The sequence below is a fragment of the Sphaerodactylus townsendi genome, linkage group LG01 (genome assembly GCF_021028975.2).
Source record: "Sphaerodactylus townsendi isolate TG3544 linkage group LG01, MPM_Stown_v2.3, whole genome shotgun sequence".
Taxonomy (NCBI): Eukaryota; Metazoa; Chordata; class Lepidosauria; order Squamata; family Sphaerodactylidae; genus Sphaerodactylus; species Sphaerodactylus townsendi.
In genome coordinates this window covers 67,746,736-68,323,451 of record NC_059425.1, presented here as the reverse complement: position 1 = coordinate 68,323,451, position 576,716 = coordinate 67,746,736, and the positions used below count along the sequence as shown (strand labels likewise).

Genomic DNA, 576,716 nt, shown 5'->3' with positions numbered 1-576,716 from the left:
CGCTTATTCCAACAATATTGTTTATAATTTAAATCTGAAAGAGATGCAGGATTATTAATATGGCATGTCATGTTTTCCAAGACAATTCAATGGACTTTACCAGTGATTTTAGATGGACAAGTATGGAAGTGAAGCAGTTGAACAGTTTCAGACTAACATAACAGAAATGCAGATGCTGAACGATAAGGTGAAGTTGTCCCCAAAAGAGGAAATATAAGGTAGTTATACCACCTCTCCCAAAATGGTAAGAAATATTGGAGGTCTGCACTCTGTATAGCTCTTATCACATTGCTCCCAGTATACAGCACATTGTAGAAATGTCATGTCTGAGGCTCTTGTTTTTTAGAGAAGCTAATAGCATTTGTGGGTATGACCTCATCCACATACAAAGATAAAATATGCAGATGGCATGGTTTTTGGAAGCAGGAAACTTAAGAACAGTATCTTGTCACAAGCAAGATGAGATATGGGGTGGCTGAAGTCAGCAGAACTGAACACACACACACACTATTAATGTATCTTCCCTTAGTTGCAGATATGTATAGAAGAAACTTTGGTCACTCATTGGTAAGCATGTTTATGATGTTTTTATTGTTTTTAACTTGTGTAAGCTGCCTAGAGACGCTGGTATAAGATGGGATATAAATATTTATAAATAAATAAGATAAAAATAAATATCCTCCTAATATAAAATCCTGGGGAAATGAAAGCCTGTGTCCTCCACCCCACCCCTCACCCCAAAAAAACAGATTGTGCTCTCAAACTAGATAAGGAAATTAGTAGAATGTACTTACTTTAGTCTGTTTTGCAGGCTATATGTAAAAATGTTGTTATTGTACTTAGATGTTTGGGGAAGGCATAGACAGAGCTAGTGTGATATAGTGGCAGACTGGCGAGACCTGGGCAGGCACTCACTCACTCTGTCTAATCAACCTTACAAGATTGTTGGTTACAAAAAAAAGAGAAAGAAGCACTAAGTCAGTGGTGGCAAACCTATGGCACTCCAGATGTTCATGGACTACAATTCCCATCAGCCCCTGCCAGCATGGCCAATTGGTAAGATTGGCCATGCTGGCAAGGGCTGATGGGAATTGTAGTCCATGAACATCTGGAGTGCCATAGGTTCACCACCACGGCACTAAGTACATTACTCTTTGGAGGAAGGAAGGGATAAAAATGTATTGTAGATTTGTAGAGGAACATGGCAAACACATCTGCGACACAGGAGCTTAATTTTGCAGTCCACTCCAAAGATGGATACTTGCCACAAATACTACCTGCCCACTTTCAAGTATACATCCATGACTACAAGGTCCAAAAGCTGGACTTAAACAAAGATGGATACTTCCAGACATTTGAATCACCACAGGTATCAAATGTATGTGGAAATCTACACATATAAAACTGCATATATTTAACGTGATTTTTGTGTTAACCCTTTACTGTGCTGAGGTTGCTTACTTCAATACACATATCATACTTAATGGCAAAAACATGATAAGCTGAAGTCATTTCTCAGGCTTTCCCAAACTGACATCATTTCGCTGGCCAATTCTGCCTTATCTGACTATGGAACTGTTTCACTCTTGTTCACCAGGGACACAAGTGCCTCAAAGCAAAATGACAAAATCTACTGGAAAAGCAAAGGTCACAGGTGAGGCCATTGTGGCTTTCTGTGACTACTGACATAGTTTCACGGGGACTTTATGAGAAGTGTCAAATTCTGTTGCATTTGCCAGAATTTGAGATTGTTGAATTGTCATGCTCAAGACCTGCCTACATTTTATATTTAGGCCACACATGAGTATTTGGTGACTTGTATAAATTAGGACGCTGAAGGCAAATATTAAGCCTTCAATGAGCTCTCAGCCAAACCATGGTCCTTGTCATGATTTTGCTATTAATTCCTGCTCACTCAATCCAGTCATATTACATGATGGACCTTGCTTCACTGATACCAAGCCAGAACGTACAATAACGAGCAATACTGCTTTCCTTTCAAGTCAGTTTTTCCAGAAGTAGCATCTATAAATATATAAAGACAGTTTGTGCAGTTTGTTTCCAAAAACGATGATCTCATGTTTTCCATCCAACAGGGGAATTTTAAAGCAGGAAAGAAAAGAAGCTACAGGGACAGAAATGAAACTACATGTAAGTGGTAACAGAACCCTGTACATTTGAGAAACCCATGCATTCAGCTGTGCACTTCCCCATCCCTTCTTCTATGACGTAAGATGCATAACTCAAATGATTGTGCCACTTAATCAGATGGCAAGTGAAAATAGCCTCCCACAATAAGGGGGCTTTAAGACAGGCCCCCTGGATGACTCGAGCAGAAGCTGCGTGCCACACATTCATTGCCCCGGTTCCGAAGAAGAAGAGAAGAAGAAGAGTTTGGATTTATATCCCCCCTTTCTCTCCTGGAGGAGACTCAAAGGGGCTTACAATCTCCTTGCCCTTCCCCCCCTCACAACAAACACCCTGTGAGGTAGGTGGGACTGAGAGAGCTCCGAGAAGCTGTGACTAGCCCAAGGTCACCCAGCTGGCGTGTGTGGGAGCGTACAGGCTGATATGAATTCCCCAGATAATCCTCCACAGCTCAGGCGGCAGAGCTGGGAATCAAACCTGGTTCCTCCAGATTAGATACACGAGCTCTTAACCTCCTACGCCACTGCTGCTCCCTACGCCACTAACTGCCTTTCAACTACTGTATGTTCATTCCCTTCTATGCATATTCCCCACCTTTTTTCCCAGGCAGAATCATGTTGAGATTTTTAAAAAAGTCCTTTGTTCTCTGCGGTATATGGTAGTAGCTGATGTTCACATGAAGAACATGTCACGTCTTTAAAAATGATTTGTTGCTATAATTCTTCAAAGGTGCCTCACTCCTGGGCTTAAATTTTGTTTCTCATTAACTTTGTCAGGAAGTCAGTTAACACTTTCCACATATTAAACTGAGAGAAACCTCTCTGCAATACAGCACAATCAAGGCCAAAAAAGAGGAGACAGGCAGACTGAGAATGAACTGTAGCATTACTTTGGTTAACTAAAGCCAGCACTTGGACAATTTCAGCTTCTTTACATTTGAGAGTGCGGTGCACCCAATTTAAGAAACCTCACTTGGTTAAGTGTATGATCAATCAACTCAATGTTCATAAAAGTGTGCATGAGTGAAAGAAGATACTACTGAAGCAAAATAGTTTCATTCATGTTTAGACAATGCATCCCTATGGCAGCATTTTTTAGGGAGACATTACCTCCTGTGTGAAATAGGCAGAGGATAATCTACAACAGAGGAACCATCAAGACACCTGCTGTATTTATAAATGCTCATAAAAATATTTTTGAAAAAATCAGCTTCCTGAGTGAAGCTCCTTTACTGGAAGGTATTTAATTGATTAATGTGCATGATTAATTGACAGCATATAAACACACAATTTGCAGTCTTGTCTTCCCATTTTATCACTGTTAAATTACTCCAAATTGCTCCAGAGTTTTGCTGAGACAATAAAATTGGAGTCCTTTGAAGAAGCTGTGCTGTGATACAGCAGACAATATATTTTCCAAACAAATAGATCAAATGTTTCTTCTTCTTTGGTCTATGACATGCACCCTCATTCCTAGGACTCCTCTCCTCCATTATACACTCGAATTAACACATTGCATTCTACTGACACATGGATGAGTTAAAACAACAGAATTCTGGATATGACACAGGTAAATATATAATTGTGGATCCAACAGAGCTGGTAAACATTACTTTCCTCCGAAAGTCAAACACTTGGGAGTTGCCCAGATTTATGTCAGCCTGTACAACTCTTGATTTCTTGCTGCATCAACTTCTTTGTCCATTGACTAAACAAAGAAGAGCTTTCGTCCAAATTAAACAATATAGTAATTAAATTCCAACAGAGTAACTATGTCCAGGCAGCTTTTCAAAGGCCTGTAAAATAAAAATAGATGTGGGGTTATTCCTCCTGTGCTTGTGCGATTTGGTCATGCGTTGAGGAAGAGCAAATATTTTTTAAAATTATATGTTCCCTTTCTACCCAAATAGGATTCTCAATGTGGACAGCATCAATACATTAAAAATTTAAAACACTAAAACATAATTTAAATATATAACTAAATATTTAGTACAATAAAAACATATAGCCATACAAACTGAGAGTAACCAAACCAAACAAAAAAAGTCTTCACCTGCTGGCAGAAGACACACCCACCCACCCACCCACCCACACACACACACACACACACACAGAGAGAGAGAGAGAGAGAGAGAGAGAGAGAGAGAGCAATGAATCTCCCTAGGGCTCCCGCTCTTCCCAGGTACCATGTTAGCCCCTGTCTAGTCACGCTTTCTCAGCTTAACCATAGGGTTGTTGTGAGGAGAAAAATGGGAGAGGATAGCAAAGTACAGTTCTTTGTGTGCCAAGTACAACAGGTTGGGAAAAACCCTGAAGAAATTAGCAGAAGCAAAATAAGATCCATCAGTAATGGAATTCTAGGTCAAAGCACATCAATGTCTGAAGAAAGTTTGACATCATTTCATATCTTTTACCCACATCTCCCCTGAACTCTGTCTGGCTCTGAGGACAGCACTTTGTTCTAGGACTTTACTCTAGAACTCTATGAAGGGACACTTTTTCTGCTTATCCTGAACTCTTACTCTAGGCAACAACCTCATCACCTGGATGAACAACTTTTCTTCTTAGTTCCTTAATGATGTTCTCATGCTATAATCAGCATGATCTTTCAAGGTCTCAGTCCATAAACTAGCCTGAAGTGACCCTGACTGGAAACAGGAAGAGTGGTATAAAATCCAATCTAATCAATGAATTAATAAGGCTGCCAGTTTATTTGAGCTGTAAAAGTGATACACTGATTCTGATCTGTCTGTGATGAAAAAGGGGGAGCTTGAACTTAAATTCAAGGGCAAGGAAGATTTATTTCCCAGAGATTGTGAAGGAAAGGCTAGTACTCTGCCTTCCCTCTTCACGCAGGGCTCTGCCCGCCCACTCGCCCGCCAGCCTCTGCCACGCTTCTGCTGTGCCTGGCCTGCCACCACAAGGCGCCACTGCGCCAACCACCTCCCGCTGCTGGGCCCCACTGGCAGAGGACGGGAGGCAGGTGGCGGAGGGGCATCGCTCTTCCTGCCGGACAATTAGGCCTGCGATGAGGAGGAGGATGGTGGCCTGGAGGATGACGGCAGCGAGGCAGGCAGCAGCAAGCAAGCCCCATCTTCCCCTCCCAGTGACCCTGCTTGCCACCCCTCGCCAATAGCAGAAAATATTACGGGGGGAGGGGCAGAAAACGGAGGTTTTCCCCAGGCTCCATTTTACCTAGATACGCCTCTGGCTGCAATGAGTAATGGAGGTTTGGTTCTTCTAAATGGCTTCTACTTTCTAGTTTCTCTCTCTCCTCTTACAGTAAAACTGAATAAATTTTCTTGTAAAGCTCATGGAGGAAGTTTAAAAACAAACCATCACAGTTCAAGACTTAGGGAGACAGTTTGACAAGTTTTTATTTATTTATTTTTATTTTTAAATTCATGCAAGTGAGATCCAGAGTACTTTGCAGGCCACGCTGTGAGCTGGAATCTCTCATTGCTGGTCTGTTGATTCATCTCATGCAAGTAAAAGAAGGGAGTAGGTGTCTGGACACATGTAGAGTTTATATCACAAGCAGAGGAACTAAACAGTATGTTACGTCTCCAGCTGTGTATTATGGGTTCTCTCTTTTTCCGCCCTCCCTCACAATAGTTTTTCAAACTCTTTTTAACCACCTCAAAAGGCCTTTCATTCCAGTTGCTACTCAGCCAAACATTTTGACACACTGAATGCTGAATTGATTGAGACATGTGGATACGATAATCATGGTAGGCAGAAATTGATGAGCGGATTCCACAACACTTCCGTTCAGACTCACATTGAAAGAGATGCTTGAATGCATCTTTGCCAAGGCTCACTTATTAGTTCACACAAATAATTGAGGGCATAAAGGCTCAAGAACAATGCAGTGATTCAGACAGAACATTGAGCCATGATTTGGTACTGTATGAATGAGCCTTGTGCTTGCATACTTCGACATCCCTTCATATTCTGGCTGTTCAGCTACACAGAACTTCCAGCATGTCATGTAACTGAGCCCAGCATCACTTACTAATTTACAGAGATTGTGATTTCATGGTACAGTATTTGCTTTGAATAAGAAAATCCCAGGTTCAGCCCCTGGCATCTCCAGATACATGCTTTTAGGTGCTGGGAAAATATATCTGCCAGTGCCAGTCAAAGGCAACAATATTGAGCTACAGAGACCAGTGACCTGATGATGTACAAGGTTGTTTCACATCTTATACCTTCATAGCTCCATAAGGTACATCTGAACCAGCAAACTGTGGTTTGAGCTTCCCATAAAAGAACTGCAAGCCAGAGTTTGCTAGTTTGGACCAAATTAAGGTTTACTCTAAATCAGAAATCACTCGTTGACCACGTTCCTATAAACTCATTCACAGTTTGGCCCACTTTTGAACTATGAACTTTGAACTCTATGGCTTTCAGAACTTCCTAAGGATGGAATCCTGGAGAAAGATTAGATAATGATTTTCCACCCTACTCAGGATTTAAAGCTACTTGTCACATCATTCTTTCTTCCTCTATATTTAAAGGGTTCCTGCTATCCTGTACTTTTTCTGATGATGTTATAGGTATAAAATTTGTGATGTTTCAGTCATAAAATGGAATATAAGGTTCTGTCTATATGACCACTGTACAAGTGGCCAACCTGTGACATGTGGAAAATTTAATTTAACAATTAAATAAGCGTGACACAACCAACAGAAGCGTGACACAACCAACTGGAACATACCTGGACAGAAGACTAGGATTTCTGGCTATGGCCAGGGATGTAGGCATAGAATTTTTATGGGGAGGGTTTGGGGGCCACACCCCCACCCGCCCCTGGGGCGTGGCCATGCCTCCCCAAGCCCTGCCCCTGGCCTCGGTGCTCTCCAAAGCAGCTCTCCAAGGCCGGGGATGGCAGACTCTCCTACCCTGCCCTCCCCTGCCCCCCCCCACTGACTGGGCTCCCAGCCAGACACCCCTTCTGCCCTCCCCTCCAGAAAGAGGCGTAGCTAGGAAAAATGAAGCCCGGTGCAAAATCTGAGTTTTGCAGGGTTCCCCCCATGGGAGGCCGCTGTGATGCTGGAATCCACCCCCAAACAGCATCACTTTCAATGGTGTTTAAACTAGACAGCCCAAAATCTCCTTTTAAATCCACCTTAAAGGGAGAATCTGGGGTCCCCAGTGAAAACAACATTGAAAGTGATGCTGTTTTAGGGTGGCTTCTTCGCCATCCTGAAACAGCATCACTTTCAATGTTTAAACTGGAGACCTCAGATTCTCCCTTTAAATCCATGCCAAAGGGAGTGGATTTAAAAGGAGAATCTGGGGAAATTTGAAGGGTGGCTGCTGTCAGGGGTGCAATTGTTAAGCTAGTAGCACCAAAATTTCAGGGTACCTTCAGGAGACTCTTTGGTGAAGTTTGGTTCAGGGGGTCCAAAGTTATGGGCCCTCAAAAGTGTAGCCCCATCTTCTATTAGCTCCCATTGGAAACAATGGGGGATGGGGCAACCCCTTTATGTCCCATAGCTTTGGACTCCCTGTACTAAACTTTACATAACCTGGGTGGTATCAGTAAGAGACTCTCCTGATGATTCCACCCAGGTTTGGTGAAGTTTTGTTCAGGGGGTCCAAAGTTATGGACCCTCAAAGGTGTAGCCCTATCTTCTATTAGCTCCCATTGGAAACAATGGGGGACGGGGCACCCCCTTTGGGAATTCATAGCTTTGGACCCCCTGGACCAAACTTCACAAAACATGGGTGATATCAGTAAGAGACTCTCCTGATGATACCATGCAGGTTTGGTGAAGTTTTGTTCAGGGGGTCCAAAGTTATGGACCCTCAAAAGTGTAGCCCCCATCTTCTGTTAGCTCCCATTGGAAACAATGGGGGATGGGGCACCCCCTTTGGGAGTTTATAACTTTGGACCCCCTGAACCAAATCTCATAAAACCTGGGTAGCATCATCAGGAAAGTCTCCCAAACAATCCCTGAAATTTTGGTGCTGCTATCCTACAAACTGCGCCCCCTGCAGGCCAAAAACCAAAAAAACACCAAAAAGTACAAAAAACCCACAAACGGGGGGCGGGGCTTCGGACATGTAATGGTGGGGTCGAACCCAAGAACCCCACCCCTTACCTATGTCCTTGGCTGTGGCACAGAGGTAAGCCCACGTGTCCCTCCTGGTGCCTTCCCAATTTGGTAGAACTGAGCTACCTATGTGCATATTACATCACATTTTAGACCTCACTTATGGTATACTTACAAAAGATGTCCAGTATTATTGCTGTAACACCTAGAATGCAGGTTATGTCCCAATTTCCTCTCCAATATGAACCAAAGCAGTTTACAAAACAAAGAAGAGACTGGAGGAAAACTGAGGACCTTGAAGATCACGGAAGCTTGTCTTAGCTGCAGCATCTTTCAGCACCATCAACATAGTGATGGGTTAGATCTACATTTCAGCATTTTTTTCCCACACAGCTTTATAGGATGCTGATCAAGTACAGCACTGTATTCATAACTGGGAAGGGAACAGACAGTGCTTTTCTAACCTTGAAGGGGGATGAGATAAGAGCTCCAGATTAGCACAGGTTAATCCAATTTCAAGCTAGTTTATGGCCAGCACTGTCTCTGGTACAGCAACAGAGTTTGCTAGTTTGGAGCCACCTGGTCTTCTGCCCACAACAAGATAACAGTTGTAACTCTTTTCTTACAGGACAGGAGATACAGCAGATACCTAGTTTACTACAAAGCATGCAAAGCCATAAAGCACAGGTCAAGGAAAGAATGCACAGATGGCAGTGGTAATATATAGCAGGCTGGTGACATGTATCAAAGAGGCATTGATTGGTGATTATATAGTTTCCAGAATGCATTTTGGACACTCAGACATGCATCCCACTGACACATACCTCTAAGGCAGACAGTTTCTCCAGGGAAACTGATCTCTGTTGCCTGGAAATAAATTGTGATTCCGAAATATCTCCAGTGTTTACCTGGAGGTTGTCAACCCTAGTGGAAAATTTGAAGGACCAAAGAGTGACAGGGACATGGGAAAGGGAGGAGTTTCAAGAATTAAACCACACAATGATTTTCACTACCCAGAAAGACTTCTGATTTCCAGCCTCTGGTGATGATTTGTTTCTATTACAAGGTGTGAAAGAGAATCATGGCTGCATCATAAATGCTTGATTTCCTATTTGTGTTGGCTCAACTCTGACTTGCTAATGCAATCCAGAACCAAGCAACTATCCTGACATTCTTGATTCATTATACAGGAAGGATTCTTCAGTTAAAATATCACTCTGAACTTCATAGATTTACTACATGAAGCTGGTGTAGACACTCACAGAAGGTTCATAGGTTTTTATTTGGTTGCATAAGGATTAGAAAAAATGAAGACAATACGTCTTGGCTTTTAAAAAAAGAAAGAAGGAAAGGAGTGCTGAGATGAAAAAGAATGTGCAGAGCTCCTTCCTGCTTGCTTCCTCCTCCCCATGACCTGCTGTAAATATTTATTTGGCAGGCCCTTATGAGAAACAGGGACCAAAACAATGATAGTTTCAACATGGCTGCCCTCCAGGGCTCTGAACTCAGGGGAATGTTTTGTTTTTAACAGCAGCTGATAGTGCTGTGGGTTCCTAGGCAGCCAAATGAATTCTTTGATGAGAAGAGGGAAAATATAAAATCACAAACACTGGAAACCAATCTAAACCCCACCAACCTGCCATTTAATGAGCCTATGCTGTTTTGAAGTAAAAACCAAATGTATAGATAGGGTGAAGAATATTTTGTTTTTGGTGGCAGGGCTTTAGCATTTTTTTCCCTGAAGGCAGGGATTTAATTAAAGGAATGAATTATAAATAATTTGCATTCTATTCCTTTCAAAGTGCATGATGAACTATATAGCAAAGGAAAATGCATTCATCTCATCTTGCAATGCAACCTAAACACCACACTCCTGAGCTGAACTGGGCCTCAGAGTCCATGTGAACATTAGTTTCCCAACATGCAATGGTCCCAGATTCAGCTGAGACCATGTTTGAGGGCCTGGGTCAGGAGTGGTCAGCGTGAAGCTGATCCTGCTGGCTCTGCACTGGCATCATGTGCATGGAAAAAGGCAGAGGCCCCACTGTTACCCTATGTAGGATGTCTCTACTTCAAGTTGGGGAAATCAGCTGCAGAGACAGAGTAAGAGGATTAATTCTATAATTTGTGCATATGAGAATTGTTTGGACAGAAATCACTTAAACTAACAGTTGCAAATGGTAAGAGTTTTATTAATAAAAATAAATGAAAAAACAAAATTGTATGTCTTTAATCAAGCATACATATACATACAAAGCATACAAGAGCTAACAGAGAGAAAACAGTAGAAGGAGGATAGGGCGTAGAAATAGGCAATATTTACTGGTCTTAAAGAGAGGAGTGTTGAACAAAAGCAGTGCTGAAGAGGAAACAGCCAGAATTTCCAGGAGCACGAGGAAAGAACCCACTCTGCAAGTGACTGTGTGCGCACGGATCCAAGACAGCAGACAATGAATGATCAAAACACTAAAATTTATACCCCCAAATGAGTCCTTCAGCACACCTGCCTCCAGTTTCACAAAGGATACGTTAACTAAACACAGTCAAGGTTCCTTCTAGCTATTCTTCGACACACTAATCCTATCTTCCTTTTCCTGACTAACCTCTGGGAGAGACCACTTCACTTTGAATTAGAAAAGTTCTGAGTTGTGATTCAATCAACCCACCCTAAAATCTAATCATTTCTGGCAACTCCCTGGGCTTAAGCCATCGAGTCAAGTGTCTTCCTTCAGAAAACAAGAGCTACCTTTGTCTGGGCAAGATTAGCTTTCTGAACATATTTAGAGGGCCCTATTTCCCCTACAATTAAACTGCCCACCTTGCAGACAGCGCTCAGTGTTTCTGGACTGGCCTCTGGTCTAGTACACTGTGCCCAGCGTTTTCTGGACCACCTTTGGTTCAGTCACACTGCATGCCAACTGTCTCTTTGAAGCTCACTTCAGACATTGAAGTCTGCTTATCAGATCATTTCTCTTCTAGATAAGGTAATTATACCATTCTGCCAAAAACCTGACCTATTCCAGACTGATCCTCTCAACTTTATCTATATCTTAGGACTGCGTGAATTCTCTGTGTGTTTGCATTTACCGTTTGTGTGTCTGTACGTTTATTATTTTTACTTTTCCAAATAAAATTGTTAAATGTTTACTTCTGACTACTGTGGAATTCTCAGGAGAAAAGGCTAAAGTAAACAAAGGTGATAAAGATCTTGTGGTTGCCCCCTCTCTTAAAAAAAGATCTGTCTTGCTAATTCCACACTCTAAAAGGGACAGACCCTACCATTTGGGGTAATACCATGCTTGACAGTCAAGATGTAAGGCAAAAGTCTCTGAGAGGCACCCATTTTGTGTGGAGCAGTGTCTTGCTCTCATGTCAGTTCTTGTTCCTTGTGCTACCCATAGCATCCTCTAGCATGGGAGGGGTGCAGTTGTCTAGCTAGCAGCAGCTGGCCTGAGAAGTGGTCTTCCTTTATAGGCTGTGGTCTTCCTTTATAGGCTGTCCCACACCTCACTTACTTAGCCAAGCTACAGCTGGGCTCTTCCTCTCATCCAGCTCTCCAACCCACCGACTCTTGAATCTTGGTTGTTATTTTCTCATGTTCTCTGCCCTGGATAATGCCAATTGCCACTTTGGGGTCATGAAAGAATTTTCCTCTAGGCCAGCCAGGGATCCTGGAAGATTTCCACCTTCCTCTGAGCATAGAGCAGGGGACACAATGTAGTATGTGGTACTTGCAAATGTTCTGTCTTATGCAGGGTGTTAGACTAGATGACCTTTGAGGTAGCTTCAGTTCTATGTTTTTAGTCATGTTTCTATGTCTCTGTCCCAGCCAGGATGATGATTTGGGCATTATGATGGATCCATTGGTGGAGGGAGGTTGTGCCTGTGAGCTTGCCTTCCCTGTTTTGGAGATTCCCTTACAGAGTCTTGGGGTGGGCCGGTGGGAGGTTCAGTCATTCAGCAGCATGCCCAGGCATTTTGCTGCCAGAGTTAGCAGTGCAGAGATAAATGTGGTTCAATTTGAACTACATAAAAGTCTTATTATTATGGGACAATTTTGATGCATATGGAAAATACCTGATCCCATGAGCCATTGAAGATTCTTCAAAGCCAGACTTATGCTGGAATCTGGCTGCTCGTTTGTGGGTTTTTACATTAGCTTAGAGAATTTTGTGTATGTGACACTAATGATGATGTATTATTGATGTTTTCACATGAATGATGGAGGGGCATGATATGTAGCATAGCCCCACTGTAGACACTGCTTACATTGTTGAATCAGTAAATTAAGTTATTCAGTTCTTTGACTGCTAGTCATTTTTGTTCAAATTGTTTCGGTTCTGTACTTTAGTTGCACACCCACCTCTCTTCTGTGCACAGTCCAGGCAGTGGCTGTTGCCTGATTCACATTTACTAGGTGACAAGAGAACCACATGGCGGCTTGAGTTCATGTGGGATCCCAGGAGCTTGCCACCCCTCAGTTCCTTTCCCCCACAGCAGGCTGGCTTGGGGGGGGGGGGGATGGGTTTACTTGGTGGCATGCAAGTCATCTGATGCTGGATCTACCACCATGCTACACCAGTGCTCCTGCAGCTGCTTTTTCCCAGTTGGTCATGTATGATATGTTATTTGCTCACCCATCATGCTCCTTTCCTTGCCCCTAGGTCTGCAACTCATCTGTATGTAAAACAGTGTGGGGAGTCCCAAGCTGATTTATGGCCGACCTAACATCAAATTTGACCCTTACTAAGGACAAGAGAAGCCTGGAAAAGGAACCGTTAGAGTATATGATTGTGTTGATGCTCCTGTCTTCCTCTCTTCCTAAAAAACCCACCCTGCAGTTTGGAACCAAGGCAGAGAAAAACTTCCTGTGTATTCAGCCCTATACTATATGCAATTGCTCTTAACATACAGGCATTGCTCTCAGGAGCTTCAGTTCTCTTTCAGATCTTCTCCAAGGAGGTGTGTTAGCTTGGTCTGCCCACTGCAGCTGAACTTTTATTCATTTATTTTTAAATCTTTGTATCCTTATACTTTAAGCACCAGACATATTGCTGGCACTATGTAATACTGAATCTAGAATCCTACAGGAATTCTACTACAGAATTGAACTGATATTCATCAGCAAACAGTGATGGTTGTAGTTTCAAGGAGGGAGAAGCCATTTTGTGCTTCTCTCTGTCCCTCTGGTACCTCTTGAACTCTGGTGCAATTTGAAGCCTGCAACAATACTTGGTGTCCATTTCAAGGTGGATATAGTGATGTAGCTGGGGGGAATGGCAGGCTCAAGCCCCGGGCATCCCTTCCTAGGATCTACATGGAGATGAGGGAGTGGGGCAAACCAGCTCCTCATCTCCAAATGGAGGTTGGGGCAGGGCAAGACACACTCTTGGGACTGGATGGCCCATGGTCCCCCTGCAAGCCACAGATGCATTTTATAAAGCTATACCCCTAGGTGGATATAAACTGCAGATTTTCTAAATAAATGGATATTCTTTTCCTATCTCTCCCCAATTTGGACATCCAGCCAAATGAAAAATTTTAAGGTGTATGAAAGCTTGCACACTGGTAAGAATTTTGTTGATTCTAATTTTTTTATAGTATGCTACTGCTGCTGTTTTTCGAATTTCCCCAGTTTTCCACTAATTGATGTTTCCCCACAAAATTCTCCTCATCCATAAAGAATAGTCTCATGTCAGCTGTTATCTCCTAAGAATTCCACAGAGAAACTGTGGCCTACATATTCACAAATTATGTTCAGCAGGCTTTTCAGGAAGAAAGTCTAAACATTTCCAACAAGTGCACTTAGTGTAGTTCTGGCTGCCAAATGCTGTTCCCCCTGTCTTTGGTTGTGGTTAGGAGAAAGCCTTTCTAATTCAAATCAGGAAATCAACTAACACCTTTCCTCATCCATCACAACTGCTTGCTTTGAGTGGGGAGGGAGGCAAGCAGATGACTGCTCGTTCTTGAAAGTTAAACACAAATTCCCAAAACTTTCAGGGGCTTTTGAAATGAATAATTTGGTAACTCTGACAGCTGTGACAGAAATTGGAGATCTCTGACAGAATTATGAACATCCTTCAAGGTAAAGATAGTCCCCTGTGCAAGCACCGAGTCATTACTAACTAGCATTGCCAAACTCCAGGCAGTGGGTGGAGCTCTCCCACTATTAGAACAGATCTCCTGGCAGCAGAGGGCAGTTCACCTGGAGACCTGGTGCAAAATCTGAGCCCCCCACCCTTCGCCCATATGGGCAGCCACCCTCCCCCACCACAACCAAACAACTTTTTCTGCAGCAGGTCATCTCAAAGTCACCTTCCCAGGGGGAAGGGGTGGGGGGGGTGACCAAATGACCGCAACCTGGGGGCATTTGACCCCATATATCTTCCTGGGTGTACACCCCTGCCTGGAGAAAAAGGCTACTTTAGAAGAAGGTGGTCTCTATGGTATTATATTCCACTGAAGTCCCTCCCCAAGCTTCACCCCTAAAATCTCCAGGGCCGTTTATGCACGGCCTCCGGTCGCCCCCACGCCGGCGAGAGTTTCGCCGGCGTGGGGGCGGGAGCCTGCTCGCACGGAAGCGTGCGAGCAGGCGAGGGGGAGGCCGGCAGAAGGCAGGCGGCTCCGCACGGAGCCGCCTGTTCCCCCTCCCCTTACAGTGTCCTTCTGGTCGCCTGCGAGGCGTCGCAGTCCAGCCCACGCTGCCCTCCGGACCCCTGGAGGTGCGGAGGACAGTGTGGGCGGGGGTGCGACGCACTCGCAGACGGCGAGAAGGACACGGTAAGTGGGAGGGAGGAGGGGGAATAGCGTCTTCCCTGCGGCGCGGTTCGCGACCGCGCCGCAGGGAAGACGCTCCCTCTAACAACAACCCTTTAAAGGGTTGTTGTTTAGGGCGGCCTGAGGCCGCCCTGCGGGGAGGGAAGCGCATTCAGGTCGCCGCTGCTGCGTTGCAGCAGCGGCGCCTGTGCGAACGGCGGCCTGGGGGCGGCGTTTTTACCGCCCCCAGGCCGTCGTATTTGGGCCGTGCAGAAACGGCCCAGGTATTTCCCAACCCGTAACTGGCAACCCTATTACCGGTAAGTGATCCATGTGGTGATGTCACATCACCAAAGCACAATTCTAACCCTACCTTGAAAAAACCCTAAGAATTATAGTATCACATGTACATTTATCTTGTAAATATATCCAAAGAATAGGAATAAAAGATGTCATTGCACATACTGCATATTGTCATGAGCCAGTCCCTGGGAGACAAGGAATCCAACATGAAGTTTGAAGGCACTGTGGACCAGGAGATGCGGGCAACAGACCCAGCTCCAAGCCCTTCTTTGCAGAGCCAGCAACAGAGCCTGATCCCATGCTGCTAGGAGAGCCATCAGTTACCTCAGACAAGCTGCCCCAATCTCCATGTGGAGATGAGGGAGTGGGGCAAGCCAGCTCCTGATCTCCAAATGGAGGTTGGGGCAGTCAGCTGCATGTAGAAGGCAAAGGCCAACACAGCAGCTAAGTGCTAAAAAGAGAAGTGCTTGCATTGCTGCTTGCTATGGCAGAAGGCTCTGTGAGCTGGAGGCATCTGCTTCAGAGGACTGGGTCAACACAGGATCCTGGCCCCATTAGCAGAGGCATTTTACTTAAGCCCTGTCTTGGGCGTACCTTGGTCTGGGAGCAATGAGTGTACTTCCTGGTAAACTCCATGTACCTGGTCTTTCTCTGAACTCTGGCTCTCAGCTTGTCTGCCTGACCTCTTGCCTGTGCCTTGACTCTGGACTGTCTGACTGTGCCTTTGCTTGCTGCCCACCTTGACTCTAGACTGCCTGACCACACCCTAACTCTGGTCAGCAGCACATGTATTTGCTTTTTGAAGACAGTGTATTTCTTTTTTCCGATCCTGAAATGTCATGCCCAGAATCTACCAAACCTAAGCTAATACTGTACAGCAGCTTGACTAACAGTAGACTTGGATCTGGGAGATGTATGTTCAAATCCCCACTCAACCAACAGATGTTGGGGGGAAGTTCTACTTCTAAAATAGCTCAACGCCAAAAAAAGCAGTTCCATTTTTTAAACAGACATCCTCACAGGAGAAAAACACTCTAACCCTAACCTATTCTCAGAAACACTCTTTCCAGAGCCCCTTTGGACTAAAGTGGGTTCCTTTCCTAGGGGAAGAGCGCACAGCTTGTTTTTAGAAGCACTTTGAAATTTGGGCCAGATTATTTTCAGAAGAAAAAGCAGCAATAGCATTTCATAACAAAACAGGAGAAGCTGCATATGTTCTGGGCGTGTCAGGTAATGGCAAGAAGTGTCAAAGGTTTTACCATGCCCCAGCATAAGAAATTGCAACAGAAAGTCATCTTGGGATTAGGCATGGGACAGTGACCAAAGAAGCTGGGTGGTTATTTTTTTCCCTGCCTGCCAGGAATGCAACCTACCCATACCCTGTGGAGTTCAGGCTTCCTCAGCTGCAACTCTAACCGTCCGTTTTATAACCAGCCCCCACATTCAGTGGTCAAAGCAAGAGGTAGCTGGCTCATCTATCATTCTAATGTCCTTCAGGGCTAATTGTTGCCACAGCGATCTTAAAGACAAGGAGGATGCAGTTGGTCTGGCTCTTGTTTCACTACAATGTTGGGAACTGCTGCCGATCTACCAGCAGCCAGCCTATGGTTGCATTTTCTCACGACCCTTTCACCTCTCCCCCAGCTAAGTGGGTGAAATGCCAGCTTGGACCATCACTTGCTGCTCTTCAAGGGCTGGGTGGGAGGGCAAACTCCTCTGTAGTTTTTCCAAGCCAGACACTGAATGATGCCAGCCACATTACACGCTTTTATCCTTGGGTCTCCCAGAGCCAACTGCATTTTTTAAAACATGAAAGTTGTGTTTTATTTCTCAGAAGCATCAAGGCAGGTGGGTTTGAAAAAGGTAGAAAGGAGATACCTATTTTTAATACAATAAACAAGATAAATGCAAGAGACCCACGAGGACTCAAGGGCAAGGGCAGTGGAAATTCTTCCCTGTTCTTTGTGGGCTATTCCTGCCCTTGCCCCTTCCCCTCGCTTTCATGTCTAAGCTTGCTCTAGCTTTTTCTCTTCCCACTCTTGTGGCTCCTCCCCCCGCCCCCAACACACACTGCACTCATTTTTACTTCAATGCTATGTTGTTCTTCCCTTAAACCTGTTCTTCTCCCCCTCCCCTTCCCTCCCCACTTGTTGGTTGCTTCTCCCTCTCCTCCCAGTTCTGGCGTCTGCCTCCCCCAACTGACACCTTTATCTTTGACCTGAACTTGTTTACTGCCCCCCTCCCGAGTTTAAGCATTTATTTCTCTAAAAAACAGAGAGTTCCCCTTAGCCATCCTCACAAGATATGGGAATCAAAGAGGGAAATTTAAACTGGAGGTGGGAAATCTTTTTTTGGCCCCCAAAAAAGCCAACTGTTGCAATGCTGTTATCTTCCTAAACCTGATTCATTGCATATCTTTCATCACACAAGGTTTACATTTTAATTTCCTGTTGACTGCTCTCTTATTGCAAAATGAAAAAGAATCACCACCCCCTTAGTTGTTGAAAGAACAACCCAAAAGCTTAGACAGTGCAAGAGTATATTAAAGTGCAGCAACAGATAAAAGCGCAGTGCAATAAAACTAAATATACAAATGGATAGAAAATTCCTGTCACAATGTCATCATAGTCTTAGCAGCATACAAATAAATGTACACAGTGAATCAAGTCTTTTGAGTATGTTTTGGGACTCCATCGGTTGTATTACAGTTTAGCAGCCTTATATGAATGGTATATAATTCACCTACCTTGTAAATGCTTCTCTGCACATTTATTTGAATGCTGCTAAGACTATGATGGTATTGTGACACAGGATTTTCTGCCAATTTGTATATAGTTTTGTTGCACTGCAGTTTTATCTATTGCTGCCCTTTAATATACTCTTGTACTGTCTAAGCTTTTGGGGTGATCTTTCAACAGCCAAGGGGGCAGTGGTTCTTTTTTCATTTTGCGCTGATCACATCGTATCCCAGTTTCTCTTCTCTTTTTGTCATCTTCCCTTATTACTACATCTAAGTGCAGACTTAATTCCCATTGCTGAACAAATCAAACACTTGCCTTAAAATGCTGACCTTGTAGGGGAGTGGAGAAGCATGCCATAGACAAACAGTGTCTGATAATCACCTGGCAACTTAAAAGTGTTCATTCCAACTAACTTATAATGTCAGACCAACAGAAAGGAGCCTTCAACAATAACTCTGCATCACAGGATAGCGCTACTGGTGTCTGTTATGAAATGGAGCTCAGAGCATTGCTAATATATCAAGGAAGGAAGGCCTTAGTAAGCTTTCCCCAAGATTCAGGAAATCAAGAGTGACCTGCTTATTTTGAATGACATAGAAGAAATAAGCCATGAATACAGAAAAAGAACCTGCTTCTGTTTTTCTAGTACTACTACTAGCCCTGTACACAATCTGCTCAAAAGGATCTTTGCATACCCTGTTTCTCCAAAAATAAGACATCCCCTGAGAATAAGACGTAGTAGAGGTTTTGCTGAAGTGCTAAATATAAAACATCCCCGAAAGGAAGACATAGCAAAGTTTTTGTTTGGAAGCATGCCCATCAAACAGAACACCAAAGCATGCAGCTGTGGAGCGGAAAAATAAGACATCCCCTGAAAATAAGACATAGCGCATCTTTGGGAGCAAAACTTAATATAAGACACTGTCTTATTTTCGGAGAAACACAGCAGGAGACAAACTGCTACCCAGTCAATTCAGGTATAAGAATTAGGTAAAGCCAGAGCCAGATCAACATCCAAGCAACCCAAGCAGCCACTTGAGGTACCAAATTGGAAGGGTCTGGGAAAAGGCAATTGATATGGCTTTTGCAGGGTGTCACCTCCCACCTCCCAGATGAGAGGTCTGCAACCTGTGGTTCTCCAGACGTTCATGGACTACAATTCCATGCTGGTCAATTGGCCATACTGACAGAGGCTGATGGGAATTGTAGTCCATGAACATCTGGAGAGCCACAGGTTGCTGACCCCTGCACTAGACCAGTGCCCCTGCCACCTAAATCCACAATGAATTGAAGGAGTGCTGCAGGCTGCCTTTGAAGCTGAACGCCCCCCCCCCCCCTGCCAGTGGCTGCCAATGGTTTAAGCTGGGGATGGGCTGACATATTTGAGCTGGCTCTGGGTAAATCTGAAGCTAAACAGCAGCTCTCCAACTAACAGGAGCAGATTGGAGGCTCTGATTGAAAATTAATAGTATCTCTGAGGAGGGAGAGGTCATTGCAGCAGGGAGGCTGGCGCAGCTGGGAAGCACATAGTGCCGGGTAGTGCATTTGGACTGGGCTATTATTTCACGTCAAAGCATAAGAACAAAATGTCTGGGACTATGCTAATGGCACCAGAAGAAACAGCAGCATTTTTATTGTTGTTGGGTAGTAATTGCTGAAATGATTTGCTATCAACCCAGGAACATAATTGGCTTGATTAGCAGCAGCGGATGCAGGAAAGAAAACAATAGCTGTAAGGAGCTGTCGAGTTATTCAAAGGGCACAAAAAGGAACTCATTAAGAGGGAAAACAACAATGGTAACAAAAGAAAGAGCTTGCACTCAGCCTAGAACCATCACAAAAGAATCTTGGAGTGTAAGAAACTCAATGCAAAGTGTAATTTAAGAAAGGGGTTGGGCCACCTTTCCTAGCTGTAGTTTGGAAAAAAAATGACAACTAAAGGGATAGAGGACAAGGTTTATAAAATTATTTGCAATCTGCACTTGGCACAAAATTGCTCACTTTTGTTGCAAACCTGTAATCCACTTGAAAAGACATTTGCAAGTGTTCAATGGAATGCTCACAAAATCCAAACATGTGAACACACTGAAACCACAGGCTTATTTTTCAAAGGGGAATGGAGTACTCTGCCTTGGAGGAAGGGGTAGTTCATTAAACTGAGAATAGGTGTGGACAAGAGCTTATCTTCCTCAGAGAGACTTCCTACTGGGGTTGTTCCCTGACAAGCTGCAGCAGACAGAGGAGCCATTTCTGAGTACTCTGTCAGTCATAATCTTGATATCATAGACAGCCCAGACTCATGGAACAGACCAAGGATAAGATGGATGCAAGTCTTAATTCAAGAGTTTTGATATCAAGATTTGCCTTACATATAACAATCTTTTCCCTTCTGAATTAACTATGCATAGCTTCAGACAATGCCCATCCTGAGGGCACAACCACTTGAATCTGGTTCACAACAGTCCAGCCTTGAGATGGTGCACCTGGTTCCAACCTTACAAAGAACTTGCAAATGACGACACCCTGATTTCATCAGCAAATTAGCTAGATCACCCTGCACCTCTTTATCCCAAACATTAATTCAATCTTAAACCTCCTGTCCAGCTATTAAGGGTGATCAACCATTCAGAGTTTCTTTTTTTTAACAATCTCACATGATAACTGTTAGTTGTCATATTCCCAGTCTGCGGGAAATAGTAAAGCATGCTGGGAAGTAGGCAACGTTTCCACAGATCATAGGGCTTATCTGTTCAAAATATCAAAGTTACATACACACACAAACACAGAGTTTTGAGAAGCCTGGGATATATAGAAAGATAATCAATAGTCGAAATAGGAGAGTTCACTGAGGGAAGGGCAATATTTACCGATCCAGAAGAGGACCAAGGGGGTGAGAGACTGCGACCAACACTATTCACAGGAAACGACGACGGGCACAGGGAGAGAAGTCCAATGACAATTGACCATGGATCTTGGGGGTCTAGTTATAGGAAAAACTGACCTTCTGACAAATCAAACTTCCATTCCCAGACATGGACCATGCTATAGAAAAAGGCTTGATGAGATTAAGACTTGGGAGTCTTAATCTCCCATTATTTTCACCAGTAGATCTCTCCATGATTGTGTGCCAAATTGAAGAACCAGTAATGAATCTCTTGGTATTCCAGCAGTTCCCTTGCTCTTTGATAATATAATACAGGATTCTATTTTAGAATACATTACATGGAATTAGAAGGATAAGAAAAAAATCTAAGAATATGGCTATATGATCAACATTGAATTAATGTATCTTAAGATGTATAAATATTTGCATGAAATAGCTGAGTTACTGTAAATATCTGTTCCATACAGTTGTTAAGCAGTTCTTAAGGTTACTGAAGAAAGGGTAGCCAGTAAAAAAAAAAAATTCAATTAATCCTGCCCAGGTCTCATAGAGCAGTGATGCTCTCCCATCACCTGTGCTATCAGGGAGGTTTGCCAAAACTCCCTATCAGCAAAGGCTTTGTCCATGTAATAGGGACTGTCCAGACTCTACAGTACATATTTTATTATACTGTCCCCTCCTTATGGCACCTAGAACAAAATGGCTATTTCCGCTATTAGCAAAAAAAGAGCACGCATCCGATTTGCAGAAGATCATCTTTTTTTATTAGATAACACCAGCAGCGAGGTAACAGATCCAGTAGCCACATTTCTTGACCTATATATAATCCAGAGATCCAAGGGTTAACTTGTCTAATTCCTTTCTCCCCCTTCCCCCCTTGTTTTAGCTTTCAATTTATGTACTGATATTTATTCATAATTTTATTTTTTATTACCTGTGTGGTGACTGAATTCTCTGTTGATAGAATTGTATCATTATGCCAATAAAGGTTGTTGAAGTTGAGGGTAGCCAGTAATGTTTTCCAGAGTTTTTCATCCAATAATATTGTAATGTTCCTACAGCCATAATGTCCAAATAACAATGGAAACCAACTTGATCCAGAAAGAGACTTAGTGGAGACAGTAAGATGCATTGATCATAGGACTGGCAAGTTTCCTCCCATGTTACAGCCAATTTTTTCATTGTGCCCAATCATCAGTTTCATCTGTTGAAAAGTATCACTCCATGTCCAGTTACTATATTAGGCCAACTCTGAAATTAAAGAATACTTTGTGAAATCTAACATTTATTCAAGTGAAAATTTAAAATAAATTATCTGTTTTTTTATTTTATTGCTTTCCTCTTCACCATCATTGTTAAAGGCTAAGTTCTGTAGTAAGTCAGTTTCTTACTAGTGAACTTGATAAGCATTTTGCAAGCAGGGCTTCTACCTTCCACTTGACTTTCTGACCCTAGATAAGTTTCTCTATGATTCATACTATGCCTCTTCCTCCCACTATTTGGATTCAAAAATTCAAATTTGTGCCATCTTTAGGTGACCAGCCCAGCTCCAGAAAGGACCATTCTTATAGTACGTGATTAGAGTGTGTGGTCTTCATACAGAACAGTTTTTATTTGCAGTACTTCTTCCTCTGCCAGTTTCACAATTGCTGGCCAAGTGGGGGAGAAAGAAGTCACGGGTCTGTAATAATACACGAGACTTTTGGATAAAAGACTGGCCACAGCTTGTTTATTAGTTTAGCTGGCTTGAAGGAAGCAAAGGCGCAGCATAAAGGACTTATCTGAGCACTGTGCAGCACCCTTGCTGACACCCAGTGACACCCTTCCCCCAGGCCCAACACTGGGAGAATGTGGAGCAGCAGGCCAGTGGGAGCCATTTGTGCACCAGCATCTCAATGAATCTCCCCTTGCTTCCAGATTATACAAGCCAGCTGGCAGCCCCTGCCTGGGCATGCAGCATCACGACTTGCCCCTTATAAGAGCCTCCACTGGTGGGGAGGGCTGCCACACAGGCTCCTCCTCCCTAAAGTGGATCAGTTTCCTTGCGCAACCCACAAGCCATCACAAATACAAGCAGTTAACATGACAAAAACCCGTAACACCCGAATGTGAAAACATGCAATAAAGGGAAGGGTGGGTGGCTGGGGGAGTGCCGAGGCAAAAGGAGGTGGAGGTGTGCCTTGCCCGCCCCTATACGGCAAGGACTCCCATTATTCCACTATAATACAGGGACCAGGCCATATAGACTTTGAGCAGGATTTAAGTTCAGCCTGGGCTAAATAGCATGCTATGTTTTACACTTGTTCTCCATGGGGACTTTTACTCAGACATCAGTTGTGAGTTCCTTGCTGGGAGCTCAGTTCTCAAGTGCACAAGGTCCTAATGCCAACCTCAGCAAGCAAAGAGAAAGCATGGTCTGCCACCCCTACGGCACTTGCTCAACCAGAAATGACAGGGTGGGGGAGCATTATTTTCCCAGTTGTCAGATCCAAGTGTGACTCATCAGTACAGATACTGCTCTCAGATAGATTTGACTATTCCAGGTTGGGCAATTCCTGGAGATTCAGGGGTGAAGAGGGTCTTAGGCACAGTATAATGCCATAGAGTCTACCCTCCAATGCTGCCATTTTCTCCAGGGAAACTGGAGAAACATCAGCTCATGTGAAAGAGAAAGCTCATGTGAAAGAGAAAGGGGATGAAAAGCATTAATAATGGTAGTGAGCACTGTGGATATTGGCAGCCTGCTGTAACATGGAGCTAGTCAAACTCAAGCCCATTATCTTCAGTGGGTTTAGGCAAGCCTGACACAGCGTAAAAATCAGGTTGTGGAGTTTTACATTCATATTAAAAACCCAACTGAAGCTTCTTGTGAAAAATCCATCCAGTGGCTCTGGTTTAAACACAACCCTTTGCTTTGCCTCTTCAGCAATTAAAAGAAAATTAAATATTGTCAATACAAAAGCAGTTAGAATTTAATCAATACTCTACAAGTTATCTTGATTCTCCTTGTGAATGGATCACTGATCTCCGCAAGATTTCTTCTTGCCAAAAGTGTTTAGCTAAGATGCACACATCTGGCAGGAACCCCAGGGCTGGCACTGAAGCTGAGAAAAACCTTGAATAAACATAACTCTCTTCTAACCCATACTCTTGTGAACTGTGGGTGTGGCTGATGTGTGGATCATGACCAGTCAAAGAGTGCCATAAACACCTTTGTGCAATTGCCCCCAAAGGGTCAAAAGTTCTACACATGGGCCTCAAATGTAAAAACCATCTTGCAGGGAACATCTACTTGCAGGGAACAACATGAGGAACTTGTATTCTCCCCCAAAGGTCAAGAGATGCAGTTGTGTCAGAGTTAAAGAACAGAATCATACCCTAATGCAATGTTATGTTAACAGCACTGAATTCCAATGGGTTTCGGTATGCTTGTGTTACGTATTGGCTACTAAAGGAAGGGATGACGTGGGAAAGATTCTGCTAATATATATTACATGCTACACAGTATATGATTTCAAATTACTCTGAAGAGATAAACAGACACAGTTAATACAACTCCTCCCCCCTGTGCTACATTTCTGCTCATGAAATATGCCAACACTGTAAGCTTTGAGGGCTTTAAAATGAGATTGGATGTATTCATGGGCATGTCTAATAATGGTTGCACCAGAAGACTGAAGGTAAACAACTTCCACACTTTTCTCTTCCAAATAATATTGTGGACATCTGGATGTGTCCCCATGGCTCAAAATACTGCCATTTAGAACACACCTTTATTTAGTACCCCTCCCGTTTCAGAACCTAAATAATCTGTTTTCATCTTTGAAGGGAAACACCTGCATGAATTTAGTCAAGAGGCAACAGGATGAGAAGAGGCAGACAAGTTATGGGAACTTCTCCAGCTACTCAACCACAAGCTCGCCACCAAACAGATGTGATAAAATTTCATTTATGAATAATCTTCTGAATAAAAGAAAAGGTATTTCAGCTGGGTTTTTTAAAAAAGAATTTCAGCTTTGTGGAGACACAGTAGAACTAAGCCACAGGAACAGCTGTACAGACTAGCTGTACAGACACTTCTTGTGCCTCACTGCTTGCTGCACTTCATGCTGAATAACTCACAGGGCAGAGGAAGTATAGAACAGACAGAAACCAGAACATGACTAGGCTACCAGCATGCATTTAATCCTAGGATGAGAGTCAAAGTTGGTCAGAGCTCTTTTCCCAACAGCAGCCATTTCGATACCCCCACAGAATACTCATAAGTAGGACATGATGAAGACAGCTGTGCTGTTCTTGGTATTTGGCAATTAGGAATCTACTACGTTAGAACAAGAAGGTTCCAATTCTAGCGATTCTGGATTTAATTTGCATAGATGAAGTGATCTCCTATACATCCGAAAGGGTCACAGAAATGTGATAGTTCAGAGCACATATGTGCATAATGCCAGGCACTGATTCACCCTTCCCTCCTGCATCTGGATAGCCCCAAGCTAGCCTGATTGTGTCAGATCTCAGAAGGTAAGTAGAGTCAACCTGAGTTAGTATTTGGCAACCGCCAAGGAACACCAGAATTGTAACGTGAAGGCAGATAATAGCAACCACCTTTTCACTTGCCTTGAAAACCCTAGAGGGGCCTCATAAGTCAGCTGTTACTTGATAGGAGGAGGAGGTGGGAAGAAGATCCACCCCAGCTCAAGCTTTTTAAACATCAAGAGATGGATTACTTTATTTCCAAAAGCACCTTTCTTCCTTCTCAGCAGAATAATTGCTAACGACTTGTGGCCCTGCTCTAAAATGTAGGGTGTATTGTAAGCTGAGCATGTGGTAGATGATGTGGATTCGAATTCCCAATAGGGTAAATCAGTCCAAGCTCTTCCAAGATCCTTTACCACAAGCTCCATGCTTCAGGAAAAACAATAATGCATATATTCACATAAATTTTGGACCCAGATACTCATAATTGTGTGTGAAAGTTAGGCTATCACTGTTCAGACGGGCTAAGCAGGACTACAGGTATCAACGCAAGCAGGCAGGCAGGGGGGAAAACACCCAATAGAGCAAACATCACACATCTGCCCCTTTCCCTTGATTCTAGTCAACTGGTTTGTGTTTCCTTGTTTCAAGATGAGATTTTTTTGTGCACATCCCAAATCCCATCCATTGTCAGAATAACAGTTATTTTCCCTTTCCTTAGAGTGAAAAGAGGACCAACAACACTGAGTATAGCAGCAGTTAAAATGTAACTTTATTGTTTTGATTAAAAAATATGAAAATATTACAAAAGTACTAAAGAAAGGCAACATTGACAGAGGTTGTCTCCCTTCCATTCCTTCATCTTGGAGCATCATATGGGACGGCATCCCCCTAGGCCAATCAGAAATTGTCAGCCTGCTCTGTAAACCAGTAAATCATTCAGGGGTATATGCGGAACAAGTGGATATCATTGGGCATGAGAAGTACCATTCCAAACCTTTCCTGACCACATCACACACTGACTGTTTATGGGCCAAGCCTAGCCTGTAGAAACAGCAAAACAGGTAATATTTACCCTTGTAATTGTGGGAAGGTCAAGTCTCCAGGGACTGCAATTACCACCATGCATAGCTGTCCATGGGGCCTGGAAAGTCATCTCTAGAATTAAAACTAGACAGAAATATAACCCCCCTCTCTCCATCTATTAGAAGAACACGAGAGAGAGAGAGAGAGAGAGAGAGAGAGAGAGAGAGAGAGAGAGAGAGAGAGAGAAGCATGTTTTGAAAGAGCTCAATTACCGATTTTGTTTTCAGTTGAACAACCTAGTTCGCAAAAAGCGGCCTATTTTTTACTTCATAAATGCTGATGAAAAGAACATTGCTCACATCCCTGTATTGCCCTCATACAGAATGGGGCAGTTAAACCTAGAATTACAGAACTACTTTATTATTCCCCTGCTATCACTGCCTATGTGCACATTGTCAGGGTCGACTTGTTTCCACAGCTTAGAAGGCACCTGGCTTTACGAATCCAATAGCTTGCATATTATATCTTATTTCTCTTTCTCTTTGTCTGTCATAGAGGCAGTCATCTGCTGTACAAAATACTCCTCTGGAAGTAGAATTTGCAGGCACCTTGGAAAACATTAGTTGTCCCCAAGCAGAAATACCTACTGTCAAAGGAACATCTACTCCACAGAGGAGAACAAGCTGAAATAAGCCATGGGACCTCAGCTGATGAGAACAAGCAAGAATGGCTTTTGCCAGATAGCCAGGTTCTGGGCTCACCGACTACATGTTCCTAATTACAGCAAATAACAGAGAGGTCTCCCATACCATGAAAGGTTCACGCTTGTACCAATCTTGATGTATTTAAAAAAATTAAAAATAGAGATTGCACAGCAGTCAGGTTCACAGGATTGTACACCATGCTATTAGTATGCAGATTTAATGTCTTTGGAATTAATGTCCTCAACTACACCTGGACAAAGAATAATGCAGCACATGTGTTAAAACAGAGGGTTCAAAACCTGGATTCCTCTAAGACCCCAATATATGCTGTTATGGGACAGTAATGAAGAACATTCACCATTTAAGAGCATGTTTCATTAGCCTGCCTTATGTCAACAGGTCAAGACAAATGGCATAGAAAAAGAGACTGCAACCATATTAGAGTCATACATCTGCCTCCCAAAAGATGTGACTGTTAGAACATGACCATCTTCCTTTCACCATTTCACCCATACCAGCAAAAATGCAAGGACAGGAATATTTGCCACCTTTTACCCCCAAGTTCTAGTATTCCAGGACTTTCCTTCACTTAAAATTATGACAAAACCTTTTCACTCGCCCACTTCCCTGTAGTGCTATCCCACGCAACTGCAATGTGCATGTGCACAGTGTGACCACCTCAGACAAGCCAATTTTTAATTCTATTCTAAAGCCACATGGGCTACCATTGCAGAAAAGTGATTTTAACATAGCTGTGCTCTTTTTCCTTCTCTCACCTCCCATCTAACATCTGCCACATGCAACATACCATGAATTTCCATGCTGCTTTCCAGACAGCATAGGCAGCACATTACATAGACACACCACACCCCCTTCCCCTGAATGGAAAAGTCATCTGGAGCATAGCATGCCAGTATAATTGTACCATGTCTGAAGCTGTACAATCACAATGGGCTTTCCACACTAGCCTTGTAATGGGGCTACACAAAACTTCCATGGATCACGAAAGCCAGATCCATCTTGACCTCAGTCATCAGGAAAAGGCCAATAATTCTTCCTACTTCTCAGACAGGAGCTGGTCAACTGGGAAAATCATTGTGCAAAGGGAACAACTCTACCAGGTTCAGGAAGGGAGATGATAAAGGGAGATGATATTCTTCACATTCTATTACATGGATGGCTGCTCACTCATTAGTGCAACATGCCACTTTCCTTTTAGAAGAAACTGGCTTTCTGTGTACAAGGTAACATCTCCATAGTGGAACTATGGCTTATGAGCCCAGCTTGCTCAACACGCGTACATATTCCATTTCTGCCAATCCTCAGCATTGACGATGGCACGAGAAACAGACATGAGAGAAAAGTCATCCATCTCACAGTTCCAGGAATCTTGGTGGTTATTGCAAAAACAAAACAAAACAAAACACGCTTTCCCACATATAGTCCCTGCTGGGAAGTTGGTTGGTATGATGATTCCTGAGAGCTTCAAGTGTCTCCTTCAGTAGGCACAAGATGGTTCTTCAACTGGAGCTATAGGACTCAAAGGCTTCAAAGTGCTCAGAGATCGGAAGGCAAAGATTGACGGGTCATACATGAAGTGAGGTGGTGCTCGGCTCCCATTGATATGCTGCTCGGAAGGAAGAAAAAGGAAACTGTCAGTACTCATGAGATTACCCACATAACATGTACAGAGGGACCAGACACACAGGATATGGCAGTCTTGGGATCTTTTCCCTTTCCAACTTGCTACATCCCCCCCCCCTCCAACCTCTGAAGGACACTGGAACTCCTACATGCCCCTCTTGGCTCTATTCTGGCAGCTGAGAGCTGTTAGAGAGGTCCCTCTTAGCAGTGACCCTGCCTTACACTAAGCTGAAACATTCCTCATTTTCTTTGTGAAGGGAGCGCAGGAGGGTTTGCTGCATTTTTAGCCACAAGGGGGGAAAACTGGGTGACAATATTATGTTCAGTATGCATACACTTTTGCACTCACCCCTGACTTCAACGATAAAAGCTACAATCAATCAGAGCTGGAATGAGAGGTTCAGCCCAACCCTTCCCCCTCAGCTGGACCACTATCAGAAACCCATTTCATCTTGAGAATGTCACATTGAAGCTCATGCTGTTGCCTAACTATAGACAGAAACATTAAAATGCTAGGGGGGAAAACACTTCAACAACTGTTTCACATAATGCTTCTTTTATAATAGAGGCACTTCTACAGGGCTTTGATTAGCTACCCTGCATCAGAATCCCAAAGAAAAAGATCCTACACCATTAGGGTGTTTCAGCACTGCCTCTCTGCTCCAGACATGTCCAGTCATTCTCTCATAGCTTAGCATGCATCTGCTCCCTTTCTTCACTAGCTTCAACAGAACCATTTCCTAATATTTAAGGGCCATGAGATGTTTGCAGTCATTGAGAGAGCCCGTCATTTGTTTTGTGATGTGTTCTAGCTTCCCCCAAGCATGCCAATTCAAGCCAAGTTCATAGGATAGGACTATTCAGTCATTTGAAGCTCACAAAACCAAACGAGAAGTTAAGGCCAGCTCTCCCACACCGCTGTGCACAATTGGGCCCCAATCCTTCCGCAAAAGCAAAGCCCAACCAGAAGTATATTGTGCTAGGAGTGAAGGGAACTGAAGATGATTACTACATGGTACCAGGCAGACTCAAGATACCCCATTTATTTTCCAGCTTTCTCCAGCTTTTCTGAATGCCAGAGTTTATTCAGCCAGTTTGGATGGATGGCCTTTTTGCATATTGGGAATTTTCACCACAGTTAGCATGCCTTTATCCTGAAGTGACCTCTGATGCTTCATGGTCATGTCTGTTACAAGGCATTTGCCATATCCTGATGTTTAGTCTTGGGTCCTGATGGATTTTGATTTAGAGCCAACAGTGAAGGTCAGAATGAAAAAAGTCTTCCGTGTAGTAGCCAGATCAATAATGTCAACTCTTTGTCCTAGAAAAGGGTCTATTAGATTATCCAGTTCATCTTCTAATGCAACCTGTTGTCTAGTGTAGGAAATGAGAGATTTCACTTCAGTGGAAGCTGAGAAACAGCCTTTGAGAAAACAACCCACCAACTTTTTTTTCTTTATGTTTGAGAACAAACTCTGCATGAAGGATGACCTAGATTAACTCTTTTTCAGCTCTACTTAAATGTTTCTGAGGAGAAAGTGAGAGGGCCCTCCAAGGTAGCTTGGCATGGGCAGAACTTTTATTACTGATGCTTAACCCACCTGTGGAATAGTGATTTCTTTTCCCTTGCTTCTAAGTACTGAAATGTGTTTAATAGCACCTGTGACTTTTTTCTTCCTCAAATCCCACAGTCTCTTCAGTGGAAACTATGCTTGGTCTGCCTGTTGTAACTGAAAACAACATTAGTCTCTGGGGTTCCTAGAAGAAGCAAACTGTCTCTGTGGGCTTTGCCCTCTAGTTAATATGCTGAGGTTGCTTGAGACGACTCCTTTTGGAGCATGGCCTTAATATTCTGCTGTGTCTTCCATACCTATCAAAGAAATGGAAAGCAATGTCCAGGATTTCCTTCCCTTTCTCTTTCTCTTAGTTTATTTTTGCCCTAAAGACTTAGTGTTTTAAATACAGAAAAGTGCTCTTGGCACTCTCTTCTTAAACTACACTGGCTTAAATCTAGATCATATCAAATCTGGAGGGAATGGGAGGCAAAAGGATTTTAGGTCCCGTTGGGTACAACGGGGGCATCGAAGGCAGCATGCTTGCAAATTAGTTTCCTTCAATTATCACCTCTGATGCAATGGTAATTGCTTAGCCTATGTGATACCCTTCTGCAAATCTCTGTGCCGGTTTTCACCTCTTTCTACTATAAAGTCCTTGTCCTTATCTTTTTATTCACACCATTATCATCTGCTTTTGGTTGAGGCAGCAACAGCTTTTCCAATTTGGTGGCCTCCCAAAATTCACCCTCTCCCCTCCTGTTCAATATAAATTTGAAACAAAATGGAACAGGAGGGTATTAGTTGGCTGCAGACTGGACTATCTATTAGCATTTTAAAATTTGCTTGAAGTATTGACTAAATGCATCTCCACTAAGAATTTTAATGTTTTGACTGTTGTTTTAAAATGTATTATTTATTTAATATTGGTGTATCTTCTTAGCCAGTCTGAGCCAGGCTGTTAAGCTGGGAAAGAGGGGGATATCATATCCAATAAAACAAATAAATGTCAGCCTCCCTTGTCCTTCTGCCCTTACATCTTTGGTTCGTCAAATTCAAACATTCTCACACAAACTATTCCCCCTTTTTCCCCCCTTGCTGGTGCCTGTGCCTGGACAATTGTATGGTAGTGCCCTCTTATGTATTTATTAGTCATAACACTGAAAATGAAGAATCTTTGGAAAATGTGTTACTAGAAATGAGATCTTTCCAGTTTGTACCCAGGAATGCATAGATGAAAATATGGTGGACCATTTATGCTAGGTTGACAACTCTGGCTTGGAGATTTCCTGGGCACTGGAGATGATGCCTGAAGAGTGATTTCAATTTCTCCTAGACTGCATTGTATACCACAACAGCCTACCCTCTAAAGCTGTCATTTCCCCCAGGGGAATGCATCTCTAGTCTGTAATTCCAGGAGAACTCCAGATCTAACCTGGAGGTTGGTAACTCTAGCTTCAGACCTTCCCCTCACAATAACAGGAATACAACTAGCATTCCAAAGCGCTTTGTTTCTCTTAGCTTCCCTTAGGGAAGATTTTCTCAGTGCTATCCTCCTCAGTTTTGGAGCCTCAAAGCAACACTATCCCTTTTGAAGAGAAGAAACAATTTTCCCCTGGCCTCATGTCTTGCATTAGCAGTCTTTTCTTGTAGACCCTGTTGTAACCTGCCCTGTGCAGAATGCTCTTTTAAACCCAAAATTCTATAATACTGTGATGTCCTGAAACGTCTCTACTTATTTTTGACCATGATATACCCTAACAGCTCACATAATGAGGGTTTTTGGCAAAATGGTATCAGGGCAGTCCAAAGAATCATGTGGAAACCAGAGACTGATAATAAACAGCTATCACCACAAGCCAGCTGCTTGTGAATTCTGCAATGTTTAAGCCTTCCCACTCCTTTCTCTCTTCAACGTGAGCAGCATTCTGTCACCTTAGATTTCCTACTGTGAAGCCTTGATTATTCCATTCATTGGGCTTCATGAACACCCCCACCTTATTCTGCCTTTAAATGAAAGACGCTGCATAGTTACATTGAGTTCTTCTCTCTATCCTTCCTATATCTCATCGCTGTATCATGCAGCTGCTTGTTTTGCCTCTCTTGTTTGGTTGGCATTTCAAAATGGACGCCAGTGCCAGACCCCTTGTGCACTTTTTCTCTCATACACTGGCAGGCAGCCTTTTTCACTGAACAGGGACAAATGTGTCTGATTAATTCTGCCCCTTTAGCTCTGAATAGAGGTTGCTGTGCTACCCTCCTGTTCTGGGGCCTGCCAGAGCACACAACATCCACAATGCCACAGCAGGCAGCTGGTGAGTGGATGCTCTTAAAACATGGCATTCTTGCTATTAGGCAGTGTGTGAGGCTTATCAGAGCACTTTTTTAAGGGTACAGTGGAGGCTGGAGTGGTGGCTAGAAATAGTGGAGGCTGGAGTGGTGGCTAGAAACAGTTGGGCCTCTTTGACTGAAATCCCACAGGAAGCAGGCATAAAACAAACATGGGTTAACTGGTCAAACATACTGGTCACAAAGGTTCTGAAAACCTGCCATACTAAAGGATACCAGCTCATCCAAATCCAGAAGACCTGGTGATGGAAGAAGATTTAGCGGATTTTTATTGACTGACTGATTTTCACCCTGTGTTTCTCCTATAAAACAGGACCCAAGACTGCTTACAGTAAAAATCAGTTTAAACAACTTTCCCACACAACAGACAGTACCACAAGTGTCATGGGAATCAAGCAAGTCAATCATTTCCCACAGATAAAAGTTCTTTCCAGAACCTCAGACACAGAGGAAATGTTATATGTGAAGTGTTAAAGGTTAAAAAAAGGGTGGGAGTTCTTGAGAATTACTTCATGGTGGTTTCCCTGACCTCAAGTAGTTCACATCTAATGTGTTCCTTTACGACAATGCATAGTTTGTGAGTCTGCAAAAGCAAGTGTGTTGGGGCTGAGGTTCTTGAGATCATTTTGTTTTCCTCAACATACTGTACTTAATGATCACATAATTTAGATCTGTGGTGCAGACTAATATGACAGTCAGCAAAGGGGTAGTCATGCAACAAAATAAATTAAAATTCCAGTGGCACATTGCAAGACTAACAATGTTTATTTCAGAATGAGTTTTGTAAGTCACAGCTCACTTCTTCAGATATGTGAAGGAGAAAATCATACTGGGAATTCTTCTTGGAGAAGGGGAAAACGACAGTTGAGGTAGGATAGGTATTAATCCCATCATAAATCAACCGAACTGGCTTTTATACATTATGGATGGCAAGAGAGGTCACAGGTTTGAATAGATAAGCAAAAGTGATGAAATAGGATAAATAGTTACAGTTTAATAAAATAAGTTATGAATGGCCTTACAATCAATGAAATGTGGATTCCTGTAGAGGTATTAGAGATGACATTAAGTGAGGAAATTCAAAGTCTCTGTTAAAGTCAGGATGACATGCAGTGTTTAATTTCCTGATGAGTTATAATTCAACACTTTTAAATTGAATATTTATTTATTTTTATTTCCCTGTGAACGTGGTTTATTGTTGTCTGTAGTAGTATGCCTGACAGCCAGTATGGTGTGATAGTTAAGCAGTCGAACTAGGACCTAGGAAACCCAGGTTCAAATCCCCACTCATGCCATAGAAGCTTGCTGGGTGACCTTGGTCAATTGCACACACTCAGCCCTGACCATAGCTAGTGTTTGGATGGGATACCTCCAAGGAATACCAGGATCATGAGGCAGAGACAGGACTTGGCAAACCACCTACAACATCTCTTGCCTTGTAAGCCCTACAAAATTGTCACAGGTCAGTTGTGACTAAGGACAGATAGACAGACAGAATGTCCATGGAGATTAAAATATTCTCCCACTGGCTTAACAATGTCCTGATTTCTTACATCTGATTCACACCCCTTGATTCTCTCAGAGTCTCACATGGTTGTCTAATATAGAGAGTAGAAGTACTTTGATGGCATATATTAATTGGATGATGAACAGGTGATTTGTGGTACACTGTTCCCTTTGCTAGAAAGATCACGTGATGGAGCATACCATCATTAACTTTCAACTCAGATCACAACCAGAAGCTTCTACAAAGTTCCCCATGGACATGGTTTGACAGCCACTGCGCCAAAGAGTTGACTGTGCCCATGCAAAAATGGAAGACATGCAGAAAAGCCACTGCATAAAAATACCTACTTTCTATACAAAGAGGGTACACATGTTACATGTTCTGGATATATAATTTGGAAGCTGTTTTAACTGTAACTTCATTTAATTTTAACTATTTTGTTTTTTTTAATGCCTATTAAAGGTTTCTGAAATCTGAAATTGGAACCTGATCTTCAGGAAAAGCTCCCCACCTGACCACTAGCGAGATTCTTACCCCTTTAGCTCACTTTCAAGTTTAGCACTCTAATGCCTTCCAATCTAATGGAAGGCCACAGCTTTTTAAGATAGAAGAAAAGCCCTGATGTGCTACTTAAGTTGAGTTCAAGACCCAGCTCAGTTTTCACTGGGTATTGCAGTCATCCCCGCAGGGTCGTCGCTAAGGAATAGGCGAGACGCGGAGGAGGTTTCATCTGGTGGAGAGCGTCAGCAACAGGAAGCGCGGGATTTCGTGATCCTGACAACTCTGCCCTGTGCTGGTCTCTGGCACCTTTTATTAGGGTTTCATTGTGGGCGTGTAAAGGAGGTGGGTAGGGAGATGGCGGGGAGACCCGGGGCAAAGACCTGGGGAGATCATCATGTGATGCATAGAGAGTCTCACCTGACAAGCACCGCTCACACGTCGCGACCCGGAGAGGGCGTATTAGCGTCTGGACCTAATCCTCACCTAGGGGGGCAAGACCATTGTCGCCTTTGTCCGGAGGACACCAGGTGACTGTAGGAAACCCCAGATAGTTAAGTGACCCGTGACTCATAGGGGGATGAGGGTAGAGTGGGAGATGCGACCCAAGAAAGGCCCGTAGAGAGGCGTGGAGGTGTTCCAGCCTTTCGACCACGCGATTGCTGCTGAGTCCAGCGGTGCATTACTACATCTCACTTTTACATTTTAGAAGGGAGGCTGAAATGCTGAAGGCGATTTAGGGGGCGGCTTGTCCCCTCCGCTGTTTAGTGAGTTGACCGGCTGCTTGTGCAACATTAGGAGCAGTTTGGGGCAGGGGAAAGTCGAGGAGCTTCTTACACGTGCAGGCAATATTAGATACACATTGAACAAGAAAACAAGACCCGGCGATGAGGAGCATACAATCAAACCAATGTACAGAGCTGTCACGATAGCACTCAACTTATCCTCCCGACAGCCAGCTCAGAGGGCTGACCGCAATGGGGCAATATGCGTATTTCAGGTGGATACAACTTCTTGCAACTCCGCATTTTCATATGAATCAACTGGGAATTATCAGAGATTAAAAGCAACACATATTATGTACATTCTCACCTTCCTGGGTGATGCAATAACAACAAATAATTAATGTGACACGATTATCTAAAATTAAACGTGAAGTTCCTGCTTTCGGGCTTAAGGGCATCAAGCAATGGAGTGGGATTGATGGACCATAGGGCACGAGCCAGCCGGTAATAGTCTTGGTGTTACAGGAAACAAGTCAGGGGACTCCCCACAAAGGGAAGTTCTTGAGGAAACACACTCCATGTAGCACAGAGGCAGCAGCGTCAGCTCGGCAAGGGTCGAGGAAAGCGAGGCGGCGGCTGTTAGCGGGCTTCGGGGTGAAGCCTGAGGCCTTATGACGATGGTGAAGCGGTAGCGAAGTTCAAAACGGAACAGACGGAAATGCAGCAACAACAAATAACATAACTTCTAAAATTAAGGCGTATTACAATAGCAGCAATAGTTGGTTCACAGTAAACAATAAAACATGGCTAAGCGACATGAAACACGGATGATTAATGCGGAAGGAAGGCAACCCGTGGTTGCATAATTGTCCAATACATGGCTCTTGCTGTTTGACTACAAAGCTACAGAAGCGTTAGGAATCCATAAAGGATTTCTCAAGAGCGTGGAGAGCTACTGATAGTCTTTATTGCAAGGTTCAGTGATTCTCCCACAGTGAGTCATTGAGAAAATGTTCCAACAATATTCAAAGCTGAAAACGAGGTGTTTAGGGTTAACCTATCAGGAATGTTCTGGCTGCAATTCCAAGTTTCAGCCAGAGGCAGAAGGAGAATGGCGACTGTGGATGAGGGGCAGCGACACACAGTATCAAACTCTGGTATAGCTGGCCCAGGCTGCCGTTCCCCGGGGTGGCTGATGAGGGGCCTGCGATCTCCGTGGAAGAATGGGTGTGCTGGCTCCCAGAGAGAGGTCCCTCCCATCTCGGCCCAGGCGCTGGGGGGGCAGCTCGGGCCCTCAGCTTAGGCGGCTGGTTGGATCTCCGGGAGGCCAGCTCCATCTCCAGGATGAGGCTGGCCTGGCATGGCGGCTAAGACTCCTGTATGGAAAGAAAAAACAACAACGTTTTCCCCAGGGGTTCTTGTGGCTGGGTTAGTAGATGACAATAGAGGACCTGAGCCTGAGTGGAAGCGAGCAATTTTGAATGATTGATGAGAAACGATACTTTGGATATGGTCTGCTGGGATGAGACCTTGATTGGGTCGATAGGGGGGGGGGACTACTACATGCCTTTCTTTTCGTTTGTTTTGGCCAAGCTTTCCTTAGAGCAGTTGGCCCATTCCGACAACGATCACTTGCAACATTCAAGGCGTTAGAGACACAAGGCTTGAGGAATTGCCGAGAAGCTTAGGAGAAAGGAGGGAGGTCACATCCAGGTGAGTGTTTGTTTGTAAAACAATCCCATTCCACCGTCTAAGGTGTGGGTTTTGTAACAACAAGCAATTCACAATTATAGTCATATAAAGTAATATAGCAATCCATAGAGGATTTAGAAAGTGCAAAGAAAAGCAGGTTTCTGAGCTTGAGTTTTGATCCTGCAGGCAACTTGAAACCCTTTCCAAATCCCTAGGTGTTGAGGTGGTGAGTCCAGCCCATTTGAGAGAATGCAAAGTGCATTAGAGAAAGAAAGGAGGGGGGGGGTTTGGAAGTTAGCTCTACCTTCCTCCTGTAAGGAGACTCTGGCGGTTTGAAACACCTTCCTACCTTCTGGCGGAGGCTGTAAGGTAGATGTGGCTGAAACCCCCCAGGCACTGTGACTAGCCAGGGAGGACACTCAGCAGAAATGTGGGAACATGGAAATGGTTCTGAAACCCACATACAAACCTTGCAATGCTTCGCCAATGTGGCAGTGTAGGCTCCAGGTAGACAAAGGGAAAAAGGTTCTCAAGAGAGGCTTGAAGAATTTTGAGGGTTAAAACTAAAGTGGAAGTGGCTTGAGGAGCAGGAGGAATGGGTGACACCTTTCAAGGAAGCGTTGGCACATATAATCAAAGGAAGAGAAACTTTTAAGTGAAGCATAAGAGCATGTAGCAGAGGCAATGAGGAAAAGAATTCTCTCATGAGGGAAGAACCTTGGGGGTCCCTTTTAAAGGGCAAGACACACAGAACACATACATAAGCATACATGAGGCATATATAATGTAATGAGGGAGGATTGCTCACTTTGACTCAAAAGATCTTGCTCTCTCTCTCTTGCTGAGAAAGTGGTTTTTTTCTTGTGAGAGCATTTTAAACAAAGTGACTCAATCATAGTTGGGATTTCTGTGAGAGCATTTTATCCAATACAAAGCGGGGGTGTGAAAGTCATATCTAACCTCCACATAGGAAGTGTTTCAAGCGGATCATTTTATTGAACAGACAATTGAAGACAAACCTAAGAGGAAATAACATGAGTTTAAGCATCCAGACCCCCGTAGAGTCGACAGTTCCTCGTGTTGCTGTGGAAAGAAAAGATTAGGTGAAATTAGATGGAAATTCTTAGAAGCCTTTGTCCTCTATGGCGTGGTTCCAAACTGAAGCAAACGGGGTCCTAGAGGCGACGTGTTGAATCTCTATGAGAATGGCTGCACCCAGAGCTTTCGGCCCACCATCTGGGTCGTGGGGTTCCTCCATGAGCTGGGATCCTGCTCCTTCTGAGGTACTGACGATTTTGCTGTTGCACTGGGTGCTTTTGAGCCCAGGGCCCTGCACGTGCTCAGAGGCTATGAAATCTGGCCCCAGACGCTAGGCTGGAGGGGCCAAGGGGCTTCCTCTTTATGAGGACTCTAGGCTTAAAGGCCATCGTGCAGTGTCTTCCCTCTCCATGCCTCCATTGTCCTGTAGTAAGCTGACATTCCTGAGGGAGGGTTCAAAGCGGCAGTCCTCTTGGTTGAGTAAAGGCGGACTGGGCATGTGCCCAAAATATTTGGTGTTTTTCTCCCATCAGCATTTCTCCGGCTGCAAATCAATTGGTTTTACTGCGGGGATTTTGAAATCTTGGCATGCATTCTATGTACTAATGAGGCATGGTGACTTCAGAATAGGAGGAACGAAGCAGAGCTGGGAATGGAAAGCATGGGGGAGGAGCGAACCTTACTTGAGATTTAGATCAGCTGAACTTAGATCAGATTCAAGTGAAGGCATAGAAGGCAGGAGGATCAGAGGAAAGGCAGGCATTGGACACCGCAAGGAGGTAAGCATCATCTTCCGTCAGGGTTTCCTTCCTCCGCCAGATAAATTGGTTATCGCTCTGAAGTTTTGAAACCCATGCCATTGCGTGAAGCTGGCGAAGTCGCGTTATTTGAAAATGAAGGCGGGCAAGAGGCGTGACTGAGCGGAATTTGAAATGGAGGAGGAGCAGGGGGGGGCAGAAGGAGGACGAGCGTCCAATTTGGCGGATAGAAAATTCGAGGTTGAAATTGAAGGTGTGAAGATCGAGAGGAGGTACCACAGCAAGATTACCGCCAGGTCTGCGGAAAACGATGGCGACATAACATTGTCTCCGTCAGTAGCGAGCCGGTAGCGAGGCTCTGTCGAAGAGTCGCGTGATGTTTTCTGCAGTCCTGGGTCAATGTCCCCTTCTGGGTACCATGGACGTGACTTCAATCTCCTCAACCAATTTAGCATAGCTCCACTCTCTTCACAGGAGACCCTGCATTTAAGCTGCGCTTTCAGTTAGTTAACGTGCTTGTCGCAAAGCCCTGCTTTTGCAAGCTCCATACTCTCACGGTGTTCGTCGGGCGAGAGTGTCCTAGGGCCTTGAGAGTCTCTGGATGCGCCCGATCAGAAGGACAGGCAATACCCGAAGCGGTGGTCCCTGGATCGCCCGATCCAGCGGACCGGTACCTTGACCCAGCCCTTTCGAAGTGACGGTGAGCAGGGTGGAGGGATTCGAGATTCCGGGTTTCGGCACCAGCTTGCAGTCATCCCATAGGGTATTACGCTAAGGAATAGAAGGCGGAGGAGGTTTCATCTGGTGAAGCGTCCAGCAACAGGAAGCCAGCGGAGATTCGTGATCTGACAACTCTGCCCTGTGCTGGTCTCATGGCACCTTTTATTAGGGTTTCATTGTGGGCGTGTAAAGGAGGTGGGTAGGGAGATGAGCGGGAGACCTGGAGATCATCATGTGATGCATGATCTCACCTGGCTGCTACGTGCGGAGAGGAGCGTAAGCGTCTGGACCTAATCCTCACCTGGGAGCGAACCATTGTCCCTTTGTCCGGAACACCAGGTGACTGTGAGCAGAATCAGTTAGTGACCATTGACTCATAGCGGGATGAGAATTAAGAGTGCGGTCGACCAGAAGGCGTAGGGCTGGTAGGTGTTCCAGCGCTCGACCACGGTGCTGCTGGGTCAGCGGTGCATTACTACAGGTATTATGTGTTTATTTTTAATTTGATTTACAACCCCACCCTTTCCTGGCAAACCTGGGCTGAGGGTGGCTTCCAACATAATAAATCACAATACATTAATATAATATGATTTTACCTAAGTCTCCCTCATCATGCAGTGCCCCATATTATGGTGAATTTTGCTTGCCAGAGTCCCCAAGCCCTCAAAAAAGAATTTTGTGGAAAGGCAGGGAAGATCCTCTCCACCTTCTCCTTCAATTTTTTCCCCCTTGTTCCTTCAGTTACATTCATTCTACAAGCTACTGCTGAAAACTTATTATTCCTGATGGTGGTGGAATATCATCTGTGATGCAGGAGAACAACACTCTCCCTTTTTTTTCTTTTTGCGTAGGCACTCAAATGTTACTGTGCACTTACATTCTGAAGTGGCAGTCAACAATGTCTCAGCCTCTATTTCTGATACTGAGAACTACCAACCCATAAATGGAAACAAAAACAACACCTGGAGCAGGTGCCATTACCTGAAGGAACAGAAACACATAGCTCACCCCCACCCCACACAAAGAACCCTATTTTTCAGCCAAATTTGATCTGCAATAAAGCACAATTGTTACTGTAGCAGTTCCTGATTAAATGCAGCAATTACTTTTAATACTCTTTGCAATCACTCCTGGCTTCAAAATCCGGTAATCAGTAATTTGATATGAAATTGATAAAGCTGATCCAATTGACCATGCTAGTTTGTATCTCTGCCTGAACTTTAAGATAGCAAGTTCTATGTGAAAGTGAAAAGCTAATCAACCATGCTAGTTTAACTCTCTGCTGCAGTGTTAACATTGCTAGTTCACTATGACAAAGATAAATTTCTTTTTAGTAAAAACAAATTGTTTTCAAAAACAGAGGATCAGGGGAAAGAGAAAATGGCTGAAGAAAAAATTGGGTGAATACAGGGTGGGCATGGATAAGGGCCCGGTGTTCGGTGGGGTGGAGAAATAAAAACAATTTCAACATGATTGCATACTCAAAGAGAAACTGGCTCAAAAACAGATTTTAAAAAATCAAGTAAAAGTGCTCAGAAAAACAGTAAAAATAAAGGAAAAATGTTTCTAGAACCAAATGGAGAAAAAAAGTGTGAAATAAAAAAAATGGTATTTGGCAGCAAGATACACTGTAAACAACACATGAGGAAAATGCCAAAGAGAGCCAAGAACACAAGAGCACCTGTTATGATCCCAAACATCTCAAGGGGACATTCACACATCTAGGTCAGTGGGCAGGCCTCAGTACTGGGCTGGCCAGATAAGTAATAAGGCAATTCAAATGAAGAGTACCAAATCCTGGCTTCCTAATATTTAAGTTTGAATGCTCTCAAACTAGTAAATTAAGGCAGGGTAATTTAACCTATCAACAACTCTAGCTAAGATTGAGCATAGTCAACTAACCTCATTCTAGTGTAGATAAAACTAAATAAAGGGTTTTCTTAACTTTTTCCCCCCATGGCCTACATGTACCAGTTTGAGATTCTCATGCAATTCCACTGAAATAAAAAAGCATTCAACCAATACAAGTGTACATAGGCACAAAGGCCAACCTGAAGGGATACATATGCTTTTAAGGCTTATAATCTTTATGTATGATGCAAATCAGCCCCTCTAACCTTGGGATCCATAAAGCATGGAATGAATAAGTCAATGTGCAGTGTGTGTGGACATGCATGCATAGAACACCCTGTAATTTGCATTAGCTCCAGGCAGTGCAATTCTACACAACTAAGCAATCCAGACAGACAATGCAACCCATTTAGAAAGATTTTTAAAAAATTAAGAGGGGAAAAAAGTGGATCTTTAACATCTTTCTGAGTCTGATTCAGCTTTAACAGGAGCACTAGACTTGTGTCTTTCACACTCTACCTCAGAAGAACTTTCACTTTCAGTTCTTTGTCTCCTTCTCTCAATATGTTTATCAGCATATGGCAGAATGACAGATGGACTTTCTTGCTTAGAAAGCAGGGAGTCTAAAAGTATATGCAGGCCAGGACCAACCAAGAGATAGCTACTCAAACTCAGCACTTCTGGAAAATAGTACCTGACCATTTGGTAATAGGAACCTGAAAGCCTTCATACCCACTTGGACACCCACAAACTGAAGCCTTTGTGAGTGCACCTTTAAACTTCCTTTTTCTGTGGAGGCACCAGAACATTAGCATAGAATAACCAAAAAAAGTATGAAGGTGGTCTAACTTAGGTGCCTTACCATACAGCTTCCTATACGGAATGTCACTGAGTGCTTCGCTGAACAATCTGTTCATGACATATGTAGAGTAAAAGCCCATGCACTCCGTAGAAACTATCCTTTGCATTTGCGTCTAGCATGGCACAAGCGCACCATTTGTTTCAGTACACCAATCTTTCTCTCTGCTAAACCATTTTCCAGAATGCACATAGGCGTAGGAGCACTCGTCTATCTATTCCCTCGTTTGTTTAGCCACTCAGTAAATTGGTTACTTAGGAAATTCCATCGACGCCATCAATCTGGATTGTTTTCACATCACATCCAAATTGTTTACAGATCCTTGTATGCCATAATTTAAATACATGGAAGGCTTCACTCTTCTTTTTTAAGAAATGGGAGAAAGTGAAGTGTGTGGCATCAGATCACAATTACAAACACATATTTAACCCCGGATGGAAACACCAGCCACAATTGTGCTATGTCGCAGTGCACCAAAGCGAAAGGGTCATTAGTTGCCCTTGGGCTTTGTCTTACCCACTGGATGCGTTTTCACTTTCCCCACTCAAGCACACTTTGCACTCCTAGAAAACAATCACATTTGGCAGGTTGCACACCACACATTTGTGCTTTCATTTTGTTTGAGTACTTTGAAGCTCACATGCCCACATTTTCCTGTTGAAGTTATTGCACCTGAATTAGCTGGGTGCAGTGGGTCGGTTACCCTGCACACAGTGGTTAAGACATCACATGTCTGGGGGGGTGTTACTGTCCGCAGTCAATTTATAAAGTCTGTTGCTTAAGCACCCTGTGCCACAATGTCCCCCATCCCTGGCTATGGAGCACCCCTGTCCCAGTAAAAGTACATACATGCCCATCCAGGTGCCAACCTGGACACGCTTAATGGATCCTGCGCCATGCTTGGTATGTATATGCGTTCTGCAGGGTAATCCCCATGGCTTATCAAAACACTTCTCCTTGGGACTGTACAGCAGCTGCAGGAGCTGTCAGCAAGAGTCACCTCTCCAATATCCGGTGTCCTCTTCTTCTGCAGCGAACTTGCCCTTATACTATATGTTCTGTAGACCTGGTGTCCAAAAGCCACATAGATTTTGGTGCCCAGGTACGTTGCGCCAGAAAGGCGCTTCCTTTCCCGGTCCTCTGCACAGCCTGTTGCTGGCGTCTAGGTAAGCTGTCGCCGCAAGCTGGCAATTCCTCGCTAGTTGGTTGGTTTGCTCCTGGGTGTAACATCTGCGAACAGCATTTGCCTCTGCCATCTTGTCACCTGGGTCCTTTACTTTGATGCTGTTGTTCACTGGAGGCTGAGGGTAGACGCGTAAATCCCTTTGCCCCTTCCATTCCAAAAGCCTCCCGGACACGTGGTCCAAAGTTAGAAATCATCCTCTGGCACACTTTGTAGGCCATCCACTAATGGGTCCCATTGTGTGCCGAGAGAGGAGAGCAAAATCAAAGCTTGCAGATTATTATCAAAAGCCAAACCTCTATCGGACAAATCAATCAGCAAGAGTGCTCTCATTTTGTTGCAGATGGGAAATCACATTTAGCAGCCTTCATGGCTTGAGATTAAAGAGTCTATACACCAGAATCGGCTTAAGGAATACGCTGTTGTCCTCTGGTACCAACTCTTTCAGGGCAGTCCAACACCCCAAAGCTGTTGTTTTATCTCTTAGGAACACCAAGTGGCTGTTTTCCACTGCGAGCTAATGGCTGCTATGGCTTTCTCATCAGCCTCCACCTCATCATCATCGTCCATATCTGGAGCTTTCTGAGCAGCTTTTCCAGAGTCCTTCCCGGATGAGGTAACATTTCGTTTTCTCCGCCCATGAGATGTGGTTGGACTCGTGGGCAGCGCAAACCCAGCAGCCCATGAGTGGGACCCGTCGCGGCTTCCACCACACTCTTAGCTCAGCCCACTAGGCAATGTTGCTCACCAGTGGTGGAGTTTGTCTGACGCTAACTTCGCGGCAACTGGGCCCGCCAACTGACACGAGTTGACGAAGCGATAGAAACAGCTTCGAGCATACACAGAGTGCGGCTTAATAACCACTCCCAGACCAGGGAGTTCACTCAAAGAAAGGATGTGGTAGCATTGATACAATATATGCAGTTTAAGCGGATACAGCCTTCGGCTTAGGTCCTGTCCCCAGCAAGGAACATGCTTAACTGAGTTAGCTTACTTATATACACTATAATACATTAATTAGCCTATGGCTAGTACAGTCAAAGGTCACATGACTCATATATATAGCTGATGCAATCATGCTTAGTCATTCCCTTTGGCTGACTGCTAACAGGTGACTGTAGTTAGTCCTTCAGCAGTCCATTAAGGCAATCAAGGGTTTTGCCATGCAGCTGTTATACTTTCAACTCCTGACATTCTACACGTGCCAAGGCAAAGAACTTGCCTGAAGATAAACCACTTTATTGGCTGAAACCATAACTCAGTCTCATAGCATATAATACTGTAAAAATATTCATAAAAGTAGGAACCAGATTCCCACATAATTCACAAAAGCAGGGGAACTGCTGATGTGCTGGCTGTGGAAAGAAAAGCAATGACATCCATTCCCATTACTAGATATATTGCAGACCAGCTCTTTCAAAGACCATTTGAAGAACTCTTGATATTACTAGAAGCATGGCCCTTCTTCTTCACTTGGTTCTTGTGCTACATGGATCTTAAAAACATGTTAATGAATAAAATGGTAACACATTTTTTAAAACCCTGAAGCATATGTAGATAAAACAGAAAGAATGAAAAGTATATTCAATCCAGGGAAGGGAGTATGGTATGTGATGGACTGCAGAGAAAAGTTTGTTTTAATAAGTGCAGGTCTGTCAGGAGCCATTATGGTATACTCTCAGAGTGAGGTATAGAGGCTTGGGAACAGGAAAGCCGTCTGACTGGTGGATGGCAACTCTGTACTCTGATTGGTCCCAGAAGATTTGATGTCACAGAGAAGGAGTAGGCCATCTCACCGTGTAAAACTATCCGAGGGGCTTGTGGTGTTTGAAGTTCCTGATGTGAACAGCTATCAATCAGCCTTTGCTGTGTTTAGAACATTACCTCTCTGAGGAAAGTAATTCAGTCAGAGAAGTAAATCTGTCTGCTGTGTGCCATGGTTTAAGCAAATATAAACAGACTGGAGAGAACTGATGGTTAGGTTATTGAGGAGCCTGGGCTGAGGGGCATATATATAATCAGGGAGAGAGATATCTTCCAGGAAGAGGGAAGAAGAATCCGGAATACCAGTTAGTCTGGGATACTGGGTTTTGCTTAGAGTTTATATTTATTGGGGGGGGGGGGGTGTTTCTATCTGTGAGGGCTGAGTGAGGGTATTGAAGTTAATGTACCAAGCCTGATAAACCACAGTGTGTTTAATTCTTAACCCAGAACATATCAAGTAACAGAACCATCTAAGTAACTGTACTATCTGAAGAATTTTTAAACTTTCTGGAACTGACCAAATTTGTTTGAGCCTGGAAAAAAAACCCTGCTTATTTACCAAAGCTCTCTGTTTGTAAATATATCTTTGCCCTGCCTTATCCATACCTTTCTCCAAGTTATTCATCTCCTATTCCCATCTTCTCTTTGTTAAATAAATATTTTTTATTCTGTTTATGTTTTAAATCTGCCTCAGCATTATTTGTGCCTTATAAAGGGGTTAGCCAAGAAAGGGTTTAAAATATAGGGCTTTTTTCACCTTCTGGGAGTATAACAGGGCCGAGAGAAAGTGTTTCTTGTCACCAAACACTACCATTTCTAAAGCAGCTCAGTCCCTGAGGTGAAAAAGACGGGAAAATCTGACAAGTTTAATGAATAGTTTCCCTGCCTGGAGGATATTGGAAGTGTGTGTGTGTGGGTGGGGGAAGGGTCAGGTGTCAAACCACAGAAATGTAGTTGTAACTTCATCACAGAAATAGGCCATGAAAATCATTTATCAGACTGAGACAGAGCAATCTAGGGCCATCAAATATCTGGAGATTCTATCAAGCAGCATCTGGCAAAGATATTTTAAGAAGAAATCCCAGAACACTGAAGAACAGGAAACTGAATTTTCAAGCAGTTTCTCAAACTGGAGTCCACAGTTTGCCAAGCCATCTTGTCAGAATAAAGACTAATCATCTTCCTGCAACAGGTGAGCAGCGGTAGAAGTAGGGCTGCCAGACCCCTGCCGGGGAAGTGGAATCCCCTGCTTTGGGGGCCCTCCCTTGGTACTGTTCAGTTGGCTGTCAGAGGGACTTACTAGCAGCAAACTGAGGCTTTGGCCTCTGTTGCCAGCAACACATTGACATCATTTCTGGCACTCAAGGGAAATGATGTCATCATGTTGCTGGTGATGTGAGATGCTGTGGTATTTGGGCAAAAACTCTATGGTATAAAATGACTTCTACCATGGAGTTTTTGCTTAAATATCAGTCTTTCCTCATGCTGCCGGTGATGTGATGATGTCACTTTTGGTCCTTGCAGGAAGTGACATCAACATGTTGCTGGCAACAGAGGCTAGGCCTTAGTTGGATGCCAGTAGGTCCCCCCCCCCATCTCCCACTGGCTGCCAGGGGGTACCTGGCAACCCAAGGAAAAAGGAAAATCCACTTGTCTTTAGGGCGCTGCCTACTGCAGCAGATAATATCTGCATAGAAATGCAGTGGGATGGCGACCAAGGCAGCTGTAGTGGTTCTGACCTTCAAGAGGGTTCTGGGTCTAATTGAGAGATGGAGGCCTCCATATTTTTGATTTACTGTATGACCTTTGAAAAAGGGCCTCTCTTCATTCTGCCTAGGCAACTAGACAGCAAGGATGGAGAGGAGAAGGAACAAAGATGTGGTCGTTCATTCCCTTCTTCTCCATTGTTAAGCTAAAGTGGCTGCCACTATGTTCTTGGTGCCAGGAAGAGTCAAATCTAATTTTAATAGTGTGTAGCCAACAGCCATTACATAATAAGTACAGTAAGAACAATAAAACATTAAAATCTAAAGTGTAATAATGAAACTAACGTTCAACTAAGCGTTACACGAAATGTTTAAAAATGAATTCCCGTATATACTCGAGTATAAGCCGACTTTTTCAGCACATTTTTTATGCTGAAAAACTCCCCTCGGCTTATACTCGAGTATATACGGTAATTCCAAGCTGGCGGACGGAGCTGGGGCTGCTGTGGGGATCCGGTAAGCATGTTGCTACTTTTTTTCAAACTCACCAGAGAGCCGTTAAAACAAGCTGTAAGGACAGCCTGCATAGCATTAGGTTGTGTGTGTGTGTGTGTGTGTGTGTGTGTGTGTGTGTGTGTGTGTGTGTGTGTGTGTGTGTGTGTGTGTTAAAAGAAACCGAGGCATTTCTCTCCTAAGGGTTATGGGCGGGCCAAGATCTCTCCGACACCAGGACTGGTTCTATCACTCTGATCCGTAGCAGATGGTGGGTTGCAGATGTCATTCTTGGAATGCACTGGGGATCAACATGGTCATCTACTCAATGGCTCTGGATCTGCAGGATCATGGATCATGGTCATCTACTCAATGGCTCACCCCTACTTTCAGGTCATTTATGATCCAGCTGGCTTGTTCTTATGTTCTTATGTTCTCATGTTCTTATGAACAAAAGCAGGCGACAGCCGACTGGAATCGCATGATAGGAGATTTGTTCAGGTCTAACAAACTTCAGCATGGACTTGTCCCTAGATGCCACCAAGACCTGTTCAAGTTCATTGCCGAATAACATGTCTCCATGAAAGGTATAACCCGCAACCACTACCTTGGAATGTAGGTCAGCCTGCCAAGCTCAGAGTCAGGCATTGTGATGTGCCACCACAAGAGGCCAAGGAACGTGAAGCCAACATGAGGGTATCAAAGGTCAAATCCGTTAGGAAGGAAATGCCTATCAGTACCCATTCAATGCCTTCCCTGAGACCCTGCTCCTCAAGTGGAATGATCTCCATGATCCTGCGGATCCAAACTATGATAGCCCTGGCTACAGTAGAGGATGGAGAGAAGGCTCCATTGGCCACAGCCAACCATTTATGGAATCTTTTAAGAGCCACATCAGTGCGCTTATCTATGAGATCCTTAATACTTCCATCACCATCTTTTGTCACCAGTCCCCTCGATTGTAGGGCTGCCACAGGGGCATCTACCAGAGGCACCCGTAACATTCTATTTACGTATTCAGGGACAACAAACAGCTTCTTAAGCATGGCAGGGAGTCCCTTATTAGTAGCAGGGTTGGCCCACTCTCTCCTAATGCGACATTCAAAAAATTCAGGGATTGGGAAAAAAATTTTTTGTGGCATCTGTATGGGGGAAGAATTCCTTTTTCCCCTTAAGGCAACCCTTGATAGGTCTAGTGGAGGGCGCAGCAATACCTGAGGGATCCACTGCACCATCTGGATACTGCAAATCAAATGCTGTAATAGTCTTAGAGATAAGGAGTTGGAGGTCCTCCAGCTTGAAGAAATGCATGAACTGCTCAGGTGTTTTAGCGGGAGACTCCTCTGGATTAGAAAAATGGTCTAAGTCTTCTCTCTCCTCTCCCTCACTGAGAGCATCTTACTCAGGAAAGCATAATGGGTCATGGTGAATCACTGTAAATCGGTTCCTAAAGGAGGTGGGAGGGATCTAGAGAATGCTCTAGGGCAGGGGTAGGGAACCTGCGGATCTCCAGATGTTCAGGAACTACAATTCCCATCAGCCCCTGCCAGCATGGCCAATTGGCCATGCTGACAGAGGCTGATGGGAATTGTAGTTCCTGAACATCTGGAGAGCCGCAGGTTCCCTACCCCTGCTCTAGGGTGTTAGGGAGCGCGTGGGATCATCCCTGCCTACATGGCAGTTGTGGATCTCCTCCCTTACAGTATTCCTGAGAAAATTAGCAAAATCCATAGGAGAGAGGCTCTGCCAACTTGCGAGTAAAAGCGGCTGAGGAGGCAGTTCCACACTCTCCCCACATACCCCTTCCCTGGTACAGTCTTGCCTGCAGGAATATGAGGCCTCTGAGGTCCCCGCTCCTGTCGTCACAACTGGGGATGAGGCAGCAATCTCCATTTCCCTGCCCGACTCGGTGGTGCACTCCAGGGATGGCAGGCACCACCGCTCAGTAATGCTTTCTTCTGGCGGGGGGGGGGGGTGTGCATTTCCAGCCCTAGGGTCAGCCAAGCTGCTTCTGGGCGACTTCTTCTGGCCAGGGGGAGCGTTTCCAGTCAGCTTTTTTTTGTTTTTGCTTTTTGTTTTTGCCCGGGCAGACCTTGTTGCCCTGCTCCTGGTCAGCCATCTGGCTTCCCAAGAGGGATCATTCTTCTCTCGCTGTGGCAGCTCTGGTCCCCTTTGCAAGAATTTTAGAGAACTTCATTCTGAGGACGCAATCTTGCGTCTTGGGAAAAAAGGTGGGAATCGCCTAAGGCACTGGATGCTGAGAAGCTCTCCCCTACCCAGTACAAAGACACACATGGGGGTAGGGACGACAGTAGATGGGGAAACAGTCACAAGCACAACTAAACATTGACAAAAACACAGAAAAACAATTGCTAAGGCTAAGAGTCATTTGAAGTCCATGCTCTCCCTTCAGAGGCAGGAAAGATACTGAAGGAAAATGGCCTCCGGCCCTCAAGACAGGAAGTGACAAAAATCTAGTTCCTGCCTCCCTAACAGTGAGAAACCACCCAGCAAGATGTCCTCCACCTCCAGGAGATGATAGGGACAGAAGCATCCTAATTAGATACATAGCATTCATCATCACCAATGATATTTTTCCATATCCTTTATTTCTAACTCCTTCTCTAACCATGTCATTTTAGGCTTTAGTTATCTTCTTCAAAGAACTCCTAAGTGGAGCTTTGTTGGTTAGCCTGGACTGTGAGAGCTCAGATCTTGAAATATACATGGTATAAAAGGTAAGATTCCCAGCAATTATTTTATGAGACAGAGCTGCAGAAAAATAATCACTGGAGCCTATATATTGGGCTTGCCGCACTGTTGTGAGAGGATTTTAATACTAAAATCACTGAAAGCATATTCCCTGATGCCTAGAAAGGCAATTGTAGTTTCTCACTCCTCCCCAAGAGCTAGCAACCTGTAAGTTTCTGGGAAAGGAAAAAAAATCACAATGTGGAAGGATAACTAAGAAGCTTTGAGCCTGAGGAAGGACTGTTTCCATCAAAGGTATTAGCACCTGCTCTGCCCTTCTCCACATCCTGAAGATTAGCCGGTTGACAACAGATGGTTTTGGCAGTATTTCATGGTTTTTTGTTGTTGGTTTTGACATTGTAAGTGAGTCCCAACTGAGTAGTGCAAAGCAGAAATAAATGCCAAAATAAATAGAGGGCCAATGTCCTTTATCCTATCTTGTGGGTTGCCAGCAGGACACAGAATACCCTATCAACATGTCATGTGTTTAATTAGAATTTGCAACTCAAACTATAAATGCTTAATGGCTGAATACATTAATGGCTATAACATAAATAGATTTACTGTTGTTTCAGAAGAACAGCTAAGAAAAAGTAAAACAAATGAAGAGGACTTTAAAAAACAAAATTGCAAGAATCTATTCTAGCTTGCAATTTTCTTGTTCTTTTCTCAATTTATTTTCACGTCCCATCTGAGAGAACTGCCCTCTCTTAAAGTAACAAAGTGTTTAAAGAACACCTCTTATATTATAGGAGTCACTCTAACATGGCAGATATTGTTTTCTGTGTATTTTAAGTTTGTTCACTGGCTGCGTGGACAACAAAGAACACTTTATTTCAAAAATGCTGTGGTCTCTACAGTGGTTTATTAATTTAACAGGACAAAACGCTCTATACAATTAATCAAATGGGAGTCACTGGCAAGAGAGATGTGTTACAAAACACAGAGCTTTTTAAAAAACAAAAACAAAATTTTCTTCTACTCAAGATCCGTATTTTTTCTCCCATCCTTGAATCACCAGTCTACATGAGCTCTTCTTACTAAAGATCAAAATTCCAAACCAGGTTATACCTACATATGCTGGAAGAATGCTTAGATTAAAGAACCCACTACCCAGGAAATCAGCCAAGAGAGAAGACTTTATTTACAATATCAAGGAAGATTCCACAGCCCAACCCAAGAAGGCAACCCATCAGCAAAGGCCGGGCAAACTTACACGAATTTTGATCACTCGTGACTTTGCTCCACAACTCTTCTTAAATAGCATCTTCTGAAAGAGAAAGAAAATCCTAGGGTAATAACAGCAGTACAGAAAGGGGACTTTTGCAAGATATAAGCAGTTTGGTTCCACCATTCTTTTTCAAGCAAAAGTAAGCCTTAGTAGCTTGCATCTTTGTTACAGATGGTGGGAAGATAACATCTACAGAACATTTTCCTGCCATTATATTTTAAGCAGAAATGAGAATTGGCAACTCTACTTGGTAGTTTCTGGAAAGCTTACTATAGATGACTAAGGAATAAGAGTTAACAGAGACACTCTCCTTATTGCAAGTTGATAGTGGTGGATGCAGCACTTTGCAAAAAATTAAACTATTGGATCCTTTTCATAAGGGGGAGATTCTTGCACCATTTCATTTTCTCTAGTTCTTTTAGGCCCAGTTCTCTTTCTTTACAGGTTGAGCCTCCAATATTGAATATGTTATCTAATACACATTTGGTCACATGTCTAAATTATTTATATTTCAAAGAATGGGTAGAATACAAATCCTGAAAAAAAAATCTAGAGAAGCAAGAGAAAGGGTAGCTACATGAAGCTGCAATCAATCATGAGATGCCCAATTGTACAGTGTCCTGACAGCATATGCAGGATAATATTCCAAAAGCTAAATATTCCAGCAAGAAACAAAGAAGTTCACCCTTTGGCAAAATCCTCTAATACAGGCAGTGCCGGGGGGGGGGGGGACACTGGCGCCCGGGGCAAAATGGTGCCCCCGCCCCTGCCCCCCAACACACCTCACTTACCTTTAAACAAGAAAAAAGCAGCCTTCTCTGGGCCACAGGGGCTGCTCCGGGCTGCAGAGGCTGCTCCGGGCCTTAGGGGCTGCTGGAAGGGTGGGGGAGCGATTCTCTGTGCCACCCCCACGTCTGCACCTGGGGCATTTGTCCCCCCCCTGCCCTGTGGTAGCACCGCCTATGAGTACAGACAATGTTCCTCAGAAGAGGAATGCCCCACCACCACTATCCGGTTACGGTTAAGTTCAATTAACTGGCTTAAAGGAACAAGGACGCAGCCAGCAACTGCCAAGTTGTCAAAAGACTCTACTTCAAGCCACAATCAATTCCCTCTTCTTTAAATTACAAACTAGATCAAGCAAGACAGTTTCATCCCAAAGAAACCACCAAAAGTGATATAATCAGAAACATTAAAATAGCCTTGTGTTAATCACAGATAGTATCCCAAAACTGATATAAGTTTAGACCAGACTGAATTATCACTTTTGTCTGTTGATTTCCACAGCCATACAACTTTACTACTTGAACACATGCTTTCAAAGCAGAGAGGGAAGAAGGCAGACTGAGTACTAATAGCAGACCATTAGTCTGTTTCTTTTTACCCACATACCTATCTGCTTGGACTAAGTGGTCCTTGGTCTCATTCTGCAAGACACAGGTTCTTGAGAAGGAAGACGCCAGGATCACTTAAACACAATAGTTAATACACTGCTGTACGATGAAGAGGTGCAAAGTATGCTCTTCAGCTTTGCCAATTTCAAATCAAGCCCAGGGCACATGATAATTCTAACATTTCATTTTGAAAAAAGAAGCAAGGTGGAACGCAACACACCCCCTTCTACAAAGGTAAGAATGATAGAATAAATCTGATTCCTATTCCTGAGATACAGGGATGGGGGAAATAAGCATGCTAAAAATAATTTTGAACTGATCTGTTAAGCCTCCTTTTTGGTGTAGACACTTTTTGATGGCAGTTTTCATATTCTCAATGTGCTAACTTACTTTTTAACTGCCTCTATTCCAGCGGTTCTCAACCTCTGGGGCATGACCCCTTTGGGGGTCGAATGACCCTTTCACAGGGGTCGCCTTAGACCATCCGAAAATGGTCTTTTTATATTTTATATATACCAATTTTATGGTTGGGGTCACCACAACATGAGGAACTGTATTAAAGGGTCGTGGCATTAGGAAAGTTGAGAACCACTGCTCTATTCCTTTACTTTAAAAGCAACCTGACATGCAGAAATTTAACAGGTAAAGTCCCCAACGCCAGCAAACACTTGTCTCCAAGCCAAGAAAATGTTAGGTTACTAAATTTCTGCACACTAAGGTTGCTGTATATGACAGCTACCATCACTGTATGTATCCAGGATACTGTTGTTTAGCTGAAATTTAGTTTCAAAATTCTGTGCAGGATTTAAATGCCATAACTCACTGGCCCTGTAACAAAAGCCAAAAGCAATTTTAATTCTTTTTACCCATCACAGAGCAGCATTTTTTTTAAAAAAAGAACATGTCACAAAACTTCCCAAAATCCTTGCTTTGAATTGCATCCTGCTAAAAATAAGGTCATCAGTGTTTTAATGTGCTCTAGTAGACGCCAAATCGGGAGCGAGTGGGGGGGGGGTGGCGTTGCTTCAGTTGGTTCATGGGCCTGAAAAGCACTCTCAAAGCAGCCACCCCACCCCACTGTGGGCTTGCCAGTCCAGGTGTCCCCCTAGTGCCATTCTGGAGTCAGCTGAGGCAGCCATTCCCACCCCCCACCCAGGACCCAGCCCAATCAAGTCACATTTGTTATATCTGACCCCCATAACAAATGAGTTGAACACCTCTGCTCTGGTACCTGACAGAAGTTTGATCTGCACACAGGCGGATTCCACATGGGCCAAAAACAGCGGTGTGAAAATGTTGTAAAGCCTTTTACACCATTTTAAACCATTTCACATCGTTTTCACACCGCTGTTTTTGGCCCATGCGGAATCCGCCGCAGAAAGGCACATCATAATGGACATTCGATAACTCCAAAAACTTCTTCTACTGCTTCTTAACAGCAGCCTGCTCTTCAAAAGGAACAAGAAGCAGAGCAGCACTAGACATGGGTTTACAATTTGAAATCAAAAGCATTCATCCCCAAATGGGTTTTAAAATGTACTCCAAAATTTTTTTACCTCTTCTCGTCAGATCTTGGAAGATAAGCATGGTCGGTCCTGGTTAGTAATTTAATATGAGACTACGAAGGAATACCAGGGTCACCATGCAGATGCAGGCAATGGCAAACCATCTCTGAACATCTCTTGCCTTAAAAACCCTACAGAGTTACCATAAGTCAGCTGCAACTTGACTGCACTTTACACACATAAATATTCACCAGTGTGGGAAGACAGCGGCTCCAACCAACATGGAATGCAATTCCCTGAAAATTCTTGTTGTGGCAAATTTGGGTTTTGCTCCCAGTCTTGCTGCAAAAATGGTATTATCAGGATGGTATTTCTGAGCAAGCTTTCTATAGTCATCCTACCCAACCACCTCCACAATAGCTCTATGAGATTCCCTTGGAAAACATCCCCTTGCACGAGAGAAAGAGTTGCATGAAAGGTCATCAAGCTTCATATATTTTTTTCACCTTTGTCACAAAACCACCCATGTCTTGAAACTCCTGCCTGGCAACGGTGAAGAGGGGAACTCTGAAAGCACAACACAGCCCTTTGAAGTGGCCAGGGTCCTCTCTCAGACTTGAATGGAATTCTGTAACTAGAAACTGAAGGAAGCAACAGCTCAGTTCCTGCCTTTGGCAGGCAGACCCATGGTGCCAGAAAAAAAGTTAGTGATGGCTGAGAGAAATGGGTTTTGTTTTCTTCCAAGATTCTGAACTGCAGCTGTGGAACGCATACCACCCAGGCCTGCCATATTGCAAACCCATGGCATCCAAACTTCCCCATTATGCAAATCAAATACATTAATGTTAAGTCTTCTCTCCCACTTCGTTCTTAACTTTTGTTCTCAGTACCAGCTGCTAAGAGAGAGTCATCTTTATTGCCTGTTCTGCCTGCCTTTTATTCTTAGATTCTGAGACAACAGCCTCAGCACATCAAGGAAAGAGATCCAATTTGGCTACTGTCAGGACTGCCAAGTGTCACCATATCCCCCTGCCCCCCACAGACAAAGATGCCTCCTGGGCTCTCTTCTCCCACCTAAGCATCATATGAAAGTGCACTGCATGATTTACCCGACTCCATGATCCTCCCAGATGACCAGAGATCCAGAAGTGTCATCCTCAGCCCCCAGTCTCTCTCTTTTCCTCTATCAGCACCTCTATTCCTACTTCTATGGTTGCACAGGTCATGGCTTAGCAGTGCTTCTCAATGATGTGGAAGCAGAGATTCCAAGTGGAACAAGAGGAAAACTATCCCACGGAACACGGCTGGCCAAAGCTCAGTGAAAGCAACTGTTGCGATCCAACCCCATGCATTAGTTTCAGGTTAATTTCAGGGAAATCTCTATCACCAACCAAACCTCTGGTTTTATATTTTAAAGGTAAATCTTATCCTCCACTTCCATTACAGATGATTGTAGCACCAGGGTGAGTTGTGAACAACTACCATGTTTCCCCGAAAGGAAGACCTACCCCAAAAATAAGCCCTAGCATGATTTTTTGGGATTTTTGGAGAAGGCTTGAAATATAAGCCCTACTCCAAAAATAAGCCCTAGTTATAGATTCCTCGGCACAGCTGATCTAGTCACGTGAGGGATGCAAAAAATAAGACATCCCCTGAAAATAAGCCCTAACGCATCTTTTGGAGCAAAAATTAATATAAGACCCTATCTTATTTCCGGGGGAACAGGGTAAGCTCTCTTGCACCCTCTTTGGAAGAATCTAGATGACTATCCAAATAAGTAATACAAAAAAATTATATTTAGATTTAATAAAACCATTAAAAATGACACAAATAACAGGGCTCAAAAACAGATCTAATCCTGCTCATAGTTCCCATTTCCTCTTGAGAAAATAGTCCATATATTCACCATTTAAAGAGAACAGTATTTTGAGTGCATTGGTACAGAAGGTAACTTTCATCTTCATGGAGGCAGGCAGCCTATATAGCTGCTGTTGGTGCAAGCTCAAAACTTATTCCATGGCTGCCATAGAGGGAAACATTTTTCATCCAGTCTTCTGATTCTGTTCAATATGGCACATGTTAATAGTTACCATCAGCCCAGACAGGAAGTCATGTTGTAGAACACAACATGAAATATAGGCCCTACTTGGACTCATTATGTTTCAAAAGTGATTCCCCAAGGCGAGTGGATATCCCCTGTCCTGGCAGCAAAAGGTTTATAGATTATGGAGAAAGGAAACCAATGGGCATTTTACAGGTGCATGCATGCCTGTGCACATTTTGCCAATGCTCAGAAATGTCCAAAAAGATTTGAGGTATGCTTGCAAAAATTTAGTGCATGGAAGAAATCATGACTATTAAAGACAAGTTCCACTTGTATCAGTAATGTCTCAGTTTCTGCTACAGAACACATCCCAGAGAGCTCAGATACACCATGTTGCTAGCAAGTCTGGGGAAAATTAGTTGGTACATGGATCAAACAATTACATCTTAATCTGAGTAGAAGGGTTTTAATGTCCTCCCATGGTAATTTATTCTCACTAGTCTAAATAGTTTGCATATATGTTCTTGTTTCCATTGACATTATGCCTTCCTACATTCATTTGGAACACAGGCAAATCTCAAAACAGATGTAAGGAAACCAAGTGTCAATTGTCTGTAGGAAATAATGGTCTACAAATCAGTCAAATTCTTCAAGCCCAGTTAATTACCTTGCCATCCTCTGTCAGGATCTGCTACATCTTTAGATCATCTTCTGACATAAGCTGATATTATTCAATTGTATCTGCCCTGTAGAGTTTGAGAATTTAGAGTTGCCAGCTTTTAGTGTCTCAATATTAGCCAGGTAAAATGAAGTTTTTCTCATAATCACCATATCAGGAAAAGATTTACCTGCTAAACTTTTAAAAAGTTGAACAGGTGCTATTTAGCAAATGTCCTAAACAGGACTGAACTTAAAGTATGTTCCCTAGCAAAAAAACCCAAACCCACAGCAATTCTAACACCAATGTGCATGTGTGTTTGTCAGTGAGTCTGTTCATCAGATGGTGAGGTGGTTAAAGTGTGGTTCATACCCCTGTTGTACAATTGAAGTTTGCTGAGTAAAAGAATAGGGTCATGTTCAGATGGGAGCATTCTTCTGCAGGCCTGGAAAACTGCCTAGGTTTGCACAAAAAGAAGAAGGTGCAAGCCGGGGAGCCGTTGGCAGCAGCACTGAAGGCAGGCTGGCTGACTGGCTGGCAAGCAGGTGGTTCAGCTTGGAGAGGAGAGGATGGTATCCCCCATTACTCTTGTGGGCCCTGCACTTATAGAATAATGAATCTTATAAGGTGAACCCTCCCTGACCCTATTGCAAAGGGCTGGGAATAAATCCAAATAATCATAATCACAACAATAAATCATAATCAGGACGGCTAAAAATTGGTGGGAAGATCATCCAGAGAAAATCACACAAAACGAGAAGGTTAAAATCTTGTGGGACTTTCGAATCCAAATGAACAAAGTGTTGGCACATAACACACCAGACACCACAGAGATGGAGAATAAGAAAGTGACCATCATCGGCATGGCAATACGATGAAAAAGAACATGAAAAAGTCACTAAATATCAAGATTTGAAAATCGAGATTCAGAAACTATGACACAAACCAGATGAGGTCGTTCCAGTGCCACGTCGACACCTTAACATCCCAGGCCTCTGCTTGAGGCTCAAGCTGTAATGCAAGGCCAACAACCATCAAAAAAACTGGCAGCAGTGATATCAAACAATAACAACAAAAACAACAACAACAACAACAACGATGATGATGATGATAAAGAAAGCATGAAATGGTCCATCCCATCCCCCCCATTGGTTCAGTTTCTATTCAAACCTCTTTGCTATGAGGGATTTATTTAGACAGTCTTGCATACAGCCATTTATGACCAAGGTGTCTCCAGGTATAAGGGCAAGATTATATGTTTGGGTTTTTAACAAGTTGGGTCCAGGAGGTTCCCCTGACCTAATTTGAGGTCTGTGGGAAATGGCTTTTAAAAAATAAAGGATAGCCCAGACAGGTTCAGTACCCTGCTAGAAAAGGGGAAAGGGCTTCCGCCTCCACCACCAAGCTCCGTTCCCATTCAGAAACAGTGCTGGAAAAGCAGTTATTTCCCCATTTTTGCTGCTTCACATGGAGTATTTTGTGGGGAAAGGAAACCAATTGAGTATTTTGTGCACAAAAAAGAAAGAAAGACATCCCCACACTGCACATGGAAAAATAGCTTGGTGGGAGACACGGGAGCTCTTCCTCCCCCTGCAGTGGCATTCTGAACCCATTTGGGCTCTCTTTTATTGTTTTAAAAGCCATTCCCCCAGTTGCTGTGTGGCTGTGAGGAACATGAGTTGGTCTGTTAAAAACCCAACTGTGAAGCTCAATCCTAATAGTTCCCCTTCAGAGCTCAATGCTAATGCTTCTGTCTATCCAGCTCCACTTATACTCCTCAGGTAGTAGACGGATGGTATAGAAATTTAATAAAATAAATAAATCCTTAGACAATTATGTATAGAATGTGGTGAAAAGTGAGTCCCTCCCCAAAGCCTCCCAATCCCACCTCATCCTTCCCCAGCCTAAGCAAACCAATAGTGGTGTCCTGGAATCATCAACAGGTAGGAAGTGGGGGGGGGGACGGGTAAAGCAGCAGTAAAGCCCATTGTGGGAGAACATGCTTTCTCCCCACCCACCCATTTTTCTAGAGTCCATTGCATTTCCTCCTACAATGGGCTTTACTGCTAGTAAATAAATCAAGAGGCAACATCAACAACTGTCAAGTCAGTTTGTAGTACTTAATCAATTGTAAGATTTTTGCTGCCCTTTCTCTGGGTCCACATTAGGGTTGCCAAGGCAGAGTTGGATAGGAGGAATTTCAGAAGGAACAGACAAACCTACAGCAGCACAATTTCTTAAGTGAGAGTCCAGCTGAGTGCCATACAACTGATATCACATGGAAGCAAACAAAGGGTTGTGATTTACTTAACCTAGCAGGGACTTTTTTAAAGGCCTGTGAGGCTTCATCATCAATCTGTCAACAGGGCAGGCTCTCCCCTCTGAAACTGCATTACCTTCCTGTCTCTACTCAGCCTGCAGGATAACCGAGAGCAGCTGGTGCTGCAGCCATTCATTTCCACTGTGAAATATCAGGAAGTCAGACTGCAATGTATTGGGAGCTGACAGCAATTTGGTATCTTGAAACAAACAGATGTTTTCAGTATTCAAGTGACCTGCTGCTCTGCTCCAAGACACACTCTTGAAATGTTTTACTTTACTGGGCTAAATCTAAAGACATTGAGGTGCACCTTGATCAAGTTGATGGCCTTGCACCCCCTCCCTAAGCTCTGATTCAGTGTCCAAGTGGAAGGTGCCTTACAGATTATTAGCAAGAGATTATTACAGATTATTAGCAAATGAGAATCTGTAGCTCCCTAGCAGCCTTGTAAGAGACATTCCAAGGCAGCCTATCCTCGCTAGATCACACACAGGCATGTGCCATCTAGAAAGAAAGATTCCATGCAGCAAACATATACTACAGACAGTATGCACAGAGGAGTACTTCAAATGTGGAAAAGTAGTTAAAGCTCTGGATTTAGATGTGGGTCAGGCATCCAGGCTAGATACCCAACTGAAACAGTAAAACTCCTCCCTGAACACAATAGACCCCAGGTATAAGCTAATTTAGATGCAAAGCTGTAGGACTGTAATTTTTTTTTTCTGGCAAGGTTCGCATACCGTTAATATTTGCGTAGAAAGCAAGCATTCAGCAGACAAAAGGTTCTCCTGGCACGGAAAAATTGGTTGTCTTAGAGTTCCAGTCAATCCGCTGGAAAAACCCAAACAAAACACTTACTACAAAGTATAATTAAATAAATAAGTAGCAGCAACATCAGTTCTATTAGACTGGCTAAATCTTTTTTCTGGCTTTTAAACAAATACCGCTAACTTTTTCTTGCTTCTAAACAAGTACTGCTAACTAACTATTTTATATCCATATCATTTTAACTGGTTCCCACAGGCTTTCAAGCCACATGAGAGCTCAGCGGCTCAATATCACCACACCTGCTGCCATAGTAGTTGCCCAAGGCCTAGTACATAGATGTCACAGCAGAAACTCTGTTAAGTCATCTAGAAATATCCTTGCCCTTCATCAGAAATAACCTTCATTACCTATCAGATTAAGGAAAGGCATTCTTGATTTTTAACAACTTGTTGTAGTCTCTGGAACAGAGTATCATCTTTGTTGCAGAACCCTCAAAGCAAATAATTTATATATGAGAACCCCCCAATATATTGAGACCAGTCTAATTGCAATAGCAGTCATTTTAGATTGGTGCCCATTATTTTCACACACACACACGCCAAATGCCCACAGGCTCAACACAAGCTCAGCAGCCCCTAGATTAAACTAAAGGAACGGCTTTGCTTGGTGGCCGATCTGTAAACTAGTGACAGAAGTTAAACAAGAAAAACATAAGCTACTAAAACACAAAACTGTAGAAGACCTCATTTCCAGGTTCATTGATAGACAAAGCCCAACTGATCTCACTAGATCTTTTGCCAGCCAGCCAAGAATAAAATTGGATTAAATATTATAAGGACTAAGAGAACTCTAAACCATTCAGCCATGGGTTCTGAGAGCCGACATGGACTCCCAGACAAGGACTTCTCTGTCTAACCATTCAGAAAGACTTATTCCCTGGTAAGAACACACAGAATTCACAGAACACCAAGACTGACTGACGTATCAAAAGGGAGAAGACAGCTCTCTTATTATTTCAGACTTGTAAATGTTAGCAGGCATTACCTCTGCAGAACAGTTACATAAACTGAAGTTGAAACAAGCGGCTTGTGATTTGCACTTTAGTCAGTAATTGCTCTTTTCTGGCAGAGAAAGTTATACAAAGAAAAACTCTTCCCTAATGCAGAGCGGTATGCATTAAAAATAAAAAGAGAATGGTTTAGTTAGAGATAATTAAATATCAAAGAAGAGGCACTTGAGCCTATGAAATCCTCCAGCCGGTTCCATTTTCTGCCTTTTTCTAACACAGCTGTTTTCACCCTGGCTTGGGATTTAACAGAAAACCATGCCTTCATCACAATTTAAAGTTCGGCAGATCATTTTCTAGTAAACTTTTGCTAACTGATAAAAGGAAGAGGGCAGGAGTTGCGCTCAAGAGCAGTCTTGTGCTACAAGAAACTTTGAATAGGCATCACAAGATTTAAGACCAAAAATCTTGCAATCCCCTTCAACTCCTTTTGGATGCCTGCCTTACCTTTGCTGTTTTCAGCAAAGGCACAATCACCAACCAAAACAGTTCCACAGGCCCATTTTACCAGCCTTTTTTTCACTTTGATACATGATAGCCTCTAGGGGAGAGGATTGCCATGACTCATCTTATGTACAGGTGTTAAGAGTGTTTAAACATGGAGGAGGAAGCCAGGGTCCAAATTCCTATTCAGTAATGAAACTCACTGTGGGACTTTGGGCTAGTCAGATTCTCCCAGCCGAATCTGACACAGTTGCTGTGAGGATAAAATGGAGGTAGGGAACACAATGTACATTTGCCTTGGGCTTCACGAATAAGCGGTGAGGTAAAAATGGGATACCTTTTTCACACTACAGGCACACAGCTATGTGGAAGGGACTACTGCCCCATCAACCACTATTTTGGTTTTTAAAGTCAGTGGAGAATATTCAACATAGAAAACAGCAGGCAGAGCTTTTGGGAATGTGTAATGGAGAAGGGGTAGTTTTGGACAGACATCTGTAGAACAGAGATCAAGGAAGTTACAAGCATATCCCTCTTTTCACCTGGGGAATAGGTATGGCCATCATCAATACACATAATTCTCAACATGGCCAGATCAGTGGATGCTTGTCAGGGAGTAAGCTTTCTAAGGGAGATTCCGCACTCACTAACTCAACCTAGGTTCCACCTAGGAACTCCCTACATCCGGTAAGCTCCACGCGGGTCTGTTCCTGCTCTGCTCCACGCGGGTCTGTTCCTGCTCTGCTCCATCCCACCGTTAAATTTCCGACTACACCAGGGAGGTACAGTTTTTTCGGCGAACCCAGGTCAAAGCTGGTGAAGTGGGGAATCTCCATCGCCTCAATTCGCCCGTTCAGCCAATCACAGGCAAATGTCTTGGGCATGCGCGAAACAGGAGACTCATGCCAGCGAAAAGTGCGCCTTTTTCTACCCACTTCTGTATAAAAGCGACGGCCATGCGCATAAATGGAGGGCAGATTACATGCTGCTCATAGCAACGAAGCAGCCTATCAGGAACGAGGAGCAAATGAGGCATCGAGGTGAACCCGCCCTCTGAGCTTGGCTCCAGCAGGACAACCTCAGCTGCTGTGCAGAGTAACAGAGGAATTGACCTAGGTTGGCAATTTCAGCCCGACGGGACGAACCTAGGTTGAGTTAGTGAGTGCGGAATCGCCCTAAGTTATGTCTACACAGCCAGTGATGTGTAGTGGTTAAGAGTATCAGTCAGTGGGGGAGGGCGGTATATAAAACTAATAATAAAAAAATAAAAATAATAAAAGTGTCTCAGAGATCCAGATTCAAATCCCCATTCTGTCAAGAAAGCTTGCTGGGTGATTTTAGGTAGATCACATTCTCATGGCTATTGTGAGGATAAAACAAAGGAAAGGAGAATGATAAAAGCTCATTTGAGTTCCCATTTTGAAGGAAGCTGGATTATAAATGAAATTAAAAATACAGCTGGAGTTTGGGGGTGCAGATAACAGTTAGGTTAGTTAGTAGGTGGAAAGGTAAAGAAGCAGCAAACTAAGGTGAGGATATGGGAGTTGCCAGGAAAGAAAGAGCGGGGAAGGGGGATAAAAAGGGAAAATGAAGTACCCCCTGCAAATCCTGGTGGATTCCCCACCATGCAACTGTGTTTGGTCCAGCAGTCAACACTGGGTAACTGGGATATAGTTTCCCAGGAACAGAATGCCATGGGAAAAAAATGAGAGAATGGTCCATTGGATACTCACCGTGAAGGGTCCTTCTCCTGGTAGGCTAGAAGGACATCTTGCTGGGGGATTTCCCAGCCCATTCTCAGGGAGACAGGAACAACTTTTTTTGTCACTTCTTGTAGAAGTCCTCCCTCCAATATCCGACTGGCAAAGCAGTGCTCGAACATAAAACATTAACACAGAAACAGGAAGCAACAAGAACACAATTGAGAACAAAACTAGAGCAAACAACATGAAAAACCAAATTGGAGCCTAATGATGATCCAGGGAGGGCCAAGATGTCCTTCTTAAACTACCAGGAGAAGGACCCTTCATGGTGAGTATCCAATGGACTGTTCTCCTTGAGGCGGAGGGACCTTGCTGGGACCTCCCAGAGCAGTGTCCCCAACTGGATGGGGCATCGTTAGTCTCCAAGGACATTTGCCCATGGGGACATGTGGGGGCAAATGTCCCCAGGCGATGCCCATTTAGTCACAAGGAGACCCCCGAAAATCATCCCCACACCCCTTCTCCTTTCTCCCAGGACCTGCCTGCCTGCCCGCCGGTGGCTGGATAACATTGATGCAAACTCTATTTTCTTTCATTTTCTTGTTGTTCCCTTGCCTAATAGGCCAGCCTGGCCTCTTGATCCCAGTCAGCTGATGGGGATCACATGTGCCGCAGGCCCGGCCTGCCTCTTTCTCACTTTTCCGCCCGGCCCGGCCTGCCTCTTTCTCATTCTCCTTCTCCCCTGTGGCGGGCAGGCAGGTGGGCCGGCGAGTTGGCCATGCTCCTGTAAAGGGCAGGGAATTGATCTGCAGCAACACTTTAAAGGCTCATCAATCTTAATCTAGGTCCCCCCCAGTCATTATGCACGATTCTCTCAGGCGATTACAAGTGGATTTGGGTTTCCAGTCCCGCAGCCTTTGTGTCAAGCAGTGGCTCCCCCACCCCCGCATCCCTCTCTGCTTCCTCCCCTGAAGGGATCGGGAGATTAACTGTGATATGCCTCTATAATGCATGCTTTCAGAGTGGAACTAATTGAAGTCTTTGACATTTGACAAGTTTGGTGAAGTAACATTGATGAACAGGCTTTCCATTCTGTGGATGAACTCTGTTCTTGTGATGAATGCCTTGAGCGAACATCAGATATCCAGGTTGTGCCATAATCTCTCTTTGGGATGAGATGGTTGAGGGCAGAAGTTCAAGAGTACGATCTCTTGGCACAAATGGAAGCTAGAGCTTGCCTTGGGCTTGAATGTAGGATCGGTGCACAAGACGATCCCATTACAGTGGAAGACACAGAGGTTTGAGTTTACAGGCAATATCCTCAGTTCAGATACTCTCCTAGCCGAAGTAACTCCCACCAGGAATAATACCTTCATCCTCAATCATCTGAGATGTATGGACTGGGCTGGTTCAAAAGGCGAGTGTTGTGAGCTCCCCAGCAGCCGGCCAGGATTCCTCAGATGATGATCCAGCTCCATCAGAGTCTCAGTGGCTGAATCTCCAGAGCCACAGTTGGATGAATTCTGTGAACAGCCAAATAGTCACACAGGTGGAGGACAGAGCTGGCTCAAGCCAAGAGCAAGAGGACAGGGCACACAGTTCCCCCGGCTCACCTGGTTCTGTGAGGCAGCTCAGACAGAAGGGCCATCAGGCACTCCATGCTAAAAGAAGCAGCACCGGGTTGGAGGCCCAGAGATGCAGAAGGGATGGCTGTAAGTCAGTGCAGAACTCAGACTAAGTAAGAATGCAGGCTTTTAACAGGCAACTGCGAACAGCAAGCGCTGCAGAAGCAACTTTGTGAAACAGTCTGATAGTTTTTGTAGTGCCTGCTCTCAGACTGAAGATTTGGATTGATTGATCTACTTTTGCTCAATGTAACCCCTTTGCTCTGGATTGTTTCCCCCAGAAGTGAAAGTAAGCTTTCTATACTCTGCCTGCTCTCAGCAAACAACTGTAACCAGAGGCTCCTGTGCACTCAGCCAACCACAACAACAAGTGTGTTAAGGCCGACAAGACAGAAGGAAGCAGGTCAACCCGGAGATGCCTTCTACAGGAAGGTTTTGAAGCTGGTCTTCACAGCTTGACTCTCCGACACAAGGTGGTTGCCCTCACCAATGTTTGGCCTTCATTTCAGGGAGTTCCGGCCTCCCGACACCCAGACATTACTTGCTTTTTGAAAGGGGTCCATCAAATTCAACCTTCTCTGATTCAAAGTTTCCCTTCTTGGAAATCTCCAATCTACACCAATAGACAAAGGCCTTCCAGGAAGAATTATAAATGTTGGTGGTGGACAGGCGATGGGAAGCCAGCAGTGTAGTGGTGACTCTGTCCGAGTAGCCCTTCCGTCTCAATCTGTTCCGCTCAAAAGCCATGCAGTCAAGTTGAACCATTGTGGGCTCGGATGCCAAAGAGGACCCTGGGACAAAGAGGACCCTGATGTCTGGTGACATCAGAAGGGTAAAGGGAGGTGCCATTGACATCTCTTGAATCACAAAGAACCATGGATGCCTTGGCCAGAAGGGTGCCACCAGAATGACTACTGCCTTTTCTGCTGAGATCTTCCTCAGAAGTTTTGGGATCACAGGAATTGATGGGAATGCATAGAGCATGGTCCGTGGACATGGAGCGTTGAGGGCATCCATTGCATACACCCTCAAGGGTGATAGAACCTCAACCTGAAAACGGGGAGCTGAGAGTTCTCAATGAGGTTCACCTCTGGGGTGCCGAATTTTGGGGTGATCTTCTGGAAAACAGAGGTCTTGAGTCTCCATTCTGCTTCCAAGACCATCTGACAATTCAACCAGTCTGCTTTGGTGTCCAGGCACCCTTGAATGTTCTTGGCTTTTATTGAAAGCAAATGTTCCTCTGTCCAGTAGAGAATCTTGACCGCTTCTCAGTGGAGATGCGAAGATCCCCCGTTTGTTCAGGTACATTTTCACCAACATGTTGTCTGTGCCCCGCTCCCCGTACATGTCATAGATGAAGTGTGGACTGAAAATGTTGTGGAGCCAGCAGAATTGCTCTGGTCTCTAGCATGTCTCTAGCACGTTGATTGGGAGTTGGGACTGTTCCAGGGACCATTTTCCCTGAATGAACTGACTCTGTAAGGTGGCTCCCCATCTGTGAAGATTGGCGTCCATGAAGATCTGGATGTGATCTTGATGTAAGTAGGCCTTCCCCGGTTCAATTTCAGGCAAGAAATCCACCACTGCAGCCTGACTCATAGCTGTTCTAGAACCAGCAGAGGACGGTCCTTTCTCTCCATAATCTCCAACTGGGAGGGATGCAGGAACCTTTGTAACAGTCTGGCATGGAGATGACCCCATTGGACCATGTCTATGGCTGAGATGAATAGTCCCATCAGACCAACCAGCTGAAGAAGTGACACATGTCTGGCAGATAGAACAGCTGACAAGACCTCTGGATCTTGAGAATCTTGGTCCTTGGGATGAACAGAGCTTTCTTGGACAAGACTATTATAGCACCCAGATGTTCCATCCTCTGGGATGGGATCAAGGTGCTCTTTTGTCGGTTGATGAGGAAGCTGTGTTGTTGAAGGATGTGCTGAACCTGCTCTACATTTCAAATGGCCTGTTCCCTTGATCTGGAACGGATCAGAATGTCATCCAAGTAAGGGTGAGCATGGATTCCCTGTTTCCTGAGGAGGAGGATCGGGGCCAAGAGGAACTCTGAAAAGACTCTTGGTGCTGTTGCCAGGCCAAAAGGGAGTGTGCAAAATTGGAAGTGGTCATTTCCCTACTGCAAAATGGAGGTAGCATCTATAGGCCGAATTGATGGGTATATCAAGATAGGTTTCTCCCGGAGTATCTAAGATGCCCTCTGCTTTGGTGGTAACTGTGATTTTCCTCCCTGACTGTCTTTCTAAAGTACTCTGCCAACACCATAGGGGAGACATTCTGCTAAGATTCTGTATTACTCACGAGTAAGGCGGGCCAGGCCATCAGCAGCATGGTCCCCCCGCTCCCCCACAATCTTACCTGGAACTGAAGGAAGGTTCTGCCGCCTCTGTGAATCTGGTGTTGTGGGGGGGAGTGCCAATTCATGCTCCGCAGCCCTATATGAGTCACTGGTGCTTTGCCTAGTTCTGCCCCGCTCAGCTTCGATCTCAGGGGGGTGGGGCATATTGCACTTCATGGCCTATATGGGTCACTGTTGTGCTCCATGGTATTGCTCCAATCGGCGGTGCACTCAGGAGATGTAGTTCTCCTGCCGTGGGAAAGGCGCCATTTTTTCTACCGTGGAGCTACAAGGCTAACTCCAGGATCTGCCTGCCGGCTTCCCTAGTGGCCCTGACCCTCTCTTCCTGTCGGGGACTGTCCTCTCTTGATTTGGCTGATCTAGTCCCCTTGACAAAGGACTTAACAAACTGCTCCGGGGTGGGGGGAGGATCTGGGGTCGCCATCTTGTGCAAAATGGAGGGGAAATCCTTTGGCAGAGGGCCTAGCCCATGGAAGGAAGTCTCCCCTGCCCACTCTAACCTAATCTGACAGAACGAACAAGAGGAGATGAAGAAGCAACAAATAATGCACAAAACAGTCAGAGGACTAACAACAAGAATAACACACTAAGGTTAAGGAGCCTAAACAAGGTCCATGATCTCCTTGCAGAGGCAGGAAAAATACTGGAGGGAAAATGGCTGCCAAGGACTTCCACAGGAAGTGACAAAAAAGTTGTTCCTGCCTCCCTGAGAAAGGGTTGGGAAATCACCCAGCAAGATGTCCTCCGCGTCTAGGAGAAAGCTCAAGATAGAAGGGCAGATAAAGGTAGGTTAGCTGGGAGAGGGGAAAGGAGGGGAAAAGAAGCTGGAAAAGGTAAGAGGTTATCAGGGAAGGAAAAGAGAAAATAGTGGGGAAAGAAAAAATGAGATTCTGCCACCCCCCACCCCGGATAAATCCTTGAGAATCCTCTGTCTGTACAATTGTTTTTGCCAACAAGTCTGAAACCCAGGGAGATCTGAATTGGTACTCATTGTTCTATTCACATATTAAATCTTCATGGTATATTTTCCCTCATCAGCAGCAACACAAATACTGGAACAAGCAAGAGAGGAATCACATACCAGTAACAGCACACATCCATGTGGGTCCAGGGGCTACCTGCCAAATCTCTTTGCCACAAACCCCTGTAAATGCCAGCTGTTGGGTAAGAACACAGAGCCCCCCTCTCCCTGTAAGAGAATCAACGAAGACAAGAATGAAATCTCTGGTGCCTGTTCTTTATTTTGTCTGGCAAACAGCATGTACTGTGTTAACGCCTTCATAAGGGAATGAGAACAGCTGCAGCGTGGTGGATGATTAGGTCAGGGCACAAGACAAAGTGGCTATTGTGAGGCATGATACAGCTACAAACACTTCTGCTGAATGAGACTGTGCCCACGTCTCACCACGTGGCAAACATGAGCGAGCCAAGAGGGTGTGTGCCTCTGTATGAGGGAACAGCACACCCAATGTCATTCATTAACAGGCAGGCAGCATCCCCACTAATTCTTCTATGGGTGGCTCACAGACAGGAATAAAGTCAATTAGGGATTTTCTAAGGCCAACGGACTCGGAACACATTCCACATTCCAGGGTCATTTCTTTCCAGATACCAAGAGCTGATTCACCGATTACAAGGCAGACAAACTGTGCGTGGAGAACCGGGTTTGATTCCCCACTCCACCTGAGTGGCAGAGGCTTATCTGGTGAACCAGATGTGTTTCCGCACTCCTACATTCCTGCTGGGTGACCTTGGGTTAGTCACAGTTCTTCGGAACTCCCTCAGCCCACCTTTTGCAGGATTGTGTTTCTTCCACTACACTATATATTTACTAAGAAAACGTGAGTGTTTTATGCCCTATGAGCCAATCCTAATATCCATCCAGTAATATCCACCATTTTTTTTGCCCCCTACATGTTTTATTGATATAGTATCTGATGGCAAACCTGTTTGCAACCTAATATACATCAAGGGAGGCTTGGTAAGGCAGCCTTGCTCAGTAAAGAGGGCAGTTAATAGTTATTATACATCCCATCACCGGCAACACTAATTTGATTTTCTCAGGCATTAAAATATCCTGGGTCATCTATAAATGCAAAAGCCAAAGCTAATCCCTGCTCTTGTTTAAATCCATGCAAGTACTATCATTTAGAAATGCAAGTTTACTATCATAATATGTTATGTTCTGTGCATATAAATATAACATTCTGAGAAATGAATCCCTAATATACATGAAAAGGCTCTCAGTGTTCCATGGTACTTGTGCAATTAATTCCAACTCACACATGCCTAACAGTTCACATGCCAGTCAGCATAGCTGATGGGATACCATAGAGCTGTGCATCCCTGCCTTGCCCCTGTTTATGGAGGAACATGGAGAAGAGCATCCAATTACACACTCTTACACACTTGGAGGAGGAGAAGAGGAGGAGAAGAAGAGGAGGAGGAGTTTGGATTTATACCCCCCTTTCTCTCCTGTAGGAGACTCAAAGGGGCTTGCCCTTCCCCCCTCACAACAAACACCCTGTGGGGTGGGTGGGGCTGAGAGAGCTCCAAAAAGCTGTGACTAGCCCAAGGTCACCCAGCTGGCGTGTGTGGGAGTGTACAGGCTAATCTGAATTCCCCAGATAAGCCTCCACAACTCAAGTGGCAGACCAGGGAATCAAACCAGGTTCCTCCAGATCAGAGTGCACCTGCTCTTAGCCACCTGCTCAAAGCACCCCTTTGCAAATATGACTGTCCTTGTGCACACTGAGTGGGGGGAGGTCTTCAGATTTCAGTCTCCCAGTTCTCTAGAAGACAGTAAACATGTGCTTGAAGTGACTGATCATCTTCTACATGCTTGAACACTAAATGGCCACATAGAACACAGCCATTTCAAGTGCATCAAGTAATGAGATTTGTTTGGACTATGACATTTCATTTATTATTTAGAATATCTTTATGCTGCCTCCCCAGGGTGCTTGTCCAAGGGGGCTTACAAAATCACGCAGAACAAGAATAGAAAACATTTACAACTGTTAATTAAAATCCAGCATGAAAAACCCAGCCAGAGCATAAAAATCAATCCAATTCAAGGCCTTTATTGGCATCTATTAAAAATAAATCACTAACTGAAAATGAATTTAACAGTTTTCAGGCTAGAAGTGCACCATTAAAATGGTGTTAAGAGATCGATCCCTTAATTAAAAGTCTGGATGAACAGAAATGTTTTGTCCTGGCACCTAAAAGAGAGCAGTGTATGCACCAGGAATGCCTGAAGAGGAAGTCTGATCCATAGGCAAGGTGTGCTGGGTGAAAAAGCCCCATCTCTGGTTCCCACCTGCTTCCCATCTAACAGCAGGGGTACAGAGAATACAGTGGAACCTCGGTTTTCATCGGTTTCAGTTTTCATCGATTTTTTCAGTGAAAAAATTATCTCTGTTTTCATCGATTTGCCTTGGTTTTCATCAATTTGCAGTAAGGTGCAGGGGTTTGTGGCGAAAAATCACCCGGACAAAGTTGTTGCAGGCCATGTTTGCAACTTGTTTAATGACAATGTCTTGCCCCATTTCAGACAAATCTTAAAGAGGCGTCAGAAACAGACCTCTTGGGACAGCTTTCTGGTGCGACATTGGTCCACTGGCTCTGAAGCTAGTCCTAGTGTTATTGTTTGTGGCTGTTTTCAGCATTAAACACTATGTTTATTCACCAGAAAATGTGTTTTTAATATTTTTTTTGGAGTGCCTAGAATGGATTAATTGGATTTACATTGATTCCTATGGAAAAGTTTGCCTCTGTTTTCATCGGTTTTGGTTTTTATCAATTCTTTTCAGACAGATTACCAACGAAAACTGAGGTTCCACTGTAGAACGTGTGAGGCAGGTTTTAACTGGTGGGCTGGACAATATGGGAGCAAATGGTCCCTCAAGTACTTTGTCCCCTGAATTTTGTCTTTTAAAAAAATTTATTGTATAGAATGTTTATATAACTGTTACATACCATACATTTTTCTAACTATACATTTCCCCCCTTTTTCCCCCTCCCTCCCCCTCTTCTTTTTCTCTGTTGTTCAAGCAAGCAGCAGTAGATCCATTCTTTTTATTATCTTCTTCCAGAATTCTTTGTTAAATCCGGCTTCTCTCATCCAGGTCACAAACATTGTCCATATCTTCATAATATCTCTTAATTTCTCTTGCCATGGCATATTTTTTGCCATCATCTCAAAAATTTCTAACTGTATTCGTTCCCATACATATTCCAACCATTTTGAGATTGTCCATTTCTTATTATCTTTCCAGCCCAATGCTATCACTGCATGTGCAGCTCTAATCATAATTTTGTACATTGGTCCCAGTGAAAGTTTCCTGATTTACCCTCTTTATCTTCTATTATTCTTACCATTAATAAATCATTATTTTATATCGATTTTCAAATTTCTTAATGTTAATTCTAATTGTTCTATATACTTCCAAAAAAAAATTTTCTTCCAAAACTTTTTGTTTTTACCTCTTTTTACATCTCTAATCTCACATATAGGATGAGTATGCTCCCTGTTCACCACAATGCCAACATCTTGGGCTCAATCCCTTGAATCATATAAGCTACAGGCTTGTATTAGGATAGTCTCTATATCATTTAAGCTGTGTATTTACCCTTTTCTTTTCCTATAGTTCCACATATATTTTTCAATCTTTTATCTTATTCATACTTATCCATGATTCTTTTTTCCATTTTTTCTACTCATCAAAGAGTTTTTTCTTCCTCCCATTTTTGCTTCCAACATTCTCAAGCATAAAAAATCTTTTATCTTCCAACATCATAGTATTTATAAACCCTAATCCCAATATTTTTTCCCTTTTAGTATTTTCATGGCTCTTCAGCCATTGGAATTATTATAAAACTCTACCTTTTATTCTGAATTTCTTTAATCTTTCCCATATCCCTCTTAATACCAGCCAATTCTCTTTCCCTCCAATTTCTATTAGATTTTGTAATATAACCTCTCCTTCATAGATTAGATCTGCCACTTTTTGTATTCATTTTTCCTTCATGTTTTTTATAGTTTTCCATCCTTCTTTTCCAATCACACTTGCCACTGGAGCACTGTCCAGGATGCCAGGCATCCATTTGCTTCTCCATTTCCCCCATATTTCCATAATCACTTTTCTTGGGCCTATAACTATTTCTTTTACATTTTTATAATCATTTGTATAAATACCATATTTGCCTATTCCTTCATTTACTTCATTTTCAAACTTTATCCATTTTTCTATATTATCTTCTTTTATGTCCATAAGACTTTTTATCTGGAATGCCTCAAAATATTCCTGTAGGGCTTCCTTTCGTGTATTCCCATCCTAGAAGTTTATTTGGCATATATACTACTTTGTTCATTACTCTTGCAGTATTTTCTTCTTATCAAACAATTCCCATGCTTTCAGTTTCCCATCCCATTTCCTCAAATTGTTTTTTCAGCAATCTCTCATGGGTAATGTTCCTTAAATTAAGTAAAACATTTTAGGTAATATACACATCTTTACTGCTTTAATTTTCCCGGTTATAGATAGGGTCTTTGACTCCCATTCTTTAATCTGTTTTTGTATTTTTTTCCCATCTATTCTCATAATTATATTTAAACATCTTTTCTATTCTATTAGAGACTATGATGCCTAGATATTTAATTTTCCTCTTCAATACCCTTTTATCAAACTGTTTCTTTTCTATATTTACACCCAATATTTCCTTTTTGTCCATATTGACAGTTAAGCCTGAATATTTCTTAAAGTCTTCTAAAATTATTTTCAACTCTCATTGTGTCAACTGGGTTAGTTGTTATCAGTAACACATCATCTGCAAACATATTTATTCTCATTTCTTCTTGGTTTATTTTATATCCTTTTATCTGTCCATTATTTCTAATTTTATCGGCCAGAAACTCCATTGCCATCGCAAACAGAGACGGAGACAGCGGACACCCTTGTTTAACCCCCCTTCTAATGTTGACTATTTCTGACATTCCCCTGAATTTTGTCACTCTGAATTTTGCCGAGGAAAAAAATGGGAAGCCAGATAATCTATCTGTATTAGGGTGATACGATTCCTGCATCCAACCCTGATAATAAGCTGGTTGTATTGCAGAACAAGTTAATAAGGCCAACTCAGTAGTATTCCCTGACCTTCATGGTTCAGGCTAGCCCAGTGGTGGTGAACCTATGGCACTCCAGAAGTTCATGGACGACATTTCCCATCAGCCCCTGCCAGTATGGCCAATTGGCCATGCTGCCAGGGGCTGATGGGAATTGTCATCCATGAACATCTGGAGTGCCATAGGTTCGCCACCACGGGACTAGCCCAATCTCATTAGATCTTGGAACCAAAGCAGGGTCAGCCCTGGTTAGTACTCGGATGGGAAATCACCATGGAATCCCAGAGTTACTATGCAGAGGAGAGCAATGGCAAGCCTCCCCTGTTAGTCTCTTGTCTTGAAACCCTACAGGGTTGCCGTAAGTCAGCAGAACTTGATGGCACTTTACATGCACATAACCTAATAGTTATGTGATTATGCATGGGCAAGAATGTTCCTGGATGGGGTAAGCCCTTTCTTGTCCATTAAGGAGCATTCTTGCCCCATGCATGACCACATGCTACTGTGCAGGCCACATTAACTTGTTCTTCAATAACTTGTTATAAAATCAGCTTATGAGAGGCTAGATACATGGCTTATATCTCTATGATAAAGATCGATCTGCACTGACTGCTTATTTGTACACAGACAGATATCCTTATTTCTACCAATAAGCTATTAAAAAGGCAAAGGAATTGGAAGCTGTATTCCTAGAAGACAAGGAGTAACAAAGTTTATAGAAGAGGAACATCTTGCCAGAACTCTAGAAGTAACATAACCACATGAATAATACTTGGCTAGGAATCCCTATTTTGACTTCCTAGGGCAGCAATCACACCAAATTGATCAGTATTTCCTCCATCTTCTAGCTAGATCCTTGCCTCTCATGTCTGACAGAACAAAGGCAGATGAGCGATCACATCAGTGGCAGCCACAGTCTGATAAAGAGTAACATGTCACAACTACATTGATTATACCAAGTATCTGATACAAGTGAGACCAGATAGATACCTAATAATTTAAAGATTAAATGTATTGGGATGTTGCTTGTGTTCAGAAATGTATCACCAGGTGAGAGTAAAAATGATTCACGCATTTTACTCAAGGCACCCATCAAAAGAATTTTAACACCGCATATACTCGAGTGTAAGCCAACTTTTTCAGCACATTTTTTATGCCGAAAAAGTCCCCCTCGGCTTATACTCGAGTATATACGGTAATTCCAAGATGGCGGCCGGAGCTGGGGCTGCTGTGGGTATCCGGTAAGCATGTTGCTGCTTTTTTCCCTAACTCACCAGAGAGCCATAAAAACAAGCTGTAAGGACAGCCTGCATACCATTACAACTAGGTTGTGTGTGTGTGTGTTAAAAGAAACCGAGGCATTTCTCTCCTAAGGGTTATTGGTGCGTTGCATTCTAGATGAATACAATTCTTCATCCAGTAGTTTACTGCCAAATACTGATGTTGCTGAGGACAAAGACTTTCTTTGGAGCAAAGTTTAGGCTGGCATGACTATGAATCCCAGAATTATTCTACATTTGGAGGAAAACGGGTTCATTTGTGTTCCTAGAGTGCTGGAAAGCTGCTCATTCCTAATGCAAACTCTGTTAAGCAACTTTATTTCATCTTGCTCCCAAATCTTCTGTTTTTAGCTGCTACTGAGTCAAGTTCGAAGGCTTATACTTGAGTCAATCAGTTTCCCAGTTTTTTGTGGTAAAATTAGGTGCCTCGGCTTATATTCAGGTCAGCTTATACTCAAGTATATACAGTAATTTGAAACGTTATGCTGAATCTACACATCATGACACAGAACTTTTTCACCTCTCTTATTTCAACCCTTTATGCCAGCTTCCTAAAGCAAGAGGCTCCCACAATCAACTGTTTAAATTGCAAAAGGTCAGCAAGCCTAGTCACACAAACATATTTCAATAGGATTACTACTTCTCAACCAGCTTCAGGCTCTTATAGCTTTGAGGAAGGCACACAAGCAGCCTGTGAGCTACCAAGAAGCCTTCCAGTCATCTACTGTGACTTTCCAGGTGTTTTTCTTCATCACAGTTAGACAGTCTGCTTTTAGATTTCCAAGACAAAAAGAAACTCCTAAATGACAGACAATAGACATTTCAAAATTTGATGACAGCCAGAACCTCCATTCATACTATCAGGTTGGACATTCCATTTCTGAAACTCTGATCTGGCAACAACACTGCCATCTCTACATTTGGAGAATAATGTATCCAAGGCAATAGAAATGCACTAGTGAGACTCTAATCTTCACATGTGATTATACTTACTTATGATGGATTAGGCTCATTTGTCTATGCAAACAAGCCTGGTTTTGCATCATTAAGTATTGTTATTTAGAATCACTGGTGAAGATGAACAGGCCGAACAGTCTGTCTAATATCATTAAGAGTTCCCCAATGACAGCAGAATCATAATTATACAGAGGAAGTGTATGGACTAACCCAATGTTCTCAATTTATCTCTCTGCATCCTCTTCCCACCGAGTATCACATACGTATCAAATGACAGGTGTGCACACTGAAGTCACTGAGGGGCTAACAAGACAAAGAGATCTCACTCTCCAGCAACTGAAGCAACATATAATTAACTGCAGTGATTGAAAAGAATCCTCCCAACTTTGCTGCAGATTGCTTGGCTGTTTCTACTATGGCCTGGGGTCTGGTAGTGGGGCAGCTGCTTATTCACACTGAATGCCTTAACTAGGTCCAAACTGAGAAAGAACAGATGTTGCAGACTACCGCTGCTGTCTCTGCCCACTTGCTGCTTACCTAAGGTAAAGCCTTGGTTCTGCCACAACCGCCCCAACACTTGCCAGTGACAGGGATTAGATTCACTGCTCCAAGGAGAGCAACTTTTCTCTAGCAAGTAACCACAATGAATCTTCTTCTACACCCATACACAGAACAAACAAACAAAACCCTTGGGATCTACTAAAACAAGTTCTGGAGTTTTGAAACTTTGCATTGTTGAAGGCTTTCATGTCTGTTATGGGTTTTCTGGGCTACATGGGTGGTCTGGTAGTTTTAGCTCCTAACATTTCAGCCAAATCTATGGCTGGCATCTTCAGAGGCATCTGATGGTAAGATGCATTTCCCTCCGAGACAAAACTTTTCAGATCTAGAAGTACCAAACTATAGCCACACAACCTAGAAAACCCACAACAATCTTTTGAAACTTTATTTGTCCATTTTTTTCTCTTAGAGGCACACTGTGGAAACTATAGTTGAATAAATGTTGGTTAATGTTTGTTAATGTTAATGTTTTGCCAGCGATTTATTGATTCCTTCAAGTTTTTCAATCTTACGTAAAACGGTTTGGAAAAAGACATTCACATCAGTTTTTTTTCCATATAGGGACAAAATATGTGGACTTCTCTCTCAACAGAAGAGCCAATATATTCGAGTTGTTATGAAGTTAATACTACAATACATGTAAATGGTACTGGACATTTGTGGACTTTTCATTCTGTTTATAGGTGCTCTATTGTACTGTGCTAATGTCTTGTGGATGCAGTCCCTTTGCTTCTCTATTAGCCTTCAGGTAGGGTCTTGAGATCTTCCAGAGCAACAATTGATCTCAGATGACAAAGGTGATATCTTCTGTAGAAAATGGTGCTTTGGAGGGTAGACTACATGGCCTTTATACCCTACTGAGGTCTTTCCCCTCACCAAGTCATCCCCTCTGCTGGCCCCGCCCACAGAACTCCAGGACATCTGCTTGGGACCTCCTAGAGCAGTATCCCTAAAGGGCAGGACATCATTAGTTAATTGAAACGTGGTCTAAGACCCTCCAGCTAAAGGCCATCTGGGCAGGTGCCCAGGATTGGAGCTTATAATGTTTAACAAATGTTGAATAAGAGGACCATATGGCAGCCCTGCATATCTCTTCCACAGATGCGTGATTACATGAGGCAGCGTTTGTTGCCGCACTATGAAAAGAGAGTGTGCCGTAATGCCTGGTAGGGCAGCCAAATTTACTGCTTTGCATGCCTCAGTGATGCAGGACTTTAAGACGGAACTGATAGTTGCGGTTGACATTTGTCTCCCTAGGTTGGAAGTGGAGACACTGTTGAAAAGATGTTCTGTTTGTCTAATGTCTTCTCTCCTGAAAATGAAGGCTTTCAGAGAACATCTAACATCAAGATTATGTCAAAGTCTCTCGTTGTCCATAAAAGATTGAGGATAGAAGGTAGGCAAAACAATAGGTTGGCTGACATGGAACGTAGAACTAGCTTTAGGTCTAAAGGTGGGGTTCGTCCGTAGAACTACCCTGTCATTGTGGAAAATACACAGGTTAGGTTTGATGGACAGAGCCCATAACTCAGATACCCGTCTGGCAGAGGTAATGGCCACTAAGAATAACACTTTTATCCTGAGACATTTAAGGTGGATAGACTGGATGGGCTCAAACAGTGAGTGTGTGAGGGTCGAGAGGACCAAGTGGAGCCTCCAAGACGGGAACCTGTGTTGTAAAGGTGCTTAAGATTGAGAAACTCCTTTGAGAAAGCATGTAATCTCCATATGCCTGGAGGCTAGAATCCCGTGGAAGGAAGGCCACACCGTGGATAGGGCAGCTATCTGATGATAGACCACTGTCGAAGCCGTCCTGCAGGAAGTCTAGGATCGTTGGTAACTATGGCTACTCAGGCTCCACACCCTTGTGCCAGCACCAACGCACGAAGGCTTTCCACGATGCATTGTAAATTCTGGTAGTTGCTAGGCAATGTGAAGAAAGTAGAGTCTCAGTCACCTTGATAGAGTATCCTTTTCCAATCAGGCATCGCCTCTCAATATGGTCAAACTTGGCCAGCCTGGATTGGGATGAGTCAGCAGGTCCAGGATCTGTGGAAGATGGTACGGAAGTTCCACCGATAACTCCCTCAGGGTGGAAAACCAGGGGTGACTTGACCAATAAGGGGCGATCATGATTACCCTCACCTTTTCCTTGGATATCCTTTTCAGCACCCTGGGAATGACTGGGGTCAGTGGGAAGCTGTATAGTAGACCTGGAGGCCAAGGCACTGAGAGGGCATTGATTGCAAATGCCCTCGGATGACTGAATCGGGACATACATCTTGGAGTCTGGGCATTGTCCACTGTGGCAAATAAATCCAGCTGGAGATTCGGAGATCTGCTGGCCACCTCCAGAAAGATTGAGAAGTTAGGAGACCATTCGGCTTCTAGGATCCATTGTTGGCTGAGCCAGTCCACTTGGATGTTGAGACATCACCTGACATGCTCTGCTTGTAGGGATAGCAGGTGCTTCTCTGCCCAGGAGAGGATGTGGACAGCCTTGTGATGTAAATGCGTTGATCGGGATCCCCCCCTGGTTGTTGAAGTAAAATTTTGTGGAGACATTGTCTGTTCGGATCAGTAGGTGTCGATGAAGGATGTCTGGCTGGAAGTGTTGCAAGGCCAGCAGGATTGTTTGGGTCTTTAGGATGTTGATGGGCATACAAGCCTGAGCACTCGTCCAGGACCCTTGAACTATCTGGGTCCCCAGAGTGGCACCCCAGCCTTGCATCCGTAAAAATTTGTGCCTGGATCTGGGGGAGGAAAACTTATGAAAACTTTTCCCTGACTGAGATTCTTCCGCAAAGTCAACCAACGCAAGCTAGTTGTTGTAATTGTCAGCGGACAGTCCTACTTGTACATAATGTCCAACTGAAACGGGCGCAGGAACCGTTGCAGAATCCTGGTGTGCAAGCGTCCCCACTGCACCATGTCTATTGAGGTTATTAGAAGACTCATGAGGTATCTTTCTACCTCCTCTCTAATGCTTTTTCTGAACAGGGAGACCAGGCCATCCTGTGAGAGTTCATGCAGGGGCATGAGTCTACTTGCATGTAAGGGAGGGGACTCCTCTTCCACGTCACCCCCAATCCTCCCTTGAAAGGTTCCCTCTTGCCTGAGGTTGAAAGTACAGACCGTCACTAGCACTTCAGAGACGTCCAAAGAAGCTTGGGAATGGCTGGAGGATTTTTTTTTCTTTGGTGTGGCAGCAGCCGGGGCTTCTAAGAGCTTGCGCTTTTATGCACACTTTCTTCCTTTTGGCTTGCCCTGCACTTGTGCTCCTAGCCCTGGGTCGGCCTGCTGGCCTCCCAGGCAAGTGGCTCTGCCCTCCCCTGGATCAGCATAATGATCTCCCGGGGGGGGGGGGGAATGTTGCCCGCCTCTCGGTCAGCCAGCCTGCCAGCCTACGGAGTGGTATGTAGAGTTGCCCGTCTCTCAGTTAGCCTGTTGGCCTTTGGAGGGGAATTGTGCTCCTCTGGCCCTTGCAGCCCTCGTAGCCTCTGCCGCAGATTTTGCAAAGTTCTCCCTGAGGGGAGAGAAAAACCAGGATGCTATCTTGGGAGTCTATGAAAAAAGTGGGAAAAAATAGTGGCCAGAGCAAACACACACACACAACAAGCTGCAGAAGTAGGACACCTAGCCTAAGTTCGTGTACTCCCTGAGAGGCAGGAAAAAATACTGACCAAAATGGCACCGAGGCACAGCACAGGAAGTGGACTTAAAAAGTTCCTGCCTCCTGGTGAAAGGGTGGAGAATCACACAAACAGTTGTCCTCCACCTCCAGGAGAAAGCTCTGCTACCTGTCAGTAACACTGCAAGAACAGATACAGTGCAAGAATTCCCATACTACTGCTGCCATATGACAGGGATGCATTTTCACGCCCAGACAAAAGCAATTTTAAGGTGTGTTTTAACAGCTGATAAGCCATCACCATGCTGTCCTTCACAATGGATATCATGAATATCTTGGTAATTAATCTGCTTGACTACGGCAGTGCACACTGGAAAACAGATGACTGACTCCCAACTGTTCAGCACCTGGACACTTGAACGCCTCCTTCCACTACCACCACTTCAATATACTGTACTCATTTGTAGAGGTCTTGGGTCTTGCTGTTAGCCATAAGAAGGAGCACTTTTACTACAGAAGCTCCAATTTTGTGGAACTTCTTTCTAAAAGAACATAGTGATCCATTCATATGCTCCCATTAGTCCAAGCTTTTGTTGCAAATATACAATTTAAACTTCTGCTGTGTCTCATTTTGCTGTTATACAGGTTATTAATATCAGTTTTACTACTGACCTTGAGGGCCTGTCTTTGCCTAGAGAGTGGGGCAGGAAGTTGAAAAATATAATCCTCTCCATTCAACCAGGTTCTTAAAATGAAAGGATACCTCAAAAGCCTCTGAAATAACATGGACACTTATTGAGCAGTTTCTTATATAGTATTGGGAAGGACATCAGTCAGATCAAAATTCTTGGCTTGGCCCATACAGTCCCCTGTGTGAAACAGGTCAAGTAGAAGCACTGGCCAGGACTGAATCCCAAACAAGGGAGAGAAGAAGGGGACATCACAAAAATGAGGTAGAACCCAGAGGCAATCCACAGATTTTCGAAGGCTTTCACGGCCGGATTTAACTATTGAGGTGGGTTTTCCGGGCTGGGTGGCCGTGGTCTGGTCTGGTTCCATGTATAACAGTGTGTAACAGACTTTCCTCTGTGATACAACTCTGAAGATGCCAGCCACAGATGCAGGCGAAACGTTAGGAACAAGATCCACCAGACCACAGCCACACAGCCCAGAAAACCTGGCACAACCAATCCACAGATTGTCTGTTTTGGGGATCATCAACAGGTAGACAAAGTAAGGAACTAGATCTTGCTTTGTGGATTCTAGAAATACAAGTTACAGAATAAAAGAAAGAAACACTCTTTTGTTAGTCTGTATATTCTAGGGTACCTCAGAGGGTGAAAAAGCCATCTTTTAGGTATCTTTACACAATCATAGGGGAATCTCTGCATAAGTTTTTTCCCCTTCATTGGGAGAAAAAACACACAGAGAAAATACATATTAATTCAATACAGATCATCACTAAAGATCCACCCCAAATTTGCTCAGCTCCAGAATTATGGTCATTCCAACTTTCTGAGGTATTTAGCTTCTTTCTAGCAGCATTCTCAGCATCTTTAATTACCGTATTAGAATAACATTCTGCCTGCCCAGCACATTGGCCAACTGTTCAACTGAAGAAGTTGTGGATACTGACTTAAAAAATAATGAGAGTATTGTTGTCATGAGTTAAACAAGGATGACTGTATGTAGCAGCCCAAATTACAGAGCTGGTTGGAGGGTGTTCCAATACTAGAAGCACTCATGACAACTGAATTGGTACCACATGATATCTAAACTTCATGCAACAGTGCTGCCAGCTTGAGCATATGACCTTTTTCTCTAGTCAGAGCCAACAGCCCAACACAAACACCCACTTAAAGCCTGCAGAGTCAAAAGGGTGGCAACAAAGTTGGGTTTTACTAGATGTCTCTTGAGGGATCCCAGCAAGCCAAGATGACCTCTTTGCTTCTCCCTCAGAAGTTTCAGTCAGATCCCAAGCCATTTCCTTCTAGCTCACTTATCTTTTTACAGGGAGATTATCTCTGTTCAGGGCTCTTCTCTTACTCCACAAGCTAGATGAAGTAAGTTCGCATGAGGTTCCATTCAAACTGACAAACTGGACTGCACACTTGAATTCAACGAAAGCTGAGGCTAATGCTTGCTGTCTTGTATGCAATGGGTTATCAATGTTTTGATAACACTTTTGTATCATGAAATATTTCTAACGACACATTTGCACCAAAAGTATGTAATGAATCTCATGACCATATTTGGTAGGAGTAGAACAGAAGATAAATCAATAGTTTAAGTTACACTGAGGGCCTTCATAATTCCCTGCAAATATAACAGTTCTCTTTACACAAAGTAGAGCAGCAGTCTTAAAATTACCAGGTATTTGTCAGTCACTGCAGCATTCTTGAGTTCAGTGTGAGGCAGTTTTATTTCTAATACAAAGACTTTCAAATGCTTAGTCATGTCCATGTGCCTGTTATGAGGAGAATCCCTTTTGGGGTCTCCAGTTTTTGGGGCTATTCTACACACACATGGTGCAGGTCCTGAACTCTGGCAACTCTCCTGGATTTGTTGAAGGCTTTTAGGACCAGATTCAACTGGTTGTTGTGGGTTTTCCAGGCTTTGTAGCCATGGTCTGGTAGATCTTGTTCCTAACGTCTCGCTGGCATCTTCAGAGTTGTATCACAGAGGGAAGTCTGTTACACACTGTGTCCAGTGAGAAGGGAATGTTTTTAGTGGGGTATATATTGTCCATGTCTTAGTGAATGCATTGTATATATTGTCCAGTCTTAGTGAACGCAAACTCTGTGTGTGGGAGGAGTCCATTGTCCATGAACCTAGCATGCCCTTGGCCTTTGATTCTGGTGTTTTTACTTACTGGTAGCCAAGTTGTTGAAATTTTCTTGGTGTTTATGGATTTAAATGGCCTCCCTGTGTAATCTGACATAGTAACCTTCCGAGTTGCACAGAATTTCAGTGTTTTCAAATAAAATGTTATGTCCAGTTTTGTTTAGAGCACGTTCTGCTACTGCAGATTTTTCAGGATGGTTAAGCCGACAGTGCATATGAGTCTGAATGCTTCATTTCTTAGTTCCAATGTAGACCTTTCCACAGCTGCAGGGTATGCGATAGACTCCTGCAGAAGTGAGGGGGTCTCTCTTGTCCTTTGCTGAGCGTAGCATCTGCTGTATTTTTTAGGTAGGTTTGAAGATTGTAGGTTATGTTTTTTCATCAGTTTTCCTATTTGATCTGTGATTCCCTTGAGGTATGGTAGAAATATTTTTCCTGTGAGGGGCTGTTTCTCCTCTGGGTTTCTCTTGGTCTTAAAGCTCTTCTGATTTCTGTTGTGGAGTAGCCATTAGCCTGCAGAGCCCAGTCTAAATTACTGATTTCATCAGGGAGGAGGTGAGGTTTGCAAATTCGTTTTGCACTATCTGCCAAAGTTTGGTTATACCCCTTTTTTGTTGTGGGTGGTGGTTGGAGTTTTTATGTAGATACTGGTCTATGTGTGAGGGTTTTCTGTATACTGTGTGGCCCAATTGATAGTTGGGTTTGTGAAAGACCAAGACATCTTAAAAAGGCAGTTTTCCTTCTTTTTTAGTTTCCATGGTATATTGGATGTTTGGGTGGATGCAGTTAAGGTGGTCCAGAAAATTCAGCAATTCTTCCTCGCCATGGCTCCAGATTGTAAAAATGTCATCCACAAATCGGAACCAAGTTGTGGGTTTTCTGGCTGCTGTTTTGACGGCTTGTTTCTTGAAATGTTCCATGTAAAAATTGAGTATCACTGGGCTGAGGGGACTTCTCATGGCTACCAGTAATTTAAAAAACCAGAATCAAAGGCCAAGGGCATGCTAGGTTCATGGACAATGGACTCCACCCAGACACAGGGTTTGCATTCACTAAGACTGTTGCTGCTGCTGCAGGGAATGCAAATGTGAATCACTCCCTGGACTGAAAAACCCCACCCGCAATACAATACTATCAACCACACCTTTGCATAGCAAGTTCCACCCAAACAGTTACTGATTGGTTACCCACCCTGGAACTTGACAATATATACCCCACTAAAAACATTCCCTTCTCACTGGACACAGTGTGTAACAGACTTCCCTCCGTGTTACACCTCTGAAGATGCCAGCCACAGATGCAGGCAAAAAGTTAGGAACAAGATCTGCCAGACTATGGCCACACAGCCTGGAAAATCCACAACAACCAGTCTCCTGGATTTGTTTATTTTGCAGATCAGCAACATCTATATTCACCACTGAAGAACAAGATCAAACACTCATCAGAGTCTCTGATCAATTTCACTAAAGCTACTAATCCTTGTTCCTATCCAGATTTTTAAAAAGAAGGACAAAGCACCTTTCACAGTTTCTATGTGGCTGTACCTGCTGACACATTTCCATGCTCTGGTACAACAAAGTGACAAAAAAAACCTCTTCTGAAAGGTTTTCCACCTTATCTTCACCTCAAGTAACCAAAACAGTTTTCTCTCCAAACACACCATCTGCCTCTCATCCTAAAATGCAGCACCATTGGCTACTCTGAAAAGGGGCCACACCCATTGCTAGAGGCCAGCCGAAACTTCGATCTTTCTGGGACACTGACACAAAGCACTCATTAAAATGCATATGGCTGGCAGCAGGTCCTGGGTATAATTAGGACATTGCCCAAGCACAGAGATCAAGGGGCGCAAGAGAGCATTCATTGGAGATGTATCTGTGCCTTTGTATGCAAGCCAAGCTGTTTCAGCCCAATTAAAAAAGAAAGAAAGAAAAACGAGAAGAGAGCCAGATGCAATGCAACATGCACATTGAGCCAAACACTACTGTGCATTGGAGTGAGTAGCCTAGCATGACAAGCAGATGGAGCAGCCACCTCTTCCAACTCAATACAGCAAAACAATGCAGCACCATCCTTGCTAACACACTAGGCAATGAGACGCCAGCACCCTTAGCTTAAGAAATTAAGCAGTATGGAACATGCAGCATTCCCAGCATAAGCTAGAAAGAAAATGTGGTTGCTTATAATGAATTAACTAGAGCATGAGTGGCATTTGCAGTCAGGAACAGGGAAGTTATTTCTTGACAGGCCAAAGTCTAAAACACCAACAAGTCCAGGCCTAAGGCAGGTGGCATCAGAGTAGATGGGAAAAAGGCAGGTGCATAAACAGAAATGAAGGCCAGGAAAAAGAGACTGAAGAGACGCTTGTATGGATGGCTGCTATGGTAAAATTATAGTTTCCACTAAATCCTAAGGTGACATGCCATCATTTCCATGACTGCCCTGGAAATGATGTCACACTATCACCACGAGGATGCCACGCACAAACACACCCAACTCCCACTGAATACAACAGAAACAGTGGCTCCTGAAAAGTGAGCTCTTTGTGCTTTTGCTAGCAAAGGCTGCTAGGATCAACAGTCAAATCAGTTCCAGCTGTGCCTCATTCCAACTTATGAAGCCAAGGTTGACGGGAGATTTCTGAAACATTTCCAAGGTTAGTGCAGATAACAGACAACTAGTCATGAATGAAATACCTTACCTGCTGCATTTTTTCCAGGTCCAGGCTGGGCCTACTGATCTTGTCTCCATAGCCTTGCCGGTGCCGTTTACATGGCATCACTTGCTCAAAGCTGGCTCCAACACTGGTGAAGATTAAAGGTCGTGTTGTTGGGGTTCGTACAAAAGACTGAAGTCTCTTGGGAGGTGAGGCACTGAAGAGAACCGGACTAGAGCTTGCACGGAAGCCATCCGCTGCTTCTACAACAGGTCGGAAGGACATGCCACACAGGTTCTTCACTTCCTCATCACTAGAGGAAGTATTGTAGCTGTCACCACAGCAGGCCAGTCTGTTAACTTGTGACCATTTGCGTTTCTCAGCTGCAAACTCACGGCTGATTCGTTCCAGCTCCTCTTCAGAGCTGTGCCGATCTAGGCCTGCAGGAAAATGGGTCCACATTTTACAGCACTGATTTTCTTGGTTCTGTAGTTGATTGTTTGCCAAGGGGGTCAAGGTGCAATTCCGTCTTCTCTCTGAAAAAAATAGATAAGGAACATGAAATCTGTCATTGTAACCAGGCTAGATTGTTTCAGTTTCTCATCTGCATTTCTTCTGTTAGGTACTTCACAATAATTGCTCTCTGAACTTAGATATCTGTAGGACTGCCCTACAACTTATTTCTCTCATGACAGACATCATGAACACATTCTTGAAACTCACCCACACATGCCCAGAAAACTGCAGTACTGGAGAAGAAGCAATGAAAACTGGCAGTAGGAAATAAGTTCAAAATTCAAATATGTCCAGAACTTTCACGTTACATTTTCAAGCAGTCAAGACGTGAAGTAAGTCTATTAAAGTCTAAGAACAAGGAGTAGGTCTATGAAGATACCCAATACAAAAATCAGACCACTGCCCTATTGCTCAGCACCATCTACTCCAACCACCAGTGACTTCCAAGGTCTCGGGTAAAAATCCTTCCTAGACCTGATATCTGCCATCCTTAAATTAAAGATACAAGGGAATGAAGAGAAGGGGCTGAGCAGAGGATCCCAGATTCAGTCTTCAGCATCTCCTCTTAAAAGATTCAGGTGATGTGACAGACCTTGTTGAAACCCTGGAGAATCACTGCCAGTCCGGAGCCAGCAGAAATGACTGTGAACAATCAATGGCCCTACTCAGTATAAGAAAGCTCGCTGAGTATTTTTGATCTTCTAAGTGCACAACTCTACCACTGAGCTCTAGACCTTCCCATGAAACTTTTACTTTGGGCTGTATTCAATATTCATTGCATCATGCATACAGAAGGAGACCACAAATACTCCACATTGCAGATCCTTAGTTTAAGATCCTGCAATCCTCTTTACAAGCAGAGCTGGCTGTTGTCATGGCCCTTAGCCTTTATGAGAAAGGCGGACTAGAAATGATGTAGAAAAACAAAGAATCACCTGGCAGCAGAGAATTTAACAGCTAAACCAGAAGATCAAGTTATTTAATGTCATATTTACTGACAAGAGAAAGCTGTAAACAGCTCTCTTCTTCCTCCAACACAAGGCCTCTGTTCTTTCACCTCCAAGGTTTCCCAAGACTTTGGCAGAATTAGTATCACAGTATCCAAAGCTAGAGTTATGCAAACTATGTATTTGCAACATTTCCCAACTTTGCATAAATGCATGGTTACAGAAATGAAGCTTCGTCTGAAAAATTTGCATTAATTTTTTATACAGTAGCTCAAGTGAGGAACTTATGTTGTATAGCTATCCTGCATTCGAAATACAGAGCCTCATCAGGTGAACCTTGTTCCTACACAGAAATTATTAGAGTGCAGGAGGCAAGTAGCATGTACTTCATAATACACAATGGGAACTCAAGTGCATGTGTTTTAGACCCAGGTGTGCAATAGGAAGCCCCTGCCAATACTGGTCACCCAGCTCTTGGATCCATGGCAGAAGAAGAGCACGTCCTTTGTGAATCTAGCTTTCATAAGAACTATTTGTGCTGTCAAACCACAGCTGATTTATGGTGACCGTAGGGTATTCAAGGCAAGAGACATTCAGAGATGGTTTGCCATTGGCTGCCTCTGTATGGGTTGAGAGAGTTCTGAGAGAACTGTGACTGGCCCAAGGTCACCCAACAGATTTCATATGGACAAGTGGGGAATCGAACCCAGTTCTCCAGAGTTGTTTGCCATTTTTAACAACTACATCATGCTCACTCTTTACGTCGTATATTGTTCCCTATATGGAAAGGAATTTCCAAGAAGTTTGTAAAGCATCAAACGGATAGAAGCATCCAAATTATAAAAAACATAATACTGACCAATACCTAGAGATCCCCAGTGAGTTAGAGATTTCATTTGAAAGCCTTGCCCAATTGGTGCCCTTGGGCCACCCAGCCACCATCTCTCTCAGGTGAAACTGCCACAGAGATGGAAGAGTTAACTCCAACTCATCTCTGCCCTTTTCTAATGTATACCATTCTAAATCCCTTGGACCAAAAAAAAATGGAATATAGACAAATCAGCCACAGTTCTAGTCTGATTTTCACAATCTCAGTGCTGCTAAAGTAGTGACACTGTATGTATACAAGAATTTTTGGAGGGGCCATCAGAAGATAAAGAGTACACAAGTATAGAGTCACATAACTGATTTGTTAGCAACTGCACTCGGGTAACGTGTACAGTGGCATTCAGGATTAAGAATAAAAGTCAAGTCCCAAGAGTCTAGGGCCAGCCTCCATAGCTTTCAAATTATCATAATGGTTTACCTCTATCAATCTGAGCAAGTTCCTGGTTCTCTCCCTCAGAATCATCACTGTCTTCTTCATCACTTGGGGGACAGGAAATCTGTAGGAAAGAAGCACATGGCAAGATATTAAACCAGAACCTTGCATACCTACCACATATGCCACATTGCCCTCACCACCTTATCCTCCCCAATCACACCCAAAAAAACCTATCATACAGATCCACATATCACACAGGCAATACCAAATGAGCCTACTTATATAATGCCTATCTAAAGAACTCTGGATGGGATACCCACTCAAATAGTTTAGAAAATTTCTATGCCACTGCTCTCAAAATCTTGCGCAATGCAGCTCTCAAACAGGTCTTCCAGACAACCTTCGTTGAAGACCTCCACAGAACAAAAGTCTTTGACCTTCAAAACTGGCTTATGACACTAGGGAGTTTTCCTAAATAATTAACTTATTTATTTCTTCTTCAAACCACAATGAGTAAAACATCGCTCCTTTAACTCTCCTCCCACTCCATCCAAATATCCTCCAAGTTCAGTCTCCTTTGAGTTCATTTTTGCATCCTTCCTCCATATTTGCCTTTTCTATTTGTGCTGCCCAGAACGCATATAAATAGTGAAATCTTAGCAGTGCAGAGTGAACAAGTTCTCACAGAAACATTTCCACCTATGCAAACAGCGCCAGCTCAAGATCTGTGGGTGGGAGGAATCACCTGGTAACCTTTCCACCCAAGTGATAGGTAAAGGCACCTTCTAACCTCCCCCTTACCCATGCGTGCGCACACACACACAGAAGTAACTCTTAACAACTGCCAAAGGTACATGAGATAATGGCTGCTGATATCTCTCTGGAGTATCACTAGCTGCTCTTGATTCAAACAAATGAATGAATGGGAATTAAACTATAGACCAGTGGCATATTTGCTTAGGCCCTTACCGCACCACAATGGTGCAGGGGTGCGTCGGCATAAACAATGCCGACCCCCCCCCCCCCGGGACCATTCGCATGGATGGTCCCGGGAGGGCGGCAGGCGGCAGCGCAGACTTCGCACAGGCTGCGCCGTCGCTGAACAACGGCTCTGGAGTCGCAGGCCAGGGGGGCATGTCCCCTGGCTTCTGCGACAAGCTGGAAGCCAGGATACAAGGTAGGCATTTGGGAAAGGGATGGGGAAATGGCGCCTTCCATCCGCTGCCGTTCGCATGGCAGCGTTCGGAAGCCGCTGTTTCTGAAATACCTCGCTCAGGGAGCAAGGTTCGGAAACAGTGGCTTCATGCCGCTCGGGGGTTGTGAGGCCGCCGCTGCTGCGATGCAGCGGTGGTCATGCGAACCCCTCCCCAGGAACACTGTTTTTAGCGTCCCTGGGACGCTGTATTCCGCCCGTGCGGAAACAGCCATTGGGACAGTGTGTACCCTCTGTCCTCAGGCGCCACTTATCTGGTCATGTGGGGAGCACAAAATAGGCCCCCCATGTGACCAGGAAGACGACAAAGCAGCAAGAGGACCCCCCCCAGCCTTGTCCCCTCCAAGCCCCACCCCCCTCCTGGCTGCCGACTCCAAGCTGGCAGCCAGCAGTCCCTTTTGCCCTCCCCTCTGGGGACGACAGAAGCAACTGGAAGGCTCTATGCTGGGGCCTTTGCTTTTATAAGATTGGGGGCACGCCCCCACCCACAAGCTTATAAAAGCAAAGGACGCAGAGGGGAGGGCAGAAGGGACTGCCGACTTGGAGCCAGCAGCCGGGAGGGGTGTGTGGCTCAGAGGCGGGCCTTGCGGTGGCCCCCGCCCCCAGGCGTAGCGGAGGGGGTGCCCGTAGAATGTCTTCGGGTGCCATTTCCCCCCTGGTACGCCTCTGCTATAGGCTGCCCAGGAAAAAAAGACAGAAGACGACTGCTCTCAACTGCCTTTGCAGCTCAGTTTCTCACTCAGACAAATGAGGAAGTAGAAGTGACATCTGAGAATAGCTGCTGTCACTGTTCACTTACTCATCCAAGTATGTCTCCCTCTGCACACTGGCTGCTTCACCTTTGTTATTCACTTGTTGACAGCCTCATAGAGCTGTAGAGAATATCACTTTTAAAGTCTGCAAAGGCCCAATTCACCTTGGGATTGCAGAATGATAAGAGTTGGAGCTCCAGCATGCCCCCCTCCATGCCCTTTTCCTGAGTCAAAACAGCCTGCGAGGGAGTGGGGGTGATCTGTGGAACTCTGGAGCTGCAGCAGGGGGCCCACCTCCCTGTACATACTGCAGTCCTGAGATATATCAGATGCCCCCCAAACCTTTGCAGGCTTTTACAAAAGACATTTTCTACACCTCCTATGTGGGAGCAGTTGTTGCTCAGGGTCCCCAACTTACAGGTGTAGAAGAGTAGAAGAGTTGGTTTTCATACCTCACTTTTCTCTACCTTTAGAAGTCTCAAAGTGGCTTACAATCACCTTCCCTTCCGCTCCCCACAACAGAGACCTTGCAAGGTAGATGGGGCTGAGAGGTAGGTCCAAGGTCACCCGGCAGGCTTCATATGGAGGAGTGGGGAAACAAATGCAGTTCTCCAAATTAGAGTCCTCCACTCTTAACCGCTAAGCCACCCTGACTCTCATGAGGTTTGGAGATCTCCCAGAACTATAACTGATCTCCAGGCTACAGATATCAGTTCCCCTGGAGAAAATGGCTGCTTCGGAGGGTGTAGTTGTTTGAAAAATCAACAAAGGCTAATTTGGATAGAATTACTGCAGTTTCTAGAGGGAGGGGGGCTGTTTATGCAGAACTGTTCCATCCAGTACTAGACCTTCCCCTCAGGTGCCTCTTAAACTGTTTATCCTCCTCAAGGTGCTATATTTATTGTTGTGCTAAAGTAAAGTTGTTCTTTCTTCAGAAGAAATATTGTTTATCCCTCTCTAACAGTAGTCTGTGGCATCATACCCTACTGAGGCCCTTCTCCGGGCTCTATCCCCAAAATCTCCAGGTATTTTCCAGCCACCAGCTGGTCAACCTGATTGCCACTATCGCTTCTGTGCCTACTCCTATTTGGGTGCCGGATGCTCCTAGGTTTGTCAACTCTACCTGGAGAAACTGCTGGAGATTTGGGGGGCAGTGTTTGGATCAGGGGGGAAGCTCAAAGATTGAAACTCCAGAGGAACCAATCTCTGTAGTCTGCAAATCAGTGGTAGCTCAGTCTCTTCCCCTTAAGACTGATGACCCTAGCCTAGCTCGTAAGCATTGGGTTTCCAGGTACCCCCTAGCAACTGGCAGGGGAGAGGGGTTTTAAATCAAGGTCACTGTTGCCATGGGAGATGAAGCTTTTACCACAGAATTTTGCTCAAATGCCAGAACATTTCCCACATCATCTGCAACATCATGATGTTCCTTTCAGAAGTGATGATAATGCACCCTCAACAACTAGGGCTCATTCCACACATTCAGAATAATGCACTTTCAAACTGCTTTCAGTGCTCTTTGAAGCTGTGCGGAAAAGCAAAATCCACTTGCAAACAGTTGCGAAAGTGGTTTGAAAATGCATTATTTTGCATGTGCGGAAGGGGCCTAGGTCAAAGCCTCAATTTAAGAGTGATAAGATCCCCATCCACAGGCTCAATGGTACTGGAGGGAGAAGGCCCAAAGTGGAGAAACCCCATCCAACAGATGCCTAGCAACCCTACTCTGGCTCTGGTAATGGTAGAGGAAGTAGAAGAAAAGCCAGTCCCTTAACCATTTTCTTTTTCTTTACATATGTTACATGAAGGGAGCATTACATAATGCTGATGCTGCAGCCATGGAGGGGAGGGGCAGAGATATTTATTACTGCATGGACTGGCCCACCTCCTCACCCCAGCAAATGCCTTGTGCAACTCTGTGCTCTGGTGTGCTTATTCTATGACCCAACCCTTAGTACAAAAGAAATTCAGTATCATCCTTGTTGACAGGAAATTGTTCATATGCCTTGTTCATAATTTCAAATCTGAACTACCAAGACAGCCCTGTTGGACAAGTGATCTATCCAGTCCAGCATCCTGTCTCACGCAGTGGCCAACCAATTGCCCTGGAGGACTAACCAACAGGGCAAGGCCTTCTGATCTTGAGCCCTGACACTGGTATTTAGATGTTTACTGCCTCTGAATCTGGAGGTTTACTTTAGTCACCATGGCTAGTAGCCAGTGATGGACCTCTCCTCCAACTACAGTACTCTAGTATTCATCAGCCTCCCAAATGCACACATTTATTGCCATAAAAGCTACATTTTTGTGCTATTCAGAACTTGAGGGGGAGAAAAGAATCATTCTCATTTTTCTCGCCCCACCCAAAGTCAAAAGAAGCCTGGAGGGCTTTCACACAGACCTTTCCACAGTACTATGGAGCTCCCCTCCCTCCCAAGGCTGTTTTTGTGCAGTTAAAAACACATCTGAAGATCCAGATGAGCATCAGGAGGTCTTGCCCTAATGTCATGTGGCTCAGCCCTAATGGATATTCATGGAGTTTTCTTGCAATCCATTTATAAATTTATGAAAGGAGACGCAGGTCAGCATAGCAGCTGGGGAACTCAGAAAGTTTGCTAGTAACACACGCCCAAGGCTCAGAAAGCAGAAGAAAATGAAGACAAGATTCATTATTGTTTTCTAATACTATAAACCATGGGAATGTTTTCAGCCATTTCTGGATAGTATTTTAGTGTTAACCATTTGAGGAGAATAACAACAACAACAACAAAACCTGGAAGCGTGCAGAACAAAACATTGCAGTAGAAGACATACACAAAATCATACTCTTTGCAGTGCTGTAGTGTTTCCAAAGTTGCCTACTTCTGTGTTAGATCATCCTTTCCATCTGTCAGCATTTCCTCTGGGAGAAGCAAGGCAGTACAACAGTCCTTACTGCTAGAAAGTTTTCCTGACAGTTGGGATTTTTATGTGCCAGTACCAAGTCAACAAACATTCTTGAAGCCACCACCGTTTACTTATGAAGAAATCCAGGGCCTTTACTCTGTTCTCAAAGTGCATCTGTTGTCCTCATTTTCCATATTCACCATATTCCTCAGAGGAGAACATGGGTGGAATTATTTTTAGGGCAATGTTTGAACCTTGAAATATTCTGATATTTCAAAATGAAGTCTTTGTATTTCCCTTCCTGGTACTCACCAATGCAAGAATTATCCAGAAGTGAAGAAACCGAAACTCTGTTTTCCTCAGTAGCCAAACAGCATACACCCACCCCTGGCAAATGGTACAGAGGGAAGGCTGAAGCCCATTCTACAGGTGTCACTGTAGCAATCCAAACCGAGCACCACATGCATCAGAACTGAAAACTCATGTACAACTATTACATAGGATACCTAGTGGGGATCCCATACCTGAGCTTATGTTGAACTATTATATAGAACACCAAGTGGAGAACCATACCTGAGCAATATACTCAGAAACACAGATCTGCCCTAAAGTATTTAGGGAATTTACCCTGGGAGGAAGGACAACGAGAAAAAGAAACATCAAGTAGAAGTCAGTCTCAGAGAGCCCAGAATGTAGATCTCAAATGACACAGGCCTGCATGTCTCTTTCGTCAACTGTCCTACATAGAGATCATTGATGAACTACTCACAGAAAATGATCTTTATAAAAGTTCTGTACAAGTGAGTGACAGAGTCACTGAACTAAAAGTAAACAAATAACCCCTGTCCCAATAAATGTCCAGCTTTGCCATGTTATCTGTTATTTGATGTTAAAATCTTCTATGTAGAAATAAAGGTCAAAGGATACAAGACTGGAAACTTCACTAAGATCTTGTTGTGGGAGGCACTGAAATGAAGTAAAATGCTCTGACTAGATTTACAAAGAGGTCAGGGTAAACAACACAATAGAACAATGCAGTTACACAAAGGGAAGATTGGTCCAAGTTAATAAAATTCTCTTGGAAATTATGAAATGAATATATGAAACACATATCCAGATGAAGTGGGGGACCCATCTGAAACACATGAAGCACAGATCATACAGCAGTGAAAACTTACAGAATGTACTTGGCACAAGGCTACAGACATTTTTCACAGATGATTGCAAAACTTTCATGGAAACAACTGCAGATTGCAAAAATGCAAAAGGTGCACAGTGATTCTTGAATGCAATTTAATAATTGGATGGCCCACACGTTTCTCATCAAACTTTACCATTGGTAATACTTCAGACATTGTTGTCTACTTTTATACAAAAGAAATGGTAGTTCAAATATTGGATTCTAACAGAAAATCAACGATCAAGATAGACATTATCGTGACGAAAGAGATCCCTTAAAGTGTTCTACAGAAAAGGAAGGATTATGCACACTTGATGGACATTTTAAGAAAAAAAAATCAAGTAAGATTTTCATGGCTAAAATGGGAGGGGCTTATCTTTATTTACAAGGGAAAACCGCAAAGAATTATTTCAATGACAAGTGCCAAAGAGATTTTCAGGAAGTTTCAAAAGGAACTCATCTAAAATGCTCAGCTGGTTTAATTAAGTAATTTAATTAGATGTGAACTAATGTATTTTTTATTGATAGATGAAAAAATGCTGATGGAGAGGCAAGTTTATAAAATTTCCAAAAAAGTCTACAATGAAATTGCACTAACTCAGAAGCATATCGGGGGGAAATGGCGGCCGAGCCACACACCCACTCCCCCAGGCTCCCGGAGCCCGGCAGCCCGACTTCTGCCCTCCTCTGGGGAGAGCAGAAGAGACTGCCATCTTCTGTCCTCTGAGAGGTGCTTTTATAAGCACTGAGGCCAGAAATGGGGCTCAGGAGGTTTGACCATGCCAAATCCCGCCCCCGGCCTCAGTGCATATAAAGCACCTCTTGGAGGATGGCAGTCTCTTCTGCTCTCTCCACAGGGGAGGGCAGAAGACAGGTTTCAGGGCTCCGGGAGGAGGGGGTGGGGGTGACATCCTTGGGCGTTTTTGACCTCGCCCACATCTATGATGATGTGGGTGGGTCCAAGGGAGCCCAAAGACGATGAAGCAGCAGGACTTCCTGCCTGTCCCCTCCTCTCATTGATCTTTACAAAATACTGCTCCTGAGAAATAGAAAACCCTGAGGACCCTGACATGGAGGTGGGGGTCTGCAGCAAGAAGAGAGAAATTGGTAGAAGTTGCCAGTTTAGTTTGGATTGAATCAGATAAGTGGAGGGTAATTTACAGGTAATAAGTTACAGAAGCCAAAGTAGTCACAACTTCTAGATTATATCGGTACTCTCTACTTCCATTTCACTTGGCCCTTATATTAGCTTTCTCAGATTATTTCTTTTTCTTAAGCCACAGAAGTTATGTAATAAATGTTCTCATTCTTTAAACTTTTTTGTTTCTTATACAACACGGATAGACCATATACTACAGCTGGTTGGTACAGTCTTGGCCGACAAATTCCTATGGAAAATTAAACTAAGGTTTGACATTTTAAATTAGCCATTAGAACATCTGCATTAAGTAATCCCAGGCAACTATGTGGCACATGTGTTCTGAGACAGTGAGATGGCTTAAAATAAAAATTCAAAGAACATACAATCCACTCCCCACTGTGCTCATAGTTCACCTCTGACCACATCCAGAATTCTCAAATATCATCTTCACATTAATTGCTACTTGAGAGCCTCCCAGAAGCATGTGACTGACCACTATTACAATTCTGCAATGCATGGACTTTGATCAGACACAGCAGAAGTATCATGTATTCTCCAGAGGGAGGGGAAACCACCTTCAACAGCAGGACCACGGAAGCCTGCTGGAACCAAAGACCCAGGACAGTGGCTCCCCATGCAAGAGCTAGGAGGTAGAAAAAAATAAATGCCAGATTTTGGAAGGCATGGTTGGGCCCATGAACTCCTGAAGATCACCCAGTATAGATCTGCTGCAAAGCAGAAAGAAATGGAGCAGGAAGTAACAAGCTAATATCAAGGGTAAGCTCCACTTGTTGACCTCTGATTACTTTAGGTGAGATTGAAAGGTGGCTAATTGATCTGTCGGAAATTCAGGAAAGGCCCATTGTTGTGCCTTAGAGACCTGAGCCTTCAGCAGATATGGCATCTCAACTGGCATGTCAGAGTGCTGTTGCCAGAGAAAAAACAGACACATTGTGCAGTGAAGACAGCTTGTCCTTTCAACAACAACATCCAACTATGTGCTCTGGCAAAGCCAAGCCTGGGACTGTGACACTATATGCTCCAGAAGTAAGGTCTTTACTCAAAACAGCCTTAAACAGTTCATCTGTCATTCTGTTTGTCGTGAAAGCTAAAATTCTGCGAAAGGAGCTAGTAAGATTCTCAGGGATGCTCGAAAACTTGCCAGTTCAACTCACTGTCTGTTCACCAGTCACAAGTAGGGAGATGGTTTTTCATCAATAAGTTTGGCAGTTTGTGAACAGTTTAAGTAACCTGCCTATACAGCAGGTTACTTTTCATATACTCAAATCAGCAGTATTTCATGCATGCAAGTCCTCACACAATCTCATAGGAACCCTGCTCTCTCCACTCACCCATGTACATTTGCACACCACTTAGCAACCAATCACATTAACAGTAGGAAAAACCAACCAGTCAGCAAGTGTAATGATTTTAGTGTATGCGTGTGTGAGAGAGACTTTAAACTGAAAGTTGAGATGGAGACAGAAAGGGAGGTGAGGGGGAAATGAGAGTATGATATTATTAGTTGATTCTAGAGTGTGCATGTTGAGAGGGGTTTGCTGGGCTGGCAGAAGGTGATAGAGTTTCAGAGTGAAAAGACTTAAGAGTGTCAAAATGCTAGTCAGCATGGCAGAATCCCACCCTAATTTCCTTAGGACCACATAGGCTATCCACTTTGCCTTATAACCTCGTATACACTATCAAGAGGAGATAAAGCAATGTGGTTGTTTTTTAAAAAAAATTATATTCCTGGTGGCAGCTACTATATGGGGAAGAATTAAGGGAACAAATATTAGTTGGCACTTACTACCGTATATACTTGCATATAAGTCGAATTTTTCAGCACATCCTTTGACCTTTATTTCTACATAGAGAGTCAGGTGTATTTAAAAAAATATTTTAGGGTTTTTACTTTGTTGGCCACCAGGGGGTGAAGTTTTTAGGCTAGCAGCACCAAAATTTCAGGGATTTTTCAAGAGACTCTCCTGATGATACCACCCAAGTTTGGTAAAGTTTGGTTCAGGGAGTCTAAAGTTATGGACCCCCAAAGGGGGTACCCCCATCCCCCATTGCTTCCAATGGGAGCTAATAGTAGATGGGGCTACATTTTGAGGGTCCATAACTTTGGAACCCTTGAACCAAACTTCACCAAACCTGGGTGGTATCATCAGGATAATCTCTTGCTGATACCAGCCAAAGTTATGGACCCCCAAAGGGGGTGCCCCATCCCCCCATTGTTTCTAATGGGAGCTAACAGTAGATGGGACTACATTTTGAGGGTCCATAACTTTGGATTCCCTGAACCAAACTTCACCAAACTTGGGTGGTATCATCAGGAGGGTCTCCTAAAGATACACTGAACTGTTGGTACTGCTAACATAAACATTCCTCCCCTGACCAAAAATCCAGTTTTGAAGGATTTTAACTCTTGTGTTTTAGCTTGGTTGTTGGTTGAGCTAAGGTTTTTGTACTTTTAAAGTTATTGTTGAGGCACCACTCTCTCCCCGCTTTATTCAATGACCTGCCCCAACCATTAATGACTCTAGGGAGAATCATCTTTCTTACTACAGATACAAAAGCATCCACAAGACAAGGAAATGAAACTTCACCACCACAGCACAGCTGCAAAGCTGTTCAACAGCTGGCAGACAGGCAAACAGATCAGAGATTCCACTTATGGGTGATTGTGAGTGTCCATCACAGCAGGTTTGCTGCAAATGTTGTGATATTCCTAAACATCCTAGAAAATTCTCCACATCCTTAAAAGTCTTGAGATCCCCTGGGTGAAACCACAGTAATCAAACTCACACAAAACCAAAATGTCTGTAACTGCTTTACATGCCTGGAAGGATTGGCGGTACTAAACTGAGGGCTTAGCTACATGTCTGGACCCTGAGGTTACATTAGCTGATCTCATTCACAATATTCCATGAGCCACACGATCTGCTAGGCCCAAGTGAGTCCATCATCATCCAATTATCATTTGATAAGGCAAAAGAAGGAGAAGTAACTGGTGGGCAGAAATGTTTTGTTGAAGAGACAGTTTTGATCTATGGCAGTGGTTCTCAACCTATGGATCGGGACCCCTTTCACAGGGGTCGCCTAAGTCTCTCTGCATCGGTGTTCTCCATCTGTAAAATGCATAAATGTTAGGTTTGGGGGTCACCACAACATGAGGAACTGTATTAAACGGACGCAGTTTTAGGAAGGTTGAGAACCACTGATCTATGGTCTGTCAGTTGCCAGCCAACACCACATTCATTCACTATAACAGCAAGCACCACACTGGGTAACTTAGGCTATCCAATATGTAGGTAGGAAATGGCTGCCTGGAGTGGATGGAAAGAATCAAGTACACAAAAGGCACAAGTAATAGAGATGTTAGATACCAGTAGTCAGAAATAAAGGTCTCAAAGATAATTAGGAAGGCTAACAGGTTCAAAGAAACAAATTGTGAAAGAATCTTAATATGGTCAAACACATAACATTTGTAGCTAGAAGGATGGAATATGAGATTCCACACTTCCTTTCTGACAGGCAGACTAGACTTCCAGTACTGCAACTGTGACTAGCAACTGGGAAGATAATTGGAAGATACAAGCCAAGAAGTTGCAAGTGGCATAAATCTCAGAACATTCTCTGTTTCTAGAATGTAGATATTTGGGTGTTGGCTAAAAGGAAATCAGATGCTAGAAAGACAAGGGACAAAGGGGAAAAAAGGAAGTTGCATTCAAATTAGCCTACATTTGAAGCATTTCATGTAGATGTCTAACATCACAATTCCAAATGTATGGAATCCTTTTCAAAAGACATCCTGATTTTTATCACCTGTAGCCACAAATAAGGAGGTACTGTAGAAAACTGTTGCACTTCAGTGAGAAGCCAGGGGAGGGGATTAGATTGTCATGAAGATATGAGTGACAGAATTTGACCATTCAGATCTTACTTCTTAATCACCTTATCTCCCCAAAGGCACCATTTGTCTTACCCCTCCAGCACTTGACAAGTAATCTAGTGTCAACAGACTATTCTTCCCATGCCTTACTAAAGGCCCAGCTCTGAGAAGGCTCCTTGGTCAATGTTTATCACCGTCACATGTATCTGTAGGATTATTGGAATACTTCTTGTACAGTGAAGAGGATATTTATGTACACCATACAACTGTAGGGTAATACAATCTATACATAATTGATTGTGTACATGCCAAATCAAACAGCAATCAGATTTTTCAAGCAGTTTACCCTGTCCACAATAGAATATCATATTTGCAAACATACCATAACAAATCACTGGACTAGAAATTAAAGTTGAATCAAATATTCACTGGCATTTCTGTGCAGGAAACTTCATTCCCAGCACATGTGGGACCAATTCAGGCCAGAAAAATGTGGGAGAGGGACTTAAGCTCTCCCCCCCCCCGCCCCACCGGCGACCATGCCATCTCCTGACCTGAAATTATCCAGGGAGATGCTATTTGCTCCCCTGGAGAAAATGTACATGCAATGTAAATGTAATTTTCATCAATGGGGCAAATAGTAGCTCCCTGGAGCCAATTAAGTTCTGGAAAACTACATGGTGCAGGAAGGGATAAATGCTCTTCCAGACCCAGTTTAGACCCATCCCTGTCTAGGAATTAAGCTCCAGCATGAAACTCCCAAATCAGACACATGGTCTTCGTAATAAGTGAATTGATCCCAATCATACACTAGTTGCCCTAATAGCTATTAAAATACACCTAGCATAAGCTAGCTGCCCTGCCAGCTATTATAATATATCCAAGACTCCTCATGTACATGTGTGCAAGTGAGAAGACCCTGCTCATAACTAAATCCTAGCTGTATTGGGGTTACAAAGAAAGCCTTTCTTAAAAAGCACCTTGTGCTTAAGTCTCTCAGATTTATTGGTCTCAAGGTACAGTGTAGAATATTTGCAGAGTTCATCTCCCTCCCATGAGTTGCACACTCGTTTTTCTCCAGAGAGAAACATCCATTCTACAGTTTAACCTGCTCAATAAATATTTGTGCTAAGCAGAAATCCCTTGGCAAGAGGCCAGTTCTGATGGTTTTCGATTACTTTCCAGCGTTTCCTAGGCCACAGCTAGGGATTCTGAGTCTACAAGAACTAGGATAAGACAGGAAACTTATACTGGTTCTTCTGCCACCTCCACCTTCACAAGGAAAGGCAGAGAAAACAACTACCAGTTCAGTTCCCAGAAGATGCTGGGTTAGTTGAAGGAAAGCTCTCTGTAATGGAAAAACAAGGGTTCTAAGAATGATCTCTATTCACCCAGGTGTAAGGAAGAAAGCTGACGATACTGTAATTTTTGACGTCTCAGTCCACAGTATATTAGAAGATTCAACAGAGGTTCACTTTGGAATTAACCCTTCCACAAATCATCATTTACTGGCACTGCTGGTGACATAATGCAGGTAGGAACAGCTGCATCCACCTAAGTCCTCCTTTAATTTACAATACCCCGTGGATGTGTTTTGCTCACCCTCATCTGACCACCAAATAAGATGATCAAGGGTCATCTAGCAACAAAATACAGATTTTGAATCAAACAGCTAATAAATAATGGAGTTGGATGTCATGGATCACTACCTTCAGGCACTGAAGAACGGAGCTGAGCCCTTTGCAGGAAGCCAATATTACAGATTACCAGAATACCACTGCTCCCAATGTAGCTGAGCAAAACAGTCACTTGAAAATACCTTGATATACTTTGTCTCAACAAAAGATATCAGGAGATTTCTGAATTAATCCACCACTTCTTTCTGAACCTTCTTTGTAGTGGAATGTTCCACTGTGGTCCTAGTGCCCACCTAGTTCCCTCCCTCCAATTCTCTTTAAGCTTTAAAAATAGTTTTTAAGCGCAGCCTCCATCAAAAACATATTTCTGTGCACTATTAAACATGGGCCTTTGATAAAATAGCATTTATAGTGCATCCGACAACTATCAGCAAGACTTGCCTGTCTCTATATTAGCACCCACCATTTTGAGTCTGCTTCAGAAGGCTCCATGTTGCTGTGGCCATTTTAAGACCATCCCCAGGATTTTCCTGTGCCTGCGGCGCATCTGAGGGCTACTTCCATGTAAAAAGTGGATAAACATTAGCAATATTTGAAGCATTGCAGATTGTATATTTAAAATAGCAGCCACTCGGAGGACTGGTCTACCTCTGGTTAAGAAGTACTGGGTAGACCTGGCCTCTGCAAAGGTCAGATCTACCCGTGATTGAAAATAATTGGTAGATCAGCACTCTGCGGAGGCCAGGTCTACCAATGCTTCTTAATAGGATGTAGACTAGTCCTCTGCTATTTTAATATACGTTCTGTGAACCTTTGAATGTTGCTAATTTCAAACAAACAAAAAACAAAAACCACATTTGCGTGGAATCGCCAGGATAAACAAACTTGACCTAACTTTTACATGGAAATAGCTCTCAGATGAGCTGCAAGTACAGGAAAGTCCTGGGGACAATTTTAAAATGGCTGCGGAACACAGAGCTTCTTGAAGCTGACTCAAAATCGTGAGTGGTACTATAGAAACAGGCAAGTCTTGCTGATAGTTGTCCAATACAGTGTAAATGCTATTTTTATCGAAGGTCCATGTTTAATAGTGCGCAGAGAGATGTTTCTGAAGAAGGCTGCACTTAAAAACTTTTTTTAAAGCTGTTAGAGAATTGAAAATAGGGTTGGCATGTAAAGCAAGAGGTCTGCTCCAGTGACCCAGCAGAAAGAGAAAGAGGCCGCACCTCTCTGCTCCCAGAGTTCACCCTGATGGGAGAAGGACAGGGAAAAGGGCGGGGGGGGGGGAGCCATTTCTCCTTACAGGGCTTGGAGAGGAACTTCAATGGGGTATAATGCCATCGAGTCCATCTTCCAAAGTGTTCTTTTTCTCCAGGTGAAATGATTTCTGTCAGCTGACATTTTAGTTGTAACAGCGGGGAATCTCCAGCCACCATCTGGAAGTTGGTAGTCCTACTGGCTGGGGCATGTGAACCCCTCCCAAGATAGAAGCAAGTGTGTCAAGCCTCTTAAGAGAATTATCTGAAGAGGTAGAAAAGAAGATGACAAAAGCTGATTACACACTGCTGTTGGGCTGCACAGCAAGGGAAAGTTTCCTTTGCGGCAGATGTTTCTGTACAGACGCGCTTACACTTATCATTCCAAAGACCCTGAAAGCCCCATGGTAAGTGAGAGCCAGGAAACCCCAATGTTTTCCCTCAATCCCAGTCTCCACTTCATTCACTTCTCACTCACTGCTCTGTGAGGGAGGGACAGAGAGAGAACCATCAGAGGGACAGAGGTAGAAAGAGAGGAAGGCAGAGGTAGTAAGCGGCAGCAGGCAAGGGAAGAGCTGAGAGAGAGAAGACAGAAGGATCCTATGGGGCATGCTAGCATCTCAGCAGCACTCACCCAGCAATACTGATATAACAATATTGACATAACAGCAATTTAAAGAGCTTTAACAAAGCCAGCAATCTTACGACTACCAGGAGTGACCTGGAAGTGAGAGAAGGCAAGCTGTGCAGAAGGTAGTGGCCACCTTGTCACGTGTAAACAGAGAAACACAAGGATATCCCACTATGGCTCCACTGTGCAACCAAGAGCCCTGAGAAATGGAGTCCATGAATAATGAACCAAAATTGAGAAAAAGCACTGAGAGGTAGAATCCAAGTGGCCAGCATTCAGCAGAAGTAATACTGAGCAGGTTCAAATGTACATGTAATAGATATGGCAACTGGTAACAGCCTCCAGTGCCATTCACGAGTATTGAAGTGCTAGAACTGATCAACAAAAGAATGCATTGGGAGTAAAGAGGAAGGAAGCCATTTTCTGAAAAGAGATGAACCCAAGTGCCTGTTAAGAGCAAAAGCATGAGTCAAACAGCTTCTCCAAGAAAGCAGAGATAAAATTATGTTAAGTAAGAATTATCTGCTGAATGAGTATTTATTTATTTGTTCGGTTTATAAACCGCTCTTCTCCAATTGGCTCAGTAGTCTAGCTGAAGTTCAGAAGATCTAGCTATAGAACCACCCCAAAATATCAATTATAAACAATATTCCCAAGCATTTGATTCACCCTTGCAAGTCAGGTGATTCATCAGACATTATCATGCAACAAGTATTGTTTTGAGACTGGGAAAGCCAGAAACAGAGTTATTTAGAAGAGTCGGCAAGAATATCCAAACTATGATACTAATCCTGAAAAGGTTATGCCCAGTATATTCAGAACAACTCAGCTCACGCCCGGCATATTCAGACCATCTGACATTAAATACCACTTCTGGGTATAGAGAGATCTATAGCCTTGAGAAATTAACAGTATACTAGAAAAACAGACATACATTTGGATTAGATGTGCTACAGTCAGGAGCTATACAAAGAATGGAAGTAACAGAATAGACTGAGTTAATGCCGACTGCCCTAAGCTAATAAAGACTGTCTATGTCCACGATTGTAAGGACAGGACAGTCATATATTTTATGTATGTTTTATTTTATATTCTCTTTTGTTGTTTGATTGATTTACTATATTGGCCCCAGAGCCTCCTCCCTCTTCCTGCTTCTGTCTCTCCTTCCCAACCAACAGCCAATCTCCATTTATCTCCCCCCCCCCCCCGGTCTTCAGCTTTCCCTTTCACCCCCCTCCCACCCACCCCCACCCCCCGCATCCTTTACCTTGGAAAACCGTGGCCCAGTTGTATGGTGCCTGTTACTGGGCCAAGATCACTTCCATTGTAAGGAATCCTCAAGGACTTGTGGGCACCTCCCTTTTTCCTGTATCCTTCTCCCCACACCATTTCCTCTTTCCTCCTGGCAACTCCCATATCTCTCATTCTCAACCATTTTATCTGCCTCCCATCTTCAAATTCATTCATTTACTTGCTTTACATCCTACCTTTCTCCACAGTGGGGACCAAAGCAGCTTACATTATTCTCTTCTCTTATTTATCCGCACAACTACCTTGTGAGGTAGATTAGGCTAAAAGTGTGACTAGACGAAAATCCTGCAGTGAGCTTCCACAGGAAGATGGGGATTCAAACTTGGATTTTCCAGCCTTACTCTGAAGTTCTATCAGTTATACAACACTGGCTTTCATAAAGTGGCTGTTGTTGACTGGTAGCAAACAACAATGTCTAGTTTCTGCCAAGCCTAAAGTTGCCAATCTCCAGGTTGGACCAGGTGACCTCCCAGAATTTTCAGAACAATTATATATATTGTTGCTCTTCTAGTAGATGGATGGATAGATGGATAGATGATATAGTTGCTCTTCTAGTTTATATAGGTATATAATGGAGTATATAAAACTATATACCCTGTTTCCCCGAATATAAGACATCCCTGGAAAATAAGACGTATTAGAGGTTTTGCTGAAGTGCGAAATATAAGGCATTCCCCGAAAGTAAGACATAGCCAAGTTTTTGTTTGGAAGCATGCCCGACAAACAGAACACAGGAAAAATAAGACATCCCCTGAAAATAAGACATAGCGCATCTTTGGGAGCAAAAATTAATATAAGACACTGTCTTATATTCGGGGAAACACGGTATATATAACTATAAAGCTATATATAACTACATCCCTCTCTCTCTCCCCCCCCCCTCTCGCTATATATATATATAAACACATCTATATCTATATAAACTAGAAGAGCAACTAGAAGGTTTCTTGTGAAGTTATATGCTTTACTGGAAAAATCGCCTGAGTCAAGATAGAACCGCCCTCATAGTAAGTGGGGTACCAACAGGGCCTGCATCTTGCAAAGCCCCCAGAAGAGCAATAGCAATACAGCAATACTCAAGAGTTTTCTCTGTGGATGGATCACAACGCCCTTCTCTTTGCACAGACCACAGTGGAGGGTTTCTTGGCGGGGGAGGGGGGCAAGGGAGAAGAAATGCCACTCCTATCATAGGGGTGTTCCCTATGCAGTGCTGTGTTATAAAAAGAACAAATAAAATTCTTCCATATAATAGAAGACAGTCAAAATGGAACTGTACTTGGAAACACTGTTGGGGGGGTTGGCAAGTTTTCCCTGTTGCATCCTACTTACTTTGCATGCCACTGAGACCCAAGCACACTCTCCAGCGCAGTGTACTGGGAGATCCAGTGTGGTGTAGTGGTTAAAAGCAGGTGGCCTCTAATCTGGAGACCCACATGAGCGGTGGACTCTTATCTGGTGTACCAGATTTGTTTCCCCACTCCTACATTCCTGCTGGCTGACCTTGAACTAATCACAGTTCTTTGGAACTCTCTCAGCCCCATCTGCCCCACAAGGCATCTGTTTTGGGGAGAGGAAGGAAAGGACTTCATAAACTGCTTTGAGTCTCCTTACAGGAGAGAAAATGGGGCATAAATCCAAACTCTTCTTCTTCTTACTATTTCCGGGGGCCAAACCAACATGATGCTAGAAGTGCCATGAATGCTGTTACTTTTGTTTAGTCCAGCCGGCATGCGGGGGCATGATCTGCATTGAGACTACTGTGTGAGGAAGAGGGTGAAGCCCCCTCCCCAAACTGTTATTTCCTGAAATGCGCCTGCAGGGTAACTACTTATCCTGGGGGTGGGGGGGGGGGGAAGGATATACAGGCCTTGATGTTGTGCAATGCTCAAGGGCAACTAACCAGATACTCTAAAGCATGTCAACCAATAATCTGAAGTGCCCACAGGTATCCTTCACAGCTACTCAACTAAAGTCAAATTCTGCTCAAAGATTTCACAATCTGATCATGCACCACAGATCTCAAAACTGTGCTTATTGTAAATTTCAAGGCTGCAGGCCTTTATACAGTAAGTGAAGGAAGCTGGCATATCTACAAAAGAGCTAGCTATGAACAGTTAGATATGAAGTGAGAAATTTGGTTATACAAACACATGGGGGCTTGCTTTAACCAAGAACTGGAATGGAGAAGAATTTAGGGCACCATTAAACCATCAGCCTCTCAAGAAGAATCTGTACTAGCTCTTTTAAGAGAAGATCAAAGCCACTAAGACACGCAAAGATAAAATCCCATCTACTGTTTATTACTTTTTCCTATCCTTCTTTCCTCTTGATCCACTCCAAATGGTCTGATACCTGCTTTTGACTGGATAGTGGTTTAAGCCAATTTTGTAACATCTTCAACTTGCCCTTCTGTCTGTGGTTTTGAGTAGAAATACTTCTGCATGATAGATGAACACTTGATGCATGCATCTGAAGAAGTGAACAGTCACTTCCCCAAATCTTAGGTAGGAAGAAATGTTTTTGGTCTTCACAAAAACATCACAATCCGTGATCACCACAGCTCCATAAGATAACACGTTTTTCAGCTTCCACGTGGATTCTTCAGTTTCAAAGAGTACATTGAATGCACAATAGTGTCAAGCAGTGGCACAACTAATGCACTACTGTGTGTTTCATCATGCTCCCATTTTTACATTTGGGGGTTGGGGTCACGGCCCATTTGTGCTGAGCACCATCTTGAACCCCTTGTCTTTTGTTGAAGAACTAAGCTGTAACTAACACAATCCAGATGGCAACAAACCACCAGATTTCAGATCCAGCTTTAACTTTTACAGCAATGATATATACAGCCTGACTCCCAAGTGAACACTCAAAAACCAGCCCCATGAAGTTCAATACGGCCTGTTCCTAAATAAGAGGCCATGAGACTGCAAGCATGCAGTGCAATCCCATGTATTCTTACTTATAAGCAAATCCACTCCAAAGGCACTAACTTCCAAGCAAAGGGCAGCCATGGCTATACCTTTTAGACTGCTGAATAGTTACTAGTGGTTTCTGCTAAGCATTATTTAAACCAGCTTCTCAGCAGATTATTTGCGCACACACGCATCCAACACGCCATCCCAATCTCCACTTCCCCAAAATAAAGGTTTTATGCACTAATCCATACTTTTACACATGGTGAGGACCGGGCTGATCAAAAAGGACTAGGCCTTCCTTAACAAAGGCAACCTGGTATTGTATTCAATCAAAGAAACAGGCCTGATCGTAATCAGACCAGCCAGCTCAAACTCAATGAACAGGATGCAAATGGAAAGTTACTAGCCCCATAGTATTAGGGCTCATTGAACACTTACTGCAAGGATTACAGAGAAGGGGAGGGGGGTGGGAAGTTTCCCTTACCTTTAACTTGAAGGGCTGGATCTCATTCAAACTTTGATTCCTGAGTTTCTTGGTCAGGACCTTGAGCATGGTACAAATCCAGGGAGCCAGGAAAGAGTTAAGCACACGCTCACATCTATAATAGTTGCTACTGCCACGCTTGTAGGAGCTCAGGGTCGCTTGCATTCAGCAACCGTAGGTGCACATCCAACTTCTAGCTGGAGGGAGCCAAACTGCACAGAAATTCAATCCTCCTCCTCTGTTGCTCCTGCAATATTTTTTAATCCTCTTTTTAAACATTTAATTAGCGAGCAAAAACTGCTTTTCATAAGAAGCTACGTTAGCAAGCCGCAGCTGACACAATTCCCTTCTGCAAGGGGGAAGAAGGCACTTGATGCAAGAAGAGTTTACAAAGAGCTGGGGAAGCTCTCCAAACGGAGGGAGGCCCAGAGCATTGCTTCGCCGAAGGCTCCAACTTTTATGCCATCCCTGCCCCGCTGCTCCCCATCGCTCGCAGGCATCGCGGTCGCACAGATCTCTTGCTCGGCCGCCCCCCTCGATTTCCCCTCCCCGGGTCCCTGCCACACTCCTCCCCTCTCGCACGCGCTCTCCCTTCTCCGGACTGCCCGCAATGTGAGACTCGCAACAAACAGAACAAGCAGCCAAGACCGCGATTGGCCAGCCCAGGAAGACTGTGTCAATTTCAGTAGGCAGGGCTTCCATTTAAAGGGAAACCAAGAGGGGAGCGGGGTATTCCGTCACACCCGCCTTCCCCTCGAAAAGGTGGTGGATCCGGAAAAGTTTCGACCCGCCGCATCTCCCCCGTTAACATGCATCGGACTTTCAGATTGATACATTTTTGACCTTCCTCTTAGGAGTTTAAAGCAGCTTATGCAGTTTTTCCATTTTCTACTCTCAACAACCCTGTGAGATACGTGAGGCTGATAGAGACAGACTGGTCGGAGGTATTTTTGAAAGTCTTAGAGTCAGATTAGTTTAATTCTGCAGAAGCAACGTCTTAATGACACACACACACACACACACCCTTGGATTATCTATTTTATCATTGACCTAGTATTTCAGATGGTTTTCTTTTACAATGGTTCTCTATGATCCCTTATGTCATTTTTTTCCAGCAGTGATTGACAATATACATGCCAAATAGTATGTGTGTGTGTGTGTGTGTGTGTGTGTGTGTTTGTTTGTTTACCGCCCTCCCCCTAGGGGCTCAGGGCAGTGAACAACAATGATAAAAACAGCTTAAAATGTAACATTAGACTGATTAGCAGCAATAAAACCCGGAACCGTACAACGTCAGATGACGTTCCACCCTCCCTACCATTACGCCCACGGGAGGCCAGATGAAATGGCAGCGATGTATTTAACCAGGCTGGCCAAATGCCTGGCGGAACAGGTCCGTCTTACAGGCCCTGCGGAAACTCTGCAGGTCCCGCAGAGCCCTGATCTCCTTTGGAAGCCTGTTCCACCAGGTAGGGGGCCAGGGCTGTAAAAGCCCTGGCCCTTGTAGAGGCCAGCCTGATAGCTTTAGGGCCAGGGATCACCAGAAGGTCCTCCTCCGATGAATGGAGGGGCCTAGCAGGGCGATATGGGGAGAGGCTGTCTCGTAGGTATGCAGGTCCAAGTCCGTGAATGGCTTTGAAGGTCAAGACCAACACTTTAAACATGACCCAGAACTTGATCGACAGCCAGAATGACTGACAGATGAAATTTGCTCTGATCTGGGAATAAAAGTTCATAATGTATATATAACAATAGGCTGAATGTGTTTTCCACAACTTTGTTCCATACAATATCCCCTGTGTGATCAGTGAATTGCTCCAGGCGTGGTCCAGGTGCCATATGTTTTTAATAGACTTTGATCTACATGAACTAAATTACATTAATTGCATTAATAAGTAGCCTCTTTTTTTTTCTTTTATCCCAGCACAGCCTGTAATCAGATTTTTATTGTGCATCAAGCCATCCTCTGGAAAAGCCAAAATACCCCCACCACCCCCACCACCCCAAAAAAATTGCTAGTATATTATTCTCTTGAACACATGAAACTGCCTTTTACTATGTCAAGCTATCGGTGTATCAAGGTCAACCTTCTGCATGCAAAGCAAATTCACTAAGGCTAAGCCACAACCTCTCCCCAGTAAGTTGTTTTAGTGTGGCCAGGATTGCCTGCTCGTTAGTACCCAACTACAGTTTCCACCACCATTTCCAGTGCATTTTTGGAATTGTTTTTAAATTCTGTACATAAAACCTAGAAAACCCAAGTTTGAATCCCCACTTTGCCATGGCAAGTATTTGGATGGGAGACCTCCATGGAATACCAGGGGTGTGTGATGCAAAGGCAGGCAATGGCAAATCACCTCCAAAAATCTTTTGCCATGAAAACCCTGTGGGGTCACCATAAACCAGATGTGACTGGACAACAACAAAATTTTTCAGAAAAGGGTAGATCTGTCTACATGTGAGAGACAATTGCATGCTCGCAACAGGGAGTATTTTCTTCCTTTCCCTGCTGGAGTGAAATCAAATGGTCCAGCATCTGCTGCTGCTAAATATTTTCACTGTTTCTCTATTTGTATGGTGTTAGAAAGTGCCATCAAGTCACAGATGACTTATGGCAACCCTGTAGAGTTTTCAGGGCAAGAGCCATTCAGGGATGGTTTGCCATTACCTGTCTCTGTGTGGGCTGAGAGAGTTCTGAGAGAATTGTGACTTACCCAAGGTCACCCAGAAGGCTTCATGTGGAGGAGTGGGAAATCACATCTGGTTCAGCAGATTAGAATCTACTGCTCTTAACCACTATGTCCCACTGGCTCTTGGCATTTATTTGTACAGGGCAAAAGAAAGTAGTTATTCCTAGGAACTCATAACAAACTAGCGGGGCCCGGCCACACGTTGCTGTGGCTTATTGTGGTGAAATGGGAAAGGAACAGTAGGAGCAAATCAATTGCAGAGGCCAGCAGTACGTGCTCATGCAAACACGCAGGCTGATACTGTGTGATATCATTGATGTGTGTGACCGCATCCTCCCTCACTTCTGTTCCCTTGCATGGCACCCCTCCCCCTACCTACTTCCCCTTTCCCTTTGCTAGAGTGGGTGGGTCATATCCAGATGCTGGCCCCCCTCCCTCCCCTCCCTTGCATGCCTCCCCCTCCATCCCTTCCCTCTCCCACCCCCTCTTCCCTTGCATGCCACTCCTCCCCCTCCCTCTCTTCCAGTCTCCCTCTGCTAGGGTGGGTGGGTCATATCCAGATGCTGGGCCTGCTCACTCCCCTCCCTTGCATGCCACTCCTCACTCTCTGTCCCCTCCCTCACTTCTCTTTCCTTGCATGCCTCCCCCTCCGTCCCTTCTCTCTCCCTCCGCTGAATGTATATGAAAGTAGGTATGTTGAGTGGTAGCAGTGGGTGAGGCACAGAGAGTGAAGGGTACCTGCCTGTGAGGGGGGGGGGGACCCCACCTGACGTCTCACATGGCAACGTGTGTATGTGTTTCACTTCCACTTGAGTTATTGCCTATGTACTGTTTTCATTGCTCATATCTGGCCATCTGAGCGAACATTCTAAGGGCACGAACATTCTAAGGGTGACAGTTACACACAGGCAGCTTCATGGCCTGATGTGCCAGGAAAAAGATGTTTTACCTGGCTCAGGAGTGTTGTCTGACAGCGGGAGGTACGTAAGAACACAGTTGGGGGAATGAGTAAGTGTGTGTGTGAAATTTTCAGAGCGTTTGGGCCAGCAGGTGCGGGGTTATTCTCGAAGCAACAAATGCATGGTTCCATTTATATATATAGATAGACCATTTTTCCTCCCTGAGAAGTGAGAATACCCCACCCTCCATAGCAGCAGTAAAAGAAAAGCTTAAAGAAAGTGCCAATAGGATTTTCAAATGAAAGGACACAAATCAGACAGAAATGAAAGTTACCAATCAGTTATAGCCTAGCCATAAAGTTGTTTGATGCATTGCTTAAGTTGGACAACAGTGAGAAAAGGCAAGTCATATGTGCGATAGAAAGCATCATAAACACCTGCTGCACATGTTCTTTCCAAAGCTCTCAGCATCCCTCATTATTCCGGCCTCAACTGTCTGTGAATTCCATCTACCGGCCCTGTCACTGGAAGTCCTCTTTTGAGCTGACAAAAAAGGGAAGGCTATTCTTCTCACTATATAGATCATCTGACATATGTTTTTCAGATAGGTTTTACCCACCTGACAGCACTATACAATCAAATAAAAATGAATGAAACACCAAGCATCTAACACCCATAATTAAGTACGTCACACATTTATTTACAATTTTTTAATCCTAGGTTCGCAACTCCTAAGGCTATTTACAAGATTAAAGTAATAAATGTGAGGGCAAAGTTCATGCAATTTTATGTACACAAAACTCCCATTTGCCCCAATACTCATTTCAACAATCGTTTAGGCCAGTCTGATAATTGACATCACAGTAAACTGTTAGGTCTTGAACCCTGAATCAATAAACGGACTCCGGATTGCTGATCAGTATCGTTTATTGGAAGGCAACGAAGCACCCAGCTAGCAAGAAGCCAGTTATGGAGAACCTGGCTTTTCCTATCCCCTTTATTCAGAAATATTCCCCCCTCCCATTTTCCCAAAGAATGTGAGAGTTACTTCGGAGTCGAGGTGCCCCAAGGTCAGTAACAGATAGAGATAAAGCCACCTGTACTCCTACCCCCACAGAGCAATGGAAACGTTCCATTTCCCATGGGAGAAGAAAGTGTCAGGGTAAGCCTAGTTATCTACAAAGCATGTGAAACCATAAAGAGATCAAGAGAAGAATGTCCCATTACAACAGTGGTAACATATAGCAGGCTGAATACATATATCTTGTAGCAGTTACATTTACAGGAATGCATCTCAATCACCCAGATACAATCACTGTCCATATAGTATGTAGCAACTACATTGAGTTAGGAATGCATTTCAATCAACTAGGTGCCATCCCTGACATGAAGTAGATGGGGGCTTATACAGTGATGGGATTCAAATAATTTAGCAACCGGTTCCAGTGGTGGGAGTTCAAATAATTTAACAACTGATTGTTTACAAGCACCATTTTAACAACAAGTTCTGCCGAAGTCGTGCGAACCTGCTGAATCCCACCACTGGGCCTATACTAGAAACAATATTCTGGTGGGGCTTCTGGTGGGGCCCATTGCTACCTCCCCTCCCCTCACCCACTCAAGCTCCCCCACTGCTTGTTATTAGCCCTCCTATCTACCATGGTTCCAGCTGTATGTACTGGCTAGACAATCAGGGACGGGTGTGCAAACTATGAGAGGACTAGAAAATGAACAAGGGGGTATGGGAAGGATGGGTGGCTAAGGAAGTGGGGGAGAAGCCTACAGGCAGGTGTGCGGGGCACAGTGTTAAGCATGTGGGGTGGGGGAATGGCCCAGGCACTCTCTGTCCTGAACCAATGAACTCTAGAATTGGCCTTGCTTCACAGTACTGCTTATAATGCTACCTCTAAGAGACATTTATTCATTCTTTATCCCTGGCAAAATTGCTAACTGTTTCTGTGATGCAGGAAGCAGAAGGGAATTGTTTTCGCACATGTGTTGTAAAATTACTTTCAGGAACTATTCAGCTTATACTGGATCTAAGGCATTATACCCAATTGAAATGTACTTTAAAATAATCACATGGGGCCTATTAAATACCCACACCTTCTTTGTACCTTTTTTAAGTTTTAAAATTGTATTTCAATACACAGAACATAGACATAAAACATAGGCATTCGTATTCATACAATTTGTATGGAGCTTATCATCTAAATTTAGTTTTTCAAAATTACATTAGTCTACCTCTTCCATATATCTTCATATCTAATAACATATTTATTGTGAGGCATACATTGTTTAAATCTTTTTTCTGTTTTGGTTTAACTTAACTTTATTCTTAATTTTCAACTATATAATTAAAAACACATTGCATTTTTCTTGGAATTCTGAAATTGATCTAGTATGCATGAAGTACCATATGTTAGTTCTGACATAACTGCACAGTCAGTTAATTTACTTATCCATTCATTCAAATCTGTATATTTCTCTGCCTTCCATTTTGTTGCAAATGATACTGTTATATTGCAATGAATTAGCTGAGCAAATAATAGGGCAGAGATGCGATTAAGTGGTTTTGTAGAACTTTACTAGATAACAAATGAATTTACACTAAATATAGCAACAACAAACTCTATGCAAGTGCTCAGTCTGAGTATTTGTGCTGTCTACCTATGCCTGTGTGTCTGACTCTCCTCTTTTGCTGGAAGAAAAAAGGAATTTTCCAGAAGCTCCTGCCAGTCATGTGATTTCAACAGTTAATTCTTGCTTGACTGAATGAAGTAGGCACTGGTAAAATTCTAACAGTTACTCTTGCTGCCAACACCATGTAGTTCAATAATCCAGTATATATTTTTAGAATATTACTTGGTTAATGTTTAGTAGCATATTTTTCAGAATTATCTCAAACTTAATTCAGATCTTTTTCATTTCATCATGTATCTGTAGTGGTAATACATTTTTTTTAATGCAGACATTCAATCCTTTGATTTGCCTCTGTTAAACAACTTGCTTATAGATCTTATGAGAATTTATTTTTTGTTTGGCTTTACTTTCTTGAGTATTCAACTTATTTTCTTGAATATTTTACTTATTTCCTACAGTCCAGGTGTTATCTCAGTTATTGACAGCATTTCATCTAAATCAGTTCTTATTTTGTGTGTGTGTCGTCTTGTATGTCAACAATATTCTCCTGTTTGCTGCAGTTGAGTTTGGAAGTTTTTCTTTTCTTTTTTTAATTTCATCAATAACATGCTCTTATCTGTAATTGAGGAAAAACATTTTTATTTTCTTGTTTCATAGCACAATCCGGAAGGAGGGAGTGCTGTAGCGGCTGGGGATAGTTCAGCAAAGGTGGCACTGAACTACCTTAAAAGGGGCTTTGACTGTAGCCATGTTAGAAACACTGTGCCCCTACCCCAGTGTCATTGCCACACGCACTGTCCAAATTGGCCCAAATGCCGACACAGGGGCAGTTATGGCAGCGGCCAGGTGCCATATGGCTTCATAGCAGCTAAATCCAGTCGTTTGCCCCTGAACCACTGGTCAAGTGCCACAGGAGGCTGCACAAGTGTGCATGGGGGAATTATGGGAATGTTCCTACGGGCAGCACCAACTTTAATCAGTTGCTAGAGCCCTTTTGGCCGCAGAATGCCCCCTTTTCTGGGCACAGACTTACGCCAAGTTGAGCTTTTCATGACTAGCAGGGGTTTTCTTTTGTTTTCCTAGCAGCTGCTTTGCCAAATGCCTGCTGTGCATTTCCCCCACCGCCTTTGGACTGAGCTGCCTGACTTTCAAAACAAATCAAACAGCAGATGGCAGCAAAGATTTTCTAAGTCCAATCGGGCAGTGCAATCCATGGGGGGAGGGTAGTTTTGCCACAGCCAGGCACAGGGCAGCCCTGTCACCTCCAAAGAGATTCCTGGTGGCATATACTGGAAGAAAACAAGTAAAAACATGAGAAATTGTTAAATCAGGCTGCAAATCCCCTGTGCAGCTCACTGGGTTTCACCACACTTTTAGCTGGCATAAATTGCCAGAGACAGAAGGGGGCATCCCCAGGCTGAAAGACCCCAGGAAGCTGACTAAAGTCAACTCCAACCCTGGGAAAGCTCCATCTGTGCTGGCTCCCGCTGTGGAAGAGCACCAGTGCAGCACTGTTCATGCCTGGGTGCTGTGGAGTCTTGGAGTGCCCTGATGCCAGCATTAGTGCCCCTCTATTTTGCATAGGTTCCACTTACGCCATCTGGACTGGCACTGATGCCAGCAGCGGGGTCACGCCTGCCCCACAGTAGTTTTGCTCTCCCATTGCTTGTACCGTTAATCTTTTAAGACCAAATAAAGAATCGCAACCTTTTTGAAAACAGTCCATTTTGTTAAAGTAACCCGCGCCCTCAGAAGAATAAAGATAAAGACCACTCTCTTCACTTCTTTCTCCTCTCTGCTTTCTCCTTTGTTAACTTACCAGCAATACTTGTGAAATTTTCAAAGATATTTATATAGCCCAATAATCCAGTTATTTTTAAACAGATAAGCAGTTCAGATGATTAAAGAATAATCCAAAATAAATATTTATTTGCTCACTCCATTTTGCAAAGTCTCAGATGTTTAATAATGGAATAAAGTCTTTTATAATTCCAGTAAAGCTATAACAGGACAAGTTCTTTAAAAACCGCAACTCCTCAGTTCTCTGCCTTTGAATTGTCTTCTCTAATTGAAAAATATATAAAACAAAACAGATGCTTGGTGCTGGCAACCTCCCTGAATATATTTCCGTAATATTTTGAGATTTCTTCTCTTCAGACTTAATTTACCACCTCATTGTAGGGCAAGGACAACAAATCTACCGGTGGGAGTGGTGCATGGCTGTACCAGCAGATTTGCCTTCCAGGTCACTTGCCCCACCTGAGGGATGAATTCACTGGTGTTCAGCCACCACCACCCTGTCTGATGGTGGGACATGGTGCAGGATGCTGTGCAAGTGTTCCTGTGCCCTGCTGCCAGCACAGTGGGGATGGTATAGGGGCTTGGCCAGTGGAGGAGTTAACACTAGTCAGCTCCCTCCTGACTATAGGCCTTGTTGCACCAGTGGCCAGGACTGCAGACTTATGCCACCCAAAAGGTGGCATAAGTCTATTCAGCCCAATGGGAGCTTCCTGGTGACGGGGAGGCTTTCAGCTTTTTCAATCTCCCCATGCTGCCAGGAAACCTCCTTGGAGGTGGCGGGCCAACAAAACCATAGCGCTGCAGCTGGGCACCTGGCCCTCTGGATGAAACTGTTATTCACATTAGTGATTAGTCTTTCTAAAATAAAATGGCAGGTTATTTCTAGTCTTGCAAATTAGATCCAATTAGTCTGTTTATATTCTGGAAAGATGAAGGTCAAAATCAAGCTCAATGTTACTGAAAGTTACTAACTGAAGTTTTCAGACAGTTGATGGTAAAAGGAAGTTCCATAAAATATGCAATTCAATTAATTGGAGTCGGCAGACGTAAACAACAGCAGACTTCACTGGGGATCTCACAGGCGTTCTCCCACAACAACCTCAATGTGTTTGGTGTTTCAGAAGGTACTCTTCCCACTGGTCATTGGAGCTCTTCTAATAATATAGAAGAGGGCTTGGGTTATTTTTCAACCCTGCCTGATAATTCATGCCCTCAATGTAGGAGAAGCATGAAAGCACATAATAAATGTACTATCAGTCAGTCACCATCTTGGCTTTCCCTCCTTGGTATCTTTCTACTTACAAGAAGGTACAGGGATTTTTTTAAAAAAATAAATGTACTGATCTTAAAACATTTTTTTCCGTTTTCAGCCGTCAAGTATATCAGAAAAAGTATCTGATAAATTTCCAATAAATGAAATTTTTACTATTTTATGCTAGAGTTGTCAACTGACCAAAAATCGGAACTGACCTTTAATTGCATTGTGAGCTGCAGACTTGGTAAGTGAAGGCTTTCACAGTATGTAAATAAACATCACTTGCTAGCAGGGTTACCAATAGCTTGAAGATAAAAGTGTCCTGTTCCTGTAATAGAGGCTTGAGGTGTGGCAGTTCACTGCTGAATCTTTTCATGGCATGGAGGTAAATAAAATAACCTGGTAAAGAATACCCCATTGAGCCTCCATTAAAAGGATGGGACACTTTTCTCCAGACTTTCCTGCTAATGTCAGTATATCAAGCTGCAGCTAAAACACAACTATAGTGGAAAGTTCAAAAGCTTGCAAACCTATTTTGCTGAAGGGGTTCTAATTTTTCTAACTAAAAGCTGACTTTCCTGCAGCCAGATTCTACTCACATCTCTTGGACAAATATAGTCATTTTGATTTGATCTCCTTCTGCCAAAACCCTTAAGGTGACATGCACTGTTCTTCTACTCCCCTCATCCTCACAAGAACCCTAGAAGAAGGTTGTGCTGAGAGAAAATAATTGTCCTATAATCATCCAATGAGTTTTATTGCTGACTGGGGATTGAGACCCAAGTCTCTCTAATCCTACCCTAGTCCACACCTTTCAAAAACTGAAAGCCATCAGAGCTGTGGGCAGAAGATTATTTCCACAGAGCAACTAATTTCTTACTGCTGTCATAGAGCTAATCATGGTCCAGAATGGCTTGGTAACAATACAAATGGGGCAGGGTTATTTGCACACTTCCTGAGGAGAGCTGCTTCCCCACCCAAATCAGTGCAATGGTGAAATCAACAGGCAGGACAGTCCTGATTTTGGGGGGTGGGGGTAGTTGCAGAGGTGGGATCCAACCAGTTCTCACCACTTCTCTAGAAGTGGTTACTAATTTTTTCTGAGTGCCGAGAAGGGATTACTAAAGCAACCTCCCTGCCCAATAGGGACTGGAGGTGTGTGTGTGCGGCGGCGCCACTGTTTGAATCCCACCACCATCGGAACCTGTTATTAAAATTTTTGGATCCCACCACTGGGTAGTTGTGCCACAGCTAGGGATGGCACAACTACAGCTTAGCTACACTGCCCCCAAAGAGGCTTGCTGTGCTACAGACAGCAAGCCAAAAGCAATGCCACCCCCTTCTCCCATTGAGCCTATGCAGCTTAATGGGGTGCGCTACTAGCATAAGTCTAGCATTAGTCTAGCAAATAAGTCTAGCATTACTGGCAAATGGGGGCTTTCTTGAGCCAAAAGGGCTCAGGAAGCCAACTAAATCCTGCCTGCCCCTGAGAATGGCCCCTTTCAGTACTGGTGTGGGCTGGCATTGGCAATACTGGCACTGCTGCGGCCCTGGCAGGTGTTGCACTACTGCATGGCTCTCGAACACCAGTTTAAGTGCCTCTGTGTTGGAATAAACCCCTCTTACCCTGGCACAAGAGACAGGAGTACACCACCTCCTGAGTGGTTTCCTTCCACCCCCCTCAGGATTGCACTGTAAATCACAAGATGGTTCTATTCTTCAATCTTATTTCTAAAGGAAACTACTTGTTTCTTTTTATGAGAAATATTTGAAGGTACATATAGATGCTTTTACTCCCATTTTTGTGTGCAAGAGAAGCGAAATCCCAGCAGCCAACTATATTGTTTTTGCTGGCTGTCCCTGCTGAGGAAGGCTGGCTTAAGGAAGAGTCAAGCACCATCTAGTGGCAACATCTATTCAGCACCATATGTGAAGAACTCCAGGTGCCAAACTTTAAATCTTTGGTGAAGTGGCATGATTTTCCTGAAGTCAAATCAGACATCTGAGCCTGCTTACCATTCTCCATGGCTTTCAAGAGATTTTAGAAGGGTTGGAGAAAAATGCCCAGATCTGATTCCTGTCCAACATGTTACTACGGAATCCAAGTAAAACAGCACTGATAGATAAAGGCAGTGGAAGAATTGGGGGAGATCCTGCCAGCTAGCTGTCTCGTAGCAGCTAAAGAATATCTAGGCTTGCCAACCACTCAGCCTGGCATTTGCTTGCAACTACACTCATCTGCCCACTGATGATGATTCTCATCATGGCAGGGAGAAAAGGGAGCAGGTAAATGATGTCACTCTAGGAAGCCCCCCCCCCCCCATCTGTATCGCCCTAGAGTGTCACCTGGAAAGTGACATCACTTCTGGGGTTGAACACAGCTTTTTTAAAAATCTGGTAGTTGCAGCTGCAGGCCTAGCAAACCTATACAATCTTGTTGAGTTTGTTAGCCTCTGCTATGTTCACAGACAACTGGGTGCGCTCAGAAGTGTGAGCTGAAGTGCTCTTGTCCTTTGGCTCTTAGTCTGAGGATTGTTGTCTAGAGCTGGGTGGAAGATCAGTCAGCAGAGAGAGCCTGCTTGGCACTCAAAAGCCTTCTCCTTAGTTTCTGTTGTATTTTTCCTCCATATTGTAAACTCCTTTGGGGAGGAAACAGGATATTAAAAATTAAATAATGTTCTATGGAAGGGATTGTTGTATCTTTGAGAGATGGGACTGCTCTTACTGCCTGACCAACCTGTGATCCTTGACCCACACCTTTTTTTTTGAGAAGCAGATTAGTCATATGATTTGGTATGTCTTATTTCATTCATAAACCCTGCATCTCCTTGCATCTAGACATCTCTAACCTTCACCATGTTTTAATAACTTCCAGTCTTGGTGACCCAGTACGTGCTGAGTGGGGCTGCTCTTGAAGATAATTCAGAAGATTCAGCTGCTGCTGATCTCTGCTTCTCGTCTTTTGTCTAGCGATGGGCGACAGGACCATATCCAGCATCACTGGCCACTAGGGTTGTCAACTCCAGGTTGGGAGATTCCAGGAGATTTGGGGGCAAAGCCTGGAGGAACAGTGTTTGGAAAGCAGAGGGACCTCAGCAGGGAGGTGATGGGATCCACCCTCCAATATTGCCATATGCTCCAGCAAAGCTGATCTCCATAGTATGGAGATTAGTTGTAATTTCAGGAGAACTCCAGTCCACAGCTGGAGGCTGGCAACACTACTGACAACCTTGGATTGAACACGTAAGTAGACTAGTATCACGTCTTTCATGGTATGGGACCCATATGTTCAAAGGGCCCTATGGTTGCCAACCTCGAGGTGGGCCTTGCAGCTCTGAAATTAAAACTGATCTTTAGGCTACAAATAGCTACTTTGAAAGCTGAAGTGGATCACATTACATCCCTGCAGAGGTCCCTCCCCTTCCCAAACTTTCTCCAAGTTCCAGCCCTAAATTTCCAGGATTTTGCCAAACTGGATTTGGCAAAACCAAAGGGCCCCCCTTATCTAGTGTTGCCAACCTCCAAGTCATGGCTGGTGATCTCCCACAATTACAACTGATCTCTTGGCAACAGAGATCAGTTCACCTGGTGAAAATGGCCTTTGTGGAAGGTAGGTCCTATGATGTTATACCCGTCCACAAACCCTGCCCTCCTCAGGCTCCTCCCCCAAATCTCCAGGTGTTTCTTAACCTGGAACTGGCAATCCTTCCTCTGGTATTATCAGATGAAGTACCAGATATTACCAGGTGAAGGTGAGAAGGGCAAAACTGATTTCCCCCCATTTTTTCCAATAGTAGGGCCGATTCTCTAGACTATCTCCTTCCATGAATGCTTCTAGTAGCCTCCTTCCTGTTAGGAAATCTAGAAAATGCCAGTGTTGTTGAAGGTATTATAGGAGGCAACAGGAAAGAGTCTTTCTTCTGGCAGAAGCCTTCCTGCAGCTGCTGCTATGGCTGCCACTAATGCCATTTCTGTCACCAGGCCATGTAAGTAGGAAGAGATGGAGGAACTGAGGTGGCACATGGGCAGTGCTGCACCCTTCATTTGCTGCCTGCGACTTCACTACGAATGAAATGTGTTCAAATTTACTGAACACATACATTAGATGTGGAACAAACTCTGCCATTTCCTGATTTTTTTCCCAAGGAGTAAATAAACTCTTTGGTTTGTTGAATTATATTCTCCATGGAACCAGGGGGCATTCATTGAAAATGCTGGGGGGAAGAATTAGGACTAATAAAAGGAAACACTTCTTCACGCAATGTGTGATTGGTGTTACTGTTTGTAAAATTATAAAATTATTTTGGTTACTTAAAAGTAAATTGCTACTCCAGTGGGAGAACTAATTTTTTGAAGTCATTATTGTAGCCTGTTTACAAGTTTTCTTCATTTTCACCCTCCTGTACATGCCATAATTTGCCAACCCCCTGAGAAGATTACATTAAATTTACTAGCCTGTATTATCCTGTGATGGCTGGTCAGCAGAGGGCAGCACAAGTCTTATAAACACACACAGAAAATAAGAAACGCAAGGTAAGGTTGTTGCCACCAGAGAGCAGCAAAGGAACACTTAAATGGTACTGATGTATTAATATCAAAGAACAGCAGCAAAAAAGCTTAGTGTGATGCCCTGAACAGAATTACTATGACTTACAGTGTTACAGCGATAGACCTTTTATCAAATTAAGTTGAATATCCAGTGTTAAGTGTTAAATACAGCTTGGTTTTTAAAGATGGAGAGATTTGAATTGTCCAAAAGCACAGCTGCAGGCATCCTCCTCATAAGGCTTCATAAGATATATGAAAGTGCCTTACATGAGTCCAACAGGTTACCTGCTGTCTGTGGTGCCTGGTAAGGGTTTTCATCACCCAGTCTTTAACTATAGATCCTATGGTTGCAAACAGATCTGGAGAATATATGTTCTGTCCTTTTCCTAGAGGCTTAATGTATGGAAGTAACTATCTGGGGCTTTTCATGGCATGGAGATAAATAACATTGCCAAGAGACAGAACATTTTTCTTCACATACCAAGAATTGAATCTAGGTAGGTCATTCTGCATGTGAAGTATGTGCTTTAACCACAGCTGCTAAGAGTCATATCAGGCCCCCAGAAAAGATTCCCTCTCCCCACCCCGGCCAGAACCCACCCAAATGTCATATAAAGACAACTCATACGACTTGCCCAGCTCTGAGGACCTCACAAAATGGCCACAGTTTCTGGAATTTTGTCTTTTTAGTCCTCCCCCCTCACAGCCCTGACTATGTTTGCTGTTACAACTGCCTAGGCACGAGCCACAATTCTGTCCATTGCATGGCACTGAGAAACATTTATTCTTTATAATTTACTTATTGCTAAAGTAGAACCTGATCTTTTCTTTGCTTTCTCCTATTGCCTTTTTTTTAAATCTCAGGAGTCTTCAATCCGGTACAGATTTACAAAAGTGCTATTAAGCTCCACAGCGCTTACTTGTCAGCAAACATGCATAGAATTGGGCTATGATGCTAGTTAACAGACATTTTTCTCTCTTTCTCACAATACTAAAACCAGGGGGCATACATTGAAAATACTGGGGGGAAGAATTAGGACTAATAAAAGGAAGCATTTCTTCATGCAGCGCACGATTGGTGTTTGGAATATGTTGCCACAGGAGGTGGTGATGGCCACTAACCTGGATAGCTTTAAAAGGGGCTTGGACAGATTTATGGAGGAGAAGTCGATCTATGGCTACCAATCTTGATCCCCTTTGATCTGAGATTGCAAATACCTTAGCAGACCAGGTGCTCGGGAGCAGCAGCAGCAGCAGAAGGCCATTGCTTTCACATCCTGAATGTGAGCTCCCAAAGGTATCTGGTGAGCCACTGTGAGTAGCAGAGTGCTGGACTAAATGGACTATGGTCTGATCCAGCAGGCTCTTTCTTATGTTCTTAGTCTAACATTACAATGATTTGCAATAGTGTTAAACATGAGAAATGAAACATTTAAAAGGTGGGAAGCTGAAATGTTTACTAGGTCCAATTCTGTTGATCAAAGAACATTTTGTAGGCCACATCTTTAAAGAAAGGAGAAGATGTAATGTGTATTTACTTGTCCTTGCCATGCATTAGGAGCTGTGGGTAGGAGTTGATTGGGGGCAGATGGGAGCTTCACTGGTGAATTCTGACAGTTTGATCTTCAGACTAACCAAGCTGAAGAGCCGTTGCACAGGCCTCCTGCTGTGAAACTGCTTCTCATCTGGGAAGTTGTCAATTCAATTTGCTCTCAAGTGTTACCTGATGAAAAGTGTGACTGGTGCAATCACCAGTGGTACCCTCTGAGTATATATCCATTGATTGCAGAATAAAATTATAACATGACATCTTTGGCCACAGCCTAAGGGAAGCTGCTGAGTTGATCTTCATATAGCTGATCTTGAGGAGATGATTGAATTTCAGATTATCTGTGTCAGTTGCAACTGGCAAAACTGCAGAGCGGGAAGGAGTTAAAACTCCTCATCTTCACACTCCATTGGGTCCCCACACAGCAGTTGGTCATACAACCAATTCAATGAGTCGCACAAGGCTGAGTTTCTAATTAAGGGTATTCTATTGAGTAACAAATTAAAGCAATAAATGCCACAGAATAGAAGATTTGGCATAATCTATATATCTAATTCCCACATGTGCCCTTTGTTTGTGGACACACTGACTCCAAAAGATGTCTCTGCAAACTTCAGGAGTCCCCTAGGTATGCTGAAAAAGCTGAATTAATAAAACAACCCTGAGAGATTTAAACCCTTCCCTTCCCCAGTATGGTGTAGTGGTTAGAGCTTCAGAGATGGGTTTGGGAGACCCAGGTTTGAATTCCCACTTTACTATGGAAGCCCACTGGGTGATTATGGACAAGTCAGCCTAACTTATCTCACAAGGTTATGTCAATAAAATGGAGGAGAGGAGGGTATGTAACCTGCTTTGGTCCCCACTGTGGAGAAAGACTGTAATTTTCCAAGATAGAGGCTGCGGGCAGGAGGAGATGGAAAACCTAAGACAGAGGGGCAGATAAAGGTTGATTGGCTGTTGGCAGAGAAGGCGAGAGGGCGGCTAATTCCTGGGAAACTTCTGGGTATTTGAGGAGTAGAATCTGTGGAGGGTGGGTTTCAGGTGGGGAGGGACCTGAGAAGGGCATTATGCCATAGACTTCACCCTTCAAAGCAGTCATTTCCTCCAGGTGAACTGTTGTTGCCAACCTCCAGGTGAACCCAATATGACCAAATGAACAAAAGCTGTGTCAATAATAAAGATTTCTTATAATTGTTACAGGCCAAATACAAGAAACAATTATAAACCAGGGTTACTTTCACTCTTAAAGAAATAAACTCTTTCAATGCAAAGCCTAGAGAGTCCTTATGAAGGTAAATAACAAGTTAAAGTTAAAGTCCATAATAAATTTCAAAAGCAACATCTTTTAAAGTTTCTCAGTATTGAAATCAAAACCTTTTTAAGCTTCTCCGTATGGAACTTTACAGTCTCTTTTCATTGTGTAATCAGGGCACAAGCCCCCAAGTCAGCACAACCTCTGGTGTAAGCACACACCAAATACCAAAGCAAAACTTTTTTAGTTTCACAGTGTTGAGTTTACAGTTACTGTAGGCTGTGTTATTAGGGCAAGTGAACCTTTAGGTGAGGGCAAGAGATTTCCAGGAATTGTAACTGATCTCCAGATGACAGAAATCAATACCCCGGGAGGAATGGCTGCTTTGGAGGGTGGAGTGTATAGGATTATACCCTATTGAGGTCCTTTCTCTCACCCTGCTGAGGTCACTTCCCCCACAAATCTCACCTTCTCAAGGTTCCAGTTTCAGATTTTAATAGATCTAATATCCTGCCCTTTCCCAGCACAAGGCTGGGCTCAGGGCCCTCAAATCTCCGGGAGTTTCCTAGCTGGAGATGGCAACTACTGTAGTGCAGCTCAACTGGTGTTGTGCCAGTGCAGCTCTTGGCATTGTTGTCATGCTTGAGCCTGGCATATGTCTCCACCATGCTGCAAGCCCTGCCAGATCCAGGACAAGCCTAGCCATGTCTGGAGACACACAAAGATGCTGGTGTACCCTCCCCTGGGATGGGGCAGGGGCGGACGGCCAGGCAGAGCACCATAGATGGGAGCAAGAAGGGCAGATTACTGACAATGGAGTCTGGGAGGAAAGAAAACTATGAAGAGAGGGGAGAAAGGGAAAGGCGTGACGAAGTGATGCCAAGGGTGGGAGTTGGTTGACTGGCCCCTAAGGAAGTCAAGGTAGGGTAGAAGTGAAAAAGAGAAGGGAAATAACAGAAAAGGGGGGAGAAGGAAGAAAGTAAAGGCAGAGGGATGGGATGTCCCCTTCTTACAAGTTCATTGCAGGTCTCTGCTTGATATTCTAACAGCAAAAGTGTGAACCCATCTGCCGATATCTAAATCCACATTCAAAGGGAACAGATAATCTGCAAACTTGGGAAAAATCATCTGGTTTGCCTAAGAAAAATCTGAAAAAGTTTTAAAAAATCTATTAGAGGGTTTAATTCCCCCCAAACCAGTAGTGTTGCTTGCCTGTGTGTAGTTTTCCACACCTCCACCCACCAAGGCCAGCCACTGAGGCAGCCAAAAGGCTGGGGGGAGCAGCCCAAGGCAGTGAAGGTGGGAGGAGCAGGCAGCACTGAAGAGGCTGGACAGTTCAGCCAGCAAACAGGAGTTCGGCCCAGTCAGCAAAGGTGCTGAGGGAGGGGCTGAGCAAGCCTCTGCTAATTCCATGGAGGTGCTGCCACCAGAGCAGCAGAGAGGCCAGGTGGATGGCCAGCCACTAATGCAAAAAGGGAGAGTGATTGGGTGGGGGAGGCAGAGACAGAAACAGAGTGATGAGGTGAGGGGAAGGAGAAAGAAAGAAATGACAATAAACATGAAAGAGAAAGCCAGAAAATAAAAGAGGGCGGGGGAAAAAGAGAGACACAGAAAGGAGAAGGGATGAGTAACAAGAGGGGTTAATGGTATGACCCCACATGCAACCTACTAAGGGCAAAATTAGATGTGATTTTTTTTTACCAAGTTGGGTCTGATTTCCCCAACCTACTTGCTGCTAGACAGCAGATGTGTAGAAAAAATTATCCAAGTGGAACAGGGGCCTTATTCAGTGCAGGACCATGGTGCTGGGGCGGTCCCTTCCCTCCCCCCCTGTTTTGTCTACCTGAAACAGGCCTAGGAATGTTATCTGCCCTGCTGCAGAGCTTCGCAATTAGTTGAAAAAGTAATGTCAAGTTGGGCTCTTTACTAAGTGAAACATCTTCAGAGTACCATAGACACAACCAAGTATATGTCATGATCTGGGCTGTTCTGGCCCTATCCTGTCTTATCTCCTGGCTGGGATGTGGGATCCTCTGCATAGTCTTCCTTGGTGGTTTCTACTCCAAGCACCAATCCTGCTGAACTTCAGAGATCTGAGGGGATTGGGCTATGCCATGCTGCCTTTGGTTACCCTGAAAAAAATGACCGCTTCAGAGGGTAGACACCGTGGTGCCCTATACTCGATGAGTTTCTTCCCCTCCCTAAACTTTGCTATTTCTGATTCCACACCCGAAATTTCCAGGAACTTCCCAAGCCGGAGTTCAAAACCCTATTTCAGTGGTGCACCTGCTACTTTATACTACGTCCAATTGAGCCAGGGCTACAGGTGTTCTGCCCTCCAGTGCCACCCATTTTGCTACAGAGAGCTGGAATGAAGGCAGCCTCTGGAGAAATGTGTTCATAGGGACAATGTGACATTTATATCTTTGTACTGTATTTCCCGCATGTATCTATTTGTGTGTGGGTTGCGGGGTAGAAACCATGCTGAAAGGCGCTGTCGGAATGAGAGAGGTCACTCTGGGAAGGAAACAGAACTCTGCAGCTCGCTCTCATCTTGGCTAGTGGTGATTATTTAGGATGATGTTCCCTGTCAGTTTCAAACTCTTGTGCAAAAACTGAAGAGAGAGGGAGAGAGAGAGATCTCAGCCACCAAGAACAGGATTTTCTGGATATGACAATGTTTGAAGCCACTGGGCCCTGCCATGCTGCATTATTTAAGCCCAGTAACCAAATTTAGTAACCAGCCCCCAAGGCTTTCTGAGAAAAATGCGGCTTCCAGAGATTCAGTTCCCAGCAGTGGTAAAGCTAACTATCACTTTCAGTTAAAGAAGCCACAACAGTATTAACTCCAGTTATCCTGTGCAATACGAGGACCACTCTCATTGCATTTACATTGCATTTAATTATAGCAAAAAAACCAAACCAAAGTCAGAGAGGCGGAGAGAATCCTGCACACGGAACAGACCTATTGTTGCTTGACTTTGGACAATAAGAATACGTCAAGCATTCCTAATATTTGATCTAAAATTATATCAGGGCTGTTGCTTGCCTTCTCACCATTCACCAGCATTCACAAAGAAATCTGGACCTTTCAGAAAAAAGATTGGCTGTCATAGGTAAGCATGCTCAGCCCTTGGGAACAAAAAACTCCAGTGTGGTTCATCTCTTAGCCACAAGTCCCTCCCTCAAAGACAGTGACGGGAAGGAGGATGGGAAGTTGCCTTAGCTAGCTTGCAGGCCTAATAAGCCCTCTCAAGGGGCCAGATTCAGCCGCTGGGCTGCATGTTTCACACACCTGCACTAGGCAATGCTGTAAACTAAAGCAAGGCTGTAAGCCAACCTACTCAACGGCAAATCTAGGTCTACTCTAATAATATGAGAAATAGCCTTTAAGATACTGGCATACAGTGGAACTTTCTCCCAAGCATGTGTGCATCGGATTGCAGAGGAAGAGTTCAAGGACTGAAATCCCAAATAATAATATCTTTTTTTTAGTTTGTTGCAAAACAAAAAAAGTACATGCTGATATTGTTCTTTCAGTTTGTTTTCAACCTCTTCAAAACAGTTCCTCCCCCAACCCTAATTTGAGCAGTTGTTTGTATCTGATCGAACTTTTGTGAGGTGACAGATGGAGTCTAACAAAGTGGTTTCGTTCCTTGAGCCGGTTGGAATTTGGTTTATGCATGAAAGAAGAAATAATAGGATGTAAATATTTCATTGGCACCTCCAAACTGAACAATTTTATTGTTTTATGAATTCTAATGGTTAGTGACCTCAGTTTGTGTGTGTATTGCGGGGGGGGGGGGCGGTCAAGAGCCAGTGTGGTGTAGTGGTTAAGAGCAGGTGGATTCTAATCTGGAGAACCGGGTTTGATCCCCCACTCCTCCACCTGAGTGGCAGAGGCTTTTCTGGTGAACCAGATGTGTTTCCACACACCTACATTCCTGCTGAGTGACCTTGGGCTAGTCACAGTTCTTCAGAACTCTCTCAGCCCCACCTACCTCACCAGATGTCTGTTGTGGGGAGAGGAAGGGAAAGGAGCCATCTTGAGTCACCATATAGGAGAGAAAGGTGGGATATAAATCCAGACTCTTCTTCTTCTCTTCTTTGTCTTCTTCAATTTTCCTTCAGTGCAAAATTGAGCTGCCCTCAGAATTGCAGAATCTTTCTGCATGGCGTTCACAGATAATTTCAGTGCCATAGATTATGCTGAAGCCTGTCAGTGTCACAGTAGACATCTCTGCAGGGCATCTCAACATAGAGGGAGCACAAAGCACTAATGATCTCTCAGAATATCCTGTTGTCTCTCCAAGATCCTACAGGTAGCAGTAGAAATGGGTGTTGACCCATACTAGTAACAGTAAGAAAAGGACAAGTTGATTAAGTAGCCCTAGGGGGGCCTTCTTAAACAATCAGTCATTACTTTGTCATTCCCCCATCACCTTTTATCTAAGATGAATCACTTCATGAACTCTAAAGGGGCTTTCCTTGCCCTTTGGCAGCAGCATGCCTGATTCACTGGCCCTCCTGCTCAGTGTGCCTATTAACATGATATTGAAACAGTTGTGGCAAAGAAACTGGGCTACTCAGATATATTATACAAAAATACACACCACAGCAGAGTAGCCATGTTATTATCACAGCTAAAACAAATAAGAGTCCACCTTAAACTAGGGTTGTCAACCACCAGAAGGAGGATCTGGAATTTTAACTGAGATCTAGATTACAGAGGTTATTTGCTATGGAGAAAATGGCTGCTTTGGATGCTGGTTTCTAAATCCTTGTCTTCCACAACCCCACTCTCCCCAGAAATTTCCCACCCAGAGCTGACCTTAAACACAGCTACTTTTGTGAATTAGAGTGCATGTCAATAGATTCAAAGCATTGTAAGAAGCACAGACAGTGCCAGTATTCCACGACTAGCACCATCCTGAGCATTATCGTTTACACTATGGACCACCAGAAAGGCCATTTTGTACCCTGTATTTTTTAGACATACACCTAAAATTTAAAAAGGGTTAATGTGATCAGCTGGTGTCCAGAGACACACATCTTACAGGTAAAGAGCTGGGCTTTCTACACCCAAACTTTTGTTGGGAAACACCCCTTAGGCAGCCTTTTATCCAGTCTGCCATGCTCCAAGTGGACACTTTAGAAGAAACCAGTGAAGTCAAGTCATGGGAGCTGCACCATGAGTCCAGCCACACAGCAAACTGCTCTATCCAACTAATCTCTAACAGTCACTGAGGGGGGCAGCTGATATGACAGACTCCCCAATTCACTCAGTCTGAAAAGATTTCAAGAACAATCTAGGGTTCTCCACACAACAATTTAGGTTTAGTTGTTTCATTTCAATGCTTTTTCAAAATAACACAGAAGCTGTTGATATTACTGAATGTTTATTTTGTTTTGTTTTGGTCCCCACTAGGACCACAAAATTGTTTAAGTCATCCTGCCCCCATTTTCACCTCACAACAATTTTGTTAAGATTTTGTTAGGCTGAGAAAGAAAGTGATGGGCCCAAGAAAAAACCACACTGAAAATAACGCAAACCCCCCCCCCATCATGTCAGCTATTATTGGGTTTACTTTAAGCCTTCCAAAATGGTGGCAATTTATGGGAGCCAAAAAGCAGATCCCCAAAAATGCTCCACTGCCATTAAAAAAATAGGGAGGCAGCAAAACTGAATTTTGAGGTTAGCTCAGACAATTCCTGCATATAGTTCTCCCTCACTGACTCTGAAGCCTCCTTGTGCTTTAAAGCTGACAGAGGAGACACCAGAGCTGAAGTATGCAAGTTTGGCTTTTTTAGAATGTTTTTTGGAAAATGTCTAATTTTTTTAAAGTCAAATTTAAAAAATATCCAAAACATTGAGCACATCCCTGTGAATTTGTCTTTCACAGGTTTGGCCACACAGTTATAGGGCTTCTAGGTAGAGGGAGGCCACTGGGCATACTCCAGGCTTGGCGAGGGCCTTTAAAAAGCATACAAGAACAAACAAGTCCTGGCTGCCTGCTCAGATGGGAGTAGAAGTCGAACAAGGTGGTGTTTTTGCCCTGGTCCTTTCTGTTTGAGGCTAGCCTCACCCGATTGAACCACGGTGCACGATGACTCTGGCCTGGGGTCCTACATTGCTCAAAAAGGTGATGGACAAGCTTGCACCCATCATTGGTGGTGATCAGATGAGCAGCCTCTGTGTGGGGGAGTCACAGCCTCTGTGTGGGGGAGTTGAGTGACTTGCTCCAGGGTAATTTTAACAGTCCAGTTTTCTCTATTGAAAATAAGGACAAATAAGTTCACTTCATGAATGGATCCAAGATAAATAGGTGCCTGACTGTTAGTTTCAATAGGCTCAGCAAATTTATCAATGGATGCTGGTAATCATTTTTTTCCACCACTCAGCACAAACTGAGTGCAGGCCAAGTTCATTCCTGCCTCTAGGCAACAACCCTGACTACTCATACATATGACCGTCTGCAGTGCACTTACTGTTCATAACTGATGGCAGGGTTGGACCCTGGGAGTACCAATTAGTAAGTGACTGAAAAGAAATAGAAGTGGGGATGTGGGCAGAACACAACCTATTTCTGGATGAGGGGCCTAAGGAAAACAAAGTACAAAGCAGAAGGCACAGTTCCCTGGAAACTGCAATGGAAATCCTGCAAGTGTAACCCCCATGCCCAGAATGGGTTGGCCCAGAATGGGTTGACCCAGTAAGGGGTGGAGACTCGGAGCAGCAGAGAGGCTGAAAGAGCTCTTTTGCAGAAGAACAAGGCTACCAGACTTGGACCTTGATTTCTATAAGCCCTTAACACCTTGTTAAGGTAATTTCAATATTGTTGGGAACTACTGGGAAGGTAGTTGTTGTTTTTGCTGTGTTGTAAATGTTGGAGTTTATTGTTTCAGGGTTTCTTTTTGTGGTTGTAATGGGTGAGAGTTCTCCTGGGAGACCTTCATCATGTTGCAACCTGTTGCATCAAGCCCTTGGAGTCTTCAGGAGCCAGCCAACTTGCAAAGAAGATTTGGACTTGGCAATATCAGTAGACTGTAAATAGAAGGACTTGAAATGCAACCTGAACAGGACCTTGAATTGTAATGTTAAATGTTGATGTTTTAAAAGTGTTAATTGTAAAGAAAAGTAAACCATTTTGTTGTTTAAATTTGGTTCTTTGCAACTCATTCCAGGTTCTGCCCCACAGAACCCACAGAAGGAGGTTACACAAGCAGCCAAGAGAACAAATATGATGGTTGTCTAAACAACTTCCCAACCTGTCTGACCTGGAAACCTTTACAGTCTTGCCCAGTCAGAGGAAGCTCACCAGAGGCCGAACTCTGGAGCCTGACAGCACCTGATAAGCTAGGGAATTTGATAGGTCCTAGCCCAGGAGCTGATACCCACCAAGTATGTAGGACGAGACAGTGGCTGATGCTGGTCTGAATGAACTAAAAAGGTGTTCTGTGGCACCAGCAATTTCAAAGGAGCCATGTATACATCATCAATAGATTCTGTCAGCTCCTTTCAGCTGTTTTGAGTTTTAAATTAGATCTCATGACTGCAGGCCTCCTTGAGAATCCTGCAACTAAAAAGAAGGGTAGAAATGTTTTGAATGAATCAGTGAAGGCTCAAGCTTTTTTTTTTTTTGCAAACTATATAAAAAGCAGCTTCCCTCTCCATTTCATCATGAGGCAGCCTCCTGCTTTTTTAAAGACTGAAGTGGTTGTCACAAATACATCCTTGAAGATTCAGGGAGCAGTCCTTGCTGCTGTCAATAAAATACCAAAAAAGAATTGGGGGGATCTTTTAGGCTAGGACAGGCTCCCTCACTTGCTTTATGTGGCCTGGAGGAGCAAATTAACTTGTGATACTCAGCCATGAAACTCACACAAAAAAGCAGGGAGTGGGTGATGGAGAGGCAGAGAGAGGAACAAAATTAAGGAGGTCGAGAAGGTAGAGAAGAGGGCTGAATATGTCACTGCTTACCTCAGAGCCCAAATTAGAAGCAGAATAAAAATATAAAATCACAGCAGGAAATAATGTGTTTCTTAAAATAGCAACATCAAATGGTAGAGAGAATGAGGAGTGGGTGGCATTTGAGATTGCTGCTCACTTCCGCCCTCCTGGCAGCATGATTAATATGTCTGTGCTACTTCTGTTTATATAACAAAGGGCACCAAAGGCCAAGACTGTATTTTAAAGAACACTGCAGGGGGCTGGGTGCATTTTGTCTTTCTCCCTATGATATTAAGTGGGAGGATAAGCACTCACAAATTCCAGCCCCAGAACGAAGCAATGTCCCCCTTTCGGAAATGTGTATACAAAGATGTGGTGTTGTTTTTTTGCTGGAGCAATATCCACTTGGATTTCTTGATCCTGCCTTTGTTACCTCATTCTTTGCTGTCCACAGAAAAGTTCTGCTTTCTAAGCTTGCCACAGCTGTGAGTGGTCATTGGCCCGAAGTCATTGCTTTACCAAAATAACTTGGGTCTTGCTTGACCAAGATAACTTGGGTCAGCTTTCAAAATGTATGAAGCTAAAAAGATCAATTTCTTACTTTCCCAAGTGGATCTTATTTGCAGTAGCAACAGTCAAACAGAAACAAATGAAAAAGTAATTGAGTCCAACACATCAGTATGAAGTGCATGTGGTGTGGTCGTTAAAATGTCATCGTTGGATTGGGAAGACCCAAGCTAAAATCCTTGCTCAACTATGAAGCTCACTGGGTAAAATTCGGCCAACCTCTTGTTCTCAGGCTATCCTAACTTGTAGGGTTGTTTGTGATTATGAAATGGAAGATGGATATGCCACTCTAGGCAAGACACAAACTGTATATTAAATAGAAACTGTATAAATGGCCCTGTATGGTCCAAGCCCATTTCTCAATCCAAAGGATGATGTGACCTGTTTATAAAAACAGCACTGAAAGTGTTGGGCAGATATGATATACCATAGGGGATCCTACCTCCACCCTGTCACTCCAGTAGGCAAAATCTAAAGTCTTTCTCCAGCCTGAGGAACCTTCCTCCACCTGAAATTCCTTCAAGTTTCATTAGGCTGGACTCCTTGGGGGGGAGGAGGATCAGCACCTCTCAGTGTTGTTACCCGAAGTGGTGGTAGTCTCTCCCTTTTAGAGCAGTGAATTAGCAAAAGCCAACTCTTGGCTTAGCAAAAGGTTGGACAAGCTCAGAATCTTTGTTGCCTATGTATACAAAGATCACCTTTTGCAAGAAAGAGAGCAAATAAAGTTTAACAAGTTTATTTAGAGATAATGGGACCACTTGGGGCAAACATATTAACAAGTCCTTTGTCTCTGTAGGGGTGTATAGTCCAGGACAGGAGATGGGAACACTATCCAGGGCAAGGTCATCTTGCTCTCTTAATCATTTCCGGGAGGGTGTGAAATAGATATGGACGAGGGGACATCCAGACAAGTTTTTCTGTGTCCTTGTGCGTACTCTAGCCAATGCAGGAAATGGGCTCCCCATTTTGGCACTTCAATGCTAGACATCCCAAGAGTTGCAGGATGAATAGAGACACTGATGTCTTAATAATAGCATTCCTCCAACCCACCATGGGTCAGTCTGGTAACAATGTCAAACTAGAGGAGACCTAGGAGATCTGAGTAGGATCTCATGAGCAGCTTATGAGTCCCAATGCCGGGCAAGGTTTCCTCAGCTGCCTGACTTTAATGCAGCTATTTGCTCTGGGAAGGAGGAGTACATACAGATACTAGCATGAACCATGGAACAATTCGCTATGGCGGTGGGGGGACTGTTCAGGAAAACCATGTGGGGAGAATAGATGGAACCACCCACTTCCCCCATCACCATGGCCCCAACCGGTACTCAGTCCTCCTGTATTTGCATTTTTTAAAGTTAGTGATACTAATCATGAGTAATGTCTACTTTCATAGAAACTAGTCTCAGGAGTAGCAGTCATGTGATGAGTGACTGCCAAATTTTGATAAATGTCAAGTTGATTCCTACTACTAATGGATTGTGAGAACTGAACTCCCTGCCCTAGCCCATAGGAGGGGTCTGACCCCAGGCAGTATATTCATCTAGTTTTCTTCTTCTGTCTTTGGGAATTTGTACATCAGTTTTTGCTCCAAGTGGCTTCAAATGTTTTAAACTTGGTTTTTTCTCATGACATATTTCAAGAGGATTAATTTCACTAGCATGGTTTTCTGTTGTTGAGATAGGCAGATGTATTGACAGCTTCTGCCCAACAGGTATCAGGTAGTCCAGTTTGCATTAATAAAAAGCATGCAGTTTCAAGTATTGTACAATTAAAGTGCTCTACTAGACCATTTTGAGGAGGCGAGTATATCACTAATCTTTCCTGCTGCATATCTTCTTTTCTAGGTAATTTTGGAATTCACTTGCACTATATTCAGTCCCATTATCTGAGAATAACATTTCTGGTTCTCTTTCATGCTTGTTTTTAATAGCTGCTACATAGTTTTGATTTTATTCAATACTTAATCTTTTGATCTAGGAAATGCACATGGGCAAATCTGCTTGCGGCATCAATAAAAGTCAACATGTATTTGTTTCCACCAAGAAGGCACCAGAGGTGTGTCTGAGTATACTTTTGTTAGCACTTCCTTTTTTCCCTGCTCCTTGCTGCCCTGAATAATGAGGAGCAATCCATTTGGCCTTAATGAATATTTCACAGTGTTCAGTACTTTTGTAGCATTCAATTAGATTTAAATTGCACTCTCTTATGAGATTTCTCACTGAGTCCATATTTTTGTGGCCTAATTTTACATGCCAGCCAAAAACACAACTGGATTGAGAGCAGTCTTCCTTTTTTATGTAATAAATAGCTCTTGCTGCACTTTCAACATCTCTTAGATAGAAAAAGGTTCCAATCTTTTCAGCTTTGAACTCCATATCAAGCTTTGGATTATAAATGAATACTTCTCCATTCATTATAATCTTGTTTCCACCACCGATGTACTGATATTAAATTTTCACTAGCATAAGATACATACAATATCACTATTAGATCATACTATATTTTCTCTCCAGTATAACTCAAAACATCAATTCTCACAGTACCTTTTCCATATACTTTCAGTCCTTTACCATCTACTCACAAAAGTTTCTCTTCTTCACATTCTTTCAATTCAATTAAACATTTTTCATTATTGCAAATATGGGGGAAAGATACAGAGTCCAAAAGAAATAAATTCACTTTACTGTTTGTTGTCTTACAGCAATGGAGGCAGCATGTCGTTTCGGCCAGTGAGAGAAGCCAGCGGGCAACTCTGCCGTACTGTCTCCCTTCCAGCCCTTTTATTGACAGTTACAGGAGAAAATCAAACAGGGCACACAGGTGGGGGGAAGCACAACACAATGGACGGGGCAAAGAGCACGGGGGTTAGAGCAGAGGATTTGGTATCTTGCACGTGCACATTGGAGCCAAGAGGTCTTGCAACCTCAGCAGTTTCTCCGAAACTACACTTTGGCAGGAGAGGTCAGTCGGGGGAATGTGAGAGACCCTTTTCCGGCGGTGTGCCACCGTACTCGAGCGTTTCCCAGGCACTCAGACCCTCCAACATCTCCTCTTTTTCTTTAATTTTTAATGGGGTGCACTGTTTGCCTTGGGTTCTCCTAACTTGCGGAGTTCGCCCTCAGCTTGGATCTGGCCCAATTGTTTGTACAAGACAAATGCATTTTTCTTATGTAGGGGAAAAGCAGGGCATTTCTGCCAACAGTTACTTAACAATCCTAAAACACATTGAAATAAACAGCTACCTAAGAAAAGACATGCAAGCAAACCAATCAATGTTTGAATTATAGTACCACTAGGTGAGAATTGTCAGAAAGATTGAAACAGCTTTGTGTTGTAAGTTGCCAGGCCTGAGAGGCCTATGAGAGAAAGGGAAACATATTCTGCTTTGGAGGAAAGCTGATATCACTTTGACATAATGAATCAAGAGGGATGGCAGTGCGATGGGCGTGGCTGTGACCAGAGTGAGTGGGGAGAGGGGACTGAGACAAAATCACAGTTAAACGACTGAGACAACACACAGTCCCTGCAGTCAAGTTTGCGGGGATATAAATGAAAGTTCTTTGATCACAAGTCCAAAACCAACCAGGGGGGAGCAATATGTGTGCATTAACATAAGAAATGTCCTCTATATGGGAGCAGTTCACAAGTATTGTTCTTATGATTAATGTTGTTACATTCGTAGAAAGGAAAGAAAAGGCACCCTTGGGAAGGGTTTTGCGATAGGGCTAATTGGTGGGACTCATGGAATGCTTGATGGTGGAAGCATCCATGAATTGTCCCAGTCCAGAGTCATTTAGAAATTGTCCAGGGGCTTTGCAAACAGGGAGCAAGAAGGAACTCAGCAATCTTCCTGCCCCCGTATGTTGACTCAGGCAGAAAGTAGAAACGTTTGCAGCCGAAGCTAGTCTCTCCCAAAAGTTCTGGTCTTGTGGCATATGTGGCAAGGGAGAGCAAATTGCCACAGGCATCAGGAAACAGAGAAAGCACAAAATTTGCATTTATAGCCGCAAATATTGCAAGGCAGAGGTTTTCTGGGGTGACTGGTTGTCCTTGTTAGTGAAGCAACCTCTGGGGCTGTTGGTCTTGCTTCAGGGTCACCTTTTCCATCTCGGGAATTGGGCTGGCCCTCCTTGATGCCAGACCATGGGCGGGATGAACGTGCCAAGCCAGGAGCCACAAAAGACTTGTGGGAAGAAGAACAGAGGCACGGCCCTTCCCCCAAGTTATTAGGGGGGCTGGTCCTCGCCAAGTGAAATCTGGTAGTTGATGATAATAAGCCTGAGCAGAGGAGAGGTTCTGCTTGCTGGCCGGTGGGCAGAGTGAGTAGATTTAAATTCTGTGAAAAAGACTTTTGCTACTGAGTGATTCCTTGAATGATTAATGATTGGGGGGGCGGCAGCAAGGGCGATTTGTCAGGGGAGGAGGAAACGATGTCCGCCGCTGCTTTAGAGCAATCGGGGACTTGCTGTTCGATTGTGTGCCTGCACTGAAACCATGAGTGGAGGACACGAATCGGAGCGCGGGGTTCTGAGTGAAGTACCAAGCCAATCCTCTGCCAGTCCTCTGGATTGGGCGTCCCCGAATCCAGGTACCAGGGGCATTGCCTGTTTACTTCCTCAACCAACTCCCGCAAATCTCTAGTTGCTACAGGACATTTCGCCTTATGCATCAGGAATTGTAATTCCTCGACGTGCCTAGCTTCTCCTGAGCTAAGGCATGATCCCATACTCACATTGATAAGGGGTCCAAGAAGGATGGGGTGTACCAGGGGTCTGTTCCAGATGACGATGAGTTGGGGTGGCGAGTTCCGAGGGCCCCACGTTGGGCGCCGAAACTACACTTTGGAAGGGGAGGTCAGTCGGGGGAATGTGAGAGACCCTTTTCCGGCGGTGTGCCACCGTACTCGAACGTTTCCCAGGCACTCAGGCCCTCCAACACTGTTGCATTCATTTGTAATAATTTTTGCACATCTTTTCTTTGTTTACCTCTCTTCTTTAACTGAAGTGACATTCTCTTTTTCTTTATTTGTCTTTACAACTAAAGCATTATTAATACCACTTCTTCTATAAGCATTACTTGGTTCTTCCCCTCTGCTTCTCCCAGCTGGTTTTCCTTCACAACAATGTTTAACCAAATGTCCCCTTCTTCCACAGCTAAAGCAAATTATTTCACTGGCATAAACTAGCCAAAACACAGATAAGCCTGCCTTTCATTGCATTTGATGCTTTCCTTCCTACATCTGTATCTCTTAGGCGGATTCCACATAGGCCCAAAACAGTGGTGTGAAAACAGTTTAAAATGGTTTTAAAAGGTTTACACTGTTTTCACACCGTTTTCACCCTGCTGTTTTTGGCCCATGTGGAATCTGCATTAGATAATTCAGAACACAATTCAGGTCCAATGACTCTCTGACCTCAAGCACAGATGCTTGGTTTTCAAAACTTTCAAGCAAAGACCCCAGGATTACATAAATCACATCTTCATCCTGTCAGACTTTTCCAGCTGCTCAAATTTGCATAACCATTCATTTTAAATGCTCATTCAAATTGTTCTTTTTTTCATTCTTGCCTGCAGAACTTCTTTGTGATTTTCCACAATATTTTTCTTCCAAGCCTTTCCAAAGATCATGAGCAGATTTGCAGCTCATAATAAGGGCACTCTCTTCATCCCCTATTGTTGTGTTCTTGAAAGCCTGTTTAGTAACATTTATTTATTTAGAATTTGACTTCTTTCAGTTTAACCCAGAGTGTTTTCACAAATCAATAATTCAAATGAGCATTTTTTGGGGGGAGAGATTAAACCTTCCAACTTTTAACTTCTGTACAGCATTCCTTTGAGTGTTAGCAGTAAGGATGTATCCTTACCTTTTCCAATAAATACTCTTTGAAATGTTAACACTTCAACATACTGCTTCAACCATCCTGACTATATGAATAATGCTACATACAGAAGGATGAAATTTCTAAATGTTCTTCACATAATGCCCATTTCAAAACCTTTCTTGAATGAATCCCCAGAAGTTTAAATATGTCAGAAATCAAAAGGGAAGGGGAGAATTAAACTATAAAAAGAAGCATATGATTCTGTTACCATCATTGAGGACACTGGTGGTTGCATTTCCCCTGTCTGTCAATTTTTAGGGAAACCAAATGTTAACTAGCTTTCATCATACAGGCTTAGTTTTGCTTCGCTCTCTCACACAAGCTCTCCCCTTCCTTTACGAGCTCATTCCAGCTGCAATTTTGGTGTCTTGCACCTCCGGAGCAGGAGAGCTGTTTTTGCCAACAGTTGAGAGCTGTGCATCCTCTCTGCCATCTGGAAAGATAAAATTTATTTCCACACCCTCATCCTCACCACTGCCACCTCCAAATCTTTACTGGAAGAAACACAGATGGAAAACAGAGGGATGATGCTTAAAGCAGTTAGCTGAGCAGGCAGCACTGTCAGGCTGGTCTCCTGGATTTTATTCTGAGGACTTCATTACTAAACAAGTCATGTGCAGCCCAATCCTTTGCATGTTTGCTCTGTAACAAGTTCTTTGAAGTTCAATAGGGCTCGTGCATAGAAATTCAGGTCTCTGAGCAATTTTTCAAAGGAGGAGAAAGGGTGTTATCTCATTAAAAGTTACAAAAGTGCAAAAGATCAATCAGTTACTGAAACATGCTCAGAAAGGTCCCTCTTATTCTATTCTCTGCTTTCCTGGCTTCACAGTATAGTTTTGACCAGAGTTACACCATTCTACGTCCATTGAAGTCAATGAGCTTCGAAGAGTTTAACTCTGGTTAGGATTGAAAGAATTGAAAAACCCTCAGTGAAGAACCTGGAGATAATATCAATTCCCTATGCCACAGTGGGTGCTTTTGAGGACACATCCATATCTGAATATAAGCTAGCCTAACTTCTTGTGATTAAATAGAACTATAAATGTGGAAATCATAAAAGTACTCAGAGACATAATAGAAAGAAAAATAGGATGACCTGGAGAGCTAGAAGTCAGCCAGGTACACTCAAACTCAATCACCTCTTGCCTAGAGGCAAATGTTACGTGACTGAAGTTGCCCGGCTACTTCCAGGAGCCTGCTGGTGTGTGAGAAGAGGCAGAAAAAAGAGAGTTTGGAGCCACACTGACTCGCATGTACATGATCACAGAGTCCAGCTGGGAATGAGTAGCAGCTGCTCTCTCATCATCTTGACTCTTCCGTCACTGCTAAAGTGTAGCTGCTCGAACACTGTCGTTCTCCAGCTCTGTGACTCAAGCCTTATGAGTCATAAATTGTATTCTTTGGCTGCACACAGTTGTTCGCAATCTGGAACGAGAGCACTAAAATCACAAATTGTGTCAGACATTCTAAATGAAGAAGTGTCAACGGAGATATTTACAAATATCACAAGAAGGGAGACAGAGAATCTAGAACTGAACTCTGCCATGATTCTTTTTCAACTGGCTGCCCACTTGACCTTGAGCCCAGAACCTGGCTTTGCTTAAAATAAACCAGCTAAATACCAAACAAAACACTGGTGGCTTTTTTCCAGATAGTTTCATCCAAACTTTTAAAATAATTCAAACAATTAAACACAATATCAAAGGAAATTCATGACCAAGATCACCTACCCTTTCCTAAACTCTTGTTTTTAATTATTGTAATTCTGATCTGAGCTGGTAGCCACACATAACTTTTCAGTATTAATCATAAGCAAGATGTATGGAGAATTTAATATGAATTAAAAGACTGAAGTTAAATCTTTTGACACAGATTGCTCTCAGTTGTAGCGAAGGAAAATATTTCCTACAGTACAATATCTCTTGATGATGTATAAGACCTGGAAGCCCATAGGTGGAAGAATACAGACTTGTTTTTGAAAAATAAATAAAGGAACACAAGGGCAGGAAAGCTAGGTAAAATAATATAGATGGGCCATGCTGTGGCACTGGAGACATGGAAGATGGTCTGTGGTATAAAGGTGTCTCTTATTCTAATAACAGGTTGCACAGACAGGGATACATATGATGTTGCCTTATATGAGACAGTCAGTGAAAGACTGGGAGGGTATGCAAGGAATTAGATGATGAAACAATCATAGATAGCTTGCCACTGAGATAAAGACTGGAGTATGTTTACTGATCTGAGATCAGAAGGGATCCAAGAGAACACTAAAATACTTTAGCCCTGTTCACAACTTACAGTGAGTGTATGTACTATCTGCACATGTGATCTTTCTTTACACATGTGTTGAGTTATTCTCATGTTGTATTCCACACATGTACACTTGAATGTAATATAGACCTCACATTTATACAGGTACTAGTCTGTGATTGCAGTTGAAAAGTGAGCACAGATTGGCTGTTTCTTACAAATAGATGCACTTATGTACATGTAGGATGTTTGTGAGTTCACTGTAATGTGTGAACAGGGCTACTGAGTGAAAGGCAACAAGGGAACCAAACAAGGAGTTCAGCTCCAAAAAAGGATTCTTGGATATGAGAAGAGTTTTCCTCTCAATCCATACATTCAGTATGTTCAGTATGTTAGAGATGAACTGTGGTTCAAATCACTAGCCAGTTGTGAAACTCTTTGAAGGTGGAGATCATTATTTTGTTTTTAAGAAATAATAAGATAGATTTATGTTGTCTTTGCTCTACCAACATTTCTTTTGCCCTACTGTAGCTTCTGGATAAACAGGATTTTCTGATTTTGAAACTCTACCACACCTTCTTAAACCCGTTTATGTGTGCTAAAAGTGTAATGAATGTACACACTAAGGCTAGCAATGCCCTAACCATACCATCTTCGATATTCTAAATGTATATATGTTGTGAATCTCTATGCCAGGGGGCTATTAACGTCACTTTTTCGTACTCTAACCTATTTCACAGCCCTAGCACACCTGGTATTCTGATAAAGTGAAACATAAAGAATAGTTATGGCACATGTTTTTAAATAAATAAAAATAATAATTTAGATCTACAGAAGGGTTTTTTTAAATTAAAATTGGAGCAGGCCCCAAGCTAAAACATAATTTTCCTGTGTATTCAAATTTTCCTCAGTTGCATAGTTTATTCATAACATAATTAGCTCTCCCTTTTAAAATATATATGCATATCTATATTGGTCTGGACTAATCTTTGAAAGCTTCCACACATAAAATAGAAAAGCAAACAGAAGGCCACCAGCAGAGAGACTTACCAATGTTAGGAAATGACCTCATCCTAGATGTTATTCACTTCTTGTAACTCTTTGAGTGTTTGCCAAATGCCCTTATCAACACCAGCAGTATGGGAGTATTTCAGCTAAAGGGCAGACATCCATTTTACCTTCCTTACAGGAAATCAGCTGGATGAATTATTTCTGACAATCAGGTGTGAGACTGATAAATAGGAAAATACATTTCCCCAACTGCAGGGCTCTAGGCCTCTCCAACTGAAACAAGAGCTAGAGATCTGGACTCTTTGAAGAGGTGTTAAATTTACATGAGAAAGAGTTCAAAGTAAACAAAAGAATACCCAGGTCATCTTACTCCATCAGACAAATGGCCCTTTTATTTCAGTATCTTATTTCAGTCAGTGACCAGTAGCAAATTCCACAAAAGGAAGTATTTAAGGACACCATACAATGATAAAATTATCTGTTCTTTCTTGCATACTTCAAGTATGCCACCTTCAAAATCAAAGATGTCATTAGTGTAATTCATGAAGTTTCCACCAGGAAATGTAACTTGTATGAAGTGACACAATGTGATTCGGTGTCCATGTTAGGGGATTGATTGTAAGTGAGCTATTTCGCTTTGATGCAATCCCATAACGTGAAGGTATATGGTATCTGAAAAGAGAGCATAGGAAGCAGGTATGTGGGGCATGCGTAACTGCCTAAAATGGCATCTGGGGCAAGCAAAATGGCTCACCCCACCCTGGGTGCCACTTGGGCAGGTCACATGGGGTTGATTTGCCATCTGCCCCCCCCCCCCCCCGAACTGTGCCCTCATCCAAACTCCTCATGAAGTTCAGGAGCAGTGATGCAGTTGAGTGCTGAACTGGCCAGTACAGGCACATGCAGTTCAGAGTGGGGCAGGCCTATTGGATGGTGGGCTCGGCATGGCCAGGTCAAGCTTTAAACTACAAGTTTTGAGCCAGCAGTTTAAAGTTTGACCCAAGCCATGCTGAGTCCCGAATTGAACTGAGCAGTCTGGCTGACAGGCTTCAGCTTTTTACTGTTGGCCCCATCCCCAAACGGTGGAACCTGGGGTGCAAAACCAACACTATAAAGCTGGAGCTGGTCAATCCAACTGCATGGTTTGGGTCAAGCTTTAAATTGCAAGCTTGAAGCTTGTAGTTTAAAGCTTGACCTGGCCAAGCCAAGCCCAGAATCAAACAGGCCAGCTCAGTGTTCATCTGCACCCCTGCTCTGGAACTACACAGGGAATTTGGGAGCAGGCACACAGTTGTGAGGTGGGTGGCTCGGCAATGTGCCCCTCCCCCCACATGACTTGCCTAAGTGGCACCTGGAGCTCCAGCCCACATTATGCTACTTGGGGAGGGAGGGGGTTGGCCTAAGTCAAGCATGTGTAAATGTACCTTGTGGCCCTTCTGGAAAAAGAAGAGGAAACAGAAGTTTGGCTTAATGCTCCACTTTTCTCAATTATTAAGAGTCTTAAAGCAGCTTACAAACTTCTTCCCTTCCTCTCTCCACAACAGATACCTTGTGAGGTAGGTGCAGGGATGGAGGGAGAGGAAACTGCGCCCGGGGCATGACCTGCCCAAGCGCGCCCCCACCCCATCTCAATCCGCCCACGCCCTGCTCCTGGGAGGGGGGTTTGGGGTGATTTTTGCCCCATATGACGCCAATGGCATGCGCCCGTTGCAGCTTTGCTACTGGGTAGGTGGGGCTGAGAGAGCACTGAGAGAACTGTGACTAGCCCAAGGTCACCCAGCAGTTTTCAGGTGAAGGAGTGGCAAATCAACCCCAGTTCCCCAGGCCAGAGTCCAGGCTCTTAACTTTTACACCACACTGGAGTGAAAGATGGAACATTAGGGGAGCAATCTTAAGCAGTTTCTATTTAGGAATAAGTACCTTTTAATTCAAGTGAGCCACACTAGCCAGAATGTATTCTTAAGATTGCAGCCAAGAGGTATTAATGGATTGCTTGATTTCAGTGACAGTTAAGCATGCAATCTAGAATTTCTTGTGGGTTGTCTTATGTTTTCTTTTGAATTCTGGATAATAACTCTAAATTATCTACGGAATATCTGAAGAATAAAGGATATTGGGCTTCTTTTTTAAATGAAAGGATAGAAACAACTATTCTAGGAGTTTGCCACTTCTATATCTGGGAAAAGGTTTCAGTTTCAACATATCAAGAGTTTCCTGTTTTCAGCAGAATTCCTGACAGTTCCTGGAACAAACCATTAGGGATTAATGAAACCACATAACAGCTAATGGGTTTGAAACTTGCCCCCTCATTTCTCCATTTTCATCATCTGAGAAAAACAACAACAAAACACAAAAGCCTACCTTGTTCCTTGACATGAGTCATGAGTATGACATCAGAGAAAGACTTGACCCAGTTTGTTAAATACACAAGCAACCCAGAAATAACTCTTGTTTGTTCCTAAGAACTTGTTTGCTCCTGGCTCTCTCTTTTCCATTCAGCTATCATAATAGGCAGATGGGTAATCTAAAGGTGCTTTATTTTTGACCTTTTGGGTTTGGGAGAGTGGGGTGTGTGTTTGTGTTTGTTCACAAGTTCCTTGTTCTTTTCCCTGGGTAGCATCAGCTACCCCTCCAACCACAACCCCATCGGCAGGCAAAGTTTCTCTCTTGATGACGGCACTACACTCCTAATTTGTTCCAATCTGTTTCACAGTGACATTTCAGAAGCCAACGTCGTCAGCTACTGAAATTTCATTGCCTGGGCTAAAAATAACAGCCCTTTTTAACCCCCCTGCTACCCCCCACCCGAATAATTACTCAATAATAAAGCTAGAATGACACAAAACCATTTGTAGTTGGTAGGAAAGAGAGAAAACAGAAAGCAGGGAAAAGGTTTAGAAAAGCTGAGAGGCCAGAGCAACGAAACAAAATATATTACACTGTATTAATAACACAAAACCTGATTCTATCTTCACAATTATGACAAGGTATTGATGATCTTCAACACATATTGGACTGAATAAAGGAATGCATTCTGAGCATGTCACTGTTATTACTGAGTCTCGATAAAGAATTTTATTGTTGATATATGCATTTATTGGTACAATGTCATTAAAGTACATGGTACTTCACGGAATTTTTTAAAAGTTTCTTAATCCATGGAGTTTATATGATGCTAGTGTTGTAAACATACAATGAAAATAGAACTGATTGTCATCTCTATATGGAAGATGCTTCATCTCACAGAATCATCATGATAGAAAAGTCAAAGAAGGTTATTTTCTACTCTAAACATCACCTCCCTCTGAGGCCAACTTTGCCTCCCCAATGAGTTAATTCATATAATCTGATGGACAAGGTGAATAGGGAGTTAGGGATCAACATTCTGGCTCATACATTGTAGATATTTTCAGATGACTCAAGAAAGTGAGCCAGTATACATACAATAGGGACAACTAGCTCTACACCCCAAAAGGAATCAAAGTGAGCTGATGGAAAACTCCTTCCCAGTTTGTCCTAAAGAATGAAAGAAAAGAAGCTCAAATCACTACTGCAATTTTGTTCTACTATTTTTTAATGTATTTACAGAATGTATACTCCTCTTTTCTGCTCCAATTAAGGCCATCAAAGTGGTTAAAAATTAAAAGCATACATAATAAAAACACATCTTAAAAAACATTCAAACAAAACAAAAACTCTTAAAATCAAGCTAAAATACATATGCAGTACAATGAAATACACACACATATATAAAAAACAACAATTAAAACAGGAAAGGGAGGAGGGTTCACTGAGGGAACATCAGACAAAATGAAAAAGTCTCCACACGCTGGCAGAAGATGGCAACGGAAGAGGACAGGTGAGAGTTCCATTGTTTTTGTGCCACAATCAAGAAGGTCCTGTCCTCAGAATGTGGAGACACCTGAAGCAAGGCCCTGAACTATCATCATAGTGGTCAGGTAGGTTTGTATTGGACTAGACAGTCCTTTTTCACAGGAAGAACCCATGGGAGGCCTGCATTTTGAAACATGGTTTGGTCACAAGCCTATAAGTTTTATTATTTCACTATGTTTCATCAGCAAACAGCAGCCTCAGGTGCCATCTGCTAGTGAGCAAGATTAATTCCACTCTGTCTTGTTACCTCTCCATTCTGCAAGGAATATACACCATTCTTGCCCTCCTCCCCATCTTATCCTTATGACAATTGTTTAAGGTATTTCTGGCTTAAAAATACTGCTTAATCTAAAGTCACCCAGCAGGTGCCATGGCTGAATGGCAGCATTCAAGCCACTTTATCACATTATCTGCATGAAGTGGGACAGCGCAGGCAGCAGAATCAACTGCTCACCAAAGTTGAAGGCCCCAGCCCCTGAACACTATTTTGTAAATGTTATTTTGGTCAAAACTCTTTAAAATAAAAGCCATTTTTATTCAGGGTACTGACAATTAGCTAGAAAATCTGCCAGATAAACTGGTAAATCTACTAATTTTGCTAAAATTATACAAACACACATAAATGCGGTTACCTGGAATGATCTGGCCACAGTGGCCCATGCTCTGATTACATCCAGCTTAGTGGGCTGCCTTTGAAAATTGTTTAGAAACTTCCGTAAGTCCAAAATGCAGCACCCAGATTGTCAGAGTTAGATATAAGGATCATATCATATTACATAAGAAGAGAGTTTTTATCATAGGGGAATATTCCAGAATGTGACCTGATTTTCCACTTGCAGCATGAAGTTGTTCAGTCCATTCAGCCACCTCATTCTCTTGTAGATGTGAACTCATGAGCCTCAAACAACAGTCTGTTGGGAAGGTGTTGTCAAGTGATGCTGTGCTTTACTGCTGCTGTTTCTGTTTACTGTGTAAACCAAATTAATGCTATTTTTTCTTTGCATTGAGCAAAAAGAATAGAGAAAGAAGAACCCCTGCACCCCTTTAGACCATTTTATGTGTGAAGGACAACTGATATGTGTGGCTCACAGCTCTCTAAGGGTAACTGCCAAACATGACAGACATGTTTTTCTCAGGCACTTTCCTGAAATTACAGTTTATGGTAGAAGGAAGGAAGGAAGGAAGGAAGGAAGGAAGGAAGGAAGGAAGGAAGGAAGGAAGGAAGGAAGGAAGGAAGGAAGGAAGGAAGGAAGGAAGGAAGGAAGGAAGGAAGGAAGGAAGGAAGGAAGGAAGGAATTGGTGTAAATGAATCTGAGAACAACACATGCCTCTTGCTCCAGAATGAACTGCCCTTGGGCATTCACACAACTGGCAATCTAGTCCATATCAGACTCTTACCCATATTTATGTTAAAGGAGATTGTGGTGACATCTTATCAGGAGACTGGTGTATAGCATTCTTTACTATCCATGTCCAGAGCTTCCTCTTGACATAGATTATATAAAACCAGAGAAACAACTCCAGTTTGGGACAATTCCATATCCACACTGATGGATTATGAAATGCTGCCTTTTTAAAGACAGACTATGAATTTCAGAAACAGAAGCCAGATAGGAGTGCAGGAAGAACACAAAGTAATCCAGTTGCATACAAGATAAGGAATTTTAATTGCCCTTTGGTAATGTTCCAGGTTACATCTAAAAGGTCAGTAGGGTCTAATGCCTTTGGGCTGAGATCATGACAAACAACTGCTGACATGTTTTTCCATGTACTGTTCAGGAATGATGTCAGGAATTCCCCAAGACACTCTGCCACACCACCCCAACCTTTTGGGCCACAGGCATGGTCTTCCTCGGTTCCTTTTATCGCCAATGGATTTTTAAAATGTAGTTTGTTCTTTGCTTCATCCCCTGACATCAAGCATAAAGGGGAAGTAGCAATTAACGAGGAGTTGAAGCATTCTTCTACTTCTTGCAGAGGCAAGACTTCTGTGGCTGCCAACCCGCTCCCCACCCCCAAACCTCACATCCATGAGCTTACAGTGCCAGTGGCCAATGCTGTCTCAGCCCCTTATTCCTGACACCACCTATTTGAAATTGAAGAACTTGCCAGGGATCTGGACAAGGTCTGTACAGCCACAGGTCATCCCATGGTCTCCCTAAGGATTTGTTTAAAAAAGGAATTGGGAAGAGCATATAATGCAACAGAGCTCCTTGAACCTGCACCAGAGTTGCAACAACAAGGTTTAAGTGTCACTGCCACAACACAGTGCAGTTGGGCAATGGTTTTCAAATTTCTTATCCATGACAGGGTTGCTTCCAAAGGAGCGTGGGGGCGGAGCCATTGAAAGGTGGCGGTGTTATTTGAATGTTTCTAAGACTGGCCTCAGGAACATTTCCCTTATCAATCTGCCGGATTTTGAAAGCTTGCCCAGCTTCAGTGCCCTCCAGCACTTTTCATAATGCCAAAGCATGTTCTAGGATAAGTTTCACTTGATAGGAGGTGCCAGAGAGTCTTGATAAGCCTAATCACTGTATATGAACTGAGTGCACTTTAAAACACACCCAGCAGTGCTGCCGCTAGCAACGGGGCAAAGTTTGGAACAGGACAATTTGGAATATAAGCCTTCTCAGTTTGGAGATCCACTCCCCAATGTGAAGGAAGGCCCTAAACCTCTCTACAGCCAGTCCCAGCTTAAGGGCTGATGGGAAATTCTAGCTTGGGAAATTCCTGGAGATTTTGGAGATGGAGTCTGGGGAGGGCAGGATTTGGGGAGGGGAGGGATTTTGAGCAGGGTATAATGCCGTAATGTCTAGCCTCCGAAGCAGTCGCTTTCTCCAGGGCAACTGTCATCTGGAGATGAGTTGCAATTCTGGGAGATCTCCAGGCTCCACCTAGAGGTTTGTCATTCTAAGGTCATACTGGAGCTCCCCACCCCCACCCCGCCCCTCACTATCCAAGCTAATTTAGCACTGTGAAAGAACAGGAAACCAGACGAGAAAGATCTATACTGCCTTTTCTCAGCTGTGGTACAATGGTTAGAATGTTAGACTAGTGTCTGGGAGATCAGTTTCAGCTCCTCACTCTGCCGCAGATCCTGGTTGGGTGACCTTCGGCCAGTCACACTGTCAGCCCGTACCTCACAGGGTTGTTGCGAAGATGACATGGAGACGAGAATGATGGAAGTAATTAGGGCCCCCACTAGGGAGAAAGACAGGATACAAATGAAAGAAAATAAAAATCAAGAAATAATTAGTTGATAGTTCAAATAGTTCCTAAGCATCCTCTGGATATCTGGAGTCAGGCTCTCAAGAGATATGGCAGACCAGCAGGATACAAACAGCTGGTAGGAAATTATTGTCCATAGCATGCTCAGAAAATCCATTCTGGTTGAGGAGAGGCCTTGTAAGATTCAAACATTACTTGTTTTGCTTCACAATGGTAAGTATGTTTGGAAGGGATGGAGGGACTAGCTCAGTGCATTTTTTCCCAAGTTCTTCTTAAGAATTCTGCAGGAAAGTTCAGAAAAACTGAGTACAGCCTGAAGCAAGCAGATGGGAACTTGCTTATCACTGGCAGGACTGCCCTTTTTAATCTTAACCATTTGATGTGTGTGCAGTTAAATACATGTAGGTATTCATCTTTATCTCCATGGGCCAGGGGGCATAAAACAGGACCAGAATTCTCCAGCAGCTGTGCATGGCAAGAGAAGAGCAGTAATGCTGAGAAAGCAATCTGTCCAGGAAACTTAGTGCTCAGGACTCAAATCTGGCAGATCTCATCAGGGCTCAGCCTCCAGTTATATTTTCAGTATCAGGATTCATGAAGTAAAAGACAAAAGTGCCACTCAACAGGTTGAAAATGGTTTCTCTTACAACTTAATCACTGTAAAGAATTTCCACAAAGGACGAACTTGAAGGTAAGGCTTCCAGGTCAAAGGGTGAAGTTTGCAGACAGATTATTAGTGTTTCGCCATCACTCTCTTTTAAAAATAGAAATTAAGCACTAATTGTCCACTCCTGGAGATTAGGGGAATGAGGGCATCAACCTCAGTGGGGTAGAATGCTGTAAAGTCCACCCTCCAAAGCATCCATTTTCTAGGTGTCAAACTCGCGGCCCTCCAGATGTTATGGACTACAGTTCCCATAATCCCCAGCCAGCATGATGAAATTGATGATTGTAATCTGGAGATGAGATGTAATTCGGGGGATCCCCAGGTGCCTCCTGGAGGCTGGCATTCTTAGGAAAATGGTGTGCAGCTAAATCAACAAACACTGCCCAAAAGAAGGTCTGAGCTGATCTTTGCATTGTTTATTTTGTAGAACCACAATGATTACTGCCTGTTACATGGTTAGATACTCTTCACAGCATAGTTCAAAACAATCCTTTCATATTTTATCTTTGCTGTTGTGCACTCAAAATGATAGTTCCAATCTGGATAAATATGAAATCCTGAACCTCTAGTTAAGTATGAGAGGGACCTACCCACAGGCATTGCTGCTGATGACTTAAGTTGTTGCTTTCTGGCACCGGACACAACAAAGAACAGCTTGAAACATCAGACGTGTGCGGAGAGGAGGAACGAGGTTAAAGGCTCTCTGTGGTGAGAACTGGATGACCTCAAAAAGCGAGTTCAGTCAGAACAAACATCTCTTTCCTCCCCGCCTCTTTCCCTGAGGAGAGAAGGGGGAATTCATTTGTGGTGATTCCTGGATTTTCCTGACTTCCTTCCCTGTGCGCAAAGCTATTTTGTTAGGAAATGTTGTAAGAGATCCATAGAAGAGGTGGTGTGGGTGTGTGTAAAGAAATCATTGCTGGAAAAGCTCCTACTCCTTCTGGGAAAGGGCAAAGAGAACACACCCTCTCCTGCTCACATGGCTCAATGAAACTGTTCCCCCAGGAATTTGCTACTGCACTGTTGTACCCTTAATGTGTAACAGACAGGACTGCTTGAGGTCTGAATTCCTTGAACTGCTTATCAACTTCAGCCCCTTCCTGGCTCTCTTCTAAACCACTCCATAGTGCAATAACCCACCTAGGGTTACCAACTCTGAGTTAGGAAATTCCTGGAGATTTGGCAGTAGAGCCTTGGAAGGGTAGTTTGAGGGACCTCACGGTGTATAACCGTGGTGGCGAACCTTTGGCACTCCAGATGTTATGGACTACAATTCCCATTAGCCCCTGCCAGCATGATCAATTGGCCATGCTGGCAGGGGCTGATGGGAATTGTAGTCCATAACATCTGGAGTGCCAAAGGTTCGCCACCACTGGTGTATAACATCACACAGTATTAACATCACAGAGTCCACCTCCAAAGCATCCATTTTCTCCAGGGGGAATTATCTTCAACGTAGATATCGCTTGTAATTCTGACAGATGACCAGGCCCCAACTGGAGGTTGGCAACCCTACTTTTAGGGATAGTCCTAAATATTTTGACCTGTACATGCAGAAGCCACGTTTCCATAAAGCACAACAGTCTCTTTGAAAGGTAGATCTGAGGTGACATTAGCAACAGCAGGGTTTGTTTTTTGTCTTTTTAGAAGTGTCCATAGGAGAATGACTCCATATTGACCATGGAGATCCCCCGGATAGGTAACAGATGCATTACGTTTTATACTGGACAAAGTGTTTTGTTTTAAGGAAATGCACTCAGAGGCTACCTCCTAGTTTTTATTATTATGAGGTACAGGCCTACCTGCAATGGCCAGCCTCCCCACCATCTGAATACTGGGACTCATCAACAGACCTTTTTTGAGGCACATCTAAGTTCTTGAGTGTGTGAAGCTGACTTAGCAATTAACAACAAACATATGTTGTCTCTGACAAACTACAGAGTGCATCCCTCTTTCTACAACCGCTGCTCTTGCCGACACAGAAGAATACGGGGAAGCTGCAGTCCGGGATATTGTCTGTTTTTAGAGATACGCCGCTTTTTGTTTTTAGGGTCAGCTCCGTCAGAAGCTGATGCCGCACGTGCTTTCTCTAGCATGCCATTCCGGAATAATTGTGCCCCCCCTCATCCCGGTTCCAGGCATACTTAGGCAGAGGATCACTTTGCGGCTAAACACTAGATCTCTACGGGAAAAAAAGGTTACCACGCCGCCTGCAGCCCGCAGCGGCCAGTCACGCGCCGGGCAAGACCCCCGTCCTCCTTCCCGGCTCAGTATGCACAGACCAAGCACCCGTTGCAACAGAGCCGCGGGCTCTTTAAGACGGTTGTCCGTGAGAAGCAGGGTGGGGAGGTTGGTTGTTAGCCAATCACATTCAGAAATATTTGCATAAACCCGGTCTGCGAAGGAAAAAGAATTGAATGGAGAAATTTAAGGGTTCATCTTCTGCACAGACGAATAAAAAGACAGTCTGAGCATGCAGGAGTAATGAATATGTGTATCTAAATAATATAAAAACGCTGGTTGTGCTAGAAGATCTTGAATAGAATTGCAGCTTTTCTATCACTGCAGTATCTCACTGTATCTTGTTTAATTTACATGGAGAGAGGTTTATATAGCGAAGAGAAAGTAAGCTTCTGTTGCCCGGATGATCCTCAGTGGTCTGGGGTGCAGGCTTCAAACCTGTAGCTGTTTAGCGACAGAGTGGTTCAATTCCACCTTCCGGGCGTAACAATTGCAGTTTGTAATAAGCTGTTCTTGAATAATGACGCGTTTTCGACTACGTTGTTGTTGATATTTCTACTAAAGAGTAGATATATTGCTATTTATCGTTTTTTATTTCTTTCATTGGTGAATACTAGCTATATGAATACTACCAGATTCCTGCAGATGAGTAGCAGATCTATTTCTACATTTACTTTTTTAAATTACTAGCTCGTCTGTTTGAGTAAACGAACTAACCATGCATGGATAATTTTTCTGATGTTACTAAATTACTGCTTGTAATTGTCCAGCATTCCAATCATCCATCATATTGGTTCATTATATGAAATACAGAAATAAAACAAGCTGACTTTCCATTTCCTGGCACTATTTCTACTGCTATGTATTACTGATAATATAATAACACTGGAAGCCTAATCAAAATTTGAAATCTTTGCTAATACAGAGGTAAGACTAAACTGTTTCTTATTCTCACACAAGTAAGCATGCTCTCAAGCTATAGATCACTGTAGTCTGGAAGTGGGGACTCCCAGGACAGACTTCTCCACCCCAAACCTTCTGCATATTCAAAACAAGCATCTCAGAGAGAATCCTTTCCTATTGATTCTTGTTCTCTGAGGGTTTTTTTTAAATGGAGGGACATGCCATCATGTCAACTACACCTGTAGTCTGAAGTATATATAGTATTGTTATAATACAATTCAGACATTACCCAATTTGCTATTTGTGGGATTGAGCTCCTTTAGTCCAGAATGCATTAGAATGTAGTAGCATTAGAAAGCAGTTTTCTATCATCTCTCTGATCAATGGTTGGAAGTTAGCTAAAAAGTCAGTTTAAATGTCAGTATAGTTTGTGTAGAATGAGTGGCCTCCATGTTAACATTATATGTGACCATTATTGTTCGATCCTGCTTTATGCCATCTCCCCATACCACCCTGCTCCCCTCCCTCCCAACAAATCCCTCAATCCAGGAGAGACCATTTTAAAGAATTTAAGGTGTAAAATGCCAGGAAAGTAGATGTACATCAGTAACACCATCTTTCTTCTTGTGGAACCTTGCAGCAATGTCATCTTATAATTTTTCAATGTATAATTGACAGGAGAACTAACATAGCACCATAAAACCTGGGTTTTCCAATAATCGTGATTTGTGTGATTCTTTTGTTTTAATGTGCCTCGCAGCTGCGGTCAAATGTATGGCCCTGGGTGGAAGGCGCATTATGCGGCTGTGCTCTTTTTTTAAACCTCCCCGCTCCCATCTGCAGAGCCATGCATGCACTTCTGGAACATAAGGCGTCAGGAAAGCTCTGGGGGTTCCTGTGTGCCTGCCTGCGTAGCTGCGCATCGGTGGGAGGTAAGGAAAATAATACATGCCTCCGTGCAAAGGCGCATGCCCCAGCCGATACCCTGTCTGTCCACAGGATGGCCAGCCATGCAAACGATCCGGGGTGAGGACGGACTCATGTATCTCGCCTGCAACCTGCTTGTAATTTGCTGTGCGGAATGGGCCTGAAACATAGGCCCGTTATGCATGGATCATTTTCCACAATGTTCTTTGTTCCACAGTGGAGTTGCAGTGGGATGGCATTTTAAAAATCTGTTTAAATTTTATATTGATATTCTTCCATTGGGTGGCCTTACTTCCTCCCTCTGCTGCAGTGCTGGAGAGCTGAAGAGGGAGGAAGGCCATGCATGACCAATCATTGGTGGTGAAGGAGGATGCTGTGGCTGGACAAGCACCTCCTCCTACACACACCCCCTCGAGAAAGCAACAGGAGCCTGAAGGGTGGGCAAAGGGGGAGAGAAGAAGGGGTGGGAGTGTGTGAACGGGGCTATATCAACATTCTTCACATCACTATTATGATGGCTCCTTACCATTCATTATTTTTGTGCAGGGGTTGGAATAAGCCGGCCTTAGACCCCCAGAAAAGTTTGCGAAGAGTGGCAGGTGGAGACTGGAAAGAGCAGAAACCCCTAAGCAAGGGAAAGCATCAGGGTTTGCCCACTGTCAGGAATAGTGGGGCTTCCAGGATTTGCAGCACCATGTGTGAGCGCCTCTGCCGTGAAAACTCTGCCACATAGGAAACATACTCTTGCTCTGAGCCACAGCACTAGTGTATAATCAACCACAATATGTTTTGTTCAAGACTGCTGAGGCCCCCTCTATATGTGAGGCCTTGTGCAATTTATCCAGGAGCTTCATTGTTCACCACTAAAATTCTAAGCAGGAAGGAAGGAATTTTTGCTCATCTCTGAATGAAATAAAAGTGCAAATGTCCTGGAAAAAAAAGTGCAAATGTCCTTGTCAGCTATTGTTATTGATGTTCTTTGCATGTTAGTAACATGCACAATGCTTTAAAATCCATTCATCCTCATGATACTGCTATGAAAGAAGGTCGGTTAAGGCCACTCAACAAACCTAACAGTGTGTGGGATTTTTTTCTTTCCCAGATCTAAAACCAACCTTAATCCACCCATGACACTGCTATCCATTTCCTGTAACATATGCATGTCATTCTATTAGTATGTCAGTCCCATATCAGAAAAGTTGATATGTGGGGGATTATTACATAAGAAATCAACCTGTGGTGCAGGCAGGCAGCACAAATTAATGGCATCCCTGGTTAAAAAATGGAGACTGGAAACTTGTTGTGGCTCGGTCAGACTCACATTGTTTGTGGATTCTCAGTTTCTGTAAATCAGTAGTATAACCAAAGGTGAAAACAGCAAAATATATGTAAACTGCAGCCAATACTAGAGTGGCACACAAACTCTGAACTACTTTACTTGTGGTATGCTTGTTAAAAAGGATGGCCACCACTGGAATACTTCAAGTAATCGAGTGGTGAGATTCAGCAGGTTCCCACCACTTCGGCAGAACCGGTTGTTAAAATGGTGCTTGTAAATAACCAGTTGTTAAATTATTTGAATCCCACCACTGAAGTGATCCCATTTAACAAAGTCGTTTGTACTGTGTGATTTAAGATTAAACTATTCTCTGAGGTAGCTTGGCCAATTTTTGATCTATTGTATTCTGAGACTTGAGAGTGACCTAATTGAACAGCTTATCAATAAACATGAGGTGGATGCTCACATTATTGGACACTGTACTATTGTAATGATTCATCTTCTGGATTTTCCAGTCTGGGGAAGAAAACCTAGGAAGTGAGTTATTACATTTGTGGACTGGTGTTAACATAGATGACCTTCAGAGTAAGTAAGGTGGTTGCTAGAGAAGAACATTTTCTGCTGTAGCACCTCAGTTGTGATAATAACCCCCACCACACACACCTAGCTTTCTAAAATGTTTGTATCCACTCTAAATGCTATTGCAGTATAATCCAGAGCAGAAGTTTACACTTCTAAATCCATTGAATGGGTTTATACAAGAGTGTATCTCTGTTTATGATTGCACTGTTACTTATTTGGACTTTTGGATGCATTGTTTATTTTGTTGTGTGTATTTTTGATCTGATACTCTTTGGCAAGTGGGCGCTTCCTTTCTTATCCTGCTCCAAATTATTTATTATTTGTTTACTATATTTATACCCTGTCTTTCTCTACATGGGGATCCAAAACAGCTTCTGTTGTTCTCCTGTCCTCCATTTTATTCTCAAAACAACCCTGTGAGGTGGGTTAGGATGACAGTATAACCTGGGTTATTTTTACACTGCTGGATGTTATTTGTGACTGATAACTTACAAGCGCTTTTCTGTCATATATAGCCATTTTGGATATTTGTTTGACATTTGTGCAAGATTCCCACAATGCAACATCGCAATGCAAGGCCCTAGAACCCCAGCAGAGCATTCTAGAACAAAGAAGGTCCTGGAAATGGCAGATGAATTCACAAATCTTCTGAGATCTTTATGTTGAAAAACATATAATCATAGACCTGCTTGAAAAAATATTCAAAGTAATGGCCTCTTCCACAGCTTGCAAATGTGAATACTTAGTCCTAATGATTACTAGGTGCTTTTAAAACATCTATCCTGTCTTTGAAAATAATGGAGAATCTTGCCCCCAGCAGCTCCCTCTATGATTACTGCAGGCCACATAGCAAAATAAAGGGCTTCTCCTCTGAAAGCTCATTGGCACCAGACTCTGAGGTTTACGATGCCCTTCTGCCTTTCTCATCCTAAAACAAATAGAAAAGAAGGAAAATTACTGATGCCATTTTGCAAAGGAGCTTACTAAGAAAAGATCAAGGCTGCCTTGCTCACCCGATGTACAGGTCAACTGAGTCCAAAACACACAAACCTTCTATTTATGCGTTTACAGGATGGGAGTGGTTGAATAGACATTAAGAATTTGATTGCCATGATTTAATCTGAAATTGTTGCTTTAATCAAAACACCAGACAGACACAAATGGCAGTCCCATTTTCTAACCACATGTTTAAAAGGACTTACTGTGTTCATTTATGGAACTGACATCAAGATTAGCCATACTCTTTTGCCAATTTGAAAAACAAAGGTCTTTTCTCCAGAGCAACCTCTACAGACAATGAAACCCTACCACCAAACTTCTTATTGTTCGCTATTTAAAGCCAGTCATAGTGCTTTTGTATTTAACATTTCATTCTGAGCAATGACCCTGCATGTGTTAATTTGCAGAAACAGATGGAATTGTTCACATTAAATATCCAGCTGTAATCCATGTTGCATTGTGGGAATCTTGCACAAATGTCAAACAAGTAGGCACTCGGACCCAAGCAGGCCATTCTAGAACAAAGATGGTCCAGGAAATGGCGGATGAATTCACAAATCTCCTGAGATCTTTATGATGAACTTGAAAAATGTATAGTGAGTGGCAGTACTAGCAGACTGTAACCCTAGTCCATTTTAGTCGTGCATTTGTAACCCCTGTGTCAGAATGGGATGACCCAGAAAGGGGTGGAGTCTGAAAAGAAGCAGAATGCTGCAGAACTCATGAGGTTGGAGGAAGCAAGGCTACCAGGCTGGGACCTTGATTGATTTTATTAAGCCCTTAACACCTTGTTTAAGGTAACTGCAATGTTGTGGGGAACTAGTGGGAAGGGAGTTTATATTTTTTTTGCTATATTTTAAATGTTAGAATTTATTGTTTCAGGGTTTTTGTGTATGTAAATGGTGAGAGTTTTCTGGGAACCTTCATCATCTTGAATCCCGTTCACCAAGCCTTTGAAGTCTTCAAAACCAACCACCAGCAAAGAAGAATTGGACTTGGCAATATCAGTAGACTGTAAATATAAGGACTTGAAATGCAAACCTGAACAGGACCTTGAATTGTAAATGTTGAATGTTGATGTTTAATGTTATTTGTAAAGAGAAGTAAACTGTTTTGTTTAAATTTGGTTCTTTGCAACTCCTTCCAAGTACTGCCCCACAGAACCCACAAGCTGAGGTTACACATTCCTCTTCTTTTCTTTTTCACTACAACTACAAAGTAAAGTTACTTTTCAAATGCAATGTGCAGTGGTATAGAGGTTTATAGGAAACATGTGTATATGAAATCAAAGATAGTCAAGCTAATCTTTGATGACAAGAAAATCAGTACTTAATATCCTCTTCTGAACTCACTGATTCATGCAGCCCCAAACTAGTCTGATTATGCAACGCTTTCCATGTCTGTTTTAGCTGGTCCTGTGGCAAAGTTACCCTCTAAATGCTCCACTGCAAGATCAGATAGAGCTGAGTTGACTCTGTTTATACTCACCTTGTCACAGGCCCAAACACTGACTCAGCATGCAATCATGCAATCTGCAAGGCTTGTGTAACCCCCATGCCCAGAATGGGTTGACCCAGTAAGGGGGTGGAGACTCAGAGCAGCAGAAAGGCTGCAAGAGCTCTTTGCAGAAGACAAGGCTTCCAGGCTCGGACCTTGATTTCTATAAGCCCTTAACACCTTGTTAAGGGTTTCTTTTGTGGTTGTAATGGGTGAGAGTTCTCCTGGAAACCTTCATCATGTTGCATCCTGTTCATCAAGCCCTTGGAGTCTTCAGGAGCCAACCCACTTGCAAAGAAGAATTGCACTTGGCAGTATCAGTAGACTGTAAATAGAAGGACTTGAAATGCAACCTGAACAGGACCTTGAATTGTAACGTTAAATGTTGATGTTTTAAAAGTGTAAATTGTAAAGAAAAGTAAACCATTTTGTTGTTTAAAAATTGTTGTTGCAACTCATTCCAAGTACTGCCCCACAGAACCCACAGAAGGAGGTTACAAATGGCGCCCAACCAGCGTGGGGCTTGGAAGTGAGATTGCAAATATAAATTGCTTGCAATGGAAGTGTGCAGCAAGTTGGGGTTTGATCCCCATATAACTGTTTTGTTATTTGATGTAAGTTCAAGAGATGTTGCTATGTGAATTTGAAGCACATGATTCTGTTTGGCAGTTCCATGAAGGAGGGGATTCCAGTTGCAACCCCCCATCCCTTCTGCAAACTAATTGGCTGAATCGCAACATTTGCTGGAAAGTTTTGCAAACTTCCAGTGCAGCTAAGTTTGGAACAGTTGGAAATCCTTGCAAGGGAAAGACAATGTTCTGCATTCAGATGCACCAAATGTGGTTCCTCCAAGTACAGGAATCTCTGGGGAAATCATTATGCAATGATTTCAAGAGTTGCATTGTGATTACTGTCGAGACGACAGAATTTTAGTGGGGGAGAATGTAACCCCCATGCCCAGAATGGGTTGACCCAGTAAGGGGGTGGAGACTCAGAGCAGCAGAAAGGCTGCAAGAGCTCTTTGCAGAAGACAAGGCTTCCAGGCTCGGACCTTGATTTCTATAAGCCCTTAACACCTTGTTAAGGGTTTCTTTTGTGGTTGTAATGGGTGAGAGTTCTCCTGGAAACCTTCATCATGTTGCATCCTGTTCATCAAGCCCTTGGAGTCTTCAGGAGCCAACCCACTTGCAAAGAAGAATTGCACTTGGCAGTATCAGTAGACTGTAAATAGAAGGACTTGAAATGCAACCTGAACAGGACCTTGAATTGTAACGTTAAATGTTGATGTTTTAAAAGTGTAAATTGTAAAGAAAAGTAAACCATTTTGTTGTTTAAAAATTGTTGTTGCAACTCATTCCAAGTACTGCCCCACAGAACCCACAAGCTGAGGTTACACTTGCACTTGCTACATGTCCATGGCTGATTTTTGATCTGTGAAAGAAGAAGATGAGTATGGTCTTCCCTGTGCATATGCCTTGAACTTTTTGTTTACATGCATGCTGCCAGAATAAAGATTGGCCCTCTCCTCATCAGGGTGCCTCCATCTATTAGAGGGAGAACTAGTTTTTCTCTGCAACTCACATTCGTAAGAATTTACAGCAAATGATCATCCCTTGTTATGGAGAAAAATAGAGTATAGTCTCCTAGAGTGTGTGAAAACTCCCATGCTTGGGCTCTCCTGAACAGTGCCTAGGCATGTTCTTTGTATGGGTTGCTTTTATTCATGTGAATGTGGTTGTGATGCTGTAAAGAAGAAATATATGAGTGCTTGCTAGTTCCATAATGTAGTCCTGGGAATAAAACATCACCAGATTCCATGTGGATTGTATTTTCCATTAAGATAACACTTACATTTACACTTCCAGTTCAGCACAATCCACCATCGCTTTAAGAACAAAGTTGGTAACAAGAGTACCTGGTAAAGAAGGCAGAATGAACTGCAAATCAGAATAAAGTAGAAGGTGGATAATCTGTAGCTTGAAGGTTGTTACGTTTTATATCCACATACATAGAAAAAAAAGAGTTAATGCACATTTATATTTAACTCTGAACATCAGTATGGAGTCCAGGGCAGAACAGCAGCACACCTAGAGGGGCACAAGGGGGCTCAAGTCCCAGGTGCCACTTCCTGGGGGCATATTTTGGAGCACACACCCCAAATGTGCCACAGTCCAGAACTCCACGTGCAGTGCCAATGCAGGACAGTGCCAGTGAGAGGGGCTGGCCCTGCCCCCATCTCCACATGGAAGTCAGAGCAGCAAGGGTCTGGTTGAGCATGGCCTCAGCCAGGCTTGGACCCAGCTTTAAACTGCAGGTTTTCAGCCTATCAGCTAAGAGCTGGATCCAAGCCTGGCTGAGGCTGGGCTCAGAGTGAACTCAGAGCCTGTCCCTCTCTAGCTTTATACTATTGGCTCCATCCCAAGCTTTATACTATTGGCTCCATCCCCCATGGATCTTGGGGGCAGAGCCAACCATAGAAAGTTAGAAGGGGACAGGTTCTGAGGTCAGTCTGAGCCCAGCTGAGACGGGACCTTGCTGCTTTGATCTCCATGAGGAGATTGGAGCGAGGCCAGCCCCACTCATCAGCGTTCAACTGTGCTCCTGTCCCGATGGGGTGGGGCACAGCTGTGGGGAGGAGCACAGAACCCAGGGTGAGCCCTGGGCACCATTTTAGGTTGGTATGCCCCTGTGGGAGAACCAGGAATATTGTCCTAAACTTCTTGAGGAAAGAGTAATGTATAGGTAATACAGAAGGTCATAGATTCAGCCCGCATACCTCCAGGGAAGGGATCCCACCTGGGAGACTTTGTGTGCTACTTTGGGTCAAGGTGGACAAGCATAAGACCCAGTATAAGGCGTTTCCATGTTATATGGGCATATTCCCCAACTATATGCAAAGAATAAAACATTTAGTGAATAATTTTAAAAGTTTTTAAAATGTCATTAAGGGACAACTTAATCCTCAGCACGAGAAACATTTTATTTTCCCAGGATGGAAGAATCTCATATTGTTGCTTAAATGGAGATACTGTGTGGTGAGGAGGATGTGTTTGCACTTACAAATGAATTGTGTGGGTGACATCATTTTTATGCGTATGGGTGACTGCATTCTGAATCAGAGAGCATGTGTTTATGGGGGAGTGAGCATGACTGTGTCACTGAACTGTGTACATGTGTACTTGTATACACACAGAGATCCCTTTGCTTGTGCCATCTGCAAGGGCTGTATCCAATGGACTTCTCAATTGCAAAATGTGAGATATCTACTCAGATAACCACCCCCATTAGCCTGGTCTGAAAGAAACAAAAGCGCCTCCTTATTGTTGTCTCGTGACATGGAAGAATGGGAGTATAAAGACTCCTTTTGTTTTCCTCAGATCATACAGTGGTGCACTGTTAACCTATTACTGCTTGTCACACTGAGCCGCTATGAAATGATGAGGATAGGAAGGGTAGTTCAAGGAGTGAGAATTATCAAGGCATATTGGTATTGGGAAGTCTTTTTTGCACAAAACTTTAAATAGAATAAATGTATTAGTACTGGTAATACAGAGATGAAAGCAGAATGAGCTCTCTGGAGGAATAGTTTCTCTCTTTAACTCAGGGGTAGGGAACCTGCGGCTCGAGAGCCACATGCTTGACTCTTCTTGCGCCCTTTGCACTGTAAGGCTCCACAATGAAAGGCAGCTTGGCCCCTATCTCTTGCCCGCCCTGCAGGCAGCAGGGCAGACGCATCCATGCGCTTCTCAGGATGAGCGGAGTAAAAGGTAAAAAAACCCCAATATATACAGTGTTATCTTTATTTTAAATGTCAAAAATTATTTGCCGCTCCAAGTGTTTTCTTTTTCCATGGAAAACGGGTCCAAATGGCTCTTTGTTAAAGGTTCCCTACCCCTGCTTTAACTGAACTGGCAAAGGAGCTACTCAGACCATTGTAACGTTCTGTCTCTTAGACCTCTTTGATCCAAATACTCTTAAGCTGTAGGAAAAGAGCAGCCAGATTACTTGTGAAAATACCTATGCAGGTGTTTAGGCAAGAATTCACACTACACTGTACCCTGTATTACAGATCATATCCTGTGTCATCCTGTGCAAGACCTCTTGCACAAGCAAATCAAGATTTGAGGGGGGGTTCATTTTGCTTTTCTGCAACATTATTTCCTGGGTATCAGTGAACATTTAGAAACAGCAGAGGCTGGAGCTATGCAACAAAAAGGGAAAAGAGACAAAAACAGTCTAGCAGCAAATATACTGGCGTGGCCCTGCACTGGCTCCAACGGCTCATTTGCCCCCTCCCCATAAGATTGGGTTGTTAGCGATACTCTGGACCAGGGGTAGGGAACCTGCGGCTCTCCAGATGTTCAGGAACTACAATTCCCATCAGCCTCTGTCAGCATGGCCAATTGGCCATGCTGGTAGGGGCTGATGGGAATTGTAGTTCCTGAACATCTGGAGAGCCGCAGGTTCCCTACCCCTGCTCTGGACAAAAGTAAAGGATGAGCCACCAGATTCACTGGGTATAGCAATCTAGGTGGTCCCCTCCCCTCAACTGATTGGCAGCAGCTATCCTAAACTGCCCCTGCCCCTTCTATGACTCCAGAGGTGATGACAATGAGGGATGGGACCTCCACTCCTGCCTCTGAAATTACAACTGTTATGGCCTCAGGGCAACTGCTGGCAATTGGCAGTAGGGTGGTTGCCAGCTGTAGGATGCTTGCCCGTGGCTGACTGAGTGAAGCTTCTGCCACTCCAACTCCAGAGGCAAAGATAATGAGGGGGTGGAAGCTGCATCCCTCATTGTCACCACCTTTCGAGTCAGAGGTGTTCTAGAGCAGATCGCAGCAATCAATAGTGGGGGATTCCCCCTCTGACTGCCTTATAACTAATTTCTTTGGAGCTGCTGGAGTGATGCCCCTCACTGTCACCTCCTGCAGTCAGAACAGAAATGCCAGCAGTGGTGGCTGCCCACCAGGACAGCTTGGTGGCTGGGGACCCCCAGTGTGGGGCTTGGGGCCACTGCTCCAGTTGCCCCACAGCTGCAATTACTCCTGGGAATTAACAGAAATCTCTGCCTGCTCTCCAAAGGCAGAAGTGCACTTAAATCTTTGGAACTGCATTGCTGGATGCAAGTCATTATCTGCACAACATGCTACCTCAGCTGAGTCAACATATTCCAGGCCCAAGAATGGATTTTAATTGGAAGCTGCACATCACATGACTGCATTGTGCTTTTGGCATGCCCACTTGGTAAAATGCAAGTCTATTTGAGAATTATACTTTGGGGCTCAGGGAGAAATTGTGTGGACTTTCTTTAAATAGTTATGAAATGGTGGTGAGAGAAATGTGTTATAAAAGGTTGGGAAATAGTGGCTTAGAGTAGAACTGTACTCCATAGTTGGGCTAAGGTGATGGAAAAAGAAAAAGAGAGGACAGAATATTAATTGTATTTTTTTTGCTGTTGTAACCTGCATTGGTGATTTCCTAGCCCCCCAAAAGGATATAAATCAAATAAATAAAATAAACACTTGAATGTATAAGACATCTGCATCTTCAGGCCCTAGTTTACAAGACTAAAATAGACCCAAAGTAATGTGACACATCACATCAAGCTCTCCATCTCTTCTGCAAGCCCTGTGATATTTGGTTTATGAGCTGAAAGAGATGTTGAAGTATGTCAATGGACAGAAAACTAGAATTCCAGTAGGGGGCTCTAATGCTGTAGCAATAAGACTGAAGGGAGGGCAAGCTGGTAAACCACGCCAGGAATGTGGGGCACTTTCCCAAGTGACGTTAATTAATGAGTGCATGTGCAGCTCAGGAAAGTCACCACTTCCCACTCAAAGCACTGACCTTGAGACCCATCTGGTTGATTCTTTTCATTGGAAAGGAGGATTGGGGGCTGTCCTTTTGAATGCACCACAGGAGAAAGTCCACATGCAGGCTGAGTTTCATTCAGCTGCCAGCTCCAAGAGTGTTGTTTTTCTTGTCTTCTCATTTTCAAGGAGCACTTAGCCAGATGGCCTGTTTTTTAATGCATTGTGCGTTGGTTGGAAGTGTGTTTAGAGATGCTGCCAGCTCCACAAAAAGGAAGAAAGAGCAAAAGAAAGCACCATTTGGTGCCTATCCCTGGTATTTGGCCAGAGTTAAGGCACTGTTTGAAGAAAGGCAGAGTTTTGAAGTAATATTTCAGTTTCAAGAAACTTTCATGAGAACTGGTCTGCAGGAATCCACCAGTGGCCAGCCCCATGCATCTGGAAGTTCACAGATAATGTGAATGAAGGCCATGACCATCTTACATTCTTGACTCTTGCATCTCTTATTCATATTCAGTTTCTCTGCACAGAGATTCTGTTTTGTTTTCATGGCTAATAGCTGCAGGTAGACCTATCCTCTGTGAATGTGTTTGGTCCCTTTAAATGCCATCTAAACTGGTGGCCCTCTTGGACATTTATTGTTAGTTTTCAAATCAATTTCATTAAGTGACCTCACGTACTAGATTGAAGGAGGGAGAAAAAGATATTGGCAATGTTATGAACTCCCACTAAGTCCTTTTCTCTGCATGTATCATTCGAGACGAAAATTAGTGACTGGCAACTGTGCCTCAGATAAGTCCTAGAAAGAAGAAGCAGCTGCAGCTAATGGGATTCAGTTAGGTATTATTTTTTGTCTAGGGTTGCCTACTTTTGATTTTAAACCATTCTGGCTGTCTAGTTCGACCCAGGAAATGGAGTCAGGAATGGAGTCCAGAGGAATCTTTCAAGATGAAGCAGCTAAAGGATGGGTTTAGTGTCAGCAATGGAGCAAGGGCTGAATTTGAATCTTCCTAATATTTCAGTCTTCCATACTGACTGTCAAAAGGGTGTCCATCTTGGAGGGATTTTCTAGCCTGAACTGGTTTTCTGCCTCTTGCAGATGCAAAGTGCACTCTCCACCTCAGCAAGATATTGCCTTCCTTTCCTAGCACCAATATATGTGGATTAGAAACAATGCCTGAGAGATTCATTTTGTCTCGGGAGCTACAGTTTCTACCTTTATTTCTGGTAGGGCTTTTGTACCTCAACCTAATGGCAGGGGAGGAGGAAAAGATAGTGTTTTCTTCAGCGCAGAGGCACAGTGATGGGAAAGGATTCACTTGAAGCAGGGGTCCCCAACCTGTGTTTGATACTGTGTGTTTTTCGGAATTTAGAGGGGGGAAGTGTCTCATCCCTAAAGTGCTTCTGCAGGAGTCAGGGCCAAACCCCAAATAGCTTCACTGGCGGCAGATCCAAAATGAATACCTCCACTTTGAAAAAGATTTGCAGGAGAGAAATAAAAAGCAATGAAGGAAAGTGCTGATGGGAGAAAAGAAGATGAAGGGGAATAAAAAGAAAAACCTGAAGTGGAAATGAATCCACAAGCTGAGCTTCTTTACCAGTCCTCTAGGTCTTCCAGGGACTGCTGCTATGACTGCAGCTGAGGAAAATACTTTCATTTGAATGAGGACAGCTGATAAAAAAAACCCTGCCTTACAATGGCCCTGTCTTTCTTCTGAATAGTTTGGTGAGAGCTAGGGAAAGTACTGGTGGGCACCAGGGCACTATAAGTGCTGCACTGGGAACCTTGACAGGAAGAATCTCTGCCATACAATTGTTAAAGGCAAGACAAAATATCAGGAAAATATGGCAACACAGCAGGGATACAGGTCAGTGTAGGAAATAGTATCTCTTTGGGTAGATAAATGGCTTAATTAGCTGAAGATTAGTAACGAGTATATTTGTCACTGTCGCTCAGCAAGAGGCCACTAGGCTTTGAGCAACAGATCAAAATTTAGAGCCAAAGGAAGCAAAGTTTACAGCTATCACATTTGATGAAAAGATTTTGTCTGTCTGCTTGCTGAAATCATGTGTATACGTACACTTTGTGGCAGAGAGAAAGACAGCATTGACTTAATATATTTCCAGACTGCATTAAGTTGTGTTCACCAAAATGACCAGAAATCAAGGGCCATCAGTCAACCAGTGCCTCCATAGTAACAGAGACTGTGGGATTGGGCATTGAATTTGGATAGAATTTCGCTAAATGTTAGAATGAACCTGTCATCCTGTCACTCTAAGAACCATTTCTGTCAATAATGATAGACACAGTGCATATCAGTTGAGAAGGGATATGTCTCAATGATTGGCTGATGCAAAATCCCCCAGGGTGACAAGATAGACTGCACTCAGGTGCCTTAGGCTTTCATAGTTGGGGAAAGGGTTTTTCGGCTGATGTGGCTGATTATACAAGAGAAATAATTTCCACCTGCTGATTAGTTATTATTGTTGATTGACTGTGTTACTGTTTCCTAACTTTATTGTGTCTTTTAATCGGTTTGTAAACTAAAATAAAATTATTGTGAATAAATTAATTAAAACAATGTGTATGTTTTTTGTGACAGTTATGTGAGAGGATGACCAGCATGGTGTTTCTAAAGGCTAAACTCCATGGATAAGTTACTATCAGAAACTACAAAAGTTCAGTTTTTGAAAGGCCTTGCTCATTCTTGAACTCTTTGAAAAAAAATGTGCATTAGTGTAGAGACATCTAAGGCTTTGGTTCATGCCCCATGAATGCTTATTTAAGGTTTTATCCCCCTCACTTCTGGGTTTTTGAACTATTTGCTCAGTCCTCTCTATAACATTCAGCCTATTCTCCCTAGTACTAGATAAACTCCTTCCCACTTGAATATTGTCTCCCCGCCCCCACTTCACTCAGTTTAAAGCCCTCCTGATAAGGTTTGTCAATCTCCTAGCAAAAATGTTCTTCCCTACAGCCGTGAGGGGTAACCCATCCCTTGCCAGTAGTTCCTCTTCATGAAACAGCAGACCATGGTCCAAGAAGCCAAAATGTTTCTGATGGCACCACCTGCGAAGCCAGTTATTCACCTCCACTATTCTTCTTTCCCGCCTGGGCCCTTGTCCTTCAACTGGAAGGAGAGATGAAATGACAACTTGTGCATCCAGTTTTTTCAGCTTCCATCCAAGAGCCTCAAAATCCTTTCTGATGTCCCAAAAGCTACGTCTAGTAGTATCATTTGTTCCAATGTAGATTAGAAGGAAGGGATAACGGTCAGTTGGCTTGACATGTCTTCTTAGCCTCCCTGTGACATCACAGATTTTTGCCCCAGGGAGACAACACACCTCTCAATATATCTTGTCTGGCCTGCAAATTGCTGTTTCTGTCCCCCTTAGCAGGGAGTCCCCTACCACCACTACACATCTCCTCTGGGGTTTTGCAGGTGACATTTCATGGGTTGAACCTTCTGGCACTTAGGCATTCTCTGAAAGTTGAGTCTTTTCATCCTGTGCCTGCTCATAATCTTCATTGAGAAGGGAGAGAACCTCAAAATGATTCTATAGTTTCAAATTCATAGAATGCTCCCTGGTCATAAAATCATAGAGTTGGAAGAGCCCAAAGTCCTTCGGCTTCTATGGGTTACATTTCTCCAATTCCCCACCTCCTATGTTTGAGAGCTGCCATCCTCCTCAGAGATGTCCCTGGTGTGTTCTCCACCCAGCACGGTCTGCTCCATTCTGTCCAGGAAAGACTCATTCTTCATAATAGGCTGAAGTGTAGCTACTTGTGTTTCAAGCTGCTGTACCTTCTCTTCTAACAAAGTAACCAACTTGCACTTGCTGCAGGTGTAGCTACCCATATCCTCTGGCAGAAAAACAAACATTCCACAGCTGTTGCAGGTGACAGCAGCAACTCCTCGATGATCCATATTTAGGTGTCTTAAATTCTACAGAACAGATTTCTGGGTCTCCCTTCCAAAAGTTTCCTTCTACACTTGACCACCCAAAATCCAAGTTAGCCTTGCTTCTTTACAGCCCAGTCCTGTTCTCTGAGCTCCAGACTGTGACCTAAGGATTGAAGACTTTAACCCCTAGTTACTACTTTATGTTTTACTATCTCCCCGAAGATGGGTCCTTATCATTAAGAACTGCGTACACCTATGGCACACAGACAAAAGCTTTCCCAAGTCCTCAAAAAACAAGCACACAAGTCCTCAAAAACACACACACCAGATAAGGATTGAGCTTTAAGGATACCCCCCACAAAGAAACAGAGCTCACCTTTTTCTCACTCCTACACATGAAGCTTGCTGGGTGACCTTGGGCTAGTCAGTTCCCGCTCTGCATTCTCTCAACCCCACCTCCTCACAAGGTGTCTGTTGTGGGGAGGGGAAGGGTAGGTGATTGTAAACCACTTTGAGACTTCTTAAAGTAGAAAAAAGTAGAAAAAGTCTTAAAGTAGAAAAAAAGCAGGGTATAAAAACAGTTCTTCTTCTGGTCATCTTATAACTGTATGAACTACTAGAACTGGAACTAGTAGGCTGGGAATTGGTAGTCAGAGCAGGCCTTAAGCCTGAGATAGACTGAAATAAGGCAACTAGAGGGAAGACATAGGGTTCTATAGATTCAGTGTCGCCCTACAGTGGTCCTCTGTGTGTAAACCTGCTACAGGCAGAACCTGTACTGTAAGGTAGGCTGAAAACTAAGTCCCCCGCTTTTTCTAGCATGTCCCCCAGTGATGCCCATCTCTGGCCATGAGATAGCATAGGCATGTCAGCATCAGGGATTCACTGGTGTGGGGATTTAGTTGTGTGTGTTCTTTCCAGAATGTATTAGGATTCGTTTTAGAATGTGTTAGGAATCGGGATTGTGTCCACAACTTACAAAGAGGCTGGAAATTTGAAATCCTCACATGTGGAATACTAAAAGCACATGTGATCAGCATTCATATACAAAACCAGCTTCTTTTCCATCCCATTCAGGCAGATATTACAGTAACGCTTCTTCAGTTACAATCTTCCATTTCTGTAAAGTTTATTTCTAGCGGCTTTATTTAATTGCTTCTACTGCTTTGCCTGTTACAGATAAAGGCAGCATCTGTTCCTATTTCATTCTCAACAGCTGTGCTTTCTTTGGTGTCTCTGACTTATATATCTTCAGATTGAAGAACAAGATTTTGTCTGGAACACCCATTAGTGCATCATTCAGCTGCACGTAGTCACCAGTAAAGAGATTCTCAATTAGCTACAAGATTGTTCAAGAAGATATTATCAGATTCTATAAGGACCGATAGAATAAAAGGTTCTGAGTACAGCAACATCATCTGTTATCAAGACTAGTTTAAGACACTTTAATTGAAGTCATGTGGAGATAAACCAATTTTATTTCAAACCTTTGAGTTAATTGAATTGTAGATCACCATGTATCTGATGGCTGGCTTTTACTAGATAGTGCCCCCCGCGCACAAATGCTGTGGCTATGCAGTGCTCATATGGGGACATTGTTGCCTGATAGTAGTAAATCCATGTGGTGTACAGCGGTCACATCAGGGGTTTTCAGCCCTGTTGGGGGTGCTGCAGAATCCCCTGTAAGACATGATATCCTGTAGAACCCCAATCCCTTATTCATATTTGCCCCTAAAAACTAGTGGTGAGTAATTAACTTTATGAGTAGTGATGAGTAATTAATGGCCCCTCACAGGCAGTCTACCGTGGGACCATATCTCGCCTGTACTGCGCCAACTGCATTGGCTCCCGCTAGAATTCCAGATCATCTTTAAGGTGTTGGTTATAACCTTTAAGGCCCTTCACAGCCTGGGGCCTACATACCTAAGGGACCGTCTGTCCCCATATGTCCCTAGTTGACCTCTGCGCTCAGCAGAGGCTAATCTGCTGGTGGTCCTGGGCCCCTCTATGATCCTGCTGGCCTCTACCCGGGCCAGGGCCTTTAGTGCCTTGGCCCCTATCTGGTGGAACAACCTCCCACAACCATCAGGGCCCTGCGGGACTTAGAACAGTTCTGCAGGGCCTGCAAAACGGAGTTGTTCCGCAGGGCTTTTGGTGAGGCTGGCCGGTGAGGTGCCATCCCTACATACTTTTCCACCTGGAATTACATTTGGATTTGACTGCCATATGACTGGGCTACTGATATTGATATTGCTGCTACTGTTGACTAGGTTTGTGTGTTGGAGGTACTGGATGTTTTAATGTGTTTTAACTGAAATGTAATATATTTTTATTTTTATTGGGGTATATGGATTTGTTTGTTTAAACTGTACACCACCCAGAGCCCTTAGGGGATAGGGCGGTATAATAAATCCAACTAATGAACAAACAAACAAATAAATATAACTTACAATTGCATAATTCTAAGTCAAGAACTGTGTACTAAATAACAGTTATACATTGGAGGAAATGATTGCCAGAGGTGGGAGTTGGTAAAATGTAATGGAACTGCTGGAGGATGCTTGTGGACACTGAGGGTTCTATGAAACCTTGATTGCAAAACTCTGTGGTAAAGAGTTGAAGTATTACCAGGGATACCTGGGCTTGAATTCCTGTTTGTGCCGTGAGTGATTAGACTTTTCAAATTGATCTCTTTTTTAACTGGTCTACCTCAAAGGGTTGTGTGTAAATGTTCAATCATCAGCTGTTACTATTGTGCATCTCTGGGGAGGCAATCATATAAATAAGTAGTGAACAAATGAATCAGTCAGTCAGTGACTCTAATAAACACTCTTTTTTAAAAAAGTCTTACCATTTGGTGCATCTTTAAGTCAGTACAGTCATATGACAGCTGTAAGTCCTCCTGTACGTCATTTCATTACTCGAACCAGCCATTTTGGATCTTTTGGGAAGAATCAGTTTCACTTACTACCTAGGTGCAAATGTGTCTGCAAGGCAAGGAAATGGAACTTCACTGCCCTTTGCCACCCCACAGCACACCCATGAATCATTTTGGTAGCTGTGATTTGGATAGCAGTGAACAGATTCATGGTTGTCAAGGAAGGTATGGTTGCCTGCCAAACCTGCTTGCTGCAAACCTTACACCTTCCTAGATGTGAGGAGAAGAAATGGAGAAAGTTTGCTGGAGAAAGGATCGGAAATGTGGCAGGAATAAATCTGAGGTGGCCTGTTGTGATTTGTTGTGACGAAGCCGATTGGAAAAGTTGAGGTTTACAAAAATCTGAAGACACTCATTTGAGAGCCACTGGCTAATGTGCCTTAAGATTTCAGTGTGCCTATTTCACCATGTTAGTTTCTTCGGTTTTTCTCCCCTCACACAATGTAAGTCATATATATGTAACCCCCATGCCCAGAATGGGTTGGCCCAGAATGGGTTGACCCAGTAAGGGGTGGAGACTCGGAGCAGCAGAGAGGCTGCAAGAGCTCTTTTGCAGAAGAACAAGGCTACCAGACTCAGACCTTGATTTCTATAAGCCCTTAACACCTTGTTAAGGGTTTTCTTTTGTGGTTGTAATGGGTGAGAGTTCTCCTGGAGACCTTAATCATGTTGCAACCTGTTCATCAAGCCCTTGGAGTCTTCAGGAGCCAGCCAACTTGCAAAGAAGAATTTGGACTTGGCAATATCAGTAGACTGTAAATAGAAGGACTTGAAATGCAACCTGAACAGGACCTTGAATTGTAACGTTAAATGTTGATGTTTTAAAAGTGTTAATTGTAAAGAAAAGTAAACCATTTTGTTGTTTAAAAATTGTTGTTGCAACTCATTCCAAGTACTGCCCCACAGAACCCACAAGCTGAGGTTACATATACATTTAGTATTATGCACTTTTATTCTGGCTCTCACAAAAAATCTTACAGATCTATGAGAGTTTGTGAAAATTGTCCAAAGGGGTAATATATATGGTTCCACTTGGAGAGTTCTGTTTTTTTAATGCTGGTTTTTCCCATTTTTTCCTTTACAGATGTGACAGTTGTAGACACTGGAAGTAATGCAGCCCTGCAGGGGAGAAATTCTTTTTTAAGCTCTTCATGAAATCTTAGTTCGTTATTGCTAAAGAGGTATCTAACCAGGAGGCAAATTGTTCTGTCTGAGCCAGGACTATATATAGCTGAAGCTCCAAAGGGGGTGAAGCCAGCATAGCTGTTGTCTGACACAAATGCCCTGAAATGATTGCATGAAATCTAAGTGCCTTTGCTCATGTTTCCCTGGCATGTCTGATTGTTTATAGTGTGATATAGTGACCTGATCTAAACGTTGCTTCCACAGCACTTGTACCAGAAGTACTCAAAAATCATGGTGATTCATGGATTCAAAGCTAGGCAATTGTGATAGTGCATGCATTTAAAAATTTGCACTTTCAAATGCAATTCAAATTCACTTTGTTTTTGTATCTGGAGTGGTCAATAAAGAAAAGTAACGGTGAACTTCTTTTTGTTATGTCATGTATTATTTTACAGAAAATTCCCTGATCGGAAAAATAGAAACAAGGCCCTCTTCTCATGATGCAGCTTGACAGCCCGTGAGTAATTTGTAACATTCCTTTTACAAATATGCCTTACTTAGGTTCCTTTCAAACTGAAGGTTGGCCAGATGCCAAAGAAGCTGTAATGTTTAGACGGAATTTAACACTGATGGACTATTGCAGCGAAAGTGATGGACAGTTATTAGACTTCCAAGACAGCGACAGTGAGCCTGGAAAAAGTAGCAAAGTGAAGGAAGGACCTGGCTAGGGTAAGAAGAACCCCCTGCACATTAAGGTACCCTGGGAGCACAGCCAGGACATACCTGACTCAGGGAGCAAAGAGGATGAGAGAAGGCATGGCCTCCTGCCCTCACAGGAATATTTATTCATCATAAAATCCCATGTTAGTCTGTTGCAGCCAAGACAACTGAATCTTGTGGCTTCTTAAAAGAATGACACATTTAGGCTGCAATCCTCAAGACACTTTCCTGGAAATAACTACTATTGAATAACATGGGGGTTACTTCTGAGAAGACCTACTTAGGCTTGCTCCATTCAGTGCCATCCTAAATAGAGCTATATATTTTTAGTCTGAAAAGGTGTATGTACTTAGGACAGCATTGCAGTTATGCCATAAAACTTTTTGAACTGAGGCATATACCTAAGGCATATATCTGATGTATGTTCACAGACACGTGCAAAGTGACAAACGGAAGGAAGATGGGTTGGCACAACCATAAAAAACAGGACTCCAAGATTGAGATATTGCAGAACATAGAGGGAAACAAAATCCAGTCTTCAATCAGTCGGAAATGTAAAACAGGGGACCATTCCACACAGCTTTGTGGATGCTAAAAAAGGCATCCTGGGATGGAACTCCACACAGCTTTCTTCCCAAGATATCCTCACAATGCCTTATTTCAGCCCAAGGTGCCTTTATTTGAAAACTCCTCAAAGTGCACCTTTTCCCCTTGAGGTACTTGCAATGTCTGCTGCCTGTCTGTGCAGAATGCAGATCTCAGGCGATGTCTTATTTTTCCCGCCCGACCATTAAGCTCTCTGGTCAATTTTCTCCTCAGCTTGTGCCCAACATCTTGTGTGCTGGTGAAGAGATTCTCCCTGCTGCCATTTGCTGAATGTCACCCCAGGACATTAGCTCTGCAGGCTCTGATCTTGGGCACCTTTTCAGCCAAAAAAGTACATAATTGTACTAAGTTGTCCTAACAATTACAGCAATATACAGTTTTCCTATTTTTTATTTTCGAGGTGTTATCTTTGAAGATACACAGACAGGCACAAGAGAATCATGTTCCAAGCAGTTAAGATTCTCTTATGCAAGTCTGCGTATCTTTAAAGATAGTTCCTCAATTTTTTTTAAAAAATAGGAAAACTAGATATTGCTGGAATCAGCAGGACCACTGAGTACCGCTGAGTACTACTGTGTACTTTTTTCGGCTTGAAAGGCACCCAGGATCAGAGCCTGCTGAGCAAACATCCTGAGACAACCTTCAGCAAATGGTGTGTGCTGCAGGCAGGCAGGCAGGGCGTGGTCAGGTCTAGTCTCGCAAGACAGAACAGGTGGCAGACAAAAGTGTAGTCAGAAGGCAATTCAATGGGTTAAGGCAGGCTGCAAGCAAAGGCATAGTCACGGGTCAGTCCAACACGTCATGGCACAGGAGATCATGCAAACAGGCTGGAGATCAGCATTCAGCAGTGGACCAGGCACACAGAAGCAACAGGAAAAACACTTGTTACACCCAGGCAGAAGCAAGCTCACAGCAAGGTTTATATAGAGAGCCTTGTTCAAGGAGTTGGGATTCTGCAAGGAGTTAATCGTCATCAGATGCAGAGACTTCTCCCATATCTTGCTGCCAAATGAGCACTCCTTCTCTGCTTCTGCAGTAGCAGCCTCTGCTTTTGCCTTCTTTGCACAGCTGGCTCATCAATGGGTTCCCTAGGAGGGTCTACAGGCTCGTCTACCTGTTGGTCATCAGGAAGGGAAGAACTGGGCATTGGCTCTGCTGCCTGGTCTTCCTCGGGAGCAGCCTCCTCTGGCTGCACTGTGTCCTCAGGTTCTGCCTCAGAGTCCTTCATGTCCTGGTAAGTACCCAGGGGCTGGCTCTTGACATGGTGGGAGAGAGATTCTGCAAATACCAGATCTTTCTGTTCACTCTTTGAAAAGTTCTCTATAGGTCAGATTAGACAGCAGGTTAATTACCAGTTGGGTTGACCTGACACATGTGATCAGACACTCACCTTTAAGAAGAGCAGGGGAGGAGACCAAACTGGTTCCCAAGTATTTGGTGGCAAGAGGAATTTCATCTTTCCCTCTTTTTTACTAGCCAAAAAGGGCTGTGGGGGCAGTCTGTTTGTCTTGATTCTAGTTCCATGTATCTGCCCAAGGGTAGAAGGGTAGGAATGATTAAGCTCCTCCTACTGCTGTGCATTTTGGGGAACAAATTAGCTCATGCATACCCCACTCAAACTGTTTTTAAGCTGAGTGTTGGGTCACATGTTAAGCACAAGTTCCCGTTCAGTCTCTCCTGCTGCACCTTCTCCTCACACACCCATCTGCCCGACACCCAGGCCCAGCTAAGTGGGAGACCCACCTTGTACAAACTCGATGGGCGCTTGGCAAAAGCCATCAAGGTCTATTGAGGAAACTTTGCAAGAGCCACTAAGAAGTATTGATATTTCCTTTGTCATCATGTGAGACAGACATACTAACTGCTAGCTCATTAGAATATTTTGGCATTTAAAAAGGAAGAACAAAAAAGCCATTTGGCTTTGAGTATGCAAACTGTTTTACAGTGTCTATTGTGTGATTTTCTAGTGAAGAAACTGAGGGTGGCAATTATTTGCACAAGACTACACCCTGACCTCATGCTCAGTAACTGGATCCAGGTCAAAGCTCAATAGTTCATCTGTTGAATTATAGTGTTTTGTAAGTAATACTGTAAATGTTTACCAAACACAATTCTCTTATCAAGCAGGAAGGTAGGGGAAATCCATCTTTACCAGCTGGGTAATGTCTTTTTCCTTTTTGGCCTCTACCTTATAAAGCTTGGTGTGGCAAGAGATGCAAACCAAAGAGCCAGTTTGGGTCCTTAGAGAAAAGTGGGATAGAAATACTTAAACAAATGTATTGTCGAAGGCTTTCACAGCCGGAATCACTGGAGTGCTGTGTGGTTTCCGGGCTGTATGGCCGTGTTCTAGCAGCATTCTCTCCTGACGTTTCGCCTGCATCTGTGGCTGGCATCTTCAGAGGATTCTCTGAAGATGCCAGCCACAGATGCAGGCAAAACGTCAGGAGAGAATGCTGCTAGAACACGGCCATACAGCCCGGAAACCACACAGCACCCCACTTAAACAAATGAATATTGAGATGTTATTACTTCCAATTTGACTCCCCTCCCCACCAAAAAACAAACCCAGGTACATTGGAGTTTGTTATACAAGCTGTGGGTGACTTATCATCCTATGACTCAGCCGAACTTGTGACCTGACTCCATGCTTGAGGTGGCCTCGGGTGATAAAACCTGGTCTTTTGATGCTTGTCCTTCGCTGATGGCAATTGCACACACTCAAAGCATCATTTGAGTCATCAAGCAACATACGTGCATGTGTGAACTAATCATGAGTCATTTGTTTAGTGCTCTGAGAAGCAAAAACTCCACTATGTCTTGAATATCTCTTCCTAGAATATTTTCTGCTTCCGTTATGAGCTGTTGGACTGTGTGGTTCTTTTTTCCTTTAGGAATATGGAGAGCTTTTCTCTTCCTCTGAAACATCAAAGATGATCAAAAATATAGAAGGAATGCCTTTTGAGAAAACATCAACTCATATCTTTGGAATTCAAGTTTTAGATAAGAAGTCTGAGAAATTAGCAAAAATGCAAAGAAGAAATATGTTTGAAGACACTGAAAGAGCAAGCCTAAGACCATAGTACTACCAGCCCACCCCAGACTGGCAGCCTCCACAGGGGGCATCAAGGGGGTCAAAGCCAAAGGCCTAGGTGAATAAGAATGTCTTTGCCAGACACCAAAACTCATAAAGGGTCAGTGCCTGGCAAATTTCCATGGGGAAGCTGTTCTATAGTCTGGGGCCACCCACCTGCACCTCGGTGGGGGAAGGGACCACCAGGAGAGTCACCCCACTCAACCTCAGTGTTCGGGCAGGTTCATATGGGCACAGGCATTCCTCCAGATAGGTGGGACCCAAGCCATTTAGACTTTAAACATCAACATCAAGACCTTGAATTGGGCCCAGTAGTGAATAGGGAGCCAGTGCAGATATTTCAAGACCAGCATATTGTGTGCTTGGCTAGACTGTCCCAACAGTAGTCTGGCCACTGCATTCTGCAGCAGCTCCAACTTCTGGATCATCTTCAAGGGAAGCCCCATGTGGAGCGTATTGCAGTAGTCAAGGCAGGAAGTAATCATACCATGATGCACTGTGACCAGGTTCCTCTGTCCAAATATGGGCGAAGCTGGCAAACCAGCCAAAGCTGCTGATAGGAACTCTTGGCCACCACTGCCACTTGTGATTCCAAGAACAAGATCACCCCCAGATCTCATACAGGGAAAACAACTCCCCATCTAGCACCCACTACCCAAAGTACTTTTGTCTTATCTGGATTCAGATTCTGTTTTGGGGTTTTTTTTCGTCCTCATCCAGTTCATCACCACTTCCAGGCAAATGTCCAGCACCGAAAAATGTCCAGCACCCAAAAAAGCAGTGTCATTCCAAAGGACAGTCCCAAAAATTCCTTCATGGGAGAGCCATGAACGTTAAGCTGTGATAAACCATGTAAGTTGTCTAAAGAATTCCAATATCGTTTAGGCTCAGTGGCAACTATAAAATGTTTTATGATATTTTGTTGATATTTACAGTATATTTTAATACCATTGATACTACGTGCTGTTATTAATGCTGTTCACCACTTTTAAAAGCCATGAACATGAAAGCCAAATTTTAATGAATTTACTGATTTGTTAGATTTATATTCCAGTGCCGTCTAGGGAGATCAGGCAACATACATCATTTCCCCTTGTGATATTTATACGTTTCAAGAGTTGGCAACCCTTCAACACTGATATGTGGTGGATTAGACTGAAGCCCCTTACAGATTATCAATCTAAACTGTATGTTATCCTTTGTTGGCCCAATTCCAAATAAAGTGATACAGGATTGAATGTTTCATACAGCTAATTTCAGTCAATTAATGAGCCATCACTAAAGCACTCTGAAACACTCTGACCATTTCAAACAGTGCCATGCTTTTCCCTCCACCTTTTTTTCTCATTCATTCTTTTTCAGCTTCTTCTTTGTGGGGTGGGGGGGCGGAACGTTCTAAGATTAGTGCTATAGCACTATGTATGTTTTTTAAAAGTATGTTTTTAAAAAGGTGAAAAAAGATGTGCTGTGAAGAAAAGGGGCAGGAAATGGTAGTCTTTTTGAAAGTGCTCTATACGTTTTAAACAGCACACTGCAGCAATTCAGATGTACAAGGAAGAACTGAAAATGAGAGAAATTAGTTTTCATTAAAATGGCTGAATCCTAGGATGCTAATAGGACACAAGTGGCCTTTGGAAAAGTTTTTTTAAAAATTGTTTGCAGCAAAACAGTTGTTAGGAGCCAAAACAGTTGAATCTGAAATGACACAAAATCCATCAGCAACTGTTTGCTCATATGGATTATAAGGGCAATTGAAAATGGGCTTGAGAAAAAATGACAATTTCCATGAGGTTTTTTTCCCCGTAACAAGCACTGCAGGGATGTGAGTTTGCGTCTTCTGAGGCCCTGTCCATCACACTAACCACACCACCACAGTGGCCCACATTGAGTTCAGAATAATTAACTCCTGCTGAATATCCAAGTGGTGGTTGCAGCCATGTTGGATAGGCAGTAGAAAAAAGCCTCACCAACTCCAACTAGCTACTGTGGTTTCAGATTTTTGTTCTATCTAGGAAAATGTATAAGTAAACTCTTAGGAACAAAGCCCAGCCACAAGCCCAGTTATGCTTACAGAAATACAGCTGAGATTGGGGGGCTTTCCAGTGTTTTGCACTGAGTGTCACATGTATGACTATCTGCCACTAGGACAGAAGTCGTGGGTGTGCCCGCGCTGCAATGAGCTCCTGTAGCACTCACAGAGAACGCAAAGTCGCGTTCTCCTTTGAAGCCAAGGTGGCCAGACCTGGAGGAGAGCTGAGAGAGGCAGAGAGGGAATTCGACAGACAAGGCTTTCAGGGGACCTAACAGCCGGGTCCCACTCCCAAGGTGACATCTCTTCAGATGTCATGGAGAATGAAGGTCTTGAGGACGGAGGGTTTTGCCAGTCTGAGGTGGGGGAAAGATGCTCCCTTAGATGGGGATCCGCTTCCTTAACTGCAGTGATCAGCTATCCTCTCGCAGACTTTTAGGATACCACCTCGGGGAGGATTAGAGGGCTCCTAAATGTGAGTGGGTGATTTTGATCATTGGGGAAATGTAGAGAGTTGGGTTTGTGAGAGGCGTATTGATGACCGCATGGTGACTTGAGCCTGCCCAGTCACGAGGTTGCTTGGATGCCTCACGCACCCGTCCCTCAGATAGGCTTTTAGACAGTGCTGGGGTAGAAGTCAGCAGTTGTGGTCCACATTGGCACCAACGACATTGGGAAATGTAGCCGGGAGGTTCTCACGGAAGCTAAATTTAGGCTACTAGAAACAGGTTGAAGTCCAGGACCCCCAAGGTGGCATTCTCAGAAATGCTACCCATTCCACGCCAAGTAGAGGCGAAGCTAGTGCAAAAGCGGAGATACAGGGTCTCAATGCGTGGATGGTGTAAGGACTAAAGAGGGTTTCAGATTTGTCAGGAACTGGAGACACCTTTTGGGACAAGGCAGGGACCTGTACAAACGGAGATCGGGACTTCATCTTAACCAAAGAGGAACCAGGCTGCTGGCGCTCAACATTAAAAAAAGGTGGCAAGAACAAAAGCTTTAAACTGATCACTGGGGAAAAGCCGACAGTGAGCTGAGAGTGACTTCGGTTCGGAATATTACAGTATCCTATGGGGATGCAGACAGAGAGGGAGGTTTTTTTCTAAATCCAACCACATACTAGAGTGAGGAACATGGCAATGTGCCTGTGACAAAGGGATAGTGTGTCTTACAAAAAGACTTGAGGGTAAAGCACATAAACTCCCAGGTTAAGGACAGAGACAGGGTATACAGGAATTGTCTCCATGCTAATAGTAGAAGCCTTCGACCTAAAAAATGGGGGAAAGCTGGAGTACAGAGTTTTGAAAGGAGGACTTTGATATAGTGGGCAATTACAGAGACATGGTGGAATGAAAGAGGAGAACCAGTGGGATGCTGTTATACCAGGCTACAGGCGCTATAGGAAAGGATAGGACAGGAGGCGCACATTTACAGGGGTGGAGTTGCGCCCTTTACATCAAAGAGAGCATAGTATCACATAAAATAGATGAAAATGCAAGAGGGGAGCTGGTTCCCCTACAGAATCCACTGTGGGATACTTCAATACCAGGTGGGAAGGACAGTACCTTCCATGTAGGAATATATTATCGTCCCCCGACCAAAGTGCACAAGAGGATTCTTGAGATGGAAAAGAAAAGAAATTAGAGAGGCCAACAAAAGCAAAATGTAGTGGTAATGGGTATGATTTTAACTATCCCCATATAAACTGGAAAAATGCATGTTCAGGTCATAGTAAGGAGAGAGAGCATTCCTGGATATGCTAAAATGACTGTGGCTTAGAGCAGATGGTTGTGGAGACCAAATCAGGGAGAGGTGATCCTAGATCTAATTCTATGTGGGACCCAGGACTCTGGTGCAGGAAGTCAGTGTTGATTTATTGAGCCGATAGGGAACAGCTGACCACAATGCTGTCAGATTCCAGTATCTCAGCATTGCGAACAAGTGGCAACTTCTGCACTGCTAGTAATGTGAAGGTACATTCGCCTTCAGAAAGGGAATTTTCACTCAAAAGATGAGGGGATAGTGCGCAGGGAAGTTGGTGCGTGAAAGGGAAAATCAAAGAGAGTCAAAACTGTCCAGGATGCTACAGGAGGTTATTTAAAAACACAGTAATAAAAGCTCAGCTGGAATGTGTTCCATAGAGTTAGAAAAGGCTGCACCCAGTCCAAAAGAAAGCCACCATGGTTAACAAGAGAGAGGTTGAGGAAATTATCAGAAAAAAGAAAATGTCTCTTTTAGAAAATGGAAGTCCAGTTTGACTGATGAAGAATATGAGAGGGAACACAAATGGTGGTAAAAGAGAAGCAAGTTAGCTGTAAGGGAGGCAAAAAAGGATTATGAGGAACGCATGGCTGTGAACATCAAGACCAGCAACAAAAAGTTCTTCAAGTACATCAAAAGCAGGAAGCCAGCAAGGGAAGCGGTAGGCCTGTTAGATGACAAAGGAACAAAGGGGTGTGCTACACGATGACAGGGAGATTGCAGAGAAGCTGAATGAATTCTTTTGCATCTGTCTTTCACTCCAAGAGGAGGTGGAGGGAAAATTCCTGCACCTGAACCAAGCTTCTTAGGAGGCGAATCCGAGGAACTAGCAAAGATAGTGGTAGACAAGGAAGAAGTTCTGGCAGCCATTGATAAACTAAATGTTACCAAATCCCCTGGCCCAGATGGCATTCACCCAAGAGTTCTGAAAGAGCTCAAGCATGAAATTGCTGATCTTCTCACTTTAATATGCAACTTATCCTTGAAATCAGGCTCCATCCCTGAAGACTGGAAGATGGCCAATGTCACACCAATTTTTAAGAAAGGATCTAGGGGGGACCCGGGAAATTACAGGCCAGTCAGTTTAAGAACATAAGAACATAAGAACAAACCAGCTGGATCAGACCAGAGTCCATCTAGTCCAGCTCTCTGCTACTCGCAGTGGCCCACCAGGTGCCTTTGGGAGTTCACATGTAGGATGTGAAAGCAATGGCCTTCTGCGGCTGTTGCTCCCGAGCACCTGGACTGTTAAGGCATTTGCAATCTCAGATCAAAGAGGATCAAGATTGGTAGCCATAGATCGACTTCTCCTCCATAAATCTGTCCAAGCCCCTTTCTTTAAAGCTAGCTATCCAGGTTAGTGGCCATCACCACCTCACTGTGGCAGCATATTCCAAACACCAATGCACACGCTGCGTGAAAAGAAGTGTTTCCTTGCCATTAGTTCTTAATTCTTCCCCAGCATTTTCAATGAATGCCCCCTGGTTCTAGTATATTGCTGGAGAAAAGAGAGAGAAAAAATTTCTCTCTGTCAACATTTTCTACCCATGCATAATTTTATAGACTTCAATCATATCCCCCCCCAAGGCGTCTCTCCTCTCCAAACTAAAGAGTCCCAAATGCTGCAGCCTTTCCTCATAGGGAAGTTGTGCTCCAGTCCTCAATCATCTCTTCACGTTGCCCTTCTCTGCCACTTTTTCTATCTCTTCAATATCCTTTTTTGGAGATGTGGTGACCAGAACTTTGAAACACAGTAACGCTCTAAGAATTGTGGCTTAGCTTCCACTGCTTTATATAAGGGCATGACAATCTTTGGCAGTTTTATTTATCAATTCCTTTTCCTGATTATCCCCAGCATAGAGTTTGCCCTTTTTCACAGCTGCACATACATTGAGTTGACATTCCTGTTGGAAACTATCAATTAAGACTTCCAAATCCCTTTTCCTGGTCTGTGAGGCTGATAGCACTGAGAAAGCCCTCTGTAGCTGCTGTCAATGTGAAGTTTGGATTTTTTTGCCCCTATGTGCATCACTTTTGCATTTTGCTACATTGAACTGTGCATTTGCCATTTCTGGAGCCCACTCACCTAATTTATCAAGGTCCTGGCTTGGAGCCTCCTCAGCCAATCCTTTGTGGTTCTCACCACCCCTACACATAAATTCTGGTATCATCTGCCCAGAAACTTCCCACACCACGCTACCTGCACCCCTACTTCCAGGTCATTTATGAATAGGTTAAAGAGCACTGGTCCCAATACGGATCCTTCCAGGGGACACCACTCCCCACATCTCTCCATTGTGAGAATTTCCCATTTACACCCCCACTCTTTGCTTCCCTGTTTCTCAACCAGTTTTGGAACTCCATAGGAGTGACTTCCCCTCTTATTCCTTCATTGCTGAGTTTTTTCAATAGTCTCTGGTGAGAACTTTGTGTCAAAAGCCTTTTGGAAATCCAAAGTAGACAATAATGTCCACTGGTTCCCCTTATCCACATGCCTATTTCACATCCCTCAAAAGAACTCTGGTAAGTTTGCTAAGAGCAGGATTTGCCTCTACCAAAAGCCATGCTGACACACTTTCTCAGCAGGGGTTTGCTTTTGTACATGTTTTATAATTTTTATCTTTAATGATAGATTCTACTAATTTACCAGGAACAGATGTCAAACTGACTGGCCTGTAATTTCCCGGGTCCCCCCTAGATCCTTTCTTAAAGATTGGTGTGACATTGGCCATCTTCCAGTCTTCAGGGATGGAGCCTGATTTCAAGGATAAGTTGCATATTAAAGTGAGAAGATCAGCAATTTCATGCTTGAGCTCTTTAAGAACTCTTGGGTGAATGCAATCTGGGCCAGGGGATTTGGTAGCATTTAGTTTATCAATGGCTGCCAGAACTTCTTCCTTGTCTACCACTATCTTCGCTAGTTCCTCGGATTCGCCTCCTAAGAAGCTTGGTTCAGGTGCAGGAATTTTCCTCACCTCCTCTTGGGTGAAGACAGATGCAAAGAATTCATTCAGCTTTTCTGCAATCTCCCTGTCATCGAGTGGTGTCCCCCAAGGATCCGTATTGGGACCAATTGCTCTTTAACCCTATTCATGGACCTGGAAGTAGGGAGGTGCAGGTAGCGTGACCAGAGTTTGACAGCCTCATTCCTGACCAAATTAGTAGAATCTATCATTAAAGATAAAATTATAAAACATGTAGAAAAGCAAGACCTGCTGAGAAAGAGTCAGCATGGCTTTTGCAGAGGCAAATCCTGTCTTACAAACTTACTAGAGTTCTTTGAGGGTGTAAACAGGCATGTGGACAGGGGTGAACCAGTGGACATTGTCTACTTGGATTTCCAAAAGGCTTTTGACAAAGTTCCTCACCAGAGACTGTTGAGAAAACTCAGCAATGAAGGAATAAGAGGGGAAGTCCTCCTATGGATTAAAAACTGGTTGAGAAACAGGAAACAAAGAGTGGGTTGCAAATGAGGAGGATTCTCCCACAATGGAGATATGTCGGGAGTGGTGTCCCCCAAGGATCCGTTTTGGGACCAGTGCTCTTTAACCTATTCATAAATGACCTGGAAGTAGGGGTGGGTAAGCGTGGTGGCCAAGTTTGCAGATGACACCCAAGTGCTTAAATTGGTGAGAACCACAAAGGATTACTGAGCTCAAAGCGGACGTGGATAAATTGGGTGAGAACAGGCTCAAGAAATGGCAAATGCAGTTCAATGTAGCAAAATGTAAAGCGATGCACATAGGGGCAAAAAATGCAAACTTCACATACAACATGCAGAGATCCAGTAACTATCGATCCACGAAGACCAGGAAAGGGATTTACGTGTCTTAGTTGATGATTCCATGGGAATATCAACTCAATGCATGGCAGCTGTAAAAAAGGCAAACTCTATGCTGGGGATCATTAGAAAAGGAATTGGTAAATAAAACTGCAAGGACATGTCATGCCCATTATATAAAGCAGTGATACGACCAGCACTTGGATTACTGTGGCACAGTTTAGGTCGCCGCATCTCAAAAAGGATATTGAGGAGATAGAAAAAGTGCAGAGAAGGGCAACAAGGAATTGATTGAGGGACCTGGAGCACCTTCCCTATGAGGAGCAGCTGCAGCGTTTGGGACTCTTTGGTTTGGAGAGGAGGAGGGATATGATTGAAGTCTACAAAATTATGCATGGGGTAGAAAATGTTGACAGAGAGAAATTTTTCTCTCTTTCTCACAATACTAGAACCAGGGGGCATACATTGCAAATGCTGGGGGGAAGAATTAGAACTAATAAAAGGAAACACTTCTTCACGCAATGTGTGCTTGGTGTTTGGAATATGCTGCCACAGGAGGTGGTGATGGCCACTAACCTGGATAGCTTTAAAAGGGGCTTGGACAGATTTATGGAGAGGAGAAGTCGATTTATGGCTACCAATCTTGATCCTCCTTGATCTGAGATTGCAAATGCCTTAACAGACCAGGTGATCAGGAGCAACAGCCGCAGAAGGCCAGTGCGTTCACATCCTACATGTGAGCTCCCAAAGGCACCTGGTGGGCCACTGCGAGTAGCAGAGAGCTGGACTAGATGGACTTTGGTCTGATCCAGCTGGCTTGTTCTTATGTTCTTATTGGCATATGTTGTTTAAAAAACTCTGGCCTGTGACATACCTGGAGCTAAATTTTACGGGATTAGGAAGTGGAGGTGGTTTTTGGTGGATCAGGGAGTGGAGTCTGACAGTTTGGGTGCTTCCTGAGTAATCCTGTTTAGAATCCTGGACTATTCCTAGCAGCCTTGCAAAAATAGCAAAAAAAATTCAAATTCAAATTCAAAGACCTTTATTAGGCATCAAGAGAAAATACAGATAGAACTGTGCAGTAATATGATCCTGAGTTTGACAGGGTAAAACAACTGCTCATAGTTCATACAGTACAAACTTCAGAAAAATAAGTAAATAAAAAGAGAGCCAGAAACTTATTTTACAATATCGAGCAGGAACTTGGCCACCATTTTCAACTGCCTGGGATCCTCATTGTTCAAGAGGCGGTTCAATTTGGAATATGGAGGGCACAAGTAAGTCGGTGTTGAAAAAAAAAAGCTAGGTCGGAGATCTATGCATTTGGGCAGACTAATAGAACATGCTCCAAAGATTCCTCAGAGGTTGAGCAATATGGACATGCACGCTTTTTCTGTGAGTGTGCCATGAATCTCTCTGGGGAGAAGGTGAGAGGGGGGAGATGCACCTGAGAGGGGTTATGATGCCCATCTTGCAAAGTTGCCATTTCTTCCAGGAGAACTGATGCTTGCAGTATGAAGAGCAGTTGTAATTCCAGAAGATTTCCAGGCCCCAGCTGGAGCTTGACAACTCTCACTACTTATCTTTGTGTGTGTGTCTCTCTCTCTGTGTTTTTTTCTCACCCCTGTTCTATGGCTTTTCAAAAAAAAAATCTTTGGGTTTCAGGGTCTGTAGTGAGGACTTGGCTTTTTGTGTTGCCTTCCCCTCCCCCTTCATTTTCTGGTACTTGCTTCTCTGTTGTGTTGAAGTGTTGTAGTGGGTTGGGCCTCGCTCTCCTGCCTGCAGCCTTGCTTGCCTGCCGCCTCACTCGCCTGCCTTGCTTTCCTGCCACCTCACTCTCTTCCCTGATGCCTAGTTTGCCTGCCCACTTGCTGCTTGGAGAGGTGCAATTTTGGGAGTAGCACGCAGTTTTGGAGGGCCGGGGGGGTGGGGGCACAGTTTTAGTAATTTCCCTAGGTGCCATTTTCTGGCAGTATGCCACTGGTAAAAATACAGTGCATGACTCCTTGGCAAAAACATTTTATTTCCTGCTCCAAAATGTTTTGAAGTGTGGAAAGGGCCATTGTCACTTGGAGCAAGAACCAAAAGTTACATCCTTACCACAGAACAATGCTCTAGAATTCCTGCAACATTTTCCACTGTACCCATCCTTGACTGCTTCATTCCTCCCAGGGCAGGTTTACCAACCTCCAGATAATGGCTGGAGAGCTCCTGATATTACAACTGATCTCTAGGAGACAGAGATCATTTCACAATGAATGATTTGGAAGGTGGACCTTATGGCATTATACCCTATTGAAGACTCCCCCTCCTCAAACTCCACCATCCTCAGGGCCCACCCCCAAATTTTCCAGGTATTTCCCAGCCTTGAGCTGGCAACCCTATTCTTGGGGATTGCTAGCCATAGCAGGCAACCCTAGACCAATTTTCAGATAATGCAGAAAGATTTATTTTGAACAGTCCAGAGTTCTAGCAAAGAACCTTTCCTCTTATAGTTTGCTGACTTTAGAAATTGGGTTCCTTATGTATTAGAATGGGTATGTGGAATATCTTCTGTAAAAGTGGAGAATAATCCTACCTTGAGCAGAATATAGCAGAAGAGAGAAGATTGGGAAGCCAGGTTGGAATCCTCAATCTACCTTTGGATGCTTGCTGGGTGACCTTGGGCCAGTCCCACACTCATCCTCACAGGGTTGTTGTAAGGATAAATGGAGAATAAGGGAAATGTTGCAAGCTGCTTTGGATCCCCATTGAGGGGGAAAGTGGGATATAAATCTTGACTTGAGAGCACTTTTCGCCATTCCCACCAATGCACTCTATGTGATCTTGATTTGATCTAGAACAGGGGTCTGCAACTGCGGCTCTCCAGATGTTCAAGGACTACAAATCCCATCAGCTCCTGCCAGCATGGCCAATTGGCCTGATCTAGAACTTCTGTTCTAGAACCCAATTATTTGTCTTTATGGCGGTTGTGAGCACCCCCTCTGCCGGCTACCATTGTACTTCTGGAAAGAAACTTTACCTGCATAAGAAAAGGTTACACATGTATTAGTCTGACTTGCTAGCTGCTTGCTTATTTAGCATAAGAAGCTAGTGTGTACTGTTTGGAAATATTTTAAGGGGTATGTGCCCCACAGTCTCACTTGTTCCCAGTATTTATTCAACATGCCTTGGTTACCAACAGTTGATAGCACACATAGAAAATGTATGTACTGGGTCAATATTTACATTGCTCTGATATATTTAGCTTACCACCCATCTCTCTCCACCCTCAATGCCATTGAGTTACCTCAATTGCAAGGGTACAGGTGGAGAGTTTGTCCTGCCAACATTGCAGGTGACTCCCTTTTCTTCTTATTTAGTGCCAGGAACAGAACCACACCTGCCTGGCAGTGAACAGGAGCCCAGTTGCAAGCATCCTGAAGGCACAGTGGGGATCAAATGCACAATGAGGAATGTTACAAAGGAAAGAAGCTTTGAAACCACAAAGTGACAGGCTTTTTAAATTTTCTGTACCGAGAAAGAAAATGGGTTAGCATGACCCTGAATTTCTCTTTGGCTTTTTGGAGACAAGCTTTTCTGTCAAAGCAGTTGACTTCATGTCCTAAGAAGCCGCCCATGTTCTAGCACATATAGTGCTCTATATGTTGGCCCTTAACAGGCAAGTTAAGACCCACAAGTGGGTCACACCCTAGCCTAAAGGAGGTTGAACAACTGGCACCAGAACTATCATTTCTTTCTTTTCTTTTTAAAATGAGATGAAAGAGAAATAGAAAGAAAGAGGAGACAATTATATGCCACTCGATATTACAGGTATGTCTTGCTTTAAAGGTTGGAAGGGGGGAGCGGAAATAGTTCAGAGTCTGAAAATGTTGATGTTTGTGGTGTTTCTTACTGGCCTCTTTGGATTAGCTCTCACATAAGACTTCAGGACAGTGTAATGAAACTTAATGTAATCAAAAGCAACAGTAGCATACCGGGCCTAATGGCATTGGGGGGGCATGTCTGGCTCCTTGCAGCCCCCCCGCCCAGCTCCCCGCCCCCCACTTATGGCAGCCAGCAAGGAGGCCAGAGGAGGGCGGGGCTCAGGGGCAGAGCTCAGGGGTGGCTCAGATGGGCAACGCAGCGGCAAGCTGGCTCCTGGGCTGCCAGGAGCCAGCTTGCCTCCATGGCACCTGCCCAAGCTGTCCACCTGGGTTGCCCTCTGCCAAGCCCTGACCCCGGCCTCCCTGCAGGCCCGCTCCTGCCCTCCCTAGGGCCTGGGGAGGGCAGAAGTCTGCCTGCAACGAGGCAGGGGGGCGGGGATCAGCAGCACCCGCCTGGGCAGCCTGCTGCCAAACCCCGCCCCCAGCCTCCCTGCAGCTGGTTCCCAGGGCCTGGGGAGTGCTGGAGTCAGCCTGCAGGGAGGCTTGAGGGCGGGGCTTGGCAGGTCAGGTGAATGCTGCAGCAGCAGTGTGGCTCCTTTCCCACCCAGCATCCCTGGGAAGGGGGGAGCCACTGGGCACCGGCCGGGTCACCATGCCATGGGAGAGGCCAGGTGCAGGAATCCGGCTAGTACCTGGCACCCCTCCCCCATGACAAAATGGCATGCATCCAGGGACATGGGTTACCCCATGAGCAGTATGCCCCTGAAAAGCAATACAGCAGGAGCACAGGAAAGCGTCATGGACCTGGTGGAAGGTATTGCTTTCTCAAACACAAATTTGAGTCATTTTATCAGAACCTTTTAAACAAACTATAACATGCATCTCCTTCACCTTCTATATTTCTTCAGTCTGGGAAACCTCACTGATCAGGCTTGTCAGATTTTCTGACCTTGTTCTCTTCAGGGATTGAGCTGTTTCAGAAATTGTGGTGTTGGGCGACCAGAAGCACTTTCCCTCAGTCCTGTTCACACCCAGAAGGCGAAGGATGCCAATTGACTTTTTATTTCTCTTTTCCACAGGCACTCCCCTCGCAAAAGCATAGATAAAATAAATATACGGATGCAGAAATAAACTTAAACAGTAACTCATATTTATTTAATGGACAGAGGAGATGGAAAAGAGAGAATAACAACTTGGAGATGGATAAGGTGAACCAGGCAGGAGGCAGGATAAATATATACATACACTATTCACAAGACAGTTTGGCACAGAGACATATAGGCTTTGGTTTCTTCAGCACAGCCCTTAAGATTACTTAGTTCAGTTTAACTTGAATGTTAGTTTCATAGATGGCTCACAGTTTGTACAGTTCCTTCGTTTAGATGTTCTGGCTTCAACCACAGTCAATCAGGTTGCTCTCTGTTCCTAGGCCTTTCTGTGCCTCATTCTGAAGGTAAACAGTTTTTTGTTAAACAGAACTGCACTTTAACAATCATATTTCTACTGCAATCCATACACAAACCAAAGTGACAATCATTTCAGTATCGAGGAGCAGCATTCAAGTTCACACCGGCACTTATATAGCACCTATTAGTTAGGATCGAATTTCTTATGGCTGGGATGAAAGCAAAGCAAAGTCAGAACTACTGAAATTCCTTGCAGGAAGGCAGAAGGAAGCTGATCTACCACCTCCCAGTTACTGGGCCCTAATAGTTACAATGGAAATTCTTGCTGGCTGTAAGTAGAGTCAGATTTGAAATATATGTTGCTTTTGATGTATGGTTTCTTCCCTACTTCTCCCAGTAATGTTTACTTAAAGGCTTAAAGCGAAGAATGACATGATGACATCATGATCAGCACTGCCCAGTCCTGACTCTACGGCCTGTTGCTGATAGAGAGCTGGGAAATGCTATAGCACCATGGGTCGGCTTTAAGCAAACAAGCTGATGTGGCAACCACCATTTACACAAATGTAGTTTGATCTTCAGGATAGTTGTTGCAACTTTGGGCAAAGCAACAGAGCCAGGCCAATAGGTCTTTTCAGTGCTATGGATGAAAAGACTATTCTGAAAATAGGTGAGGTGATGTCATACATTGTAATCATATAATACCACAGTTTTTAACAAGGGGTCCCAGATTCCCACTGGGAGGAGGCATGGCTGGATAGGCTTGGCAGTCTGAAGCCTAGGGTCTCAAAATCTAGGGGGCCTCTGGCTAAGGTGTACAATATTTTTAACTATCATAGGACTTTTTACACATGCTGTCATAATGCATTGTAGTCTCTAAACAATAATTTTCCTTGCATTCCATTTCAGAATAATACTGTCTTAAGCCAATAACTCGACACTAATGTTGATTTCTGTATTGACTTTGTCCTTCCAGGACTTATTCCACAAAATGATTACAAAGTTCAATTATGACAAAATATTTTCACAGTGTTAATTTTAACATTTTCCCCCTCAACCACTACAGTATTTAACAATAACATTTTATGTCTGTCCCTTAGGGGAGGAATTGTGAATTGTGGAATTTTAAACAGCTGTCATCATCCTCAGCTTTACTCAGTTTTAAAACACTCTCCCATCTTCCTCTAGTCATGAAGGTGGGGGGTTGGGAGGGGCCTCACAAGTGGAATAGCATAGGGCAGTTGTCCTCAACCTTCCTAATGCCACGACCCTTTAATACAGTTCCTAATGTTGTGGTGACCCCCAACCCTAACATTTATCCATTTTACAGACGGAGAACACTGATGCAGAGTCTTAGGTGACTGCTGTGAAAGGGTCGTTCAACCCCCAAAGGGGTCGTTACCCACAGTTTGAGAACCACTGGCATAGGACCTCTTTTCATCGAAATCCAGCACTGGAAGCGGGAGCAGCCCTACACTGGCTCCCATTTCCCAAAGCTGCTCCTGCAACTGACAGGAGAAAAATCATGTTAAAATGTAAACAATGTAAACAAAATAATAGCCTTTGTCACCAAATGTAATGTCACATGTGAGGAAAATCAGAAGTGACATCAGTCCTCTCTAGTAATTGCTGGAAACTCTTTGGTTTTATGATAGCATTTCTGGCAATTTTATTTATTTGTTTGTTTGTTTGTTTGTTTGTTTGTTGGATTCATAGGCTGCCTCACCCCCAAAGGGTTCGAGGCGGCTTTTTAGTGTGACATTTTAGTGTGACACTACTTCTGGGTTTTCTCTGGAAGTGGCTTGATGCCATTGCCTGCCATTTTCCTACTCACCCCCAGCACCCTGTTATTAACTGCCTGGAGAAAAAACATATCCTGCCCTTAATAAAATCATAATGTTATTTACTAGGCTATTTACTGTCATAATTTTATTTACCTTCATGCCATCAAAAGATCCATCTGCAGCTTTCCAGAAATTATGCCTCTATTAAAAAGTCAGGACAGTTTTCCCCCAGCTGTTGGCAATCAATAACACTTATAGAGTCTTTTCAGTAGTCAACACCTAATGCATTTTATCTTGTTGCAGTTCTTACAGCATCCTGTTATGATTACCATCCCATTACTGATGATAGAGATGAGAAGAGACTTGGCCAAGGCCACCTAGTGAGCTTGTGGCAGAGGTGAGATTTGAATCAGGAGCCATGTGGATCACACCTCATCCTCTCAGTCATTGGGCCACACCAGCTTCTCACCAAACCACTATCCTCTGGGAGAAAGGACACCTATGCCTTTGACATTTTAGACTTCTTTGTCAGAACACAACTGTGGCAACACTTTATGAGTGAATGCCTACTACAGTTTTGTAACTAATGAAAGGATCCCTCAACGTGCTGCTCTACATCACTCTCCAAATTGTCATATCCTGATATTAAATTAAGAATCAACATTAAATCAATGTAGAGACATCTGCTTCTTTTTCCCTGACTGTGAAATTTGCAAAATTTAAAAATGATTCAAAATCAGTGAGCCAAAATCATACTGAGAGTCTCTTTTCCTTTACCAACTTGGTTATCAGTGAACAGCAAAGAAAATGACAGTGGGGATAATTAGAACTTTTGCAAAAATGTAGGTTGTTAAAACAAAACAAACCTTTGTTGACGTCTTGATATAAAGGAGATTAATGCAAACTCACGCATCGCTTAAACCATATTAAGTACTGATTTATAGGCCTCTCAGTTAACACACAGTGCTGACAATCAGGTCCTATTTCAGGTTTTGTGCCCAATGAGATAACACCACTGAATGAGAGGACTCTTAATGGCTGTACCAATCATCTCAAAGTCCCCCCCCCCCCCATTTTAGACTTTTCTGAAAAAGCTGTTATTTAGTATTTGATCTAGATTTTGGAATGGCTGCTCCTAATAAATGTTGAAAGTTAGATTGTATATAACTGAAATGGAAACAAAGGACAACATGTCGTGGGAAATCAGCAGGGCCACCAACAGGACTGGCAAACCTACTCCCAAAGAGGATGTCATGTTACTCCAGAAGTGCTTTTTACTGTCATCCATTTGTTGTCATGCCACAAAACATCACGTTAACCAGCTGTTATTATGCATTCATTCTTGGCCTCATTAGTGTGCTTTCAGCATGTCGAGCTGACATATTTTTGTTGCACTGATAATTGCTGAACATTCATGGATCTGGAACATTAATATTAATTCCTGAATTCATATTCCCTGACTGAAGTGGCGGGGAAATAACTCCGATATCCCATTGTATGTGTAATGACTTGTCATTAAGTTTATGATTTAGCAGGCAAACAGAACCTGAAATGTCTTCATTTACGTATTCAGAGTTTTGACCCTCTTGTGCCACTCATGTTACTTCCAGCATCTGAACTATTCTAATATAATCTCACTTGCTAGCACTGCTGCAGTGCTCTATTGCTTTGACAGGGGTTTAGTGAGTCAAGGCATGCTATGACTCAAGAACTGGCCCAAGATATTTTGGTGCATGGGGAGACAAAATAAAATAACTACCCTGCTGCTCCTTCCTCCATGGTCGTGCTCTCACACAATTCTTGTTCCTTTCAGTGGGGATTGGCCTCGTACTAGATTATCACCCCCATACATAACTGTCTATCTGCCCTTTATCCACTTTTCCTCATGGTAGAGTCATCCCTGGATAAGTGACCTGGGCTGCAATCCTAAGAACATTTTCCTAGGAGAAAGCCCTGTGATATAAAATACTGATGCACTCACTTCTGTATTAGGATTGTTCCCTTACACAAGGTATTCCTAAACGTAGTTTCATCTTCTAGATGGGCTGCCCCAAACAGATCTTAGATTAGGATTGCATTTAGTCACTGAAATCAATGAGATTAGAAGGCTGTAGCTCTACTTAGAATTGCACTTATAGGTTAAATTCACACAGGACTCTTTAAAATGTTTTCCCACCTCTTATTTCACTGTTGATGTAAATTTGAGACTATTTGTGTGAATATTGTTAATGCAGACTAGCCCATGGAAGAGAATTAAAGTCTAGTATTTGAGACCAACTAATACACGTAAAAAGCTGGGGGGGTGGGTGGGAGGGAAAGAAGGAGAAGAAAACTGTGATATCAACGTGCTTTCTTTAGATATACAACAAAGAAAAACATTTTGTTATGTGTTTGATCAGGATAGTGTGCTGTTTCTGAGATTGGGTTTCAAAGGGATTGAGAATTGGAAAGATGAGGGCAACTGAACAGAGGCAAGGCAGAAAGGGAACAGAGAGAGGGAGAAACTGGAAGTGAGGATCAATAGATATGGTAGGGCTGTATGAAGATGGAATAACAGTTCTGGGAAATAGAAGGCTGTAACCAGTGGTGGGATCCAAAAATTTTAATAACAGGTTCCGATGGTGGTGGGATTCAAACAGTGGCGCCGCTGCACACACGCACCTCCACTCCCTATTGGGCAGGCAGGTTGCTTTAGTAAACCCTTCTTGGCACTCAGAAAAAATTAGTAACCACTTCTAGGCTCATTCCGCACATGCAGAATAATGCACTTTCAAACTGCTTTCAGTGCTCTTTGAAGCTGTGCAGAATAGCAAAATCCACTTGCAAACAGTTGTGAAAGTGGTTTGAAAATGCATTATTTTGCCTGTGCGGAAGGGGCCCAAGAGAAGTGGTGAGAACTGGTTGGATCCCACCTCTGGCTGTAACAAGTGGTAAAGAGCAGACTATGCTTTGAAGGTAAATGATCCCAAGTTTGAATCTTCAGCATCTTCCATTTAAAGAAGATCAGGGATTCAAAAAGATCATTCTTTTTCATTGAGATCCTGGCTCTGAAGTTATCACAATCACAATGGATGGAATCATGCTTTTAAAAACATGGCTCTTACAGCCCAATTCTATGCATTTGTTACTCAAAAGAAAACTTGATTGGATTCAATAGAATTTACTCCCAAGCATGCGAGCCTTAGGAAACTGGCTGCTGTGCCACCTACACAAAGGAACTGATGTCTGAAATCTGGAGAACAGTTATTATTTTGGGAGAACTCCAGACCTCACGTGGAAAGTGATAACCCTTTGCAAAGGATGGGTGAATAGGGTTCACCCTTGTCCATTTTTGTCTCAGTCAGAATGGTTTGTCCAGGTCTGGGCTTCTCTCTTGTCCCAGCTTTTTCTGTCCACCACTACATGTCCAATTGTCCACAATGCACAAAGCTCATTTTGTTGTGAGACACCGTGAATATTTAGAAAGGTAAAGCATACATTTAATAACTAAAATAATAGATTTTATAGGTTGCAGTTAGCCACAAAAAAATGTGCTATTAAGTACACCATAGCAGCAAACAGAAGATTTGATGTACCTGCCTGAGACATGGCATCAGATAAAGCATCCTACATAGACAGAATCCTGTTGCAGCAACACAACCTGCATGTCACAACAAATTAACTGGACCCAAGAAACCTTTGTTCACCAACAGCAGCCAAATGGCAGGTGGCCTTCTACTCAGGCTTGTGGACCAGAGGTAATCTCCATTTCATCCTTAAGATGCCTCATCTTGTGGTCTGCTGCTAGCTAATTCTGGAAGAATCAGGAAATTGCATGGGTTTAGGCGCTGCTGATGTCTGTTTCTCGTTCCCCCCCCCCCACATTTATGTGTTATCATTCAGATCTCTCATCCTTTGCTTTTCTCTGGTTGTGCCTTTAGTAATTTTTCCTGGATCGTTGTGTTCCTCTGCCTCAGTTTCCTCACAAATGTCATTTGGCAGAGTTTTTCTTTTTTAAACACAAGGTGGAGGGGGGTTCTGGATCTGCATATCCTTGGCAATTCACACCAATCTCTACATATTTGGCTTTCATTGCAAAGAAACAGCACTTCGTTCTTGAAACAACTCTTTGTGCAAGCTCCCCGTGGTGCTTCTGGTTTTAAAAATGATATTACGTGCTACTGGCACACAGACCTACTTGAGGCTTCAAGCCACATAGCTTCCTTCCTCCCCATACGCTGCTTTTGTCTGGTTTATCTGTTACACTTGTGAACATGATTGATTTATTAGAAGTATTAGAACTTTAATTTATATACCGCCCTCCCCTGAAAGGCTCAGGGCGGTTCACAACAAAATATATATCAACAACATAACATACAACAGCAGCATCAAACAGCACCCCAAGCAACAATATCAATTATCAAACCATCATCAATATAACTTTATGACATTATATAGCAGCAATATAACAGCATCAGCAGCAAGCTAATTCACAATATACATAATATCATAATCACAAAACCATGAGTAGAAGATCATAGCAACACATAACATTATGCAACAATATTAAACATAGCAAAAACATAACATTATAATCTGCAGTGAACATGGCACTATAAATAGCAAATCCACAATACAACATCATCAACTCTAATCAAGATTCAACCAAACTACATATATAATTGATGATAGAAAACATTAATAAACTACAATGGCAACTTTCTTTCGAGTAGAATAACTACAAAAAGCACTATGGCCTAAAAACTAAACTTAATCAATCTAAGACTGTGTTAGCATAAGCTTAACCTAATGAATAATCTAAAAATCTAATACAAAGAATGCAATACCCTATCACTAGTTAAGCCTAACAATCTATCTGAACCTAATACAGCTCACTAAAATATAATAATACCCTAACTTACTACCTAAAGCCAACAAGTACTCAATGTGGAAAAAACCCACATATAATCCAACATCATGTCACATAGTCTGTGTATCAGGTAGGCAGTCCAGGGGACCATAGGTCTCCCCTATGATGTTACCAATTCACTCCTCCATTGTACGTTCGCTGGTGAATTCCACTTGCGGGCTGCCACTACCACCATGATTTCCTGGACCTAGTCACCACGCAAGAAAACTCCTTTGTGCTCTCTGTGCTGCCTATGATGTTTGTCTCTGTAAGGACCTCTGCTACCGGACCCTATCACCATCTGAGGAACTTTGGCGATGGACAGGAGCAGTCCTCTCCAGCCCTCACACCGCTGGTGGGCTGCCCCAGCTGTCTCTGTCGCCGCCTGGGGCCCCGCATCCACACTCAGGCCTGGGCAATTGGAGGCTCAGTGGTGAATGGGTTGTTGTTTATTTTGAAAACATGTAAAGAGTTATAGCAAAGATACTCAGGCAGCCCAATTCAAAGCTTAAGGTGGCTAGGGATGGTGCCACCATTGTGCTGCTGCCCGCAGAGGGCTTTCAGGCAGAACAGGGAAGCAGATGAAATGAAAAAAATCCAGCTGACTGAAAGCCATCCACAGGGGTAAATGAACTTACACCACCCTTTTGAACGGCTTAATTCTTCAGCCCCAGTTGCCAGTTGGCCACAAATGTAGCTCCCACAGCAGTGACCATTTCTGGGGTTCGGTGTTGTGGACCTGAGGGGTGGCTGGATGCTGGCATCCTCGCTCACTCCACCAGCAGGGGTGGCTCTTATGCCAGTGGAGAGAGCAAAGATGGTGGTGCGAGCCTGCATCCATGAGGGAATCTGCCTCCCTCCTTTGGACTGGGCCGTTAGAGCATCTTCAAGACTAATGGATTTATTCAGAGCTTCCAGGGGCTACAGTAAAACCGCTGTCCTTTCTTTAAGGTGCATGGGTCAGACACTTCACAAGGAAAAATCCCAGGGGACAGCTGCACAGTTGTTGGCAACCTGCTCCATTGCCGATCCTCTTTGCAGCCCAGCCAGACAGGAGGAACTTAGCAGCACTGTCTGGTTCAGATGTGAAGAAACATAGCAGCAAAAAGATTTACCCTACAGGCCTAGGGTTGGGAGAGTATAGAAGCAGAAGCGTTTGGATTTATACCCCTTTATACTGACTTTCTTTCCTGTAAGGAGTCTCAAAGTGGCTTAATCTCCTTTCCCTTCGTCTCCCCACAACAGACACCTTGTGAGGAAGGTGGAGTTGAGAGAGCTCTGACGAACTGCAACCAGCCCAAGGTTACCCAGCAGGAATGTAGGAGCAGGGAAACAACACAAGTTCACTGAATAAGAGTCTGCTGCTCATGTGGAGGAGTAGGGAATCACACCGGATTCTCCAGTCCACCTGCTCTCAACCACTACACCACGCCAGATCTGAGTTGCCATCTCCTGGAAATGACAACCGATCTCCAGACGACAATTTCCTAGTTGCTCTGAAGGGCATTATACCTTACTGAAGTCCCTCTGCTCCCCCAAATCTCCAGGAATTGTGTAAGCCTGAGTTGGAAACCCTATTAAATTGGCACAGAGCAGACCAGGTTGAGCACGGCGACCCCAGGACTTGCACTGTCAGAAGCGAACCGGGGGCGGGGGTTGCGGGTGCCTAAAGGGCAACTATTGAAAAGCGGCACAGCACAGCACCCCCCTTCCTCCTACGGCTCTGGGCACGGCGAGAAGGAGCACAGTGAAGTCTCCTTTCGCTCCTGCCCGTTCTCTAACGCTCAGCCTGGTGCAGCCAGGCTGATGGAAGGAGGCTACGCTGGCCTCGCCTGGATGGATCACCAGTCTCTGGTTTTTCCTACAAGGGAATGCAAATAATCTTCGCCAGCAAGAAAGGAGGGCGGGAAAAGAGGAAAAATGGGCAGACCTGTCATCGGACGAACCAATGAAGACATAAAAGGGGATGATTCTAATTCCCCCTCCTTTTGTAGGACGCACGCTGTTTCGTAACCCGGAAGTAGAGAGGCGCTTGTTCCGGAAGTGTTACTCTGGCGTCTGAGCTGTACTAGGTTCTTGGACCTGGAGCTTGCGTTGTCGCTCTTGCCATGTTTCTCACTGCAGTGGCTCGTGAGTGGGGAGCGGGTTTCGTTTTTGTGGCGACTGAGAAAAGGCTGGGCTCCAGCATAGACGCGGGAGGAAAGGAGTCCCGTCAGGAACGGGGCTTCTTTTGGGGCTGCATCTCCTCTAGGGCCCTGCAGCTCTCGAGTCGGGATACAGGAGAGTAGGAGGAGCCCTGGTTGATCCTCTTCTCTGATGCAGAAAGTGCCCTATGCAAACAGTTAGCCTGTCTCGCCCCGCATCTGCTGGCCTCATTAAAGAAAAAATCCTAAATTTCTATCGGGCTTTTCTTCCAAGGTGCTTGGAGCACCTTTCCTATAAGGAAAGGCGGAAGAGTCTAGGGCTTTATGTTTAGAAAAGCAGCACCATTTAGGATATGATAGCGGTTTATAAAATTGAGCATGGAGTAGAGGCAGTGGACACAGAGAGATAACTTTTCTCTCTCTCAAAATATTAGAAGTCCAGGGCATTCAAGGAAGTTGTTTGGGGTGTAGGTTCAAGAAAAACAAAAGGAAATACATCAGATTCAGAAACCTTTGTGAGGCATCAACAGCATGGGAAGGAAATATACACAACAAATGTATGAAATTATATAAATGTATAATTTGCTGTCAGAGGATGAAATGATGGCAACATAGTCATCTTTAAAAGGGGATTAGACAGATTCCTGGAGGACACTTCTATCAGTGGCTACTGCCGTGATGGCTAAAGTGAACCTCCACATTCAGAGACAGTAAATCTCTGAATATCAGTGGCAGGTGGCAACATCAGGGCAGAGCCCTCTATACCCTGTTGTGGGCTTTCCAGCGGAATTGGTTAGCCACTGTGTGAAACAGGTTGCTGGACTAGATGGACTACTGGTCTGATCCAGAGACACTTCTTAAATTCTCAACCTTCTTGGAAATAAGAACAATTATTGTTACTCAGGATGTTATTACAGGATAGGTACATCATAGTTATCACATGGCTTTCACGTGTGTGAGCTGCCACAAAAAAGATGAGTATTGAAGTAGAGGTTTGTGCTTGAACAGGAGTTTAATTAAAACTAGCATTTTATTAGTTACTAAAGAGGCTCATCAGTTACATTTTTTTAAAAAAATTATTGCCTCATTCTTAACCAGTATACTACTGATAGCTTAGAAATGGGCACATTCATTCTCAGAACCTGATATTTAGGAAGCAGTGGTGCAGGTATCACTGCTTACTGGTTCCATCCAAACAAAATGCACATGTGCATTAAAAACAACTTTTTATAGGCAGAGCATCCCTTTGGTTATTGGTGGATATAACAATTTTTCAGCTAAACTTTATAGGCAGGTATAATTTTATATATCACTTAGTAGAGAATGTGGTGTTAATGCTTTTTGTTAATGCCTTTCTCTTTTTTCCCCCCTCCAAAACTAGTGGCCAAGGCCAAATCCAAGTAAGTTTAAAGTTGCTTGTTAACTTTTACCTAGTGTACTTATTGTTTATGCATTTACTTTCTTGGTGACTTTTTTGGCATCTGGTGTCTCTGCAGGGGATTGTTGCATATTTATAGAAATGTCCTCACTCTACAGCAGAGAAGGGTTTTCATGCATCAGAACTCAATTAGTTAGCAGTAGTGAATAACTAACCATGACCTGGACAGCCCAGACTAGCCTGATCTCAGAACCTGCCTAGGGTTGGCCTGGTTATTATTTGGATGGGAAACCACCAAGGAAGTCCAGGATCACAGTGCAGAGGCATGATACAGCAAGCAAACCATTTCTGAACCTCTCTTGTCTTGAAAACCCTATAGCGTCATGTCAGCTTTAATTTAAGATTGAAAAAAGAGAAAAAGTAAAAAAAACCTTTCAAACAGTGTTGTTTTTTTTGCAGATTATTTGAACAATGAATGTTACAGCAGGATATGAGGGTTTGAGCAAGGGGCAATTCACTTGTGTTCTAAAGTAGTGTCAGGTTCTTCAGGCCTAGGAGTGCACAGCTCTAGTGCTTGTAGTACTCACTTTGAGAAACAGAATTGCATAGTATGGCCTTACGTGGACTAGGTTTCACAATCTGGTTTGACATTAGGATTTGCTTTTATCATGAGATCTGCCAGCTCCTTTGGAGCAATCTAGTCGAGTTTGGTCTCATTCCCATGTTATGATTTTAAATAATGGCAGTATTGTCCCAAGCCTCTCCCCATGTGACATTTTAATTAAGAGCAGTCTGGAAAACATCAGAGATTGTTGATTCTGCCAGCAACTTTTTTGCTGAAGACCCTCCCTGAGTGCCTTGGAGGTGCCTTGTCATAGTTAACAGGAACTTTTTAGTGATAGCACTCAGAAATGGTAGTTTGTTCTCTTGTTTTATTTGATGGGTCCTGATGCTGTTAAGTTCCCCAATGCCATTTTTACTCAGCCAAGACTTTTGGCAATATTTTATTCTTGTTGCACCTGCTGTTTGAGAACAATTGCTAGATGTTTGTTTTAATATTATTTTTAAAAGTTTGCTTTGTAATCCTTATTTTTGATAATGTAAGCTGCCTTGGAGACCTTGGAGCAGCAGTGGCATAGTGGTTAAGAACAGGTGCATTCTAATCTGGAGGAACCGGGTTTGATTCCCCGCTCTGCCGCCTGAGCTGTGGAGGCTTATCTGGGGAATTCAGATTAGCCTGTACATTCCCACACACGCCAGCTGGGTGACCTTGGGCTAGTCACAGTTCTTCTGAGCTCTCTCAGCCCCACCTACCTTACAGGGTGTTTGTTGTGAGGGGGGAAGGGCAAGGATATTTTAAGCCCCTTTGAGTCTCCTACAGGAGAGAAAAGGGGGGGATATAAATCCAAACTCCTCTTCTCTTCTTCTTCTTTAAGGAAAGAACAAGATTAGCAGCCCCATCCAAAAGGCTGTGTGTCTGGATGTATTGAGGCCACATGAGTCTGGATGTATCGAGGCTACGTAGCGAGGCCACGTAGACCTGCCTGTCCCAACGAGGCTTTTCAGCAGTGTGTGGAGGCTACAAACACAAAAACGCCTCCCTGTTGCTGGAAAGCCCCCATTGGACTTGATTTAAACCACCCAAAGGGTGGCATAAGTCCAGAACCCCTGCTACCAGTGGTACAGGGTGGCTTCTGGCCAGGCCCCAGACTTCCCCACTGGGCTGGCAGCAGTGGTGGGGGTGCAGGGATGCTAGCATGGTGTTCAGCAAGGAATGCAGTGGTGGCCGCTTGCCAGTGGATCTGCCCCTACCTGGGATAAGTGTCCTGGGGAGGTCAAAACCGCCCTGCACCCCCACATTGGCCTATTCCCCACCCCTTTGGATGAGGCCATAAAAGAAACAGAAAAAAATGTTATCTTATTTAGAAGGTTGCCTACTTCTACATCTTTTAAATGAGTGTACAATAAAGTATTTAAATAGGACTTAGGGTGTCCAGCTGTTCAGTTTTGAAAGACTAAGCCTGGATTAGGTTATGTTCTTCCTAATAGTAGACTTTGTGTTTCAAAGCCAAGTGTGTGCTTTCTTCCCCTTTGCTCTGTGTGTTTCAGTAATATTGCAGAGCTCAAAATTTTAATTTTCCCTTTATTTAATGTCTTCATAAATAAAGGGAAAAATCTTCATACTAGAGGGAATAGAGATATTTGCGAGTGCAAACTTGAGGAAATCTCTCGCACAAATTGAATAGAGGAAGAGAATCCAAACAGTTTTATGGCTACAGAATGTTTAAAAATCAGCTTTCATTGGAGCTGTTGCTGTTGCCAACCACCTGCTGTGTTTGAAAATGTTCCTCCTGTTCTAATGCTTCATTGGAATTATAAACCTGCAAATTAAACACTGCTTTTCAAGGGAACAAGTTTCACTTTGGCCTCAACAGCAATTAATAAATGGAGTTTTGTTCCTTCTCCAAGGAGTAGTGAGAAAGTATTTGTTTCAGGAGTTGAGTGGCTGTAGGTACAAGCCTCTACTCATGGAGTATCAATTTTAAATTTAAAGAATTCAGACCTGGGAACGTCAGCAATGCAGTTGTATAGCACTAGAATTCCTGGTTTTATCCAGTTTAGTTGATGCAAATGATGGGTATGCACTTTTTTTGTTTAATGGGCAATTTTGATTCTGACTTGTTTTAATGTTAAACATTCCCCTTCCTGAATAGTGATTGGTAGATCTTTATTAAAGAGTTGTTTTTCTCATGATGTGGTTGTTGTGCCAGAGTAGCACAACAGCTTTCTTCTTCTGGATATTGTTTGCCATTTTAGGGTTATTCTTGTGCGGATGTTGAGTGAAGCAGGGACAGGCTATTCTATCAACGTGAAAAGAAACCGGGTCCAAGAAAAACTGGTCTTGCTGAGATTTGATCCTTTTGGTAAGAAGTTGGGCAATACATTAGAAGGCATTCAAGACTGGTATAAATGTTTTGTCATTTTAATGACTAAAAGAATACGAATAGCATGCATTTTCATATTACCGAACATTCTTACAGAAGGCCAGTGGTTGTAGAAGGAAAGGAGTATGCCTTCTTTTTAAATAGGAGGGCTGTAGGGGAAGATGATAGTAGCAGACAAGAATGCAGAATTTGATGGTATGAAGTCCTGTTCTCAGTGCAGTAGTTGGACTGCACTGTTTGATATCCATAACTGAATTTGTACATGCAAAGATTGAAAAACTAAATTTGTATGAATCACAGATATAGATGCAGCATTTTCTTTCAGCTATGCCTGATTTATATTCCTTCAGTTTTAAGCAACAGGTACACTAACAATTCTCAATAAAGACAGTTTTTTTTAAAAAAAATCAGGATTTCATCTTTTAGTTGTCACTTATGCAAGAGTCTTGTATTTATTGCCTTATTTACAGGCAAAATTACAACATTGGAATCCTAACCTTATATGGAAACCCATCCCTTGGGTTTTTTTTTCTAATGTGCTCAGGGGTGTGTAAGTCAATGATGGGTATTCAGAATTCCCACTGAGTTCCTAAAAAGCATTATGTCAGGATTGGTAGTGGAAGTTGATCCAACCTTGGTAGCATTGGTTCTGCTGTTCTGAGAGTTTGTTTCTGTGTCTTGAATAAGGGCATCTGCCATGTTGTTTCTGGGTGAGAACAAAAAGCATATGCTGCCTTACAAAAAGACAATTGGGTAGCAGTGAGGGTTTCCCTGACTAGAAGGCAGAGCTGGACCCTGTTTCGCCAGGGATTGGCAGCCGACAGCAACTGCTCTAATGCCCCCATTTCTTTTGTTTGTCAAATGGTCAGCTGTGGTGAAATGTAAGTTTAAATAAGAATGATGAGTTAGAAGTTGTTGATATAAATTTGACAACGTGTTTCCTTTCTTTTTCTAAGAACAAATTAGAAACATCTTATTGACGTCTGGGCCATTCTAATTCACAATATCTACTTGCCTGGTGTATGCTGTCTGTTTTTTACTGTGATGCTATCTGTGATGCTACCACTGTGACACTACCACTGATTTTACTGTGATGCTACCACTGGTGCTATCACAGGAATATAGAAATTTGAGAGACAGTGTGCTATAGTGGCTAGAGTATCAGACTAAGATCTGGGAGACCCAGGTTCAAATCCCCATTCTACCATGAAAGCTTAATAGGACTAGTCATATAACTTCCCTCACAAGGTTGTTGTGAGGATAAAATGCCAGAGAACAGTATAATCTGCATTGGGTGCCCCCCCTCCCCCCGAAAAAAATTAGGAAGAAAGGTGGGATTTAATGAAGTTAATAAATAGTAAATTTGGATGTTACCGATCCATTTAGAATTGAGCCATAATGAACATGATATTCATTTTCTTGTGGCAGAATGAACAAGCTGCTGCCATCAAATGAATAGTAGATGTGAAATGATGGTTGGGCAATACTTTGTTACAGCATATATGTTTTCTTGTACCTTTTGAGAACCTGACATTTTCCCACTCTTTTCTTTTCACAGTTAAACAGCGTGTTCTTTTCAAAGAACATAAAAAGATTCGTTCCCTTTAGATGACAACTGGCTCAAATTATTTGATTCATAGATGAGGCAGACTTGGGAGAAAATGCTAAGTTAATGACCCTGTGGCAATTTTCAAAAAGAAGAGGAAATGGGCCAAGCGGCAGTCTCCTGAGATTTGCGAACTATTGTGCACAGGAACAATGTGAGAAAAGAAAGTCCTTGGGGTTTGGCTACAGATCATCACATCACCAGTTTATTTTTTTTTTACATATTTCTATCATTTTTCATTTGAAAAGTGAATCCTGATGTCTGTTTATTTCATTTCAGTTTGATTTGGAATTACTACCCTACTTCAAAGGAACATTTTTTCACATGGCAATAAAACTTAAGTGTTTTAGCTGAGTTCCATTGGAATAATTTCCAAAGTTTTTTCAACTGCTTCACACAGAAAGGAAGGGGGGGGGGGGGATGAACCACAAGTTGCATTCTTTAAGGGAATATTGCCCAAGGGCTGTAGTTGTAATATTTATAAATCTTCATTTACCGTAACTTCAAAACTTTTTTTATATTCAAGTAGAATTGCAACACCAGAACAAGCTTCCTTTCCTTTTTACCCCTACAGTGAGTGGAAAATGGGGATTTCTCATTCACAGATTTAAATCTGGAAAAGCCTGCTGTGGTATTACAAATGCATGCCTTGTGTAGGGTAGCTAAAGTCCCAGTCTCTATACAGCTAACGGCCCCATTCAAAGGGGTGTGTGTGTGTGAATCTGGCATTGGAGGTGGCACAGGCTTACCCTGGTGAACTTGCCCTCCCCAGGGCACTTGCCCCAGTGGAGAGGTGGATCTGCTGATGACTGGCTGTGGCAGCATGTGCTGCACCAGTGCCCTGTTCCCTGTGCCAGCACCGCAGGGTCATTCTCCAGCCGTGGCCAGGGGCAGAGCCAACAGTAGCTGGCTTCCACCCCCGCTTCACCATCAGAAATGTTGGTGTCTGCCTCCTAACGCCACCTTTTTGGTAGTCCTGTCCAAGGGAGCCCTATGGTGGGCTTTCTGATGGTGGGTGGTTTCTTTTGTCCTTTTGGCTTCCCACACTGTCAGAAAGCCCTCCAGGGAACAGTGCTGTGGGGCAGCTGGGGTGCCTCATCCCAGCACCCAGCCATGTGGACAGGGCTACATGTCGTCTTTTTAGTGCCTGGTTGCTTACTCATTGCACTTACATGAAATTCACTTATGCTCACAGGTGAAATTAGTCTAATTTATTACAGATACGATTTAGAATAGATGTTGTGGCAGGTCTTTCTTATAGGGAAACGAAGTCTGTGTTCCCGTTATCTGGACGCTAACTGATGCAATAAAGTTGGCCCTTTTCAGCATTTCTTCCAGTGGCAAGTTGGGGTAGTAAGCCAGGTAGAAAGCCAGTGCTCCCACAAAACTGTCACCTGCTCCCTGAAAGAAAGAAAAAACAATTACTTTAAATGGTTTTCTATTTCAGTGGTACAGTGGAATTCTGCAAGGCAACACTGTTTTTTTCTACCTTATGAGCATGGCAAATTTTTTTTATAATAGGTTTAGTAAATGTTGGCATTCATAAGGGGATATTGGCCATCACAAGAAATTTACCCCAACATAATTTAATTGGGTTTATTACCAATATCCACTTGTGAATGTTGACATTCATGAAACTCAGTGTTAATCTGCACTCCACCAAGAACAAAAACAAAGCTACCCTGCACATTTCACAACTGCTTGACTGTCTCAGACAAGGAATGCAAATTGTATGGTAGTAAGGAGATACAAAGTTTACTGGCAACTCAAACAGACTAATAACCCCATTCAACGAGCTAGGTGCCAGCAGCCCACTGCTCCCATGGAGGCTTCCCAGCAGCGTAGTGAGGCCTGAAAGGCAAAAAAGCCTCCCTGCTGGCAGGAAGCCCCCATTGGGCTTAATAGACTTAAGGCACCAAAAGCCCAGGCTGAAGGTGCAACACGGGCAGTGGCCGAGAGGTAGCTGACTAGTGTTGGCTCCTCTCAGACCACCCTTGCTATGCCAATGGCAGTGGAAGCATAGGGACACTAGCGCAGCATCTCACTGTCACCAGGTGGATTCACTGCATCCCACTGTCACCAGGTGGATTTACTGCCCCCCCCCTTTGGATGGGGCTGTACTTCATTTTATAGTATTGGTATCCACATTCTGCTGTTAAGACAGAATCTGGAGGACCAGGTTTGATTCCTCCTCCAACACATGAGCAACAGAGTTTTATCTGGTGAACCAGATTTACTTCCACACTCCCACATTCCTGCTGGGCGACCATGGGCTAGTTACAGTTCTTTGGAACTCTCTCAGCCCCATCTTCCTCACAAAGTGTCTGTTGTGTGGAAAGGAAAGGAGTTTGTAAGCCCCTTTGAGCCTCCTCACAGAAGAGAAGGGATGTTTCTGGCTGAATGAAAAGATGACGTGCAGTCATCTTTATTGTCGATAAATGTCCTGTAATAACTTGCTGCTTTTCCAGTTCAACCTTACATAGGATCCAGAACCAATAACCCTATTTTCTAATAATCCAGAATAAAACAAAAGAGCAAGTCTTTAGCCCTAAAAAAACCTACAAACAGTGAATGTATAGTCTCCCCCATCCCCCACCCCCCATAGTTGCAGGTTGTGTGGTTTAGGCAATAATTTTTACTTCACAATTCAGAATGGCCTAAGAGGCTTTCTAAGGACAGGCATTACAGCTGGAATTCCAGCGGGCCACAACCTTATTTTCCTTCGGAAGCAATTCTCAGTCTGCAGGAGGAAGAAGAGGGTATTCTCCATTGTACAACTTAAAATATTTCTGCCAAAAGTACATTTTGGATTACAAAGATAAGGGCATGATGCACATTCCTTCATCAGGAATTCTCAGACTTCTTTTAAGAGACTGATTTCCTCTTAGAATAATGTAATTGTATAGGGATCTTACTATAATCATTCCAAAAGGAAGTATTGGTTGAATTCAGCAGTGTGTAATCAACATGCAAGCCAAATTCTATTCTGGTGACCCAAAGTATCAGTGTAGGTATTTTTCTGCTTTACTGCACTAATTCCATTTTAAATGACAGCAATTACTGAAAGAAATGAAATGTATTTAAGGACATCAAGGGAAATCACAGCTTTAAAAACGTGATGGTAATTAGATAGAGGTACTATATTCAGTAGAACATGTACTGCAAGAGAGAGGGCAAATATATTTGGGATCAGGCTACCTAAGAACAGGCTTGCTAGGTCTGACCACTGGTCTACCTCATTCAGCATCATGTTTCACCCAGAGGCCTACCAGCTACCATAAAGGACCAACAAGTTGGGGACAGGAAAATACCTGCCACAGCCTCCTGGACATGTTAAGACAGGAAAAAACCCTGCTTCTGCAAGTCCAGGGCAGAAAAATAGCAACTGACTTTGTCTACTCTAAAGTCCCCCCTTTTCTATTGGATTCCATCTACTTAAACACACAACACTTCACAAAGATATTTTTAAGACCCATTAGAATTTTTGTAAGTGATCTAGTTTGGAAAGGAGATTGCAAAAATGTACACCTTGATTCCAAAGATGAATGGCCTCAGAACCTTTTTTTTTTTAAAAAAAGGAAAGTTTCTAACCCTTACTGCTCAGAAGATACATTTGGAAGCATGCAATGGGGAGCATTTGAAAGATCATGCCTTCAGAGCTCTCAGAAAACAGGGGTGGTTTAAATACATTCCTGGCTGTCACAGCTAGGTGCAGAATTTATTTTACAGTTCGCCCCCCTACAATCTTGGGACAGGGGTCTCCTAACCAGGCTCCCTCAGTAATGCAAAGTGGACTATATATTTTAACGAGAGACCATATTATTAGAAGAATTTAGATTTATATTCCGCCTTTCTCTCCTGTAAGGAGACTTAAGGAGCTTACAAATTCCTTTCCCTTCCTCTTCCCGCAACATGCTGGAATTTGGATAAAATTTAACTCAAACCACAACCTTCAGTTTGCAAGACCTGAACAAAGCTTAGGACATTTTTCATGGTCCATAGTCATTCATTCAGAGAGTTGCCATAAGTCAGAAGCAACTTGACAGTACTTAACACACACATGGATAAAATATGGTAATCTATAATATGTTGTAGTTGCTGTACATTGCTATGTTCTTCTGCCATTTAGTTCCCCAACTTTTAAACTCTTCTCAGTAGTTACTTATTTAGTTGTGTAGTTGAAACCACCAGGAATGTGTATATGAATTCTCTCTCAAACTGTTTCATTCCTCAGTAAGGGATGCATTTCATATGTGGTCTCTTTGAACTGGGACACATAGCTTCTCATTTTCAGTGATCTTGGTAAACAGCTTCACACTCTATTCCCTGTTTTCTATCTCCCCCACCCCCAATTCCTTCATACTTTTGGTACATAATATGTTCCATGCTCTTCATGCACATTTTTCAGCATGTATTGGTCTTATATTTGAGATTGTTGAATTTATTTTTAACTGCTCATACACAAGGACTCCAATTTTATCACAGCTATTTCTAAACTGCAATTCCTCCTAACTTAGCATCATCTAAAAATATGTTGGGCTAGCATGATCCTCTTGATCCATGCCAGTGTCAATGAGCAATGGACCCAGGACAACCCTTGTGTAGAACGTCACTTAATAACCTCCCCCCCACAACACACTCCAACACCCTCCCCACAAAGGTTAACATGAATCCCATTAATCCTTTGGGTGCAGTCTCCCAACTTGTTGGCTACTCATCTGAACTGACCTCCTAATCCAGTGGTGGCGAACCCATGGCACTCCAGATGTTCATGGACTACAATTTCCATGGGAATTGTAGTCCATGATGGGAATTGTAGTCCATGAACATCTGGAGTGCCATAGGTTTACCACCACGGTCCTAATCTGTATAGTTCCAGTGTTCTTTTGAGAAGGTGAAAAACGACTGATGAGGCATCTCAGAAAGAGGTCAAAGGGAACTCCTTAGGAACTCAGCGTCAGAGTTATGTGAATCCCTCAGGCAGAGTAGAATGGATAGATGTGGACTAAAAGAACTCTCAGTTCAAATCTTACTTCAGCTTAGAACACACCAGTTAGCTCTGGCCAATAGCTTTCATCTGAAAATACCTCTCAGGAAAACCCCTCTATAATGTTGCTCTAAGCTGCTTAGAGAGGACAGAATAGTAGAAGGGGTCTTATAGGCCATCTCGTCCAACTCGTTGGTCAGTACAGGAAATCCAAAGCTAAAGCGTTCCCAAAAGCTGGTTGTCTTGCCTCTGCTTGAAGACCTCCTGCAAGGCAGAACTCACTACTTTCTAGGTTAGTGGCTTACCTGTCAAACTGTTCCTCCTGTCAATAGGTTTATCCTATAGTATCTTCAAGTTATTTTATAGTCCATTTATTTGTAGTCATCAAGGCATCTTATCTTTCGGAACCTCATAAACATACACAATGTCAAAATAGGTTCATGGCCAATCAATTATTGGAAGAAGATTCTTTGTGCATTCTTTTGCCCTTTGTTTAAAGCAAATGCAACTTTTTCTGATTATTTCAAGCAGCAACGAATCACATCCCCAAAGCATGGGCTTCTAGGCATTCTGTTGGAACAGTTTTCAGTGTCCAGACATTGTTTTATATTCTGCATAGTAGGAGCATTTGTGGTAAAGGAGTAGGTCCTGGAGAGCTAAGAAAACATTTAAATAATCCAATCACTTGGGTCTTTCCTAAGCAATTTGTACCAGATTGGGAGAGCAAGTATCATTTCTATGGAGAAAACCCTGACCAATTAAGTCCTTTCTATGTGGCTAGCAGTGCAATCCGGAGGAAAGTTACTCCATTCTAAGTACACTGAAATGAATGGGCCTCGACCGGAGTAACTTTCCTTGGGACTGCACTGTGAGTCATTTAAATGGTATTCTAAACTGTTATTTGCTTGTGAGGGGACAATTTTAGGCAGTATACAGTTGTGTGATGAGACTGTAAAACAGGAGTATGGGAATGGCTAAGGTAATGGTGCTAGATTTTTGTTCAAAAGGGAGATTTTGCCATTCCAGTTCTAAGCAGCAACCATAAAATCTCTGATTTTTATGAAGGACATGGATAAACTCAAGAACACTCATACTACTAGTGCATCATTGTTATGATCTCTGGGGAAGGGGGCAAAAAGTATACCACGGTAATACATTGCATCAGTGCTCAGGAATTTGTACCTACTTCCTGACAGATTTCCTGATAGGTCATTTGTAAATGATTAAATGGCTGCTGTCTGTTAACCCACTGCATTCCTGAGAGATGAGCCCTGATATGCTGTCTAGAGTGTACATAGTTTCCTTTCTTCTTGAAAACATCCTACTCCACAAAACCATTAGAGATCAAACACTGGCACAATAGAGACCTGAATTCCTTTGGAACATTATCTAGTTTGTGGTTCATATTGCAAAAGACCTTGAAGGATGTGCAACAATCAACTCTGAACGTTCCCCCACCCCCACCTCACATTGATATATAAATCTCAAATCCCCAGTCCAAGAATTCTGAGGTCTGTTATTTCTTGTCATTTCAGTAGCTCTTGGTATTTTCAAGGCTCATCAATCAGCTCATAGATAAGAAAAGGCTAGCTTTTAAACAGATTTGAAAACAGACATTGTGATAAAGCAAACATGGTTTGAAGTTTCTGTTAGTTCTGTGAATCCAGACCAACCAATCCTTTTTAGAAGGTTAGACTAACCCTGCATTTGCAGCATTTATTATGGCATAAAAGTTTCTAAAGCCCCCTTAACTTTTGCAGGAGACACATCTTGGTTGGTTCACTTGGATACATTTTTCGAAAATTCTTCTATCATCTCTGACCAGGTGACCTTTTTCTTAGTTGCACTCTGTGACTGGATATGGATTAATCTGGCAGAGTTGTTTGATACCAAGTTAGTAACAGGAAGAACCTCTACTATTATGAATCAAGGACCAACTGCAGGTCCCATACTATTTGGATGGCCTGCACATCCCATTTGTAGCCTTCAGCTGAATGAGTGGAACTGAGCATTCAGGACCTTAAATACTCAGCTCCTTTGTATTTCGATTAGGAGTCCCAATATTTGACATGGATTTATTAATCACTGGTTTCCAGGAATGTAGCTTTATGAATTTCTATAAAAAATATGTTCAGAATGGTTTTGATAAATCCATGAGGGAAGTAATGGTCAGATAAAATCATTAAAGTGTTTCAAAATATTCAGAATGTTTGCCAAAGAAGAGAAAAGTCAAAGCAAAGAACTGATGTGTTAATGGTCTTTTCCGCATGTACAGCTTGCCACAGATTCCGCCACTGATCAAACCTTGTGTCTTGGAAACATTTTCTGTTGAAATCATTCTGCACATCTCTGTTCCTCCTGTCATTTTGCCCTTGTCTCTTCTTTTTTTCCCCCAAATAAATTTATTTCCAACCAAAGATCACTGACATATACACCAACAATCAAGCTGTTACACAACATAAATATATGACAATTTAACAATCCTTACTAAATATAATTATATTATAATATTAAAGCTTTACATATTGTTATTAATTGCACAAATATTTACAAAAAAATCCTATTTACTATATCCACTACTATTCACTATCTAGAACGATTTGTAAATCTTCCATAATACACCAGCAAGACAACTATCAGCAGACTAAGACAAGTTCAATGTCCCTCTTATTACACTAAATGTTGCATTTACTCGACATGCTACTGCTGAAAATTCATTATTCCTGATGATGGTGGGATTTCATCCATGAAGGAGAAGAACAACCCACCCACCCCTTTTTTTGCCTTTTGCACAGGTGCTCTACAGTTACTGGGCAGTTACATTGAAGGGGCAATTTAAAAAAAATTCTCAGCCTCCATTTCTACCATTGAGAACTCCCCACACACAATGGAAGTTCCCCCCGGTCCCCCAACCTGTTGGAACAGGCACCATTACCTGAAATAATAGAAATACATAGCCCCCCTCCCCCATTTGTTTCCAGCCAAATTAGAGCTGCAGTAATACACAATTGTTGAGTAGTCCGTTGACAATATCCTCCTGCAAGGGCAATTTCATCCTCCCTTGTCAATTTTACTGGTTCCTAACTGTGGACACAGTGTATTGTTACCTTAACTTTAGATCACCAGTTTGATGTGAAATTGACAAAGCAGTTCCAATTGCCCCTGCTTCTTTGTATTGTGCCTGAATGTTAACATTGCAATGTAATCACTCCTGTTTCTTAAATCTGTTCCTGAATGTTAACACTGCCATCTCGATCAAAAGGGTGGGAACAACAAGCCACTATGCCAATGGATTTATTCTCCCAGGGATACCTATCCCAGTAGAGGGGCGATTCTGCCATTGTGTGGCCACCGCAGCCCCATCCCCCCTGGTGCTGGAATGTGATACTGGACACCATCCCAGCATCCCAGGGCCTCTGCTGCTGCCAGGGGTGGCCTGGGGGCGGGGTCAGGAGTGGAGCTGATGTTATACTGGTGACCCGCACTTCAAACATAAGCCACCCTCTTGGGTGGTGTAAGTCAATTGAGGCCCATAAAGGCTTCTTGGGGCAAGGAAGCCTTTTTTATTTTACAAGCCTCCTCACACTGCCAGGAAGCCTCCATGAGAGTGGCGAGGTGTCGCTGCATCAGCACAGTGGCCTGCCACCTCCAGTTTGGATGGGGCTGCCTGCTCCTTATCTCTGCCTCAACATTAAATCACTAGTTCAACATGACAAAGAGGCATATTGGGGGTGTGAATGAGGGCCAGGTGTTCGGTGGGATGGAGAAATAAAGACTATTTCAACATGATTACCATGTTCAAAGGAAGCTGACTCAGAAAGGGATAGAAAAAAAATTGTAGTACAAATGCTCAGGAAAACAACTGAGGAAAAATGAAGGGAAAACATTTTCAGAATCAAACTGAGGAAAAAACATGTGGAATTCGAAGAAAAAAATGCATTTGATGGCCAGATTTGTTGTAAACAGCTCTTGTATTTCAAATGGGGGTCCCGACATTTAATATGGATTTTTAAAGCACTATTTTCCAGGAATGCAGCTTCATGAGTTTCTAGGAAATGATTTATAACTTTGATTTAGTATTGACATTTTGGAAAAATATGTACATATCATCTGAAAATGAATTCTTTTCCTTTGACTCAACTGACATTTTGAAAAGCTGTGCTGGATCAGACTAATGGCAGGAAGCCCCGTAACCTCTTTTCCACAGTGGTCACTTGGACATTCTGGGAAGTCCAGAAAAGGGGCATGTAGGCAACAGGATTATATTACCACTAAACATCCAGGCTCCTTTAACTTTCATAGCGACTGACAGACTTACCCTATTTTCCCTTGAGATGTTTAATCCTTTTTGAAAGCTATCTTTTAAAGTGTAATTCACCCGTGCAATTCTATTTCAAAGCCATCTGAAACCTCTATCCTAAGGAGAGTTACTCTAGCCAAAGCCATTCATTTCAGTTCTATTTGTTAAACATGTGGCATTCACTTGGACTTGTTTATATCTTTCCTAATCTGTGATATATATTTTATTTGAGCTTCTTTTCTGCCTTTGCAAATTCCCTTCAATTTTTAGAAGTTTCCTCTTTTAAAATTAAATGTGACCATACTGGACATTCTGAACAACTTTATACTGAGATATATATGGAATTTGATGGTGGTGTGGTAATTTTTCCCAAGCAATTTAACAATACCACGCACAAGATCTTAGATACTGTTCAGGATTAAATCAAGCATCATTTCCCTTCTGGTCAGGTTGCTGACTATTCTAACTCATATCCTTTTATCATATCTATGTAGAGATGCCCCCCTCCAAGTGGGATCTTGGGATCCCTCAGAATCACCGCTATCTCCAGACTACAGAAATCTGTTCCCATGGAGAAAACGGCATTGTACCCCATTGAGGTCCCTGTCTTCTCCAGATTCCACCCTCAAATCTCCAACAGTTTCCCAACTTGGATCAGGCACACACACCCCCCCCCCCCCCGGGTGGCTATGGAATCATAGAATCATGGGCCTGTTCTGCACAGACTGGTGTGGGGCTGGTAAAAACGTTGTTGTGGGGGAGGACTTCACACCGCTGCAACTGCTGGAGCACAGCGGTGCATTCCCCTCACAACGGCATTTTTTGGACTCGCTCAAGGAGTGAGTATTTGAGAAAATGGCAGCATCCACCCGGTGCCAAGTGAATGGTACCGGGTGGACATTGGAGTTTTCCCCGTGCCGGCACACATCCCTCTTACCTTGTCCTCCAGTCACCGTCACTCTCAAGAGGTCAGGGGACCCACCTCCTGACCTCCGGCCCTGGAGACATTGCCATGGCTATGGGGGCATGTCTCCTGGCCTCTCCAGTGCGATGGTGGCCGGGAGTCAAAGTAAAAGAGATCTGTGCCAGCATACCCATGCAAATGCGGCCCAACATGTTGCTGGGGCACCAGGGCTGTTCGCAGGGCACTGTGTGAACGGTCCTGGGAGGTGCACCGGCGGCAAGTATGCAAGGCCCTTGCAGAACGGGCCATGGAGTTGGAAGGAACCACAAGGGTCATCAAGTCCAACCCCTGTCATGGAGGAATACACAATCAAAGCACCCTTGACAGATGGCCATCTAGACTTTGCCTAAAAACCTGCAAAGAAGGCCCTCCACCATAATCTGAGGCAGTGTAGTCCAGTGTTGAATAGCCCTTACCATCAGGAAGTTCTTCCTAATGTTTAGGTGGAATCTCTTTTCCTGCACCTTTAATCCATTGCTCCGTGTCCTAGTCTCTAAAGCAGCAGAAAACAAGCTCGCTCCCTCTTCAACATTACATCCCTTAAAATATTTAAGTATGGATATCATGTCACCCCTTAACCTTCTCTTCTCCAGACTAAACACACCTGGCTCCCTAAGCTACTCTTCATAGGACACTGAATCTAGAACTTATGCCATTTTGGATGCCCTCCTCTGAACCTGTCCCAGCTTGTCAATATCCTTCTCGAACTTGATGTAGTATTCCAGGTGACATCTGATGACTGCAGACCTTGCAATCCTATTTCTAGAAGTGTCATGATTTGAGCATACACAGTCAATCTGACAGCCATTAAAAATACCTATTACTACAATAATTTGTCTTCTGGCTGGCCCTCTGATTTCTTTCTCAAAATTTTGATAAGGGGAATAGTAGTCTGTCCGAAGAATGCCAGGGTAGCCGTAATAGGTCAGATCAGTGGTTCACGTAGTCACCTTACGAAGGCCAACCAAATGCTCCCAGAAGGCCAACAAGCAGGGCATTGTCACTGTGGCTTACAGCCACTGATTGACCTACGGTTTATGAGTGTGTCTAATCTTCTTTTAAAACAATTAAGATAAAAATCATCATGGCATAGTGTGACAGTGAATTCCTTCATTTAATTATTCCACAACTATGGCTTTCTATTTGGGGGTGGGTGGGTGGTGAAGGCATTTGTTACACTTAATAGCGAACTCTATGTCAAATAAGTGTTGGCATATACAGTAACACCTCACAATACACCCTTCCCAACCCTGATTATACAGTTTGCACCCAAGGATAACCCACTGTATCTTATTATTCCACCAGGGCTCAAACACATTATTTTCAAAACAACACTTCAGATTACTATTCTAAGCTATTCATAGGCAGAAGTATTAATTTTAAACAGCTCCCATGACAGAGTTTTATTTTGCTGAGTAAATGTTTCCTTTTAGCTTCCTGTATGAGTAGATATTTTGGTAGGAAATGTTTTATTTTAAGGATATTATTCTGGGTAGGGTTTTAACATAGCTCTTTTCCAGGCAGCTGACTCACACATGCAAGTGACTCCTTTTCAGTCGCCTAATGTATCCACACATCTCTGGATACTGCACCATTGTGCTATGGCAACCATTCTCACCTGGATTTTTCTGTATGGACAAGTCAATCCAGTGGCAGATAATTTCTATAGTACAATAATATCACAGTGTTCAGGACTGTGTAAATACAGTCCAGTTCATCATCCATGCAAAAACAAACAAAAAGTTTCAGAGGAAAAAATGCTTTCTTAGCGAATCTGTTAATGCAGTGCATCATCCCACAACGTTTTAGGATAAGCACATTGTATTTTGAATGTAATAAATAATGGGGTTCTAAGCAAAGTAAAGGAAGGAATGGCAACACAAATGCTGGCCTGAAGAGAGATGAGGTTTGAAGTGCTTAGATACTGAGCAGTAGTTAATAATTCTAGGTCAGCTAGCCTGCTCAGTATTTTGTAGGGTGGGGAGGGTGAGTGGGTTCACATTGGAAACACACCACGGATTTTTGCAGCCAAAATGTCTTTGGCGTCATCCTCTTGTGTTTAAGATGCGAGCACAAAACCACAAGTGCAATTGGGCACCAGGAGGCTGCCAGAGGGCAGAAAACTATCAACTATTTAATGTATTATATTTTTTATTGCATAGGTGAGTTGAATTTTATACTTCAGGCACAGGAGATTTAGGCTTAATCCTACATGAATCAATAAATATTTTAATTCTAAAGGGGCACTGTTTGATTTTGAGAATCTTGGCACTTTTCCAATACTAGCAACAGCCTGTTTCCATATTTTGTTTGAAGATGATAAACAATCACATACTCGCTGCTGAGATCATGTTAATGGGAGGTTAATAAATGTATAGGTTAGTCTTCCAGCCGGGTAGGGATGTGCAGAATCTACAGATGGTTTTGCTCACAAATACTCAACATGTCAATTCATTTAAACTGTGGCAATTATATCCAAGATCTTAATTCCCCTGTGCAAGCACCGGGTCATTACTGATCCATGGGGTGAGGTCACATCACAACGTTTACTAGGCAGACTATGTTTACAGGGTAGATGCCATTGCCTTCCCCAGCAATATGGGTGCTCATTTTACCCACTTTGGAAGGATGGAAGGCTGAATCAACCTTGAGTGGCTAACTGAAACCAACTTCTGTCAGGATTGATCTCAGATTTTGAGCAAAGCTTTGACAGGAGTACTGTAGCTTACCACTCTGTGCCATGGGGATCCTCCAAGATCGTTATTTTCTGTTAAATTTGAATAGAAATAGTTGGGACGTTTTCATGTCCTGTACCCAATTGCAACTCCAACAGAAGGTGACAATCCATTTTAAAGACAAGGTCCTGAGAAAGAAGGTCCCGCAGATGTTAACTGGATATAGTCAAGTGATACTGCACTTGACTAAATTGCTTCCCTCACTTGTTTAACCACCACAGCACAGTAATGAAAGAACCAGGAAATTCCAGTCACCGGCCCTACTGCTTGGATGACGTTTCAACTTAGAGCCATACTGGATGCTCATGGAAGACTACTTAAGGCTGCTTACCAGCCAATACTTCTCCAGTGTGCCTTTCTGCTAATGTCTAAAGCAGGGGTCCCCAACTTTTTCAAGGCTGCAGGGACAAATGGAATTCTGACTTGGCATAGTAGGTGTAGCAGCAAAATGGCTGCTACAAAGTGCGTGCCACAGGAGGTAGAGTCGACCACAAAATGATTGCCACAGCTTAATTTATGTAACAAAGTGGAGGTCCTTGTGCTGTGGTGACAGCTGTCAAAGCATTTTTTTAAAAAGGCACAACCAATCAAATCCCCAATAATTAATTAAAAGTCTTGCTGGACAAAAGCCCTATATGGTCCCACCCATTTCTGAAAAACATTTGATGAATGCCAGAAAAGGTCTCAGCAGATGCCATGGCACCCACAGGCACTATATTGGGGATCCTGGTCTAAAGAAATGCCATATGTGATGTTATCCTGCCTTGATTTTATTTCCTTTGCCATTGCTTTCAGGGAACAGGAGAACATTGAAACCAGTGACACAACTTGAATTTCCCCAAAAGCAAGTGATTTTATATCAATCAAGAGAACCCCCCAATGGCCATGGATCTCCATAACAGAAGTGAGAGAGCTTATTGACCAACTTAAGAGTAACAAATCACCCCGTCCTGATTCTCTTCCTCCAGAGCTATTTAAAACATTTGCAGACTGGTGGGGTCCTGTTTTGGCACATTTGTTTATTTTTGTTGATAATACTGGAATTACACCTGCGACAGCGGCAATCATGGTTCCAATTTTTAAGAAAGGAGACAACACACTCCCAACAAGTAATCGTCAAATAAGTCTTCACTCGACTACAGGGAAGCTGTACACAAAACATCTGCTTGACAAGTTGCTGAAATGGATATCAGAGAACAATATAATTGGTCCAAAACAGATTGGATTTAAACAAGGTAAGGCTGCCCTGGACCATCGTTTCGTTCTGAACACCCTGATCTACAAATATGCAAAGGAAATGGCACTCAGACACAACCCCTTCTCCAGGGGGCCCTCGCCCCCCATGTTTGGGGGCAGGGCTGCCCACCACCAAGCCCTGCCCCCAGGCTCTGTGTAGGCTGAGCCACGCCTACCCGCCCACCCACCCCCAGCCTCCGTGCAGGCCAGCAGGGCCTGGGGAGGGCCTGGGAAGGCCTTCACAGAGGCTGGGGGTGGGGCTCACAGGGGGCAGGACCACCTGCCACCAAGCCCTTGCCCCGCCCTCTGTGCAGGCTGAGCTTTTTAGGAAGTGGGTGGGGTCTTTCTAAGGCAGAACTTGTTATTGGCTGCCCTCATTCAAATGAAAAGTTTTCCACAGGTGCAATAACAGCAGCAACCATCAGAGGAAGATAAGCAACATCCAGACTTGGGGTTCCATTCCCCCTTTTCTTCTTTTTATTCCCACCCCCTCTCTTTTCCCCTCCTTTCCCCTGGGTTTCCCTTTATTTCTTTTTAATTCCTTTCTGCAATATTTTTGCATAGTGAGGAAGGAGGTATTGTGTTTGGCTCTGCCATTTTGGCACAGCCACTTTGGAGTGCTGCTCACCATCCCCTCTCTAAACTGCAAAGTTACCCACAACCTTGAAAAGTTGGACCCCTACACCAGATGGTAGTAGGCAGAGGTGAGTTTACACCAACTATCTGTCCCTTGCAAGATCTGTTTCACTGGAACTTGGGGGCACCACAGCAATTTCTCTAATTAGTATCAAGGGAAAGCAGTGAGGGCAGATGTTGCAAGGCTCAGCCTATCCATTCTGAACAACCCAAGCCATTTCAAATGGCAGGTTAGGCCACTTACTCGCTGGCCTTCCTTCCCTGACCTTTTCTGATACATAGCCCTAAGACAGGTTCAGTGATCTGCACATGGATAATAGTCAAGCCAGCCATTTCAAAGCAGCAAAATGGCATGCTTAGCTTCCAGCAGATTTACTCATGAGCAAATGAGATGGCTGGCTGTTCCAAGCAGAAAGCTGACACAGCTATCTGCCTAAAGGTTTTCTGTCAATGAGGAATGTTCTAGCTTGCTCAAATAGCAAGTTGGAGCTACTCCCACCAGCAGATAGACAGTAAGCCTTCAATCTTGCTGCCTGAGATGGTAAAGTAGGACATATTCTGGTAAGAAATACCTGTGCAATTCTTCGCATGGGTTGATTGAACATTCGCAAAGAACAGCACAAGAACATGATGAACAAGAAACAACAAGGAAGACTGGAAAGAAATCCACCCATGTAGATAAAGAAGTGTAGCTATGGAGGCAGACAGTTACATTACACTGAAGCAGGGCTTATGGTTACATTCACTGAAGCAGGGCTTATGGTTTATTTATTTACTTACTTATTTGATCTCAGAGTTGCATAAGACCACCAAGGTCATCTGCTCCAACCCCCTGCTAACAAAGGAACCACAGATATAATATACCTGACAAGTAGGTAGCCAGTAGTTACTTTAAAACGTCCAAGAATGAAGAATTCACCACTGCACAAAGCGGACTGTTCCAGTGTCAAAAACACCTCACCATCTGGAAGTTCTTCAAATTTAGGCGGATTCCACATGGGTAGAAAACAGTGGCCGTTTCCCCACTCACCGTTTGTTGCGCGCTACTTTCCCCAAGTAACGCGGGGTCCAGCAGCCCTCCCCACTACAGGGGTGGCGACAACGCAGCCGCCCGGACTCTGCCGCTCTCGCGCCCCCTCAGCGTGCATCATTTCTGCTGCTGTTCGGAACAGCGCCTTTTGGATGACGCGCGGGGCAATGGGGAAGCCCGGAAAGTTCAGCCTCCAGAGCTGCGCTCCAGCCAATCAGAACAAAGACCCGCCCTGCCGATCACCAGCGAATGCGCGGATGTGGCAAGTGCTGCTTCTCTGCAGCCGCGGCAGACAACAAAGCTTTCCTACAGTACAAGCTGAAGTGGGGAGAACGGCTGCACGCTCAAAAGCTGCGATTCATACGAGACCGGTTTGCCTCAGCATTTTTTTTTAAAGTGGGAAATCGCCCAGTGTCTTCACTCGATTACAGGGAAGCTGTACGCAAAACATCTGCTTGACAAGTTGCTGAAATGGATATCAGAGAACAATATAATTGGTCCAAAACAGATTGGATTTAAACAAGGTAAGGCTGCCTTGGACCATCGTTTCGTTCTGAATACCCTGATCTACAAATATGCAAAGAAAAACAAATCAAAACTTTACGCTGCCTTTCTTGACCTTAAGGCAACTTTTGACTCTGTTTCTAGAGATCAGAGGCGTATCGGGGGAAAAACAGTGTGAAAACGGTGTAAAATGGTTTAAGATGGTGTAAAATGATTTACACCATTTTCAAACCGTTTTCACACCGCTGTTTTTGGCCCATGCAGAATCCGCCTTAGACACAATTAGCCCTTTTTACGACCACATCACGCTGTTGACTCATATTATGCTTATGGTTTCACACATGGTAGTATCCAGCCAGGTTTCAACCATCCAATACTTTTATAACTAATTTCTACTACCCAAGCACAACACTTTCCGCTTGTCCATATTAATCTTCATTTTACTTGCCTGGACCTAATGCTCCATACTATCCAAATCCAGCTGCATTCCATTTCTATTTTCCACCCAAGAGTAGAACCAGAAATTTTGAGAATCTACTCTAATATTACATATATAGTGATGGTTCTGGCTGTTCAGAAGTGCCCAAAACGCATGCTGAACCGGCCTGTCAGTATTCTCTATTGTATTATCCATCCACATACCCCAGGACAGTCCTGACATGAAAACCTTTTACATGGCTGAGTCTTGGTTCAAATTCAAAGCTAGAGAGGCATTGTGTTTTAACTGGGAGGTATTCTTTAAACTCAGATGGAGACAGTGACTAAATATTGACATTCATCTTATTTTCTATACCTGTATTAAGAGCCTCGCCTAACATTGTATGCAATCTGCAGCAAATTATGACATTGCTCTCAGTACACATTTCTCCAACAGCTGGATCTTCATTAAATTATGCATCCCCATCTGGAGGGAGACTATGAAAGACTGCAGGCCCCCTCAAAATGAGGGACAGAAAGGGATTTAATTAGGAAGATGAGTGGTTAAGAACTAAGACCAGACCATGACCTGGGTGGTCTTCCAGCTCTCCTGTGGACAACGCTAAGGCTGCAAGCCATACCACACGGACCTGTTTACATTTGCTCAATTTGTTTAAATTATGTTTCCATTCATTGATCAAAAAGTCATTTAAACTGAGCAGTGTAAAAGCCTTTTTTCATGATACGGTGCTGGGTTGAACTAGTCAGGACAAGGCCTCAGGAATCCCGCATTAGAAGGCTTTGTATCGGGCTGTGTGGCAGCAAATCAAAGAGTAACCTTTTGGCAATGCGTCCATTGCTTTATTATGTGAAGATGATCTTTTGAACAATCTGCTCACAAACCTCCTGATGTTTCTTTTTTCTATTCTGCAAATTAGGAAGAATAAAGTTTTCTGATCTCCAAGGGTGGCCAGAAGCCCTTTGGTTCATATAGTGCTTTGCAGTTCTGAAATGTACATCACAAGTCTATCAGCAAGTAGAAGAGAAAGATTTTCTTCTTCTACTACTACTTCTTCAACAGAAGTGTTGGTACAGTGCCTAGTACAGTTGATACAGTGCATGACAAGGAGCTCCTACGCACCACAGCAAATGCATGTGAATATTACTCACTCTCCCTCTCACTTGGCACCTTGTCCACAGGAATACCTGCATTGCATATTGACACAAGTATCTGTCATCCCACAGAGGGCCATCTGCATGTGCTTAGGCTGACTAATTGTCTTGGCTGTTTCCAGAATAGAGGAAAAGATTTATTTGTAAAGCTGCACTTGTGGTAGTCTCCAGTGCAAGACCAGTAGCTCTCTAGCATTTTCCTGCATAATGAAAGGGGAGGCCCAATGGTCTTACTGTAGCAAGACAGACACTTGTCAACCTGACAGGGGAAGGAAGTTCCACAGTTGTGGGGCATCTCCACTGACCATGATTCTCTAGCTGTCACTGCTGTTTAAGATCAGAAGACAGATGCTCAAACACTCTCAGTTTATCTTGAAGGTTGTGAGCTTTTTGGAAAGAGTCCAAAAAGCTGATTGTATTCAGTTGTGCCCAGAGCTGGAAAGAAATCCCCACTCAAAGGCCTTTCCTAACAAGGAAAGATGAAAACACTCAGATGGCTTCTCAGTTGGGAAGCCTAGGTCTCAAATGTTGTTGATGATGTGTCATGATGGTGCTGTTTGGGGAGGGGGGGATCGTTTTCGCTTTTGCTGGTGCTGTTTTATCACTTCTAGCTGTGGCCTTGGAGTTCTGTGGCTGAGGAGAGACTTCAGGCCGAACAATGTGAACTGTCTGCTTCTCATGTGGGGGTGGGGATCTTGCGCTCATATTATCAAGAGTTTGGCACAGTTTTCACCAGAACTTTCTTGCTATGTTCCTGACATGTCTTCAATAAAAGCCTTGAACCAATCAAGTGATTTATTGTCTGAACGGGGAATCTGACATGATGTTTGGAGCAGGTACCCAAACGAACAAGATTTGAGGTTGTGTGGCTTTCCTGGTAGTTGTTTTGCCTGCTTCAACAGAATATCTTGCCTCTATTGATGCTGTTCCTCAATAGCTAGCATTTGCCTGTTCTCACTGATTTACTTGTAGTCCAGGTTGGGGATCTTACAGTTTTTCAGAAAGATATTTTAAATGGTTGGTTTTGATGGCTTTTGGATGTGGTAATTTATTTGTTACTTACTGTTCTAATTTTGGTGTGGGAATTGCTGCCTCGAGAACGTTGGGCAAGAGTGCACATGTGAAATACAATATTCCAACAACAGAAACTCTTTCTGGAAAAAAGTCACATAGATCGCTTACCACAAATAGAGTAACAAGTACATGACTGCGTAGAAAAAAAATCTGGAAAGGGCCTAACAATCTGAACAGAGATCAGAAGCTGGGAAGACCAAAGAGAGCCTTGTCTGATACAGAGCGAGTCTAGTCAGCAGCAGTGATTTGAAGTCATGCGACTTTTGCAGCTAAGCTGAACTTTAGGAAATAATAGATGTAGTGTTAAATAAAATTTAATAGCCACTGATTGGAGCAGCTGGTGGTTTAATTTATTCTGTATGGCCCTTTGTATTACAAAAATTCATCTGGCTTGCATAGTTGTAGGCAAGAAAGCAAAAGGCCAAATCACAGGGTTATTTTGGCTACATGATAAAGGACACTGTTATCTATCACTATCCGGGACATAATTTTACAATAATACCCTCCTCCACACCATATAAGTCTATGATTAACCACAATTAGAGCCCCAATTGCTTGCCTGATAATTGCTGCCACTGTTAACAGGCCCGCTCACATTGTGGTCAATGACACTTTTCACTATCACGCTAACAGCTCTGGGTAGGAAAAGGTTAACTGCCCGTCTTTTGGTGAGCTGCAAAGTCTCCCCTTGGATGCTTTGTCTGCCAATGGCTTCATTTACTAGCAGCTGCTTTCTTCATTGTCAGGAGATTAAGCGAAACAAAAATCACTGTTCTTTGTACAAGCAGCATGAGAGATAGCAAACGGCAAGGGGTACTACGAAGTAGCAAAGGCATTTCATAGTATTAGAGTCAACCACAGGTTACACGTCTGCTGAAGCACAGAATTTTGAGTAATTAGTCATTAGATTGACTTCAGTATTTATATCCTTTTGAGTGAGAGCCATTAGGCCACAAAGTCAGGAAACAAAGAATTACTTTTTTCTTTGGGTGGATATATGCAATTCCATTTTATTCCAGCAGCCACTGAACTCTCTTGGCTTGGACCTTGCCCAGAGTTTGCAGACAGATCCAAAGCATACAAGAGGAGAGAAGAGGGGAGGATGGGTACAGAAAACTGATTAATTACTCTCACAGCCTTCTGGTGAGATAAACACAGGAGCATATGAAGGTGCTTGCCACCTCCTTGCTTCTCCAGTGATCACCTGAGACCTCTGAAAATACAATGCTCAGACACACAGGAACATATGGACAAAATGATGTGGAGAACTGCTGTAAAGAGGGATAACTGAGTGATATCACCTGCCTCCCACACATACACTTCTTGCTCTGAGGAATATTTTTGTGTTAGTGGAAACTCTGCTATAATATCGAAGAGGAACAATGTTCCCCTCTTCTCCCCCCCTTCCCAGAAGCCCCATGAACCCATTGTATTCATAGGGCTCCTGTGATAGTGAGCACAAGAACTTTGCAAAGGGTTGCCAGGTTGCCCCCGGGTATTGGTGGAGGGGAAGGATTCCAGATTCAGGTTGAGAAGCTCCTGGAAGTTTGGGGATGGAGCCTGGGGAGGATAGGGACTTCAGTGGGGAACAATACCATAGAGAATACTCTCTGAATTATCAGTATTGTCCAAGGGAACTGACCTCTGTAGTCTGAAGATGAGTTTTAATTCCTTGGGATCCCCAGGTTGCACCTGGAGGTCAAAAGACCTCCCAAATTTTGGAGGTCAGAGAATTGGGAGAATTGGAAGTTTGTAGGGTCATTGTCAACTGGCCCTCACTGAGTCATAAAACATCTTGAAAAAATACACATAAAATGACTTTGAAAAACACCACTGGGGTCTCCCAATTTCCAGTTCTCTGCCTGGCCATACCACAAGCCAGTGGTGTTTGGAAATCTAGTGCAGACCCTGATGTTTCTACAGCAGGACCCCAAAATTAGCAAACAAAATTAATGTATCAACCTTTTTGAGGGTGGGGAGTGGGGAGGACTGTTTGCTTTGGCCCTTCCAATTTCAATTCCGGAAAAAAGACACCTAATTGAGAATGCAGGAAATTGCTGCCTGGAAATGATGTCAGTGCACTTAATCCGATGATCTCCTCTGCTCAGTGAGGAGCATTCTTGAAGAAAGGCCCTTCACTTATGACCAAAATCTGAATTACATTTGACATGTGTTGGGATACAGGTTTCTGACCTGGCTTCTAGTCAAATGTTAGAGCAGACCCAATCTTTAAAAAATCTTGGTCATCCAGCACAGCTCCAAAGGCTGTAAGGGGGAAGGAAGGGCTTCAGCCTTCCCTTCCCAGTAATTTTTGCCAGTGAAATGGCTGTGGGGGAAGGGCCTGTTTGCCGTTTCCTCTGGCTCCATTTCTAGGGCATATCTAGCTGGAGAAAGGTGCAAACAGCCCCCCCCCCCCCGTGCAGCCATTTCCACTGGTGAAAACAGCACAGGAGGGATGCCTAAAGCTTCTCCTCCCTCCCTCACACCCTTTAAAGCTGCACTGGACAACAAATATATTCTTAAAGCTTAGTCCTCACACTGTCATTTGAGTAGGAGTTGAGTCAGGCACTTGTGCTCAACAAATGTCAAACATAACACTTATTTTGGCCCTTAGTGAAAGGGAATCAGTGGATGCAACCCTTTATATATGCAGCTTCTTCTTTTATCCTCTTCAACATAGCAAAATAAAAGAAGCAAAGAAAAGCCTGAATAACCACAAATGAGCCACTGAAATTTAGTGATTATAAAACTTCTCTCCAGAGATCTGTTCAAGACAGCTTACTACTAAAACAATACAACACTATTAAAACACAGCCATTAAAAACAAAGGCAGTAAAAGCCACTAAAACAATTAAAAACCATAAAAATCAATCTTGATGCCATTAAAACAAACCACGTCAAATTAATATCGCAAAATACTGAGTTACAAGTTCTTACCAAGACTCACTTGCTGCATCTTCCTAGAAAGGTAGGAGGAGGGGGCTGGGGGAATGACACACACACGGGAAGATACTGACCAATAGTTGAGAAGTCAGACAACATCAGCATCATGCCTACTGCAGATAACCTTGGATCTACACATAGAAAGCAGACAGATTGGAGGCCTTTTCTACTTATTGCAACACTCCAGCTTCATAAAGGAGGTGAGAAACTGCTGGTTTTATCTTTAGAAGGCCATTAGCACCTAATGCTACTTAACTCTATTGCTGTGTATTAGTAGTTATTTTAAGCAAGAAAAAGTAGAAATGGGCATTAACATTTCAGTTGAAAATGTTTTAAACAGACATACCAGGTTGTAAAAGAGCTACTTAATCAGCAAATCAGTCTTATTGCAAGCTGTGATCACTGAAATCATTGCCAAATTATACATGAATGCTAGAGCTCTGCAATTGGTACCCCCGTGTAATTTGTCCCTTAAAAATAGCCTTGGAGGCAGGATCTAGATTGGGACCACAGCATTGGAGAAGTGGGTTAACTCTCTCCCCTGGATCTGTTTCTCTGATAAAAATGGCCATTTCTGACTGCTTTAATTCCAAGTAGGAAAAAAAGACAGGTACCTATACTTTAAATGTTCAGTTAGAGAGACATTGTTAGGGGAAATTTTTAGCCTCTCCTTCCCCAGTGCCATGGTCCAGATCCATATTATTCTGACACAGCAGGGAATTCCAGTGTAGGGTTGCTGACCTCCAGATGGGTGCTAGAGGTCTCCTGGAATGACAGCTGATCTCCAGGCTACACAGATCAGTACCCCAGGAGAAAATGGCAAGTTTGGAGGGCAGAGTCTATGGCATTACATCCCTCCCCTCTCCAAACTCTGCCCTTCCAGGCTGAGCCAGGAATTTCCCAACCTGGAGCTGGAAACCCTACCAAGATTATGCATAGTCTATACTAAATAAATAAATACATAACTATTCGTAGGTGTCTGGCCGCTGATGTGGTGCCCCCCTCCCTGTCTGGCCCTCGTCTGACCTTGATACATGGGTCATTTGTCATCCAACGAGACCGCCATGCCTCCCTCCAGGGGGGGGGTCGGGGGAGGGAATTTTAATATTAGGATGTTGGACGCCACTTATATTTTCATTCCTTTGCTAAATATTGTTTAACTGTTGCTGCTTTTAATGTTTTAAACTTCTATTGTTGCTTTTATCTGTTGTACACCGGCCAGAGCCCTTCGGGGATGGGGTGGTATAAAAGCCGCAGAAATAAATAAAATAAATAAATAAATTTAACACAGGGCCTCTGTCATATTGAGGAAGACCAGGCTTCAGTATCTCTAGACATTTTTCTTGGAAGATAAGTCTACCACCCATTTTATGACAATTAATTGGAATTTCCATGGTCAGAGGCAGTATGTGTCTGAGGCAAGGACTGTTGTCCTTGTGTCATGATTGTGGCTTTTGTAAAGGCTGAACACTGATGGAAACAGGATGAAGGTCTAAGGTGGTCTGATCCAGGAGGTTTATTGTGTTTTTATTTTATTCAATAACAGATCAGATGTGTCTGTAAAGCAGCCTCACATCGACAGCAACAAGGAGACTGAATCTGAGTCTGACTCATATAGGGATATGAACAATTAATTTTGGTCTGATATTTGGGATTTCTTTTCTTCTTTCTTTCTTAAGACAAATGGAACCATCTGCTTTTGTGGGAACAGACCATGACTAGTCCAAGTAGCAGGATAAATGCCAGTGGTGCCCATAGAACAAGGGGCTTCAAGTACATCTAGGAGATGACTAACATGCACAATGGTTTAATTAAAGCATTTCATAGGCAAATAACTAGTAAAAACTCTTGCCTATGAAAACTCTTTGCTTAAACACAAACATAAAATCCATATGAATTGAATAGTGTAAAGGAAATATCATGTCCCCATCCAAAAAGAAGGCAGACTGTTAAAACACGGAAGCAATAAAGTGCGGTTTTACTCAGCAAACCAGCATCCACTTTCATTCACAAAACCAAGCCTCAGGACTTTACTGTCAACCCCAACAGATGGGTACAGTGAATCAGAGATGACCCTTGGGACTTGATTTTCCATGCAAACAGCCTGTAACATGCAAAGTATAAGGAAAGGCTGCTAAGCATGTGCAGCGGGAATGCCCTGGACTACTAAGCAGAACTAGTCCCCTCACAATTAAGACTAGATTAGAAAGGAAGGCTTTTAGGGCAAAGCATATCACTGGTGACGCTTTTGAGTCAGAAAATCAGAACTGATCAGGAATAGCAAAATTGCCAGCACAGCAATATGACATCCAAATACATTAAATATATTTAAAGGGGCAGAAAGTCTATTGAAAATTTTGTGCTCTGTACATACTATGAAAGGAGACAAAGGTCCTTTCCAGACAACAAACAAGAAAGGAATTTTAGTTGTGTGATGCACACAATCATTTTAACTTTAAAATTAAACCGAGTAGATATATGCTCCAGTAATGGATTGAACTCCGGGGAAGAAAAAGCAAATGAAGATTCATAAACTAGCCAAGCTGTTTGGTGGGAGGATAGGAATACTCTTGCTGATGTTTGTCAGGACCTCTCTCTTGGTTGTACATTTTAAATGGTTAGGTGAGCAGGCTCTGTCCTGGATGACCTGGGCTAGCCTGATCTCTTTAGATCTCAGAAGTTAAGTGGGGTCAGCCTTGGTTAGTACTTGGATGGAAAACCATCAAGAAATACCAAGATCTTTATGAAGAGGAAGGCAATAGCAACCGCTTCTTGTTAGTCTTCTGCCTTGAAAACCATACTGGGTTGCCATAAATTAGCTGCATACAGTAGGGAGAGTTCAGCCTTTAAATCAGTCAATAAATAAACAAATAACAGTAAGCTTTAAGAGATCTCAAAATGGCATGGGCATGTAGAGCACATGGCAAGATTTATCAGTGGGATTATGGGCTTGACTGCCATTGAGAGTACACATATATAGTACACATGGTACTTTCAATTACAATGGATATTTTAGCACTAGGAAAAAATGAATTGTTCTAGCAATAGAACATTGCAAAAAAGGGGGGGGACTAGGAAAAAGGCATCTGGACTGTGTCTGTTCTAAATGTGATATTTGTTGCACAATAAAGCAGTAATATGAGGAATTCCAATACAAAGGAGTAAATTCACTTATCTTAGGCTAGACACATCTCAGTGACTGAACAAAAAAGAGAGTCATACAGTGAAATCCTAAGAATACTTTCCTGGGAGTAGGGCCCACTGAGCAGACCTGAGCAGGATTCGGAATACGCCTGCTCAGGCGTACCAAACCAAAAGCTCCTCTTTGAGCAAGTGAATTAGATCTGAGCCCAGTAACATCTTAAAGACTTTATAACATCAGGATATAAACTTTCGAGAGTCAAAGCTCAGTATGGATAAGGAGGAAAGAGCACCCAATTACCCAAAGGAGTTATCAAGGACCTTTGGGTGCTGCTCTACATCTTCACAGGCTTTGGAAGAACAGGTTGTGTGAAAAACCCCGCCCCAAATGTACATATAGAGAATATGTGTCTAGCCTGCTGGAGCCCAATCGACATGTTCAGAGATTCATGGTCTTCTGTTGGCGATTTGGGGACTTACAGCTTCTGTGAGGGAAAACACCCTGAAAAATATGGGTGTCTTTACAAAGAATCTGTGTCTGTCCCTTGGGGTTCCAGCTCAGTGCTGAAAATGTTTATAGCAAAATAGCAATATCTATTTATAGCAAAATAACAATATACCCATCAACATAGCCACAAGCTTGGGCAATCAGCTCCTCCTGCTACTGCAGGGTTCTGCTGTCTCCTGAATAGAATCAACTCCTTTCATGTAGACATAGCACACTGTTTTTCCTTGACAAAAGGGGAGAAGGGAGAGATCATGGTTGCTGCAGGAGAACACACATGACATTTTGTGACATCAGGCAGTTAAAATGTATACTTGGTACATACAGTGCTCTCAGCAACATCCCCAGAACTACTCTGAATTTACATCAGACAGAACTGCAAGCACAAAATGTCCCAGCTCTTGGAAATGTTAGCAAGATAAAATTGCTATCAGAACCTTAACCATTGCCTTTCTTGACAGCTGTTGCTGCTAAACTAATAATCCCAACATTCTGTTAAAGTTTGGCTCAGTCAGTGCCTGCTCATAACAAACTGGGGGATGGGGAACCCCCTCTTGCTACGATTTATGATTATCGCAGGTCATTGACCTTACAAATCACAACAAAATTAATTTGGTGTGGCATGCCACTCCTGTCTTTTCACTAGGTCCTGTGGAATTTGAGCACCTGACAATACTTAAGCTCTGCAAAGCAAGGGCTTTTGCCAGCACAAACAATTTAGGCATGTGTGGACAGAAACAGTCATTCTGGTTTTGGGGAGTCGAAGGAGCGGAGTGCAGGGCGTCTCCTTTCTCCCGCCATGCAAAAGTTCAGGGGTGTTTGAGGTGATCGTTGAGGGATTACATTGCCTTTCTGTGCAAGTAACAACAAAGCTGCTGCTTCGTACTCTTTGCTGCAACATTAAAGAGATAGGAGGGCGAAGGAAGAGGACAGTGATATCATCAAGTACATCCTGCTCCGGTCTGTCAACAGAACACAACCTATAAGCCTTGAGTGAACTGATATTCACTGCATAACAGTCTGAAAAACGACAGGAGGACAAGATAAATAATGGTTTGATCAAAACGTGTAGCTGATTGCTTGTGCTTTATAGTGCTTAATTTTTTTTTCCAAAGCAACACTGTTAAAATCGCAAACACATACCGTGGTGTCCACAGCGGTGACTCTCTTAACAGGAATGTGTTTTGGAGTGGGTTCTTTGGCAGAGACCACTACGCACCCCTCTGGGCCCAAGGTTACAATGGCAGTCTCACAGCCTTTCTCTAACAGCACAAGGCCCACCCGACCAGCGTCTTGGGCACTACTGACAGTGACTCCTGTTAGAATTTCGGCCTGGGGGGAAAAAATCAAAGTCATTTTAAAAAATAAATAAGCAGCACATTTTACAGTTTAAAAACAACTGCTATGTTGTAAAAGAATATGCGCTGTCTCTGCTTTGTAGCAAATATGTGACCTTTTCTATCAAGTAAGGTGCATTTTGGCTTTGGCTTTTCACTGCCAGATATCACTGTGGGTCTGTAAGGGCCAAAGAACTAGATGACACATTTTTATTTATTTGTAAAAACGTATTATTATTGTTTTGACAGATGAGTAATTGTACTGACTTTTTGTGCTCTGAGCCTTGAAGTTAAGAGAACTAACATGTGATTATTATAAATATCTATACAAACACTACATCCATGGATGATTCACACATTACTCAGGCAAACCCTGGATTGCCACCCAGGACCTTCTTGGCAGGAAGATGATGGCAATCGCTGCTCCCCAATTGGGTTTGTCATGTTCAAACTATACATTTTTAAATGTACATATAACTATTACATTTCTCATACCTAACAGATCTTGCATCCTGAGCCCCTTTGTTCAACAAGCACATTCAAACATTCCCAAAGGAAGATGTAGTGAGGAATGACACTGACTTCCCAAAAGGGTGAAGCACTTTGCAATGAACAAGAGGACTGAATATACAAATATAAATTTGATGCATTTAAATACTTGTCATCTTTACTTTAACTGAGTGTAAGGGGAGGTTTTGTCTACTCTACACCAACCTTGAGTGGCAACCATTCCAGGAGATGATGAGGAAGCAGATCTGTGATTCAAGACTGTCAGTAGTCAGATTGGTAACAGCTGCCTGACTGTGTTCTTTTGTGGTCCTGCTGAGTCAGCTAGTATACCTAATTTGTATGTTAAGTGTCACATGGTATGTAACTGGTGTAAGCATTGGTTCTTGAACTGTACATATATGGTAAGGTTCAGTGTATTATTGTCCTTGCTGAGAGCAGGTCTCAAGCCGGAGGCTCTGCCAGTTTACAAAAGGATACTATGTATATATGCAACTGCTCTATTACAACTTTTCTTTGGCTGAATTCCTTGTTTCCAGTCGTTTATCCTGTGCTCTACACATGCTCAGAGGTGCTACCACTGTGAACTCTGTCAAAGATTGGTTGACAAATGCTAGAGGCAGTGTGGTGAAGTGGCTCAAGCAATAGGTTTGGATGTGAGAAACCCTAATTCCAGTGCCTAATTCTGCTATGAAAAATTCAGACAATCTTCGATCAGGTCACTATTCCTATTTTCTACCCTAACTTGCAGGGACCAGTCACAATTCTAAAATAAATATCCAGTAAATTTCCATTCCAGCCTTCCTCCAAAGCGCTCAGAGGAACATACATGATGGTTCTTGCCTCCTCTATTTTATCCTTACAAAATAATCCTTTAAGGTAGGTTAGGCTGAGTGAGAACAACTGGCCCAGGGATACCCTGGGTTGACACAAGCAAGGATTAGAACCTGGATCTCCCCAAGCCTTGCTGAAGGAAAAACGGGATGCAAAATATACATAAAAGAACAAAAACGCAGCCCAGTCCACATGGTTTTAGGAATGACTGAATTTTTAAAAGCATCACATATGCAAAACCCTTAATAGCTATTCATCCAGACCTCCTCCTTTGCCATAATATAATGGTGGAGGCATATTTATGAGAATATTGGTACTGTTCAAAGTTCCTGCAGCACCTGCCTTTTGCAAAGAGGTGTCTCCAGCTGTCTGAGCAGATATGATACAGCTGAGTCACAGAAGGAATAGATTGGGGGGGGGGGGGATGGGATCTCAGGAAACAAGCTGGGAGCCATTTCTGAACACAGTGGTAGCAGAAACTGGCAGATGAATGTGCCAGAAGTCAAAATATACTACCAAGCATCATTTGTGATATTAAATATAAAAGTGCTGGGCTGCACTGGAAAGTTTTGTCCGCCAATAACATTCTTTTAAAAACCCTAGGCTACAATTGGAGGAAATTACTAATGGTTGTTCTAAAAACAGAAGTAAAATACAACAGAAGGCCCTGATTTTATTGGTTTTTTTAAAAAAAGAACTCTTCACAACATCAAGGAAAAGGGATCCCTTTAAAAAACAACCCCACCCACCCAGAAGCTAGAAGTGACCAAACTGTAATGATTTACTCTGTTACTCTTCAAGTTTGTATACAATATCACAGTTAATGCAATGCTGTCATTGAAAAACCAAGTGCTTAAACAGAAAGAGTCAGAGATTAGTTTCATAGCTTAACAACGTGCAAACTCGCTACAGCAGACATTCCAGCTTCTGGTTGGCAGCGGCACCAACTCTTGTGAGTAAATATTTGAACTGCTGCACCTTTAGAAAACTTTGCTAAATACAACTCCGCAGTTTTAGTGGAAACACAAAACTGGAAGTACTTCGTCCTCCACTGCACCCCAGTTCCCTCACAGCTGACAATTGTTGGGATTTTTCTGTTGGGATTTTTCACAAACCCCTAAGGTGCAGTTACCTGAGAATAGAATTGTAGCACTTGCTCCTCCACACACCACCTTTTTAGGGACCAGGGAGCATTATGTGATTGTCAGTGCCATGCTACACATAGTTATGACCTTCGAATTCCATTGCAATCAATAGGTTCAGTGGCGTGTAACTTTGGCTAGGTGGCACTTTAAGTATTGTCAGTGTGATATCTAACTGTGCAAGATTGTGATTGCTCCCAGAGAAATGCAGGAGTATCCTCAGAGACATCAACCATCACAGTATTCTGTATAAATGTATAAACTGGGCTTTCAGGCAGTGGCTGCACAGGTCTCACTCATTCATACCCCTAACACTACTCTCTGTAGAAAGAGTTTGGATTTATATCCTGCTTTTCTCAACTGCAAGGAATTTCAAAGTGGCTTCCAAACTCCTTCCCTTCCTCTCCCCACAACAGAAACCTTGTGAGGTAGATGGGGCTGAGAGAGTTCTGAGAGAACTGTGACTAGTCCAACATCACCCAGCAGGTTCCATGTGGAGGAGCAAGGGTACAAATCTCGTTCACCAGATCAGAGTCTGCTGCTCTTGTGAAGGAGTGGGGAATCAAACCCAGTTATCCAGATTAGAGTCCACCACTCTTAACCATCGAACCATGCTGGCTCTCAACCACTAACTACACCACACTGGCTTCCAAGATCACTCTAAGCTGCACAGAGGCGTATGGGGGGGGGGGGGGATGGAGCCTGGAGACAAACCTTATCTGGGCACGCCCTCCCCCCTGTGCCTGGGAGCATGATCAGTTGCTTCCCCCGCCCCCTCCAGTTCGCAAGAGAGGAGGCGAGCCCAGCAAAGCAACAAGATATGCCCATGTCCTTTCCCCTCCTTGTCTTGTCCTGTTTGTTGAAACATATAGATTGGAAGCTCCTTAGGGGAAAAAGCATATCTCTTCTGCTTGTAAAACTTTTGAACATTTATGGAATTAGATACATTCTTGAATGGTAGCTATGCTGTTCTGCTCTGGAAATACCAGAAAGAAGTTGTATGGCACACTAAATATTAACAAATGATGATTATTTATATAAGGAAGTGGTTTTTAACTTTTAGTCCAATATCACCCACACACACAACATTGTCACTGAAATGTCCCCCCACCCTCCACAAGCCACAAATGAAAAATTAGGACATTAAAATATCAGTCCACAGAAAGTTACTTTGTATGGATATATTTATGGCATCCTTTCAGTAAGACCCTTGAACCTGCTGGCAATTAGCAACCTTCTCAGTATAAGGTTTGATTGTTGTGTGCCACTTTTCCTAAGACTTGTGGGAGAAATCTAACATTTCATCCTCAGAGCACAGTGACCAGTTTAAAACAGCTATTCTCTAGTGACTGTCAGAAGCCACTGCTAGACAGAAAAGGCTGTCTAAAATCCCAAATTGCCCAACCCAGTTTGTAAATTGTCCCCATTAAGAGCCACTGATTTAAGGCAGTTTTTAAACCTGCCTTTTGTATAAACATGATTTGTTAATAATATCCTTCCCTCACCATCTAGTTTGAGTTGATTTAGCTTTAGAAGACACACAACCTTAAAGTCTGGCTTCCATAAGCATAACATTTGATATACTTATCTTGCAGAGTTTTTTTTCCATTTGGGAGAATAGAGAACCAGAACATTCCTGGGCAAACCTCAGGGATTAGGCTATGCTACATCTGGTGCCCAGTGAATTAACCAGCCAGTTCCAACAGGCTTGATCTTTCTGGGAAAGGGAGGGGGGGGGAGCCCAAACTACAAGCTAAGCAAAAAACCAGGAACTGATAACCTTGCAAGATGTGCGTGTGCAGTATTTTATTGCTGAAGCACATACAAAGAATTAAGGGCTGCACAAATAAAAGTTATTACTGAGGCAAGCAGGATTTCAAAAGAAGAAAGAACCCACAACTTGAGAAATGTCTTTACGGTAGATGGTCCACTGATACCCAAACCCTATTTGTACTTCCTTCTAGCACAACAAAATCTGTCAGTAATAAGATATTTTAGAATACCGCTGTGCGTGGTTGCTAAAGTATCCACAGTGTTTGGTGGATGTAGGCTATAAAGCATGTGTTTCTAGCCAATAAATGTTCAGGGGACGGGGCCCACATGGCAGAACTTGCAGCTACATTCGATTCTTCCAAGTCTTTGGAATGTCACTGAATGGTTTTATGCCTCTGCGGCTGAGAAGATAAATAACTGAGACTTCCTGACTAATCCCATAACTGTTATCAACCAATCACAAACTCACAATTATGTGTAGTCGTATGAATTTTTAAGGCACCTGGCAGAAACTTCACAGCTTGTGCCGACAATGGAGCATAAATTTCCACTTCCCTTTAAAATAGACAGCAAGTCAGCACAAAAAAGTCACAGAGATGCTAATTTTGATGGACTCAGAATTTTTCTTTTCCTTTTATAGATAGCTTATAGAAGAGGATTGCAGCTAATTTTTTAGCCAATCTTCATGAAATTACTACAGAGAAGTAAATCTTTATGCCTTGTCCGCAGTCCATTTTAATCCTGAATTAAGAATCTAGGAACATTTAAAGGCTTTGCCTACACTGCTATCCCTCTGTTTTGGCTGATATGGCTAGCATGACCATGTATCTTGTGGGAGTTCCTTGTGGCAAAATGCTTCTACTAGTGTTTCAGCGCAACATAATTGCACTTGTTGGCGCAGTACAGTGTCGAATTGCCTGAAAAAAGAGTCTCTAAATTTTTCTAGCAGAACAATCCTAAACAGGTCTGTTTACTATCTTACTCTGTGGCGCTCTCCCTCCCCCTCCTGCGGCTGGGGCTGACAAGCCATCCCACCGTCCCTTTCCGAGGTGTTGGTCTCCTCGTCTGCAGCCCCGGTCTTTGGGGCTCCTAAAGAAGTCAGCTGCCGGAACCACAGGGTGCCCCCTGAGAGGGGAGGGGAAGGTGCCCTCCCCACCGGCTGGGCACTCCCTACGTGTGCCTGGGGTTGGTAGCCCCTCCCACAGGGGGATTGCCGCCCCTTATCGAGTCCGTCTCTCTTCCCTGGTCCTTCCCCGCTCTCTCTCTCTCTCTCTTCTCCTCTTCGCCTCTCCAGTCTCTCTCCCTTCTCTCTCTTCCTCCTTGCTTTCTCTCTCTCCTCTTTCTTCCACCTCGCTCTCTCTCTCTCCTCTTTCTACCACCTCTCCGCATTTACTCCCTTCCGCCTCTTCAACCAGCAACCCCCTCGCTAGCCTCCGTGTCTCCTCTCCCACCGCTCCTTCCCTGGCCGATCCCAGCCTCCGCAGTTCCCTCCCGCGCCCTGCTGCGGCCAGCCTCGCTCTTCCGCCCTGCCTTCCCTTTTCAAGCCTCGGCCGGGCTCTGGGGGCGTGCCTCGCCTCACTCTCGCCCCGATCGGGCTCGGCCGATGGCAGCTGCGGCTCCAACCGCAGCTGCAGCTCGTCACGGCCGTCTCCCAGCCACGCTGGGTCCTCGCCGACGGTTCTTCGGCGGGCCCAGCCCTCGCCGGCTCCCACTGCCACTCCGCTGCTGGCCCCGCCCCCTGGCCAGCCGAGTCCGGGGCGAGCCGCCACGGCGACCTCCGGACAACTCAATTAGTCTTGCTCTCAGGAAAGTATTCTTAAGACTGCAGACTAATTCAGAAGAGTGGATACATACTCTCTCATGCATAATATGTTTCATAGAAACCAACTAGGTTTGCTTTATATATGACTGTAGAAGCTATGTGTGTTTCGTTGAACATCTGCAGGGAGTATGCACATGTAATAGTAGGGGTCTCTCAGAGAAATTCAGAACCCTGCAAAAAAGTTCATCTGAATGCATGTTATCATGGTCCTAGGCCTGAAGCTGTTAAGACGGCAGACCCTGGAGTGCATATAAGACTCAGCATAAGAAAGAACGATACTGAAGCAGGACTATAGTGGGGCTGCTTTTGGGAACACGGGAGAAGCCCAAGCTCATACTGTCAGCTCCTTAAGATATCATCAAGATCTTGAGAGAAAGAACTGAATCAGCCCCTCTCTCACTTCCAGAGGTGTATCGGGGGAAATGGCACCCAGAGACAAATTGTCTCTGCACCTGGGGGTGGGGCTCCATACCCGCCCCTGAGCCTCACCCCACTCCCCCAGACTCTCAAAGCCCAGCGGGCGGTAGCCTGGCTTCTGCCCTCCCCTTTGGGGAGAGCAGAAGAGACTGCTGTCCTCTGAGCGGTGCTTTTATAAATACTGAGGCAGGGGACAGGGCTCAAGGGGGGGGGGGCGTGGCCCCATTCTGCCCCCGGGACATGGTGTGGCGTAGTCTGATCTTGTCAGATCTCAGAAGCTAAGGGTTTGTGCTTGGAAGCGAGACCTCCAAGGAAGACTCTGCAATGGCAAACCTCCTCTGCTTCTCACTTGCCTTAAAAGCGCCTTACTGGGGTTACCAGAGGTCGGCCATGACTTGATAGCCCTACGCAGAAACACACACACACATTTGGCAGGATAGTACTCAGGGTTCTTCTGGCTGGTGGTGATTAAAAATGCAGCTCTTGGACAGCTGCAGAGTGGGTACCAGGATTTTCCTCTCTGTGTTTTAATTATGTAGTTAGTTGGTTCCTGGGGGTCTACTGACACCTTTCCCTGTCTCCCAGCTAACTTCCAGGCTCTAGCAATAGGAAGGGGAAGGAAGAAAAAATCCATTCTCTGAATTCTTCTTGATGTCTTTGGGAATCAAACTATCATTTCTTTCTTCTTTATTTTTTTTGCCTAAAAACCGCTTGACATTTTGTAAATAAAATAAATAGTACAAATTGTCTCTGTTCCTGTTTTTGTAATTCAAAATGGCCAGTGAGGTGGGGATGTGAATTTATCTGGAAGTCATCAGTTCTGTTTCAAATGCCTTTCAGACCATTCCAAGTACAATCAGATCTCTGTACGCCTGTGGCACAAAAATGTCTTGCAGTTTGTAATGTAGGTGCAATGTAATGTAATGTAGGTGCAATTTTTGAGGTTATCTCAACATTCCACATATACAACTTAAAGCCAGCCCAATGGCATCCATATTTACCTCACTTTCATTGCAACAGATGATGTTGGAATAGGCATAAAATTGCGGATCTAGGTCAGCAAGAGCAGGAGCAGGGTTAAATAATGTCTTCACTGAAAAAGAATGGAAAATATTGTCTAAATCAATGGCAGATCACATTCAAATATGAATAATTGGACAGTGTCCAGCAAATGGTCTGTGTTGTTATGGCTAAAGTATTTTCTGTTCCACATTTTTTCCCAGATATACAAATTACTTGCAGAGACACAAAACTCTAGCACAAAAATCCTATTTGCTGTTGTTATAAAACAGAAGGCAACTCGGGACTTCTTTGTGAAGATTTAGTTAATGATTTCACTAGAATATTAAAGTTCAAGGATGATAATTATGCCTCTGTCACTGAGAAAAAAGGAAATAATTAATAACATTAAGGCTTTATTGAATTCAGAAAAAAACAAAGTTTAATTAGCATTTATTTATTAAGCATTTCCTGAAGATATTCCTCTAAGAATCACAAGGCAGTCTGCCATTGTTGACAAACTAAGAGATACATGGACAGTCATTTAGCTAACAGAGTTCTCTCAAACAGCTAAGCCCAGAGATCAACTAGTCATTGATAGTGTGTGACATACAAATGCCGATAGTGTGTGACATACAAATGCCTTTCATATGAAGTAAAATATCATTCAGGGTAGAAATTTAAAAGTCAGATCTTGATTTTGGTCACCTTGTGACCCAACAAAACAGTGTTGCACTTACCTGTAACTGCTGTTCTTCAAGTGATTCAAGGGATAGACTGCCAAGCTTCCAGAAGGTTTTTGTTTCTGAGGAGGGTTCCCCTGCTCGCCCCCCCCCCCACCTGTTTCAAGTCAAGGCTTTTCCACCTAAATGGTCACATGACACAGTTGGGGAGCACTCCTCACCCTCAGTTCTCCATTCATTGCCATGGAACTTGCATGCCAGGCCAAACCTGCCCACGGTGGGGAAAGGAGGGAGGGATGCCTGCCTGCACAGAAGATACTTGAGGAACAACAGCTACAGGAACGTGCTACACTGTTTTCATTGTTCTGTCTACAGCGCAATCCCTCATGGGAGATTAGCAGGCTGATTTACCCTGGTGGTGAGTGTGGGCAAGTCAACAAAATAATAGTTGAAAGAATGCTTTTCCCATAGCTGCGCTGCTCCTGGAATGCACATCTGTGGAGTAATGTCTCAGGATCATAGATGGTGTCAACCGGGTAGTCGCCTTACAGATGTCCTGAATGCCAACCCTGTCTAGGAACACTGCTGATGAAGTCTGAGCCCTGGTAGCATGCACTTTTATTTGGAGGGGACAAGGCCACCTCCCAGATTTGTAAGACAGTTTAAAAGCCAAAATAACCCATCTACAGATGATTTGGGAGGCTGCTGCCTTACCCTTGTTTGGGCCCTAAAAACAGAGAAACAAGTTCCTGTCTTGTGTAAAAGAGGATGTGTGGTACTACAAGTATAAAAGTAGTGCTCTCCAAACATCGAAGTGTGTAAAGGTGCATGTTCTGCTGTTGCCTGAGGGTTTGGAAAGAAAACAGATAATGTAATTTCTTGTAACATATGAATGTGGATATCATCTTTGGTCAAAACTCCAAGCTAGTGTTTAGGATAACTTTTTCTGGGTAGACTCTAGTGAAGGCCTGTTCAAATCTTAAAGCACTGAACTCATCCATCTTTCTAGCTCACATTCTAGTGACCAAGAATGCTGTTTTGAATGACAAACCATATGTAGCTAGAGGCTTCAATGGTTTATGCAGAATGTGACCTAAACAAAAGACAAACTCCATGAGGGAGTTGGTGGATTCACTATAGAGTATAAGTTATTGAGACCTTTCATAAATCTCTTAGGATGAGGGGCCAAGAAAACCAGATGGAAGCCAACAAGGTACATAGAAGGCAGAAATGACTACCAGACTAACCTTAATTGAAATTGCTGCCAAACCAGATTCTTTCAAAGAAATTAAATAATCAAATACATGTTGTAAAAGGCATGTATGTGCTGATAAGTTATTTGCAGAGGACCAAATCATGAAACATGACTGCTTGGCTGAATAAGATTTCTGTTTGCTGTTTTTCGTTATTTGTTAATTCTGGTGAAACTTTTTTCGTGTGTTTTCCTTGTGTTCCTTTTCTACTTTCCCTCCTTCCCAGGCTGTTTCCCCTTATAGTTTGAATTTTATTAAAGGTGCCAGGGAGATTTAAAGTAGAATTTAGCGACAGTTGTAATCATTACTAATTTATATGCATTGTTTTAATTGTGATGTGACCATCTCTGAGCCCACTGTAGTTGGGAAAGGGTTGGCTATACATTTAATAAATGAAATTAATGTATGGAGGGTTTGTGAGCTGCCTCTAAAATCTGATGGACCTTCCTGGCATTGAAACTATGGGAGGATTAACCAAGCCATCAACGACAGTATGTTGTGGTGGAGTATGCGACCTATGTATAGGAGGTTGCTTTGCTGCGGTACATGGAATTTGTACCTTGCTAGTTGCCATAGAGTGGGAAACCAGAATCTCTTGGCCACTAAGGGGCTATGAGAATACATGCGTTCCCATCTGCTTTGAGTTACACTAAAACTCTGTGAAGAAGGGAGAAGGGAAAACATAAAACAGGCATCCCAACAATTGAAATTAGAATGCATCCCTCAGTGAGTCTTTGTCCACTGCAGCCGTGGAACAGAACTGGGCACACTTTACATTGTTCCTTGTAGCAATGAGGTCTATTTGGGAGAGCCCCCAGTCCTTGAAAATGGGGCACTGATAATGGGAGTTGACAGACCTCTTCTGGCATAAGGTAACATCTCTACTCAATACATCTGCAGTGGCATTGTCCTCTTCTATTATGTGCATGGCAAACAGTGAGATGTTCTGAGGAACAGCTCAGCCCCATAGCTGAGTTACTTCTCTGATCAGAAGGAGGGAGTCAGTACCCCCCACCCCCATTTGTTGACATAATATTTTTCAAAAACAGTTATCTGGCTATCAGCAATTGTCGCCTGGTGATGATGGCTGAAAGAAAATGGGGCACTTACCTATTTTCTCTAGGTAAGTTGTGGGCTCCATTTATTGGAGTTTATATTTTCCCTGCCATAGTGAATTCTCTACTCTACTTCTGTCTTATTGGCATAACGATGCCTTGAGCTTGCAAGACCTCTTTTTTTTAGGATAGCCCGCCCGTCACTTGCTCCTCTCCTTTCCAGCATTCTTGCCTTGAAATAACTCCCATCATGCTTCTGAGTTCATTAAAGTCTGCCTTTCTAACATTTAGCAGACGTGTCTGGCTATGAACTCCCTTGGCTCCTGACAATAATAAGAATGCAAAGAGGAATTTATAGATGACAGATGGATAAGTTTATGTGAAAGTGTAATTATTCACTAACAATTCATAGAAGTCAACCTAATCTATTCTATCATTTAAAAGACTTTTTATTATATGTATATATTATATATATTCACAATCAAAGTATATATAAAGAAAAAATATGTCTGTAATATATGGGAACGTCATTTGGAACTTTAGTGGGCTTCCTTTATTGGAGTTTAAATTTCCCGTCATACACCAACAAAAGAAAATGCAGATCTAGCCCTGTGGCAAAGTGAGATCTGAAGGAAAGGAATGCTCCTCTCCGCCATCATGTCACCATTTCGGCAGGAAAGGCTCAGCTCAGGATGGAAGTTGAGGGAGCATTCCTCAGAAGCAAAAAAACTTCTAGCAACTTGACAGTTTATCTCTACAGCTGGCCTGCACAGTTCTCGTGTGGGACTACACTGAAGATACAATGATGAACCTTCATCTAAAGGGAAATGAGGGTGTAAACAGACATGTTTATATGTCTTTGAGGGTGTAAACAGACATGTGGATAAGGGGGAACCAGTGGACATTGTCTACTTGGATTTCCAAAAGGCTTTTGACAAAGTTCCTCACCAGAGACTGTTGAGAAAACTCAGCAATGAAGGAATAAGAGGGGAAGTCCTCCTATGGATTAAAAACTGGTTGAGGAGCAGGAAACAAAGAGTGGGTGTAAATGGGAAGTTCTCACAATGGAGAGATGTTGGGAGTGGTGTCCCCCAAGGATCTGTTTTGGGACCAGTGCTCTTTAACTTATTCATAAATGACCTGGAAGTAGGGGTGGGTAGTGTGGTGGCCAAGTTTGCAGATGATACCAAATTATGTAGGGTGGTGAGAACCGCAAAGGATTGCGAAGAGCTCCAAGTGGACCTTGATAAATTAGGTGAGTGGGCTCAGAAATGGCAAATGCAGTTCAATGTAGCAAAATGTAAAGTGATGCACATAGGGGCAAAAAATCCAAACTTCACATACACGCTACAGGGGTCAGTGCTATCAGTCACTGACCAGGAAAGGGATTTGGGCGTCTTAGTTGATAGTTCCATGGGAATGTCAACTCAATGCATGGCAGCTGTGAAAAAGGCAAACTCTATCCTGGGGATAATTAGGAAAGGAGTTGATAATAAAACTGCAAGGATTGTCATGCCCTTATATAAAGCAGTGGTGCGACCGCACTTGGGAGTACTGTGTTCAGTTCTGGTTGCCACATCTCAAAAAGGATATCGAAGAGATAGAAAAAGTGCAGAGAAGGGCAATGAGGATGATTGAAGGATTGGAGCACCTTCCTTATGAGGAGAGGCTGCAGCGTTTGGGACTTTTTAGTTTGGAGAGGAGACGTCTGGGGAGATATGATTGAAGTCTATAAAATTATGCATGGGGTAGAAAATGTTGACAGAGAGAAATTTTTCTCTCTTTCTCACAATACTAGAACCAGGGGTCATTCATTGAAAATGCTGGGGGGAAGAATTAGGACTAATAAAAGGAAACACTTCTTCACGCAACATGTGATTGGTGTTTGGAATATGCTGCCACAGGAGGTGGTGATGGCCACTAACCTGGATAGCTTTAAAAGGGGCTTGGACAGATTTATGGAGGAGAAGTCAATCTATGGCTACCAATCTTGATCCTCCTTGATCTCAGATTGCAAATGCCTTAACAGACCAGGTGCTCAGGAGCAGCAGCAGCAGCAGAAGGCCATTGCTTTCACCTCCTGCATGTGAGCTCCCAAAGGCACCTGATGGGCCACTGCGAGTAGCAGAATGCTGGACTAGATGGACTCTGGTCTGATCCAGCAGGCTAGTTCTTACGTTCTTATGTTCTTGTGAAATTTCGTAATATGACACATTCAGCCCCCTGTTTTTGTATTACATATAGTTCTTTCCATCAAAAAAGCATTTCATGCTTCCTGTCTGCATTACTACCTTCGTTGAGCACCCATTAATGTCTCTTCTATATCTATTAACACATCACTAGATGGTGAATCCAAAGTGTCTAGAGATAACAGAACAGCAGTGTAGGACACTGAAGTGCACTGCCTTATTTCTGAACTTAACAGATAGATTTGTGGCTTTAGCTGCAAGGAAAATAGCAAGTGAAGGAGTGACAAACTTGATGAGGGACCTTAAAATGCTAATGTACCAAGGGGAAAGGGAGATATTTGAAATGTTGCCAAGATATGCTGTGTGACAATTCTTGTCCAATATTGTGCAGCAAACAGTAATCCTGTGTTCTTTATATGAAGCTCATAGGACTTTGTATAGTTTATTGAGTTCCACAAATGATCTTCACTTCATTTTTGGTGTCTAAATTAGCAACGTTTTTAAGTCATCTGGTCTGGAACAGCAGCCTATAATACTTTCTTCAGAGTCACATGTGCATGCACAACACAGTTGATAAGATGAACATATACATGCAATAAGTATGTAATTGAAGTTTAGGTTTTTAATTAAGATTTATATTGTAAATTTTTTAAAAGTTTTAAAGTGAATTGTACACTGCTCACAGCCCTTCGGGGGTGGGCGGTCTATCAAATTTAAATAATAAATAAAATAAAATAAATATTTTATTGTACACTGTGGCTTTATTTCTTGATTGGTCCAGAATAAAGCCACTGATTTTTAAATGCTCTTCAAGGCAACTTAGATGCTGAACCTCAGTCAGGTCTCAAATTCTGTCACAGACTACTTCTTCCAGAATTGTACACTGCTCACAGCCCTTCGGGGGTGGGCGGTCTATCAAATTTAAATAATAAATAAAATAAAATAAATAAATAAGGCATAGGATAGAAATCATGGGCTCGGATTTAGAAAAAGAAACCAAAAATTTTCAGTTCACATTTTAAGTTGTCATTATTTTGTCATTATGATGTTTTCCTTAATTTTACAAAGTTATGAAACTTAGTTTTACAAAGTTATGAAATTAGCCCCAAGACCATCCTCTGTAGACTAATCCTAAATCAGTTTCATGACTTGTACTTCTTGCTGTACAGAACTAAAATGTTTCATTGATAAAACCATGGGGATATACAATATATCCTAAAGGCTAACTTTTATTGAGCCATAATAATAGCAGAAAATACTTTCAACATGGAATGTGGAAGAAGACAATTTTATAAGCAATGTATCAGTAAGCTGCCAACCATATCTTGCTGAAGTAAAAAAATAAAGCCACTGATTTCTAAATGCTCTTCAAGGCAACTTAGATGCTGAACCTCAGTCAGGTCTCAAATTCTGTCACAGACTACTTCTTCCAGACAATTGCTTGAGACTCCCTAAATGTAAGTAAGATTACAAAACTACAGAGTCCTTCTGGCAGTGCTGGCGATGGCTTAACTGTTGAAAGAATGAGAGCTGGTAGAGAGCTATGTAGGTCCATTGCAAGTTTGAAAGTACTTGGAAGAAGGATCTTTAGAAATAGGGAATACAGTGGTTTTTTCAGCAGAAGAGATAGGGCATATAAACTAAATTCTGCTGTTCTGGAGGTGATGCTTTGAGGCTATGCCTTCTGGACCAATCAAGATGTGCTAGGAGGGAACTTTTATTCGTCAGTAGTGACCTTCCCAGCATAGATCCAGAATTGGTAACACACACATGCACACCCCACACAAGCTCTTCAAGGTCACTTTGAGGTGTCTTTTCTGAGGAATGGTTCTTCAAGGGAATACATGGAAGGGGAAAAATCCTTAGCAATCTGAACATGACCTATGTGATTGTACAAAGAACAGTGGTTGCAAGAATGTTTCTCTTTAAACACCATTAAGAAGTCACAGCCTGTAACTGTGAAACTCCAACTTTTTTTTTTAGTTTAAACTAGTGAAGCGAGCAAGAAAAATAGCATTCAAGTCAAAGGGCTACAGTCATTTCAATGATGGTGGATTTAATGACCTCCCTTGGCATTGGGTCAATGAAAACAGAGGCCAACACTCCTACACTTGCCATAGAGATCATGTAATGACTAGCAGTAGAACAATGAGACATGAGCAAGCTAGTACTGTCAGTTTGTCACCTATAAAAGCAACATAAGTGAATGGGAACAACAGGGCTTACAACCACAAGCTTCCGTTTCCCCACTTTTCTGTTTCTTCTGATCGTGGCATCTGGGTGTGCATCTGTTAAATAAAAATAGTCTAGTATGCTTCCGAACATAAACTACTGCATTAAACATGAGGGTGCTTCAGACAAAAAAGAAAGGAAGTGCCACTAACACACTCCAGCTGGGATGGTGTTTTAAGTTCTCACAGTGTTAGTGATGTGTTTACGAGGATTTGATTATACAAGACATTTCAACATGTGTTGCCTGTCATCAAGGGCAGAGATGGTCATAGATTTGCTGGTGAGTAGGTCTCACCATGATGACAGATGATACACTCTTCAGGTGGTTCTTATCTTTTGCTGATGCTTTGCTTGTTCAAGTAACGGATTCTACCTTTTGTGTAACATTTACATCCAGGAACAAAATATGTATTAGTCCTTTCTTCTTCCTGTGGTCAACATCTTCAGTTCCCTCCTTATGTCAATTTATGCCCTGAATGCATTTATTTACAAGATCCATTTCAACAGGACATATTTTCAAGCAAATGTGCTTTGATGGCAGCCTCATTTGGAACTGAATGGCTTCAGGTCTGGGTTTGCAACAGAAACAACTTGAGTTGCAGAGGAGGGGCGACTGTGGTTTAAAGCTGGGTAGTCATCCCTGTTAATAGATCTTCCCACAGCCACTGACAGTTCATCACTCCATTCTTACTCATGAGTTGAAATATGGAGATGGTGTTAGGGGAGCAGCTCTTTGATGGTTTTCTGTCTGATCAGACACAAAGAGTTTCCACTGGAGGAACAGAAATAACCAGGTGAGAGTTGTCATATGGAGTGCCACAGGATTCTATTATCTCACCTGTGTTCCTCAAAGTCTATATGAGGCCACTGAATGAGATCATCCATGGTTTTCGGATTCAGCCATCCATATGCAGATGATATCCAGCTCTATATTTTATTATCCAAGCCTTCAGAAGCATCTGTCCCTGCTCTAAACCAGCGCTTTAAAGTCTTGGTCAACAATCTAAACATCAGACAACACAGAGATGGAGTTTAGAACAATCTAAACATCAGACAACACAGAGATGGAGTTGACATTTGAAGAGCAAGTTAAGAGCTTGGGGGCGCTTATGGATAAATCTTTGCTGTTTGAAAATCAGGTTGGGGTAGTGGGCAAAGCAATCTTCTATATCTGCATCTGGCTCACTAACTGTTACCCCAGTTCAGCTCAGCTGATCAGCCAGGGACGTATAGATTTTTTATGGGGAGGTTCGGGGGTGGGGCCACACCCACACCTGCCCCTAGGGCATGGTCACACCTTACCAAGCCCCTCCCACAGCCTAGCACTTATAAAAGCAGCTCTCCAAGACCGGGGATGGCAGACTCCCCCGCCCTGCCTTCCCCTGCCCCCCACCAGCTGGGCTCCCAGCCGGCAGCTGGCAGTTCCTTCTGCCCTCCCCTCTGGGCAGAGGCATAGAGGGAAAATGGAGCCCGGCGCAAAATCTGAGTTTTGCGCCCTCCCCCTGGCAGCCGCTGTGATGCTGGAATCCACCCCCAAACAGCATCACTTTCAATGGTGCTTAAACTAGAGAGCCCAAATTCTCCTTTTAAATCCACCTTAAAGGGAGAATCTGGGGTCCCCAGTTAAACAACATTGAAAGTGATGCTGTTTTGGGGTGGACTATCCCCCACCATGAAACAGCATCACTTTCAATGTGGTGTAGTGGTTAAGAGCAGGTGCATTCTAATCTGGAGGAACAGGGTTTGAGTCCCTGCTCTGCCTCTTGAGCTGTGGTGGCTTATCTGGGGAATTCAGATTAGCCTGTGCACTCCCACACATGCCAGCTGGGTGACCTTGAGCTAGTCACAGCTTTTCAAAGCTCTCTCAGCCCCACCCACCTCACAGGGTGTTTGTTGTGAGGGGGGAAGGTCAAGGAGATTGTAAGCTCCTTTGAGTCTCCTACAGGAGAGAAAGGGGGGATATAAATCCAAACTCTTCTTCTAAACTGAGGGCCTCAGATTCTCCCTTTAAATCCATGCCAAAGGGGGTGGATTTAAAAGGAGAATCTGGGGAAATTTGGGGGGTGCCTGCTGTCAGGGGTGCAATTGTTAAGCTAGAAGCACCAAACTTTCAGGGTATCTTTAGGAGAGTATCCTAATGATACCACCCATGTTTGGTGAAGTTTGGTTCAGGGAGTCCAAAGTTATGGACCTTCAAAGGTGTAGCCCCATCTCCTATTAGCTCCCATTGGAAACAATGGAGGATGGGGGCACCCCCTTTGGGAGTCCATAGCTTTGGACCCCCTGGACCAAACTTCACAAAACCTGGGTGGTATCAGTAAGAGACTCTCTTTATGATACCTGCCAGGTTTGGAGAAGTTTGGTTCAGGGGGTCCAAAGTTATGGACCCTCAAAGGTGTAGCCCCCATCTTCTATTAGCTCCCATTGGAAACAATGGAAGATGGGGGGACCCCCTTTGAGAGTCCATAACTTTGGACCCCCTGAACCAAACCTCACCAAACCTGGGTAGTATCATCAGGAGAGTCCCCCAAACAATCTCTGAAAGTTTGGTACTGCTAGTCTAAACAATGCGCACCCTGCAGGCCAAAAACCAAAAACACTAAAATGTTTTTAAAACCCACAAACTGGGGGCGGAGCTTCGGACATGAATGCGGGAGGTTTGAACCCGAGAACCCCGCCCTTACCTACGTCCTTGTGATTAGCCCACACTCAATCTCAGATCTGTAGGGCAGTCCCCCAGAGAATCACCTTCTGGGAGTGCTTTAACCACTCAAGAGAGGAATGACCTTCCTAAAGCAGGAATGGCTCTCCACAGAGAGAAACAAACAAGCATTCTATTACCCAGAAAATCAAACACCATTACTGTTGAGTAATTCCATTTCTGTTGCAATAGCCCCTGATTCAGAAAAGGGTAGCTTGTTCCTTCCCGTTTGCATAAACATCCCCTTCCCAGACATCTTTCTGAAGCGTCTGTGACAAGGATAAAATGCCCCTGAAATCATGTGCCTACAGGATAGTTCTCCTGCAACTTTGGCCTTAACGTCTTCAGAGCATTTTGATACTCTTTGGTCTAGACTACCTTGTCTTGTTATTATTTCTGGTACATGTCAGTCAACAAAGCAGAAATTTCACTGTAGTAATCACAAAATGTCTGTAATAGCCCATCATCTTACAAAAAGATTGCACTTGTTTCTTGGTGGGGTGAGCCAACTTTCAATTCCCTCCACTCTGAACACCAGCAGCTGTATTTTCTCTGCCACACCCTAAATCCCAAATTTATGACTTCTTGCTGCCCAGTCTGGCACTTATGGCCTTCAGTGTGAATCCTGCATCCTGCAGACATGACAGAACAATATTTTCCCAAGAGATGGAGAATACAATTTGCATCACAGATCTGCCACTGCTAACTGTAGCATATGGAGCAGACATTAAAACATTAGGTGTATTAAAGGTTCAAATGTTATTTGGGCATTTTGCAACATGAAGGGCAAAATAGAATTAAAATAGTCTCTCTGCATGTTTAGTGCTGTCAAGTTGCTTCTGACTCATGGCAACCCTACGAATCAATGTCCTCCAAAATATCCTATCATTTAATAGCCTTGCTCAGGTTTGCAAATGGAGTGATATGACTTTCTTTATAGAGTGAATCCATCTCATGTTGGGTCTTCCTCTTTTCCTGCTGCCTTCCACTTTTCTCAGCATCATTGTCTTTTCCAGTGACTCTTGTCTTCTCATAATGTGACCAAAGTACAACAGCCTCTGTTTAGCTATTTTAGCTTGTAGGGACAGTTCAGGCTTGATTTGATCTAGAACCCACTTATTTCGGTTGTTCACCATATCTGTAACACCACATTTCACAGGAATCTACTTTTTTCCTGTCAGTTTTCTTCACTGTCCAGTTTTCACACACATAGTAATAGGAAATACTATGGCATGAAATAACTTGATCTTGGTTGCCAGTGACACATCCTCAAGGTTAGTATCTTCTCTAAATCCTTCATGGCAGCTTTTCCATGTCTCAATTTCCTTTTGATCTCCCTTTTGGTTGATAATGAAACCAAGGAACAGAAAGTCTTCAACAATTTCAATTTCCTGATTGTCCATCTTAGGTTGAGTAATCCTGCAGTAGTCATTACTTTTGTCTTTTTGATGTTCAGCTGTAGTCCTGCTTTGACACTTTCCCCTTTTAACTTCCAGCAGTAGTAATTTCAAGTATCTGTGGTTTTCTATCCGTAATGTAGTATCATTGATATATCTCAAATTGTTAATGTTCCTCCCCTCAATTTTCACTCCAGTTTTTCTTACGATATGTTCTGCATACACATTAAGAGGTTGTGACAATACATCAGAGGGGCCAGTCCATGATCTTAACAAATGTACAACCAACTTGTTTGGATTTTCTAGCAGGGGAGCACAGCTATCATGTCCTCTTGACAGAACAGTACACTTCTCCTATCTGGGATGGTCGTCCTCTTCCACGGAGTACACAGCTTTGGGAGGGATTCACATGGAGTAGTGAGGGAGGGAGGGGATACCCCCCCCCCCATCCAGTCAGATCAGACAAATCAACCCTGGCAATCAATGGGGTGACAGATGTCGCAGCCAGAATACTCTCACATCCAAGAGCCAACATGGAGTCTGATCTACATCCTGGTCTACTTGAAAAAAGAATGAGATAATCACAGACACACACATATGATTATTCTAACCATGTTAAAGAAAGAACACTGTGTCTTAGGTAGCAGTCTGTCCATGCTATTTCAGGGCATCCTCAGCTGAGATGGCATTTAAATGTAGGTGTACCATGTCTACATCATTCACTCTGACCATATTATCTCTGTAGATGCTGAATTCTACTCACCTTTCTACGTACCACTGATTTTCAGAAACACTGTGGAAGGATATAAAAATGTTAAGAATGAACCCATATTATTAGATTACCTCCGCTGTTGTGTGCCAGTTTCAAAGCTTCTAGAGAAACAGCTGGGGTCACTTCAAGTTGACAGACCATCACTTTTGCTTGACAGATGACAGGAGCAGCCCTTTTCAAGTCTTCAGCATCCATAAGTAAATTAGCTCCCGCAACAATTACAATAAAGTTCTGCCCTAAAAAAATAATTTCTAAGTTATTATTATTAATGATAAACAGGTTAAAACTCTTCTTTAGCCCTTAAAAGGCAGAGTAAAGATGCAGCCTTCATTCATGCTCTTATGGCGTTCCCCATTATTTTACTGTGGCTTGCAAAGGAGAACTTCCTGTGAGATGGCCCCTTAATGCATTTATTCTGGTTTAACTTTAATTTTTGCAGAAAGAGAAGGGAGAGTCTCCTTCCACCAGCCTGCCAAGCGATCATCTGGCCCTTTCCTCTCAGACTCCTTTAACAAGCAGCCATTCTGCAAGAAGAGGGAAGGCCCATTTCCACAGCTGGATTTTACCAATTTTGTATTTGTTAGTTGCCTTGATTTTTTCCTTTTGACAAACAGATGATAAACAGATGTACTCCTTGCAACAGTATCTCAGTACAATTGGTGGCACTTTCCCTACCTTACAGGGAAAAACTCCAGACATCTGAAGTCCCTTTTTGTGGTACAGGTGTGGCTTGGAAGATACTCATCTCTGGTATCTGTCTGCACTTAGTTTAGTGCTGCCTCTAAGGTGCTGCTACTGATGTCTTCACCAGAGACGTATCTGCCCGGTGACATGGGGTACCCCACGTCCCCGGGCGCATGCTATCTGGTCACGTGGGGGCGCAAAATTGGCTCCCATGTGACCAGGAATACAGCTCCACCCCGCACCCCCCCATGTGACCAGGAAGACAGCAAGGCAGCAGGACTTCCTGCTGTCTCATTGTCTTCAGGCGCCCTTGACTCCACCCATGTTGTCATCAACATGGACAGGGTCAAGGGTGCCTGCCCCCCCCCCTTGCTCCCATCTGGGCTCCCAGCCAGCAGTCCCTTCTGCCTTCCCCTCCAGGGAAGCCAGAAGTGACTGTAGTCTCTCAGCCTCCGAGAGGTGCTTTTATAAGCACTGAGGCCTGGGGGTGAGGCTCATTTGATCCAATTTCTTCTTCCTTTGAAGAGGGGATCTGCAAGAACTTTCAGGGACATCTCATTCCACCTCCCACACTATTTCCATACTCTGTTCTCTGAAATATCCCACAGCCTCTCCTCCTTTCTTATTTCCTTGCTTTGTTCCCACTAACCAGCCTTTATCTGCCCCCCCATTTTCATATTTTCTTTCTTCATACCTCCAGAAGCCTCTGTCCAGGAATATATAGGTGAGTTACGTAATACTGACCAAAAGGTCTGGCCAGGTTTAGGATGGAAATCTCCAAAGGACTTGCACTTTCCCCTACATCGACCTGCTGCTAGTAGGCATATGGCAACCCTATACAGTGCCTGCTGGCAGGTCTGGCCTCAGTGTGTCCACCCTCAAAAGCCAAAAAAGGTCTGGAAAGGGCCCTGTCCCCTCTCCCTTTCTTTTACCAAGAGAAACCAAGGCTCGAAGGCTGACCATGCTATTGTAGCAATGTCCACATCAGCCACTGAGTTTCTTAAACCTACAGTCTGGTATTTATGACTCCACAGTCAGCAAACCTTTCAAACTTTAATGAGACTCAATTTCATTTTACGCAGTTTCCCAGCATCCTCAGGGCATCTGCAAATCACTATGATCCATTGATGTATTCAGATTTGTGAGTTGGGACATCCTCTATAATGTGATGGTGGCTTTGAGATGACCTGGTGCAAAAAATCGTTTTTTGGTTCTAGTGGGGGAGGGTGGCCTTTGGTCATGGTGAGGGAAGGTGGCTGCCCATACGGGGGGGGGGGGGGCAGGCGTAAAACTCAGCTTTTGCCCCAGACTCCATTTTCTCTAGCTATGCCTCTGCTTTCAACCAAATGTGCTGCAAACAGGATTGAATTAAAGGGTAGTATAGCAAATATAGCAGCACTGGTGTTTGGATTTGTTTTAGCAAGAGCCAAGAGCTACATCATCAAATGCATAAAAGGTAGTATGTCTCCAAATATGATAGTTGGACCACAGGGGACAAAGCACAGGCAAATATCCCTCATCTTGACAGCTGAGGTGCTAAAAATAAATACATTAATCCAAATCACTGGCTATTTTGACCAACTAAGGAAATCATGAAGTGGAACAAGAGTAAATTGGCTATGATTTTTAGACGTCACATAATCTGGAAAGTCAAAGCACTGTTACTGGACTAGATAACCAACGGCTCAAATCCAAATCTCGTTTTCTGATAGTAGGTGTTTTGAATGATGGGGAGTTCAATTTTAATTAATTTCCTGCATCTCTTGCAGATCTACATATCTCACCTAGTGCTGTTTCAGGGAGGGCACTGTCCCCTGGGGTGGTGTTTCCGGGAGAAGGGTGCTTGGAGGGCTGCAGTGGGAGAGAAGAGGCGGGAAAGCTCTGTTCCTCTCACTGAGCTCCACTCATGCTGCTTTGGATCCAAGCCATTATCTACAGCCGGCTGCAGGATTCTATGTGGTATTTTGTAAAGGGGAAAACCGTTTCTGTGGCTAACAAGAAATAGCAGCTTGCTAAATCACAGGATTCAAATACACAAGGTCACGTTGTGGGTGTAGCTCTGCATGAGAGTTCCTATGTATTTATCAGCTGCCTGCTTTGGAAAGTCCAACATGTACACTATGAATTTATAACAGCTGCCAAGCTTATTAAACTAATATATGAGAGATCCAGGTAACATTTTTCCATTCCCTTCTAGAGTCAAAGTACACTTTTGACATATATTTTGTCTTTAATCTTACCTGTCACTTTTAAAATGTAAATTATAAAAAAATCTTTTACTGGTATCAAGGTTCACTTAATACCTTTGTACTCAAAGGTGGGTGCACATGGGGAAAAAAGCCTGAGCCTGGTTTTCATGTAATGGTTACTTAGGCAAAAGATACAGTTAAGCTGAAACAGGCTTTGTGCTGGCTTTTCATATACTGACAGACCACAACACTCTTATTCAAGATCAGAACACTCTAATTCTGCTCTCAAGGTCCCCAATGTCCTTTGAGGTACTCAATGATAAGCTGGCACCACTCTGAAACACTAGGATGAGCAAAGGAGATGTAATTCAAGACCAGATTATGGTTCCCAGGTAACAATGCTCCTTTCAAGATTGTACTACATAAGATGCAAGGAAAATGAAAGAATTCAGGTAATGGAACCTGTCATGCCCCAGAGAAGCTCTTATTATTTTCTTTATTAAGTTTCAGTTGTCCCTCTAGCTAGTATGGGTTTAGTTCCTTTGTATAGTGTTCTAAGGGAGGGAACTTTAATTAGACCCTGTTCCCTTAAGAAATCCCCCTAGAGGCAGTCTTCCTTTCATTACCCAGTTGTGCCCCAGTTTATTTAATTTAGTCTAAGGTTCCAGTGGAGTTGGAAGGCTACAATAACTCTTACGTCTAAAGCTTAGAGACCATAAGTCTAAGGTTTTAACAGAAAGAAGAATCCAGATAAAGGACACTGAAGGAACCATGAGGAAGCCCAGACAAAGTGGATTTTCCTGGAAGGAGTCAGAGAAGGATAAAAGTCTCAAGCTTCAAGTTGTTCCAGTCAAGCAAGTACGTTATTTTAGTCAGACCCTGAGAGGAGTTAGGGTCTCAATTCTTGCATGCAATAAAACCTCCTTTTAAAAAAAACTGTTACACCTTGCTAGAGTCTCCCACTTGTGAGTCTCCCACTCTGTTCTGGCCAAGTACATGACACCTAAGACTATTTTACTTGGGGAAAAGAACAGAACCAGGTAATGAAATAATGTGAACCCAAGGACATTTTTAGAAGGCAGCAACACTGGTAATAATTATATCCTAATCAATGCAAAGATTCATATAAGGAAGCATAATTAAAGCACGAGCTATGTGATCTGAAATGTTTCAATTAGCAAGACTCCAGTTAAAAAGTAAAACGGGAAAAACAGTGTTGCAATTCCAGAATTAAGTTCCTTAGAAAGAGGAATCACTGGAGATTATAGCTCATGTTTTATGGACATATCAGACACCACACATTCAATATGAAAACACCACATGGGGAGCTGCCTAGCTTATTACAGTTTTTGGTGAGACTGCAGATAAACATTCCTAACATGTTACCAGGTTGCTCGCTGCAAGAATGGAGGCACATTTAAAATTTTTGCAACATGTGATGTTGCCCTTCGACTGGTATTATGAAAATACACTTGAGAAGAAATAAGTTGGATGCTGTAGTTAAAAGCTGTCCTTTCCCTGAGGTCAAATCTGTGCAGGCCCCAGAATAGCTGAAATGTCCTCCCATTTAGCATGATCCACAGTTGACTGGACTGGCAACAAAGTGCACTGCACTGCTTATTTGTTCAATTGCTAAGTAGACAGATAACAGGACACATAACTAAAGGTGGAGGCACTAGTACTATGCAATGCACTTGGATGTTTGTGGTTTACAGAATGGAAGCATTTCACTCAGCCATAAAAAACAACCACACTAGGATTTTACAGCCTTCTCAAGTACTGGTAACAGGAACTAGATGAAAACAAAGTTGCCAGTTCTCCCAAGAGGATTGTCATGTGATTATTTGCAATTGTTAATTCATTCAAATGCATATTTAATATGAGCAGATCTAACACAATGTACTAATGAGGCTGAGCGTAGTGGAACACAATCTACTTGACCTTACTGGGTTGCATGCTATGGGCTTTATTTTGCAAACCTCATAAGAATCTTAGAGCCCCATCAGAGCGGGGAGGGTGGGGGACTGAATCCACCCATGGGAGCGGTGTACAGCTGTGTTGGAAGATCTGCCCTCCCTGGGGCACTTATCCTGGTAGAGGGGTGATTTTGCTGGTATGTGGAACATAGAACTGGACGTGGCGCCTGGTGCTGCCATTGGTATAGCTGGGGCGGGCCGGGGGAGAAGTCGACGTTGGTCACCTTGTCCCTGGTCATTTGCTGCATTGTACCAGTGGACAGGGCCTCTGACGTATGCCACCAAAACAGGTGGCATAAACCTATTAAGCCAAATGGGGGCTTCTTGGCATTGGGAAGGGTGTTTTGGTTTACCAACCTCCCTGGGCCACCAAAAAGCCTCTTTGGGGGCAGCGGCCTGGTGACAGTGGGTGCATGGCCCCTTGAATGGGACTGTAAGTATATTAAATACATCTCAGTACATCTCATACATTAGAAAAATGGCACCAATCTGGTCAACTAGTTTGGTGTTTTTTGTCAGAATTCAAAAGAACATTTGACAACATTTTATTTTCCTTCTAAACCCCATTAGTGTGATACAGAAAATGGAAACTTGTAAACCTCAGAAAAGGTACCTTCATCATCAACAATGATTGAAGCTGCTCCTGTGGCTGCATTCTCAGCTTGACCTACAAAATCTAGGACAAGGGAAAATAATATAGAAGATCTGAAATATATTTGAACCTGGAACTTAGGCTGATTCCACATGGACCAAAAACAGTGGTGTGAAAATGGTGTAAACATTTTTACACTGTTTTAAATCCTTTTACACCGCTTTTAAATCCTTTTACACTGTTTTCACACTGCTTTTTTGGCCCATGAGGAATCTGCCTTAGTTTCAACAAACATGAAAAGATCTAGTTTACCTGCTTGAAAACCAAAACGAACCTATAACTACTGGCAAAATATTTACAGCTATCATTTGTGAAGCAAATTTTACAGCCTTATGGGTGTTTAATAACACCCATAAATTAGCATGCAAAGAGCAAAAATCAATTAATTGTGCCCAATTCTCTGCTTTAGTAGAACTGAACTTTTAATGCAGAACTTCTCTGAAAGTTGCAGTGTGGTGCTTTCTCATTTATGCAGACAAACATTTGAAAGACTTTTTGGACGTGTGCACTTATTTCCTCCCTGCCCCGTCTATATAGGAAAACCCCATATCTGAAAAGATTCTTCTAGGCAAGGTACAGAATGATGTAAGAAACATTTTTCTGGATGATATCAAAGGTTCACATGGTTACATCTGCAGCTAGCCAGGTATTCCCAGAAAGCTTACAAAAAAAGCAGAAAGGCAACAGCCTTTCCATTTTGTTCTCTCCTCCCCAATTCGTATTCAGAGGCAGCCTAACTCTGAACCGTCAAGTTTAGTTTAGTTATCATGGCTAACAATCACCAATAGAGCCATCCACCCTGAATCTGCCTGATATTTTAAAACTATCCAAGCAGGAGGACAGCAATACATTTTATGGCAAGACATTCCATTTGCTAAGTATGTGGAGTGTAAAGAAGTTGGTGTGGTGGAGTGGCCAGATCAGGGAGACCTGGGTTCAAAACTCCATGTTGCCATGAAGTTTTCAAAGTGACTGTGAGCTAGTCTCTCAAAATAAAATGTCACAGAGGGTTGTTGTGATGCTAAAATGGGAAGAAAGAAGCATATATGCTGCATAGGGACGTTAGCAATGGTGGGATTCAGCAGGTTCGCACCGGTTCAGTAGAACCGGTAGCTAATTTTTTGCTGAGTTTGCTGAACCGGCTGAATCCCACCACCCCAAGGGAGGGGAGCAAGGGGGCTTTCAGAGCCCCAGAGCAGCTGGGTGCCTTGCCGTCAGGCTGCTCCAAGATTAGAAGCAAGCCTTTATTGGCATAGAACTGCTCCAAGATGCTAAAAGCCCTGTCGCCCCCTCTCCCAGGGGAGGGGAAGTAAGGGGGCTTTTAGAGCCCTGGAGTAGCTGGGCATGAGCAGGCCTCCTCCAAAGGCAGCGCAGCCAGCCCCCAGGCATGCGGCCCGCTCCGAGCAGCTGGCTGATGAAAGAAGCCCGGCGTCACGCGGGCCAAGCTGCAGCCTCCGCCTTCCCTCATCTCCCTCTGGCAATCAAAAAGGTAGGGAGGTGGAGGAAAAGGCCCCGGCTGGGCCAGCCACGTTCCTTTGCAACAGCCAGGTAATTGGGCGATGGGGGGAGGCGGCGGCAGTGGTCCGGTAGATAAATTAATAGAATCCCACTACTGGATGTTAGCTCTAGTTTGGGAAATTCCTGAAGACTTGGACATGAAGCCTGAAGAGGATGGGATTTGGGAAAAAGGAACTCAGCAGGGATGAGTCTACCCTTCAAAGCATCCAGTGCCTAAAGGGGAACCGATCTCTTCAGTTTGGAGATGAGTTGTAATTCTGGGTGAACTCCAGTTCATGCCTGGAGGTTGGCAACACTAATACAGCCCTAAGCTCCTTGGCGGAAGAGTGGGATAAAGCTGTACTAGATAGAATGATAGAAGTACTCTTTTACATTCCTGCATGTATCGCTAATCAATTTCATTGGGTTGGATTCTGATACCCTTCAGTGGAAGATGCTGACAGCTTTGACTCTTTCCTATATACCCCTCCCCCAGAAGTCCTTTTTAATGCCTGGGAAAGTTTATTCCTGGTATTACAGAACCTGCCTGGGCTAATAGCCATGTGAGTCAGGCTGCTGCAGTAAGGAAAGGACAGAGATAAAGTTACTCTTTTGGTCTCTTCCATCAGCACAGGCCCATACAGATGATAAAATGAATGGCATTTAGCATAGGGCGCAATCCATTAAAAGCTTTTAAGTCTAATATATTTCACAGAGGTACACTTAATTTCACTGAAAAACACTTAAAGTACTCACACCAATTGATATTAGGGTCTTAAAAGTGGTTAAATTTCACTGGTTTGTGTCCCTTGTGTCTAGTTCCTAAATGCTTTCATTATTTCAACACTGCAAAAGAGACCAATATTAATCCCTTATTACTGTTGGGGCACAATGAGTTTCAGAGATGGTGGCTCATCTAAGATCATCCAGGAAGTTCATAGCTCATTTGGGATTTGAGCCAATGGTTTTTCCAGTTACGTATTGTGCGCTTACACTATATCACACCAAACCAGTTTTAGTAATGTAGCAGCTCCAATAACCAGTGTGTACATAAATAAAACAAAATCACAAACATTAAATATATAAATAAATAAATATATAAAAACAAAAATTTTACCTGAAGGAATCCCATTCTTCTTGAAATTTTCAATATAATCATAACCAAACGAATCCTTCCCAACCTATTCAGTAAAGAATATGAACTTGTAAATTAATCTGGTATGATACAACATTGTGATATATTTTAAAGCTTGTCTTTCTCCATTTTTCTGTAGGTAAGGTTGCCGATTTTGTCCCAGTCCTAGCTTCTCATTTTTTGACTAATGTGGATGTGGAGTAGTAGCAACTCCTTGTCTATGGTTGCAAGTTCTTTGCAGGTGGTGTGGATTCTCTCACGTAATAATGTGCATTCCAGGGAGTCATATATACAGTTAGCCTGTGGGAATTTAAAAGTCCTTTTTTCTGTGCTCAACGTGACTTACTGAGTCTCTGGTTTTAGAAAACTTTTAACATTAAATGTCCTATTCCTATGGGCACATAGTTTACTTCAAACAACGATCTTTCACTTGGAACTCTGTTTCACTTGTCATATTTAGAATTCTGAAATGTCCTGCCTGTGACCTCATTTACTCTATCAATGACTGCAAATATCACAGCACATTTCAGAAGACTTTTTTTAAATAAAAGATTTATCCTACTTTTTAAAAGAAATGTACTTGAAGCCAACAATGATAAACAAAATACTATAAAAATGCTGAACAAAAAAATTCAAACAGAAATAAACATAATCTAACAAGGATAGCTATACTGGTTGGAGACAGAGAGTCCCGTCATCATAGAAGTGTTAGCAATAGAAGTACTGTAAGGATGTAGTTATTGTCTCCCCCTGTGATGGATCTGCTATCAACTCCGTTTCAGCTCTCACTCTTTATGTTAAAAGAACAGTGCTTCCCTCGGTCAATAATCTTCAAAACCAAAGCTTTGTTATGAGGCAGAGCATATAGAAATGCTGTCAGCCTTGGGTTACCCCTTAAGATTTCCAGATAAAAGGTATGCCATAGACAAGTTTTATTTTTAAAAATGCTATAGGATACCCATGAAATAAGCTAAAGGCGAGCTGAGGAAAAGCAAATCTTGTAAGGGGGTTAGAATAGATGGCCGGTATGGCCTCTTCAAATCCTATGAATCCATTATAATTAAGCATTAAACCCTGTGGGATGAACCTATGCTTATTTTAATATCAAACTCAAGCCAATAATATTTTGGGACATACTTTCACTACCTGTAATACCAAAAGTGCCATTAAGGTTAGGCACCATTCCTGAGAGATTCCTGAGATACTGTGAAGAGAGATGCAGACCAAACAGAATTATGCGAATTAATAAATGGTGAAATTCTCATAACTGCAAATGAAAGATCCTATGAATATTTTATTGTGGTCAACACAAGTAAGAGAGAGACTAGTGTAGGTATCTCTGAAATGTAGTGTGTTGCTTTTAGCCATGATTACTAGTGGTGTGTTAGCAGCTCATCTTCTAAGACATTTATTTGCTTTAAACAGCTGATATGAATCTGTTAGGGGTGTAAAATCTATGAAATTATTTTCTGGGATCTTAGTTGGGTCTCCATAGAAACAGGGAACAACATTGGAGGGTGGTTCTCCTCATGCCCTTTGATAATAAAAGCGAGGCTTTTTCGATGGAAGGACTACTGGTTCAGAAATGTGCTCCACAGACAGGCCACAGTTTTTCAGTCTTCACTTAGTTTAGCTTCAGCTTATTCTTATATTTTCTTCTAGATAAGCATTAAGGCAATTCTCAGATGAAATTCATTAAGAAATGAAAGATTGGGCGTATATACAAAATGCTAAAACAGATTCTGGAGGATGGAAACATATCACAAGCAAAACTAAAATATTGCCCAATTATTGCTGAAGCTTGTTTCCTTTATTTTTGTTCTGGAAACAATTTCACTCATTTCTCCATAGTTTAATAATATTTTTCTTTGGTTCATGATCAAAACTTCTTTCATGTGACACTTGGTGCCTGTCATCACAATAGGTATCATTCCAACAAGTTACAGAATCAAAATAAGCATACCTGCAAATTAATTACACTGAAAAAATACTTTCCTGACATTTCTTATATGCCATCTGTTCTGCATAGCTAAATCTCTGATGAACTTTTTGGGAATACGTTTACTTTTTATTGCATAGGAAATCAATTTTGTTACTAAAAATAAAAGATCTAATAAGATAAAGGGATAAGGAACTGAAATGCAGTTTGGAAAATAAACAACATGACATGCATCATAGACAATAGATATTCACTGTGTTGGTTTTAAAAAATTTAATATTGTTTCACAGGATTAATTCAAACATCAGTGAACACATGCCCTCCTCACAGTTGTTTAGGAGTTAGTATTCTCTAAACTGGATCACTACACTTTGCTTTATGTAGCACTATCTTTAAAAACTGATTGGAAACTTCATCATTCATCAAACCATATTATCCAGGTCCTTAACTGGGATTTACTATTGTGGGCATACCACCCCAGTGCTTAAAAATCAAATACACACCTAAACGTGCAAAACCCATTCATTTAAACAGACTATTTCTTCAAAGCATTTAACTGTGCTATGGATTATTTTCTCCTCACAGACAAACCTGTTTACGGTAATCTTTGATTAAAGTAGTGCCCTGCAGACCTATACTAAAGAGTCAGGGCAAGAAGTAGGTCTGAGTTCCTCGTGTTCTTTGTAGTAATTATTTCTCTAGCACATTATCTTCTTCTTTAGCATTTTCTTTCTACCAGGTTGCTCTGTTCCTAACCATGTTTATTCAGAAGAAAGTCACACTGATCTGAATGGAATTTACTTCTGAATACATTCAGCATTAGTAAAAAACCTAATCTAAGCTTTTAGTTATTTTTTGCTTTGGTTACAGGATTTTGTTACAGTCTGTAGGACAAGTACTGCTGAATAGTAAACAGTAATGGGAAGGTTTTTTGATCCGACCTGCATAAAAAATTGTTACAAACTTTGAACGGGATTTCACTTTATTTTTCCTAGAAGGGCTCATGAACCTTTATCAGCTAAATACTATAAATGAGACTTTGACTTCCATGGAGTCACAATTATAGTAAATGGTAACACTGGGAGGCGTTATGCATCCTACACTTTGCATGTTCAGGCTTTCATTTATGAAGCATACCTTACATAAAAAGACCATCGTTCTGACACATAAGTTTCAGAAAGTGCAAAATAAGACTGAACGATTGAAGCTCAGTCAAATAAAATGGAGAAGCTGATGGTGAGTGGTCCATTAAATGTGAAAAGAATGAAGCCATACTCCTCCAAAGAGTCATATTTATACTCTGGAATACCCTCAGTTTGCTTTGTTCCAGAATGTCCAGGTTTTTCCCAGTTTTGGCTGAAATGCCATCTCTACCTCTGCTGGAAGATAAGAACCTAGAACCTGAAGAAAGAACAGTTGCTGCTGGAAACAGTGGCCCTTTCCGCATGGGCCATTAACAGCGCCCTGGGGACAGCAAAAACGCCGTCCCTAAGGAGCTGTTCGTACAGGAGGCGCAGCTGCTGTGCAGCTGTGCCGCCCTCGCACCTCCCGAGTGGCACGAAGCCGCCGTTTTCCGACCTCGCTTCCCCAGCGAGGTTTACGGAAAATGGCGGCTTTGAGCCACTGCCGTGCGAACGGCAGCGGCTCGAGGGCGCCCTCCCTCCCCTTTTTAACTGTTGACCTACCGTCGCTGCGGCCGTCCAGCGTGTCACCGAGGCCTGGGGACATGCTCCCCTGCCCTGTGACGATGGAGCAGTTGCGCAGGGCAGGGGGGGCATGTCCCCAGGCCTTGGCGACGCGCCGGACGGCCGCGGCAACGGTGCTCCGCGGCGCCGTCTTCCCGGTTGTTTCTGGGACCGTTCGTGCAAATGGTCCCAGGGGGGTTGGGTTGGGACCCAACCCCAATCGTGGCCGTGCGGAAACAGACAGTGTTTTGGGTGTTGGAACTTTTTTTTACAGAACTGCTTGCTGACGCACATATGCCATTCCAACTCAACTGGAATTTTTAAAGAATCCATAAAGATTACAGATTGTTCAAATGAGACATTCCTGCAACTCTGAACTTTGAGTTGCACTTTTTCATGTCAACCAAGCTTATTTCAAGAATCAGTAACCAGCTGAAAGTGTGTTATTGGATTATCTGTATCTAATTCCTTGTTAGATTCTTAAAATAAATTTGATTGTTACAAATAATTATATGACAATTGAGACAGATGTTACATCAGAAGATCTAAGTTAATGCCTACCTTGCAGATCATTGAGGTTTTAGCTCCAAGTCGTGCAGCCTGGACACACTGATTGGCACCTTTCCCCCCAAATCCAGTGAAAAATCTGTGTCCATGTATGGTCTCCCCAGCTTTGGGCAGGCGGGTAGTAAGACTGTTATAATAAAAATATATAATGTTTGGATAAATTAGTAATGGGGAATAAGATATCTGAACATAACAAATTCTCATTGTAACATAGTTATTACGTGCAAACATAACCAGACAATCTAAGGCCTTACTGGCACAGATAGTTTACTCATTCAAATTGTTTATGCCCCTGTAATTGCCACAAATAATGAAACAGCTTTCAGCTCTTGCACAATTAATGTTCATTAACAAACATTTATAAGTAGGACAAGACAAATCACATTTAAAAGTGGTAGGCCTGAAAAGGGCAAGGGTCTCACCAGTGGTGGAATTCAAATAATTTAACAACCAGTTCCAGTGGTGGGATTCAAATAATTTAACAACTGATTGTTTACAAGCACCATTTTAACAACTGGTTCTGCCGAAGTGGTGCGAATCTGCTAAATCCCACCACTGGTCTTCACTGTTCTCAGTATAGCCCTAGGCTACAAGTGATAGTATGCATGCAGCCTACACAGTTGCTTGTATAACAAATGGGCCAATGGGAAGCTGAGCATTTTTAGAAAGTACTGGTGAGAACAAAGCATAGTCAGAGAGCTAGAAGCTGGATGAGAAAAGTGACTTCAGTTCAGTCACAGTGCAGTTTTTATAGAAATTTTTGAAATAATCCAGTTCACACAGAATGTACTACTGCAGTGTCACATGGGCAGCAGTTTATATGCAACATCCTAAATATTAAACAATTAAAAGCTATGTCAGACTATGCTTGTTTCCACAATAGTCTTTTGAGCTCTGATATACTTTTACACAAAAGTCTCATGTGCGAAATATGAGGACTGTATCACATAATAAATGTTGGTAAAAATCAGACTTTCGACTATTTTACAGTTAAAAGAGTTGTGAAATTCCAGTAAGCACCATCTTCCTAAAGTTTATTGATTTTGGCTCAATTTGATTGCTCTTTGAAGTTGTTTAACTGCCATTTATGTATATTCTATCAGGTCCCCCTAACCACCTCAATAGACCTGTTATAATTCATTAATAGTTGTCAGTCATTGCTGCAAATATTGAGTTGGCCTGGACAGCAGGCCTAGAATCAAGAGCAAGAAATCTGACCTTTGTGTGAGAGAACCCACCATTTTGAAGGAATACATTTTCAGGCCTGACAAATATTTTGATGTCAATAATATAAAGAACAAGGGAGGGAGAGGAACACATACTTGTATATGTATGTGAAGGAATTAAACTGAGTACAGACACATTTCCTGATGTACTAAAAATATCACATCTAGAAAACTGTGGCACTACTAAGTAGGTTAGTGCCATGTTTTTACCACAGGTAAAAAAAAAGCCCACACAGTTTTAAAAAAATACTTCCTACCACTGTAGAGAGAACGGATGCAACAAAGATACCTTTTGGGAGGGAATGCTTCTTGATAACGAAGCCCTGAATGATTAAACACTTGCCCCAAATAGTGGTTGGAAAGCAAAATAGAGAATTCTAATTCTTAAACACAAGGGAGGTGAGGGAGCTCGAAAGCTTCTTTGGAGTTAGAATTGGGGGAAACCCAAAAAGTTGTTCAACCAAAAGATTCGTATAGATGGGTAACTATTATAAACCCACAAAACTGGAAGACACACTGTACAATAACATGGACTTTTAAAAAAGCTGAAAATAATGGAGTTTCGTGAAATGGTATTGGAGAAAGAAAAGAATGCAGAGCAGAGCTGACTGGGAGGAATGGAGTGGGAGAAAAACTCCTGCCCAGTGCTTGGTATGGCAGACTTCCTTTCCAACGTACTGCCACTTACAGCACTAGAGAGAGTGTAAGCCTGGGTCAGCTTTCATTTCTAGCACAGCAGAAGGAGTTTTAAGGGCTCTTGATTCACTTATCTATGTAGGATCAAGCATGTTCTGAGGGCAGAGCAGGCAAGGGACTAGTCATTGGAAACCAGTGCAAAGGTCATATAAGGTTATAAATAAGAAAATACCACAGGGAGACCCAAACTTATACAGCTTTCCTCACCACAGAAACACAGGACTGATGGGGGAGAAGAGCTGCAGGAGCATGCAAAAGAATAGCCGGGGCTGTAGCAAGATATGAGGGATCGACCACGGCACCAATAGCCACAAATGCCACAAGGCATTTAATTGCATTCAGAAAGCAGCACATATGCTTCACCAGCAAGGTCTAGTCTGAAAGGATTTTGGTTGGAAATTCTACAGCCCCACCTTTCCTAGTGGAGCAATCAAGAGACTTGCTTAACTCAGAAGCACATCTTCACAAGAAGGGCTGTAAATAATCATAGCTTTTCTTAGTGGGACTATTGTCATGTTCCCTTCCCAACATCAAAGCGGCCTCTCACCCTTGAAGCAAGTCTACACTTCCATTCTCTACACAGTGATGAACATATTGCACCACTGATGGCATCTTGGACATGGTGCAAGTGTTTTCACTAAAGACAAAACATGGATTTTTTAAAATTCTGGAAAAGACTCCAAAACCGCTCCAAAACTGAGAATCTGATTGTATGAATGGACTACATTAATCAACAGTTTTGCTCAGATCAGGAAAATTAGAAAATGAGCTTTGTTTATTTCTTTGTAAGATCATGTAATTTAACAATGAAACCAGGAAATTCATACATTTGGTGCAAATTTATTTTTAAAAAACTAGCAGCTGCAAAGAAAAAGCACTCATCTGGAAGATTCATTTATTCCTCAAACACATTTCCACCTTATATATTGCTAACTATATTCACAAATGTTCATGTATGTGTATTTCTGCATTTCATTTTGTCTGAAACCACTATTAAATCAAAGAAAGCATTTCTGTAATGCAATGTTATTACCTTGTCACTGAATTCTGTAATGAACAGCGATTATTGGATTTTGATTTGCATCAAAAAATCTTAAAAAGCCTTTCAGCCTTCTGTTATGAACACTAAGTAATATGTAATTGGTATGATTAAGTAACCATTTACATTCTTCACTTATTGATAATCCCACAAAAAGTACATATAATGGTTCAAAAAAAGAAAAATGGAAACAGCTAACATAGCTAACAAAGCCAAACAACTTGATTAGTAAAACTGTAAGAATGACATTCAAAAATGTTTTTACAGTAATGTGTAATTTTGACATATCTTGAAAACAGAAAATGACATGAAGAAAAGCAGACTATTGCAAAAAAGTCTATAGATTTGTTAATGTAACCATATCATTCAGTTGTAAAAAGATTACAGACAAAATTGAATAGATTCTAGTACACACTCCCCTGTCACTCTATACACTATCACTTTGCTACAGTCATAGCTATTTTGTTTTTGCATTATTTCTTTATTTGGTACATTTTGATCCCATTCTTTATACATCCAGTCAGAACTGTTTGTGTAATGGTATCCACTAGTACACCATTCCAGTACTTATTATTATATTGCTGTCCCGCTCCATGACTATGACCAGACACTGAGGTTGTAGCTGGGAAGCACAGGCCCAGAGAAAGCCATAAAGATCATAACTGCACCTCTGGGACAATCTCCCTGATCAAAGAACAAGAATGAACAGCACCATTGACAGTTACTGTTTCAAATCCAGCCAATACCCATGAGCCATCTGACACTTAGCGCAGCTGCAAGGAATATTGATTTTTAAAATTATTTTTGCAGTAAGTATGTTTGGTTGAATATTAAGAAAAAGAAACTTGACTGTACACTCTGCCACAAAACTGGAGCTTTTAGAGTAGAAGTGAAGGCAGGAATGAAGGTTGCTAAGGAGTGGACCAGAAATGAAATAACTTATTTTGGTACAAATTGATATTGAGAGCTTATATCTTTGAGGTAAAACAATTTGATCATAAGAAAATGTGGGACATAAAGCTGTGGTATAACTGCTGGCTGAATCAGAGAAAGAGATAACTGAAAATGTGGATTTGAAAGCATTATCTGCCCCAAAAATGTTTACAGCAGTTTATTTGGGGGTTTGATTGAACTAGAAAATGTTACTATGAACTGTATTTTTACTCTTTACTCGGTTGTTTCCAGTCATATATAATGAGTGAAGACTACATGAAAACTGGTTGTGGTGGGTTTTCCAGGCTGTGTGGCTGTGGTCTGGTGGATCTTGTTCCTAACGTTTCGCCTGCATCTCTGGCTGGCATCTTCAGAGGTGTATCACAGAGGGAAGTCTGTTACTATGTCCATAGAGAAGAAAATGTTAGGGGTATATACTGTCCATGTCCCAGGGTGGGGAACCAATCAGTAAGTGTTTGGGTGGAACTTGTTATGCAAAAATGTGGTTGATAGTATTGTATTGTGGGTGGGGCTTATCAGTTCAGGGAGTGATTCACGTTTTCATGCCCTGCAGCAGCAGTAGTATTGGTGAATGCAAATCCTGTGTTTTCACAGGGGTCTGTGAAGATGAGATAAACCACTGAACACTGTAGAGGTCAGGCCTGATTTACTGTGTGCTGTTCTGGAGGCCTCACTTCAAAACGGATGTGGACAGAATGAAGTGGGTGCAGAGGAGAGTGATAGGGTAATCAGGTGCCTGTAGACAAGGAAAGGTTGAGGGGTTTGGGAATGTTCAGTCTGCAGAAGAGGAGGTTGAGGGGGGACAAGCTTGTTCTCTTTAAGAGGAGGGCAGGAAGCAACTCCTGTTGGCAGCAGAGCATATGACTTTCAATAATGGGTATAAATTATGGGAGGAGAACAAATTCAAAATAATAATAATAACAAAAGCCCCCCTCCCCCCACCCTGTTGCATAGATTTTCCATCTGGGGATTTAACTCTGATGGCTTGGGTAACGTGACTCTTTAGCTGTTTCTGAGCAAGGCCTAGCCTCTCTTAGTTATCATTTCCCCCAATCACTGGCTTAGGGAGGGATTTCATCCTGTGCATTTAATAATACTCCTTTCCTGAGCAGTTTTAATTAGCTGGAGCTAGCCAGATAGTGGGAGTAGGCATATGCTGTGCTTATACTTGTAGAGGTAGAAGTTTCCATTTTGTTCTCAACCCCCCTGGCTACTCCCACTGCCTGGAGCCTTGGTGGGGGGAAAGACAAAGGCTTGGCTTGTGTTCTTTGACAGGTTACTTATATTCTTTGAAAGGCTGCTGTTCCACTAACGGGGGTAAAGAAAGAGCCAGAGTACAATTTTACTGTGCAACCTCCCCCACAACCAGTGGGTAGCCAGTCTACTTTATTTGCAGCATGGAGGCTATTGGGTTTCCAATCTGTAACAAAAAAAGGTGACAAATTCCCACAAAACTATGTGTGAGACAGATCAGATATTTATGTGGCAAGATTTCTCTCTCCAAGCAGTTGTGGAGAGACTTCGTTATGCACCAGTCTTATTATTCACTTAGAAGAAGAAGAAGAAGAAGAAGAAGAAGAAGAAGAAGAAGAAGAAGAAGAAGAAGAAGAAGAAGAAGAAGAAGAAGAAGAAGAAGAAGAGTTGGAATTATACCCCCCTTTCTCTCCTGTAAGGAGACTCAAAGGGCTTACAAACTCCTTACCCTTCCCCCCTCACAACAAATACCCTGTGGGGTAGGTGGGGCTGAGAGAGCTTCGAAGAACTGTGACTAGCCCAAGGTTACCCAGCTGGCGTGTGTTGGAGTGCACAGGCTAATCTGAATTCCCCAGATAAGCCTCCACAGGTCAGGTTGCAGAGCGGGGAATCAAACCCAGTTCCTCCAGATTAGAGTACACCATTGCTGCCCCCATTCTACTTCAAAATTTACTAAGTTATCACAAATTATTTAGTTGTTTTAAGCAAGGTATTTTCCTCCAAACAACATCATTTAATTTGCCTTTAGAATAGGGAATTGCCTTAAATTTTGAGGAGATCCATTGTGTACAGTAGCATCCCTGAGAAATTCACCTTATGGGGTTGGAGGTAAAACAAAAAAGGGTTATGTTTTCTATTGAAATCAGTGTAAACCTCACCTAAACACAATGACAATTTGAACTTTAGTATAATAAGCCCCAAAGGGGAGGGGCAGTGTAAAATTTAATAAAATAAATAAATAACACAATAACGTGAACAATATATTTAAAGTACAAATGAGCCGAACCCCAAATAAAATTTCCATGCACATCTTTAGTTTTTCTATATTTAAGAGGTTTAAGATATGTCTAAGATAAGGGATTATAATAAAGATCTACAATGGAAAATTATCTCCTGTAATTCAGTACTCTAAGATTGCCACAAACAAAAAGTTTCTAGGCAGAAGTCACAAATGATAGGGAACATTCTGATTCAAAGAAAAACACTTAATAACCAAGGAAACAGGCAAAAGCACTTGCAAACAAACATATTAAATGCCACATGGCAGAAGATGTTTATTCAGGACTTTGTTCCCGGTAAAAATGTTATAAGGGTGTTGACAACATAACACAATGTGAATATTTTTTAATATGGCAAGATGGAGTGAAAACCTTGCAGGGTATCCAAAGGTATCCAGGGTATCCAAAGCATCTCTCTCAATGTTCAGAGTCCCAAGTGAAATGCTCTATGAGTAGATGCCACATAAAGATGAAACAGCAAAAAGAGGAAAGTAAATTCAGCTGGTAAATGCTGAACTGAGAGGTTTCATTTGTGTGAACTTAGGAAGAAGTTCTATCTTGTGGGAAACAGGTGGTCTAATTAATTGCTGGACCAGCATGTGATGCCCCTAAAGTCTTGCGCTGGCTTCCCTTAATTTTGGGCTTACAAACATGCTTGTGGACAATCAGGATGCTGTACCTGACAACAGAGATACCTACTGCTCCTCTCTTAAATACTGGATTCAATGGCTACATTGAATCTTACATATTCAAGTGGGTGCCTCCAAAAACATGCCCCATGTAGCAGAATGAGAGCTAGTTGCCAAGCTACTTCTATTTCATTTGCTATTTCTCCTTTCCCACCCATCATTTTATTGTTGAGATGAGCTTCTTTTCTCTTTGATTTTGCTTAGTCAGTAGTTTCTGGATATCACCACCACAAAAGACAATAGAAGAATCAAGTGTGGTAATCGTAGCAGAATTCTAAGGTGACAGAGTGACCTAAAACCCCATTTTCTGCAAGTAAAAAAGTTTGATTTTTTGAATAAATATTTTTAATTAAAGGGTGGGGCAAGATTTGTATACTTATATAACATCACTCACATACTACGCACATAAAGAAAGGGGCAACTCAGTATCTAAGGGGACAGACTGTCTTTTGGAGGGAACAATTTGGAGGGAACAATTTCCTCAGTGCGTTAGAAAGCATAGGATTGTCGCAGGTGGAGGGCAGGAGAATTAGTTCTGGGAACAAAAAGAGTGTAAAGTGACAGGCAAATTGTGATGCTACAAACTGAGGCACTGCAACAGAAATAGCTCTGGGAAGCTCAGTGCATAAATGATAGTTATTATACTGAGATTTACATGTGTGCTTTCCACAAGTACAGAAGAAACCACTGAATGTCTGATATTTTTTTCTTTTAAGCGTAACTGTTTTCCAGCAAGAATTCAATGAAGCCAATTCATTTATTCCATTACCCATGCTGAATCCCTTATGAATTAAGCAATGGTTTTCCAGCCTCATGTGGTCCATTATGCTAAGGAGCTCGGTAAACTCAAGCGTTATCTCACAATCCATAATTTTTAATTGCCAGTACTCAATGGAGTGCCTCAATCTTCCTTTGATGGCATCATAGTCTACTGCCATGGAAATAGCTAGTCTGACAAACAACGACATCACCTCTGTGGAAAATAGTGAAAACTGTCTGAAGTTAAAGTGACAGCTGGGATAAATCAGCTTTCAAACAAAATGGGTCTTTTAAATAGCAGACTACTAAAAACAAACAAACATGCAAACAAAAAGCACACAGGATGGCTTAGGAATTATTGCAGAGTATGAAAAGCCACCATTAACGTCCTGCCCTTGCATTCCACTTCTAACTACAAAATCAACATGATCTCATAACTGACTTGCCTTCCGAAGGCTGCCAAAGTCTTTACTCTTTGGTCTGGTCACCTCCCAACCAGCTAAGAGACAAAAAAGTTTACAGGAAGGAGACACATGTAGAAGAATTTATTTATTTAGAAAATTTATTTGCTGCCTCACCAGACAGATACTTACTCAGGGAAGTGTACAACTAAGATAATAAAACAAAGTCAAAGCCACTAAAATGCAACCATTAAAAAAAAGAAGCTGGCAGCATTAAAACAAGGCAGGTCATAGCAGCACAAACTACACATTGAGCCTAAAATGATACAGATAAAACAATCCTGGGGCCAGAAGCAAACCATAAAATGTTTGAGATAAAATTCCTAGTTAAAAACCTGGGTGAAAAGGAACACTTTAACCAGGCACCAAAAAGAAAAATAGGCACCTGTCACTGAAAAAAGTCCTATCTCTGTTCATCATCTGCCTCACCTCTGAAGGTGAGGGCACAGAATGAACTGGCAGAATACTACAGCAGTTTGTTTCAGACTGTGTATGGCTTTAGACTTCAGGAGAAGAATCTCACTTCTAAACGTTTCCTCAAGTTAAAAAAAATCCCTCATGTGCTAGTTTCTACTTGCAGGCAGTTGTTTTCAGAGGAATGTTCAGAATCGGTATTTCCCTGCATAACACAAACCTACTCTACCTCTTCAGCATTCCAATACTACATTTTGTGCTATGTGTTTCACCACCTCTGTTCCTGCACCATAAGTCCCAGTATCTTGCACCCAATGGCCCAGTATCCCTATTACTTCTTATTTAGTTCTCCATTTTGCCCTTGCTACATCTTTTATGTTCCTACCCCTTATCTCACTACGTGCCATGCTCCACACAATGTAATGCCACCTATCTCTTTACCAAGATTGTTGTTTCAGATCTTGAATGTCAGGATTTGACACACAAATTGCAGGAAGAATGCATGTCACAGGCTGTATCTTAAATACATAAAAGTCCGACGGCACCTTAAAGACTAACATTTATTTCAACATGAGCTTTTATGAATACCACCTAACTTTCTCAGATATTACCTCAACTCAGTGATTCCCAACCAGGGTTCTGGGGTACCCTGGGATGTCATGAGCACATCCCAGCAGTACTGCAACAACGCTTACCCCCCACCCCTGGAATCAAATGGATTCATGGAGTTGGGAGCCTCATGGGCTCCTGTTAAACAATGTTGAAAAGCAGCGTTGTTTTGTTTGCCTAAATTTGGCGTGGATTGGTGGAGGGGGGGGGAGATTTAAAGGGAGCTCCTATGGCTGGGCCGTGAGGGAGAGGCTCGGGATTTCCAACCGCCGGTGTGGGAGGGGGCCTCATTGGCGCCAGCCTCCTCCGCTCACAGTCTGGGGGTCCACCTGGATTCGTCTCTTTCAATGGAGACCCAGGTGGCCCTTACAACCCGGACTGCGTTTTTCCATCTTCGTCAGGCCAATCGGGCGTTCTGGCCCCCTTCACTCCTCCCAAGCGGACCTAGCCACCCGTGATCCATGCCACAGCGGTCACCTCCAGGCTAGACTAAGCCTTGTAACTTCAGCTTCTACATGGGCCTTCCCTTGCGTTTGATTCGGAAACTAAAGCTGGTCCAAAATGCAGCTGCGCGCCTGCTCACAGGAGGCGCCTCTAGAGAGCATATCCAGCCTGTGTTGTGCCAGCTGCATTGGCTCCCGTTTGAATTCCGAATCATCTTCAAGGTGTGGATTCTGACCTTTAAGGCATTACGCGGTCTGGGACCCTCGTACCTTCGGGACCGCATCACCCCATATGTCCCTACTCGGCCTCTGCTGATCGGACAGTTGGTGGGAGGGTGTTCCACCAGGCCGGGGCCAGTGCTGTGAAAGTCCTGGCCCGTGTGGAGGCCAGCTGCATCATTGAGGGGCCGGGGACCAATTTGCTGGTGGTCCCCGGCCCCTCAATGATGCAGCTGGCCTCCACACAGGCCAGGACTTTCACAGCGCTGGCCCCGGCCTGGTGGAACACCCTCCCACCAACTGTCCAGGCCCTGCGGGACCTTGGTGAGAGTTCCGCAGGACGCAACCTGGGCACTGTGTTGTTCCACCGGGCCTTTGGAGTGTCCAGCCGCTGATATGGTGGCTCCCCCCCACTGCTCCTGCTTTGGGCACTGGTACAACAGAGCTCCTACCACTCATATTGAGAGCCTGCACCTCCCCCGCCTTCTTGGGGTGGGTTTTAAATTGAGCCTGGGCGCCTCTTGTTTAATTTGCTAATTGTTAGCTTCGCTGTTTTTATGTATTCCCAAGATGTTTATAAGTCTGACGGAGCCTATGTTTTGTATTTTACGGTCTGCTCCTGCTTATTTTTTTTTATATATTATGTTGTTTCACCGCCCGAAGACCTTTGGGGATTCCAAGAGGTGAGTATAAAGATAGATTACCCATAATGAATATGCACATATATGTAATAATAATAATAATAATAATAATAATAATAATAATAATAATAATAATAATAATAATAATAATAATAATAATAATAAATCCCCCCAATCCATGCCGAATTTAGGCAAACAATGCTGCTTTCAATGCTGCTTTCCCTCCCCTTCCCCCTCCATCCCTTCCCCTGCTCGCCACGCCCCCACCTTCCTCTCCCAGTGCCCCTGCTTGCCACCTACCCACAACAATCATGCATGTGGTAAAAAAGCACAGATCATCATGGATCCTCCTGATTTTTCCGCTTGATCACCCCAAAATCACCATCACATCACAGCTCATGCCCTGGGCACATGTCTGAACACAACAAGCACACATCCCATGCTCCATGGTGCCACAGTGGCACAAAAATGTGGTAAAAGCACCTCATGGATCCTCCTGATTTTTCTACTTGGTCACCCCAAAATCACCATCACATCACAGCTCATGTCCCTGGCCACATGTCTGAACACAACAATCATACATCCAATGCTCCGTGGTGCAAAAACCTGCTTAAAAACACTGATCCTTGTGGATCCTCATGATTTTTGTACTAAGTCCCCCCAAATTACCAATCACATCACAACCTGAGCCTTTAGCCACATGCCTGAACACAACAATCATGCATCCCATGCTCCGTGGCACCGCAATAGTGCAAAAAAAGCAGTGGGAGATGGGGGGTGGGGGTGAGTCTTGCTGTTATGGCTCTGTGGTAGACATTTCAGTGGGGGAGGGGCTCTGATGGGGGTCTTTCTCTGGGTACAGGCACCAAATTTCCTGCAGGACTGCTGGTGAATCTTTTGAAAGGAACCAGCCAGCCTTGCTGAAGTTTGCATGGGAGGGGCAAATGCTGAGGGCAGTAGGTTGCTGATGATTCTTCTGCTGATTTTCACCCCAATATTTAAGTCCAGCTTCCTCATGATCACTTCTGCATAGAGGTTGAATAGAGGTTGAATAGAAAAGGAGAGAGGATGCATCCTTGTCTAGTACCCCTTTTTGATCTTGAACCAGTCTATGTCCCCATACCTGGTTCGCACTGTGGCTTCTTGGTTGTCATAGAGTGATTTGATCAATTTGATTGGGTGTATAGGCACTCCTACCTCTCTCAATGCTTCCCAGAGCTTGTTGTGCTCAACATAATCAAAAGCCTTGGTGTAGTCAATTAAACATAAGTAGAACTTCTTCTGGTACTCCCTTGCCTTTTCCATAATCCATTTCAGGTTTGCAATGTGATCCCTGGTTTCTCTGCCCTTGCAGAATTCAGCTTGGACATCAGGAAGTTCTTGTTCAATGATGTTGGCCAATCACCTCTGCATAATCTTTAAAAGTATCTTGCTGGCATGCGGGATAGTTGGTGTAGTCTATAGTTGGTGCAGTCTCTGGAGTTACCTTTTTTTGGTAGTGGAATGAAAACTGATCTTTTCCATTCCTTTGGCCATGTGCAAGTCCTCCAGATCTTCTGACATAATGCTGTCAGTGCAGCTCTTGGGACTGGTGTGAGCAGCTCAGCAGGGATTCTATCAATACCAGGTGATTTGTTATATGGCAGCTGCCTCAGGGCCCGCTCTACTTCACTTTCCAGCAGGTCTGGTTCTAGTTCCACTTGATCCACTTCAAGTCCCTCTGTGTGATCAGCACTGTTGCCAGCATATAGTTCCTCTGCATATTCTCTCCATCTCTTCTTAATGTCCTGCTGGTCGCTGATCTCCTTTCCATTATAATCCTTGATGGTTGCTTGATGGGCAGAGAAAGGCTTCCTCACCTGTTTCACAGTCTTAAATAATTTTCTGGTGTTGTCGTTCTTTTAATATTCTTGCATTTTCTTTTCAAGGCTCTTGCATCAGGCATTTAGGAAGTTGTTCTTATCTTTCCTAGCTTCTCTTTGGAAATCAGTATTGAGTTGTCTCACCACATCTAACCTGCCCTTAGCCTTAGCCTCTCTTCTCTTATCAGCAATCTGGAGGGTGGTTGCAGTTAGCCAGTTTCCACCACGTATTTGCTTCTTGTATGGAACATGTTTTGGGACAGTTTCAATGATGGTTCCTTTGATCTCTGTCCATAGTTCATCGGGCTCTCCTTCTTCCTGTCTGAGTAAAGCCACCCTGTTTCTCACTTCAACTGCATATTGTGCAGTTGCTGACAGCGAACTTCTTTTGCATGGCAGGACGTTAGATCTTGCACAGTCTGACCCTAACCTTAGCTATAAGGAGCTGGTGATCAGACCCACAGTCTGCACCCGCACCTCACAGAACAAACTGATCCCCTCAATTTTTTCTGACAAAGGATGAAGTCTATCTGGTTGCGATGCTGCCCATTTGGAGATGTCCCAGTGTAAAGGCACCGCTTGGGCTTGGTGAAGAATGTGTTGGTGATTCCAAGCTTGTTTTCCTGGCAGAACTGCACAAGGCGGTCCCCAGAATCAGGTAAATATGTAGCCATGCCGATTAAACAGCACAGGCAGTAGCACCACATATTAGCCAGCAGAAAACACTAGCAATAACTAGAAAACAAGCAATAACTAGAAAAAACTCCCCCCCCCCAAAAAAAACCAATTTGGACAGAAGAAAATAGAAGAAGAAAGAAAGAGGAGGAGGAGGAGGAGGAGGAGGAGGAGGAGGAGGAGGAGGAGAAGGAGAAGGAGAAGAAGAAGAAGAAGAAGAAGAAGAAGAAGAAGAAGAAGAAGAAGAAGGAGAAGAAGAAGAAGAAAATGATAGAAAGGAGGGGTAACCTGGATTCATCTGCCACTTGGCATCCAGAAACCCCCTTCAACATCCAAGGAAAAGAACACAAAAAACCACCACCCACCTGGCCGACTGCCCCCCCAGTCACCTATCCCACAACAATTTTGGATCCAAGAATAAAATACTAATAGCTACACTAACCTAGATCCACCTAACTACCTTAGCTTAAATATATAACTATCTTGTCCCACTAACCACAAAATCAACTAACTACTAACTACTAGCCAATACATTCTAATTACCTACGCTATCCTATATCAAATTCTATGAGCTAATTAGCCCCAGTTAATTACCTAAGTAGCTTCTATGTAGACAATCACTTGAACCACTCCCCCACTACAGATATAAGAGTGGAACTCACAAGCAGTCTGGGAGCAAGCCACAGTTCCACAGGTCTTGCAAGCAGATCTTCCACACAGGCAGCAAGATGGACCAGTCTACTAGAGACACCTGCTAAAGAATTTTTGCTAGAATACAATCACACAAGAAGACAAGGGTGATATCCTCTTTGTCCGTCTTTTTCACTAGCTTCACTTTTGTTAGCCACTTTAAATATTTTAGTACAAAAGTTGCATTAGAATTTAGCAAATAAACAAACTGGCTACCAGGATTATAACAAATATCTTAGTGATGTGAATAATATCTTCAGTAGCATATGGATATCTTGCGTCTAGGACAAACTTATCTGTACATGCCAAGGAATGTAGCTTATGGATTCAGTCACAAAAAATCAGGAAGTGTAAATTAAAAATAAACCAACTGTGAAAAACCTTCAGCGTTTATTTAGAAAATATATGCCGCCTCTCCAGAGACCTGCTCAAGGCAGCTCACAAAAAAAACCAATGTTTCTCTCCTTTAGTTGAACAATAACATAATGTTCCACACAATATATCTGCTGTGTCATAGGTGAGAAGTATTTAATTACAGGTTTACTAATAATCAAATGGAACAGTAATGCAAAATATTTCATTGAACATTTAAAGACCTGTTTAAGGGTGGATGGAGAAAGGGAGCTAGAAGGTGGCTTCAGGCAAATTAAGGCAACATGAAAGGAGGCACGCATTCTGGAGGAGGCAAAAAAGACAAAGGAAAGGTGGAGAAGTCTAGGCAAATCATTGGGAGTGGAGGAATGTAGGCAGAGATAATGATCTTGCAGTTAAGGAGATGCTCTTCTTAAAGATCCCAAAGCAAATTTTCAAACCAGAAAGAAGAAAAAGTTCCTTCAAAATCTTAGAAGAGAATGAAAACAACTAAGATTAAATGGAAAGAACGAGACCTAGAATTGATGCTATAGTACTGAATATGGATGCATATCAAAATAGGAGACAAAGGAAGGGGAAAACAAAAGGCATTTCCTGGTCTGAACTTTAAACCAAGACTAGAAGGGACTTGCTTTCAGCATTCTGGAAATCTCTCTCAAGTTACAGTCATTTTATTAACCTTACCTGTGTGGCAGATTAACCTGTGTGTGGGATTAAACTACGCATCATGGCTGAACCACATACAATTTTTTTTCCAAAAGTCATACCCCACCTTTCTGGCCTGATCAGGATCACCAAGGGGGCTAAACAAATTAAAAGTATACACAATAAATCTACATCTTAAATACTATTAAAACCAAGAGAAAGCATACCATTAAAGCTAGAGATAAACACATACACAAACATAAAAACAACAACTAAAACACTGGGCAGTACAGAGTGATCATTGTGGGAATGCCAAACAAAACAAAACACCCTTAATCTGCTGGCTGAAAATGGCTACAGAAAAGGACAAATGTCCTCCTGGGGAGACAGAGAAATTTGGTGCCATGACCAAGAAACACCTCACGTGGTTTGCCATACACGTAATCTTAGAAGGTGCATATACAAATCTGACACTCAAACCAAGTCACCATAAGGCCTCATGCGTTCTACAGTATTCTTATGCAATACTAGGTCTAAACACAAAGGCATTCAAATAATTTACAAGTACTGCAAGAAGGAAAGATTCTGGATATATAATAACAGAGTGAGTCTTAGAATTAAACCTGGGTGTGTCAAAAACCCTTAGTCCAAGGGATTTTTGGTATGGATCAATGACAAACAAATTTGCACAATCCTGGGATCTGAATCCACAAACCCCAACTATGATAGTAGCTGCCACTAGTCCCTTGACTACCGCAACATCCAGAAGCCAAAGGGCAAGCTTCCAATCTTCTTGGGATTACAAGTAAGTCACGCCTGCAGAGAGACCACTTGCAGCATGAATTTCACTAAACAGTTAACCTGGCAGGTATAGCCAGGAAGATCTGGGACTGGAATTAGATTGAAGTGACCTGGAGATGAAATACCACAAAATATAATTAAAAGAATGTATTAAAATTGTGCAAAAATATAAACAAGAGAATAAAAGGCAGTGAGGATTAAAATAATAAAACTTAAAACAGAAAGGACTAACTACACAGAAAAACAGCATTGGTTCAAGAAACGTGCTTCAAAATTCAAGAAGCAAGAAGTTACTATTCCAGCTGTAATCCTTCAGCATCTATCCAGAGTATTAATAAGGCAGTATATCTAGCCCTTATGTTACAGAGTCAACAACAACAACAAGCCTTTATTGGCACACATATGTTACAGAATCCCTGGGTGTCAAGAAGTCATGTTGAAAAGCACCAAGAACATGGTTATCAAAGTCCAAATGGTGGATCAAGGCACCACAGCCAAGTACCGAGAAGCACACTTGTTAGGCTGAAAATTCTAAACTTAATGGGCAGAGGATTTGAGGTGGCCAGCCCTGTGGACCAATCAAATCCTTGTCTGATGATGTAACACAGTGGTGGCAAACCTATGGCACTCCAGATGTTCATGAACTACAATTCCCATCAGTCCCTGCCAGCATGGCCAATGATGGGAATTGTAGTCCATGAACATCTGGAGTGCCATAGGTTCGCCACCATGGATGTAAGACAATCACACAACTCAGTTGCTAACTAGATAACCTAAAGGCTCACAGTGAGATAGGAAGGTAGGATTGATATGCAGTCATAAAACCACCTCTTACTCATAGGTGGATTCCGCATGGGCCAAAACCGTTCTCACACTGCTGTTTTTGGCCCATGCGGAATCTGCCACAGAGACACAACAACAATTTCATCTGCTTAATTAACTGGAATGTGACTAGGGGTCAGTACTATCTGTCACAGACCAGGAAAGGGATTTGGGCGTCTTAGTTGATAGTACCATGGGAATGTCAACTTAATGCATAGCAGCTGTGAAAAAGACAAACTCTATGTTGGGGATAATTAGGAAAGGAATTGATAATAAAACTGAAAGATTGTCATGCCCTTACATAACTGGTGTGACCGCAATTGGAGTACTGTGTTCAGTTCTGGTTGCCACATCTCAAAAAGGATATTGAAGAGATAGAAAAAGTGCAGAGAAGTGCAATGAGGATGATTGAGGGATTGGAGCACCTTCCTTATGAAGAGAGGCTGCAACGTTTGCAACTCTTTAGTTTGGAGAGGAGACGTCTGAGGGGGGATACGATTGAAGTCTATAAAATTATGCATGGGGTAGAAAAGGTTGACAGAGAGAAATTTTTCTCTCTTTCTCACAATACTAGAACCAGGGGGCACTCATTGAAAATGCTGGGGGGAAGAATTAGAACTAATAAAAGGAAACACTTCTTCACGCAATGTGTGATTGGTGTTTGGAATATGCTGCCACAGGAGGTGGTGATGGCCACTAACCTGGATAGCTTTAAAAGGGGCTTGGACAGATTTATGGAGGAGAAGTTGATGTATGGCTACCAATCTTGATCCTCCTTGATCTGAGGTTGCAAATGCCTTAGCAGACCAGGTGCTCAGGAGCAGCAGCAGCAGAAGGCCATTGCTTTCACATCCTGCATATGAGCTCCCAAAGGCATCTGGTGGGCCACAGTGAGTAGCAGAGTGCTGGACTAGATGGATTCTGGTCTGATCCAGCAGGTTTTTTCTTATGTTCTTGTGACCAAGGTTTTGTGCCCCCAAAGTGTTGGGATTTTGCAAGTGTCTGTCACAACTCAGCAGTTATCTCAAGGACAGCTTTTTCCAGTACCAGGTAAGCATTAAGACTGGCTGCAGAGGTCCTAATGAATATACCTCTATTCGGTAAGGCAACAAGAGGCATAGCCTTTTGGGCACCTCAGTGGTGATACTCTGCCACTATCTGCATAGTTTATCCTCTGTTAAACTTTAATATTGACCCCTTCCGCACATGCAGAATAATGCACTTTCAACCCACTTTCAAAGAACTTTGCAGCTGTGCGGAATAGCAAAATCGACTTGCAAACCATTGTGAAAGTGTTTTGAAAGTGCATTATTCTGCATGTGCCATTGACAGCACAATCCTAAACATACTCTTATAAGCCCATTGATTTCAATGTACTTAGAAGGATACATATACTGTTGCACTGCAAGTCAATGTATGTTTATTTACCTTAGCATTTAGCATCCCTCTTTCTTTGTTAATCTAATCATTTTTGTCTTGCTCTGATTGACTTGCTGCCCAAGATTTTGTAAATTTTGGTGCTACGACTCTTGTTTTTGTGTGTGTTTTGTATTGATGTTATTGCTTTTTCTAATTATGGGGTATTTTCATTGTGTTTTTGTACACTGTCCTGAAAGTCTCAGCTGGAAGGAAATTTTTTAAACTATATTTTCTCTAAGGTATATTCAGAGCTCTTGATAGCTTATTAGCAAAAGCCACACTGACCAAAGTTGCCACAATTAAAGATGGATAAAAGACTCATGTTGCCATAAAAGATGCAATATGTTTGGAGTGAGAAATAATCACCAGCCTAGATTTATCACTACTGTCCATTCTGACTTTGTGGGAGGCTTCTGTGGTTTAATGTGCTCAATGCTGCTTTGCTTCTTTCACATATTTAAGGCATGTGTTTTTAATTGGTTTTTTTTCCTCAGTCACTCAGCTTGTTACAATCAGTATTAACAAAGAGATACAGGAAAAAAATAGACATTGTTCCTCTCATTGGAAAGTAAAAATAGTAAGGGAGAGGGAAAAGGATGCTCCCAAGAAGCTATTTGTATATTGTTTGCCCACAACAAGAAATGTGTGCTAGGGTTTCAGGGTTATTTGTTTTGTTCTCAAAAAAGTAGGACATATTATCAGGATTTGATATTACAACAATTTTCTATTTTTATCCAATTTGTCCTAGTGTGCACCTCATTCTCGCAAGCCTGGCACAATGCAATACTCAGCTGCATAGTCTACTACAGAGTGAGCTCTTGAAGCAGCAGTGACTGAACACTATTTCCACAATCAATGGCAGGCTACAGATGAAAAAGCCTTGTTCACTCATGTTTGACCACATGTACAGGACAAATAACTGATCGTGTAACGGTTGCTTCTTCTAAAAGGGGCACTGGGTGTATATTTCAGTTTCAGGACATACATATCTGACCCCAGGTCTGGTACAAATGTACAAAGGCAGAAAGTCTATGTTTTGCCCATTACAGAAAAAGTGGCTAATGCACATGTTGGGAGGATCACGTGTAGTGAGCTCATTCTGCATGTGCAGTCACAGCACCAAGAATCTGAAGAGAGCTAAAATGACAGAGATGGATATGTTGACATGGTAAAGCTGTTGGCCGGCAGAGATCTTTGGAATTCTGACACAGGATTGTGGATGCAGCCACAAAATGGCTGCACAAGAGGCAGAGCCAACACAAAATACCAGGGAATGAGGTTTATGTATAACTCAAATAATAATTTTTCAACATTTCCGGCATAAACTCTCTTTAATAGGATGGCTCTTAAGGTTAACACAGTTTTAAAGTATGTTCTTGCACAGTTTACCATCAGTCACAAAATGAAGATTCTGGGGCTGGCGGCTGCAACTATAAAAGCAACATTTGGCTCCATGCACATCTCAAAACACTTAGTGAGCACCAGGCAAAGGATTGGTGGGCAATCTAACCGTCAAACTAGGATCTGGGAGATACAGATTCAAATTTCCCGTCAGCCATGGAAGTTCACTATATGACCACGAGGTAGTCACTTTCTCTTAGTTTAATCTATTTCACAGGATTGTTGCAAGGCTAAAATGGAAGAGGAGAGAATGATGTATGCTGCTTTGCATCCCAACTGGGGAGCAAGGTATAAACATCTAAATAAATGCAAACAAGTTTCTGTCGTTTCATCTAATAACAGCAGCAGCAGCAACAGCAGCAGCTTGAAGACTTTGAGCTGAATACAGTCACTTTATTTGTACGACTCCCAACAAGTGTGAAGACCATTCACGTTTACTAGAGAGAAAGTTTGACTTCCGGATCTTACTTAACACTAAACATATATAGGATTGGACTGCATAAACTAACATATTGCCCCCTTTTTTAATTTTAGTATTGCGTGTAATGAAAGAATCAAACACTAACCCAGCTCCAAATGGAAGAGCAACTGCAGAACATGCAGGATACACTACCCATACTAACCTCACTAGATCAGTCATGCAGGATCCCACCACCACGACCTGAGGAGTTGCCATTTCAACAACAGCAAGACGTCTTGTTTTTTTTTTCCACAACTGTACTTTAACCTGCATTCGTTACCGCCCCTAGGCCTGCTTTACCCAAGAAGTCCCCCAGCCCCCCGATTTATTCACACTTTAACATTATTACGGAGCACTTTTTCCACCCCAAATCTGAATGGGACAAGTTCCTAGATTCAGTATAATCTAGCCCATCGCTCTTGAGCAGCAGGAAACACAACTATTTATTCAGGCACGCGTTAGCCACCTAAACGCCGTCGAAAGACCCAGCGTTGACTTTTCCAGACGGTCGGTCTTGGGAGCGCGCTTGGCTTCTTTGAGGGAGGCATGTACGCGCACGTAGCATAGGGGAAGGCGGTTTTGCGCAGGCGCCGAGGCGACGTGGTTAAGGCTGTGGTCAGGGCCGGTTTTTTTTAAAGGTTTGTTTGCATCTTCCGGTCCTTGAAGGTATCCCAAGTAGCAACGTTTGGGGCAGGTCGAGGAAATAGGCGGGGGTATAGGTATGTTGGGCTGTGTGCATCATGGAAGAATGTGGGGCTTCCCTTCCGTGTCTCGGCTATATGGGGCAGAACCCTGATGACTTAAGCCACTGCTCTTGGAATGGTCACCTTATTATTTTGGCAATACCTCTGCAGCTTATAATCGCAGGTGCTCAATAAATATTACCGTTGTTAGTTAATAAAGGTTCCTGTGCCTGTAATGGATGCACTGCAGACGAAATTTATAGCAGGTGAAATGTGGCTATTTTTACGAGATGAATGCAAATCTCATCTGACCCACAAACCTGTTAGATGATTTTAGACAAGCCGTATTGCTTTCTCTGCCCGTCCCGTCCCCCCCCCCCCGGCCCATTATAGAGTTGGGCGACGTTATTGGGTTGCTGAGAAATAATGTGTATGGATTAGTTTTGGCAATAAAAGTTCTAGCTACAGTTTGATTCCAATCTAGAAGCACCTTAGAGGCCAACAGGATTTTTGGAGCGGGAACTTACAAAAGTGGATGTTTGTTTAATTTTAATTCTGGCTTAGCTAGATATGTTTGTTTTCTTTGCCCAAGGAGGTTGTTTAAAATGGAGAACAAACTCCTCCCAAAAATAAACATTACTTCAAAGCATTCAGATTTTTTAAAGTAACTAAATTAATTTTGAGCTTAATAAAATGAGCACTGTCCAACTTCCAGTGCTGAAGTATTAGTCTAAAACAGGCCTTCATCTGACTGAAGTAAGGCAGAGGCAGGCAGCAGAACCAGGAAGTTTCTGTATAGTTGGTGGACTATATTCAGCTGGATGTTCAGGTTTTGTAGGTTTGCTTTTAAACATTTTGTACCTCATAGATGACCAGTTCAAACAGATGAGAGGGTAACTTAGATGATATGTGTGTGTATATATAGAGAGAGGGGGCGGTGTGGGGGGGGGGAGATGGAATTGTGACCATGCCTATGAACTTTAATTGAGTTAGTAGGTGTCAGCAGTCTATGATGACTTTCATTTCAGTTACTGTTCCTTGGCTTCAAGTTTCTGTAGTCATTCTCTTTTTGGCTACCTCTCACTGTCTTCCTCTGTCTTTGCCCCATCTGTGTCTTTTTCTTTTACCCTCTGAGCTGTCATTTTTTTTTTAAAAAAAGGAATGTATCAAAATGTCATAGCTGATCTTTCAACTGTTTATTTTGCAGAGCTGAGTGCAGCCAACAAATAAATATGTCCCCCGAAGTTGCCTTGAACAGAATTTCTCCATCACTTTCTCCTTTGATTTCCAATGTGGTCAGAAATGGAAAGGTAGGATTGGATGCAACAAACTGTTTAAGAATTACAGATCTGAAATCTGGGTAAGTACCACGAATGAATCAAAATGATGTCCTGTACTTTTTATTCAGAGTTCTGCTTTGCTGCTTTTGTTGTCAGGAAGCAACAGTTTTTGTGGTTGTTGATGATCTGTAATGAAGTAATTATAGTAGTTCTTAACTGCTGTCGTTTACAATCCTGTACACATTTTGTTTTAACTTATTGGGAAGAATACTTAATGTGATATTGTTTTTTGTCAATAGCTGTTAACAATTAATGGTAGAAATGATCTTATGTTGAAGTGTTTGTTTGTTTCTGTCATGGGTAAATCCATATAAATAAATCAAAACAACAGCACATTCTAAGGTTTTCCTCTCTGAAAGGATCATTATTACATGTCTTTTTAATTATTCTGGAAATATTTTTCCAATAATGACTAAATTGTCATTCGCTTTTAATTGGGTGTAGTAATGTTAGAGAGGTGTTAGGGTTTGTTTGTTTGCATGTTGCCAGATGCAGAATGGATATGTATTCACTTTTGCATGCAGCAGGGTATGTGTCATGGAGCTGCTGGGACTACATTTAGTTAGATAAAAGGCTGCACTGTAGACACCCTTAACAATTACTGTGGACCCATTTGAGTGTGATGCGTGGGGCAAAAATGCTGACAAAAATCTTAACATCTCTGATGAGCACCAAATGAAAGGATTTCAGTTATGTGATCAAAATACAACTGATGCATTAATTAGCCTTCTTTCAAAAACGAGAGCTGGCAAGCCTTCAAACATCACTCTTTCCCTTGGCTTCATTGCCATTGGGAAACTCACAATATTTGTAGAATGGCCAAGCCTTTGTAAAACTTCTTAATTAGTGAACCTAGTCTTAGGTATCACAAAGAGATACATTAGAAAGAGATTTCAGTTGTTGCTGCTCCTCTCAATCACTCAATCACTGATAGTCTGACTAGCTTTTTTGTGTCTTTTGTTCCCATTGGGTTCAGTCCAACAACTTACATCTTTGAGATATTGGAAAACGGCTTGGACAACATGGTAGACACATTCTTAACTCTATATTTTGCTCATATAATTGTTACATAGTTTTTGTATTACTTAGGCACTCTTCTGTAGCTTATTTAGCCTAATCGTTTGAAAGAAATCATGTTTTCAAATTTTAATTTTAGGTACTGCTCATTTTATATTGATGTAATGAAATGAGCCTTTGTCTTAAGTATCTTAACAGCAGATCCCCAAAGATACTTTCCTGGGGGTAAGCCTCTTTGTGTAGATTTCTGTATTGGCCTACTTAGGACTTCTTTCTAACATGCCTATATTGAACCTGATGAAATAGCTTTGTGTATTGAAAGCAAAAAACCATGTCTGAACTTCTCCAACCAGAAAAAGTTGTACATTTTTTTGCACAAACACGTTTGCTCCAGTTTGATTATGAATGTATAATTCACAGGGTTGTTTTTTTTTTTGTTAGGGAGGTTTATGCACCACATAATTTTTAGGCTTTTTGATGAGATTTTATTAAAATGATATACTGTATATACTCGTGTATAAGCCGACCCGTGTATAAACCGAGGCACCTTATTTTACTGCCCAAACCTGGGAAAACTTATTAACTTGGGTATAAGCCGAGGGTGGGAAGCCAGGAGGCAGAGGGAGCTCCTTATTTGGGCAGTGACATCAGGGGGAGTCACTGAACAAATAAGGAGCTCCCTCTGCCTGCCGGCTAGCTGGGCTTTGTCAAACCCAGCGGGCAGGCAGAGGGAGCTCCTTATTTGGGCAGTGACTCCCCCTGATGTCACTGCCCAAATAAGGAGCTCCCTCTGCCTCCCAAGTTTGACAAAGCCCAGCCAGCCAGGGTGCCTCGGGGTTCCCCCTTCACCCTCGATGAGGGCAGCAACAAGCAGCTTCTGGGGGCAGGGAGGTTGTCCTGGCCTTCCCCCCAGCCTCCTTGTGATTAATAGAAAATGGTGACTCGGGCATAAGCCGAGGGAGCTTTTCTCAGCCTTTAAACAGGGCTGAAAAACTCAGCTTATACGGTATTCCTTTGTCATATTTTGGTTATCTGTTTTCTCAACCATATGGTTACTCATTTTTGATCACTGACCGTAAATAAAGTATTCTATTCTATTCATATGGTTACTCAAATTGTTGTTTTGGATTGGATTTTCTTCCCTTGTTTCTGGTTTCAGTTGAGTACAAGTGGTCAATACATTCTCTATGTTCTTTATATTATGGACTATAGTGTGTTTTCAAGGAAGGATGAATCCAAGAAGGTGGTTTTAAGATTTGATCTTAACTGCAGCTGATGGGGAGATGATACTGCAGTGTCCCACAGTATTTGTCTTCTTCTCTAGGCCTCGGGATTCAATACTGTTTTGATGTAGCTGCCAATCTTTAGGTTACTTTCTGTACCCAAACTAAATAGAAAAGACATTGCTGGTGCTATGCTGAAATGAATTTGGGAATGGAGATAATTTTGTGTTGCCTACCTAATTTTGAATAAAAAAGAAAATTATTATCCAGGTAGAAGATTATTAGTTGTCCTATCTTATCTTCTCCAACAAACCTATCTCTTATTTTGATGCATTGTTTTTCATCTACTTTTCTCTTGGCATTTTGTGTAATATTATGAAGGTATATAGGTAATTGAGGTTTTTTTGCTCAGATAGTAGCAGTTTTTGAAATCTCCTATGTATCTCTGTCAGTAAAAGGTAATTTGGCAAAGTATGACTGCAGATCCTGTCAACTTTTCTTTCAGTTGTGCATTAGTATTGCTTTTAAGAATGTTGTATTATTAGATCTTTTCATTGTAATGGGAAGTATATTTCTTCTTATTGTAAGGTTCAATATGTTATTATTTTTCCTCAGGTGTTGTGTAGGAAACTTTTGCAAAAGCAGAAATTTCTTGTGTGATCTTGTGTGATCTTCCAGAAAGGTTTCCATCAGCTCTGTGTGTGTTAAGTGCTGTCAAGTTGCTTCTGACCTACATGACCCTATGAATTAATTAGCTCCAAAACCTCCTATCATTAACAGGTCTTGCAAACTGAGAGCTGTGGTTTCCTTAACTGAGTCAATCTATCTAATATTGAGTCTTCTCTTTTCCTGCTGTCTTCAACTTTCCCAAGCATTATTGTCTTTTCCAGTGACTCTTGTCTTCTCAAAACATGACCAAAGTATGATAGCCTCAGGGTGGTCATTTTAGCTTCTAGGGAGAGTTTACATTTGATTTCATCTATTACCCACCGATTTGTCTTTTTGGCGGTCCATCGGGTCCATGAAACTTTCCTCCAATACCACATTTCAAATGACTCAACTTTCTTCCTGTCAGCTTTCTTTGTTGTTCAGCTTTTACATCAATGCATAATAAGGGGGAATACTGTGGTATGAATTATCTTGATCTTGTTCGCCAACCACATGTCCTTACACTTAAAGATCTTTTCTAGTTTGTTCATGGCTGACCTTCCTAGTTTCAGTGGCCTTCTGATTTCTTGATTGTAGTAACCCTTTTTGTTGTTGATGGAGCCAAGGAATAGAAAATCTTGAATCATTTCAATTTCTTCATCATCAGGCTTAAAGCTGTGTAATTCCTCCAGTCATCATTCCTTCTTGATATTAATCTGTACTCTTGCTTTAGTATTTTGTGTGTTAACTTTCATCAGGCGACGTTTCAAGTTTTCATTAATTTCTGCCAGTAAAGAGATGTCATCTGCATATCTCAATTAGTTAAAATTGCTTCCACCAATTTTCACTCCACTGTCATTTAACTCTAATTAATCTTTCCTTTTGTGTTTTTCATATAGCTTGAAGAGCTGGGGAGATAAAATACATCCTTGTCTGACACCACTGTAAACCATTCTGTTTCTCCACAGTCTGTCCTAACAGTAGCTATTTGTTCAGCATACAGGTTATGCATCAAAACAATGAGATGCTATGGGACATTCAACAATCGCTTTTCATGATCCACGCAGTCAAAAGCTTTGCTGTCATATATGAAATACAAACTGATTTTCTTCTGAAATTGTCTCATATTCTTATATTTACATTGGTTTGCATAAAGAAGGAATCTGTCATTCTTTCATCTATTCTACATATTTCTTTGGTATATATTTTTCCATCTTTTCTTTAGTTTGTCTTGTTCAGTTAGTGTATTTCTGTGTTGATTTTTCAGCGTGCCTACTCATGCTTTAAATTTCCTTTGATTTTTCTAGTTCTTCCTTGTTGTTCTCTTCACTTCCTTCACACTGCTTATCATAATAGTTTTCTTTGTCTCTGTGTATCAGTTGCTGGAACAAATCAATTAGACATCTGATTCTATTTCTGCCACCTTTTACTTTTGCTTCTTGTTTATCTTTAGCAATTTTAAGAATTTCATCAGCCATCCATCAAGTCTTTTCATTTGTTTTGGCTAAAGGAATAGTTTCTGCTCGTTCTTTCTTGAGAATAATTCTGATTTCAACCAATGTTCTTTTAGTTCTTGTTCACTTCAACTTAGTAATGCAAATCTATTCTGTATATTTGTCTTTAAACTCTTCAGGAATTCTGCTTAGAGTGTATTTTGGCACTGTGAATGTGTTGGTGCTTTTCTTCAGCTTTATTCTAATTTTTTATATTAACAATTCATGATTTGTACCCCAGTTATCTCATGGTTTTGTTTTACCAGAAAGTATAGGGCTTCCCGATCTTCTGCTTCTGATTATATAATCTATTTGGTTTCTGTATTGGCTGTCCACTCATTTCCATATATACATGTTTGCAATGAACAAATTGTTGGCTTCACAGAATTCTGAGTTCATGGTAATTGGAGCCATAAATCATGGTCTCCTGCATTATTTTGTGCTCCTAGCTGAAATTTTCCAACCATGTTTGAGTCTACTTTGTTTCCTAATTTTGCATTCCAATCAGCTATGATTATCAGCAAATCTTTTTTATGTGTGTGATCAATTTCTTCCTGGAGACTTACTAAAAACTTTCAATTTATTTCTCTTTAGCATCCATAAACTTGATTAAAGGTTGTGTTCATAGGTTTTCCATGAGTTCTGATATCACTCAGTCAGACTTTGTATTATAGCAACTACTCTGCTACTGGTGGCTTGTTTTGAGAATCTTGTAAACTGATCAAGATTTTTTTTTCATTAACAACCAACTGACCCAAAGTAACTATGATTTATTAACTCAGTTTTAGTGCTGTCCTTCTTTCAGCGAAGTCAGGTAGGGTCACATTGGCCTCTCCTCCTCCATTTTATTCTCACAGTAGCTCTATAGGGTTGTTTATAGGGTAGATTGTTGCTTGTCCAAAGTTATGCAGCAAGCTTCATGGGGATATGAACTTGGAACTCCCAAGCCCTAGTCTTACTCTTTCAGCTTCTAATTCAGGCTGCCTCTCTGAGTATGGATATTCAAAGCTTTTATGTTAGCAGACTAAAGAAAGAGCATAGCTGCAAGACCCAGGTCTATGCAGATCTGAATGAGGAATAAGCTGAGGTCCATGTTGAGCACATCTGAATCCTCATTTCACCGAACACTATGGGGAAAGCTATTAATAATGCATTGAGAAATTCCCAGTTAAACTCCAGAGCTGGAACTCTTTTATGCAGAAATGGGACTCCCCTCTGCATGCTTTGGACTCTATTTTTGGTGCCTTGTCTCCTCCCTCTCTCTGTCTATTGGAGCCATAAAACAGCTATATAACACTAAAGGAAGACTCTGGGCATCCCTGAAAGTACACACTGGTGTTACTTTTATATTATCCTATTGGTATTCTCTGCAGTGAATCTTCAAACATTTTTTAAAAAACATGTATTTTGGTAAAGTTTCTATCAATATATACAAAATAAAAAGAAAAAAAGATTCTTATCTTAGGATACATTAAAAGCTTTATAAATCTTTTAAAATAAAAATGGCACTGTCACATACTATTGTAATCATTGAATTCAGAAGGTTAAACTAGAGTAAGTGAGTAAGATGGTTGGTGGAGCATAGTGAAAGAGCTCTTGATGCAGATATCAATATAGGCTGACTCAGGGTAAATATGTCTTATGTGGAATTTGTTTCTTGGATGTAAGAGGCTTCATGTATGTGCAGATGGAAATAATTTTGTTTGGGGGCAGGGTTTTTGGCCAGTTCCATTAGTTAGGCAGGTTTATACATCATACATATCCCATATGTCATCCAGGTATACATGCTTCAGTAGGTCCTTATAAATTCAGTCTGAAAGGCAAAAATTTTCTGGTGCATGTGAATTTTTTTTTATGAGATACTGCTATTTAAGTCAGAACTTCAGGAACAATTTGGTTTTAAGTAGGGAGAGCTGTGGTTCACATGCTGATCTTGCTTGGACTGAAGAAGTTTACCCTAAAACTATAGCCTCAGTCAGTAGTAGAGTTCGGATAGACCTGAGCTTTTAGGTATGTGAGTGCCAGAAAATCACATATCCTAGCCCTGGTGTGGGCAGTGCAAAAATTGATAGGCATTACTGAAGAATGTTTAAGAACATGTTAAGAAACAGAACAGTCATTTCAAAACATGCATACTTTAATTTTGTTAACAGGCTGAAGTGGCGTGACCATGGCTGTTGTCTTTTTCATTTAGTTCTAGAGCACTTAATATGTACACATTGCTTTACAACACCCTTGTCTTGATGTTTTCTAGGATGGTTGTGGTAAAAAGGGAGCTATAGCACAAGATCTTTCAAATACAACCAATGTCACTCTCCCTCATGGACACATTGCTTATTGTTGTCAACATTTGATACTGTATGACTTAAATTATAACTTTACTCTTCCTTTCATTTTAGCTGTACATCCTTAACTCTTGGACCCAACTGTGATCGTTTTAAATTGCATATTCCATATGCTGGAGAAACTCTGAAATGTAAGTTAAATATAATTTCTCCTTATTTTCACATATATTTAATCAGGTATTCACATTGAGCCTGCTTAATAATAATTAACTGACATTGTTCTATTAAAATTATCTGACATGTGTTTCTGGCTGTTTGTAAAGGCTCATGGCCTTTATTATTGTAGTGAGAGTTCTTGAGAATAACATCTAAAAATTCTGGTTTGGGTGTAATAAAGTAATGTAAACGTACATATATTTTAGCTGTTTATTCTTTTTATTTTGACCTTTCCTCCATGTCCTCCCTCCCATGATCCCCAGCTCTTCAGAGCTAACTGCAGGGACAACCACTGAAGCTTTTTGAGCTTTAGACTAATACTGTCCTGTTCTCACTGAAGGTTTGCCTTCTTCATTCTTTTCCCACATTCACAATGACTGGGTGTGACAATCAATGAACTCCAATCGCATTCCTCCCAGTCCTTTAAACTCCAGTAAGGCATCAATCCCCTTCTGGCCTTACTTGGGCACATATTTAAATATTAGGAAACTATGATGTTTTTGAATGTGGCAATGTAACTTTTTTTTTTATTACAGTGACATAGGTCCTTTCTGCACAGCCCAATAAGAAGTCCTGGGGACAGCTTTAAAAAAAGCCACCTTTTCATTTTATTCTCCAGACAGACAAAGGAAGTGTCAGAGGAGAAAGAGTTTTTTTCCCCCCAGCCCACCATTTCTTCCTGCACGAGTTTAAAGCTCTCGCACCCAACATTTTATGGTGCTGTAGTGATCCTCTGTACCTGTAGCCATTTGCTGAAGGTTTCCTCGGGACATGTGCTCTGCAAACTCTGCTGCTGGGTACCTTTTCAGCCTTAAAAGTACATGGTTGTACTCAGCCTTAAAAGTACATGGTTGTACTTAAAAGTACATGGTTGTACTTCTAATTCTATCAATATGTAGTTTTCCCTCTCGAAAATTTTTAAAAGGGAAAACTACATATCCTGACAGGGACCTTGTGGCAAGCACATATTCAAATGGTGCTCCACCAGCTGCATTGGCTCTGGGTGGAGTACCAGATCAGGTTCAAGGTTCTGGTACTCGCCTCTAAAGTCCTAAACAGTGTGGGGGCAGCATACCTATGAATCGTCTCTCCTGGTATACTCCTTGAATATTGCTCAGCAAGTGAAAACCTGATGGTGGTTCCTTGCTGAAAAGTTGTCTGACTTGCCTCAACCAAAGCCAGAACCTTTTTGACCCTGGCCCCAACCGGGTGGAATGCTTTGTCCAGTGAAATCCAGGCCCTTCAGGACCTGATGCAATTCTGCAGGACCTGTAAGACAAAGTTGTTCCACAAGACATATGGTTGAGGCAGCTACGGTGGTTTTCATCTTGGCTTCTTCCTCTGCTGTCTTCTGCCACTCTTTCCGGGGCCCCCAGCATCGAGAGACAGAAATGTTTTTAATGTATACTAGAAAATGTATGTTTCTCAGTCATCAATAAAAGGCAATGGGAAAGCAAGAGTTTTGTATAGGTAACAGCTTGCTTGTTTATGGAAAGCTTGTTTGTTCATGTTCTTAAAAAAGTCATTTAATGAGAATAGCATGGATCATATTGGGGTGTTGTGTGGTTTTCTGGTAGTATAGCCATGTTCTAGTAGCATTTTCTCCTGACATTTTGCCTGTATCTGCGGCTTCAGAGGATCCACACAACACCCCGGTGATTCCGGTTGTGAAAGCCTTCGACAATACATGGATCATATTGTTTAAATGTTCAGATTGCCTGTATATTTGCTTACTGCATAGTAACTGAAAATATAACGTCTGGGGGATAGCTGAAACTTTAATACCTTTAATAACTTAATATCTGGGCATCAAATATTTCAGTTGAGTGAAACAAAAACATTAGGGGTTTTTGTGATGAGCAGGAAGTATGTGGGTAAAAATCCTATAGATATGGTTCCACAGATGAAAATTATTTTAAAAATCACAATGCATTTATTAAATTTAAAAGAATACCTAGACTATCAAAAGTAAGTGGTTCTCCCTTTAAAACTGAAGGAGTGTTTTGGTTTTTTTTTGAAAAATGGGGATGACTTCAACATCAGTATTCTTTTTCTGTCAGGTGTAATATTCCACTAACAGATTTTAAGTTATGAATCTGTTTCATTGTAATTAAATAGGTGTAAAGTCTATTGAATTTGGTTGGAATTAACTCTTATAGCTAGGCTTGGTTAGTATTACCTCCCCCACCCCAGATAGCAATGCAATTCCATCAGGTCTCCAAAACTGTGTCCACATTTTCAATGCTGAATGTCATCTTACCAAATCCATCTGAATCATAAAGTGGCTTGAGTACAGCAGTTGGGCTGGCAAAAGCATATTTGGATTCAATTCAGCTTTCTAAAAAAGTGGTGCCAAATTGTTCCATGAGTGGAAGAGCAACATACATCCTAGTAGTGCATGTAAGAGGAGAATATTTTCAAAAATTTAACATTTATATAAAATATTCTATACATTAATTATTTTACAGGAATATGATTTAAACTTACGGTAGTTAAAATTATATTGCAGTAACCTGCGTGGTGTATAATATTTAATAATGAAGGAGATTTGCTTAAAAAGAGGAGATTTGTTTAAAAAGAATGCTTTGAAAAGTGCATCTGCCAGGAATGGCTCAACTCTACAGCTCAGAAGGGACTCCTGACCTCTTTCAAAAAAATTTATCTCCTCCCCCAGCATTTTCACTCCATGCTGCAGGTGCCTCCGGTTGATTCTCCAGTGGTGATTCTCCACTCTGGAGGCCTGGTCGTCAAAGAGGGAGAAGGTAACCTCAAAGACCCATTAGATAGACAGGCTGACACTGTACTTTGTAAATCCCATGATTGGTTGGCGGCATCCGTAAAAGCCCTCGCTCCTTTGTCAACCGTAGCTAGGGCTACCATGGTGTGGCTCAAGAGAATTCTAGACATGATTCCTCCCAAAGAGCAAGACCTCAAAGAGGATGTAGAGAGGGTCCTCATTGCAAATTTCTTCCTAACCGACGTCACGTATGACATTATGACACTGGTGGCTCACTCCTTATTGGCATATGTTGTGCCCATCGAGCCATCTGGTTGCACCCATGGCAAGCCAATTCGCACTCCAAAACTGTCGTCTCTGGCTACTCCTACTTTGGCGAAACTCTCTTTGGAAAAGAACTTGACCAGGTGCTCATCGGGACAAGAAGAAGGCCATGCCCAAGTTTATCAGGCAGGACCAACCCCAGGGCACCTAGAACCCCTAGGTATGGCAGTTGTTCTCATTGGCAATCACAGGGATCTTTCCACAATAAAATTTCCTTTTGTCCCTATAATAAGCCAGGGAAGCCTTTTCGTCTTGACCGCCCTTCAAAACAATGACTACCCCTACATTCCTGTTGGGGGTCGACTCCTGCTTTCAAAGATGCCTGGCAGGGAGACCATGTGGACAGATAGACAAGGGAGATAATCAACACAGGATATCTCATAGAATTCAAAAGGTTACCCAGTCACCACTTCATGGTCTCCCCCCGTCCACCAAACCCGACAAAGCCAACAGAACTCTTCAAGTGGTCCATCACCTGCTGCAATATACAAGCCATAGAACCAGTCCCTCATTCGGAGAGATGCTTTGGAGCTTATTCTCATTTTTTCACAGTTCCCCAAGTGCTATGGCGATTGGAAGGCCATACTCAACCTTCAGTGGATCAACAAGTTCATCAGACTACTCAAATTCTGCATGGAAACCCTCCAGTCCATCACCACAGTCCTTTGTCACAAAGATTTATTGACATCTCTGGACTTGATGGAGGCGTACCTCCACATTCCCGTCAATCAAGCACACCGGAAATATCTCAGATTTGCTTCGGAAAACAACATTTTCAATTTCGCACCCTACCGTTCGGCCTCACCAAAGCCCCAAGGACCTTCTCCAAGGTTCTTTTGGTGCCCATTACTCTGTTGAGATAACAGGATTCACATTCACCCCTATTTAAACGACCTCCTTATCCGTTCAAAGTTGAGGGAACAAGCTTCTCATGACATGACCATGGTCCAGACCGTTCTACACCAACACAGCTTCCTAGTCAGCACTCTGGAGTTGGATTTATTTGCTTCCCCGCAGAACACACAACTTCACCAATTCATAAGACAGCATTACCATCAGTCAGCCTATGTGACGGACACTCTTTCAGCGTCTTTGCCTCCCACTCTCCTATGTGCCTTTTCACCATTCCCAGTGATTCCCCATCTCCTACAAAGGATATCTGCAGAGAAAGCAGCCATTACCCTAGTGGCTCCGAGATGGCCCAGACGTCCCTGGTACTCCACCATTCAGATGTCGACATGAGCTCCTGTGCCTCTTCCACCAATTTCAGACCTGTTGTCTCAAGGACCCATCAGGCACCCAAATCCCAAATGGCTCAAGCTGACCAACTGGTGATTGAGTGGCGCCATCTGATGCAGAAAGGCTACTTAGAGAAGGTTGCCTCAACCATTCTGGCATCTCAAAGGAGATCTACTATTAACATCTATAACTCATCATGGAAAGTGTTTGTTAGGTGGAGCAGACAACACGGTCTTGACCCAGAATATTCTTCTATCCATAACATCTTAGATTTTCTCTATCAGGGTTTCCTTCTTGGTGTTTGCTTCCCATGCGGTGTTATCGGCACTTACCATTCAAACCGGTGCAAACTATTCATTTGAAGTGGTTTCGGATGAACATTCTCTTCCTAATCGCTATAACATCACCAAGAAGGGTTTCTGAGTTATGAGCCCTGTCGGTTAACTCTAAGTTCTGTATGTTTCACAAGGACAGGGTTGTTCTCCGTCTAGACCCAACCTTCATTCCAAAAGTCAGTTCCAACTTTCACTTGGGTCAAGAAATTATGGTTCCCAACTTCTTCCCAAATCCGACGCCCCCTAAGGAAAAACTTTGGCACAACTTGGACATTCGCTGTTCCCTCAAGGCGTTCATTATAAGAACTGAGGACATCCGGAAATTGGAGAGTTTATTCATTTACGTCTTGCAACCTAATTTAGGCAACCAGATGTCAAAAGCAGCGATAAGCTCCACTCTGAAAGCCACCATCATTGAAGCTTACAAAGCCTCAGACCTGTCTATTCCACCTGACATCACCGCGCATTCCACTCGAAGCATGTCAACCAATGCAGCTTACTGAAATAGAGCTTCTGTTGAGGAAATCTGTAAAGCAGCTACTTGGTCCTCGATTTCCTCTTTCGTTAGGCATTATAGGATTCACTCCTTCTCTTCTGCCGAAACAGCCTTTAGCAAAGGGTGCTGGAGAACGTTATCGGGTACTGATGAGGCCCACCCGTATTTGGGACACTGCTCAGGAAGGCTCCATACAAGATGCCCTCCACCTCCAGGAGAACAGTCCATTGGATACTTACCATGAAGGGCCTTTCTCCTGGTAGGTTAGGAGGGCATCTTGGCCCTCCCTGGTTCTCTATTAGTCCCTGATACAGGTCTCCATTCTTTTTCATTTGCATTGTATTTGTTAATGTTTGGTTCCTGTTGAGCCTTTCTATCTGTTGTAGGCCACATTACTTTCTGTTTCTATCATATGTCCTTCATTGTTTACTGCTGTGCCAGAAGGGTTGAGGAGAAGATGGCTCCCAAGGCTCCAACAGGAATTGATGCAAGAACTTTTTCCTGCCTCCTTGCTAATGGGAGAGAAGACACCCGTACAAGATGCCCTCCTAACCTACCAGGAGAAAGGCCCTTCACAGTAAATATCCAATGGACCATTCTTGTCATTACTCAGCTCTGTTTGGTGTTTCTAACAATACCCCTGTAAATTTTGTGGCTGATATATATCAAATGAAAATATCAGAAATATTACCTCTCACAAATTGCAGATTGCAAGAGAATTGTGGCTTAGAAGAAAATATCTGTAAGTAGGCAAAAGTCATTCATAATGGCCACAAGGGGAAACAGCAAACAGCAGCAAACAGGAACACTAGATGTGTGAATGTTATCTTTCAAGAGCAGAAGAATCCTATGAAGGAAAGCCACAAAATATTGCAATAGGGGGAAAAAAATTAAGTGTCCGTACTTCTGTCTTACTTACTGAGGGTAAGCTGAAGTGCCTGCTTCCTTTGTGGCTACTTCTACATCCTCTTTGTAACAGATCAGTTTTGTGCAGATCATCAGTTGCCATGCTGCATATCCAGGTATTGTGCTGTGGCTTGTTAACCAGTTGGCATTTTGGAAGTACAGCTGCACCATCTGTTTTCCTATCATATTTACAAATAGTTGTTTTATTTGTCCCTTTGAAGTCATTGACAAAACTGAAATTGTGCTATGTTAATCTATCTGTGGTAGCACACTTTATCCATACGTAGTTCAGTTCAACATGAAAAAAAGCCTTGCACATTTCTAAAACAGCAAGAGAACTGTAAATATTTTCAAAATGTTTACTAGGAGCTATTTTGTGCATGTTTTCACTAATCTGGCCAGGTTTATACTTCACTAATCTGGCCAGGATTTTGGCACATTCCACAAACTCTTTCATGAACCCTCAGGTCTCTGGCATGTTCTGGTAGCAGATAAAATTGAAGTAAAGTAGTAATCTGTGTTTCAGTCTGGGAAACCTGATGAAAAGAGGTCATGAGTCCATTACCTTTCACATCTGTGATTTTTATCCAGTCTTATTATTTTGAGAAATTGATTTCACTTGTAAAAAAATTTCTTAGTATTAAAAAGCCAGGCTTCAGCATTAAACATTATCACATTCTTTAGGGGTTTCTGATGCAATGAGGAATAAATAGCCACTTACTTGCTTGGGAGATTTCTTGACAAGGCTGGGTGGATGTACAGCCCAGCCATGCGCAGTGATTAATCTCATTAATATTCTTACTCCTCAACATCCAAATTATTCTGTGGAAAACAACAGAAGAAGGAACTGCAAGAAAGCTTATTTCAAACTGCTGCTATACTCCTGGAATCATTTTCAGAGAGTCAGTGCCAGGTGCTGTGGCATGTTGCACATGAGAATCAGGAACAAAACATTGATGAGATGCCGTGATATCCACATGTACCAGCATCTCGGCAAGTACTTCTGGGCCGCACATGAGTTACTGTTGAAATGTCTGAAAATGAAACTTTGCAAAAAGGAGCATTGCAATTACCACTTCAGTTTTCTGGTTCTGACACCTGCACTGCCTTATGCAAACATAGGTAAAGACTTCAGCAACACTCTAGACCAGGGGTAGGGAACCTGCGGCTCTCCAGATGTTCAGGAACTAGAATTCCCATCAGCCTCTGTCAGCATGGCCAATTGGCCATGCTGGTAAGCTGATAGAATATAGTTCTAATTTATCGGCTGGGATCTTAGATCAGGGTAGAACTCATGTTTTCCAGATGCTCAGGAAACTAGAATTCTATCAGTTCTTCGTCAGCATGGCCAATTGGCCATGCTGGTAGGGGCTGATGGGAATTGTAGTTCCTGAACATCTGGAGAGCCGCAGGTTCCCTACCCCTGCTCTAGACCAGTGACTCCAAACCTGGGGTAGACTTCTATCTAGGAGTACGTGCCAGAGTGTTTGGAGATATGTGAAAAAAATTACATAATGGGTTTGCTAATATGGAGGTAGAGTTTCAGGGAAATGGGTTGCCAAGGGGTCAGAACCGTAGCGAGGAGGAACTGTGCTCAGGACACGCATGTGCCCTGCACCCTGCCACAGAATGCCTTGGAATACCACCAGAATGCCTTCACCACACCCCCTCACTGGTGTGCGCACAGTGTGTTGTGCACCCCCCGTCCCCTTGGTGCTACACCACTGCAAGGGGTACACAAGTGAAAAAAAGTTATGAACCATTGCGTCAGACAAAACTTTTTTAAAATGCTCACTTAAGAGAAACTGTTTGCCCAGTCCATACAGATCAATATGATAAGAAGAATATTGTAATGAAATTCTTTTGGGTTTTTCCATTAGTAAAGTGGCACTTCTGCTCATGCAAGGATCAAAGTGATTTTCACCAGTTCCCCCTTCCTACAACAGACACCCATGTCCCACCTGCCTAATGTACTGACTTGCATTGTGGTGGCATGGGGGGAACACAACAGATTGCACTAGGGATAGAAGGTGGGAAGGATCCACTTGTGTTGTCCTTAGGATCTAACCAAATATAAATTGTGATGGTACTGTAATATAATAGCAGCATACGTTGAGAATTGCTGCAGTGGTGGTGGTGAACTGCTGATACAGAAGTGGTCCCACTGGCCTGTTCCCTGTGGACATTTTGCAGGGAATATAACCACATGTACCCCTTACAATGCACAAACAGCATAGCAAGATGACTTCTTGATATGTATAGTACCTAATTGTATTTTTATTGGGAGGTACTATTCACTATGAATGCATGTAGAATGCATATTCTCGACCTGAATAAGAATTTTTAGTTCAATAATTTTGAAAGATGCTTGTTTATGCGTGTGTGTATTTTACTGACCTCTGAAGAAAACGCTTTTTGGGTGAACACGTGTCAGTTCGTTGTAGTCAAGAGTACATATGTACTCTTGACTATATAAGTGTTATACATTGGAGGTTCACCTGTTGTGAAAACATTTAATTTGGGTTCTAGTGTGACTTGTTTTTAATTTTAGTTATTAAGCACTGTGAAATACAAAAGTATATTATATATTTTTATTTTTTCTTCTTTCTCAGCCTTTTGGTTCCTAACTTCTGTGTGTGACACAGCTGATATGGTCACTTGCTCTCAATGCCACCCCCCCCCCTTAAAGAGCTAGTGGTCAGAAAGCAACAGCATCCTTCAGCAACAGTCCCCTGGTATCCTGGCCAGGTGATCTGCAGAGCATAGTGGGGCAGCTGCCAGTCACATAGAACCTGGCGAGAGGGGGTACTGTGGCAAAGGAGTGTGTTAATACACCAGTGCAGGACTGCAATCATCCCCCTTCTCCCCCCTCCCCCCACACATTCATACACACATTATAGACAGCTTTCTTGGAGAGTATATTCCATTTCATGTCATAAGACATAGTGCTGAAAGAGCCTGGTTTGGGTTATCCCACAGTGCATACATACAGCTAGCCTTGGTTGTGGGACCTGCACTATCAAGATTGTGCCTGATGTTGGGGGAGGCAGGTGCTGGTTGCTGGACTAGGGCAGCTGGATTCCCACCCCTGCTCACATGTCTTTCCTTTGGGTTGACACATTATGTAATTATGACACATTAGCCTTTGCTAATTAGACTTTGCAGGTGGACTCTAATTTGGAGAACCGGGTTTGATTCCCTACTGTTTTACATGAACTGCGAACTCTTCTGGTGAACTGGATTTGTTTCCTCTTTCCTACACAGGTTGCCTGTTGGGTGACCTTGGGCTACTCACAATTCTTTGGAACTCTTATCAAACCCACCTACCTCACAAGGTGTCTGTTGTGGGGAGCGAAAGGGAAAGGAGTTTGCAACTGAGTCTTCTTGTAGGAGAGAAAGCTGGAGTATAAATCCAAACTCTTCTTTTCTCTTTTCTTCTCATGTTCAGTGTTCCCTCAGTGATACTAAATGTCCTCTCTGTGCCTTTTGCACCACTGAAATGCAATTCTGTGTACTCTACTTGTGAATGGCAGAGATCTCTGAGGCAGAGTCCCAATTTGGGGAACTATGAGGTATCCTGGCCAGGGTTTATGCAGTGCTGGAGCAGAGGTGATTGAGTGAGGGGGAGGGATTTGGCCACTACTGGGGTGGTTGATTGCAGCTGTAGTTGGCATTCTGCTCTCTACTTGGGGCATTTGAGTGGGACTGTGCTGCTGGAAAGTGCCTGTCCTGTCCTGTTATATGGCAGCCTAAGGGCTATACTATGGCATTTAATTATGTAACTTTCTGCCTGTTGTTGAGGCTGGAATGATTTAGGCAGCTGAGTGGCTCCTGCCACGCCCCTGGGTCCACCCCTTTTCTTGCAGCTTGATCTAGTGTTGCTCTGCTGTTGCCATGCCAATACACAGCTGAAGCACAGCGTTGCGCAACAGTGGTGCTCCACCAGAGAATCTTGGAGATATGCTGTTTCGTCATCTGCTAGTTGCAAGATATATCAATTCTGGATCAAAAAATCTGGGAGAAGTTTTGAACTATTATTTTCGTAGCGCAACAGTTCCTAACGTAGTACTTATAGGCACCAAAGCACCTGCCAACACCTTTCCTGGCCCCTGCCAACCACATTTAGGAAGTGGGAGGGGTTAGGTAGACCATTTCCCCACCAGGGCTTCTAATTGACTGGGCAGATTAATAGGCATCCTGTTGAACAACACTTTTGCCTGAAATGTCAAATTGTTATGATTATACTTATGTATTTAACTTATTCCCTGACATTTTGTAGTTCTGCCTCCTGCAGCAGCCATTTTGTAATTGGCTCCATCTTCTGTGGCAGCCATTTTGTGATTGTGCCAGCCACCCTGTGTCAGAATTCTACAGGTATTTTCAGATATTCCTCATAATATTGTTTTGGACAATTATTTTAAGGAATTAGTAGAGTAATAAAAGAATAACTACATTTTCCAGCCTAAGATTTAAGGCAGTTGAATTTCTGTGTAATTTGCATATCAAAGGGGTATTTTTTTCATAAAAAGTGTTCATTGACTTTTCCTCGACAACAGTTAAGGTATTTTCCTTCTTTGTTTCTTTTTTAGGGGATATAATTTTTAATGCTCACTATCCAGAACTGCCACCTGACTTCATCTTTGGAGAAGATGCTGAATTCCTCCCTGATCCCTCTGCCCTACATGTGAGTACACCTGCATTGTTCAAGAACCCTCTTGGCTTTTCAACTTTATCCCCCAGAAAGTGTGTGAGTCCCTCTCTTCCCTTACTTTAGCAAGCATGAACCGGTACCTTGTTCCAGACTACATTTGGTGCTGGTGGGCTACTTGCTGTTATTATTACATTTTCTGATGATGTACCTGTGTCCTTTTAATCATTGTTAACTACCTTCGGCTTTTTTAAAAGAGAGGGGTATAAATAGGTCTACCTTGTACTGTTGTATCTATTATATTTTAAACAGGAGATAATATTGCCTATCCGTTTTAACTGCTGTATAGTGTGTATAAAATATTATGACTAGATAATGGATACTGTACTGTGTCTATGTATGAGAGAAATCTGTGTGGGAACTAGCCTGCTCTTTTGCATTCACTTTAAAAGGTGACTTCAAAGGCCAACCTAAATGTGATGCAGGAGATTCAAGAAGGCATCTCATCTCCCATATTTAAAAATGAAAATACTTAATAGCAACTTGGTTGGAGATAACAGCACTGGAAAGTGGAGGTTAAGCTTTTTTCCAGGGGCACTGGACCATGACACGCCATGACACACATTCATTACCTTATTGTACTACTACTTACTACCTTATTGTATATACTTTTGCAGTGGCTGTCAAGGGGAACTGGCACTACTCAGAAAATATTAGATGGCTGCAAGCAGCTATTCTGGTGGCAGCGATTTCTGGGCCTATCTAAAGCACTTCCTGCTCTAGTGAGATGGAAGAAAGCTAGGATTGGCTCCTTACTTTGAAGAAAATAGAAATGGATAGCAGAAAACATGCTGGTAGGCACATTGGCATACAGGGATACCACAATGAAGTTAACTGTACTACACACTTTAAAAGTTTCCTCTGTGAAACCTGCCATTCAACAGTTTCGAACAAAATGAACTAGTTGTGTTTGGGTTTGCGCTGTTCCGTCTTCTACATAGGTTGTCACTCTGGCTTCCTAGAAGTAATTTTCTTTCTGCGGGGATGGTTGTCATTTAGACTCGTTTTTGTTAAATGTTGTTTGGGTATGAAATTGGATTTGTTTTATAGTAGAGAGGTAGTTGTTAATCTGCCCCTTACTGTGAGCCGTGTTCCCCCTCCAGGTCTTGCCTCTTGCTCTAGGGCAGGGGCAGTGGTGGGATTCAGCAGGTTCGCACCGCTTCGGCAGAACTGGTTGTTAAAATGGTGCTTGTAAACAACCAGTTGTTAAATTATTTGAATCCCACCATCAGAACCGGTTGTTAAATTATTTGAATCCCACTACTGGGCAGGGGCCTTGGCCTCAGAAATGGAGGGAGAGGAAGACAAATCTGAATAATCTTCTTCCTTGGCTGAAAGGTTCCTGAGAGCTCCCTCCATGGCCTTGTTGCCTGCCTTCTTTTGAAGGGGGTTGCTCTACCCCCTTCCCCCAATTCAGTCCTGTGGTCTGCTCTCAAGCCTGCCTACCCCGGTTCTCATTGGCTGATTCCTCTGCCATTCTTTTCTCTCACCACCTCCTCTAACTCTTTCCCTGCCCCTGCCCCCTTCTCCCAGGCTCACTCCAAGACCATGGCATCTCCCCACAGGTTTCTGGAATGTCGATGGGCTGAGGCCAGTCCTGTTGCTGGTGTTGTTCAGATTGCTTCTTCTGTTCCTGCCCCAGTCTTGGGGTGGCTGGCCTTGCGTGCCCCTTCTTGTGGTTGACTTTCTTTTCTTGCCCCACCTGAACATTGTTTGCAGGGTGGGAGTCTGATGTGCCGCTCCTCTTCCCCCAGGCACCTTCTTGCTGCTATCCCTTATTGTCTTGGCTCCCCACTTAGCTTCTTCTTGTGGCTATGGCCTGGGAACACACAGGTACGTTTGCCAGTTGGGCCCATGATGGGGAGGACAGGGAGGGAACCTTTTTCCAACTCTACTCGTGCATGTTAAGTTCCACCGGGTCGGTTTTGACTAATGGCACTCCTATGAATTAATAACTTCCAAAATGACCTACCGTTAGCTGCCTTTCTCAAATCTTGCAAATTGTGGCCTGTGGTTACCTTGATTGAGTCAATCATGTTGGATTTTCCTATTTGCCTGCTGCCTTCAGCGTCTTCTAGCATTATTGTCCTTTCCAGTGAGTTTTGCCTTCTCAAAATGTAACTGAAGTATGATAAGTATGAAGTATGCCATATCAGTAGCTTCTATGGAGACTTCAGGCTTGAATTCATCTAGAATACACTGATATGTCTTTTTAGGTAGTCATGGTGTCCATAAAACTCTCCCTCATACCACGTTTCAAATGAATCAACTTGCTTCTTGCCAAATTTCTTCATTGTCCAGCTTTCATACCCATACATAGTAATGTGGAACATTATAGTATAATGTATCTTGACCTTGGGCACCTGCAATGTATCCTTTCATTTGAAAATCTTTTCTATCTCCTTCATCACTACCCTTCCCAGACTAACTCTCCTTTTACTTTCTTGGTTGCAGTTGAATAATTATCCAGATATAATTACTATTGTCTTCTTGGGATCCATCTGTATTCCTGTTTGGTACCTTTTGCTTTAACCTTCATCAGTAATTCCTTCAAGTCTTTACTATTTCCTAAGAGTAATGTGGTGTCATCTGCATATCTCAAACTGTTAATGCTCCTTCCACCAATTTTCCTTCCACTATCATCTGAATGTAATCCAGCTTTCCTATAATATGTTCTACATATAAACTGAAGAGCTAGAGAGATAAAATACACCTTTTCTGACACCTTTGCTGATTGGAAACTAATCTGTTTCTCTGTATTTTCTCCTAACAAAAGCCTCTTGTTTAGCATACAGGTTGCACATCAAAACAGTCTGATATTGTGACTTACCTATTTTAGAACCTACTGTAGCTTTTTATGATCCACACAGTCAAAAGCTTTGCTGTAATCAATGAAACACAGTCTAATTTTCTTTGAAATATTCTCATATGCTCCAGTAACCACTGTAAATTTGCATTATGATTTCTAGTCCCTCTTCCTTTTCTGAATCCAGGTGGAATATCTGGCATTTTTTGCTCCATATATAGTAACAGTCTTTATAGTACGGTCTTAAGCATCAACTCTGGATGCCTCCAAGATTTGACAAGATCAGGCTAGAGTGGCCCATCCAGGTCAGGGCACCTCAGATCATCATTTGCCTGTAAAATTTGGCTTTGTTGTTAATACAGTTGATATGGCTAGAGACAGCTACATTTGATCAAGAATAATATATATGAGAAACACTTTTACCTAGGTAAGATCAGTTTTACAACTTCTCCAGCATTTTGTTTGTTTAAAAATATTTTTAATTCTTTATAAGTATGAATAAACAGAACAGGAAAAAGGAAATAGAATCAAAACAGTAGTTATAATTAATTCTAAAGATGGGCAGCCCCATCTACAATGCAGGTGGTGGGCTGTGGTGTCGATGCTTGCAAAATGTGATAGCCTCCCCGTTGTTGAGAAGACTCAATGGGCCACATATGCCAGCCAAAAGGCTGGCTTAAGTCCCAATTGTGGCCTGCTGGCACAGTACCAGCAAAGTTTGGGAGGGAGCTGACTATTATTGGCTCCTCCCCCAGCCCCGCCACACTGGTGGAGGTGCATGGAGGCTGCCACAGTGTCCTGTGCCATGTTCCATTGTTGGGCGATGGTGGCGGCGGTTTCACCCCTCCGCTAGGGTAAGTGCTCCAGAGAGGGCAAATTCACCAGCACGGCCACCCCCACCATTCCCATGGGTGGATTCAGCAACCCCTCTTTGGATGGGACTCTAAGAGAGAAAGAAAAAGACGATATGTATAATATCTAAAAATCAGTAAACTATTGCTATTAATGGCTATTATTGACTATAAAAATTCATAACCATGTAAATGGTACTTATAGTAATCTAACAAAAATGTGCAATATGTGATAATCTTGGCAATTCTGTTAAACAGTGCTATAATATAAATTGTGATAGTCTAAAATAAGTTAAAAATCCTAATGGATGGCAACTATTTTCTTACACTGAGTTGACATATTATTATGATCTTAAATAATATGTTTAAATCTATGTCTACTTCCCTTTAAATCCCTCTTCAGTATAGTATGTCATAAAGATTACTGATAATGTATGCACATCATTTCAGTGATATCTTTCACAGTTCACCTTTTTCTGAATAAAATAAATAATACATTTTCCATTTATCTTGAAATTCTTCGGTTGTTTATTCACAACGTTTGTTCATTTTGCTTTTGCTGCATACTTCACTGGTTTATTTTCTCACTTCTTTTGGCTTGGGCACTCTTCTGCTTTCTATTTTGTTACATGTACTATTCTGTCTGTTTGCTGTCATCAAATACCAAAACAGTTTTTCTGAGATCTATGGGATGTTTTTGGCAGTATGCCTAGTGATAAGGTTTTGGGATCCATAGCATACAATTTTGAAAAGTTTCTGAATTTCTGCATGAATTTTTTTAAATTAAACTTTTGTCCAAGTCTACCACATGCATTAAAAAGGAACCATCCACTTCTTTATATTTCCAGCATTTCCCTTTATAATTCTTGTCAATCTTCTCAGTGCCCTTGGAAACGATGCAGTACCGATAAAACATCTTGTACCAATTTTCTCTCAATGTTTGGCTAGCTATACATTTCATTCATTTCGGCCATAAGGTACCATTGTTGAAAAAATATTTCTTCCTCAAAGATTTGCATCTATCTGACCATGCATGTTTTCACTTGTCAGTCCCCTTATTATACCTCCTGATGTATTAATTTCCTTTCTTAGTCTTGAAACTCATTGAAAATATAACCATTGAAATTGTTTGCTTTCATCCTTTATTATTTTTTGCCAAGAATTAATGTCTCCTTGAGTGTCTGCCATTTCTCCATATGTTAGAAAATCATTATTTTTCTTCACTTTCTTTTCATAATAAGTCTCTAAGGGAGACATTAGTGGAGATATTAGAGTGCTGATTTTTTTCATAGTTTCCCAAATTCTAAGTAATCCATTTTTGATTACATGACTTCCATTTTCACTATACTATTTTAAATTAATTTTTAAAAATCCATAAACATTTATGTAATCCTTCTTCCAGCCCTACCATTTCTAATTTTATTACCCTGTGGTCTGGATCCAGACCACAATCCAAACCACACAAGCTGCTTGATTATATGACATAATATTAGGTACTGCTAGTCCTCATCTCTTTTTCTCATTTTGTAGAACTTTGAATCTGATTCTTGGATTTGTACCTGTCCATATGAACTTGTCCATCTGTTTCTGCTATTCATTCAGGGGTTTTTCTTCTGTACATATTGGTAACATTTGAATGAAAAAAATAATTTTGGTAGGTCATTTATTTTTGCAGTGGAAATTCTTCAGAACAACAAATTCAGAACAATGGACACCACAGGGCTGAATAGTGACTAGGATTCTTATCTCATTACAGATGCTTATTTTTGTCCCCATTAATTTCCCCTCTGCTCTAATCAAGTTGATTACTGTATTCATTGTACTTCCCTATCTTGAGTTCCTTCTTTGTAACACCCCTCCCACCTTATCAATTGGATATAAGGACTTAGAGATCTCCATTCCAACTCATGTTTGACAAAGGCTTGAAAGCTTATACCTTGAAAATCTTGTTGCTCTCTAAGGTGCCACTGGACTTGAATCTACTGCTCAGATAGATACGTTTTTATACTTATCTTCAAGTTGTATGCCAAGCAGTTGCTGTTTGTGCAGTTAATTTACTGTTTGTGCAGGTTACACCGCCTAGAGCCCTTTGGGGGAGGGGCGGTATAAAATCTGAAAATAAATAAAATAATTATGAATGGCTGGAATGATTGTGTGACCATGCAAGAAAGAAGTGTACATCTCTGCAACACTTCTTCCTTGAGTATGATTATTTTAAAAATGGAAGAATTCTTGAAACATTGCTTTATATGAGTGCAGAGCTTTCCTATCATTACAACTGGCCATACCACATGTATGGAGATGACTTGTCAGGTACAAAAGTGTCACCCAAGCTTAATTAAGAGGTGTACAGAATGGCATGCGTGGTGGTGTGAGGGTGGAGATTATCATTTTAAAAGGCTTTTGTAGCAAACTACTTAATCCTAATATTGTTCCATGGCATTCAAATACAGTAACATAATTTTTCAGTTAAAGTAATTTGATTTTGACTCACAGCATAAAGATTTTGCTTTTATATATTTACTGCCTTTTCATACAGACATTCAGAACATTTTTGAACGTTACCAAATGTTCATCCTGTTAGCTTTCTGAAACCACATTTTAGAAGTCGAAAGCCCCATCTTCCCTTTCCTTCCTCTTTTTCAACTGATGAATGTGTTTAAATTAACAGCTTTGTGTTTTTAAGACTCATATTACTGGATCATAATTTCTGGAAAGAAAGTCACTAATCACTCATGAATATGCAAGTAAAATACTTATTTTGCTTGAATCTTGGATCCAATAACCTTCTCAAGATCATTTTTTATTTGCAATTTCTGCCAATTTTTGTAACAGAAGAATTGTTCTCAGAGGGTTGCTTTTGATTTGATAAGTTTTCTCTAATTAACATCATGTAGCCTTAATTCCTGGCATCAGGAAATAGGCATCAATTACAATAGTATGTTAAGCTGTAAATACAAACTGTTGAAATAAGTGTGTAATTCTGCTTAGGATTGCATTGTTAGAAAGGGGAAAAAACAAAGGAAAGGTTTAATATGCTGCCCTGACTTTTTCTTCTTTTGCCCATGGCTGTTTACACCAAAAAAAGCCCCCCCCCCCCACTGATAAACTCAACATGGAACATCCCAATCATGCATAGGAGTCACATCTAGTTTATCTGTCTGTGTTTCACTTTGAAATGCTTAATATTATTTCAATCAAAAACAAACAAAAAGCAAGAAAAGTCACAGTTAGGGCAATTTCAAGGATTCTCTATGAATGTTAAAGAGGTTAATGGTATGGGTTTATGGTTGGTTCATACATTATTCAGAGCAAATATTCGCCTCCCTCAACCTTATTCCCTGATAAGTGTATTTGTATGATGCATGTATTTGCCTCTGTATGTATGTTAACACTTTGCATCCTTAGATGTACAGTGGTACCTCGGAAATCGACGCCTTTGGTAATCATCGATTTCGGAGATCACCGATCACCGTGCGCCACCTTCCGCAATCGGAAGTGCGCCACCTTCCGCAACCGAGAAGGCTTCTTCGGGTTTTTCCATTGAAACTTCTCGAGCCTCACGCGAAACGCCAAGTTGCATTGTGCGCCAAACAGAATTTAGCTCTATAGCTAACAAACTTGCCGTTAGCGCTATGCGCCAAACTACCGCACCTCGGGTTACATCGTTTTCGGTGTTTGCCAGCCATCGCCGGATGGATTACCGGCGAATACCGAGGTTCCACTGTATATTTAAAATAGCTTGGATGTGCACCTGAAAATGTAATGTGTAAACAGATCCAGGAGTTTCCCATATAGACGCAGCAGAAATAATGTAAAAATATGAGACAGCTGAAGGGATTAATGTATACAATGTATACAGAGAACTGGCCAGTTTTCAGATGACTTCATTTCATTTTGCCTTTCTGTATGTGCCATTGGAAAATATCACAGAACTGCTTCAAAATAAAATGTTTGTTGAAATAGATTATTAATAGAGAGTGTTTCTAAAGCATATCACTGTAAATTAGTCAAGTCTCATTTATGCTTTCATGTTGAACTTGTGTCATACTTGTGATTAATCAGTGAAAAATAACTCTGCATAAGTTTAAGCATATTAACTATCAAGGGCTTGATGTCTTGTGTTTCCTGACATTTATTATCCTTGACAATTACTGTGCTTAATTTTACTCCCCTCCCCTAAAAACATGAAAAAGTACACTTGCTGTTTTCTGTAGTGTAGCCAGGAAAAACAGTATCAAGCTGTCTTCTTCAAAGTCACGTTCCTGGAAGATATTCCAGCAACCTGGATGCTTAAGAAGATTCTTAAGAAAAACAAGTTTCATTAATTAAAAACTATTTTCTTATTGACCAGATAGAATTGTGTCTTGTGCAGATCTTTCCTAGCATTAGAACTGGCCATGTATGGAGATGACTTGTCAGGTGCAAAAGTATTATCCAGGCAATTTAACCTTAGGTTTTAACCAGCCATTAAAAGTCTTTGAGCCAAAAGTGACTGCTGGGGTTGGGATGAGTGGTCATCAGATACAATGAAATTCAAGCACTGATCATATCCATATAGAACTTCAATTGGGCGTCATCTTGCACAATGACACACACACAAAACCCTTTGGTTCTTTCTCTTAACATTGAGTGGTGATCTTCCTGTTTAATTTTAGTTTAACAGTTCTTCCTGTGAGCTGAATGGCTTAAAACAGGGGTTTCTAACATGATACCTGTGGACACCATGGTGCCTGCCAAGTGTTTTTAAAAGGTAGACAAAGACAGGTGCAGCTGTTGCCCAGCAGGGGCTCTGATTGGTCTTTGGAGATGTGATTTGCTGTGCAGATCTTTTAAAAGTTCTTTGGTGGCAGCTGCCAGCACATTACATACTGTGTGACTGAAGGTAAGCTATGTGTATGCAAAAATATTTTTAAACAATATGTTCATTTAAAAAGTCATCCTGTAAAACAGAGTTTCTGTCTGAAATGGTGAAGAGTTACTATAAGAGGTTTTTTTTTCAGAATTCTAGAGGTGCTCAGAGGCTCAAAAAGGTTGGAGAATTCCAGAGGTGCCCAGAGGCTTCAATCGTAGGGGACAAACAGAGGGGAAGCATGAATTGGATTGTGATGTTTTCCCCCAAATCTCTGGAGATGAATAGAATAAAGTTAAATTAAAGATGCAATAGTACCTCCTCCTTCTAAGTGTAAGGTGAATGATGTATCTTGCTGAACCCGTGATAAACTTCTCATTTGGTGTGAATGAGATAAGTGCAAGATAAGTGGATTTTGCAGTATTGGAAGCATTACAACTTTAGCTATGTTTATCTAACCTAGATAATAACATAGATAATAAGCCCCTTTTATTGTTTTTAGCATCTCTCACAAGTCTGAGCTCATTGTGAGCTTTAGTTTTTCTGACTTTCTCCCTACATGTCTTGGCTATTTGACTGAATTCCATGTTCTGTAGACATCCATCCTGGTTTCTTTGAACACTCCCATTTTTTGTCTTCCTTGGAACTGTTTGAAATTGTGCCTTCAAGATCTCACTTTTAAGAAACTCCCACCCATCTTGTACTCCCTTCTCTTTTAGTATTCTTAACCATGGGATCACACCCATAGTTAAGTGGTTTCTTAACTTTACTGAAATCAGCTGTTTTAGTCTAGAACATGTGTCTGACTAGACTTGGCATCCCCTTTTTATTGTATAACGAACTCCAGGAGAACGTGGTCGCTCCCACCTACCACTTCCACCCCACTAATCAGGTTATCATTGTTGGTTAGGAGCAGATCTAAAATAGCCGATCGCTTGTTGCCTTATCCACCTTCTGGGCCATGAAATTGTCTGCAAGGCAAGTGAGGAAATTGTTGGGCCAGGTAGTCTTGGCAGAGTTTGACTCCCAGCAAATATCCAGATAATTGAAATCTCCCATTACTACTATTTCTCTTGTTTATGAAAGTTTCATCATGTGCTCCAGGAAGGCATCATCCAACTCTTCAGTCTTGCTCCAGGGTCTGTAGACCTCCACAATGAGATCACTTTTGTTTTTCTCCCCCTTAATTTTTACCCTGGTTCCCAAGATTTAAGTCATGGACCTGCTCACAGGTGTAATCATCCCTGACATAGAGTGCTACTCCTTCACCTTTCCTAGTTGATCTATTTCTCTGGAATAGGTTGTACCCTTTAATTATTACATTCTTGTCATGAGATTCATCCCACCAGGTTTCAGTGATGCCTGATATATCATACTGATTATGCTGTGTTAAGAGTTCCAGTTCATCCAGTTTATTACCCATACTTTGTGCATTTGTATAGAAACATCTAAGCCTTTGGTTTATGCCCCATGGGTGCTTATTTAAGGTTTTATTCCCCTTACTGCTGGATTTTTGAAATATTCACTCAGCTCTTTCTATAACATTTAGCCTATTCTCACTAGTACTAGGTGAACTCTTTCCCACCTGAATATTGTCTCCCTCCCCCATTTCACTCAGTTCAAAGCCCTCCTGAAAAGGTCTGTCAATCTCCTAGCAAAAATGTTCTCCCCTACAGCTGTGAGGTAATACCCATCCCTTGCCAGTAGCTGCTCTTCATGAAACCGCAGACTATGGTCCAAGAAACTAAAAACTTTCCTGGCGGCACCACCTGCGAAGCCAGCTATTCACCTCCACTATTCTTCTTTCATACCTGGGCCCATATGATTCAACTGGAACTAGAGATGAAATGACAACCTGTGTGTCCAGTTCCTTCAGCTTTCTTCAGAGAGCCTCAAAATCCTTTCTGATGTCCCGAAAGCAATGTCTAGCAGTGTCATTTGTTTCGACATAGGTTAAAATGAAGGGATAATGGTCAGTGGACTTGATAAGTCTTCTAAGCCTTCTTCCAAAGAAGAAGGAGGAGGAGGAGGGGAGGAGGAGGAGGAGTTGTTGTTGTTTGGATTTATACACAACCCTTCTCTCCTGTAAGGAAACTCAAAGGGACTTAGAATCTCCCTTCCCTTCCCACCCCCAACAAACATCCTGAAGGGGGGTGGGGTTGAGAGAGCTACGAAGAGCTGTGACTAGCCCAAGGTGACCAGCTGGCACGTATTGGAGTGCACAGGCTAATCTAGTTCCCCAGATAAGCCTCCACAGCTCAGGTGGCAGAGCAGGGAATCAAACCCAGTATCCCAGATTAGAGTGCACCTGCTCTTAACCACTACACCACTGCTCACAGATTTTTGCCCCAGGGAGACAGCACACCTCTCGATACATCTTGTCAGGCCTGCTTCTGCCCCCTTAGCAGGGAGTCCCCTACCACCATCACATGTCTCCTCTGGGGTTTTGCAGGTGATATTTCATGGGCTGAACCTTCTGTCACTTGTGTATTCTCTGAGACCTGAGTCTGTTCCTTCTGTCCCTGTTCCTTATCCTCATTGAGAAGGGAGAGAACCTCAAAACGATTCTGTAGTTTCAAATTCACAGAATGCTCCCTGGTCCTTCTGCTTCTATGGATTACATTCCTCCAATTGCCCACCTCCTCTGTTTGAGAGCTGCCATCCTCCTCAGAGATGTCCCTGGTCTGTTCTCCACCCAGCACCATCTGTTCCATTCTGTCCAGGAAAGTCTCATTCTTCTTAATACTTGTGTTTCAAGCTGCTGTACCTTTTCTTGTAACAAAGTAACCAACTTGCACTTGCTGCAGGTGTAGCTACCAAAATCGTCTGGCAGAAAAACAGACATTCCACTGTTGCAGGTGTCGGCAGCAACTCCTTGATGATCCATATTTAAGTGTCTTAAATTCTGCAGAGCAGATTTTTGGGCTTCCCTTCCAAAAGTTCCCTTCTACACTCAACCACCCAAAATCCAAGTTAGCCTTGCTTCTTTACAGCCCAGTCCTGTTCACTGAGCTTCAGACCGTGATCTAAGGATTGAAGACGTTTGCCCCTAGTCACTACCTTATGTTTTGCTATCTCCCTGAAGATGGGTCCTTATCGGTAAGAACTGCGCACGCCTATGGCACACAGACAAGCCTTCCCCAAACCCTCAAAAAACAAGCACACAAGCCCTCAAAACACACACACACACCAGATAAGGATTGAGCTTTAAGGATGACCTCCACAAAGAAACAGAGCTCACCTTTTTCTTTTTCCCTGGTCTTAGAGGGTAGAGTCTGTGCTGCTGCTTCTGAGCAAGTCAAAAAGCCAATGGCATCAAGTGGCAGTTGATTCAAATTGGTTGGTGATTAAACAGAATCCCTACCCCTCAACAGCCTAAGGAAAACACACAGTCAACAACAAAGGAACCTCCCATACAGACAAAAGCTTTCCCAAGCCCTCAAAAAACAAGGACGTAAGCCCTCAAAAACACACGCACCAGATAAGGATTGAGCTTTAAGGGTAACCCCCACAAAAAAAACAGAGCTCACCTTTTTCTCACTGTCTTTTCCCCTTGTCTCAGAGTATGCAGTCTTTGCTGCTGCTTCTGAGCAAGTCAAAGAATCCCCCCAAAACTCTTCCCCTGCTAATACCACAGGTCTAGATACAGACACTAAAACATGTATGAACCTTCTCTGTTCCAAGAATTCCCCCCAGTAAACCTGTCAACAACTTGAGTTCTAACTGTTCCCACTCACTGAATGTCACTCAAATACACAGAATCTGTGAGGAATTAACCCTTCACAGTCAGATTTTTCCTGCCTTTGCATGCCCGTAGCTTTGAAGTAGCTTTATATGGGATGGAGTTTTTATACACTATTTTCCTTAGGTCCACCACACATGTATTGTGACATGGTGCAGCCAGAAAAACAAAATTTACACTTTCATGTGCTTCTATGGATTCTGGCCAAAATGTATCCTATTTTGACAGTTGGTAGGACATATCGTGAAAAGAAGGTTTTTTCCTCTCCTCCAGGACTAAAAGAAGTTCTTTACTATATGGCATGTGTGTTCCTTTTGGCTCTACAGCTGATCATTTCTACTGGTAAATTTCTAGTTTTCTGTGACAGTTCCTAATGCTATTTAAAGAACAAGGTCAGTTAAATTAAAACACCACAAAAATCCGCTAAGCCTCAGGAACAGGGCTTTCTTGTCTCTGAAAAAAAGGTACTTAGTTTTTCTTAATGGTGTGGTGGATACAGGCCATTGTCTGATAATCTTTATAAGAACCCTGTAATATAGATTAGTATTATTATCTCCATGGTGTAAAGAGTAGTCTGAAAAGTTGTGGTATGCCTAACCTAATGCTACCTGGGAATTAAAAGTAGTGATGAGTAAATTAAGGGTCATTGTAATTTTGTTTCTACTCACATTTCCAGATATACACTAAACATTTATGTTGTTGATTTGCTGACAGAGTTGTCAACTAACAAGGGAAAAACCTGAACCTAAGGTTTATCTGCAGAAAGCAGAGAAAGCTTTTTTACAATGTGGAAATTAGCCAGTATCTGCAGAGAAAGCTATAAAAGATATGGGTACAAGGGTTGCTTGAAAAATTAGCTATAAAAGACATGGGTACATGGGTTGCTTGAAAAATTATCAAGGGGTACCTTGAGAAGGAAACAATGGGGGATGGAGGCACCCCTTTTGGGAGTCCATAACTTTGGACCCCCGGAACCAAACCTCACCAAACCTGGGTGGTATTATCAGGTGAGTCTCCTAAAGATACCCTGAATTTTTGGTGCTTCTAGCCTAAAATCTGCAGGCCAAAAACTGAAAAAACACTAAAAATACAAAAAACATAAACCTGAATTTTTTCACCCCCAGGGGCGCGCCCAGTGCAAACGCTGCGTCCCTTCCTGGTCCTCTTGCAGCTTTTCCTCTGCAAGAGGGAGGAGAGGAAGGGGAGGTTATGAACCACCACTTCCTCCTTCTTCTGGACTCTTCTCTTGCCACTTTTCCCTACCATCTCCTCTGTTCAGCTCCACATCTAGCCAGTTCATGGGGCAAAATTGATTCCTTGCCTTCCTGGATCTGTGACATCTTGTCTTGTTCCCTGGCCTGATTTCCCCATGTGGCTTCTTTATCTACTCATCCTTCTTCCTTACCCCTGTAAGAGATGGAAGAAGATCAGGCAACCACCAGCTACTTCCGCAGTGCTAATTCTCTTCCCTCCCACTTCCCCTATGAGTTCCTCATTGGGCAGTTGCAGCTCCTTGCCTGCCTGGGCCTGCGGCGAATCATCCCTTCACCTGGCTTGCCAGGGGGAAGAAGAATAACAGGCAGTTCCCAACCCACCCAGCTTACAGGGTCACAGTGGCTGGGGTCCTTCAGCACACCCAGCTCAGGGAGCTCCCAGTTTTGCGCCAACCTGGGTCCATGTGTACCACCCATAGCAGCTCAACTCATGGTGTACTCAGATCTGCATGTCTATCCTCACAGTGGCGGCTTCAATCCCCACACCCCCACAGGGTCTGTGTATGTCTACTTTCTCTTTTCTCTGGCTGAGTGTGACGGTCCAGTACATGAGAATCACAGTTGGGGAGATCCTTTAAAAAAAAGTGCTGGGACTCAGCACTTATGTGTATCATCACAAAAGAAGCTTTGGGGAAAATAGAGAATACCAGTTCATTCAGATAGACCCAGTGGACGTTCGTAGTGCAATGCAGGATGACATCTCTTGGGTCTGAGTGCCTATGATGACATGTCAGTCCATGAATACAGTTGAAACTCTAGAAAGAATATATTTAAACACTGCATGATTTAGAAATATGGCACAGTAATCCTTGAACTGAAATTCACATTTTCTTTTCATTTAACCTTTTGCATGAAAAACAATTCTTATTTGGTCAGTACAGATGTAGTTTTTCATGTTTTTGAATGAACCTACTTTAAATTGAAATCTGTGTTTATCTTTGGAGAGACACTAATATTTAAACTTACACTTAAAATATAAATGTTCAATTTGAAAATTTAAAAAATGAAATAAAAATATGATTTGTAAAAGATGTTTCAACCATTAAACCTTATTTAGGGTACCTATATGCAGTGAAGATTTTTTTTAAAAAAAGCTGCCACTAAAGTTGTTCAGGATAGTATGCCTCATTTTCTTTATTCTTCCAACCACTCTCTGCCATTAAAAATAATCTAGCTGGCTTTGGAATGAAATGGCCATGTGGCGAAATAATTTTTGTTTCTACAATGGATGTGAAGGGGCGGAGAAGTTATTCAGAAACTCTGTTCTAATTCAACATGGTTCAGCTTCTTGTAGAAAAGAACAACCATATTGTTTGAACAGAACAAATTTCTATTTCCTCTTTCTGTTTTTTTCTTTCCTTTTTAATGAGTTTATGGGGGTGTTGCTTTGGCTGTGTTCATTGCACTTGGAAATATAAATTGTTCAGTTTCAGTGCTGGTCAGTTATTAAAATGCTGGTCATTTCCCTTAACACAATATTTATGATGAAACACAATTGGAAATGTTGGGGAGAGGGTATTCATTCTTCACACCAGTTTTCTGGAATGTGTGTTTTCTTAAATGCCATGAGAAGGAAACACAAGGTATGCAGAAAACATTTGCTTGATTTTTGCCTTGTAATGCAAGTTTTATTTCATACAGCAAATTGTGCACTTTGGTTTTGTCAAATTGGATAGACTGAAGTTGATAAGGTCACTTCTGATTGTTGGATCTCTGCAAAACATATGTGGATCATGTAGCAATTATCGACTTCAGCTACAGAATCTGGCAGAGCAGGATTCAAGCTAGGAACCTATATATAATACTAGCGAGCCCAGCCACGCGTTGCTGTGGCAATTGTTCTTCTCATCACAGTCTGCAACCCACACAGATGTCCATGCAGGTCCAATGATCCCCAGCATAGCCTTTTGGGGCGGTCAAATGGAATCCTTCTTTCCCTTTTCAATGCACATTGTTATATGGTGCTGTCTTGTTTTTTTAGTGTAAGGTAACCCTTTCCATTCCACAACGGAACTGTCCAGAGTGCGAATCCCGCTGTCCATGAGGCTGGTTGACATGCACAGTTCTGGCTTGGGTAAGGCAGAACTGGGGCAAGCAGGCTATCCCAGTCAGGCAGCAGAGGCAGGGTGGTAAGGCGCTCAAATTGAGGCCAGCTCCCTGGGTTCTTAAAGGGCCATGTGCAAAAGAAGCTGAGCCAATAGTGTTAGTTCGCCCCCACCCTGTGGATTTTCTTAGAAGAAAAAGACAAACTCCAGCTCACTTTTAGCAAAAGAGAGCTGTGGTGAATATGGGTGAGGAAGTGGGTAAGTGGTGGTTGGATGTGAGGGAGGGCAAAGTGAGGTTTGTAAGGATGAGCTGGATGTGTATTGTGTGGTAGTAGTGGGTGAGGCACAGAGAGTGAAAGTTACCTGCATTTGAGGGGGGGGGGACCCCACCTGATGTCTCACACGGCAAAGTGTGTATGTGTTTCACTTCCACTCGTATTACCTACCAGTATTACCTATTTACTGTTTTCACTGCTCATCTCTGCCCATCTGCACGAACATTCTAAGTCCGTGGTGGCGAACCTTTGGCACTCCAGATGTTATGGACTACAATTCCCATCAGCCCCTGCCAGCATGACCAATTGGCCATGCTGGCAGGGGCTGATGGGAATTGTAGTCCATAACATCTGGAGTGCCAAAGGTTCGCCACCACTATTCTAAGCCCTCATACCAAGCCCTCAGGCCACAGACATGCTGCACGAACATTCGAAGGGTGACAGAGATAGCTTCATGGCCTGGTGTGCCAGGAAAAAGATGTTTTACCTGGCTCAGGCATGGACTTTCGGTGATGTGAAGGTCCGATTACCTGCCCACAACAGGGAGGGATGTCCTGTGAAAATTTGGGGGCGATCCGTCCAGCAGCTTCTGAGGGAGACCATCAGGGACAAACACACTGTTAGATTTTTATAGATATAGATTACGGTATGTTACATTGTATCTCATATTGAGATATTTCATTAAAAAAATTCCCCTCAACCTGTTTCCCCTGCCCTTTATCTGATGCACATATTCTATGTGGGGATTACATCACCTATTCACTTACTCCATGACTTATATTACAATCTTGGAACCTTATTTAGATTCCTTTTATTGGTTGACACATGCTAGAAGTTGTTAAACCAATAGTAGGTCTGTATGGGTAAACTTTGAGTTAGCAAGAGCAGTTTTTGGAGGTACACTGTACATGAGGGCATATCAATGGGGGAAAAAATCTGTAAAAAGATCAGGGTTTATGTCTATATTCGGTTAATGTCATTGTGACAGATTTACGCCGAATGCAGAGGCAGAAAAGTCTGACAGTAAAGCGTGGCCACGCCTGATACGCAGCCGCCATTGCCGTGGTGTGTGTGTGTGTGTGTGTGTGTGTGTGTGTGTGTGTGTGTGTGTGTGTGAGGCCCCAGCAAAGACCGTTAGCCCGGTTGCCGGCAGAAGGGGCTTCAGTTCCTGGCTCACGCATGCGTGAGGGCTGGGTGGCTTCGGTTCCCAGCTCACGCCTGTGCAAGGGCCAGGTCCCGATTGGCTGGCATGCTCTCGCAAGACCCAGGAGACCATGTCATCAGAGTGGGCCAGGCAGGGCCTATATAAGGCCCTGCCTCGTGGTCTGGGCCCACTCTGCTTCAGGATGCTGATCATGACCCACTCACGCAATCCCTTTAACTCAGTTAAACCCAGAGAAGGGCAGAGGCGAAACTACAAAGGGGACCAGGGGGTCCGCGTTGCACTGGGTGCGCGCCTGGGGGTGAAAACAATCCAGGTTTGTGTTTTTTTGTGTTTTTTAGTTTTTGGCCTGCAGGGGGCACAGTTTTTAGGCTAGCAGCATCAAACTTTCAAGGTATCTTTAGGAGACTCTCCTGATGGTACCACCCAGGTTTGGTGAGGTTTGGTTCATGGGGTCCAAAGTTATGGACTGCCAAAGGGGACGCCCCCATCCCTCATTGTTTCCAATGGGAGATAATAGGAGATTGGGGCTATGCTTTTGAGGGTCCATAATTTTGGATCCCCTGAACCAAACTTCTCCACTCTTCACCCCTTTTCCAGGGTAGGGGAACATCAGCCTCGGAAAGGGAGGATGAGAAAGATGAGTCTGAATTCTCTCCCTCGGCAGGAGGTCTCCCCAGAGCTACCAGGAACCTCATCTGCTGGCTTCCTTCCTGGACTTTTCCTCTGCCCTATTATGAAGGGGGTTGCTCCACCCTTTCCCCTCAGTACCCTACTTGGTCCCCTGACCTGCTCCTGGGCCCACCTGTCCGGCCTCTCATTGGTTGGTTCCCATGCCCATCCAGCCACCTTTCTTTCCCCTCTACTCCTTTTACCAGTCCCCATCCCCTCTTCCAATGCCATGCTTTTCCCCATGAGCTCCGGGTGTCCCGTTGGGCTGAAGGTGGCCTTGCCTCCCCAAGTGTTGCCAGGGCCACCCCAGAGCATCTGTTCCCTAGGTAACCTCCCTTGTTCTGCCCCATCTGGGAGCTGCCTGTGGGGTGAACACCCAGCACTTCAATTTCTTTCTCCTGTGCACCCCCCTGCCAACGTCCCTTCTCACCTCGGCTCTTTGTCTTCACCACACTGTTTGGGAGTGTGGAAGCAAGTGTGCTGGCTGGGCCCTCAGAAGGGAGGGAGAGGGAGCCCTCTTTCCAAGCAGGGGCTGGTTCGGGACACATATCAAGGAACGTTTTTCAAATCTATTTGGCTCTGTTCATATAAAATCAGCATAGGTTAGGTAGAAACCAGACTTCACAATACAATCTACTTTGCAGAGTTACCATATTATGGTGAACTAGTAAACAAATGTAATCCCATACGATTTAGTTTAATGAGAGGAGTCATTGCTCAACTGCTGAATGTACATTGTTATTCCTGTATTCATGAATTAATTTGATCCTCCTCTCTTTTTTGTGCAGAACCTGTCCTCGTGGAATCCCTCAAACCCTGAATGCCTCCTGCTTGTTGTGAAAGAACTTGTGCAACAGTATCATCAGTTCCAGTGTAGCCGATTACGTGAGAGCTCTCGCCTCATGTTTGAATATCAGACATTACTTGAAGAGCCTCAGTATGGAGATAACATGGAAATCTATGCTGGCAAAAAAAATAATTGGGTAAGCTGTTGCAGATGCACTAGTAGAATAACATAATGGCTTCTAGAATTCATTTTTATACCCTAATTTTCTCTAGCTTTAAGGAGTCTCAGAATAGCTTACAATTGTTTTTCTTTCCCCCCTCACAGCAGGCATCTTGTGAGATAGGTGGGATTGAGAGAATTCTGAGAGAACTATGACTACCCTAGGGTCACCCAGGTGACTTCATTTGGAGGCGTAGGGAATCAAACCTGGATCTCCAGATCAGAGATCACTGCTCAGTTAGAGGAGTGAGGAATCAATGTTCTTCAAATTAAAGCCTGGTGCTCTTAACCACTACACCATACTGTCTCTAGAGATTCCTTCTTTATGGTAACATTAACCATTACTTTGAAGAAGTTATTTATTAGACGTGTCTCTTACAATAACACCATCTCCTCAATTTACCTTTGCTGTCCTCCCCTCCCTCTTCTGTGAAATTCCTTACTTTGACTTGATTGCCAGATAAGCAGCTACATCCAGAACTATAGTGTGAAATTAAAGGTCATGGCTTGGCATATCATACCATACTGGCTAAAGATAAAAATGAAAGGTCCAACTTCTGTTCTGCTGAACATGCACAAGCTTGTTGTTGGATCCCAAACGTATTAGTATAAGGATCAGCAACAGGGCCACATCCTACCACTGAGAAATGTTGATAATTCCTCTTTTTCCCTTGTCCTACTAAAGGAAGAAAAGGTATGGAGAAAGTGGCAACAGTATTTGCTGGTAAATAGCCTTCCACTTCCTTCTCACTTCAAGAGAAGTAACTGATGATTGGACTATATGGTGATGTTTTCCGTGTTTATAGGTTAATAAACATTAGCAAAAATAAGAACATAAGAAAGGGCCTGCTGGATCGGACCAGAGTCCATCTAGTCCAGCATTCTGCTACTCACAGTGGCCCACCAGATACCTTTGGGAGCTCATATGCAGGATGTGAAAGCAATGGCCTTCTGCTGCTGCTGCTGCTCCCGAGCACCTGGTCTGCTAAGGCATTTGCAATCTCACATCAAGGAGGATCAAGATTGGTAGCCATACATTGACTTCTCCTCCATAAATCTGCCCAAGCCTCTTTTGAAGTTATCCAGGTTAGTGGCCATCACCACCTCCTGTGGCAGTATATTCCAAACACCAATCACGCTTTGCGTGAAGAAATGTTTCCTTTTATTACTCCTAATTCTTCCTCCCAGCATTTTCAATGTATGCCCCCTGGTTTTAGTATTGTGAGAAAGAGAGTAAAATTTCTCTCTGTCAACATTTTCTACCCCATGCATAATTTTATAGACTTCAATCATATCCCCCCTCAGACGTCTCCTCTCCAAACTACAACTTCTGTTGAAGTGATTCTCACTTTATGTCAATTCACCCTCTCATTTCTTTATATCTCTGAGATTCGATCAGGATTTGATTCCTTTTCTAGTCTCTCACTCTCAGTAAAGCACAGACTGACTCTCTCAGTCTTCAGTTCAGGATAACGTCTCTTCCTCTTTCTCTCAGTTCATCACATAATATTTTCTCACTCTGTACACACTGATTGAGTTTAGCTCAAACAGACTCCCTGTTAGTCTACAGCACAAACTACTGTCTCTCTCCCCAATTATACACATACTGTCTCCTAACCCAAATGGATTCCCTCTCAGTTTAGCACAGACTCTACTCAGTCACTCTCCAGTGTCAACCAATCACCTCTCTGTCTCATCTCCCTTTCACCCCTGCTTCCTTCTACAGCTTACCTCTCAATTTAAAGAAACACACACTTAACACTTTAAAAAGTTACAAGACCTAACTAACAATTTGTTTGGATCATTGTGAAATCCTTCTTCAGTTGAATTGCCTTTTTCAGTTGTTTTTATATTATCTCATACTCTTAGTTAGGGTAGAGATATCTTCAATCAATCTGATTGGATATGTATTGAGGTATGTAGAGTACCCTGGCATGGTGCCAATATAGTATAGTGGTTAGATTAGAACAGCGATGGCGAACCTATGGCATGGGTGCCAGAGGTGGCACTCAGAGCCCCTTCTGTGGGCACGTGTGCACAGAGTTCGTCATGTGGGAGGGGGTGAAAAAATACCCCCCCTACACATACACATCTAGGCTGGCCTGGGCACGATCCTTTACCTGGGAGTAAGCTCGGTTGCTGGCAATGGGGCTTGTTTCTGAGTAAACCCTCCTAGGGTTGTGATTCACTGATTTGAAGCATTGCATGGTTGCCTCACTAAGGTTACTCCCAAGTAATGCGCGCCTTGGAGCCAACCATTTTAGTTTTTTCTAAACTAAAACCTCAGTATTTAATTGCCGTGTTGGCACTTTGCGATAAATAAGTGGGTTTTGGGTTGCAATTTGGGCACTCGGTCTCGAAAAGGTTCGCCATCACTGGACTAGAAAGACTACAGTTCAGATCCCTGTTTAACCTTTGAGTAGTTTATCAGCCTAACCTGATCTCACAGGATTGTTGCAAGGTAAGGAGACAGAACTATGTGCATTATAGAAATAATGTTCCCACTCTGAGGAAGAAGGCATTTTGAATTTGCTTGTTTCCCACTGGCCATTCAGGAAGGCAGAACTAAAATTTGTACCTCGCACAGGGAAAGCAGCTGGCTGATAGTTCAATGCAGCAGCTATTGTTTTTCTACCAAACTCTTCCACCTTTTCAGCTTCTTTACTTACTATTGAAAGAGAGCTCAAATGCTCAGCTGTGATCTATCCAACCCCGGGTTTTTTGTGCCTTTCTTCTCTTGTTCATTCTCCTTCTCTTTCCGCCCTCCCCCCACTCATGGAGGATGCCAAGGTTGGGGGGAGTCCAGCAGGGAGGTTCCATTCTGATGAGGACACAGACCATTGTCCTCTTTGTCACGAAGAGACAACGTGGTCTCCAAAAGCCTCAGAGATGTAAAGGAGAGTGAGAACAAGCAAAAAAGCCCCTAGAACCCAAAACTAAAGCAGCAAACTACATCACAAAAAAGGCCTCACTGGAGAAAATAACCCCAAGCTGCCAGTTCAGCCCTAAGTGGCAATGATGGCTGGCTCAGCCCTTCAAAGGATATGCCCCAGAACCAGTGGAAGGAGATGGGATAAACCCAAAGGGCTCCCTTGAGGTTTTGGGAGGGGAGCCATCTTACTCCAGTGAAATTATGGAGGCAGTCAGGAGGTCCCTAACAGAAGAGTGCAAGTATTAGAAAATTTATTGCCCACCCTTCAGTGTTTCTTTTTTTTACACCCAATCGTCCATCTTGTCTTCTGGTCCTGCAGTCATCCATTCTAAATGCTCTACCTGCTGCTTTCTCATTTACTCCTGTCCACTCCTTGCTCCTGTTCTCCTCAGCTCCTTTTTTGTGTAGCTCCTGCTCTCTTTCCCCTTGCCTTGGTGCCTCCATGGTCCCTTGTTCCTTGCCCTTCTCTTCTTCCCTGCTTTTCTCCCTCCACTTCTTTCCTTCCATTATTAAGAAGTTGAGTTGTTATAGTTACTCAAAATGCTGTATGTAGTTTTTCCCTCCTGAAAAAAAAATTGTAAAAATGTCTTGTCATAGTCGGATGTACCTGCCCCCAGACATTTTATTTTAACCACACAGGGACGGCTACTAGATATAAGATAGTGCCTCAGAGTCTCTCTTTCCTTAAGTGTTCATGGAGGTCTGATGAAATAATGTAACAAATAATAAGAAAGTACATGATGTTAAATATGCTTAGCTTGCAAAAAGTGTTCATAAAATGTGGAGAGTCCAGCGTAGTCTAATGTAGGCTTTTTGTGGACCTCACTGAGTCCAAATAGTGTTTCTGGATCGACTTTTCTCCATGCAGAGGTAAGAATCTTTTTGTATACTGCTTGTTCAATTCAATTTAACCTTTAATGGCATATAGTATACTGCTTGTTAAAGTGTAAGCATTTATTCAACTTCACTTATCACTGGAGTGATCTCTTTAGATTATTATGAAAGCATTACCCTATTAAACACAAATTCCAAGAGAGTTAATTTATTACTCTACTTATACTGTGCAGGATTAATGCTCACTTTAGGGTTTTCCCCTTGCTTGACAGACTGGGGAATTTTCAGCTCGTTTTCTTTTGAAATTGCCAGTGGACTTCAGCAACATCCCCACTTATCTTCTGAAGGTAAAACAGACTACTTTTCTAGTTTATGTGGAATACTTTCATTTGAGGTATTATTTTGTTTTCCCTGGAGCAAAATATAGAAACATTCCAAAGTTGATAGCTACTTGTTTTTTTAAGAAACTTGGCTCAAGTGGGAAAAAACTGTTAATATTTGAAAATATTGATCACCTGAGATAATGACCAATGACTATCTGAAACCTTGAATTTTTTTCTAAACTCATACCTGTATTTCTTTTTTGCCTTTGTGTTGTGTTTTAGCATATTGTCCTCCTAGAAATAAATTGTTTAATACCACATATTATATGCACAAACATTTAGCAAAATTACATAGGTTCTACAGTTTTCAATACAATAGTTAATGTTTTACTACCAATCCCGCCCCCCGCCCCCCCAAAAAACCCCCAGAAGATTAACCATTTTAAATTTAGCACTGGGTTAAACCAATTTGTAGAGGAAAAACTGTGTAAGAGTTTTTCTGTAGATATAACTAAAATGATTGAATTAAAAGCCTTTGAAAAGTGACTTGTCAGGAGAAGGGGGGAGTAACGTACATTTCAGTAGATATCAGTCTGCTCTTTGACCCAGTTATGGAGGGCTCAACAAACATTAGGACTCTACATAAAGAAAGTGGGAATTGGAATATGATTGTTGAAAACTGAGTATAAGAGTAAGAAAGAATACCTTATGTTCCCACTGGTCTCGTTTTAAGTTTGTGATGAAGACTGTGGTACATTAAAGTGGGGGAATCTAACTGATGATTGTGAATTATTCTGGAAATAACATAACATGTTCAACTTTAGACCTAGGCAGAATACAGCTTTAGACTGGTTACCAGTTCAAAGATCTGATAACTTCTTAGCAGTTTATCAATCATGGCTTTGGTGTGGTAGCATTGATAGCAGATGTCAAGGAACAGCTCTGGAAGATTTTTATGGTTACTTGGGGATGAGAGTTGATGAACGTTTGGTAGATCACAAGCATGTTAACCTATAATTATCCAAATGTATGAGGAAAAGATGCACATTCTGCTGGGTGTGCATCGTAGTCTTCCAGGATTAGTTGGTTCTATGCCTCGTGATGTGAGACAGAACACTTTTGGGAAGGTTTCCAATAGTATATTTTTTCATGGAAAAATTTCCACCCCACATGTGTATATATAAACGATAATGTGTAAATATAAGTTATAAGGGTTGTTGTGCTACAATTAATCTTGTTAGATGAACTGAATGTGGGATATGAAACATCGGAAAACCCCAGTGTTTGGACATGGTCCAGGCTTGTACAAGGTGTATTTGCCTTATTTTGCTGTTGTTATTTAACTATTTAAGTTATATATTTAAATTGGAATCAGAAATTCCAGAAAATCTACATGACTATATATACATATAGTGTGTGTGTGTGATATATATATCTGAGCTACTCAGATTAATTTGGTCAATTTAAATGGCTTTTAAAAGCTTCATACTGACATAAATATATTAGTAAAATGTAAATCAGAAAACCTAAATAATGCATCATTATCCAAGGCATATTTTAGATACCCAAAAGGTGAAAAGCCAATTAGAAAATAATTTTAGGTTATTTACAGGGTTTGATATAGGTTTCAGACACTTCAGAAATGTATGTGATTATTTTCAGAATGGAGTAATTGTTCACAGTACACACAACCCTTCAAATTCCTGTGAGTCATGTGTTGAAAATTTGATTATATACTTAATGTATTACTGATTGAATAATTCGTGTGGAAATGCATGTTTTGCCAATGAAAATTTGAGTAATCATCTTAAGCTATGGTGCCAAGTAGCAGAATATTATGAACTGGATATGTTTCTTTGTTTTTATAAGCTACTAGTTCCATATTTTTCTTGCATTCTATATCAATAATTCTAGAATGGCTTCACACTGAGAAAAGAACTAGGTGTAGCTTCATGGAGGGAGTTTTTATTGTACTGAACTGTTAAAACTTTTAGGGACCCAACAATGTAAAAGGCCTTTGGAAATTAAATTCTTTCCCCTTCTACACATTCTGAATTCTATTTATAAAAAAGAACTGAGAACTGATTGGGACCGTACAGTCTGTATCCAATCCCGAAAGAATATTTGCAGCCTTATCAAATGAGTTGTGCTTTTTTGACTGTTGAAATGAATACTCAGAAGTCCAATAAAATTAAGATGTTTTTCTGCCTGAAATTATATAGTTGACTTACTGTTTGATTTACTGTAACTATTAAATACCTGAGGCTTATATAAAATGGGAATTTTAAGAGTCACCACTTTAATGTCTTGCAACATTATTGCTGATGAACAGCATGCTTACCATTTCCTTTTGGGTTTGGTTTATGATAAATTGAAATCTGTATGTTGACGTTAGCTTGCTTGGATCAGCTCCTAAAACTATTTAGTGTTGCATCCAAGAATCCTTGCTATTGTGGATAGTGTTACTTCTGAAACCATATATTTAAATCTCTTATATTTACTGAGGAGAAATCATTACAATTTCATTTTCCTCATGTGCATCCTCCTACTAGTGTCATGCGAGGTATTGCCTTCATAATTGTAATTAAAGCACATTGTGTCAGAACTCTTTTGCGGTCTCTTTTGCAAATGTTAACAGAAATTTTCTGTGTGGCAATAGTAAGGGAAATTGACGTAATACTAGTTTCAGAGCTTTAGAAAATGTTCCTAATCTTGTTTGAGAAGAGAGATCCATCATTTTCATTTAGTCTTTGAGGAGTCAGTGTACTTCCTTAGTACTTTAAAGGGCTTACATGCCCTTTCCCTCATCTTTACTTGCCCACATTGGACAAATTAGGAGAGGCTCCATAACTCAGTGGATGTCACGTGCTTATTATGGGGTGCAAATCCTGGTTTTGCCAATTAAAGGGTATTAAGGAACAAGACTGGAAACAACCTTCATCTTTGCAACACTTATCAGACGGTGTCACTGAAATCAAAATAACTTCCATGTATAACTTTAAAATTAGATCACTTGTGGCAAAATATAAGGGTTACAGAATGGGCCCCAGTACTGTATAGTTGAGGTCTTGTGTAAAAATGGATGAGACATTCAAAATTTTATTTTGTTTTAGATCTGGGATTAATCCAAGTAGTTAGTTTGTAAGCCATGACAACTTGTGTAGGAAAAACAAAATCCAATTGTTAGAAAGTAGTATAGGAACACTGAAATGTATAAATTAATCATCTACATTTTCAATGGCTGTTTGTCAGAAGAGATCATTGAGTAAAGTTTGAAATATAAAAGAAGAAAATTTGAGAGATTAGATTTAGGGTCATGTGTAGCATGATGCTTTATATAATATGATTTGATCAAGATAAGATGCAGAAAGATGCTGCTATTAAATAATAACCCATAATTATTTTTATTGCCATTGCATACCAGTCTCATAATTCAGTGTTTATATTGCTAATCTACAGAAATGCCATAAATTACAGGTTCTAACAAGATAGTAAATCTGATTCAAATAATGTGTTGGCATGCTTGTAAATGCTTCCACCTGATAATAAGACTTAGAAATGTAAAAACAGATCAGCAGATTTGTCTTCTGTAAAAATAACGCCCTTAACATGGTTGCACTCTAGCATATGTAGATATTTCCTTCTTATACTGGGCAAATCCAGATTCTGTGTGGTTTGTATATGTACACAAATAAATGTGTGTCCTAGTGCGGACGTAGTGTTAGATCCAGACTAAAAGGCAATTTCTATGGATTCTATCTTCCCACAGCAGACATGCCTTATGTCTTTCCTCATGATACCTGTATCCCCAGGAGGCAATATTCCATGTAAGCTACACAGCCACTGTATTGGTGGCATGAAGATAAGGGCCCACCCATAAGAAGGAACACTCCCAGGTTCCACACACTCAGCTCCACACAGTGTCTCGGAAGTTCCGTGCAGCACTGGGGAACGATTACAGGAACTATTGCCTGGAGGTATTGTAGAGATAATTGGGTACAGTGAGTGGTAGGGGGAGATAGGAACATTCTGTTCTGCAGGAGGATAATTTAGTCTGGATTCAGTCCCTTATCTTCCAGCCTGCCTGGAGTGTGTGTGGGATGGAATAGAAGTGGAGGGGGGACAAGGAAGAGTTGTGGGAAGGAGCAGTACAATTCAGAAGGCAGCTCTGCTGGGATCTGCACGAATACTACGCCAATACATTACAACTTCCTAGGCCTCTGGGTGAGGCTCGAATTGTAATGAAGTCCAACAACCAGCTTAAGATCTGGCAGCTGTGAAATCTACCATAATTATGAATCGGCATAGTATTCATGCGGATCCCAGCAGGGCTACCTTCTGAATTTGACAGATGTAAATTTTGTCAATTCGAAGATGTTTCAAGTGCTGCCCTAGTGTTTTTGAAATGGCACCCAGCGTGCCTATTACCACTGGGACGACTGCCGATACATTACAACTTCCTAGGCCTCTGAGTGAGGCTCGAATTGTAATGAAGGCGAACAACCAGCTAAAGAACTGACCGCTGTGAAATTTACAACAACAACGACAACAACAACGGCCAACTCATCAAGTGCAACCAAGAGGCAGCTTATAAATACCTGGGCATTTTGCAGCTGGATAACATCAAGTGGGCAAGTGAAGACTGTTGTCAACAGAGAGTACACCCAGAGGGTCAGGAAAATTTTGAAATCTAAATTAAACGGCGGGAATACCATCAAGGCTATCAACACCTGGGCCATACCCGTCATCAGGTACACTGCGGGAATCATCAACTGGACACAGGCTGAGTTGGAAGCATTGGATAGAAAAACTTGGAAGCTTATGACAGTGCACCATGCCTTACACCCACGCAGTGATACTGATAGATTATACCTTCCCCAGAGATCTGGAGGCAGAGGCTTTTTGCAAGTACAGCAAACAGCAGAAGAGGAGAAGCATGCACTGGCTGATTATGTGAAGGAAAGTCAAGATTGATTGAAGTGAAGAGCAGACATTTGCTGCAAACCCAGAAAACCAACAAGAATACAGAAAAAATGTGATTAAAATGAGGACTGAAAGCTGGCACAACAAAGCACTGCACGGCCAATTTCTGGAGAAAATCAAAGACAAGGTGGACAACGAAAAGACCTGGCTGTGGTTAACAACTGGAATTCTGAAAAAGGAAACGCTAAGAACTGGTGGGAACATTGTCCAGAGAAAGTAATGGAAAATGAGAAGGTCAAGATCCTGTGGGACTTTCGAATCCAAATGGACAAAGTGTTGAAACACAATACACCAGACATCACCGTGATCGAGGACAAGAAAGTGACCATCATTGACACAGCAGTCCCCGGTGACAGCAGGGTCATTGAAAAAGAACACGAGAAGGTCACTAGATACCGCAATTTGGAAATCGAGCTTCAGCGTCTATGGCACAAACTAGCTGAGCTCGTCCCAGTGGTACGCTGGGCGCCATCCCAAAAACACTAGGGCAGCACTTGAAACATCTTCGAATTGACAAAATTAACATCTGTCAAATTCAGAAGGCAGACCTGCTGGGATCCGCACGAATACTATGCCGATACATTACAACTTCCTAGGCCTCTGGGTGAGGCTCGAATTGTAATGAAGGCCAACAACCAGCTAAAGATCTGGCAGCTGTGAAATCTATAATAATAAGAATAATAACCAGCTAAAGATCTGGCAGCTGTGAAATCTACAAATGATGATGATGATGATGATGATGATGATGATGATGATGATGATGATAAAAACAACTAAGCTGGTCAACTTTCTGCTAAATTGTATCAAGTTTATATGACTTGTTTTTGGTGCTGACAAGTCACAGCTGGTTTATGGCAATCCTGTAGAGTTTTCAAGGAAAGAGATGTATGGAGGTGAAATTTGCCATTGTCTTCTTCCTCTTCATGACCTTGGTATTCCTTGGAGTTTTCCTATCCAAGTGCTGACTAGGTCAGGGCTGAGAGTGGGTGACTGGCCCAAGGTCACTCAGCTTTTCATGGTGAACTTGGGTTTCCCAGGCCCTAGTTTGATGTCATAACTGCCACACCGCACTAGTTCTCTCATGACTACTTCCACCCAATTTCTAAGAGCTTTTGCTGAAATCCACTTGAGAAATCTCTGGTTTGTGTTGACATTTACTATTAGTACACAGGTCTGAATACAGTGTACATTACTGAAGATTTGCAGAAACTTTAATTAAAGACTTAATCCTTTTCTGTATTCATGTCTTAAGTTTATGTCTTAAAAATTATTGTCACATCATCTTATAACAGTATTTGTCTGTTTAACAGTAAAAACAAAGAACCAGAGTGTTTCTCACAAATTTAGCCCTGCAGTGGCAAGCCTCTGCTGCAGTAGCCTCCACCGGTGTGAAAGGGGGTGTTCCTGAGGCAGAGTTGGCTCCTTAAGGACTTTAGGCCCAGGAATGCCCCATATGCCAGCAGCCAACATAATGCCACCAAAAAAGGTGGCTTTAGTCAGTGTTTCCAGTGGGATTTTATTTTTTCCTTCCCATGCCGCCTGAAACTGGTGCCCTACCCCCACCCCCATCCACCTTTTGGATTGGACTGTTAGTCGTAGAAAGAAAAACTCTTTTCTTCCATATAACATTTTTTTAAAGCCAGAGTAACAAAAAAAATATGCACAGCTATTTAAAAAATGCATGGTATTGGGGTAGCCATAAGTCAACTGTGACTTGACAGCACTTTCCACAACCATTTTGAATGGTCTTAGCATGCACAAGGCAATCCTTCCCATCAGAAAACTGGAAAAACAAGTTATCATCTTTTTGTGGATGCAAAGGAGATATTGTATGAGAATGTTTTCAAAAGGGCTTGGACAGATTTATGGAGGAGAAGTCTATCTATGGCTACCAATCTTGATCCTCTTTGATCTGAGATTCGCAGACCAGGTGCTCGGGAGCAGCAGCAGCAGAAGGCCATTGCTTTCACATCCTGCATGTGAGCTCCCAAAGGCACCTGGTGGGTCACTGCGAGTAGCAGAGTGCTGGACTAGATGGGTTCTGGTCTGATCCAGCAGGTTCTTTCTTATGTTCTTATGCTGAAGACTGCAGGGAACATGACAAGTAGTCATTAAGTGAGAGTCTGACAACAGCAAAACTAGACAGATCCCTCAGTCATAGGCTCCTCCTGTGCAGTTTTGATTGAAAAAGTCTAGTGTGTTAAGAGGAAAACAGAAATGAAAGGAGGATGACAACAGTTTAAGGAGGTGCTAACATAACTGATGGAAGGCTATTCTTGTGTAAAGAGCAAAGATGAATCTGATAGCGGTCACTTCCTCTACCTCCCTAAAATTTCATCTCTTTTGTTTCTATGGAGCCATGGAAAAAAAATTGCTCTTTCTTTATGCATTTATCATTTGAGTCAGCAAATTTCCTCCTCTGTGCTGCAAAGTGCTTTCAGGTTGTATAAAATTCTAGACAGATGGGAAAAATCATCCTAGCTGACTGATGTCTCTTTGATGATACATAAACCATCAGTTACTTGTTTGTAAGAACCCTAGGGCTGGTGGAATGCTTAACCTCAAACAGTGATTGTTGTAGAAGCTAGTTCCAAATAAAAAATGTTCACTTTTCTGGCATTTATAATGTACAGAAAATTAATTCTGTCTCATTGCATCTAGGCTAGGGATTGTTGTAAACAAGTATTTACATTTTAATTCGTTTATTTTCTGATTTATTAAATAAGATTATTATGTATTGAAATAATCTCACTAATGGCTGAGGACATCTGGCTGGTCTCCCTTCCCTTTATCTACTTATGAATTTACCTGCTGTTTTTTCCCTCTTTCCCTTTCGATTGGTTCCCCTTATGGTATATGTTTTTATGGTGCCATTAGAGTTAGTGAGACTTCTAAATTGTGAAATATGTAATTTTAATCTTGAAATTCTTGTAAGATGCCTTAAACCCAATTTGGTCTGAATAAATGAACGAACGAACAAACAAACAAACAAACAAACAAATAAATAAATAAATAAATAAATAAATAAATAAATAAATAAATAAATGAATGTGCATTATTTAAGAGCTACTTACAGTTTAAGATAATCATTTAGGGTCAAATAGGAAAGACATAACTGAGCTTTCCCCTAAGCAGGTAGCTGTGCTGTTCCCAGTCCTGGCTAAGGAAAAGGAACAGCAGTGCAGGAGCACTGGTATGAAAAAGATGGGGCATGAGGCATGACCAACATGTTGGTTAACAGCCACCAAGGGTACACTGGAACTGGAGGAGCGAGATGCCAGAGCCAGGGCAAGGGCAAGGGCAAGGTAGGGGCAGGACTAGGCAAAGGCAGGCCAAAGGAGGGGCTGCCTCACTTGGCCCCAAAAGGGTCAGCAAGGGATGGGGAAATGACTTTCTGGAAGTAGGAGCCCCTTGAAGCTCCGGGTGTGTGGGGGCAGCAGCAGGGAGTCAAAGCCAACCCTGGCTATTGGAGGGGCAGCCATGCAGGTGAAGACAACTGCTCTAAACAGGTTGAGTTGGCATCGCCAGTGGGTAGGTGTGTGGAGCCACCACAGGGGCCCACAGAAAGTGGGATAGGCCATCCAAAACCTTATCTAGCCACACCTGGCCCTCAGCAACACACTGTCCATTGCGAATAAAGCATCAAGGTTGCCTGTGACTGACAGACCCTCCATCTAGTGATCTGCCCACGAGGTAGACTCTAGCCACTCACAGTACCCCTTCAGGTGCTGCTGCTCAATGGCTACACAAATCAGCAGCAGTGTTGTGGGGGGAGTGAACTGGGCAAGGGGCTGATGGGAATTGTAGTCCATGAACATCTGGAGTGCCATAGGTTCACCACCACTGCCTTAAGGCATCAGGGGAGAATATTTAGGAGATCCATGACCAAGAGAAATTTACCATAGCAGTATAAGTGTGATTGCAGTGTGACCTGTGTATTGTACCTGCAGATATGATGGCGTAGTTTATTGAAGAAGGGATCAGAGTAAGTAATCCTTCCTGGTGTAATGTTAGTTTTCAGACCTTGGATCAATAAACAGACTCTAGATTCTTGATCAGAAGTGTTTATTGAAGGCAGCAAGCCCCTAGCTAGAGAAAGCCAGTTCTGGGGGAATCTGGCTTTCCTAGATTGTTATATCCCTGTTCAAACCCCCCTCCCGTTTTCCCAGTAAAAGTGTGAAAAGAGTTGTTTAGGAGGCCTAGGTGCCTCAAGGATGCAAGAGAGAAAGATATACCACCTGCTAAGCCTCCCCCACTGCAGTTCAGTGGACATCCTGTTTTCCAAAGCCAGGAGCTTCTCAGGGTCATCTGCCTACTTATCTAAGATCACTGTGAAAGCAATAAACATCAGGGTAAGAGCGAGGAAAGAGAGAGCCCCTTCTACATATCAATCAGCATACATATCAATCAGGGTAGACATCAAACAGAATACATTTGAATGCATGTTTTGAATTCAGGCTTTGGTCCTGACATGTAATTACATTGTGGTGATTGGTTGCATATAAATTTAGACTAATATTGCTATAGAAATATCCTTTATAATACTGCATTTTTATGAAGAAGTGTAAGAGTCTTCTTTCTTCAGACCTGAGGAAGTGCTTTTTATAATGAATTGGGCACAAGAAAAGTAGATCCTCTTGTTGTGGGATGTTAAAATCTGAAGTGGAGGTTCATGTTAATTGTTAAAGGACTTTTTAGTCATTGATGTTATTGTACAATTGGGCTTAAGATCAAGTATTAATGAAAACGGTGTAAGCATAACATGTAGTTTGCTCTGTATAGTGTATTAAAATAATTGTAGGAGTTTACATTTAAATCGATCCCATTCATTACCCTACAACCTAGTGCAACAATATTGCATTTGTTTGGATTAGTTACTATAACTCCTTTATCTATCCTTTTTTTGGTTTGGCTTAAATTCATACCCAAAAGGCTCAGGGAGCTGACCTAGATTGGCCTCTCCCCTCAGTCCACCCCCTTTCGCACTAGCGTGGGGCATTTTGCTGGTACTTCTCACCCACTGTGATTATGCCACCACCACTGCACTGCCCTCCAACACGCTAGCACTAGAGGCATTTATGCTGGTGGTGAGATTATGCCACGTCTGCCGCCTTTATGCCACCTCTGCCCCCCTTGGTGGATTGCATTGATAAGTGTAATGTTACAGCCATTAAGTGGACATATCTCTGATAACTTCCTGTGCTCAGATTATATTAGTGGGACTGTACAGTAGCTAGGTAGAAAGTTCATATAGCTAATTGTAGCATTGAAAACAGTTTGTATAGCCAAGATCAGATTCATGCAAAAGAAACAAATACAATGACCTAATTCCATGGTGGCAAACCTCTGGCACTCCAGATGTTCATGGACTACAATCCCCATCAGCCCCTGCCAGCATGGCCAGTTGTAGTTCATGAACATCTGGAGTGCCATAGGTTTGCCACCACTGACCTAATGGATATTTCAGCCATCATGGCATTACGTGGTAGTGAAAATATCCACTTTATTCTCTTTACATGACTAACGGCAGGGATTTGATCTTAAGTGGTTCTGAATCACTATTGAGATGTATAGACAACTGCCATGATTATTGCAATGTCTCTGTTCACAACTAAATCATTGTAGTTTCCTTGGTGAATTTTAAATTCCTTCAGTTCTTACCGCCTAGCTTTGAGGTAGAGAAATTGTAGAATATCATGTATACCTGCATATGCTCAAATGCTTAGGTTTCTTGTTACCTCTTGTGAAGTCACATGTAGATTTTCATGTAACTACAAGTAGAAAATTTCCATTTTTACAAATATATGAAATATCCTGAAATAGCAATCAGCAAATTATGTTACTTTATTCCTTGTAGCAGATTTTCTGCCCAATTAATCAATTTTTGCCAGTATCCGTCTTGCTAATAAGTTTGTGAAGCTTAGAGCATATGAGACTGCTACTTCTTCGGAATGTTGTTTAAAAATGTTTGGGTAATAATGTTGGCATTGTTTGTCCAAGAATATCGTGCTTCGGTCTGATGTGTTTGTCTTTTTTAATAGCCACACTGGATAAGAACCTTAACTTTCATTGAATAATGTTGCTGGAACAACCTTTGTATTGAAAAGTTCCCCTGCCTGCATACTTTTTCACTATTAATTGCTGTACTATTTTATGAATCACTGAAGTAATGTGCATACCATTGAAGATGCTATAGAGAGAAACTGAAAGCTTTTTAAAAAAAATTTAATTTGAAGTATATTTTATTGATTGCTTGAAATCATGAGAGAGAGGAGTCTGATAAAAAACTGGTTTCCCAGTTAATTTATATTAAGTGGTATACAACACAAGAAGTAATATGTAATACAGCAGTTGAAATAAGGCAGGGAAATATTCTTAAATTTGAAAGTTGCATTTTGTAATTCTTTCCCAAGGAACTGTTTTCTTGGGCAGTTTTCTGTGCGGATATAAGTGAAAATACTCAGTATTTTGTTTTCATGTGCCATAGCATTGTGATGGCTTTCCCATGGGGATAAATGCAGAGGGAAGTTAACCAAAAGCAGCAGCCGCCAAGTAATTTATGATATGAAAATAGTACATTTTGCTGTGAGAAACCACAGACTTGTTCAGTCTCATGGAAGAGATTAGAAAATGAAAAACTACCATTAAACTGCTGTGCATTTTGAATGGATAACTCAAATGGAAAAGGAATACATTTGGATGCAGTCTTAAAATACTACCAGAGAAAATTGTGGGAGCAGATTCATCATAAAAATAGCTTTTCAAGATCTTAAAATGAATGGAGTATGCATTGAAAGTGTTACTCCTATGATTAATAGACGTTTGTGAATTATTTCTTCACAGTTCAGGCCTTACGCTGTAAAATTCTCTGGATTCCCTAATATGTTAACTTTAATCACAGATTAAGACTACAGACTCCTCAGGCAAATGTTCTTTTTCTCCTGTATGTCTTAATATCTCAAGTGCAGTGTCATCGGTTAGCAGATAATCATACTTCAGTGTTCATAACTACACAGTATAACTTCAGGAAATTTGTCACATAGATTAAATATGCTAGGTATGTCTGCTAGACGTACAAAAACACCGTTTATGGTTCTTACTGTGCTTCCATCATGATATGGAGGCATATATATGTTGCAAATATGCATCCCCATGGACTCGCTCAAAGACCTATTCCCAGTATGTTGATTCTGTATGTTGTGTGTGTGGTTTTAAAGGCACAGACAAAACTCATGAAAATAACAGTAAAATTAACAGGTATATATGAAAAATCAAATACATTAATATTAGGATGAAGGGCACATTTCTTGTGATACAGGAGATGGGAAAGATATAAGGAATCAAAATGGATCATATCACTCATGAGTTCTTCACAGTAACCAGGGAGTGCATAGTGTTAACATTTGAAATGGGAAGAGCCTAAGTTGGGTATTCATATTGTAGTGCAGCTGATAAGCATAGAAAAATATTCTTCAGTTATGCCCAAGCCATTTTGGTTTTGTAATCTTTGATTATGATAAACTGTTGATTATGATAACTCGCAGTGCATTCCTAAGCAAAGTTATACCCTTCTAAGTCAACTTGAATAACTGAGTTTAGAAAAGTATAGGTCAGGCCTGCGCCTGACTGTTGGGGTTGGCGGGCATTTGCAAGGGAACTGTGAGTCTTTCTTCTCTGCAGGTGTCCGGTTATCGCTCTCCCACTATCTGCGGCCTTGGAGCCAGGAAGAGCAGCTGCTTATCAAGTGTGAACTGTTCCCAGCTTTTCTGAGCTTTGTTGTAGGGGTAGAGTAGAGTTGCTTGGCTACTGGGGGCAGAGAGCTTTAGGGGCTGTAGATAGAGTGTTTGCGCTGGCTTTTCAGAAACGCCTTTGCTGATTCTTACCTTCAGGTGCCAAATAAAGACTACAGACCAAATCTACAGTTTCTATTATTTTTGGACCTGGGGTCTGACAGTATAACTCTTGTTTAGAATGGCAGTGTCACTGTCGGTGTGTCACATTTCCATATGATTTTGACCAAATCTGATGAAACAGTGTTTATTTTCTTCTTTTTAAATGCTTTTTGAATCCCATCCATCCAGTGGCTACTTAACCCAGTATCTAATTTTTAGTATAATCATTTAGTTTAATGGCTTGTTGTAAGGTATACAGTCACTTAGGCATTTTGGGGCAGTAGAATGTTTAGAGCCCAAAGGGTTAACCTGGAACTCCAGGCTGAGAGAACTGCACAATGTTCTATAGCCAGAGGACAGGGAGAACTGAATTGAGAGCCAGAGTGAACATGGTAGCTCCATTCTTAGGTAACTGAGGACCTGTTCAAATGAGGGAGAAATGAATTGAGTGAATGTTGAGTGAATGCCAGAGTGAATGGTTGTTCTGTGGTAGCTCCATTTTCTGGTAACTGAGGGCCAGTTCCAAGTGAGCTGTGTTATTCTGATTAAAGCCTGGAAGGACAGGTTTAACTTAGGGAATCTGTGCCAAGGTCTTGGAGTTAACCATAACAGAGTAACATGGGTTAATCACACTGATGGCTTGGTAGTTTTCTCTGAGGAGAACCCTACTCAGATTTGGAGCAGAGAAGCTCCGGGGGGGGGGGGCAGTTATATAGAGAGAGGATTGGAGCTTCCTGAGGGAGAACAACCATCTTTTTATGAGACGCGCCATGTGAGAGAGACATTGTAGTGGAGAGACTGTCTTAGAGTGACTGTTACTGTGTGAGTTATATTTACCTGAAGGTAGAAATTAAGGTCTCTCTCTCTCTCTCTCTCTCTCTCTCTCTCTCTCTCTCTCTCTCTCTCTCTGTGTGTGTGTGTGTGTGTGTGTGTGTGTGTGTGTGTGTGTGTGTCAATTAATTAATTAATTAATTAATAGTATTAGTGATAAGGGGAGAGAATGAGAAATCTGGGTGACTGGTATACAGCTCAGTTCAAGAGGCATAAATCTAGAGCAGAAAAGATCCAACATTGGTGCTTTTTATCCAGGATTTTGTCCTTTTCCCCGAGATTCAAAGATCCTGTGCAAAATAGACTATGCGGGGCGGGGCGGGGGGGATGGAACAAAAGAAAATTACAAAATATTTACAAAATATGCTTTTTTTTCTTCTTGCCCACTGGACATTATTTACAAAATACTAATTTTTGTGCTGAAATATTTTTAAAACCCTCAAAATATGCTTTTCATTGTGAATTTTGGGTGCCATTGGGTTGAAAAAGGAGGGAGAAAGAGTTTCAATCCTCCCTTGAGCTTACTGGGAGGCCTTTTATTTAGAATTTGATTGGATGATCAGACTGAGACGGAAGGGCTTGATTTAATAGCCAAATCAGATGTAAAAGGATGTTATGATCATCCTTAGTTGAAATGGGATTGTCAGTGATGCAAAAAAATTGATTTACTATCAGTTAGGACAGTGAATCCCAAAGTGGGCGCCACCACCCCCTGGTGGGTGCTGCAGCGATCCAGGGGGGCGGTGATGGCCACAGGTAGAAACATTAATACATATATCTTTCTGTTTAATTGCTATTAAAATTTTAAAAAATTAATTTCCAGGGGGAGCTAAGTAATATTTTTTCTGGAAAGGGGGCGGTAGGCCAAATAAGTTTGGGAACCACTGAGTTAGAATAAGGCACTAATGCATGCACTACTTAGAATTACCTTGGTATTTTCACATATGCAGACCAATGACTGGAGAAGAACTGAAAAATGTTGTAAGCAGCATGTGCGAATTCAGCCAAAGTCGCTTTGATCAGAATGATACTTCCATACAACATTTCTTGTAAGCTGCACATGTGCATGGCGTCATGGCCACCATACTGGTGCTGCACCGATAAGGGGGTGCCTGGCAAGGGGAGCTCTCCTGGGTGGCTCAGTTCCAAGCCATGTTTTCGGACTCCTGCACAGCATTACTTAGAGGGACTATTTGTCTGATTTAATCACGCTGTCCCAAGAAAGTCCTTGTAATTCACTTGAGAGGTGTCGTTGGTTTTTGACAATAATAGGACATACTTTTAGCTCATAGCAGAAACTCGTGCCTTAACTCTTTTTATAGCTATCTCCTTTCTCATCTTTCAAAATTCCTTTTTGAACAAGACAGCTTAATAGAGCTCTGAAGTGTTGTGTCCCAATGAAGGTAGTTGTATCTATCTGCTGAAGTGAAAATATGAACAAGTACGCATTTCTGAATTGTATTAAAATATCTAAGATCTGGATATTATGTGGAAGAAGCGCTGTACTTCAGTTTTGCAGATAAGTGCTTGCCTACTTTCCAATGACAAATAACAGTGGTCTTCAGGGTAGATTTGATTTTAATCATTTATTTAGAAATTTTCTTAATGAAGAAGAAATAAAGGAAGAAACTGTGATTTTTTTCAGTCTGAATAAAGAATTGTTTGGATAATAAATATATAGTGTTGTACTATATTTCAAACCGAAATCATGCTACATCATTTAATTTGGTTGTAGTTACAAACTATAATTGGTAATTCCAGAAAATCTTACATAATAGAAAAATTCTGCATTTTAAAGGAACAGGAACAGTTGGTTATACTCCAGGGACGAGAGGAAATGAATTATAGCTTTGTAACAGTATAGAGCAGATGTTTTGGTTGGACAGTCTATTAACACTATGACTCATAATAAATCCTCACTTCCAGTAACTTCCCAGTTTTCAGTTACAGTAGGTAGTAGGATATAGGAAAACAATGCCTTTAAGTTGTGTGCTTTGGATGTGTTTAGATATTAATAGCTGCCAAGAATTTTTTTTAAAGAATATGTTTTTGTTTGGTGGTTTAACAGGTCAAATAAAAATTAAATTGTCAATTATATTCTGAACATTGTATTACTAGAATGAATGGAAGCTGGTGTTTGTTTAAATAGTGCTATTGAATATAACACAGAATATAGCATGGAAGAATTTTACTATGTAAATGAGGTAAGAGGACAGGGACTGAATTTTCATTTTTAAAATGAATGTTTGTGTAAATTATCCAAGAGTTTTTTCTGGGAATTATGGTTAATGAATAAAAGTGAGCACACAGTTCAGTTGCTCCTCAGTATGGCCAGATGTACCAGAACACAGTGGAGGAGGAGAACATGATAGTTTTGGTCCATGGCACTTCCAGTGAAAGTGCTGTCATATAACATTGGGATTGTCCTATGCCTGAGACTCTGAAGAGTTCCGTCCAGGTTGGAGTGAAAAAAATATAAAAGGTTTAGAGAAACCAGTGGGCTGGCATAGTATAAGACAGATTTTATGTTCCTGTGCCATAGTTCAGAGGCATTGTTGCCTCTGAATATCAGTTGCTTGGAGACCATGAGAGGACACTTGCCTACATGCCCTGCTTGTCCTCTTGCCAGTAATATTTCGCCATTGTTAGAAACCGAATTCTTTGTCTAACCAACCAGATTGGCAAATAAAAGCTTAAATAAGCAGCATAACCTTTGATGGGACCTTTTCTGTCTCTTCATGCTCTCCTCAGCTACAGAGTCATAGTGTACTCTTCACCTCATTTGATCCTACATGTTTGATCCTAACAGTGAAGGGGGGAAAAGAAATTGCAAATACATTATTAAATGGATGTTTAAAAGTTTTATTTATTTTCATATAAGGAATTTTAATTTGATTTGCCTCCCAGCCTGGCCAGTATTACTGTTGGCTTCATTCGTAGCCTTTTAAAATAAAACAGTACCAACTACTAAGCCTTGTATCTCCGCCCGGCTGCTCCAAGTAACTTGGTTGAAGTGGAAGCAGCTTAATCTTCAAATACTCTTCAAAAGTTACTAATTTTGATTGGACAAATTGTGTGTCTCCTGATGTCTCCTAACTTTTTTAAATTGACACATATAATCTCAGACATGAACTTGTTTCATAGACATGAACTGCATTATTGTGGCCACGAGATAAATCCAATTAGATTGACAAAACTACAGTAAAAATGTACTGCAGATAAGATGTAAATGAGATGGGATATAATAAAAATGGACTTTTAAATATTTAATACCATTGACCACCCTGACCTGGATGGTCCAGGCTAGCCGGACCTTGGAAGCTAAGCAGGGTCTGTCCCTGTTAGTATTTGGATGGAAGTACATCAAGGAATTCCAGGACCACTTTGCAGATAAAGGCAATGGCGAAACACTTCTGAAGTTTCTTCTCTTGAAAACCCTATAAAGGTTCACCATAAATTGTTTGTCACTTAATGGTAATTTATACACACAATATGATTGCCCACATCATAACCTCGAAATAATCTATATTAGAACAAGCCATCTGTGCTTCTGGTAAATGTCAAAAGCTATCTTTTGTTCTTGTACTTTTTATTTATTTATTTATTATTTGGATTTATAAACCGCCCAATCCCCGAGGGGCTCTCGGGTATTGTACATTCTTATGGACTCTGTGTTAACTTAAATGAAAGTTAACACAGAGTCCATAAGAATGTACAATTCAGTGATCTATAATGTCATACTAATCACTATTTTGTTAGTTGTTTTCTTCACTGCTGTAATACTAGCTCATATGATTGGTCCCTTCTTGCTGCTTGTTAGTATTTACAAAAGCTGCATCAATTGTCTGGTGCTTCCAAGCCTACCCTATTGTAGGAGCCCAAGACTGAGCCTTGGACCTCTATATGCACAACATATTCTGCACCATATAGTTGTGGAGCATCTTGCTCAACAGTGGTCAGGACAGTGGTCTTCATGCTTTCGCCCTAGGACATCTGAACATGGGATCCACTGAACTACAGCCATGTGACAGGCTGGTCAGTAGGTTCCATGTACAGCAGGAAGTCATGTGACAGGAAGAGAGGAAGACAATTATGACCAGAACTAGGAGTAGCTGACCAAGAGAGAATTACAAACTGAGCACCAGGAAATATACCATGGTGAAAGTTGTGTTACCCTAAGTGCTGGGGTTTACCCTTTTAGAGTAGGAAATCAGCAGACCTTGTGTAGCAAGAAGTGGGGTAAGTTTAAGATCTATTATGTCTCTGTCTACAGAAATCAGTTTCCTTAAGAAATCCACAGGGCAATGGAGTAAAAATTTAACAACTTTCAAAGGTAAAATACACTAGTTAATGGGGTGCTGTGTGGTTTCCGGGCTGTATGGCCGTGTTCTAGCAGCATTCTCTCCTGAGTTTTCACCTGCATCTGTGGCTGGCATCATCAGATCCTCTGAAGATGCAGGCGAAACCTCAGGAGAGAATGCTGCTAGAACACGGCCATACAGCCCGGAAACCACACAGCACCTCAGTGATTCCGGCCGTGAAAGCCTTCGACAACACTAGTTAATGTTTAAAGCAAAAGCCAATACACATCCTTAGAATATATATAGAGCTGAGGGAATAGGTTTGGAGATAGGCTTAAGAATTGTGGGGAATTAGAGGCAATACCATTCCTGAAGAGCTTGGATCTGAGAAGCAGGATTTAGTAGCCTGTTCTAAATTCCAGGAGAAGAAAAGGCTGCACTAGGGACAGTATTACCAGAGATGTCTGAGATAATACTGAACACTTTGAACTGGGGGAGGAGGCTAGTTTTAGGCAGAAATGAGTCCTCGGGCTATGCAAAGGCTCCTGGGACAAAAGGCAAGGCTAGCTTTCTGAAGAGGAAAGTACTCAGATACTTATGTTAAAGGGTGGCTGATGGTCATGACATAGACTTGATGGGTCAAACCAAGGAGTGCCAGGTTTAAATTAATGTTTTTTGGGGGGTGAAGACGAAGCTAATGTAATATTAGCTTTGGGAGAAAAGTCACATGTGGGAAAGTGGTCTTTTTGGAGGAATAATCTGAAATAGGGTTAGCATTCATTACAAATGTCTGGCAGGAACTTCCTTGATGAATGGGCTTTTGCATATCCTTTGTCTTAGCGGAAGAGCAGGATTTGGGAATAGCTTTCCCTAGGACGTCTGAAAGGCACCCTTGGCTGAAAGGCATTGTTCAGCTAATCTGTTTAGGAGATAGGTACAGCAAGGTATTTTGCAAAACTGAGGTGGGCAAGGGAAAATCCAAGCAGGCTTGCTGTTCTCATAGGTGACTCTAGCAAATGCAGTGGAGGCCACCCCCTTCTTGGTGTTGCATCCCTATGGGGTTGGTGGCTTGGGTGGTGACCTTATTCATGAAAAATGGGCACCCTTATTTACCATAGGTTGGTCTGGCAACAATTAAGTCAAGGACAGAGCCATGGAAGAATCTGCTGCACCAAGTGACCTTACTTTACTACTCTTCTGCTGCACTTATCATGTATAAAAAGTGAGGCAGGAGTCATGGCACTGTTGCTCACTATGCATGCAAACTAGCATAATGGACCTTGCCCAAAGCAACAAAAATAATGGCTTTATAGGAGCTCGTGATACATATGAGGGTCCAAACCCATACTCAGTTGACATTGGGAATATTGGAAAGGTAGAATGTTGTGCCTAGTTACTTGTGATTGCTCTGCCACTGCATTTACTTTTGTTAAGGTGACCAGAACAAGAATTACAATGTCAATAAAGCAAGCATGTTTGGGCACCTAGACCAATTGAGAATCTTTGCCTTTAAAAAAATCTGACCTTCATGGTTGTAAAGAGCAGCTTGAAATTGTGATGGCAAAAAAGTTGCAGAATTGGAAAATATGAAGCAAGTATAAACCAAACTAAATCCCTTGTTTTTTTCTAATTATCAAGGTTTTTTTTAATGAGCTGACTCAAATTTCGAGGGGAACAATTTCTGCATAAGAATATTGTGACATGCCCACTAGCAGTAACTTGACATCTGCCATGTTCATGGGAATGACTTGTGATTTATGTCAACCACATGCAACTGAAATATGCAGATTCCTCTCTGCTAATGCTATATTTCCAGTGTGACCCTCTGTGCTGAACAAGTTGCCTATAGACATTTTTGAAAGGGTCAGAACTGCAGGCTGCAAGCCTCCTAAAGATAGCATTGGGCTCTCTCCTGTTATGATGACTGCTATAAATTTGAAGTTGCCTTCTTTTTGTGTATGTGTGTTTCTAGGATGCAAATGAAGACCCAGGGGAAGATGTTGCTCTTCTTTCAGTCAGTTTTGAGGATACAGAAGCTACTCAGGTTTTTCCCAAACTGTACCTGTCTCCACGAATTGAACAGTAAGTGTAATGCATCATATAAGATATTCCTGTTTTTCTGATGCGTGGCTTTACTTGGGTGCTGTGTGGTTTCCGGGCTGTATGGCCGTGTTCTAGCAGATGATTAATACAGGTGCCATGTTGGAAAAGTGATGTTTAGCCCTGGCAATTCCATCTTTAAGTTCACAGACCTAGTAGAGCCAAGCCATCAATGGCAGTACTGTGGAGCTTGGATTTCGTCTGTGATCCATTCGGAAACACCCAACGAAAACCAAAATCAATGAAAACCGAGGTATGCAGTTTGCACAGGTGCAATGCAAACGATGCAGCAACGTTACGCTGTTTGCACAGGCGCAACACAAATGATGCAACTTAGTTAATGCTAAAAGTCGCCTTTACCATCGAAATCCGGCTAATTGATGAAACCGAGGCAATACAACAGCTGGCAACAATCAACAATAACCAAAATCGACGAAATCTGAAGTCATCATAAACCGAGGTTCCACTGTATTGCAAGCAGCCTGTAGTTCCCTGAAATGACAGGAACCAGAAGTGGGTTCAGCACTCTCTCAGTCTACTTCAGTTTCTTTGAAGCCAGTGAGACTCGGGCAAGGCTGGCATTGGTGGTTCATGGATTCATCTTGGCTTTCCTCATTAGAGATACAGTATTAAAGCCTGGTTCTGTGCTTCTGTCAAATCACCACTGGTGCAAGCATATCGATGTTGCCCTCAATGTCAACTGAGTAGCCCATTAACAGTGAAAAAATAATGTTCATTCATTACCACTGGACAGATGATCAACATCCAGCACTACAGTTGTGTGAGAACATGCCATCATGCAGTCACATCATGGTTGCCAGTGATTAAACCCACCCTCCATCCTATGCCAAAAATAGACCCTTCACTTGCTTTCCTACATGCAGCAGTCTTGCTTTCCTGGTCAGTTATTGTACTGTTATTGTACTGGTCAGTTATTGCAAAAGTATTGTTTCAGGCAGCAGCTAATAAGTTTATGTACCCAGCAGCATAAAGATCTTTGTTAACTGTTTATTGTGTCCACAAACACGTCCCTTAATGTTTCGTCCATTGTTCCCCATCTCTTTTGATGCTTATGCCATCATGATGCCTTAAGTATGAAAACAGAATGCTATGCATTCAGGCAGCTTATTTGATGAAGGCTTCCTTGCTGTAGCACATATGTACCTTGTAATGTGCAGTGATCAGACTGTGAGTAGTCTGAAGCTTGTCCTTCAATCTCCTTAGTCAAGGTTGAAGGTGAAGGTCTGAGGAGGAGTGGGTTTGTCAGAAATCACATTTTCTGTGAAGAGTAGAGGTCCTGAATCAGGAATATTGGATTGGACACTAACTGAGTGTGCCATTCGTTTGTCCCTCTTCTTTTTGCCCTGGTGTCATTCATCTGTGGCAGTAGAGATGAGATGACATAGATGCACATTCCAGAATGCCTCATGAATATCATTTTTTTGCTTTTGTGGCACAGCTGCTGATTGGCTGAGTTAGTGTGATGCAATGTCGACCTCCATTTTGAACAAATAAGAAAGAAGTGCATCATTAAACCTTTAACACAGCACTTAATGGGGGAAAAGACTGAGCTGTAAAATAGTTATATGAGCATTTGTGTTTGTTGAATAGTGTTCGCTCTAAAGCTGACCTGTCGGAAAAGCAAGAGGCTTCTTGAGATTTTGTTTTCTTATATGGGAAACTGTAAGACTGTTTGCTAAATTGCATTCCGGAATCTGCAGTCTGGTGAGTCCAGGCGTATAGTACAATACAGTAATCAAACAGACTTTCTAATAAACTAACTTTACTCCTAAAATGGAAGCATTAGGAAGGATAAAGCCCATCAGCCTCATTAGATTTCTCTTCTTCCATTTTTGGCATTAAGTGTTTCTTTTCTAGCCTCCCCCTTGCGCTTTGGTCTAGAACAGTCTATTTAACAGCTGCTTCAAGAGGACTTCAGGCTTATAAGTACCTTAACTTAAAGATAAGTTTCCACATGAAAAAAAATCTTATTTTACTTGACAGTTTAACAAATTAAAATTTCCAAAAAAAGGTTACAAATTGTTAACCTGGAAGGTTTCTAGGTTAACCCATGGACAGAATTATTTAAGGCTTCGGGTAAGGAAATGTAGAAAGAGTAAAGAGCATATGTACTGTAACTATAATTATTCATTGTTCACATATTTTGTGCATAGATATTTGCACTGGAAGCTCTTTTGTGTTTCACTGTGAAACTGTTCAGATCTAAAAAAAAAATAGAAGCAGAGTAGGAATAGTCGGTTACCTTCTCTCTACTAAAGGATTTGAGCAGCATTTTCAGAGCTCTATATTGGGACCATTGATTTTCAGCTTGTTCATAAATGACCCGGAGTTAGGGGTGAGGAAACCAAGTTTGCAGAAGACACCAAATTATTTAGGGTGGTTAAGACTTAAAGATTGCAAAGAGCTCCAAAAGGATCTCTCCAAACTGGGGTGTTTGATTTTAAATGTCCCACGAAGTTCAATGTGAGCAAATGTAAACTGATGCATACTGGGGCAAATAATCCCGACTTCAGTATACACTGTTGAGATATGAGTTGGTAGAAGCAAACAAAGAAAGGGACATTGGGATGATAGTACATAGCTCAATGAAAATTTTGACCAAGTATGTGGCTGCTGTGAAAAAGGCAACTTCCTTGCTGGCCATAGTTAGAACAGAAATAGAGAATAAGGTTGCAACTATCATATTGCCCTTATGGTGAGACCACACTTAGATTATTATGTTCAGTTTTGAACGTCACACCTGAAAAAGGATTCAATTCTGTTTTTTTTTTTTGGTTTATGCCCATCCATCAAGCTGCCTGTAAAAAAAAAAAGACATTAAGAACTCTAGCCGATCTAGGATTATGGAGGCTGTTTCCAAACACCCTTGATTCACTGTGGATTTATTATTTTTGGGAGATTTAAACAAAAGAAACTTAATGGAAGACCTGGATTCAAAAATACTTTTCAGCATGTCAACTGGTCCCACCAGAGGTAAGAATATCTTCAGACCACTGCTATACAACACTGAAAGATGCTTTATCGGTTCTTACCACACGAAAGTATTGTAGGTTGGCCATTCCTGATCATTTGCACTTGATTCAATCTTTGTAATTCGCTTACAAACAAAGATTTAAGCCACAAAACCAATGCTACTAAATCAGTGAGAACTTGGACTGAAGAGGTGAAGCTAAAGCTGGTATTTGCTTTGACTGTACCAGACTGGAACGATTTTAAAGACACTTCTGTAGATTTGGATGAACTCACTGAGTAATTAAACATCCATATGTCAGCTTTGTGAAGATCTTTGTATACCAACCAGGAACTTCTATGATATATAGTAACAACAAAACCTTGGTTCACAGCTGTTCTTAAGCAAAGCCACTGCTCCAAAGAAGAGGCCTACAGAAAAGGTGATAGAGTACAAAATAATCAGGCCAGAAATGTATTAACAGAAGGAGATCAGAGCAGCAAAAAAGAAACGCTACTCTGGAAAAAAAAGCTAAAAAAATCAGTTTTTTCACCAAACTAAACAGCAAACATGTAGAAAACTCTCAAAAAAATAATACCGTTACAGCAAACCACCTTCCCAAGTTGAAGGAAATCAGCAATTACATTTACCTGAATGTGTGTTCTACCGTAGGTTTGAAAAAATAATCTACAGTCACCTTTTCTCCACAACCTCTATTCTCTCAGATGCAACTAACACAGCTAAACTTCCTACAACTGCAATCTATTTCCATTGGGTTTACAAACCCCTGGTGATCTCAGAAAAGGAAGTGCAAGACTGGCTCTTTCACCAGACAGAAGCCTGGAAAAGCACCAGGCTCCAGATACAAGATAACACCTTCTTGCTTAAAAGTCTGTGCTGTCCAATTGGCCCCCATCTTCACCCAAATCTTTAACAAATCACTAGAGATGTGCTATGTTCCTTTCCTGCTTCAAACTTACTCCACCTATCGTCCCAGTGCCAAGAAGCCTTCCATCATGGAACTGAACCACTACAGACCAGTTGCTCTTAAACATTCGTAGTTATGAAAACTTTTGAAAGGCTAGTGATGTATCATTTGAAAACCATCACGGATCCAATTGTTGGACCCTTGCAATTTGTATACCGAAAGCAAATAGATCGGCTAGATGATGTCTGTTAATATGGTTTTGCACCGTACTACTCACTACAGCATCTTGAATGCATCAAAGACCCATGCAAAGAGGTCCTCTTTGTTGACTTTAGTTCAGCATTCAAATAATTATCATACCGGATATCTCTTCTAACCAAACTAAATCAGCCTAGCAGTTCCTGAGCATATTTGTAAGCGGATCGCAAGCTTCCTAACAGATAGGGAAACAGCCCAGGTGAGTTAGGAAAATTACATCAGACAATTGTAAAAATGAGCACAGGGCCCCCCCAAGTGCTGTGTACTTTCACCACTTCTCTTCTCTCTGTATACCAATGACTGCATCTCAAATCGACCTGTTAAAATACTCTCTAAAGTTTGCAGATGATACAATTGAAAGGATTGGTCCTATTCGAGACAACGATGAAACCGCATACAGATCGGAGGTTGAACAACTAGCCTCATGTGGTGCTAATTGGAACAATCTAGAACTGAACACACTTAAAACCGTAGGAAATGGTGGTAGATTTCAGGAGAAACCCTCCCATCCCAATTCTCCCTCTCACAATACCTAGATGCCACAGCATCAACAGTAGAGAGACCTTTAAATTTCTAGAAGCTCCACTACATCTCATGACCTAAAATGGTCACCTAACATCAAAAAATGTCATCAAAAAAAGCACACACAAAGAATGTTCTTTCATACCAACTCAGGAAGCCTTAAACTGCCTAAGGAGCTGCTGATACAGTTCTACAGAGGAATCATTGAGTCTGTCATCTGCACCTCTATAACTGTGTGGTTTTGGTTCTGCAACCCAACAAGATCGCATACAGACTTCAGAGAATAACTCAGAACTGCAGAAAAAACAATTGCTGCTAACCTGCCTTCCATTGAAGGACCTGTATACTGCACGTGGTCAAAAAAAAGGGCTGTGAAAATATTTACTGACCCCTCGGTGATCCTGAGGTCATAAACTGTTTCAACTCTTACCACTCTAAACGCCGCATACAGAGCACCGTACACCAAGACAACTAGACATAAGAACAGTTTTTCCTAATGCCATCACTCTGTTAAACAAATGAACTTCCTCGAGTAATGATGTTAAACTATTTTATTATATATTTATTATATAATTTAGATTGCACTACTTTTTTTCATCATTCTTATTATCCATCTCCTCCCGCTTATGATTGTATGACTATAGCCTGTGCTGACATTACATTTTATTTCATTTTATTACATTTTATTTTATGATTTTTACATTTTATGGTTTTGTTACTATTGATTTTTTTTTCCTGATTGCTTACTAGACCCATATATGACAATCACACAATAATAAGTGTTGAAAATCTTATGATTCTTGACAAATGTATTTTTCTTTTTAGCATGTACACTCATTGAGAGCATATGCACCAGAGACAAATTCCTTGTGTGTCCAATCACACTTGGCCAATAAAGATTCTATTCTATTCTATTCTCTAAAAGGATTTTGCAAAGCTTGAAAAGGTGCAGGAAAGAGGAACCAGAATGATCAGGGGGCTAGAGCAGCTGTCTATGAGTGCTGGTTAAAATACTTAGGGCTGTTTACCTTTGAAAATGGATAAGTAAGGGGAGATATGATGGATGTTTATAAAATTATGCATGGCAATGAGAGAGTGGACAAGGAGAAGATTTTCCCCTCTCCCATAATACTAGAACCTGGGGTTGTCCACTGAAGCTGGGAGATGTAGGATAGACTAAAGGAAACATTTCTTCACACAGTGCTTAGTTTATTTATTTATGGATTTATATCCCGTCCTATCCCCAAAGGGTGGGTTCATTTGTGGAATTCATTTGTGGAGTTCATTTGTGGAATTCACATGCCAAAGGATGTGGTCATGAATGTCAACTTGGAAGGCTTTAAAAGAGGAATGGGCAAATTCATGGACAAATTCAGTATATCTATGGCTACTAAACATGAGGGATATCTACTCACTATAGTACAAGAGGTAGTATGCCTCCCTAAATCAATTGCCAGGAAGCACAGGCAGTACGATGCTGTTGCAATTTTCCTGTTTGTGGGCTTCTTAGTGGTAGAGGACACTGTGTAAACAGAATGCTGGACTTGATGAGCCTTTCAGCTGATCCAGCAAGACTCTTTTTACGTTCTTAATCTGAGCAATTGGGGATAGATGTGTGAATGAAATCTAACTGGAGTTCCATTAGGTGTGTATCATCCAGACCATGAGACAAGGGATCTTACAGAGGCGGAGCTTTCATGCGGACATCTGGGGACAAATGCTCCGAGCGGCTGCCATTCAGTCACATGGAGGGGCAGAAAATCACCCCTCATACTTCTTGCCTGGGCTTTCTGGCTTGTTCCGGTGGCCGGGTTTTATGGGGCTCCTGCACAAGCTCGCTGGGTGGACTTTCTGATCAGCGCCCCTGTTGCTGTGCCAGAGGGGGAGGGGATGTGGTTCAGTGCACTGTGGAAGTGCCAGCTGGAGGCCAGAGACTGAGCAGCCTGCTTGGAGTAGGAAGTGGCGCGGTTTCAGGCAGCAGCAGCAGGGGCACTGATCAGAAAGTCCACCCATCCAGCTTGTGCCACTGCCCTATCGAGCCCAGCTGCCAGCAGGTCAGTCCTCTGGCCCTCCCTCCTGCACACACACACACACACACCACCCCAAAAAGCCATCTGACCCACGGGGGCCCCACCAGAGACAGCTTCTCCCTCCTGCATCCCTCGGCCAATTCCCCAAAGGCTGGCCAGGTTTCTGACGGAGACTGGGCCAGAGGCTTTCCACACACACCCCAGACATCCCAAAATACTTGCCAGGCCTATAGAAGGCCAACCCTCCCACCCCCTAAATCTCACCTTGCCACCCTCCCCCAACACAAACCACATCTTGCCACCCTCCCCCACCTTAATAATCACTTCCAGTCCTCCCTCACCTCTAGCCACACCTTCCAACCCTTCACCACCCCAAGCCTCACCTTGCCATCCTTCCTCCACTCTAATATTCACCTTCCTACCCTTCCCCACCCCCAATACTCACCTTCCAATCCTCCCCTCACCCCTAGCTACACCTTCCAACCCCCTCTCCACCAAGCCTCACCTTTCAACCCTCCCACCATCTCAAGTCACTCCATTCCATAGTCTTCCACTCCAAGCCATTCCTCTCCACCCTCCTCCATCCTCATCAAGATTAATGATGGAGAGAGCTGGAGAGGGCAGCTCCAGAGCTGCCCATGGGGGGGGGGGCTTACCTGACTCCATGGGGGGCAGAAAACTCAGGTTTTGCCCCGGGCTCCATTTTTCCTAGTTACACTTCTAAAGTCTTATCTTAGTCTTATGTCCAGCTACCCAGATCAATGGACAGAGCAACCTAGATTTTTACAATTTCTGTTTTTCGTACCAGATTGTCTCTCAAAACACTTATGTACCTGGTGTTGGTAATTAGAAACAAAGAAATATTTTTAATCACTCAGGTAACTGAGCTGTTCAACATGCTTTCTGACAAGGTGTTTGGATCTTCCAGGCTTTTAATATTGGGAGGCCATGTTAATGGATGCTGCCAGCCAGAGGGCCTTCATTGAGGACCTTTTGAACATCTAGTCAGTGATACCTTTCTCTACAGTTCACAGAAAGCCAGAAGTGCAGTTACCTTCAACCAAAACCACGTTTACTTGAAACTCTTTCAGGAAGCCTCCAACTCAGGAATACCTGTTTATCTGATGGGAATTGTATCAAGGTGGGAACAACCTGCCTACCACAACATTACTGTATAGGAGTTTTGCACATTTTTCTGAAATATTGGGCATTTACCACACTGGAAACAGTACTCAGAAGAGCCACAGGAAGCATGTCAAAGATCCAGAGGTGGCTACTAAAGTATTTAGTATACATGATATCACAGAAAGATGCATAGCTGAGTTTCTCCTTTTCTGGGTTTAGAAAGTGTTCCGAAAGATCTTCCTTTCTATGATGGCTTCTATGATGCAATTATTTTATTGAAGAAGACTATTTCAAGGTTCATGCTGTATTGCTTTTATGTTTTATAATATGTATTTTCTTGTAAGTCACTTTAGGGGTCCTTTATTGTTTCATGGGTTTAATAAAAATCTTTGACCAAGACTAGGTCAAGGAAAAATGCAAAGGAGATAAATATTTTTGAGCAGGAGCCAAGGCAAATAACAAGCTCTGGATCATATCTAACAATTAAGGGTAAAGAGAAGACAGGAACAAAAAAAAAAGGTTCAGAGGTTTTCCCTCCCACATTTCAGATGATTGATTGATTGATTGATTGATTGATTGATTGATTGATTGATTGATTGATTGATTGATTGATTGATTGATTGATTGATTGATTGATTGATTGATTGATTGATTGCAAACCTGGGAATTTCCTGCTTGTTTCATTTTTTTAAAAAAATCCACACTTTGGGACCAGGTTCAGAATTAAATACAAAGAACCTGGATGTACTATTACACTTCTCTATAAATCGGCAGAAATTCTGTGGTAAAACTGTAGATATTTCAGCAATTCCTAGACGGAGTGAGCTGATATCACTGCTAGGTTTTCCCCAGAAGCAGTATCACACCATCATCTGACAGTGATTTTTTAGATTAGATTTCTCCTGCTGGCTATAGGAGCTGTGACATAATGTGAGTGCCATAGGCAGGGGATCCTGTGACCCGGGTGGAAAATTTGCTGTGCTAAATCTGACTTGTTTATATTGCTAAATGTTTAGAGTCTTCTCCCTTTTAGTAATTGATCTCTCTAAATGTAGATTTAATCCATCATAGAATCTTATTTGTTTAGGTAAAGTTACAGTTTGTGATCATTAAGATGCATACAAAAGTATTTGCTCCCTTTTAATTTGGTCAAAACTACAAAAGGCCTTCAAAGATTTCAGGAGGTACATGTAATTTGTTTAATTCTATGGCTTTGCAGAAATTTCTGAGAACTGTGAAAGTTAGTTATTTTGATTTTTGTATTAAAAGATACTCAGAGAAAAGTTGTGTCTGAGGGTTCATGAAACATTAACAAAAATCTTTTGTAAAAGCATTTGTGACATAGTTAAGAAAATATAATCAGTGTCATCATTATCAAAGCCATTATGCTAAGTAGCATATTGGGCAACAGGTGTTCCAAAGCATTTCTGAGTCTTGTTGGTTTTGCAGCCTAGGGTTAGGGGGGGAGGCATCAGCCCACATGGCATCCCCGTGCCCATAATGGCCAATACCCCGCTGTTGAAGAATGAGAGGGAGAGAATAAACCTGGTATAAATTTTGATATTACTGTTATAAAATTTTATACCTAGAATGACCGATCACTGTGGTGATATTTATTTTATTATATTTCTTATTGTGGTTTTCTCCATACTGAGGACCTCAAACAGCTTAAGAAAAATACCAATTAAATTTAAGTAAAGCACACACAAACAAAAAAGAAGCAAACACAGAAGAAGCACGTAGTCTATGAGCCAAGGGCCAAGAGCATTTATGCTCTCACCCAGGGTTTCATTCGCATTTTAAATATTTTCAGCAAGAGGGAGAGGGGCACTTGACTTGACTCTCACAAATGGCAGCCCCTTCCCACAATTTCCCTTGCTGCTGACTATATGGAAGGAGAGATTATATTAAATGACTGACCTATGGATTTGAGAATGAAGTCACTGAGCAGTAGTATTGAGAATGGAGAGATTTTTCATTTTTAATTAAAGTAACGCTATATCACAAATAATAACAACAGGAGTTGCATGTTTTCAGTTTGATTAAACACTGGATTGTTATCTGACCAGTTCTGCTCAGTTGCCTACAAATTTGGTGAGCAAAATTGAAACCATTTGAAGATGTTTTCGGAAAAAAACCAATTGCTGAAATATAAATCCTATAAATCTTTGGACAAGTATTTCCAGTAAATAGTCTTATTTCTACTTCCAGTATATTGCAACATTCTCTGGTTTCCAGTATACTTCAATAAATAAGGGTACTGAAGAAGAAATCTACCTCATAAAGTCACAGTGAAATAGAACAATTTTTGTAAATCGAATTGTAGGGACCTTTTAAATTGAAACCAGCATTCAAAACACATCTAAACCATAACCACAGTTTCTGATCAAACATTGGGGCAGGGATGCTGGTCAGCTAAAAGTGTTAACAAATATTGGTGGATAAGACAAAAGATTTACAGGCTGCAATTTGTCTGATTCCCCAACATGTTATATGCCAAATACTTGTTGGCATGTTTTCCACGTGGCATTCAGAACATTGTTTTTTGTTGTCCTGATTATTTTGCCTCATCCTAATCAGATTTGTTGGCACAGAAAGACCTGAGAGCAGGCCAAAAGGCATTTCACATTTATGGCAATGAGTGCACTTCAGAGTTGTTCACGTGACCTCCATACTGCATCTAATTTCAGAAGTTCTGATTTTTTTCCCCTGCATTACTCTGACATTTTCAAAAGTGCTGAAATACATCTAGCTATTTGACACAGTTATGCATGCTGATGTAGAGATATGGGGAAATTCTCTTATTAATTAAAATTTTACAAGAGCCATAAACCTAAAGACAAGTATACTATGACCCAGCATGTTTCAGTCCAGAGGGATCTTCTTTAGGTGCAAGAGGTTTTTCTAATTGTTGATTTACTTATTTATATTCTGCCTTTCTTCCCAGTGGGGACTCAAAGCAGTTTACATCATACTACTTTCCTCCTTTTTATCTTCACAACAACCCTGTGAGGCTACAGTTGCCAACTCCAGGTTGGGTAATTCTGAAGATTGGGTGTGGAGCCTGGGGAATTGAGGGAGCTCAGCAAAATAAAATGCAATATGGTTCATCTTCCAAAACAGCCATTTTCCTCCAGGGAAACTGACCTCTGTCTTGAGATCAGTTGTAATTCCAGGAGCTCTTCCAGGGCTACCTGGAGTTTGGCAACCCTAGGTTAGGCTGAGAATATGTGACTGAATCAAGCTCCTATAATCAAGTGGGGATTCAAGCCTGGGTCTCCCAGATCCTAGCCTAAAGCTCTAACCATATACCACAGTGGTTTTCTTAGGGCATCTGCTGTTGAACAGTTGCAAGTAACCCAGCTTGGTTAATCATGCATGATAGAAAGTTGCCCAATGCTTGTTGTTTGGCCTGATTGGCATGAGTCTTCCCTCAAAAGCCAAAGTAGCCCTGAAAAGGTCCTGAGTCTTCTCCACCAGCTTTTACTGACAGAAACTAAACTTGATGATAGCTGGGTAATACCTGTGTGATTGCCTCTAGCAGTCGACCCTCTTTGTTTCTAAAGCTAAGCTACAAGTGATTCTATTATATTGCTTCTATTATATTGTTGGTTTTATCTCTCCAGTATTTAGTTATTTTTTATTTCAGATTTTTCTAACAAACTGAGCCATTTTTCAGATTTGTAGAAAGATCTGCCCTGTCTGTTGATAGCACCAATCTCCACACTTAAGTATCCACACATTTGACCATGTTGACAATTAGATATATTAATGATGTCATTTTGTAATCAGCTACACAATTACTGTGTTTTGCTCTTGGGTCATCAAAATTCTCCGAAGATAACTAGGCAGAAACATATTGCTAGTTGCTCTGGGGCTATGTGCATTTACATAACAGCATGTTTCCATAAATATTTAATTCTAAAATAGGTTCACACATGATTTGATATTTTTCCCTCCTGGGTATTTTTTCAAGGACTTTTCAGCAACAAGATAACAGTTCTAAAACTGAAGTTATACCTCTTGTTTTTGAATGTATGTGGGGGGGTTGTTTTAACATTGCCTATAATGTTGAAAACATTTTGACCCTAAGATCCCATGTAGAATCATGACAATCTCTTCTGGCATTGCTCCCAAGCTAATAAAAGGAATGTCTTAGCCCTTCCAGCTAAAATGTGGATTTTGCTCTATTAAAGTCAAACAGAACATCTAGTGACAGCTGGATTTTTCAGAAAACACAGGTTTAGAGGAATTTATTTTTTGAAAAAACTTATAAATAAATTTTATTATAGGATTATCTGCATTCATGTATGACCAAAAAATTCTGGGTTCATATTGATAAAATGTTGAAAATGATAGGCCAATCATAGTAATTTGCTTTGATTCACATAGAAGACAGAAAAATGCAGAAATGTTTATCCTGTCAAATTATGCATATTCTTTTAAACCAAGTTTCTTGCACATCTGTAAAATGCTGCTGTTCCTTTTCTCAAAACAAAAATAAAAACAACTTTTGATTACAATTCAAGCGACTATTATGAATCATGATTTCCTAAAAGTTGTAAGTCTTATTGTTTAAATACTCATTAAAATGTTTATGGAAGAAGGACCCTTTTATGCTGGTAAAATGTGATGAGCAGACAGTTTTCAAGAGACTAAACTATCTATCAGTTTGCATCCTTAAAGTCAAGGAAAAGAAAAAGGGGATGATATGTGGTGTAGAAGGAGAGCAAGAAAGTTAGTATCAGCAACCAGTGGTTGCAAAGAAATAAAGCATAGAGGAGGGGAGGGTGCTCAAGAATTGGGAGAGAGACAGGGATTAGCTGGATGGCTTTGACAAATGGTTTACAGCAGTGATACCCTCTCAGTGGCTATGGCTCAGAGCCCTATTCTTCAGTGTGGCACCCACCCAGTGTTCCAGGACAGTGGGCAAGTCCATTGCCTGGTGAGGGTAGTTGCTTACTGAAAGTTCCCACCTTAGGAACAACTGTTGCAGAAAGGACTGGAAGATGGGTGAGCCTCGGGCCCCAAGACAGCAAAAGAAATAAAGGACCAGACAATCACATGGATGCAACCATGATTATAGTTATATATTTGTTAGTATTATGTTTAATATCACATCTGCCAGTTCTTTAGCTGGTTGATGGTCTTTCATCACAATTCAAGCCTCACCCAATGGTCTAGGAAGTTGTAATGGTGTAATGTTCTTGCGGATCCCAGCAGGGCTGCCTTCTGAATCTGACAGATGTTAATTTTGTTGATTTGAAGATGTTTCAAGTTCTGCCCCAGTGTTTTCGAAATTTGAAATTCTTTTGGTTTCTGATGTAGCTTTCTGTAACCCATGGACTGAGCAACACTATTTACATTATGAAAATGGAACACTGAAATGGCTTCCCACGTTAGCAACATGAATTGGGTATCAGACCCTCTTCTCAGGCCAGTTCACAAATTACCATGTCCAGTCAGACTGCTGCCATCGTGAAAATTATGTTCATAAATAAACAGAAGCAAAAAGAGGTACAAAGGAGAGGGAAATATATTACCTGCCTTTTGTATTAACAAGGATGTGGGGGTGTTTGAGAATGCTATCCTGCTTGAAGTTTGATAGCAGTTGGCAGATTTTACATATATTTTAATGTATATTTATGTATATTTTAACAATGAATAAGGCTTGGATTGTGTGGGAATGTACATGTATTCCCACCCACCCCCACCCCCACCACACTTCCAGCATTGCCCTGTGACTTCTGAAAGTGGAAGCTGTGGGACCCATACAAATAAAAATCATGTAACCCAAGGGGCTTTAGTATGAAGGAAAAGTCAGGCAAAATTACCATCCCTGATCATCAGTAGAAATTTCATTGACTCAAACGTGGAGCCATCCTGGTTCCCTTTGCTCTGTGTAGCATCCTGGGTCTTTGACCACAAAAATCCCACACCCTCTACCCATCAGTGTTGTGTTCAGAGCCTACTGGAATGGGGGAGCCAGGAAAGAACCACATCTATCTTTGTGTGTGCTGCTTAAGGTCCAAGCTAATATGTGAACAACCTATGCTTTGACAATGTAGGAAAAAAGTTAGCTATAAATCTGAAAGCTATGGCATGTAAAAGGCCACCAAAAAAGAGTGTCACACTACAATCCTGCTTCCAGTCCCAGAAAAGTATGGTTTCAGTTGTTTCATAATTGATTTAGTCCAGGGGTAGGGAACCTGCGGCTCTCCAGATGTTCAGGAACTACAATTCCCATCAGCCTCTGTCAGCATGGCCAATTGGCCATGCTGGTAGGGGCTGATGGGAATTGTAGTTCCTGAACATCTGGAGAGCCGCAGGTTCCCTACCCCTGATTTAGTCACTGCATAGTACTACACTTGTAGTAGAAGATTTAAAGTTTTGATTTATTCTGTAGTTCTTTGTGTCTACATATTAGTTTTGTAGTTTATTATACATCATCGATGGCATAATAAAAATCCAATTCACTCATTAATTTATTATAGTTCTTTGGATCTAGATAGACTTGTTACACTTTTCAGCCATTACAATATAGTTGCAGTTTACATATGCGTGCTTCTCATTACTAACTGATTTTTCTAAAGCAGTACTCTTCAAAAAATTCCTACTTCTGCTGCTGGCAGTAAGGCATGTTTCCCCAATGATTACTAGGAGTCATCATGTCCTATAGGGGGTTTTAAAAAATCACATATTGGTCTTCTGTCTTATGAATCAAATCTTAACGATAAAGTTGCAAACCACAACTCCAGAGCTAGTACAATTTGAGAGCAGATGTGGATTGCATTCTGTCATGCATTCAGATATCACAACAATAAAGCAAATATCACAACATAAAACTGTGTAAGCAAACTGCAGTCAGTATCAACTTCAAAATATATATGGTTTATTCTTACATAAAGATGGCTAATACAGTGCAAAAATTATTACAGTGAACATTCAAATAATCATCATCAAAGCATATTCTGTGTGGGAAAATTACAAAGTTCCAATTAATAGAAGAATGGCAAAGCTCCATGCTATATGAATGAACACTGAGAAACTAATCTGTGGAAGAACGCCAAAGCTCCAAGACAGGCAGCTAGCTATACCTCCCATTTGGCAGCGCAAATGCTTTTTCAGTCCCTTCCATTGTTTCTACAATTACATATTCTAGATGAAGAGCTTGAAAAGTTGTAAGAGAAAAACACATGAATTTACTGTTGCATTTACAGATGAACTTAAAATTCATAAAAGGCCTTTGGCTTATCCCAATGAAGTTTTCAATTGCTATTACAGTTGCAGATCAAATCACTGTTTCAAGCCCTTCAATAATTGTAAGGTTGTATAAACAGCTACAGACGGTTTAAAATAATGTCTAATTATAAACCCTGTAGCATCTTTAGCATTGAAATCTTGAATTCTTATCCTAAATGTAAACTTCAAGCAGAGATTTTCATCATGTGTGCATGGGGCAAGGCAAATGCTTCACAAACCAGCATGCAGCATAGGAAACTCTTACTATGCTCAGATAAATGATGATGCTATTCTGTAACAGCTTACATCTAGTTACAATAACAATGGTGGAACTATTCTGAAACAACTAACATCCAATGTGGATCCACAAAAACCCAAAATTTCATATCTCATTTATGTAAAGCTAGAAAAATCTACGTGGGAATTTAAACCAATCAGGATTAATGTTTTCAGACTGTATGATTATATATTGTGTTAAAGAAATCTAAATTTTCCTAACTGCTGACTTAACAGATGTTGCAGCTATAGCTCACTATGTAGACGTTGCACAGGTTTTATGCTGCGCACTTTCTCTGATCACAGATTCCTTTAAGTATGCTAGGTCATGTTGGTCAGTGCAGGCAGGCTTGTGTATACATTTTGTTTATTTAGAAAGATGAAAACTTGTCTTTTTCATGAAATAATAACCTGTATGCCTTTGGCCCTTATCAGTCAAGCTTTACACTGCCTGGAACAAAGACATCAGGAATGCATTCCTGCTAGTTTAGAAAAAATCTTTTAACACTTTTGGCACTATGGACCATATAATGTTGCTGAAGAATTTGGAAGAGGATATGGCCAGAGTATTAATATGGCTTGCCTCCCTTTTTTTTGTCATACTGTAGATGTGATAGTGGGAGATATAGGGAAAAATTCATGGGATCTGCAGTTGGGGGTTCTGCAAAGTTCCATTCTCACTTCCATGTTGTTCAGTCTCTCATATTTTTGGAATGTAAATGTCATCCATTTTTATATTAAATTGACTAAATTGTCAGAAGATGCTATCTCTGTGTTAAGGCAGAACCTGGATATTGTGGTCATTAACTGAGGAAGAATAAACTGAAACTTAATCCATATAAGATGAATGTGATGCTGGTTGGTAAGATAGCTGAGCAAAATGCTGGCTAGTACCCCCCCTCTATTGAAGCGGTACAACTTTTGCTGAAGGGTTAAAAGCTTTGGATTCCTGTTAGATCCATGTCTACTGTTGGCATCTTTAAAGGTAAATATGGTATTAAAGCTGCTTTTCCTGGCTGCATTTCATTCAGAAGTTTTCCAGGGTTGGGTGGGGGGCTCCTCGCCGGACTCACGCCTGGCCCTGAGCCACCCACCCACACACCCTGGACTTACCAGTGGCAGGGGGGCGCACGCTGTCTGCAGCCGGGACGCTGGAGGCCTGGCCGTCCCCCAGCTTTTCATTGTTGCTCACTCAGCCAATTTGTGGAGATCCTCCTGGTACAGTGGAGGGGAAATCAGTATGGCTTCTGGAAAGGGAAGTTCTTCCTCACCAGCTTCTTGGAGTTCTTTGAGAAGATGAACAAACATGTAAATAATAGTGACCCAGTAAACATATGCATGGACTTTCAAAGCGCTTTTGACGAGGTACCTCACCAACGACTCCTCAGTAAACTTAGGATAACAGAATGGGTTCTCTTATGGATTAAAAGTGGATTAAGTGAAGGGAAGCAAAGAGTAGGAATAAAGAGACCGTTCTCACAGTGGAAGGTAGTAAGCTCTGCAATCCCACAAGGATTGGTAGTTGGACTAGTACTATTTAATTTATTCATGAATGACCTGGTCCTAGGGGTGAATAGTGTAGTGGCCATGCTTATTCATGACACAACGTTATTCAGTATAGTGAACATTATGGATGATTATCAAGATCTCCAGGAGGATCTCCACAAATTGTCTGAGTGGGCAACAATGTTGCAAATAAATTTATGCCATTGTTCACAGTCGCAAGAAATATTGACATTTTCAGTCTAACTTGGAACCTTCCCACTTAAGAAGCATATATCTTGAAGGTTTCTAGCTCTTCTGTGAGACTTGGGACCAGCTGCATTTTAGCATTATAGCAAAATGTTGAAAAGTTTGTCTTTCCCATACTGACAAATTCTCCCCGTATGAATTTCTTTCTTGATTTTGAACTTCAGAATGACTTAGGTTTTTGCAGAGAGCCACTACTGTGTGGTTCTTCTGTTTTTTATATTTAGACTGCAAAGACAGCTGTGCTTACACAGTGTACTACAGGTTTAAGTTTCTTCCTTCTCCTGCTTTTGTACATATTGATAAAAGCACCACCCAAACGTGCAGTGTTTTCATCAGTGATTGCTTGTATGAATTGGTAAGATGCTGAGAGAGGAAACATGCGAACAAGCAGAAGGAAATGAGAGCCACTTCTGACTGTGTATACCCCAGGTTTAGAATTCATTTTAGAAATTCTCCATATTGTAAAGGCGGGGCGAGGAGAAGAACCATACCACAGAATCACAGAAATGAACAAATCCCAATTTTTCACAAATTTAACTGGATCAGTGATGCCCAAACTACCCCTTAAATGTTATCTTCCTTTCAGTTTAGTATTAAGTAGGGGAAGTGTAGCATTTAATTGGCACAGATTAGTTTGGTTAATGCAGACAGCTATTCCTACTGTGTACTATACAGATGTGGCTATATTTACACACAGAGCAGCCAGTCCCCACCTGGGAGAGATTGAAGAAGAAAAAGCAAACTGGAATAGAAGATATTTAAATGTTTATGGCCTTCAGTTTTCCCGTTCATTTTCCTGCTACAATTGGTACTGTGTACATGGTTGCAAAAATCTAATAGCCTGAATTGACATCATGCTGAGTTGTAGTCACAGACACAAAGATAGCAGTGCTGTCAAAATTATATTTTTAAGTGTCAAAATTATGTTTTTATTCTTGTGGGGGCGATTGTTTTGTTTTTTAGCATTTCAGAATATTGAATATTGAAGTTTTTGAAGCATTTCTTCAAATGAGTGCACATTTTCTGCCTTAAAATTTTAACCCTTAAAATTTGCCGTGGGTTTGGGGTCTTTTTGACCACCGGGAAAATGGAAAGGTGCAATTTACTTTCACCCATTAGGTTCTGTCTGCAAGGTTAGGTGAAAATTGAATGGAAAATCATCAGAATAAAATCCCAGGAGTAATAAAGGACAAAGAATCCCAGTTAAGACAGAGCTGTGGAAATCCACATCTCCTATACTGTGCTAGATATGTCCAAATGGTTTGATAAAGAATTCTGTTGCATGCTATAACAATACAACAGAATTCGTAATGTTCAAATGTGATTTCTACAGACCTGTTGCATAACTCCTTACAAGTATAACTTTTTGTGTACAGATTCCCATTTATTTAGGCACCTTTTTATAGTGTTTTTAGCATTGCTCAGGATGTTTGGATATGTGCATTCATGTTTCATTTGCCATTGAAATTCATATTGTGTGATTACAGCTTTTAACATAATGTGTAAAATAAAATGTTTTCTTTTCCCCTAGATAAAAGGTATCTATATGTAATCTGAAACATTTATCAGTTCTGTTGCCTTGAAAGCTAAATGCCATTATATACCATTTCATTTTCTGCAACTACTAAGCATGCCAGAATTAAATGCCAAACCTAGCAACATTAAGCGCCTTTATAATAAGTAGTTAAAATTATATTTAATGTACAAAATGTGTCAGAATCAGAGGAATGAATAACAGTGTCGTAGGGAACAAAATCTATGCAAACAGAGTGAAAAAAATTCTGCTTGCAGATATGTGCGGTTTGAGCAAGAGGAGGTCTGTGCTCTTCTGAATGGTTTAGCAATGTCAAACTCTTGTGTTGCTGGAGGGAGCTGTACTACCGTAGAGTTGTTCTGACCTTGAATAGCCTATATACTGTTTGCAGAAGACATACAAATAAAAACTCAGGTCACTTAAGGACACAAATAGGCCTGGAGAAACACATCTAGGACCCTACCCTGTTCTACACTAACAGATGTATTTCACAGTATTTTCTTCTCTTGGTATTTTTCCAAGTTATTTTCAAAACTGTTTACTCTAATTGTTCCCTTTCTCTGCTTTTGGAGTCTTTGTTCCATATGCTTAGTACTGCATGCAAAAAAAAAAATCCTCCTGTGGTCGCCTTGTGTACAGCTTAAGTTCATGCCCCTTTTGTTCTTAATTCCCTTTAACATTCATCTGTCCCATTTCCATAGGAAGGTTTCCTATCTACCTGTTAAGCTTGGCTTTTTATTTTTTAAAGGTTTTTTGTCCTCTTTCTTTGCGCTAATTTTTAAGTTTTTTCCAAATCCTCATGAATTAATAACTTCTCTAGGTTGTAACGTCATTTGGAATTGATATCGGATTTGCTTTCTGTTTTCCTATAATTTTGTTTCACAGATGAGAAATGAGGGGACTCCTTAAAGTCAAGTTGTTTGGGGCTGGGTCAGGCCCTGAATTGAAGCCGTTAATTTACTCTGCTAATTTATTTTGGATGATTCTGCTAGCTTTTTAAAGCCATATGGAGGTTCTGTTAGCCCCTTTACTTAACTTTTATTGGTGACAAGTTGATTTTTTGTGTTGACTTAAAAGTTTCTTTGTATTCTATCCCAGTCATCATCACCACATCTATACCGTAATTTTTTCCTTGTGTGACATACCATTTGGAAACAGCTAAGCATTACCCTGATCTGTTGGAGAAACTTTTATTCATATATATCAGATAGTTGGTGTACCTCTACTTCATATACAAGTGGTCCTAAATATTACAGCTAGATACTGAAGCAGAAAAAGCCCACAGCTCAGTGATAAAGCACAGCTTTTGCATGCACATGATGCAAAGTTCAAGCACGGATATTTCCAGTTAAAGGGATATCCAGTTACAGAGCTCGAAAAAACCTAATCCTGAATCTTCAGAGAACCTCTGCAGTCAGTATAGTCTACCCGGGGCTAAGAGGACCAGTGACTAAACATGTTCTGTTGCTGAACTATTTCTTCATTGGTATTTAAGATACTTCTCCCTATTTATCTAGCAATTGTTTCACATGTACATACAAGCATAAAATTAATCTAGTGCGTTTTCTTGCCACTGTCCAGAGAACCTGCCCAAGATACACTGCCTGAGGAAAGCCTGATTCGTGTGCATCTTGTGGCCATATTACTTTCTCAGTGCGTGTAAAGCTGATTTTCATTCCTATCATGCAAGAATAGATATGTGCATCCACTCACTTTGGTGTTGTTTCTAGTTAAATTGGCATTCCTCTTACTAACTTCCTACAATGAGCTTAATTGATCAATATAATAAATAATTGACTCCTAAGTGTCTCTTGACCAAGTCCAGCTTTTACCACTACACTGTGCTGGAATTCAATAACAATGCCCCTCCCCCTCCCTCCCTCGCATGCCACCCCTCACTTCCTCCCCACCCCTCCCTCATTCTCCTTGCATGCCACTCCTCCCCCTCCCTCCGCTAGGGTGGGTGGGTCATGTCCAGTTGCTGGGGCCCCTCCCTTCCTTGCATGCCACTCCTCCCCCTCCCTCCGCTAGGGTGGGTGGGTCATGTCCAGTTGCTGGGGCCCCTTCCTCCCTTGCATGCCACCCCTCCCTCCCCTCACCTTGCAGTCCACCCCTCCCCCTCCCTCCCCCTCCTTCTGCTGAAAATGACATGTCCTGGGTGCTTTGGGTAATATAGTTTCTAATGAGTGTTAATTGATTTGTTTTCATAGATCTCAGTCCATAGTAGTTCCTGATAGAGGAGAAGGGAAGCAGCTTGGATATGGAGAATAGGATCCAGATAAAATCTTCTCTGAGTCCCCTCCTCTGCTTCAGAGCCTCTCCTAACATTCCTTGGGGTCTCTTGTACCACAGGAGTAGCATTTTGTGGAGATCAATGGGCTATGGTGTAGAGGAGCAGCAGTAGTATAGTGGTTAAGAGCGGGTGTACTCTAGTCTGGAGGAACCGGGTTTGATTCCCCACTCTACCACTTGAGCTGTGGAGGCTTATCTGGGGAATTCAGATTAGCTTGTGCAGTCCAACACATGCCAGCTGGGTGACCATGGGCTAGTTACAGTTCTTCTGATCTCTCTCAGTCCCACCTATCTCACAGGATGTTTGTTGTGAGAGGGGAAGGGAAAGGAGTTTGTAAGCCCCTTACAGGAGAGAAAGGGGGGATATAAATCCAACTGTTCTTCTGTAGGAGAACACAGAAAAAATCCATTTGGCCATTAGACCAAAGGAGTTTTCCTGCTGTTCCAGGTGATGTAATGGTCTTGAGTATTAGACCATTGACCTGCTGGCTGACCCATTATCTTAATGGGTTCTACTGGCTGTTGGACAAAACCAGTAATGACCCTTAATGAGTGCTGCAACATAGATGCTCACAAGGATGATGAGTCAGAGAAAATATTAACAAATATAGACAAAAGAGAACTGGTTTTGCCCAGGTGTACTGTTGTTCATATTCAAATGCTGTTTCCTGCGTATGTGCCAGGCATAAGGTTGGGGGGGGGGGGGGTTATTTAGGCATTCTTGCTCACAAGGTCAGACACAGTCCCAAGATGGAGTGAATTCAAACAGACTCTTTTCAGGGCACTGTTCTGCCAGGTCTGTCAGAGCAGCATTCCGGGAGAAAGACTATTCTCTCCCCCTCTGCACCACCCAGGTCAGGTTGGCTACATCCCTGAGAGGGTCATTCCTATAGATTATAGTGATTTCCCCATGTGTAGTTTATTGCATGATTACCTGGATTTTCTCAGTCCCAACCCTGCGTGTTTCCCATTTGATTTTTCGTTTCCTTATTTTGATAAGTCTGTGTTTCATTTAATAAAAAGTTAATTAGGTGCCAGTAACGCAATATCTGAGGGAATGGGAGGTTGCTGCACACATACAGTTTCAGATACAGACTTAATACACTGCCTGAGGCAAGCCCCTATCTCTTGGCCAGTCTTGTACCTGTAACATAGGACTATTCATACTTGCCCACTGTATTACTGTGTTAAAACATATGAAGCTCTTTTGTAACAAAGTGTTGTTATTTGGATTAGTATTAATCTTGCACTCACTTTACCAGGTGACTTGTTCCATCCTCCGGTTAATACTTAGAAGCAGCGTTTCATAGTAACAAGGAAGTTGCCTTATCTTTACATAAGGAAGCAATCTGACCACAGTTTGAGTGACTTGTATTTTTAACTCATGTTTTTCTTGTAAAAGCAATACACAAATATCTAAGTTTCTGTTACAGATACAGAATTTCATTTTTACTTATTAATGTTCCATTCTGTGACAAAAACGTAAGTTGTCTTAAGCATACCTGTTAAGAAAGTTCAACCCACCAAAATTACAGGGAAAATAATTATTGGTGGCTGTGTCATATAATTATGAAGGAAGTTCCCAATTAGGGAAACAAATGCCATGAATAATCAAGAAACAAGCTTAAGACTGAACACTTGTCAGAATTTCCTGAATTGTATATAGGTCAAATGTATGTAGATACATCTTCATTGGTTCTCATTGTGTGTTTTGACGCTACTTTGTAGAGCCGGTTTTTTAAAGACCCAAGTGGATAGGACTGTATACTTCAAGGACTGCTTTCTTCAACCTACACATGTGCCGAAATCATCAGGAAATGTCCTTCTACATCTGGGAGTCCAGGGGGTGACTACACAGAGTAGGGTCTTCACAGTGCCTTTGCTTTTTTAGACTGGTTCTCATCATCTTATGTTAATAAACTTCTAGTTTGTTTTAACATCTGACCTCCTGTTTAATGTAGCTTTCTTAGGTTTGTTTTGTTTAAAATTTGGGGGTTGGCAGTCCCCTTTCTGTGTTTGCATGTTATTTTTATTAACATTGTTGACTTAGATGCTTTGAGGGTCCTCACAATGCAAGGTATAAATATTTTAATATCTATTCACTCAGGTACAGCAAACGGTTGAGTACTCTGAACTCTTGCAAGAGCAAATGGACCACAACTTGTGTACCCTTTGTTTTGGATTATCTGTACCATGACAAAGTTCAATATTCTGATGCTCCCCTGCTCTATCAGCACTCTGGGTTCAGAACTAGTGACTGTCAGGGTGGGCAGGGTAAGCTCCAAGATTTGTGGGATGCTGTCTAGTGGATTTCCTCCCCAATTACCAGCTATCTCACCACCTATGACTGCTTCTCCTCTCCCCAACCCACACCATGCAGAGGGGATTTAACAGTTGTTGCCACCCATGGCTTGGTTTGTAACGTAAGTATGGGAAGGCGCTGTGGGGGGGAGCACTGCAGGGGAGCCGTGGCGGGAAGAGGGAGGGATCTGGGAGGAATTTTCTGCCCCCCACATGACCCAAAACCGTGCGCCTGGTGCGCAGCACACACCCCGTCCCCTGGTAGCTTCGCCACTGGTGTACACTAATAATACCATCCTAATGAGAGTTACACCTTTCAACTCCACTGACAGCAGTGAATTTAAAGCACTGTAACTTTGCCTAGGATTGCATTAGATAAATTTAAGATACATTTCTGTCAGTCAGAGTTGTGTTCATACATTCAAATTTATTTTGCTGTGTTTTGTATTATTCACCAACTAGCTGTTCTAAACGTTTGTGATGAGTAGAAGAGTCTTTTGGTAGTAGTGAATTCTGTCAGAAAATGTATTGGTCCTAACTCTTCTCAGTTGATTTGACAGTACAGCTTTCCCATAGCCACCCACGCTGCGATCACTGAATTCAATGGGAAATCTGTTTACCTTTTTAACAAGGCTACTCCCAGGTGCGTTTTTTTTAAAAAAACAACAGTTATCTATCCTTGAGGTGATAGAACTTGTCCAAACAATAGACTTTAGCTTCACAGTATATTACCATGTTGTATATGTGGCATTTCATAGCTATCTGGAGGTGAACACTGCCAAAATAAGCACTTTAATTTCTCCTACGGGAATCCAAAACCATGTGTTTAGCTCTCTCATTTAAATAGTTTGCTTTAAAAATGCTTAATTTTGGCTGGAGCTAAATGTGTTCATGTGTAAAGTGCTCTCAAACTGCAGCCGACTTATGGCGTCCCCCTTATGGGGTTTTCAAGGTCAGAGAATAACAGAGGTGGTTTGTCATTGCCTTCTGGGTATTCCTTGGTAGTCTGTCATCCAAATACTAGGCAGGGCTAATGCTGCTTAGCTTCCAAGTTCTGACAAGATCAGGCTAGCCTGGGCCATACAGGCCAGGGCAGAGCAAAATTTTCTGTAGCTTTAATACAGGCTTAATGTGTAGAAATGGGCAGCTGAAACTTTTTATTGCATGGAAGTGTAAATAACTTTCGGTTAAATCCGTAATAAATGGATTGGACATTTTTTCCCCTAAGATTGACTGGCAACCAGATGTGAAGCAGCCATTTAGGTACAGGCTATTGTACTTTGACTCTATATTGTTAGATTGCTGATAGAATCTTTGGGTTACATTGAAACTTGCGAAAATAAAGGGAATCTCTCCCATTCTGTCTATGTCACAGCAGCCTTTTTCACCCTCTCTAAAGGCACTGCTGATCTTTCTTTATCTTTATTAACCTTTAATAGGCATAAAACACTGCTGATGGTTAAGGGAAGTGTCCTGCAAATGCCAGGTGGTATGAGGTGCTGAAGCAAGATGGACGAAATTGCTTCCACTCATTCATGCGGTAGTGGAGCTTGCCTTGCTACTTGAGCTCTGCATGGGTATGGGGGGAGGGTTTTCCCAATTTTTCCCATTTGTTTCAGTCCTTCATGCCTCACAATATATTTGTTCTCTTAATTTTCCCCCGAACCTTCAGCAGCAGCTTTATAGGGGAGTTTCTGAGAAATTATATGGACTCACCAGCTGAAGCAGCCACCCCTCTCCCAGGACTGATCTGGGCTGGTGAGCCTGCTGTGGGCTCACCAGCTCAGGCAGCATCCTCCCCACCCCAGTGCCAACTACCTCCCTTAGTTCTATTCTGGACTGGTAAGCCCACTGCAGGCTTGCCATCTGAATTAGCTACCCCACCCCAATCCCAATCTAGGCTGGTGAGCCTAATGCAGCCTCACCAACTGAGGCACCACCACCACCACCCCAGTGCCGACCACCTCCCCCAGTTCCAATCTGATCTGGCGAGCCTACTGGAGTCTTGGCAGTTGAGGCAAGCACCTCCCCCCCCCCCCGGCCCAGCCTGACCACGTCACATTTATGTCCTACCTGGCCATCATTACAAATGAGCTTGACACCCCTGCTCTAGCAGCTAACAGTGTTTTGAGGAGTACACTTTTTCTTCCCCAGTACTTTCATGCATGGTTTACAGAATGAGATTTAAAAACATCTTCCTCCCTGCATGTACCATGAGCTCTCAACTAGCCTCAACCCTTAGTAGTTTATAGGGCAGTAAGACTGTAGCTTATTTCAGGACTATGTGATTAGGAAGGTTTTCTTCATTCCAGAGCTCAGTTTTCTTGTATTATTAGGGGAGAGGAGACCTCCCAATTATTCACTCTCCTTTCCCTGTGATTCCTTGCAAGTCCTAAATGCATGTGTGATGTTAGAAGGAACACATTTATTATATATAATCTCTCTAGGGACTGTGTCATTCACCATTTAAAGCTCATGTCATTAGAAACTGTGCATTGTATTTCTCTGCAAAAGTGCCACTAGTCATGTATCTCATTTCCATGTAAAAAGAATTAATAATCTTCTATGCTTCAGCACCTAACAGTAGAATTTAGGGAGTAACATAAATGAAATGCATTGCCCTCTAGTGTAATAATAATACAAGTATAGGGTTATAAATTTAATTTGTTCTCATCTTAATATGTTACTTAATATTTTAATATTATTAATAATAATGTTAATAATAATAATGTTAAAAGCACATGCTTTTATTTGAAAACTGTGTAATTAATTAATATTCACTGCCTGTCCAGTTGTTTATCTGGGTTCTCGGAGGGGAAAAAATATCATAAGAGTCAATTCCCTTTGTGCATTTCTTGGCTGTGCCCCACATGTATAGTTAACCACTTGCAGAGTTGTGAGAAACATAATGCAATGCTGTTAAGTATTTCTTTTTGTTCTGCCAGCATCTATTCTGTACGGCAACAGGCAATCAGGATGGCAATTTAAGTCGGAAGGCTATAAACCAACCTTTGTTAGTGAATTAATAACATAGAAACTGTTGCTAACCTTCTGTTTACCACTTTGTTACACTAATCCACAAGTAGAGTCTTTTTTTTAAAAAAAGGGTAGATTTTGTGGGGGAAGGGAGTTCATGCGGAAGCACATAAACAATTTCCAGCAAATGCCAGTATACATATATAGGGCTGCCTTCCTTTTCAGGGCATATAGGGCAAGCACAATTTCAAAAACTATGTCAAGGATCCTGATGATGATATTGAGTAGTGATATTATTGTACTTGTCAAAATTGTTAAGGTGTCAGGCTTTCACATCACTCCTAGCCTTTTAAATTGTATCTCCTTTCAAAAAATAAAATGGGAAGTAAACAATATCTTTTTCACCAAATAATTGTGTGTTTCCTGTAGTTCAGCATTTTCTGTTGAAGAAAGCATTGGGATTTTTTTGTAATCAGACAATGCAGCATACGTAAGCCCATAATAAGTGTTTGTGTTTATGTCTGTCACCAAGAGGAATTAATCTCATTGTGTGATTTTACAATAACATTGTTATAGTCTAAGCAGCACCTGTGTTTTGGCCTCTAAAATGTGGCAGAATCTGTGGGAAATCCATCATGCACAGTTGCCCTGAAATCCCTTTAAACGGTCCTAGTGAAATAACAATGCCAGATGTTAGGAAAGAGGATTTTAAGACCTTAAGACCACAAGAATGGCAAGAATAAAATACTGGGGAAAGTAAGTATGCAAGGAATAGACTTTGTTGTTTGTGTGCACTTGTTGATGGTAGGATGGCAGAGAAATTGTTTATACCAGAATGCTCCTCCCCTTCCTTGACTATAGGTAGAATGAGAAGCTGGAATGGAGAAAGCCTCCAAAGACATAGATAGTTCTACCTGATAAGCAAGGATCTCATGTGATTAAGTCCATTAAGGTCAGTATTGTATTTTCAGACTGTTAGAGGCTTTCCAGTATCTCAACTTGAGGTCTTTCAGATCACCTGCTGCCTGATCCTTGTAACTGGAGATGCCAGGGATTGAATCGGGGACCACACAAATATTCTGACATTGATGATCCGACACTGAACCAGTTATTTAGTATAAGGATCAAACTTGAACCCAGTCCGTAGGTGTCTAGCCCCACTTTTAAATCTTGATTCCTGTCACTTTTTTTCTGAATTAGTGGTAAGGTATGTGTCATAAAATCCCACATTTTAGTAAAAAGCTTTAGGACAGTTTTATTACGTGCGGTAAATTTAACTCCCCCTCCCCACCAACTTTCCAGTGCAAATTGTCTCCCCCCACAGGATTCCAACTTTACGTGTTCTAGGTTAAAAATATGACTTCTGTTTCATGATGGGCAAAGCACTTTGGTGCAAGGAAGACAACTGGAAAAGTATATGTAAAGAATTCACTCTCCATGCCTATTCATCATCCAGTAATGCCTCACTATGTTCCTTTTGTTTGATAAAACTGGGAGTTGGGATTTCATTATACCATCTTGAATGTAACATGTAGTTTCCACCTTAAGGAAAGCCCTTCACTGCAGTGTTCTTTAACATTTTCATTCCTGTTTTCCTTGCCATCTTCCCTGAGGTTATAATTCCCTGAAAGGTGAGCTTATTGCCTACTTTATGCAATAATAGACAAAAGCAAGCACATTTTCCCATCAGTCAAGATTGCAGAAGGCCTGAATGGTAAACTTTGTGGTGTGCCTCCCTTGTCTCCAGCTGTCCCTGCTAGTTTTACAGACTTTGCTGGCAGTGTATATGCTACCCGGCAGACAAGCATTTACTGGTGGTTTTTGGTCCAGTGAGTAATGACTGAGGCTTATTTTCTGAACTTTTCTTTTCACCTCATCAGAGTAGTTGACTCTTTCATTACAGAGTCTCTGATGTTTCATGTTCTCTTTTTATAATGTGCCAGGCCACGTAAATCATAATGGCATAGAAAATGGCAGGCACTACTTCATGATGATGATCAAAATAATCCATATACAGAAGCCATATATAGATATTTTGAGATGGCAGCACTCTTGTAAATATACATAAAATGTAATAGTATGTGTAGACTAAGTAAAGACATTAATTTCATATAAATCACTGAATGATTTAGACTCTGCATATTTGATGGATAGACTTCTTCCATATATCTCATCACATACTACATAGATGAAGAAAATCTTCTGCTCCTTAAGATTTATGTTTTGTGTTTGTACAGTGAGACTATATAGGGAGATATACTTGGAGTCCGTGCTACAGTTTCTAAATTTCTTTCCCTGGAAATCTACTGAATGATTTTTTAAAGTTAGTATAATTTTTGTTACAGTTAGTAGAATTATTGGTTGTTCATGCTGGAATTTTATTTTGATATTGTATTATTTAGGAGAGTTTATAGTCCTATAAACCCAATTGAAATTTGAAAATTAACATGACGATACCAATATTTTGGTTGGATTTCTAAAAGGCAGGACCTAGATATTCAAGTAATTTGCTGCAACCCCAGTTACAAGTGATCAATTACTGGTTGCAATCTAAAATTTTATGGTTGCCTGTTCTTCTTTATACTCTAGTTGAATATTCATATTAAAATACTAATACAGTATTTGTCTATATTGGATATATTTTCAGAAGGTGTTTTATTTGCATATATTTTACAAAGTTTTTTGTAAAGTTTGAGTGCAAAAATAAATCACTTTGAATCTTGGTGGCTTTCTTTTTTTTAAATCTAAGTGTGGCAAGGAACCTTCTTTTTTCATATACCACCCCTCAGTTACTTTATGCTCTGAAATGTGCACATAGTTGTTTATCTGCCTCATTCTAACCAAGACATTGTTTGTTTATAGGAGGATGTTAACTTGTCTAGTTATTCTTCATTCTTACTATTCTTGTCTAGTTATTATTCATATTTCTTTCCTAGGAAAAGCCAAAGTTGAGGACTGTAAATAGATAAAAAGAAGACTGTAAATGGAGTGTCATAATTATCCAGAATTCCTATAATTATACAAATGAAATCATTTAATGTTAAAAGTACAAGCAGATTCAAATCATGTCTCTAAATGATATATTCAGAAGTCCTCCTGTACATTTGGACTTTTTATCTACCAAAGAAGTGGGTTTATTTTGGAATAGGGGCTGACTGTGAGCTGTATTGATTTATTTTAAATGTTTGTATCCCACCTTTCCCTTTGTGACTCAAGATGGCTTATTATCTATAATTATTAATTATGGTTCATTTAAAAAGCAGTAAAAACCCAAAATGTGCTCATAGCTCATATTCCATTAAATGCCCTTGGAAATAAAACAGCCTTACGTGTCCTCCTAAATCCTCCAAGGTTGGGTGCTCTCCTTATATCATATCTGTGATCCTCTGCAGAAAAGGAATGGATGCTAGTCGATACCACGTGGGTGACTAAGTTTATAGACGCCAAGTGTGTGGGGTGGGGTGGGGGGCAGACAGAAAATAGTTGCCAAGATAATGTAATTGATATACATGTGCTTATGGAGAGAGGCCATCCTTCAGATTTGTGGTTCTCAGGCTCTAAAGTGCTTTAAAAATTATTATCACACTTTGAACTAACTCTAAAACAGACTGCCAGCCAACATAAAATAGATGACAGAACAGCGGGTTCCTATCCTGGCCACTCAATATTGTTCACTTTCTTTTCTTCTATCTTCTTTGTTGCACACACCAGTTGTTGCAGGGGGTTGTAGACAAATTTCACACAAGCAATGCATATGTTTTGATTTATTTAATACTATTCAAGATTGTTATATTCCACCTTACATCCTTTCACTCAAGGGAACTGATAATGGAACAAGTTGCAATGGCACAACAAACAGCATAATAATAGTCCATTAACAAATAATGCTCACATTTAAAAGCACAGGTAAAAAATGCAACATTTTCCAAAGCAGTTTACCTTCCACTAATTTTCCTCTGAAATAAAACTGTATACTATGTCTATCTATATGCAACGAGTGAATGCACACTTTGTACGCACTATGGTAGGTCATTCTGAAGGATTGAACTTATTGTGACCTAACGATTGCTGTATGGACAATCCTAAGAGCAGTCACCATGAGGAGACAGTTGTCTAAACAACACAGTTGGCATGTGGGAGTATATTGGAAGATGTGGTTCAATGAGTTTGAAGACCACAGGCTGTGAAGAGGCTTAAAAGAAAATAACCAGTACTTAGAATTGCACCTACAAACAAATAGGTAAGCAATGGAATTGATGCTGCACCCCAGTCTTGAGCCAGTCCCTGGGAGACAAGGAAACCCATGTGGAGGCTGAAGGCACTGTGGACTTGGAGCTGCAGGCAACAGAGCCAGCTCCAAGGCCTGTCCTGCCAGCCAAAGCAGAGCCAGTTCCAAGCCCTTCCCTGCCAGCCGAGGCTAAGCCACCAACAGAGCCTGATGCTGTGCAGCTGGGAGAGCCATCAGTTACCTCAGACAAACTGAGTGACAAGCCAGCTGCACAAAGATGGCAAAGACCAAAGCAGCAAAGTTCTAAAAGGAGATGTACTGTATTGCTGCTCGCTATGGCAGAAGGCTCTGTGAGTTGGAGGCATCTGCTTCAGAGGAGGACTGAGTCCTCACAGATCCTGGCTCCATTAGTAGGGGCATCTTACTGTCTTGGGCATAGCTCAGCCTGAGTGCAACGAGTGTATTTCCTGGTAAGCTCCACGTACATGGTCGTCCAGTTCCCAGCCTGCCTGCCTACCTGACCTCCTGCCTGTGCCTTGACTCTGAACCGTCTGACTATGTCTTTGTTTGCTGCTTACCTTGACTCTGGACTGTCTGGCCATGCCTTGGCTAGCACATGCCAGCAGCACACCCCTGGACATTGCTGTTGCATTTTGTACCAATTTAAACTTTTGAGATGTATTTAAAAGCAGCCCCAAGTAGTGCATATTACATTAGTACAAAGTGGAAGTGATGATAGCGTGGTTGGTGAAGTCTAAATAAAGGGTTGGCAGGTGAGCAAATTAACAGCCCCAATCTGTTTATCCATGAACAAAGCCATTCTGTTAGATGTGTACATAATTATTTTACAAGTGTTATATCAAGAGATAGAGCTGAAGAGTTAGAACTGCTAACAAGAAATATCTATCACATGGTGATTGTATTAAATGCATTGCTCCTTGTTTGCCAAGCTGTTGTCATACCATGGGGAGCACAGTAATGGAGTGGATTCTGTGCAGAATTTCCATGCAAGAAAAAAACATGTGGTAGCTTCTTACGCTAAGTCAGATTTATCGTACCCCAATTTCTGCAGACTATAATATTTAAGGAGGGAAGTGCTGGGTGTTGCTCAGACTGTGCTGTTATGTTTCCACTTGCACACTGGTGGGTCCAAGACATTATCTTGATTCTAATGTGTTCACACATTCATGCCTTTTTATTCATATCTTGGTGTGATTTCACCCCAAATTAGTATTCTGGATCAGAAGCAAAAAAAAAAGCTTTCTTTGTATAAATATTATACGAATCCAGCAAGTAATGTTCTGATTCAGTGATCATTGCTATATCACATCCATTGTTGTAACCAAGTGATAGGAAGATGCATGGGAGCTTAACATTTTTGAAAAATAGATATACTATTTACTCATCTCTAATCCTAAGGCTTTGATTATCAGTAAAGACACTGTAAGCGGCTTAAGGCTTTTCCTTTAACCATTATGTTTCCTGGTTGCACCAGAGGATGGGTAATTAAACTTTGGAAAAAGGCAGGCTTCCTCTTTGCTTGACTCTCACCTAGACATCAATGCATCTGAAACAGCACTGGCACAAAAATTGTATAAAATGTAATATAATACAGGTATACAGCATCCTCGTTACTTGCAGTATTTAGGGAATCATTGCTGTCCTGCCTGTATAATATTTTGGCTTAAGACGATGCATATTTATAGCTGTTGGAACATAATATTGCATTGGAGCATAACGTGACCCAATATAAACATTATACTGCTAGCACAGCAGTTTTAGGACAAAGCTGTAACCTACTCAGCCATAGCTTTCACAAGCATGAGGATAACTTCCGTGAATTGTCTTTGTGCAAAAGATTCTGGACTCATTCTAGCTGGCACAGAAACTATTAAATAATTCAAGCTGTTGAAGTCTGCTATAGTTTCTTATTTTCCCATCCCTTATTATCCCTCATACATGTACTTGTCTTGCTCAATTTTGTGCGGTATGTGCCATCAAGTCCCTTTGACTTATGTCAACCCTATGAATTAATGAACTTCAAAATGACCTGCCATTAACAGCCCTGCCGAGGTCTTACAAACTGAAGATCGTGGCTTTCTTTATTGATCCAATCCATCTCATGTTGTTTCTTCCTCTTTTCCTACTGCCCTCAGCTTTTTCAAACACTGTTGTCTTTTACGGTGAGTCTTGTCTTCTCACAATGTGACCATGAGAAATTGTGGAGAGAAAATGTATGACTTTCCCAGGGCTGGGAACAAAAACAGCAACCTCTCAAGTGGCAGAGAGGCAGGCAAATAAGAATGGGTTGTTTTATGGCCTAAGTTTTGTCTTGTACTGTTTTATGACAACTCACAGTTTTATTAGCAATGTGGAACAGGTAGCTCACAGAACCCTAGCATCTTGATTTCCATGTATGCCTTATGTAAAAGCTGTTGCCTGAAACTCCGTGTGCCACTGCACTCATCAATTATGCTGCTTCTAAAAATGAATTCCAGGAGAGAGAAAGCAAACATTGTATGTATTGGCTCTCAGAGTGTCTGACTAACTTTTTGGAAGTCCAGGCAAAATGCATTCCTCCCCTTTCCCTTTTTGTCATCATAAAGAGAAGATAATTTGTGCACTGTAATGTTTGCATTCAAATAAACTTGGAGTTTCTCAGAACACTCATTTTCTCTGGTTGTTGAAAACCTTCGACAATACACTCATTTTCTCTTTTACAGGAGCAGGAAATGGAATACACCCATCTGGTGGTCAACATGCCCCATGTTGCTTCACATTTTAAGCCAGGACTTCAGATGTTACACGTACAATATTAGCAGGCCAGTGTGTACTCTTGCTGATACCAGCCAGGTTTGGTGATGTTTGGTTCAAGGGGTCCAAAGTTACGGACTCGCAAAATGTAGCCCCATCTACTATTAGCTCCCATTGGAAACAATGGGGGATGGGGCATCCCCTTTGGGGGTCCATAACTTTGGATCCCCTGAACCAAATTTTACCAAACCTGGCTGGTATCATCAGGAGTGTCACCTGATGATATCCTGACATTTTGGTGTTGCTAGCCTAAAAACTGCGCCCCCTAGAGGCCGACAAAATAAAAACCCTAAAATATTTTTTAAAATACACTTCACTCACATATAAGTCGAGGGGGGCTTTTTCAGCACAAAAATGTGCTGAAAAAGTTGACTTATATGTGGGTATATACGGTAAATTTTTAGACCGCCCTCTCCTGAAGGGCTCATGGCAGTGTACATCAAGTATATATCTCAATAAAATCAACATAAAACCAACATAAAATCAACATAAAACCAACATAAAACCATTATCAAGATAAAACCAACATAAAATCAACATAAAACCATTATCAACATAAAACCAGTACAACAGATATATAGGTATTCCAGTATAGGTTTTATGTTTCAAAATAAAACCTTTCCCATTGGATTTTTTATTGTGGCATTAAATTCAAAATAGGAGTTAATGTTGCTCCTGGTCTTGGGAAGCCACATATATTGTTCATACCTTGAAAAGTGCATGTTTTCCCATAAACAATTGGTACGAGGGGATACTGAAAGGCATTAAAGTCAAAGGAAAGGGGGACTCACATGTTTGAACTGAAAAATAACTACATTGTTTACAAACAGTCTCTCTGACAGACACACACCCAACACTCAGTTGAGAAAAACTACATGTTGATGCATTTTTAATTACCATTGCCTTTAGCTGCCCAAGCTGTCTAAGCAACCCACACACTTGCCTGGGGTAATATATTTTTATGATTGCTAGTGAAGAGTGTGATCCTGAGATCCCCTGTAATTGTGCAGCAGCGGCTGAGGCACTGTGTGCAGCTGCACATAGTTTGAGAATTGTGCCAAATGTTGTGCAACGTTTTAAGGGATTGGCCAGCGGAGCAGCAAACTGTTTGGAGGATACTCCCGATTCCCTTGTCAAAATTACTAATCAGCCCAGCTGTACAAAGACAGTCTAGCTACCTTCTTCATTCCACTTTTATTTATCCCTGCACTGTGGAGTATATAGTCATTGTAGAAACAGTGCAGATCAAGACACTTCCCTTGTGTGTGTGTGTGTGTGTGTGTGTGTGTGTGTGTGTGTGTGTGAGAGAGAGAGAGAGAGAGAGAGAGAGAGAGAGAGAGAGAGAGAGAGAGAGAGAGTGCATGTATGTGCTGTCAAAACACAGTTGTCTTATGGTCAACCCCATGGACGTTCAGAGGGGGTTTGCCATTGCCTACCCCTGTGTTACAACCTTGGAGACTGGCTATCCTTATATTAACTGGATAATAGCCTGGGTCTATTCAGGTGAGGGGTTACCTGTAGCAGCATCTAAGATGGGGAGATTTGAACTGATGAATGGTGACAGGAGCAACAGTTAGTACTCTCCTTCCACCACTACTACCCAAATCTGAACTTGTGACTCTACAGTGGCTTTTAGCCTGTTAAAAAAAAGCCAACTACAGGTCTCTGGTTTAAATCTAATTTGGTTTAACAGCAACTAAGCTTATATATAGAACCTTTTTTCCCTTCAGAGGAGCTCAGAGAGCCATTCTGGCCTCTGTTCTAACCTGGATCCTTTATTGTGTCAGTACAGCATACAAGGTAGATCTATTTAGAAGAACAGATCATTGGCTTTTCAGTGTTTGCTGCAAAAACAGCCTTGAAAGTGGTAAACAGTGTAAACCAGCTTTTTGAGCTTTGTTAACCTCTTAGTCTGGATGTGTTCTGATTTTAAAAGAGATGGTGGGTATTCACTAGAATACTACTAATTAAAAAGCAGAAGCATGTCATACACAAGCACACTCAACAGTCTTCAAACTGATTTTTTCTAGCAAAAAACATTTTACAGAGAAATTTTTGTACAGCATATCAAGCTTAACTTTATGGGATTATATCAAATATACAAAAGAAGGAAATACGATAAGTGTTTGTCCAGACTTCTACTTAGTGAAACCTACTGCCTTGTGTTATTGGTAAGATACCATGCATAGAGCAACCCCTAAATGTTTGCAGTGAATCTCAGACCCTTTCCGCACGGGCCATAAACAGCGCCCTGGGGACGGCAAAAACGCTGTCCCCAGGGAGCTGTTCGCATGGGGGGTGCAGCTGCATCGCAGCCGCGCCGCCCTTGCGCCTCCCCAGCGGCACGAAGCCGCTGTTTCCCGACCTCGCTTCCTAAGCGAGGTTTTTGGGAAACAGTGGCTTCTAGACTGGAAGGCGCCATTCCCCCTCCCCTTTCCCAAACGCCTCACCGTGTCCTCCAGCCTCCAGCGCGTCACACAGGCCAGGGGACACGCCCCCCCTGCCCTGCAACTTCCGAGCGTGTCCCCTGGCCTGTGTGAACGGTCCTGGGGGGGTTGGGTCGGCGTTATGTACGCCGACCCAACCCCCATCGTGGCTGTGCGGAAATGGCCTCAGTGTACTTAAATGCCTGATGGATAGCTAGGAATCCAATATGGATATCCGTTTTCCATGTGGTTGGCCTTTCCTTTCACTTCTGACTAATCCCCCTGTGGTGTTTAAAGCACTCCTGAGTTTTATTAATTGGGGTTTAAATGTTGTTTATATATTATATTTTTAATTGTTATGAACTTTTATTGGAAGCTGCCCTGAGCCCGATTTGTCAGGAAAGGGCAGGGTAGAAAACAAATAAACAAATAAAATAAACAACACAACTTTTAAAACTGTACAATAATGATCTGACACTTTCTGACACACTCTTGAATCTTACCAGTTATTTTATCTTAGCATCTTAACATATTTTCACTGTGCAAGTAAAATGGGGCAACTTTTAGTGGTGATTCTTACAGTGGGAACAAGTCTGTTGTTTGTAATAATAAAACATTTTTATTAAAATTATAATGGTACATATTCAGAACTTCTGTATACACAAGCCATTAAATGTGGTTAACTTCAACTTATTACCAAACTTTACAAATTAAAAAGGAAGTTTTATTATGTGGCTTACATTTTTATACCAAACAAAGCCAATGATTTTCCAAGTCCTCTCTTCTGCCTTCTGTGTGGAGCTAAATTAATACATCCACTTTATAATGCATATTAGCTTTAATTATATGGTTAACTATCCACTCGTTTTATATTGCTCATGATAAAAAACAGCCTATTACATAAAGTTTGTTTTTCTCTAAGCTTTGATTTGAATCAAGTGGACTTTCTCTCTAACAGATATTTAGGGCAGTAATGCTGTTAAGTTATGAAATTGATGTAGTTGTCTCACTTATAATAAGTGGGTTGACCTCTGCAAATCTCCACAAAAATGGCTCCCAGAGGGACTTGCCAGCAAAGACCTGCACGGGTGGGATATGATGACAAGGGAAAAACTGTGACTTCTTCTGCACCTCTCTGTCCCTTCTGCTATTGTTCATTACTATGAGTGAGGAAGTGGGCATACCCACACACACACACACACACTTCGTTTGTTCTGAAATTGTTACACTAACCATTTCTTCAGTAGTAGAAAGTCAGGGTTGTCTTAGGCCCCTTCTGCACATGCAGAATAATGCACTTTCAATCCACTTTCACAATGGTTTGCAAGTGGATTTTGCTGTTCCGCTCAGTCAAATCCGGCTGGAAAGTGCATTGGTAGTGGACTGAAAGTGCATTATTCTGCATGTGCGGAAGGGGCCTTAGAGTGCTCTCAGGTGAGGAGAGGAAACTATAGTGCTTCTGGAAAAGAAAACAGATTGGCAGACATCTGTCTCACGGCCTCTGTGGTGGTTTCCAGTTGTGGCCCTGAATGTGACCCCATAAAGGCTACCTCCTGATGCTGGCTGGGGGTGAAGCATTGTGCCACCATCTTGCTCTTTATACAAAGTTATGAACCCTCAATGATTTAGCCCCCATCCCCTATTAGTTCCCATAGGAAACATTGGGGGATGAGGCACCCCCTTTGGGAGCCCATAACTTTGGACCCCCTGAACCAAACCTCACTAAACCTGAATGGTGTCATCAGGAGAGTCTCCTAAAGATACCCTGAAATTTTGGTGCTGCTAGCTGCTAGCCCTCTGCAGGCCAAAAACTGAAAAAACACTAAAAAAACCCCGTAAACCTGAATTTTTGCACCCCCCCCCCCATGCGTGTGCCCAGTGCAACACGCACACCAGGTGGAACGCGCGCACCCCTGGCCCCCTTATAGCTTCGCCTCTGCCACTATGGGTGGGAGAGATAGACCCCCATGAGACTTTAAGGCCTCTCACTTGTGTTACTCATACTCACATATAACCACACAATGACCAGTCATCATAACAGAAATAATTAGTGATCATATTTAAGTTTTACATAGAAATATTTCAGACTGCTACTTGCATTTCATAGTCTTTTTTAATTCTAGTCATTTCATTTTTTTTCCCTCTATAATTTTGTGTGTGTGTCAGAGAGATCCAGTTTGGCCACCATCTATATGGCCTTCCCTTCCCCATGGCTTATTTTTATGATGAAATGACAGCTGAAGTGTCAGTTACAGAATTCCAACATCATGTATAATTTAAGCCTTATAAAAGTCCAAATCTGAAGTGATTGTAATATCTTTTGAAAATAGTTCACGTTGTCCGGTGTTTAAATTCAAATATATTTTTTCACACATTCTTTGATAATTTATAGAGTAGATATAGTGAAAATATTTTTTACATTTTACACCCCTGGACATTGAAATAACGAAACCTCAGGTTGTATTACTTAAAGAAATGTATGTATTAATGGGATATATCAACCCTGCTCTGAGAACATAAGTGCAGCTTGCGTGTTATAACAAGAGCATTTTTACTGGCAAAAGATTCTGCTCCATAGCAATAAATTCTGAACCTAATGTAGTACCTTAAAAAGATCATTTTCACAGACCCTGCTTTGGGTACTGGCACCTTCTGAAAATAGGCAGGTAGCAACCCAGGACAGGGCCTTCTCAGTCGTGCCACCAAAAATCTGGAACTCTCTCGCCAGAGAGGTTCATCTGTCTGCTTCTGATGCTGCCTTTTGTCAAAGGAAAATACTTTTTTTGTATAAAGTATTCTACCTGTAATGTCAACAGTCCCTCAGAACCAAAATTCTCTTTTCCATTTAAGGATAATGTGATTGTGGGGCTACTGTTCAAAAGTTGCAAATTGTATAGCTGTGGGCTGCTAGTCATTAGGCTTGAACTTCAGTTTGGCTCTTGGAATTTTGTTGTGGCAGAATCTGAAACTTGTGCTATTAACACAATCAGCACTTTCCCCCTGTTCCACCGGTTTCACTGTTTTAGATTAAAGCAGAATGACTGTTAATAATCTGTTAATAATATCATAGGAAATATTATGTTGTTAGCATATAAGTGAAAATAGTACACTCACAGCAAATTTGGAACTGTCTAAAGACATCTTCTGTGGTTGCATCCTTTTCTGCTTTTTTTGATGTGGTTCCCTATGTCTCTTGTGCCAAGCAGGGTAATATATAAAAAGTGATAAATGTTGGGAAAACAGATAAAAGGAACCATTTAGTAATAAATGGAAGGCAAAAAGCAAAAAACACATGTGGAGATCAAAAGCCATAATACCTGCCTGTTTGTAAATGGATGAGGAACAGGGAGGAATGGAAAGGAGATATTTTGTTGTCACTTGACTCAAATTACTGTTTGCGTTTAAATGCCAAGAATGACAACTATCTCTTAATACTGATTATAGTTGAAAACAGCTACAATTTCAAACTAAGGCAGTACAATAAGAGCACTTTTTAGAGAAGATGAATGGTGTGTTCCAATTCAAGAAATATTTGTAGGTACCCTGTTTCCCCAAAAATAAGACAGTGTCTTATATTAATTTTTTGCTCCCAGAGATGCGCTATGTCTTATTTTTAGGGGATATCTTATTTTTCCGCTCCACGGCTGCATGCTCTGGTCGACGGGCATGCTTCCAAACAAAAACATTGCTACGTCTTACTTTCAGGGGATGCTTTATATTTAGCACTTCAGCAATACCTTCACTATGTCTTATTTTCAGGGGATGTCTTATTTTCGGGAAAACAGGGTAATATGCTCTACAGTGGTAATAAATTGTATTGGGTTGTTAAAACACTGGCTACTTGAATAGTCACAGGTCTTAAATGCTTGTTTAATAACTCTACTCTCATATTCTGACACCCCTCCTCTACCATTTCCTTCAGTTCCCTTTCCTTTTTATGTCTGGTCTTTTAGAGCCAGTGCAGACATTATTCAGATGGATTTATCTGCACAACTACTCCTCTTGCATAATTACAAAAAACAAGCAATCTTCTGGAAATCTCTCCTTTGGTTGCACTGCTCACATGAGTAGATTCCTCATTTGCATTCTATCATTATACTAGATCTATGAGTGAGGTGCCATCTGCATCAGGTCTTTCACTCTAAGCCTAAAGGCAGAGCCTGGTTTTGTTTTGTTTTTAATGTACACCACCTAGTTGCTGTAGGCACTTGAGAAGTAATTTAAAAAGTAGGAGGAGCTATACTCCACTGTGCTGGAAAAGAGACATTGTGAGAATTATAATAATTTCATATTTTATTTTACTTATTTTGCTCTAATCTGCTATTTGTTTTGTCAGTTTTATAACATTTTGGACTCGATCCTATGTTGTACTTTTAATTGTTGTTGATGTCAGCTGGGTTGAGAACACTCGGGATATAATCTTTTTAAACAAAATAAGCTGCAATTTTAAATAGAACTACTCCATTCTAAGCCAACTGAAATCAGATAACTTAGACTGGAGGAACTGTTCTTTGGGTTGCACTTTAAAAGTTCACATATCTTCACAAGGACTTCCTCTGGTTTTGAAAACCACGGCTCTGAACAATTTCTAAACGTAGTTACTGCTGTTGGAAAAGAAGAAATGAAGGGAATATTTTGTATGTGTAAAATCATGTAGTCATTCATTTGCTGTGTGTATGCAGTAATTTATTTATTTATTTATTTTGTATATGTGGCCCACCTGCTCATTTAATAAACCAATTTAAATTAGTAATTTTGTTTCTAGGCTAAAAGCTGTTCCCTACTTTCAGAGGTGCAGCTAGGGAAAATGGAGCCCGGGGCAAAATCTGTGTTTTCTGCCCCCCCCTTATGGGTGGCCCCCTCCCACAACTAAAGAATGATTTTTGCACCAGGTCTTCTCAAAGTCACCATCACATTATAAAACATGCCCCAACTCACAAATCTGAACACACCCAGGGCTCCCTAGTTTAAACAACACTGAAAGAGATGCTGTTGGGGGGGAAAGGTAATCTACCCCAAAACAGCATCACTTTCAATGTTGTTTAGACTAGAGAGCTCAGATTCGCCTAGAGAGCCCAGATTCTCCTTTTAAATCCACCTTAAAGGAAGAATCTGGGCTCTCTAGTTTAAACAACATTGAAATTGCTATTTCAGGGCAGGGAACCCAAAACAGCATCACTTTCAATATTGTTTAAAATAGGGAGCCCAAATTCACATGTTCCCTTGGTAGCTACGCCCCTGCCTACTTTGTAAAGGTTTTGACAAAAAGTTATGTTGACTTCTTTCCACATCTCAGGCATCCTTCTTTCCTGTAAAATAGATTTCATAGTCTTCTGCAAAGGATATAAAATCTCATCTTCAAAACACTGAACCAGGTGCCGTTCCTGGTTTAATTTTTTTTTTTTGTGGTCTCCACCAATTTTCTTATTTTTATTGAACTATTCAAAATACATCACTGGTCATCTGCAATTCTAGGCAGGTTACATTTTCTAAGATATTTCTGTATTTTTCCTATTGAGATTTCTTGTTCTTTAATTAGATTTGTATAGAATTTTTTTTAAGTATTATCCCCTCCGTGTAGTTTTAAAATCATTTTTTCGTGTTCTTTTCTTAATCTTTATGCCTGGCCTATTAGTAAACACACACAAAAAAATTGCTTTGCAAATTTCAATTTTGTTTCTGTCTCTCACTGTTAACAAAGAAACCTCTTGTTGTAGCATTTTAATCTGTTGCAAAATAATTTTATCTCTTGGTTCCCTTTTCAGTTGTTCTTCTCCTCTAATACTTTCAGTATCTCTCTTGTCTTTTTGTGTGTGTGAAGAGGAATGTTGTATTAAATGCCACCTCATAAAAGCTTTACTTGCATCCCACACCACTTTTATATCAGTATCCTTGTTTAAATTGAGTTCAAAAAATTCTCTCAGTTTCTGCTTACAATCTTGAATTACCACATGTTTTTGTAAGTCAGTTTCATCCAGTCTCCATCTAAACATACTTGGTTTCTTTTTGCATTCCAAACTCACTGGGTTATAATCTGAGTGATATTAAGTTTTACTATTCACACTTGATGTAGATGAAATTGGGAGTCCTTATGTTGTGTACTTATAATTTCTGATCTTTTTCTTTTCTTTGTTTGTTGTAAGGACTAATAAAATTTGACATCAAGGTTTTGACAAATTGTTGAAGACTATTGTAATTGTTGAAGACTATGTTGAAGACTGTTGTAATTTCTTGTGTCCCCAAGTCAAGACAAGATGTTGATCAGTTGGGTCTCCGCCTATCAAAGACACTTGTCAAGACCCTTGGTTCCTACGAAGAAGAAAACTACAAAGAAACACAACCCAAAGCCATTGACTAGCATCAGCCTTTTGAGTCTGCCTGTTTTTTGAAAATACAGGTGTGCAGGTTTTGCCTGTTCCAACTCTGATACCATCTACTTCAGGACAAGATTGTACCTGCTTATTGAGGACAATCTTCCAGCTTCAAGCTTAGTGTTGGTTCAAGAGATTCAGATGGCTGGGTCATTCTCCCAGGGTAGATAAAGGATTTACTAACATCTGTCTGAATTTTTGTCAAATGTATCTTTCGCCTTCATGGTCTTTATGGATTAAGTTACCATCTCATTCATGGTACTAGAGCTCTCCATGATGCTACTCTCAAAACTATAAGTATGATCAAAATTGCAGGATTTTTTGGGCCCATTTCTCCTTGGTAAGCCTATTCTAAAAAAAGTAAATTGTGAATCATCCCTGAGTGTCTACTTTTTCAGCTACCAAATATTGTTCTTCAGTGTCAAGGAGAGCCAGCGTAGTGTAGTGGTTAGGAGTCAGTGGACTCTAATCTGGAGAACCGGGTTTGATTCCCCACTCCTTCATCTGAGTTGCAGACTCTTATCTGGTGAACCAAATTTGTTTCCCCACTTCTACATTCCAGCTGGGTGACCTTGGGCTAGTAACTGTTATTCAGAACTCTCTCAACCCCACTTACCTCACAAGGTGTCTGTTGTGGGGAGAGGAAGGGAAAGGAGTTTGTAAGCCCCTTTGAGTCACCTAACAGGAGAGAAAAGGGTGGTGTAAATGCAAACTTTTCTTCAATCATATCAATTAGATTGGACCATTCTGCCTCTAGTACCAATGACAGTAAAAGTTGCCTACTCCCCTGCCACGACTAACAGATTCCTGCAGATCTAAGACCTCATGATACTACTTCCCTTCAGTCTCAGTGAAATGTGTTAGTTTCACCCTCATACACTTGGGAGAGTGTGAATGATACCTCAAATTCCACTGACATGAACAAGGTTTCCAGTTACTCATCTATTAAACGGATCTGTGATCCTTCAGCTATTTCTCTATTGGAGGGTATATGCATGCATTCCAAGCAGCGAAACCAGCTCCACAGATAATCAATAATTAAAGCATTTTAGCATGTTTGGGGGGTAGATGTGGAGTCATTAGATTCCTTCTGTTTGCAATTTTGCAACTAAGCAATGTGTACACAAAAAAACCCCGCTCTGTCATCATATTTTCTTTTTGTTTTTTCTTTGCTCTGTGAAATCTCTTTCATGAAATGAATTGAAGTGGTAACAGTGACGTACAGATCTTTTTTGATCTCATCCCTCCCAGGGACTTGCCCTTTTATTTGTCAGGATTTGAAAAGTACAGTGAATACTGGGGAAGATAACCACAAATATGAGTGTATCTTGAGCAGTCAGCAAATAAAACATTGAAAAGTAATTTACATGAAGTTCCTTTTTCTTGGAGATGCGAAATGGCTTATATTTGTTTTACAGTTGCCAACATGAGGGGATTGAATAACACTGTAGAACAGTTGAAAAGCGGAGAAATGTGGTCATGTATATGTTGTTATAGCCAATCCAGAGAATTATTAGCATCCTTTAGGGAATATGTTCATGTTTCACTGAGATCGCAGAAACATTTACAAGGATGGTTCATTTTGAAGAAAGCATACCTCAGGCACTTAGTGAGATAATGGAAATCAGAGGACTATATTTTCATTGACCTCTTGCCTCCAAACTAAATAATAAACTTTAGACTACAGTTGTCCTTTGATGGACCTGCAAGATATGGTCCAGAAAGAATATAGTTTGCTATTTGCTTTACTAGACATCTGGCAACAGTTTCCACTTGGAATCAGCTATGTAGGAGGTTCTGATATATATACACTAGTAACAACTCACCTTGACCCAAATGGTGCAGGTCAACCCAAGCTCATCAGATCTTGGAAGTTAAGCAAGATCAACCCTGTTTAGTACTCAGATGGGAGACCACCAAAGAAGTCCAGGGTTGGTATACAGAGGCAAGCAATGACAAACTACATCTGAGTGTTTCTTGTCCTGAAAACCCTACAGAGTTTCCTCCACCAGAAACAACTCCCTTCCACTTTTTTGCTTTCTCCTTATAGGAATTTATTTTATTGTGTTGATAAGTGAAAGCTGGTGGAAGAAACATTGACAAATTGAGATAACAAATATTAACAATTTGAGATATGCAGATGAACATAAGAACATAAGAACATAAGAACAAGCCAGCTGGATCAGACCAAAGTCCATCTAGTCCAGCTCTCTGCTACTCGCAGTGGCCCACCAGGTGCCTTTGGGAGCTCACATGTAGGATGTGAATGGCCTTCTGTGGCTGTTGCTCCCGATCACCTGGTCTGTTAAGGCATTTGCAATCTCAGATCAAAGAGGATCAAGATTGGTAGCCATAAATCGACTTCTCCTCCATAAATCTGTCCAACCCCCTGTCCAATGATATCACATTATATCTGTCCAATGATATCACATTAGTGGCAGGAAGTAGTGTAGTCTTGAAAAAACTACTTCAATTTGGTATAGTTCCATAGAGTCCACCCTCCAAAGCAGCTCTTTTCTCCAAAAAGAATGGTCTATGTCACCTGGAGATCAGTTGTAATCCCAGTAGTTCTGCAGCCTCCACCTGGAGGCTGGTAACCCTTTTGTCAAAGTTGAGGCATTTTCTTTGGCAGATTTCGCATGGGCGTGGAGAGCGGTGGTGCACTGGTGTACATGACACCAGTGCAGTCCTCGGGCTGTTCGCACACTTGTGTGCAGGCGACCCAGGAGCTGTTGCAGCCCTCGTCAATATGGCTCCATCAGGACAATGGGACACGCCCCCATGGCCCTGGCAATACCCCGGGGGCAGGAGGCGTGTCCCCTCACCCCCACGGAGCCACGCAGGAAGAGGAGGTAAGTTTTTAAAAAACATTGGTGTGCCAAGAAACAGCATCCTCCACCCGGTGCCATTCGCTCAGCATTGGGTGGACGCTGCTGTTTTTCAAAATACTCATTCATTTAGCAAGTCGGAAAAACACCATTGTGGGGGAATAACATCGTTCTGGCTTTGCTCCAGCTGCAGCAGCTGTGCGAAGTCCTCCCCCACAACAACGTTTTTAGCAGCTGCACACCACTGTATTCAGCCCTTGTAGAATCTGCTTTCCATTGTGTCTTTCATTCTGTTATTAGGAGGTTGCATATTGGCAAACAGGGCTCATCCCACCCCCAATCTCCACATGATGGTCGGAGGAGGCAAGAGTCTGTTTGAGATTGACTGAAGCGAAGTTTGGATCAAGCTCGAAGAATTTCTAGCTCAATCCAGGCTCAGACTGATCACGGGTTCTCTGCAACCTATAGCTTTATACTGTCAGCTCCAACCCCAAGCTAGAGCGCCCGTGTGGACTCTTAGCCTGGCTGAGGTCAGACTGGATTGAGGTAGAAGCTGCAGGCTTCCACTTTGATCCAAATGTAACCTCAGTCAGGCTCGAACAGGCTTTTGCTGCCCCCCTCCAACTTCCGTGTGGAGACCTCTGTGTGGAGATGGGGGGGGCAGGGTGAGCCCAGCTGGGGGGAGCTTTGTTTATTGTATTTGGGAGTCCCCTCCCCCATAGTGTTTGAAGAAAAATCTGAAAATATTTGAAAAATACATTATGGTGTCTAAATCCCCTTTCCAAAAATTAGTGTAGTCTGCAAAACTGCAGACAGGGAGGTGCTCAGTGCTATGAGAAAGGGAAGCTGCTGTATGGCTGGCTGGCCTGGAAAGGTGCTGCTGCTGTCAGTGGAAAAGCAGGCTTGTAGCCAGGACAGCCTCTGCCATTGCTGTGGGGCGTGCTGGGCAGGCAAGCAGGTGAGTCTCTGTTGCTCTGAGAGGAAGAAGTGGGCAGTCAACTGGAAGTGCTGCTGTTACCAAGTGGGGGAAGGGGGGACAGGTTGGTGGCCAAAAAATCTTAAGGTACTACTCATATTATTTGTAGAAAAGATAACTAGCTCAATATATATACCCATCTATCCCATCAAGGGTTATCACTATTTTCTTAGTTATATGATACCTGCTAGCTAAAACTAACATTACTTGGACTGCTATCCTCTTTTCAGGAGCTGTATCTTATTCAATGTTCCGGGTCATCACCTGCTATTGGTGCTAATTAAATACCATTATGTTTATTGGAAGGACCCAAGGAATTTTGATTGACTGAAGTTCAAAAGCAGAAATTAATGACCATGCCTGTCTAAAATCCCGAGTTATCAAATTACTGTAAAATGTATTGATCCCTGGGTTAAGGAGAAATTATAAATGTGTTCTTACTCATTGTATCCTCTCATCAGATCTGCAAATTAGCTTGAGAGCCAGCTAGTTCCCAAAAGTCAATAAGATGTTACTGAGCATGGCCTTCAAATGGGCTCTGCCATGTCTAAACTGAAACTAATTTCTGCAACCAAGCTCCACAGTATATCACACACTAACATAATGCTAGTATATATTTCTATATGGATGGTATAATAATGTAGTATGAAATATATATTATATGGATGTATTTAAAATCCCAATTTTGTATTTTGTTTGAGTTTTAATATTTGAATTTAATATTTAATAAATCATTTTTAGGGATGAAATATTAGCATGTCTAATGAATTCATTACCATTTTTTTTCTAGTGCTCTTGGAGGATCTTCTGCTCTGCACATCCCTGCTTTTCCAGGTGGAGGTTGTCTCATAGATTATGTACCCCAAGTATGCCAACTGTTAACCAATAAGGTAATTACTTCTCCTTATTGAATGATTTCATAAAGGTAATATTAAGATGGCCAGGATTTAAAAAGCAGATCAATTAATTCCATGAACCAAGTCAAATGTCAGCTTATGTTTAGTAATTACATCCCATGCTGCATGACAGAATACTTTTTTTACATTGCAATCCTAAGCATACTTACAACCTTCTACTTTAATTTAAGTCAGTGTGCTTAGGAGGGGGTAAGTCTACTTAGAGGTACAGAGTAAGTATGTACTGCTAAAAGCAGCTTATAATGCAAAATATGAGCCTTCTTTTTACAACAGAAAAAGATAAATTCCCATTCAACACACTTGAGCCTTTTGGCATGTCTAAAGTAACATACTGGATTACAGCCAGAATACTTTATTTTCCTACTAATAGGAAAATAAGAGCAGCAATGGCGTAGGAGGTTAAGAGCTCGTGTATCTAATCTGGAGGAACCGGATTTGATTCCCAGCTCTGCCGCCTGTACACTCCCACACACGCCAGCTGGGTGACCTTGGGCTAGTCACAGCTTCTCGGAGCTCTCTCAGCCCCACCTACCTCACAGGGTGTTTGTTGTGAGGGGGGAAGGGCAAGGAGATTGTAAGCCCCTTTGAGTCTCTTGCAGGAGAGAAAGGGGGATATAAATCCAAACTCTTCTTCTTCTTCTTCTACTGACCAGCAACACATGAAAAGCAAGGTAAACTATTCTGATGGAGCACACTAGCAGCAATTTTTGTAATTGGGCATTGGAGGAATTTTCTTCTAATTTAAAAAATACAATGGTGATAAAATATCAAACCACATGACAGCAACAGTACTGAACAAAAGTATTTAAACCTTTGAAATGACAAACTAGATATGCTGTATCTATCTAGATTTTACATGGAGAACCATGGTTAAGAGCAGCAAACTCTAATCTGGAGAACTGAGTTTGATTCTCCACTCCTCCAGATTAAGCCTTTTGAGTGACCTTGGGCATGTCACAGTTCTCTCAGCCCGCACAGGGGTGGATACTGCACAGACCCAAATCACTGTTGTCTGCCCAGTAAAAACACCGGTGGGGGGGGGGGGGACTTCCCGTGGCTGTCACTTCCAAATAAAGGCAGTGCTGCTCTTCCCCCCAACCCCTGCCATGGTGTTTTTTTGACTCGCTAAATGAGTATTGAAAAACAGCAGCATCCACCTGATGCCAAGTGAACAACACCAGGTGGATACTGCTGTTTCCGGCACGTCTTTTTTAAAAAAACTTACCTCCTTGTCCCTGCATAGCTCCATCAGGAGGAGGGGACACGCCCCCTGGCCTCCGACCCCAGGGCTATTGCCAGGGCCCTGAGGGTGTGTCCCCTCGTCCTGACAGAGCTACGCAGGGATGAGATGGTAAGTTTTTTTTAAGAAGTGGTGCGTCTCATGCAGAGGTGCTGGGCCGCGGCAGCTCTGGGACCGCTCACACACATGTGTGCGAAGGGCCTCGGAGCTGCACCGGTGACATGCACACTGGTTCTCCACCACTCCCTGGGTCTGTGCAGAATCTGCCCAGGTCAGGCAATTGCAAACCACCTCTGAACATATAATGCCTTGAAAATCCTACAGGGTTGCCATAAGTCAGCTGTGTCTTGAAAGTTCACATACATGCAGAGAGAGAAAGAGAGAACTTACATGGTATTTACTGCATATATGAAGTGTTATGGAACTTGAAGGAAAGGGTATGCTGCTTTGGGCATTTTAGTGAATCACTTTCTTTAGCAGAAAAAGAAATCTGACTTTTGTCATTATTACAGTGCTATTTGATTCACCAATTATGAGAGAATATAAAGATACAATGCAATATAAAGATACAGTATAAAGACACCTAGAAAATTTGTCCTGAGGCCACAATTTAAAAGTCCTGTGTACAGATGGAGGGGTATCAGTCTTACATTCTAGAGCAGTGGTTCTTAACCTTCCTAATGCCGTGACCCTTTAATACAGTTCCTCATGTTGTGGTGACCCCCAACCATAAAATTGGTATATATAAAATATGAAAAGACCATTTTCCGATGGTCTTTAAGTGACCCCTGTGAAAGGGTCGTTCACCCCCAGAGGGGTTGCGACCCCCAGGTTGAGAACCACTGTTCTAGAGATAGTCCATTGTGCCTAAAGGAATGCCACTCATATGGTCCTCTTAACCTTTGGAGCAGTTGAGGGAGGGAGTTTCCAGAAGGAGGAGATGAAGAAATGGCCTTCCGGATTCCAGCTTTATAGAATTAAAACTCTAAATAGTCCAAATTTTCCCCTTATTCTAATGTAATTTGTTTCAAAGAAATATATGAATTACTTTTATAAAATATTCTTTCAAATCATATTTGAAAGGGGTCAGTGCTATCAGACCCCGCTACAGGGGTCAGTGCTATCAGTCACAGACCAGGAAAGGGATTTGGGCGTCTTAGTTGATAGTTCCATGGGAATGTCAACTCAATGCATGGCAGCTGTGAAAAAGGCAAACTCTATGCTGGGGATAATTAGGAAAGGAGTTGATAATAAAACTGCAAGGATTGTCATGCCCTTATATAAAGCAGTGGTGCGACCGCACTTGGAGTACTGTGTTCAGTTCTGGTTGCCACATTTCAAAAAGGATATCGAAGAGATAGAAAAAGTGCAGAGAAGGGCAACGAGGATGATTGAAGGATTGGAGCACCTTCCTTATGAGGAGAGGTTGCAGCGTTTGGGACTCTTTAGTTTGGAGAGGAGACGTCTGAGGGGGGATATGATTGAAGTCTATAAAATTATGCATGGGGTAGAAAATGTTGACAGAGAGAAATTTTTCTCTTTCTCACAACACTAGAACCAGGGGGCATTCATTGAAAATGCTGGGGGGAAGAATTAGGACTAATAAAAGGAAATACTTCTTCACGCAACGTGTGATTGGTGTTTGGAATATGCTGCCACAGGAGGTGGTGATGGCCACTAACCTGGATAGCTTTAAAAAGGGCTTGGACAGATTTATGGAGGAGAAGTCGATGTATGGCTACCAATCTTGATCCTCCTTGATCTCAGATTGCAAATGCCTTAGCAGACCAGGTGCTCAGGAGCAGCAGCAGCAGCAGAAGGCCATTGCTTTCACATCCTGCATGTGAGCTCCCAAAGGCACCTGGTGGGCCGCTGCGAGTAGCAGAATGCTGGACTAGATGGACTCTGGTCTGATCCAGCAGGCTAGTTCTTATGTTCTTATTTCTAAAATTATGCTGGAATAAATCTTTAAAATTCCTCTTGTTACTCACTAGTTGAAGTTGCTTTCTTTTTTTTTAATATTCAAGTATGCAAAATTGTATTAAAAACAAGTTTATAATCTGCTTAAACAAGTTTATAATCTGTTAATATTTTGGATCCCACATGAAGTGTTCAAAATAAGCATTTCTTCATAAACTGAAATAGGTCCAATTTTATAAATAGAATTATTTCAAGAGGGAGTAACGTAGCTCTTAGCACTGATTGTATCACAGTTATTTCAGGTAATTTAGTGCAGCTGTTTGCCAAACAAGGTAATCTAACATTAACCCAGCCAGTACAAACAATGTGAATAATTTATTTTATTTCAGTCATTTTGATGCTGTAGAAAGTAAGCTGCTATTCTGTTCAGTTAATGGGAGTTTTTGTGAAGAGCAGCATGATACAGCTTAACATCTCTAACACTGCAGTAACTCCATCTTTTGAGACCTTATGCTGGCATTGCAATTAGTGTTGTCTAGCCTAAGCACTTATGGATTGGCATGGTGTGTGTATGTCTTAAGATTGTGTAGTAGTCATGCCATTGCCTTTTTCATAACAAAAACAATCTGTGATTCCTTACGCAACTTCACCTGGATGGATATTATTTAATATCTCACTTAACACTTTTCAAATATATGATTTTCCAAAGTGCTAGCCTTATTAATCTGTTTCAAAAAGATGAGTGCCTCTTAAAGAAAAATAGATTTGTTATGTTTAGAACACCCAAAATAAGCCTGGATTCTTCCACAGATGGAAGGATTTCCATGTGTACAGTGTGATTTTTTTGCCTCTTAATGTAATCCCATATCTCCCTGAATTGCTGCTTTTTGGGGATTCCTTCATGGTGCATTTTTGAACTACAGCAGAAGACAAGAAAGTCAGTGCTCCATAGATGGAACTCTTTCCATCTGCAGAAATGCTCCAGTAATTGTAACCAGGATTCTACAATTTGTATATGTGTGTATTTAATCTACAAATCCTAATTTATAAATTGTGTCTAAAATGAGTATTCCAGAATACTTAAAGAAAGATGTATAAACATAGAGCACGTAGAGCATTGGATACGACCAGTGTGTTCCACTGATGTTGTTGTTCCTCAGCACGGAAAGTTTTCTGATATTGTAGGAGGCTTTTCTGCTAGTGTATTGTTAATACAAGGTAAACAGAGTTTCCAAGTTACATTCAAAAATGAACTTTCAGCATCTATTTATTCATTATGTGTTCACTGGTTTCTTCTTTTCTTTCTTTAACAGGTACAGTATGTTATTCAAGGTTACCATAAAAGAAGAGAGTACATTGCAGCATTTCTTAGTCACTTTGGAACGTAAGTCTTCTTTCATCACTTTTTAAAGGAATATAACTTTTTTAAAAAAGAGACCAAGTAGCTACCCTTCAACGTAATCCAAGCTATGTTTACTCAAACTTGCTGATTTCTAAACATATGTGACTAGGATTGCAGCTCTGGCCAAAAGCTTAAGGAAATTTTGTCCTTCCTTATAAAGCTTGCTAGAAGAGCATACAGTCAGTGTTAGCATCCACAGGAAAATCTGGTTGGCTTTCAGCTTTGAGAACAACATATTTGTTATGCATCTATTCTGGTTGGTTTATTCAATTCCTTTAGTTCTCACAAAACTATCTAGAATAATTTAGTCCTTATTATATAATTACATTAAAAAGTGTACAAGCAATGATTAAGAAAAAACAGTTTATTGATGAATTGCCCCCATCCAAAAGTATCTGTTTTGGTTACTGGTATGCACTGATTTTATACCTGTGTTGGTTACTGATATGCACTGATTTTATACCTAATACACTGGTTTACCTGCCAAGAAACTGATTATTTTTAAATTAAAACAGTACTGTCTAAATTGAGAATTAAATGTGTTAGCATAGCTAGGCAGAATTGTATTTTTATTTGCAGAAAAGTGTGGCGTGTTGAAAGCAAGATGTGTTAGGATAATAAAATGTATAGATATACTTCCAAATGTGAAGTGAAATTTGTGATTAAATCTATCACATTTTTATCTCACTTTTCTCCTGGGTAGCTCTGGGGTGACCTACCCCTCTTTCATTTTATCCTTCCACCAATCTGTGAGGAAGTTTGAACTGGGAGTGTATGATTGGTCCAAGGTCTATGGAATTCCCTTCATAGCAGAGTGGGGATTTGAACTAAGTCCTTCCCCCAGTGTTTGTCTTCATCATGCTAGCATTCACTTCCGAAATGTGTGTCCATCCAGCCAACCAATGTTTCAAATTCCCGAAGCCCTCTAGTTCCTAAGGTGGAGTTTGTGATTGTGTAAATGGTTATTTGACCTATGGAAAAACTTGGGCTACCTTTTCACTGCAAACATTTTGACTGGGAGGCCTTCCACTCCATCTTGTTGTATATATAGTGTGTTGTTATGAAAGCTGTAAGAATGGCTTTCAGAGGATATGCAAAGATCCAAATACAGCTGTTTTGCAAAGATCAAATACTGTTCCTGACCACTGTCAGTTATGTGTGTGTGAATGAGTGAAATGGGATAAAGAGACTAGAAGTAATGTATTGATCTTTGTTTTGATAAAACATAACTGATAAAATTATAAACATCATCCAACTCATATGTGTGCCATTATCAGAACTATAAGTACTAGAGTAGTATATAATGGATAATCCAGTAGTTTGAGCACTTAAAATGTGGGGACTATATTAAGAATGTATAGGAGGTGATCCCCTTACAGTTGTAGACAGACTATGTTGCTGAATGGTTGACACTATTTATGCCTATTTGAGACTAATGGACAAAGGATGAAATTTTGACATATGATAATCCCCGTGTGCAAATGTTCATTCATGGGAAGAGATGGAATATTGTGCTTGATTTCTGCTCTTATTCTTGTCCATTGATGTGCTTCCGTTTTAATGATAAATAAAACCTTTTTATTTTCTGTTTTCATAGTGGTGTGGTAGAATATGATGCTGAAGGTTTCACAAAGCTCACCTTGTTGCTGATGTGGAAAGATTTTTGCTTCCTTGTTCACAGTGAGTAGTTATTTGCCTTGGGCACAAATATCTAGCCTCTTAAAGACAAAAACATTCAAAAGGGAGAAAACACAATTAAAGGAACTGTTTCAAGGTTTGGGCCATTTTTACTCTATTGTGATGTGTCCCTGACACTTGAAAAATTCTACCTGCAGATTTGTGTAAATTAGCAAAGCAGTTAAATAGTACATGAGCTTATGGGAAGATCACAGTTAGACATTTAAAAAGTATGTGATTGTGTGCGTGTGTGTATAAGCCGCCCTGAGTCCTGCCTTGGTAGGAAAAGGGCAAGATAAAAATGAAATAATAATAAATATGAAATAATAATAAAGCACTGCCAAGTTGCACCCAACTTACAGCAATCTCATGGGGTTTTCAAGGCAAGTGATTAAGCAAAGGTGGTTTGATATATTTCAGAGGCCTTCATGTATGAAGTCTCCCTTTGTGATCTGCCATTTAAGTCATGACCCAGCTAAGCTTCTGAGATCTGATGAGGCTATAGTACTATACCATTCCACACTGGAGAAACATACTTGGACACCCAAAAAGCTAACCAGTCATACTGCTGTGGTTGCCTTCCAGATGCTTGATAAATCATTATGGTCATTTCTTTCTCCTCAGTATGAGAATTAGAAGAGGTCTGGTATTCCCTATCAAGAACAGCATAATCCATATCTGTAGCTAAGAATTAGTAAGTATTTTTAGGCTCTTTAATATGAAAGTAGTTAGATGATTCATCCTCCGGGGGCATAATTTCAAGATTTTTGCCAAAGATGGTTCCCTCTCTTCTTGGCTTCCTTATATCTTTTACAGTGGCTGTCACATTACTGTTCAACTTGGCACAGAATCTTACTAGGTATTAGACTGAGTTTAAAAATGCTCTCACATGAGCAGAAGGCTCTTACTCTCATGCAAAGAAGGGTGCACTATTTCCACAGACTTACCACTTAAGGGGTGCCCCCTGTACTACATTTCACATTATTCTAAGACACCACAACCTTCAGGGGCATCTTCACAGGGGCTGCTTCCAAATGGGGAGGCAAAACTATCTGTTTTGCAGACTGAGCTCCCACTCTTAATTGTTAGGATTCAACCCATTGTCTGTCTATTTACAACAATACAAAGTATCAGATTCCTTTCCTGTTATTTAAAATGGGTTTATACAATGTATCACATGTCTAATTCAGTAGTTCTATGCACTAGGTTAGACAATTTTTTTCATGTAGCAGATAGATTTTTAGGGTGCCAAGGGGATAGGTAAGAGTACCATATACAATGAAAATGGATCTATGGATCAGATCTTTTTGTGTTGTATCATAATGTGCAATGAATTCACCAAGAAGATCCAAACCTTCCTTAAAGTTTTCTGAAATAGCCTTCATTTTTAGCATATGGCAAGCTAAGATAATAAGACAAAACTAGAATTGGAATCCATATGTGAACTAACTACTACTGATATTCTTCATACATGAACATAATTGTTAAAATCCCTAGTATCAAGCAGTTTATAAAGGCATTTATTGTAAGAGCTAGTGTAGAGGCATGTAGGATTTTTCTCTGGTGTGTTTTCATTGAATTCCGTCTGCCTTTTAGTCAGGCATTCTTTCTAACTTTTGAGATTTCCCTTTAACTTCCTCCACACTCACCTAAGCTATATTTCCGCCTCATTAACACTACATATGATCAGTGGCTTTCTTCCTCCTGTTTCTCACTACAGCTCTTATTACAAACATTACAATTCTAGAAAAGTGCACATTTGAAATACAGGATTTTAGAGGATTGTCTGAAATCATCTTTCATGAGGCCACATGCATGTGCGTATGTTCTTATTTGTGTTTTATGTATATTGAAGCTTTTAGAGTCAGAGAAAACCTGAAGTATTGTTTCATTAAAATTTAAATTACATTTCACTTGAGGAAAAATTCAGTTTTCAACACCCAAGGAGTTAAACTGAGATCATATTTGAACCCTTGGTTTAACTAATTTAAAGCTTTTGAGAAATATTATTACAATTGAATAGCTTGTCACAATCAATTAGCAGCCTTAGCACTCACATGGCAACTTACAAATGTAAATTGTTGCATTATGTGCTTATTGAATGAACACGGGCAAGCAATTTCATGTAATAAAGGATTCTGCAGAGAAAACGCTCAGATCTGCATTTTGATTCCAAAGTGAGATATTGGCCTTCATTTCTAACATCATTTAGCTAAAAGTATTTAGTAGCATTTAATGGAAGAGAACATTATATATTATATATTTGTTACTGCTTATGAGAAAAATATATACACAAACACAAGTAGGAACCCAGAAAGACTTTGGGAAGCATCTCATATCCTGCCTGCTACTATTTTCTCTTTCCCTTTTCTGAAAGCTGCCATAGCCTCTCCCCTTTTCCTGCTTTCTTTTTAGGGTTGCCACCTCCAAATTGGGAAATTCCTGGAGATTGGAGCCTTGGGAGTGTGAAATTTGGGGGGGGGGGGCAGGGGGAAGCAACCTCAGCAGGGTATAATGCCACAGAGTCCACTCTCCAAAGCTGCTATTTTCTCCAGGGGAACTGATCTCTGTCATCTGGAAATAAGTTGTAATTCCAAATGATCTCCAACCCCCACCTGGAGGTTGGCACCTAGTTCCCATACAGGAAATTGGTGAAGTCTGTGGCATTATACTATTCTGAAATCCCTCCCCTCCCCAAACCCCACTGTCACCATGCTCTCCCCCCACAGACTATAGTAACCCTAGTCCTTCCCAGAGATAAGTCACCCTATCTTTATCTGCCCCTGTACTTTAAGCTTTCACTCACCCCACCCCATAGTCTCTACCTATGAAAATTGTGGCCCCATTTGTGATTCTGGCCACTGGACTGGGCCCACTTGAATGATATATAATCCTCAAGGACTTGTGGGATTGCATTTCTTTCCCATGCACTATTTCCCTGCACTATTTCCTCTTTCCCTTTCTTTGCCTCATTCTCTCTTCAGCCATTCCCTGAGAATGTTATCTAATGCCTCTGGCATTTCTCACTGAAAAAGACAACAATGCTAGGAAACACTGGAGTTGGTAGGAAAAGAGGAACACCCACTGTGAGATGAACTGGCTCTGCCCTTCAGTGTGCATGACCTGAGCAAGGCTGTTAACGAGAAGCCATTTTCAAGAATATTAATTCATGAGTCAAACGCAACTTGGTGGCATATAACACACATGATCAGGCCCTCCATTCTTTCTCAAGGTGTAAAAGCAGACTCCTAGGGGAAGACCACAACTATTGGAAGAAAGGGGGGCAGGTTTACTTGTTACCTTTGGCAAAGCCAAACATAACACAGATCCCAGTTTTGAAGTAACGGTGGGGAGAGCAAAAGAAGAGCCTGTCCTTTTCTATTCCACCCCATTCAACTCCTGACTACTCCAGAGACTGTAGCACCTCAGCAGAGCACAAAGAAAGAGGGACACATCAGTCATTTTGAACCCTTAATAGTCAACAGTCACCAAAACTCTTCTCCCCCTGTGAATGTTTGGAATGTGCCCTAAGCCCACCCCCACCCAAAATCTCATGTGCACAAAGCCTACTACAGCCACTGTCAACAAGCATTCCTCAAAACGGGGTGGGAAGATAAGGAACTGGAATATCCTTCAGGTGGAATAGCTGAGAGTGCCTTGGTCAGGGAAAGGAGGGAAATTACCGAGGCCAAGATAGGTTACTTAGGGCCTTATATCTCCCACTTTATAGAACGTAACATCTTTGAACATTTCCTCAGGAACCTTTAGCTTTCCCTCCTCTTCACTCACCATAGTCTTGCTTAACTATAAGCTGTAGTTTCTGCTTTACCAAGGACTGCAACTCCCCTCTGAGGCCCAGGGCCCAGAGTTCTCTCCCCTTCACTTCACTCCTAATTGGGTGAACTCTTCTGGACAATTGAGCCTCTCTCACCTCCTAGCAGCAACAGCCGAATCAGGTCAGAGGCGTAGCTGGGCCATACTGCGCCTGGTGTTCACTCTACGTTTTCTGCCCCTGCCCCGCCCCACCACACACACTTACCTTAGTTCAGCTTGAAAGTGCAGACTGGAAAAAGCGGCCTGTTCTGTTAAAGCTAAAAATGGCCTGGTGGGAACTACACTTCCCAGGAGACCTTGGGGCTTGCAAGGTCTCCTGGGAAGTGTAGTTCCCACCAGGCCGTTTTCAGCCTCAAGTGAACAGGCCGCTTTTCCAGTCTCCACTTTCAGGCTGAAATAAGGTGGGGGGGGCGATTTTCCCCCCAGGCATGCACCCGGTGCAGTGCCCTCCCTGCCCCTGGTAGCTCTGCCTCTGAATCAGGTGAATGTGACATGTGTGCTGCAGAACAAGCCAGCTCTTCTATGCAGCGGAGCCTCCTCCACTTAGCAGCAGCTTATTCAGGGCAACAAGACACATGTTGTATAATGAGACATCTTTTCCAGGCAACTGAGCCCCCCCCCCCTCTTCCCACTGCCCCTTCTCTGTCTACCACCCAAGGCACCTCAGCCTTCTAGATCTAGCCTTGCATGACACTTCCTGACTTCGATGGCTCAGCAAGGCCTGGCTGATGGTTAGTTCAACAACAACCACCCTATGAAAGCCAGTGTGGAGTAGCTGTTAAAGCTTCAGAGTAGGATCCAGAAGACCCAGGTTCAAATTCACATCCTCCTGTGGAAGTTCACATGGTGATTTTGGGCCAGTTCCATACTTTCAATTTAACTTACTTCACGGGGTAGAAAAAAGCAGGAGAAAAAAGGAGAAGTGGAGAATAATGTAAACTGCTTTGGTCTCCACCAATGGAGATAGGTGGAATATAAATGAAGTAAATAAATAATAAATATAGCTGAAGATGAAAGGCAGATAAAAGATAGGTTGGGGAATGGCTGAGGAGAGGATGAAGTGGAAAAAGGAGAGGCTTATGTGGACATTCACAAAAAGAACACTGATCATGGGGGACGGGAAAATGGGATTTCCCTCCCCCACAAGCCCTTGTGGGTCCCCACTTATATAATAGAATGTTCCTAAAAAGAATTTTACAATTTTAAGATCAGAACTTATTTTAAAATATTTAAACTGTCATTTGTTTTAGTTAGCTTTATTTTAAATTATTTTTATTTCAGATTTCTAAATGAGGCAAAAATGGATTTAAACACAAAAACATAAGCAGGCTGAATCACAGCAAAACAGGAGGAAAAACAGACTGGAAACCATACCCTCTGGGATATTTCTGTAGCCACTCACACAACTCGGCACAGAGTAACAAAGCACTAAATAGGACATTCCTCAGCAGCTCTGCTGTTGGCATCAGCAGTACAGAGTAGGACAGGCAATACTGCAAAGAAAGGTGCAGCGCAGTGGTAAGGCGGAGACGCAGCATAAGAACCCCGGTTCAAACTCCTGATAGAGTTCTTTAAAATATGTTTTTTTAAAAAATCAGTAGAATCAGTTGCCTTTTAAAATATCAAGACAAGCATGATACATTGTCATGCAACAAAATATAGGAGGAGCTATCCTGATACAATGCATATCTGTATATGTTTGAAATGAATGCCTTGTCACTGTTTTCATAACTGAAATACAGCTGTTTTCCTTAACTGTGTTTGGAGGTAGAAGGCCTGAAATATCCTTTTGTTCCTTAGTAGCCTTCTCAGTACTCAGCTACAATTGCAGAGGATGTGCCTTCCCATAGGTATAGGACACTGACAACAATACACTCTCGTTTCACCACCAAGGAACACCGTGTTCCCTTACAAGATTAAAAACACAAGCTTTCATAACTGGTGCAGTGTGTCTTTTTTTGGTTTCAGTGTAGATTTTTTTAAAATGCTCACGGTGGCATAATTAGAACTGTGTAGTGAAACATATATTGGTGCCAGTGTAATCGCTGTTAGGAGGAGTTGCTATAGAAACTGGGACAGCAAAAACAAAACAAAGAATTAGAGACTAGGGTAAAGGCCTTGAGAACTTGAAAGTAAGATAAAGTGTAAGCTGTTAAGGCCATGCATGCATCTGATGTGCTTGCAAACTCCCCAGTCATTTAGAAGAAAATGAACAGGAATGTGAGACAGTTCCTTTTTAAGGGTACTTTCTGGTATAATAAAGTTTTAATTTCTTGGTGAGAACTGGGCAGCGCAATCTGGAGGAGGCCAAATCCCCCTCTGGATGTGACGTGGGCTTCCCCCAGCTCCTGGCTACTGCAGCACCTTGTGATGCCCAGCCATGATGCCTGGCCTCGTGCAGACTTTTCCCTGCTGCTCCAAGTTACACCAGGGTTTGGGGGGAGGGGCCAACTTTAATAGGCTTCCAGACTCCTCTTGGGCCCTGTATGCCAGCAGAGCTGCTGGCGGAGATACAATGTGATTTTTGCAGCATATCTCTATTATCCCCATGAGGGAGCTGGGGGGTTCTGTTGTTGTTTAAACTTTTCCAGGCTTCCCACACTGTGGGAAAGCCCTATGGAGCGGGCAGAGTGGCGCTCAAGCAGCGCCGTCCCCATCTGCCTCAGCTTTGGATTGAGCTGTCAATGCGTTGCCTCCCTCAGAACAAAGTGAGACAATTCTCTTAGTTGAATCAGCAAGTTTAACATTGTTGGAACAAGTTCAGGTAATACTGATTTCTTTAAACATTTAGGTCCTTTTTAAAATATGGTGAAGACTCTTTGAAATTCCTACTCTCAGGTTTGCAGTGACAATTGTACAGTTCAACAAATTGAATGGAAATTCTGCCCTTGAACACCTTTATATGATAATGGTCATGGACATTTTAAAGCTATTTTCTATTCTACGCCTCCAGTGTCACAGTGCAGAAAGAGCTTGGCAGCTCTGTCTCTGGTCCAGGATCACCTTGGACAAAAATAATTGATTCCACTCCTCGTAACTGCAAGATGCAAAATTAATCACAGAGAAGTAAATATGTGGTTGGGGTATGTTGATAGCTCCTGTGACAAGGCTTTTCAGGCTGTGCATATTCAGGTTCTTCCTAGGTCCATAGGACAAAATTGATGTTTAGGGAGCTTGGTCAGTCATGGCTGCTGGTACTGAGCTAATTTGCTTTTATGAGAGACCAGCACCTGCCTGCAGGTTAGATGGGCTCAGGCTTGGCATCCCTTTACTTTCATCTTCCTGAAAGCAAGAGCCAGTCCAGGGGGCAGTTGGCATTGAAACAGTTCCCCGTTTGCTCTGTTGGGCTTGCTTTAAGTATGATTTTGAAGATAACTAGCAGAGGTTGCTGAGCTTTGTAGTCCCTTCTCCATTGTTCCAGTAAAGAAAACATCCCCAAATTGCACTAGTCTACATCATATGGTAAGAATTAAGTAGTTAAAAAGTACATTCAAAATCTCTGCTGCATTGGTTCAGTTGACTGAACTGTTTGTATTTCAGCCTTTAGTTCTGAACTATCATGGTTTCCATTATATAAACAGGCTTCTGTTTTGATCATGCGAGTAACTTCAGAGGCAGTTATTTAATGCTTACTTTCTTAGTAACACAGAGTACCCATTTTTCTTCTCAGCTGTTTAAAGGTACATATAGTATCCATTTTGCTGATCTTGCCCAGAATATTTTGACATTTGCAATTTCTTCATAGAAGACCTAAACTAAATCATACATCTCTTTTATAATAGTTATTTTATTTTTTGCTTTATGCAGTACTATGCATATAAATCACCTTCATTCACCTGTCTGCATTGTGAACTAGAATCTTGACTGAAAAATATTTGCTATTATATAATGTATGAATATGGTAGCTGATTTTTTGTCAAATTGTTTAATAATGTTCTGTTAGAGAAGGTTTCATTGGGTTCTTTTACTTTTTGAAACCTGAAACAAGCATGGAAGATTGGTTTGTTTTCATATATGATATGTTATTAGCATTGTAAACCCCAATGTGGGTACATCATTTTCACTTCAAATTTGAAATTTGCTCAGGGAAATGTTGTGCAGTAGCCTTCTGTGTTTCAGCTGTAAGACCAAGCATTCCTTGAGTTACTGTTTGCTGGTTTTTGAGACAAAGTTTAATTTCATTCTTTTCCGTTCTAAAGAATATCTTAAAAAAGAGCAAGAAGCATAAAATGCCGCTCAAAAACTGAGCACAATCTAATATATGATTTATAGGGTTTGATCCAGCACAAAATTTCTGGCTCATACACAAGCAGAAACACAAGTAAAAGGCTGTAGTAGTTGTTTGCACTAATATCAGACTGTACTGTTACTTAATTTTCCACTGATGCAACCAGTTTCTGGACACTATAATATATTGGGGGTGGGGATCTTACATTTTGCATGCAACAGAACTGTGCCAAGTCTATTTATGTTTCTGCTTTTGCAGTTCTGAATCCAAGCCATAAACTTGAATTTTGGTAGGAAAATACATTAGTATTACTGTTAAATTACTTTTGGTAAGGAAATAACTTGCTGTTGCTTTTCTGTCACTGTTTCCAAACGGAAATGTAAGATAGGAATCTCCTAGAATTTTCTCCTAGACTCTCTTTCTGAAGTCAAGGACACACATGTCTTTTCAAATGAAAATTAAAGATGTTTAAATTAAAAATATCTGATAAATGTATTGTCAGCCTTAATATATACAAATTGTACCCAGCATTAATGTAGCCAACATATATGGCCTACGGCACAGGTGTCAAACTTGCGGCCCTCCAGATGTTATGGACTACAATTCCCATCATCCTCTGCCAGCATCATGCTGGCAGGGGATGATGGGACCTGTAGTCCATAACATCTGGAGGGCCGCGAGTTTGACACCTATGGCCTACAGTTTTAACATACGGGGTATAGTTTAACAGCATACTAAAATATAGTTTTATATGTTAGCTATTTTCTGTAATGTATCACAGTTGCAAGTTTACTTTTCAGAAAATGTCCCACTGAAGTCCTACTTGCTTCTAAGGGTTTAGGGTTAACAACTCCCTTTTTGTATCGCAGAAGCATTTCCTCCCCCAATTTGAATGTGTTTTAACTGGTTAAGTGGATGTATCTGTTGTACTGCAATTTACTTCTGACTAAATAGGCAATAGATCTGAAGGGAGGGTCCTAGTCAAATATAGGTTCTAAGAGAAAGATAGTGGATAATCTGTGCATTTTTCATGATCTTATAATATATCTGCTTTTAATGAAATTGGCTTATATTTTTCTTATGATTTATAAACCTGGGAGACAAGCCCAGTCTATAGAAGGAGTTTGAGACTATGAATAGGTCTATTGTAATATAAAGTAGTTCAGTGTTGGGCCACCTGCAGACTGGCAATTATTAACACATTGGACCTCTGAGTGCTTTACGTTTTTTATTTTGTTTTATGTACTCAATCACAAGGTCACACTCATATTTCTATACAGGCTATTTTGGTAATTTCTGACATTTTTGTTATTACATGCATACTCCTTCCCCTATAACAGAGTTCTAGGTTAATGTCAAGCTAGTAACCTCAGTGTACACTGCCCGTCGGGGTCCACCTCAGAGCTGTCTGTATCATTAATGCATCACTGTGCGTTGCTGGCTGACTTTCATGGTACATTGCTTCTTTCATAATCTGACTGGGTTTAACATACTAAGCAGGCTGTTATTTCCCTAAAGGAATTATTCAGTATACATCCACAGATAAATAGATGTGAGATCAGAAAATAACAATCTTGACTGAATATTGGGGAAAGCCTAATATGATCATACATATTGAGAATTACACTTTTCTGTTTTTTACATCTTGACAACATTGCAAATGGTCATAAAATAGAATTGGTATGTCTTCTTATATAAGTTGGGATTCCTTAACATCACTGCATATTTTCTATGAGTCTGTCTTAAGTCTGGTAATACTATTTCCTTTTAATTAGGTCAGGTTATTGCCTCTGATTAGATATAATATCAAACCATAGCCTGGCACTGTGAAGAGCTTTGGGTTTGCTCAAATATTCACTATTTTATTTCCATGCTCATGGCATGGAATTTTAAATTCTAACTTTAGTGAAAATGTAGAATATTTTTTTTCAAGAAGTTAGATGGTGTGACAGCCCCACCTACCTCACAGGGTGTTTGTTGTGAGGGGGGAAGGACAAGGAGATTGTCAGCCCCTTTGAGTCTCCTGCAGGAGAGAAAGGGGGGATATAAATCCAAACTCTTCTTCTTCTTCTTCTTCTTAAAAGAGAGTGAATCATTCACATGGACTTACCTAGTTGTGATAAATTCTTAATTTCATTGTTCTACCTTAGCTAATTTGTTTTTGAATTAGCATGTTTCCCACCTATTGATGAACATAGTACCTCTTTTGTTGTTCTTACATAGAGAATTTAAGGTTGTCTTTTAAAAAACTGAGGGGGGGAGACTTTTTTTTGAAGTGCTTAATGCCAAGTTTTACTTAATGATAGTTACATACTCTCCCCCTAAATTGTGCAGAGTACAAAGGCATGCTTCATTCATTGACCAGCATTCTGCTACTCAATCTCTTGACTTGCCCAAGGTGAGGCGATCAAAGAGGTACTCATCTAGGCTGTCCTTGCTGGCATTTGAACAATGTTGGTCACATGATCCCCTAGCTACTTGATCAGCTTCATCTCCTCGTTGACATGGTAATCCCCAGGAAGTCACACATGTGAGGATCTGCATAGGCAGAAGCAATCTGGGTGCAGATCCAACAGGCCTTGTTCACACTCTTCTCCAACTGAAGGGCAAAGACCATGGCAGAGTCCCCATTCTCCCAAGCACCCTGCTCTGTTGTTGTTTTTACATCCAGCAGAATGGTTCTTACTCCGTGAAGGTCAGGAGTTTCTCAGCTTATTCACATTTCTCCATCCTGGACACATCCTGGAAAAAGGAGGCAAACTTGGATAGAGCCACATCATCCCAGATGATATAATAACTCAGGGACAAATAGGCGTAGCTGACTGGAGAAGCTGGTTGACCAGGTGGTTCACAGCAGCTTTGCTCTCAGTGTGGTAATTCTGGCAGATCTGAGAGCTCATGGCGCAGACAGAGTTAGGCTGGTGAGCTGGACTGACAGAGAAACAGAATAGAATAGAATAGAATACTTTATTTTCCGTGCCAATACCGCCTCCTGCACGGTGGCCGCGGACCTGGTGTCATCCATGGCGACATTGGGCCTCTCCTTAATAAACTCTGGTACCACTCATGAGGTCAGTGACCAAATATAAGAGAAACAGAGAATGGGGCAGCCACAATCCTGCTCCATTGAAGCATGGTTGAAATAAGAGCCATAGGAAGGCAGCCAAATGCAGGTCAGTCTTAGCCTGCCCCTCTTCTTTCCTTCTGTAACACTCAAATGGTTCCCCTGCCCCACCTTCTCCAATCTGACTTTCGACTTATCTTTAGATACGCTCATTGTATAGGGTTTTTTTTAAAAAAAGGTTCTCTTAATTTATAATTTATTGTAGGAAAAATCCCAAACAAAGTCTGGTTATTCTTGGTAGTGAAAAAAATCACAAGTCTTCCATTGACATATTATTTCTTTTATTTTTAGAACAACAAAATTACATTTTCATGACCAGATTGTGCTGTTTCACTATACAACTTGTTAAATGAGTTTAGGTGAAGTGACTCATGTGCATGAAGTTATTTTTAGAATTGTAATGTGCTCTATTCAGAGTGTAATAAAAACCCCCACTGGTATACAGTTAGCTCCCTTATTATGGTTTACAGAGCTCATGAACTCAGCATCCTTTGAAAAGATGACTAAGCAAGGGGTCTGTTGGCACTTCCAGGAATTTACAGACATGAGTCATTGATCTATTGTCTGCAGACACAGCATCAAGGTACCGATGAGTCAACTCTTATTTGAAAATAGTATTTGCATTGAACATGAGTTCTCTGTGTTTTTGTATCTGGCAAACAACACATGAAACTCAAGCGCAACCTTTGCAACATTTAGACATCAGATTCTCATTTAGGACCAATTTAATATTAGGCCTTGTGGTAAATACAAGTTCTCTGCCCTTGCCCAACTCGACAGTTATAGATACTGTTTGAAGTACTGTATTTTTGATCTAGAATGCCTAGGGGTAGTTATTCAGGTGATAGAGGGCCTGTGGCCCATATTCTATTCAATGCTATTGCCTGTGAAGGGCAGACAGAGGGCATAACTTAGGGAAAGGTAGAGCTTTCTAGAGTCCAGAATTCCAGCAAGCTGAGCAACTAACAGTGTAATCCACAGGAGGGGGTGCTGAAAGAGTGGGGGAGACGGTACAAGGGCACACCATATGTGAATCCTCTGTACGCTGGTGCAAGGGGCAAATACACTTATGGGAAAATCCCTATCACTGTCAGCAGGGCATTGTGTGGTTCCACACACCTGAATATGGAAGCTGCTGCTGTCCACATTCCTCCACCGAAGGGGCATCACTGGTAGTGTTGTTCCGAGGGTGTTCCTGGGATGGATCCATCTTTAGTAAGCTTCCTGTGGCCTTTCAGCCCAGGAACACCCCCTTTGGCTGGCATAGACTTACACCAGCTAAAAGTGTGGCACCACCCATTGGCCTGCATAGGAAGTTTCACAGCAGCTGGGGAATTCTTCAGTTTTTCATGCTTTTTGTACCACCTGAAAACCATTTGAGGGCAGCATGGCAACATTCTCTTCAGCTGCTGCAAAACCACACCCCTCTCCCCCCATCATGGATTGCACTGTTTATTACATGCTGCAAGCACCATTAGCACCCACCGTTGATTTACACCTAAAATTAATTTAGCGTAACATCTTCAGAGGACACACTGGGCATTGAAACAAATTATAAACAAGTCTTTCCTTTGACCCTTGTCCTTGTGGAGAGGTATCATGCCTAGGATTCGCTTCAATCATCTATTGTGGCATTGCGTAGTACATCACACAGGTTGGGGAAACCTTATCCTGGACACTATCAAGTTCAGATGTTGTACACCACTGGTCTGGGACCTGGGCCTTATCCTAGGCTACTAAACCTAATCTATTTGTAGGGCTTTTCTGGTAGAAAGGCAATTATCTAGGAACCTGGAATATTTATTCTCTATATATTCAATATATTCTTATATGGCAGACTTAGCTGAAAAAGAGAGACGAATATACCAGGGAAAAGAAGATGATTACTGAGACATGTGGTTTCCTTTTTTGGAATAGTTTGGAGACAGGGAAGCAAAGAGGTCTCTAGATGTCCGTTGCTGTTCCTCTTTTGAGATGGAAATGTTTATGATTGGTCTCAGATAAATTTGACTTGCTACAGATGGAAAAAACCCTCTGATGATTGTACTAAGGAAGGAGCAGGAGAAAAAGAAATGGAAAGAATATTGTTGACTGACATGTAAAATACTAAATATAATATTAATATTTGAAACAGTTAATCTGAAAAATGTCCTGTTTTTGCCCTGTAAAACTGCTATTAATTTTGTGTGTAGCAGTAGATGCTCATGGTTTCAAACAAAGAAAATATGCCGGAAAAATAATTAAACTACTGTATACTAAGTGGTCAGCCTTTCAAATGCGATAATTTATTTTCCAGGGTAATCTGTTCCATATTGGGAAACATGAATATGTTCCCTAATTAATAGTATAATCATGGCATTTTGCTTTCTTCTCTGTTAAGATCAAACTTCATGCAGATTAATTACGTATGTCACTGTCATGCCTAGACCTGTAGAGGCAACCTTTTCTGGCCAGGGTCCACAGGGTCAGGGTCCTGTGCTAGGTAGTAGAATACAGCAAGCAGAGTGCAACAGCAAAAGGCCAGGCTCCCACTGTTTAGACCAGGCCTGGCCAATTCAGAGGTTCCATACTGCTTGCCAGTTGAAGGATCTGGTGTTGCTTACCCCAATATATTCCCTTATCTGAAGAGTGCTATGATGCCCACCCCACCCCCACCCCCCATCCTTAAAATCCAAGCTCAGGCCCTGGACTATTGGATGATAATTTAGATGTACTAGTGTTTGCTTCAGTAATAATAGGAGAAGGATTGTAGTCCTTTATCAATAATATATATTTAATGAACAGGGGTCACTACTGTAGTTAGATGCTTTTACCCAAAGGGATTAGATTATATGAAGAAGCCTTTGCTCTATCTTTAACTTCTCCATCTTTTTTGTTTTCTATTCAATGTTACATCTATAGATTGAAAACACTTCTTCTCCATCCCCTCAGCAAAAACCAGCTCATGCTCTGGTCTCCTTCTGCCTTGACTACTGTAATCTTTTTTTCTGGATTCCCTTTCTTAGACATCAGTTCTGTGATCCTTAATACTGCTTGCAAAATAATTTGCTTTAATTGATCTCTGGATGGGCTTTTCTTCCCCTGCTCTAAGTAGTAAAAACTCCTTATAACCTACTTCTTCTACAGGACCTTTGACTTAACACCAGTATACTGTGTACGCTGCTTTCCTGTAACTGTTGTCTACCCTTCCCTCTTCTCTTTCTGTTGGGTCCTCCACTGACAAAATTTAGATTCTAAGCTTCTAGGTGTCTCTCTTGCTTATATGACTGAGTTAAGTGCCACGGACACTGATTTAAAAAAATTACATAGCTACTTCTAGACTAGTCATTGATGAAATTAAAAACCTATTGATAATTTTCAATTTCTTTTATTTATTTATTTATTTATTTATTTATTTATTTATTTATTTATTTATTTATTTATTTATTAGACTTGTTTACCGCCCAACCCCCAAAGTGCAGTTAATGTGCAGTTGTATTAATCTTGCTGTTTAGGTGAGATCAGGCTGCTTTCATTAGAAAGCACAAAAGTTTATGATTTGTGCGGGTAGGGGAAACAGTCTGAACAAAACCCTGAAACTTTTCTTGGGCAGGAAGAAAAATACTCAGACCTAGTCTAGAATACCAAAGAGCTAAGTAGGGTGACAGAGATACAGAGGTGCATGATTCAAAATAACTGACTAGAATTGGATCCTTACCGTGTTTCCATGTGTTCTTAATTTACTGGAAGACATCTTTTTCTTTCATTTTTTCTTTTTAAAAAATAGCCCTTTTGTTGAGGGAGAAGCACCACAATAGCTAAAAGGCTGATCATATCAAATGAAAGTTTCTCTGAAGTCAGTCATGTCTCTGTTGTGCTTTTAAACATGACTTCAGAGCTTTATACTTTGCTCTTAAAACAAACCTTTTTACTTAATTACTAAGGTAAAGGTAGTCTACTGTGCAAGCCCCTAGGTAATTACTGACCCATGGGATGACACCACTGTTAATCACTGGTACCGCCTGCAGTGCCCCTCAGGGTCTGCGGAGCCCTTCCTCCACTCTCAGACAAGGCTTCTGGGCGCTGCTGCACTTTCCTCAACCCTTTCCCATAGTTAGCAGGTCCTGAGACAGGCTGTAGCTACTTAAGTGCGCCCTACCTGGCTGTCCAGGTCCTCACTCTTTTTATTCCCTCCCCACAATATGGGTTTCAACCACAACTCTTCCCTCTAGCTCAGGGGTAGGGAACCTTTAACACTCAAAGAGCCATTTGGACCCGTTTTCCATGGGAAAAGAAAACACTTGGAGCCGCAAATAATTTTTGACATTTAAAATAAAGATAACACTGTAAATATTGGTGTTTTTTTTACCTTTTACTCCGCTCATTCTGAGAAGCGCATGGATGTGTCCACCCGGCTGCCTGCATGGCGGGCAAGGATGGGGCCAGCGGCTCGGCCTTGCCAGCCGCCGGGAAAACGCCCACCCCGCTCCAACGGGGCAGGCGAGAGGGGAAGCCCGCGGCACGGCCCAGCCAGCTGCGGGCAATTGGTGCGCCCGCCCTGCTACCTGCAGGGCGGGCAAGGATGGGGCCAGCAGCTCGGCTAGTGGAGCCGCAGTGCAAGGGCAGAAGAGCCGCATGCGGCTCTCAAGCCGCAGGTTCCCTACCCCTGCTCTAGCTCTTCCCTCAGGAGGGTGGGGGCCGCAGCAGGGCTTCTGGGCCTGCACCAGGCCCCTCCCTGAGGGCCTGGGTCACTGGTGCAGTGCTGTGCCAAACCAGGGCACAGCTTGGCCCGTATCTCCTGTCCAGCAGAGTTAGGTGGCCTGCTGTGTGGTTGGACAACATCTGACAGCTTTCGCAAGGTCCAGGACAATCAGCTGGACCCAGCCAGCTTCCCGGTGCTCTCCTGCTACTGCATGGCCTTTGCAGCACCAGCAGTCACTGGCTTTGGGAGAACTTTTTCTCCAGACCATCATGTGTTGCTGGGCCTGTCCACCGCCATTGCCTACCGTCCCTTGCCCCTCTGTGAACTAGATAAGTCTTCCTTCTGAGGCTTCTCCTCGACCATATGGGCCTTTTTCTAACCTGGGTGGGAGACTGGGGCCATGGCCCTTGAACAATCACATCATGACATTTACCAGGCAGACTTTGTTTATGGGGTGGTTGGCCATTGCCTTTCCTATTTGTCTACACTTTACCCCCAACAAGCTGAGTACATGTTTTATTGACCTCAGAAGGATTGAAGGCTGAGACAATCTTGAGTCAGACAATCTTGAGTCAGGAGCCAGGGTGGTGTAGTGGTTAAGAGAAGGTGGATTCTAATCTGGAGAACCAGGTTTGATTCCCCACTTCTCCACCTGAGTGGCGGAGGCTTATCTGGTGAACCAGATGTGTTTCCGCACTCCTGCATTCCAGCTGGGTGTTGGTTCTAGAGATTCAGATGGCTGGGTTATTCTCCCAGGGTAGATAAAGGATTTACTACCATCTGTCTGAATTTTTGTCAAATCTATTTTTCTCCTCCATGGTCTTTATGGATTGGGTTACCATCTCATTCATGGTACTAGAGCTCTCCATGATGCTACTCTCAGAACTATAAGTATGATCAAAATTGCAGGATTTTTTGGGCCCATTTCTCCTTGGTACTTAGCCTATTACTTCTTTAAAAAGTAATGTGCTAACAGGGATTACTACCGGCATAGTTCATATCACCACTATACTCAACTAGTTCTTATTTCTTGTGAATCAGCCCTGAGAGCCTACTTTTTCAGCTACCATATACTGTTCTTCAGTGTCAAGGAGAGCCAGCATAGTGTAGTGGTTAGGAGTCAGTTGACTCTAATCTGGAGAACCGGGTTTGATTCCCCACTTGTCCATCTTATCTGGTGAACCAGATTTGTTTCCCCACTTCTACATTCCAGCTGGGTGACCTTGGGCTAGTCACAGTTCTTTGGAACTCTCCAGCCCCACCTACCTCACAAGATGTCTGTTGTGGGGAGAGGAAGGGAAAGAAGCTTGTAAGCCACTTTGAGTGTCCTTACAGGAAAGAAAGGTGGGGTATAAATCCAAACTCTTCTTCTTCTTCTGAAACCGATTTCCGTTGGGAGTAAACTCAGGGTTTCAACCACAGCCCTTCCCTCATGAGCAGAGCTTGGACTGCAGTACTGCAACTTACCACTCTGAGCCTATTGGTGTCTTTTTTGGTAAGTCAGGAGTTTTCAGAATCAAGATAATGCAGACGGGATTCTTCAGTTAAAAAAAAAGCAAAGGAAAGCAAATATTGTTATTTCCTTCACTGTTTTTATTATTATTATTATTTCCTTCACTGATGTTTTATTATTCTCTTAACATTTTTTTAAAAACTAGTATTTTACACCTATTACACAAAACCATTTGGCTTTACATTTAAAAGCTGGCACTTGAAAAAAATATATATTTTAAACACAGTGGCAGAAAGAAGAAGAAAAGTTTGGATTTATATCCCTCCTTTCTCTCCTGTAGGAGACTCAAAGGGGTTTACAATCCCTCCTTTCCCTTCCCCCCTCACAACAAACAGCCTGTGAGGTGGGTGGGGCTGAGAGAACTCTGAAGAATGTGACTAGCCCAAGATCACCCAGCTGGCATGTGTTGGAGTGTACAAGCTAATCTGATTCACTAGATAAGCCTCCACAGCTCAAGTTAAAGAGCAGGAATCAAACCCGGTTCCCCAGATTAGCGTGCACCTGCTCTTAACCACTACACCGCCTTCTCTTAACCACTACACCATGCTAACATGAGATGTGGACTCAAGCAATACATAACATTAAAGCAATTTAAAACAAAAATGCAAGAGCCAGGTTTTTTAAAATGACAATCACCAAATGACTCTGAAAATAATTTTCAGCTAATGTCTAAACTGTAACTGTGCCAATAGCAGTGCGGGGAGGGAATTCCACAGAAGTAGTGCCAGTATGGAAAATGTCCCTTATAAACCCCCACACTTCAGTGGAAGGGGGTACGTTCAACAGGGCTTCTCATCTTGCATTTAATGTTTCTGTAGATTTTTATGGGAGGAGAAAGCTTTATTTTGTAATAGGCACAAACCTTTGGGAACTGTTCCCTGTGGCTATGAAGGCTGTTCTGTACATCAAAAATAGTTTGCAATTATTGTCTCTAGTTGTAACCCCACATACCACACTCCATGACCTTCCTAAGGCTCTTCAGACTTAAAAGAACAGTCTTCTAGGGATGCAAGGGATTGCAAAAGAAGAGGGCAAGAATGATTGGTTCTGCGAGACTCTTGGTCTCTGGATCCCACTCAGTGTGTCCAGACAGCAATTATTCAAGTTTTCCATGTATGAAATGGACTGAAAATCCACTAGGATTAAGAGCTCTTTTGCATGCCCAGAATTCAGAGGTTGATACTGGTAAAATGAACAAGAAAGCTGTGGTTCAGCAAGATAAGGATTCCAGTCTAGATACTTCATGGGGACAAAAGTGGACATGTCTTGAAGAGATCTATGAACAGATCTCCCATGATTTTTTCCAGGTTTAATAAGCAGTTGGGGAGGTCAGACTGGGGCATCAGAATGGGAGAGAGGATTTTCTAACTTCAGTGGGACAGTTAACCTCCAGGGCTGCTCTGCTGAGGAAAGAACCATCATATAGACCTGTATCCTTTCCTCTTCCATGGGATTGAACAGTGGCTCCAGGGAGTGATTGCCATTGTGAAAACAGCATGAATTAAATGATTGAAAACCCTCCTGCTCTGGGCAGCAGAATTGTTTCCCATCTCTTTCTCGTCCCCACATCTGTTATTAAGCATGAAAAATTATGAAGCAGGAGGAGATCCTTTCAAAGATCTCTCAAGGTGATGTCTAGTTTTGTCCTAAGAAAGTGGTTTCTGGCATTTTCCTTTGAAGTTTTATTGCTAAATCAAAGTCAACATTTATGAGCGCTCTTAACCACCAATTGTGGCTTTGATTTAGTTCTTTAACTCCTTCTTTTCTCTCCCTTTCCCCATTTACATTTAGGTGCATGTAAAGAATTACTTAAGGCTTATAAAATCAGTTGAACTCTTTGAATTCATCATATAATTCATCATAATTCATCATAATGTTCCCAGTGGCAAAGTTACAAATATGGAAGCTTAGAAATTAAACTGTAAAGGTTCAGGGTATATACAGAATTGTGTGGCTGTAATATTGTTTGTTGAACTGACTCCTGTTATACTAAAAAAAAAAGAAGTTCAAAACAAACCACCAAATCAGCTATCTTTGTAAACTGTGTGTGTGCGCTGCCACATGGCCACTGTATTGGTGCTACACAGATAAGGGGTCACCTGGCAGAAGGAGCTCTCCCAGGAGGGCTCAGTTCCACGCAGCATTTTCAGAATATTGTGCAGCTTTGGGGCACGCTTCGAGGGAACATTGCACCAAATATTAGTAAAAATATATTTAGAGCAAATAAAAGAGATTGTAGTTCTTTGCCCCTACCCCAAAAGAGCCCTTGAAATTGGAGCCATCACTTCACTGGATTGCTCTAACTGAATAATAAACCATATTAACCAACTTACAATGCTGCTCTGAGCTGTGGTGCTCATCATTTGTGACAAAATGGCAGAAGGCAAAGCATTATCACATCACATTAAAGATGTACCAAAAAAGGATCATTATAAGATAAATAGCATACACTGGGGTCCTTAGCCTAGTGTCCCATTCCAACACCTTTTCTGACACCTGCCAAGGGTTTTTAGAAACCGGGTGGGGTTTTTGCCCACAAAGCTTTTGATTGGCTACTGGAGGTTTGGTCGGCTTTGCAGCTTTTTTCAAATGTTGTTTTGAAACAACTGCCACTGCATTACAAGGATTTACACTGTGTTACTATGGTAATCATGTTGTGGCTGACTCTACCTCCTATGGCAGCCATTTTGTTGTTGCACCCACAATGCTGTGTCACAATTCCAAATGTGCTTGCAGACTGAAAAGAGTTAGGGATCCCTGGCCTACACGTTGTACTGAAGTGTTTTAGAGGGGTTACTGTTGAAGCTCAAGCTGGAAGGGTGGACTTGCTTCACAGCAGTTGGTATAGTAGCTACATCAATCATACCACTCAGATCCTTGCTCACATGCACAGATAGACTCAGCAGTAGATGGATAGATATAATAGGTTTGCCCACAAGTCTCAAGATATTCCCCTCTTATGGCAATGCTATTTGACACCAAATTTTCTTGTGGGTAGGAGATGCTCAGAACCTTTCAGTTTCAAATGACTGATCTATTAAAAAGTATTAGCTAGTTTTGCATATCTCTTTCTGCAAGAATACTGAAAGTGATGGTTTACAACAGTGGTGGCGAACCTATGGCATGGGTGCCAGAAGTGGCACTTAGAGCCCTCTCTGTGGGCACACGCAAACAGAGTCCCCCCCCACACACACACACACATCTAGGCTGGCCTGGGCAGCTGGGCTCGATTATTAGCATTAAACCTGAGACCTAGTTTTGGAGAAGCAGTGTAGGTAACCCTGCTAAGCACTGTTAAATCCTACTGATTTTCATGCAAAGAACTAAAGTGTGATCTTTTACCTGGGAGTAAGCTCGGTTGCTGGCAATTGGGCCTGCTTCTGAGTAAACCCTCCTAGGGTCGTGATTCACCCATTGGAAGAGTTGCACGGTTGCTTCAAAGCAAAGCTACCGACTACCACCAAGCTTACTCCTGAATAATGCACATCTCGGAGCCAACCGTTTTTTCTAAACTGAAACCTCAGTATTCAGGTTAAATTGCCGTATTGGTACTTTGCGATAAATAAGTGGGTTTTGGGTTGCGATTTGGGCACTCGGTCTTGAAAAGGTTCGCTATCACTGGTTTACAACAAACATTTAAATATGGCTATTTACTGGGAACACAGTGTAGTATAGCTGGCCTTTCTCGTTTTTTCCCTAAGCAGCTTTCTGGTTTGTGCTTTTTCTAATGTTTATGCTCTCATGCAGTCCTTTTGTAAAAGAAAGGTGAAAGGAAGTCAGAATGAAAACCTCTTATGTGTCATCTTTTTCTTTCTTTGTAGTTGACCTGCCCCTGTACTTTCCTCGAGACCAGCCCACTTTGACATTTCAGTCTGTCTATCATTTCACTAGTAGTGGGGAACTGTATGCCCAGGCCCAGAAAAACTACCCCTACAGTCCACGATGGGATGGCAATGAGATGGCCAAAAGAGCAAAGTAAGTAACTTTTCAATGAACCAACAATGTAATGTATTGACTCTTTAACACGCTGCTTTTTTGAACTTGCTGTGGCGTCATTCAAAAATATTGTTCTGCCTGTGGAAGGGCACTTAAGCAACCAGCCAGGAAGGACAATTTTTGCAGATTTTCCCCATCCTATTGCATATCCCTCATTTCATACCACACACTTTTTCTAAAAGGATCCACAATCATCAACAACAGCTTCCTGGGATGTGCAGTGGGTTTCAGCAGCAAGAGTGGTGAGGTGGATCTTTGCTCCCAACCCTTTATATCCATCCCTAAGCATCCATCAGATTTAGCAGGGAGAGAGAGATACCATACTTCATTCTTCTATAAAGTATTCTATCTCCCTTATTACAACAAGCTAAGAGACATTTGGAATTTTGAGATCCTGACTGGAATAGCTATCTGCCTTTGCTGAAAAGGAACATTATCTTTCTGAGGAAAGTAGTAGCAGTCAGTGTTAGATTCTCTCTTGCTCTACTGTGGTGACAGCCCTACATGTGTGGTTAAAGCAAATTTACACTGACTAGAAGATCTGGTGGTTAGATTACTGAAGACCTCATGCTTCGAGCTATAGATATGAACAGCGTCAGGAGAGATTTTCCAGGAGAGGGAAGAAAACTCCTAGAGACCAGGTAGTCTGCTGTATGGGTTTTGCTTTATTTTTCTCTAAAGAGAGTGTTCTATTTTGAGGGTCATCTGACTATGTGAGGCTTATGAGCGCAGAGTGTTGGGTCAGCCTGGGTTAGACCCTGAATGTGAGTGAAATTCATTAGCCAGAGAACATCTGAAATATAAAGAACTGTACCATCTTATGAAACAACATCTCTGAAGCAAACATATAAGCTAAACTGAACCAAATAATCTTAAGTGCTATGCTAAAGAAACCAAAAACTATAAGTCTCTTTGCAAGCTGTCTTGTGTAATTAGTGTAAATATATTTCTCTTGCCTCCTGCCTTATTTGCCCCATCCACCCATCTCCAAGTTTAAATATTCCACTCCTTTACCATCTCCTCTTCCTGATAAATAAATTTGTGTTCTTGTTTAAGTTTACTTCTACCTCAGTATATTCATTTTAGTATGGGGAGTATTTGAGAAGGAAAAAGAAATAAAAGTCAGCGGGCATTCCTTTGTATTCTGGTGTGTGATAACAGGGCTGAGGGAAAGTGGCTATCTATTTCACACTATCATATTTTTGAGTCACCTCAGTCCCTGAAGAGAAAAGGTGGGAAAAATAAGAGTGAGTGGTTTCCCTGCCTTGGTGTTGTAGAAGGCAGAGTAAGTATCCATCTCACATAGCAATGATGCTAATGTTCATGGCAATCCAGCTGATACCTACCAATCAGACCAGCATGCCACCAATGCTCCTGTGATTGGCACACATAGACTCAGTCAACTGTGGCCCCAGGCCTTTGATACCATGTAGCCACCACACAGAGAGAACGCCAGAAGACAGGGAGAAAAGAGCTTGTACTCCCAAGGAGATCAGGGGCAGAAACAGGAGGAGGGCTGGTATTACCATGCTCCAGAGAGCTTTACGTGGGAGCACTGGCCTTTTAGGCAAGGAAGATGCAGGCACTGTGGCAGAAACATTGGAGCACTGGACCCACACCAGAGGCAGTTCTGCCACACATACATGCACACACACTCCTAGAAAGCTCACTGGAAAAGGCTGCTATGTGGTAATTGGGAAGCATAAGTGATGCTGGCCACAAGGCAAAGCTCACCTTTTCCCCATCAACAGGCTGAGCAGAGGCAAAACAGGAAGCAGAGGCTGGGCTAGAGCCTGTACCTCCCACACTGAAAAACAGTCCTCTAACCACTCACCTAACTGGGTGTACAGGAACCACCCATCAACAGGGCAATTGGCATCTCCCAGCATCCCTGCCATCAACCCAGAATATGCAGGTCAGGGAAGACTATAGAGGCAGACATGGCGTAGTAGAAAGCATACCCCAAACCCCCAATTCAGTTTGTATGTGAGTGGTGTTCTGAGCTAGTCCGACTGGATTATGTCTGCTTGGGCCTTCTTCATGGGGTTCTGATTTGGCAAGGCAATAGTCAGCATGTTCATCAGTAGGACAGATCATTGTGGAGCAGCAGTTAGTGAGTGCATCCTATTTCCTCCTCATGCAGGGGATGGGAGAGATATGTACAATGCAGTCATTACAAGAGTTGCTGGGGAGATAAACAGAATAAGTTTCAGGAGACAAGGAGAGGCAGATGCAAGTATTCCTAGATGGGGGCAGTGACTCCCCTTCCTTTGCTTACCTGTGTGAGATGTATTGTCCTTGCAAACCATTTCAAGTGATCATGATCTCCACTTTGGTGTCTATGTCCTGGCATGGAAGAGTATTAATCAAACCCTGCAGGCACTTCACTGGCTGTCCATCAATTACCTGGTTCAATGTAAAGTGTTAGCTATCGCAGACAAAAGCCCCATGGCCCTGGACTCTCATATTTTTGAAACTGCCTCTCCCTCATGCTCTGGCACAACAGCTTCACTCATCAGAATAGGGTCTTCTGCAGATGCCAACCTGTAAATGGGCAAAATCAACCACTTCATATTACATTCACTGTCTCTGTTGTGGCCCTTACCTGGTGGAACAGCCTGCCTGAGGAGGTCAGGAAGACTCCCACTCTCCTGACTTTGCATAGTATGATTTTAATTTTGCTTTGCTGCCAGAGTGGGACAAATTTGCTAGTGTGTACAGCTTTGCCCTGGACCTCTTCCCTCCGCTTGCAGCCAGCCCACCTAGTCTTACTCCCCACTCCCTAGCACTGTTTTGCATGCTTCCACCACGCCCTCCTCCCTGTTGCCAACTACTTCCCACTTCTTGTCCTGCCATATCATTGCTATTGCCCATGCTCTCCCCGCTACTGCATATCTTTAGATCTTTAGATTTAAAAAACTTAAATAACCATATTGATAGATTGATAAATTGATACTAACACTTTAAAAAAATGTAAAAATAATAAGACTAGTCGATCAGTCCAGACACCCAATGTACATGCCAGTCGTTGAAATGCTGCATTTAGACTTTTGATGCTTTTACTTTTACTTCTTGCCTGTCTTTAATAATGTTAAGGGTTTTAACAGTCATCCATCAAGGATTTTCATTTATTTTGGCTACATGAATTGTCTTTGCATATTCTGCCTTGATAATATATTTAATTTCAACCCATAGTTCTTCTGGTTGACATTCAGTTGAACTTAGTAACGCAAATCTGTTCTACTGTGGTTTTTAAACCCTTCAGGAACGTTATTTAGATTGTGTTTTGTCAGTGTGAATGTTTTGGTGTTTTTCTTCAGCTTTATTCTAATTTTCAGCAGTAACAATTCATGGTCTGTATCACAGACAGTTCCTGATCTTATTTTACTAGAGAAAATAGAACTTCTCCATATTGTGCTACCAGTGTGGCTCTCAACCTTCCTAATGCCGTGACCCTTTAATACAGTTCCTCATGTTGTGGTGACCCCCAACACTAACATTTATCCATTTTACAAATGGAAAACATTGATGCAGAGAGTCTTAGGCAACCCCTGTGAAAGGGTCATTCGACCCCCCAAAGGGGTCACGACCCACAGGTTAAGAAACACTGATTATTGACCATCCAGTGAATTTTTTGTATGCAGTAGTCTATTCAACTGAAACAATGTTTACAATGAACAAATTGTTGTGTTTACAGAATTCTACAAGTTGCTCTCCTGATTCAGTTCATATTCCTAGCCCAAATCTTCTGACAATATTTTATTCTACCTTGTTTCTTACTTTTGCATTCAGTCATCTATGATTATCAACCCTTCTTGTTTAAGTGTGTGGTCAGTTTCTTCCTGGACACTTGCATAAAAGGAGGATATATAAACACACATTAATAAATGAAGCTGCCTCATACTGAATCAGACCGTTGGTCTATCACGGTCAGTATTGTGCATTCAGGTTGGCATTGGCTCTCCAGGGTCTCAGGAAGAGTCTTTCACATCACCTGTCACCTGACCCTTTTAACTGAAGATCCTGGGGACTGAACCTAGAACCTTTGCATGCCAAGTAAATGTTGTACCAGTGAGCCTGAGCACCTTCCCAAAGGCCTTCCCTATACATTTGCCTTGCCTTGACTGTAAACTGAAAGTAATCTGAGAAACTGAACAAGTTGATTCTGTGTTGTATAAACAAAGGTTATCTGTTTTAGATGACATCTCTGAAACAAGCACTTGTCCAACTGCTTTAGTTTATTCTCCTTGAATTAAGCAAGCCTTCAGTGATAAATGAAAAGAATTGTGCACCTGCTTCCCTATTGCATAAGACTGAATTAGCCTGGCAGATTATTCCATTGATTATTGCTGGACAGTCAGCAGAATGTGCCATTTTAAACATTCATTCATGTAAAATATTGTATATCTGTTTTGGGTTTTGCTTTTGTTGGTCTGTTTTTAAAAAGCAACATAGTTAACCACAACTAGTTATGGTTGATTATTCTTTTATAAAACATGGAAGTGACAAAACAAGTGTTCGTCTGTGTGCTGGATGATATACTACAGTGGGAATTGTTCAAGAAACTGCTTTATTGGAGGCACCACCTGTTCAGGCACGCTTTCTTTTGATTGTCTTGGTTGGGTGTGGTGTTACTCTTTTGCCCTTCTAGAGTACTTACATGGGTGTTGACTCAAAAGATCAAGGGACAAGGTAAGAAACCATCATTTCTTCTCCCTCAAAATTTTTGGATGGTACAGACAGAAGAGATTGAATAGCGATTTACCAGGGTGACTACAAATTCTCCCTGTAAGAAGCTTTTTAACAGCAGCTTAGATACATATCTAACGTCCATTATCTCTCTTGGCTGGACCTGGTGGTCTCCTTCCCATTTGCTTCGGTTCTGTGCTTGCAAACATTCATTACGCAGCGTCATGGCAGCTCTGTACAGACTCTTAACACAGTGAGCACATTTGGTGTGAAACAGCAATGCCGCCATTTCAAGTTTGCTCTTGCCAGAAACATTAGTTGTGCTTGAAACTGCATTGAAGTTGTGTGGTGATGTATATATCAGGGACTCCTACTGGTAGCAGAGACCCAGGAAAATAAGAGCATTGGGTGGGCATGGGTGTGTGTGGTACAGTGGGAGAGCATCCGCTTAGCATGCGGAAGGCCTCAAGGTCAATCACCAACATCTCTGTCTGAAAGGACCCGGCCATCGGTGAAGTGAAAGACCTCAGCTTGAAACTCTTGAGAGCTGCTGCCAGTCTGAGTATACTGCACTGGCTTTGATGGACCAATGGTCTGATTCAGTATAAGGCAGCTTCATATATGTTCATAAATATCGATGTGTGTTCTTTCTGCATGTTAAAAGACACTGCATGTGCGGTGTTTTAAGAAAAAAAAACATTTCTGTTCTCAGTAGCCTGGGTGATGCTAGTAAAATCAAGGGAATTCAGTTTTTAATCTCAGTTCTTCCTCTCACTTGGCCCTTCTGTATACCCTTGGCTTCTTATTTTTTAAAGACCAAGCATCCTGAGCCACACCCTGTCAAAGCACTTCATGCAGTAAAGCAGCTGTAGGGTCTGAACATTGAAGAGAATAGCCCACTCTCAGCATTTATTTGCCAGGGCTCTCCCTGCATCTTCACTTCATGAAGTTAACAAGAGCCTTTCATGAACCATCCCGAAGACTGGCGATTCGGCTGTATCGCAGTCACCCTCTGGGGCATCCAGGGGTGCCATGGCACCTGCTTGCTTCTGGCATCTTGGGGAGGGGGAAAATCCCAAAGTAACTTGAATGGAACAACAATGAACAGACTGATAAACTTTGGGGTGGCTCTCTGTTGTTGCTGACTAAACAGGAAAGCACCATGCTCATCCTAGGCAGACAGGTTAATAGCCATGACTGGCCATAAACCCAGACTTTTTAACGCCTCTCCCAGTGGGAAGGGAAAGCAGTGTAGTTGTTTTTCCGTGGTGGAGATTTACTGTGGGATCCAAGCCATACTTTACTACTGAATATACTCACTTCATGTTATTCTGAATTGTCTGTTTTTTTCTTTTCCCTGGAAGACTGGGAATGAGAGGTTTTTGTCTTTTCATAGCTTTTCATAGTAAAATTACCTCTGGTTGTATGTCTCTTGCTTTCTCTGTGTATTTTTGGTCTCTCTACATCTACATTGCACAAGAACTGGTTATTCTTTTTTCTTTGTTTGTAAATCTTACATAGCCATCACAAATTAATCCAGAATCTGCCACCAGTCCATGTGGTTGTTACTGTATTAGCAGAAATGACTTCTCAACATTACGCTAAAGTAAAACTCGAGTCTATCTGAAGGAGACAAGCCCTGGATTTTTGTTAGTTACAATTTCAAGGTTTTTAAAACATTTTTGTGTTCTATTAAATGTACAAATCTTTATACTAAATAATTTGAAGCTGTTTATTTTGAGAACATATTCTTGGGCTGAAGTCTGAGGACTATATTTTTCATAAAATGTAGTACACCACAGCAAAATCTCTTTTGTTACATGTTACAAAATCTCTTTTGTTACATATAAGTGCAGTTCTGAGGGGCAGGACCAAACCATTGAGGAGACCAGTGATGCTGGCACCAGTGTAAATGCCTCTTACACTGGTGTAAGGGGCATTTATGCTGTTGCAGTGGTTTAGCGGAGAGCCACATGGCAGCCCAACACCCGGGACCCAACACACTCAAGCGCCAGCATTCCCCCAGCACAGAAGCCCGCACTGGCACCAAAGGTAGCATTCCTGGGCCCTTTAGATTTGGAAATGTCTCCATTTGCTGGCACAGGCCATTGTCCTGGCTAGGGGAATTTGACAGAGGTTGGAGGAGCATTGCATTTGGCTTGCAGGCCATGATACCTTGTAGGAGGCAGGACAGCTGTGCCATCCCCAGGTGCCTCACAGCCCCCCCCCCCCCAAGAACTGCACTGCCCATTTATCTTCCATTTCAGTAATGCCAGCAGTTTATTTCCTTCCTAATGTTTGCCATGTAGTAATTTATTGGTTTATTCGCAATAATTCAAAATGGCATTGTTTAAGAAAATACAAATTTGCTTTCCCTATATTCAAAATTCCATTTTTTGTTTACCAGTTCTGACTTAACAAGTTTGCTTTTGCTCCTTCTCAAATTCTGTGATTTTGTTTTGCAATCTTTCCATTTATTCTTTCTTATATGAAATATGTATTCCACCATAAAGACTTTATATGTAGGTCAGAGTTTTCTGTTATTTCTCCTTGACATAAATCCCCTCTAATTATTTTTTTATCATTACATTTTGGAGAAATATATTTCATCCCAATATAAATGTTGTTGAGTTGAATTCAAAGTGCTGAGAGCTTGGCTCTGCTCATGGGACAGATATTCCTTGCCTTTCACCCACCCACCCACTGCAAACTTCTGTGCCCCACTTTCAGCTCCTCCTGAGGGTCCAAGAACTCCCTGTAAATGGCATAGGGGTCTGAAATGGAAAGGCACAGTTGGTAGAATTCATACCCCACTTCTACTTTCAGATTTACCTGTTGTTTATTTCTTTAATGGCATTCTTTAATGGGAACATGCTCTGAAATAGTTTGTGTCTCTATTTTCGTGCCATCAAAGGCCAAATTATAATGTATTTTAGAGTATGAATTATGTGATACAATATAAAAATCACATACATTCCCTGATTTCTCAGTGTACCTTTAATTGCCCTTCATTTGCCTATACTGCATGTGGTCAAGAAGACATATTAAAAACACATGAGATCATGAGGAGAATATAGTACAGCAGATTGATGGAGGGTAAAACATAAGAATTTGAAGGATGAGATCCCAAACGGGAATATGGGAGTTCAGAGAAGGCATGGGAAGGCAGCACTAGTGAGAGGATGGAAATGGAGGCAATTTGAAGTTGAGCTATCCAGAAGTAGCTTTATAAGAAAAGCAGAAGAGGCTGTCTGTGATCATTTTCCCTAGACAACAGCTGCTTTTGCAGGAAAGGGGAATGCTTGAAGACAGCTGTGTGCCATCATACTGAAGCATACACGTGGTGAACTGCAGTGGGTATAAAATATATAGCTAATCATGGAAAAATGGTGCTCATATTTGTGGTATAGATATAAAGCAGACCATGAATTTTCCTTTCCATGGGAAAAGTCCTATGTTTTTCTTTCCTTAAGTGGGCATTCTAGACTGTGTAAACAGAACATACTGTCTCAGCCTGCAATTTCATGAGGGAATATTGTAAATAAAGCTTGCTTGTTTGTTTGTGCATGTAATATTTAACTATTGGAGACATTCCAGTGTAGTATCTGTTCTCAGTTATGCTCTGTGCAGCCCTATAAATTCCCATGAGGCTTTAGTAAATCCTGGGGAGGCCTTGTATAAACCATTTTTTCCTAAGGTTTATCCAGTCAATCATATTTTCAGTTCTAAATGTGCTATGAGCCCAGTTATGTGCATTCCAAATGCAGTATAAGAATAACAGAGGTATTCAGCATCTTAAAAACCTTAGCTTTTCGTTAAAAAAAAACAGCAGCGGCAGACTTTTAAACAGCATGGATGAAAAAGTAGATTTGAAGTTGCAAAGGTATAATACATAATAAAATCTCAGAATCCAGTGCGTTCTGAATAAACATGTTCAGTATTGGGGGGTTGTGGCTGCATCCATGTTTCACTGAATATTTCACTATGACAGTGTTACAGTAATCATTCATGAAAGGATTATCCTGTGCAGACTAGCCAGTCCAGTTGTGAAGGATTGCTATAACAGAACAATCATGTGGATGCAGCCTGGTACCTGCCTGGCAGCTCCTGGCCTTTCACTATGATTAGTAGAAACCGGACAAATTTTAAAAGGAAATCTTGTGGCATCTTAGGACTTTCAGATTTATTATGGCAGAAACTTCTGTGGACTAACCCATTACTCAGATGCATGAAGTATGTCCTCATTTGGCAGATACAGGTATAACATGGAAACAAAGAAGAATATTGGAACAAAATGTTAACAGTGTGGCCAGTAGGTGCAGTCTGTGATGTTTCTATAAAATGCTTGTGTGCAATGGACCATAAATTACAAATTCGCCATGTTCGTAATTTATATAATTTGTATATAATTTATATAGTTTTATTTGCCTGATTAATTATACCTTTTGATTTCTTAACAATGCAATTAATCATGGCCAAATCTGAGGACACTTAAACCTATGGATCAGGGCCCTGTATGTTTTTCTGCATCTCCCCCAGTTTGCAGAAAAATAAGAAACCTGAGGGAAAATGGAGTGGAGAGATGAAATCACCCCAAACAGAGGAATACATTTGCACACAATGCACATCCCTCTGAGCCGCCACTGCCTCCCTTTCTCCCCTGTCTGGGGTGGGTGGGGGAGATCAGCTCACCGCAGGTCTGGGAGACAAGTATCAGTTGGGTCAAGCATAGAAGAGGCGGCATTGCCATTTCTCCTTTCTTCTCCCATGGTGGGTCTGCATTTGAGTGACCTACAGGTTGAGCTGAAATACCAAGCACCTGCAGAGGCTGAAGGGCATGGGGCAAAGGAGTTGATGTTGTGGGGTGGGTGAGGAGGATTGGTTGCCCAGAGCTTGCAGTAAGGAAAGGGGGTTGTATGAGCAGGCAAAGCAACGTAGATGGGTCAGCAGGTTGGCAGCAAAAGAGAGCAGTGGGCAGCTGGAGTAGCAAGGAGAGCAGTCTGGGCAGGCAGAACAAGTAGAGGGATGGGTATCAAGTATGTCAGATTGAGAAAGGAGAGCAGCTGGAGAGCAAGAGGGAGATGGGGACCAGTATTAGGGTTAAGGGGAGCAGAAGTGTATGGTGCGTAAGGAAAAATAATGGGAGGAGGATGCATTGGGAGGGAATGGTACAGAAAGATTGGTGGTGAATATCACAAGCCAGAGGACTAAGCAGGGACCAGTGAGAGAATTTTCCCAAGAGTTTTTCACAGGTCTCTCTGTGAAATTATTTGACTATACATAGCCAATCGAATTGGAAGCTATCATAAGACTTTCTTCAAGAAACAGGAGAATGGATTTCAAGCTATTGTTTAATAAATGAAAATGCATTTAACTGATGGGATAAAATAGCTTCAGTAGAGTCTTGCATAAAAATAAAATAAATTGGCATTTTGTTGAAATATCAAACGACATTTAATTATTCAGCTATTTAATTAATTATTCAGCTATTTAATTAATACAGCAATGCTGCTAACAAAATCACCTTTAAATGTGTGATGATTTTGTAGGAATAAACAGAAAACCAGTAGACCAGAAATGAATGTTTATGGCCTGTAATAGAACAACAGTTTCTATTGTAGTCGAATCCATGTACATTTGCCTTGGTGGGTAGCAGTACAACTAAGTCTGGCTGGTCAAATCATATTTTTTCCTGTGCATTTTGAGAAGTGTCTTCTTGGATAGCTGAGCAGAGCTTTTAAGACATGGTATGTTGGTTTCTGACAGGTGCCTGCCAGGGATCTTCAGTGCTGTCATGCATAATGTGGTTTTCAGCCAAATTAGGAGGATTGGGAAACTTATTTCTGGTCACTTCTCATTAAATCTTTGACTGTGGCAAGGAAAAACAATGATTAAAGATGTAATGCCATGGCGGGAGATATGTATATGTGAAATGTTTGACAGAATAAAGGTTTTTCTACATAATGATTGCTGAACCTAAGCAGTGCATCTCAGCATCATACCTGTAGAAATCTATTGGGCAGAAGAATTTTGTTTATCAAAAAAGATTAATTGCTTTCTTGAATAAACCTTTTCAACCTTATGCTATAAATGTGCATTTTTAATGTATCTTTATTATTCAGGAATTAGTAGGCTTGAACTACCCACTGATATAGATACTGGAATTTTTACAGTATTTTTCTCTCTAGTCAATACATTCTGGTGACTTGTGGAAAATAAGGATAAAAATCTAAGTGTGTATATTTAAGACCTCTTTCTGATTATTCTTGATTTCAACAGTGGTTCTCTAGAGCAATGGTAAAATATTTTCATATTGATTTCTGTACTTCCTTATATTAGATGAACTAGTAGTGTCAGAGTTAAATATTTTTAAAGTGACAAAGAGTTTGGATTGATTTCCATCTTCACAGAGGGCTGAATTCTGACTAGTCTTCAAAAATATAAGGAAGTGATCAGAAATAAATCAATCACTTGGATATCTATGTACACACACACAAACACACACACACAGAGAGAGAGAGAGAGAGAGAGAGAGAGATTATATCATCTAGGGTGGTAAGCCTGTATTTGATTCAACCAGACTTGCTTGCTGCATTTGATTCAACCAGACATGCTGAGGCAAATATAAAGGAAGTATAGAAAGGCACAACATTGATAAGGCTGCTGATGTTGCATCTATTTAAGGCTTTAAAATGGAAGTTAACTGCATTTTGCTATTTTACTACCAGAGTTACAAAGGACTGACGTAACCCTTAAACATTCTGCTTTTCATGTTCAGTGTTTAAAAATATTTATCTGAATAATGTTTGTACAGTTTTTGCTATACCAGAACTGTATGCATTAATGTACGTATACTAAGTGTATTAATCATAAGAACTTCATCTCTCATCACTGCTATTTGATTCATTTCTTCCAACACCCTTCTAGAATAGAGCAGCTCCATCAGCATGGATAACTGCCACACACTTTTCACAGTTGACACAAAGACTGCCTTCAGTTTTTCGGCAGTCTTTTTAGCAATCCTTTTTAGCAATCATTTCACCTTTTTATTGTCCTTCAGAAGGACTCTCCTGTGCTCCTTTCATGTTTGTGATGTATTTATGAAAATTCTCAGTGGTTGTCTTTTAGCAGTGGGCTCCTCGTATCCTATTTTCATTTGTCTTATCTTCCATTTACTTTTGTTTTGGTTGAATCTTCAATCTTCCTTAGTAAGCTTGCTTGACCAATACTTCCACTTTTCAACAACAGCCTTCTTGCATGCTAGGGCTTCCTTGACTGCTTGTCAGCCATGTTGACATCCTCTTAGATTTGATGCTCTCCTTCAGACATTGGTGGAGGAGGAATGATGAGCTTTCTGTGTTCCTATGAATGCAAGGTCTGGAGAGGCAAAAAGTGTGAACCAAATATTAAGAAGGAGATTGTGTAAGTAATTCTAGTTCAAATTCTGGCAAATTTCATTTTATTATTTTAGGTATTTCTGCAAATGGTTCATGTTTTTCTCCTTGACCTTTTTTTACAGTGCAGTGTGCTCAGTATGATTACTATGATATAATTCCTATTGATTTCATTTGAAAATAGAAAGTAAAACAGGATTGAAGAAAATAAACCACCACTCTCATATGGTGGGAGGGGGGTGGGTTTTGTTGCCATCCATTTTAATTACGTATCAGATTGTTTTAATGAATTGATTTTCTGTTCTGAAGTTATATCGTAGGTGCCGTAGTGTATGCCGCCCTGAGCCCTTCGGGGGAGGGCGGGCTACAAATGCAAATAAATAAATAAATAATGATGCCATTTTATGCATTTCTGATACAGCCACATATGGATACTATATATGTTTCTGGTTGCCTTATCTTAGACAACTAAGCTGATCAAATACTTCATGAGTCATCCATATAGAGAAAGGCTGAAGTGTTTTTATGAAGATGCATAAGAGAAAATATATTACTGCTTTATGAAATTATAAATGGTATGAAAAAAGTGCATTATTTGCTCCCATTTTCATAATGCCAGATCTTGAACTTGGGTGTCACCCACAGAAATTGATTAGCAGTCAATTTAGAACAAATGAAAGTGCTTCATACAATGCAATTAATATATACCATAGTCTCTAAATATATAGACTTCTCTCAACTAATACAGAACTGTAATCAAATTTCATCCAATGAACCATTTTAACATATATTGGTAGGGATTTTGTTTTTTGAAACACATTTATGGATAGGCCACCTGTACTTTTGACATGGGAGCATTGTAGATTTTTCAAAAGTAATGGGAAGGAAGAAAGGAACAGTTGGAGGAAGTCACCTATAGATCTAAAACACATTTGAGGATATTGAAAGAGGCCAGTCGCCACTGGCGTAATGCCCATTGGGCAAGGTGGGCAGCTGCCCAGGGCATCACCTTGTGGGGGGCATCAAAATGCTGGGTTCATTTTTGGGTATTTTAGTGGTTTTCCATTTTTGGCCTGCAGGGGGCGCAGTTTTTAGGCTAGTGGCACCAAAATTTCAGCGTATCATCAGGAGACAGTCCTTATGCTACCCCCCAAGTTTGGTGAGGTTTGGTTCAAGGAGTCCAAAGTTATGGACTCCCAAAGGGGGTGCCCCTATCCCCCATTGTTTCCAATAGGAGCTAATAGGAGATGGGGGCTACAGTTTTGAGGGTCCATAACTTTTGTCCCCCTGAACCAAACTGCACCAAACTTGGGGGGTATCATTAGGGCAGTGTCCTGATGAGACCCTGAAAGTTTTGAGACTGTGCCTTCAGAAATGTGCCCCCCCCACAGCCTGCAACCCCCATTGAAAGCAATGCAGAAAACTCAATGAAGAACAAAGATTCTTGGGCAAATTTCTAGGATGTTCCTGTAAGGGGGGGGTGCATTTTTGGATGTATCAGCACCAAAATTTCAGGGTATCATCTGGAAACTGTCCTTATGATACCCCCCAAGTTTGGTTCAGTTTGGTTCAGGGGGTCCAAAGTTATGGACCCTCAAAGGGTAGCCCCCATCTCCTTAGCAAAGAATGGGGGATGGGTCACCCCCTTTGAGGGTTCATAACTTTGGACCCCCTGAACCAAACTGCACCAAACTTTGGGGGTATCATAAGGACAGTTTCCAGATGATACCCTGACATTTTGGTGCCGATACATTCAAAATCTTACTGCAAGGAACATTCCAGAAATTGCCCAAGAATCTTGTTCTGCATTCTGCATTATGTCAAGGGGGGTTGCAGGCTGAGAACATTTCTGAAGGCACAGTCTCAAAACTTTCAGGGTCTCATCATGATACTGCCCTGATGATACCCCCCGGGTTTGGTGCAGTTTGGTTCAGGGGGGCCAAAGTTATGGACCCTCAAAACTGTAGCCCCCATCTCCTATTAGCTCCCATTGGAAACAATTGGGGATGGGGCACCCCCTTTGGGAGTCCATAACTTTTGACTCCTTGAACCAAACCTCACCAAACTTGGGGGGTAGCATAAGGACAGTCTCCTGATGATATGCTGAAATTATGGTGCTGATATGTCTAAAAAGGCACCCCCTGCAGGCACCAATGTCCTGGTGCAAAAAAAAAATTTGGTCGTGGTGGAGTGGCCGCCCATGGGGGGGGGGCATCCAACTCAGGTTTTGCCCAGGGCTACAGTTTGCCCAGGGCTGCCTCGTTACGCCCCTGCCAGTCGCTTTTGCAACCCAGCCAACCACCCTTCTTCCTACCCAATAATTGTTAGGATCGCGTTGGAGAGGAATGGCAGCCGATCAACTTTTATTTTTTATTGTCTCCATTTTTTTAAGAGATTCTCCTTTGGCAGTCTTAATGTATTATGAACCATCAGACTTTGCTATCTCCTTTCTTAATTGATCTATGTTCCCCAAAGCCTTCCGTCCATGGTTGACCAAAAAAGGAGAAAGTTAAACTTGACTGAAAGTAGAACAAATGTTCATATGAATTTATGCAGATTTGTGCAGATTAAACTATTTTGAATGAAAGTTAATATTCAATATTGTAGGTATTGGTAAGTGTATTTTAAATTTTGATGTGACCTTGGGTTGCTCATGAACTTTGTGAGGTCATTGTTAAAATATAAGACTTTCTTTTCCGGATCTCAGGGGAAAAAAAGCAAAGGAGGAGATAATCATATGTTAATGTTCCAGTTAATGGTGTTACGAAATGTGACCTATATACCAAAGCCACATTTGAAACAAGACTGTATCCAAATAACCACTGTAAAATTAGACAGCATTTAAAACCTATATAAATATCAAAGACAAAAAAGTGCTGCCCTTTTGTGAAGGGAATAAGTTTGAGTAAGCATCACTGAAACAGAAAAGTGTTCCTTTCAGTTTCCTGTAATCTCCCATTTATGAAGATGGTAGATGGGTGGTGGCCGGCATGGCCGAGCCCCGCCACCTCCAAAGAGGATTTCAGAGTGACGGCTAACAAGGGAAAAGAGGAAGAAGAGTTTGGATTCATGCCCTGCTTTTCTCAACCACAAGCTCCTTCCTTTCCTCTTCCCACAATAGACACTTTGTGAGTAGTTGGGGCTGAGGGAGTTCAGAGAGAACCGTGACTAGCCCAAGGTCACCCAGCAGGCTTCATGTGTAGGAGTGGGTAAACAAATGTGATTCACCAGATTGGAGTCCGCTGCTCATATGGAGGAGTGGGGAATGAAACCTGATTTTCCAGGTTAGAGTCCACTGTTCTTAACCATCACACCATGCAAGGGAAAAGGAATGTTCCCCCCAGCCACGCTACAAGCCCCCTATTTAGCTCAGTGGGCTGCTTCTGCATTTTTGCTGGCACAGAAGGGGGCGTTTCCAGACCAAAAGGGTACAGGAAGCCAATGAAAGTCAGCTTTGCCCCAAGGAATGCTCGCTCTGATGCCAACACCAGCTCTTGCACTGGTAGCATTAGTGCCATGGCTGCATTTGCTGCCTGGGCATTGTGTAGCCATGTGGCTCCCCAGTGCTAGTGTAAATGCCCCTGTACCAGTGTAAATGCCACCTAATGTGTTAGATGGCATATACGCCAGCACGTATTTCATCCAGAGCCCTTTCATTCCCCCACCCCCGCAACTCAAGATTGCTCAGTAAATCTTCTTAAATGTCTGCCTTTTCCTGTCATGAGTATGTTGTCAAGTTCTAGCCTGTGCTTACCTAGATAATATGAAATTTTATGGGAAGTGAATCCCCTTGGTGCAGCTCTTACAGAACCCCAACTAATCATGACATTCAAACTTGATTCCACAGTGGAGGTCAGGATAGCTCAGTTCAGAATCTGCCTTCACTATGAAGTCTGCTTTTCAGGAATGGAGAATGTGGTGGCTAGAGTGAACTTTGAACTCAAGCAGACTTCCTTGGCCATCTCAAGATTTCCAGTGTCTCTTCCTTGGAAGTTCCTGTGGAGGTTGGACACAGAAGAAGATGGCACTAGAGAAGCAGTGTGTGAGGGGAAGAAAAACAATTTGAGTCTTATCCTTTGCATATTTTAAGGATATATTTATCTGTATCATTCTTCTAGAAGAGTAGCGAAGCCATGTTAGTCGATTGTAGCAAAATAAAACATAGTCCACTGGCACCTTAAAGATGAACATCATTTATTCCAGCATGAGCTTCTGCGAGTTAGAGTTCAGTTCTTCAGATGCATCTGTGAGCTGTGATTCACAAAAGCCCATTCTAAGAATAAATGGTGTAAGTCTTTAAGGTGCCCCTGAACATCTGTATGACTCTTGCCTATTGTGAGTATGTTTGAGAGTAGATGTGTGTGCATGTGTGGTGAGGGGGGCATTACAGGGGCTTTCCCAAGGCTGGAATTGACGTTGCATACAACCTTCAAGACTTCTCTCTGTGCCAGCCACAGATGCAGGCGAAACGTTAGGAACAAGAGCTACCAGACCACGGCCACACAGCCCGAAAAACCCACAACAACCAGTTGAATCCATCCATGAAAGCCTCCGACAATACTTCAAGACATCGTTTCTGTGGTGGAGCATAAGCCAGTCATTCTCTGAATTGATCATCCTATGATTTGATTTTGACTCTTCACTAGAAATTGTAAGAAAGTTGGCATTTTTAAGAAGTTTTTTAAAAAATTATTTTGTTGTGTCTCATACTGGAGGTGACGAAGTTGGTCCGCTTTTGGAAAAATATGTTTGTCTTGTACATCAAATATGATGGAGTCCAGTTTTTTTAAATTTTTTTAGTATGTCTTTACTGTGCTCTTCTTCCAAAGAACTCAGAGCAGTTTACGGATTGTGCCTAGGAAGTAATCTGTGTAGTCCAGTGCCGGCATAGCAGGGTGCAGACGGAGTATCTCGGCAGTTTTCCGTGAAGAACTGTGGTGCTTCTGCCCCATTTCCTGCATATAGGCTGTTGCTTTTGTTGTCACCATGCACACCAGTCTGCCGCTGCAACTAACAACAGTTCCTTAGGATTAGTTTCTGCATGTTTTTTTTTTACATTTTTCCTTCATCACTTTAGTCGACTCCTCTTTGTATAAATGAGTTTTCTGACTTTGTCTTTTATGAACAGTCCCCACCCCTGGTGTGTGTGTCTGGGTCACTGCTTCTGGGAAGGTGGCGACTTTGTCTTTGAGAGCATCGTATTATCCATCTTTTGTACTTTTAAAGGTTAATTACTGGGAGTTGCACAAAAACAGCCAGCCAGACTATGTGTGGTCAGGGAAGGGCTGGCCCTCTCCTCATCAAGTGCCCCAGAACAGACTGCTGTGGGTGGCAAGCATTTTCAAAACAAGTTTTCTTTGTTTCAGGACAAGTTTCAGCAAGAACAGAGAACTATAAAGCTTTGAGAATTACCAGCCTGAGCTTCAAAAAGTGTATAGTCAGAGGGATTTACAAGACTCTAGATGCATTTTGCGGCCACCGTGTTGACATCCTTTATGTAGCATGACATTATTATGAACTGGCAACATGAGATAAATAGGTCAGAGCCACCAAGTCTTACCATTTCTGGCCAGGTCTGCCTAGCTTTTAATTTTTGCTTTCTCCTAATATATGGAGGAATAGTTCTCCAAATTTCCCTAGCATGAATAGTTACATTGGCTGGAAGAAAGAAACAGAAGAACATTTTATCGTCGAAGGCTTTCACGGCCGGAATCACTGGGGTGTTGTGTGGTTTCTGGGCTTTATGGCCGTGTTCTAGTAGCATTTTCTCCTGAGGTTTCGCCTGCATCTGTGGCTGGCATCTTCTGAGGATCCTCAGAAGATGCCAGCCACAGATGGCTGCTTCCAGAATACTAAAATAAACCTTAACTATCCTAACACAAACTTTGTTGCAGAAAGCTTCTTAATGGTTAGGTGCATCAAGATTATCAAGCATTAAATAGATTGTAGGCATTGAGCTAAAAGTAATACAATGTTGATACTTGACAAAATCACACTCCTGTGATGTGCTTATATTATTGTATTTTCTGTTTATATTTGTATCCCATCTTTCTCTGTAAGAAGACCCTCAAAGGGAGCTAACTGTTGTATTAAAAAAGCACATTAAAAATTCAACAAAAGGGTGAAACTAATAATCACATTACAAGCTTTTAAAATGCAACAGAAAACGGAACAGTGGTGCAGTTAATAACCACTAATCAGCAGTACCTCTAGTGATTGTTCAAATACATCTTATTCCAAAAGCCCCCCAGTACTGCCAAGATTTCAGCCAAGTGACAAAGTAGGTATCTCTTCACAAGACAATTTAAAGTTAGACCTTTTTTTTAAAAAAAAGATCCTGTCTTGCCTAAACTTCAGGTAATGGAGGGACACAGAGTAGATTCCCTCTCACTGACAAGAGCAACTAAGTATTTTGAAAGGCATCTTCTGACACATTACCCACCAACAGCTAACCACTGATCAGTCAGCGTCGAACTCTAGTTTTGTTGCTAATGTAAGAGCAAGAGTTGTTGCTTGATAATTCTTAGGATTCTCAATTCTGTGTTAATTTGATTGGGCCTGTATGCTGTTCTGAGCAGATTATGGTTCTTATGAAGAAGAAATATGTTAACAAATACGTAGCCTTTGGAAGCCACACTTGATAGCCATATTTTTTTTGGCGTGTGTGTAGAATTACCTTTTAAAGGACTGTAGGGTGGTAACTTTTCCTCATTTGGGTTCGGGGCAAGAAAGCAGTTTTTTCAGTAAAGGAAAGACTAAGTATGGTTTTGTTTATTGAAAGCAAATAATGTTGTTTGCAGGTGTAGCTAACCCTTTTTATCTTGGCATCTTCTTTTGTGTTAGCTAGCAAACATTTACTGTGTTATACAGGTTCCTCAGTTTTCTGTCCTCTTTTCCTAGTCTTGTACCCCCACTTCCTTTCCATCTCCATTTCTCTTCACACTTGCAACACATCTCACCTGCTCCTGGATCATGCTGTGATTGTTCTACAATCCCTTCCTTCCAGCCCCCTTGGCACCTCTTGTAACTACCTTCTTTCATTTTCTTGCATTTGTAGTCCTTAGTCCAGTATGCCTGGAAGTAGGGGTGGGTAGCATGGTCGCCAAGTTTGCAGATGATACCAAATTATGGTGTGAGAACCAAATTGTGGTGAGAACCACAAAGGATTGCGAAGAGCTCCAAGCGGACCTTGATAAATTAGGTGAGTGGGCTAAGAAATAGCAAATGCAGTTCAATGTAGCAAAATGCAAAGTGATGCATATAGGGGCAAAAAATCCAAACTTCACATACACTCTACAAGGGTCAGTGCTATCAGTCACAGACCAGGAAAGGGATTTGGGCGTCTTAGTTGATAGTTCCATGAGAATGTCAACTCAATGCATGCCAGCTGTGAAAAAGGCAAACTCTATGCTGGGGATAATTAGGAAAGGAGTTGATAATAAAACTGCAAGGATTATCATGCCCTTATATAAAGCCATGGTGCAACCGCACTTGGAGTACTGTGTTCAGTTCTGGTCACCACATCTCAAAAAGGATATCGAAGAGATAGAAAAAGTGCTGAGAAGGGCAGCGAGGATGATTGAAGGATTGGAGCACCTTCCTTATGAAGAGAGGCTGCAGCGTTTGGGACTCTTTAGTTTGGAGAGGAGACGTCTGAGGGGGGATATGATTGAAGTCTATAAAATTATGCATGGGGTAGAAAAATGTTGACAAATTTTTCTCTTTCTCACAATACTAAAACCAGGGGGCATCCATTGAAAATGCTGGGGGGAAGAATTAGGACTAATAAAAGGAAACATTTCTTCACGCAACGTGTGATTGGTGTTTGGAATATGCTGCCACAGGAGGTGGTGATGGCCACTAACCAGGATAGCTTTAAAAGGCGTGGACAGATTTATGGAGGAGAAGTTGATGTATGGCTACCAATTTTGATCCTCCTTGATCTGAAATTGCAAATGCCTTAGCAGACCAGATGCTCAGGAGCAGCAGCAGCAGAAGGCCATTCCTTTCACATCCTGCATGTGAGATCCCAAAGGCACCTGGTGGGCCACTGCATGTAGCAGAGTGCTGGACTAGATGGACTCTGGTCTGATCCAGCAGGCTAGTTCTTATGTTCTTATGTTTTTATGCCTTGCCTATGGACTGACCTTTCCTTACCTACCCCCACCCCAGGCTCCTGGGCTGTCTTCCACTTAGTTTTCCATTCACTAGGCTCACTACCTCTGTCCTTCCTTCCTGGCAGGCACATGCAATCTTGCTGTTGCTAATCTCTACGTGGGTCATGAAGCATTTCCTGTCACGATTTCCATTATGAAGTATTTATAATATACCATTCCTGTCTCCCCACCCCAACTACAATATTTGTGAATGCTTCATGACAAGATGGATTTTAGCCTGTTTTTAGAGGTATAGATACTAAATCACTAATTAGCAGTGGTAAGCAAACCAGAAATAACTTGACACATTGCTTGAAACCCACCAATAAAGAGATGCTCAGCTTAGATTAGTTGCCACTGCCTCCAGGTAACAGAGAGAGTGCAGAATTCATTGGGCTTGTAGAAGGAAGTGGCATGTTACATAATGTTGCTGGTGACTTCTAGAGGCCTGTCACTTGCTGTTGAATGAGTATGACAAGCCACACTGTACTGGTGACAAATTGTTTACTTTGGTCCTGAATTTATGCTTCATCTTGAAGCATCTTTGACCATGTTTGGGCCGGCAAGATTTACTTAGTTTTTCTTTTTGAGGATACTGCTTGACATTAAAGCACTGGGGCAACTATAGCCAGAATGTGAGGAGATGGAAAGAGGCCAACATAAAGTAGTTTAAACACAGAACAGTGGCTTTGAGGGTTTATCTATCATTGGATAATTTGTCATCAGCAGGGTCTTCAATAAGAAAACTTCAGTAGCTGCTTAAGGTTAGCTTGTATGGCACAGATACGATGTACCATGTGTTGATACGAATCAGGACAGTGTTCCATTGTTGGTGGACATTACATGTGTGCAATAAACAATTGTGACAGATGCCCATCTGGAAAGACTAATTCCAGGTCTATGTACTCTCTAATGCTTAGAAAGTTTTGACTTCAGTCCACCTTCCAGACTTACCACTATTTCACCTGTTCTAAGTGAGGCTAGTAGAGCAATTATTCTCCCTCTATGTAAGATTCTGACCATTCTTCATGATTTATAATATGGAAGTTATCTACTTACGTCTTTTGGCATTCATTGTTTGCTCCAACGTGATATTACAAATTAAACAAGTAAAGAAACTTTCCATTCTCTAAGCATCCTTGAGCGTAACACCTATAGTTGAATGTACTGAGTATCACAAAGGCGTTGTACACATATTTTAAAAATTAAAAATTAATTAGATTTATTTATTGAAAACTTAAATAAATAAATAAATAAATAAATAATGACAGTTTACTGTGTGCTCACAGATCTCCCAAAGTGGCTGACAGCATGAAATCAATGAGAAAGAGCAGCACCTTAAAAGAACAAAATACATGAAACGTCTACCAAAAACCTAAACACAGCAGGAAGGAAAATGGATACTTTGGACACTAAAGAAAACGCTCCTCCAACTGCTTGCTAGAAACTTAAACTGGATTTAGCTGCTGATATATTTCGTGCAGTTGCTCAAGCTTTGCTGTTAGAACAAATTATTACGTACCCGTCTCTGCAATCTGAGTTTTCACGCTCGTCATAGTTGAAAAGTAGATTGTAAACTAGCCTGGGATTGGGAGCTTGGCAAAATCACTTTGGCTTTGCACTTTTAGTTTTATTTATTCATTTTAAATATTGCTATCCTTATCTCCTTGGACTTTGGATGCGGAACACTGCAGCAGCCCTGTTATAGGGACATGAATAGCAGCTCAATGAACCAAATTAAAGTAGATTGAAATATACAAATCACCAAATTAAAAAGCAGTTAAACGTAGAACTGACAAAAATTAATACACACACACAATCCGCAAAATACCAGCCACATCTGATATAACAAGTCCCCTGTATCTAAGGCTTTTTGGATTAAAAACTGCTTGTTATGACCCCCTAAATGTTCAAAGTGAAGGCTCTCTCTTCACCTAGTGTGACGGGCTGTTCCAAAGAGCTAGGCCTATTATGGAAAAAGTTTATGATTTGCTGTAGCTGTGTGGATAGTCCTAAGGTGAGGGCACCTTAAGCAAGAAGCTGTGTGAAAAGCATGACTGATGACTGGGAGGTGAGGGCCGTAGGCTGTGAGCAGTTTTAAAGCAAGTAACCAGTGCTTTGAATTGATACAGTCAGAGTGATACGGTCAGAGCAGCTGACCCCAGAGAAGAATTGTTGACATCTCTGCTTGGTTTGTGTGCTGTGAGCAATACTGAGTTTTACTCTGGATGTGTATATTGTCTGGTAGCTAGCATATTGTGTCTTGCTTTCATGTTTTGTTTTTACTTATTATAATACAATCTCTATAATAAATAGCAGTAAAAATAGAACTAAAAACATGTATTGTAAATATGGAGAGAGAGGCACCTCTCAAACCTCTCCGAGAGTCTTTTATTAGTATGAGTCAGTCAGCATTCTAAGAAACAAATATATGTGGTTTTAATTGTTTGGGAATATTTTGCTTTAGGTTCTGAATTGTTGGGAGCATTAACTCATTCAGCAAGAATGGGCTTAAGCGTGTAGTTATCCTTTGTTTAGACGTCTAGGTTACACGCTGTATTTTGGTCTGTTCGTGTATACGTATGTTTATATGAAAGAGCAGGGTGCAAGCTATTATGAGTTCAAAACTCCAATCTACTCTAGTAGTTCCACTACTGTTATTTTGGAACATGATGATTGGCATGATTACTTGCCAGATGTACAGTAGATTATTGTATTACATGCTAATTTGAAAAACTGTTGTGGAGCTTTTTCTTGCCCTTCAGAAACTTTGAGGAAACCTATCCCATACTATTCAGTCTGCCTCTGAGCATGGATATTGTCTACCTGCATGGCTTTGCCTTCAGAAGATGAATGCATACATGTTCATTCCCACCCATATTTTGGTGCAAATACCCACACTGATGAAGCTAACAGATGGCTGTAATTTTTCTAAGTGTATTTCTTGTGTAGATGTCTCTTAAGAGGAGAGAGAAAAACCACATAGAAATCTAACGATGGTGCATAGTTTACCGAGTTTACCATCTGTGTAAAGTACAAAGTCACCATTAGCATGACAAGTTTCTCCTGCAGGGGCCTACTGGCCACGGAAACATATGAGGTCACTTGTCCTTGGGCTCCTGAAAATTAATCACGTGGGGGGGCACAAAATCACCCCCCATGCTTCTAGCGGCGCGGTTGCAGCTGGAGTGAAGGTCCTGCCTGCATTGGCCATGCATGAGCTGAGGCGTTCCTCCTTGGCAGGCGGCACACAGAGCACTACAGCCCTTTCTCCCTGCAGGCAGTCATCTGTCTGTGCTGTGGCACAGCCACCCTGCATGAGCCCCCACCACCCCGCCTGATTTGGCCTGCCCTGGCCTGGGTTGGTCTCGGCTGCGCCAGGAAGAAGGTTGAGCAGGAGGTGGAGCAGGAGGTCAGGCACATTGGGCAGGAGCCCCCCACCTCTATTGGTGCCAGGCCCCCCCACCTCTATCGGTGTTGAGGGCCCTCACCTCTATCAGAGGCCTTGCCTGCTCACAGCCAGGAGCACCCGGCAGGCTCCTGACCTAGGCCAGCTGCTGCCGCCTTCCACCTCTATCAAAGGTTGCATTTGCTCGCCGCCTCCAATGGAGGTTGGGGGAGCTGGCCCAGCAGCAGCCGGTGCCATTCCAGGAGCGGCCGGCAGGCTCCTGGGCTGGTGATGCCACCTCCCCACCTCACGAGCTGGCGTGGCCTCCTATAGAGGTTGGGGAGGCCAGCAGGAGCCAGCCCCAGACTGGGAGCCTGCCATGGGCAAGGTCTTGTTTTGCATGCCCCCCCCCCAATTATTGGTGGCGATGGAATAAAAAAATTAGGCCTTGCCCCTGGGGGCCATTTTATGCTGGTATGCCTCTGTTCTCCTGTGTTGATAGTGATGTGTAAACTTTTCTATCTGTGTAAACAAGACTCTGGTACAGGCTCAAAAGGAGTGGAATAAATACTACATGCTCAGAGAATTGGGGTGAAAATAAACAGTGATGACATTGTAAAGCGGCCTTAAAAAGGAAAATAAAGACCATAATGGTAAAAATTTATTGATGAGATAACAGAGTTGCACACAAGCAATTAGAACAATACTATATCCCAGTTCAGCATAAAATACCACATTGCTGTTCAATACCAACCCCTGATTATGGGAACCATCTAGTAGCTACCTCCACTGAGCAGTGCATACATCAGAGAATGAGGGGAGGCAAGAAGGGAAAATAGAGGGGGGGGGGCAACCTTTCCTTTTCTAAATTCAAGGGTCATTAGGATAGTTTAATTGTATTGGTCAAAACAGGCATACCAAATAGGGCTGGGAGAAAGGTTCAAAGAAAAGCATTTGGCAAAGAGCACAACAAATGATTAAGAAGCAGATTGGATCAAAATATGCAATGTAATAGCTATGGTGTCTCTGTCATGCTGGATTGAGTTTGCTCTACTGGGTTTTTCTATGGGTTGTATACTTCAGCTCCTTCTTTGATGAGCTACTCATTGTTGCAGGTTGGATCATCCAGAATAGCTACAGCTAGCTTCAGATTCCACTGAACAGCCCACCTTATTTTTGCTTAGCAGTTTTTTAAAAATCTGGCAGACCATTTTGAATCTAGTCCAAATACTAGCCAGAATGGCCAAATGCTAGCCCAAATGGTAGATGGTAATGCCAACTAAATAGGGGCATATTCCTCTTGGCAACAATCTATGCTAGTAGAACTATACAAGTACAGTTAGGTTATCTACAGCCAATCAGACGTTTTAGTGTTCACACCAGATACTGGTGTAACTCAAAGCGTCAATGAACACAAACCCAATGCAGACATTCCAAAAAGCCTTTAATTAATTTATTTAAAACATTTCCTTTCTACCCAAACAGGGTCCCCAAGATGGTGAACATCAAAACATTTAAAATATTAACATGGGGTTAAATGACAACAGTTATATTTTCATCTGCAAAAAGTTCTGTTTATTCTGTCCAGTGGTGCATGGCTTAAGATTAACTTGGGTTTGGTTCTTTCACAGCAGTTTTTGGTAATTAGCAGTGAACCCTTCCATGTGGTATCTATTTCCATCTATCGCAAAGCAGGGGCCTCTTTACTCCAACTTTCTTTGTGTTGCTGCTAAAGATTTGATATCAGCTATCCACATGTCACAGGCAAAAAGAAAGAGTCTGGTGCCACAAATGGAGGCAGAATGGTCACAGCAACAATACAAAAATGTTTCCCACACATCCTGCCCCAAAGCAATACCACTTCTATTTATGTATTCCCCATCCCCAATTAATTTTCCTGCGCTCTTCCACTTATTTTTCCCTCCCTGCCAAAAAAAGAAAAGAAACATTTTTCATGTCCAAATCAGTGGTGTAGTCTGGCGCTCAGGACAAAGTGTTCCCTTCAATCTCTACTGCTACCTCTGGGCATGATGAGATGTGTGGCAGCAGAGACAGACAGATAATGGGCACTGTCATACAGGCACCTGGACAGTGAGCAGTCTAGCACTCAGCTCAATAGCCCTCTGAAGCTAAGCCTGCCTCTTTAATCCTATGGCCCAAAAATGCAAGTTCCTTTTAATTCTTCACAGCAACTTGTGGATCAGACCAAGAGCAAATCCTACAGTCTACATGCGTGCTTGCAAGGCTGGTACATTGATCCTGGCAATACTAAGCCAGTGTTATAATCAAGCTCCTCTTGCGTATGACTGTTTTTGCAGTAGTGGCTCCCATGGGTTCCACATAAGAGGAGGCAAAAAAGGGGAAGCTGACTCTGTGAAAGGCTACCTTGAAACTGGAGTTGGAACCGCTAGAAGAGTTCACAGAACATGTTGGCACAAAAGATCTTTCCCCCAACTTATCCCCTTCCTTCCTCCTGCAGTCTGTCATTTGTCCTGAGAACCAGAGGAGACTCTCAAGTAAAATGTGCCTCAGAATAAGGGAGCCACAGCAGCTAGGAGATATCAAATAAAATGGGCTCTTTTTCTCTGTTCCACAGACAAAAGCCAGAAGCGAGGAGAAAGAGTCAATTTGACTTGATTCCCCCTTTGCAGTCCTTTGTGTTGTGGCTCATCTTGCTTAAAAGCTCTGCTGGTCCTCAGAGAGCACTCTTAGGACAAATGTCCTGTTGTTTGGGGAAGATAGAAGTGGGGAAAGTTCTGTGTCATTGATGCCTTTTGTGAACTATTCCAGTGGATCCAGCTTTTTTATCATTTGGAGAAATGGAGGAATATAAAACATACTATGTTGCTGTGAAAACTGCAACTCTTTTTGATGGAATTAGAAAGTGCATTTCATTCAAAACTGATTATGCAGAAATTGTCTGCTGCACTTCAGGGATGAATGTCAAGTCACGGCAAGATTTCTTGTACAGACATATTTCCTTGAGCCCCGCTTTCACTTTCCATTCCTTCTGTGGCAAGCAACATCACTTCTAGCATGACTTTAATTTGCTTCACTACCAGAGCAGGGCAGATTTGCCAGTGAGCATAGCTTTGCTCTGGATATCTTCCCTCCACCCATGGCCATTCTACCAAGCTTCATCCTTCCCACTCCCTTTTATTGCCATCAATTCCTGACCCCTCACCTCCCTTCTATTTTGCTGCCTCTTTCCTGCTTCCTACTCTTCCTGCTATCTTTCAGTAGCCAACAAGAGGAAGTTGAAGAAAAGAAGCTCAACCACATGGGCTTAGCCAAACACACTGACCTCTAAATTCTCATATCGCTAGCTCAATATAATACTAGCAGTGAGTTCTTGGTCCTGCTATGCAGCCAATGTTTCTATATGAACTCAGCCCTCCCCCTTTCCAGGAATGGTGTAACTATTCCTCTCTCTCTCTCTCTCTCTCTCTCTCTCTCTCTCTCTCTCTCTATCTATCTATCTATCTATCTATCTATCTATCTATCTATCTATCTATCTATCTATCTATCTATCTATCTATCTCTTCTCCGCCCGCAGGGGTGGCAGGGAGCGGATGTGTGGGTTTTTTTTAAGTTCAGCTTTTTAAAATTTTATTTCAACTTCCAGCATTTGTACCATATTAGATCTATTAAAATAATGGTAAAACTAGTACAGGAATATTGAACTAACAAGCCTATCTTTCTTCCTGTGTGTGAAGGGAGAGAGCGGGAGAGAGAATATCAGCTATAGGACATGATCCCCTTCTTCAGCAGCATGTGGTCCAGGAAAATGATCTGCCTTTTCCATTTTGGAGGGAGTTCTTTTTTTTTGAAAGGGCTGGACACTATTGTGCCCAGGACTGTTCAATAACAAGACTCTGTATTCAGTTGATTTCTTTATTATGAAACAGCATCAGTTATAAGCATTTAGACTGCTACTGCCAGAACTAAGCCAGTATTGCAGCCTCCCTAATACCCCATATCATTCCCCATATCACGTCACTCTAGTCCTGCCTACCAATTCCCAAATCAGCCCCATGGTTTAGAAAAGAAGAAACTGCCTCCCCCCGGGCCAAAACAACCTACATACCTCACAACTGACAGAGCTACAACAGCAAGTGTATAATAAGCTGATAAGGCCTGAAAAGCAAAGCGGAAAAACATAAGCACAGCAGAAAGGGAGAATAAGAAGAAAAAGGTTCCCACATCCCAGGCAGGAGACAGGAAACATGGCAGGATTAAACAGGGGCTGATCATGACAATCAATATAACTGCTATAACAGCACTATCAATATAACAGTAATTTAAAGGTGTTAATAAAGCCAGCAATCTTGAGGTCACCAGGTGTGATGTGATCTGTGCCTTTAAGAGTGAGTTGATGGGTGGAGTTAAGAGAACCAGGAAAAGCAGACCCAGAAGAGTTCAGCAGACAAGCTGTGCAGTGAGCATCTCCTCACATTTTTTATTTATTTATTTTATTCAACTTATATCCCGCTCTTCCCTGCGGTGCTCAGGGCAGGTCACAACACAAACCAACAATCAAAAAACTTTATAATTATGCCATTCCCATAAAACAGTTTAAAACAATCCAAGTGCACATTTACAAGTTAAACCAATGGCATAAATAAACACAAGAGGACCCCACTACAACTCCACTGCTCAGTGAAGAGCCCCAAGATAAGCACTCCATGCATAATGAGCCATTGTAAGTATAAGCATCATTTTAGTTAGAGTATTAGTATTCTGATAAATGCTGTTTCTAGACATGGTGACCACTTAATAAGAAGGATACAAATGACATGGTGTAGGAGGATCACAAAAATTAGAGAATAGTAACCAACATTAAAGACCAACAAAATTTTCCAGGGTATAAGAGTTTGTAAGGCAAAGCTCACTTTGTTAAATTCCTTACTTTTAGCAGATTAAAGCTTATTCATAATGGTAGTTTCCAAATATTTTCTTTTGAGCCTCAAATTCTTCATATTCTCGTGTTCCAAAACATCCGCCACGTACCCTCATGCAATTGTTTTAATATTTCCGAGACTTTTCTCAGAAAGGAATTGTGGTTGATCCAGAGCCTTAATATTTCCTTCCTGGACTGATTTAACTAATCCTTTTTAGAGTAATTCTGCCAGCTCTGATTTCATACTTTATAAAAAGACATATATGGATGCAGATTATAGTTCAAAGCTAACTGCACTGTTATTCTCTTCATTGTTTGTATCTGCTACATTTCTCTGTCCTATGAAACATGGATAAATCCAATTATTACATTACAGGTTAAATTATTCTGGAAGCATGGTGAAAGATTTAGACTGTCAGGGACTCCTTGCTACCTAGCTCTGAAGCAAACAATATAGGTTAAATGCTTGCTGTTGTCTCTTTCCTAGAGTTCTTTGAAAAAGAGCCCATTTCACCTTGTTGGTCTTTGCAAAATTTTGTTCTACTTACAGTGAAAGAAGTAGGTTTATTTGCACTATGGGAGGGGAAAGTTGCAGATCATTCAGTGAACTGCCTGCAAAATGTATTTCAGTTGAAGGGGCAATTGATTCAATGTCTCCCTCACCCCCCCCCCCCTCAAAACAAAGACTGTAAGCAATCTGTGCCCTGATCTGGGTGATCCAGGCTACCTGATCTCATCCGATCTCAGAAGTTAAGCAGAGTTGGTCCTGGTTAGTACATGGATGGAAGACCAGGCTTGCTATGCAGAGAAAGGCAATTAAAAACCAATTCTATTCGTTCCTTGCCTTGAAAACTCTAATGGGTTTGTCATAAGTCATCTGCAACTTGACATCACAAGCATTCTATGGGAAGGGGAGAGATTTAAGCATGCAAATTAGTTATGATTCAAGATGTGAATATAACCACACTATTTCAATGCAGCAAAATGATTGCTTTGCACTATCCGTTCATAAAGGATCAAACTGACAGGTTTGATAAGGACCATCATAGGTGAAACACTAAAGGATTTTTAAACTGATTTGAAGTTTCAGTTCCAGAAGAATATACTCACGACAGAATGTTTTGGCCTTGCTCTTTGCTAACGTCAACCCCTTTATTCTTCCTCCAGGACTTATTTCAGAACATTCGTTCCTCAGTTCCAGGAGGCAGCATTTGCCAATGGGAAACTCTGAAACTTAAAAAGAAAATGCAAAATGGACTTTATGCCCACATGCCTGTCAGCAGACTGCAAGATGACTTCCTCAGAGCAGCTGGGACTTCGTTTTTCATAGGTGCTTTTCACCACTGGTGTGCCGTTGATCATCACAAACCTTTTCATCTTGTGCATGTGTGTTGTTTCCACATGCAGTGAGAATTTTGATTCACTTAGTATATTTTGTTCTCTTTCATTTGGTTTTTATATCCACGACCATATTTCTTGTTCAACCAGCTTGATTTAAATTAAAAATGCATTGGGTATGACTGATTTTTCTTTTGATATCTTATTCATGAAATTCTTGGTAGGGAAGTCCCAATCTGTCCCTTCCACCACCCATCTCAGTGTTTAAGGTTCAGCTTTTCAACACATTTGAAACAGCTTGATATTTAGTACAGAAAACAGCTCAATATCTGTGCAACAAAGCATTACCATGTTATGCCTTGGCAATTATCTATAGTCAAGATTTGTGTGTTCATGAACCTGAAAGAATGGAACCACAGTAGCCTTGTTAGTCACAAAACTGAACTTCATGAGGATTTGACAGTGGACCGACAGCAGCACCAACATCACAAATTCTAAGATTGTTAACATCCATTGATGTTACCAAGAAATGTCTTTCCAAGAACCAGTTTTGTGAGATAATGAAAAGACAGTATTTCTACCCAACTTTACAACTCTGAAAAAAAAATACCTTTGTTAAAACAGATCTTCAGCATCAAGTAAAGTCCCCTGTGTAAGAACTGGGTCACTACTGACCCATGTAGTGATGTCAACATCACAAGGTTTACTGGGCTGTGTTTATGGAGTGTGTTTATGGAGGGGTTTGCCATTGCCTTCCCCAGTTATCTACACAATTTCCAGAAAGCTCGGTATTCATTTTACCAACCTCGAAAGGATAGAAGACGGAGTCAGTCTTGGGCTGGCTACCTGAAACTGACTTCTGTTGGGAGCAAACTCAGGTCATGAGCAGAACTGGAACCTACCACTCTGCGCCATGAGACTGGTCTTCGAACATGTGACTGGTCATCACAGTCCCTTTATTGGCATGTTCAAATGTAACACAGAGAAAAGAGCAAGAGTCCAGTATCACCTTAAACATTTACAAAACCTTTAGTAGGGTATGAGTTTTTATGAGTCACAACTCTCTTCTTCAGATACAGCTAGAATGTGAGTCCATCTGTCCTTAATAGCCCAATCCAGGAGGGGGGCAGACCTGCCTATGGAGCTGGTGCAGCCTTGCACCTGCATGGGTACCCACCTACTGGCACAAGGGGCAAATGCTGCAGTGGATGGACCAATACATGGATGGTCTCAGCTAGATGTCTCAGGTATGCCAGGGCTACGTTGGCATCCAAAACGGACACCAGTATGTGTGTGTGGGAGAGGGGCTGGGGCATTCCCAGGAGCAGAACCAACCTTTTGGGTAGTATAAGTCCATTGCTCCAATGGAGGGTTTTCTGGAGGCAGGGAGGGGTTTGCTGTTTTCTCCCTCCCCTCCCCTCTGAAAAGTCCTCTGGAGGTGGTGGGGCGGGGCGATAGCAGTACCGCCCCTGGTCACCTCCACAGTTTAGATTGGGCTGTTAGTAGAGAAGAATGAATTCAGACACTGAATATCAATGGTATGTAATGAAGTTCAAGAAAATACATTCTCTTGGATTGAACAGAGATCTAGGATTCCTGTCTCATTACCAATGCTGATTTCTCCATGCCAACTACCTCTTCTGCATATGATACTTAATCCAGTCATGCCTGCTATTGTCATTTGCCTGCAGTTGACATTTACATGTTCTTGTCATTCGGTTCTGAATTTGCTCTTCTCTCCTTAAGGTCAGACACATTCTAGCCACATTAGAAGAAGTGAGCTGTGGATCACAAAAGCTCATACCCTGCCAGAAATTTTGTTAGTCTTTAAGGTGCTACTAAACTTTTGCTCTTTTTTCTGCTGCCACAGACAAACTTACCTGGCTACCCGTCGTGATCTATGTCATGCATAGTTATTCAACTTAAAAGTTGCAATTCAACTCACATTTTAGAGGACTTTATGGGAAAATGTAATTTGATGCATCATTTTTTTTCTAAAATGGGAATGATACCTTCAGACTGAGAGCCATTCATTTTTTTTCTTTCCTATGATACATTTAGGCAAGCCATCTGACACTCAGCAAAGTAACTTCCCATATTTTTAACAAACAAGGATAGTTTCCAGGAGGGAATAAATTGTGTACAGTCTTACAGTCAGTTTATGGAAAAAGGACCCTTACTGCTGATATGATTTACAGAGCTAGACTGAAGACCTTTCCAGTCTAGTTCTTTAAATCACAGCAACAGTCAGGTACTTTTTCGATAAACTGATTGTAAAATAATCCATAGATCTAATAACACCCCAAAGGTATAAACCTGCTTCTTTAGTGGGAGTACAACCCCCATCTTGCAGGTTGATTCCATAATTCCTGCTTACCTATGTTACAGGCCCTTTCCACACAAATCCCCTAAAAACATTTCTAAAATGTTTTCAATCCCCTTGTTACAACAATGTATGTATGCACTCACCCCTTCAAAATGATTCCTGGCTGCCGTTACATGATTTTCCCCTTTTTTTTAGTTCTGTGTTGAATTGATGTTTCAATGCTTCACTGCCTTTTGCTGCATTTTATACTCCTTGTACACTTGATGCTTTGAAGATTGGTCCCCCCAAAATAAAAGAACAAACAGAGAAATGCTACAAATATGCAGGCGATGGGGAACTGAGTAAGCTCAGAAAATGGCGCCCAGGAGGAAGTTCAGGGAAGCAGAGAAGTGTGGCAGAGAAGGGCAAATGGATCACACAGCAACTGAAGACGTTTTCAAAGTGTTTCAGCAATAGAATTGTTTTAAAAGGGGATTTATTTAAACGTTTTGGGGCTGCGAATAAAACGTTTGGAGGTAAAAACCCTGCAGAATTCCATGGAGGAAGCATTTTATTTCCTGCCTCAAAACATTTTGAAAGTGGAAAGGGCCATAGTCTGACAGTAGCACAATCCTGTCTGGACAACACTTCTGTCTACTGACCATCACCAGTGCAATTGCTACTGTAAGAAACTCATCTGCTGACCTACTTGATTCTGTTGGCGTGAGAAATACAGCTGGGATTATCAGCATACTTATGGCAACACCCTCCAATCCCCAGATTCATATAGATGCTAAATATCGTGAAACAAAATAATATGCCACAAGACTCATTTGGACAAATGCAACATAATTGAGCAGTTGTTCCCTACGGCAAGCTGCTGGAACCAATCAGCCAAAGAAGATCAGGACCCCAGGTAATCAGAATAACACCTTTGTCAATGATGCCAAAACTACTGAGAGATCCAACAAGTCAACAGATATTTTTCTTCTGTCCCTCTGAAGCTTAGACACTAGAGTTGTCAACACAAAACTGGAAAATTGGATTGAAATGGGTCTGAACAATTTGCCCCCAAAACAGCAAGTTCCTGCCCCCAAAACACAACATTGTAGATGCTAATATCATTTGGTTTCAGGGACGGATTCAAGAGGGCATCATGACTGCTTCTTTTATGCCAGTCAGCACTATCCTCTCCTTTGGTGATCTGCAAATAATAATCCTATGGAAAAGAAACTCCATTAGTGAACAGATGGTATAGGGTGAAAGATAGTTGGAAAAGATGAGCTACGGAATCATTCTTTCTCCATCTCAGTTGCAGGACTCTTCTGGGCTTTTCCCACTGTGGTCTGAGGGCTTTTCCCCACTCACCACGATCCCCCCTATGCCGCGTGCTGCTTTCAGCGCGCGGCATCCCTGGCGTGCGCCCGGGCGCAAAGCGGGGTCATCAAAAGGCGCCGTTTACAAGAGCGCCGGGGATGCCGCGCGCTGAGGGGGCGCGACAGCGGTGGCTTCGGGGCGGCTGCACTGTCGCTGCCCCTGTCATGGGGAGTGCCAGGGGACCCCGCGCTACTTGAGGAGAGTAGCATGGGGCTTAAGGTAAGTGGGGAAAGGCCCTGAGTTTACCTTTACTACCATGGTCAACTGCAGTTTTCCCTTAGTCTCAGTGTTTTTAGGGGTCTGTGCATTCTGCCTGCTGTTTGTGCCATTGCACTTGCAGACACCTTTTCTGATGATCGCCAAGTGTTTTTTGGAAGTTGGGGGGCAGGGGGCAAATAGAGCTTTTGTCCAACAAGGCTTCTGATTGACTGTAGGTAATGTGATTAGCTGCACGGTATTTAAATGTTGCTTCAGCAGCAGCTGCCACCACAGTGCAAGGATTTTCACTATGTTACTGAAGTTAAAACTGCAGCTGGCTCTGCCTCCTACTGCAGCCATTTTGTGGCAGCCATTAAGTTGTTGCGTTCTCTATGCTATGTCACAATTCCAAATGTACCCACAAGATCAAAAAGGTTGTTTTTAAAAAGTGACAGGTGGAAAGTGGACAGAGATTCAGTTCACCTGCTGATCAATATACATGTTCAGCCACTCAAATAATCAAGCGAACCTAATTTTGGTCCTGCTGCTACTGCTGCTTCTATTTGTACCCAAGATGGTGTCAGGGTTTTGTGGTTACAAGCCTGCTCATTCACCAGAGTTTAAATACTCCCTGCTTTTCAACCATTGAATCGCACTTCAGTTGGAACAGAATGAATTGTCAGTCAGGCATGTGGACAAGGGCAGAAGCCAAGATCAATTGCTGAAAATAATGCCTGGCAGTGTCAAGTAATAAGCAGGCATAGAATATTCAGCAGCTGCCCCGCTGTTTGCCGAGACCACAGTCCAAATAATTAAATGAATGTACTGTGCACCTTACAAAGGAATAAGACATGAAAACATGAGGCTTTTCATGGACCAATAAAGAATAAACATAGTATTAAATGGCTGGAAATCAAGTAAGTATTTAATTGCAGGTGCCTTCAAGAGGAAAAAGATAGCAAAGTTCTAGCATTATTTATGCCTGCAGCTTTCTAGCCCTTGTTTGTTTCCAAAAACAGCTGAAGAATTAATAAATTCTTGGTGAATGCATGCCCTTTGCAACCACCTACAGTGAAAATTGCTCTTTGCGGTTCCTACATGTTTTCATCAAAGCGTATTGAAGCCATAATGTTTCTTTTCCACCTGCAAGGATTACAGAGTCGTGCCAATGAAATTCAAGAGTCTTGTGTTCTAGTACAACTGTGTGGGGTTATTTAAACATTTTCCTTGATTTCGCTGTGTGGCTGCTATTTGGTAAACTGGTTAAGGCTGCCAGTCAACCAGGGCACTTTTGTGTTGCCTCTCTGTTTCTTCTTAATGATTCCAGCCGACCACAATTCAACCTATTGTTTCCTTCTATCAAATAGCCCTGTTATCTAAAGGGTTTTTAATAATAGGAAGGGCTGAGGTTACAGCTTCAGTTCATCTAAGGAATGGAATGATAGGCATATTCTGTCATTGAGGTTCAGGACTGCAATAGAAATATGTGGTATGTGCCAATCATTATGGTGTGCCCGGACTAGCATGCCATTATCACCCTTAATGCGGGGATTGTGGTTGATGGATGCTATGAGTAAAGAACACCTGCAAAACTCTACTTCTGGAAATGCCCTTAATTTCACCTCCATACACAGAGGCTTCGTCTGTTCATAAGGGCAATTTATCTCCAGCAATAAGAGGTACAATCCTGACAAACCTAAAGGGAAATATAAGGAGTCACTGCCCTCTCAGCCATATGTCATATCCTCTCACTGACTTCCTGGCTTTCCTTTTTTAAAGTAATTTTTATTGTGGCGATACAAGCAAAAATGTGCAAGTAGTTTTTTGTCTAGATTGCCCGGGAAAGAATGAAAGAGGGGTAGCTACAAGAGCTGAACCAGATAAACCCTTTGCTGATAGATGCCATTTGCCAGATGCCAGATAAACCCTTTGCTGATAGATTCCATCACCTTTTCTTCCTGGGCTCTTCACAACTTGCTTACGTAATTTTCTCCTCAGTAATGCCCACACTGACACGTGAAAATACTGAGTTAGAGAACTGAAGTGAGATTTGCGGGGGGTGGGGAGTTAATTTTTAGAAAATATATGCATTGCCTCTTCCAAAACCTGCTAGCAGCAGATGACAAAGGTGAATTGCTTCCTCGGGGTGGGTTTTTCCATTTGCTTCCAGTGGGAAATTTGCCCTTGCAATTGGGAGAGATCAGGAGGTGGCAGGAGCAGAGAAATAAATGCCCAGTTAAACTGAATTTGGTGCCTCTTTTTAATCATTCACTGCAAACCCTCTTGTTCTAATGTGCCTGTGAGAAAGAATGTGGGCATCTTAGCATTTTGCTAACCAGTGTCAAGTTCGTCTCTCTCCTCTCTCCAAAACCTAGGGTTAGAGCTAAAGGATAGCATAGGCATAATGACTGAGGAAGTCTAAACTTGGAGATAGGAAGCACTATCAGCTCAACCTATATTTTACATTTAGAACATATGGTTGCCAAGCGCCAGGGGGGACCTGGAAATTTTACAGATTCATAATTGATCTCCACACTACAGAGATCATTTCCTCTGGAGAAAATGAAAGGTAGATGTTATGACATTATACCTTGCTAAGCTCCTTCCTCCCCCCCCCCCCCCCCAGGCTTCACTTCCAAGTATCCAGTCAGGACCTTTCTGATATGAAGTTGGCAACCCTATTTTAATTTCCATTTTTAAAACATTTTAAAAGCTCAAAAAAAACCCATCTCTTCAAAGATTATGACTATGATTATGACTATGCACAGCTTCATTGTGGTGCATTGATGTGGTCATGGTGGAAAGCACCATCACCAGAGACTTAGGGCAACCCCATAGACTTTCAAGGCAGAAGACATCAGGGATGGCTTGCCATTGCCTGTGTAACCCCCATGCCCAGAATGGGTTGGCCCAGAATGGGTTGACCCAGTAAGGGGTGGAGACTCGGAGCAGCAGAGAGGCTGAAAGAGCTCTTTTGCAGAAGAACAAGGCTACCAGACTCGGACCTTGATTTCTATAAGCCCTTAACACCTTGTTAAGGGTTTTCTTTTGTGGTTGTAATGGGTGAGAGTTCTCCTGGAGACCTTCATCATGTTGCAACCTGTTCATCAAGCCCTTGGAGTCTTCAGGAGCCAGCCAACTTGCAAAGGAGAATTTGGACTTGGCAATATCAGTAGACTGTAAATAGAAGGACTTGAAATGCAACCTGAACAGGACCTTGAATTGTAACGTTAAATGTTGATGTTTTAAAAGTGTTAATTGTAAAGAAAAGTAAACCATTTTGTTGTTTAAATTTGGTTCTTTGCAACTCCTTCCAAGTACTGCCCCACAGAACCCACAAGCTGAGGTTACAAATGGTGTCCAACCAGCGTGGGGCTTGGAAGTGAGATTGCAAATATAAATTGCTTGCAATGGAAGTGTGCAGCAAGTTGGGGGTTTGATCCCCATACAATTGTTTTGTTATGTGATGTAAGTTCAAGAGATGTTGCTGTGTTAATTTGAAACACTGTTTGGAAGTTGCATGAAGGAAGGGATTCCAGTTGCAATCCCCCACCCCTTCTGCAAACTGCTTGGCTGAATTGCAACAATTGCTGTAAAGAGTTTTGCAAACGGCCAGTGCAGCTAAGCTTAAGGGAAAGACAATGTTCTGCATTCAGATGCACCAAATGTGGTTCCTCCAAGTACAGGAATCTTTGGGGAAATCATTGTTTAATGATTTCAAAAGTTGCATTGCAATTACTGTCGGGACGACAGAATTTTAGTGGGGGAGAATGTAACCCCCATGCCCAGAATGGGTTGGCCCAGAATGGGTTGACCCAGTAAGGGGTGGAGACTTCCAGGGTAACAGAGAGGCTGAAAGAGCTCTTTTGCAGAAGAACAAGGCTACCAGACTCTGGGACCTTAGTTTCTATAAGCCCTTAACACCTTGTTAAGGGTTTTCTTTCAATGGGTTGTAATGGGTGAGAGTTCTCCTGGAGACCTTCATCATGTTGCAACCTGTTCATCAAGCCCTTGGAGTCTTCAGGAGCCAGCCAACTTGCAAAGGAGAATTTGGACTTGGCAATATCAGTAGACTGTAAATAGAAGGACTTGAAATGCAACCTGAACAGGACCTTGAATTGTAACGTTAAATGTTGATATTTTAAAAGTGTTAATTGTAAAGAAAAGTAAACCATTTTGTTGTTTAAATTTGGTTCTTTGCAACTCCTTCCAAGTACTGCCCCACAGAACCCACAAGCTGAGGTTACACCTGCATCTGAGTAGCAACTGTGGACTTCCTAGGCTGCCTCCCATCCAAGTACTAACCAGGGCCAATCCTGTCTAGAAGTACTATTAACTGCTCTTCCATGTGGCAACCCCAGTTCTACACCATGACACAGACAGACTATGACATCATCAGACCCCACCCAATGAGTATTAGGCTTTGGGATTGATTGATTTATACTTCTCTTTTCCTTTCTGATTTCAGGCAGCTTATAAAGCCAAATTTAAAACAGCTTATAAAGCCCAATTTAAAACCCCCCAAAAGATACCTTCCTCATTAAAAACTGCCTGCAGCCTGCACTCCATTAAAAATCCTAGCACTAAAAACCTAAACATTTCAGACAAGGCACCTTGTTTTCCCCTTAGGGAACCCACTCCGTGGGTTGGGAGCTATGACGGGAATAACATGAATTCTGGCCAGATTAATCCCTTAAGGAGGGGAACAGGCCAGCCACTAAAATGATTGAGATCTAGCAGCCCAATATCCTCAACAGGCATAGTTGAGGGGAGAACAGAAGCCTGTATTTGAATGCTGGGCCACAAGGTTTCCTACAACTAGTCAACTTGTTGGGTATTTGGATCCATCCCACAGTACCACTTGTTCTAAATTGAAGAACTTTCTCTGGCTCCTGCATTACAATGGTAGAAAAGTATTCTGACAAACATCAGGAAAAGTTCCACCTCTCAGTGTCTTGTTCTCTTCCGAGTGCCAGATAACAGAATTTGTTGGTGAACCTGGTCACAGAACCACTTTTTTTCTGGATTCAGCAAAAACAACTTAAGTTTACATGTCCAGGAATCATCTAGTTCTGAGCACTAGCAGTGCATCTTCCTTCTAATAGGATTGTGTGGCTTTACTGGGCAGCTTCCGAATGTGGCAGACTCCTTAATTATATGCTGGACATTGGTGTGGCTGACTCTAATAGCACATCAGACTATTTTATGAATGACTCACCCCATGGGCAAGGCTGATTATGGGCTACTTAAATGAAAAAGCAAAGTAACTGGATCTTCCTGTGCTTGTCCAGTGAACTGGTGTTCATTGCCAGTGTTAATTGGCCACTGCAAAACTATTTAAATATTCCATTCTACAACAGAGGGTGAAGAAGAATTCAGAGTGGAAGAGCAAGCCAGCAGAACAGCTTCTCTAAGCTGGAGATTTGCCAGCTTTAGTGTCAATTCATCTTGTTTGACTTCCTGTCTCTGGTATTAGCCAATAGCGGAGCACTTTATAGGGAACTGACACTCCCACACCCTCCATAGTGTGCTGTGTGTCATCCCAGTCTGTTGGGTTGTCACTTTTGCAACTCCCAATGGCATTTCATAACTAGTTTGCATGAGCGAGCATGCACTGAGAAAAAATTCACCAGAGCACAGAAGTAGGAAAGAATAACCCTATAACACTGGAAGCTCTGTCCATGCAAGTCTAAGTATGATTACCAAACTCAAGGAGGAATCTTCCTAAAATTGAAATTGATCTCAAGGCTACAGAGATCAGTTTGACCAGAAATGGCTTCTTTGAAGGCAGGCCTTGATGGGACCACCTTCCAGCTGAGCTCCACACTCTGCTGTCCCCAGCCCCCCCCCCCCCTCAAATCTTTGGAATCTCCTAGCCCAGTGTTGGCAACTCATAATTCTAAATAGGCCCAAATGAGGTCACTGAGGTATTTGCTGAAGGATTCGGGCTGTTATGTGCATTATGTTATGTTATGTGCATTGACAGGATCATAAGTATATTTGATTTCATGGGGAAAACTTCAGTGTTTTTTCACTTAAAACCTGCAACTTGCAAGCTCGTGTCATTTAATCATCACCCTGGTCCAAAGGAAAGAGCCTTGCTATTTTCTACATCTCTTTTGCAAATCAAGAGCTGTGACTGCTACTGTGAATGGTAGGCAGCTTCACAGTGACTGTTTCCTCATAATGAGAGAGTACGTGAGTCTTAGGGTGTTTTTTGTCTACCAATCTGTAATACCAGTTAAGCGTGGAGGAGGAGGCAAACACCCCAGACAGTGCTAGTCTTGAAAGCAGCATCTGTCTCCCCAAAAGCAACCGCCGTGCCCTTGGAGCCACTCCAAGTCTCCATCATGGCAGCCAGCTGCAAAAACTCAGACTTCAGTCTCCTTTGCAATCTACCTTCGAACAGACAGACGGCTTCTCTCCAGCCCCACCCAGCCAGGCAGGGTGTGTCCAGTAGCTGCTAGCCAGCAGTGCTCATTTAAGCAATCCATTTTTAGCCTTCATTGCCCATTAAAGGAACCTCTTTAGCTACTAGTGAAACAAAAGCATAAAAGAGAGGTCATCACCTTGCTTGACATGACAGCATTCCCAGTACAGTGGGGAAACAGAGGAGCCAGAATGCCTTGTGGTTCTGTGGACCACAGAAGTCAGATTTGCTGACTAAACACATCCAGTTTTCAAAGAAACCCCTGCTCAGACTATTGGCCTTCTCCTACCATTAAGAATCCCATCTAATTCAGTTTTCTTTGGTACAAGAGTTCATTGAATTGAGAAGAACATGGAGATGATTTGAATAGGAGATGAATTCATCTGGTTAGATGGTTCAACCCTAACTGTTATTTCTTAGCCCCTGTTATCTGCTGATTATTCAAATATGTCTAGTAGTTGAACTGATATGGACCATTTCTTGCAACAGATATAGAGGTTACATAGCTCCTGTGTAGAGGGTTATCTTCAGCCAAGCGCAAAGTTTGATGGCCAGACAGGGCCCAGCCTCTTTGAAGCTGATTTTTCTGGAGGCTGTATCTGGCTGTTTTCCTTTCATGGGGTGCACTCTTGCATCCAGGTACTTGTACTTGAAGCTGGCTTTTGGGTTCCTCCTCCATCCTCATGAATGCAAGCATGGGCTTTCTTTCCATACACATCAGATAAGAACAGGGCTGAGTGTGCAATGCTTTCTTGCTGGCAGCCGACACACACACGGGGGCTGGTAATGCCTTTTGAACTGCAGCCAGAGGAACGTGGGGTAATCCATTAAAAAGTGCTTACTAAAGGCTTCAGACTCCAGCAGTGCCGCTTAGTTCTATGGCTGCAAAGACAAATGTCTCATTTGCTGTGTATAGTATGCAAATTAGCATTTCTTTAAGCGTCTCCTTATGTACAAACAGTCACAATTAGTTTGCTGCACAGGAGCCTAAGGCTTCAAGACACCTGCCTAGCTGGCAGTTTTCCAGAAGTCCCATCCGTGCGTGTAACAAACATGCATTAAGGTGTTTGATGAATTAAAGGGACGGTATCTGGCAGCTTTAGCCTTGGATTAGATTTGACTGGGAGGCAGATAAAAGCAAAATAAAAACAGGCAGTTTCATCTAAACTGTGGCTCAGTGTATTGTTTCTTACAGATCACAACATTAATCCTGCATAGATGCATATTACATTTTTCATGATACTGAAAAATATTTTTGGTTCAGTCTGATAGGCCAAGAGTTATGAAAGTGCTCATTTGAACTGGCAGTGGTTCACCAAGCTTTCAAGCAAGACTGGTTGTTTTTCCTCCCAGTCCTACCACCTGTGGCCCTTAAACTACAAATGGAAAGCAGACATTTAAGTATGCTAAACAAGCGATCTGCATGCAAAGACATGAAGCTGTCTCATACTGAGTAAGGCCATTGGTCTATCAAGTCCAAGTCAGTCCAAGGCTGCTACCCAGCCTTTGGGACTGGAGATGCCAGGGATTGAACCTGGAACCTTCTGAATGCCAAGCCGATGCTCTACCACTGAACAACATTCCTTCTGTTGATATGCTCCGGCCCAGGGGTCTGCAACCTGCAGCTCTCCAGATGTTCATAGACTACAATTCCCATCAGCCCCCGCCAGCATGGCCAATTGCAGACCCCTGCCTGCCTATCCCCAGATTATAGATGTTTAGCAACTGCAGCACTTGATGAGTGTAAATTGTCTGAGTCTCAAGATTAGTTGGGGGATGCATGTTGCAAGTCAGGCTGTTTTAACACAGCAAAGTTTCTCCATTTTGCATTATTTGCAAAATCCAGAGGCATATACATTGGCCACATGAGTTTTCTCTATCAGCTACCACTGGAAAACCTGGGGAGAGAAGGGTTTAAAAATTCAGTAATTGGTATAGAATAACCCTGTAGCATTATAGCAATTACTCTTTTAAAAAAAAAAAAAAAAAGTCCACCAAAAACCCGCCGGTGGCACAGTGGGGAAGGTGGCAGCCATGAGTTGATAACATCATGAAAAACGAGCCTGGGAAAAGAAGAACATCTGGTTTAGAGACTACTCTTTCATCCTGCTGGTATGAAGATTCCTTCCTCCTTCAATATAGCCTGATAAAACAAACAAAATGATTATAATAATTAAAGTCCAGTTGCAGGGTTGGCTGTCAGTACATGCTTCAATGCTTATTGTTAAGGAACTCCACTTGATTTCAAGCAAACATGTTATGCGATGAATGGGTTAAACTTTTCAGTTGTGCTGCAACACTGGCATCTCAATAAATACTGAAGGAATTGCTTGAAAAGGATTATTTTGTATTTCTTGGCTGGGGAAACCTCAGGATCAACCTGGTAATAACAAGGCGTGTGCATCTGTATGTGTTCTGGCTTATTAGATGATAACTGTAGGAATTGTTAATAAGCACGATGAAAGTCACACTGAAGCAGCTTCTGTTAATATATGCAGCACAGCTGATAGTATCTCATCACTCCTCCCACCAGGTGAAGAAAGTTTGTGAAGTTCTGGATTATAATATTAATAACACTATGCAATTACATTGCAGCTTTCATCCAAGCGCATCAAAGTACATCACAAGCTTTAATTAATTAAATCTCACAACAGCTCTGCAAAGGATCTGATTGGCCCATTGTGTATCCACAAGAATGACGGTGTCGTGCCCAACGCAGAAGTCACCTATCTGCTATCAGTGCAGGGAGGAGATTCCTAGCTCAGGAAGAGAAAGTCTGGGGGTCAATTCCATGAGATGAATTCTATCCAAGACTGGTCCTTTTCAATTTCATTTGGTCATAGGAAGCTGTGGATCAAACCACTGATTCATTTAGCCCAATACTCTTTGTCCAACTAGCAGTGTGAGTGGGCTGCTTTGGAGAGTGGGCTGTATGGTATTATGCCCTTTCCCTCTCATGTCCCCAAGGCAGCCCTAAATCTCCAGGAAGTTCCCAACCTCCAGGGAAGGGATCCCAATGGCCCATGGCCCTGATGGGCCTGCGGAGTCAGGAGCAGACAAAGCCACTCAGTCTGGCTTGTGCATGATCATTTGAACTTCCATGCATGATGAAACTTTAGATGAACTTTAGATGAACTTCCATGCATAATGAAACTTTAGATTAAGGATCTTCTAACACCAGAGAAAGACCTAAAATGGGGGAAAGAACACAGATTCCATTTCAGGAGGAAGCAAAATGCCATGCATTTCTTTAGAGGGAACAGTGGCTGTTTTTGCATGGCAAAATTGCACAGGGGTGGAACCGGAATCTTACGTACCGGATCAATTTTTCCCCAGTTTGTACGTCCACACTGATCCCTGCTTCTGCCCCTGTAATGCTCCAGTTGTTTCTGCACAAGCACAGGACTTTTTTCATTTGCCCCACAATCTTTTCCACGCATGTGCAGACAACCTCACATTCTGATTGGTTGCTGGTCGTGTCACACACATGGCATCATTCTCCTCCATTCTTCCACTCATGTTCACAGAGAGAAACCATGGATTAAGAAAGAGGAGGGGGGCGAAAAGAAGAGGAATGAATAGCAACATGCCTTTCCCAGGCAGGATGGGAGGAAAGCATGTGAGCAGGAGGCTGTAGCGGCTGTTCCTTCAGACTCCTCCTTGCCACATTCCTGCAATGCCGACAGAGAGGCATATTCTTGTTCCTTCCTACGAGGGGGAGATACTGTTCCCCACGCAAGGGACATGGCATTCCTCCACCAGTGCAAAGGGGATATGGCATCCCCCCGTTCCTGTGAGGAGGAAAATGGCATTCCTCCTTTAAGGGAGACATGGCATTTCCCTACCCTTGCAAGGTGAGATGGCAATTCCCCTGAGAGGGGGAAATGGCATTTCCTCCCTGGAATGGAGAGATGGAATTCCCTCTGTAATTGAGAGATTCTCTCCACCCCCTTGTGAGGGGGAGATGTTTTTCCACCCACAAGGAGAACATGGCATTCCCTCCACTGTAGGGGGGTGCCCGGCATGGCTGGGCTGGGAGCAATGGAGGAGGAGGAGGGGAGGTGTGAAAAGTGTTGGGCAGACTAGAACAGCAAGGTGGGGAAAATACACTAGTTCTGCCCTGGTTCTGTGTTCATGGGGTTTGCATGGCAGCAGAGACACACAGGGATATTTAAAAAGTACAACCTTGCTAGCGATTTTTTAAAGTTGCAGAGCAAAGGCAGTATCACAGGGCAATGCCAGAGCAAACCCGGGGCAGACCTGCTGCAGCTCTGGAAGCTGTGTAGTATTCTCGGCTGCACAGGGATATTTCCCATGCTCCTGTGCAAAAACGGCCACGACAGGAGATTTGTGAATTCATACGCCATTTCCTGGACCATCTTTGTTCTGGAATGTGCTGCTTGGATCTGAGTGCCTACCTAGTTCTGTCCCTAAGGTACTAGACCCAAGCGGAGCATTCTAGAACAAAGATGATCCTGGAAAGGGTGGATGAATTCACAAGTCTCCTATCATCTTTATCCTGAACAAGGTATAGTAACTGATTAAGACCAGATGAACGTAACAGTCCCACCTAGAAACATGCAGTGGCTCTCACAAAACATTAGGGATATCTTCGGGCAGGGGGAGAGACAGAGATGGTGAACCTGTTTTTCAGCTGTACTGATCTAGACTTCAGGTGGGAGGGGGCTCATGATTGGATCACCATGAAAATATTTTTGACACCGAAAACTCCTCCATCATAAGGAAGGGTTCTAGTCGAGTCTTTTGCCGATTTTCTATATGTGAGAGAGTTTTCTGTGGAGAAGCATTCAATCATGTCAGTAATGGTGCAGCTGATACATACATTTACTAGTTCAGGGAGTACAGATTCATTGGTATCCTTCAAAAATATTGCCAGCCCATGTGACTGTTTGAATGGCTTCTGCAGTTGGGCTTCCCTTGACTCCTGATGCTAAGAATGTAGAGCATTGGAGTGTGATTCATCTTCACAACATAAAACTTCTGCCTACAGGCAGGCCACTTTATCAAGAATGAGTCTGATCCTTTATCTGCATGGTGTGTAGAAGGGGACAAATCATGGCCCCTCTTTTTGTTAGTAGTAGGGGAATACTTGTGATAAAAGGCAAGTATGAAACTAGCTGCTTCAGCATGGGGAAGTATCTGTTTCTCATCCAGCACCATTGAGAATGCAGAGGCATGAATGGTGACAGTGGCTCTTGCATAGGACTTTTTTGACCACTGTTTGCCCTCAGACATCACTTTTTGCCTGATGCATCACCATGGAGTTTTAAAATGTACTTTTTAAAAAGACGCAGAAATTGCTACAGCTTTACTGCAATTTTTAAAGCCTTCAGAAAGCCCTCCAGTGGAATGGTGGGGGGAAATGGTGGCCACAAGAGGCCAACAGCAGAGGAATGGTGCCAGTGTGGGTGGGACCAGGCCATCAAGATGGTGTGTTTATTTGCTTGGATAAAAAAAATGAAGGAAAGCATATCTATTTCATGCAGCAAGAGCCAAGGTAACTCCACCTATGCCCCATTCCCTTCCATATCTTCTCACCCACTCCCTACTTGCCTTGCTGGGATACTCTAGATGAGCACCGGACATGTAACGAAAAGGATTGACAATGGAGTCGGGGAGGGGAGGGGGATAGCCAATAGAAGTTATGACAATGTAAACTACGCTCGTGTGGAACATGAAAATAAACCGGGGCTCGTGCATAATTCACTGGAGTTCTTCCTCCCGGCCTGAACACTGACAGGGCAGCCGTGCGAGGGAGAAACCAAGATACAAACAACCCGGTATGTTTGATCCCGGTTTTCCCGCTGGATATTATGTCCGTGGAGAAAATGCCTATGACTCATTGGAAAATGATCCAGTCACTCCAATATAGACCTTCTAGTCACTGGATCTCATGGCCTCTTATGTGAGTAAACTAAATCATTGTAATTGTAAAAGGAAAATCTTAAATTGAGCAGTCTGAAATTTTTTCACGCAAATAGAAAGTTCCCCTAACCATTATCATTTGTTAATGCCTGCAAACCAAGCTGCTGTTAAAAGTTGGGTTGCCAATAGCCTGGGATAACAAAAACAGAAAATCTGACTTGTGCTTTTCATAAAGGTTTGATGTATGGAACTGAGCAACTGAATCTTTCATGGCATGAAGATAAATAACATCCCATTAAGCCTATATTAAAAGGGCAGGACATTTTTTTTCCAGGCATTTTTTTCCAAGGCAAAGAGCAGAGTCCGGTGAAAAATATGGCAACGCTACGATTGCCTAAGAACATATCCACACATTCTTAGTTCTAGTGCTAAACCAGATGCAAACAGAGACAGTAAAGGGGAGAGAGAAGGATCATTGTAAACCACCTTGAATGAGGTTTCCCATAAAGGCACTGCACTGTTTGTGCTCAGAGCACAATTTCTTCCATATTCTACACAGATAGGCTGGAAATCAGCATGAACTGAGCAGAAGTATCCTTTGACTTGAAAGGAGCGTGTGCAGCTGATAGCCAGAAAAAGTTCAACTGTGATGTCATCTTATTAGGAAGGATCCCTGGTTTTCTGATGGACACTGCTGTGTAGATTCTTTTGCTGATTTTAAGAATGCCTCCCCCCCCCCCCATTTCCTGGTCTCTTCTTCATTATTCCTGGGACAGAACATCATAGTTAATAGAACTATGTCATTTTCGCATCATGTGCTAATCCATCTCTAAAGGCCAGAGTTTCCAGATTTCATACCTCCAAACAGTCCTTATCCATTGAGGCAGGTCTGGGCTTCTACCAACTTGAAGTGGATGCTGCCACTGTCTCAGGGAAGGTAATCATTTACTAGAATCATTTTTCATGGTGGCACCTCATCTTGGGAATTCCCTCCCAAATCTAATGGATGGATGCCTGTACTGATGGTTTTTAGGTAGGTTTTCTGAGGATTTTCATAATCTCTAATAGGTTTGGCTGAATGATCTGCTTATTGTTTAATCTGTTGGTTTTGTTGTTTTAAACAAACTATTGTTTCTCTTTGGGAGCTATTTTAAAATGTTAATAGCTGTAAAATTGATAGTATTCTAGAGCACAAAAACAGTTCATACAGAGCACTGAGCAGTTCAGGAGGAGTGTATTTCCCTTTTTTGAAAAAAAAAATCAAACCATCTGTTATTTCATTGACTTCATTTTCCATTAGTTGTAAATTCTACTGGCCCTAAATGCTTTAATTTTAATCTAATTAGGATGACATTTGCAGGCTCTGCACCTTTCATCTAAGAAATAGTCCCAGACAAATTCAGGCTAAAAGTTGAAAGGATCCTTTCTCTCTCCCTCGATGGATTCATCTACAGATGGCAAGTGGAGTTTTAGCAGAGATAAAATTAAAAAAAAGTTCAAATAGTTGTGGTACATGATGGTTTTCTGTCGTTATTTGGCAGTGTAAGCCCCCCCCCCCCCGCTTTTTTTGGTATCTGTATTAGGCCATGAAAAGGTTAAAAGTGTCCAAATGAATAAATAAACAAATATTTGAGCAAAATTTCACACTGGTATGACAAAAGGTGTTGTTTTTATAGGCAATTGAGATACTCACTTGCAGAACTGACAACCTTATGAAGTGGGTACTTGAACACATTTGATGTTCAGTGGCAGGGAAAGTGCCTCTTTCACTCATTGTTCAGATAACAAAGTATGAGCATTTGGTGGAACATGATAATGTTTGGTAGAAGTCTCTTAAATATGCATCACACATGAGAAACACACAAGATCCCAGTATTTGCATGCACAGCAAAGAATAAAATAAAACCAGAATAACCTGCAAGACAGTGATACTAACTAGCTTTGCTTAGTTTTAGTTCTTCTGCCTACCTTTTTTAATTGTTGATTTTAATTTGTGTTTTTATACATTCTATTGTTGCTTACATTGTAAACCACCTTGAATTCCTATAAAGTAGAAAGGTGGCTAAAATACTTTAAATAAACTGAGAAGGATATAGCTCTGCTTAGGACTGTACTACACTGCATGGACACAGTATAGAATTCAGGCAGATTTACATTAGAACTGATGCTAAGGGGAAAGGGAATGAAAGAAATCTTTCACACTAGGAAAATATCAGATCACTCACTCATAAAGACGTCAGTTATACAATAGCTACACACTTGCAAAATACTAGAAAGGACATGAAAATGCTTTATATAAAGGAAAACTGAACTTGCCCAGGCAAAAATATAGCATATGGAGTCAAGAAAAAAAGTCTTCCTCAATTGCTGATAGAAACATTTTTCCTACCAGGAAAAAACTCTTCTGTGCAAGATAGTTGTCTGTGATGATTGGAAAAGGTCACTGTCAGCTTCTGTACTTCCTGCCTCTGTCACTCTATGAGTGATCTAAGTTTGAACTATATAAATCATACAACCAGAAACCAAATAATAAAAGAATTAGATTCATTAGATTAATCCTAGTCATTTTATTATAATAAAAATGTTAATGAATGGAACATTTGGTGCTCGTTCTCATTCATTAATAGTGGGATGACATCCCCACTGGCTAGACTTGTACTAACTGAGAGGTTACCCTAGCATAGACCAACTCTCTGGTGGCTGAATATTGCTAGGCATGCAAAAACTGTCTTCACAGCATGCCTCTCATATTGATTTTCTAACCGAGGACCTCCAGATAAGCTTCTGGAGAACCTCATGATGTCTCGAACACTGTTTAAAACTGAAACCATTGTCTTGGGCCACATGTCTGGAGATAATTAAGCTTTTCCCTGTATCTTAATTGAGAAGAAAAATATTAATGACATATAAGCAGCAACCAAAAAACAACTCAGCATTTCTGCAGGCACACTTTATCCTGAACTGTTTACCAGATGCCGCCTCAGCTGCACAATGCTGTCGTCTCCAGATTATGCAGACATGTGGTGCATGTTATAGACTGTAGCATCTCATTTGGAGCCTGTGTTGTATTGTGGATAAGTCCATGGCTAAACATTGTACTGTTACTTGCTTCTTATTTGGAGGCTGGGAAACACAGACAAGTTATTGCTGGCATGTCAGCAAACTGGGAAAAAATGTAATCAGGGAGCACCTTCTAGCTATTAAGCACAGCAAAGACCAAGATAAAATCACAGCTCAAGAAATTCTGCTCTGAGGTTGCACAACCAGCACTGAAACAATGTGCATTAAAAATGTTGACTTTACTGCATTTGGGACAGCATCCTTTGATTGGTGAAGGGCGGGCACTAAAAGCATGTTTGCTGCTTAGCTGAGTTTGTACTGGGCAAAAGACCAAGAGTGAAAAGAGATCCAGAGATGGCTTATAAAGGACCTCACCCAAAATGACATCAGTATCACCATGTGGGAAGCAGCCAAAATGGTTAACTAATCAAACAGAGAAACATCTGGTGCAGAAAGGCATTGAAGGCAAAGGCATATTCGGACTGAGCTCCTAAAATGTTCTCAGTGAAGCGTTCCAAGACTGAACTTGGAACAAAATTCACACTCCTCTCAAAAAGCCCTTTAGCTTAAGGGTGAGTTAGATGTGCATTTGCCATGTCAGAGCCTGCGGGGTTTTGTTAGTGAGTTGCTCAGCAGAGTAGTTTTGGTGAAGCGTCAGGAGCACCTGCCCTGGATTAAATTAGTGATGGACAGAAAATGCACACCAAACATTGTGTAATATATTGACAGCTATTAAACGAGCTCAATTATGTAATATTATATTTCTCATAGGGAATTATTATTAAATACACTTTCAGTATGTTAGATGAAAGCCAGATACTAGATTGCTTAGAGCAGTCATGAATACAACAGGCTTGGCAGAATAGCCTGGTTGCAGCTTACGTTTTGTCTGATGCCTCTAGCCTACCACAGTAAAACAGTATTCAGCCACTGAATTCTGCTATTGGAGCAGGAGAAAATGGGAGTCATGGGAAAGCAGCAGGCCACAGGATAGCTTGTTCTGCTATGAGAGAAACAGCTTCTAAACAGGAGAAAACGCTGTTGGAGCCATGGGAACGTCAACTTTCAGCTTCAGTATTCTTAAAATTTCACAACAATTCCTAGTGCCAGCTCAGGTGGCTGGTTAATGCACATGTTTGAGACTTTCCCACTCAGATTTCCCAGTTTGGCTCAAGATCACATAGCATGTAGGGAGAAAGACACTCCAGTGCCTTTCCTCCATATGCATTGGAATCAAGGGACTACTGTTTATTCAACTGGGGGAAAGGAATGCAAAAATCTCACTGAATGTAAGTTTATCCAAGCAGGAATTATATTAGTCATGAGGGATACATTCCTGGGATCACTTAAAATGGCAAAATATACAACTTATGGAGGAGGAGGCTGGAGAGGCAAAACAGCCCAGAAAAGATCCCTCTCTACCCCATCCATGCCAGTTAAGGTAAGCTGATGCCTTGTCTGGAGTATAACTATTGGGCTGGCTGTCCAGGTGGTCAAGGTAACCACTGCCCCCTCGTGAGTTGTTCAATAATGGTGGGTTCCACCACTGGGTCTAGTGACTCACACTACAGCTGCTTCTGGGCCCAGATAGCTTGCACTGTGGCTGCCAAGAACAAACAACTCACACTGAGGCCCTGCAAGTTATCCAGGTCAGGTCCAGTAGTGGGACTGCACCACTCAAATCATCCAGTGGTTGCTTCTTGATTTGAGGAGATCCTATGGAGACCTGTTCTCCTTATCATTTTTTGACTGAACACACAGAGTGATCTGCAGTACATGTACTGGAACCCTCAGATGAGTCACTAAGACTATCCTGGTGGGTTGTAAGCAGAGGTGGGATCCAACCAGTTCTCATCACTTCTCTAGAAGTGGTTACTAATTTTTTTCTGAGTGCCGAGAAGGGGTTACTAAAGCAACCTCCCTGCCCAATAGGGACTGGAGGTGCGTGTGTGCGGCGCCACCACTGTTTGAATCCCACCACCATCGGAACCTGTTATTAAAAATTTTGGATCCCACCACTGGTTGTAAGTTCTTATAAAACTGTCATTTGTTGTTTTTCAGAAGGTTCACACAGATCATGTATATGCATAGAGAGCACAGATGCCATGCTTCCCGCCTTTGGAGTCCCACAAGGTCCATTTTGTCTTCTATGTTTTTTAACTGTGTGAAACCATTGGGTAGGCTGGGCTGGCATCAACATTCAGATGACTCTCAGCTCCAACTTGAAGTTCTAGCTGATCTTAGGGAGGCTGTATAAACTCTGAATTGGTGCTTGAGAGCAGTTTTGGAGGGGATGAAGGCTAATAAACAGAAGCTTAATCCCAACAAGACAGAAGTGCTACTGGTGAGTGGAAAGTCTGACCTCAAATTTAATGTCTTACCTGTTCTGGATGGAGTTGCAGTTTTTTGAAAAAAACAGATGTGTAGTCTGGAGGTGCTGATTGCCCCTCTGCCAAGGTAAGTAAGTAATTCAGGGAGGGCAAATCCACTGGTGTGGGCTTGCACCGCCTCCCCAAGCTGATTCAGTCCCCCCCCCCCCACACACACTTTGGATTGAGATGTGAAATTTTCTTATGCCACTTTGTTCAATCATGGGGATTTCTTAGGAAGACTCAGCCAGTAACACCCTACTATCCATAACACACTGAGCATATGGAGGGGCTGCAGACTGATTTATGTATGACCAGATCAATAGATAAAACATTTATCCTTGTAAATAATTCCTTGCAAGATCCATCCTATGTAAATATATTTATATACCACATGTAAAACATTAGCATGTCAGCAGAGTTGACAGATAGACCACCACTCACTAGAATGGACTGATATACTCAACCATGATGAAAATAAAAGAACACTCTTTGAGAGTAAATCTAATGCAGAACTGACAATGAAATTTGCTGTTTTTTCAATTCTTAACAACCAAACTTAGTTTGTGCAACAAGACTTCCTGATTTCCCCTGGGTGGCTGATGTGACATCTTGAGGTAAACCACACAAAACCTGCTGTGCTGTGTATATGATCTTCCTCTAAAGAAGCAACAGGGTTGCTTTCCAGCAAAATGTGCGCATTTCTCAGAGAACTGTGATTCTAGTCGCATAGGAACTGGGTGCTACAAAGGTCGAAATACTCATATATCCTTTTCATAATGTGATAGGAAAATGATGTCATCAATTATGATAAAAGACAATAGTTTTCTAGTAGTTCAGTAAACATAAGTATTATGTGGGAGCAACTGGAAAGGTCATCGAATTTCTGAAGCTAAATTGCTACGTAGTATCAATTTGTCAGGTGCTGAATTTTCATCACAGTTTCTATCTTTAGTGAGAAGTTAGATATCAGAACTGAAGAACTCAGCCCACTTTATCCCTTCATTTTTAAAAGCTATACACTTAAGATAGTTAAGTGAAGCCATTACTGAGTGGAAGAAAACATGCTTTGCAGATCCCAGATTCAGTTCCTAAAAATAGTGTTCAAAAGTATAGATGTAGACGTAGTCAGTAGAGAATTAGGATTGTCTGTGGATTTCTATTGAGTATTCACTTAGTGGAAAACTCAGTATTACCACTGACTAATGGGTGAGCAATTTTTCTTTTCTTGGTATTTTTCGGGTTCAGCATTAAAAAACCCTAAAAATTATCGGAAAAGTCAAAAAAAGTTTTTCTGATAATTTTTGGATTTTTAAAGCTGAACTGGAGAAATACAAGCCCCAATATATGAAAAAGTTTTTAAGAAAGGCAAACTCCCCCCCACCCCATCCCTGCCAACAGCTGGTATAACACAGAGAATGAGCAGTGCTCAAGGAGGCTGCTCCTTCAAATTTCATGTCAGCTCACCAGGATCTTCAATCATGGCACTCTATCAGGTTGAATAAGATGGCGATAGTGTTACCTTAGCAAAGAAACATTTCCCAGTCCACATTTGCTTGCAAATACAAATATAGGGATGGTGTAAGCTACAGTTTACATGTACTTCTGGGCATACAAGATCTACTTATCTATGAATGAATCCCATGAATCAGGAGACAGTATTTAAATGACTAATCTACATGGATAGGTCTGAATTCCATGGGACAGACCTGTATGACTGGGCCTTTTAGGTTGGATTGCCAATCTCCAGTTGGAGTCTGGAGTTCTGGAATTACAATTGATCTCTAGACGACAGTGAGCAGTTTCCCATGGAGCAAATGGCAGCTTTGAGAGTTCACTTTATGGCATAATATCTCTGCTGAGTTCCCTCCCTTTCCCAGACTCCCGGCATTGCCCCCAAAATCTTCAGTCAATTCACAGCAACCCCGCAAAAATAATCCGTCTTCTCAGGAACATATCAGGGAAGGCAGTGACAACTGGATGTCAAAGACAGATATGATGGTCCTTATCCATCAGATACAACAGGGTGACATCTCAGCAAAGGAAGCCGAAAAGACTAACAACTTGAGAAAGATATTATACACAAATGTGCGTTGTGAAACTATCAGTGGCTGGGCTGGATGGTGCTGAGTGAAACTGTGGACAATTTGAAGCAGAGATGCTTTTCTTATTTCTTTTCTTACTTCGTTTATTCCCTGCCTTTTCTTCCCAATAGGGTCCGAAAGAGGATTATCTTGTTCTCCTCTCCTCTCTATTTTCACAAAAATCCTAAGAGATAGGTTAGATTAACATTTTTTTTCCAGGTGCAGGGGTCCAAATGTGTGTTTGTAAATGCTTGTTTGTGATTCCATGGGGTAAAACTGGCTGGGCTAACAACTCTGGGTATGGAAGTTCTTGGAAATCTGCAGTGAGGCAGATTCTGCATGGGCAGGAGCAGCAGCGTTCCACCGGCATAGATGATGCCTGTGGAGCTCCGGGGCTGTTCGCTCGCTAAGGTATGAGTGGTCCCAGAGTGGCCACTGCCCATGGAGGGGCCTTTGCATGGAGGCACCTCAACTTCCTTTCCTCACACTCACCTTCTCTCCTTGCCGAGCTCTGCAGGGACACGGAGGCATGGCCACACTACCCTCCAAACCTGGGAGGGAAATGACCACCAGGAGGGAAGCAGTGTTTCCCTGGGAAAAGCACGGTACTGTCTCGTTTTGGAGGCAGCAGCTTGGCGCACCCCAGGGACAGCATTTTTAACATCCCTGGGATGCTGTTTTTGGCCCGTACGGACTCCGCCTGAGTTTGGGGATGAGAGAGAGTTCAGCAGGTGGCAATCATCAGTGCACAGCATTACATCACTTCTGGGGGTGGCGGAAACCAGAAGTGATGTCACGCCTCTCAAGGTATCACTGAAAACTCGACAGTTCCTAGAGAGGTATGATATTACTTCTGGGTTTTCCCTGGAAGTTACTTAATGCTGTTGGGCCAGCAGAAATTTTATAGCTTATATTTCTCTCACCAGCCAATGCAGCAGCTGTGGGCATGGGGGCTGCTGATGGGGGGACTTTTGGCTTGAAGGACAACCTGGCAACTGTGTGTCACCTGGAGGCTGGAAACTCTAGGGAACAATTTCAGTGGAGAGAGACGGAACAAAGAACAGTTTTAGTACACTCATCTTTCATACCCACACACATGAAATGGCTATTCTCACTTTCTCATAATATATTCAAGATATTTTTAGCCCACCTTTTTTCAACAGATTCAGAGCCACTGAGAGTTTGTTGCACATGTTTGTGTGTACTTCGGTTAAGAGATTGCCTGCCGTACTCATAGCAATTGGTGCCTTAATATGTAAAGGAGCCTCATTTTATTTGTTTGTTTTATTGAACTTACAGGCCACCCTTCCTCATATGGGCTAAGGGCAACTTACAACAATCAGTTAGATAAAAACATAAAACAATCCAACAAACTATAAATCACTAGTGGTTCTCTTCCTTCATAGTGCGTATAAAATAGTCAGCAAGGGTGAATACACCATTGATTTAATTAATCTCCCATAAATCAAACATGTTTGGAAAGGAAGGGGAGAAGGGAAAAGGGCGGAAAGGAGAGGGAAAGAGAAGCCAGCTGGTTGTACACCGTTGCTGTCCGAAGCTACAGACCTAGGGGAATAGCTCTGTGCCAGATCCTGCAGGGACAGATCTCATTTGACAGTGTTCCACAGGCCAGGGCCAGAGTTGAGAACACTGTAGCCCTGGTCAAGGACAGCCAGGTGGCTTTCAGGCCAGGGACTACCAGTAGGTTGTCGCTTCCCAAGAGTAGAGCTCTTTGGGGAATGTATTGGGCCTTCAGTGACAAATAAATCAGCTGTCCTGTTCTAAATAAAATCACTGGGGCCTGTGATTTAAATGTTTATTTATTTAGATATTTACTCCCTTATTTTCTCCCAGCTGGAGACTCAAAGTGACATACAATGTTGTTCTCCCTTCCTGTATTTTATCCTCACAAAAACATGAGATGACACAAGCCAGGCAAAGTGTTTCTCTGTGTGGCTTTGCAGGGACTGAACATCTTGGCTAATTTGCACTGCAAGCTGTGCAAAGTGTCTTAATTTGCAAACCAGGGATCTGTAGTTCTCGCAGGCATCATGACGGAGTGCTAACTATGGCACCTTCCGCACATGCAGAATAATGCACTTTCAATCCACTTTCAATGCACTTTGCAGCTGGGTTTTACTGTGCAGAATAGCAAAATCCACTTGCAGACAATTGTGAAAGTGGATTGAAAGTGCATTATTCTGCATGTGTGGAAGAGGCCTATGTATGTGGTGGAACTTTACATGGGTTCCAGGTCAGATTAATTGAAATGCTGAGCCCAGGCAATCGGAGAGCTTGTTTGCTTTGCCAGTGTCACATTTAAATCAGGCCACGTTCCATCATTTTTCAAGCAGGAATGTTATCTTACGTACTTTTTGGTGTAAAATAAATATCCAGATGACGACTATTCTCCTTGGAACTGGAAAAAAAAGACTCTTTATCTGTAGCAGTTTCAAAAATGTATTGAAAGAAATGACATTATTTTGGGAATTCTGGATTTCCACCCTGGAAGAGATTACCACTCCAGAGAGAAAGATTATCACGTATCTCCTCGCTGCCACAGGCTAACAACGATCAGCTATTCTGTCCAGTTTATCAGTTCTTGGCTTGCTTTTCCAGTTGCTGAGCTTTTAAATTCTTGCAAGCTGCAGGTCATCTTAACCTAGTAATACTGCCAAGGAGAAGATATATAGCTGTGCTTCTAGGCATCTCTGCTCCTTATCAGAGAAGCTCCAAGCAGGACAGCTATGCTGGTGGCAGAGGAGCTTGTTCTCAGTGCTTCATTTGCAAGAATACAGCTGTCAGCCCCTGCCTTTCTGGAAGGACATACTTTTTCAATCTCAGAATTGTAAGAGCTTGATTATGAGGAAAATGTGATTTGTGCATACTTGGAAGGAGGAGGAGGAGGAGGAGTTTTGGATTTATACCCCCCCTTTCTCTCCTGTAGGAGACTCAAAGGGGCTTACAATCTCCTTGCCCTTCCCCCCTCACAACAAACACCCTGTGAGGTAGGTGGGGCTGAGAGAGCTCCGAGAAGCTGTGACTAGCCCAAGGTCACTCAGCTGGCGTGTGTGGGAGTGCACAGGCTAATCTGAATTCCCCAGATAAGCCTCCACAGCTCAGGCGGCAGAGTGGAGAATCAAACCCGGTTCCTCCACATTAGATACACGAGCTCTTAACCTCCTACGCCACTGCTGCTCCTGTCTCTCCTCCTCTCCCCTCTCACAACCATATAACAGGCAGAGAAAAATGGTTTCTGCTAATTATTTGGACATTATGGGTTCTGAATCCCCATAATGGTGAACTTAGGGTGGCCTGGCAAATGGAAAGAGATGGAGAGGTGGGGACTTCTGAATTTTAGAGGAGAAAATCTGCATCCCAGCTGTGATGATGCCACTTCTGCTGCAACCTGGAAGGGGCATCATTATACTGGAAAGGACGCGATTGTGCCAGAAGTACTAATCACAACCCACTCATTCCTCCCACTGCCCAAACGACTGGCAGGTTTGCCAATTCTGGGAAATGTCTGGAAATTTTGAGTAAGGAACCTGGGAAGGCTGGGATTTGCAAAGGGGAATGACCTCCGCAGGTCTAATGCAATAGATTCCATTTTCCACAGCAGCCATTTTTCTTCCACAGCAGCCATTGATATTGGTTGTCTGGAGATCAGTGTAGTAGTAGAAGATGTTCTGGTGCCATCTGGAAGCTGGCAACTCTACTAGCAGCAGGAACAGAAGGTAGGAGAGGGAGATGCAACTCTTAGTGAACCCCTGATTCTGGACAGGGAGGACATGAGCAGCCACTGCCAAGGAGCCAGCTACCTAAGCCCCAGATAGGGCTACCAAGCTCCCCTGACCACCTGCAGAGGACAGGGGGCATGGGGTTGCCAGCTTCAGGTTTTTAAAGTTCTAGAAATATGGAGGTGGTGGCTAGGAAGGACAAGGGGTGGAGTACAAAGCCATGCAGTCCACCTCAAAAGCATCTATTTTGTCCAGAGGAACAGATTCCTGTTTTCTGGAGATGATAATATTCCAGGAGACCCCCAGGTCTCACCTGGAGGCTGGCATCCCTAGCCCCAGATGGGGCAGACCTGAGTAGCCATCTCCACTAGCAGATAGCTTGAGCCCTGAACAGTGCAGGTGCCAGGAGCAGTGAGAGCCTACTCTTTTTTGTTGTCCCTTCTGTCAGGTGGGCAGGGCAAGGGGCAGTTGGGGTTCTCCCCAGCAAAGGCCTGAGGAAGCTGCCCTGGATGTCTATTGCTGTACTGCCCAACCACATTTGGACAACAGCTGTTTGGCTTCTGACTTCCACAGAAAAACAGGTAGGTTATTCATAGTATTATAAAGAAAGGCACATTTGCTTCCTTGTCATGTAAACATATCAGGAATCTGAAAAGGCGGAGAGAAAGGATTTTACTAGATGTATTCATTATACAAGATTTTTAAAGAAAAGAATTACCATATGAACATCCTCTTTATGAATGCAGCCTTTGCTCTCAGAAGCACTAGTGAGATAGGAGACAGTGACAGCCATGAAAAACAATATTTATTTATTTATTTATTTATTTATTTATTTATTTATTTATTTTATTGGACTTTTATACCGCCCATCCCCGAAGGGCTCTGGGCGGTGTACAATATATAAGGATACAATATAAAAACAAGTAGACAATTAAGAGCAGCGATAAAAATTTACATAGCTGTAGTTCTAATTATATAAAAGCTCAGTGGGTTAAAATGGCGTCCAACATTCCAATAATAAAAATCCCTCCCCCCTCAGAAAGGGAGGCATGGTGAGTCCCAGTTGGTGACAGGCGGCCCAGATGTCGGGGCCAAGAGAGGGGGCACAATTAGCGGCTGGATCCTCCAAAGGCCCGGCGGAACAGCTCCGTCTTACAGGCCTTGCGGAACTCCCCAAGGTCCCGCAAGGCCCGGACAGCTGGAGGGAGAACGTTCCACCAGGCTGGGGCCAGGGCCTTTACAGCCCTGGCCCGTGTGGAGGCCAGCCGCATCACCGCAGGGCCAGGGACCACCAGTAGATTGGCCTCCACCGATCGGAGAGGCCGTACAGGGACATATGGGGTGATGCGGTCTCGAAGATACGATGGTCCCAGGCCGCGTATGGCCTTAAAGGTCAACACCAACACCTTGAAGATGATCCGGAACTCCACTGGAAGCCAGTGCAGCTGACGTAGTATAGGCTGGATGTGTTCCCAGGTGGCGCTACCTGTCAGCAAACGTGCCGCTGCATGCTGGACCAGTTTCAATCTCCGGATCAAACGCAAGGGAAGGCCCGCGTAGAGCGAGTTACAATAGTCTAATCTGGAGATGACCGTTGCATGGATCACTGAGGCTAAGTCCGTTCGGGAGAGGAGACATCTATATGTCTCCTCTCCCGAGATATGAGACATCTAAAGGGGGTTGGTTAATCTATTTAGTTCTTATCTGAGGTTAGTCATCCAACAAGTGTTCAAAGGATCCCTTCATTATGTCATGCACAGGTATTGGCAGGGTTTTGTGTAGAAAAGTATGTTTTTGAACACCTCAAATACCCACTTCTTTCTTTTTGTTTTCTAACCTGAATTTATTTAAGATATTTATGAGTAGTGCTATCAAATCACAGTTGACTCATGGCGATCCCCAATGGAGTTTTCAAGGTCAGTAACTAACAGAGGTGGTCTGTCATTGCCTTCCTCTGCACAACAACTTGGTGGTTTCTCATCTAATTACTAACTAGGGCTGACCCTGCTTAGCTTCTGAGATCTGACAAGTTCAGGCTACCCTGGGCCGTCAAGGCCAGGGCAAGATATTTCTAAACCTTCCTTTGTCCCAGGAAACTGGGAACCAAAGCAGGTGACAACAATGGAACACAGAAAATGCCCACCCCACTAGGGAGTAACTTCCTTCCAAACTGTTTTCTTTGTGACTCCCACCTTCAGAGGGAAGGCTGGTGGCAAGTACAGCCAGGACTTTTTCAGTTGAGATACCACACTTTTGGAGCACCCTCTCCCTTGAACCTCACCTGGCATCCATCTTACTTGCCATTAGGCTCCTGGACAAAACATTTTTTCTTCACCCAGGCTTTTAATTAGGAGTTTTAGCTTTCTACCTGATTTATGGTCTGCTTCTAGTATGAGGTGCTTTATGGGTAGTTCTATGTCCCTGAGCTTTTATGTCCCTGAGCTTGTTTTAATGCCTTGTTTGTTTTTATACTGATAATTTATTTATTTTTAATTGGAAGCTACCTTGAGTAGACTCAGGAGAGGCACCAGAAACACTTCCTAAATAAATAAATACATACATACATACATACATACATACATACATACATACATACATACATACATACATACATACATACATACATACATACATTTAAAATCGTGTCCAAACAGTTGCCCTTCATAGCTACTTGTCCTATGAACTCAAAGCCCTTTTTAAAAGTTCAGTCTTACATCTCCTCTGAAACTGCAGAAAGGATGTAGGCTTTCTAATGTCACCTGGATGGCAGATCTACAGCATTAGAGTTTTTATTGAAAAAGTCTTCAAATGGCTGGTACTGCCAAAGGGATTGAAAGGCATTGCTGAGGTGAGTGGAGCTGCTGCATAGGCTTTATATCAGGAGAGACAGTGCTTAACGTACATTGGAGCCAATCATGAAGGCCTTTAACAGTAACCACCAATCCTTGAATTGGACTCAGGCACCAATAGGCAGCCAATGTAAACACAGGAGCAATGGAAGAAGAAGAGTTGGCTTTTATATCCCACTTTTCTCTACCTTAAGTATTCTCAAAGCAACTTACAATCATAATTATTTTCCCTCCCACAACAGATGCTTTGTGAGGTAGGTGGGGCCGAGAGTTCTGAGAGAACTACAACTAACCTGAGGTCACCTAGCAGGCTCCATGTGTAGAGGCTGGGAATCAAACCCAGTTCTCCAGATTAGAGCCCGCCACTCTTAACCACTATACCATGCTGGCATCATGTGATCCCTGCCAGTAGCCCTGGCAACTACTTGCAGTTTCCAGATTGAAGAGCAGCCACACATAAACTGAATTCCAGTAGTCAAAGCTTGCATGCAGCAAAGCTGTGATCACATGAACATAAGAATATAAGAACTAGCCTGCTGGATCAGACCAGAGTCCATCTAGTCCAGCATTCTGCTACTTGCAGTGCTTGCATGGCCAGTGGCTACACTAGAGTGAAAGGGACACAAGACAGATTTTCATGAAGTATGGAACCACAGTCCTCAGTTTTAATCTGGGAGTAGGAAGGCACAATGCAAAACACTCCAAATCCAGAAGGGATGTGTTCCAAGTATCAAAGAAAGCTCCCCTTTTGTAATTATAAAAAATTATAAATTATGTTAAGAAAAGTAGTCGATTGTGAAAATAGTACCATATTAGAGATGTAAACTGATGACAGCTTCCAGCTTCCCTTCACTTGATTGTGCTCCAATACTAGACCTTATCATATTGTCTGATTCAGAAGTCACTGGGATGTTCATAGTAATGACCCTTGGTGACTAGCCACAGTGAAGTAACTGAAAACATGCACACACACATGTAATCAATCATTGCTTTATCTGAACAGATCTAAGTACTTCTTTCTACTCTGCTTGGTAAAGATGAGAGCTTAGTTTATCCTGATAACCATCATACCCTATGCCAACAGAACATCGTCCAGTAAAAGATACAGTGATAGTGTTGTCCAATTAGTTGTGGAAAGTTAATTGCAAGTCTAGGATTGCATTTTTATTGCTATCAGTGAGTAACATAGAGTAAGAGGTATGTAGGCACAGATTTAGTGAACAGTGATGTAGGTGAGTGGTGGGCAGTGGGCAGGCAGTGGGTGGGCAATGGGCGGGCAGGCAGTGACCGGGCAGGCAGCAGGTGGTGGTGGGCAGGTGGGTGGGTGGTGGGCAGGAAGAGGCTTGTGGGTGGGGATGCAGGAGGAGGAGGAGGTGACAGTGGCAGGCAGTGCAAAGCAGATCTCATGGGGGAGAAGGGGGGACTGAATGCATCCCCCACATGACATTCACAAGGGGAAGCTGAGGCATGGGCACCTCTGTCTCCAGCCCAGGTATGCCATTGTAAATGAATTTATAACACTTCCAATGAAATGATTCAGGAATCATGTAGCACCACTAGTTAACTACTTTATCTCCAATTAACATCTGCCAGACTCTCTGGTAGTAGTGGGAACTTCCATGAACCAACATGTGAATATTCAAAGGAAACTTACAGATGGAATCTTATTATATCTACAGACTCAAAATGGTTGAACCCTTAGGACTTAATTTAAATCTAGACATATCCCTGTTCACCTAAACTGTTCTGTAAGGATTCTACTTGGGATCAATGATTACAACTACATTAGTTTCATTGTAGTAACTGCTTAGCATGATTGGTAAAGGGCTCTCCAAGGAAACAAGCAGGCAAATACTGTTGATCTGTGATGCAATGCTGTCCCTGGATGATAATTATGACCATTGCTAAATTTGCTGAATTTCTTATGTTTTCGTCATGTCGTTATAGTGGTGTTATTTTTATTTTGTCCCTTTATATTGAAAGATATCTAGCCATAATACTGTGAGTTGTGAAGTGAATTTCTTTGAAATCTGTGATACTGTTCGATGTTTTTTGGTCTACATGGCTTACACTCATATGAACAGTTCATGATAAAGTGCCATGTTTTTTGTGGGGGGGGGGGTTCTGAAGAGACTGCAATTGATATTACACCATTGAGTAGAATTTCTGCCTATGTATTTTAACTTCAATCCTGAGAAGGATACGAAGCAAGCATAGCTGACACTTGCTAGCTAGGAGAGGTGCTTCAATTGCCTTTTTTAACTGAGGCGCTTAAGGTACTGTTTATTTCTCAGAGATTCTTTACTGTGTTGCTTGCCATTGAATATGATTTGTTAGGGATTACACAGCACTATTTGTGAATTTTTAAATTTAGAATGTAAGAGCTTTTTGCGCTGAGGTCCATTCATGTTGGGAATATGTTGCTTTAAGTTTGGTGAGCACAATCAGCAGTGGGCTAAAAAAAACCCTTCTTTTTGAGAGTGGGGTTTATTTTGTTAGCTTGTTAAGCACAGATAGTGCCCGGTAACACTTTCATTGCTAGTGTTTAGGTATGTGTTATTAAAATAATTAGACACAATAGTCAGATTTGTTATACACAAATATTTTGCCTTTTTGTTTCATTGACTTTGTTGAAATTGATTTTTTAAATACCTCATCTCATGTCTATACAGCTGCAGATTACTCTATATATTTAGATATCAGATTGCTAGCACAGTAATGTTGTTTTCAGAGAGCTTTGGCAACCATCCAAAAAGAAGAGCAAAGACAGCCAGTTCCCATTCATGGGCATGTCCTTACATTTCAGTGTGGTGAATGTTGTGATTTAGAAAGTGTGATCTTTGCCCCCTAGGCTGCTGAAAATAATTTTTACAAGATGACGACACTTCTGACAAACACCATGAGGGAAAAAAATGCTGCATGCTGCTACTCTCTCTCCCTCTCCCTCTCCCTCTCCCTCTCTCCCCCTGGCATTTAGGTAGCCTGTAGGGGTTATTTTAACGTAGGGGTGCTGTAGGGACTATTTTAATGCTATTTTTATTGTTGTTTTAATTGTTATATTTTATTGATGATGTTTTATTTTGTGTGTATTTTTAAAACTTGGGTAAGCCACCTAGAGATGCTGATATAAGATGAAGTATAAACAAACAAACAAACAAACAAACAAAAATAATTTACACCCTACTATGCTGAATGAATACAGATCTTTCAGTCCTCATGGGGTTCAAGAAATAACTTTTTGCACTGATGGATGGCCACAATACATGGCTATATTGGGCCTGGTGGGCAAGCTTAGTCTAAGGATTTCATTCTAAATTCCCCAAGAGTTTTGAGGGTAGATCCAGATTTTGATATGTTTGACTGTATCACTTTGCAGCCTGCATACCTTTTGGCCTTATCCTGAACAAATTTACTTTTAGGGAATCCCACTGATGTCAGTGGATTGCAATGTGCTTTGCAGGGTGACAGCATGGTGGAATGTTTTGTCAACTGCATGTGTAAAACTTCTTGGTAGTATTTGCAGACAACGGTGTCAGGTCTAGACCTTGAGATCTCATGAAATGAAGAGAAACCTCCCTTGGCCTGCTGCATGCATGTCCCCCATGCTCTAACCAGCATCCATTCCCAACGTTCTTTGGTTGCCACATGCTACCCATTCTAATATCCATGCCCTCAGATAAGCATACTTTAAATTTTCTCTATGGTCTTCATGTCTAGCTTCCTCTTTTTGTGTATATTTGTGATTCCTGCAGATGCTCTTTCAAGCGACAGATGTGTGCAATAATGCTCCCCCTTCCAATCCCGCAATTCTTTGGAGCAGCAGAGGTAACATTAGGCGTTCCTTCCCAGTTCCAAAGCCACTGCCCAAACTTCAGCCAGGTCCTTCCCAGCCACCCCACCCCCACCCCTGCATCACAATATATTCTCAACAACTGAAAGTTACCTTACTGCACTGCTCTGCTCGTCACCATGAAGCATAACAAACAGGCACATTGAGGCAAGCAAGTTTATTTTAAAAGATCACAGATCCCCATCCAGCTGTGAAACTGTAAAAAAAAAAACAGAGGCATCAAACAAGTCCAATCTCATGACAGAGATCTCAACACCCCCTCCTTTCACTGTTCCCAGGGAAGAAGATCCCATACTTGAGATAACACTTTAATAACAACAGCAGCCACATCCTCAAAAAATGAAAACAATAGCTGCATAGAGAATTGTAAATAAATGTCCCGCAAAAACCAAAATAAGCTATAGATGATCCATGGTGGATTATAGTGCACAATGCCCATATTTTTCATTGAAAGCACTGCCATTGTGGTGGCTGGAAAGAAGGAAAGAGTTATAGCACTTTTCAGTGTACTTGCTGTAGGCAGGAACACACCTTAGTCATTCCTAAGAAGTTTTCCTCGGTTTTTTTTGTCTAGCGTTACCAGTGTGGCTGTAACAAGGAAAACAGTGACAACAAGAAAGACACAACAGTCAGACACAACCTCTAGCTCTTCTATGCAACGGTGTTGCTGGCAAAATCTAAATATGGGTACAAGTGTAGCCTAAAGATGTCACTTTTCTCACCAGGCAAGCCTGGATTCCCTGTCCTTTTACTTTTTCCACTCTTTCTTAGAGAGCCTTGTCTTCCTCCTTATCAGTGTTTTAGGAGCAAAGGAAGTTAAGTCACCCATTTGTTGTCCTGAAAATTCAAATTCTTAACCAAAAGCCAGTTCATACATGGAGGGTCAAGAAAATACCAGAGCGATATCTTCCATACTTCTCTAACCAGGCTAGATAAATTCATAGTGTTTCTCCTAAATACCAGTGTTTTCTTGATCACCTATATGGATATATAAAGCTGCCACATATTGAGTCCAACCATCGGCCCATTTGACTCAGTATTCTTTACTCTGATTGACACTAGTTCTTTACGGTCCTAGTCAGGGTCTTTTATTCAGCTCCCGTTCTGGCCCCTGCAGGTAACTTAACTCAGACCACACAAATAATAAGGTAATCATTTGTCTCATTTGACTTTGATAATATTTGGATCTTATTCAGAAATCTTACTAGGAAAATCTGATGTAAATTTGAACAATCTTCTTCCCATTTATACATTTATGGCACAAGAATATTCACAACTTACTCCTTCCCTGTATAGTTCCTAAGATAAAGGTTTGCTAAACAGCTTGTGGATGGTAGTGAGCTGAAAAACAAGCACAAGATGAAACTAAACTGCAAATAGAGTAGTGATTTCTTATGGCCAATAGCCAATGACATTAGAAAGACCTTCTGTGGGCAATTATAGTCAGAGCAGTGGTGTACCACTAATGGGGACATGAGGTATCCCATGTCCCCAGGTGCACGACGTGGCACCCCCTCCTCCCAGGCTCCCTGCAGACTGACTTCGGTCCTCCCCAGGCCCTGGGGAGAGCAAGAGTCAGCCTGCAGGGAAGTTGGGGTGAGGCCCCATGGTGAGTGGCTCTCCGCAGTCAGCTTCTGCCCTCCCCCAAGCCCCAGCCTTCCCCGGCCTCCCTGCTAGCTCCCATAAGTGGGGCATGGAGAGCTGGGTGGGGGCATACGGGTGTGCGTGCGTGTGCGTGTGGGGAGGCAGTCATGCCCTCAGGCGCCATTGAGTCAGAGTTGCAACTGCAATAGCGGACTAGTTTTGAAAAATCATGACTGCAAAAAAATACGTGTGTGTTTTAACATTCTGTCATGATAGTATTCCAGTAACATTTTCCAAAGGTGTCCAGTATATGGAGGCATTCTCATCTGGCTGCTAATGCTGAATTGGGTCTGGGAGACTTGAGTGCAAAATACGACTTGGCCATGAATAATCTTGGATGAGTCAGAATCTTCTAACCTGAGGACCTCTGTACTGTATAGTACATACTTTAATTGCTGTAACAGTTTGATGGGGAAGGATTAACCAGATTTTTAGCACCTACCCGTAGTATGGTTCCCACAATGTCAGTATAATTGGCATCAAACCAATACTATTTATTTATAGATATGAATTTAGTCATCAATCTCCCTCAAAAAAGTGAATAATAATGGTTTGCCAAACAAGACTTGTTCTGATGAGGATTGTAAAGTACACAAACATAAATCAGTAAAGAACTCATGCTCTCCTTTTGCTTATTCCTGGATCAGGGTTGAGCAGGGTTGATCTCAGAAAACTATTGAAATTAGATTTTGCAGGCACTCAGCTCCTCTAAAAGGCTGGTCAGTTATGTCATGTTGGGCAGAAAGATGCCAGGATTGGATCAAAATCAACATTTGATTAACCTACTTTTCAGTAACGCGCAGGAATCCAAGCAGGCAAGTATACACTTTGCAGTAAGCTGTCCTGCGGATTTGAGAAGAGTTGAGGGGAAAGCCAAAAATTCCTGGAGTCCTGTTTGTTTTACAAATACCGGTAGATGCCACTTCATGTGAAGCACCATCCATTATGCCATATTTATTTAAAGAAGGAGGCAGAAAAACAAAGTGTGAGAGAAAATGAACAGAATTCTTTGCCAGAAGCAAAGTGGGTATGCCTTTTAAATAGTAACCCCAGGACTGATTACCTTTCCAAGTAATTAAACATTATGAAAGGTTATTAACTTGCTGATAATAGACAGCTTTGAAAATTGCTAGCACAGCATGAGGAAACAGACAACTGCATGGCAGAGAACAAGTTTCCATCGCCTTTCGAATGCCTCTGCCTGCTCCTTGGCAGACTGATGCTACAGAAAATGGGGTAAATAGCAAATAAAGACCTACTTCTGTAAGACCTGAAGAACTCACACAAGGCAGGGCGGGGAGAATTGTTTTCAGGCCATGAAAATGACATGGTGCTTTAAAACTGCATGGAGACAGTGGGGGGAGGAGGAGAAGGAGGTATGTGTTCCATAAAACAGAAAGCCTCACCCACAGACATGGAACTATCTAAATTATGTCTCTCTGAACCAGCCTGGACGATTGTGCTTGGGGCAGATTAACTCTAGTGCAGGGCCAGCCAAGAAGGTGTTCATCAGCTTTTTAATTCCATAGAAGGTGTGTTGGTGGAGGCTGCCTCTAGAATCCACAGATTCAGCACATTCCCCAAATACCTGGCCATGCCAGCTCCCTGCCAGCACCGTTCTCTTGAGCATTTGCTCTGCTTTTCACAAGCTTTCAATTGGAGGGCATCCCGATCTGCTTTGTTTTGCTTCAAACGGACTGAAATAGGTTTCTCTAGACATGTGTCTGAACTTTCCCTGTGGGTCTGGCTTTCTTTTGTAAAATGCACTTCAAATAATCTGAAAGCACAGGTGAAGCTTTTGAACTTTGATGCTTTATATTCACCCTTGAATGCCAAGATAAAACATGAGACACACTTATGTGTTGTATAGTCCAGCTTATACTACTGCAATATATTCTGTGCAGAGTTGCCTTCCAAGATTGTCTGGAAACTTCCATTTGTTCAGAATGTAGCTGCAAGATTGGTGCCTGGTAAAGGTTATCAAGAACATATCTCACTGGTTTTAAAAGCACTTCACTAGCTGGAAAATCTGTTTCTAGGCATTCCTGTTCTCTCTGTATCTCTGTATCTTTCACAAGTCAGGCAAGTAGACACCAGACACAGGACCTTCACTTTTGTGGCATCTTGTTTGTAGAATGGTGGAATGTATCCACTCGCCTGGCACCTTATTCTTTAGAGTTTCAGATGCCAAGTGAAGATGTGTTTATATTCTTCAGATTTGTTGGTTATAGATTTCTTGTCCTTGATTTATGCTGATGTGACTTTTATTTTTTAATGCATGTACTGTTTTGTTATTCTTGTTCTTAGGAATATTTGTGTAAGTTATCATTGATAAATTATGAACCTGATGTTATTTTCATGTGCCTTGATTGTATTTTATAATAATGTGTAAGAAATTGTACCCAATCTGCCTTCTCTAGGAAAGACAAGTGAATGTTTGGTAAGCAAACATCTGCCTTTTCCTCATCTCAGTCTATAGTCAAGCATAGCTGTAAAGATGGAGACAGTTTTAGTTTTGTGGGTGAGTTTGTAAACCACCTTGAGACCATCTGTGAGAGGGGAAATGTAGGGTATAATTATCTTAATAGATAGATCATAAGAACCACTTTATGAACCATGTTTATTAGTGTGTGATTAAAAATGTCTCAGATACATACAGTATGCCAGACTCCCCTGTCCTCTCTAAGATGGTAATACATAACACAGGAGAGCTGAACTGAAGAAGGGAATGTTGGCAAATTCAGAGGGGAGGAAAGAACTAACTGCTGTAATACCAGTTCAGTTCACCTGAAATAAGGGTCCTGTGCAATACAGTAAAGTTTCTCAGGGCTTTGAATACAGAAATGTTCTGCCAAGCTTGTGGCTAGGGCAGTCGGGGGCTGACATCTGCCTCGAGTCCCCCTTCCCTGGGAACTAAATTTGTTTCCCCGCTCCTACACATGACACCTGCTGGGTGACCTTGGGCTAGTCACAGTTCTTTCAGACCTCTCTCACCCCACCTACCTCATGAAGTGTCTTTGTGGGGAGAGGAAGGGAAGGAGTTTGTAAGCTGCCTTGAATCGCCTTACAGGAGAGAACGGCGGGATATAAATCCAAATTCTTCTTCCCCTTTTCTTTTCCCCTTTCCCTCTTTTTTCTTTCCCCCTTATTTTCTTTTTCCCAGTTCCCCTCTCCCTTCTCTTACATGAATGGGAATAGATAGATCTTAGGAATTAGGAGGGGGTGCTATGGCGGGGAAGGGGGGTTGTGTTCTATTTGAGAGGAGGTCCCTTGTGGAGGTCACCTTCCTTATTCATATCACTGGGCTGCCAAAAGATTTTATATTGCCAGACGGATTAACTATAGATGTTAACTGAGATATGTTGTTTGTTGGATGGTTTTATTGATTGTATGTTTATTTATGTGATGACACTGTTGTTTACTACCCTGAGCCCAACTCAGTCTTGCCAGCCAGGGTAGGGTGGGGTATAAATTTGAAATAAAGTAAAAGTGATTGTTCCCCTTTTGCTTTCTTTCTTTCTTTCTTTCTTTCTTTCTTTCTTTCTTTCTTTCTTTCTTTCTTTCTTTCTTTCTTTCTTTCTTTCTTTCTTTCTTTCATTCTTTCATTCATTCCACTTTTATACCGCCCTCCCCCAAAGGGCTCATTTATTTTATATGTATTTTTAGCCTGCTCTCTACCTGAAGGTCTCAGGGTGGGTCACAATATATGTTCATGTCAAGACAAGTGTAACGAATCCCTAGCCCTGATAAAGAATTCCCACCGCTTGACACCACTGTAAAGGAATCCCTTGTCCTGATAAAGGATACTTGCCCTTTATACTCTGCAGAGGGTGAACAGTAGCTCAGAAAGCAAAGCTTAGCAACAGGGCACAGACACACCCCACACACATGCATACACACAAACTCTTCAAGGCTGATCCTGTCAGGCTATCTCACACTGCCACCTTTGAGGGAAATTTAGCACTTTTCCTTCCAAATCTGTTTACTCCTGACAGGCTGGCTTAGGCTCTCTAAAGAGACACTGTGAGGCTTTTTAACATTAAAACCAAGTTGGAACGTTTATTTACAGGATTTTTTAGATTAGTTGTTAAACAGATAATTAAGCTTTACTTTTTCTTAGGCAGGAATACTTGGATGTTACAGACAGTTCTTAGTAATTTACTTTAGATGTTTCAGATAGAATGTTGATTCAGTTCAAATAGATCTTCCTTCACTCAGTTACTTTCTTCAGGGTAAGCCTTCCTACACAACCCTGAACAGATACCTCAAACCATCCACCCTTTCCACTAAAGAGTATTCACACTGGGCTAAACAGAGCAAGCTTTAGGGTTCCTCTAAACCCTCTCTTGGCTCTGCCAATTATAAAACACATACCCTCAGAGACTCTCCAGTCCCATATTTAGGTGCTGTCTCTGCTGAGACCATAACCAAGCCCTTCGTGTGGTTTTAATATTGTCCCCGCTCTGGACTTAAGACTCAGGTATCATACACACACACTGGCCTTCCTCAGTCTTCACCAACACCTGGCTACCTAGTGTCTGGTGAAATAATAATCTTTTCCTCTCAGCTCTGAGGATTCTTGCTCTCTGGCACTCTGCCTTTCTCAATCTCGCTGTGACTCTCACAGACTCTGACTCCTGAGCACACACCCTCTGGCCCATATAGATAGCTGCAGCTCAGCCAGCCAATCAGGTGGAGCTCTGGATTAACTCTTTATGTTTCTTCTCTGTGACAGGACTGCACCTTCAAATTATTCCTTTAATAAGCAGTCTGTCACAACAGGTGAGGACTGAGCCTTCACCAGTTTTTAACTCTTTGAAGGCAGGTGGACCGACCACCTTTGTGCTGTCACAAATCCAAGAACCTTCAAAGTTTTGAAGGATTTAATACGTCCCTTTGATGTGATGCTGGGATGTCTGGAGTTTAACTAATTCGTCCAGTAAATGGTGGCATGAACCTTTCCCATTTATATGACATTTGAGAGATGTGACATGATTCAGGTACAATTCATAACCTATTAAACTGACTGGTATCTAAAATTCTTCAATAACAGCTAGAAGAAATGACAACACGTGTGTATTTTGATACTGAAATTATAGAGCATGTGCTATTAAAAAATGCATGTAGGGCATGTTCCATTAAAAGCATGCATATATGGCAGCATGTAGGTGTTGAAAAAGCTAGGCTGAAGGAGCCAGAAGCTCATAAACCAAAACAGAGGCTTCCACATGTCTGCCTCCTACAGAATATTTGTATGTTCAGCTACAATGTGATAGAAACAAAAAGCAGGAACAAACATGATGTGCCACACCAAGCTATATACAGAGCAGGCAGCTCTAGCTGAGCTGCTTTCAAGCTGAGTTCTTGGGAGCTCAATATAAAAAACAGTATTCATGGACAAACTTCCTTAAAAGATTTCTTGACACCCACTCTTAATCTACGCTTGTATGGAAGTCACTGTACTCTTAATTTGCGCAGGAAAGCAATGAGGCCCACAGGCCAGTGTTTTACAACTGGTGGTGCCCCCAGGAAGATCATGTTCCAGACCCTTCTTCAAGGCAAAAGCTTCCATGGTGGGTACACATGGGATCCTCACCTGGAAACAGAAGGAGAAAAAGTAACATAGATAATTGTGTAAATGATAAAAATAACTTTTTTGTTTTATTTGTAGGCCACCCTTCCCTTTACAGGCTCAGAGTGGCTTCTAGCATAAAATAGATACAATAAAATCATGCACAGCATCCAATAGTCTATTTATAGAATGTATAACCAGATGGTGATAAAATCTCATAAATTAAAACATTAAAATCTCAACAGTTTACACAGAAAAACAGGGAAGGAAGAATACAGGACAAGAGAGAGGCCACTAGATGGTAACACGGTTGCTGCTTCAATCATATGCCTCATGGAACAGCTCTGTCTTACAGGCCTTGCAGAATTGAATTAAGTCCTGCAGGGCCTGAATCTTATTCAACAGGGTGTTCCACCAGGCTCAGGCCAGGGCCAAAAACACCCTAGTTGAGACCATCCGGATGGATTTGGGGCTAGAGATCACCAGTATGTTGTTCACTGAGTGTAACACTCTTCAGGGTACGTACTGGGAGAGGTAATCCCACAATACAATGGCTCCACATGGTTGAGGGCTTTGAAGATGGGTACAAAAACTTTGAATCTGATTCAGTACTCCACCCGGAGCTAGTGCAGTTGACAGAACACCAGTTAAATGTACATCCACCCTGAGGTCCTGGTAAGGACCCGCCCTGCTGCATTCTGCCCCAGCTGGAGCTTCCGGAGCAGGCCTAAGGGCAGACCTGCATAGAGCAAGTTGCAGTAGACCAGTCTAGAAGTGACCATTGCATGGATCACTGTGGTTAGCTTGGTCTGGGACAGGTAGGATGCCAAGAGCTTTGTTTGATGGAGATAGTAGAAAGCAAAATTTCTTAAGTTGTACAGTTGCTAGGATCAGGTATACAATCCTACATTCACACTAACTTCTTGTAGGTTAAAAAAACCCTATTGACAAAGATATTGTGCTGGAGAAATTGTGGCAACGGTTAAATGGACGATGTGCTAAATTGTTATGGTTAGATAAGCCTAAATGTTTGGGATTTTAAAAAATAATATCTCTTTTTGCTTTTTAAAATCAAATTATTTCATGCAGTTAGTGTCTATCATCCTTACATGGCACTCCTATGTGGAGTTATTCCATTGTATGCTCACTGCTTTCAAAGGTCTTAGACTGCATAAAATTGCACTGTTTAGAAATGTACTCCCAAATCATTTAATTTTTGAATGAGGCAATGTAACTACATTGGTAAGAGACTGATCAAGCTGTTAATTGTTTGACCTGTTGTAGTGAATGAGCAGTCAATATAGGGATTGCCAGTGTGGTGTAGTGGTGAGTGTTGGACTAAGATTTCGGAGACCCACGTATGACTCTGCATTTTGCCTTGGAAGCTCACTGGATGAGCCCAAACCAATGATTTTCTCTGTCAGCCTAACCTATCTCATAAGGTTGTTTTGAGAATAAAAAGGAGATCAGAACAATGTTACAAGTTGCTTTTTGACCCCATTAGGGAGAAAAGTGGAATAGAAATATCTAAACAAGTAAATATATTCCAAAGGAAAAATAAGACATGCTTGCTACCTGGTTTATAATACATTCTGGGCAAGAAACTTCTCTTTTACCACCTCTCATTTTTGATCTAAAAGAGCTGCAGGCTTAGGTTTCAATGCCCAGATGAGAGGAAGGACATACTCATATAAGAAAGTGATGAAGCTCTGAGGCAGACTTGGAAATGAACGTGGAGGCTGAACTTCAACAGTATAACAGAATAATCAAGAATAATTAAGGCAAGAAGGAAATGCAGCCTAGAGTGGGTTTCAAAGTTGGAAGACTTTCCAACTAAGAAGATGAGGAAGAAGTTACCTCATACAGTGATAGGTATCACATTTGAATTAGAATGTATTAAAGTGACAGTCTGATTTCACCGGGGATCTTTTTGTTGGACAATACTAAGGAAAGAGGACAGGGAATTGTATGCCTTGGTGGAATCAAAATGTTTAGGATAATAATCACAGAGCTGGAAGTGCCTGATTTCTTCTTAGGCGTCTTCCTTCTTCATCCTTCTAGGCTTGTATCCATCATGTAAGCAAGTCTTTGTTCCTTCATGACTATAATTTAATCTTATAAGCAGCCTGCTGTTGCTTTTTCTTGTGACCTACCCTCCTTTTTTTTGTTCTGAAAATACCAGGGGCAGCTACAATTTATGAAATTCAGCAGCAGAGGTGGGCTGATCACATGTCAAGAGGTAGGGCTTAATGCCAACAAAATGGAAGCTGCAGATTCATGCCAGCTAATTCCTCGGGCGTTCAGCCTAGTGTCAGCACAGAGTCCACCAACGTGATCAGGAACTCTTGAACAGTGGCACACCCAGACATGTGGACAGAGAATATGTACATAAAGTTTGCATGTACACTGGCAGTATGCCAACATGGGACTAGCAGGCCTAATCCCAGTTCCCCAATGTGCATATTGACTTATGCTTCGATAGAACACCTTGCTTAGCACTTTAGCACCTTATCAGATGAACAAAAAACGGTTTATCTACTGGGATTCCCTTAAACGGTGGTGATTTCCCATTACTCATGTCTTAGGTGAGAACAATATGAGGTGAGTAATTCTTACAACTCATCCATTGTTGAGTAGATGAACAAGAAGGAAATAAAACTCATGAGAATATGCATATACAGATGTCTCTATATACTAACTGGATGATGTAAATCTAATACAGAGAATTTCCAGACCATCTTCTAAAGCCCAGAAAATTCTTCATCAGGCCTGCACTATAATCAAGTTCACACAAGCAGCAGATGAGGTGACAAATCCATTCTGGAGCTTTACCTTTTCACAAGCAGTTCAGGGTCAGGATGATGTGACCATATAGTTGCCCATTGTGAAATGAAAGCCCTATGCATGAAAAATTTATAACTCTAAGGAGAAAGCTTACACTAGTATTTCTTTGGTATCTAGGAAGGTTTGTCTTGTTTTGTTTTCTTTCTAATATAGTCCATGTGATTCTTTCAGCTGCAGCCTTGTGTGGTAGCTGTTGAATTTCTGTTGAATTTCTTTTTTTCTTTCTTTGATTATTCATACAAAGATTCTATTCTACCTTTCTTGGGCCTTCAAATCACTTGCTGCAATTTAAGAACATGATATCATTACAATTAAAAAACAACACAATTGAAAACCTAGCCCATAAACCAGCAGAGATAAGCAGCTGTTAAAATTATTGTGTGTGTGTGTGTTAAGTGCTGCCAAGATGCTCCCAACTCAGGGCCTCCTTATGAATCAATGTCCTCCAAAATGTCCTGCCAGTAACAGCTCTGCTGAGGTTTTGCAAACTCTTCAATTTATTTACTATTAGAGGTCTGAAAGAATTACAGCCCAATCCACAGGGCTGAGACATCTGGGAAAGGTACCCCTGCCATGCCACAGCACTGCCTCCAGAGGACTAGTAGGCAGTGCAGGGAGACACCAAACAGGAAAAGCCTAGCTTTCTGGAAAAACCCCCACAGGGATTAATGGAGTTATGCCACCCCTTTGGCATAAGTCTGAAGGTGTGCCTGGCTCGAAAGCCCAGGTGAAAGGCGACTAAAGTTGGCCTGTACCCAGGAACTCCCCAGCCTGCCTCCCCCCATGCCGGCATCCATTTGGATGCTAGCATGGCTCCTTGGCAGCACCCACTTCTGGATTTCGCCACCATAGAGCTTTGGGGTGCCCAGGTGCTGTCATCTTTGCCTTCTCCACTGGCAGTGCGGCTCCATATGCCGGCAGAGTAGGCAAACTCCTCAGTGCATTGGGTTGACCTGCCCTCTGTGGACCAACTTAGTATTTTCTGCCTGAACAGAAAAATGTTTGAATGCGGAAGGCAGGTCAAACCAATTCTTTTCAATGGGCAGCAGACCTGGCCAAGAATCTCTTATATGTGTCTCCATATCTTTTTTTAAAATATAAATTGATTAGGTTTTTAAAACATACAAAAACAAAAAAGCACAACTAATTGAATGCAAATCAGAAGTAATACACTTATGACCAACTTGGTGACAATAGTTCAGAAAGAAAAGAAAAAAGAAAAATCATAACACATCATACTTGATTTCCCCTGCAAAATTATTTCATACTACCCATCTAAAACATTTAACCAACCACACTCCAAATATGGAGATAAGCGATTACTATAGAGATAAGAGATTACTATAAAGTTAAAAACAATAACCCTTTGCTACCCTCCCTGACCACCCCTCCCCCCTTCCCCAAGACTTCCCCTACAGATTTCCTCCAATCTCCTACAACTCAAACTAGTTGTAATTACTTTTCCCACCATAGACTTCAATGGGGCTTGCTGTTATGCCCAGCTGGCTCTGTGGTAGAGGGTTAGAGTTAACCAAATTTGCTAAAATTTGCATGGGAGGGGCAAATGCTGTGGGCACCAAGTTGAAGGTGAACCTAATGCCCACAGCATTTGCCCCTACCTATCAAACTTTAGCAAATTTGACTGGTTCCTTTCAGGAGATTCACACCAGCAGCCCTGCAGGAAATAAGTGCCTCTAATCAGAGCAAGACCCCCACCAGAGTGCCTCTACCCCAGAGCCAGCTGGGCATAACAGCAAGCCCCACTGAAGTCTATGGTGGGAAAAGTAATTTTTCCCACCGTAGAACTTGCTGAGGAGCCTGGCAGATTCTGGGGAATTTCTGAGTGTGTAAGCACTGGCTGCACATTTTTGAAGATAGAGGCTACAGACTCTCAAGGTGTCTCCAAGAGGCCTCCTGGTAATAGAATCCAAGCTTGGTGAACTTTGCTTCTGGGGGCAAGGGTTGAGAGAGTTCTGAGAGAACTCAGCCAGTAGGCTTCATGTGCAGGAATGGGGAAACAAAATTAGCCTTTTGGGGGCCTATAAAATTGAACCCCAAGAAGCAAAGTTCACCAAGCCTGGATGCTATTACCAGGAGGGTCTCCTGGAGCCACCTTGAAAGTCTGGTGCCTCTATCTTCAAAATTGTGCAGCCTGCTTACACATTCAGAAATTCCCCATTGGCTACATTGGAGCCAAGGCATGGCAGAACAGAGAATTTTGGGCAAATTTCTTGGGTTGCCTGTCAGGGGTGCATTTTAAAGCTAGTGACACCAACATTTCAGGGTATCATCTGGAGAATGTTCTGATGATACCACCCAAGTGCAGTGAAGTTTGGTTTGGGGGGGGGCAAGAGTTATGGACCCTCAAAGGGGTAGCCCCCATCTCCTGGTAGCTCCCATTGGAAACAATGGGGGATGGGGCACCCCTTTGGGGGGTCCATAACTTTGAATCCCCTGAACCGAACTTTACCAGACTCAGGTGGTATCACCAGAACAGTTTCCAGATGATACCCTGAAATTTTGGTGCCACTAGCTTTAAAAATGTCCCCCTCCCCCGCAGGCCAAAACGTGAAAAACACCCCCAAAATTCAAACAGGCCTGAATTTTTCGGATATACCTGAATATTCCCAAATAAATCCGAATCTGAATTTTACTGAATTTTTAGGGTATTGACCAAGCCTATCTGTGGGTTCATTATCATCATCATCAAACGCTCACTTCATGTTCTCAGTTACAAATACTCTGGTGTTCAAAAAATAATAGAATTGTCTATTGGACTAGTGAACTCGATGTACTGGTTCATCCATTCCACAAACAACTCTCCCTGGTCCTTATTTAAAATATTACAAATATGTCATCTATATATCTTTTAAAAATGATGACAAATTTCCAAAATGGATTTTTTTGTTTCACTGCAAATGGAAATCACTTTTGTTTCACTGCAAATGGAATTCATAAAGAGGTGTGCAATGCTGGGAGCGCAAGAACCTTCTATAGCAATTCCTGTTTTTCAGCAGTAGAACTGGATATTGAATGGATTTTGTTTTCTAATATTAAATCTACCAGTTCCATTAAAAATATGTAGGGGGATCCTGTTTTGCTCTTTTATCTAGGGTGGTAGTCAATATTTCACTAGCGTCTTCATGAGGAATGTTAGTATACAAAGCACTATCATTTAATGTCACAAGAACTGAATTAATGGGGCATGTTACTCCTTCTTTTTAAAAAACAAACAAGCCCTGATGTATCTTTAATGTATGTGCCTCTCAAGGACAGAATGCACCTGTCACATCAATTGAACCTAGTGAAAAATCTCCATGCTATGTGTTTGTTTTAACTGTTCAGCTGTTATTTCTGTTAAATGGGCCACTGAGAAGATGTGGTTTGAGTCTTTCTTAGGGGTTTTGTTTTCCCACTTACCTTATTCGTACCTTCTGGAGGGCAAAGTCACTTAATCCCTTCCAGAATGGTGTGAGATAGGTGCTTGGCATGGCAGATGTGGGTGAGGACATGTTCAGACAAGTTTTTCCGTGTCCTTGTGGGTACACTCAGCCAATGCAGAGAATGGGCTTCCCATTTTAGGAGTGCACTGCCAGGCACCCCAAGGGTTGACAGAATGAGTAGAAACACTGCTGTCTTAAAATCAGGATTTCCTCAACCCACCATGGGTTGATCTGGTAACACTAGGAAGATGGGGAGATGGGAAGCCAGGCTGTTCCTCTGGGAACAGGAGGAAGAGAAGGAAGGAACTAGTGACACAGGGCCAAGGGGGGAAGAAAGGCAGGAGTTACCCCCTCAGAGGGCGCCATTCCTATTAACAGCTTTCTAGAGCCCTTTGCATTTGTTCATACAACAGGTTTTATTATCAGTTATCTGTATAAGTACACCTATGGTCACATTTCACCTTCTTTCTAGTATATTCCTTCTATCCACATAGGCAGCTAGTGGTTCCTACATGTTTTGGATACATTTTACTTGTGCTTCTTTGGTGAATGACCTCAGGACTTCTGCTTCAAAGTATTGCAATCTGAGCATCTTTAATCAACCAAATATTCTTTCAACCAACATTAGCCTCATGACAGGGAAGGCAAGATCATAAACCCCACATTTTGCTCTGGGGAGACATCCTTGGGTTTTAAAAAAGATACATTGTGGATGAGGGATTGTGAAGTAAGAAAGATTTAAAAATGAGCTACAAAAAAGAAAAGAAATATTGTGACTTTGACTCAAATGTCACTGAAAATATCTCCTTTTTAAAGCGATCTTGCTTTCTGCTGCCAGCTTTGTTGTACTAAATCCTACCGCTTTTCTGTTCAGCTGTCTTTGTATATGGGCTTCTCTTCTATTAATCAATATCACTTGCCAGAAGGGATAAGTTTTGTTTACCAGCTACACAGTCCCCTGGGTCTTTGTGTCAAATTCTCTTGTGTCAAGGAATCAGCACATGGTAGAAACATCAAGATCTCTTCAATAAGCCTCTACTTGGACATCTCCTCACCTCCCTTGCCTTTGCTGAGAGAAAATAGTTGTATTCAAGAGTTACAGAGCACCTCATGTCTAAAAATGTAATTTTAAATTTATCCCTGCCTTTTCTCATAATGGGTTACATCATTCTCATCTCTTCCATTTTATCTTATCAACAACAACGCTGCATGGTGGAGTAAGCTAAGAGCCTCTAAAATATATTGCACACAGAGCTTTTATTGGCAAGAATTTTTCCCATAATATTCAGGAAGCATATTGTGAAGATTCTAGGTGCATACACTTTGGTCTTTCGTCCTTCCAACATCCGCTGCATGTATCTTGTCTATGAAAGTTCATGCCACTGCCACACTAGTATGATATGCTAGAGGACTGCAATACCTATTTTTCGAAGAGTTGCTGGGTGCCCTTAGGCTAGTCACAGTTCTCTCAGCCCCACCTCACAAGATTTATGTTGAGTGGAGGGCTTGGAAAGGAAGGAATTTGTAAGCCACTTTGAGACTTCTTATGGTTGAGAAATGTGGGTTATAATTCCAAACTCTTTTTCTTCATCATCACTGTAATCTAAAGATGTAAATCTAGGAGAACTCCAGGCCCAATCTGGTGGCTGGCAATCCTAGTTGTTGTGTCACTTACTCCACTGTTCCCCTAAGGAACAGCCTATATACTCAATCCAAGTGGCAAAGCCTAAGTTTTGGAAGTTCCTCCTGGGGGTGGGAGTGGGGGATTACCCATCAATCATCTTCCATTTCTTGCCACCATTCCAAAAGCCAGTGGAATGAAAAAAACAAAACAAAAAATCTCAGTTAGGCTACTTTTGGGAGAAACCTGGAAAGGGTAGCACATGTTATGTCAGTCCACTCTAGGAAACCATAGAATTTCTGTTGATTCACAGACATATCATCAGAGCCATGTTTTCCTGGAATCATGATGTTGCCCAATGGCACATTCCCATGTCCTCACCTCCCTGGACTCAAATCAGTTGCCAACCTTAGCTGCCATTAGTTGCAACCCTTTAGCCTAGATAAAACTTTTCTAGGAATGTATTACTTCAGGCTGCAGATGAGGGATTGCTTCACTCTTATGTCATCCTTAGACATGCACGCTTGTCAAGGAGGAGAGTTTCATGAAGCTTTCTCATAATATGTTATTTTTCTGTGTGCAGGTAACCTTTTAAAAAGAGGGATTCAAATATTCAACCTTACCCGCCCCAACCTGAAAAGTGCATAATTCGGGAAAACGTCTTATTACTTGAGTCTGCTGAATGTGTAGACTGACCTTCAGTGCCTAAATAGTCAAGGAAGCATGATTTGGCTCATCACTCTGTAGTGTTCAGTTAGAGACCATGGGCAATAACAAATAAAGGAAAAGAAGGAAAAATTAAATGACTGTACCCAACTAAAATAAATACCTAGAATGAACACAAATGATTAAAATATACTGACAAGATATTCTTGCAAGTAAGCTGAAAATGAACAAAATTACATACCTCTTAAGCACATGTCAAATTCCCAAGTTCTTGAGAGCCAGCTGGGTCCTGTGGTTGAAGGGCAGGACTAGAGTCTGGGAAGCCAGATTCAAATTCCTGGTATGTTGCCAAGCTTGCTGGGTGACCTTGGGTCAATCATCTCTCTCCCTCCCTCACCTACCTCATAGGGCATGTTGTGAAGGTAAAACAGAGAGAGACCAACATATTCTGCCATGAACTCCTTAAAGAAAGGAGTTGATAGAAATAAATCAATAAAATCCATTGGAAATCCTCCCACCCTTTGCCCTCTTTGATTAGAATACTGGAAGCCGGAAGCAGGCTTATTTCCTCCAGGCCAAAATATGGCTTGAATGTTTTTCTTTGTAACTGGAAATACTAGAGACCTATGGCACTTTACAGATCATTCAGGTACGGGGTGCTATCTGCCTGTGAAGGAGTCTGCCCACTGCAGGCCCATTGTAGTGCATGTGACATCTGCTCATGTGTGGCAGGGATAAGAACATAAGATGAGCCCTGCTGGATGAGACCCGTGGTCTATCTAGTTCAGCATCCTGTTTCACCCAGCAGCTAACCAGGTACCCTTGAGGGGCAACAAGTAGTGCATATAAACACAGGCCTTTCCCTTATGTTGCCTCTATACTACCTCTTCCCTCTATGAATATGGCAACATTCTGTCCATTAGACAGGTGGATGCTGCAGAAGCTGGCTTCAGATGTGATTGGTTGTATGCACACTTGTTAAATCGTCAAACATACTTAACCACTCTGTCTTCTTCACCTAAGCAAAGGGTTGAGACAAGTCATTCCTTTTAGAAGGGAAGTGCATGTACAAAAAACAATAACAAATTTGGGACAATAAACTGCAGGCAGAACATGAAAAACTAACTGCTAGTATAATTCAAGAAGGCTATTGTTCCTGAAAAAGAAAGTAGAAAATTAGAATCTTGAAGACTGACGCACATATTGCCGCATATGCTTTCATGGGCTTGAATCAATTTGTGCTAAAGCAAATGTCTTTGCCTTTAAGGTGCCACAAGATTTTTGCATTATTCTTGCTGGAATCTGATAGAATAAAGGTAAGTGTGGACAGACCGATGGCACTGTTCTCTACAGCCTGTGTCCTGTGTAGGCTTTTAGATTGTATGTAAATGATATGTAATTAGGCTTGCCGTTGGCTTGTTTTAAACCTGCCCGGCTGGCTTTGTTACTTCTCCGTTGTGCTGCACATTTCAAACTCATTGTTGATTCTAACAAGATGATACAAATGTACAGAAATCTTCTATTCAGCATGAAATGTAATTTCCCATGGTGCAGAATTTGGATTTTGTTTTGGAAGAGTGCATCAGCCACTTTGTATGCATCATGAAAATGCATAATCTATAAAACTGGGCATTAGTTTTTTCCCTAACATGAGACATATCTCAGATTAATCTTATGCAGGCAAACTTGTCTTATGATGTATGGAGACATATTTTTAAATGTAGGGATAATTTATCCATTTAGTACATTTCAACTATTGTATGTATAAAGATAACAGTGTATCCAAGATTAACTTAATCCATGTTAAGTAATCTTGAAAATGCATCTTGATAAAGCTGGCACCTAAGCATATACCTTAACTTTTCTGGTGCTGTTTCAAGTATTCTTCAGAACCATTCCAAGCAGAAAGAGCGCAATCAATCAGCTACTGTCCATAACACTAAAATCTGTGTGCCTGGGAGATACAGATCAGTGCAAAGAACTGCTGTTGGAGAGGGTTATGGAGAAAGCCTTAAATCTGTCCTTTTTTAATGAAGAAACTTTGACAAATGAAGAAACTTTGACAAATCTTAATTCCACTGGCGTAATGCCCATTGGGCAAGGTGGGCAGCTGCCCAGGGCATCACCTTGTGGGGGGCATCAAAATGCTGGGTTCGTTTTTGGGTATTTTAGTGGTTTTCCATTTGTGGCCTGCAGGGGGCGCGGTTTTTAGGCTAGCGGCACCAAAATTTCAGCATATCATCAGGAGACTGTCCTTATGCTACCCCCCAAGTTTGGTGAGGTTTGGTTCAGGGAGTCCAAAGTTATGGACTCCCAAAGGGGGTGCCCCTATCCCCCATTGTTTCCAATGGGAGCTAATAGGAGATGGGGGCTACAGTTTTGATGATCCATGGGAGTCCATAACTTTGGACTCCTTGAACCAAACCTCACCAAACTTTGAGAGTAGCATAAGGACAGTCTCCTGATGATATGCTGAAATATAGGTGCTGATATGTCTAAAAATGCACCCCCTGCAGGCACCAATGTCCTGGTGCAAAAAAATTTTTGGTCATGGTGGAGTGGCCGCCCGGGAGGGGGGCATCCAACTCAGGGTTTGCCCAGGGCTACAATTTTCCCAGGGCTGCCTCGTTACGCCCCTGCTTAATTCCCTGCCTTTCTACTAACCCAGAGCATCTCTGTCTTGTCAGGATTGCATTTCTGCTTATTCACCCTCATCCAGCCCCTTATTAACTTCCAGCACTTGTTTAGCACATCAACAGCTTCCTTGGAATTAGGTAGAACAGAAAGGTAGAGCTGGTAATCATCTGCATATTGGTGACGAATCTCCTGACAACCTCTCCCAGTACCGGTAGCTTCATGCAGATAATAAATAACACAAGGGATAAGATCAAATCATGTGGATCTCCACTGGCCAAGCCATGGAGCAGAGCAAAACTCTTCTGCACCACCTTCTGGGACTGGCCTCCCACAAAGGGACTTGAACCATTGTAATCCTGTGTCCCTTAGGCCCCTTCTGCACAGCACAGTCAGGATAAAGTAACCCACTTTCCTGTTTTCACGTTCGCATGCATCCATGTAGGCAGCAATTGGAGCCCAGGGAAACAATCTGGGTTGCCGTCGTGTCTTCACATAGAAATGTGTCTTTAAAAAAAATTACTTCTCACCAATGCGTAGCTACACAGGCTTGCACAAGTGAACCCCCACAGCCATGCTGATGTCTCATGATACAACCATTTGCATCTGTGTGGCTATGTAAATATTAGCTGCAAAATTTTAAAGAAGGATAATGGAAGCGAATAAAGTGCCTTCTGCCCAGGTGTTTGCTCACAAGCAGCTGCAACTGGGAATTTTTCAAAAGACTTGAAAATGGTGCAATTCTCAAAAAACCTTGGCTTGGGGTAAATAACACGGAGCAGATTTGTTTGGGGGGCAGGATCTGTGCAAAGTCCTCCTCCCCCAACAGGTTTTTTACCACCCTTAACCCATATTTATTGGCCCATGCAGTACGGGCCTTAGTCCCAGCACAAGAGACCTTTTCTGCAAGCAGAAACGTAACATCTTGAGGATGTTATAAAAAGTGTTTTGGGGAAGACATTTGCACAGCAATCTCCCCCAAAACAGCCTCAAGACATTTTATTTCTCTCCAGACCAGTGTGTGTGAAGTTTTGAACATTTAAAGTACTATACACATTCTCAGTATTATTAAAAATGCCAATAATAATAGCTGCACAAAACACAAGTGTGCATGCGGCAATAAGGTTTGGCACGTAATATGTATAACTGCAGGTCACTACATGAGATCCTTGCTTCTAGCACTCCTTTCTTTCATCTGACTAGAATCTGCCTGCTTGCCAGGAAATGGTAATATAAGACATCTTTCTTCCATGCTTCTGTACTTCAACAGCTTCAGATCATCTCTTTCCCGCCCCCCTGTTTTGTTGTTTGTTACCTAGGAGATTATTAAAAATATTTCATTTTTTTATAAAAGCCCCCCAGCTAGCTAGGAATTGATGCATTGCTTAGGGTTACCAGCCACAAGGTAGGGCCCAGAGTTGTTCTGAGATTACAAGTACAGAAATCAAATTCCCTGGAAGAAATGACAGCTTCAGAGGGTGGATTCTGTGTAACTCATCCCCACATAAATCCCTCCCCAGGTCCCACCCCCCAAATTTCCAACTGCACACACAAGATGGCCATCTACATAGCAAAGTTTTCATTGTATTTCTACTGTGTCCCGGGGGAAAGGGGTATTCTCCAAGTCCATTTTTTCCTCACCAAAGTGTCAATACTGTAATGCCATCTTCTTTGATGCATGGTATGTAGGGTAAGAATTCGACTCGTGGGCCCTGTTTGGCATAATGCGATGGCATGACTGGTTACATCAGGAAAATGTAAAAGATATGTGACTTGTGGGCACCATTGCCAATCCCCCAGTGGAGTCAGAAGTTCTGTTGGAATTACACCTGATCTCTAGACTACAGAGATCAGTTTGTCTGGAGAAAAAGGAAGTTTCATAGGGTAAATTCTATGGCATCAAATCCCTGCTGGATTCTCTCCGCTCCCCTAAACTTGGCCTTCACCAGGGACTGCCCAAAAATCCCCAGGAATTTCCCAAGCCAAAATTGGCAGCCCTACCTGAGGGAAAAGTAGGACTGGAGAAACTCAAGCCAGGGAGTTCATTCTCTTGAAGGCCTGATGCAGTGCCTCTCCCACTCACAAAAGTCGTGTGCCCTAAAGAAAAAGTCATACTGAGGCCAGGGAGTTCATACCAACAACCCCTAAAGACAGAACCCGAAGCCTCATCCATTTCTGCCATTTATTGTACTGTGTTTTCATATGTTAAATGGGAAGCTGCTTTGGATGTTGTGACAGAAAGGTGACATATAAATGCCATTAAATAAATAACTAAGCTGCAGGCATTTTTGTGAAAAAAAATGTTATCCATTCACATGGTTGCCCTGAAGAAAACACTTACAATTCTTGAATTCCCAGCCGCTTTTCAGAATCAAGGAAGCAAATAAAGCCTAATAAGATCTCTCAATCTAATTCTCTGTAACTCCCAGACCCTGTCAAAAGTAGTCAGAAGTAAAAGTAGATGGCTAATTCTCACCCCCACCCCCCCACCCCAATTCCTTGACCCAATTCCTCAGTATCCTGCACTGGAATAAATATGTAGAACAAATTACATATGTTTGAGTGCTAATATTCATCCAGATTGGAGAATCCGGAGGTGAAATCCTGGACTGGTCTACAAGCTGTCATAACTCAAAAATGTGTCTAAATTGAGAAGTAACACAGACAGAAAATAAACACAACAAACTCTCAGTTTTTACAGTTGTATCATTTCAAGTTCCAACTTGCTGTGCTAAGGCTGGTATGTGACTTTGCTTACTTGGCATTAGCCTTTTGGTGGGACATCCATCCTGGCTGGAAGACTCAGATAACTGATGATACTAGATTTTCTATCATTATTTCACACCAATACTTGTTTGTCTACTTGTACCTCCATCAGTTCATATTCTTGCAAGGAAAGAGAATAATGTGATCACTGAAAATCAACATGGGTTCTCAAAAACAAGTTGTGCCAGACTAATCTTATCTCTTTTTTTGATAGAGTTACAAACTTGGTAGATAAAGGGAATGCTATGGACACGTAGCATTTTGATTTTAGTAAAGCCTTTGACAAGATGCCCCATGATATTTTTGCAAGTATGCTGGAAAAATGTGGACTAGACAATGCAACTGTTAGATGGATTTGTAATTGGTTGACTGACTGAACTCAAAGAGTGCTCATCAATGGCTCATTTTCATACTGGAGAAAAGTGAGTAGTAGAGTGCCACAGGGTTCTGTCCTGGGCCCAGCACTATTCAATATTTTTATCAGTGACTTGGATAATGAAATAGAGGGCATGTTAATAAAATCTGCAGATGATACCAAATTAGGAGGGGAGGGGTTTTGAAGCCATTCTTGAGTCTTGTTATTGACTGGGGTACTAGGCCCTTACAGGGTAGCTAATACCCTGGAGGACAAGGTCAAAATTCAAAATGATCTAGACAGATTAGAGAGCTGGGCTGAAACAAACAAAATTAATTTCAGCAGAGATAAATGTAAGATTTTACACTCAGGCAGAAAAAATGAAATGCACAGATTTAGGATGGGTGACACCTGACTTGACAACACTACATGTGAAAGGGATCTGGGAGTCTTAGTAGACCACAAACTGAACATGAATCAGAAGTGATATGGCAGCCAAGAAAGCCAATGCAGTTCTGGGATTCATCAATAAGAGTATAGTGTCTGAGGGAGATAATTGTACCACTCTACTCTGCATTGGTCAGATCTCACTTAGAGTACTGTGTTCAGTTTTGAGCACCGCAATTTAAGAAGGTTATTGACAAGCTGGCACGTGTTCAGAGGAGGGCAACCAAAATGGTAAAAGGTCTGGAATCCATACCCTACAAAGAGAGGCTTAGGGAGCTAGGAATCTTTAGTCTGGAGAAGTGAAGGTTAAGGGGGGACATGATAGCTATGTTTAGATATTTGAAGGGATGTCATGTTGGTGAGGGAGCAAGCTTGTTTTCTGCTGTCTCAGAGACTAGGACATGGAGTAATGGATTCAAGGTGCAGGAAAAGAGATTCCACCTAAACATTAGGAAGAATTTTCTGACTGTCAGGGCTGTTTGACAGTGGAATTCACTGCCTTGGATAATGGTGGAGTCTCCTTCTTTGGAGGTTTTTAAATAGAGGCTGGATGAACATATGCTGGGAGTGCTTTGATTGTGTGTTCCTGCATGGCAGGGGGTTGGACTTGATGGCCCTTGTGGTCTCTTCCAACTTCATGAGTCTATGAAAATGTTAATTGCTGAACCTTCATGTTACAACGATTTCCTTTCCATGAGCTGCAACTTCATGCCTGTCATGGGAAGGAAATTGCACAAATGGCATCGCAGAAGTGTTACCATATGTCCACCAGCCATGTGGAGTCCACCAAGTTTGTGCAAATATTATGTGAATTATGCTTAGTGTATGCAAATAAGCTATGCAAATTTGGTACGGCCCTTTGGCTCCTGATATGTTTTCTTAGCTGAGTCTCCCAGTGTGCAGACCAAATCGATCATTTCTGGTGTTACTTACATAGTAGTTCTGCATTTGGCAGTAATAAAAAGGATGCATCCCAAAGGCAATGTCCTGTCCCCATTAAACTCCTAAAAGAGTGAGGTAAAATGCAATAAAGGCAAACCTCAGTTACTTCTCCTGTTTGTGCTTTAAAAACACTGGACTCTGCTAAACAAGTAATTCTAAATCACAGGGGCTTCCTTTATTTTGTCTTCGCACCATCGCACAATAATTTGGTCTAAAGATGATGTCACAGTAGCACCATAATTATCATAACAGAGAACCAGAGTTTAGCACCTATAAGCATCTGGCTGTGTTACTTAAACAGAACTGGACTCACAATGGAGGTTCTCAGCTCCAGTTTAAAAATACAGATTCCAAAAATGGGAGGAATATTTTGCTCCATTTTGCAAACTGTTGCAGAGTCTTCACAGTGCCAAAGCCACATTCATTTGGCTGTCAATGATCTTTCCTTGCCCTGGAACTTGGGTTGGTTCTAACTTGTTTAATTCTCAGGCAAGACTGGACTTAGCAAGCATGCATGTTATCTCTTGTTTTTTGGAAACAGATTGTTTTATTGCTCAACGCAGGCAGCTTTTTAACGTATGTCTGGGGCACAGTGAGCCAGGCTTGTTTAGAGTTACTTTGGCCAAGTAATTTATTACAAAAAAAGACTTATCACTGCCAGATCTCAAACATTACAAGCAGCTGATTATTTTCTCATGGGATGAGCTCCTTGCATGCGTGCGAGTGTGTGTGTGTGAAGAGAGGGAGAGCATGAAGACAAGTGAGCATCAGGCACTGGGAGATATCAATTCTGCCCAAACAGCAGCTGAATCCAATGGAACTTTTCAAGGGTGGCAACAGTAAAAGGGGCCATTGTCACTCCTTAAAGCCATAGCACCAAAGGGAAGGGGGGCTGCAGGGTTCAGAAAAGGACTTCAATTTTCCCGGCATTTTTGAAAACTTTGCTAGTACATTTCTCAGTAATAAGTAATTATTCATTGCTTTTTACCCAAGAGTTAACAAATAAAGTAGTAATAGCTTGGTTCACTACAAAGGCTAAGGATTGCTTTCGGGTTTTCATACACATGTAAAAAACTGGCACATACTGCACATGTGATGAATGTATACATGCACTCAGAGGCATGCTGGGGAAAAATGGTGGCCGGGGCATCACCTGCTCAGGACGTGCCCCTGCCCCTGCCCCTGCCTCCACCTCCCACTTAGCTAGTGGAGGACGGCGTCAGCTGTCCTGGGCAGCCTGGTGGGGCTGAGCCTGGTGGGACCGGGCAGAGGAGCTCCCAGCAGGCCTATGGCAGGCTCCTGGCCAGGCCAGACTTAGTGACAGATGGCTCTGGTGGGCAGTTCAGGTGGGCAGGGAGGCTGGGGAGGGCCTGTGGCTGTGACTGTACAGCAAGCAACTCAGGCAGGCTCTTGGCCTCCCTGCTGACAGGCAAACAACTTGACCAGTGAGTGGCACACCGGCACAGAGGAAGCCACCAGTCGCCAGCCAAGTTGCCACGCCACAGGAGAGGCAGGCACAAGGACTCAGCCAGCCAGCGCCCAGCCCCCCCCCCACATTACCAAATGGCATGCACCTGGGGACATGTGATACCCCATGCACTCCTGCCACAAGGCACTGGTCTGTATGCTGTCATGCCACTGAGCAAAGTTTGAAGCCTTCCTCCAGCCCAAGGAAACGTCTTCTGGACAAGCGGTTCTTTCTTCACTAAAACACCCACTTAATTTGCTGGAAGGTTCCTTAGGTGGGAGGAACATCCTCCAGCCTAAGGTAAAATACCCCACAGAACAACATACCAGCCATAAAATGCCTCCCTCCTCTCCCCAATATACACAATATCTGTATGTGAAAATCATGAGATTTCAGAGGTCTTCAGTTACAATAAGAACATAAGTTCTTTTTCCAGAGTATAAGATCTGAAAAGAAATGAGGGTAAGTCAGTACCTGATCATTGTATGACACTTTCCTTCTTGGCAGGGAAATACAGGGGACCTGGAAGGTGGAAATTTTAAACTGTTTTTATTGATCTTAAGGGTGCCTTTGACTCTGTCTCCAGAGATATTATCTGGAATAAGCTATCTGAGCTGAGTATTGCTGATCAACTTCTTTTCCTTATTAGGAAGCTGCATTCTTCCACAACATGTCAAGTAAGATGTAACATTGCTGGGCCATATACCACCAAATTTCCAGCTACCAAGAGCGTTAAGCAGTGTTGTATTTAGATACCCTCTCTTTTTATCTTGTTATTTGAGCAATCTGGTCCCCTCACTCCTATCTGTTGATGCCCATTGTCCCAAAATTGGACACAGATGTCCAATTTTTACCTTCCCAATGATATGATTTTTACTATCTCATACTCAGAAGGGTCTCAAATGTCTCCTTAAGGCAGTCTTACACTATTGTGAGACTAACTTACGGAAAATTTAGGTTGGAAAGTCAAAAGTATTGGTCTTTGCTGGTATGTGGAGAAAGCACAGATGGGAGATTAATAATGAGACAATTTAATAAGTCTAACAGTATAAATACCTTGGTATTCACTTCCCATTTAATCACAAATGGGTCAGGCAGCTCATGTATGCTATCATGTTAGCCAAATGTAGCCCAGCAGCAACAATTTGGTTTTTTTCATCAGTGAGAATCATTATATTCCTCTAGCCCTTCAAGTTTTCAATAATAAAGTGGCAGCCCAACTACTCTTTGGGATACCAGTATGGATTGAGGCTTTAACAATAACATTGAAAGTGTACAATCGTCCTTTCTGAGAAAAATTGTGGGGGTTTGCCACATCCGTAGGGTATGCCACGTTGTATATGGAAACAGGCCAGCACCTGTTGGAGACCAAAGCATAGATGGAAATGGTCAAATACTGACTGCATGTTCAACATGTGCTTTTGTGCTGTTGTTTTTATGCAAACATTCAGAAAACTTTAATTCATCCTCTGAAAAACTCATATAGCACCTCATCTGATGAGAGAATTGTGTAATAATAATCTATTTATTAGCTGATTTTGTTACTAATATAGTAGCTAAATTTTTTGCCTTGGCTATGAGATAAGGAGAACAATCAGTTGAGCTGATTTTAAAGTTTTATATTTAACTTTTTTATGCCAATAATGGTAATGATGATTGTAATGATGACAAAGTCCTTTAAAGATGCAAAGGTTTACACAAAAATGGAAGGGATGGTTGCTTCAATGTGCTATAATGCACTGGTGATGTTTTGAATGGAGGCGTTCTGTGAAAGAAATATATACTGTCCTCTCCCTCCATCAGGTGAGGAAACTGAGCATATCATCTGCCTATCCTGTGTGATTCTGTTTTTTTTTTCCAAATGTTAGCAATGGATGTGACCTTGCAGAAACAGCAGAAACAGTAAACATGCTGAAAAGGTAAATAAGAAGCAGCCCTAATTCTTAGGAAAAGGCCTGTCTGGAGCATGACCCCATCTGCTCAGAATAGAACACCACGATGGTGGTGCTGGATGACAGGAAGCCACCATTTAGCTGAGGCAGCAGAAGCAAAGGATTATCCCTTTGAGACAGAAAAGATGAGAGAGCCATAGAGCACTGAATATCCAAATGAAAGCCATATTTACAGAGCAAAAGCCCAATGTGTAAGTGGGAGCTATTTTACACGCATTTCTCTATGGTGCTGTGTCCTTTTTACATAGTGCTGGTTACTACCAGAATTAAGTATGTGAGCTTACTGTGCTAGAAACCCACTGTTTTGTGACCCCCTTGAGACTAAGGATGTCAGCCTCCAGGGGGGACCTGGAGACCCTCCATACAGCTCATCTCCAGTCTACCAAGATCAGTTTCCCTGGAGAAAATGGATGCTTTGGAAGGTAGACTCTATGGCATTGTACCCCACTGAGGTGCATGACCTCCCCAGGCTCTACCACCAAATCTCTAGGAGTGTTCCATCCTGGCAATGGCCACTATACTCACCACCCTCCCATTCTGCCAGTGGTCAGGGGATCCTGGACACCCTACTTGGGAGCCACTCTCCCAAGCCCTGCGTTCTCCCACTGGCAGAGAGTTTCCTACTTTATCTAGGATGCCAAAATGTCTAAGGCAAATTTCCAAGACTAGAACCCTTCATGAACAGCCCTGTCAAACTCTAACTGGAATTCTGAACTGTTCTTATGCCCAGCCCTTGCCCCAAAAACCTGATGTAACCTTTCCAGCCATGGCAACTTTTTATCCATCTGGAGGTTGCCATAGCCTGGAGGAGACAGGAGAAAACTAAAAGAAGAATCATTGGCAGTGGAGCCACTCCCCACCATCCCCAAAAGGACACAGCAAGTCTGTTTTTCCTTCTACAAATTCTCTTTTCATTGCGACAGATTAAGCATGTGCAGCTCTTATCTGTTTGGTGTACAAGCCAAAGGAGAAAACATCACCATATCACAGTCCCTATGACAGCATCCCCTTCCCTACTGCCTAAATATAATGCACACTGGTTGCAAATGGCATATTTTTAGATTCCTACCCACACTTCTCCTAAAGATAGACACTGCATGAAGCAGAATAACTAATCTTAGTCCAAGGCTCCCCCACCCCCAGTGGCCTAGAAAACAAAGCATTTGCCAAGCAAACTGCGCCAGCAAGAGTTTTGTTCATGAATGCCCGGATGGTCAGGTGTTCAGAGGTTTCTGCTTAAGGTGCTGTTGCTGCTTATTAGCCCACTAGAAGTGAGCTGCAAGGTTTTCTTTGATGATCTCCAAAACCAGAACTCAGTGGGGAAAAGATTATGCTTTCTTTGATGGTACACTTGTGGAAAAATATTATGTCTAAAAGAGACAGCCAAATGGGATTTGATCAGCGGAATTTAAGCTTCTCTCAGTTTGCACAGCAGTTAAAGATATGTGCCAAGTACCAGCCACATTCTCTAGGGGAAGACTAAGAAACACACACATTCCCTCCTAATAGCCTATTTCAATAGCTTCTAAAGTAGCTCTGCTGCTTTATAGCCAGTTCTGTGTTTCAGATTTACTTTTTCTCCTAGGTAACAGACTTTAGAATCCTATGTAATCACTGGGTTTAGACTGGCATAATTCAGCATAGGATTGGCGCTGTAAATTATATTTTTATTTTACTCAAGAAGTAGGACTTTCATGAATCCAAGTTAACATTTCTCATATGTACGGAAACAATGGGACTATTTATAGGTATTGTCTGACACCTATACATCAGGACACAATTCTACATTTCAGGGTCAGTCTCCAAAACAGCTTCTGGCCCTGTCTTCAAGGAGGTAAATAGAGATGTGATAATAGTACTTTTCTTGAACATTGTGATGTCACAATAAAATCTGGTATACATATTTATGACACCACTATTTATTTATTTCTAAAATTTCTTTTAAAAAATCCTACCTATATACCAAATCTTTAGGTGGCACATTAAAACATCCCAATTAAAACACAGCATAACATTAAAACATCCTCATTAAAATATCACAACATGCAAAAAAGTTAAAATCCCACCCCTACCTCCCACCAGCAGCAAGGGGTCACCTTTAAAGGGGAAAATAACCAAATGTTTGGATGAAGAGGAAAGTCTTCACCAGATGCCTAAACCTGTAAAGGGTAGGTGCTTGGTGGACCTCTGAGGGAAGATGGTTTAAAGAGTTGGGAATGGGTAGTACAAGAAGAGGCGGGTAGCACAAGAAGAGCCTCCCCCTGTGACCTCAGTCCTGGGCAGGTACATATGGATGTAGGAGTTCCTTTAGGTAGGCAGGGCCTAAGCCATTTAGGGCTTTATATGTTAACATCAACACCTTGAATTAGGCGCGGTAATAAATTGGAAGTCAGTGTAGTTCCTTGAAAACCAGTGTGATGTGTGTCCGGCCAGATGTACTAGCAAGTAGCCATGCTGCAGCATGCTGCACCAGCTCCAGCCTCTAGATTGTTGTCAAGGGCAGCCCCACATAGAGTGCATTACAGTAATCCAGTTGAAAAGTTACCAGGGCATGTAACACTGTGGCCAGGTCCCCTTTGTCCAACAGGGGGAGCTGGCTTACCAGCCAGAGCTGCCACCAGCACCATCTGAGATTCGAGGGACAACGATGAATCCAGGAGCATTCCCAGGTCTCACACCCAGTCTTTCTGGGGCAATACAGCCTCATCCAAAACTGGGTGCTGTCATGGACTTGGGAACCTGGAACACAGAGAACCTCTGTCTCATCTGGATTCACTTTCAGTTTATTGGTCCTCGTCCAGCCCATAACTGCTTTCAGGCAATGGACCAGCACTCGGAGAGGGTCTCCAGACTCCAATGAAATGGAGACAAAGAACTGAGTGTCATCCACATATTGGTGACACCTAACTCCAAACCTCCTGATGACCTATTGAAATGCCAGCTTGATCCTTGGGCCATGCTACTTATTTATAGCAAATAACATTATGCAGATGGAAAAAGAGATAAACAACACTTAAAAAATGAACCCATTCTTCTTTTTGATCCAAAGGCAGCCCAAGCCGCCAAACATTTCAATTTAAAATGAAACGGAATAAATAGAACATGTGTAATAAATATAAGTATAATAACTACCATTTTAAAATATGGTTATGGCTATAGTGCCGGACAGAAGGTACCTGTTTCTAAAGATTACTCCAGGATTGGTGAGACTCCCCCACTCCCATCTTTGTTATCAAATGTTAATATAATGTGTTAATTGGTAGTCTTCCCTCTACAAAGGAACAATTTACTGTTTTACCCTTTCCCCCAAAAAATGTTCTTAAAGTGACTTACAACAAAATTATTTGGCAATGTACCACTCATCATTTAATCACCAGAACAAGAAAACAGTAGCAAAGTAACCATCACCTGGAGCAGAATAAACTAACTAACAAGACATTAGCTTAAAGGCATAAGACTAGAAACAGTTTTCTGCCTGACTACAATGCTAACAATAAAGGTGCTGGGAATAGGTAACCATGGTATTTATACAAATGATTATAAAAATGATACAAATAAAATAATAGGTCCAAGAAAAGTGAATTTGGATATTTGGGAAAAATGGAGAGGTAAATGGATGCCTGGCATTCTGGATAGGGCCCCAGTGGGAAGCGTGACTGGAATAGAAGGCGAAAAACTTATAAGAAAATTGAAAGAAGAAGGGATACATAAGGTATCAGATTTAGTTCATGAGGGAGAAATTATACCACTACAAAACTTAATAGAGTTGGGTGGGAGAGAGAATTGGCTGGTAACAAGAGGATTATGGGAAAAGTTAAGGAAATATAGAATAAAAGGTGAATGTATAATGAATCAATGGTTAAGACTCCATGAAACAATGAAAGGGAAGATTATAGGAGTAGTGTACAAATATATAGTGGAGGATAAAGAATTTATGATAAGAATGTTGAAACAAAAATGGGAAAAAGAAGATTTCTTAGAGGAAGAAAAAATAGAAAGAATAATGGATAACATGAAGAAGATAAAGATTGAAAAAATATGTGGAATTAGAAAGAAAGGTTATACTAAAATGGTATAGAACCCCAATACAGCTAGCCTATATGATTAAAGGCCTGAGCCCAAAGTGTTGGCATTGTGGAGAAAATGGAGCATATTATACACATATGTGGATAGAATGTAAAATGGTGAAAAAGTTTTGGGAGAATATTTTAAAATATGTAGAACTATTGGTCAAAGTAAAGATTGAAGTAAATAAAGAATTATTAATTGTGGGGATAATAGATGACATTAGAGTGAATAGAAGTCTAGAACCAATGTATAAAATAATGATCAGAGCAGCACACGCAGTGTTGGCGTTGGGCTGGAAAGATAATAAAAAATGGACAGTTTCAAGATGGTTGGAATATGTATGGGAACAAATACAGCTAGAGATATTCGAAAGACTGACAAAAAATATTTTATGGAAAGAAAAAATAGAAGATATTAAGAAGATATGGACAGTGTATAAAGAATGGATTGAAGATGCCGGATTTAACGAAGAGCCATGGAACAAGAGAATAAGAAGAATGAACCTCCTGCTGCTTGCATGAAAAAATCAACAAAGAGAAGGGGGGAGGGGGGGGAAATGGAAAAAATGTATAGATGAAAGAAAAATACTAAATGTAACAAATGTATAAATACTCTATACAATAAAAAATTATATAAAAAAAACAATAAAGGTGCTGGGTGGACATCTTTCGGACAAGTGTTGCTAAGATACATCCCTAGGGGAAAAAGTTTAAGGCCCCTCCCTCTGGTCATTGGAAGCCAAATCTGAATTGGACCCACATGCACCTGGGAATTAAGTTCCTAAACACATCTGTCAACTAAATATGTGGGAGGCACAAGGACTTTGTACCATGCAAATCCGACCTAATTCACGTCAGGTATCTCGTAAAATTGAAGTTACAGTGACTGTTAGCCTACTGAGAGTTAAAACAAAAGAAATTTGTCCAGCTGCTTCAAAATGTACCATGGTAATTGTTAGCATTTGGCCAGCTATTGCAGAGTCAAAGAATTTTTAAACATTTAAAACACTCAGAAAATATATGATTCCATTAGCAAAAAAAGTAATCAGGTTTTACCACAAGTTGATGTATACAGTTTGTGGGCCACTAGAGTCAACTGTCTGTTTGACAAAACCATTTGAAATGAAAATTGGAGTCAAATGGGTATTCAAAAACATCCTTTCTTTATAGTTCATATTTAGAAAATATCTTGTTTGTTGAGATTGCATGGTAGCAGGATACATTATCAATCACTTTGGCACTGTGGTTATAGCATAGGATACTGTAGCACTGAATGGCATGCTTTGTGGAGGAACCCAGCAGAAAAAGCAGGGAACCCAACTCAAACATTGAATTAGGTACCATGAAAGCTAAACAGAAACACTATGAAACAAACAAATTTATTATACGGTGCACTTAAAATACTAAATTTAAAACCTTGAAAAATACAAATTTAAAAACCTTGAAACTTTGATTTACAAATTTAAACCTTGAATTTGTGATCACTGAAGAAGGCCCATAGGGCCGAAGCATGTTTGACCTTATTTGCTGTGATTCTGGTCTTGTTTGTATATCAGCAACTTTACAATACTCATGGGTATTATATATTCTACACTGAGAACTATTTAGTCTGGTGGCTTAGAGGCTACATTCAAGGCTGTGTTTTAAGTTTGTATTTTAAGTGTACTGTATAAAGATTGATTTATTTTGTTTAGCCTCTAATAATGGCCAAAGAACGGAGACTGGATTTTGTGAGGAAAAAGTTATGGATAACTGGCAAAATAATGGAAAGTTCATATAGATTAACCAGAATCACCCTGTCCCTAAATTTTATGACAGATAGCAATAATTTCTAACAATATTTCTCCTTATCACAACTTTAAGAGGTAGATCTTTATTATTTTTCTCATTTTAGAATCAAAGTATATTAAGTGTCATAGTTAAATAAGAGGAGGAGGAGTTTGTATTTATACTGAGCCTTTCTCTCCTGTAAGGAGTCTCAGAGTGGATTACAAACTCCTTCCCTTCCTCTTCCCACAATAGACACCTCGTGAGATAGATGGGGTTTTCTAATAAATTGTTCCTTACAGATAGCAACTTTTAAAAAAATATTAAATAAATTAAGTACAACCTGCCACAAAGTCTCTTTTACCAAAAAGCCTTCATGTTTTGCTCACTTCTCCCCACTCCCGCTCCAATTATTATAATACTGCATGGTACTAATTCTATATTGGTGATGGTTGGGAGGATTTTATGAACTATTTTGTGTATAAGATGTTTTTTGTGAGTCAACAAAGGGTTAAACAGTGGGGAGATGACCTTGCGTAACTATTCACTAAAAGCTCTGGCAGAGATAAGGGTACAAGTGGGAAGAATATCTGGCTGGCCCATACTCTCTTGGTTGGTTTGTTGTCCAGTCCTATAATGTAAATCAGTTGCTCATTCCAGTGGGGGTGGAGGGAGAGACAGCCCATTTGGTCCAAGGTGGCATCCTGGATTCTACTCATAAGGGAGGGGCAGTGGTGGGATTCAAATAATAAAGAGTGGATTGCAGGCGGGATAAAGTAACTGGCTCTCCTGTTTTCCCATTCACATGCCTCTGTGCAGGTCGTAACCAGAGCCTGTGGAACAATGTGGGTTTCCATCACACCTTTGCACGGAGCTGCAGGGTTTTTTTAGCTCCTTGCCTCCCTGACTGCATAGCTATGTGGGCAGGCTGGCCGCGATCCCCCATGGCTACGCAGCTGCAAGGCAGGAACCTTTAAGAAATGGGAAGCACAGCCAAGTAAAGCGCTTCCTGGGACAGCCGTTCACTTGCGCTTGGCTGCAACCTGCATTAAAACCAAAGAATCTTGTAGGACCTACAGTAGCAATATGGACTTATTAACAAAGAAATTAAAAGGAAATACAGACAATAGAAATTAATTAAATGGGACATATTTACAACTTACCTTAGCAGGAAGACTGGCATCCAGAACCACCTAATGGAGGATATTTGAAATTAATTTGAAGTAGATTGATTTATATTATATAACTATGTATTAATAAGTAATGTTAGGTTAATAGATGATATGAGGAATAGGGTGACGAATTTGATGTTCTGCTGTTCTGCTGATTTAATTTCTTCAATGCATTTATAAGATTGACAATGTAATAATTGACACATCTTTATTTTCTATTTTTTATTTCCTGTTTCTTTTTCTCTCTTCTTTTTTCTCTTGAACTTATCTTTTACACCTTTTTTCTTTTGACTTATGATCCGTATGTTTATGGATTTGTGATTTGAATTTTATGTATTTTTGAAAACATTTTGGGTAATGATTCCAAAAGTAATTCTGTCCCAATACTTACCTTGGGGTGCCTGTCAGGGGTGCATTTTTAAAGCTAGCAAACCTGAAATTGCAGGGTATCTTCAGGAGACTCTCATGATGATACCTCCCACATCTGGTGAAGTTTGGTTCAGGGGATCCAATTTTATGGATCCTCAAAGGGGTAGTCCCCAGCTCCTGTTAGCTCCCATTGGAAACAATGGAGGTTCCTAAGACTGGATCCCCTGAATCAAACTTCACCAACCTTAGGTGGTGTCATTAAGAGAGTCTTCGGAAGATACCAGGAAATTTTTGTGCTGCTAGCTTTACAAATGTGAGCCCTACAAATGTGAGCCCTACAGAAAAAACCAAAAAACCACCAAAAATGCCAAAAAAACCCCAGACGAATCTGAATTATTCAGGATACCCGAATACAAACTTCGGCTTATTTGGGTATAGAGATACTTTTACACCCAAATAAAGCTGAATCCGAATTTTACTGAATATTTTCGATATTGCTCAACCCTACTGGTCACTACATGTGCAATGCTTGCTAGGTATGCCATGTAAGCACATGTTCATCACCCAACCAAGTTACAGATATCCACCATGCTTTTAATTGTGTGCAATGAAAAGTTTAAATGAGATACAAAACACATGCAATGCCACATAGCTAAGCTTCTCTTACTCAATAATGTCAACTTTAAATCATGTATAAGACACTCACTGGGAAGGCTCAGAGAGATGCGTAGCTAGGCCAGGAGCATTCATGTTTGTTCAGTAGTGGGTCTCATGATCAGAAACATCTATGTGTGTTGGTTGCACGAGTTTTTGTATTAATATAATAGTAAAGTAAAACCTGTTGGCTACTCTAAACTATTAATTTTCTAATAGTAATACAAAAGCTGTTCTAGCAACTTTAAACATACAAAAGGGTATAGTTACAAGTTTTGTGCTAGCCAGTGGTATGTTGACTGAAAATGAATCCTGGGGCAAAAACTGAGTTTTCCACCAACCCCATGTGTAGCCGCCCTCCCCCGCCTTCTCACATTCCCCCCTCTTATCCTCCCCATTCTCCCTCTGTGCACATGCCACCCCCTCCAGCCAATTAGTGCCCTGCCCCCTTCCTATTCTGTGGGCCTGGGCCATCTCCATGCCGGCTCGCTTTTGCTTGGCCGCACCCACAGCCTTCCTGTCAGATATGGGGGCCATCCTCAGGCCTGCTGGCTTGCTCAGGGCTGCCGGGCTTTTGCGGCTTGCTCCTGAGCTGCCCACCAAGAGGCTACTTGCTGCTGAGCTGCCTGCCACAGCCCCAGGCCTCCTGCACTCCCTGGTCTCGCTCGCTCACCACCTCCACTTCCAGCTCACCCTCCAGCTCGAGGTAGGTTGCCGTGTAGCAGGGGTGGGGCGGCTGGGCAAGTCCGAGGCAGGGGTTGCCCCGGACTTCGACACGGAGGGGAAGGAGGAGGAGTGTGGGAAGGCTATTTTCTCTCACCTAACTAAATGGCAGCCACCCGGGGATATTTGACCCCATATGTCCCCCTGGGTGGTATGCCCTTGGTGCTAGCCATTGATCAGTTTTCATCAAGGCAAAGAGAATGATCAAGTTAGTGAGATGTGAACCAAATATTGCCCAGAGTTTGGTCACACAGTCAGAAAAGCCAGTCTTGTTCTGGGATTCATGTATTTGTCTCCAAATTTCCAGGGATACAGTTACCTTAATGGGAGACACAGTTCCCTTTCACCTCAGTCAGTTCATCTTGAAATGGAGCCATACTGATAAGTCAGGTCCTTGTCATTTTATATTGGCCCAGTTTCATGATGTAATTGTAGTTGCGGTTCCATTAAACTTGAAAAGCTTCTCTTTTTTTGCTAAATATCTAAGGCAGGCCACAGGTCACCATTTGGATAGCTGTCCTTGGGTCACTGTTTGGATAGCTATCCTTTAGGCAAACTTCTTGCCAGGGCTGTGTTCACACTGTTCTCTCCACCAGTGACTTTGGCACTTGACCCATTTCAATCTGGCTTCAGGCAAAGTTACAGAATGGTTGTTCAGGTAAATAATCTATATTTACAAGTGTTCAGAGAAACTTATCTTCCTTGGCGGGCACAAAGGGATTTATTTTTTCTACAGACACTACTCAATTGTGTTGTACATCAGTGGTGTAGCGCCCAGGGGGTGGGGATGGGGCATCTTGGCCTGGGCGCATGCCGGTGCGGGGGCATGGCAGGGGCATTCCGGGGGCGTTTCAGGGTGGGGTGGGGTCAGGCATGGTGGGGGCGCAGGGCAGTTCCCCCTTGCTACGGTTCTGTTGTACATTAGAGTATTGGACAAGATCTGGGAGAACTGGATTCAAAGTCTCACTTTGACATGAATTTCTCTGGGTTATATTGGGCCAATCAGACCTTCTCAGTCTGACCTAACTCACAGGGAAGGCAGAACCCATCATGCCATGATCCTGAGCTCCTTGGAAGACAAACAGGATACAAACAGGCTAGAAAGGTTGCTGTAATGAGGCCCTCTCTATGAGGCCGCCCTTGAAGACAACTCTGGGATTGCAGTTGAAGTAGAATGCAGCTGTTCAGCTTTTGATTGCAACTAACCTATGTGAGAATGTAGAATCTATTTTTAAAGCACTTTCAAAGGCTCCCTTTTGTTTCTACATTTAGGTGAAGGTGCTGGTTCTCACCTATAGAGCCCTTCACAAGCTAGTTGAAGAACTGCCTCTCCATGCATCAACTCATTTGAAAACTACACTCAAATCAGCAGCTTTTACTGGAAATACCTTCAGGCAGGCAAACCTTGAACTGGCAACAGGCTTTCTCTGTAATGGTCCTGTGAAGATTTTTTTTTAATAAAAAAGAATTATAGTATATATAATTGTAAATACAGAAGGATACATATCAGAACGAAGGGAGAAATAACTCCTAGAGCTGTAGAGCATGGAAGGCTAAATAGCTGTGGAGAGAGATGCCCAAGCAACCAGAGGCCCCTTCTGCACATGCAGAATAATGCACTTTCAATCCACTTTCAATGCACTTTGCAGCTGGATTTTACTGTACAGAATAGCAAAATCCACTTTCAAACAATTGTGATCGTGGATTGAAAGTGCATTATTCTGCATGTGCAGAAGGGGCCAGAGTATAGTCAATTTTAAGGCAAAGTCCATGAAGGGAGTTGCAACACTGAAATCCTGGCAGAAAAGGTGTCAGAAGATTTGGGTGCTGTGTGGTTTCCGGGCTGTATGGCCGTGTTCTAGCAGCACTCTCTCCTGACGTTTCGCCTGCGTCTGTGGCTGGCATCTTCAGAGGATCAGATCCTCTGAAGATGCCAGCCACAGATGCAGGCAAAACGTCAGGAGAGAGTGCTGCTAGAACACGGCCATACAGCCCGGAAACCACACAGCACCCAAGTGATTCCGGCCGTGAAAGCCTTCGACAATACGGTGTCAGAAGAATTAATATAGAATAAGCATGACGATGGGTTTTCCTGTACCCAGCTCTCCATTTTTCTATTATTTGTATCAAGTTGGTATTAAATATTAAAGGATGTGGTTTGTTTGGATCTGAGGAGAAACAAGTTGTTCTTTTACTAGGAAAGCAAGCACATACGGCCTGACTGTAATAACCGACCCTGAGTAACCTGATAGGCCCCCTCTTTATGGAGAAACTGTCTCCTGTTCATTTTCAGGAAGGCATGTAAAGCAGAAATTTTTTAGATGAGTGTCTGGGTGGGACGTGTAATTCAGAGAACTTTTATGATGCATATATGAGGGGTTTTTCTGGCTCCAGGTCTAATGACATACTATTTGATGTTTTATTATGCTATTTTATAATTTTATATTGTTGGATTCTTGGAAACCACCTTGAGCCCTTTTTGAGGTGAAAGTGGGGATACTTTAAAGGGTAGGTTTCTAGCCCTAACTAGAGCTGCCAACAGTCTGCTGGAAAAAATCCCCTGTATGGAAATGGGCAGTTGAAGCTTTTCACAGAATGGAGGTAAATAAAAACACCTGGGACATAACATCCCATTAAGCCTCTCTTAAAGGGATCAGCCATTTCCGCCCACCCCAGCTAGCAACCCTAGCATTCTTTCCCTATTGTATTAACTTTCTACTTGTGAAGCATTTTTCATCCTTTGTGGACCAAGGCACAGTAGATAAAAAATAAGTAGGGTAAAAAAGACACCCCCTTGCATGGGAACTAGTTTGGATTGTGCTACCCTTTTGAATTAACAGCGATTTCTATGAGAATCAGCATGGTTCTAACAATGTTTGCAGTTGTCAGGAATGCTAGAAGCTCTCCACTAGTCTATACCCTGGACAGTAATATTCTGATAGGACACTTACCACAAAAGTAGTACCAAAAAGGGGGTGCTGCAGCCGAACCTGCTACCAAGAATGGAACATCACGCATGCACGCTCTCCACTATATATCACAAACCCCACTAGACACACACTAAATACACATTAACTTAGGTAGAAAACTTCAAAGTTGTCGAAATAAGCATTTGATCAAAAGCTATCAGTCTCCAACTGAGACAAAAACGCACATGTGTGAAGCTGGAGGCCCAATGAAGCTGGACATGATTTGACTATTGGCTTTTAGACAACAGAAGTGGGGTGAGAGAGTCTGTGGTTCTCTATGCTGGGTTAAGTAGCCCAGCATGGAAAATTCTGCCCCCCACTTCTGCCAAAAAGGCTGGGTAAGCAAAGGCAGTGGAAGAGGCTGTGAGATGAAGGGAGAAGGCAGCACGATCCTGCTTGTGGGAGGGAGCACGCTTGATCCTTCAATCAGGATTGTGCCCCCCACACCTTCCAGGGTTTGCAGGGCTTGGAAAGCAAGGGGGAGGGAAGGCGGCACAACCCAGCATGCAGGAGGGAGTGCACTCCCTCCCACAAGCAGGATCATCTCCCCCCCACCGTCCAAGGCTTTCAAGCATTGGAAAGCAGAGTGGGGAGAGAAGGCAGCATCCCACATTCGGCTCCCTCCCACATGCAGGATTAATCTCCCTGATCCTGATTTTCAAGCTTTCTGGTGCTTGGAAAATACTGGCGGTGGCTGTTCTCTCCCCTACCTCATACAATTTTGGGCTCAGGTTTTTTTTAACCCGAATATTTTCGGTAGGAGCCAAATAGAGTTCATTGATATTGGCTCTATTCGGCTTTACTGAGTCAAAAGTTCCCAAAACCAAAATTTACAAAGACTATTGGCTCTCAAGCCTAATTCATACTAGTGTATTCATTTTAAATGTGTGTTGGAGGAGAGTTTTACAGATATCATGGACTGTCACAAAAACAAATAAGTGGGTTCTAGATCCAATCAAGCTTGAACTCTCCCTAGAAGCGAAAACGACCAAACTGAGACTATTATACTTTGGTTATATTATTGTGAGAAGAGTCACCAGAATGGACTTTAATGGTAGGAAAATTAGAAGGAAGCAGAAAAAGGGGAAGACTCAGGATGAGATGAATGGACTCAATCAAGGAAATTGATCACAGCTCTCAATTTTTAAGACCTGAGGAAGGCTGTTAACAATAGGATATTTTGGAGGTCATTCATTCATAGGGTTGCCATAAGTCAGAAGCAGTTTGATTGCACTTTATGTGCAAAGCAGCTATGCAAGGGAATATAATCTGTGTGTAAAGCTAATTCTAGTTAAATTTGATCTTTTTTTAAACACCCAACATTCTTGGAATGCATTGCTTCTTTATAGGTAAGGACTGACGATGTGCAGCATTTTCAAAGTGGAAACAAGGAATAGGATTAACAGGTTAAAATAATATATTTCAACCTTTCTCCTCCAGAACCCCCTTTTCTCTATTGATCTATTGGTAGATGAGTAGCTCTATGATATTTCTCTAGATCGGGGATGGAATCATCAGATTAGGCTGGATGAGGAGGAGAGTTCTTGAATTTTGTCTTGTAACTGGGAAGCATAAATCAGTCAGTCTCATATGTGACAAGAGCTCCTGGGGGTTGAGGGCAACAGGGGATCAATCAATATCCTCTTTGGAACATTCCAGCAGTGGTCTACTGCCATAAGCCCTGAGGAAATTCCCACTAGATCAGGGGCTTGTTTGTTCTAGCTGGATTATTTTATCCAGGCCTCTAATCATAAGGATTTTGGGAGTGCACAAATATGGGGGTACCTGTGGAGAGGAAGTCTCACTCACAACATATGCATTAATTTCTCTGAGACTGGTTGTTTCAAAGTGGCCTCCTTTTTAACATCTTCCCACACTCACCTTTCCACTACTTATAAGAATAAACTGCTACAGATGTATATTCCATTTATCTTATCAAGTGAGATCTGACTCAGAAAAGATTAAGCTGAAATAAATTTTGTTAGTCTTTATTTCTCTAGAATGAAATCAACTTTCCACTGTAGTTGCACAACAGCTTCTGGGAGTAATTTGAAAACCATTGGGCTAGAATAACATCATAGCTTGTGCCTTGTTCCAATTTATTTAAAAATCACACACACACACCTGCTCGACAAAGAGGGTGAGTTTTGATGTTTTCTGATATAGGAAAAATGTGGTAGACTACAAAGCATCGGGAAGACAATTGCATCAACTATACTACATGTCAGATATATTATTAGACCAAGGGTAGACAGCCCTCAGCATGTCTGCAAAACAGAACCACACTAGGCTGTTCTGCTTGGCACATTACAAATACAAATACAAAACCTTTAATGGCATATAAAGAGTGGTAAAATACAGATTATGTTAAAACCAATTGCACATAAGAATGGTCCTCTGCCCAAACAGGTGCTGTGAAAGAGAAGGTTGGTTATGCTCATTATAGCCTCCTTGACTGATGCAGCCGCTAGCTGGGTCTAAGTTAAGCTCGCCTTGCTCCAGTGCATCTGATCAAATCTAACCCCACTCCTTTCCTCCTTTTTGTTTGCTGGCATACCAAAATCTTCACAAGGGAGGGATAATTGGGGAGCACTTGGGCCAAATTAGACAATGACTTATGGCATGTGAAAGTGCCACTCTCTGTTATTCAATTGCCCCGGTATGATTGTAATCTAATAATCAACAAAGAAGCATCTTCAAAAAACTATGAGTAGAAAATTGAATAAATGCTACTCAATCAACATTTTGGTAACTATTTTATAGACTTTTTATATATTTTTTCATATATCACCACTTATCAAAAAATTCAACAAAGTAATCTTCACGTGGCTCAGAAGGGCTAAAATTAAGCCATAAACCTGCTATAATGAAATAAACAAGTGTCCTATACAGTTTACTGAACAGCCGTTCTAAGCCTGGTGATTATTTCATGGTAAGCAGCAATTCCAGAAGAGCTTGTAGGCTCCCAACAGTTCACAATGGTAAGTGGTGATATACACACAGCATATGAAGAGTAAGCTACTCCTTTGTTTTACAATTTTCAGTTTGTAAATTATGTTTAGCAAACCATTGCCATAAGTGATCTGGTTTATGATATGATTTTGTTAAATTTTGGGATAAGTGGTATTATATGAAAATAATATACAAAAAAGTATATAAAATAGTCACACAAATTTTGATTGAGTAACGTTTATTCGATTTCTTGTATACAGTTCTACTCATGTTTTTTTGTTGGTACTTCTTTGTTGATCATTACATTTAGGTTAATACGCCCCTCCTCTTTATTGCTAGTATGACTGTAGACAGGAACGATGCTGCTGCTCAATTCCATGAAGTCCAGAATGCAGTTTGGCAGTGGGTCCCTCAGTGCTCTGCTCTGCTACTCAGTATACAGGAAAAAAAGACAACCGAAGCAAGACATGAGAAAGGATTTAAAATTATGTTGTGATGTTAAGAGAGAGCAAGAAAGAGAAAGAGCTTTTTTCTTCTGCTCCAGTATGGTGGATGAAAGCCAGGATTGGCTCTTTGCTTGTAGGAGAGACGCTTTGTGGAAGAAACAAATGAATGTCAAGATGAAACCCACTGGTTTGTACCATGGTGCCCGCAGGCACCATGTTGGGGATCACTGTCTTTGGATTACACTACATGTTCAGCATTAGTTGCCACAGGGATGTAGCTGGAGTAGAGAGATAAAGGTTTTACAACTGGGATGTTAATTCTCATGGCATCTAAAAATGTGCAGCCCACCCTAAACTAACTCACATCAAATTAGCAGATAACTAATCTGAATTCATATTAAAATGTTCAAAGGTCTTCATCGAAAGATTCCACCATCACTACCTCTTCCTGCTGCCAGTTTTCAGACTACCACATTCTAAATGCTCTAACAACAGATAGTTCTTTAGAACCTTTTAGGAAAATTTCTGCAATGCACAAACCCATGTACTAAATGTACTAAGTCACATGCAGGAAACTGTGGTATTTAGTCACATCTAAAGATAATAGGGTCACAAGTGTTTCTATATTTACTATTCAGGCCATGAAGGGAAATGCTGATTTTCAAGTTCCTATTCAGACACACCACGTGCTGAGCTGACCTGTACTTACCGACTATGACAAATAGTTGGTGTCTGTTGATCCACCTAGGAGAGTGCTATAATTATTGCTGCAAAAGAGAGTTTATTAAAATACTTTAAATCAGAAATGTGTAATTAACAATGCAGTTTTGTATTTTAATAGATCCTTCATCTCAGAAGGCTTTGGAAAAAAATAATTAAGTGGCACTCCATCTGTATGGTGATACAGATACATGTAGCTTACAGAAGCATAACTTCAGGCATAGAAGACTGTGCGGCTTGCTGAAAGATAGACAAGAAACTTTCTGTGAATTTCAATTCTCTCCTCCCTGCTCAAAGCACATGGTAAATTGTGGTCAGTTCTGATCCCCTTGATTCTAATTTTACAGAATCCATTCTGATAGTTCATTAATTCGTCATTTCAGTATAGGTTACTATTTTTCCAGTAGGCCTATACGCAGTTAATAGCATTTTAAAAATGAAGCCATTATCACACCAATGACACAATTACCTACTCCTAGTCATTACTGCTCACCCAGCTTAAAAACATTTTGCCTTGATGCAGTGGGGAAAGTTTTATTTTTGGCTTGGCAGATTTCCAGGGAGGAAATAGTTTAACCATAGAGAGGCACCTATGAAAGACAACATTCTATGCCCCTTGGTTGTTTTACCAGTTCTACTGGAGGGCTGATTCAAGGCCTTACATTCCCATCTTTCAAAGCAACCTGGTAATTCCTATTTCTGCAGCTTCCCCCACCCCTACCTTGATTTGGTAATAAGAGAAGCAAGTACATGGAGGGGATTTTGTCCAGGGCTTTCAGTTCTAGCTATATTTTATGCACTCTCTCTGTTGCTATTTGAAATACAGAGGTCACATACAGAAGGTGAGTATGACTGAAATGCTGCTTTACACACTTATACCTCTGTGGCATTGGGAGGGGAGATTCTAGCAAACTTGCATCTATATCTGCTGCTTGGTATCTGCCACTAGCTTGGAAAGCAATTGACAGAAGATTACCACTCCAGTAGCAATCTGCTTGTGGTCCTTCTTTTAGGCTTAAAGTTTAGCAACCTATAGAAAAGCTGAATCTTGCCTCCAAAATTGAGCATTACTAAAAAAAAAAACACCCAAAAAGACTGAGGCACAAATCAGATCTCCCTTCTTCTTGAGGGCAGAAGAGCCCTGAAAAGTCTAAGGACAGTCTAAAGAGCTAAAGACAGCAAAAATAGAAAATACCAAAAAAAATTCTGTGTATACCAATTAATAATTGAAAACAAAGGGCCTGAAAACAGGCTTCATTAAAACAACTGAAGATCTCTTGCTGAGATTTAAAAAATCATACAAAATTGAAGAAACGTACGCTTTATAACCAACCGCAAAAAAACAGATGCATTTTGACCACTTAGGCATTCTTCAGTGGTCACCATTATGCCAATTTAAAACTCTCACCTCAGCAATATACATTATATATTTTAATAAATCTGACAAGGTGGTTGAAATAATAACTTTCAATATCAGGGACAACTGTCTCTTAAATAATTACTGGCAGTGCTATGAGGGAAAAAACAGGATACAGGGAAGCATGAATTCTCAAATAGTTATATAGCATATCATGATGGGCCTAGTGGTGGGGACTGATTATCAATCCTCCCTAATTTACAATGGATGGCAAAGATCAGCTCTCTTGGAGAAAATGGCCGACTGAGGACTCCACGGCATTATACCTTGCTGATTTCTCTTCTCTTTCCTCTCCAAACCCTGCCCACCCCAACAGAGGCGTAGCATGGGAAAATGGCGCCGGGGCACAATGGCAGTCCCAGGCAGCCTGTCGGGGTGGGGCTGAGGGCCACATAGCTGCAGTCTCAGCTAGGTCTGGCAGGGTAGGACCGGGCCAAGGGTGAGGGGTGTGTGGGTGATTTTGCACCTCCCACGGGTGCCATCCCCTCCTCTCTAGTGCCGACTCAGATGAGCCAATTCAGTGCGGGGGAGGTGTGGGGGCGCAAAATCACCTCCATGCCACACCCCTTCTCCCCACACTGACCCAGGAGCTGAGTCAGTGTGGGAGAGGAGGGGTATGAGGGTGATTTTGCGTCCCCTCATATGACAAGATGGTGTGTGCTCAGGAACATGTGACCCCACATGTCCCTGTAGGTGCACCATCCCTGCTCCCCAATGTCCACCAACAAAATCTCCAGAACTTTCCCAACCCTATGATGGCTACATACAACCTCTAATCTAGTACTTGTCTTTGACCAAGAGTCTTCCATCATAAGGAATCACAGTTAACTAGGACAATCCACACCAAACCCTGATAAGTCCAGTCCAAATTACAGAGTTGGTTTACTTTATATTTTAATTGGAGAGCAGGGCTGAAACAATGCTGTGTTCAAAAAGTCAAGCACGCCACTTTCTCTTATCATTTCCTCATCTGTAAAATGACCAATTTTTCAAGGTAGTTGTGATTATTAACATTAAGAGGTCCTAAAAAAATAAGTGTGTGATCCTGTATCTTCCTTTATGCCTATATTTCTCAGTTTGTAGGTCGTTTCTGCATGATCCAAATATCCCAGGTTGAGCAAGGGAAATATCCCATCTGGCCAAGAAGTTCACATGGTTCCTGGTCCTAAAACAGATTTGTCCCACGATATTTCCCTCATCCTGGGATTTTCAAAAATCGCCAATTTGACAATTGTTTTCAAAAATCCTGTGGTGCAAGTACCACAGGAGCAGAACCAGTTTGTTTTTCCCACCCAACTGCCTGATCTCCCCACCCCACCGTCCAGCCCCGATCTCTGCATCAGACATCATGTCATTTTTCAACTCTGCTGAGCCACCGACTGTTGCAGCCTGCCCTTCCTGAAACGTTCCCCCAAGTACGTTTTCTGCTCATGGTATCGACTGGGTGCCATTTCACCTGAGTTAATCAGGAGTGGAGTCCCAAAATATCCCTGTTTCTTTTCTGTACATGTACTGGTTGCTTTAAGCACATAGCTAGGACGATGTGCACTTTTGGCTGAAGTTCATGGGCATATCACGGGCAGGAGTCTTTCGTTTTCCACAAAAACATGAAAACGTGCATGGGAATGTGATGTGATGCTGTGCAGGAAGGCGGAGGAGAAAGTGGGGCTCTAAGGCAGGTGGCCGCGGCGCGTGCGTGGACTGTCCACCGCAACCAAGCTCTTCCCCCGGCCTCTTTGCAGGCCTCCCCAGGCCCTCCTGGCCTGCACAAAGGCGGGGGGTGGGGGGTGGGCACCGCCCCAATCCCCGCCCCTGGCATCTGGCAAGCCTCTCCAGCCCTGTCGGCCTGCACAGAGACCAGGGGTGTGTGGGGCGGGGCTCTGCACAGAGGCCGGGGGTGGGATGGGGTGCAGTGGCAGGTGGCCCCGCCACGAACCCCACCCCCAAGTGCGGGTACCATCAATAGCTGTGCTGGCTGTCCACTATGTGCAAGGAAATGTGAGCACTGTCAAGTCATAGCTGTAGAGTCTTCAAGGGAAATCCTGTAGGATTTTCAAGACAAGAGGCATTCAGAGGTTTACCATTGCGTGCCTCTGCATGGGTTAAAAGAGTTCCAAAAGAACTGTGATTGGCCCAAGGTCACCCAGCAGGCTTCATCTGGAAAAGTGGGGTATGGAACCTGATTCTACAAATTAGAGTCCATCACTCTCAACCACTACATCACACTGGTATGGAAAGGGAACTCCAATTTACTTATACGGAGGTCATATAATCCCTTTTATTTTGCATTCAAAACCGTTGGTCCTAATAAATGGTAGTATGTGGTTTTTGCTGGGTGTTTTGGATGATGTGGCTACCTGCCACGACATTTTTACATGTTTACTACAGCAAATGCCACATAATATCAGTGTTGCTGTGGCTAGTATAATTGCTGTTTTCTTATGTGGTAATAGTTCACTTTGTACGTCACTTCCTGAGCATATTTATTGACTCAGCAAGTTAGGGATGGGAACCATAAAAATCTGATCTAGAACAATCTGTCTCTTGGAGAAATCAAACTGGTAATACCATATATGGAGTTCCTAACACCAAAGGGTGGAGTCTTATGGGACATTTCCTGCGCAAATGCCAAGAGGTTCACCTTGGTCAATGAAGTGGCCATAAAGATGTAACTTAATCACTGTGACATTCCTAAATCCTCAGAAATCTCTCATTTCACGAGAAACAATATAGTACTGTTTTCACAAGAGAAAGGCATCTCTGATCTCGAAGGCACCTTGGTGGGACAAGGTTTTTATTATTATTATTTATTTTCTCTTGAAAGAGCTTCCGCTCCATTTCCACGTGGGAGTTGCGTGTGCGCAAGCCACATGTTCGCTTCCTGGGGTGAGGTGGGGGCATTTCAAGAACAAATATTCGGACGATCACCACTCTGCAGGAATTTCCCGCTCCCGACCAAAGTCCAGGATCTGACAACCTTCGGCTGCCTGCATTTCCTTCCTGTATTTTCTCCCCCTCCCTCTCCTTGGCGGCAGGCACCGCTAACGCAAACAGTCCACGGCATCAACGCCCGCAGTAAACTCCTCGCTCTCTCGGGGGTTCGCCAGCAGCCACGTAACTTACTGGAAATACACCCGAGGCGAGTCAGCACCGAGGGCCCTGCGTGCAAAGGCGCACCGATCGGCCTCCAGCCGCTCCTCCCACATGTTAAGCATTACTGGAAGGGGCTGAACCGAAGGGAAAGGGACAGCGTGTGCCTCTCGCATCCCAGCCTGAACTGGCACAGCCCAGCAGCGGCCCGGCACGGAAAGGGCTGCCTCCGCTTACTCTTGTGTACTTTAGAGCAAGCGGCTGGCTGGGATCGGCTCAAAGCTGGATCCCGGCCAGGTCGTGCCTCGCCCGTCTCCTGAAGTGCATTACGCCGCTCAGGAAAACCTTTGCTGGCTGCAAACAAGAGCCCCGGTTGAAGAACGTGCAGCTCCGATCAGCGAAGGATGATCCAAACTACCCCCCCCCCCCATCTTCCCGCATTTTGCTCCAGGGAGGGGTGTTGCCCTGCCCTGTGTGCCCTCAGGTGCCTTTGCTTTAGCACAAGCGTGCATTCGTATCGGGCATGTAGGCTGGGAAACAAACGGCCACGGAACCGCCCAAGTCCCTTTGCACTTTTGAGGCCCTTGAGCTCCGGATCCATCGACGCTTTGTAAGAGGTGCGCCAAGTCGGGTCAATAATGAAAAGAGCGCCCCCTCCCCCCGCGAGGGAGCGGCTGTTGGAAGGCATGGGTCTCTTTCCCTGGAATGCATTTTTATGAGGACTGAAGGAATACCAGCTGCACCAAGATCCTAAGTTATCCTCTCATTGGAATGGGTAAAAGTCAGATCTAGATGATGTGCAAACATCACAAATTAATGTGAAATGTACATTGAAACAAAATAAAAACAATGTCATATTGTAGATTATGTCTTAGTCCAAAGGCAGCATTACAAAAATCACCCATCCGACGTTTCATGGAGCTGCAGTGCTGCACAAATGTAGTTCCCAAGCGCAGACCTTCATGGATCCTCAGTAGTTTTACATGGGGTCACTCCAAATTCCCCACCAAACCACTTCTCACACCCATGGGACATATGAAGCTGCCTTCCCCTGAACCAGACCCTTTGTCCACCAAGGTCAGTGTTGTCTACTCAGGCTGGCAACTGCTCTCTAGAGTCTCAGGCAGGGTCTTTCACATCACCTGTTACCTGACTCTTTGAACTGGAGATGCTGGGGATTGAACCTGGGACTGTCTGCATGCCAGGCAGATGCTCTGCCACTGAGTCATGTCCCCTCTCCAGAGGCTGCACTACAGAAATTAGGGATCCCCTCTTTTGTGGGGCATGTAAATGTGGATCCAAAGCACACCTCTTAAAGGATCCAAAGGATTTTAAAGTTAGGTCATGCAAATTTCACCATCAAACCACTCCCCACCCATCCATGGCCGCAGAATGTACAGAAAAAAATGGGATTACCATGGCACAAAAACTACATTTGAAAATGTGATCTCTCGTTCTTGTGATTTTTTCATGGGATCCACAAAATCGCAATTTGCACATTACATCAATGTGAAACAAAAAACCAACAACAACAAAAACCCACATGGATTTTCTGTTTTGTGCCATCACAACAGTGCAACAGCGTGGATCCAAGGTGCAGTTCTTCTTGGACTTCCACAATTTCATGATGGAACATTCCATGGAACATTATGGTCCATAGAACATAAAATTACAGAGGAGATCAACATTAATTAAGTGTACTACCAAAAGCAGAAGAAGATGATGATGAAGTGCCATTTTGGTATCATGGTTCCAGCCCATAGCAGAAAGAATAGATGCCTACCGTTTTTAAGCATAGCTCCTGAAAAATCAGGATCAAATTACAGATTATATTCATCACCAAATTTTTTACTATTTTTAAAATCCAGAACATCATGATATCGCCATGACACAAACTTGTAGAAAAAAAATCAGTCCTCACAATTTCTACACAGACTATTCCAAAATGCAGTGTGAAATGAGAAATCACATTTATGCCCTCAGCTTCCAGTGCAAGGCACAGATTGTCATGGTCCCATCTATAAATATAAAATCCACTGAATGGAGACCATCAAATCAATCATCAAAAGCAATATTTTGTCTAACATTAATTCAGCTACAAAATGTTTTTGAAAAACCCACATATTTTTGTAATTATGAGTGAAGTTTTAATTGCTAGTTTCTTGGTCAACTGATTTTCTGTCACTGTAAACTTCTAAATGCTGTACTCTTGATTAGCCATGTCTTGGAAAGCTGGTGTAGTGTAATGGTTAGTGTTGGACGAGGATGTGGGAGGTCATCATCATGCAAAACTGCTCCAGAAGATTAGGAATCCTGTTTCACACAGTGCTCAACCAGTTGCCCAGGGGACCCAACAAACACGGTATAGAGATCATCATCACAGCCTTCCCTGGGTGCTGCCTCCTAGCAACTGGGTTTCAGAAGTTTGTTGGCTGAAAGCTCTCTTGATTTAGAGGATAGACCTGTCCTTTATGAATCTTTCTAATCCCCATTAAAGCCATCACTACACCCTCTGGCAATGAATTCCACAGTTCAGTCACTCATGAAGTAAAGAACCCTTTTGTCAATCCTGAATCTACTGTTGCATTGTTCCTGAGTTCAGTATTACAGGGAAAGGAGAAAAAGTTATCTATATCTACCTTATTCATGTTCTGCGTGATTGAAAACACTTTTATCATGCTCCTCCTTGTGTATGTTAAGCATCATCAAGGCGCTTCCGACTTATGGCTACCCCTCAGGCACCTTTTTCTAGATTGAAATCTTTAGCCTTTTCTCTTAGGAAAAAAATGCTCTGACCCCTTAATCAGTTTGGTTGATGTCTTCCAGATGTAAGGGCAATCTGGCTTCAACATCTGTCACCCCACTGATCAACAGGATTGATTAGGCTGATCTGGCTGGCATAGTGGAAGAGAATGTTTATCCCAGACAGAAGAGCGTACCCTCTTCTGCACTTGCCCCAGCTATGCTTTATGCTTTTAGAGAGATACAGCACCCAAAATGTTACACAGTACTCCAAATGGGACCACACCACAGAACTGTACAGGAAACACTGTACAGGTTTAGAAAACAATGGGACACTTGAAGGTGAACAATTGATCCATGATTGGAGGATGATATTAGGTGGATCCTCCAAAACAGTCTTCTACACTTTAGCCACTCAAGCTGAGCAAAACTTCTATATGGAAACAATCAAAGACTAATATCTTCAAGGTGGCACTATTTAATTCTTCACAATGTTTTCAAAGGAAACTGTTTGGAAAGAAGGCAAGAACAAGTGAAATTTTAGACTTCTTTGTTTTGGTATGTCTAGCTGATTTAACAAAAAAAACCCCAATAGAGGCAGAAATCCGAAGCTTCTTAGAAAATGGGCGAGGAAGAAATTAAAGGGATAATGGCAGGTACAGGTTGATGCAGGGGATTTCTTCTGATTAAATATATTTTGTTGCCTGTGGGAATGGGAATTATCAGATGTTTCTGAGAAACGCAGCGTTAAATTCAAAACCAAGTGCAACCACCAATTAATCCAGTTTTAAGATATTTGTTGAAAAACTATATTCTAGCTGTGCAAAAGTGTAGTGATGCACTGCTGACCCAGCAGCACCGTGGTAGAACGTTGGGACGCCAACGGACCTACGGCCTTGCTGGTCGCACCGCACCCCCACTCCTCATCCCCCCATGAGTCACGGGTCAGGAACGGCCTGGCTCAATCACGGGGGGCGGGGACAATGGTCTGGCCCCCAGGGGAGGATTAGGCTCAGACGCTTACGCTCCTCTCCGCACGTAGCCAGATGAGATCATGCATCACATGATGATCTCCCGACCTCCCGCTCTCCCGGAACTCCCGGTCCTCCCTCCTACACGCCCCCAATAGGATAACAATAAAAGGTGCCGAGGAACCCGGCCAGGCCGGGAGACTTCGCTAGGAACCGCGGACCTCCGATCTCCCGCTGCTGGCGATCTCCACCAGATGTTATCTCGGCGTCACCGTCGTTCTTACGCTGACGGCGTGGAATTGACTACAAGCTGGTGCCGAAACCCGGGGAATCCTCGAACCCTCACCCTGCTCTTTTACCGTCGCCTGGGGAAGGGCACTTAATACCGAAGTCAGCTGGATGGTAGCATCCAGGGACCACCGTTTCGTTATCGCCTGTCCTCTGGATCGGCGCATCCAGAAGATTTCGTCCTAGGACACTCTCTCGTCGGACGGAACACCGGTGAGTATGGGGAGCTTGCAAAAGCAGGGCTTATGACAAAACCGTTGGCGAACTGAAAGCGTTAGCGAAATCACGGCAGGAGTCCCCGTGGCAAAGAGAAGGGAGCGCATAGGTGGTTGAGGAGATTGAAGCTCAGTGTCCATGGTACCCAGAGGGACGGTGAATCTTAAGGACTGGGGAAAGCATCGAGCGCACTCTTAAGCACAGAGCCTGTAGCGCGCCGATGTAAGCTGCTACTGGCGATGGAGACAATGTTTTGTAAGCCATCAGCCGCCAGACCCTATGAAACTCCCTTGCCTTAGGCAGCCCTCCTTTCGATCTTTCACCTTCAATTTCAACCCCGGAATTTTCTCTATCCACTAAATTGGGCCTTCCTGTCCTCCTTCTGCCCCCCTCGCTCCTTCACCCAGATTCAAAATACTCCAGCGGCTCCTTCGCCCCCTCCACTTGCTCCGCCTTCATTTTCCGAAGCCACTGCACCTCCGTCAGCGCCCGCGTAATGGCAGGGTTTCAAAACTCGCGCAGAGCGTATTAGCCACGATCTGCAGAGGAAAGAAACCCTGACGGAAGAGCGATGCGAAGATTCTTGCATTGTGCCCCGTCCACTTCACAGATACTGAGGAGGGTAAAAAAAATCGTCATTCGGCGGGTTGTCGAGTACCGCCCTTTAAGCTATAACATCCTCACTGAGCTCCATAAAGCAATGTGGGACGTAGGAGTCACTAGCCCCGTGAGAGGCATGCTGGAGAGGCCATCGCGGAAGGAACCACCTAATGGTTCCAGACAGCTGGAAGACTACCTTTCGCATGCTCCTGAGCCCTGCACAATTTGTGGTCTGGGAAAGTGAGTTCCGCCAGCAATTAGCGCTTCCAACCAGAGCAGCCACTTCTGCTGATACACAGCAGCGCGGCTGCGGCTTCGAGGCTTTTTCGCCAACCCTACTTGATCAGATTGTCGCCTCTGAGTGCGCCTATAAGGCATTTGTTGAAGGTCTGCGCCGGCCAGCCAACCCAGAGTTTCTCCTCCATCCGGCCAAAAACCGAGAGCCCTATGCCGACTTTGGCGAACGGAAACCAGGAAGCGCTCAAGAGGCACAGGTAGATGGCGAGGAGGCCAGCGAGCTCCTCGTAAGCCTCGCAAAAGAGCCTCCGCGAGGTGCCGCAGGGCGATCCGCGAGGGCCTGGGCAAAAATCCTGAACTGGCCGACATGCTTAAGGCTTGCCAGGACATCGGGTCCTCAGCCCGCCAAGCTAGCCTCCTCGCCGCCTTGCACTCTCCGCCGGCCGGAGGCAGCCTCCGGATAACTGCTTTAACTGCGGCAGACCCGGACGCTTCGAGAAGGGAGTGTAGGCAGCCCGGTGGGGCTACAACCCCGATGGAGGAGGGTCACTCCCCCAGGAGGCCACCAAAAACCCGGTGCCGCGTTGCCAGAAGAAGCACCACTGGAGAAAGCGACTGCCGATCGGGAAACTCCCGCCAGTCTCCCCAACCCAGGACCAAGGAGGAGAGTACTAGAGCAGACCCAAGCGCCAATTTCACCAAAACCCTTCTCGTGGCATCTCGCATGCATGCGCCCAGCCCATCTCCTTTAAGTTCCCCACCGAGGGTTCTTGTGGCCCCAACCCAGTATGGCAGAGCCCATCCCTACCGGGACAATTGGGCTAGTGCTGCCAAAGGCCTCTGCAGCTGAACAGGGACTGTTCATCGTCCCCGGAGTTATCGACTCCACGCGCACCAAGGACCCATGTCTCCAGGTCTGGACGAGCATCCCACAGGAGTTGCCTGCAGGAGCCAGCTGCGCAACAGCTAATTCTCTTACTTTATGCGCATGCCATGCCGACCCAATAAAGGCTATGAGCCCCAGCAATAACATGGGGCAGCCCACACCACCGTCGCAGCAGTGACGCCTATCGGGGAGCTCCCGCCCGCATACCTGGAGCTTCGCCATAGAAAGGATGTAAGTTCAAAGGCCTGGTGGACACCAGCGCTGATATTACCGTCATCAGAGCAGCCGAGTAGCCCGACCGGTAGGCGAGGCTTTGCCGCTATCTGGGGGGTGGGTGGGGAGACAAACCGCGAGGCGGAGCATCATACCGCTCGCGGTCAACAGCCCAGAACTCGAGCGGCAGCTCACAGTCCGCCCTTCGTTTTAGACATCCATGTCAATCTCTGGGGAAGGGACCGCCATGAGTCAGGTTAAAACGCGACTCTGGTCTGGGATTGGGTAAAAACCGTCACAGATCGCTGATCCCAATCGTGCCTTCCGAAGACTGCTTGCTAATTTCCATAAGGAAACTGTTTCCCTCTCCCCTCCTCTTCTCCTTCTGTTTTTCGACCAGTAGAGTGGGAGGGCAAATTAATGACTGGCCCTCCCTGGATTAAAATCTGGGCCCGTCCTGATACCGCAGCACTGTCAGGACAGGCCCCAGTTTAAGGGGGAAGTGGTGACGGCATTATAGCACTATCATCACTTCTAAGATGCTTGGCCGAGTGGTTTGAAGCGGGGCAGCATCTCCCAAAAGATAATTCGATCAAAAACTTTAGCATCATCCAGCTTCCTGCATTAGCCACCAAGGTCCGCGGTAAGTGCAACTCCCTTGCAAAGAACCCCCCCCCTCCTTTTCCTTTGTGTGCGAGGAATTTGCCTCTAATTGCCTGACTGCCTCATTCCCCGGATGCACCCATCCCCCCAAAAGATGCTCCCAAAGCCCCCTTTTGTGTTGCTGATTAAGCATGCATACCCACAATCCCCCTAGGACCCGCCTGCTCCACTCCCCACTCGAGGCTCGGACCCTGGCCTTGACGCACCCTGATGGCGCTCTGAAGCCAGAATTCCCACCAGAATTAGCCTACCTCCTGCTACCAAACAACTAAAGAAAGAGGAGTAAGACTTGGGAGGGATTGCATTAAAAGCAACCTTCACAGGCTTGCAAAACAAGCCTTCTTCCTTCTTATACTAAATTCTAAACACTAAGCTTCGATCCCGATCTCCCATACATCCGTGCTCTAAAACTGAGCCTGGCGGGGACCCATTACCCGTAACCTGGGAAAAGGGGGTGTGTTTCAGTCCCTCTTCCTACAGGTCCCTGTGGACTCCGACTACATGCCATGACAGGCCAACCCATGGAATGGCGCCAGGAGAAAACCAACCCCATCCGAGGAGATGGAACACATCTCTCTGAAGGATCCGGCTCGAAAGCGATCTCAACAGGAACGCATGTGCGCTTAAAGACCCGAATGGCCACAGGAGGCGTCAAGGCGACCCTGTAGCAAGCCCTAGAGCTGCTGTAGCAGAACCACCCCGAGACACCCGAGAACCTCTGTGCAGCTCTGCTTGCGATCATTACCGCCCTTTCGTGACCACCATCCTTTGCCTGCTCTACTGCCTCCTGCCGATGGCGATCGGCCACCCCCCCCTGACAAGCACCGGAACCAACATCTGGGGAGCAGTTTGCTGCCGCTGCCAGCGTCTCATCCTTCTGCCTGGGCCAGTACCTAGGAGTAGGGAGCCTGCTAAGCTCCTGCCTGCTCCCCGTCTGCAAAGCCGGAGACTTCTAAGCGAGGTCAAGATACAAAGCCCCTTCATGAATGCCTCATCCATCAGGTACTCTATGAGCGCCGACTGGGGACCGCAATAGGTCCAAACCCTCCCGGCCATTTCTCTCTCTTGTCACCCAAGACTGTCGCTAACCGCGAATCTAACACCTGCGCCCGCATCACCGGCGCAATAGCCCGGAACCGACCCGGGCCCATTCATCACGGCTTCCGGCCAATTGGAACTGCACACACCACGAGGAGGACATTCCCCCCATGTTGAGGAAACATCCTGCTCCCCAGGGGTTCTGGACCTGCGGGGAGAGAAGCGTTTAATTACATTCCCGCCCGACTCTCTGCCGGAGCTGCTTTGTTGCCTCAGTAGCCTCACCATAACGTCCTACCCCAGGCTCCACCCCGGGAGCCCGGACGCTTACGCCGCCGCTAGCTCATCTGCCTTTCGATGACCCTCATAGCCGGAGCGTAGCGGTAAAGCCCTCTCGAGAAGCAGAATTGGTCTCCTGCGCAACTTCCCTAGTGGGAGTCCCCGGACTTCATGCTGAATCACTAAGACTATTGGCCGGCTGGCGCAAGCGCTTGCGAAGTCCATCAACTCCACCTCCCACCACGCTCTGGACGCCCTGGCCTCCGAGCAGCAGGAACTTCGTCAAGCGACCCTAGACAATGCGTGCAGCTATTGTTGATTACTTGTTGTTGTTACACGCACCAAGGTTGTGAGAATGTACATAATATGTGTTGTTTTAATCTTTCTGATAATTCCCAGTTGATTCACATGAAAGTGCGTGAGCTGCAAGAAGTTGTATCTAATCTGAAGTATGATGTTTTGCCCCATTGGTGGTCAGCCCTCTCTGAGCTGGCTGCCGGGAGAATGGTTGAGTGCTATTGTACAGCTCTGCATTTGATTTAATTATTGTACCTCATTATCCCGGATCTTGAACCAATGCGTGTCTAATGTTGCCTGTAGCGTGTGTAAGAAAGCCCCTCGAATTTCCCTTACCCGCGTAGTTCTAATGTTACACAAAGAGCAGCTTGGTCAGCTTGACCAGGCGGAGGACACAAGCGTCCCTTTAAATGCAGCCCCTTAAGCGTTTTGAGCCCCTTTTTTTTTCTAAAATGTAAAGGAGGAGATGTAGTGATGCACTGCTGACCCAGCAGCACCGGTAAGTGCAAAACGTTGGGGCGCCCATGGACCCTCTGTGCCGCAGTCGCACCGCTTACTCCTCATCCCCCCATGAGTCACGGGTCATGAACTGCCTGGCTCAATCACCGGGCGCAGGGACAATGGTCTTGCCCCCAGGTGAGGATTAGGCTCCAGGCGCTTAAGCTCCTCTCCGCACGTAGCCAGATGAGATCATGCATCACATGATCTCCCGAGCCTCCAGCTCTCCCGGAACTCCCCCCGGTCCTCCCTCCTACACGCCCCCAATAGGATAACAATAAAAGGTGCCAGGAACCGGCAGACGGGAGACTCGCTAGGAACACGGACCTCCGGTCTCCCGCTGCTGGCGATCTCCACCAGATGTTATCTCCGCGTCTCGTCTCGTTCTTACGCTGACCGCGTGGGTCGACTACACAAAAGGACGCAAGTGTGCAATCAGCTCTAAGGGCAAAGAAATCTTATTTAATACAAGATTGCCACAGGGACTTGCAGAAGAACTGCAGCTGTGAGCTCTCTGTGGAAGGAGCAAGGCATGGGCTCTATCTGGATCGGTTCCACAATGGAGAACAATGACGGCCTTCAGTTTTCCCACAGGGCCCTTTTTAAAAACCCAAAACTGTGCCTGAGAATCACAGTTCACCCAATTGGAGCTATGCAAGGGCTAGATGAGGATCCATTTTGTAACATAGTAGTGCTAAGAAATGGTGTGTCTTGTGGTATAGTTTGTAGCCTTGGCTGTGATACATGATTTGATGTTGAGGGGTTTTTTGGGGGGGGATTTCACATGAAAATCCTGAGGATCCATTAATATCTATTATTTTGAACCTTGTTTTTGTGCAATGACAGTTCCATAAAGGGGTACATCTGTAAATCTTGCATCCTGTGGCCATTGCAATGAAAAGTGAGTTGATTGTGATTTTTGCATGGCCTAGTTTTAAGATTCTGTGAATCAATTAGGATCCCTGTTTGAGTCAAATTGATGTGGCAGGGTGGAGCCATGAGGGGGTGAATCCCTGGTTTCTATAGTGGAGTCTGAGGCCAGGAATGTGAGGAGTGATTTGGTGGTGAGTTTCGAGTGTCTCAGTGTAAGGATCCACAAGGCTCTGTACTTTGGAACCATGTTTTTGTGCCACAGCGGTGCCATGAAGCTGCAAATTCATGATTTTTGTGCTGGATCCATGCCTGTGACCATGGACATAATATGTAATTGGGTTGGGAGTTTGGGATGACCCCACACACACATCCTGAAGTTTCATGAAAATCTGTGTTCCTGAACCATGTTTTTGCAATGGGGCAGTGGCATGAAATAATGGGTTCATGATTTTTGTGGCATGCGGTTTAATGGTGAGTTTTGGGTGACCGATGAGGATTCGTGCACCAGAACCATATAGTTTGCACCATGGTGGTGCTATAAAGCAGTGGATCCTTGGTTTTCATGGTGCAGTCTGGCTATGGGGACGATATGTGAGTTCATGGTGAGTTTGTGGGGCCTTAATGCAAAAATCATGAGGATCCACTAGGAGCCATGTTTTTGCACCACTGCAGAGCCGTAAAGTCAAGGATTCATGATATTTTTGGTACTTCCCATAGACTAAGATCTACAACATGCCATTGGCTATATTTTGTTTTGATGTGACAATCATATGAATTCATGAGGATCCATGCCTCATAACTTTGCACCACTGCAGCACTATAAATAATTGGATCCATCTGTGTATTATTAAAATGCAGTTTATATTCTTGGCTTTGACATGTGATTTTGATACGGGATTTGGAGGAGTTATGTCGGGGGGAAAAATAGAGGAGTCAAAAGGATTTCTCTAGATCAGTTTTTTAAATCTATCCCTATCTTACTTAAAAGCAGGCAAGACAAACTGAGAAAATTCATGAGGCCAAATTATCACTGCTCCCTCTCCAAGGCACTTGTGTGTGGGGGGAGGGGGTTGTTATTGTTCTGTAAAAGATAACAAGAACTCAACGCGGAACGAAGCGCAGGAAAAAAACTGGGCACAAGTCTCTTCGCCGTGGCAGTACAGGATGGATGCATCTTAGCGCTGCCGCGGCCACCTCCCCGATTCATCCCTCCCAGCTCACCCAAAGCAAACTTTCCGCCAACTCCCTCTACCGAGGAATGCGTCCGAGACAGAAGACTTCTCTCCTCCCGTCCCCCTTCCTCCCGGACCCTCGAAACCTCCGTATCCCCCGCGATCGCCGCCCAGAAGACTCAACGTGGCTACTCTGGGCAACCGAGCGGCGGCTCGCCTCCACCCCACCCCGCCGCCTTTCCTTCCTTTCTGCCCAGATTTCCTCTCCAGCGATTTGTTCGATCGCTCGCCGACGAGCAGGGAATCCCTCTCGGCACGCGTCATCCTAACCAAGGAAACCCACGCTCGCGTAGTGCAACGCAAATGACCATCTTTGGCAAGGGCGACTTGCGACAATGGAAGAGACTAAACCCAGGGGCCGGACGGGGGGGGGTAGAGTTCGGGGGGAGGCATGGACTTAGGAAATGGAGCCCATCTAACGTCCGGGTCGGGCTGTCATTCCGTGGCAAAGGACACGGGGGGCGGGGGTGCAAAAGGCCGCCAGTTTCCTGCCTGGCGCTTTCTGGCCAGGGCGATCCTAGTCTCCGCCTCCCCCTGCTCGTGTGCCAGATGGGAGGCTCCGGGGTGTGGCCAAAGCAACCAGCTTGACGTTTGCGAATCCACATGGTCCAGAGGCAGGCGACTGAATAATAAGAAGCGTGGATTTGAACTCATGCCATTGCACTGACTCATCCAGGGACAGCAAAGGAGCTCCGAGAAGGGGATACGCAGAGAGGCGCTCGGCGGCAAGAAAAGGAGAGGGGCGGGGGGCGGGTGACAAGGGGAGAACCGGATCGCCTCCGTAACAGGGCAGGTCGGCATCAAGGGTTAAAAGATCACGACTTAAGAGGCACATTTTGAACGACAACAAATAAACAAGCAAGGATCCTCAGATCCCGGGCTGAATCATCCAGTCCAGTTAGAGCAGGAAGCCGGCACTTTTCTGAAGGGCTTAATTACACAGGAGGCGAAGATCCTCCTGACTTCAAAACTCCGGAGCCGCCGAGGCTGCCATAGCAGAAGACGGAGCCGCAGGAAGTTGGAAGGCAGGGAGGGGGATCAGGCGCACCCTCTCTGGGGGCTTTCTCGACTTTAGATAATAAACTGCCGTTTGGAAAGGGGAGTGGGGTTTTTTTTAATTAGCACATCACCGGTTGAATGTACAAAATCAAGTGTTAATTTTTCATACGGGGCTCAATGATTTGGGTCTAGAGGAAGAGGGTTTTTCCCCCCCTATAAGCCAGGGAGGTTTTGGGGAGGGTTGTTTTTAACGCTCACGGTCCTGCGTCTCAAGGAACAAGCAACTCAGGAAAGGATTGCGTTTGCCATTGCTTGAAACAGAGAGGGAGGAAAAAACCGCCAAAAGCTACCATCTCTCTGTGAAAAAGAGGCAGCCGAAGCAAAAAAAAAAATAACAATAATTTTAAAAAACCCAAGATCGGAAGCAAGTGAGGCAGAGAGAGCCAGAGAAAAAGGCAGCGCGCGGCTGGGAGTTTTTCTTTTTTCTTCTTAAGTTCATCATTTCCCTCCTGCTTCCACCTCGGATCATGTACCAGGACTTCCCGGGGAACTTTGATACCTCCTCTCGGGGCAGCAGCGGTTCTCCAGGCCATCTGGAAACTTACTCCAGCGTGACACCTCAACAGGTAGGGGCGGTCCCGGGCGCTTTGGCCGCCAAGCGAGGGGTTTGGGGAGTTGCTGTGGCGGGTCGCGTGGCGTCCTCGGAGGCGCTCGCGTGTTCGGAATCCTTTTTGGCCTTGGACTACCCGGCTGGGGCAACTAGGTTTGATTCGGGAGCATTTGTGGGCTTGGGGCGGCTTCGTGCAGAAGCGGGGCTCCCCCGCCCTCTTGTTGTTCTCCCGGGGTCTCCGCAGCCAGGTCGGCCGTGCCCTGCAATTAGCCGGAGCCAGCAAGAACCTGCCTGCCCTCCCTTCCTCCCCGCGCTTCCCGCTCCGTGCCTTCCAGCACTCCCGAATGGTAAAGTTCACTGACCACACCCCGTCCACCTCCTGCGCGTGTACTCGAACCTCTCCCTGGCTGGGGCGATGGGGGGGAAGGCGAGGGTGGCGCGTCTCCTTTGGCCTCGAGTCCGACAGGCGGCCTTCTGCGCTGCACCTTAAAAGGAGGCGGAAGCGGCTGCTGCTGCTGCTGCTGCTGCTGGCTTGGGCGGTTTGGGGCGAGCGCGGCCGGGACTAGCGCCTCAAGTCCCAGCTTCAGACGGCAGCCGGGGCGCCCCAGCGGGAATAGAGCGGCGAGCGACGGGCAGCCGCCGCCGAGGCTCCGCAGCTGAGTAAGTGGGACGGCGGGCTTCTCCCCCCGAAGGTCCGAGTAGGTGGCCTGGGGTCAACTGTGTGCGTGGAAAAACTCCCGGGGCGTGTGTGGGGCTGTGGTCGTCTTTGCGGGCTGGGTTGGGCTGGCCTCGGGTGGGTTGAAACTGGGGCCGGAGAGGACGGGGGCAATATATGGAGGGGGAGATCCAGGTCAGTGGCGGGGTTTGGGGTGCTGTTTGTCGCGGGCGCTGCCAGAGGAGGACTCATCATTGCTTCACCCCGGCTGCTGGTCTCTCGCATCTCCAGGGACGTCTTGAAGCCCTTCTAGAATTCAGAGTCGCTGACACGTGTCCTCTCGAGCGCTCTTTTTCAGACTCGCGAGTCTCCGACACGCTCTTGTACGCTTCGCCAGGGCTACGGGCAGTATATATGTACACTGTTTCAGTATAAAATGTTGCTGGGGCGGGGGAAGGAAGCTGTGTCTGGTCACTGAAAGGAAGCTACAGATCTCGAGTGCTTAATGCTGAGATTTCCACTGGAATAGAAACAATAGAAAGAACTGTCCTCGCATTTCAGAGCATTGCCTTCCTGAGCCAGAAGTAAATTATCCTGCAGTTTGCTATTTTACACCGATGAGATTGTGAACTGTGAGGTTGTGTAGTGAAGAGTAGTTCAAACCACCCATATCTTTTGTTTGGTTTACTCTTTGTTCTGTCCCAAGACTTGTGTCACTTTATAATTAAATTTCTGAAGATTTTGTTTTTGAGTTGGGGGGCATCTCTCTGTACACTGTACCCAATTGTTAATGGGATTCTAGACCCCTGAGTTTGCTGTGGTGGCTGCCTCATACCTTCTCACTTGTCTCATGGACGAGTTGTCTCATGGATAACAGACTGACTTTTTTGTGCCACTTAGATGCTTTCTGGTGGCTTTGTAGAATCAGAAGTGGAGTGGAAAAGGGTTCCCTCATCATAACTATACTTCCTGGGCCTTTGTTGATGCAGGCTGAGCGCACAGGCCACCTAAGGGAGGCCCAGGGAGACAGTGACTGGATTTTTGTTTTGTGTGCCATATACCTGACTGAGTGGATTTGTTTTCTCTTAACTTTAAAAAACAACACATGGGCTTGAAACACCCCTCATTCCTTAAAATTTCCAGTCCTTAATTCCTTATCTCCTTATTTGAGATATGCAAATATATAAACATGGCATATGGGCTGATGAAAGGAAACCCATCCTCATTTTTTTGGGCACAGTCCCTGACTGATATGCATTTATGCGCATTCCCAGGAACCAGCTCTTTAGATTCCAAACTCCTATTAACCCAACTAAATTGGGCTTTGTGAAAATGATATTTTTGAGGCTTGATGAAAGATGGTGTATGTGAAATTAAAAAGTCCTTCAAGAGATTAGGCTGCATAAAAAGTGCAAAGAATTGGTGTCACTGACAAAGTGAGGACCAGGTCCACTCTGGTTCAATCTACAGGTTTGTAAACTGAGCTGTGGTATTATTATTATTTTTAGAGATCTTCGTGCAGATTTCTTAAAAATCCTAATAGTGTTGTTTGGTATGGAATGTTTAATGTACAGATACATCAAGATTAAGTCCAAATGCCTCAGTTGGGATATCATTGTGTAAACATACTTCATTTGATAACTTTTCTTTGCAATGCTTGGGTGGTTTTTTGTCACACCCCCCCCCCCCCAAAAAAAAATCTGGTTTCCTGAGAAAGAAAGAAAAACTCATGCACTGAAAAATGTCAAAATATATGAAGCAAGTCAATAGAATCTTTGTGGATATTTGGTTCCGGTCCACCTCACGCAAAAGGCATAGGGAAACATTGCTTCCCCCACGTCGTATGTTTCAAGTCTTTAAATATTTTGAATGTGCTGTGTTAATCAAATATATATGTTTGATTTATTTGGATAGGGAGGAATTTAAAAGAAGCTCCACAGTTTCAGATACTGGGCCATACAGATTTTTAGTGGCAATGGCGTCTACTTTGTTTGCCTTCTTAGTGAGCAGTTTGTCCCCATCCCTTGTACTCATGTGCTAGGATTGTCAAATCTTTTTGCAGTGATTTCCAAAAAAATACCCAGGCTTGTTTTGCTCCAGAACTGTTTAATAATCATGATGACTCAGAAATGTTTACATTAAAAAAAGCAGATGAAGAAGTTGTAAAATTCTGGACTACAAAGTGTGTTTAGGACTACAGAGTATATTGGCCTGATTCTCTAACTTAAAATAAGATGGCTGTTTGGACTGGGAGATCATAAAACAAATAAAGATGTATATGCATCTGTTCAGATTTCTCTGTCTCTGGTTGTCTAATTTTATATATTTTTAGGACATTTTGTTAACATTCGTTGTAAATCCAACTACCACCGCAGATTTCCATATTCCAATAGTTATTCTTGGCTTGGATTGGAGAAATATGTTCCAAAAAGTTAAAGAACGACCTTAAAATTCACATGTAGGTTAAAAGGCAACCCTTGAATGAGCACCACTTAAATACTGAGGGTGCTTCTTCACAAAAAAAGTTTTGTATTGAGTGATAGCATAAAAAGTGCTAGTGCCTCTGGCTGCCATTGGTTTACAGATGCCCTGAAAAACAAGTGGACTCCTAAGCTGACTACAGTATTCTGTTTTTAAAGAAATAATAATGAAACATTTTATAAAAATATCCATTCTCTCTTTTGCTTGTGACCCCATCCCCATTTTCTAGCTTGAATTTTTTTCTCTGACTCCAAATTTACTACTATTTCATCAGCTACACAAAAACAATGATTTTTGCACTATGGTGGTATTTAAGTACCTCAATCACCTTCCTGATATGCGAAGAGCATCTTCTTGAAATAGGCATTTACAATTCGTTTTTAATAGGTTTAATTAGTTTCAGTCCAAGAAGACAGAATGCATTTTTTCCTTCAAGCGACTTACATCTTCATGCAAAGCTGGGGAGTGATATTTTGTTGCTTTCCTTTGGTATCCAGACATTCCTTGGCCGACTAAAGGAAGGTTGTTGGTATTTATTGTTGATTAATTTTGACCTTCAGAAGGCAAGTTCTTACAGGGCTTGTGCGATTTGACTACATTTTTGGGATAGCTCTTATGGTCAGTGTCTAGTCTCGAAGGATGTTGGAACTTGAAGAATGAGAAATATTTCCTGTTGAAACTGAAATATATGAAATCCAGAAGGCTCCTTGCTTCTTGCCTTTCTTCTTAGTCCACATTTTTCTCTGGGTTTTTTTCTGGAGGTATCTTTGTAATGTGCTAGCATAAGCAAAACTATGGCTTCTGAAGAAGACATTGCACAACCTAATTAGTTACACAAACCTATATTTCATAACTTGTTTACATCAGTTGGCCTTGCTTTACCCCCCCCCCCCTTTACTTCTTGTTGAAAATGTAAAATGTACCAGTAAGATGAGACACACAAAACATCTTTTTCATATCAAGCAGTTTTAGGGTGATTTTTTAAAGAAAAAGAAAAAAACCTGTCCTACAAAAAACTGTGGAAGTGGTGCCAGTCTGTGACATTCCCACACATCAAAGACCTTTTTTTTTTTACCAGAAATGACTCTTACCGTGTCCAAGTCCTCTCCAAAGATATCTCTTTGGTGCCCTCTGTAGGCTGTAGAAAGATTGCCAGAGATTATACACAATGGAAAGGAATTATTTACTCACTTACAGTAAACTTGGGGAATCTTGCTGGAGCTGGGTGGAGCAGGATTTTCCAAGGCCTACATTGTTTGGCACCTCAAGAGAATACCATTAAATATCATCTCTTTATTTTTCCTATGTGGCAATTTTTCAAATTTTCAGTTTTTCCTGTAAGTATTCCCCTGTGCCATTAAGGAGCTTTAATCCAGCATGACTTCCTACTGGGCATATTGCTTGCTCTCTGAATAGCTCCAGCTCATGGGATCTCATGTCTCTGTCACTATAAAGGTGGCAATGCTGGTCAGTCAACTGACTGATCAAATTGGTCAACTGACAGCCTGCACTAGTGAGTCTTGCCATTGATAGTGGCCATTTCACAATTAGCATGAGTTTCTTTTCGTCGCAGTCTTAATGTTTGATCCATCTATGAACCAAGCTGTTGTATTCTAGAAGCCATGTTTCCCATCTGTATGTTTTTTCAGTCATATCAGTAAAAGCTGTAGGAGGGGCTGACTGCTGCAGTTATCCTCTGCTTGTCCTTACCAACACCTTCCTTTTATACCCACACTTAACTTTCTGGGTTACAGGATCAGCCACCCTGTTCCAAATTCATGCCTGCCTGGAATGTATGTCCTTTGTGTACAGGGTGCTCATGGTAACCTGGTGAAGGAAAAACTCTGTGTAGTATTGTGTCACATGTTTCAGGGCTAAACCTTTATACTGAAAAATGAGGTGGAACAGAAGAAAGAATAAACATGTCAGAATAAGTCTTACATGGGCCTCCATCAGTGATCGCCCGTTCTGTTCTAAACAACTGGGAGGCATCTGCATTGTCTTACTCTTGATCCTTGCAGATGTTGTAGATTAAGATGTTGCACAGATTTCTTCATCTCAAGAATTAATATTTCATTAATTCCTTACTGCGGATGGCAGCTGAATCTCATCAGCAGAAAAAAATACATCTTAAATATGCTTCCTACTTTTTATAATTACTTTTCTCTGCTTTCAAAAAGATCCAATACGTGTGTTAGACTGGGGCTTGTCTTTTGGAGCAAAAGCTTCAGTGCTTTTTTTTTGTTGCTTTACCCTTCAAGTACCAGACTGTAAGTTTTTGTTTCAAATGGCAGAAAACTGTACATAGTACAGTACAAATTAAAGACAGGATCCTCCATTTCATACAGGCTATATTAGATTTCTCATCTGGAAATGTCCCGCAAGATTAAATCTGGAGGAACATCTAAGTTAGAAAGGGTTGCTACTCCCCATGTATTTATTTATGTATTTGTAACCATGGTGTTAGTACCTTGTCGATGAATACCAATTTAGTAGTTCTGTGCAGACATTTATCAGAAAAATAGGTAAAGTAGGACTTATTTTATCATCTTCATCTTTTTATCTGGTGAAAGAATATGATTTTTTGTGCTGTTCAGTAGCCCCATTATATTTAGAACTTGTTCCAGGCATAGTTCCCGTGTGTGTGTGTAGGGGTCTGTGTGTCTCCCCTGGTTCCCATTCCCATTTTTACAAGGATCTTTGGAGGAGGGAAATGTTGCATTTGAAGGCCCAATTGATAGGCTGGCCTTGGACAGATCACTTTGTCTCAGGCTAATTGACCTCACACAGGGTTGTTATGATGGTAAATAAGATAAGAACAATAAAATACTGTGCTGAAAAATGCTGTGGAAATTATACACAAGAGAATTCTTATAATGAGCATGATTGGTTTGTCGGTTTGTGTCAGCTTGTAATCAGTTGGCGATATCTTTTATTACTTTAAAGGGTGTTGTTTGTTCCATTGTCTCATTTATTTATCTACCCTCCCCATACCCAAATTGACACTGACAACCAGCATGGAGAGAATGTTGCAAGTTTCTTTGGGTCTTCATTAAGGAGAACATTAATTTATTTCATTTATACTATTCCTTTGTTCCCAGTTGGGATCCAAAGTGGCTTAAAAGAAACATGAACTCAGCTGTGACTGAGTACATGGGTGTATACTTTTTCATGCTACATTCCTACAAATAATATGTATTATGTGAAACAGCATAAGGCATGATGAACATCCCCTCCTGTAAATTTGTCTTTGTGTTGTGCAGTTATAGGGTCTGCTCTTATTAGCAATCCATCTTTGCTAATACAACATAGACCTGAGGAACCTTGGTCAAGTGTGAAACTTAGCGACATTTATGAAAATCATAGTGGCCTGACCTTCAACTCTTAGTTGTTTGGGAGAGGTTTGTTTCTGACTCTAGGTTATTTGAAGGTCATTATAATTTATGTGACTTGTCAAATATGAACTCCTCCCTGATTATTAGTCACCAGACATTAGGACAAATGTCACTGAGAAGGTAATTTTGTCTCATGTATATTCCCAATTCTTATCTCATCTTCTGAAACATAAACTGAATAATTATAATTCAGCTTGTGTTCATAGCTTTCCCTTAGAGCCCACCCAAAGTCTGTATTCCCAATGTTTTGCAAAAGAAGAATTTGGCTTATATTTTACCTTTCTCTCCTGTAAGGAATCTCAAAACGACTTCCAAACTCCTTTCCTTTCTCTCCGCATACCTTATGAGTAAGTGGGCTGAGAGAGTTCAAACAGAACTGTGATGGTCGCCGCATCTCAAAAAGGATATTGAGGAGATAGAAAAAGTGCAGAGAAGGGCAACAAGGATGATTGAGGGACTGGAGCACCTTCCCTATGAGGAGAGGCTGCAGCGTTTGGGACTCTTTAGTTTGGAGAAGAGACGTCTCAGGGGGGATATGATTGAAGTCTGTAAAATTATGCATGGGGTAGAAAATGTTGACAGAGAAATTTTTCTCTCTTTCTCACAATACTAGAACCAGGGGGCATTCATTGAAAATGCTGGGGGGAAGAATTAGGACTAATAAAAGGAAACACTTCTTCATGCAACGTGTGATTGGTGTTTGGAATATGCTGCCACAGGAGGTGGTGATGGCCACTAATCTGGATAGCTTTAAAAGGGGCTTGGACAGATTTATGGAGGAGAAGTTGATTTATGGCTACCAATCTTGATCCTCTTTGATTTGAGATTGCAAATGCCTTAACAGTCCAGGTGCTCGGGAGCAACAGCCGCAGAAGGCCATTGCTTTCACATCCTGTATGTGAGCTCCCAAAGGCACCTGGTGGGCCACTGTGAGTAGCAGAGAGCTGGACTAGATGGACTCTGGTCTGATCCAGCTGGCTTGTTCTTATGTTCTTATGACTAGCTCAAAGTCACCCAGTAGATTTCATGTGTAGGAACAGAGAAACAAATCCAGTTCACCAGACAATAGTCTGCTCATATAGAGTGAGTGGGGAACTAAATCTGGTTCTCCAGATTAGAGTCTACCACTACATCATGCTGGCTCTATTTCATGCATTTGAAAGGGAACGATGGTTTCTTAGTGTGAGATTAAGTGATGTGAACAAGTAAATGGTTTCCATATTGGCTAACAAATTACATTAACTGGACGTTTTCTTTTTTTTATTAAAATACTATAATAATTTAAACTTTTTTCCTCTGCAAACATTACATGCTCAGGCCCGGTATATAACCTCCAATAACTTATCTTCTGTCAGGGAACTGTGTTTAAGACTTTGATGCACTGGAGTTGCAGAGTGGAAGCAAAATTAAGTACAGATTTGTTAATTATGGGTTCCTAAATAATTGTAGAAAACTAGTCCAAAAATGTGTATCCCCTAGAATACTAAGGAATTGTTTGCATGTATTTTCTAATGGTGGATAGACTAGTCTAATCAATATCTATGAATTGTGACAGCAATGAGTGTTGATTGCATGTGCCATGCCTTGCTTGTGACTTTCCCAAGGACATATGGCTAACCATTTTGGGGGAGACAATCCTGCTAGAGCTAGCCTGCTTTTCTCCTCTTTTTGCTCTTTGATAAATGTATGGGGCGGTGGAAAGTGCTGTCATGTCACAGCTGATTTATTGTGACCCCATAAGAGTTTCTAAGCAAGAGAGGTGACTTGCCATTGTCTTGCTTTTGTGTAGTTACTTGGACTTCCTTGGTGGTCTCCCATCCAAGTATTAACCAGGGCCAACCCTACTTAGTCTTCTGAGGTATGATGAGATCAGGCTATCCTGGACCATCGAGATCAGGGCTGATAAAGTTATACTGGCTGCCTATAGAGGACCATAAACCATTGTTATTAATGCTTTTAAAATCCCATTGTTGGGACATGATATGGCTATAAAACTAATGTCTGTCTCCTGTAATATGTGTCTCCTGAATGGCTTTCTTGTTAGACAAAATAACATTCCTTTCCCCTTCAGGGGAAAGTCTATTCTGTGTGTTTTCTCCCCCCCCCCCCCCCCCCAGTTTAGCACCAACAAACTATCCAAACGGATTTACTTCAGTCTGGAAACAAGGTGTACAAGTTTTCTTTTTTATTATTTTGCAGGAGATCATTACCTAGTGCCTTTTAAAAAGCAGCTGTTTTGTTTTGTCTAGACAGAGCAGAGAGCTGCAGGGAATTTTTCTGATCTGAATCCCAACACATTTTTTATAGGGTATTATTAAAATATATGCACGCAAACCTGCTGCAGCTAGAGGCATCTGTGTATTCTATTCTGTTTACACATGGCCCCAGAATTGACATTTTGAACAGCTGTGCCTACCGCTGGAGAAAATCTTTATGTCCTGGCGGCAGAACAAGCCCCAGTAAAGAGCTTGTGCCCAACTTTCTTTTGTGTGGGGGTATGTTTGCCACCAAGTACGGTACAGACAATTACTACTACTGTTGCTTGTCTAAGATTTATGCATTGTGGTGGGCAAACACATGTAGGAAGTACACCAGAGTTAAAAGAGAACAGAAGCACTCACTCTACACTGGCTTTAGGTTCACCTCTTTCTTGATGTTCCAGGTAACTGTGGCCTCATGTTTTATTACTTGGAAAGGGTCAGTTCACTTCTTGCCTCATGCCACTGTCTTTTCAATAGTGGTGTATCTCTGTCCATTCCATGAGTCAGTTCCTCTTCTTGAATGGCAATACTGCTTTCTAGGAATGGGAACAATTGAGTAAGGTGTCACCAGGGTACCTGCTGGGATTTTGTCAGGGAATGAATGGAAGTTGTTGAAATAAGACTCTTATGCATCCATCATCCTAAGTGGCTTTCATATGTTACTGTATATGCACTAATTTATGCTTGCTGTACACACTCAAGTTTATGTTTATCTACAGTACACCAATGTACTTATTCAACACATGTATCATTTCACACAATTTAGACCCTGTATTTTTAAAAATGTTGGTGTTTAAGTATGACATCAGGATTAATGCATATTCAGACAGATTTATATACGTATATGCAAATATAAAATATAATGTACTTGCATACAATGTAATATATGAAAAGATCATTTGTGTGGCATGTATCCTGACCCCTCCCTTATTTATTTGTCATCTGTTCTGTACATTGCACAGAATGAAATAGTAAATTGAGGTGGCAGATTTCTGGGCTGTTCAAATCAGATTGGAGGCATGGCATCAGATTTTTTTAAAAAAATGTTCCATCACTCTTTTTAAAAAATATCCTGCATGTAGTGAACTCGGTAAGAAAAGTTTGGCTAGTTGTTTGTTTGGCTAGTTGTTTTAACAAACCCAATCCAGATGTGTGCTACACTGCCACTAAACTTTCACTGTGCATTCTGTGACACAAATTTATTGTGTCAGGTTGCTTCACAATATTTAATCCAAATAAGGAGGGAAGAAACACATGGCAAGTTCTCTAATTAAGCAGGTAGGCTAACATTCTGGCCTTCTGATAAGCCACTGAAATGTCCTGTCTTTGAAATGGGGATCAATAGTGTGTGGAGGTTTGTATATCTCCAGATCTAAGCTAAAGTTACTTTTTCTACAAACAGATGCCTGTATGGTTAAACAGCACTGTGGTACTTGTGGGTGATTGGTGGATAGATGAAATTACATCTTGACCAACTTTCATAACTACTAAAATGCAGGAAGCCCTGACCCAAATGGTCTAGGGTAGCCTGTTATCATCAGATCTCAGGAGCTAAGCAGGGTTGGTCCTGGCTATTTTTGGGAGACCACCAAGGGTACCAGGGTTGCTACATAAAAGAAAGGCAATAGCAAACAGCTCTGTTAGTCTTTCACCTTAAAAACTCTACTGGTTTGCCATAAGTTGACTGTGACTTGATGGCACTTCACAAACACAAAATTTAGGAGAGGGGAAGGATTCTGATACAGCTGGCATTCAACTTTTTTTTCCAAGGTCGGGGGAGTTAATCTGGCATATGTTAACTTAAATTTTTGCTCATAGCAAACCAAACAGGTAGGTTCAGATATTTTGGCATCGTTTAAGAGTGAAAGAACATGCAGGTCATTTTCTTTCCCTTTTGATTTTCAGAATATTTCATTTGCTAGTTTAATTAGGAAGTATCTTTACTCAGTTATGCAAAGTGTGATAGATATGGACCACATCCACCTTGTCAGTGCAGCCATCAGACTCTGAACTGCTTGATTTCTTTTTTGAGTGAAACTTTCAAATGCAAAGATGGTAAATTACATAGAAGCCCAACCAGCACCTAAAATCAGTAAATTCCATGTCCAGTCAGCAGAAACACTGCAGCGTGTGGAAGTCCTGGGCATCACTGCATGAAGGAGAGGGAGGCACAGAGAGCTGTTTTCACTTCTAATTTGGAGTAAGAGTTAATTGGGCTCTGAGATGCTCAGGACAAAGGCAAGTGTATAAATAAGTAAATAATTTTGGCAGCTCCATGTTATTACTCAATTCTAAGCCTCAGTTATTTGGATTCAGATTTTAAAGAACCTTCTTTGTCTGTAGATGTTTCTCTTTGAATATTGTTTTGCTGTGGTCAAGGGAAATGATGACAGCCATAACCACGATCCACCCCGATCAGATAATGTCCACATAATCCTGTTGCCCATAATCCTGTTGGCCTCAATATCTCAATCTTAAAACCTGTAGAGTTGGTACCATTCAGAATGGACACTAAGGAGCTCAGCATACCGTAACCATTTTGTCTTAAAATTCTGTATTGTTTCTATTTCAGTGGTTGGGTACTCTGGCATCTCTGAATTTTTTTTCTCTTTTTTCTCTCTCTCTGTGTCTGTCTCCTAGAAATTCCGGGTAGATATGCCAGGATCGAGCAGTACTTTTATCCCCACTCTGAACGCTATCACCACCAGCCAAGACCTGCAGTGGATGGTCCAGCCCACTGTGATCACCTCCATGCCAAGTGCCTACTCTCGCCCGCATCCCTACAGCCATGCTCTGCCGAATCTGTCTTCGGTTTCTGGTCACACAGCGCTTCAGAGACCTGGTGTCATTAAAACCATTGGGACCACAGTAGGCAGACGGAGGCGAGATGAACAGGTAATCACGCTGGTTCAAGCTGCTGTATGCCTCTTGCTAGCTGCGTTGGCATGGGTTTAGCTGGAACTGAAAGCAAACTTTCAAGACAATGGTTTCTTAGAGTTGCTGGGGTTTATTTGTACTGTGATGCCTATATTTTTCATGGTAATGCAGCATTTTGGGACACTGTGAAGAGTTCTGGGTTGCATGGATACTTCCTTGCATTAAAGCTATACAAACAATGGTTCACTAGTAGGGCATATCACTTTTTTTCGTGCATCTCATACATTTTTGTCCCATTGTTCCTTGGCATATGTAATTTTCCTTTCTTGATTTTATCTTCAAAACAACCCTGTGGGCAGAGTGGCTGTCCCAAAGTTGCCCAGTGAGCTTTGTGACAGAATGGAGCTTTGGACCCATGGGAGTCAGATCCAGCACCTTTGCTACTGTGCTATTCTGGCTCTTCTCTTGCTTTTCAAGCAAGGCTTGCTTTGATCCCTAACGTTTCCAGTTAAGAGATTTTGGCTAGCAAGGCTGGGATCTATAAAACTAAATTAGAGATCTGTCAAAGGTCAGAACTGATGATAGATCAGAATATAAAATACCATTCAGAGTCTGGGTCTGATGTTCGCTGTGCTTCTATGTACTCAAAATAATTTTACAATGAAGAGGCAACAGACAGCCTTGTTTTCTAATGGTGACTGTAGTTGTTAACCTAGAAATATATTAATTCCTAAAGCCAATGTATTTCACATTCTCTTACTGAAGAATGTTATCCAATACGGAGCTAGTTTTAAAGCAGTTATATTTGTTTGTTTAGCATATTTTTCATGTGGCTTTTCTTCCCAATGGACCCAGTGTGACTTACAAAGTAATACTGATACAATTTAAATACATTTAAAGAAATAGAATACAGAGTAAACACATGCAGTAAACAAAAGGTATACAAAACATCCTGGTCTGGTCTGGTCACAGTCTGCAACCCATGGGCCAAGAATCCTTCAGCTCACACTCTTGGTCACACCCAGGCTTTGAGCAGAAAGACAAACACTTAACCTAGATCTTGCAACCTGGTAACCATCTTCCCACAGTCCCCCCCCCCCACTCCTTTCCGTATGCCAATATTCTGACTTGGCCAGTCCTGAAAACACGTGATTGAGAACTGAAGAGCTGTTCTGAAATGTGCTAGTTGGAATTATGCCTTATTCTTTTTCATGTTGTCTGTTATCCCAGTTCCTTGTTCCTCAGTCTAGTATCCTAAAACTTGTTGGTTTTTTCCCTGGCCCCATTCTCTATGCTACCTAATTAGTTTATGGAGCATGAGATGATATTTTGGAATTGGCCTTTGGTTTGCAATAATGTTAGGGATGTTTTGGAATTAAATTCTCTATAAGCAGAATGTAATCCTGTTAACATGTTTATAAAATGCAAGTTCTATCAAGACTTTAGGTTGTGAGCTCTCCCTTGTGCAAAGTTCCAAATGAGGCAGCAGTTCTGGACTGAAATTTTTACTTGCTTGGACACTGACATTGACCATTTTCATTCCCTTTCTAGTACCAGAGCAAATATAAATATTCAGTCTGTTTTGGCAGCTTCATGGTCAATAGGAGTTGAATGTAGTTCCCAATGAAGCCATTGTATGTACACTTTGAAATTAGCACATATAGGGCATTTTCAACATTCATTTTCACCTCAATGAGAATTGGCTTTTAAACTCAGACTGTGACTATTACTATTACTATCATGTGCCAAGGAGCATTTTTGCGTAGGTCTCTTTTAAAGCCCTTCGGGGGTTGGGTGGTCTATCAAGCCTAAACAACAACAACAAATAAATAAATAAATAAATAAATAAAAGCACACCTACATCTTGTCTATGAAAATGGCAGTTTCATTTTTACAGTCTCCTGCTTTTGTAATACTTGGGCAAATTAACTTACCTTGTGCCCTGGTAAGAGTACATAATATCTCCACCTCTGCCAATAATACTGTGCAGCAGGGTGTAGAAATGCTCAGTGATGCCAGGACATGGGCTGATTCCGCACAGCAAATGTATAACAAGTTGCAGTTGTGAAAAAAGAACCTGTTTTCCTGCTTACTCATTCACGTGTCTCATTCAGGCAGCGATTGGAGCCCATGGAAACAGTCCGGGTTGCTATCGCACCTTTGCACGGAGAGGCTTCTCTCTCTTTTTATTTCCAGAAAAACGTGGGTAGCTACACGGGCATGCAGAGATGAACCCCCACAGCAATGCTGATTGTCCCAAGATATGACCGGCTGCACCTGCATAGCTATGCAGATGCAACCTGCAAATTTAAAAAAAAAGGAAAATGGGCCTCCCTAGAATGGCCAGGCAATGGCAGGCGTGGTGGAAGGGAGATAAATAAAGCTCCTCCTGCCTGGCTCTTTGCTTGGGAGTGGTTCTAACCTGAGATTTTTTCAAAAGAATTGCTAGTTTAGTGATTTTTGGAAAACCTGGGTGGAAGAAAATAGAACAGGTCAGACTCGTTTTGAAGGTGGAATTGTGCAAAGCCCCCCCCCCCCCCCGCAAATGGATTTTATAGCATCCTAAACCTATGTTTGTTGCCCCATGTGGAATGGGCCCTGGAGTAGATTGAACAACATGCATTTGGGGTACTGGTAACTTGGCATAGAATATCTGGCTTTGGTGGCGGGCCAGTATTTTTTCCCCGAATGTGAAATTCCATCCTACAAGAATTTGCTTATTTTAGATAAATTTACTCAAACCAGAGGAGAAAGTGCCTGGGCCTGTCTGCTTTTTTCTTCTCCACTAATTGTTTGCCCTCTTAATCTGCCTCCAGTTCCATCTAGTTTAACTAGCCAGAATTCTGCTGTTTGAGACCAACAGCAGTTTGTTCTTAAATGCATGAATATTTTTTTTAAAAAATACCCAACCAAATAAAGGCTCCTCTGAGCCAAGAACGTTGGGGCTCTAGACTATCTGGAGTTGCAAGGAGAGTTTTAAAAGTGCCACACGTCATCCTGAGTACCTCATCGTAATCTCAGATGAGGATCTTGTTAGCTCAGCTCTTTTAACTCCCAGCTTGTTTGGCTGTATTTGCATGAAAAGGCATTTGCATGAGTACTGATAGCAGATAAACAAATGAGCCCTTGATGCTGGAGCCCTGTTTTCATAGAAGCCTGAGCAGGCTTCAGAGAAGCCTGAGCTTTACCTGCTTTGCATAGGTGCTCCTCATGGGGTGTTGCCCCTGATATTCCTGAGTTCATAGATACTTCCAGGGCTGTTAACATTGCTATTGATAAAATGCAAAGAGGTCAGATCTCTTACTGCCTGGGTCTAAATCAGTTGTCCATGTCCTACCCTTATATATTTATTTAGTATATTTATGGCCTATTTCACTGAAGGAGATGAGGACAGTGAACATAGTTCTCTATTTTATTCTCAAAGGGCCTTGGGCCATAGGTTGAAAATTGTGCTACTGTAATTAATTTCTCTCTTATGTTTTTCCTTACTAAACTGAAGAATCTGGGAGGTGAATGTTTACAGTAGAACATTATCCAACAATATGTGCTATGTACATATATATTGTGGAAGCATATAGTGCTTACACTCAAAGCAATTATTATAGAGTAGTTCTGTTAAAGGCAATTTTTGCTAGCCTCATGCAATCCATGGGACTATTCTGAAATAACTGGTAGTAGAAGAAGAAAGGTGCAAAAAAAAGCTCTGGAGGTAACCCCCCCCCCCCACAGTTTTTCATCGTGTGTTTTTAAAGTGCATTTCCATTCCATCTTTCCTTCAAGAAGCTCCTACATTTTATCCTTGCAGCAACTCTGTGATGTAGGTTATGCTGAGAGAGAGTTGCTGACTCAAGGTTACCCAGTGAATTTGAGAACAAATAGGGTTTTGAACTAAAATTTCCCTGATCTTTTCCAGCGTACCAGCCACTATACCACTCTGTGGTTGGTTGTGTTCTTGATAGTTCATGACTCCACTTACTCTACTTCACCGTCTTAAAGCACTATAGAATGGCTGATCAGGTCTTATGGTACAATGGCATAATGCACCCTTGGCCAAGGATGCGCAAGGTTTCTTTGTCTAGTGAAACTGAACAGGGATAAGGAACAAGTACTGGTAAAGTAGCTGGCTGCATTTGGGAGAAGGAATGGGGCCCAGCTTTTGATACTCTTGGGTCAGGATCTGTGGGCTTCTGTGTTCACTCACCAGTTGCAGTAAGAGCACCTTTAGCTGAAATATGAGTTTTGCCCCTTCTTTTCATGAGAGAACAATAGTTTGAGTTAGGTAGCCAGTTCTGCCAGGATGTATATAAAGTTACCGCTAAACAGAGGATTTTATTTATCTTTTTTTAAAAAACGAGAAAAGAGAGAAAGAAGGGGGGCTGTATTATAAAACTAATTATAAAAGCAACTAATTATAAAAGTGGGGGGAAGTATATATAAAATAGAGACAAAAATATAGTAGTGGTGGCAAATGTATCCATAGGTTTCTGAAAAAGGTTTCCAAATATCTAAAACTCAGTCCGTATGCAGTTGTCATCTATATGACATGTGTTCAAATATCAATAAGGCTGCAAATTCCTCAAACTGCTGATATATAGGAAGTGCGCATTTATCTCTCCAATATTGTAATACACGCCTTTTAGCTGTAGTAAGGGCACATTTTTGTTAACCTCCAAAATACAGGCAGATAGATTAAAAGTATTTAAGAGTCCCCAAAACTCAAAGAACACTCTTAATTCAAAATTAATATGAGTAATAACTTACTCCAAGAAAAACCAAATGATTGGACATGCCCAAAATATATGCATAAGGCACCCATCCTGTGAGTTACAACACCAATAACTAGATACATTACTCGTTCCTTTACTAAAGAGTAGCTGTGGGATCCAATATATCCTAAACACAATTTTTTGCTGAATAAGTCTCAAGATCCATAGAGAGAGCAGGTACTAGCGGTCAGGGCATACTTCCACTGCTTTGGCAATGCTTGGAGATAGATCTGGCCTCACATATTTTGCAGGTAATTCTTTGCATGTCATATTTATCAATATGTCATATTTATCAAACAAAAAATGTAGGTTTTATTTTCTGCTTTGATTTAATTAAAGTTTCCAAGAGCAAAGGTTCCAAGACCACAGGGCCATATTTAGATACCAACAAATTTTGCAACTGTATTGCCTTTTTTAAAGGATGCCAAGTCATATTTAGATCTCAGCTCAGAAAATGGCAAAAACTTGTAATCATAACCTTTCAGTCTGAGCCTTCCATAAAAAAAGCTTCTTCCCAATTTTTAGCTCGGGATTGGCCCATAATGCTAATTTAGCATGTGAAAATGGATCAAATCACTTTTGTTATGACATTATACATAATTGTTCTCTAGCTTGAGAAATTGCCTGCAGTGGTATCCATTCTAACATAGGTATATCTAAATATATTCCATTTAAAAAGGGGTACCAGAAAAGAAATTTCCAGAAGAGGGAGTAGCCCAACTGATCCTAGTGCCGGTAATTTGTTCAAGTTAACAAGTATGCCTGATGATAAGATCAGGGAAACCAAAAACTCCTTCACTGAATGGGAGCTGCATCCTCTTTAAACAAATCTGACATGGTAAGGAACCCCACATAAATTTCTGAAATATTTAATTTTATGAATATATCTACATGGTGTATGAAAAGGAATTGCTTCAAAAAGAAAACCACAAAAGCAAAACCGGACCAACCACAGCTCATGAGAGCATTAGATACCCCCGTGCCCATTATATGTCCTTTAGCCTCTCTGGATTCATCTCTCACTCCAAGTCAGAAACCCTGGGCTCCTTCATGACATTTGCCTGCTGATTAAGGATGAGTGTATTATCATAAAACATGAAGGGGGGGGCATTTGGGGGGTCAGAATAGAAACTGGATCTCAAATGAAACCATATCATTATTTTGATTTGGCAGGGGCTATTCTAATTAATGAAGCCTCTGAGGATCTTGGTTCCTGGCCTTGGAATTAACAAACGCTTTCATGTGAGGAAAAAAACAGATATTTTGTTTCAAGAATTAGAGCCTTGCAACATCTTGCTATGTTTTTGCCTCATAAACCACTCAAGTTGTGAAACAACTGGGAGAATCCACTGTGTGTTTGGCCTTGATTGCAGATTCACTGTCTTCTTGCTCAATCTCCTTATAGTTTCTGTACTCCCTTGTTCTCCCCCCACCCGGCCACCTTGCCGACTCTCTTCCTGTCTGGTTTAGACTCCTGCTAGGGGAGGGAGAGAATAGAAGTGACTCTGTTGCTGATAGTGAACAAGCTAACCCATGCTCTGCTTCCACAACAACAAACATTTGTTAGTTTATATATTTAATTGTTAAAATAACTTAAAGCTCCTCTTAATAAGGTACCCCCCTTTGAGGACAAAGGTTTTGCCTCAAGAAAAGGAAGGTTTTTTTTGTTTTTGACCTTCAGATCTTATGGGCCAGGAAATGAAGCTACCTCATTTTGCCTCAGAGTAATCTGCTGTAGTTACTACATGAAGTAATTGTGTGTCTGTAGAGCTTTTATGTACACTTGTTTTGCCAGTTCACCTCCAGTTGGAACTTGTCCACACCCACTCTGATTTTATCACGTAGGCCTGGTTCACATGCAGGAAAATGAGGAGGCAGGGCCCTGAAATGGTCAAAGGAATTGCATGCTTTCAGACTAGGAGTTATGGATTCCAGTTTTGAAACAAAATTCCATGCCAACAGAAAGCCAGCACAGCAAGGACAAAGATTCCTTCTCTTTCCTTTCTTTGCTGTTGTGGTTTTCACTTTACAGGGAATTTTCACTCTGGGGAGCATTCTGATACCTACATCTGAAGCAATGTAGACCCTGCTTTCCCATCTCATTCTCCTGCATCTGTGAACCAAGCTTCACTCTTTCAGCTGGTTGTGTTTTATGCATATATAACATCTGCCAACAGTAGGTAATATTTCATATGTTTGATAGTGAACTCTGGCTCATGAAAGACTATTCCACTATACATTTGTTAGTCCTTAAAGTGCCACAAGCCTTTGCTTGTTTGTTTTTTCATGCAATAGATTAGAACACGAAAAGGAGAGCCGATTATTGCCTTGTTCATAAGTTCCAGAGAACAAACGTACAATCCATGTACAGTCTACACCAGATTTTTCTGTATACATGAGTAATTCTCATTTTACATTTAATGCATATACTGTTGAAAGTGATTTCAGACCCCTTACTTATCCAGGTTCTGCTCCCTGTTTGTACAGTGAACACATGTTGGGTTCTTTCTTGCAAATAGGTTACCCACCTGTAGGATAAGCCCTAGCATGATTTTTCAGGATTTTTGGAGATGCTTGAAAAATAAGCCCTACTCTAAAAATAAGCCCTAGTTATAGATTCCCTGGGGCAGCTGATCTAGTCATGTAGGGAGCGCAAAATAATGGAAAAAAAATAAGACATCCCTTGAAAATAAGCCCTAACGCATCTTTGGAGCAAAAATTAATATAAGACCCTGCCTTATTTTCAGGGAAACACATTATGTATTCACTGTAACTTGTAAACAGGGTTAGTATGTGCAGGAATTAGTGTGTCAGATTGGGATTGGGGAGACCTGGTTTCAAATCTCCATTCAAGCATGAAGTTCACGTGATGACTTTAGGCCAATCTCTCTCTATCTAGCCTCCTAGTAGGGCTGTTGAAAGGATTATACGGAGAAGGTGAGCTTGTATGCCATTCTTAGCTCTGCCAAAGAAGGACAAGATAAAATGTGATAAACAGATTATCATCGTAGATAAATACTCAAACAGTATTTTCATACTGGATTTCTGACCAAAGGCTAAGGTTAGCATTTTCCTAAAAAGTAAATTCCTAAAAAGTATTGACGCGTGTGGGTGGGGGGACATAATAGCTACATTTTACTAGGGAGAGGAAGAAGCTTAGCTGGGATCAAACTTTTTGTGTCTTTTTAGAGGACCATTTTGTAATTGTAAAAAAAGGTGCGAGTATTTCTGAGAGCTAAAAGATGCTGTGGAAGTCACTTGATATGTTTCCTGTAATTTGGTGTTTAAACATGTAAGGGACGGGACCCTCCCCCCATTTGATGTTGGCTTTCATTTGCATGGTTACAGTTGTCACCTGAAGAAGAGGAGAAGAGAAGGATTAGAAGAGAGAGGAACAAGTTAGCAGCTGCCAAATGCCGCAACAGACGCCGAGAACTGACAGAGAAACTCCAGGCAGTAAGTATTGCACGCATAGGTATTTCCTCTTTTCTGGCTATAATCATTTTGAGCAATTCAAAATCCGCCTTCTTGAAGTTTTTGTAAATAATGAAGTGAGTAGAATGGCCTCTTTTGCAGTGGCATGACTGAAGGGTATGGGGGGTATTTCAGCGTGATCCAGAAACACACAGTAGTGGTGAAACTCAATTTGAGTTCAGAAGCATGTTAGAGACCAACAAGATTTTCAGAGAATGAGCTTTTGAGAGTAAGAGCTCCCTCTGTTTTAACTGCTTCATAGTGGTTAAGAATATGAATTGTGGGGCAGATCTGCCCTGCTTTGTCCCAGTTTTGTTACACAATGTACCCCAATGTGAGAAAGGGGTTAACTTCTCCCTTATGACGATTCCTACCTCTTACTGACATGTCTGTCAGGAGTGAATATTGTTGTGGATGATACTAACAGCGCAATGCTCAGGAGAGTTACTGTAGTCTCCATTCCTTTCAGTGGGCTTAGATTAGAGTAACTCTGCATATGATTGATTAGATTATTAGATTTATTTGATTTCTAAACCGCTCTCCCAGTCAAACAGGCTCACAGCAGTGAACAACAAAATAAATTACACAGTTAAAACCAATAATACAATATTCATTAACATTCGATAGAAACCTGATTCTCACAGAAATGGCACCCATTCCATATGTACTAATGAGGGTAGGTATAACCTCTGTAACTAACATAAAGGCGAGTTCCACGTAGGCCAAAAACAGCGGTGTGAAAACGGTGTAAAATGGTTTAAAACGGTGTAAAAGAGTTTACACTGTTTTCACAACCCTGTTTTTGGCCCATGCAGAATCCACCAACATTAATAAACCCATAAAAAGAAAATGAAAAGAAGAGAGGCCAGTTTAGTTGGAAGACTGTTGCTACCCTGACCCACATGCCTGGTGCAGCAACTCCAATCTCAGTGAAGTCAGTCTTCAGAGTAGATTCTGTGTATTGCACCGAGCCTCCAGGGATTCTGAACATCCCGTATTTCATATAAAAATATCACCTTGTTACAAAAAAATGTTTTGTATGCACATTCTTCTAAAAATAATTAAAACAAAGATGTTTTTGGTTTCTTACTCGTCTGACCAGTGGTTGAAAGAGGAAGTGTCGCTTGTTTACCTCTCCTTTCTGCTAAGGCAGGTGGATGACTGCTTATTTCTCTTGAATCCACAGGAAACAGAAGAGCTGGAGGAGGAGAAATCTCTGTTGCAGAAGGAGATTGCTGATTTGGAGAAAGAGAAGGAGAAGCTGAAGTTCATGCTGATGGCCCACAGTCCCATGTGCAAGATCAGCCCTGACGAGCGCCGAACCCCACCTTCTCATAGCCTCCACACAGTCCGGACTGGAGTGAGTGGTGCCATAGTAGTGAAGCAGGAGCCAGTGGAGGAAGAGATCCCCTCCTCATCTTCTGACCTGGAAAAAGGGCAGAGGTCTGTTATCAAACCCATCAGCATCGTGGGGGGCTTCTATGGAGAAGAGCCTCTCAACACTCCCATTGTGGTGACCTCGACACCTGCCATCACTCCTGGCACATCTAACTTGGTCTTCACGTACCCCAGCGTGCTGGACCAGGAGTCTCCACTCTCCCCTTCGGAATCCTGCTCCAAAGCTCACCGGAGGAGCAGCAGCAGTGGTGACCAGTCCTCAGATTCCTTGAACTCTCCAACTCTCCTGGCCCTGTAACCCTCTCCTTTTTGCCCCCACTCTACCCCCTTACTCTGGGGGGAGAAGCCCCTCCTTGAAATCAAAGACCAGCACAATGTGTTCAAGCACAAGGGGTCCAAGAGCAAGATGGGGAAATAATGTACCCCCAGGTACTTCCTGGGATAGGAGGAACCAGACCAAATGTAAGCCATATAGAGATGGGGAGTTAAGACAGAAGTCACACAGCTGGGATCTGAGTGCTTGGACAATATGGTGAGGGAGGAGGAGTTCACCCACAGTTTAGTGTGCTCTTGGCCTGGAGTGGATATGAGCTTCAGTAAATTACTAGCCATTCCCCTGTTATTCTGATGAATGGACTGGTCTGACCAGGTTACACTGTGTGCTTAGTAGTACATTCCAGTTAGTTGATCTCATGTAGGTCTTAACCTTTTATTTGTATTGGATGCCATGACATTTCGAAAACTCTAAAGGCTTGTTGCAATTGTTGTCAAACCGCTGCTGATATTGGGAGTCTGCCTATAGGGAATTCTTGCTATTATTTGGTAGTTATGAATAGATGACGATGCTGAAAATGAGAGGAATGAATAACAAGTCCAAATCATTCTTTAAAAGTTGCATTCCCAACAGCTTAGTGGAGCGAGGTGGGTAGGAGATTTGACATGATGGATATTTTGTTAACAAAAAAGGTTTCGCTGAAGGACACAGAGTGTGGAGTGAGGGGGGCATGTTTCTCAGCGTGCTTTAAGGGTCATGTTTTCAACATGTCTTGTAAGTGGTTCAGGAGTGGTGCCAGGGGATCCAAGGATATGCCAGAATTGATTTCCACTCAGCCTTTGTCACTGGTATGGCTTCTTCTGTAATTAGTGTTTGTCACATCTGTTGCTGGACCCTGTGTTTCCTTTCCTTTTGGCTGCCAGCCACCTTGGGTGTGATGCATCCTCATCAATGCACCTGAGTCAGATGCTGGTGCCGTTCCTTGAACACAGCGTGACACCTCAATCCACAGACTGTAGCACTTCAGCAGCGCCATCATTCTTTTCTTGTGACTGATCCAGGAAAGGGATCCACTCAAGGTGAAACTGCAGGAAAAGAGTTGGGGGCTCCTGTGGAAAATTCCTCTTTATTTTTTTTGCTATATTTTTACACACCATTTCCTGGCAAAAGTCTTATGTATTGCTGATCTGATGGCTTTGGGGCTGTCTGTCCCCTTTCCCTTTCTAGACAACCAGAGGAAAAATTCTTCTTATGCCTTCTCTTGATCCTCTCCTAGGCTTGGTCCCTGTGCATCCAAGAGGACTTGGTTGTTTAAAAACCTGTGTTCACTACTGAAATGGGCAGCATACTTCACTCCATTCTTTTTCTAGGCCAACGCAAAATCCCGTTAAAGACTATTGCATATAGACTGTGCAGCTGTTTGGTTTTGTAGAGAGGCAAACCAATGACTCTTGGAGCAATGGGCTGAGTCCTGCATACTGTAGAGTTTGGCTTTGTTTGTTATACATAGAACATTTCATTTGTTCCAATCCAATGAGGGTTCCTGTGATGAGCATATTTATGTACAGGTTTCCACTGGTTTTTTTTTAATGGGTCCAGCAGGCCAGATGGCTAAGGGATCTGTAACCGCATTTTGCGGATTTGAGGACTAGCTTTCTGAGCTGAGATAACTTCTTCAAGCCATGTTTAACTCCACTGGTGAGCATCTTTGCACTATGGCTTTGGCTTAAAAGCCAAGGAATTCTTTTAAGTATTTCCAATTAAATTGATGACCAAATTCCCATTGATTTTAATAGATTTGGATTGCAGACATATTTTCAGGTCAGCGACTTAGTGCAAAGGGGGATATATAAGCTAGGGTGATTTTGAAAACAACTGAGCATTTTTGTATCAAGAAAAGTCAAAATCTGAATAAATCATGCAAATTCGGATAAACATTATTTTGCATTATTTATTCTGCCAGTAATAGCCATGAGGAGGAAGGACCTAAGCAGAGCGCTGAAGCTCCACCTTTAGCCATTGGCTGTCTTGCTTGGCATCTCTCTGGTCTCTGAAACCCTATCAGGCATTACCTAAATTTCCTCATGCCCTTAAAAGTGAGAGAAAACTGTGTTTCCAACACTTATGAATTGTATCTGATACCAAATTTGGTACTTTAGTAATGGGATCACTTACAGCGTGAAATGGACACAGTTCTAGCTGTAACGTTTGTTTCTACATGCTATACCTCCCCCACAAAATGTTTCTTTCCATGCATTCCTTTACTTCACATTCCTGCTCTATACTGTGCTGTTACTAGAGACTCCATTCTAGGCTTCTGTTTACTGGTTCAGGGAGCATTGTGCCCTCAATAAGATGGGCAGAGAACCTAAGTCTCGACTTGTAACCATTTTAAAAATAACACCAGAACCCCTTGGACCAAAGTTATTGATATGCTTAGACAAAGCTTTTCACTGCCTAGGCAGATTTTTTAAAATCTCCGCCTCATGTTCTCAGCCCATGCAACTGCACTCTGGGCCAATTTGGACCGGATTTCCATGTTCTTCGTAGTGATTCTTGGAAGCTGGAGGCTAAATGCAACTGAAGCACCTGCTGTGCCTGGCTTGTAAATTAAAGAATTATTGGCAGAAGGGGAATACGTTCTCTGAAATTTTCAGTGGTCTCCAAGTCTGTGTGTGTAGTGGTATTCAACAGATGGGAACATGCAAAACCGCCCATATTCTGAGTTTGGATCGCTGAGGTCAAGGAACCCAAGCTGGTCAGAGGCCTATTAGAGAAACAATTGGATAACGTTAGTAGATGGCAATTGTTTAGCAACTGTTTTCTGAAGTAGTGTGAAACTTTTGTGAAAGGCAATATTTAGAACATGTGTGACAGGCCGCCTTCATAGAAGAGCTCCCTCTCTAAAGAGAGGGACATTCAGATGAATGCAGTCTTTTGTAAGTGTGTCTGGTTGTAATGTCAGATATCTTTTCAGGTGATCTCCAAGCCTTTTCTTTTCTACCACTAGGTTTGCATATTCTTCCTTGGGCCTAGCGACAGTGACTTGCCTTTGCTTTTGGGGCAGGTGTGTGCTGGATTTCTCTGGGATCTGTTTTCTTCTTTGCTTCAAATAGATTCACACAACCAAACCAAGCCATATCTCTCTCCCACAAGAGGACTTGTTGGAACCAAACAGTGCAGTTCAGCCAATCAGTGCAGTTCAGTCACTTCAGAATGTTTTCAGCCTTGGGCCAATAACATGTTCCATTGTGTAAATCTACCTTAGCCTCCAGATCCTGCTTTTCTTTCAATTATATTTGCATTCTTGTCACTGGTAAAGCATGTTGCACCTTTTTTTCTTTGTGCTGCAAATGTGGCATTTTGGCATAGTGTGGTGAGAGCTTTGGCCTAATGGAAACTTGCTGAATGTTCCTACTTGCTCATGGTCTGCCAGGATGATGAGGCAGATCTTGATTTAGGAATTGGTATGAAACCAGCAGGTGACATCCTGGAAGGATTAATTTAGTTATGGAGTTAGGAGCCTGGAGAAAGCTAGTTTTTGTTGATGCCTGCAAGGTTATGAACCCCCTTGCCCCAATAATAATATCATAATGTGTATATGGACTAAGGTAACCTTTCAGGTGAGGCAGAGTTCAAGCTCTTTTAAAATTCTGTGGGATTCATGCTTTAATAGTTGGGACTCTGATCAAAGAATTATTTGCCCACATATAGGTTAAAACAACATGTAAGTAACTTGATAAGTAGGGATGCCATCTTTTGTTACCTCAGAATATTTCTGAGAAAGCCTAGCAACTTAATTTGAAGGAAATATCTTTGCCTCCCAACACTTACATCATTGCTTCCCATTTATTCCACCTTTGTACTTGACTCTTGTATTTGATTTACAGCACAGTTTACCCCACCCACACCTATTGCTGCATGATCTCTGTTCATTTCAAAATGCTTTGCCCTAGCCTTGATAACATAAATGGAGGATAGTGTGGCCCATTGTTCTAATAGCTTGTGCTCTTAAACCTGCAATGTACTTCTGATTGAATAATAGGGTCCAGGTTGTTAGGTTGACATCAGTAGGTTCCCCCTCCCCCTTAAATATTTTTATTTAATTGAACTATTGCCTTTATTTGAACCTACCAGAATGCTGCTTTTTTCCTGTTCCTCCTGGCGTTCATCCTAAAAACACTCTTTCACATTTCTCGTTATTTATTGGCTGGCAAATGCTTCTTGTGTCTGCTCCAGCAAATCTGCCCACTATTAATTTAACATCCCTGTAACTTGTGTTCCTGATTTTTATTGCCAAATTGAAATTCTGCAACATAAGAAAACCTTTCCAAAATTATTTTCATTCAGTAGGGTGGGTTGAATATTTTGACAGGGTGCAAATGATCCTTTTTTTGTTTTGTTTTCTTATTTATATGTATCTATAAATAATGTTTACAACTTTTCTTCTGCCTCAGACTTGGATTTTAAAAAGAGAGCATTAAAATCTATACCTTTCCTCTGTTGACTTCTTTTAAAAGTATTGATTTTTCTTTTCTTTATAAAATATATTTCTAAGGGTGGGGTGGAGAGATTCCTCCCCCTTCCTGTTCACAATTCCTTTGTGGGTTTTTTCTTCTGTGCCAGTCTTCTGCTTTTACATGGACAGTTTCTATAGTAAATTCAGAAATGGCATGTGCAGTTTGCTCTTGCCATGGACCTCTGTCCTATTGTGAATCCTTTTCCATGTAAGTAAAGTGACAGTGTGCATTAAAACACATTAATTCCGCCATGTGATGGTACACATGATTACCTTGTTGTTCCTTTAGTTACATATGTTAGTGCAGGTCCTAGTGCACATGGTTTCCTATTTGCTTACAGGTACAGCCTTATATATTTTGCCATCGGAACAATTAAAAAGGCAGGGTTTTTTTGTTTTTTACTGTGATGGCTGATATGAAGCCATTAACTACTATGCCTTAGATATAATCACCAGTGTTATCATAAGCAAAGTTACACCCTTCAGTAGATTATGAATGGTGAGTACCTCTTCTTAGGCTAGTGCTGTTACCTTGTAAATTATCAATTAATTGACAAAAAGAAATGGCTGTCGTGCTTAAAAGGTACAATGACCTGTTGTGTTGATACTCAAGATTACACATATGCATGACTTTATCTATGCAGGGAACAATCAATCAAACATGTAAAGTAAAGGAATGGAAAGCCATGGTAAGAGCAATATGGTCTTTTGAAACAGCGGAAATCCAAGCCAGAAGATCAGCAGAAGGGAAAAATAACTGTTGCTTCTCTTTGATCATAATGCAGCAAATCAGAACCACTAAATCTAAGCAAGGGAAGGGAATGGAGAGTGAGGGAAATTTGGAAGCATCCTCATCTATAGGGGTTTTCCTGTATAAAATGTATAAAAAGACACTTGTTTCCACAGATGCATTATCAATCCTCTGCACGTAGTAAATGGAGCTGGAAGAACTGTCTTGGAATACAAGAAATTAATCAAAATGTTTTCAGTCCTCTGAAATGATTTTCTTCTCTCCTACTTTGTACAATTAAAAAGTTGGTCCACTTTCATGTTGGTGATTGTTTGATGTGGAAAAATATTGAATTATGTGTAGAAAGTAGACCTCAGATTTGTCTTTGCTCAGTGAGCGGATACAGTGTTGTATATATACTACTGTGTAGTCTTGAGTAATTTTGGTGAGAGATGGTGCATCTTCATTAGCACAATAGTTTTCCTAGTTTAAATGGATGAATGCTTTAAGATTCCTGAAGACAAAAGGGCCTGACTCTCATTCTGTTTACATGGCTGCAATCCTAAATGCACTCACATTAGATAGATGTATGTAACTACACTGGTGATAACCTTAATAGAGGAAGTGGTCTAAGTGATCCAGTTTGTGCTGCAAAATCACAGAGATCAATAAAAGTTTGGATGGGCCATTCTAATTTTTTAAGTATTTTTAGCCCCATTCCCTTAATTTGGGGTGAAACAGTCCTGTTAAAAGTTCTTTAAAATGACCACATTGAAATCCTTTTAGATATTTTTTGTAGCTCTTCCTACAGTGGAGAAGCTTGCCTACATTGTCAATTGTTTATTTCCTTGTAATACAGACCTGTCATATTTGCACTAAAAATCACAATGATTGAAGCAATTATATGGAACCTGATTTGGGAAAGCTTGCTGCTAAGAAATAACATACTAAAATGATGGTCATGCTTTTTACAGTTTTCATGGAGTATTATCATTTTGTAGAATAAAATCACTCTAGATTGAAAAGAATGAAGGTTTTATAACTATATATAATTATTTTTTACCTTGCCCTTCATTTCACTCTCATTCCGTTCCATCCTCTGTCACAGCTTCTTTTCTGCTGGCTGAACATGTTTACTTCCCCCACCCTTCCCCATGTTAGAACAATTGTAAATTCTGCTTTAATGGCACTGCGGACACCTTTTCTTTTCCTGGAGAAATGAGAGCTAACTGGAGTTCTTCTCTTTGTTTGGTTGAAGTCATTAAAAGATTCTCTTCGTTATGAATAAGTAAAAGCTTGCATTTTCTTTTGGTCTAAACAAATGTCAACAACATAGCTAGATTTTTTTAATGTATGGCAATGGAAGGCATTTTTCCTCAGAAGAGATGCTGCTTAAGTGGCTTCTGAAAAACTGGGGTGGGGGACAGCTCCTAAGGAAGAAGCGTATGAAGGAACTTCTGCAAAAAAGTAAACATCTCAACAAGCTCTCTGCCTTCCCTTAAACATGGACTCTGTAAGAAGAAAACTGCGCAATACAATAATATTTGGCTGCTCTGGCCTCCATCCAGAAGAAACTCCAAACCTTTAAGATTGTAAAGCAAATTCTAAATAATTTTCCTAGATAATATTGTGAAGGTAACAATAACACTGCTGGATCAAACCAAAAGGTCCCCCTATTCCAGTGTCCTGTTTCCCTCACTGGCCAGCCTTAAAGCAGGGAAGTTCCAAAGTTCTGTAGGCCTCAGTTCATGAGACAAGTTTGAAAGTGTGCCCAGAGTAGCTCCTGAAAAGCTTTGACACCTGAGAATAGAGCTGTTGACTAAGTAGTAAAAGAAAACAGCCTAGTCCTGCATGAGGAAAACTGTTGAAGAGTTTGGTAGATCACCACCTGACTTCTGCAAATTAAGCTGTTGGGAAAGGCACATCTACAGCAGCTTATGTCTAGCTTGGAGATTCCAAGTACTAGGCCATAGCCACAGTCCTTGATCTGTGGATTTCCCCGTTGCCCCCACCCTGTGATTCCCTTCTACCTTTGCAATTTGACAAAAATATTGTCTAAAGAAATGTACTTGCACACATGCATTCTCACCAATGCATCTAGTGTGCATCATATTGCCTAGATGACCAATGACAGTTGTGTACACCAGAACAAAATTTCTACAAGATCTTCAGTTAAACTTGAGAAAGAAGCCTCTTGAATCTCTAGTCATTGTAGTGTTTTGCCACTGAAAGCTGTATATGCTGCTCTTAAATGTCCAGGAACCCCTACACTGATAAGTCTAATTAGTAATGGCAGCCGCACTTGCCTTGAAAAAGTGATGCAAGTCAATATACTCCATTAAATACTAATGTATATATTTAACCAAGGCCACTCCCAAATGTATGAATACTGCACATACAGTGTGTTTATGCTAGCCCAGTGTTGTTCATGTGCTTGCATTGGTTTGTTTATGAATGCCATGGCGTTGCATCATCATCATAATTCTAATGACTAGCCATGCTTATTTGTCTATGGTACTTCCTAGTGTGATCACTCCTGGTGACAGCCACATGAGGCAGGGGGTCACTATGTACTCCTAATCTACTTAGGAGAAAATAAGATGGAAGGAGACAGCAATTTTCCAAAAGTTGCCCATTGTGTTTGCATCAGACACTGTTCATCAAAAAACATAAGCATTTCAGTCCACACCGTGTCCTGTGCTTAGCCGTCCCCTTTTGTCCACAGTGTGCTTTGCAAAAAGAGTCAGACTACTTTTTTTTCTCTGAAGACTGTAAACATTTTCTTAACAATTTCTGGCTAGATAGTCTTTTAGCCTCAAGAGCCCAGACTTGTGGAATCTCTACATAGCTACTATAATTTGGATCAGAAGGATGAAATTATATGGCAGCGTTAACCACATGACTGTTTAAATCCCCTTTCTGTGGGAAGCTAAGTTCAGCCACACTTTTCCTTCCCACAGGAGTTCTATCATTTCTTGACTTGCTTCCTTCCTTTCTCTTTTTAACACCCCCAATTCTTGTGCACAAAAGTTCTCTTGCTGGGGTTTTTGCTCCTTGGACATGCACTATCATCTTTGCATTTCTAATCAGCACTGGAGGATATTCCCATAAGGACTGATTCACTGTGCAGTTTCTGTTGGGAAGCTTATTCTGTATTATACATACCACGGCCTGCAGCAGAGTGTTCATCAAGTGAACTGGGGATGTGGAGAAAATCAGCTCAACAGGAATGCATATAAAAGCATTGGTCCAGAATGGAAGTTTGCAAGCAGAATTGCAGGATAAATCTAAACTGTAAAGAGCTTCCTGTGCTGGAACTAAAATACACTTTATTAAGACTAACCACACTTGTACTGCAGTGTGTAACTTTTTAAAGGTGTGCAGGATTCTTCCTCAGGTTAATTTAAATATATATATTAAAAGTTAGATGTTTCTGAACAGTAGTATGGTATTAGACCTTGCTCCTCCTTTTAGGCAACATTTTTCAGCCTTAACCTGGGGGTGGAGGAAGTATGTACTGATATAATTAGGTTAGGGACATGCCATAGGTGAAGGCCTCAGGTAATACAATGGCATGAAGAAACAATGCTGTTTCCCCTGACAGTAGAAAGATCAGTGTGAATCCAATGGTAATGCCGGTAAAGGACAATTGCACAACCAAATCAGAGGGGTTCTAGCACATGTACAGCAGAATGGATATCTACACCAGTATGCCAATTCTGAAAGTGGACAATAATGAATAGTTTTACTCTCTCGTTACTTCAGAGTGCAATATAGGGTCAGGCATCACAAGTTCATTAGAGGACTGGGATGAAGTAGAAGTGGCTGTCATCTATGTCTGATCCTACTGAATTCAAAGAATATATATATGTGGAGAACTGCAAGTTTTAAGGCAATGATCCAACTCCTGGACTGTGCATTCAGAGACTATGGTGCAGAGATCCTCCACATGTACAAACAGGGTTTAGGGTTGCCAAGTGCTCACTGAAGGCAAGGGAACTCCTGCTCCCATCCTCTGCTGCCTGCCCCTAATCTAGCAAATAGCAGGTGAGATAGGGGAGCTATAACAGAATTTCATGACATCACAATGCAATTTCTGGCTGTGTAACTGAAAATGGCATCACCACATGGTTGGGCACTGTGATCCCCCCAAACACTACATTTTAAACCATAGTTTTAGAGAAATCCTTGAGTGTTCCATGGTTCAGTGATGTCGCCTCTGGTTACACAGCTGGAAATGATGTTGTGACATTGTGGGATGCCATTTTGATGAGTCTCAACCCCATTCTCCCAGGCCATATATGTGTGTGTTGTCCTCACCACATTTAACTATCAGGTTTTGTGCACAAACAAGAAATACCTGTTATTGCCACCTGAGTCCAAGCAGGTGCTGCATGCCAGGCTGTGTAGCAGTAGTGGGAGAACCTTTGTCTTCCTCCACCTAACCATCTTGTCCCATGAGCCCTGACAAGTCCAAGCTTAATCATGATTAGAAGTTTGGAGGAACCATTTGGACTGGAGCAAGACTGTAGTACCAAAGGTAGGAGGAATGAACAGCTGGCTGCATGCACTGTAAGAGATTTGATTGCACACTTTAAGGCAAGAGAAGAAACAAACCAAGACACTACATGGATGCAAGAGACTAGTGCTCAAACATAAAATCTTGTCTTTCTGTTTGAGATTGTTTCTGTAGTATCCCCTGAGTACTCACTCAGGCATTGATTCTCACGTCCATTCAACTGGCCAAGAGATAAACTGGCCAAAACAACAACATTTTACTTACAAGAGGAGCAATTCTTACAACCATCAATTTCAACTAACATGCAAGAACTGGGAATGGAAATCAAGAGCTCCACCCAATAGGGTCAAACTAAATCATTCAGATAATAGGGGAGGAGCCGAATGTTCCTTTACGTACCTATATACACAGTAAATATACTACAGTTTCTAAAGTCCAATCTGTACTAAAAAAAACCTATAGAAGTTTTGTACCCAATAGTCTGGTTTCCCCTAAAGACTCTTGGGAATTGTACTCTGGTGAAACACTGAAATTCATTTGTTACAGGTCTCTCACCCCCAGCCCAATAGTACTACAGTTGCCAGAGTTCCCCATAAATAGGGAGTAATCAGATCAAATCTATGGAGTAGATGTGGCCTAATATTTGTTCCTTTCCACCCCTGCACTTGTAGGACAGACTCCTGGCATGCCTCATCATCATACCATTTGCTTTCCAAAGAACTGAATGCTTGAAGTAGTTTTGAACAGCAAGGAACACTTTGAAGGGACAATGACTGTAATTGCTGGGCCAGACTATAGAACATATTGGGAGATAGCAAATTCTGAAACCAAGAGTCAACAACCAAGGGACACAAATGTGCCCCGCTCTTTGCATGGACATGGCCTTTTCTGAGTGGTGTTTTTCTCAGCTGGAAATAGGGCACCAAAGCCTGAAGAGGTGCCATACCCATTTGGCCTAATTTCCTGTTTTGGAAGGTACCTGAGTCTCCTCCTTCTAAGTGGAGATGCAGAAAGGCTATAATTGCCACCCTCCCATCCAATCCTGTCATAACATGTCAGTCAGTGAAGATTAATGTAAGCATGTCATGTCACCTGGCAGTCTCCTTGCTCAGCCAGTTTTTTTTAAAAAAACTCTTTTTACTCTCTGTTTACATCCAACTACAGACTCAGGGCTTTTACCTGGAGAAACCACTTTGCTCTTTACAATCAAACGGCCTGAAATAAGTTATTTGAATTAAGACACACATTTGGCTCAAGAGAACAGTGAATGCTCTTTGGTTCTGCCTCTCCAGGAGCTGTGGAGTGATAGATAACTCTGCCACCAAATTAGGGCCCACAAAACAGATCAGATGACAGGGCTTGCTGGCTTGTCTCTCAGTCATCCTTGAATGTGGGATTCTGGCATCAAAGCATCTGCAAAAATTGCCATAGACACAAGCTCACACAAATGAGTAAATAATAGTTTTTAAAGTGGCAATTAGCAAAGAAAAATCTAGGTTATGCTACCTTTAAAGTTGTCTTGTCTAGAGAAGATTTGTGGAAGGTTAGGACTAAACTGGAAAGCTCTCTATGGGGCTTTCCCTACTGACAGAGTTGAACTGGTTTCTACCTAGGTTCACCTCAGTGAATCCCCACTTCCACCAAGCTCAACATTGTTTTGTCTCAGTTCCCCCCCCCCCACCCCCCCCCCCCCCCCGGAACTGCAATATCCTTGTCGCAGTTATGAACTACACTTTTCTGCCGGAACAAGGTCAATACTGCTTCGAAGCTTCGAAGTGGGGAAGCATCGAAACGACACCTCATCCGTTCAACCACTCACGAGCCGCTTTTGTGGCATGCGCAGAATGGGAGAGTTGTGGCGGGCAGAAAGCGCATGTAACTGTAAACTGTAAAAACTGTAAAAAAAGAACACTCCCGTTTCCTGCCGTAACACAATCACGATCGAGGAGTGAAACAGGCACCAAGATGATCCCGTCCACTTAGCTCGGTTCCAGGGGGCCAACTCAGTTGCTGTGGGGACAGCCTGGAATCGCCCTCCACTGAAGGGAACCGAGTCGACCTTAGCTCCCTTCTGTAGTGGGGAAAGCCCCTATGAGAAAGAAGGAACTGTACTGGCAGAAAATGAGGTGGAGGTTGCCCATTTCACACTTCACATTTCTCAGCCTACCTACTCAGAGAAGGTTTGCATGGATTCCAGGACACTGTTCTCTATTGGTTTCAGCTGAATTCGCAGTTTGCCCATTTAACCTGATACATATCCTGCAGCACCACCAATCACCTTTCCTTTTGTGAGTTAAAGGCCTTGAGGAATGTATGCCTCAGAGACACAGACAACTGGAGTGGTGGATTCCAAGCTGCTGATTCTCAAGGTGTCTAAAGATACAATGATGGAACATTTTAATTAAAATTAATAAAGGAAAAATCAGCCAAAGTTGCTTGCCATGGAGTAGACTTAAAGCTGTAGGGCAAGCTTGAGAAGCATTCTAAGCTACAACCCCGTCCAGGACGGACTGACCTCCAAACCCTTGAAAAGCTTTATCATTGATTAGCAGCACTTGTGGTCACTAGTGTACAGGGATCACAGGGACATTTCTATTTCACATTACATATGTATTAGTTTGTAACAGTTACCATCAGCATTTAGCATGGTGAATTGGTAGGGTTCCAGCTAGGGGAAATTCCTGGAAATTTGGAAGTGTTGCCTTGGAAGGGTGGAGTTTACAGAGGGGAGGGAGCTCAGTGGTGATGTGATATCATGCTAGG

At 42.4% G+C, this 576,716-nt stretch overlaps 5 protein-coding genes, 1 long non-coding RNA gene, 1 other non-coding gene and 1 pseudogene across 16 annotated transcripts; 5 read left to right on the top strand and 3 right to left on the bottom strand.

Moving 5' to 3' along the window:
- Positions 1–26,119: 26,119 nt before the first annotated feature.
- Positions 26,120–108,055, bottom strand: LOC125442864. Of its 4 annotated transcripts, XR_007246066.1 has the most exons (6): positions 107,403–108,055; positions 88,147–88,225; positions 85,423–85,913; positions 68,403–68,510; positions 51,406–51,459; positions 28,666–28,726 (listed from the first exon to the last, which is right to left on the bottom strand). XR_007246066.1 is itself a non-coding variant. In XM_048514740.1 (5 exons), exons 1-5 carry the CDS (start codon positions 107,565–107,567, stop codon positions 28,598–28,600), a joined length of 915 nt encoding a protein of 304 aa, XP_048370697.1. In that variant the 5' UTR covers positions 107,568–108,053; the 3' UTR covers positions 26,120–28,597. The 4 variants fall into 4 exon arrangements, 3 of the variants coding, with proteins under 3 accessions (XP_048370697.1, XP_048370616.1, XP_048370778.1); XM_048514740.1 differs by lacking the exon at positions 68,403–68,510 and having other exon boundaries at positions 26,120–28,726; positions 51,406–51,456; positions 107,403–108,053; XM_048514659.1 differs by lacking the exon at positions 68,403–68,510 and having other exon boundaries at positions 26,120–28,726; positions 107,403–108,049.
- A 44,074-nt stretch (positions 108,056–152,129) lies between these two features.
- TRNASTOP-UCA lies at positions 152,130–152,216 on the top strand. The gene has a single exon. It is a non-coding gene; the product is annotated as a tRNA-Sec (tRNA).
- Positions 152,217–174,118: 21,902 nt separating this feature from the next.
- LOC125428337 lies at positions 174,119–191,554 on the top strand. The gene is made up of 3 exons (XR_007243804.1): positions 174,119–174,260; positions 176,838–176,969; positions 191,048–191,554. It is a non-coding gene; the product is annotated as an uncharacterized LOC125428337 (long non-coding RNA).
- Positions 191,555–197,626: 6,072 nt separating this feature from the next.
- MRPL33 (mitochondrial ribosomal protein L33) lies at positions 197,627–204,059 on the top strand. Its single transcript, XM_048514408.1, has 4 exons — positions 197,627–197,762; positions 199,158–199,176; positions 201,972–202,078; positions 203,658–204,059. The coding sequence occupies exons 1-4, from the start codon at positions 197,741–197,743 to the stop codon at positions 203,705–203,707; spliced, it is 198 nt and encodes a 65-aa protein (XP_048370365.1). The 5' UTR covers positions 197,627–197,740; the 3' UTR covers positions 203,708–204,059.
- An 842-nt stretch (positions 204,060–204,901) lies between these two features.
- On the bottom strand, positions 204,902–282,802 carry RBKS (ribokinase). 3 transcript variants are annotated; one of them, XM_048514189.1, is made up of 9 exons: positions 282,500–282,802; positions 262,782–262,914; positions 258,579–258,642; positions 255,926–255,988; positions 250,535–250,699; positions 238,184–238,275; positions 230,494–230,682; positions 219,344–219,398; positions 204,902–205,106 (listed from the first exon to the last, which is right to left on the bottom strand). In XM_048514189.1, exons 1-8 carry the CDS (start codon positions 282,607–282,609, stop codon positions 219,354–219,356), a joined length of 861 nt encoding a protein of 286 aa, XP_048370146.1. In that variant the 5' UTR covers positions 282,610–282,802; the 3' UTR covers positions 204,902–205,106; positions 219,344–219,353. The 3 variants fall into 3 exon arrangements, with proteins under 3 accessions (XP_048370146.1, XP_048370056.1, XP_048370234.1); XM_048514099.1 differs by lacking the exon at positions 219,344–219,398; XM_048514277.1 differs by lacking the exons at positions 219,344–219,398; positions 230,494–230,682.
- A 56-nt stretch (positions 282,803–282,858) lies between these two features.
- On the top strand, positions 282,859–449,296 carry BABAM2 (BRISC and BRCA1 A complex member 2). 4 transcript variants are annotated; one of them, XM_048513689.1, is made up of 12 exons: positions 282,859–282,974; positions 284,227–284,379; positions 291,140–291,216; positions 301,868–301,962; positions 320,454–320,648; positions 324,710–324,784; positions 344,740–344,849; positions 391,508–391,607; positions 396,108–396,178; positions 397,794–397,876; positions 419,075–419,228; positions 448,944–449,296. In XM_048513689.1, the coding sequence occupies exons 2-12, from the start codon at positions 284,252–284,254 to the stop codon at positions 449,005–449,007; spliced, it is 1,152 nt and encodes a 383-aa protein (XP_048369646.1). In that variant the 5' UTR covers positions 282,859–282,974; positions 284,227–284,251; the 3' UTR covers positions 449,008–449,296. The 4 variants fall into 4 exon arrangements, with proteins under 4 accessions (XP_048369646.1, XP_048369807.1, XP_048369575.1 ...); XM_048513618.1 differs by having other exon boundaries at positions 282,930–283,055; XM_048513775.1 differs by lacking the exon at positions 282,859–282,974 and adding an exon at positions 283,184–283,203.
- Positions 408,312–408,835, bottom strand: LOC125442536 (annotated as a pseudogene).
- A 92,322-nt stretch (positions 449,297–541,618) lies between the features above and the next one.
- Positions 541,619–570,728, top strand: FOSL2 (FOS like 2, AP-1 transcription factor subunit). Of its 2 annotated transcripts, none has more exons than XM_048513094.1 (4): positions 541,619–542,620; positions 554,037–554,291; positions 562,388–562,495; positions 563,700–570,728. In XM_048513094.1, the coding sequence occupies exons 1-4, from the start codon at positions 542,522–542,524 to the stop codon at positions 564,207–564,209; spliced, it is 972 nt and encodes a 323-aa protein (XP_048369051.1). In that variant the 5' UTR covers positions 541,619–542,521; the 3' UTR covers positions 564,210–570,728. The 2 variants fall into 2 exon arrangements, with proteins under 2 accessions (XP_048369051.1, XP_048369134.1); XM_048513177.1 differs by lacking the exon at positions 541,619–542,620 and adding an exon at positions 543,042–543,264.
- Positions 570,729–576,716: the final 5,988 nt, after the last annotated feature.

Coding starts and splice junctions, on each gene's coding strand:
- LOC125442864 (XM_048514659.1), bottom strand. CDS start 107,567: ATGCAAGCGACCCTGAGCTCCTACAAGCGTGGCAGTAGCAACTATTAT. Junction 51,460..85,422: donor ACCTGGAAAAAATGCAGCAG/GTAAGGTATTTC, acceptor TTTCTCTTTCAG/AAGATGCTATTTAAGAAGAG. Junction 28,727..51,405: donor CACGAGTGATCAAAATTCGT/GTAAGTTTGCCC, acceptor CCTTCCGAGCAG/CATATCAATGGGAGCCGAGC.
- MRPL33 (XM_048514408.1), top strand. CDS start 197,741: ATGTTTCTCACTGCAGTGGCTC. Junction 202,079..203,657: donor GCTGAGATTTGATCCTTTTG/GTAAGAAGTTGG, acceptor TTCTTTTCACAG/TTAAACAGCGTGTTCTTTTC.
- RBKS (XM_048514099.1), bottom strand. CDS start 282,609: ATGCAGGTTAAAGTACAGTTGTGGAAAAAAAAAACAAGACGTCTTGCT. Junction 230,683..238,183: donor TCTGTTGCAATGAAAGTGAG/GTAAATATGGAT, acceptor TTTTCCCCCCAG/GCCGAAATTCTAACAGGAGT. Junction 205,107..230,493: donor TCACCGCTGTGGACACCACG/GTATGTGTTTGC, acceptor TCTTTCTTTCAG/GGAGCAGGTGACAGTTTTGT.
- BABAM2 (XM_048513689.1), top strand. CDS start 284,252: ATGTCCCCCGAAGTTGCCTTGAACAGAATTTCTCCATCACTTTCTCCT. Junction 344,850..391,507: donor CTGTCTCCACGAATTGAACA/GTAAGTGTAATG, acceptor TTTTTTTTCTAG/TGCTCTTGGAGGATCTTCTG. Junction 391,608..396,107: donor GCCAACTGTTAACCAATAAG/GTAATTACTTCT, acceptor TTTCTTTAACAG/GTACAGTATGTTATTCAAGG.
- FOSL2 (XM_048513094.1), top strand. CDS start 542,522: ATGTACCAGGACTTCCCGGGGAACTTTGATACCTCCTCTCGGGGCAGC. Junction 554,292..562,387: donor GACGGAGGCGAGATGAACAG/GTAATCACGCTG, acceptor GCATGGTTACAG/TTGTCACCTGAAGAAGAGGA. Junction 562,496..563,699: donor TGACAGAGAAACTCCAGGCA/GTAAGTATTGCA, acceptor TTGAATCCACAG/GAAACAGAAGAGCTGGAGGA.